This window comes from Aotus nancymaae, unplaced genomic scaffold (assembly GCF_030222135.1).
Source record: "Aotus nancymaae isolate 86718 unplaced genomic scaffold, 86718_ANA_hifiasm-v0.15.2.pri h1tg000108l, whole genome shotgun sequence".
Taxonomy (NCBI): Eukaryota; Metazoa; Chordata; class Mammalia; order Primates; family Aotidae; genus Aotus; species Aotus nancymaae.
Window position 1 is genome coordinate 40,128,699 of NW_026988523.1, and position 563,120 is coordinate 40,691,818.

The following is a 563,120-nucleotide window of genomic DNA, read 5'->3' on the forward strand; positions in this document are numbered from 1 at the left end:
CCCCCCTCCCTCGCTGGGAGCTCAGACACACCCCCCCTTCACTGGGAGCCCGGAAAAAGCCCGACCAGGACCTACCCAATACCATTTTGTCCCATCAGGGCCCCACTCCCTGCCTACCATTTTGTCCCATCTGGGACCCACTCCCCACCATTTTGTACCATCCGGGCCCCACTCCCCACCATTTTGTCCCATCCAGGCCCGCCTCACTCACCTTAAGCACAACCAATCAAATGCCTCCACTCCTTATAAAACCCCACGTCTAAGAGGAGCCTGCGTGACATCTCCGGCCCCTCCTGTCAGACTTCAGAACCTTGCCCGGGAGCCTGAATAAAACCCTTTGCATTGGATCTATTCGTGCTGGCCTCAGTTTCTTCATTTTATCCTCGGTGAGAACAGACCTTACACCACTCAGCATAAATTATTGTTTCCCTTACCTCTCCCTTGAAGTGTCTGCTTCTGGCTTCTGGCTGGAGTCTATGCTTCCCAGCATAGAAGGACTTCCCAGCCTGTTAGAAGGACTACCCTGCAGGCTGAAACCCTTTATAGGAAATAAATCTCTCACTGAGTGCAGTGGCTCATGCCTGTAATCCCAGGAATTTGGGAAGCCAAGGTGGGTGGATCACCTGAGTTCAGGAGTTTGAGACCAGCCTGGCCAAAATGGTGAAACCCTGTCTCTACCAAAAATACAAAAAATTAGCCAGGCATGGTGGTGGACATCTGTAATCCCAGCTAATTGGGAGGCTGAGGCAGGAGAATTGCTTGAACCGAGGAGGTGGAGGTTGCAGTGAGCCAAGATCACACCATTGTACTCCAGCCTGGGCAACAAGAGTGGAACACCTTCTCAAAATAAATAAATAAATAAATAAAAATAAAGAAATATCTCCTTTCCAAAGTTGTGAACCTCGTCATTCTTCAGTTGACAGTGTTACAAAGTTCAAAAGACCTTCCATTCTTTCCCTCTGAAGTTGTAGAAATTGTCATTTTGTTAATTATTTTAGATGCCTGAGAACTTGTAATCAAATGAGTAGATATGTTGAAATTGTGCTTTACCACGTATGTATCTCTTAATCCAATCAAGTAGATCTCTAAAATTAACCATGTAAATATGTATGCCTGATTTATGGCTAAAATTTTAGGATGAAAGCTATAGATCTCTATTTGTGTTTTATGCCTATTAACATATGTTTTATATATATATATATATATATATATATATATATATATATGATATTTTCTTAACTCCAGATAGCAATGCAAAATTCATTGATAAAATCCTCTAAAAGTGCTCTATTCTAACTTAGCTTGGAAAAAATTTAGCATTTCTAAATAAATATTCCCCAAACTCCTAGAAATGTAGGAACTGATACAAATGTTTTTCAAGTTAACACAATTTAAAATACTTAGGAATAAAACTAACAAGGAATGTAAAGGACCTCTTCAAGGAGAACTACAAACCACTGCTCAATGAAATAAGAGAGGACACAAACAGATGGAGAAACATTCCATGTTCATGGTTAGGAAGAATCAATATCATGAAAATGGCCAAACTGCCCAAAGTAATTTACAGATTCAACGCTATCCCCACCAAGCTACCAATGACCTTCTTCACAGAACTGGAAAAAACCACCTTAAACTTCATATGGAATCAAAAGAGAGCCTGCATTGCCAAGTCAATTCTAAGCAAAAAGAACAAAGTGGGCGGTATCACACTACTGGACTTCAAACTATATTACAAGGCTACAGTAATCAAAACAGCATGGTACTGGTACCAAAACAGAGATATAGACCAATGGAACAGAACAGAGGCCTCGGAGGCAACACAACACATCTACAACCATCTGATCTTTGTCAAATCTGACAAAAACAAGCAATGGGGAAAGGATTCCCTGTTTAATAAATGGTGTTGGGAAAACTGGCTAGCCATGTGCAAAAAGCAGAAACTAGACCCCTTCCTGACACCTTACACTAAAATTAACTCCAGATGGCTTAAAGACTTAAACGTAAGACCTAACGCCATAAAAACCCTAGAAGAAAATCTAGTCAAAACCATTCAGGACATAGGCATAGGCAAGGACTTCATGACCCAAACACCAAAAGCATTGGCAACAAAAACCAAAATAGACAAATGGGACCTAATCAAACTCCACAGCTTCTGCACAGCAAAAGAAACAGTCATTAGAGTGAATCAGCAACCAACAGAATGGGAAAAAATTTTTGCAGTCTACCCATCTGACAAAGGGCTGATATCCAGAATCTACCAAGAACTAAAACAGATTTACAAGAAAAAAACAAACAAGCCCATTCAAACGTGGGCAAAGGATATGAACAGAAGATACAAAAGAAGACATACATGAGGCCAACAAACATATGAAAAAATGCTCATCATCACTGGTCATTAGAGAAATGCAAATCAAAACTACATTGAGATACCATCTCATGCCAGTTAGAATGGCGATCATTAAAAAATCTGGAGACAACAGATGCTGGAGAGGATGTGGAGAAATAGGAACACTTTTACACTGTTGGTGGGAGTGTAAATTAGTTCAACCACTGTGGAAGACAGTGTGGTGATTCCTCAAAGACCTAGAAATAGAAATTCCATTTGACCCAGCAATCCCATTACTGGGTATATATCCAAAGAATTATAAATCGTTCTACTATAAGGACACATGCACACGAATGTTCATTGCAGCACTGTTTACAATAGCAAAGACCTGGAACCAACCCAAATGCCCATCGATGACAGACTGGACAGGGAAAATGTGGCATATACAAACCATGGAATATTACACAGCCATCAAAAACGATGAGTTTGTGTCCTTTGTAGGGACATGGATGAACCTGGAAAACATGTTAGACCTTGTGAAAGGAAAATAAATCTTGGGGACCCAAAATCACTAAGCTAAAGGGAAAAGTCAAACTGGGAACTGCTTAGGGCAAATCTGCCTCCCATTCTATCCAAAGTCACCATCTGCTCATTGAGACAAATGCATATCTGATTGCCTCATTTGGAAAGGGTAATCAGCAACTCAAAAGAACGAAACCATTCATCTTTATCCACCTATGATCTGGAGCCCCCTGTCTGGCCTTCTCTTCAAGTTGTCTCACCTTTCAGGACTGAACCAATGTACATCCTATACGTAATGATTGATGTCTCATGTCTCCCTGAAATGCATAAAACCAAGCTGTGCTCCTACCACCTTGGGCACATGTTGTCCAGATCTCATGAGGATGCATCACAGGTGCAGGCATCCTCAAACTTGGCAAAATAAACTCCCTAAATCTGAGACCTGTCTCAGATTTTCAGGGTTCATACATGTAATGTAGGATGTTAATGTTGGTAAAACAGACACTATTCTGTCTACTATTACAACGATACTGCCCATTAGCCTTAGACCTTCTCCACAAAATAAAAAATGTTGATGAGGTACAAATAATATATTTAAACTTAAATAATGTTGCAAGTTTTAATATGCCTACTTTTCATTTTTTAATACATTTTGATACTTTAATGCTGTAAGAAAAATGAGTAATTAAAACATGAATAAAAGTGTTTATGGGGGTGGACATGTTTCCTCCAGCCTCAGGCTTGGGGTGACATGAAAGGCACCTGCCCATCCCCAGCTTTCATCCCAGCTGTCCTGATGGTGGTTCTAAGCATTTCTCCTTTCTCTATACGAAGATCAAACTCTAGAAACAAACCCAAATCTTACAATATGTTGTGACATGCTATGATGATGAGCAGTCAAAGCCTCAAGCAAGGGATGCTTCTGAAAACAAGACTTATAGAATATAATGTGTGAAAGTAAAGACAGTGTCAGAGTTGCTTCCTCTGCACACGGGGAGCAGACAGGAAGCCTTTGCCTCACCTTCCTCACATGGCCTGCAGCCACGTCTCCCCAGGTCAGACTTGAGGAGAATGAAACTTTGGTCTTCACTGTGGACATGCTACCAGGTGCTCCAAAACCATGGCCTCTCCTCGGGTGGGTCCTGAGGAGAACAAAGCTCTGGTTCTAACTCTAACCCTGTCCCTAGACTTTGACTCTGACCCTAAACCCTGACCCATACCCTGGTCCCTAATTCTGACCCTGACTTTGATCTTGACCCTGACCATGACCCCACCTCTAACCATAATTCCAGCCCTGATCCTGACCCAGACCCTAATTCTAACCCTAACCCTGTTCTTATCTTTACAATCTATCTCTGATTTTACTCTCCAGTGCTAAATAGCTTTACCCAAAAGCACTTTTGGATTATTTAACTTCTTTTCCTTGAATTCTCTAAGGACATCCTAAAGGAGATGTCATTATGTATTTTGCAGTCCCTCTGAGTGGTATGGCTTCAGATGAGAAGTTCTAATACATTGCATGACACAGAAGTGTGAAGGGTAACAGCACCGGGTTGTTAGGAATGCTGGAGCACTCACAACAGTCATTGGTGCTGTTCTCTGAATATTTTCAGTTCATTTTTTATGAATGCATTCTGACTGCTCCATCTCACCTACTCAAATTTTTCCATGGCCACATGACTTCTTCTTCTTCTTTTTTTTTTTTTGCCATTGGAGGCGAGAAGAAATAATATGTGACTTTTTCAGGAGAAATCTCCAGGAAACAGAGTTCTATCCAGCATGCTTTTTGTCTTTTCTACAGCAACGGGGATCTTATTGACGGTACCTCCTTCAGCCTGGATTCCTGTGTTAGGATTACACAGCACAGAGTGACCTCTCACCTGACCCACGATGAGATGCAAATAACTGAGGAAGAAGATTTTTGAGCCACTGGAATGTGGAGGTTGTTTGTCACCATGGTTCAACCTAGTCCTCACTGACTGATGCAGGGCTGAAGAATGAGTGAGAACTGGATCTGGACACGTGACGGGCACTCCTCCAGGCTAAGTAAAATTCAAGTCTCGTTGCAAAGACAACAGTGAGCACGATGTGTTATTAGTGTGAGTGTGGGATAAATAAGGTATATCAAGTGAGACTAATGAGAAACTCAACTTTAAAAGACAGTGCTAATTTGGACTGTAGAGAGATTCCAATGTCCTACTTAGCATTTGAGATTGTGATGGCTGAACAAACTCATTAAGAACCCTAAATGAAGGCTTGGGATAAATATCCGAGGGTGTCGAATATCCCAATTTTTTATCCTAGAATGGGCAGAGTCCTTAACCCCATTCTAAGGAGACTTCCAAAAGAAAAAAGACCTGCATTTCTCCAACAACCCACATCGAGAGACTTTCCTGCACTTTTGACCTGTGGCTAACACTCCTCACCTTTCATTCTGTCCTCAGTGTTATGGGGAAACACCTTTAACTCTCTATGACTTACAGGTTATCAAGTGGCCCTTATAATTCCCTCCAGAGATAGAAAAGACTAATGATGTTTGAGCTCACAGCAGCAAGCGGGCATGTGTGCTCAGCAGCCACGTGGCTCATCTGCTAGGAGATTACTACATACGATGTTCTGCAACATTGCTTAACAGAAGGGGACACTCTCCTGACTCAGTGGGTTTAATTGCTCACCTACTTCTTTTTCTGCCCTCTTGGGATCCTAAAGTGAAAAGAACCCTGGGGTGATAAAGTGAGTCAAAGGGGTGCCAACCGTATCACAGCAAAATAAAGATTCCTAAAAAATCCCTGGCCTAAGATGACAGCCTTGGCTGGGTAAGGCTGAATGTGTTGATAGTGGACCTGGGAGATGAAGGTGGTCAAAATGTTCACATTAAAGAACTGCCACACAGACTGCAAGAAAAGAGAGAGGAGTGGAGATGGTAGCCCGAGTCCCTACAATAAAAGCAAATGTTTTGGGATCAGTTGTTTTTATTCTGACAAAAATTAGAGACAGAAACCAAAGTTTAGCCTGAGGCTGCAATTAATTGAGCAATGATCCAGAGGCACACGTGGCCCAGAGAGATTTAAACATTCTCCCTTATATTAATATAAATACTAAAATCATATCATATAAATATAAACACTTGGGTCTACAGTAGTATTTAAAGGAGATCTCACAAAGAGGTTTGGCTTTTGAATGTTAGTACTGATGGTCTAGAGAATCCATTTTGTTCCAGAAAGAGAAAGGGAGGAATTTCTTGGATCACTTCAGGAATTCGTCTGGCTTTGCCTCATCTTGTATATTTGAACTATGCATATGGCAGAAGAAAACATGATGATTTCACAGATTTAAGGTGTGAAAAGTCACTGGGTGCTTTAAGAAGCCTGGGATTCTTCTGCTGGAAAATAAGTTTGTTGAGACAAAATGAGTTGGAGAAGCTTGTTATTGAAGTGAAGCAGAACTGCTTTTACTAATCTGCTTATTACCCTCACCCTCACCCCCACCCCTACCCCCACCTTAACCTCAAACCCTAAACCCTAACCCTATCCCTACCCTAATCCCTAGCCCTACTCTTTATCCCTGACCCTTGACCCTTGACCCCGACCCCCAAACCCTGACACCAACCCTAACCTTAACCCCTAACCCTACCCCTAACCTTAACCCTTTACATCTGCCCAGATTCTCCAGCAGAAGCAGGGACCCTTGGCTCCCAGCTGTGCACCACTGCATCTGTCACAGGACTCCATAGCAGTCCCCAAATAGACACCTGAATGCCCACTGTGCCAGCCATGCAGTGGAAGCCAGGGTGTATTCTCACCTTCAGAACCAGGACCCAGTGCCTGCATCAGGCTGATCAGGGCTGAAGGGAGCTGGGGCACCCAAGGTCTTCATAGGACCAAGGCTCTCTTGTGCCTCCTGTTAGAGAGCGAGATGCGGACCCAGCAGCACCGCACTCCCCCTCCTTCCCTGCGTGGCAGATCAGAACCTTCCAAGTCAGGGGCCTTTCCCTGATGACACTCCAAGCACAAAACACTGGACTTTCACACAGTGAGGCTGCACACATTATTCTGTTTAGATGCCCACCTAGGCCACTGGGAGAAAGGGTGGTAGAGGGGCGCTCATGTTGCCCTGTGGTATACATGGTCTGGTTTATACGACGGCAAGCCATTTACAAGAAACTCAAGTTGAAACACTACTTGTTTTCAACGTTTTGCTGGCAGAGGATTTACAATGTACACTCCCAAACAAGTTAGCCACACAGCACACTGACTACTTCCCCTCTTAAGTCCCTCTGAGGGCCTCCGCATCAGTCCTAGAATTGGAAGATTGGTGGAGAAGAACTGGGGTGTTGATGGGGTACTGGATACTTGCTGGACACCAGCCTCCCCTTACCTGAGCTTACAGATAGCCCAGATGCCACCTGACCAAATCAGACATTTTAACACACACAGCCCTCAATACAGGACTTACAGATGCAAAACTCTAAGGTAAAGGATTGTCACAACTCCTTGGTGTCTCAAGGAACTAAAACACTGCCTAACACAGGTGCACCATCAACCTTATCACTAAATAAACCTCTGTATTTTATTCATCTTTGATTGTGGAAATAATGTGACAAACACATTGGACTAAAGACCTTTGAGGTCTCTTCACAGGATCCTATCTGGTGGACCCGCAGATCTGTCAACACAGAGAAGGCATCTGTAAACAGGTGCAGGACAGAGGCCAGACAAAACCAGTCTTGAACTCCTGACCTCAGGTGATCCACATGCCTCGGCCTCCTAAAGTACTGAGTGTGAGCTACTTTGCCTGGCCGGCTTGTATCTTGGTGATCACCTGGATATGGAGGGTGAAGGAGGAGGGGTGTCAGGCAGATATTGCTCTTGGATTACCACCTGGGATATTAGGTGCAAGGCTCTATTATTGGTTCAAACCCTGAGAGCGCCAGCAAACAACTCAAGGCGGTGTGGAGCAACATGCTGTTTTAATGAGCGCCTGGGTGCAGACGGGCTGAGGCCTAAAATGGCGGCAGCCCCCAGGGAGAGTGAGGCAGGGGTTTTCTAGTCTCCTGTAAATGGGAAGTGTTCCAGTCTGATGTAACTGCTATGTGGTACCTAGACAGCCTCTCTCTTGATCTTCAGGGAGTACTTGTCTTCTGGCCTGCCATCTTCTGGCTTCTGCTCTCTTGCTGACCCACGCTGCTGGTGCAAGTGGTCTTGGACATTGGGACTGGGCCTGAGGAAGGGGGAGTTATCCCCCCCAAGTTCAGGCCCCGGGGAGAATCTTTCCCTAGGGAGAGTAGGCTGGCTGATTTTTCTCTGTTACGCACAACTTGGTTTTCCGGGTGTAGTGGGGTGCCTCAAGCCAAAAGCTTTACTCCTCGTATAGGCCAGACCCCACATGGCCGTTCTTGTGGCTGCCAGGCCACTTTGAGGCTGAGAGAGAAAGTTTTGTATTTCTTTTCCATTTTATTTTTATTTTTTTATTTAATTTTTTTTAATTTAGTACCTATACAGACTGCCAAAAATTGCCAATGCCGACTATATTTCCCGTTGTCATGGCAGAGTATTGGGAAAAGTTTTCAATTAGCAATAATTGCGCCTCAGATAAACCTCATTGGCTACGATACTGCCACTGTGCAAAGCTATTTTTTTGTATTTTCAGTAGAGACTCGGTTTCACCATATTGGCCATGCTGGTGACCAACTCCTGGCCTCAAGTGATCTGCCCTCCTCAGCCTTGCAAAGTGCTGGGATTGCAGGTGTGAGCCACTGCGCCCGGCCTTAATGTTTGTTTATATAGGTTATTAAGAATAGTGTTGTCTCTTATAAAGGCCTGTGATCAGTTTGTGTCAGGCTATTAGTATTGTTACTTTTCTATGTTACTACTGATTTTAACAATAATTTATGAGTGTACCAATATCTTTAAAGCAAAACTTATTTTTAAATTAAGAATGCTTATTGCTTAAAGTACTGGTAAGTAAAGTTTGGGGTCTTTATTTAGTTATTAACGATAGAGGCCTGAGTTTGCAGAAGCCTATTCTTGATCCACTGAGCTAATGGCATGTCTGGGTGAGGCCTGTGTGACTATTTACGAGACTATTGTCTCTTGAAGTTCCCGTTCTGGGCTGGTTTTATGACTCTGTTTACCTGCATTCACTAAATCCCGTGTTCACTCACATGTTACTTAAAAAATGCTACCCCTCAAATTATCACTTGCCTTGATGTTATTTACTGTAACTGTAGTCACTGATAAGAGGATAAGAATCTTAATAGGATTAGAATCTTTTGTTTGTTTTGGGTTCAGTGACCTTTAGATAAACCTGTATGCTACCCCCTCCCCTGCTTACTTTGTAATTTTCTTTTCCCTCCTGATAAACCTTTTGTAATGGGACCTACATCAGTCACTGTATGAAAAAACATATATAAGCTCCTGTGCACAAAGAATAAATCGCTGATCTGAGCACAGCTCATTTCAGACCTCCAGATCCATTTTTCTCTATCTCCCTTTCCTTCCGCGCACTCTCTCTTCCAGGTATTAGGACCCTCTTGCTGGTCAAGAGACCCCTGGCAGACGTGCCGATCTCACGGACCCCAACAATTAACTTGTTCCTGCAACCATAAATATTTTATAACCAAAGGTGCTCAACACTTAAATATATAATCCAACAAATTTAACGTGTGTGTGTGTGTGTGTGTGTGTGTGTGTGTGAGTGAGAGAGAGAGAGAGAGAGAGAGAGAGACAGGGTCTCACTCTGTCTCCCAGGATTGAGTACAGTGGTGCAATGATCGCTGGCTCACTGCAGCCTCAAACTCCTGGGATCAAGCGATCCATCCGCCTCAGCCTCCTGGGTAACTGGGACCACAGGCATGCGCCACCATGCCAGCTAATTTTTATATTTTTTGTAGACATGAGGGTCTCACTATTTTCCCAGGCAGGTCTTGAATTCCTGATCTCAAGTGATCCTCCCACCTTGAGGAGCCAGCCTGTTGGCCAAAAGCGGAGGAGTGAAGGCGCCGGGCAGTTGGCAGGTGGAGCCAAAGAAGAAAGACTTCCCTGACGGGGAATCGAACCTGGGCCAGGCGTGAGAACTCCGAATCCTAACCACTAGACCGCCAAGGAGCGTCGTCCACCAGACCAGCCTTATGTCTCCTGACCCCAGCGCCTGTGGCCCCAGCACTGGGTGCTACCTTGGCCCTGTCCCCTACTTGGGTTTAAAACAAACACCCATCGACCGCCCCCACCGACGCCTACGCCTAGGCTGCGCCGGTGGCAACCAACCTGCCCCAGCAGCTCTGGTCCTGTTCGCAGCCTGCCCTCCAAACACTGCCGTCTCCTTTCCCGGGCGCACACACGTGCAGCCACAGGCCAAGTCCGGACATGACGGGGGCTCCGCGGCCGGGACCTCCGCAAAAGATGGGCCGCTGCGTTGGCCGGGAATCGAACCCGGGTCAACTGCTTGGAAGGCAGCTATGCTCACCACTATACCACCAACGCCACAAGGCACGAGCAGAAATGCCACGCCGGCCCGGGGCTTCCACGAGCGAGCGCGCTGCCTAAGCCCGGCGCATCCCGACTGGCCGCTGGGTCTGTCTGTCCCTGCGTCCGGCCGTCCGACTGCCCGGCGGGCCGCCGCTCCGCTTTTGCCACGGTGTCGCCAAAGGCCGCCCCGCGCCCCACCGGTGCAAGGCGAGCGCGACTTTTCCAGTCGGTCCGCCCACCCGTCTGCCTGCCTCTGGAGGCGTTCTGGCTCCCTCGCCACCCGGGGCCACCAGAAACCTTCTCCACCAGGTGCCTGGCGGGGCCACAGCCGCTGCGTGCCCACAGGGTCCTCACTCCTCCCCCTCCCACCGGGCCCCGGGCTCCGTGCGAGACAGGGAGCCTCCTCCGATAGCCAATTTGGGTCTGCCGCTTGTTGGGCGCCGTGGGAGCGAGAGGAGGCCGCCACGCTGTGGCGACCAAGCAACCGGCAAAAAGAAAAGACAGAAGGCCAAGGGGGCAAATGGGGCCATGGGGACCAAGGGGCCAGGCAGTCCAGGCCCGAGATGGCGCCCTGCGGCTAGCTAGAGGGCGGAGGGAGGATAGGGTGGGCACAAAGGCTGGGTCCGAGACAGCTGGTCCAAAAACAACTTCTGTCTCCCCGTCGGGGAATCGAACCCCGGTCTCCCGCGTGACAGGCGGGGATACTCACCACTATACTAACGAGGACGACGGCCACAGCCGCTGGGATGCCAGACCCCACTCGGACCGCGGACACCGAGCGCTGCCTTGATTCCCCTCTGCCAACCGACCGCAGGGGCTGGCACGTGCCCGCGCGCGACCCGCCACCCGCCACCAGTGGCGCGACCTACCCCGACACCCAACAAAGCACCCTGCGATCACACCCGGATCCCGAGGGACCCCGACAGCTACACGAGTGGTGTGGAACTTACCCATGCGCCCTGTCTGCTGTCTCCAACGCGGGGATCGGTCCGGGAGAAAGAGGCGAGGGCGAAACCGCCAGGACGCTGCCCCTAGGACGTGGTGGGCGCGCGCCCTGCGCGAGTCCCGCCGGCGAAGGCGCAGTGACGGGCGCGTGCAACGACAGCCAGCACCCCTCCGACCTGGGTCCGGGGTAGGGACGCCGGGGTGTCCGCGTCAGAGCCAGCAGGCCGCGTTACGCTCCGCCCGCGCGGTCCGTAGGTTGCGCACCGAAAGCACCGGCCAACGGCGCCGGCTCCCAGGCACGCGAACGGGGACGCGCCACGGCGTGCCGTCAGGATGGCCGAGCGGTCTAAGGCGCTGCGTTCAGGTCGCAGTCTCCCCTGGAGGCGTGGGTTCGAATCCCACTCCTGACAAGCGGACCTTTTGGCCCGCCCACCGCAACCCCGGACCACCTCGCCTCGGCTGCCGCCTTGAGCCCTTGCCCGCGCTCCAAAACTCCAGCCCGCTTCAAGCAAGCCTCCGAAGCGCAGCCGCTTCTCAGGCACGTCCGTTCTTCCTGCCTGCCCACCCACCCATCGGCAGTCACGGAAACAGCCCAGGACTGTGCGCCAGCGCTCCGGACCCTCTACCAATTGCCCTTCCGGCAGACGCGCTCCCCACCCCGTCACGCGCCCTCTTACCAGGTCCAAACACACCGAGCGACCGCGAACGCCCTCCTGGCTCTTCCCTGCAGGTTTCCTCCGTCGGCCTTCTCCTCAATCGCCCTAACAGACACAGGCCTGATTCTCTCGCCTTCCTCCTTTTCCCTCCTTCCTCCCGCCGCCCAGCGCCCACCGCCCAGCGCCCACCGCCCACCGCTCACCGCCCTCGACCCGCCGCCTTGAATCGCCGCTGCGCTGCCCAGAGGCGTCCGGAGTGCACCGCCCGCCCGTTTGCACCCTCCAACTTCTGCCCGCTGAGCAGCAGCGACTCGCTCGTGGAGCCCCGCGCACTTCTGCAACCAGAGGCGCGCCATCCAACATCCTGTCCTCGCCTCCAACCCCTCGGCCCCCGCCTGCCCATTCCATTCTCCTGACACCCTACCCAGGTCGCCGATCCCACCGCGCTAACTGTGCTCCCTTCCCTGTGGGGCCCTAACTGCTAACACCTGCCTGCAGGCGGTCCTCCTGCAGCCCGCACGCCTGCGGGCCAGCGGCGGCGGGATCCCTGCACACTCGCCTGGCAGGCGAGCCCAAACCCGGAAACATAGCCCATGAGGAATCCCGGTGGAAGCTTTAGATCCCGCCCACCGGCCCACAGAGGCCAGGCCCCGCGGGGACCAGCTCTGTGCCACACCGCATTTCCACGTGGGAAACCGCGACCTGGGCCGTCCCAGCCACACCCAGCGCGCCTTCTCCCGGCTCAGCAGCTGCGGCTCTGCCAAAGCGCTCATCTGCTGCTTTGTGGCGCTCAGGCCTCCCTACCGGCCCATCGGGGTCCCGCACCATGTATCAGCCAGTGCGGGGGTGGGGGGCCTGTTCAGAGCGCAGAAGCGAGGCTCTCACGGACTTGGTCGGCGTTTCTGAGCCACACGCAGCGGCTGCGAGACCCGTGACCTTTCAGCGCCCCCTCTCGCTGACACCCCCACCCCCCCACCCCGGCGGAGGGCCAGCCCGGCGGGAAAAGGACTTTGGGTCTGGGCCGGGGATCCGCGCTCAGCAAGGCCCGCCACAGCGCACCTGCCCACCTGAGCCATCGGGCGCGGGCCAGGGCTGGTCTTCTTCCTGGCGACCCTGGCGGCAGGGAAAGTGCAAGATGGGTCGACTTGGCCTCTCTCCTTCCGCCTGTTTCGCCCATGGCCCCTCGACGTGACGTGACGGGAGCCTCCCCTTCTGCTCGCCCCATAGGGCCAGCCTCTCGTGGACGCTACAGCGGGGCACACGCCCGCGGCACGGTGTGACCAGTGAAGGGCGGCTGATGGCGAGCGCCCCTGTGCCAGCTACCGTCGGCGCCTTTCATCGGTGCATGGGTGGTTCAGTGGTAGAATTCTCGCCTGCCACGCGGGAGGCCCGGGTTCGATTCCCGGCCCATGCAGTGCGACGTCCCATTTTGGTGCTGCAGCACCGACGTATAGCTGCGCTCCCCTCTGCCGCCTGCTCACACTCGGGGCGCTAGAGCGTGTCCTGCCCCGGCCCTGCTTCCACGCGGGATCCGCCTCTGCCCACTCCCCGGACCTTCTCTGGACTAATGGATGACGCCACCACGCCCTACACCACCTCCATAACGACACCCCCTCCGAACCCAAGAGTGCGCCAGAAACCAGCCTTTGGCAGCCTCCTGGTCCCGTTTCTCTTCACTGCCCTGCCACCGCCTCTGTCCCACGCACTTCACTTCAAGGAATGCCTCCAGGCAGCATGAGCTTGCGGTCGCTCGCCCCACTTCTCTTCACTTTTCACCACGACTACCCCTCTCTCTCTCTCTCTCTCTCTCTCTCTCTCTCTCTCTCTCTCTCTCTCTCTCTCTCTCTCTCCCCCCCCCCACGCCCCATCTCCTCTGACTCTCTCTCCACCGCTGGCTCCCCACGTCTAGAAAATCATGCCATCGATGCCCTTCTGGTAGCGAGGAAGTCGCGACTTGGAGTAGAGAAACATCACGTTCCCCTGCACGGGGGTGGGGGAGCGGGTCACACGGTCCCAAATGCCACCCCACCACTAAACGCGTGGCACCTGCACAGCCTCCATTCACCGTGTTCCAGACATGGCACACTCTCTGTCCTTATGAGGCTCACGCGGCAACCCCACCGCCATCACGCCTCTCCCAACCTAACCCCCATCCACCACTTGAGTCCAGGATCCTGCCTTGCTGCTGTCGCTAGGACGTCTTTCCATCTTAGCCCCCGACACATACATGCCCGAGACGTGAATGTGCGTCCTGAAGGCGGCTTACTTATGTCTGCGGTCCAGGTGCATTCCCTACTCCTTTGGGACCTGGGACATGGTCCCCAGTCGCTCTGTCATGCTGTCTGTCCCACCCTTGGCTGCTTGCCCCTTCACCCCAGCCCCACTCCATACTCTGACCCCCTGGCCCAACAGCATCCGTCTCCCCCGACGGGGGTCCCCTTGACCACACCGACTTCATTCTTGCCCAGCCCAGAGCCCAGACAGACCAACCCACTGAAAATCTACCGCTCCTTCCAGCCTCCAGGCTCAGCCTTCCCTCCCTCAGCTCTATCTCCCCCCACCCAACATGTTCTTACACACACACACACACACACACACACACACCCCAGCGCAGCCAACTCTCTGGCTGCCAGTGCCTCTCTCTCACACGACTCACATCCCCCAGTCCTGGTTTCCTTCAGGCTCTTCAGACACACGCCGGCTCCGCCACCACCTGGGATCCCTCAGACCGCACACGCCACCTGAGATGTGCCTCAACGCCCCAGGCATCGGCACAACCTCCGTGTGACTGGACCGCCTCGTTCCCAGACCTTGGCAGCCAGCCTGTGCACCACCCAGACACCCTGGACTCCTTCTCCTGCCTCCCAGTCCGCGGTCGGCATGCTTCTGTCCTTGCCTTGGTGTCGGCCCCTAGTCCCGTGCTGGGGTGGTTGCCAGCCACGGGAACGCACACCTTTGTCCGTCACTGTCACGCACTGACACACACCCACATCTCGCTGGGAAGCAAGCTGGCCTCCCGTGGGGATGCCAAGGCTCTCTCTCCCCAACAGGGTCTGGTCTCTGCAGGCGATCCGACTTTGCCAATATCACCTGAATGTCAAGGGACAGGCTTGGGCGGTTGGTGACCTCTACTTTGCCCCCAAGGAAAGTTTTGGCAGGGAGTTGACTGAGCTCTGCCATTGACTTGGGGGATCGGCCAAGCTCCAAGGTCGATACCGCGCTGGACAGAGGCTGGGACAACTGGGCTGATCGGTGTGAAGGAGAGGATGGGAAGACATTCCACAGCAAATCTAGGCGCTGGGGATGTGCGCCATCTCCGTGTTTTCCTTGCCAGCTGGGGAGAAGTTAGAGAGCGTGGGTGAAGAAATGGGAAACCAACGTCCGCTACAAGTCTATCCTGAACCCCAACTTTCCACGTGCGCTTTGGTCAGCTTGGCTGCTGGGTTTTTCCCACCAGCTCCTGCATCTGCATGCTTCAACGCCCGTGGCCAGGTTGGTCTAACTAGTGGGACCTCTCAAGCGTCATCGTCACATCCAGAACAGGCGAGAAACTCAAATACGTCAACAGTGAGGGGGAGCATGTGTACACACACACACACAAAAACCTCCCCCCCAAAACACACACACCAACAGGCACCCGTCGGGCCACGCGCACGCCATCTGATCCCATTGGAACGTGGGCAGAGAACACACAGGAATGGCCCACCAACGGGTGTATGAAGAGAAAATGCTCAGCCTCGGCAATCTTCGGGGAAATGCCAATGGAAACCACGAGGAGCAGTCATCAACCCCGCTTAGGATGGCTGTCGTTAAACCCGCAGGGAAAATAACCCATCCCGACGAGGAGGTGGACAAAAGGGAAGAATCAGGCACCGTCGGTGGAAAGGTAAATAAGGACGGCCACCCTGAAAAGCAGCATGGAGATTTCTCCAAACGAAACACAGCAAACTGACAAACAAAGGAAACCGCACCTCCACCCTAGCCTTCCGTCTCCTCCAGCCCCTCCCACGCACACAACCACAGGTAGAGCTACGGCTGCCTCCGGCAATCCCACGGGTGGGTATTTATCCAAAGCACAAGGAAATCCGAATATCAGAGGGATACCCGCACCCCCATGTGTAATGCAGCGCTGTTCGCAATTGTAGAAACATCGAATCAACCTAAGAGTCCATCAGTTGGGAAATGGATTAAAGAAATGTGGCGGGGGGGGGGTGAGGGCAGCAAATCCTAGTGCCATGTGTGTACCTATGCAACAATCTTGCATGTTCTTCACATGTACCCGAAAACCTAAAATTAAATGTATAATTTAATTTAAATGAATTAAATGAATAAATGAATATATGTAACTAAAAGTATAATTGGATTGTTTGTGACATAAAGAATAAATGTTTGAGGGGATGGATATCCCATTTATTGATACAGGCATGCAATGCATGACAGTAATCATTATCGATGATTGGATAATGATATAAATAATGATTGGATAATCATATGCATGCCTGTATCAAAGTATCTCATGCAACCCATAAATATATATACCTACTACGTATCCACAAAAATTAAAAAAATAAATAAATAATTTTAAAACCTACAAAGAAAAATAAAAGAAAATAAAGAAACGTGGCATCTAAACAGCAGGGAATACTACTTGGCCTTGAAACAGAACGAATCCTCTCCTTTGCAGCAACACAGATGGAGCTGGAGGTCACGATGCAACGTCAAGTGAGCCGGGAAGAGAAAGACAGAGATGGCAGGTCCTTACTCCTACCGTGGGAGCTCAAAAAGTCCACCTCGTGGAGGTAGAGCATAGAACGATAGGAACCAGGGGCCGGAGAGGGCGTGTGGGAGACTGGGGTGAAGAGAGGTTGGAGGAAAGGGGTACGAGCCTGTGGTTCGATGGAAGGAATACGTTCTAATGTTCCATCGCAGCGTAGGGCGACTATAGCTAACGGCGATGTATGAGTGTGTGTTTCCAAAGGGCTGGAAGACAGCGCCTGTGATGTTCCCAACAGGGAGAGCTGATAGATACCGACGGGACGGATGCCCTACATGCCCTCAGTTGATCATCCATCACTCCACAATCTACACGTGTTCCCACATATCACAGGAATCCCAACGATAACCCATCCGCACGAAGAAAATCATAATCGTGCTGAAAGAGGGATTGTCACAGCTCTGCCTCCCCGGCGCCATGGCCCGTGGTCTGAGCTCAAGATTCACTGCCATCCTTATCAAAGCCGCTCATGCGCGTGGAGCCCAATCAGGGACTCCGGCCCGCTCAGGGCCTGGCAGGCCGTGGCAAAGCCAGTGCGCTGGCTGGCATGAGTGGCCGTTGCAGGTGGTCCAACCCTGAGGTGCAGATCCCCTGCGGTTGACAGAGAAGTGGCCCGTCAGCACCCCCCCAATCCCCCCCGGGCTTGGATTGGCAGAAGCCTTGCTGCTAGAGAGTCCTGGCCCATTCCGTGGCAAGATGCCACTGAGAGTGTGTGGTGCCGGTGGTGGTGGCGGCGGCGACGGCGGCGGCGGCGGGTCTCCTGGCGACCACGGGAGGAGAAAGCCTGTCCTGGCCAGTGGGCTTTGCCACCGAGGCAGAATGGGAGCGAGGCCAGCACCCGACAAGGAAGAGCTGTGAAGCTGATGTGGCGCAGGTGGCGTCAGGGAAGCCAAAAGGACAAATGGGTGGAGGCAGGCGGGGAGGCTTCTGGCCTCATTGGAGGCGGCCGGGGTTTGTGGCTGGGGCGAGGGAGAAATGATCCAGGCTGGTGGCCGAAACCGGAGGAGTGAAGGCGCCGGGCAGTTGCCAGGCGGAGCCAAAGAAGGAAGACTTCCCTGACCGGGAATCGAACCCGGGCCGCGGCGGTGAGAGCGCCGAATCCTAACCACTAGACCACCAGGGAGGTTCGGCCGCCTGTCCAGGCTTGCGCCTCCTGGCCCCAGTGCCTATGGCCCCAGCACTGGGCGCTACCTTGGCACCTGTCCCCTGCTTGGGTTTAAAACAAACACCCACCGCCAGCCCCCGCCGACGCCGACGCTGCGCCCGCGGCAACCCGCCTGCCCCAGCAGCTCTGGTCCTGTTCGCAGCCCACCCTCCAAACGCCACCACCTCCTTCCCCGGGCGCACACGCGTGCAGCCAGAGGCTAAGCCTGGACACGACGCGGGCTCCGCGGCGCGATACCCCTGCAAAAGGTGGGCTGCTGCGTTGGCCGGGAATCGAACCCGGGTCAACTGCTTGGAAGGCAGCTATGCTCACCACTATACCACCAACGCCGCACGGCACGGGCAGCCACGCCACGCCGGCCCGGGGCTCCCACGAGCGAGCGCGCCTCATGAGGCCGGCGCAGCCCGGCTGGACGCTGCGTCCCTCTGTCTGTCCGTCCGTCCGTCCGTCCGTCCGTCCGTCCGACCGCCCGGCCGCCGCCCTCCGCGTTGCCACAGCGCCGCCTAAGGCTGCCCCGCGCCCCTCCGGAGCGTGGCTGCTCGGGTCGGACCCCCTGCCTGCCTGCCTGCCACTGGGGGCGCTCTCTCTCCCTCGCCGCCCGGGGCCGCCAGAGTCCTTCTCCACCAGGTGCCCGGCGGGGCCACAGCCGCTGCGCGCCCACAGGGTCCTCACTCCTCCGCCTCCCACCGGGCCGCGGGCCCCGGGCCCCGTGCGAGGCAGGGAGCCTCTTCCGACAGCCACTTTGGGCCGGCCGCTCGTTGGGCGCCGTGGGGGCGAGAGGAGGTCGCCACCGTGTGGCGACTAAGCGGCCGGCGACAAGAAAAGGCAAGAGGTGCGGGGGGCCACGGGGGCTCAGGGGGCAAAGGGGACCACGGGGTGCAAGGGGCCAGGCTGTCCGGGCCCGAGCTGGCGCCCTGCGGCTAGCTGGGGGGCGGAGGGAGGATAGGGTGGGCACAAAGGCTGGGTCCGAGGCGGCGGCCCAAAAAGGACTGCTGCCTCCCCGTCGGGGAATCGAACCCCGGTCTCCCGCGTGACAGGCGGGGATACTCACCACTATACTAACGAGGACGACGGCGACAGCCGCCGGGACGCCACACCCCACTCCGACCGCGGACACCGAGCCCTGCCTTGATCCCCTCCGCCGACCGACCGCAGGGGCCCGCCCGGCACGTGCCCGCCCGCTGTCCGACACCCGACACCCGTCACCGGTGGCGCGACCTAACCCGACACCCAACAAAGCACCCTGCGATCCCACCCGGATCCAGACCGGGACCCCGACAGCTACCCGAGTGGCGTCGAACCTCCCCGCGCGCCCTGTCTGCTGTCTCCAACGCGGGGATCGCGACAGGAGGAAGAGGCGAGGGCGAAACCGCCAGGCCGCTGCTCCCAGAACGTGGTGGGCGCGCGCCCTGCGGGGGTCCCGCCGGCGGAGGCCCGGGGGCGGGGGCGGGGGCGTGCAGGGGCGGCCGGCACCCCGCGGACCGTTTGGGTCCGGGGTAGGGACGCCGGGGCGTCCGCGCCAGAGCCAGCCGGTTGCGTTCACTCGGCGCCCGCTCCGCCCGCGCGGTCCGTCGGTTGCGCACCGAACGCACCGGCCAACGGCGCCGGCTCCCAGGCACGCGAACGGGGACGCGCCACGGCGCGCCGTCAGGATGGCCGAGCGGTCTAAGGCGCTGCGTTCAGGTCGCAGTCTCCCCTGGAGGCGTGGGTTCGAATCCCACTCCTGACAAGCGGACCTTTTGGCCCGCCCACCGCAACCCCGGACCACCTCGCCTCGGCTGCCGCCTTGAGCCCTTGCCCGCGCTCCAAAACTCCAGCCCGCTTCAAGCAAGCCTCCGAAGCGCAGCCGCTTCTCAGGCACGTCCGTTCTTCCTGCCTGCCCACCCACCCATCGGCAGTCACGGAAACAGCCCAGGACTGTGCGCCAGCGCTCCGGACCCTCTACCAATTGCCCTTCCGGCAGACGCGCTCCCCACCCCGTCACGCGCCCTCTTACCAGGTCCAAACACACCGAGCGACCGCGAACGCCCTCCTGGCTCTTCCCTGCAGGTTTCCTCCGTCGGCCTTCTCCTCAATCGCCCTAACAGACACAGGCCTGATTCTCTCGCCTTCCTCCTTTTCCCTCCTTCCTCCCGCCGCCCAGCGCCCACCGCCCAGCGCCCACCGCCCACCGCTCACCGCCCTCGACCCGCCGCCTTGAATCGCCGCTGCGCTGCCCAGAGGCGTCCGGAGTGCACCGCCCGCCCGTTTGCACCCTCCAACTTCTGCCCGCTGAGCAGCAGCGACTCGCTCGTGGAGCCCCGCGCACTTCTGCAACCAGAGGCGCGCCATCCAACATCCTGTCCTCGCCTCCAACCCCTCGGCCCCCGCCTGCCCATTCCATTCTCCTGACACCCTACCCAGGTCGCCGATCCCACCGCGCTAACTGTGCTCCCTTCCCTGTGGGGCCCTAACTGCTAACACCTGCCTGCAGGCGGTCCTCCTGCAGCCCGCACGCCTGCGGGCCAGCGGCGGCGGGATCCCTGCACACTCGCCTGGCAGGCGAGCCCAAACCCGGAAACATAGCCCATGAGGAATCCCGGTGGAAGCTTTAGATCCCGCCCACCGGCCCACAGAGGCCAGGCCCCGCGGGGACCAGCTCTGTGCCACACCGCATTTCCACGTGGGAAACCGCGACCTGGGCCGTCCCAGCCACACCCAGCGCGCCTTCTCCCGGGTCAGCAGCTGCGGCTCTGCCAAAGCGCTCATCTGCTGCTTTGTGGCGCTCAGGCCTCCCTACCGGCCCATCGGGGTCCCGCACCATGTATCAGCCAGTGCGGGGGTGGGGGGCCTGTTCAGAGCGCAGAAGCGAGGCTCTCACGGACTTGGTCGGCGTTTCTGAGCCACACGCAGCGGCTGCGAGACCCGTGACCTTTCAGCGCCCCCTCTCGCTGACACCCCCACCCCCCCACCCCGGCGGAGGGCCAGCCCGGCGGGAAAAGGACTTTGGGTCTGGGCCGGGGATCCGCGCTCAGCAAGGCCCGCCACAGCGCACCTGCCCACCTGAGCCATCGGGCGCGGGCCAGGGCTGGTCTTCTTCCTGGCGACCCTGGCGGCAGGGAAAGTGCAAGATGGGTCGACTTGGCCTCTCTCCTTCCGCCTGTTTCGCCCATGGCCCCTCGACGTGACGTGACGGGAGCCTCCCCTTCTGCTCGCCCCATAGGGCCAGCCTCTCGTGGACGCTACAGCGGGGCACACGCCCGCGGCACGGTGTGACCAGTGAAGGGCGGCTGATGGCGAGCGCCCCTGTGCCAGCTACCGTCGGCGCCTTTCATCGGTGCATGGGTGGTTCAGTGGTAGAATTCTCGCCTGCCACGCGGGAGGCCCGGGTTCGATTCCCGGCCCATGCAGTGCGACGTCCCATTTTGGTGCTGCAGCACCGACGTATAGCTGCGCTCCCCTCTGCCGCCTGCTCACACTCGGGGCGCTAGAGCGTGTCCTGCCCCGGCCCTGCTTCCACGCGGGATCCGCCTCTGCCCACTCCCCGGACCTTCTCTGGACTAATGGATGACGCCACCACGCCCTACACCACCTCCATAACGACACCCCCTCCGAACCCAAGAGTGCGCCAGAAACCAGCCTTTGGCAGCCTCCTGGTCCCGTTTCTCTTCACTGCCCTGCCACCGCCTCTGTCCCACGCACTTCACTTCAAGGAATGCCTCCAGGCAGCATGAGCTTGCGGTCGCTCGCCCCACTTCTCTTCACTTTTCACCACGACTACCCCTCTCTCTCTCTCTCTCTCTCTCTCTCTCTCTCTCTCTCTCTCCCCCCCCCCCACGCCCCATCTCCTCTGACTCTCTCTCCACCGCTGGCTCCCCACGTCTAGAAAATCATGCCATCGATGCCCTTCTGGTAGCGAGGAAGTCGCGACTTGGAGTAGAGAAACATCACGTTCCCCTGCACGGGGGTGGGGGAGCGGGTCACACGGTCCCAAATGCCACCCCACCACTAAACGCGTGGCACCTGCACAGCCTCCATTCACCGTGTTCCAGACATGGCACACTCTCTGTCCTTATGAGGCTCACGCGGCAACCCCACCGCCATCACGCCTCTCCCAACCTAACCCCCATCCACCACTTGAGTCCAGGATCCTGCCTTGCTGCTGTCGCTAGGACGTCTTTCCATCTTAGCCCCCGACACATACATGCCCGAGACGTGAATGTGCGTCCTGAAGGCGGCTTACTTATGTCTGCGGTCCAGGTGCATTCCCTACTCCTTTGGGACCTGGGACATGGTCCCCAGTCGCTCTGTCATGCTGTCTGTCCCACCCTTGGCTGCTTGCCCCTTCACCCCAGCCCCACTCCATACTCTGACCCCCTGGCCCAACAGCATCCGTCTCCCCCGACGGGGGTCCCCTTGACCACACCGACTTCATTCTTGCCCAGCCCAGAGCCCAGACAGACCAACCCACTGAAAATCTACCGCTCCTTCCAGCCTCCAGGCTCAGCCTTCCCTCCCTCAGCTCTATCTCCCCCCACCCAACATGTTCTTACACACACACACACACACACACACACACACCCCAGCGCAGCCAACTCTCTCTCTGGCTGCCAGTGCCTCTCTCTCACACGACTCACATCCCCCAGTCCTGGTTTCCTTCAGGCTCTTCAGACACACGCCGGCTCCGCCACCACCTGGGATCCCTCAGACCGCACACGCCACCTGAGATGTGCCTCAACGCCCCAGGCATCGGCACAACCTCCGTGTGACTGGACCGCCTCGTTCCCAGACCTTGGCAGCCAGCCTGTGCACCACCCAGACACCCTGGACTCCTTCTCCTGCCTCCCAGTCCGCGGTCGGCATGCTTCTGTCCTTGCCTTGGTGTCGGCCCCTAGTCCCATGCTGGGGTGGTTGCCAGCCACGGGAACGCACACCTTTGTCCGTCACTGTCACGCACTGACACACACCCACATCTCGCTGGGAAGCAAGCTGGCCTCCCGTGGGGATGCCAAGGCTCTCTCTCCCCAACAGGGTCTGGTCTCTGCAGGCGATCCGACTTTGCCAATATCACCTGAATGTCAAGGGACAGGCTTGGGCGGTTGGTGACCTCTACTTTGCCCCCAAGGAAAGTTTTGGCAGGGAGTTGACTGAGCTCTGCCATTGACTTGGGGGATCGGCCAAGCTCCAAGGTCGATACCGCGCTGGACAGAGGCTGGGACAACTGGGCTGATCGGTGTGAAGGAGAGGATGGGAAGACATTCCACAGCAAATCTAGGCGCTGGGGATGTGCGCCATCTCCGTGTTTTCCTTGCCAGCTGGGGAGAAGTTAGAGAGCGTGGGTGAAGAAATGGGAAACCAACGTCCGCTACAAGTCTATCCTGAACCCCAACTTTCCACGTGCGCTTTGGTCAGCTTGGCTGCTGGGTTTTTCCCACCAGCTCCTGCATCTGCATGCTTCAACGCCCGTGGCCAGGTTGGTCTAACTAGTGGGACCTCTCAAGCGTCATCGTCACATCCAGAACAGGCGAGAAACTCAAACACGTCAACAGTGAGGGGGAGCATGTGTACACACACACACACAAAAACCTCCCCCCCAAAACACACACACCAACAGGCACCCGTCGGGCCACGCGCACGCCATCTGATCCCATTGGAACGTGGGCAGAGAACACACAGGAATGGCCCACCAACGGGTGTATGAAGAGAAAATGCTCAGCCTCGGCAATCTTCGGGGAAATGCCAATGGAAACCACGAGGAGCAGTCATCAACCCCGCTTAGGATGGCTGTCGTTAAACCCGCAGGGAAAATAACCCATCCCGACGAGGAGGTGGACAAAAGGGAAGAATCAGGCACCGTCGGTGGAAAGGTAAATAAGGACGGCCACCCTGAAAAGCAGCATGGAGATTTCTCCAAACGAAACACAGCAAACTGACAAACAAAGGAAACCGCACCTCCACCCTAGCCTTCCGTCTCCTCCAGCCCCTCCCACGCACACAACCACAGGTAGAGCTACGGCTGCCTCCGGCAATCCCACGGGTGGGTATTTATCCAAAGCACAAGGAAATCCGAATATCAGAGGGATACCCGCACCCCCATGTGTAATGCAGCGCTGTTCGCAATTGTAGAAACATCGAATCAACCTAAGAGTCCATCAGTTGGGAAATGGATTAAAGAAATGTGGCGGGGGGGGGGGGTGAGGGCAGCAAATCCTAGTGCCATGTGTGTACCTATGCAACAATCTTGCATGTTCTTCACATGTACCCGAAAACCTAAAATTAAATGTATAATTTAATTTAAATGAATTAAATGAATAAATGAATATATGTAACTAAAAGTATAATTGGATTGTTTGTGACATAAAGAATAAATGTTTGAGGGGATGGATATCCCATTTATTGATACAGGCATGCAATGCATGACAGTAATCATTATCGATGATTGGATAATGATATAAATAATGATTGGATAATCATATGCATGCCTGTATCAAAATATCTCATGCAACCCATAAATATATATACCTACTACGTATCCACAAAAATTAAAAAAATAAATAAATAATTTAAAAACCTACAAAGAAAAATAAAAGAAAATAAAGAAACGTGGCATCTAAACAGCAGGGAATACTACTTGGCCTTGAAACAGAACGAATCCTCTCCTTTGCAGCAACACAGATGGAGCTGGAGGTCACGATGCAACGTCAAGTGAGCCGGGAAGAGAAAGACAGAGATGGCAGGTCCTTACTCCTACCGTGGGAGCTCAAAAAGTCCACCTCGTGGAGGTAGAGCATAGAACGATAGGAACCAGGGGCCGGAGAGGGCGTGTGGGAGACTGGGGTGAAGAGAGGTTGGAGGAAAGGGGTACGAGCCTGTGGTTCGATGGAAGGAATACGTTCTAATGTTCCATCGCAGCGTAGGGCGACTATAGCTAACGGCGATGTATGAGTGTGTGTTTCCAAAGGGCTGGAAGACAGCGCCTGTGATGTTCCCAACAGGGAGAGCTGATAGATACCGACGGGACGGATGCCCTACATGCCCTCAGTTGATCATCCATCACTCCACAATCTACACGTGTTCCCACATATCACAGGAATCCCAACGATAACCCATCCGCACGAAGAAAATCATAATCGTGCTGAAAGAGGGATTGTCACAGCTCTGCCTCCCCGGCGCCATGGCCCGTGGTCTGAGCTCAAGATTCACTGCCATCCTTATCAAAGCCGCTCATGCGCGTGGAGCCCAATCAGGGACTCCGGCCCGCTCAGGGCCTGGCAGGCCGTGGCAAAGCCAGTGCGCTGGCTGGCATGAGTGGCCGTTGCAGGTGGTCCAACCCTGAGGTGCAGATCCCCTGCGGTTGACAGAGAAGTGGCCCGTCAGCACCCCCCCAATCCCCCCCGGGCTTGGATTGGCAGAAGCCTTGCTGCTAGAGAGTCCTGGCCCATTCCGTGGCAAGATGCCACTGAGAGTGTGTGGTGCCGGTGGTGGTGGCGGCGGCGACGGCGGCGGCGGCGGGTCTCCTGGCGACCACGGGAGGAGAAAGCCTGTCCTGGCCAGTGGGCTTTGCCACTGAGGCAGAATGGGAGCGAGGCCAGCACCCGACAAGGAAGAGCTGTGAAGCTGATGTGGCGCAGGTGGCGTCAGGGAAGCCAAAAGGACAAATGGGTGGAGGCAGGCGGGGAGGCTTCTGGCCTCATTGGAGGCGGCCGGGGTTTGTGGCTGGGGCGAGGGAGAAATGATCCAGGCTGGTGGCCGAAACCGGAGGAGTGAAGGCGCCGGGCAGTTGCCAGGCGGAGCCAAAGAAGGAAGACTTCCCTGACCGGGAATCGAACCCGGGCCGCGGCGGTGAGAGCGCCGAATCCTAACCACTAGACCACCAGGGAGGTTCGGCCGCCTGTCCAGGCTTGCGCCTCCTGGCCCCAGTGCCTATGGCCCCAGCACTGGGCGCTACCTTGGCACCTGTCCCCTGCTTGGGTTTAAAACAAACACCCACCGCCAGCCCCCGCCGACGCCGACGCTGCGCCCGCGGCAACCCGCCTGCCCCAGCAGCTCTGGTCCTGTTCGCAGCCCACCCTCCAAACGCCACCACCTCCTTCCCCGGGCGCACACGCGTGCAGCCAGAGGCTAAGCCTGGACACGACGCGGGCTCCGCGGCGCGATACCCCTGCAAAAGGTGGGCTGCTGCGTTGGCCGGGAATCGAACCCGGGTCAACTGCTTGGAAGGCAGCTATGCTCACCACTATACCACCAACGCCGCACGGCACGGGCAGCCACGCCACGCCGGCCCGGGGCTCCCACGAGCGAGCGCGCCTCATAAGGCCGGCGCAGCCCGGCTGGACGCTGCGTCCCTCTGTCTGTCCGTCCGTCTGTCCGTCCGTCCGTCCGTCCGTCCGTCCGTCCGACCGCCCGGCCGCCGCCCTCCGCGTTGCCGCAGCGCCGCCTAAGGCTGCCCCGCGCCCCTCCGGAGCGTGGCTGCTCGGGTCGGACCCCCTGCCTGCCTGCCTGCCACTGGGGGCGCTCTCTCTCCCTCGCCGCCCGGGGCCGCCAGAGCCCTTCTCCACCAGGTGCCCGGCGGGGCCACAGCCGCTGCGCGCCCACAGGGTCCTCACTCCTCCGCCTCCCACCGGGCCGCGGGCCCCGGGCCCCGTGCGAGGCAGGGAGCCTCTTCCGACAGCCACTTTGGGCCGGCCGCTCGTTGGGCGCCGTGGGGGCGAGAGGAGGTCGCCACCGTGTGGCGACTAAGCGGCCGGCGACAAGAAAAGGCAAGAGGTGCGGGGGGCCACGGGGGCTCAGGGGGCAAAGGGGACCACGGGGTGCAAGGGGCCAGGCTGTCCGGGCCCGAGCTGGCGCCCTGCGGCTAGCTGGGGGGCGGAGGGAGGATAGGGTGGGCACAAAGGCTGGGTCCGAGGCGGCGGCCCAAAAAGGACTGCTGCCTCCCCGTCGGGGAATCGAACCCCGGTCTCCCGCGTGACAGGCGGGGATACTCACCACTATACTAACGAGGACGACGGCGACAGCCGCCGGGACGCCACACCCCACTCCGACCGCGGACACCGAGCCCTGCCTTGATCCCCTCCGCCGACCGACCGCAGGGGCCCGCCCGGCACGTGCCCGCCCGCTGTCCGACACCCGACACCCGTCACCGGTGGCGCGACCTAACCCGACACCCAACAAAGCACCCTGCGATCCCACCCGGATCCAGACCGGGACCCCGACAGCTACCCGAGTGGCGTCGAACCTCCCCGCGCGCCCTGTCTGCTGTCTCCAACGCGGGGATCGCGACAGGAGGAAGAGGCGAGGGCGAAACCGCCAGGCCGCTGCTCCCAGAACGTGGTGGGCGCGCGCCCTGCGGGGGTCCCGCCGGCGGAGGCCCGGGGGCGGGGGCGGGGGCGTGCAGGGGCGGCCGGCACCCCGCGGACCGTTTGGGTCCGGGGTAGGGACGCCGGGGCGTCCGCGCCAGAGCCAGCCGGTTGCGTTCACTCGGCGCCCGCTCCGCCCGCGCGGTCCGTCGGTTGCGCACCGAACGCACCGGCCAACGGCGCCGGCTCCCAGGCACGCGAACGGGGACGCGCCACGGCGCGCCGTCAGGATGGCCGAGCGGTCTAAGGCGCTGCGTTCAGGTCGCAGTCTCCCCTGGAGGCGTGGGTTCGAATCCCACTCCTGACAAGCGGACCTTTTGGCCCGCCCACCGCAACCCCGGACCACCTCGCCTCGGCTGCCGCCTTGAGCCCTTGCCCGCGCTCCAAAACTCCAGCCCGCTTCAAGCAAGCCTCCGAAGCGCAGCCGCTTCTCAGGCACGTCCGTTCTTCCTGCCTGCCCACCCACCCATCGGCAGTCACGGAAACAGCCCAGGACTGTGCGCCAGCGCTCCGGACCCTCTACCAATTGCCCTTCCGGCAGACGCGCTCCCCACCCCGTCACGCGCCCTCTTACCAGGTCCAAACACACCGAGCGACCGCGAACGCCCTCCTGGCTCTTCCCTGCAGGTTTCCTCCGTCGGCCTTCTCCTCAATCGCCCTAACAGACACAGGCCTGATTCTCTCGCCTTCCTCCTTTTCCCTCCTTCCTCCCGCCGCCCAGCGCCCACCGCCCAGCGCCCACCGCCCACCGCTCACCGCCCTCGACCCGCCGCCTTGAATCGCCGCTGCGCTGCCCAGAGGCGTCCGGAGTGCACCGCCCGCCCGTTTGCACCCTCCAACTTCTGCCCGCTGAGCAGCAGCGACTCGCTCGTGGAGCCCCGCGCACTTCTGCAACCAGAGGCGCGCCATCCAACATCCTGTCCTCGCCTCCAACCCCTCGGCCCCCGCCTGCCCATTCCATTCTCCTGACACCCTACCCAGGTCGCCGATCCCACCGCGCTAACTGTGCTCCCTTCCCTGTGGGGCCCTAACTGCTAACACCTGCCTGCAGGCGGTCCTCCTGCAGCCCGCACGCCTGCGGGCCAGCGGCGGCGGGATCCCTGCACACTCGCCTGGCAGGCGAGCCCAAACCCGGAAACATAGCCCATGAGGAATCCCGGTGGAAGCTTTAGATCCCGCCCACCGGCCCACAGAGGCCAGGCCCCGCGGGGACCAGCTCTGTGCCACACCGCATTTCCACGTGGGAAACCGCGACCTGGGCCGTCCCAGCCACACCCAGCGCGCCTTCTCCCGGGTCAGCAGCTGCGGCTCTGCCAAAGCGCTCATCTGCTGCTTTGTGGCGCTCAGGCCTCCCTACCGGCCCATCGGGGTCCCGCACCATGTATCAGCCAGTGCGGGGGTGGGGGGCCTGTTCAGAGCGCAGAAGCGAGGCTCTCACGGACTTGGTCGGCGTTTCTGAGCCACACGCAGCGGCTGCGAGACCCGTGACCTTTCAGCGCCCCCTCTCACTGACACCCCCACCCCCCCACCCCGGCGGAGGGCCAGCCCGGCGGGAAAAGGACTTTGGGTCTGGGCCGGGGATCCGCGCTCAGCAAGGCCCGCCACAGCGCACCTGCCCACCTGAGCCATCGGGCGCGGGCCAGGGCTGGTCTTCTTCCTGGCGACCCTGGCGGCAGGGAAAGTGCAAGATGGGTCGACTTGGCCTCTCTCCTTCCGCCTGTTTCGCCCATGGCCCCTCGACGTGACGTGACGGGAGCCTCCCCTTCTGCTCGCCCCATAGGGCCAGCCTCTCGTGGACGCTACAGCGGGGCACACGCCCGCGGCACGGTGTGACCAGTGAAGGGCGGCTGATGGCGAGCGCCCCTGTGCCAGCTACCGTCGGCGCCTTTCATCGGTGCATGGGTGGTTCAGTGGTAGAATTCTCGCCTGCCACGCGGGAGGCCCGGGTTCGATTCCCGGCCCATGCAGTGCGACGTCCCATTTTGGTGCTGCAGCACCGACGTATAGCTGCGCTCCCCTCTGCCGCCTGCTCACACTCGGGGCGCTAGAGCGTGTCCTGCCCCGGCCCTGCTTCCACGCGGGATCCGCCTCTGCCCACTCCCCGGACCTTCTCTGGACTAATGGATGACGCCACCACGCCCTACACCACCTCCATAACGACACCCCCTCCGAACCCAAGAGTGCGCCAGAAACCAGCCTTTGGCAGCCTCCTGGTCCCGTTTCTCTTCACTGCCCTGCCACCGCCTCTGTCCCACGCACTTCACTTCAAGGAATGCCTCCAGGCAGCATGAGCTTGCGGTCGCTCGCCCCACTTCTCTTCACTTTTCACCACGACTACCCCTCTCTCTCTCTCTCTCTCTCTCTCTCTCTCTCTCTCTCTCTCCCCCCCCCCACGCCCCATCTCCTCTGACTCTCTCTCCACCGCTGGCTCCCCACGTCTAGAAAATCATGCCATCGATGCCCTTCTGGTAGCGAGGAAGTCGCGACTTGGAGTAGAGAAACATCACGTTCCCCTGCACGGGGGTGGGGGAGCGGGTCACACGGTCCCAAATGCCACCCCACCACTAAACGCGTGGCACCTGCACAGCCTCCATTCACCGTGTTCCAGACATGGCACACTCTCTGTCCTTATGAGGCTCACGCGGCAACCCCACCGCCATCACGCCTCTCCCAACCTAACCCCCATCCACCACTTGAGTCCAGGATCCTGCCTTGCTGCTGTCGCTAGGACGTCTTTCCATCTTAGCCCCCGACACATACATGCCCGAGACGTGAATGTGCGTCCTGAAGGCGGCTTACTTATGTCTGCGGTCCAGGTGCATTCCCTACTCCTTTGGGACCTGGGACATGGTCCCCAGTCGCTCTGTCATGCTGTCTGTCCCACCCTTGGCTGCTTGCCCCTTCACCCCAGCCCCACTCCATACTCTGACCCCCTGGCCCAACAGCATCCGTCTCCCCCGACGGGGGTCCCCTTGACCACACCGACTTCATTCTTGCCCAGCCCAGAGCCCAGACAGACCAACCCACTGAAAATCTACCGCTCCTTCCAGCCTCCAGGCTCAGCCTTCCCTCCCTCAGCTCTATCTCCCCCCACCCAACATGTTCTTACACACACACACACACACACACACACACACACACACCCCAGCGCAGCCAACTCTCTCTCTGGCTGCCAGTGCCTCTCTCTCACACGACTCACATCCCCCAGTCCTGGTTTCCTTCAGGCTCTTCAGACACACGCCGGCTCCGCCACCACCTGGGATCCCTCAGACCGCACACGCCACCTGAGATGTGCCTCAACGCCCCAGGCATCGGCACAACCTCCGTGTGACTGGACCGCCTCGTTCCCAGACCTTGGCAGCCAGCCTGTGCACCACCCAGACACCCTGGACTCCTTCTCCTGCCTCCCAGTCCGCGGTCGGCATGCTTCTGTCCTTGCCTTGGTGTCGGCCCCTAGTCCCGTGCTGGGGTGGTTGCCAGCCACGGGAACGCACACCTTTGTCCGTCACTGTCACGCACTGACACACACCCACATCTCGCTGGGAAGCAAGCTGGCCTCCCGTGGGGATGCCAAGGCTCTCTCTCCCCAACAGGGTCTGGTCTCTGCAGGCGATCCGACTTTGCCAATATCACCTGAATGTCAAGGGACAGGCTTGGGCGGTTGGTGACCTCTACTTTGCCCCCAAGGAAAGTTTTGGCAGGGAGTTGACTGAGCTCTGCCATTGACTTGGGGGATCGGCCAAGCTCCAAGGTCGATACCGCGCTGGACAGAGGCTGGGACAACTGGGCTGATCGGTGTGAAGGAGAGGATGGGAAGACATTCCACAGCAAATCTAGGCGCTGGGGATGTGCGCCATCTCCGTGTTTTCCTTGCCAGCTGGGGAGAAGTTAGAGAGCGTGGGTGAAGAAATGGGAAACCAACGTCCGCTACAAGTCTATCCTGAACCCCAACTTTCCACGTGCGCTTTGGTCAGCTTGGCTGCTGGGTTTTTCCCACCAGCTCCTGCATCTGCATGCTTCAACGCCCGTGGCCAGGTTGGTCTAACTAGTGGGACCTCTCAAGCGTCATCGTCACATCCAGAACAGGCGAGAAACTCAAACACGTCAACAGTGAGGGGGAGCATGTGTACACACACACACACAAAAACCTCCCCCCCAAAACACACACACCAACAGGCACCCGTCGGGCCACGCGCACGCCATCTGATCCCATTGGAACGTGGGCAGAGAACACACAGGAATGGCCCACCAACGGGTGTATGAAGAGAAAATGCTCAGCCTCGGCAATCTTCGGGGAAATGCCAATGGAAACCACGAGGAGCAGTCATCAACCCCGCTTAGGATGGCTGTCGTTAAACCCGCAGGGAAAATAACCCATCCCGACGAGGAGGTGGACAAAAGGGAAGAATCAGGCACCGTCGGTGGAAAGGTAAATAAGGACGGCCACCCTGAAAAGCAGCATGGAGATTTCTCCAAACGAAACACAGCAAACTGACAAACAAAGGAAACCGCACCTCCACCCTAGCCTTCCGTCTCCTCCAGCCCCTCCCACGCACACAACCACAGGTAGAGCTACGGCTGCCTCCGGCAATCCCACGGGTGGGTATTTATCCAAAGCACAAGGAAATCCGAATATCAGAGGGATACCCGCACCCCCATGTGTAATGCAGCGCTGTTCGCAATTGTAGAAACATCGAATCAACCTAAGAGTCCATCAGTTGGGAAATGGATTAAAGAAATGTGGCGGGGGGGGGGTGAGGGCAGCAAATCCTAGTGCCATGTGTGTACCTATGCAACAATCTTGCATGTTCTTCACATGTACCCGAAAACCTAAAATTAAATGTATAATTTAATTTAAATGAATTAAATGAAAAAATGAATATATGTAACTAAAAGTATAATTGGATTGTTTGTGACATAAAGAATAAATGTTTGAGGGGATGGATATCCCATTTATTGATACAGGCATGCAATGCATGACAGTAATCATTATCGATGATTGGATAATGATATAAATAATGATTGGATAATCATATGCATGCCTGTATCAAAATATCTCATGCAACCCATAAATATATATACCTACTACGTATCCACAAAAATTAAAAAAATAAATAAATAATTTAAAAACCTACAAAGAAAAATAAAAGAAAATAAAGAAACGTGGCATCTAAACAGCAGGGAATACTACTTGGCCTTGAAACAGAACGAATCCTCTCCTTTGCAGCAACACAGATGGAGCTGGAGGTCACGATGCAACGTCAAGTGAGCCGGGAAGAGAAAGACAGAGATGGCAGGTCCTTACTCCTACCGTGGGAGCTCAAAAAGTCCACCTCGTGGAGGTAGAGCATAGAACGATAGGAACCAGGGGCCGGAGAGGGCGTGTGGGAGACTGGGGTGAAGAGAGGTTGGAGGAAAGGGGTACGAGCCTGTGGTTCGATGGAAGGAATACGTTCTAATGTTCCATCGCAGCGTAGGGCGACTATAGCTAACGGCGATGTATGAGTGTGTGTTTCCAAAGGGCTGGAAGACAGCGCCTGTGATGTTCCCAACAGGGAGAGCTGATAGATACCGACGGGACGGATGCCCTACATGCCCTCAGTTGATCATCCATCACTCCACAATCTACACGTGTTCCCACATATCACAGGAATCCCAACGATAACCCATCCGCACGAAGAAAATCATAATCGTGCTGAAAGAGGGATTGTCACAGCTCTGCCTCCCCGGCGCCATGGCCCGTGGTCTGAGCTCAAGATTCACTGCCATCCTTATCAAAGCCGCTCATGCGCGTGGAGCCCAATCAGGGACTCCGGCCCGCTCAGGGCCTGGCAGGCCGTGGCAAAGCCAGTGCGCTGGCTGGCATGAGTGGCCGTTGCAGGTGGTCCAACCCTGAGGTGCAGATCCCCTGCGGTTGACAGAGAAGTGGCCCGTCAGCACCCCCCCAATCCCCCCCGGGCTTGGATTGGCAGAAGCCTTGCTGCTAGAGAGTCCTGGCCCATTCCGTGGCAAGATGCCACTGAGAGTGTGTGGTGCCGGTGGTGGTGGCGGCGGCGACGGCGGCGGCGGGTCTCCTGGCGACCACGGGAGGAGAAAGCCTGTCCTGGCCAGTGGGCTTTGCCACCGAGGCAGAATGGGAGCGAGGCCAGCACCCGACAAGGAAGAGCTGTGAAGCTGATGTGGCGCAGGTGGCGTCAGGGAAGCCAAAAGGACAAATGGGTGGAGGCAGGCGGGGAGGCTTCTGGCCTCATTGGAGGCGGCCGGGGTTTGTGGCTGGGGCGAGGGAGAAATGATCCAGGCTGGTGGCCGAAACCGGAGGAGTGAAGGCGCCGGGCAGTTGCCAGGCGGAGCCAAAGAAGGAAGACTTCCCTGACCGGGAATCGAACCCGGGCCGCGGCGGTGAGAGCGCCGAATCCTAACCACTAGACCACCAGGGAGGTTCGGCCGCCTGTCCAGGCTTGCGCCTCCTGGCCCCAGTGCCTATGGCCCCAGCACTGGGCGCTACCTTGGCACCTGTCCCCTGCTTGGGTTTAAAACAAACACCCACCGCCAGCCCCCGCCGACGCCGACGCTGCGCCCGCGGCAACCCGCCTGCCCCAGCAGCTCTGGTCCTGTTCGCAGCCCACCCTCCAAACGCCACCACCTCCTTCCCCGGGCGCACACGCGTGCAGCCAGAGGCTAAGCCTGGACACGACGCGGGCTCCGCGGCGCGATACCCCTGCAAAAGGTGGGCTGCTGCGTTGGCCGGGAATCGAACCCGGGTCAACTGCTTGGAAGGCAGCTATGCTCACCACTATACCACCAACGCCGCACGGCACGGGCAGCCACGCCACGCCGGCCCGGGGCTCCCACGAGCGAGCGCGCCTCATAAGGCCGGCGCAGCCCGGCTGGACGCTGCGTCCCTCTGTCTGTCCGTCCGTCTGTCCGTCCGTCCGTCCGTCCGTCCGTCCGTCCGACCACCCGGCCGCCGCCCTCCGCGTTGCCGCAGCGCCGCCTAAGGCTGCCCCGCGCCCCTCCGGAGCGTGGCTGCTCGGGTCGGACCCCCTGCCTGCCTGCCTGCCACTGGGGGCGCTCTCTCTCCCTCGCCGCCCGGGGCCGCCAGAGCCCTTCTCCACCAGGTGCCCGGCGGGGCCACAGCCGCTGCGCGCCCACAGGGTCCTCACTCCTCCGCCTCCCACCGGGCCGCGGGCCCCGGGCCCCGTGCGAGGCAGGGAGCCTCTTCCGACAGCCACTTTGGGCCGGCCGCTCGTTGGGCGCCGTGGGGGCGAGAGGAGGTCGCCACCGTGTGGCGACTAAGCGGCCGGCGACAAGAAAAGGCAAGAGGTGCGGGGGGCCACGGGGGCTCAGGGGGCAAAGGGGACCACGGGGTGCAAGGGGCCAGGCTGTCCGGGCCCGAGCTGGCGCCCTGCGGCTAGCTGGGGGGCGGAGGGAGGATAGGGTGGGCACAAAGGCTGGGTCCGAGGCGGCGGCCCAAAAAGGACTGCTGCCTCCCCGTCGGGGAATCGAACCCCGGTCTCCCGCGTGACAGGCGGGGATACTCACCACTATACTAACGAGGACGACGGCGACAGCCGCCGGGACGCCACACCCCACTCCGACCGCGGACACCGAGCCCTGCCTTGATCCCCTCCGCCGACCGACCGCAGGGGCCCGCCCGGCACGTGCCCGCCCGCTGTCCGACACCCGACACCCGTCACCGGTGGCGCGACCTAACCCGACACCCAACAAAGCACCCTGCGATCCCACCCGGATCCAGACCGGGACCCCGACAGCTACCCGAGTGGCGTCGAACCTCCCCGCGCGCCCTGTCTGCTGTCTCCAACGCGGGGATCGCGACAGGAGGAAGAGGCGAGGGCGAAACCGCCAGGCCGCTGCTCCCAGAACGTGGTGGGCGCGCGCCCTGCGGGGGTCCCGCCGGCGGAGGCCCGGGGGCGGGGGCGGGGGCGTGCAGGGGCGGCCGGCACCCCGCGGACCGTTTGGGTCCGGGGTAGGGACGCCGGGGCGTCCGCGCCAGAGCCAGCCGGTTGCGTTCACTCGGCGCCCGCTCCGCCCGCGCGGTCCGTCGGTTGCGCACCGAACGCACCGGCCAACGGCGCCGGCTCCCAGGCACGCGAACGGGGACGCGCCACGGCGCGCCGTCAGGATGGCCGAGCGGTCTAAGGCGCTGCGTTCAGGTCGCAGTCTCCCCTGGAGGCGTGGGTTCGAATCCCACTCCTGACAAGCGGACCTTTTGGCCCGCCCACCGCAACCCCGGACCACCTCGCCTCGGCTGCCGCCTTGAGCCCTTGCCCGCGCTCCAAAACTCCAGCCCGCTTCAAGCAAGCCTCCGAAGCGCAGCCGCTTCTCAGGCACGTCCGTTCTTCCTGCCTGCCCACCCACCCATCGGCAGTCACGGAAACAGCCCAGGACTGTGCGCCAGCGCTCCGGACCCTCTACCAATTGCCCTTCCGGCAGACGCGCTCCCCACCCCGTCACGCACCCTCTTACCAGGTCCAAACACACCGAGCGACCGCGAACGCCCTCCTGGCTCTTCCCTGCAGGTTTCCTCCGTCGGCCTTCTCCTCAATCGCCCTAACAGACACAGGCCTGATTCTCTCGCCTTCCTCCTTTTCCCTCCTTCCTCCCGCCGCCCAGCGCCCACCGCCCAGCGCCCACCGCCCACCGCTCACCGCCCTCGACCCGCCGCCTTGAATCGCCGCTGCGCTGCCCAGAGGCGTCCGGAGTGCACCGCCCGCCCGTTTGCACCCTCCAACTTCTGCCCGCTGAGCAGCAGCGACTCGCTCGTGGAGCCCCGCGCACTTCTGCAACCAGAGGCGCGCCATCCAACATCCTGTCCTCGCCTCCAACCCCTCGGCCCCCGCCTGCCCATTCCATTCTCCTGACACCCTACCCAGGTCGCCGATCCCACCGCGCTAACTGTGCTCCCTTCCCTGTGGGGCCCTAACTGCTAACACCTGCCTGCAGGCGGTCCTCCTGCAGCCCGCACGCCTGCGGGCCAGCGGCGGCGGGATCCCTGCACACTCGCCTGGCAGGCGAGCCCAAACCCGGAAACATAGCCCATGAGGAATCCCGGTGGAAGCTTTAGATCCCGCCCACCGGCCCACAGAGGCCAGGCCCCGCGGGGACCAGCTCTGTGCCACACCGCATTTCCACGTGGGAAACCGCGACCTGGGCCGTCCCAGCCACACCCAGCGCGCCTTCTCCCGGGTCAGCAGCTGCGGCTCTGCCAAAGCGCTCATCTGCTGCTTTGTGGCGCTCAGGCCTCCCTACCGGCCCATCGGGGTCCCGCACCATGTATCAGCCAGTGCGGGGGTGGGGGGCCTGTTCAGAGCGCAGAAGCGAGGCTCTCACGGACTTGGTCGGCGTTTCTGAGCCACACGCAGCGGCTGCGAGACCCGTGACCTTTCAGCGCCCCCTCTCGCTGACACCCCCACCCCCCCACCCCGGCGGAGGGCCAGCCCGGCGGGAAAAGGACTTTGGGTCTGGGCCGGGGATCCGCGCTCAGCAAGGCCCGCCACAGCGCACCTGCCCACCTGAGCCATCGGGCGCGGGCCAGGGCTGGTCTTCTTCCTGGCGACCCTGGCGGCAGGGAAAGTGCAAGATGGGTCGACTTGGCCTCTCTCCTTCCGCCTGTTTCGCCCATGGCCCCTCGACGTGACGTGACGGGAGCCTCCCCTTCTGCTCGCCCCATAGGGCCAGCCTCTCGTGGACGCTACAGCGGGGCACACGCCCGCGGCACGGTGTGACCAGTGAAGGGCGGCTGATGGCGAGCGCCCCTGTGCCAGCTACCGTCGGCGCCTTTCATCGGTGCATGGGTGGTTCAGTGGTAGAATTCTCGCCTGCCACGCGGGAGGCCCGGGTTCGATTCCTGGCCCATGCAGTGCGACGTCCCATTTTGGTGCTGCAGCACCGACGTATAGCTGCGCTCCCCTCTGCCGCCTGCTCACACTCGGGGCGCTAGAGCGTGTCCTGCCCCGGCCCTGCTTCCACGCGGGATCCGCCTCTGCCCACTCCCCGGACCTTCTCTGGACTAATGGATGACGCCACCACGCCCTACACCACCTCCATAACGACACCCCCTCCGAACCCAAGAGTGCGCCAGAAACCAGCCTTTGGCAGCCTCCTGGTCCCGTTTCTCTTCACTGCCCTGCCACCGCCTCTGTCCCACGCACTTCACTTCAAGGAATGCCTCCAGGCAGCATGAGCTTGCGGTCGCTCGCCCCACTTCTCTTCACTTTTCACCACGACTACCCGTCTCTCTCTCTCTCTCTCTCTCTCTCTCTCTCTCTCTCTCTCTCTCTCCCCCCCCCCCCCACGCCCCATCTCCTCTGACTCTCTCTCCACCGCTGGCTCCCCACGTCTAGAAAATCATGCCATCGATGCCCTTCTGGTAGCGAGGAAGTCGCGACTTGGAGTAGAGAAACATCACGTTCCCCTGCACGGGGGTGGGGGAGCGGGTCACACGGTCCCAAATGCCACCCCACCACTAAACGCGTGGCACCTGCACAGCCTCCATTCACCGTGTTCCAGACATGGCACACTCTCTGTCCTTATGAGGCTCACGCGGCAACCCCACCGCCATCACGCCTCTCCCAACCTAACCCCCATCCACCACTTGAGTCCAGGATCCTGCCTTGCTGCTGTCGCTAGGACGTCTTTCCATCTTAGCCCCCGACACATACATGCCCGAGACGTGAATGTGCGTCCTGAAGGCGGCTTACTTATGTCTGCGGTCCAGGTGCATTCCCTACTCCTTTGGGACCTGGGACATGGTCCCCAGTCGCTCTGTCATGCTGTCTGTCCCACCCTTGGCTGCTTGCCCCTTCACCCCAGCCCCACTCCATACTCTGACCCCCTGGCCCAACAGCATCCGTCTCCCCCGACGGGGGTCCCCTTGACCACACCGACTTCATTCTTGCCCAGCCCAGAGCCCAGACAGACCAACCCACTGAAAATCTACCGCTCCTTCCAGCCTCCAGGCTCAGCCTTCCCTCCCTCAGCTCTATCTCCCCCCACCCAACATGTTCTTACACACACACACACACACACACACACACACACACACACACACACACCCCAGCGCAGCCAACTCTCTCTCTGGCTGCCAGTGCCTCTCTCTCACACGACTCACATCCCCCAGTCCTGGTTTCCTTCAGGCTCTTCAGACACACGCCGGCTCCGCCACCACCTGGGATCCCTCAGACCGCACACGCCACCTGAGATGTGCCTCAACGCCCCAGGCATCGGCACAACCTCCGTGTGACTGGACCGCCTCGTTCCCAGACCTTGGCAGCCAGCCTGTGCACCACCCAGACACCCTGGACTCCTTCTCCTGCCTCCCAGTCCGCGGTCGGCATGCTTCTGTCCTTGCCTTGGTGTCGGCCCCTAGTCCCGTGCTGGGGTGGTTGCCAGCCACGGGAACGCACACCTTTGTCCGTCACTGTCACGCACTGACACACACCCACATCTCGCTGGGAAGCAAGCTGGCCTCCCGTGGGGATGCCAAGGCTCTCTCTCCCCAACAGGGTCTGGTCTCTGCAGGCGATCCGACTTTGCCAATATCACCTGAATGTCAAGGGACAGGCTTGGGCGGTTGGTGACCTCTACTTTGCCCCCAAGGAAAGTTTTGGCAGGGAGTTGACTGAGCTCTGCCATTGACTTGGGGGATCGGCCAAGCTCCAAGGTCGATACCGCGCTGGACAGAGGCTGGGACAACTGGGCTGATCGGTGTGAAGGAGAGGATGGGAAGACATTCCACAGCAAATCTAGGCGCTGGGGATGTGCGCCATCTCCGTGTTTTCCTTGCCAGCTGGGGAGAAGTTAGAGAGCGTGGGTGAAGAAATGGGAAACCAACGTCCGCTACAAGTCTATCCTGAACCCCAACTTTCCACGTGCGCTTTGGTCAGCTTGGCTGCTGGGTTTTTCCCACCAGCTCCTGCATCTGCATGCTTCAACGCCCGTGGCCAGGTTGGTCTAACTAGTGGGACCTCTCAAGCGTCATCGTCACATCCAGAACAGGCGAGAAACTCAAACACGTCAACAGTGAGGGGGAGCATGTGTACACACACACACACAAAAACCTCCCCCCCAAAACACACACACCAACAGGCACCCGTCGGGCCACGCGCACGCCATCTGATCCCATTGGAACGTGGGCAGAGAACACACAGGAATGGCCCACCAACGGGTGTATGAAGAGAAAATGCTCAGCCTCGGCAATCTTCGGGGAAATGCCAATGGAAACCACGAGGAGCAGTCATCAACCCCGCTTAGGATGGCTGTCGTTAAACCCGCAGGGAAAATAACCCATCCCGACGAGGAGGTGGACAAAAGGGAAGAATCAGGCACCGTCGGTGGAAAGGTAAATAAGGACGGCCACCCTGAAAAGCAGCATGGAGATTTCTCCAAAGGAAACACAGCAAACTGACAAACAAAGGAAACCGCACCTCCACCCTAGCCTTCCGTCTCCTCCAGCCCCTCCCACGCACACAACCACAGGTAGAGCTACGGCTGCCTCCGGCAATCCCACGGGTGGGTATTTATCCAAAGCACAAGGAAATCCGAATATCAGAGGGATACCCGCACCCCCATGTGTAATGCAGCGCTGTTCGCAATTGTAGAAACATCGAATCAACCTAAGATTCCATCAGTTGGGAAATGGATTAAAGAAATGTGGCGGGGCGGGGGGGTGAGGGCAGCAAATCCTAGTGCCATGTGTGTACCTATGCAACAATCTTGCATGTTCTTCACATGTACCCGAAAACCTAAAATTAAATGTATAATTTAATTTAAATGAATTAAATGAAAAAATGAATATATGTAACTAAAAGTATAATTGGATTGTTTGTGACATAAAGAATAAATGTTTGAGGGGATGGATATCCCATTTATTGATACAGGCATGCAATGCATGACAGTAATCATTATCGATGATTGGATAATGATATAAATAATGATTGGATAATCATATGCATGCCTGTATCAAAATATCTCATGCAACCCATAAATATATATACCTACTACGTATCCACAAAAATTAAAAAAATAAATAAATAATTTAAAAACCTACAAAGAAAAATAAAAGAAAATAAAGAAACGTGGCATCTAAACAGCAGGGAATACTACTTGGCCTTGAAACAGAACGAATCCTCTCCTTTGCAGCAACACAGATGGAGCTGGAGGTCACGATGCAACGTCAAGTGAGCCGGGAAGAGAAAGACAGAGATGGCAGGTCCTTACTCCTACCGTGGGAGCTCAAAAAGTCCACCTCGTGGAGGTAGAGCATAGAACGATAGGAACCAGGGGCCGGAGAGGGCGTGTGGGAGACTGGGGTGAAGAGAGGTTGGAGGAAAGGGGTACGAGCCTGTGGTTCGATGGAAGGAATACGTTCTAATGTTCCATCGCAGCGTAGGGCGACTATAGCTAACGGCGATGTATGAGTGTGTGTTTCCAAAGGGCTGGAAGACAGCGCCTGTGATGTTCCCAACAGGGAGAGCTGATAGATACCGACGGGACGGATGCCCTACATGCCCTCAGTTGATCATCCATCACTCCACAATCTACACGTGTTCCCACATATCACAGGAATCCCAACGATAACCCATCCGCACGAAGAAAATCATAATCGTGCTGAAAGAGGGATTGTCACAGCTCTGCCTCCCCGGCGCCATGGCCCGTGGTCTGAGCTCAAGATTCACTGCCATCCTTATCAAAGCCGCTCATGCGCGTGGAGCCCAATCAGGGACTCCGGCCCGCTCAGGGCCTGGCAGGCCGTGGCAAAGCCAGTGCGCTGGCTGGCATGAGTGGCCGTTGCAGGTGGTCCAACCCTGAGGTGCAGATCCCCTGCGGTTGACAGAGAAGTGGCCCGTCAGCACCCCCCCAATCCCCCCCGGGCTTGGATTGGCAGAAGCCTTGCTGCTAGAGAGTCCTGGCCCATTCCGTGGCAAGATGCCACTGAGAGTGTGTGGTGCCGGTGGTGGTGGCGGCGGCGGCGGGTCTCCTGGCGACCACGGGAGGAGAAAGCCTGTCCTGGCCAGTGGGCTTTGCCACCGAGGCAGAATGGGAGCGAGGCCAGCACCCGACAAGGAAGAGCTGTGAAGCTGATGTGGCGCAGGTGGCGTCAGGGAAGCCAAAAGGACAAATGGGTGGAGGCAGGCGGGGAGGCTTCTGGCCTCATTGGAGGCGGCCGGGGTTTGTGGCTGGGGCGAGGGAGAAATGATCCAGGCTGGTGGCCGAAACCGGAGGAGTGAAGGCGCCGGGCAGTTGCCAGGCGGAGCCAAAGAAGGAAGACTTCCCTGACCGGGAATCGAACCCGGGCCGCGGCGGTGAGAGCGCCGAATCCTAACCACTAGACCACCAGGGAGGTTCGGCCGCCTGTCCAGGCTTGCGCCTCCTGGCCCCAGTGCCTATGGCCCCAGCACTGGGCGCTACCTTGGCACCTGTCCCCTGCTTGGGTTTAAAACAAACACCCACCGCCAGCCCCCGCCGACGCCGACGCTGCGCCCGCGGCAACCCGCCTGCCCCAGCAGCTCTGGTCCTGTTCGCAGCCCACCCTCCAAACGCCACCACCTCCTTCCCCGGGCGCACACGCGTGCAGCCAGAGGCTAAGCCTGGACACGACGCGGGCTCCGCGGCGCGATACCCCTGCAAAAGGTGGGCTGCTGCGTTGGCCGGGAATCGAACCCGGGTCAACTGCTTGGAAGGCAGCTATGCTCACCACTATACCACCAACGCCGCACGGCACGGGTAGCCACGCCACGCCGGCCCGGGGCTCCCACGAGCGAGCGCGCCTCATAAGGCCGGCGCAGCCCGGCTGGACGCTGCGTCCCTCTGTCTGTCCGTCCGTCTGTCCGTCCGACCGCCCGGCCGCCGCCCTCCGCGTTGCCACAGCGCCGCCTAAGGCTGCCCCGCGCCCCTCCGGAGCGTGGCTGCTCGGGTCGGACCCCCTGCCTGCCTGCCTGCCACTGGGGGCGCTCTCTCTCCCTCGCCGCCCGGGGCCGCCAGAGCCCTTCTCCACCAGGTGCCCGGCGGGGCCACAGCCGCTGCGCACCCACAGGGTCCTCACTCCTCCGCCTCCCACCGGGCCGCGGGCCCCGGGCCCCGTGCGAGGCAGGGAGCCTCTTCCGACAGCCACTTTGGGCCGGCCGCTCGTTGGGCGCCGTGGGGGCGAGAGGAGGTCGCCACCGTGTGGCGACTAAGCGGCCGGTGACAAGAAAAGGCAAGAGGTGCGGGGGGCCACGGGGGCTCAGGGGGCAAAGGGGACCACGGGGTGCAAGGGGCCAGGCTGTCCGGGCCCGAGCTGGCGCCCTGCGGCTAGCTGGGGGGCGGAGGGAGGATAGGGTGGGCACAAAGGCTGGGTCCGAGGCGGCGGCCCAAAAAGGACTGCTGCCTCCCCGTCGGGGAATCGAACCCCGGTCTCCCGCGTGACAGGCGGGGATACTCACCACTATACTAACGAGGACGACGGCGACAGCCGCCGGGACGCCACACCCCACTCCGACCGCGGACACCGAGCCCTGCCTTGATCCCCTCCGCCGACCGACCGCAGGGGCCCGCCCGGCACGTGCCCGCCCGCTGTCCGACACCCGACACCCGTCACCGGTGGCGCGACCTAACCCGACACCCAACAAAGCACCCTGCGATCCCACCCGGATCCAGACCGGGACCCCGACAGCTACCCGAGTGGCGTCGAACCTCCCCGCGCGCCCTGTCTGCTGTCTCCAACGCGGGGATCGCGACAGGAGGAAGAGGCGAGGGCGAAACCGCCAGGCCGCTGCTCCCAGAACGTGGTGGGCGCGCGCCCTGCGGGGGTCCCGCCGGCGGAGGCCCGGGGGCGGGGGCGGGGGCGTGCAGGGGCGGCCGGCACCCCGCGGACCGTTTGGGTCCGGGGTAGGGACGCCGGGGCGTCCGCGCCAGAGCCAGCCGGTTGCGTTCACTCGGCGCCCGCTCCGCCCGCGCGGTCCGTCGGTTGCGCACCGAACGCACCGGCCAACGGCGCCGGCTCCCAGGCACGCGAACGGGGACGCGCCACGGCGCGCCGTCAGGATGGCCGAGCGGTCTAAGGCGCTGCGTTCAGGTCGCAGTCTCCCCTGGAGGCGTGGGTTCGAATCCCACTCCTGACAAGCGGACCTTTTGGCCCGCCCACCGCAACCCCGGACCACCTCGCCTCGGCTGCCGCCTTGAGCCCTTGCCCGCGCTCCAAAACTCCAGCCCGCTTCAAGCAAGCCTCCGAAGCGCAGCCGCTTCTCAGGCACGTCCGTTCTTCCTGCCTGCCCACCCACCCATCGGCAGTCACGGAAACAGCCCAGGACTGTGCGCCAGCGCTCCGGACCCTCTACCAATTGCCCTTCCGGCAGACGCGCTCCCCACCCCGTCACGTGCCCTCTTACCAGGTCCAAACACACCGAGCGACCGCGAACGCCCTCCTGGCTCTTCCCTGCAGGTTTCCTCCGTCGGCCTTCTCCTCAATCGCCCTAACAGACACAGGCCTGATTCTCTCGCCTTCCTCCTTTTCCCTCCTTCCTCCCGCCGCCCAGCGCCCACCGCCCAGCGCCCACCGCCCACCGCTCACCGCCCTCGACCCGCCGCCTTGAATCGCCGCTGCGCTGCCCAGAGGCGTCCGGAGTGCACCGCCCGCCCGTTTGCACCCTCCAACTTCTGCCCGCTGAGCAGCAGCGACTCGCTCGTGGAGCCCCGCGCACTTCTGCAACCAGAGGCGCGCCATCCAACATCCTGTCCTCGCCTCCAACCCCTCGGCCCCCGCCTGCCCATTCCATTCTCCTGACACCCTACCCAGGTCGCCGATCCCACCGCGCTAACTGTGCTCCCTTCCCTGTGGGGCCCTAACTGCTAACACCTGCCTGCAGGCGGTCCTCCTGCAGCCCGCACGCCTGCGGGCCAGCGGCGGCGGGATCCCTGCACACTCGCCTGGCAGGCGAGCCCAAACCCGGAAACATAGCCCATGAGGAATCCCGGTGGAAGCTTTAGATCCCGCCCACCGGCCCACAGAGGCCAGGCCCCGCGGGGACCAGCTCTGTGCCACACCGCATTTCCACGTGGGAAACCGCGACCTGGGCCGTCCCAGCCACACCCAGCGCGCCTTCTCCCGGGTCAGCAGCTGCGGCTCTGCCAAAGCGCTCATCTGCTGCTTTGTGGCGCTCAGGCCTCCCTACCGGCCCATCGGGGTCCCGCACCATGTATCAGCCAGTGCGGGGGTGGGGGGCCTGTTCAGAGCGCAGAAGCGAGGCTCTCACGGACTTGGTCGGCGTTTCTGAGCCACACGCAGCGGCTGCGAGACCCGTGACCTTTCAGCGCCCCCTCTCGCTGACACCCCCACCCCCCCACCCCGGCGGAGGGCCAGCCCGGCGGGAAAAGGACTTTGGGTCTGGGCCGGGGATCCGCGCTCAGCAAGGCCCGCCACAGCGCACCTGCCCACCTGAGCCATCGGGCGCAGGCCAGGGCTGGTCTTCTTCCTGACGACCCTGGCGGCAGGGAAAGTGCAAGATGGGTCGACTTGGCCTCTCTCCTTCCGCCTGTTTCGCCCATGGCCCCTCGAAGTGACGTGACGTGACGGGAGCCTCCCCTTCTGCTCGCCCCATAGGGCCAGCCTCTCGTGGACGCTACAGCGGGGCACACGCCCGCGGCACGGTGTGACCAGTGAAGGGCGGCTGATGGCGAGCGCCCCTGTGCCAGCTACCGTCGGCGCCTTTCATCGGTGCATGGGTGGTTCAGTGGTAGAATTCTCGCCTGCCACGCGGGAGGCCCGGGTTCGATTCCCGGCCCATGCAGCGCGATGTCCCATTTTGGTGCTGCAGCACCGACGTATAGCTGCGCTCCCCTCTGCCGCCTGCTCACACTCGGGGCGCTAGAGCGTGTCCTGCCCCGGCCCTGCTTCCACGCGGGATCCGCCTCTGCCCACTCCCCGGACCTTCTCTGGACTAATGGATGACGCCACCACGCCCTACACCACCTCCATAACGACACCCCCTCCGAACCCAAGAGTGCGCCAGAAACCAGCCTTTGGCAGCCTCCTGGTCCCGTTTCTCTTCACTGCCCTGCCACCGCCTCTGTCCCACGCACTTCACTTCAAGGAATGCCTCCAGGCAGCATGAGCTTGCGGTCGCTCGCCCCACTTCTCTTCACTTTTCACCACGACTACCCCTCTCTCTCTCTCTCTCTCTCTCTCTCTCTCTCTCTCTCCCCCCACCCCCCCACGCCCCATCTCCTCTGACTCTCTCTCCACCGCTGGCTCCCCACGTCTAGAAAATCATGCCATCGATGCCCTTCTGGTAGCGAGGAAGTCGCGACTTGGAGTAGAGAAACATCACGTTCCCCTGCACGGGGGTGGGGGAGCGGGTCACACGGTCCCAAATGCCACCCCACCACTAAACGCGTGGCACCTGCACAGCCTCCATTCACCGTGTTCCAGACATGGCACACTCTCTGTCCTTATGAGGCTCACGCGGCAACCCCACCGCCATCACGCCTCTCCCAACCTAACCCCCATCCACCACTTGAGTCCAGGATCCTGCCTTGCTGCTGTCGCTAGGACGTCTTTCCATCTTAGCCCCCGACACATACATGCCCGAGACGTGAATGTGCGTCCTGAAGGCGGCTTACTTATGTCTGCGGTCCAGGTGCATTCCCTACTCCTTTGGGACCTGGGACATGGTCCCCAGTCGCTCTGTCATGCTGTCTGTCCCACCCTTGGCTGCTTGCCCCTTCACCCCAGCCCCACTCCATACTCTGACCCCCTGGCCCAACAGCATCCGTCTCCCCCGACGGGGGTCCCCTTGACCACACCGACTTCATTCTTGCCCAGCCCAGAGCCCAGACAGACCAACCCACTGAAAATCTACCGCTCCTTCCAGCCTCCAGGCTCAGCCTTCCCTCCCTCAGCTCTATCTCCCCCCACCCAACATGTTCTTACACACACACACACACACACACACACACACACACCCCAGCGCAGCCAACTCTCTCTCTGGCTGCCAGTGCCTCTCTCTCACACGACTCACATCCCCCAGTCCTGGTTTCCTTCAGGCTCTTCAGACACACGCCGGCTCCGCCACCACCTGGGATCCCTCAGACCGCACACGCCACCTGAGATGTGCCTCAACGCCCCAGGCATCGGCACAACCTCCGTGTGACTGGACCGCCTCGTTCCCAGACCTTGGCAGCCAGCCTGTGCACCACCCAGACACCCTGGACTCCTTCTCCTGCCTCCCAGTCCGCGGTCGGCATGCTTCTGTCCTTGCCTTGGTGTCGGCCCCTAGTCCCGTGCTGGGGTGGTTGCCAGCCACGGGAACGCACACCTTTGTCCGTCACTGTCACGCACTGACACACACCCACATCTCGCTGGGAAGCAAGCTGGCCTCCCGTGGGGATGCCAAGGCTCTCTCTCCCCAACAGGGTCTGGTCTCTGCAGGCGATCCGACTTTGCCAATATCACCTGAATGTCAAGGGACAGGCTTGGGCGGTTGGTGACCTCTACTTTGCCCCCAAGGAAAGTTTTGGCAGGGAGTTGACTGAGCTCTGCCATTGACTTGGGGGATCGGCCAAGCTCCAAGGTCGATACCGCGCTGGACAGAGGCTGGGACAACTGGGCTGATCGGTGTGAAGGAGAGGATGGGAAGACATTCCACAGCAAATCTAGGCGCTGGGGATGTGCGCCATCTCCGTGTTTTCCTTGCCAGCTGGGGAGAAGTTAGAGAGCGTGGGTGAAGAAATGGGAAACCAACGTCCGCTACAAGTCTATCCTGAACCCCAACTTTCCACGTGCGCTTTGGTCAGCTTGGCTGCTGGGTTTTTCCCACCAGCTCCTGCATCTGCATGCTTCAACGCCCGTGGCCAGGTTGGTCTAACTAGTGGGACCTCTCAAGCGTCATCGTCACATCCAGAACAGGCGAGAAACTCAAACACGTCAACAGTGAGGGGGAGCATGTGTACACACACACACACAAAAACCTCCCCCCCAAAACACACACACCAACAGGCACCCGTCGGGCCACGCGCACGCCATCTGATCCCATTGGAACGTGGGCAGAGAACACACAGGAATGGCCCACCAACGGGTGTATGAAGAGAAAATGCTCAGCCTCGGCAATCTTCGGGGAAATGCCAATGGAAACCACGAGGAGCAGTCATCAACCCCGCTTAGGATGGCTGTCGTTAAACCCGCAGGGAAAATAACCCATCCCGACGAGGAGGTGGACAAAAGGGAAGAATCAGGCACCGTCGGTGGAAAGGTAAATAAGGACGGCCACCCTGAAAAGCAGCATGGAGATTTCTCCAAACGAAACACAGCAAACTGACAAACAAAGGAAACCGCACCTCCACCCTAGCCTTCCGTCTCCTCCAGCCCCTCCCACGCACACAACCACAGGTAGAGCTACGGCTGCCTCCGGCAATCCCACGGGTGGGTATTTATCCAAAGCACAAGGAAATCCGAATATCAGAGGGATACCCGCACCCCCATGTGTAATGCAGCGCTGTTCGCAATTGTAGAAACATCGAATCAACCTAAGAGTCCATCAGTTGGGAAATGGATTAAAGAAATGTGGCGGGGCGGGGGGGTGAGGGCAGCAAATCCTAGTGCCATGTGTGTACCTATGCAACAATCTTGCATGTTCTTCACATGTACCCGAAAACCTAAAATTAAATGTATAATTTAATTTAAATGAATTAAATGAAAAAATGAATATATGTAACTAAAAGTATAATTGGATTGTTTGTGACATAAAGAATAAATGTTTGAGGGGATGGATATCCCATTTATTGATACAGGCATGCAATGCATGACAGTAATCATTATCGATGATTGGATAATGATATAAATAATGATTGGATAATCATATGCATGCCTGTATCAAAATATCTCATGCAACCCATAAATATATATACCTACTACGTATCCACAAAAATTAAAAAAATAAATAAATAATTTAAAAACCTACAAAGAAAAATAAAAGAAAATAAAGAAACGTGGCATCTAAACAGCAGGGAATACTACTTGGCCTTGAAACAGAACGAATCCTCTCCTTTGCAGCAACACAGATGGAGCTGGAGGTCACGATGCAACGTCAAGTGAGCCGGGAAGAGAAAGACAGAGATGGCAGGTCCTTACTCCTACCGTGGGAGCTCAAAAAGTCCACCTCGTGGAGGTAGAGCATAGAACGATAGGAACCAGGGGCCGGAGAGGGCGTGTGGGAGACTGGGGTGAAGAGAGGTTGGAGGAAAGGGGTACGAGCCTGTGGTTCGATGGAAGGAATACGTTCTAATGTTCCATCGCAGCGTAGGGCGACTATAGCTAACGGCGATGTATGAGTGTGTGTTTCCAAAGGGCTGGAAGACAGCGCCTGTGATGTTCCCAACAGGGAGAGCTGATAGATACCGACGGGACGGATGCCCTACATGCCCTCAGTTGATCATCCATCACTCCACAATCTACACGTGTTCCCACATATCACAGGAATCCCAACGATAACCCATCCGCACGAAGAAAATCATAATCGTGCTGAAAGAGGGATTGTCACAGCTCTGCCTCCCCGGCGCCATGGCCCGTGGTCTGAGCTCAAGATTCACTGCCATCCTTATCAAAGCCGCTCATGCGCGTGGAGCCCAATCAGGGACTCCGGCCCGCTCAGGGCCTGGCAGGCCGTGGCAAAGCCAGTGCGCTGGCTGGCATGAGTGGCCGTTGCAGGTGGTCCAACCCTGAGGTGCAGATCCCCTGCGGTTGACAGAGAAGTGGCCCGTCAGCACCCCCCCAATCCCCCCCGGGCTTGGATTGGCAGAAGCCTTGCTGCTAGAGAGTCCTGGCCCATTCCGTGGCAAGATGCCACTGAGAGTGTGTGGTGCCGGTGGTGGTGGCGGCGGCGACGGCGGCGGCGGCGGGTCTCCTGGCGACCACGGGAGGAGAAAGCCTGTCCTGGCCAGTGGGCTTTGCCACCGAGGCAGAATGGGAGCGAGGCCAGCACCCGACAAGGAAGAGCTGTGAAGCTGATGTGGCGCAGGTGGCGTCAGGGAAGCCAAAAGGACAAATGGGTGGAGGCAGGCGGGGAGGCTTCTGGCCTCATTGGAGGCGGCCGGGGTTTGTGGCTGGGGCGAGGGAGAAATGATCCAGGCTGGTGGCCGAAACCGGAGGAGTGAAGGCGCCGGGCAGTTGCCAGGCGGAGCCAAAGAAGGAAGACTTCCCTGACCGGGAATCGAACCCGGGCCGCGGCGGTGAGAGCGCCGAATCCTAACCACTAGACCACCAGGGAGGTTCGGCCGCCTGTCCAGGCTTGCGCCTCCTGGCCCCAGTGCCTATGGCCCCAGCACTGGGCGCTACCTTGGCACCTGTCCCCTGCTTGGGTTTAAAACAAACACCCACCGCCAGCCCCCGCCGACGCCGACGCTGCGCCCGCGGCAACCCGCCTGCCCCAGCAGCTCTGGTCCTGTTCGCAGCCCACCCTCCAAACGCCACCACCTCCTTCCCCGGGCGCACACGCGTGCAGCCAGAGGCTAAGCCTGGACACGACGCGGGCTCCGCGGCGCGATACCCCTGCAAAAGGTGGGCTGCTGCGTTGGCCGGGAATCGAACCCGGGTCAACTGCTTGGAAGGCAGCTATGCTCACCACTATACCACCAACGCCGCACGGCACGGGCAGCCACGCCACGCCGGCCCGGGGCTCCCACGAGCGAGCGCGCCTCATGAGGCCGGCGCAGCCCGGCTGGACGCTGCGTCCCTCTGTCTGTCCGTCCGTCTGTCCGTCCGTCCGTCCGTCCGTCCGTCCGTCCGACCGCCCGGCCGCCGCCCTCCGCGTTGCCGCAGCGCCGCCTAAGGCTGCCCCGCGCCCCTCCGGAGCGTGGCTGCTCGGGTCGGACCCCCTGCCTGCCTGCCTGCCACTGGGGGCGCTCTCTCTCCCTCGCCGCCCGGGGCCGCCAGAGCCCTTCTCCACCAGGTGCCCGGCGGGGCCACAGCCGCTGCGCGCCCACAGGGTCCTCACTCCTCCGCCTCCCACCGGGCCGCGGGCCCCGGGCCCCGTGCGAGGCAGGGAGCCTCTTCCGACAGCCACTTTGGGCCGGCCGCTCGTTGGGCGCCGTGGGGGCGAGAGGAGGTCGCCACCGTGTGGCGACTAAGCGGCCGGCGACAAGAAAAGGCAAGAGGTGCGGGGGGCCACGGGGGCTCAGGGGGCAAAGGGGACCACGGGGTGCAAGGGGCCAGGCTGTCCGGGCCCGAGCTGGCGCCCTGCGGCTAGCTGGGGGGCGGAGGGAGGATAGGGTGGGCACAAAGGCTGGGTCCGAGGCGGCGGCCCAAAAAGGACTGCTGCCTCCCCGTCGGGGAATCGAACCCCGGTCTCCCGCGTGACAGGCGGGGATACTCACCACTATACTAACGAGGACGACGGCGACAGCCGCCGGGACGCCACACCCCACTCCGACCGCGGACACCGAGCCCTGCCTTGATCCCCTCCGCCGACCGACCGCAGGGGCCCGCCCGGCACGTGCCCGCCCGCTGTCCGACACCCGACACCCGTCACCGGTGGCGCGACCTAACCCGACACCCAACAAAGCACCCTGCGATCCCACCCGGATCCAGACCGGGACCCCGACAGCTACCCGAGTGGCGTCGAACCTCCCCGCGCGCCCTGTCTGCTGTCTCCAACGCGGGGATCGCGACAGGAGGAAGAGGCGAGGGCGAAACCGCCAGGCCGCTGCTCCCAGAACGTGGTGGGCGCGCGCCCTGCGGGGGTCCCGCCGGCGGAGGCCCGGGGGCGGGGGCGGGGGCGTGCAGGGGCGGCCGGCACCCCGCGGACCGTTTGGGTCCGGGGTAGGGACGCCGGGGCGTCCGCGCCAGAGCCAGCCGGTTGCGTTCACTCGGCGCCCGCTCCGCCCGCGCGGTCCGTCGGTTGCGCACCGAACGCACCGGCCAACGGCGCCGGCTCCCAGGCACGCGAACGGGGACGCGCCACGGCGCGCCGTCAGGATGGCCGAGCGGTCTAAGGCGCTGCGTTCAGGTCGCAGTCTCCCCTGGAGGCGTGGGTTCGAATCCCACTCCTGACAAGCGGACCTTTTGGCCCGCCCACCGCAACCCCGGACCACCTCGCCTCGGCTGCCGCCTTGAGCCCTTGCCCGCGCTCCAAAACTCCAGCCCGCTTCAAGCAAGCCTCCGAAGCGCAGCCGCTTCTCAGGCACGTCCGTTCTTCCTGCCTGCCCACCCACCCATCGGCAGTCACGGAAACAGCCCAGGACTGTGCGCCAGCGCTCCGGACCCTCTACCAATTGCCCTTCCGGCAGACGCGCTCCCCACCCCGTCACGCGCCCTCTTACCAGGTCCAAACACACCGAGCGACCGCGAACGCCCTCCTGGCTCTTCCCTGCAGGTTTCCTCCGTCGGCCTTCTCCTCAATCGCCCTAACAGACACAGGCCTGATTCTCTCGCCTTCCTCCTTTTCCCTCCTTCCTCCCGCCGCCCAGCGCCCACCGCCCAGCGCCCACCGCCCACCGCTCACCGCCCTCGACCCGCCGCCTTGAATCGCCGCTGCGCTGCCCAGAGGCGTCCGGAGTGCACCGCCCGCCCATTTGCACCCTCCAACTTCTGCCCGCTGAGCAGCAGCGACTCGCTCGTGGAGCCCCGCGCACTTCTGCAACCAGAGGCGCGCCATCCAACATCCTGTCCTCGCCTCCAACCCCTCGGCCCCCGCCTGCCCATTCCATTCTCCTGACACCCTACCCAGGTCGCCGATCCCACCGCGCTAACTGTGCTCCCTTCCCTGTGGGGCCCTAACTGCTAACACCTGCCTGCAGGCGGTCCTCCTGCAGCCCGCACGCCTGCGGGCCAGCGGCGGCGGGATCCCTGCACACTCGCCTGGCAGGCGAGCCCAAACCCGGAAACATAGCCCATGAGGAATCCCGGTGGAAGCTTTAGATCCCGCCCACCGGCCCACAGAGGCCAGGCCCCGCGGGGACCAGCTCTGTGCCACACCGCATTTCCACGTGGGAAACCGCGACCTGGGCCGTCCCAGCCACACCCAGCGCGCCTTCTCCCGGCTCAGCAGCTGCGGCTCTGCCAAAGCGCTCATCTGCTGCTTTGTGGCGCTCAGGCCTCCCTACCGGCCCATCGGGGTCCCGCACCATGTATCAGCCAGTGCGGGGGTGGGGGGCCTGTTCAGAGCGCAGAAGCGAGGCTCTCACGGACTTGGTCGGCGTTTCTGAGCCACACGCAGCGGCTGTGAGACCCGTGACCTTTCAGCGCCCCCTCTCGCTGACACCCCCACCCCCCCACCCCGGCGGAGGGCCAGCCCGGCGGGAAAAGGACTTTGGGTCTGGGCCGGGGATCCGCGCTCAGCAAGGCCCGCCACAGCGCACCTGCCCACCTGAGCCATCGGGCGCGGGCCAGGGCTGGTCTTCTTCCTGGCGACCCTGGCGGCAGGGAAAGTGCAAGATGGGTCGACTTGGCCTCTCTCCTTCCGCCTGTTTCGCCCATGGCCCCTCGACGTGACGTGACGGGAGCCTCCCCTTCTGCTCGCCCCATAGGGCCAGCCTCTCGTGGACGCTACAGCGGGGCACACGCCCGCGGCACGGTGTGACCAGTGAAGGGCGGCTGATGGCGAGCGCCCCTGTGCCAGCTACCGTCGGCGCCTTTCATCGGTGCATGGGTGGTTCAGTGGTAGAATTCTCGCCTGCCACGCGGGAGGCCCGGGTTCGATTCCCGGCCCATGCAGTGCGACGTCCCATTTTGGTGCTGCAGCACCGACGTATAGCTGCGCTCCCCTCTGCCGCCTGCTCACACTCGGGGCGCTAGAGCGTGTCCTGCCCCGGCCCTGCTTCCACGCGGGATCCGCCTCTGCCCACTCCCCGGACCTTCTCTGGACTAATGGATGACGCCACCACGCCCTACACCACCTCCATAACGACACCCCCTCCGAACCCAAGAGTGCGCCAGAAACCAGCCTTTGGCAGCCTCCTGGTCCCGTTTCTCTTCACTGCCCTGCCACCGCCTCTGTCCCACGCACTTCACTTCAAGGAATGCCTCCAGGCAGCATGAGCTTGCGGTCGCTCGCCCCACTTCTCTTCACTTTTCACCACGACTACCCCTCTCTCTCTCTCTCTCTCTCTCTCTCTCTCTCTCTCCCCCCACCCCCCCACGCCCCATCTCCTCTGACTCTCTCTCCACCGCTGGCTCCCCACGTCTAGAAAATCATGCCATCGATGCCCTTCTGGTAGTGAGGAAGTCGCGACTTGGAGTAGAGAAACATCACGTTCCCCTGCACGGGGGTGGGGGAGCGGGTCACACGGTCCCAAATGCCACCCCACCACAAAACGCGTGGCACCTGCACAGCCTCCATTCACCGTGTTCCAGACATGGCACACTCTCTGTCCTTATGAGGCTCACGCGGCAACCCCACCGCCATCACGCCTCTCCCAACCTAACCCCCATCCACCACTTGAGTCCAGGATCCTGCCTTGCTGCTGTCGCTAGGACGTCTTTCCATCTTAGCCCCCGACACATACATGCCCGAGACGTGAATGTGCGTCCTGAAGGCGGCTTACTTATGTCTGCGGTCCAGGTGCATTCCCTACTCCTTTGGGACCTGGGACATGGTCCCCAGTCGCTCTGTCATGCTGTCTGTCCCACCCTTGGCTGCTTGCCCCTTCACCCCAGCCCCACTCCATACTCTGACCCCCTGGCCCAACAGCATCCGTCTCCCCCGACGGGGGTCCCCTTGACCACACTGACTTCATTCTTGCCCAGCCCAGAGCCCAGACAGACCAACCCACTGAAAATCTACCGCTCCTTCCAGCCTCCAGGCTCAGCCTTCCCTCCCTCAGCTCTATCTCCCCCCACCCAACATGTTCTTACACACACACACACACACACACACACACACACCCCAGCGCAGCCAACTCTCTCTCTGGCTGCCAGTGCCTCTCTCTCACACGACTCACATCCCCCAGTCCTGGTTTCCTTCAGGCTCTTCAGACACACGCCGGCTCCGCCACCACCTGGGATCCCTCAGACCGCACACGCCACCTGAGATGTGCCTCAACGCCCCAGGCATCGGCACAACCTCCGTGTGACTGGACCGCCTCGTTCCCAGACCTTGGCAGCCAGCCTGTGCACCACCCAGACACCCTGGACTCCTTCTCCTGCCTCCCAGTCCGCGGTCGGCATGCTTCTGTCCTTGCCTTGGTGTCGGCCCCTAGTCCCGTGCTGGGGTGGTTGCCAGCCACGGGAACGCACACCTTTGTCCGTCACTGTCACGCACTGACACACACCCACATCTCGCTGGGAAGCAAGCTGGCCTCCCGTGGGGATGCCAAGGCTCTCTCTCCCCAACAGGGTCTGGTCTCTGCAGGCGATCCGACTTTGCCAATATCACCTGAATGTCAAGGGACAGGCTTGGGCGGTTGGTGACCTCTACTTTGCCCCCAAGGAAAGTTTTGGCAGGGAGTTGACTGAGCTCTGCCATTGACTTGGGGGATCGGCCAAGCTCCAAGGTCGATACCGCGCTGGACAGAGGCTGGGACAACTGGGCTGATCGGTGTGAAGGAGAGGATGGGAAGACATTCCACAGCAAATCTAGGCGCTGGGGATGTGCGCCATCTCCGTGTTTTCCTTGCCAGCTGGGGAGAAGTTAGAGAGCGTGGGTGAAGAAATGGGAAACCAACGTCCGCTACAAGTCTATCCTGAACCCCAACTTTCCACGTGCGCTTTGGTCAGCTTGGCTGCTGGGTTTTTCCCACCAGCTCCTGCATCTGCATGCTTCAACGCCCGTGGCCAGGTTGGTCTAACTAGTGGGACCTCTCAAGCGTCATCGTCACATCCAGAACAGGCGAGAAACTCAAACACGTCAACAGTGAGGGGGAGCATGTGTACACACACACACACAAAAACCTCCCCCCCAAAACACACACACCAACAGGCACCCGTCGGGCCACGCGCACGCCATCTGATCCCATTGGAACGTGGGCAGAGAACACACAGGAATGGCCCACCAACGGGTGTATGAAGAGAAAATGCTCAGCCTCGGCAATCTTCGGGGAAATGCCAATGGAAACCACGAGGAGCAGTCATCAACCCCGCTTAGGATGGCTGTCGTTAAACCCGCAGGGAAAATAACCCATCCCGACGAGGAGGTGGACAAAAGGGAAGAATCAGGCACCGTCGGTGGAAAGGTAAATAAGGACGGCCACCCTGAAAAGCAGCATGGAGATTTCTCCAAACGAAACACAGCAAACTGACAAACAAAGGAAACCGCACCTCCACCCTAGCCTTCCGTCTCCTCCAGCCCCTCCCACGCACACAACCACAGGTAGAGCTACGGCTGCCTCCGGCAATCCCACGGGTGGGTATTTATCCAAAGCACAAGGAAATCCGAATATCAGAGGGATACCCGCACCCCCATGTGTAATGCAGCGCTGTTCGCAATTGTAGAAACATCGAATCAACCTAAGAGTCCATCAGTTGGGAAATGGATTAAAGAAATGTGGCGGGGGGGGGGGGTGAGGGCAGCAAATCCTAGTGCCATGTGTGTACCTATGCAACAATCTTGCATGTTCTTCACATGTACCCGAAAACCTAAAATTAAATGTATAATTTAATTTAAATGAATTAAATGAATAAATGAATATATGTAACTAAAAGTATAATTGGATTGTTTGTGACATAAAGAATAAATGTTTGAGGGGATGGATATCCCATTTATTGATACAGGCATGCAATGCATGACAGTAATCATTATCGATGATTGGATAATGATATAAATAATGATTGGATAATCATATGCATGCCTGTATCAAAATATCTCATGCAACCCATAAATATATATACCTACTACGTATCCACAAAAATTAAAAAAATAAATAAATAATTTAAAAACCTACAAAGAAAAATAAAAGAAAATAAAGAAACGTGGCATCTAAACAGCAGGGAATACTACTTGGCCTTGAAACAGAACGAATCCTCTCCTTTGCAGCAACACAGATGGAGCTGGAGGTCACGATGCAACGTCAAGTGAGCCGGGAAGAGAAAGACAGAGATGGCAGGTCCTTACTCCTACCGTGGGAGCTCAAAAAGTCCACCTCGTGGAGGTAGAGCATAGAACGATAGGAACCAGGGGCCGGAGAGGGCGTGTGGGAGACTGGGGTGAAGAGAGGTTGGAGGAAAGGGGTACGAGCCTGTGGTTCGATGGAAGGAATACGTTCTAATGTTCCATCGCAGCGTAGGGCGACTATAGCTAACGGCGATGTATGAGTGTGTGTTTCCAAAGGGCTGGAAGACAGCGCCTGTGATGTTCCCAACAGGGAGAGCTGATAGATACCGACGGGACGGATGCCCTACATGCCCTCAGTTGATCATCCATCACTCCACAATCTACACGTGTTCCCACATATCACAGGAATCCCAACGATAACCCATCCGCACGAAGAAAATCATAATCGTGCTGAAAGAGGGATTGTCACAGCTCTGCCTCCCCGGCGCCATGGCCCGTGGTCTGAGCTCAAGATTCACTGCCATCCTTATCAAAGCCGCTCATGCGCGTGGAGCCCAATCAGGGACTCCGGCCCGCTCAGGGCCTGGCAGGCCGTGGCAAAGCCAGTGCGCTGGCTGGCATGAGTGGCCGTTGCAGGTGGTCCAACCCTGAGGTGCAGATCCCCTGCGGTTGACAGAGAAGTGGCCCGTCAGCACCCCCCCAATCCCCCCCGGGCTTGGATTGGCAGAAGCCTTGCTGCTAGAGAGTCCTGGCCCATTCCGTGGCAAGATGCCACTGAGAGTGTGTGGTGCCGGTGGTGGTGGCGGCGGCGACGGCGGCGGCGGCGGGTCTCCTGGCGACCACGGGAGGAGAAAGCCTGTCCTGGCCAGTGGGCTTTGCCACCGAGGCAGAATGGGAGCGAGGCCAGCACCCGACAAGGAAGAGCTGTGAAGCTGATGTGGCGCAGGTGGCGTCAGGGAAGCCAAAAGGACAAATGGGTGGAGGCAGGCGGGGAGGCTTCTGGCCTCATTGGAGGCGGCCGGGGTTTGTGGCTGGGGCGAGGGAGAAATGATCCAGGCTGGTGGCCGAAACCGGAGGAGTGAAGGCGCCGGGCAGTTGCCAGGCGGAGCCAAAGAAGGAAGACTTCCCTGACCGGGAATCGAACCCGGGCCGCGGCGGTGAGAGCGCCGAATCCTAACCACTAGACCACCAGGGAGGTTCGGCCGCCTGTCCAGGCTTGCGCCTCCTGGCCCCAGTGCCTATGGCCCCAGCACTGGGCGCTACCTTGGCACCTGTCCCCTGCTTGGGTTTAAAACAAACACCCACCGCCAGCCCCCGCCGACGCCGACGCTGCGCCCGCGGCAACCCGCCTGCCCCAGCAGCTCTGGTCCTGTTCGCAGCCCACCCTCCAAACGCCACCACCTCCTTCCCCGGGCGCACACGCGTGCAGCCAGAGGCTAAGCCTGGACACGACGCGGGCTCCGCGGCGCGATACCCCTGCAAAAGGTGGGCTGCTGCGTTGGCCGGGAATCGAACCCGGGTCAACTGCTTGGAAGGCAGCTATGCTCACCACTATACCACCAACGCCGCACGGCACGGGCAGCCACGCCACGCCGGCCCGGGGCTCCCACGAGCGAGCGCGCCTCATGAGGCCGGCGCAGCCCGGCTGGACGCTGCGTCCCTCTGTCTGTCCGTCCGTCTGTCCGTCCGTCCGTCCGTCCGTCCGTCCGTCCGACCGCCCGGCCGCCGCCCTCCGCGTTGCCACAGCGCCGCCTAAGGCTGCCCCGCGCCCCTCCGGAGCGTGGCTGCTCGGGTCGGACCCCCTGCCTGCCTGCCTGCCACTGGGGGCGCTCTCTCTCCCTCGCCGCCCGGGGCCGCCAGAGCCCTTCTCCACCAGGTGCCCGGCGGGGCCACAGCCGCTGCGCGCCCACAGGGTCCTCACTCCTCCGCCTCCCACCGGGCCGCGGGCCCCGGGCCCCGTGCGAGGCAGGGAGCCTCTTCCGACAGCCACTTTGGGCCGGCCGCTCGTTGGGCGCCGTGGGGGCGAGAGGAGGTCGCCACCGTGTGGCGACTAAGCGGCCGGCGACAAGAAAAGGCAAGAGGTGCGGGGGGCCACGGGGGCTCAGGGGGCAAAGGGGACCACGGGGTGCAAGGGGCCAGGCTGTCCGGGCCCGAGCTGGCGCCCTGCGGCTAGCTGGGGGGCGGAGGGAGGATAGGGTGGGCACAAAGGCTGGGTCCGAGGCGGCGGCCCAAAAAGGACTGCTGCCTCCCCGTCGGGGAATCGAACCCCGGTCTCCCGCGTGACAGGCGGGGATACTCACCACTATACTAACGAGGACGACGGCGACAGCCGCCGGGACGCCACACCCCACTCCGACCGCGGACACCGAGCCCTGCCTTGATCCCCTCCGCCGACCGACCGCAGGGGCCCGCCCGGCACGTGCCCGCCCGCTGTCCGACACCCGACACCCGTCACCGGTGGCGCGACCTAACCCGACACCCAACAAAGCACCCTGCGATCCCACCCGGATCCAGACCGGGACCCCGACAGCTACCCGAGTGGCGTCGAACCTCCCCGCGCGCCCTGTCTGCTGTCTCCAACGCGGGGATCGCGACAGGAGGAAGAGGCGAGGGCGAAACCGCCAGGCCGCTGCTCCCAGAACGTGGTGGGCGCGCGCCCTGCGGGGGTCCCGCCGGCGGAGGCCCGGGGGCGGGGGCGGGGGCGTGCAGGGGCGGCCGGCACCCCGCGGACCGTTTGGGTCCGGGGTAGGGACGCCGGGGCGTCCGCGCCAGAGCCAGCCGGTTGCGTTCACTCGGCGCCCGCTCCGCCCGCGCGGTCCGTCGGTTGCGCACCGAACGCACCGGCCAACGGCGCCGGCTCCCAGGCACGCGAACGGGGACGCGCCACGGCGCGCCGTCAGGATGGCCGAGCGGTCTAAGGCGCTGCGTTCAGGTCGCAGTCTCCCCTGGAGGCGTGGGTTCGAATCCCACTCCTGACAAGCGGACCTTTTGGCCCGCCCACCGCAACCCCGGACCACCTCGCCTCGGCTGCTGCCTTGAGCCCTTGCCCGCGCTCCAAAACTCCAGCCCGCTTCAAGCAAGCCTCCGAAGCGCAGCCGCTTCTCAGGCACGTCCGTTCTTCCTGCCTGCCCACCCACCCATCGGCAGTCACGGAAACAGCCCAGGACTGTGCGCCAGCGCTCCGGACCCTCTACCAATTGCCCTTCCGGCAGACGCGCTCCCCACCCCGTCACGCGCCCTCTTACCAGGTCCAAACACACCGAGCGACCGCGAACGCCCTCCTGGCTCTTCCCTGCAGGTTTCCTCTGTCGGCCTTCTCCTCAATCGCCCTAACAGACACAGGCCTGATTCTCTCGCCTTCCTCCTTTTCCCTCCTTCCTCCCGCTGCCCAGCGCCCACCGCCCAGCGCCCACCGCCCACCGCTCACCGCCCTCGACCCGCCGCCTTGAATCGCCGCTGCGCTGCCCAGAGGCGTCCGGAGTGCACCGCCCGCCCGTTTGCACCCTCCAACTTCTGCCCGCTGAGCAGCAGCGACTCGCTCGTGGAGCCCCGCGCACTTCTGCAACCAGAGGCGCGCCATCCAACATCCTGTCCTCGCCTCCAACCCCTCGGCCCCCGCCTGCCCATTCCATTCTCCTGACACCCTACCCAGGTCGCCGATCCCACCGCGCTAACTGTGCTCCCTTCCCTGTGGGGCCCTAACTGCTAACACCTGCCTGCAGGCGGTCCTCCTGCAGCCCGCACGCCTGCGGGCCAGCGGCGGCGGGATCCCTGCACACTCGCCTGGCAGGCGAGCCCAAACCCGGAAACATAGCCCATGAGGAATCCCGGTGGAAGCTTTAGATCCCGCCCACCGGCCCACAGAGGCCAGGCCCCGCGGGGACCAGCTCTGTGCCACACCGCATTTCCACGTGGGAAACCGCGACCTGGGCCGTCCCAGCCACACCCAGCGCGCCTTCTCCCGGCTCAGCAGCTGCGGCTCTGCCAAAGCGCTCATCTGCTGCTTTGTGGCGCTCAGGCCTCCCTACCGGCCCATCGGGGTCCCGCACCATGTATCAGCCAGTGCGGGGGTGGGGGGCCTGTTCAGAGCGCAGAAGCGAGGCTCTCACGGACTTGGTCGGCGTTTCTGAGCCACACGCAGCGGCTGCGAGACCCGTGACCTTTCAGCGCCCCCTCTCGCTGACACCCCCACCCCCCCACCCCGGCGGAGGGCCAGCCCGGCGGGAAAAGGACTTTGGGTCTGGGCCGGGGATCCGCGCTCAGCAAGGCCCGCCACAGCGCACCTGCCCACCTGAGCCATCGGGCGCGGGCCAGGGCTGGTCTTCTTCCTGGCGACCCTGGCGGCAGGGAAAGTGCAAGATGGGTCGACTTGGCCTCTCTCCTTCCGCCTGTTTCGCCCATGGCCCCTCGACGTGACGTGACGGGAGCCTCCCCTTCTGCTCGCCCCATAGGGCCAGCCTCTCGTGGACGCTACAGCGGGGCACACGCCCGCGGCACGGTGTGACCAGTGAAGGGCGGCTGATGGCGAGCGCCCCTGTGCCAGCTACCGTCGGCGCCTTTCATCGGTGCATGGGTGGTTCAGTGGTAGAATTCTCGCCTGCCACGCGGGAGGCCCGGGTTCGATTCCCGGCCCATGCAGTGCGACGTCCCATTTTGGTGCTGCAGCACCGACGTATAGCTGCGCTCCCCTCTGCCGCCTGCTCACACTCGGGGCGCTAGAGCGTGTCCTGCCCCGGCCCTGCTTCCACGCGGGATCCGCCTCTGCCCACTCCCCGGACCTTCTCTGGACTAATGGATGACGCCACCACGCCCTACACCACCTCCATAACGACACCCCCTCCGAACCCAAGAGTGCGCCAGAAACCAGCCTTTGGCAGCCTCCTGGTCCCGTTTCTCTTCACTGCCCTGCCACCGCCTCTGTCCCACGCACTTCACTTCAAGGAATGCCTCCAGGCAGCATGAGCTTGCGGTCGCTCGCCCCACTTCTCTTCACTTTTCACCACGACTACCCCTCTCTCTCTCTCTCTCTCTCTCTCTCTCTCTCTCTCTCTCTCTCTCTCTCTCTCTCTCCCCGCCCCCCCACGCCCCATCTCCTCTGACTCTCTCTCCACCGCTGGCTCCCCACGTCTAGAAAATCATGCCATCGATGCCCTTCTGGTAGCGAGGAAGTCGCGACTTGGAGTAGAGAAACATCACGTTCCCCTGCACGGGGGTGGGGGAGCGGGTCACACGGTCCCAAATGCCACCCCACCACTAAACGCGTGGCACCTGCACAGCCTCCATTCACCGTGTTCCAGACATGGCACACTCTCTGTCCTTATGAGGCTCACGCGGCAACCCCACCGCCATCACGCCTCTCCCAACCTAACCCCCATCCACCACTTGAGTCCAGGATCCTGCCTTGCTGCTGTCGCTAGGACGTCTTTCCATCTTAGCCCCCGACACATACATGCCCGAGACGTGAATGTGCGTCCTGAAGGCGGCTTACTTATGTCTGCGGTCCAGGTGCATTCCCTACTCCTTTGGGACCTGGGACATGGTCCCCAGTCGCTCTGTCATGCTGTCTGTCCCACCCTTGGCTGCTTGCCCCTTCACCCCAGCCCCACTCCATACTCTGACCCCCTGGCCCAACAGCATCCGTCTCCCCCGACGGGGGTCCCCTTGACCACACCGACTTCATTCTTGCCCAGCCCAGAGCCCAGACAGACCAACCCACTGAAAATCTACCGCTCCTTCCAGCCTCCAGGCTCAGCCTTCCCTCCCTCAGCTCTATCTCCCCCCACCCAACATGTTCTTACACACACACACACACACACACACACACACACACACCCCAGCGCAGCCAACTCTCTCTCTGGCTGCCAGTGCCTCTCTCTCACACGACTCACATCCCCCAGTCCTGGTTTCCTTCAGGCTCTTCAGACACACGCCGGCTCCGCCACCACCTGGGATCCCTCAGACCGCACACGCCACCTGAGATGTGCCTCAACGCCCCAGGCATCGGCACAACCTCCGTGTGACTGGACCGCCTCATTCCCAGACCTTGGCAGCCAGCCTGTGCACCACCCAGACACCCTGGACTCCTTCTCCTGCCTCCCAGTCCGCGGTCGGCATGCTTCTGTCCTTGCCTTGGTGTCGGCCCCTAGTCCCGTGCTGGGGTGGTTGCCAGCCACGGGAACGCACACCTTTGTCCGTCACTGTCACGCACTGACACACACCCACATCTCGCTGGGAAGCAAGCTGGCCTCCCGTGGGGATGCCAAGGCTCTCTCTCCCCAACAGGGTCTGGTCTCTGCAGGCGATCCGACTTTGCCAATATCACCTGAATGTCAAGGGACAGGCTTGGGCGGTTGGTGACCTCTACTTTGCCCCCAAGGAAAGTTTTGGCAGGGAGTTGACTGAGCTCTGCCATTGACTTGGGGGATCGGCCAAGCTCCAAGGTCGATACCGCGCTGGACAGAGGCTGGGACAACTGGGCTGATCGGTGTGAAGGAGAGGATGGGAAGACATTCCACAGCAAATCTAGGCGCTGGGGATGTGCGCCATCTCCGTGTTTTCCTTGCCAGCTGGGGAGAAGTTAGAGAGCGTGGGTGAAGAAATGGGAAACCAACGTCCGCTACAAGTCTATCCTGAACCCCAACTTTCCACGTGCGCTTTGGTCAGCTTGGCTGCTGGGTTTTTCCCACCAGCTCCTGCATCTGCATGCTTCAACGCCCGTGGCCAGGTTGGTCTAACTAGTGGGACCTCTCAAGCGTCATCGTCACATCCAGAACAGGCGAGAAACTCAAACACGTCAACAGTGAGGGGGAGCATGTGTACACACACACACACAAAAACCTCCCCCCCAAAACACACACACCAACAGGCACCCGTCGGGCCACGCGCACGCCATCTGATCCCATTGGAACGTGGGCAGAGAACACACAGGAATGGCCCACCAACGGGTGTATGAAGAGAAAATGCTCAGCCTCGGCAATCTTCGGGGAAATGCCAATGGAAACCACGAGGAGCAGTCATCAACCCCGCTTAGGATGGCTGTCGTTAAACCCGCAGGGAAAATAACCCATCCCGACGAGGAGGTGGACAAAAGGGAAGAATCAGGCACCGTCAGTGGAAAGGTAAATAAGGACGGCCACCCTGAAAAGCAGCATGGAGATTTCTCCAAACGAAACACAGCAAACTGACAAACAAAGGAAACCGCACCTCCACCCTAGCCTTCCGTCTCCTCCAGCCCCTCCCACGCACACAACCACAGGTAGAGCTACGGCTGCCTCCGGCAATCCCACGGGTGGGTATTTATCCAAAGCACAAGGAAATCCGAATATCAGAGGGATACCCGCACCCCCATGTGTAATGCAGCGCTGTTCGCAATTGTAGAAACATCGAATCAACCTAAGAGTCCATCAGTTGGGAAATGGATTAAAGAAATGTGGCGGGGGGGGGGTGAGGGCAGCAAATCCTAGTGCCATGTGTGTACCTATGCAACAATCTTGCATGTTCTTCACATGTACCCGAAAACCTAAAATTAAATGTATAATTTAATTTAAATGAATTAAATGAATAAATGAATATATGTAACTAAAAGTATAATTGGATTGTTTGTGACATAAAGAATAAATGTTTGAGGGGATGGATATCCCATTTATTGATACAGGCATGCAATGCATGACAGTAATCATTATCGATGATTGGATAATGATATAAATAATGATTGGATAATCATATGCATGCCTGTATCAAAATATCTCATGCAACCCATAAATATATATACCTACTACGTATCCACAAAAATTAAAAAAATAAATAAATAATTTAAAAACCTACAAAGAAAAATAAAAGAAAATAAAGAAACGTGGCATCTAAACAGCAGGGAATACTACTTGGCCTTGAAACAGAACGAATCCTCTCCTTTGCAGCAACACAGATGGAGCTGGAGGTCACGATGCAACGTCAAGTGAGCCGGGAAGAGAAAGACAGAGATGGCAGGTCCTTACTCCTACCGTGGGAGCTCAAAAAGTCCACCTCGTGGAGGTAGAGCATAGAACGATAGGAACCAGGGGCCGGAGAGGGCGTGTGGGAGACTGGGGTGAAGAGAGGTTGGAGGAAAGGGGTACGAGCCTGTGGTTCGATGGAAGGAATACGTTCTAATGTTCCATCGCAGCGTAGGGCGACTATAGCTAACGGCGATGTATGAGTGTGTGTTTCCAAAGGGCTGGAAGACAGCGCCTGTGATGTTCCCAACAGGGAGAGCTGATAGATACCGACGGGACGGATGCCCTACATGCCCTCAGTTGATCATCCATCACTCCACAATCTACACGTGTTCCCACATATCACAGGAATCCCAACGATAACCCATCCGCACGAAGAAAATCATAATCGTGCTGAAAGAGGGATTGTCACAGCTCTGCCTCCCCGGCGCCATGGCCCGTGGTCTGAGCTCAAGATTCACTGCCATCCTTATCAAAGCCGCTCATGCGCGTGGAGCCCAATCAGGGACTCCGGCCCGCTCAGGGCCTGGCAGGCCGTGGCAAAGCCAGTGCGCTGGCTGGCATGAGTGGCCGTTGCAGGTGGTCCAACCCTGAGGTGCAGATCCCCTGCGGTTGACAGAGAAGTGGCCCGTCAGCACCCCCCCAATCCCCCCCGGGCTTGGATTGGCAGAAGCCTTGCTGCTAGAGAGTCCTGGCCCATTCCGTGGCAAGATGCCACTGAGAGTGTGTGGTGCCGGTGGTGGTGGCGGCGGCGACGGCGGCGGCGGCGGGTCTCCTGGCGACCACGGGAGGAGAAAGCCTGTCCTGGCCAGTGGGCTTTGCCACCGAGGCAGAATGGGAGCGAGGCCAGCACCCGACAAGGAAGAGCTGTGAAGCTGATGTGGCGCAGGTGGCGTCAGGGAAGCCAAAAGGACAAATGGGTGGAGGCAGGCGGGGAGGCTTCTGGCCTCATTGGAGGCGGCCGGGGTTTGTGGCTGGGGCGAGGGAGAAATGATCCAGGCTGGTGGCCGAAACCGGAGGAGTGAAGGCGCCGGGCAGTTGCCAGGCGGAGCCAAAGAAGGAAGACTTCCCTGACCGGGAATCGAACCCGGGCCGCGGCGGTGAGAGCGCCGAATCCTAACCACTAGACCACCAGGGAGGTTCGGCCGCCTGTCCAGGCTTGCGCCTCCTGGCCCCAGTGCCTATGGCCCCAGCACTGGGCGCTACCTTGGCACCTGTCCCCTGCTTGGGTTTAAAACAAACACCCACCGCCAGCCCCCGCCGACGCCGACGCTGCGCCCGCGGCAACCCGCCTGCCCCAGCAGCTCTGGTCCTGTTCGCAGCCCACCCTCCAAACGCCACCACCTCCTTCCCCGGGCGCACACGCGTGCAGCCAGAGGCTAAGCCTGGACACGACGCGGGCTCCGCGGCGCGATACCCCTGCAAAAGGTGGGCTGCTGCGTTGGCCGGGAATCGAACCCGGGTCAACTGCTTGGAAGGCAGCTATGCTCACCACTATACCACCAACGCCGCACGGCACGGGCAGCCACGCCACGCCGGCCCGGGGCTCCCACGAGCGAGCGCGCCTCATGAGGCCGGCGCAGCCCGGCTGGACGCTGCGTCCCTCTGTCTGTCCGTCCGTCTGTCCGTCCGTCCGTCCGTCCGTCCGTCCGTCCGACCGCCCGGCCGCCGCCCTCCGCGTTGCCACAGCGCCGCCTAAGGCTGCCCCGCGCCCCTCCGGAGCGTGGCTGCTCGGGTCGGACCCCCTGCCTGCCTGCCTGCCACTGGGGGCGCTCTCTCTCCCTCGCCGCCCGGGGCCGCCAGAGCCCTTCTCCACCAGGTGCCCGGCGGGGCCACAGCCGCTGCGCGCCCACAGGGTCCTCACTCCTCCGCCTCCCACCGGGCCGCGGGCCCCGGGCCCCGTGCGAGGCAGGGAGCCTCTTCCGACAGCCACTTTGGGCCGGCCGCTCGTTGGGCGCCGTGGGGGCGAGAGGAGGTCGCCACCGTGTGGCGACTAAGCGGCCGGCGACAAGAAAAGGCAAGAGGTGCGGGGGGCCACGGGGGCTCAGGGGGCAAAGGGGACCACGGGGTGCAAGGGGCCAGGCTGTCCGGGCCCGAGCTGGCGCCCTGCGGCTAGCTGGGGGGCGGAGGGAGGATAGGGTGGGCACAAAGGCTGGGTCCGAGGCGGCGGCCCAAAAAGGACTGCTGCCTCCCCGTCGGGGAATCGAACCCCGGTCTCCCGCGTGACAGGCGGGGATACTCACCACTATACTAACGAGGACGACGGCGACAGCCGCCGGGACGCCACACCCCACTCCGACCGCGGACACCGAGCCCTGCCTTGATCCCCTCCGCCGACCGACCGCAGGGGCCCGCCCGGCACGTGCCCGCCCGCTGTCCGACACCCGACACCCGTCACCGGTGGCGCGACCTAACCCGACACCCAACAAAGCACCCTGCGATCCCACCCGGATCCAGACCGGGACCCCGACAGCTACCCGAGTGGCGTCGAACCTCCCCGCGCGCCCTGTCTGCTGTCTCCAACGCGGGGATCGCGACAGGAGGAAGAGGCGAGGGCGAAACCGCCAGGCCGCTGCTCCCAGAACGTGGTGGGCGCGCGCCCTGCGGGGGTCCCGCCGGCGGAGGCCCGGGGGCGGGGGCGGGGGCGTGCAGGGGCGGCCGGCACCCCGCGGACCGTTTGGGTCCGGGGTAGGGACGCCGGGGCGTCCGCGCCAGAGCCAGCCGGTTGCGTTCACTCGGCGCCCGCTCCGCCCGCGCGGTCCGTCGGTTGCGCACCGAACGCACCGGCCAACGGCGCCGGCTCCCAGGCACGCGAACGGGGACGCGCCACGGCGCGCCGTCAGGATGGCCGAGCGGTCTAAGGCGCTGCGTTCAGGTCGCAGTCTCCCCTGGAGGCGTGGGTTCGAATCCCACTCCTGACAAGCGGACCTTTTGGCCCGCCCACCGCAACCCCGGACCACCTCGCCTCGGCTGCCGCCTTGAGCCCTTGCCCGCGCTCCAAAACTCCAGCCCGCTTCAAGCAAGCCTCCGAAGCGCAGCCGCTTCTCAGGCACGTCCGTTCTTCCTGCCTGCCCACCCACCCATCGGCAGTCACGGAAACAGCCCAGGACTGTGCGCCAGCGCTCCGGACCCTCTACCAATTGCCCTTCCGGCAGACGCGCTCCCCACCCCGTCACGCGCCCTCTTACCAGGTCCAAACACACCGAGCGACCGCGAACGCCCTCCTGGCTCTTCCCTGCAGGTTTCCTCTGTCGGCCTTCTCCTCAATCGCCCTAACAGACACAGGCCTGATTCTCTCGCCTTCCTCCTTTTCCCTCCTTCCTCCCGCCGCCCAGCGCCCACCGCCCAGCGCCCACCGCCCACCGCTCACCGCCCTCGACCCGCCGCCTTGAATCGCCGCTGCGCTGCCCAGAGGCGTCCGGAGTGCACCGCCCGCCCGTTTGCACCCTCCAACTTCTGCCCGCTGAGCAGCAGCGACTCGCTCGTGGAGCCCCGCGCACTTCTGCAACCAGAGGCGCGCCATCCAACATCCTGTCCTCGCCTCCAACCCCTCGGCCCCCGCCTGCCCATTCCATTCTCCTGACACCCTACCCAGGTCGCCGATCCCACCGCGCTAACTGTGCTCCCTTCCCTGTGGGGCCCTAACTGCTAACACCTGCCTGCAGGCGGTCCTCCTGCAGCCCGCACGCCTGCGGGCCAGCGGCGGCGGGATCCCTGCACACTCGCCTGGCAGGCGAGCCCAAACCCGGAAACATAGCCCATGAGGAATCCCGGTGGAAGCTTTAGATCCCGCCCACCGGCCCACAGAGGCCAGGCCCCGCGGGGACCAGCTCTGTGCCACACCGCATTTCCACGTGGGAAACCGCGACCTGGGCCGTCCCAGCCACACCCAGCGCGCCTTCTCCCGGCTCAGCAGCTGCGGCTCTGCCAAAGCGCTCATCTGCTGCTTTGTGGCGCTCAGGCCTCCCTACCGGCCCATCGGGGTCCCGCACCATGTATCAGCCAGTGCGGGGGTGGGGGGCCTGTTCAGAGCGCAGAAGCGAGGCTCTCACGGACTTGGTCGGCGTTTCTGAGCCACACGCAGCGGCTGCGAGACCCGTGACCTTTCAGCGCCCCCTCTCGCTGACACCCCCACCCCCCCACCCCGGCGGAGGGCCAGCCCGGCGGGAAAAGGACTTTGGGTCTGGGCCGGGGATCCGCGCTCAGCAAGGCCCGCCACAGCGCACCTGCCCACCTGAGCCATCGGGCGCGGGCCAGGGCTGGTCTTCTTCCTGGCGACCCTGGCGGCAGGGAAAGTGCAAGATGGGTCGACTTGGCCTCTCTCCTTCCGCCTGTTTCGCCCATGGCCCCTCGACGTGACGTGACGGGAGCCTCCCCTTCTGCTCGCCCCATAGGGCCAGCCTCTCGTGGACGCTACAGCGGGGCACACGCCCGCGGCACGGTGTGACCAGTGAAGGGCGGCTGATGGCGAGCGCCCCTGTGCCAGCTACCGTCGGCGCCTTTCATCGGTGCATGGGTGGTTCAGTGGTAGAATTCTCGCCTGCCACGCGGGAGGCCCGGGTTCGATTCCCGGCCCATGCAGTGCGACGTCCCATTTTGGTGCTGCAGCACCGACGTATAGCTGCGCTCCCCTCTGCCGCCTGCTCACACTCGGGGCGCTAGAGCGTGTCCTGCCCCGGCCCTGCTTCCACGCGGGATCCGCCTCTGCCCACTCCCCGGACCTTCTCTGGACTAATGGATGACGCCACCACGCCCTACACCACCTCCATAACGACACCCCCTCCGAACCCAAGAGTGCGCCAGAAACCAGCCTTTGGCAGCCTCCTGGTCCCGTTTCTCTTCACTGCCCTGCCACCGCCTCTGTCCCACGCACTTCACTTCAAGGAATGCCTCCAGGCAGCATGAGCTTGCGGTCGCTCGCCCCACTTCTCTTCACTTTTCACCACGACTACCCCTCTCTCTCTCTCTCTCTCTCTCTCTCTCTCTCTCTCTCTCTCCCCGCCCCCCCACGCCCCATCTCCTCTGACTCTCTCTCCACCGCTGGCTCCCCACGTCTAGAAAATCATGCCATCGATGCCCTTCTGGTAGCGAGGAAGTCGCGACTTGGAGTAGAGAAACATCACGTTCCCCTGCACGGGGGTGGGGGAGCGGGTCACACGGTCCCAAATGCCACCCCACCACTAAACGCGTGGCACCTGCACAGCCTCCATTCACCGTGTTCCAGACATGGCACACTCTCTGTCCTTATGAGGCTCACGCGGCAACCCCACCGCCATCACGCCTCTCCCAACCTAACCCCCATCCACCACTTGAGTCCAGGATCCTGCCTTGCTGCTGTCGCTAGGACGTCTTTCCATCTTAGCCCCCGACACATACATGCCCGAGACGTGAATGTGCGTCCTGAAGGCGGCTTACTTATGTCTGCGGTCCAGGTGCATTCCCTACTCCTTTGGGACCTGGGACATGGTCCCCAGTCGCTCTGTCATGCTGTCTGTCCCACCCTTGGCTGCTTGCCCCTTCACCCCAGCCCCACTCCATACTCTGACCCCCTGGCCCAACAGCATCCGTCTCCCCCGACGGGGGTCCCCTTGACCACACCGACTTCATTCTTGCCCAGCCCAGAGCCCAGACAGACCAACCCACTGAAAATCTACCGCTCCTTCCAGCCTCCAGGCTCAGCCTTCCCTCCCTCAGCTCTATCTCCCCCCACCCAACATGTTCTTACACACACACACACACACACACACACACACACACACACCCCAGCGCAGCCAACTCTCTCTCTGGCTGCCAGTGCCTCTCTCTCACACGACTCACATCCCCCAGTCCTGGTTTCCTTCAGGCTCTTCAGACACACGCCGGCTCCGCCACCACCTGGGATCCCTCAGACCGCACACGCCACCTGAGATGTGCCTCAACGCCCCAGGCATCGGCACAACCTCCGTGTGACTGGACCGCCTCGTTCCCAGACCTTGGCAGCCAGCCTGTGCACCACCCAGACACCCTGGACTCCTTCTCCTGCCTCCCAGTCCGCGGTCGGCATGCTTCTGTCCTTGCCTTGGTGTCGGCCCCTAGTCCCGTGCTGGGGTGGTTGCCAGCCACGGGAACGCACACCTTTGTCCGTCACTGTCACGCACTGACACACACCCACATCTCGCTGGGAAGCAAGCTGGCCTCCCGTGGGGATGCCAAGGCTCTCTCTCCCCAACAGGGTCTGGTCTCTGCAGGCGATCCGACTTTGCCAATATCACCTGAATGTCAAGGGACAGGCTTGGGCGGTTGGTGACCTCTACTTTGCCCCCAAGGAAAGTTTTGGCAGGGAGTTGACTGAGCTCTGCCATTGACTTGGGGGATCGGCCAAGCTCCAAGGTCGATACCGCGCTGGACAGAGGCTGGGACAACTGGGCTGATCGGTGTGAAGGAGAGGATGGGAAGACATTCCACAGCAAATCTAGGCGCTGGGGATGTGCGCCATCTCCGTGTTTTCCTTGCCAGCTGGGGAGAAGTTAGAGAGCGTGGGTGAAGAAATGGGAAACCAACGTCCGCTACAAGTCTATCCTGAACCCCAACTTTCCACGTGCGCTTTGGTCAGCTTGGCTGCTGGGTTTTTCCCACCAGCTCCTGCATCTGCATGCTTCAACGCCCGTGGCCAGGTTGGTCTAACTAGTGGGACCTCTCAAGCGTCATCGTCACATCCAGAACAGGCGAGAAACTCAAACACGTCAACAGTGAGGGGGAGCATGTGTACACACACACACACAAAAACCTCCCCCCCAAAACACACACACCAACAGGCACCCGTCGGGCCACGCGCACGCCATCTGATCCCATTGGAACGTGGGCAGAGAACACACAGGAATGGCCCACCAACGGGTGTATGAAGAGAAAATGCTCAGCCTCGGCAATCTTCGGGGAAATGCCAATGGAAACCACGAGGAGCAGTCATCAACCCCGCTTAGGATGGCTGTCGTTAAACCCGCAGGGAAAATAACCCATCCCGACGAGGAGGTGGACAAAAGGGAAGAATCAGGCACCGTCGGTGGAAAGGTAAATAAGGACGGCCACCCTGAAAAGCAGCATGGAGATTTCTCCAAACGAAACACAGCAAACTGACAAACAAAGGAAACCGCACCTCCACCCTAGCCTTCCGTCTCCTCCAGCCCCTCCCACGCACACAACCACAGGTAGAGCTACGGCTGCCTCCGGCAATCCCACGGGTGGGTATTTATCCAAAGCACAAGGAAATCCGAATATCAGAGGGATACCCGCACCCCCATGTGTAATGCAGCGCTGTTCGCAATTGTAGAAACATCGAATCAACCTAAGAGTCCATCAGTTGGGAAATGGATTAAAGAAATGTGGCGGGGGGGGGGTGAGGGCAGCAAATCCTAGTGCCATGTGTGTACCTATGCAACAATCTTGCATGTTCTTCACATGTACCCGAAAACCTAAAATTAAATGTATAATTTAATTTAAATGAATTAAATGAATAAATGAATATATGTAACTAAAAGTATAATTGGATTGTTTGTGACATAAAGAATAAATGTTTGAGGGGATGGATATCCCATTTATTGATACAGGCATGCAATGCATGACAGTAATCATTATCGATGATTGGATAATGATATAAATAATGATTGGATAATCATATGCATGCCTGTATCAAAATATCTCATGCAACCCATAAATATATATACCTACTACGTATCCACAAAAATTAAAAAAATAAATAAATAATTTAAAAACCTACAAAGAAAAATAAAAGAAAATAAAGAAACGTGGCATCTAAACAGCAGGGAATACTACTTGGCCTTGAAACAGAACGAATCCTCTCCTTTGCAGCAACACAGATGGAGCTGGAGGTCACGATGCAACGTCAAGTGAGCCGGGAAGAGAAAGACAGAGATGGCAGGTCCTTACTCCTACCGTGGGAGCTCAAAAAGTCCACCTCGTGGAGGTAGAGCATAGAACGATAGGAACCAGGGGCCGGAGAGGGCGTGTGGGAGACTGGGGTGAAGAGAGGTTGGAGGAAAGGGGTACGAGCCTGTGGTTCGATGGAAGGAATACGTTCTAATGTTCCATCGCAGCGTAGGGCGACTATAGCTAACGGCGATGTATGAGTGTGTGTTTCCAAAGGGCTGGAAGACAGCGCCTGTGATGTTCCCAACAGGGAGAGCTGATAGATACCGACGGGACGGATGCCCTACATGCCCTCAGTTGATCATCCATCACTCCACAATCTACACGTGTTCCCACATATCACAGGAATCCCAACGATAACCCATCCGCACGAAGAAAATCATAATCGTGCTGAAAGAGGGATTGTCACAGCTCTGCCTCCCCGGCGCCATGGCCCGTGGTCTGAGCTCAAGATTCACTGCCATCCTTATCAAAGCCGCTCATGCGCGTGGAGCCCAATCAGGGACTCCGGCCCGCTCAGGGCCTGGCAGGCCGTGGCAAAGCCAGTGCGCTGGCTGGCATGAGTGGCCGTTGCAGGTGGTCCAACCCTGAGGTGCAGATCCCCTGCGGTTGACAGAGAAGTGGCCCGTCAGCACCCCCCCAATCCCCCCCGGGCTTGGATTGGCAGAAGCCTTGCTGCTAGAGAGTCCTGGCCCATTCCGTGGCAAGATGCCACTGAGAGTGTGTGGTGCCGGTGGTGGTGGCGGCGGCGACGGCGGCGGCGGCGGGTCTCCTGGCGACCACGGGAGGAGAAAGCCTGTCCTGGCCAGTGGGCTTTGCCACCGAGGCAGAATGGGAGCGAGGCCAGCACCCGACAAGGAAGAGCTGTGAAGCTGATGTGGCGCAGGTGGCGTCAGGGAAGCCAAAAGGACAAATGGGTGGAGGCAGGCGGGGAGGCTTCTGGCCTCATTGGAGGCGGCCGGGGTTTGTGGCTGGGGCGAGGGAGAAATGATCCAGGCTGGTGGCCGAAACCGGAGGAGTGAAGGCGCCGGGCAGTTGCCAGGCGGAGCCAAAGAAGGAAGACTTCCCTGACCGGGAATCGAACCCGGGCCGCGGCGGTGAGAGCGCCGAATCCTAACCACTAGACCACCAGGGAGGTTCGGCCGCCTGTCCAGGCTTGCGCCTCCTGGCCCCAGTGCCTATGGCCCCAGCACTGGGCGCTACCTTGGCACCTGTCCCCTGCTTGGGTTTAAAACAAACACCCACCGCCAGCCCCCGCCGACGCCGACGCTGCGCCCGCGGCAACCCGCCTGCCCCAGCAGCTCTGGTCCTGTTCGCAGCCCACCCTCCAAACGCCACCACCTCCTTCCCCGGGCGCACACGCGTGCAGCCAGAGGCTAAGCCTGGACACGACGCGGGCTCCGCGGCGCGATACCCCTGCAAAAGGTGGGCTGCTGCGTTGGCCGGGAATCGAACCCGGGTCAACTGCTTGGAAGGCAGCTATGCTCACCACTATACCACCAACGCCGCACGGCACGGGCAGCCACGCCATGCCGGCCCGGGGCTCCCACGAGCGAGCGCGCCTCATAAGGCCGGCGCAGCCCGGCTGGACGCTGCGTCCCTCTGTCTGTCCGTCCGTCTGTCCGTCCGTCCGTCCGTCCGTCCGTCCGTCCGACCGCCCGGCCGCCGCCCTCCGCGTTGCCGCAGCGCCGCCTAAGGCTGCCCCGCGCCCCTCCGGAGCGTGGCTGCTCGGGTCGGACCCCCTGCCTGCCTGCCTGCCACTGGGGGCGCTCTCTCTCCCTCGCCGCCCGGGGCCGCCAGAGCCCTTCTCCACCAGGTGCCCGGCGGGGCCACAGCCGCTGCACGCCCACAGGGTCCTCACTCCTCCGCCTCCCACCGGGCCGCGGGCCCCGGGCCCCGTGCGAGGCAGGGAGCCTCTTCCGACAGCCACTTTGGGCCGGCCGCTCGTTGGGCGCCGTGGGGGCGAGAGGAGGTCGCCACCGTGTGGCGACTAAGCGGCCGGCGACAAGAAAAGGCAAGAGGTGCGGGGGGCCACGGGGGCTCAGGGGGCAAAGGGGACCACGGGGTGCAAGGGGCCAGGCTGTCCGGGCCCGAGCTGGCGCCCTGCGGCTAGCTGGGGGGCGGAGGGAGGATAGGGTGGGCACAAAGGCTGGGTCCGAGGCGGCGGCCCAAAAAGGACTGCTGCCTCCCCGTCGGGGAATCGAACCCCGGTCTCCCGCGTGACAGGCGGGGATACTCACCACTATACTAACGAGGACGACGGCGACAGCCGCCGGGACGCCACACCCCACTCCGACCGCGGACACCGAGCCCTGCCTTGATCCCCTCCGCCGACCGACCGCAGGGGCCCGCCCGGCACGTGCCCGCCCGCTGTCCGACACCCGACACCCGTCACCGGTGGCGCGACCTAACCCGACACCCAACAAAGCACCCTGCGATCCCACCCGGATCCAGACCGGGACCCCGACAGCTACCCGAGTGGCGTCGAACCTCCCCGCGCGCCCTGTCTGCTGTCTCCAACGCGGGGATCGCGACAGGAGGAAGAGGCAAGGGCGAAACCGCCAGGCCGCTGCTCCCAGAACGTGGTGGGCGCGCGCCCTGCGGGGGTCCCGCCGGCGGAGGCCCGGGGGCGGGGGCGGGGGCGTGCAGGGGCGGCCGGCACCCCGCGGACCGTTTGGGTCCGGGGTAGGGACGCCGGGGCGTCCGCGCCAGAGCCAGCCGGTTGCGTTCACTCGGCGCCCGCTCCGCCCGCGCGGTCCGTCGGTTGCGCACCGAACGCACCGGCCAACGGCGCCGGCTCCCAGGCACGCGAACGGGGACGCGCCACGGCGCGCCGTCAGGATGGCCGAGCGGTCTAAGGCGCTGCGTTCAGGTCGCAGTCTCCCCTGGAGGCGTGGGTTCGAATCCCACTCCTGACAAGCGGACCTTTTGGCCCGCCCACCGCAACCCCGGACCACCTCGCCTCGGCTGCCGCCTTGAGCCCTTGCCCGCGCTCCAAAACTCCAGCCCGCTTCAAGCAAGCCTCCGAAGCGCAGCCGCTTCTCAGGCACGTCCGTTCTTCCTGCCTGCCCACCCACCCATCGGCAGTCACGGAAACAGCCCAGGACTGTGCGCCAGCGCTCCGGACCCTCTACCAATTGCCCTTCCGGCAGACGCGCTCCCCACCCCGTCACGCGCCCTCTTACCAGGTCCAAACACACCGAGCGACCGCGAACGCCCTCCTGGCTCTTCCCTGCAGGTTTCCTCTGTCGGCCTTCTCCTCAATCGCCCTAACAGACACAGGCCTGATTCTCTCGCCTTCCTCCTTTTCCCTCCTTCCTCCCGCCGCCCAGCGCCCACCGCCCAGCGCCCACCGCCCACCGCTCACCGCCCTCGACCCGCCGCCTTGAATCGCCGCTGCGCTGCCCAGAGGCGTCCGGAGTGCACCGCCCGCCCGTTTGCACCCTCCAACTTCTGCCCGCTGAGCAGCAGCGACTCGCTCGTGGAGCCCCGCGCACTTCTGCAACCAGAGGCGCGCCATCCAACATCCTGTCCTCGCCTCCAACCCCTCGGCCCCCGCCTGCCCATTCCATTCTCCTGACACCCTACCCAGGTCGCCGATCCCACCGTGCTAACTGTGCTCCCTTCCCTGTGGGGCCCTAACTGCTAACACCTGCCTGCAGGCGGTCCTCCTGCAGCCCGCACGCCTGCGGGCCAGCGGCGGCGGGATCCCTGCACACTCGCCTGGCAGGCGAGCCCAAACCCGGAAACATAGCCCATGAGGAATCCCGGTGGAAGCTTTAGATCCCGCCCACCGGCCCACAGAGGCCAGGCCCCGCGGGGACCAGCTCTGTGCCACACCGCATTTCCACGTGGGAAACCGCGACCTGGGCCGTCCCAGCCACACCCAGCGCGCCTTCTCCCGGCTCAGCAGCTGCGGCTCTGCCAAAGCGCTCATCTGCTGCTTTGTGGCGCTCAGGCCTCCCTACCGGCCCATCGGGGTCCCGCACCATGTATCAGCCAGTGCGGGGGTGGGGGGCCTGTTCAGAGCGCAGAAGCGAGGCTCTCACGGACTTGGTCGGCGTTTCTGAGCCACACGCAGCGGCTGCGAGACCCGTGACCTTTCAGCGCCCCCTCTCGCTGACACCCCCACCCCCCCACCCCGGCGGAGGGCCAGCCCGGCGGGAAAAGGACTTTGGGTCTGGGCCGGGGATCCGCGCTCAGCAAGGCCCGCCACAGCGCACCTGCCCACCTGAGCCATCGGGCGCGGGCCAGGGCTGGTCTTCTTCCTGGCGACCCTGGCGGCAGGGAAAGTGCAAGATGGGTCGACTTGGCCTCTCTCCTTCCGCCTGTTTCGCCCATGGCCCCTCGACGTGACGTGACGGGAGCCTCCCCTTCTGCTCGCCCCATAGGGCCAGCCTCTCGTGGACGCTACAGCGGGGCACACGCCCGCGGCACGGTGTGACCAGTGAAGGGCGGCTGATGGCGAGCGCCCCTGTGCCAGCTACCGTCGGCGCCTTTCATCGGTGCATGGGTGGTTCAGTGGTAGAATTCTCGCCTGCCACGCGGGAGGCCCGGGTTCGATTCCCGGCCCATGCAGTGCGACGTCCCATTTTGGTGCTGCAGCACCGACGTATAGCTGCGCTCCCCTCTGCCGCCTGCTCACACTCGGGGCGCTAGAGCGTGTCCTGCCCCGGCCCTGCTTCCACGCGGGATCCGCCTCTGCCCACTCCCCGGACCTTCTCTGGACTAATGGATGACGCCACCACGCCCTACACCACCTCCATAACGACACCCCCTCCGAACCCAAGAGTGCGCCAGAAACCAGCCTTTGGCAGCCTCCTGGTCCCGTTTCTCTTCACTGCCCTGCCACCGCCTCTGTCCCACGCACTTCACTTCAAGGAATGCCTCCAGGCAGCATGAGCTTGCGGTCGCTCGCCCCACTTCTCTTCACTTTTCACCACGACTACCCCTCTCTCTCTCTCTCTCTCTCTCTCTCTCTCTCTCTCTCCCCGCCCCCCCACGCCCCATCTCCTCTGACTCTCTCTCCACCGCTGGCTCCCCACATCTAGAAAATCATGCCATCGATGCCCTTCTGGTAGCGAGGAAGTCGCGACTTGGAGTAGAGAAACATCACGTTCCCCTGCACGGGGGTGGGGGAGCGGGTCACACGGTCCCAAATGCCACCCCACCACTAAACGCGTGGCACCTGCACAGCCTCCATTCACCGTGTTCCAGACATGGCACACTCTCTGTCCTTATGAGGCTCACGCGGCAACCCCACCGCCATCACGCCTCTCCCAACCTAACCCCCATCCACCACTTGAGTCCAGGATCCTGCCTTGCTGCTGTCGCTAGGACGTCTTTCCATCTTAGCCCCCAACACATACATGCCCGAGACGTGAATGTGCGTCCTGAAGGCGGCTTACTTATGTCTGCGGTCCAGGTGCATTCCCTACTCCTTTGGGACCTGGGACATGGTCCCCAGTCGCTCTGTCATGCTGTCTGTCCCACCCTTGGCTGCTTGCCCCTTCACCCCAGCCCCACTCCATACTCTGACCCCCTGGCCCAACAGCATCCGTCTCCCCCGACGGGGGTCCCCTTGACCACACCGACTTCATTCTTGCCCAGCCCAGAGCCCAGACAGACCAACCCACTGAAAATCTACCGCTCCTTCCAGCCTCCAGGCTCAGCCTTCCCTCCCTCAGCTCTATCTCCCCCCACCCAACATGTTCTTACACACACACACACACACACACACACACACACACACCCCAGCGCAGCCAACTCTCTCTCTGGCTGCCAGTGCCTCTCTCTCACACGACTCACATCCCCCAGTCCTGGTTTCCTTCAGGCTCTTCAGACACACGCCGGCTCCGCCACCACCTGGGATCCCTCAGACCGCACACGCCACCTGAGATGTGCCTCAACGCCCCAGGCATCGGCACAACCTCCGTGTGACTGGACCGCCTCGTTCCCAGACCTTGGCAGCCAGCCTGTGCACCACCCAGACACCCTGGACTCCTTCTCCTGCCTCCCAGTCCGCGGTCGGCATGCTTCTGTCCTTGCCTTGGTGTCGGCCCCTAGTCCCGTGCTGGGGTGGTTGCCAGCCACGGGAACGCACACCTTTGTCCGTCACTGTCACGCACTGACACACACCCACATCTCGCTGGGAAGCAAACTGGCCTCCCGTGGGGATGCCAAGGCTCTCTCTCCCCAACAGGGTCTGGTCTCTGCAGGCGATCCGACTTTGCCAATATCACCTGAATGTCAAGGGACAGGCTTGGGTGGTTGGTGACCTCTACTTTGCCCCCAAGGAAAGTTTTGGCAGGGAGTTGACTGAGCTCTGCCATTGACTTGGGGGATCGGCCAAGCTCCAAGGTCGATACCGCGCTGGACAGAGGCTGGGACAACTGGGCTGATCGGTGTGAAGGAGAGGATGGGAAGACATTCCACAGCAAATCTAGGCGCTGGGGATGTGCGCCATCTCCGTGTTTTCCTTGCCAGCTGGGGAGAAGTTAGAGAGCGTGGGTGAAGAAATGGGAAACCAACGTCCGCTACAAGTCTATCCTGAACCCCAACTTTCCACGTGCGCTTTGGTCAGCTTGGCTGCTGGGTTTTTCCCACCAGCTCCTGCATCTGCATGCTTCAACGCCCGTGGCCAGGTTGGTCTAACTAGTGGGACCTCTCAAGCGTCATCGTCACATCCAGAACAGGCGAGAAACTCAAACACGTCAACAGTGAGGGGGAGCATGTGTACACACACACACACAAAAACCTCCCCCCCAAAACACACACACCAACAGGCACCCGTCGGGCCACGCGCACGCCATCTGATCCCATTGGAACGTGGGCAGAGAACACACAGGAATGGCCCACCAACGGGTGTATGAAGAGAAAATGCTCAGCCTCGGCAATCTTCGGGGAAATGCCAATGGAAACCACGAGGAGCAGTCATCAACCCCGCTTAGGATGGCTGTCGTTAAACCCGCAGGGAAAATAACCCATCCCGACGAGGAGGTGGACAAAAGGGAAGAATCAGGCACCGTCGGTGGAAAGGTAAATAAGGACGGCCACCCTGAAAAGCAGCATGGAGATTTCTCCAAACGAAACACAGCAAACTGACAAACAAAGGAAACCGCACCTCCACCCTAGCCTTCCGTCTCCTCCAGCCCCTCCCACGCACACAACCACAGGTAGAGCTACGGCTGCCTCCGGCAATCCCACGGGTGGGTATTTATCCAAAGCACAAGGAAATCCGAATATCAGAGGGATACCCGCACCCCCATGTGTAATGCAGCGCTGTTCGCAATTGTAGAAACATCGAATCAACCTAAGAGTCCATCAGTTGGGAAATGGATTAAAGAAATGTGGCGGGGGGGGGTGAGGGCAGCAAATCCTAGTGCCATGTGTGTACCTATGCAACAATCTTGCATGTTCTTCACATGTACCCGAAAACCTAAAATTAAATGTATAATTTAATTTAAATGAATTAAATGAAAAAATGAATATATGTAACTAAAAGTATAATTGGATTGTTTGTGACATAAAGAATAAATGTTTGAGGGGATGGATATCCCATTTATTGATACAGGCATGCAATGCATGACAGTAATCATTATCGATGATTGGATAATGATATAAATAATGATTGGATAATCATATGCATGCCTGTATCAAAATATCTCATGCAACCCATAAATATATATACCTACTACGTATCCACAAAAATTAAAAAAATAAATAAATAATTTAAAAACCTACAAAGAAAAATAAAAGAAAATAAAGAAACGTGGCATCTAAACAGCAGGGAATACTACTTGGCCTTGAAACAGAACGAATCCTCTCCTTTGCAGCAACACAGATGGAGCTGGAGGTCACGATGCAACGTCAAGTGAGCCGGGAAGAGAAAGACAGAGATGGCAGGTCCTTACTCCTACCGTGGGAGCTCAAAAAGTCCACCTCGTGGAGGTAGAGCATAGAACGATAGGAACCAGGGGCCGGAGAGGGCGTGTGGGAGACTGGGGTGAAGAGAGGTTGGAGGAAAGGGGTACGAGCCTGTGGTTCGATGGAAGGAATACGTTCTAATGTTCCATCGCAGCGTAGGGCGACTATAGCTAACGGCGATGTATGAGTGTGTGTTTCCAAAGGGCTGGAAGACAGCGCCTGTGATGTTCCCAACAGGGAGAGCTGATAGATACCGACGGGACGGATGCCCTACATGCCCTCAGTTGATCATCCATCACTCCACAATCTACACGTGTTCCCACATATCACAGGAATCCCAACGATAACCCATCCGCACGAAGAAAATCATAATCGTGCTGAAAGAGGGATTGTCACAGCTCTGCCTCCCCGGCGCCATGGCCCGTGGTCTGAGCTCAAGATTCACTGCCATCCTTATCAAAGCCGCTCATGCGCGTGGAGCCCAATCAGGGACTCCGGCCCGCTCAGGGCCTGGCAGGCCGTGGCAAAGCCAGTGCGCTGGCTGGCATGAGTGGCCGTTGCAGGTGGTCCAACCCTGAGGTGCAGATCCCCTGCGGTTGACAGAGAAGTGGCCCGTCAGCACCCCCGCAATCCCCCCCGGGCTTGGATTGGCAGAAGCCTTGCTGCTAGAGAGTCCTGGCCCATTCCGTGGCAAGATGCCACTGAGAGTGTGTGGTGCCGGTGGTGGTGGCGGCGGCGACGGCGGCGGCGGCGGGTCTCCTGGCGACCACGGGAGGAGAAAGCCTGTCCTGGCCAGTGGGCTTTGCCACCGAGGCAGAATGGGAGCGAGGCCAGCACCCGACAAGGAAGAGCTGTGAAGCTGATGTGGCGCAGGTGGCGTCAGGGAAGCCAAAAGGACAAATGGGTGGAGGCAGGCGGGGAGGCTTCTGGCCTCATTGGAGGCGGCCGGGGTTTGTGGCTGGGGCGAGGGAGAAATGATCCAGGCTGGTGGCCGAAACCGGAGGAGTGAAGGCGCCGGGCAGTTGCCAGGCGGAGCCAAAGAAGGAAGACTTCCCTGACCGGGAATCGAACCCGGGCCGCGGCGGTGAGAGCGCCGAATCCTAACCACTAGACCACCAGGGAGGTTCGGCCGCCTGTCCAGGCTTGCGCCTCCTGGCCCCAGTGCCTATGGCCCCAGCACTGGGCGCTACCTTGGCACCTGTCCCCTGCTTGGGTTTAAAACAAACACCCACCGCCAGCCCCCGCCGACGCCGACGCTGCGCCCGCGGCAACCCGCCTGCCCCAGCAGCTCTGGTCCTGTTCGCAGCCCACCCTCCAAACGCCACCACCTCCTTCCCCGGGCGCACACGCGTGCAGCCAGAGGCTAAGCCTGGACACGACGCGGGCTCCGCGGCGCGATACCCCTGCAAAAGGTGGGCTGCTGCGTTGGCCGGGAATCGAACCCGGGTCAACTGCTTGGAAGGCAGCTATGCTCACCACTATACCACCAACGCCGCACGGCACGGGCAGCCACGCCACGCCGGCCCGGGGCTCCCACGAGCGAGCGCGCCTCATGAGGCCGGCGCAGCCCGGCTGGACGCTGCGTCCCTCTGTCTGTCCGTCCGTCTGTCCGTCCGTCCGTCCGTCCGTCCGTCCGTCCGACCGCCCGGCCGCTGCCCTCCGCGTTGCCACAGCGCCGCCTAAGGCTGCCCCGCGCCCCTCCGGAGCGTGGCTGCTCGGGTCGGACCCCCTGCCTGCCTGCCTGCCACTGGGGGCGCTCTCTCTCCCTCGCCGCCCGGGGCCGCCAGAGCCCTTCTCCACCAGGTGCCCGGCGGGGCCACAGCCGCTGCGCGCCCACAGGGTCCTCACTCCTCCGCCTCCCACCGGGCCGCGGGCCCCGGGCCCCGTGCGAGGCAGGGAGCCTCTTCCGACAGCCACTTTGGGCCGGCCGCTCGTTGGGCGCCGTGGGGGCGAGAGGAGGTCGCCACCGTGTGGCGACTAAGCGGCCGGCGACAAGAAAAGGCAAGAGGTGCGGGGGGCCACGGGGGCTCAGGGGGCAAAGGGGACCACGGGGTGCAAGGGGCCAGGCTGTCCGGGCCCGAGCTGGCGCCCTGCGGCTAGCTGGGGGGCGGAGGGAGGATAGGGTGGGCACAAAGGCTGGGTCCGAGGCGGCGGCCCAAAAAGGACTGCTGCCTCCCCGTCGGGGAATCGAACCCCGGTCTCCCGCGTGACAGGCGGGGATACTCACCACTATACTAACGAGGACGACGGCGACAGCCGCCGGGACGCCACACCCCACTCCGACCGCGGACACCGAGCCCTGCCTTGATCCCCTCCGCCGACCGACCGCAGGGGCCCGCCCGGCACGTGCCCGCCCGCTGTCCGACACCCGACACCCGTCACCGGTGGCGCGACCTAACCCGACACCCAACAAAGCACCCTGCGATCCCACCCGGATCCAGACCGGGACCCCGACAGCTACCCGAGTGGCGTCGAACCTCCCCGCGCGCCCTGTCTGCTGTCTCCAACGCGGGGATCGCGACAGGAGGAAGAGGCGAGGGCGAAACCGCCAGGCCGCTGCTCCCAGAACGTGGTGGGCGCGCGCCCTGCGGGGGTCCCGCCGGCGGAGGCCCGGGGGCGGGGGCGGGGGCGTGCAGGGGCGGCCGGCACCCCGCGGACCGTTTGGGTCCGGGGTAGGGACGCCGGGGCGTCCGCGCCAGAGCCAGCCGGTTGCGTTCACTCGGCGCCCGCTCCGCCCGCGCGGTCCGTCGGTTGCGCACCGAACGCACCGGCCAACGGCGCCGGCTCCCAGGCACGCGAACGGGGACGCGCCACGGCGCGCCGTCAGGATGGCCGAGCGGTCTAAGGCGCTGCGTTCAGGTCGCAGTCTCCCCTGGAGGCGTGGGTTCGAATCCCACTCCTGACAAGCGGACCTTTTGGCCCGCCCACCGCAACCCCGGACCACCTCGCCTCGGCTGCCGCCTTGAGCCCTTGCCCGCGCTCCAAAACTCCAGCCCGCTTCAAGCAAGCCTCCGAAGCGCAGCCGCTTCTCAGGCACGTCCGTTCTTCCTGCCTGCCCACCCACCCATCGGCAGTCACGGAAACAGCCCAGGACTGTGCGCCAGCGCTCCGGACCCTCTACCAATTGCCCTTCCGGCAGACGCGCTCCCCACCCCGTCACGCGCCCTCTTACCAGGTCCAAACACACCGAGCGACCGCGAACGCCCTCCTGGCTCTTCCCTGCAGGTTTCCTCCGTCGGCCTTCTCCTCAATCGCCCTAACAGACACAGGCCTGATTCTCTCGCCTTCCTCCTTTTCCCTCCTTCCTCCCGCCGCCCAGCGCCCACCGCCCAGCGCCCACCGCCCACCGCTCACCGCCCTCGACCCGCCGCCTTGAATCGCCGCTGCGCTGCCCAGAGGCGTCCGGAGTGCACCGCCCGCCCGTTTGCACCCTCCAACTTCTGCCCGCTGAGCAGCAGCGACTCGCTCGTGGAGCCCCGCGCACTTCTGCAACCAGAGGCGCGCCATCCAACATCCTGTCCTCGCCTCCAACCCCTCGGCCCCCGCCTGCCCATTCCATTCTCCTGACACCCTACCCAGGTCGCCGATCCCACCGCGCTAACTGTGCTCCCTTCCCTGTGGGGCCCTAACTGCTAACACCTGCCTGCAGGCGGTCCTCCTGCAGCCCGCACGCCTGCGGGCCAGCGGCGGCGGGATCCCTGCACACTCGCCTGGCAGGCGAGCCCAAACCCGGAAACATAGCCCATGAGGAATCCCGGTGGAAGCTTTAGATCCCGCCCACCGGCCCACAGAGGCCAGGCCCCGCGGGGACCAGCTCTGTGCCACACCGCATTTCCACGTGGGAAACCGCGACCTGGGCCGTCCCAGCCACACCCAGCGCGCCTTCTCCCGGCTCAGCAGCTGCGGCTCTGCCAAAGCGCTCATCTGCTGCTTTGTGGCGCTCAGGCCTCCCTACCGGCCCATCGGGGTCCCGCACCATGTATCAGCCAGTGCGGGGGTGGGGGGCCTGTTCAGAGCGCAGAAGCGAGGCTCTCACGGACTTGGTCGGCGTTTCTGAGCCACACGCAGCGGCTGCGAGACCCGTGACCTTTCAGCGCCCCCTCTCGCTGACACCCCCACCCCCCCACCCCGGCGGAGGGCCAGCCCGGCGGGAAAAGGACTTTGGGTCTGGGCCGGGGATCCGCGCTCAGCAAGGCCCGCCACAGCGCACCTGCCCACCTGAGCCATCGGGCGCGGGCCAGGGCTGGTCTTCTTCCTGGCAACCCTGGCGGCAGGGAAAGTGCAAGATGGGTCGACTTGGCCTCTCTCCTTCCGCCTGTTTCGCCCATGGCCCCTCGACGTGACGTGACGGGAGCCTCCCCTTCTGCTCGCCCCATAGGGCCAGCCTCTCGTGGACGCTACAGCGGGGCACACGCCCGCGGCACGGTGTGACCAGTGAAGGGCGGCTGATGGCGAGCGCCCCTGTGCCAGCTACCGTCGGCGCCTTTCATCGGTGCATGGGTGGTTCAGTGGTAGAATTCTCGCCTGCCACGCGGGAGGCCCGGGTTCGATTCCCGGCCCATGCAGTGCGACGTCCCATTTTGGTGCTGCAGCACCGACGTATAGCTGCGCTCCCCTCTGCCGCCTGCTCACACTCGGGGCGCTAGAGCGTGTCCTGCCCCGGCCCTGCTTCCACGCGGGATCCGCCTCTGCCCACTCCCCGGACCTTCTCTGGACTAATGGATGACGCCACCACGCCCTACACCACCTCCATAACGACACCCCCTCCGAACCCAAGAGTGCGCCAGAAACCAGCCTTTGGCAGCCTCCTGGTCCCGTTTCTCTTCACTGCCCTGCCACCGCCTCTGTCCCACGCACTTCACTTCAAGGAATGCCTCCAGGCAGCATGAGCTTGCGGTCGCTCGCCCCACTTCTCTTCACTTTTCACCACGACTACCCCTCTCTCTCTCTCTCTCTCTCTCTCTCTCTCTCTCTCTCCCCCCCCCCCACGCCCCATCTCCTCTGACTCTCTCTCCACCGCTGGCTCCCCACGTCTAGAAAATCATGCCATCGATGCCCTTCTGGTAGCGAGGAAGTCGCGACTTGGAGTAGAGAAACATCACGTTCCCCTGCACGGGGGTGGGGGAGCGGGTCACACGGTCCCAAATGCCACCCCACCACTAAACGCGTGGCACCTGCACAGCCTCCATTCACCGTGTTCCAGACATGGCACACTCTCTGTCCTTATGAGGCTCACGCGGCAACCCCACCGCCATCACGCCTCTCCCAACCTAACCCCCATCCACCACTTGAGTCCAGGATCCTGCCTTGCTGCTGTCGCTAGGACGTCTTTCCATCTTAGCCCCCGACACATACATGCCCGAGACGTGAATGTGCGTCCTGAAGGCGGCTTACTTATGTCTGCGGTCCAGGTGCATTCCCTACTCCTTTGGGACCTGGGACATGGTCCCCAGTCGCTCTGTCATGCTGTCTGTCCCACCCTTGGCTGCTTGCCCCTTCACCCCAGCCCCACTCCATACTCTGACCCCCTGGCCCAACAGCATCCGTCTCCCCCGACGGGGGTCCCCTTGACCACACCGACTTCATTCTTGCCCAGCCCAGAGCCCAGACAGACCAACCCACTGAAAATCTACCGCTCCTTCCAGCCTCCAGGCTCAGCCTTCCCTCCCTCAGCTCTATCTCCCCCCACCCAACATGTTCTTACACACACACACACACACACACACACACACACACCCCAGCGCAGCCAACTCTCTCTCTGGCTGCCAGTGCCTCTCTCTCACACGACTCACATCCCCCAGTCCTGGTTTCCTTCAGGCTCTTCAGACACACGCCGGCTCCGCCACCACCTGGGATCCCTCAGACCGCACACGCCACCTGAGATGTGCCTCAACGCCCCAGGCATCGGCACAACCTCCGTGTGACTGGACCGCCTCGTTCCCAGACCTTGGCAGCCAGCCTGTGCACCACCCAGACACCCTGGACTCCTTCTCCTGCCTCCCAGTCCGCAGTCGGCATGCTTCTGTCCTTGCCTTGGTGTCGGCCCCTAGTCCCGTGCTGGGGTGGTTGCCAGCCACGGGAACGCACACCTTTGTCCGTCACTGTCACGCACTGACACACACCCACATCTCGCTGGGAAGCAAGCTGGCCTCCCGTGGGGATGCCAAGGCTCTCTCTCCCCAACAGGGTCTGGTCTCTGCAGGCGATCCGACTTTGCCAATATCACCTGAATGTCAAGGGACAGGCTTGGGCGGTTGGTGACCTCTACTTTGCCCCCAAGGAAAGTTTTGGCAGGGAGTTGACTGAGCTCTGCCATTGACTTGGGGGATCGGCCAAGCTCCAAGGTCGATACCGCGCTGGACAGAGGCTGGGACAACTGGGCTGATCGGTGTGAAGGAGAGGATGGGAAGACATTCCACAGCAAATCTAGGCGCTGGGGATGTGCGCCATCTCCGTGTTTTCCTTGCCAGCTGGGGAGAAGTTAGAGAGCGTGGGTGAAGAAATGGGAAACCAACGTCCGCTACAAGTCTATCCTGAACCCCAACTTTCCACGTGCGCTTTGGTCAGCTTGGCTGCTGGGTTTTTCCCACCAGCTCCTGCATCTGCATGCTTCAACGCCCGTGGCCAGGTTGGTCTAACTAGTGGGACCTCTCAAGCGTCATCGTCACATCCAGAACAGGCGAGAAACTCAAACACGTCAACAGTGAGGGGGAGCATGTGTACACACACACACACACAAAAACCTCCCCCCCAAAACACACACACCAACAGGCACCCATCGGGCCACGCGCACGCCATCTGATCCCATTGGAACGTGGGCAGAGAACACACAGGAATGGCCCACCAACGGGTGTATGAAGAGAAAATGCTCAGCCTCGGCAATCTTCGGGGAAATGCCAATGGAAACCACAAGGAGCAGTCATCAACCCCGCTTAGGATGGCTGTCGTTAAACCCGCAGGGAAAATAACCCATCCCGACGAGGAGGTGGACAAAAGGGAAGAATCAGGCACCGTCGGTGGAAAGGTAAATAAGGACGGCCACCCTGAAAAGCAGCATGGAGATTTCTCCAAACGAAACACAGCAAACTGACAAACAAAGGAAACCGCACCTCCACCCTAGCCTTCCGTCTCCTCCAGCCCCTCCCACGCACACAACCACAGGTAGAGCTACGGCTGCCTCCGGCAATCCCACGGGTGGGTATTTATCCAAAGCACAAGGAAATCCGAATATCAGAGGGATACCCGCACCCCCATGTGTAATGCAGCGCTGTTCGCAATTGTAGAAACATCGAATCAACCTAAGAGTCCATCAGTTGGGAAATGGATTAAAGAAATGTGGCGGGGGGGGGTGAGGGCAGCAAATCCTAGTGCCATGTGTGTACCTATGCAACAATCTTGCATGTTCTTCACATGTACCCGAAAACCTAAAATTAAATGTATAATTTAATTTAAATGAATTAAATGAAAAAATGAATATATGTAACTAAAAGTATAATTGGATTGTTTGTGACATAAAGAATAAATGTTTGAGGGGATGGATATCCCATTTATTGATACAGGCATGCAATGCATGACAGTAATCATTATCGATGATTGGATAATGATATAAATAATGATTGGATAATCATATGCATGCCTGTATCAAAATATCTCATGCAACCCATAAATATATATACCTACTACGTATCCACAAAAATTAAAAAAATAAATAAATAATTTAAAAACCTACAAAGAAAAATAAAAGAAAATAAAGAAACGTGGCATCTAAACAGCAGGGAATACTACTTGGCCTTGAAACAGAACGAATCCTCTCCTTTGCAGCAACACAGATGGAGCTGGAGGTCACGATGCAACGTCAAGTGAGCCGGGAAGAGAAAGACAGAGATGGCAGGTCCTTACTCCTACCGTGGGAGCTCAAAAAGTCCACCTCGTGGAGGTAGAGCATAGAACGATAGGAACCAGGGGCCGGAGAGGGCGTGTGGGAGACTGGGGTGAAGAGAGGTTGGAGGAAAGGGGTACGAGCCTGTGGTTCGATGGAAGGAATACGTTCTAATGTTCCATCGCAGCGTAGGGCGACTATAGCTAACGGCGATGTATGAGTGTGTGTTTCCAAAGGGCTGGAAGACAGCGCCTGTGATGTTCCCAACAGGGAGAGCTGATAGATACCGACGGGACGGATGCCCTACATGCCCTCAGTTGATCATCCATCACTCCACAATCTACACGTGTTCCCACATATCACAGGAATCCCAACGATAACCCATCCGCACGAAGAAAATCATAATCGTGCTGAAAGAGGGATTGTCACAGCTCTGCCTCCCCGGCGCCATGGCCCGTGGTCTGAGCTCAAGATTCACTGCCATCCTTATCAAAGCCGCTCATGCGCGTGGAGCCCAATCAGGGACTCCGGCCCGCTCAGGGCCTGGCAGGCCGTGGCAAAGCCAGTGCGCTGGCTGGCATGAGTGGCCGTTGCAGGTGGTCCAACCCTGAGGTGCAGATCCCCTGCGGTTGACAGAGAAGTGGCCCGTCAGCACCCCCGCAATCCCCCCCGGGCTTGGATTGGCAGAAGCCTTGCTGCTAGAGAGTCCTGGCCCATTCCGTGGCAAGATGCCACTGAGAGTGTGTGGTGCCGGTGGTGGTGGCGGCGGCGACGGCGGCGGCGGCGGGTCTCCTGGCGACCACGGGAGGAGAAAGCCTGTCCTGGCCAGTGGGCTTTGCCACCGAGGCAGAATGGGAGCGAGGCCAGCACCCGACAAGGAAGAGCTGTGAAGCTGATGTGGCGCAGGTGGCGTCAGGGAAGCCAAAAGGACAAATGGGTGGAGGCAGGCGGGGAGGCTTCTGGCCTCATTGGAGGCGGCCGGGGTTTGTGGCTGGGGCGAGGGAGAAATGATCCAGGCTGGTGGCCGAAACCGGAGGAGTGAAGGCGCCGGGCAGTTGCCAGGCGGAGCCAAAGAAGGAAGACTTCCCTGACCGGGAATCGAACCCGGGCCGCGGCGGTGAGAGCGCCGAATCCTAACCACTAGACCACCAGGGAGGTTCGGCCGCCTGTCCAGGCTTGCGCCTCCTGGCCCCAGTGCCTATGGCCCCAGCACTGGGCGCTACCTTGGCACCTGTCCCCTGCTTGGGTTTAAAACAAACACCCACCGCCAGCCCCCGCCGACGCCGACGCTGCGCCCGCGGCAACCCGCCTGCCCCAGCAGCTCTGGTCCTGTTCGCAGCCCACCCTCCAAACGCCACCACCTCCTTCCCCGGGCGCACACGCGTGCAGCCAGAGGCTAAGCCTGGACACGACGCGGGCTCCGCGGCGCGATACCCCTGCAAAAGGTGGGCTGCTGCGTTGGCCGGGAATCGAACCCGGGTCAACTGCTTGGAAGGCAGCTATGCTCACCACTATACCACCAACGCCGCACGGCACGGGCAGCCACGCCACGCCGGCCCGGGGCTCCCACGAGCGAGCGCGCCTCATGAGGCCGGCGCAGCCCGGCTGGACGCTGCGTCCCTCTGTCTGTCCGTCCGTCTGTCCGTCCGTCCGTCCGTCCGTCCGTCCGTCCGACCGCCCGGCCGCCGCCCTCCGCGTTGCCGCAGCGCCGCCTAAGGCTGCCCCGCGCCCCTCCGGAGCGTGGCTGCTCGGGTCGGACCCCCTGCCTGCCTGCCTGCCACTGGGGGCGCTCTCTCTCCCTCGCCGCCCGGGGCCGCCAGAGCCCTTCTCCACCAGGTGCCCGGCGGGGCCACAGCCGCTGCGCGCCCACAGGGTCCTCACTCCTCCGCCTCCCACCGGGCCGCGGGCCCCGGGCCCCGTGCGAGGCAGGGAGCCTCTTCCGACAGCCACTTTGGGCCGGCCGCTCGTTGGGCGCCGTGGGGGCGAGAGGAGGTCGCCACCGTGTGGCGACTAAGCGGCCGGCGACAAGAAAAGGCAAGAGGTGCGGGGGGCCACGGGGGCTCAGGGGGCAAAGGGGACCACGGGGTGCAAGGGGCCAGGCTGTCCGGGCCCGAGCTGGCGCCCTGCGGCTAGCTGGGGGGCGGAGGGAGGATAGGGTGGGCACAAAGGCTGGGTCCGAGGCGGCGGCCCAAAAAGGACTGCTGCCTCCCCGTCGGGGAATCGAACCCCGGTCTCCCGCGTGACAGGCGGGGATACTCACCACTATACTAACGAGGACGACGGCGACAGCCGCCGGGACGCCACACCCCACTCCGACCGCGGACACCGAGCCCTGCCTTGATCCCCTCCGCCGACCGACCGCAGGGGCCCGCCCGGCACGTGCCCGCCCGCTGTCCGACACCCGACACCCGTCACCGGTGGCGCGACCTAACCCGACACCCAACAAAGCACCCTGCGATCCCACCCGGATCCAGACCGGGACCCCGACAGCTACCCGAGTGGCGTCGAACCTCCCCGCGCGCCCTGTCTGCTGTCTCCAACGCGGGGATCGCGACAGGAGGAAGAGGCGAGGGCGAAACCGCCAGGCCGCTGCTCCCAGAACGTGGTGGGCGCGCGCCCTGCGGGGGTCCCGCCGGCGGAGGCCCGGGGGCGGGGGCGGGGGCGTGCAGGGGCGGCCGGCACCCCGCGGACCGTTTGGGTCCGGGGTAGGGACGCCGGGGCGTCCGCGCCAGAGCCAGCCGGTTGCGTTCACTCGGCGCCCGCTCCGCCCGCGCGGTCCGTCGGTTGCGCACCGAACGCACCGGCCAACGGCGCCGGCTCCCAGGCACGCGAACGGGGACGCGCCACGGCGCGCCGTCAGGATGGCCGAGCGGTCTAAGGCGCTGCGTTCAGGTCGCAGTCTCCCCTGGAGGCGTGGGTTCGAATCCCACTCCTGACAAGCGGACCTTTTGGCCCGCCCACCGCAACCCCGGACCACCTCGCCTCGGCTGCCGCCTTGAGCCCTTGCCCGCGCTCCAAAACTCCAGCCCGCTTCAAGCAAGCCTCCGAAGCGCAGCCGCTTCTCAGGCACGTCCGTTCTTCCTGCCTGCCCACCCACCCATCGGCAGTCACGGAAACAGCCCAGGACTGTGCGCCAGCGCTCCGGACCCTCTACCAATTGCCCTTCCGGCAGACGCGCTCCCCACCCCGTCACGCGCCCTCTTACCAGGTCCAAACACACCGAGCGACCGCGAACGCCCTCCTGGCTCTTCCCTGCAGGTTTCCTCCGTCGGCCTTCTCCTCAATCGCCCTAACAGACACAGGCCTGATTCTCTCGCCTTCCTCCTTTTCCCTCCTTCCTCCCGCCGCCCAGCGCCCACCGCCCAGCGCCCACCGCCCACCGCTCACCGCCCTCGACCCGCCGCCTTGAATCGCCGCTGCGCTGCCCAGAGGCGTCCGGAGTGCACCGCCCGCCCGTTTGCACCCTCCAACTTCTGCCCGCTGAGCAGCAGCGACTCGCTCGTGGAGCCCCGCGCACTTCTGCAACCAGAGGCGCGCCATCCAACATCCTGTCCTCGCCTCCAACCCCTCGGCCCCCGCCTGCCCATTCCATTCTCCTGACACCCTACCCAGGTCGCCGATCCCACCGCGCTAACTGTGCTCCCTTCCCTGTGGGGCCCTAACTGCTAACACCTGCCTGCAGGCGGTCCTCCTGCAGCCCGCACGCCTGCGGGCCAGCGGCGGCGGGATCCCTGCACACTCGCCTGGCAGGCGAGCCCAAACCCGGAAACATAGCCCATGAGGAATCCCGGTGGAAGCTTTAGATCCCGCCCACCGGCCCACAGAGGCCAGGCCCCGCGGGGACCAGCTCTGTGCCACACCGCATTTCCACGTGGGAAACCGCGACCTGGGCCGTCCCAGCCACACCCAGCGCGCCTTCTCCCGGCTCAGCAGCTGCGGCTCTGCCAAAGCGCTCATCTGCTGCTTTGTGGCGCTCAGGCCTCCCTACCGGCCCATCGGGGTCCCGCACCATGTATCAGCCAGTGCGGGGGTGGGGGGCCTGTTCAGAGCGCAGAAGCGAGGCTCTCACGGACTTGGTCGGCGTTTCTGAGCCACACGCAGCGGCTGCGAGACCCGTGACCTTTCAGCGCCCCCTCTCGCTGACACCCCCACCCCCCCACCCCGGCGGAGGGCCAGCCCGGCGGGAAAAGGACTTTGGGTCTGGGCCGGGGATCCGCGCTCAGCAAGGCCCGCCACAGCGCACCTGCCCACCTGAGCCATCGGGCGCGGGCCAGGGCTGGTCTTCTTCCTGGCAACCCTGGCGGCAGGGAAAGTGCAAGATGGGTCGACTTGGCCTCTCTCCTTCCGCCTGTTTCGCCCATGGCCCCTCGACGTGACGTGACGGGAGCCTCCCCTTCTGCTCGCCCCATAGGGCCAGCCTCTCGTGGACGCTACAGCGGGGCACACGCCCGCGGCACGGTGTGACCAGTGAAGGGCGGCTGATGGCGAGCGCCCCTGTGCCAGCTACCGTCGGCGCCTTTCATCGGTGCATGGGTGGTTCAGTGGTAGAATTCTCGCCTGCCACGCGGGAGGCCCGGGTTCGATTCCCGGCCCATGCAGTGCGACGTCCCATTTTGGTGCTGCAGCACCGACGTATAGCTGCGCTCCCCTCTGCCGCCTGCTCACACTCGGGGCGCTAGAGCGTGTCCTGCCCCGGCCCTGCTTCCACGCGGGATCCGCCTCTGCCCACTCCCCGGACCTTCTCTGGACTAATGGATGACGCCACCACGCCCTACACCACCTCCATAACGACACCCCCTCCGAACCCAAGAGTGCGCCAGAAACCAGCCTTTGGCAGCCTCCTGGTCCCGTTTCTCTTCACTGCCCTGCCACCGCCTCTGTCCCACGCACTTCACTTCAAGGAATGCCTCCAGGCAGCATGAGCTTGCGGTCGCTCGCCCCACTTCTCTTCACTTTTCACCACGACTACCCCTCTCTCTCTCTCTCTCTCTCTCTCTCTCTCTCTCTCTCCCCCCCCCCCACGCCCCATCTCCTCTGACTCTCTCTCCACCGCTGGCTCCCCACGTCTAGAAAATCATGCCATCGATGCCCTTCTGGTAGCGAGGAAGTCGCGACTTGGAGTAGAGAAACATCACGTTCCCCTGCACGGGGGTGGGGGAGCGGGTCACACGGTCCCAAATGCCACCCCACCACTAAACGCGTGGCACCTGCACAGCCTCCATTCACCGTGTTCCAGACATGGCACACTCTCTGTCCTTATGAGGCTCACGCGGCAACCCCACCGCCATCACGCCTCTCCCAACCTAACCCCCATCCACCACTTGAGTCCAGGATCCTGCCTTGCTGCTGTCGCTAGGACGTCTTTCCATCTTAGCCCCCGACACATACATGCCCGAGACGTGAATGTGCGTCCTGAAGGCGGCTTACTTATGTCTGCGGTCCAGGTGCATTCCCTACTCCTTTGGGACCTGGGACATGGTCCCCAGTCGCTCTGTCATGCTGTCTGTCCCACCCTTGGCTGCTTGCCCCTTCACCCCAGCCCCACTCCATACTCTGACCCCCTGGCCCAACAGCATCCGTCTCCCCCGACGGGGGTCCCCTTGACCACACCGACTTCATTCTTGCCCAGCCCAGAGCCCAGACAGACCAACCCACTGAAAATCTACCGCTCCTTCCAGCCTCCAGGCTCAGCCTTCCCTCCCTCAGCTCTATCTCCCCCCACCCAACATGTTCTTACACACACACACACACACACACACACACACACACCCCAGCGCAGCCAACTCTCTCTCTGGCTGCCAGTGCCTCTCTCTCACACGACTCACATCCCCCAGTCCTGGTTTCCTTCAGGCTCTTCAGACACACGCCGGCTCCGCCACCACCTGGGATCCCTCAGACCGCACACGCCACCTGAGATGTGCCTCAACGCCCCAGGCATCGGCACAACCTCCGTGTGACTGGACCGCCTCGTTCCCAGACCTTGGCAGCCAGCCTGTGCACCACCCAGACACCCTGGACTCCTTCTCCTGCCTCCCAGTCCGCAGTCGGCATGCTTCTGTCCTTGCCTTGGTGTCGGCCCCTAGTCCCGTGCTGGGGTGGTTGCCAGCCACGGGAACGCACACCTTTGTCCATCACTGTCACGCACTGACACACACCCACATCTCGCTGGGAAGCAAGCTGGCCTCCCGTGGGGATGCCAAGGCTCTCTCTCCCCAACAGGGTCTGGTCTCTGCAGGCGATCCGACTTTGCCAATATCACCTGAATGTCAAGGGACAGGCTTGGGCGGTTGGTGACCTCTACTTTGCCCCCAAGGAAAGTTTTGGCAGGGAGTTGACTGAGCTCTGCCATTGACTTGGGGGATCGGCCAAGCTCCAAGGTCGATACCGCGCTGGACAGAGGCTGGGACAACTGGGCTGATCGGTGTGAAGGAGAGGATGGGAAGACATTCCACAGCAAATCTAGGCGCTGGGGATGTGCGCCATCTCCGTGTTTTCCTTGCCAGCTGGGGAGAAGTTAGAGAGCGTGGGTGAAGAAATGGGAAACCAACGTCCGCTACAAGTCTATCCTGAACCCCAACTTTCCACGTGCGCTTTGGTCAGCTTGGCTGCTGGGTTTTTCCCACCAGCTCCTGCATCTGCATGCTTCAACGCCCGTGGCCAGGTTGGTCTAACTAGTGGGACCTCTCAAGCGTCATCGTCACATCCAGAACAGGCGAGAAACTCAAACACGTCAACAGTGAGGGGGAGCATGTGTACACACACACACACACAAAAACCTCCCCCCCAAAACACACACACCAACAGGCACCCATCGGGCCACGCGCACGCCATCTGATCCCATTGGAACGTGGGCAGAGAACACACAGGAATGGCCCACCAACGGGTGTATGAAGAGAAAATGCTCAGCCTCGGCAATCTTCGGGGAAATGCCAATGGAAACCACAAGGAGCAGTCATCAACTCCGCTTAGGATGGCTGTCGTTAAACCCGCAGGGAAAATAACCCATCCCGACGAGGAGGTGGACAAAAGGGAAGAATCAGGCACCGTCGGTGGAAAGGTAAATAAGGACGGCCACCCTGAAAAGCAGCATGGAGATTTCTCCAAACGAAACACAGCAAACTGACAAACAAAGGAAACCGCACCTCCACCCTAGCCTTCCGTCTCCTCCAGCCCCTCCCACGCACACAACCACAGGTAGAGCTACGGCTGCCTCCGGCAATCCCACGGGTGGGTATTTATCCAAAGCACAAGGAAATCCGAATATCAGAGGGATACCCGCACCCCCATGTGTAATGCAGCGCTGTTCGCAATTGTAGAAACATCGAATCAACCTAAGAGTCCATCAGTTGGGAAATGGATTAAAGAAATGTGGCGGGGGGGGGGTGAGGGCAGCAAATCCTAGTGCCATGTGTGTACCTATGCAACAATCTTGCATGTTCTTCACATGTACCCGAAAACCTAAAATTAAATGTATAATTTAATTTAAATGAATTAAATGAAAAAATGAATATATGTAACTAAAAGTATAATTGGATTGTTTGTGACATAAAGAATAAATGTTTGAGGGGATGGATATCCCATTTATTGATACAGGCATGCAATGCATGACAGTAATCATTATCGATGATTGGATAATGATATAAATAATGATTGGATAATCATATGCATGCCTGTATCAAAATATCTCATGCAACCCATAAATATATATACCTACTACGTATCCACAAAAATTAAAAAAATAAATAAATAATTTAAAAACCTACAAAGAAAAATAAAAGAAAATAAAGAAACGTGGCATCTAAACAGCAGGGAATACTACTTGGCCTTGAAACAGAACGAATCCTCTCCTTTGCAGCAACACAGATGGAGCTGGAGGTCACGATGCAACGTCAAGTGAGCCGGGAAGAGAAAGACAGAGATGGCAGGTCCTTACTCCTACCGTGGGAGCTCAAAAAGTCCACCTCGTGGAGGTAGAGCATAGAACGATAGGAACCAGGGGCCGGAGAGGGCGTGTGGGAGACTGGGGTGAAGAGAGGTTGGAGGAAAGGGGTACGAGCCTGTGGTTCGATGGAAGGAATACGTTCTAATGTTCCATCGCAGCGTAGGGCGACTATAGCTAACGGCGATGTATGAGTGTGTGTTTCCAAAGGGCTGGAAGACAGCGCCTGTGATGTTCCCAACAGGGAGAGCTGATAGATACCGACGGGACGGATGCCCTACATGCCCTCAGTTGATCATCCATCACTCCACAATCTACACGTGTTCCCACATATCACAGGAATCCCAACGATAACCCATCCGCACGAAGAAAATCATAATCGTGCTGAAAGAGGGATTGTCACAGCTCTGCCTCCCCGGCGCCATGGCCCGTGGTCTGAGCTCAAGATTCACTGCCATCCTTATCAAAGCCGCTCATGCGCGTGGAGCCCAATCAGGGACTCCGGCCCGCTCAGGGCCTGGCAGGCCGTGGCAAAGCCAGTGCGCTGGCTGGCATGAGTGGCCGTTGCAGGTGGTCCAACCCTGAGGTGCAGATCCCCTGCGGTTGACAGAGAAGTGGCCCGTCAGCACCCCCCCAATCCCCCCCGGGCTTGGATTGGCAGAAGCCTTGCTGCTAGAGAGTCCTGGCCCATTCCGTGGCAAGATGCCACTGAGAGTGTGTGGTGCCGGTGGTGGTGGCGGCGGCGACGGCGGCGGCGGCGGGTCTCCTGGCGACCACGGGAGGAGAAAGCCTGTCCTGGCCAGTGGGCTTTGCCACCGAGGCAGAATGGGAGCGAGGCCAGCACCCGACAAGGAAGAGCTGTGAAGCTGATGTGGCGCAGGTGGCGTCAGGGAAGCCAAAAGGACAAATGGGTGGAGGCAGGCGGGGAGGCTTCTGGCCTCATTGGAGGCGGCCGGGGTTTGTGGCTGGGGCGAGGGAGAAATGATCCAGGCTGGTGGCCGAAACCGGAGGAGTGAAGGCGCCGGGCAGTTGCCAGGCGGAGCCAAAGAAGGAAGACTTCCCTGACCGGGAATCGAACCCGGGCCGCGGCGGTGAGAGCGCCGAATCCTAACCACTAGACCACCAGGGAGGTTCGGCCGCCTGTCCAGGCTTGCGCCTCCTGGCCCCAGTGCCTATGGCCCCAGCACTGGGCGCTACCTTGGCACCTGTCCCCTGCTTGGGTTTAAAACAAACACCCACCGCCAGCCCCCGCCGACGCCGACGCTGCGCCCGCGGCAACCCGCCTGCCCCAGCAGCTCTGGTCCTGTTCGCAGCCCACCCTCCAAACGCCACCACCTCCTTCCCCGGGCGCACACGCGTGCAGCCAGAGGCTAAGCCTGGACACGACGCGGGCTCCGCGGCGCGATACCCCTGCAAAAGGTGGGCTGCTGCGTTGGCCGGGAATCGAACCCGGGTCAACTGCTTGGAAGGCAGCTATGCTCACCACTATACCACCAACGCCGCACGGCACGGGCAGCCACGCCACGCCGGCCCGGGGCTCCCACGAGGGAGCGCGCCTCATAAGGCCGGCGCAGCCCGGCTGGACGCTGCGTCCCTCTGTCTGTCCGTCCGTCTGTCCGTCCGTCCGTCCGTCCGTCCGTCCGTCCGACCGCCCGGCCGCCGCCCTCCGCGTTGCCACAGCGCCGCCTAAGGCTGCCCCGCGCCCCTCCGGAGCGTGGCTGCTCGGGTCGGACCCCCTGCCTGCCTGCCTGCCACTGGGGGCGCTCTCTCTCCCTCGCCGCCCGGGGCCGCCAGAGCCCTTCTCCACCAGGTGCCCGGCGGGGCCACAGCCGCTGCGCGCCCACAGGGTCCTCACTCCTCCGCCTCCCACCGGGCCGCGGGCCCCGGGCCCCGTGCGAGGCAGGGAGCCTCTTCCGACAGCCACTTTGGGCCGGCCGCTCGTTGGGCGCCGTGGGGGCGAGAGGAGGTCGCCACCGTGTGGCGACTAAGCGGCCGGCGACAAGAAAAGGCAAGAGGTGCGGGGGGCCACGGGGGCTCAGGGGGCAAAGGGGACCACGGGGTGCAAGGGGCCAGGCTGTCCGGGCCCGAGCTGGCGCCCTGCGGCTAGCTGGGGGGTGGAGGGAGGATAGGGTGGGCACAAAGGCTGGGTCCGAGGCGGCGGCCCAAAAAGGACTGCTGCCTCCCCGTCGGGGAATCGAACCCCGGTCTCCCGCGTGACAGGCGGGGATACTCACCACTATACTAACGAGGACGACGGCGACAGCCGCCGGGACGCCACACCCCACTCCGACCGCGGACACCGAGCCCTGCCTTGATCCCCTCCGCCGACCGACCGCAGGGGCCCGCCCGGCACGTGCCCGCCCGCTGTCCGACACCCGACACCCGTCACCGGTGGCGCGACCTAACCCGACACCCAACAAAGCACCCTGCGATCCCACCCGGATCCAGACCGGGACCCCGACAGCTACCCGAGTGGCGTCGAACCTCCCCGCGCGCCCTGTCTGCTGTCTCCAACGCGGGGATCGCGACAGGAGGAAGAGGCGAGGGCGAAACCGCCAGGCCGCTGCTCCCAGAACGTGGTGGGCGCGCGCCCTGCGGGGGTCCCGCCGGCGGAGGCCCGGGGGCGGGGGCGGGGGCGTGCAGGGGCGGCCGGCACCCCGCGGACCGTTTGGGTCCGGGGTAGGGACGCCGGGGCGTCCGCGCCAGAGCCAGCCGGTTGTGTTCACTCGGCGCCCGCTCCGCCCGCGCGGTCCGTCGGTTGCGCACCGAACGCACCGGCCAACGGCGCCGGCTCCCAGGCACGCGAACGGGGACGCGCCACGGCGCGCCGTCAGGATGGCCGAGCGGTCTAAGGCGCTGCGTTCAGGTCGCAGTCTCCCCTGGAGGCGTGGGTTCGAATCCCACTCCTGACAAGCGGACCTTTTGGCCCGCCCACCGCAACCCCGGACCACCTCGCCTCGGCTGCCGCCTTGAGCCCTTGCCCGCGCTCCAAAACTCCAGCCCGCTTCAAGCAAGCCTCCGAAGCGCAGCCGCTTCTCAGGCACGTCCGTTCTTCCTGCCTGCCCACCCACCCATCGGCAGTCACGGAAACAGCCCAGGACTGTGCGCCAGCGCTCCGGACCCTCTACCAATTGCCCTTCCGGCAGACGCGCTCCCCACCCCGTCACGCGCCCTCTTACCAGGTCCAAACACACCGAGCGACCGCGAACGCCCTCCTGGCTCTTCCCTGCAGGTTTCCTCCGTCGGCCTTCTCCTCAATCGCCCTAACAGACACAGGCCTGATTCTCTCGCCTTCCTCCTTTTCCCTCCTTCCTCCCGCCGCCCAGCGCCCACCGCCCAGCGCCCACCGCCCACCGCTCACCGCCCTCGACCCGCCGCCTTGAATCGCCGCTGCGCTGCCCAGAGGCGTCCGGAGTGCACCGCCCGCCCGTTTGCACCCTCCAACTTCTGCCCGCTGAGCAGCAGCGACTCGCTCGTGGAGCCCCGCGCACTTCTGCAACCAGAGGCGTGCCATCCAACATCCTGTCCTCGCCTCCAACCCCTCGGCCCCCGCCTGCCCATTCCATTCTCCTGACACCCTACCCAGGTCGCCGATCCCACCGCGCTAACTGTGCTCCCTTCCCTGTGGGGCCCTAACTGCTAACACCTGCCTGCAGGCGGTCCTCCTGCAGCCCGCATGCCTGCGGGCCAGCGGCGGCGGGATCCCTGCACACTCGCCTGGCAGGCGAGCCCAAACCCGGAAACATAGCCCATGAGGAATCCCGGTGGAAGCTTTAGATCCCGCCCACCGGCCCACAGAGGCCAGGCCCCGCGGGGACCAGCTCTGTGCCACACCGCATTTCCACGTGGGAAACCGCGACCTGGGCCGTCCCAGCCACACCCAGCGCGCCTTCTCCCGGCTCAGCAGCTGCGGCTCTGCCAAAGCGCTCATCTGCTGCTTTGTGGCGCTCAGGCCTCCCTACCGGCCCATCGGGGTCCCGCACCATGTATCAGCCAGTGCGGGGGTGGGGGGCCTGTTCAGAGCGCAGAAGCGAGGCTCTCACGGACTTGGTCGGCGTTTCTGAGCCACACGCAGCGGCTGCGAGACCCGTGACCTTTCAGCGCCCCCTCTCGCTGACACCCCCACCCCCCCACCCCGGCGGAGGGCCAGCCCGGCGGGAAAAGGACTTTGGGTCTGGGCCGGGGATCCGCGCTCAGCAAGGCCCGCCACAGCGCACCTGCCCACCTGAGCCATCGGGCGCGGGCCAGGGCTGGTCTTCTTCCTGGCGACCCTGGCGGCAGGGAAAGTGCAAGATGGGTCGACTTGGCCTCTCTCCTTCCGCCTGTTTCGCCCATGGCCCCTCGACGTGACGTGACGGGAGCCTCCCCTTCTGCTCGCCCCATAGGGCCAGCCTCTCGTGGACGCTACAGCGGGGCACACGCCCGCGGCACGGTGTGACCAGTGAAGGGCGGCTGATGGCGAGCGCCCCTGTGCCAGCTACCGTCGGCGCCTTTCATCGGTGCATGGGTGGTTCAGTGGTAGAATTCTCGCCTGCCACGCGGGAGGCCCGGGTTCGATTCCCGGCCCATGCAGTGCGACGTCCCATTTTGGTGCTGCAGCACCGACGTATAGCTGCGCTCCCCTCTGCCGCCTGCTCACACTCGGGGCGCTAGAGCGTGTCCTGCCCCGGCCCTGCTTCCACGCGGGATCCGCCTCTGCCCACTCCCCGGACCTTCTCTGGACTAATGGATGACGCCACCACGCCCTACACCACCTCCATAACGACACCCCCTCCGAACCCAAGAGTGCGCCAGAAACCAGCCTTTGGCAGCCTCCTGGTCCCGTTTCTCTTCACTGCCCTGCCACCGCCTCTGTCCCACGCACTTCACTTCAAGGAATGCCTCCAGGCAGCATGAGCTTGCGGTCGCTCGCCCCACTTCTCTTCACTTTTCACCACGACTACCCCTCTCTCTCTCTCTCTCTCTCTCTCTCTCTCTCTCTCTCTCTCTCTCTCTCTCCCCCCCCCCACGCCCCATCTCCTCTGACTCTCTCTCCACCGCTGGCTCCCCACATCTAGAAAATCATGCCATCGATGCCCTTCTGGTAGCGAGGAAGTCGCGACTTGGAGTAGAGAAACATCACGTTCCCCTGCACGGGGGTGGGGGAGCGGGTCACACGGTCCCAAATGCCACCCCACCACTAAACGCGTGGCACCTGCACAGCCTCCATTCACCGTGTTCCAGACATGGCACACTCTCTGTCCTTATGAGGCTCACGCGGCAACCCCACCGCCATCACGCCTCTCCCAACCTAACCCCCATCCACCACTTGAGTCCAGGATCCTGCCTTGCTGCTGTCGCTAGGACGTCTTTCCATCTTAGCCCCCGACACATACATGCCCGAGACGTGAATGTGCGTCCTGAAGGCGGCTTACTTATGTCTGCGGTCCAGGTGCATTCCCTACTCCTTTGGGACCTGGGACATGGTCCCCAGTCGCTCTGTCATGCTGTCTGTCCCACCCTTGGCTGCTTGCCCCTTCACCCCAGCCCCACTCCATACTCTGACCCCCTGGCCCAACAGCATCCGTCTCCCCCGACGGGGGTCCCCTTGACCACACCGACTTCATTCTTGCCCAGCCCAGAGCCCAGACAGACCAACCCACTGAAAATCTACCGCTCCTTCCAGCCTCCAGGCTCAGCCTTCCCTCCCTCAGCTCTATCTCCCCCCACCCAACATGTTCTTACACACACACACACACACACACACACACACACCCCAGCGCAGCCAACTCTCTCTCTGGCTGCCAGTGCCTCTCTCTCACACGACTCACATCCCCCAGTCCTGGTTTCCTTCAGGCTCTTCAGACACACGCCGGCTCCGCCACCACCTGGGATCCCTCAGACCGCACACGCCACCTGAGATGTGCCTCAACGCCCCAGGCATCGGCACAACCTCCGTGTGACTGGACCGCCTCGTTCCCAGACCTTGGCAGCCAGCCTGTGCACCACCCAGACACCCTGGACTCCTTCTCCTGCCTCCCAGTCCGCGGTCGGCATGCTTCTGTCCTTGCCTTGGTGTCGGCCCCTAGTCCCGTGCTGGGGTGGTTGCCAGCCACGGGAACGCACACCTTTGTCCGTCACTGTCACGCACTGACACACACCCACATCTCGCTGGGAAGCAAGCTGGCCTCCCGTGGGGATGCCAAGGCTCTCTCTCCCCAACAGGGTCTGGTCTCTGCAGGCGATCCGACTTTGCCAATATCACCTGAATGTCAAGGGACAGGCTTGGGCGGTTGGTGACCTCTACTTTGCCCCCAAGGAAAGTTTTGGCAGGGAGTTGACTGAGCTCTGCCATTGACTTGGGGGATCGGCCAAGCTCCAAGGTCGATACCGCGCTGGACAGAGGCTGGGACAACTGGGCTGATCGGTGTGAAGGAGAGGATGGGAAGACATTCCACAGCAAATCTAGGCGCTGGGGATGTGCGCCATCTCCGTGTTTTCCTTGCCAGCTGGGGAGAAGTTAGAGAGCGTGGGTGAAGAAATGGGAAACCAACGTCCGCTACAAGTCTATCCTGAACCCCAACTTTCCACGTGCGCTTTGGTCAGCTTGGCTGCTGGGTTTTTCCCACCAGCTCCTGCATCTGCATGCTTCAACGCCCGTGGCCAGGTTGGTCTAACTAGTGGGACCTCTCAAGCGTCATCGTCACATCCAGAACAGGCGAGAAACTCAAACACGTCAACAGTGAGGGGGAGCATGTGTACACACACACACACAAAAACCTCCCCCCCAAAACACACACACCAACAGGCACCCGTCGGGCCACGCGCACGCCATCTGATCCCATTGGAACGTGGGCAGAGAACACACAGGAATGGCCCACCAACGGGTGTATGAAGAGAAAATGCTCAGCCTCGGCAATCTTCGGGGAAATGCCAATGGAAACCACGAGGAGCAGTCATCAACCCCGCTTAGGATGGCTGTCGTTAAACCCGCAGGGAAAATAACCCATCCCGACGAGGAGGTGGACAAAAGGGAAGAATCAGGCACCGTCGGTGGAAAGGTAAATAAGGACGGCCACCCTGAAAAGCAGCATGGAGATTTCTCCAAACGAAACACAGCAAACTGACAAACAAAGGAAACCGCACCTCCACCCTAGCCTTCCGTCTCCTCCAGCCCCTCCCACGCACACAACCACAGGTAGAGCTACGGCTGCCTCCGGCAATCCCACGGGTGGGTATTTATCCAAAGCACAAGGAAATCCGAATATCAGAGGGATACCCGCACCCCCATGTGTAATGCAGCGCTGTTCGCAATTGTAGAAACATCGAATCAACCTAAGAGTCCATCAGTTGGGAAATGGATTAAAGAAATGTGGCGGGGGGGGGGGTGAGGGCAGCAAATCCTAGTGCCATGTGTGTACCTATGCAACAATCTTGCATGTTCTTCACATGTACCCGAAAACCTAAAATTAAATGTATAATTTAATTTAAATGAATTAAATGAATAAATGAATATATGTAACTAAAAGTATAATTGGATTGTTTGTGACATAAAGAATAAATGTTTGAGGGGATGGATATCCCATTTATTGATACAGGCATGCAATGCATGACAGTAATCATTATCGATGATTGGATAATGATATAAATAATGATTGGATAATCATATGCATGCCTGTATCAAAATATCTCATGCAACCCATAAATATATATACCTACTACGTATCCACAAAAATTAAAAAAATAAATAAATAATTTAAAAACCTACAAAGAAAAATAAAAGAAAATAAAGAAACGTGGCATCTAAACAGCAGGGAATACTACTTGGCCTTGAAACAGAACGAATCCTCTCCTTTGCAGCAACACAGATGGAGCTGGAGGTCACGATGCAACGTCAAGTGAGCCGGGAAGAGAAAGACAGAGATGGCAGGTCCTTACTCCTACCGTGGGAGCTCAAAAAGTCCACCTCGTGGAGGTAGAGCATAGAACGATAGGAACCAGGGGCCGGAGAGGGCGTGTGGGAGACTGGGGTGAAGAGAGGTTGGAGGAAAGGGGTACGAGCCTGTGGTTCGATGGAAGGAATACGTTCTAATGTTCCATCGCAGCGTAGGGCGACTATAGCTAACGGCGATGTATGAGTGTGTGTTTCCAAAGGGCTGGAAGACAGCGCCTGTGATGTTCCCAACAGGGAGAGCTGATAGATACCGACGGGACGGATGCCCTACATGCCCTCAGTTGATCATCCATCACTCCACAATCTACACGTGTTCCCACATATCACAGGAATCCCAACGATAACCCATCCGCACGAAGAAAATCATAATCGTGCTGAAAGAGGGATTGTCACAGCTCTGCCTCCCCGGCGCCATGGCCCGTGGTCTGAGCTCAAGATTCACTGCCATCCTTATCAAAGCCGCTCATGCGCGTGGAGCCCAATCAGGGACTCCGGCCCGCTCAGGGCCTGGCAGGCCGTGGCAAAGCCAGTGCGCTGGCTGGCATGAGTGGCCGTTGCAGGTGGTCCAACCCTGAGGTGCAGATCCCCTGCGGTTGACAGAGAAGTGGCCCGTCAGCACCCCCCCAATCCCCCCCGGGCTTGGATTGGCAGAAGCCTTGCTGCTAGAGAGTCCTGGCCCATTCCGTGGCAAGATGCCACTGAGAGTGTGTGGTGCCGGTGGTGGTGGCGGCAGCGACGGCGGCGGCGGCGGGTCTCCTGGCGACCACGGGAGGAGAAAGCCTGTCCTGGCCAGTGGGCTTTGCCACCGAGGCAGAATGGGAGCGAGGCCAGCACCCGACAAGGAAGAGCTGTGAAGCTGATGTGGCGCAGGTGGCGTCAGGGAAGCCAAAAGGACAAATGGGTGGAGGCAGGCGGGGAGGCTTCTGGCCTCATTGGAGGCGGCCGGGGTTTGTGGCTGGGGCGAGGGAGAAATGATCCAGGCTGGTGGCCGAAACCGGAGGAGTGAAGGCGCCGGGCAGTTGCCAGGCGGAGCCAAAGAAGGAAGACTTCCCTGACCGGGAATCGAACCCGGGCCGCGGCGGTGAGAGCGCCGAATCCTAACCACTAGACCACCAGGGAGGTTCGGCCGCCTGTCCAGGCTTGCGCCTCCTGGCCCCAGTGCCTATGGCCCCAGCACTGGGCGCTACCTTGGCACCTGTCCCCTGCTTGGGTTTAAAACAAACACCCACCGCCAGCCCCCGCCGACGCCGACGCTGCGCCCGCGGCAACCCGCCTGCCCCAGCAGCTCTGGTCCTGTTCGCAGCCCACCCTCCAAACGCCACCACCTCCTTCCCCGGGCGCACACGCGTGCAGCCAGAGGCTAAGCCTGGACACGACGCGGGCTCCGCGGCGCGATACCCCTGCAAAAGGTGGGCTGCTGCGTTGGCCGGGAATCGAACCCGGGTCAACTGCTTGGAAGGCAGCTATGCTCACCACTATACCACCAACGCCGCACGGCACGGGCAGCCACGCCACGCCGGCCCGGGGCTCCCACGAGCGAGCGCGCCTCATGAGGCCGGCGCAGCCCGGCTGGACGCTGCGTCCCTCTGTCTGTCCGTCCGTCTGTCCGTCCGTCCGTCCGTCCGTCCGTCCGTCCGACCGCCCGGCCGCCGCCCTCCGCGTTGCCACAGCGCCGCCTAAGGCTGCCCCGCGCCCCTCCGGAGCGTGGCTGCTCGGGTCGGAGCCCCTGCCTGCCTGCCTGCCACTGGGGGCGCTCTCTCTCCCTCGCCGCCCGGGGTCGCCAGAGCCCTTCTCCACCAGGTGCCCGGCGGGGCCACAGCTGCTGCGCGCCCACAGGGTCCTCACTCCTCCGCCTCCCACCGGGCCGCGGGCCCCGGGCCCCGTGCGAGGCAGGGAGCCTCTTCCGACAGCCACTTTGGGCCGGCCGCTCGTTGGGCGCCGTGGGGGCGAGAGGAGGTCGCCACCGTGTGGCGACTAAGCGGCCGGCGACAAGAAAAGGCAAGAGGTGCGGGGGGCCACGGGGGCTCAGGGGGCAAAGGGGACCACGGGGTGCAAGGGGCCAGGCTGTCCGGGCCCGAGCTGGCGCCCTGCGGCTAGCTGGGGGGCGGAGGGAGGATAGGGTGGGCACAAAGGCTGGGTCCGAGGCGGCGGCCCAAAAAGGACTGCTGCCTCCCCGTCGGGGAATCGAACCCCGGTCTCCCGCGTGACAGGCGGGGATACTCACCACTATACTAACGAGGACGACGGCGACAGCCGCCGGGACGCCACACCCCACTCCGACCGCGGACACCGAGCCCTGCCTTGATCCCCTCCGCCGACCGACCGCAGGGGCCCGCCCGGCACGTGCCCGCCCGCTGTCCGACACCCGACACCCGTCACCGGTGGCGCGACCTAACCCGACACCCAACAAAGCACCCTGCGATCCCACCCGGATCCAGACCGGGACCCCGACAGCTACCCGAGTGGCGTCGAACCTCCCCGCGCGCCCTGTCTGCTGTCTCCAACGCGGGGATCGCGACAGGAGGAAGAGGCGAGGGCGAAACCGCCAGGCCGCTGCTCCCAGAACGTGGTGGGCGCGCGCCCTGCGGGGGTCCCGCCGGCGGAGGCCCGGGGGCGGGGGCGGGGGCGTGCAGGGGCGGCCGGCACCCCGCGGACCGTTTGGGTCCGGGGTAGGGACGCCGGGGCGTCCGCGCCAGAGCCAGCCGGTTGCGTTCACTCGGCGCCCGCTCCGCCCGCGCGGTCCGTCGGTTGCGCACCGAACGCACCGGCCAACGGCGCCGGCTCCCAGGCACGCGAACGGGGACGCGCCACGGCGCGCCGTCAGGATGGCCAAGCGGTCTAAGGCGCTGCGTTCAGGTCGCAGTCTCCCCTGGAGGCGTGGGTTCGAATCCCACTCCTGACAAGCGGACCTTTTGGCCCGCCCACCGCAACCCCGGACCACCTCGCCTCGGCTGCCGCCTTGAGCCCTTGCCGGCGCTCCAAAACTCCAGCCCGCTTCAAGCAAGCCTCCGAAGCGCAGCCGCTTCTCAGGCACGTCCGTTCTTCCTGCCTGCCCACCCACCCATCGGCAGTCACGGAAACAGCCCAGGACTGTGCGCCAGCGCTCCGGACCCTCTACCAATTGCCCTTCCGGCAGACGCGCTCCCCACCCCGTCACGCGCCCTCTTACCAGGTCCAAACACACCGAGCGACCGCGAACGCCCTCCTGGCTCTTCCCTGCAGGTTTCCTCCGTCGGCCTTCTCCTCAATCGCCCTAACAGACACAGGCCTGATTCTCTCGCCTTCCTCCTTTTCCCTCCTTCCTCCCGCCGCCCAGCGCCCACCGCCCAGCGCCCACCGCCCACCGCTCACCGCCCTCGACCCGCCGCCTTGAATCGCCGCTGCGCTGCCCAGAGGCGTCCGGAGTGCACCGCCCGCCCGTTTGCACCCTCCAACTTCTGCCCGCTGAGCAGCAGCGACTCGCTCGTGGAGCCCCGCGCACTTCTGCAACCAGAGGCGCACCATCCAACATCCTGTCCTCGCCTCCAACCCCTCGGCCCCCGCCTGCCCATTCCATTCTCCTGACACCCTACCCAGGTCGCCGATCCCACCGCGCTAACTGTGCTCCCTTCCCTGTGGGGCCCTAACTGCTAACACCTGCCTGCAGGCGGTCCTCCTGCAGCCCGCACGCCTGCGGGCCAGCGGCGGCGGGATCCCTGCACACTCGCCTGGCAGGCGAGCCCAAACCCGGAAACATAGCCCATGAGGAATCCCGGTGGAAGCTTTAGATCCCGCCCACCGGCCCACAGAGGCCAGGCCCCGCGGGGACCAGCTCTGTGCCACACCGCATTTCCACGTGGGAAACCGCGACCTGGGCCGTCCCAGCCACACCCAGCGCGCCTTCTCCCGGCTCAGCAGCTGCGGCTCTGCCAAAGCGCTCATCTGCTGCTTTGTGGCGCTCAGGCCTCCCTACCGGCCCATCGGGGTCCCGCACCATGTATCAGCCAGTGCGGGGGTGGGGGGCCTGTTCAGAGCGCAGAAGCGAGGCTCTCACGGACTTGGTCGGCGTTTCTGAGCCACACGCAGCGGCTGCGAGACCCGTGACCTTTCAGCGCCCCCTCTCGCTGACACCCCCACCCCCCCACCCCGGCGGAGGGCCAGCCCGGCGGGAAAAGGACTTTGGGTCTGGGCCGGGGATCCGCGCTCAGCAAGGCCCGCCACAGCGCACCTGCCCACCTGAGCCATCGGGCGCGGGCCAGGGCTGGTCTTCTTCCTGGCGACCCTGGCGGCAGGGAAAGTGCAAGATGGGTCGACTTGGCCTCTCTCCTTCCGCCTGTTTCGCCCATGGCCCCTCGACGTGACGTGACGGGAGCCTCCCCTTCTGCTCGCCCCATAGGGCCAGCCTCTCGTGGACGCTACAGCGGGGCACACGCCCGCGGCACGGTGTGACCAGTGAAGGGCGGCTGATGGCGAGCGCCCCTGTGCCAGCTACCGTCGGCGCCTTTCATCGGTGCATGGGTGGTTCAGTGGTAGAATTCTCGCCTGCCACGCGGGAGGCCCGGGTTCGATTCCCGGCCCATGCAGTGCGACGTCCCATTTTGGTGCTGCAGCACCGACGTATAGCTGCGCTCCCCTCTGCCGCCTGCTCACACTCGGGGCGCTAGAGCGTGTCCTGCCCCGGCCCTGCTTCCACGCGGGATCCGCCTCTGCCCACTCCCCGGACCTTCTCTGGACTAATGGATGACGCCACCACGCCCTACACCACCTCCATAACGACACCCCCTCCGAACCCAAGAGTGCGCCAGAAACCAGCCTTTGGCAGCCTCCTGGTCCCGTTTCTCTTCACTGCCCTGCCACCGCCTCTGTCCCACGCACTTCACTTCAAGGAATGCCTCCAGGCAGCATGAGCTTGCGGTCGCTCGCCCCACTTCTCTTCACTTTTCACCACGACTACCCCTCTCTCTCTCTCTCTCTCTCTCTCTCTCTCTCTCTCCCCCCCCCCCACGCCCCATCTCCTCTGACTCTCTCTCCACCGCTGGCTCCCCACGTCTAGAAAATCATGCCATCGATGCCCTTCTGGTAGCGAGGAAGTCGCGACTTGGAGTAGAGAAACATCACGTTCCCCTGCACGGGGGTGGGGGAGCGGGTCACACGGTCCCAAATGCCACCCCACCACTAAACGCGTGGCACCTGCACAGCCTCCATTCACCGTGTTCCAGACATGGCACACTCTCTGTCCTTATGAGGCTCACGCGGCAACCCCACCGCCATCACGCCTCTCCCAACCTAACCCCCATCCACCACTTGAGTCCAGGATCCTGCCTTGCTGCTGTCGCTAGGACGTCTTTCCATCTTAGCCCCCGACACATACATGCCCGAGACGTGAATGTGCGTCCTGAAGGCGGCTTACTTATGTCTGCGGTCCAGGTGCATTCCCTACTCCTTTGGGACCTGGGACATGGTCCCCAGTCGCTCTGTCATGCTGTCTGTCCCACCCTTGGCTGCTTGCCCCTTCACCCCAGCCCCACTCCATACTCTGACCCCCTGGCCCAACAGCATCCGTCTCCCCCGACGGGGGTCCCCTTGACCACACCGACTTCATTCTTGCCCAGCCCAGAGCCCAGACAGACCAACCCACTGAAAATCTACCGCTCCTTCCAGCCTCCAGGCTCAGCCTTCCCTCCCTCAGCTCTATCTCCCCCCACCCAACATGTTCTTACACACACACACACACACACACACACACACACCCCAGCGCAGCCAACTCTCTCTCTGGCTGCCAGTGCCTCTCTCTCACACGACTCACATCCCCCAGTCCTGGTTTCCTTCAGGCTCTTCAGACACACGCCGGCTCCGCCACCACCTGGGATCCCTCAGACCGCACACGCCACCTGAGATGTGCCTCAACGCCCCAGGCATCGGCACAACCTCCGTGTGACTGGACCGCCTCGTTCCCAGACCTTGGCAGCCAGCCTGTGCACCACCCAGACACCCTGGACTCCTTCTCCTGCCTCCCAGTCCGCGGTCGGCATGCTTCTGTCCTTGCCTTGGTGTCGGCCCCTAGTCCCGTGCTGGGGTGGTTGCCAGCCACGGGAACGCACACCTTTGTCCGTCACTGTCACGCACTGACACACACCCACATCTCGCTGGGAAGCAAGCTGGCCTCCCGTGGGGATGCCAAGGCTCTCTCTCCCCAACAGGGTCTGGTCTCTGCAGGCGATCCGACTTTGCCAATATCACCTGAATGTCAAGGGACAGGCTTGGGCGGTTGGTGACCTCTACTTTGCCCCCAAGGAAAGTTTTGGCAGGGAGTTGACTGAGCTCTGCCATTGACTTGGGGGATCGGCCAAGCTCCAAGGTCGATACCGCGCTGGACAGAGGCTGGGACAACTGGGCTGATCGGTGTGAAGGAGAGGATGGGAAGACATTCCACAGCAAATCTAGGCGCTGGGGATGTGCGCCATCTCCGTGTTTTCCTTGCCAGCTGGGGAGAAGTTAGAGAGCGTGGGTGAAGAAATGGGAAACCAACGTCCGCTACAAGTCTATCCTGAACCCCAACTTTCCACGTGCGCTTTGGTCAGCTTGGCTGCTGGGTTTTTCCCACCAGCTCCTGCATCTGCATGCTTCAACGCCCGTGGCCAGGTTGGTCTAACTAGTGGGACCTCTCAAGCGTCATCGTCACATCCAGAACAGGCGAGAAACTCAAACACGTCAACAGTGAGGGGGAGCATGTGTACACACACACACACAAAAACCTCCCCCCCAAAACACACACACCAACAGGCACCCGTCGGGCCACGCGCACGCCATCTGATCCCATTGGAACGTGGGCAGAGAACACACAGGAATGGCCCACCAACGGGTGTATGAAGAGAAAATGCTCAGCCTCGGCAATCTTCGGGGAAATGCCAATGGAAACCACGAGGAGCAGTCATCAACCCCGCTTAGGATGGCTGTCGTTAAACCCGCAGGGAAAATAACCCATCCCGACGAGGAGGTGGACAAAAGGGAAGAATCAGGCACCGTCGGTGGAAAGGTAAATAAGGACGGCCACCCTGAAAAGCAGCATGGAGATTTCTCCAAACGAAACACAGCAAACTGACAAACAAAGGAAACCGCACCTCCACCCTAGCCTTCCGTCTCCTCCAGCCCCTCCCATGCACACAACCACAGGTAGAGCTACGGCTGCCTCTGGCAATCCCACGGGTGGGTATTTATCCAAAGCACAAGGAAATCCGAATATCAGAGGGATACCCGCACCCCCATGTGTAATGCAGCGCTGTTCGCAATTGTAGAAACATCGAATCAACCTAAGAGTCCATCAGTTGGGAAATGGATTAAAGAAATGTGGCGGGGGGGGGTGAGGGCAGCAAATCCTAGTGCCATGTGTGTACCTATGCAACAATCTTGCATGTTCTTCACATGTACCCGAAAACCTAAAATTAAATGTATAATTTAATTTAAATGAATTAAATGAATAAATGAATATATGTAACTAAAAGTATAATTGGATTGTTTGTGACATAAAGAATAAATGTTTGAGGGGATGGATATCCCATTTATTGATACAGGCATGCAATGCATGACAGTAATCATTATCGATGATTGGATAATGATATAAATAATGATTGGATAATCATATGCATGCCTGTATCAAAATATCTCATGCAACCCATAAATATATATACCTACTACGTATCCACAAAAATTAAAAAAATAAATAAATAATTTAAAAACCTACAAAGAAAAATAAAAGAAAATAAAGAAACGTGGCATCTAAACAGCAGGGAATACTACTTGGCCTTGAAACAGAACGAATCCTCTCCTTTGCAGCAACACAGATGGAGCTGGAGGTCACGATGCAACGTCAAGTGAGCCGGGAAGAGAAAGACAGAGATGGCAGGTCCTTACTCCTACCGTGGGAGCTCAAAAAGTCCACCTCGTGGAGGTAGAGCATAGAGCGATAGGAAGCAGGGGCCGGAGAGGGCATGTGGGAGACTGGGGTGAAGAGAGGTTGGAGGAAAGGGGTACGAGCCTGTGGTTCGATGGAAGGAATACGTTCTAATGTTCCATCGCAGCGTAGGGCGACTATAGCTAACGGCGATGTATGAGTGTGTGTTTCCAAAGGGCTGGAAGACAGCGCCTGTGATGTTCCCAACAGGGAGAGCTGATAGATACCGACGGGACGGATGCCCTACATGCCCTCAGTTGATCATCCATCACTCCACAATCTACACGTGTTCCCACATATCACAGGAATCCCAACGATAACCCATCCGCACGAAGAAAATCATAATCGTGCTGAAAGAGGGATTGTCACAGCTCTGCCTCCCCGGCGCCATGGCCCGTGGTCTGAGCTCAAGATTCACTGCCATCCTTATCAAAGCCGCTCATGCGCGTGGAGCCCAATCAGGGACTCCGGCCCGCTCAGGGCCTGGCAGGCCGTGGCAAAGCCAGTGCGCTGGCTGGCATGAGTGGCCGTTGCAGGTGGTCCAACCCTGAGGTGCAGATCCCCTGCGGTTGACAGAGAAGTGGCCCGTCAGCACCCCCCCAATCCCCCCCGGGCTTGGATTGGCAGAAGCCTTGCTGCTAGAGAGTCCTGGCCCATTCCGTGGCAAGATGCCACTGAGAGTGTGTGGTGCCGGTGGTGGTGGCGGCGGCGACGGCGGCGGCGGCGGGTCTCCTGGCGACCACGGGAGGAGAAAGCCTGTCCTGGCCAGTGGGCTTTGCCACCGAGGCAGAATGGGAGCGAGGCCAGCACCCGACAAGGAAGAGCTGTGAAGCTGATGTGGCGCAGGTGGCGTCAGGGAAGCCAAAAGGACAAATGGGTGGAGGCAGGCGGGGAGGCTTCTGGCCTCATTGGAGGCGGCCGGGGTTTGTGGCTGGGGCGAGGGAGAAATGATCCAGGCTGGTGGCCGAAACCGGAGGAGTGAAGGCGCCGGGCAGTTGCCAGGCGGAGCCAAAGAAGGAAGACTTCCCTGACCGGGAATCGAACCCGGGCCGCGGCGGTGAGAGCGCCGAATCCTAACCACTAGACCACCAGGGAGGTTCGGCCGCCTGTCCAGGCTTGCGCCTCCTGGCCCCAGTGCCTATGGCCCCAGCACTGGGCGCTACCTTGGCACCTGTCCCCTGCTTGGGTTTAAAACAAACACCCACCGCCAGCCCCCGCCGACGCCGACGCTGCGCCCGCGGCAACCCGCCTGCCCCAGCAGCTCTGGTCCTGTTCGCAGCCCACCCTCCAAACGCCACCACCTCCTTCCCCGGGCGCACACGCGTGCAGCCAGAGGCTAAGCCTGGACACGACGCGGGCTCCGCGGCGCGATACCCCTGCAAAAGGTGGGCTGCTGCGTTGGCCGGGAATCGAACCCGGGTCAACTGCTTGGAAGGCAGCTATGCTCACCACTATACCACCAACGCCGCACGGCACGGGCAGCCACGCCACGCCGGCCCGGGGCTCCCACGAGCGAGCGCGCCTCATGAGGCCGGCGCAGCCCGGCTGGACGCTGCGTCCCTCTGTCTGTCCGTCCGTCTGTCCGTCCGTCCGTCCGTCCGTCCGTCCGTCCGACCGCCCGGCCGCCGCCCTCCGCGTTGCCGCAGCGCCGCCTAAGGCTGCCCCGCGCCCCTCCGGAGCGTGGCTGCTCGGGTCGGACCCCCTGCCTGCCTGCCTGCCACTGGGGGCGCTCTCTCTCCCTCGCCGCCCGGGGCCGCCAGAGCCCTTCTCCACCAGGTGCCCGGCGGGGCCACAGCCGCTGCGCGCCCACAGGGTCCTCACTCCTCCGCCTCCCACCGGGCCGCGGGCCCCGGGCCCCGTGCGAGGCAGGGAGCCTCTTCCGACAGCCACTTTGGGCCGGCCGCTCGTTGGGCGCCGTGGGGGCGAGAGGAGGTCGCCACCGTGTGGCGACTAAGCGGCCGGCGACAAGAAAAGGCAAGAGGTGCGGGGGGCCACGGGGGCTCAGGGGGCAAAGGGGACCACGGGGTGCAAGGGGCCAGGCTGTCTGGGCCCGAGCTGGCGCCCTGCGGCTAGCTGGGGGGTGGAGGGAGGATAGGGTGGGCACAAAGGCTGGGTCCGAGGCGGCGGCCCAAAAAGGACTGCTGCCTCCCCGTCGGGGAATCGAACCCCGGTCTCCCGCGTGACAGGCGGGGATACTCACCACTATACTAACGAGGACGACGGCGACAGCCGCCGGGACGCCACACCCCACTCCGACCGCGGACACCGAGCCCTGCCTTGATCCCCTCCGCCGACCGACCGCAGGGGCCCGCCCGGCACGTGCCCGCCCGCTGTCCGACACCCGACACCCGTCACCGGTGGCGCGACCTAACCCGACACCCAACAAAGCACCCTGCGATCCCACCCGGATCCAGACCGGGACCCCGACAGCTACCCGAGTGGCGTCGAACCTCCCCGCGCGCCCTGTCTGCTGTCTCCAACGCGGGGATCGCGACAGGAGGAAGAGGCGAGGGCGAAACCGCCAGGCCGCTGCTCCCAGAACGTGGTGGGCGCGCGCCCTGCGGGGGTCCCGCCGGCGGAGGCCCGGGGGCGGGGGCGGGGGCGTGCAGGGGCGGCCGGCACCCCGCGGACCGTTTGGGTCCGGGGTAGGGACGCCGGGGCGTCCGCGCCAGAGCCAGCCGGTTGCGTTCACTCGGCGCCCGCTCCGCCCGCGCGGTCCGTCGGTTGCGCACCGAACGCACCGGCCAACGGCGCCGGCTCCCAGGCACGTGAACGGGGACGCGCCACGGCGCGCCGTCAGGATGGCCGAGCGGTCTAAGGCGCTGCGTTCAGGTCGCAGTCTCCCCTGGAGGCGTGGGTTCGAATCCCACTCCTGACAAGCGGACCTTTTGGCCCGCCCACCGCAACCCCGGACCACCTCGCCTCGGCAGCCGCCTTGAGCCCTTGCCCGCGCTCCAAAACTCCAGCCCGCTTCAAGCAAGCCTCCGAAGCGCAGCCGCTTCTCAGGCACGTCCGTTCTTCCTGCCTGCCCACCCACCCATCGGCAGTCACGGAAACAGCCCAGGACTGTGCGCCAGCGCTCCGGACCCTCTACCAATTGCCCTTCCGGCAGACGCGCTCCCCACCCCGTCACGCGCCCTCTCACCAGGTCCAAACACACCGAGCGACCGCGAACGCCCTCCTGGCTCTTCCCTGCAGGTTTCCTCCGTCGGCCTTCTCCTCAATCGCCCTAACAGACACAGGCCTGATTCTCTCGCCTTCCTCCTTTTCCCTCCTTCCTCCCGCCGCCCAGCGCCCACCGCCCAGCGCCCACCGCCCACCGCTCACCGCCCTCGACCCGCCGCCTTGAATCGCCGCTGCGCTGCCCAGAGGCGTCCGGAGTGCACCGCCCGCCCGTTTGCACCCTCCAACTTCTGCCCGCTGAGCAGCAACGACTCGCTCGTGGAGCCCCGCGTACTTCTGCAACCAGAGGCGCGCCATCCAACATCCTGTCCTCGCCTCCAACCCCTCGGCCCCCGCCTGCCCATTCCATTCTCCTGACACCCTACCCAGGTCGCCGATCCCACCGCGCTAACTGTGCTCCCTTCCCTGTGGGGCCCTAACTGCTAACACCTGCCTGCAGGCGGTCCTCCTGCAGCCCGCACGCCTGCGGGCCAGCGGCGGCGGGATCCCTGCACACTCGCCTGGCAGGCGAGCCCAAACCCGGAAACATAGCCCATGAGGAATCCCGGTGGAAGCTTTAGATCCCGCCCACCGGCCCACAGAGGCCAGGCCCCGCGGGGACCAGCTCTGTGCCACACCGCATTTCCACGTGGGAAACCGCGACCTGGGCCGTCCCAGCCACACCCAGCGCGCCTTCTCCCGGCTCAGCAGCTGCGGCTCTGCCAAAGCGCTCATCTGCTGCTTTGTGGCGCTCAGGCCTCCCTACCGGCCCATCGGGGTCCCGCACCATGTATCAGCCAGTGCGGGGGTGGGGGGCCTGTTCAGAGCGCAGAAGCGAGGCTCTCACGGACTTGGTCGGCGTTTCTGAGCCACACGCAGCGGCTGCGAGACCCGTGACCTTTCAGCGCCCCCTCTCGCTGACACCCCCACCCCCCCCACCCCGGCGGAGGGCCAGCCCGGCGGGAAAAGGACTTTGGGTCTGGGCCGGGGATCCGCGCTCAGCAAGGCCCGCCACAGCGCACCTGCCCACCTGAGCCATCGGGCGCGGGCCAGGGCTGGTCTTCTTCCTGGCGACCCTGGCGGCAGGGAAAGTGCAAGATGGGTCGACTTGGCCTCTCTCCTTCCGCCTGTTTCGCCCATGGCCCCTCGACGTGACGTGACGGGAGCCTCCCCTTCTGCTCGCCCCATAGGGCCAGCCTCTCGTGGACGCTACAGCGGGGCACACGCCCGCGGCACGGTGTGACCAGTGAAGGGCGGCTGATGGCGAGCGCCCCTGTGCCAGCTACCGTCGGCGCCTTTCATCGGTGCATGGGTGGTTCAGTGGTAGAATTCTCGCCTGCCACGCGGGAGGCCCGGGTTCGATTCCCGGCCCATGCAGTGCGACGTCCCATTTTGGTGCTGCAGCACCGACGTATAGCTGCGCTCCCCTCTGCCGCCTGCTCACACTCGGGGCGCTAGAGCGTGTCCTGCCCCGGCCCTGCTTCCACGCGGGATCCGCCTCTGCCCACTCCCCGGACCTTCTCTGGACTAATGGATGACGCCACCACGCCCTACACCACCTCCATAACGACACCCCCTCCGAACCCAAGAGTGCGCCAGAAACCAGCCTTTGGCAGCCTCCTGGTCCCGTTTCTCTTCACTGCCCTGCCACCGCCTCTGTCCCACGCACTTCACTTCAAGGAATGCCTCCAGGCAGCATGAGCTTGCGGTCGCTCGCCCCACTTCTCTTCACTTTTCACCACGACTACCCCTCTCTCTCTCTCTCTCTCTCTCTCCCCCCCCCCCACGCCCCATCTCCTCTGACTCTCTCTCCACCGCTGGCTCCCCACGTCTAGAAAATCATGCCATCGATGCCCTTCTGGTAGCGAGGAAGTCGCGACTTGGAGTAGAGAAACATCACGTTCCCCTGCACGGGGGTGGGGGAGCGGGTCACACGGTCCCAAATGCCACCCCACCACTAAACGCGTGGCACCTGCACAGCCTCCATTCACCGTGTTCCAGACATGGCACACTCTCTGTCCTTATGAGGCTCACGCGGCAACCCCACCGCCATCACGCCTCTCCCAACCTAACCCCCATCCACCACTTGAGTCCAGGATCCTGCCTTGCTGCTGTCGCTAGGACGTCTTTCCATCTTAGCCCCCGACACATACATGCCCGAGACGTGAATGTGCGTCCTGAAGGCGGCTTACTTATGTCTGCGGTCCAGGTGCATTCCCTACTCCTTTGGGACCTGGGACATGGTCCCCAGTCGCTCTGTCATGCTGTCTGTCCCACCCTTGGCTGCTTGCCCCTTCACCCCAGCCCCACTCCATACTCTGACCCCCTGGCCCAACAGCATCCGTCTCCCCCGACGGGGGTCCCCTTGACCACACCGACTTCATTCTTGCCCAGCCCAGAGCCCAGACAGACCAACCCACTGAAAATCTACCGCTCCTTCCAGCCTCCAGGCTCAGCCTTCCCTCCCTCAGCTCTATCTCCCCCCACCCAACATGTTCTTACACACACACACACACACACACACACACACACCCCAGCGCAGCCAACTCTCTCTCTGGCTGCCAGTGCCTCTCTCTCACACGACTCACATCCCCCAGTCCTGGTTTCCTTCAGGCTCTTCAGACACACGCCGGCTCCGCCACCACCTGGGATCCCTCAGACCGCACACGCCACCTGAGATGTGCCTCAACGCCCCAGGCATCGGCACAACCTCCGTGTGACTGGACCGCCTCGTTCCCAGACCTTGGCAGCCAGCCTGTGCACCACCCAGACACCCTGGACTCCTTCTCCTGCCTCCCAGTCCGCGGTCGGCATGCTTCTGTCCTTGCCTTGGTGTCGGCCCCTAGTCCCGTGCTGGGGTGGTTGCCAGCCACGGGAACGCACACCTTTGTCCGTCACTGTCACGCACTGACACACACCCACATCTCGCTGGGAAGCAAGCTGGCCTCCCGTGGGGATGCCAAGGCTCTCTCTCCCCAACAGGGTCTGGTCTCTGCAGGCGATCCGACTTTGCCAATATCACCTGAATGTCAAGGGACAGGCTTGGGCGGTTGGTGACCTCTACTTTGCCCCCAAGGAAAGTTTTGGCAGGGAGTTGACTGAGCTCTGCCATTGACTTGGGGGATCGGCCAAGCTCCAAGGTCGATACCGCGCTGGACAGAGGCTGGGACAACTGGGCTGATCGGTGTGAAGGAGAGGATGGGAAGACATTCCACAGCAAATCTAGGCGCTGGGGATGTGCGCCATCTCCGTGTTTTCCTTGCCAGCTGGGGAGAAGTTAGAGAGCGTGGGTGAAGAAATGGGAAACCAACGTCCGCTACAAGTCTATCCTGAACCCCAACTTTCCACGTGCGCTTTGGTCAGCTTGGCTGCTGGGTTTTTCCCACCAGCTCCTGCATCTGCATGCTTCAACGCCCGTGGCCAGGTTGGTCTAACTAGTGGGACCTCTCAAGCGTCATCGTCACATCCAGAACAGGCGAGAAACTCAAACACGTCAACAGTGAGGGGGAGCATGTGTACACACACACACACAAAAACCTCCCCCCCAAAACACACACACCAACAGGCACCCGTCGGGCCACGCGCACGCCATCTGATCCCATTGGAACGTGGGCAGAGAACACACAGGAATGGCCCACCAACGGGTGTATGAAGAGAAAATGCTCAGCCTCGGCAATCTTCGGGGAAATGCCAATGGAAACCACGAGGAGCAGTCATCAACCCCGCTTAGGATGGCTGTCGTTAAACCCGCAGGGAAAATAACCCATCCCGACGAGGAGGTGGACAAAAGGGAAGAATCAGGCACCGTCGGTGGAAAGGTAAATAAGGACGGCCACCCTGAAAAGCAGCATGGAGATTTCTCCAAACGAAACACAGCAAACTGACAAACAAAGGAAACCGCACCTCCACCCTAGCCTTCCGTCTCCTCCAGCCCCTCCCACGCACACAACCACAGGTAGAGCTACGGCTGCCTCCGGCAATCCCACGGGTGGGTATTTATCCAAAGCACAAGGAAATCCGAATATCAGAGGGATACCCGCACCCCCATGTGTAATGCAGCGCTGTTCGCAATTGTAGAAACATCGAATCAACCTAAGAGTCCATCAGTTGGGAAATGGATTAAAGAAATGTGGCGGGGGGGGGGGGTGAGGGCAGCAAATCCTAGTGCCATGTGTGTACCTATGCAACAATCTTGCATGTTCTTCACATGTACCCGAAAACCTAAAATTAAATGTATAATTTAATTTAAATGAATTAAATGAATAAATGAATATATGTAACTAAAAGTATAATTGGATTGTTTGTGACATAAAGAATAAATGTTTGAGGGGATGGATATCCCATTTATTGATACAGGCATGCAATGCATGACAGTAATCATTATCGATGATTGGATAATGATATAAATAATGATTGGATAATCATATGCATGCCTGTATCAAAATATCTCATGCAACCCATAAATATATATACCTACTACGTATCCACAAAAATTAAAAAAATAAATAAATAATTTAAAAACCTACAAAGAAAAATAAAAGAAAATAAAGAAACGTGGCATCTAAACAGCAGGGAATACTACTTGGCCTTGAAACAGAACGAATCCTCTCCTTTGCAGCAACACAGATGGAGCTGGAGGTCACGATGCAACGTCAAGTGAGCCGGGAAGAGAAAGACAGAGATGGCAGGTCCTTACTCCTACCGTGGGAGCTCAAAAAGTCCACCTCGTGGAGGTAGAGCATAGAACGATAGGAACCAGGGGCCGGAGAGGGCGTGTGGGAGACTGGGGTGAAGAGAGGTTGGAGGAAAGGGGTACGAGCCTGTGGTTCGATGGAAGGAATACGTTCTAATGTTCCATCGCAGCGTAGGGCGACTATAGCTAACGGCGATGTATGAGTGTGTGTTTCCAAAGGGCTGGAAGACAGCGCCTGTGATGTTCCCAACAGGGAGAGCTGATAGATACCGACGGGACGGATGCCCTACATGCCCTCAGTTGATCATCCATCACTCCACAATCTACACGTGTTCCCACATATCACAGGAATCCCAACGATAACCCATCCGCACGAAGAAAATCATAATCGTGCTGAAAGAGGGATTGTCACAGCTCTGCCTCCCCGGCGCCATGGCCCGTGGTCTGAGCTCAAGATTCACTGCCATCCTTATCAAAGCCGCTCATGCGCGTGGAGCCCAATCAGGGACTCCGGCCCGCTCAGGGCCTGGCAGGCCGTGGCAAAGCCAGTGCGCTGGCTGGCATGAGTGGCCGTTGCAGGTGGTCCAACCCTGAGGTGCAGATCCCCTGCGGTTGACAGAGAAGTGGCCCGTCAGCACCCCCCCAATCCCCCCGGGCTTGGATTGGCAGAAGCCTTGCTGCTAGAGAGTCCTGGCCCATTCCGTGGCAAGATGCCACTGAGAGTGTGTGGTGCCGGTGGTGGTGGCGGCAGCGACGGCGGCGGCGGCGGGTCTCCTGGCGACCACGGGAGGAGAAAGCCTGTCCTGGCCAGTGGGCTTTGCCACCGAGGCAGAATGGGAGCGAGGCCAGCACCCGACAAGGAAGAGCTGTGAAGCTGATGTGGCGCAGGTGGCGTCAGGGAAGCCAAAAGGACAAATGGGTGGAGGCAGGCGGGGAGGCTTCTGGCCTCATTGGAGGCGGCCGGGGTTTGTGGCTGGGGCGAGGGAGAAATGATCCAGGCTGGTGGCCGAAACCGGAGGAGTGAAGGCGCCGGGCAGTTGCCAGGCGGAGCCAAAGAAGGAAGACTTCCCTGACCGGGAATCGAACCCGGGCCGCGGCGGTGAGAGCGCCGAATCCTAACCACTAGACCACCAGGGAGGTTCGGCCGCCTGTCCAGGCTTGCGCCTCCTGGCCCCAGTGCCTATGGCCCCAGCACTGGGCGCTACCTTGGCACCTGTCCCCTGCTTGGGTTTAAAACAAACACCCACCGCCAGCCCCCGCCGACGCCGACGCTGCGCCCGCGGCAACCCGCCTGCCCCAGCAGCTCTGGTCCTGTTCGCAGCCCACCCTCCAAACGCCACCACCTCCTTCCCCGGGCGCACACGCGTGCAGCCAGAGGCTAAGCCTGGACACGACGCGGGCTCCGCGGCGCGATACCCCTGCAAAAGGTGGGCTGCTGCGTTGGCCGGGAATCGAACCCGGGTCAACTGCTTGGAAGGCAGCTATGCTCACCACTATACCACCAACGCCGCACGGCACGGGCAGCCACGCCACGCCGGCCCGGGGCTCCCACGAGCGAGCGCGCCTCATGAGGCCGGCGCAGCCCGGCTGGACGCTGCGTCCCTCTGTCTGTCCGTCCGTCTGTCCGTCCGTCCGTCCGTCCGTCCGTCCGTCCGACCGCCCGGCCGCCGCCCTCCGCGTTGCCACAGCGCCGCCTAAGGCTGCCCCGCGCCCCTCCGGAGCGTGGCTGCTCGGGTCGGAGCCCCTGCCTGCCTGCCTGCCACTGGGGGCGCTCTCTCTCCCTCGCCGCCCGGGGTCGCCAGAGCCCTTCTCCACCAGGTGCCCGGCGGGGCCACAGCTGCTGCGCGCCCACAGGGTCCTCACTCCTCCGCCTCCCACCGGGCCGCGGGCCCCGGGCCCCGTGCGAGGCAGGGAGCCTCTTCCGACAGCCACTTTGGGCCGGCCGCTCGTTGGGCGCCGTGGGGGCGAGAGGAGGTCGCCACCGTGTGGCGACTAAGCGGCCGGCGACAAGAAAAGGCAAGAGGTGCGGGGGGCCACGGGGGCTCAGGGGGCAAAGGGGACCACGGGGTGCAAGGGGCCAGGCTGTCCGGGCCCGAGCTGGCGCCCTGCGGCTAGCTGGGGGGCGGAGGGAGGATAGGGTGGGCACAAAGGCTGGGTCCGAGGCGGCGGCCCAAAAAGGACTGCTGCCTCCCCGTCGGGGAATCGAACCCCGGTCTCCCGCGTGACAGGCGGGGATACTCACCACTATACTAACGAGGACGACGGCGACAGCCGCCGGGACGCCACACCCCACTCCGACCGCGGACACCGAGCCCTGCCTTGATCCCCTCCGCCGACCGACCGCAGGGGCCCGCCCGGCACGTGCCCGCCCGCTGTCCGACACCCGACACCCGTCACCGGTGGCGCGACCTAACCCGACACCCAACAAAGCACCCTGCGATCCCACCCGGATCCAGACCGGGACCCCGACAGCTACCCGAGTGGCGTCGAACCTCCCCGCGCGCCCTGTCTGCTGTCTCCAACGCGGGGATCGCGACAGGAGGAAGAGGCGAGGGCGAAACCGCCAGGCCGCTGCTCCCAGAACGTGGTGGGCGCGCGCCCTGCGGGGGTCCCGCCGGCGGAGGCCCGGGGGCGGGGGCGGGGGCGTGCAGGGGCGGCCGGCACCCCGCGGACCGTTTGGGTCCGGGGTAGGGACGCCGGGGCGTCCGCGCCAGAGCCAGCCGGTTGCGTTCACTCGGCGCCCGCTCCGCCCGCGCGGTCCGTCGGTTGCGCACCGAACGCACCGGCCAACGGCGCCGGCTCCCAGGCACGCGAACGGGGACGCGCCACGGCGCGCCGTCAGGATGGCCAAGCGGTCTAAGGCGCTGCGTTCAGGTCGCAGTCTCCCCTGGAGGCGTGGGTTCGAATCCCACTCCTGACAAGCGGACCTTTTGGCCCGCCCACCGCAACCCCGGACCACCTCGCCTCGGCTGCCGCCTTGAGCCCTTGCCGGCGCTCCAAAACTCCAGCCCGCTTCAAGCAAGCCTCCGAAGCGCAGCCGCTTCTCAGGCACGTCCGTTCTTCCTGCCTGCCCACCCACCCATCGGCAGTCACGGAAACAGCCCAGGACTGTGCGCCAGCGCTCCGGACCCTCTACCAATTGCCCTTCCGGCAGACGCGCTCCCCACCCCGTCACGCGCCCTCTTACCAGGTCCAAACACACCGAGCGACCGCGAACGCCCTCCTGGCTCTTCCCTGCAGGTTTCCTCCGTCGGCCTTCTCCTCAATCGCCCTAACAGACACAGGCCTGATTCTCTCGCCTTCCTCCTTTTCCCTCCTTCCTCCCGCCGCCCAGCGCCCACCGCCCAGCGCCCACCGCCCACCGCTCACCGCCCTCGACCCGCCACCTTGAATCGCCGCTGCGCTGCCCAGAGGCGTCCGGAGTGCACCGCCCGCCCGTTTGCACCCTCCAACTTCTGCCCGCTGAGCAGCAGCGACTCGCTCGTGGAGCCCCGCGCACTTCTGCAACCAGAGGCGCACCATCCAACATCCTGTCCTCGCCTCCAACCCCTCGGCCCCCGCCTGCCCATTCCATTCTCCTGACACCCTACCCAGGTCGCCGATCCCACCGCGCTAACTGTGCTCCCTTCCCTGTGGGGCCCTAACTGCTAACACCTGCCTGCAGGCGGTCCTCCTGCAGCCCGCACGCCTGCGGGCCAGCGGCGGCGGGATCCCTGCACACTCGCCTGGCAGGCGAGCCCAAACCCGGAAACATAGCCCATGAGGAATCCCGGTGGAAGCTTTAGATCCCGCCCACCGGCCCACAGAGGCCAGGCCCCGCGGGGACCAGCTCTGTGCCACACCGCATTTCCACGTGGGAAACCGCGACCTGGGCCGTCCCAGCCACACCCAGCGCGCCTTCTCCCGGCTCAGCAGCTGCGGCTCTGCCAAAGCGCTCATCTGCTGCTTTGTGGCGCTCAGGCCTCCCTACCGGCCCATCGGGGTCCCGCACCATGTATCAGCCAGTGCGGGGGTGGGGGGCCTGTTCAGAGCGCAGAAGCGAGGCTCTCACGGACTTGGTCGGCGTTTCTGAGCCACACGCAGCGGCTGCGAGACCCGTGACCTTTCAGCGCCCCCTCTCGCTGACACCCCCACCCCCCCACCCCGGCGGAGGGCCAGCCCGGCGGGAAAAGGACTTTGGGTCTGGGCCGGGGATCCGCGCTCAGCAAGGCCCGCCACAGCGCACCTGCCCACCTGAGCCATCGGGCGCGGGCCAGGGCTGGTCTTCTTCCTGGCGACCCTGGCGGCAGGGAAAGTGCAAGATGGGTCGACTTGGCCTCTCTCCTTCCGCCTGTTTCGCCCATGGCCCCTCGACGTGACGTGACGGGAGCCTCCCCTTCTGCTCGCCCCATAGGGCCAGCCTCTCGTGGACGCTACAGCGGGGCACACGCCCGCGGCACGGTGTGACCAGTGAAGGGCGGCTGATGGCGAGCGCCCCTGTGCCAGCTACCGTCGGCGCCTTTCATCGGTGCATGGGTGGTTCAGTGGTAGAATTCTCGCCTGCCACGCGGGAGGCCCGGGTTCGATTCCCGGCCCATGCAGTGCGACGTCCCATTTTGGTGCTGCAGCACCGACGTATAGCTGCGCTCCCCTCTGCCGCCTGCTCACACTCGGGGCGCTAGAGCGTGTCCTGCCCCGGCCCTGCTTCCACGCGGGATCCGCCTCTGCCCACTCCCCGGACCTTCTCTGGACTAATGGATGACGCCACCACGCCCTACACCACCTCCATAACGACACCCCCTCCGAACCCAAGAGTGCGCCAGAAACCAGCCTTTGGCAGCCTCCTGGTCCCGTTTCTCTTCACTGCCCTGCCACCGCCTCTGTCCCACGCACTTCACTTCAAGGAATGCCTCCAGGCAGCATGAGCTTGCGGTCGCTCGCCCCACTTCTCTTCACTTTTCACCACGACTACCCCTCTCTCTCTCTCTCTCTCTCTCTCTCTCTCTCTCTCTCTCTCTCTCTCTCCCCCCCCCCACGCCCCATCTCCTCTGACTCTCTCTCCACCGCTGGCTCCCCACGTCTAGAAAATCATGCCATCGATGCCCTTCTGGTAGCGAGGAAGTCGCGACTTGGAGTAGAGAAACATCACGTTCCCCTGCACGGGGGTGGGGGAGCGGGTCACACGGTCCCAAATGCCACCCCACCACTAAACGCGTGGCACCTGCACAGCCTCCATTCACCGTGTTCCAGACATGGCACACTCTCTGTCCTTATGAGGCTCACGCGGCAACCCCACCGCCATCACGCCTCTCCCAACCTAACCCCCATCCACCACTTGAGTCCAGGATCCTGCCTTGCTGCTGTCGCTAGGACGTCTTTCCATCTTAGCCCCCGACACATACATGCCCGAGACGTGAATGTGCGTCCTGAAGGCGGCTTACTTATGTCTGCGGTCCAGGTGCATTCCCTACTCCTTTGGGACCTGGGACATGGTCCCCAGTCGCTCTGTCATGCTGTCTGTCCCACCCTTGGCTGCTTGCCCCTTCACCCCAGCCCCACTCCATACTCTGACCCCCTGGCCCAACAGCATCCGTCTCCCCCGACGGGGGTCCCCTTGACCACACCGACTTCATTCTTGCCCAGCCCAGAGCCCAGACAGACCAACCCACTGAAAATCTACCGCTCCTTCCAGCCTCCAGGCTCAGCCTTCCCTCCCTCAGCTCTATCTCCCCCCACCCAACATGTTCTTACACACACACACACACACACACACACACACACACCCCAGCGCAGCCAACTCTCTCTCTGGCTGCCAGTGCCTCTCTCTCACACGACTCACATCCCCCAGTCCTGGTTTCCTTCAGGCTCTTCAGACACACGCCGGCTCCGCCACCACCTGGGATCCCTCAGACCGCACACGCCACCTGAGATGTGCCTCAACGCCCCAGGCATCGGCACAACCTCCGTGTGACTGGACCGCCTCGTTCCCAGACCTTGGCAGCCAGCCTGTGCACCACCCAGACACCCTGGACTCCTTCTCCTGCCTCCCAGTCCGCGGTCGGCATGCTTCTGTCCTTGCCTTGGTGTCGGCCCCTAGTCCCGTGCTGGGGTGGTTGCCAGCCACGGGAACGCACACCTTTGTCCGTCACTGTCACGCACTGACACACACCCACATCTCGCTGGGAAGCAAGCTGGCCTCCCGTGGGGATGCCAAGGCTCTCTCTCCCCAACAGGGTCTGGTCTCTGCAGGCGATCCGACTTTGCCAATATCACCTGAATGTCAAGGGACAGGCTTGGGCGGTTGGTGACCTCTACTTTGCCCCCAAGGAAAGTTTTGGCAGGGAGTTGACTGAGCTCTGCCATTGACTTGGGGGATCGGCCAAGCTCCAAGGTCGATACCGCGCTGGACAGAGGCTGGGACAACTGGGCTGATCGGTGTGAAGGAGAGGATGGGAAGACATTCCACAGCAAATCTAGGCGCTGGGGATGTGCGCCATCTCCGTGTTTTCCTTGCCAGCTGGGGAGAAGTTAGAGAGCGTGGGTGAAGAAATGGGAAACCAACGTCCGCTACAAGTCTATCCTGAACCCCAACTTTCCACGTGCGCTTTGGTCAGCTTGGCTGCTGGGTTTTTCCCACCAGCTCCTGCATCTGCATGCTTCAACGCCCGTGGCCAGGTTGGTCTAACTAGTGGGACCTCTCAAGCGTCATCGTCACATCCAGAACAGGCGAGAAACTCAAACACGTCAACAGTGAGGGGGAGCATGTGTACACACACACACACAAAAACCTCCCCCCCAAAACACACACACCAACAGGCACCCGTCGGGCCACGCGCACGCCATCTGATCCCATTGGAACGTGGGCAGAGAACACACAGGAATGGCCCACCAACGGGTGTATGAAGAGAAAATGCTCAGCCTCGGCAATCTTCGGGGAAATGCCAATGGAAACCACGAGGAGCAGTCATCAACCCCGCTTAGGATGGCTGTCGTTAAACCCGCAGGGAAAATAACCCATCCCGACGAGGAGGTGGACAAAAGGGAAGAATCAGGCACCGTCGGTGGAAAGGTAAATAAGGATGGCCACCCTGAAAAGCAGCATGGAGATTTCTCCAAACGAAACACAGCAAACTGACAAACAAAGGAAACCGCACCTCCACCCTAGCCTTCCGTCTCCTCCAGCCCCTCCCACGCACACAACCACAGGTAGAGCTACGGCTGCCTCCGGCAATCCCACGGGTGGGTATTTATCCAAAGCACAAGGAAATCCGAATATCAGAGGGATACCCACACCCCCATGTGTAATGCAGCGCTGTTCGCAATTGTAGAAACATCGAATCAACCTAAGAGTCCATCAGTTGGGAAATGGATTAAAGAAATGTGGCGGGGGGGGGTGAGGGCAGCAAATCCTAGTGCCATGTGTGTACCTATGCAACAATCTTGCATGTTCTTCACATGTACCCGAAAACCTAAAATTAAATGTATAATTTAATTTAAATGAATTAAATGAATAAATGAATATATGTAACTAAAAGTATAATTGGATTGTTTGTGACATAAAGAATAAATGTTTGAGGGGATGGATATCCCATTTATTGATACAGGCATGCAATGCATGACAGTAATCATTATCGATGATTGGATAATGATATAAATAATGATTGGATAATCATATGCATGCCTGTATCAAAATATCTCATGCAACCCATAAATATATATACCTACTACGTATCCACAAAAATTAAAAAAATAAATAAATAATTTAAAAACCTACAAAGAAAAATAAAAGAAAATAAAGAAACGTGGCATCTAAACAGCAGGGAATACTACTTGGCCTTGAAACAGAACGAATCCTCTCCTTTGCAGCAACACAGATGGAGCTGGAGGTCACGATGCAACGTCAAGTGAGCCGGGAAGAGAAAGACAGAGATGGCAGGTCCTTACTCCTACCGTGGGAGCTCAAAAAGTCCACCTCGTGGAGGTAGAGCATAGAACGATAGGAAGCAGGGGCCGGAGAGGGCGTGTGGGAGACTGGGGTGAAGAGAGGTTGGAGGAAAGGGGTACGAGCCTGTGGTTCGATGGAAGGAATACGTTCTAATGTTCCATCGCAGCGTAGGGCGACTATAGCTAACGGCGATGTATGAGTGTGTGTTTCCAAAGGGCTGGAAGACAGCGCCTGTGATGTTCCCAACAGGGAGAGCTGATAGATACCGACGGGACGGATGCCCTACATGCCCTCAGTTGATCATCCATCACTCCACAATCTACACGTGTTCCCACATATCACAGGAATCCCAACGATAACCCATCCGCACGAAGAAAATCATAATCGTGCTGAAAGAGGGATTGTCACAGCTCTGCCTCCCCGGCGCCATGGCCCGTGGTCTGAGCTCAAGATTCACTGCCATCCTTATCAAAGCCGCTCATGCGCGTGGAGCCCAATCAGGGACTCCGGCCCGCTCAGGGCCTGGCAGGCCGTGGCAAAGCCAGTGCGCTGGCTGGCATGAGTGGCCGTTGCAGGTGGTCCAACCCTGAGGTGCAGATCCCCTGCGGTTGACAGAGAAGTGGCCCGTCAGCACCCCCCCAATCCCCCCCGGGCTTGGATTGGCAGAAGCCTTGCTGCTAGAGAGTCCTGGCCCATTCCGTGGCAAGATGCCACTGAGAGTGTGTGGTGCCGGTGGTGGTGGCGGCGGCGGCGGGTCTCCTGGCGACCACGGGAGGAGAAAGCCTGTCCTGGCCAGTGGGCTTTGCCACCGAGGCAGAATGGGAGCGAGGCCAGCACCCGACAAGGAAGAGCTGTGAAGCTGATGTGGCGCAGGTGGCGTCAGGGAAGCCAAAAGGACAAATGGGTGGAGGCAGGCGGGGAGGCTTCTGGCCTCATTGGAGGCGGCCGGGGTTTGTGGCTGGGGCGAGGGAGAAATGATCCAGGCTGGTGGCCGAAACCGGAGGAGTGAAGGCGCCGGGCAGTTGCCAGGCGGAGCCAAAGAAGGAAGACTTCCCTGACCGGGAATCGAACCCGGGCCGCGGCGGTGAGAGCGCCGAATCCTAACCACTAGACCACCAGGGAGGTTCGGCCGCCTGTCCAGGCTTGCGCCTCCTGGCCCCAGTGCCTATGGCCCCAGCACTGGGCGCTACCTTGGCACCTGTCCCCTGCTTGGGTTTAAAACAAACACCCACCGCCAGCCCCCGCCGACGCCGACGCTGCGCCCGCGGCAACCCGCCTGCCCCAGCAGCTCTGGTCCTGTTCGCAGCCCACCCTCCAAACGCCACCACCTCCTTCCCCGGGCGCACACGCGTGCAGCCAGAGGCTAAGCCTGGACACGACGCGGGCTCCGCGGCGCGATACCCCTGCAAAAGGTGGGCTGCTGCGTTGGCCGGGAATCGAACCCGGGTCAACTGCTTGGAAGGCAGCTATGCTCACCACTATACCACCAACGCCGCACGGCACGGGCAGCCACGCCACGCCGGCCCGGGGCTCCCACGAGCGAGCGCGCCTCATAAGGCCGGCGCAGCCCGGCTGGACGCTGCGTCCCTCTGTCTGTCCGTCCGTCTGTCCGTCCGTCCGTCCGTCCGTCCGTCCGTCCGACCACCCGGCCGCCGCCCTCCGCGTTGCCGCAGCGCCGCCTAAGGCTGCCCCGCGCCCCTCCGGAGCGTGGCTGCTCGGGTCGGACCCCCTGCCTGCCTGCCTGCCACTGGGGGCGCTCTCTCTCCCTCGCCGCCCGGGGCCGCCAGAGCCCTTCTCCACCAGGTGCCCGGCGGGGCCACAGCCGCTGCGCGCCCACAGGGTCCTCACTCCTCCGCCTCCCACCGGGCCGCGGGCCCCGGGCCCCGTGCGAGGCAGGGAGCCTCTTCCGACAGCCACTTTGGGCCGGCCGCTCGTTGGGCGCCGTGGGGGCGAGAGGAGGTCGCCACCGTGTGGCGACTAAGCGGCCGGCGACAAGAAAAGGCAAGAGGTGCGGGGGGCCACGGGGGCTCAGGGGGCAAAGGGGACCACGGGGTGCAAGGGGCCAGGCTGTCCGGGCCCGAGCTGGCGCCCTGCGGCTAGCTGGGGGGTGGAGGGAGGATAGGGTGGGCACAAAGGCTGGGTCCGAGGCGGCGGCCCAAAAAGGACTGCTGCCTCCCCGTCGGGGAATCGAACCCCGGTCTCCCGCGTGACAGGCGGGGATACTCACCACTATACTAACGAGGACGACGGCGACAGCCGCCGGGACGCCACACCCCACTCCGACCGCGGACACCGAGCCCTGCCTTGATCCCCTCCGCCGACCGACCGCAGGGGCCCGCCCGGCACGTGCCCGCCCGCTGTCCGACACCCGACACCCGTCACCGGTGGCGCGACCTAACCCGACACCCAACAAAGCACCCTGCGATCCCACCCGGATCCAGACCGGGACCCCGACAGCTACCCGAGTGGCGTCGAACCTCCCCGCGCGCCCTGTCTGCTGTCTCCAACGCGGGGATCGCGACAGGAGGAAGAGGCGAGGGCGAAACCGCCAGGCCGCTGCTCCCAGAACGTGGTGGGCGCGCGCCCTGCGGGGGTCCCGCCGGCGGAGGCCCGGGGGCGGGGGCGGGGGCGTGCAGGGGCGGCCGGCACCCCGCGGACCGTTTGGGTCCGGGGTAGGGACGCCGGGGCGTCCGCGCCAGAGCCAGCCGGTTGCGTTCACTCGGCGCCCGCTCCGCCCGCGCGGTCCGTCGGTTGCGCACCGAACGCACCAGCCAACGGCGCCGGCTCCCAGGCACGCGAACGGGGACGCGCCACGGCGCGCCGTCAGGATGGCCGAGCGGTCTAAGGCGCTGCGTTCAGGTCGCAGTCTCCCCTGGAGGCGTGGGTTCGAATCCCACTCCTGACAAGCGGACCTTTTGGCCCGCCCACCGCAACCCCGGACCACCTCGCCTCGGCTGCCGCCTTGAGCCCTTGCCGGCGCTCCAAAACTCCAGCCCGCTTCAAGCAAGCCTCCGAAGCGCAGCCGCTTCTCAGGCACGTCCGTTCTTCCTGCCTGCCCACCCACCCATCGGCAGTCACGGAAACAGCCCAGGACTGTGCGCCAGCGCTCCGGACCCTCTACCAATTGCCCTTCCGGCAGACGCGCTCCCCACCCCGTCACGCGCCCTCTTACCAGGTCCAAACACACCGAGCGACCGCGAACGCCCTCCTGGCTCTTCCCTGCAGGTTTCCTCCGTCGGCCTTCTCCTCAATCGCCCTAACAGACACAGGCCTGATTCTCTCGCCTTCCTCCTTTTCCCTCCTTCCTCCCGCCGCCCAGCGCCCACCGCCCAGCGCCCACCGCCCACCGCTCACCGCCCTCGACCCGCCGCCTTGAATCGCCGCTGCGCTGCCCAGAGGCGTCCGGAGTGCACCACCCGCCCGTTTGCACCCTCCAACTTCTGCCCGCTGAGCAGCAGCGACTCGCTCGTGGAGCCCCGCGCACTTCTGCAACCAGAGGCGCGCCATCCAACATCCTGTCCTCGCCTCCAACCCCTCGGCCCCCGCCTGCCCATTCCATTCTCCTGACACCCTACCCAGGTCGCCGATCCCACCGCGCTAACTGTGCTCCCTTCCCTGTGGGGCCCTAACTGCTAACACCTGCCTGCAGGCGGTCCTCCTGCAGCCCGCACGCCTGCGGGCCAGCGGCGGCGGGATCCCTGCACACTCGCCTGGCAGGCGAGCCCAAACCCGGAAACATAGCCCATGAGGAATCCCGGTGGAAGCTTTAGATCCCGCCCACCGGCCCACAGAGGCCAGGCCCCGCGGGGACCAGCTCTGTGCCACACCGCATTTCCACGTGGGAAACCGCGACCTGGGCCGTCCCAGCCACACCCAGCGCGCCTTCTCCCGGCTCAGCAGCTGCGGCTCTGCCAAAGCGCTCATCTGCTGCTTTGTGGCGCTCAGGCCTCCCTACCGGCCCATCGGGGTCCCGCACCATGTATCAGCCAGTGCGGGGGTGGGGGGCCTGTTCAGAGCGCAGAAGCGAGGCTCTCACGGACTTGGTCGGCGTTTCTGAGCCACACGCAGCGGCTGCGAGACCCGTGACCTTTCAGCGCCCCCTCTCGCTGACACCCCCACCCCCCCACCCCGGCGGAGGGCCAGCCCAGCGGGAAAAGGACTTTGGGTCTGGGCCGGGGATCCGCGCTCAGCAAGGCCCGCCACAGCGCACCTGCCCACCTGAGCCATCGGGCGCGGGCCAGGGCTGGTCTTCTTCCTGGCGACCCTGGCGGCAGGGAAAGTGCAAGATGGGTCGACTTGGCCTCTCTCCTTCCGCCTGTTTCGCCCATGGCCCCTCGACGTGACGTGACGGGAGCCTCCCCTTCTGCTCGCCCCATAGGGCCAGCCTCTCGTGGACGCTACAGCGGGGCACACGCCCGCGGCACGGTGTGACCAGTGAAGGGCGGCTGATGGCGAGCGCCCCTGTGCCAGCTACCGTCGGCGCCTTTCATCGGTGCATGGGTGGTTCAGTGGTAGAATTCTCGCCTGCCACGCGGGAGGCCCGGGTTCGATTCCCGGCCCATGCAGTGCGACGTCCCATTTTGGTGCTGCAGCACCGACGTATAGCTGCGCTCCCCTCTGCCGCCTGCTCACACTCGGGGCGCTAGAGCGTGTCCTGCCCCGGCCCTGCTTCCACGCGGGATCCGCCTCTGCCCACTCCCCGGACCTTCTCTGGACTAATGGATGACGCCACCACGCCCTACACCACCTCCATAACGACACCCCCTCCGAACCCAAGAGTGCGCCAGAAACCAGCCTTTGGCAGCCTCCTGGTCCCGTTTCTCTTCACTGCCCTGCCACCGCCTCTGTCCCACGCACTTCACTTCAAGGAATGCCTCCAGGCAGCATGAGCTTGCGGTCGCTCGCCCCACTTCTCTTCACTTTTCACCACGACTACCCCTCTCTCTCTCTCTCTCTCTCTCTCTCTCTCTCTCTCTCTCTCTCTCTCTCCCCGCCCCCCCACGCCCCATCTCCTCTGACTCTCTCTCCACCGCTGGCTCCCCACGTCTAGAAAATCATGCCATCGATGCCCTTCTGGTAGCGAGGAAGTCGTGACTTGGAGTAGAGAAACATCACGTTCCCCTGCACGGGGGTGGGGGAGCGGGTCACACGGTCCCAAATGCCACCCCACCACTAAACGCGTGGCACCTGCACAGCCTCCATTCACCGTGTTCCAGACATGGCACACTCTCTGTCCTTATGAGGCTCACGCGGCAACCCCACCGCCATCACGCCTCTCCCAACCTAACCCCCATCCACCACTTGAGTCCAGGATCCTGCCTTGCTGCTGTCGCTAGGACGTCTTTCCATCTTAGCCCCCGACACATACATGCCCGAGACGTGAATGTGCGTCCTGAAGGCGGCTTACTTATGTCTGCGGTCCAGGTGCATTCCCTACTCCTTTGGGACCTGGGACATGGTCCCCAGTTGCTCTGTCATGCTGTCTGTCCCACCCTTGGCTGCTTGCCCCTTCACCCCAGCCCCACTCCATACTCTGACCCCCTGGCCCAACAGCATCCGTCTCCCCCGACGGGGGTCCCCTTGACCACACCGACTTCATTCTTGCCCAGCCCAGAGCCCAGACAGACCAACCCACTGAAAATCTACCGCTCCTTCCAGCCTCCAGGCTCAGCCTTCCCTCCCTCAGCTCTATCTCCCCCCACCCAACATGTTCTTACACACACACACACACACACACACACACACCCCAGCGCAGCCAACTCTCTCTCTGGCTGCCAGTGCCTCTCTCTCACACGACTCACATCCCCCAGTCCTGGTTTCCTTCAGGCTCTTCAGACACACGCCGGCTCCGCCACCACCTGGGATCCCTCAGACCGCACACGCCACCTGAGATGTGCCTCAACGCCCCAGGCATCGGCACAACCTCCGTGTGACTGGACCGCCTCGTTCCCAGACCTTGGCAGCCAGCCTGTGCACCACCCAGACACCCTGGACTCCTTCTCCTGCCTCCCAGTCCGCGGTCGGCATGCTTCTGTCCTTGCCTTGGTGTCGGCCCCTAGTCCCGTGCTGGGGTGGTTGCCAGCCACGGGAACGCACACCTTTGTCCGTCACTGTCACGCACTGACACACACCCACATCTCGCTGGGAAGCAAGCTGGCCTCCCGTGGGGATGCCAAGGCTCTCTCTCCCCAACAGGGTCTGGTCTCTGCAGGCGATCCGACTTTGCCAATATCACCTGAATGTCAAGGGACAGGCTTGGGCGGTTGGTGACCTCTACTTTGCCCCCAAGGAAAGTTTTGGCAGGGAGTTGACTGAGCTCTGCCATTGACTTGGGGGATCGGCCAAGCTCCAAGGTTGATACCGCGCTGGACAGAGGCTGGGACAACTGGGCTGATCGGTGTGAAGGAGAGGATGGGAAGACATTCCACAGCAAATCTAGGCGCTGGGGATGTGCGCCATCTCCGTGTTTTCCTTGCCAGCTGGGGAGAAGTTAGAGAGCGTGGGTGAAGAAATGGGAAACCAACGTCCGCTACAAGTCTATCCTGAACCCCAACTTTCCACGTGCGCTTTGGTCAGCTTGGCTGCTGGGTTTTTCCCACCAGCTCCTGCATCTGCATGCTTCAACGCCCGTGGCCAGGTTGGTCTAACTAGTGGGACCTCTCAAGCGTCATCGTCACATCCAGAACAGGCGAGAAACTCAAACACGTCAACAGTGAGGGGGAGCATGTGTACACACACACACACAAAAACCTCCCCCCCAAAACACACACACCAACAGGCACCCGTCGGGCCACGCGCACGCCATCTGATCCCATTGGAACGTGGGCAGAGAACACACAGGAATGGCCCACCAACGGGTGTATGAAGAGAAAATGCTCAGCCTCGGCAATCTTCGGGGAAATGCCAATGGAAACCACGAGGAGCAGTCATCAACCCCGCTTAGGATGGCTGTCGTTAAACCCGCAGGGAAAATAACCCATCCCGACGAGGAGGTGGACAAAAGGGAAGAATCAGGCACCGTCGGTGGAAAGGTAAATAAGGACGGCCACCCTGAAAAGCAGCATGGAGATTTCTCCAAACGAAACACAGCAAACTGACAAACAAAGGAAACCGCACCTCCACCCTAGCCTTCCGTCTCCTCCAGCCCCTCCCACGCACACAACCACAGGTAGAGCTACGGCTGCCTCCGGCAATCCCACGGGTGGGTATTTATCCAAAGCACAAGGAAATCCGAATATCAGAGGGATACCCGCACCCCCATGTGTAATGCAGCGCTGTTCGCAATTGTAGAAACATCGAATCAACCTAAGAGTCCATCAGTTGGGAAATGGATTAAAGAAATGTGGCGGGGGGGGGGTGAGGGCAGCAAATCCTAGTGCCATGTGTGTACCTATGCAACAATCTTGCATGTTCTTCACATGTACCCGAAAACCTAAAATTAAATGTATAATTTAATTTAAATGAATTAAATGAAAAAATGAATATATGTAACTAAAAGTATAATTGGATTGTTTGTGACATAAAGAATAAATGTTTGAGGGGATGGATATCCCATTTATTGATACAGGCATGCAATGCATGACAGTAATCATTATCGATGATTGGATAATGATATAAATAATGATTGGATAATCATATGCATGCCTGTATCAAAATATCTCATGCAACCCATAAATATATATACCTACTACGTATCCACAAAAATTAAAAAAATAAATAAATAATTTAAAAACCTACAAAGAAAAATAAAAGAAAATAAAGAAACGTGGCATCTAAACAGCAGGGAATACTACTTGGCCTTGAAACAGAACGAATCCTCTCCTTTGCAGCAACACAGATGGAGCTGGAGGTCACGATGCAACGTCAAGTGAGCCGGGAAGAGAAAGACAGAGATGGCAGGTCCTTACTCCTACCGTGGGAGCTCAAAAAGTCCACCTCGTGGAGGTAGAGCATAGAACGATAGGAACCAGGGGCCGGAGAGGGCGTGTGGGAGACTGGGGTGAAGAGAGGTTGGAGGAAAGGGGTACGAGCCTGTGGTTCGATGGAAGGAATACGTTCTAATGTTCCATCGCAGCGTAGGGCGACTATAGCTAACGGCGATGTATGAGTGTGTGTTTCCAAAGGGCTGGAAGACAGCGCCTGTGATGTTCCCAACAGGGAGAGCTGATAGATACCGACGGGACGGATGCCCTACATGCCCTCAGTTGATCATCCATCACTCCACAATCTACACGTGTTCCCACATATCACAGGAATCCCAACGATAACCCATCCGCACGAAGAAAATCATAATCGTGCTGAAAGAGGGATTGTCACAGCTCTGCCTCCCCGGCGCCATGGCCCGTGGTCTGAGCTCAAGATTCACTGCCATCCTTATCAAAGCCGCTCATGCGCGTGGAGCCCAATCAGGGACTCCGGCCCGCTCAGGGCCTGGCAGGCCGTGGCAAAGCCAGTGCGCTGGCTGGCATGAGTGGCCGTTGCAGGTGGTCCAACCCTGAGGTGCAGATCCCCTGCGGTTGACAGAGAAGTGGCCCGTCAGCACCCCCCCAATCCCCCCCGGGCTTGGATTGGCAGAAGCCTTGCTGCTAGAGAGTCCTGGCCCATTCCGTGGCAAGATGCCACTGAGAGTGTGTGGTGCCGGTGGTGGTGGCGGCGGCGACGGCGGCGGCGGCGGGTCTCCTGGCGACCACGGGAGGAGAAAGCCTGTCCTGGCCAGTGGGCTTTGCCACCGAGGCAGAATGGGAGCGAGGCCAGCACCCGACAAGGAAGAGCTGTGAAGCTGATGTGGCGCAGGTGGCGTCAGGGAAGCCAAAAGGACAAATGGGTGGAGGCAGGCGGGGAGGCTTCTGGCCTCATTGGAGGCGGCCGGGGTTTGTGGCTGGGGCGAGGGAGAAATGATCCAGGCTGGTGGCCGAAACCGGAGGAGTGAAGGCGCCGGGCAGTTGCCAGGCGGAGCCAAAGAAGGAAGACTTCCCTGACCGGGAATCGAACCCGGGCCGCGGCGGTGAGAGCGCCGAATCCTAACCACTAGACCACCAGGGAGGTTCGGCCGCCTGTCCAGGCTTGCGCCTCCTGGCCCCAGTGCCTATGGCCCCAGCACTGGGCGCTACCTTGGCACCTGTCCCCTGCTTGGGTTTAAAACAAACACCCACCGCCAGCCCCCGCCGACGCCGACGCTGCGCCCGCGGCAACCCGCCTGCCCCAGCAGCTCTGGTCCTGTTCGCAGCCCACCCTCCAAACGCCACCACCTCCTTCCCCGGGCGCACACGCGTGCAGCCAGAGGCTAAGCCTGGACACGACGCGGGCTCCGCGGCGCGATACCCCTGCAAAAGGTGGGCTGCTGCGTTGGCCGGGAATCGAACCCGGGTCAACTGCTTGGAAGGCAGCTATGCTCACCACTATACCACCAACGCCGCACGGCACGGGCAGCCACGCCACGCCGGCCCGGGGCTCCCACGAGCGAGCGCGCCTCATGAGGCCGGCGCAGCCCGGCTGGACGCTGCGTCCCTCTGTCTGTCCGTCCGTCCGTCCGTCCGTCCGTCCGTCCGTCCGTCCGTCCGACCGCCCGGCCGCCGCCCTCCGCGTTGCCACAGCGCCGCCTAAGGCTGCCCCGCGCCCCTCCGGAGCGTGGCTGCTCGGGTCGGACCCCCTGCCTGCCTGCCTGCCACTGGGGGCGCTCTCTCTCCCTCGCCGCCCGGGGCCGCCAGAGCCCTTCTCCACCAGGTGCCCGGCGGGGCCACAGCCGCTGCGCGCCCACAGGGTCCTCACTCCTCCGCCTCCCACCGGGCCGCGGGCCCCGGGCCCCGTGCGAGGCAGGGAGCCTCTTCCGACAGCCACTTTGGGCCGGCCGCTCGTTGGGCGCCGTGGGGGCGAGAGGAGGTCGCCACCGTGTGGCGACTAAGCGGCCGGCGACAAGAAAAGGCAAGAGGTGCGGGGGGCCACGGGGGCTCAGGGGGCAAAGGGGACCACGGGGTGCAAGGGGCCAGGCTGTCCGGGCCCGAGCTGGCGCCCTGCGGCTAGCTGGGGGGCGGAGGGAGGATAGGGTGGGCACAAAGGCTGGGTCCGAGGCGGCGGCCCAAAAAGGACTGCTGCCTCCCCGTCGGGGAATCGAACCCCGGTCTCCCGCGTGACAGGCGGGGATACTCACCACTATACTAACGAGGACGACGGCGACAGCCGCCGGGACGCCACACCCCACTCCGACCGCGGACACCGAGCCCTGCCTTGATCCCCTCCGCCGACCGACCGCAGGGGCCCGCCCGGCACGTGCCCGCCCGCTGTCCGACACCCGACACCCGTCACCGGTGGCGCGACCTAACCCGACACCCAACAAAGCACCCTGCGATCCCACCCGGATCCAGACCGGGACCCCGACAGCTACCCGAGTGGCGTCGAACCTCCCCGCGCGCCCTGTCTGCTGTCTCCAACGCGGGGATCGCGACAGGAGGAAGAGGCGAGGGCGAAACCGCCAGGCCGCTGCTCCCAGAACGTGGTGGGCGCGCGCCCTGCGGGGGTCCCGCCGGCGGAGGCCCGGGGGCGGGGGCGGGGGCGTGCAGGGGCGGCCGGCACCCCGCGGACCGTTTGGGTCCGGGGTAGGGACGCCGGGGCGTCCGCGCCAGAGCCAGCCGGTTGCGTTCACTCGGCGCCCGCTCCGCCCGCGCGGTCCGTCGGTTGCGCACCGAACGCACCGGCCAACGGCGCCGGCTCCCAGGCACGCGAACGGGGACGCGCCACGGCGCGCCGTCAGGATGGCCGAGCGGTCTAAGGCGCTGCGTTCAGGTCGCAGTCTCCCCTGGAGGCGTGGGTTCGAATCCCACTCCTGACAAGCGGACCTTTTGGCCCGCCCACCGCAACCCCGGACCACCTCGCCTCGGCTGCCGCCTTGAGCCCTTGCCCGCGCTCCAAAACTCCAGCCCGCTTCAAGCAAGCCTCCGAAGCGCAGCCGCTTCTCAGGCACGTCCGTTCTTCCTGCCTGCCCACCCACCCATCGGCAGTCACGGAAACAGCCCAGGACTGTGCGCCAGCGCTCCGGACCCTCTACCAATTGCCCTTCCGGCAGACGCGCTCCCCACCCCGTCACGCACCCTCTCACCAGGTCCAAACACACCGAGCGACCACGAACGCCCTCCTGGCTCTTCCCTGCAGGTTTCCTCCGTCGGCCTTCTCCTCAATCGCCCTAACAGACACAGGCCTGATTCTCTCGCCTTCCTCCTTTTCCCTCCTTCCTCCCGCCGCCCAGCGCCCACCGCCCAGCGCCCACCACCCACCGCTCACCGCCCTCGACCCGCCGCCTTGAATCGCCGCTGCGCTGCCCAGAGGCGTCCGGAGTGCACCGCCCGCCCGTTTGCACCCTCCAACTTCTGCCCGCTGAGCAGCAGCGACTCGCTCGTGGAGCCCCGCGCACTTCTGCAACCAGAGGCGCGCCATCCAACATCCTGTCCTCGCCTCCAACCCCTCGGCCCCCGCCTGCCCATTCCATTCTCCTGACACCCTACCCAGGTCGCCGATCCCACCGCGCTAACTGTGCTCCCTTCCCTGTGGGGCCCTAACTGCTAACACCTGCCTGCAGGCGGTCCTCCTGCAGCCCGCACGCCTGCGGGCCAGCGGCGGCGGGATCCCTGCACACTCGCCTGGCAGGCGAGCCCAAACCCGGAAACATAGCCCATGAGGAATCCCGGTGGAAGCTTTAGATCCCGCCCACCGGCCCACAGAGGCCAGGCCCCGCGGGGACCAGCTCTGTGCCACACCGCATTTCCACGTGGGAAACCGCGACCTGGGCCGTCCCAGCCACACCCAGCGCGCCTTCTCCCGGGTCAGCAGCTGCGGCTCTGCCAAAGCGCTCATCTGCTGCTTTGTGGCGCTCAGGCCTCCCTACCGGCCCATCGGGGTCCCGCACCATGTATCAGCCAGTGCGGGGGTGGGGGGCCTGTTCAGAGCGCAGAAGCGAGGCTCTCACGGACTTGGTCGGCGTTTCTGAGCCACACGCAGCGGCTGCGAGACCCGTGACCTTTCAGCGCCCCCTCTCGCTGACACCCCCACCCCCCCACCCCGGCGGAGGGCCAGCCCGGCGGGAAAAGGACTTTGGGTCTGGGCCGGGGATCCGCGCTCAGCAAGGCCCGCCACAGCGCACCTGCCCACCTGAGCCATCGGGCGCGGGCCAGGGCTGGTCTTCTTCCTGGCGACCCTGGCGGCAGGGAAAGTGCAAGATGGGTCGACTTGGCCTCTCTCCTTCCGCCTGTTTCGCCCATGGCCCCTCGACGTGACGTGACGGGAGCCTCCCCTTCTGCTCGCCCCATAGGGCCAGCCTCTCGTGGACGCTACAGCGGGGCACACGCCCGCGGCACGGTGTGACCAGTGAAGGGCGGCTGATGGCGAGCGCCCCTGTGCCAGCTACCGTCGGCGCCTTTCATCGGTGCATGGGTGGTTCAGTGGTAGAATTCTCGCTTGCCATGCGGGAGGCCCGGGTTCGATTCCCGGCCCATGCAGTGCGACGTCCCATTTTGGTGCTGCAGCACCGACGTATAGCTGCGCTCCCCTCTGCCGCCTGCTCACACTCGGGGCGCTAGAGCGTGTCCTGCCCCGGCCCTGCTTCCACGCGGGATCCGCCTCTGCCCACTCCCCGGACCTTCTCTGGACTAATGGATGACGCCACCACGCCCTACACCACCTCCATAACGACACCCCCTCCGAACCCAAGAGTGCGCCAGAAACCAGCCTTTGGCAGCCTCCTGGTCCCGTTTCTCTTCACTGCCCTGCCACCGCCTCTGTCCCACGCACTTCACTTCAAGGAATGCCTCCAGGCAGCATGAGCTTGCGGTCGCTCGCCCCACTTCTCTTCACTTTTCACCACGACTACCCCTCTCTCTCTCTCTCTCTCTCTCTCTCTCCCCGCCCCCCCACGCCCCATCTCCTCTGACTCTCTCTCCACCGCTGGCTCCCCACATCTAGAAAATCATGCCATCGATGCCCTTCTGGTAGCGAGGAAGTCGCGACTTGGAGTAGAGAAACATCACGTTCCCCTGCACGGGGGTGGGGGAGCGGGTCACACGGTCCCAAATGCCACCCCACCACTAAACGCGTGGCACCTGCACAGCCTCCATTCACCGTGTTCCAGACATGGCACACTCTCTGTCCTTATGAGGCTCACGCGGCAACCCCACCGCCATCACGCCTCTCCCAACCTAACCCCCATCCACCACTTGAGTCCAGGATCCTGCCTTGCTGCTGTCGCTAGGACGTCTTTCCATCTTAGCCCCCGACACATACATGCCCGAGACGTGAATGTGCGTCCTGAAGGCGGCTTACTTATGTCTGCGGTCCAGGTGCATTCCCTACTCCTTTGGGACCTGGGACATGGTCCCCAGTCGCTCTGTCATGCTGTCTGTCCCACCCTTGGCTGCTTGCCCCTTCACCCCAGCCCCACTCCATACTCTGACCCCCTGGCCCAACAGCATCCGTCTCCCCCGACGGGGGTCCCCTTGACCACACCGACTTCATTCTTGCCCAGCCCAGAGCCCAGACAGACCAACCCACTGAAAATCTACCTCTCCTTCCAGCCTCCAGGCTCAGCCTTCCCTCCCTCAGCTCTATCTCCCCCCACCCAACATGTTCTTACACACACACACACACACACACACACACACACCCCAGCGCAGCCAACTCTCTCTCTGGCTGCCAGTGCCTCTCTCTCACACGACTCACATCCCCCAGTCCTGGTTTCCTTCAGGCTCTTCAGACACACGCCGGCTCCGCCACCACCTGGGATCCCTCAGACCGCACACGCCACCTGAGATGTGCCTCAACGCCCCAGGCATCGGCACAACCTCCGTGTGACTGGACCGCCTCGTTCCCAGACCTTGGCAGCCAGCCTGTGCACCACCCAGACACCCTGGACTCCTTCTCCTGCCTCCCAGTCCGCGGTCGGCATGCTTCTGTCCTTGCCTTGGTGTCGGCCCCTAGTCCCGTGCTGGGGTGGTTGCCAGCCACGGGAACGCACACCTTTGTCCGTCACTGTCACACACTGACACACACCCACATCTCGCTGGGAAGCAAGCTGGCCTCCCGTGGGGATGCCAAGGCTCTCTCTCCCCAACAGGGTCTGGTCTCTGCAGGCGATCCGACTTTGCCAATATCACCTGAATGTCAAGGGACAGGCTTGGGCGGTTGGTGACCTCTACTTTGCCCCCAAGGAAAGTTTTGGCAGGGAGTTGACTGAGCTCTGCCATTGACTTGGGGGATCGGCCAAGCTCCAAGGTCGATACCGCGCTGGACAGAGGCTGGGACAACTGGGCTGATCGGTGTGAAGGAGAGGATGGGAAGACATTCCACAGCAAATCTAGGCGCTGGGGATGTGCGCCATCTCCGTGTTTTCCTTGCCAGCTGGGGAGAAGTTAGAGAGCGTGGGTGAAGAAATGGGAAACCAACGTCCGCTACAAGTCTATCCTGAACCCCAACTTTCCACGTGCGCTTTGGTCAGCTTGGCTGCTGGGTTTTTCCCACCAGCTCCTGCATCTGCATGCTTCAACGCCCGTGGCCAGGTTGGTCTAACTAGTGGGACCTCTCAAGCGTCATCGTCACATCCAGAACAGGCGAGAAACTCAAACACGTCAACAGTGAGGGGGAGCATGTGTACACACACACACACAAAAACCTCCCCCCCAAAACACACACACCAACAGGCACCCGTCGGGCCACGCGCACGCCATCTGATCCCATTGGAACGTGGGCAGAGAACACACAGGAATGGCCCACCAACGGGTGTATGAAGAGAAAATGCTCAGCCTCGGCAATCTTCAGGGAAATGCCAATGGAAACCACGAGGAGCAGTCATCAACCCCGCTTAGGATGGCTGTCATTAAACCCGCAGGGAAAATAACCCATCCCGACGAGGAGGTGGACAAAAGGGAAGAATCAGGCACCGTCGGTGGAAAGGTAAATAAGGACGGCCACCCTGAAAAGCAGCATGGAGATTTCTCCAAACGAAACACAGCAAACTGACAAACAAAGGAAACCGCACCTCCACCCTAGCCTTCCGTCTCCTCCAGCCCCTCCCACGCACACAACCACAGGTAGAGCTACGGCTGCCTCCGGCAATCCCACGGGTGGGTATTTATCCAAAGCACAAGGAAATCCGAATATCAGAGGGATACCCGCACCCCCATGTGTAATGCAGCGCTGTTCGCAATTGTAGAAACATCGAATCAACCTAAGAGTCCATCAGTTGGGAAATGGATTAAAGAAATGTGGCGGGGCGGGGGGGTGAGGGCAGCAAATCCTAGTGCCATGTGTGTACCTATGCAACAATCTTGCATGTTCTTCACATGTACCCGAAAACCTAAAATTAAATGTATAATTTAATTTAAATGAATTAAATGAATAAATGAATATATGTAACTAAAAGTATAATTGGATTGTTTGTGACATAAAGAATAAATGTTTGAGGGGATGGATATCCCATTTATTGATACAGGCATGCAATGCATGACAGTAATCATTATCGATGATTGGATAATGATATAAATAATGATTGGATAATCATATGCATGCCTGTATCAAAATATCTCATGCAACCCATAAATATATATACCTACTACGTATCCACAAAAATTAAAAAAATAAATAAATAATTTAAAAACCTACAAAGAAAAATAAAAGAAAATAAAGAAACGTGGCATCTAAACAGCAGGGAATACTACTTGGCCTTGAAACAGAACGAATCCTCTCCTTTGCAGCAACACAGATGGAGCTGGAGGTCACGATGCAATGTCAAGTGAGCCGGGAAGAGAAAGACAGAGATGGCAGGTCCTTACTCCTACCGTGGGAGCTCAAAAAGTCCACCTCGTGGAGGTAGAGCATAGAACGATAGGAACCAGGGGCCGGAGAGGGCGTGTGGGAGACTGGGGTGAAGAGAGGTTGGAGGAAAGGGGTACGAGCCTGTGGTTCGATGGAAGGAATACGTTCTAATGTTCCATCGCAGCGTAGGGCGACTATAGCTAACGGCGATGTATGAGTGTGTGTTTCCAAAGGGCTGGAAGACAGCGCCTGTGATGTTCCCAACAGGGAGAGCTGATAGATACCGACGGGACGGATGCCCTACATGCCCTCAGTTGATCATCCATCACTCCACAATCTACACGTGTTCCCACATATCACAGGAATCCCAACGATAACCCATCCGCACGAAGAAAATCATAATCGTGCTGAAAGAGGGATTGTCACAGCTCTGCCTCCCCGGCGCCATGGCCCGTGGTCTGAGCTCAAGATTCACTGCCATCCTTATCAAAGCCGCTCATGCGCGTGGAGCCCAATCAGGGACTCCGGCCCGCTCAGGGCCTGGCAGGCCGTGGCAAAGCCAGTGCGCTGGCTGGCATGAGTGGCCGTTGCAGGTGGTCCAACCCTGAGGTGCAGATCCCCTGCGGTTGACAGAGAAGTGGCCCGTCAGCACCCCCCCAATCCCCCCCGGGCTTGGATTGGCAGAAGCCTTGCTGCTAGAGAGTCCTGGCCCATTCCGTGGCAAGATGCCACTGAGAGTGTGTGGTGCCGGTGGTGGTGGCGGCGGCGACGGCGGCGGCGGCGGGTCTCCTGGCGACCACGGGAGGAGAAAGCCTGTCCTGGCCAGTGGGCTTTGCCACCGAGGCAGAATGGGAGCGAGGCCAGCACCCGACAAGGAAGAGCTGTGAAGCTGATGTGGCGCAGGTGGCGTCAGGGAAGCCAAAAGGACAAATGGGTGGAGGCAGGCGGGGAGGCTTCTGGCCTCATTGGAGGCGGCCGGGGTTTGTGGCTGGGGCGAGGGAGAAATGATCCAGGCTGGTGGCCGAAACCGGAGGAGTGAAGGCGCCGGGCAGTTGCCAGGCGGAGCCAAAGAAGGAAGACTTCCCTGACCGGGAATCGAACCCGGGCCGCGGCGGTGAGAGCGCCGAATCCTAACCACTAGACCACCAGGGAGGTTCGGCCGCCTGTCCAGGCTTGCGCCTCCTGGCCCCAGTGCCTATGGCCCCAGCACTGGGCGCTACCTTGGCACCTGTCCCCTGCTTGGGTTTAAAACAAACACCCACCGCCAGCCCCCGCCGACGCCGACGCTGCGCCCGCGGCAACCCGCCTGCCCCAGCAGCTCTGGTCCTGTTCGCAGCCCACCCTCCAAACGCCACCACCTCCTTCCCCGGGCGCACACGCGTGCAGCCAGAGGCTAAGCCTGGACACGACGCGGGCTCCGCGGCGCGATACCCCTGCAAAAGGTGGGCTGCTGCGTTGGCCGGGAATCGAACCCGGGTCAACTGCTTGGAAGGCAGCTATGCTCACCACTATACCACCAACGCCGCACGGCACGGGCAGCCACGCCACGCCGGCCCGGGGCTCCCACGAGCGAGCGCGCCTCATGAGGCCGGCGCAGCCCGGCTGGACGCTGCGTCCCTCTGTCTGTCCGTCCGTCCGTCCGTCCGTCCGACCGCCCGGCCGCCGCCCTCCGCGTTGCCACAGCGCCGCCTAAGGCTGCCCCGCGCCCCTCCGGAGCGTGGCTGCTCGGGTCGGACCCCCTGCCTGCCTGCCTGCCACTGGGGGCGCTCTCTCTCCCTCGCCGCCCGGGGCCGCCAGAGCCCTTCTCCACCAGGTGCCCGGCGGGGCCACAGCCGCTGCGCGCCCACAGGGTCCTCACTCCTCCGCCTCCCACCGGGCCGCGGGCCCCGGGCCCCGTGCGAGGCAGGGAGCCTCTTCCGACAGCCACTTTGGGCCGGCCGCTCGTTGGGCGCCGTGGGGGCGAGAGGAGGTCGCCACCGTGTGGCGACTAAGCGGCCGGCGACAAGAAAAGGCAAGAGGTGCGGGGGGCCACGGGGGCTCAGGGGGCAAAGGGGACCACGGGGTGCAAGGGGCCAGGCTGTCCGGGCCCGAGCTGGCGCCCTGCGGCTAGCTGGGGGGCGGAGGGAGGATAGGGTGGGCACAAAGGCTGGGTCCGAGGCAGCGGCCCAAAAAGGACTGCTGCCTCCCCGTCGGGGAATCGAACCCCGGTCTCCCGCGTGACAGGCGGGGATACTCACCACTATACTAACGAGGACGACGGCGACAGCCGCCGGGACGCCACACCCCACTCCGACCGCGGACACCGAGCCCTGCCTTGATCCCCTCCGCCGACCGACCGCAGGGGCCCGCCCGGCACGTGCCCGCCCGCTGTCCGACACCCGACACCCGTCACCGGTGGCGCGACCTAACCCGACACCCAACAAAGCACCCTGCGATCCCACCCGGATCCAGACCGGGACCCCGACAGCTACCCGAGTGGCGTCGAACCTCCCCGCGCGCCCTGTCTGCTGTCTCCAACGCGGGGATCGCGACAGGAGGAAGAGGCGAGGGCGAAACCGCCAGGCCGCTGCTCCCAGAACGTGGTGGGCGCGCGCCCTGCGGGGGTCCCGCCGGCGGAGGCCCGGGGGCGGGGGCGGGGGCGTGCAGGGGCGGCCGGCACCCCGCGGACCGTTTGGGTCCGGGGTAGGGACGCCGGGGCGTCCGCGCCAGAGCCAGCCGGTTGCGTTCACTCGGCGCCCGCTCCGCCCGCGCGGTCCGTCGGTTGTGCACCGAACGCACCGGCCAACGGCGCCGGCTCCCAGGCACGCGAACGGGGACGCGCCACGGCGCGCCGTCAGGATGGCCGAGCGGTCTAAGGCGCTGCGTTCAGGTCGCAGTCTCCCCTGGAGGCGTGGGTTCGAATCCCACTCCTGACAAGCGGACCTTTTGGCCCGCCCACCGCAACCCCGGACCACCTCGCCTCGGCTGCCGCCTTGAGCCCTTGCCCGCGCTCCAAAACTCCAGCCCGCTTCAAGCAAGCCTCCGAAGCGCAGCCGCTTCTCAGGCACGTCCGTTCTTCCTGCCTGCCCACCCACCCATCGGCAGTCACGGAAACAGCCCAGGACTGTGCGCCAGCGCTCCGGACCCTCTACCAATTGCCCTTCCGGCAGACGCGCTCCCCACCCCGTCACGCGCCCTCTCACCAGGTCCAAACACACCGAGCGACCGCGAACGCCCTCCTGGCTCTTCCCTGCAGGTTTCCTCCGTCGGCCTTCTCCTCAATCGCCCTAACAGACACAGGCCTGATTCTCTCGCCTTCCTCCTTTTCCCTCCTTCCTCCCGCCGCCCAGCGCCCACCGCCCAGCGCCCACCGCCCACCGCTCACCGCCCTCGACCCGCCGCCTTGAATCGCCGCTGCGCTGCCCAGAGGCGTCCGGAGTGCACCGCCCGCCCGTTTGCACCCTCCAACTTCTGCCCGCTGAGCAGCAGCGACTCGCTCGTGGAGCCCCGCGCACTTCTGCAACCAGAGGCGCGCCATCCAACATCCTGTCCTCGCCTCCAACCCCTCGGCCCCCGCCTGCCCATTCCATTCTCCTGACACCCTACCCAGGTCGCCGATCCCACCGCGCTAACTGTGCTCCCTTCCCTGTGGGGCCCTAACTGCTAACACCTGCCTGCAGGCGGTCCTCCTGCAGCCCGCACGCCTGCGGGCCAGCGGCGGCGGGATCCCTGCACACTCGCCTGGCAGGCGAGCCCAAACCCGGAAACATAGCCCATGAGGAATCCCGGTGGAAGCTTTAGATCCCGCCCACCGGCCCACAGAGGCCAGGCCCCGCGGGGACCAGCTCTGTGCCACACCGCATTTCCACGTGGGAAACCGCGACCTGGGCCGTCCCAGCCACACCCAGCGCGCCTTCTCCCGGGTCAGCAGCTGCGGCTCTGCCAAAGCGCTCATCTGCTGCTTTGTGGCGCTCAGGCCTCCCTACCGGCCCATCGGGGTCCCGCACCATGTATCAGCCAGTGCGGGGGTGGGGGGCCTGTTCAGAGCGCAGAAGCGAGGCTCTCACGGACTTGGTCGGCGTTTCTGAGCCACACGCAGCGGCTGCGAGACCCGTGACCTTTCAGCGCCCCCTCTCGCTGACACCCCCACCCCCCCACCCCGGCGGAGGGCCAGCCCGGCGGGAAAAGGACTTTGGGTCTGGGCCGGGGATCCGCGCTCAGCAAGGCCCGCCACAGCGCACCTGCCCACCTGAGCCATCGGGCGCGGGCCAGGGCTGGTCTTCTTCCTGGCGACCCTGGCGGCAGGGAAAGTGCAAGATGGGTCGACTTGGCCTCTCTCCTTCCGCCTGTTTCGCCCATGGCCCCTCGACGTGACGTGACGGGAGCCTCCCCTTCTGCTCGCCCCATAGGGCCAGCCTCTCGTGGACGCTACAGCGGGGCACACGCCCGCGGCACGGTGTGACCAGTGAAGGGCGGCTGATGGCGAGCGCCCCTGTGCCAGCTACCGTCGGCGCCTTTCATCGGTGCATGGGTGGTTCAGTGGTAGAATTCTCGCTTGCCACGCGGGAGGCCCGGGTTCGATTCCCGGCCCATGCAGTGCGACGTCCCATTTTGGTGCTGCAGCACCGACGTATAGCTGCGCTCCCCTCTGCCGCCTGCTCACACTCGGGGCGCTAGAGCGTGTCCTGCCCCGGCCCTGCTTCCACGCGGGATCCGCCTCTGCCCACTCCCCGGACCTTCTCTGGACTAATGGATGACGCCACCACGCCCTACACCACCTCCATAACGACACCCCCTCCGAACCCAAGAGTGCGCCAGAAACCAGCCTTTGGCAGCCTCCTGGTCCCGTTTCTCTTCACTGCCCTGCCACCGCCTCTGTCCCACGCACTTCACTTCAAGGAATGCCTCCAGGCAGCATGAGCTTGCGGTCGCTCGCCCCACTTCTCTTCACTTTTCACCACGACTACCCCTCTCTCTCTCTCTCTCTCTCTCTCTCTCCCCGCCCCCCCACGCCCCATCTCCTCTGACTCTCTCTCCACCGCTGGCTCCCCACATCTAGAAAATCATGCCATCGATGCCCTTCTGGTAGCGAGGAAGTCGCGACTTGGAGTAGAGAAACATCACGTTCCCCTGCACGGGGGTGGGGGAGCGGGTCACATGGTCCCAAATGCCACCCCACCACTAAACGCGTGGCACCTGCACAGCCTCCATTCACCGTGTTCCAGACATGGCACACTCTCTGTCCTTATGAGGCTCACGCGGCAACCCCACCGCCATCACGCCTCTCCCAACCTAACCCCCATCCACCACTTGAGTCCAGGATCCTGCCTTGCTGCTGTCGCTAGGACGTCTTTCCATCTTAGCCCCCGACACATACATGCCCGAGACGTGAATGTGCGTCCTGAAGGCGGCTTACTTATGTCTGCGGTCCAGGTGCATTCCCTACTCCTTTGGGACCTGGGACATGGTCCCCAGTCGCTCTGTCATGCTGTCTGTCCCACCCTTGGCTGCTTGCCCCTTCACCCCAGCCCCACTCCATACTCTGACCCCCTGGCCCAACAGCATCCGTCTCCCCCGACGGGGGTCCCCTTGACCACACCGACTTCATTCTTGCCCAGCCCAGAGCCCAGACAGACCAACCCACTGAAAATCTACCGCTCCTTCCAGCCTCCAGGCTCAGCCTTCCCTCCCTCAGCTCTATCTCCCCCCACCCAACATGTTCTTACACACACACACACACACACACACACACACACCCCAGCGCAGCCAACTCTCTCTCTGGCTGCCAGTGCCTCTCTCTCACACGACTCACATCCCCCAGTCCTGGTTTCCTTCAGGCTCTTCAGACACACGCCGGCTCCGCCACCACCTGGGATCCCTCAGACCGCACACGCCACCTGAGATGTGCCTCAACGCCCCAGGCATCGGCACAACCTCCGTGTGACTGGACCGCCTCGTTCCCAGACCTTGGCAGCCAGCCTGTGCACCACCCAGACACCCTGGACTCCTTCTCCTGCCTCCCAGTCCGCGGTCGGCATGCTTCTGTCCTTGCCTTGGTGTCGGCCCCTAGTCCCGTGCTGGGGTGGTTGCCAGCCACGGGAACGCACACCTTTGTCCGTCACTGTCACGCACTGACACACACCCACATCTCGCTGGGAAGCAAGCTGGCCTCCCGTGGGGATGCCAAGGCTCTCTCTCCCCAACAGGGTCTGGTCTCTGCAGGCGATCCGACTTTGCCAATATCACCTGAATGTCAAGGGACAGGCTTGGGCGGTTGGTGACCTCTACTTTGCCCCCAAGGAAAGTTTTGGCAGGGAGTTGACTGAGCTCTGCCATTGACTTGGGGGATCGGCCAAGCTCCAAGGTCGATACCGCGCTGGACAGAGGCTGGGACAACTGGGCTGATCGGTGTGAAGGAGAGGATGGGAAGACATTCCACAGCAAATCTAGGCGCTGGGGATGTGCGCCATCTCCGTGTTTTCCTTGCCAGCTGGGGAGAAGTTAGAGAGCGTGGGTGAAGAAATGGGAAACCAACGTCCGCTACAAGTCTATCCTGAACCCCAACTTTCCACGTGCGCTTTGGTCAGCTTGGCTGCTGGGTTTTTCCCACCAGCTCCTGCATCTGCATGCTTCAACGCCCGTGGCCAGGTTGGTCTAACTAGTGGGACCTCTCAAGCGTCATCGTCACATCCAGAACAGGCGAGAAACTCAAACACGTCAACAGTGAGGGGGAGCATGTGTACACACACACACACAAAAACCTCCCCCCCAAAACACACACACCAACAGGCACCCGTCGGGCCACGCGCACGCCATCTGATCCCATTGGAACGTGGGCAGAGAACACACAGGAATGGCCCACCAACGGGTGTATGAAGAGAAAATGCTCAGCCTCGGCAATCTTCAGGGAAATGCCAATGGAAACCACGAGGAGCAGTCATCAACCCCGCTTAGGATGGCTGTCATTAAACCCGCAGGGAAAATAACCCATCCCGACGAGGAGGTGGACAAAAGGGAAGAATCAGGCACCGTCGGTGGAAAGGTAAATAAGGACGGCCACCCTGAAAAGCAGCATGGAGATTTCTCCAAACGAAACACAGCAAACTGACAAACAAAGGAAACCGCACCTCCACCCTAGCCTTCCGTCTCCTCCAGCCCCTCCCACGCACACAACCACAGGTAGAGCTACGGCTGCCTCCGGCAATCCCACGGGTGGGTATTTATCCAAAGCACAAGGAAATCCGAATATCAGAGGGATACCCGCACCCCCATGTGTAATGCAGCGCTGTTCGCAATTGTAGAAACATCGAATCAACCTAAGAGTCCATCAGTTGGGAAATGGATTAAAGAAATGTGGCGGGGCGGGGGGGTGAGGGCAGCAAATCCTAGTGCCATGTGTGTACCTATGCAACAATCTTGCATGTTCTTCACATGTACCCGAAAACCTAAAATTAAATGTATAATTTAATTTAAATGAATTAAATGAAAAAATGAATATATGTAACTAAAAGTATAATTGGATTGTTTGTGACATAAAGAATAAATGTTTGAGGGGATGGATATCCCATTTATTGATACAGGCATGCAATGCATGACAGTAATCATTATCGATGATTGGATAATGATATAAATAATGATTGGATAATCATATGCATGCCTGTATCAAAATATCTCATGCAACCCATAAATATATATACCTACTACGTATCCACAAAAATTAAAAAAATAAATAAATAATTTAAAAACCTACAAAGAAAAATAAAAGAAAATAAAGAAACGTGGCATCTAAACAGCAGGGAATACTACTTGGCCTTGAAACAGAACGAATCCTCTCCTTTGCAGCAACACAGATGGAGCTGGAGGTCACGATGCAACGTCAAGTGAGCCGGGAAGAGAAAGACAGAGATGGCAGGTCCTTACTCCTACCGTGGGAGCTCAAAAAGTCCACCTCGTGGAGGTAGAGCATAGAACGATAGGAACCAGGGGCCGGAGAGGGCGTGTGGGAGACTGGGGTGAAGAGAGGTTGGAGGAAAGGGGTACGAGCCTGTGGTTCGATGGAAGGAATACGTTCTAATGTTCCATCGCAGCGTAGGGCGACTATAGCTAACGGCGATGTATGAGTGTGTGTTTCCAAAGGGCTGGAAGACAGCGCCTGTGATGTTCCCAACAGGGAGAGCTGATAGATACCGACGGGACGGATGCCCTACATGCCCTCAGTTGATCATCCATCACTCCACAATCTACACGTGTTCCCACATATCACAGGAATCCCAACGATAACCCATCCGCACGAAGAAAATCATAATCGTGCTGAAAGAGGGATTGTCACAGCTCTGCCTCCCCGGCGCCATGGCCCGTGGTCTGAGCTCAAGATTCACTGCCATCCTTATCAAAGCCGCTCATGCGCGTGGAGCCCAATCAGGGACTCCGGCCCGCTCAGGGCCTGGCAGGCCGTGGCAAAGCCAGTGCGCTGGCTGGCATGAGTGGCCGTTGCAGGTGGTCCAACCCTGAGGTGCAGATCCCCTGCGGTTGACAGAGAAGTGGCCCGTCAGCACCCCCCCAATCCCCCCCGGGCTTGGATTGGCAGAAGCCTTGCTGCTAGAGAGTCCTGGCCCATTCCGTGGCAAGATGCCACTGAGAGTGTGTGGTGCCGGTGGTGGTGGCGGCGGCGACGGCGGCGGCGGCGGGTCTCCTGGCGACCACGGGAGGAGAAAGCCTGTCCTGGCCAGTGGGCTTTGCCACCGAGGCAGAATGGGAGCGAGGCCAGCACCCGACAAGGAAGAGCTGTGAAGCTGATGTGGCGCAGGTGGCGTCAGGGAAGCCAAAAGGACAAATGGGTGGAGGCAGGCGGGGAGGCTTCTGGCCTCATTGGAGGCGGCCGGGGTTTGTGGCTGGGGCGAGGGAGAAATGATCCAGGCTGGTGGCCGAAACCGGAGGAGTGAAGGCGCCGGGCAGTTGCCAGGCGGAGCCAAAGAAGGAAGACTTCCCTGACCGGGAATCGAACCCGGGCCGCGGCGGTGAGAGCGCCGAATCCTAACCACTAGACCACCAGGGAGGTTCGGCCGCCTGTCCAGGCTTGCGCCTCCTGGCCCCAGTGCCTATGGCCCCAGCACTGGGCGCTACCTTGGCACCTGTCCCCTGCTTGGGTTTAAAACAAACACCCACCGCCAGCCCCCGCCGACGCCGACGCTGCGCCCGCGGCAACCCGCCTGCCCCAGCAGCTCTGGTCCTGTTCGCAGCCCACCCTCCAAACGCCACCACCTCCTTCCCCGGGCGCACACGCGTGCAGCCAGAGGCTAAGCCTGGACACGACGCGGGCTCCGCGGCGCGATACCCCTGCAAAAGGTGGGCTGCTGCGTTGGCCGGGAATCGAACCCGGGTCAACTGCTTGGAAGGCAGCTATGCTCACCACTATACCACCAACGCCGCACGGCACGGGCAGCCACGCCACGCCGGCCCGGGGCTCCCACGAGCGAGCGCGCCTCATAAGGCCGGCGCAGCCCGGCTGGACGCTGCGTCCCTCTGTCTGTCCGTCCGTCTGTCCGTCCGTCCGTCCGTCCGTCCGTCCGTCCGACCGCCCGGCCGCCGCCCTCCGCGTTGCCACAGCGCCGCCTAAGGCTGCCCCGCGCCCCTCCGGAGCGTGGCTGCTCGGGTCGGACCCCCTGCCTGCCTGCCTGCCACTGGGGGCGCTCTCTCTCCCTCGCCGCCCGGGGCCGCCAGAGCCCTTCTCCACCAGGTGCCCGGCGGGGCCACAGCCGCTGCGCGCCCACAGGGTCCTCACTCCTCCGCCTCCCACCGGGCCGCGGGCCCCGGGCCCCGTGCGAGGCAGGGAGCCTCTTCCGACAGCCACTTTGGGCCGGCCGCTCGTTGGGCGCCGTGGGGGCGAGAGGAGGTCGCCACCGTGTGGCGACTAAGCGGCCGGCGACAAGAAAAGGCAAGAGGTGCGGGGGGCCACGGGGGCTCAGGGGGCAAAGGGGACCACGGGGTGCAAGGGGCCAGGCTGTCCGGGCCCGAGCTGGCGCCCTGCGGCTAGCTGGGGGGCGGAGGGAGGATAGGGTGGGCACAAAGGCTGGGTCCGAGGCGGCGGCCCAAAAAGGACTGCTGCCTCCCCGTCGGGGAATCGAACCCCGGTCTCCCGCGTGACAGGCGGGGATACTCACCACTATACTAACGAGGACGACGGCGACAGCCGCCGGGACGCCACACCCCACTCCGACCGCGGACACCGAGCCCTGCCTTGATCCCCTCCGCCGACCGACCGCAGGGGCCCGCCCGGCACGTGCCCGCCCGCTGTCCGACACCCGACACCCGTCACCGGTGGCGCGACCTAACCCGACACCCAACAAAGCACCCTGCGATCCCACCCGGATCCAGACCGGGACCCCGACAGCTACCCGAGTGGCGTCGAACCTCCCCGCGCGCCCTGTCTGCTGTCTCCAACGCGGGGATCGCGACAGGAGGAAGAGGCGAGGGCGAAACCGCCAGGCCGCTGCTCCCAGAACGTGGTGGGCGCGCGCCCTGCGGGGGTCCCGCCGGCGGAGGCCCGGGGGCGGGGGCGGGGGCGTGCAGGGGCGGCCGGCACCCCGCGGACCGTTTGGGTCCGGGGTAGGGACGCCGGGGCGTCCGCGCCAGAGCCAGCCGGTTGCGTTCACTCGGCGCCCGCTCCGCCCGCGCGGTCCGTCGGTTGTGCACCGAACGCACCGGCCAACGGCGCCGGCTCCCAGGCACGCGAACGGGGACGCGCCACGGCGCGCCGTCAGGATGGCCGAGCGGTCTAAGGCGCTGCGTTCAGGTCGCAGTCTCCCCTGGAGGCGTGGGTTCGAATCCCACTCCTGACAAGCGGACCTTTTGGCCCGCCCACCGCAACCCCGGACCACCTCGCCTCGGCTGCCGCCTTGAGCCCTTGCCCGCGCTCCAAAACTCCAGCCCGCTTCAAGCAAGCCTCCGAAGCGCAGCCGCTTCTCAGGCACGTCCGTTCTTCCTGCCTGCCCACCCACCCATCGGCAGTCACGGAAACAGCCCAGGACTGTGCGCCAGCGCTCCGGACCCTCTACCAATTGCCCTTCCGGCAGACGCGCTCCCCACCCCGTCACGCGCCCTCTCACCAGGTCCAAACACACCGAGCGACCGCGAACGCCCTCCTGGCTCTTCCCTGCAGGTTTCCTCCGTCGGCCTTCTCCTCAATCGCCCTAACAGACACAGGCCTGATTCTCTCGCCTTCCTCCTTTTCCCTCCTTCCTCCCGCCGCCCAGCGCCCACCGCCCAGCGCCCACCGCCCACCGCTCACCGCCCTCGACCCGCCGCCTTGAATCGCCGCTGCGCTGCCCAGAGGCGTCCGGAGTGCACCGCCCGCCCGTTTGCACCCTCCAACTTCTGCCCGCTGAGCAGCAGCGACTCGCTCGTGGAGCCCCGCGCACTTCTGCAACCAGAGGCGCGCCATCCAACATCCTGTCCTCGCCTCCAACCCCTCGGCCCCCGCCTGCCCATTCCATTCTCCTGACACCCTACCCAGGTCGCCGATCCCACCGCGCTAACTGTGCTCCCTTCCCTGTGGGGCCCTAACTGCTAACACCTGCCTGCAGGCGGTCCTCCTGCAGCCCGCACGCCTGCGGGCCAGCGGCGGCGGGATCCCTGCACACTCGCCTGGCAGGCGAGCCCAAACCCGGAAACATAGCCCATGAGGAATCCCGGTGGAAGCTTTAGATCCCGCCCACCGGCCCACAGAGGCCAGGCCCCGCGGGGACCAGCTCTGTGCCACACCGCATTTCCACGTGGGAAACCGCGACCTGGGCCGTCCCAGCCACACCCAGCGCGCCTTCTCCCGGGTCAGCAGCTGCGGCTCTGCCAAAGCGCTCATCTGCTGCTTTGTGGCGCTCAGGCCTCCCTACCGGCCCATCGGGGTCCCGCACCATGTATCAGCCAGTGCGGGGGTGGGGGGCCTGTTCAGAGCGCAGAAGCGAGGCTCTCACGGACTTGGTCGGCGTTTCTGAGCCACACGCAGCGGCTGCGAGACCCGTGACCTTTCAGCGCCCCCTCTCGCTGACACCCCCACCCCCCCACCCCGGCGGAGGGCCAGCCCGGCGGGAAAAGGACTTTGGGTCTGGGCCGGGGATCCGCGCTCAGCAAGGCCCGCCACAGCGCACCTGCCCACCTGAGCCATCGGGCGCGGGCCAGGGCTGGTCTTCTTCCTGGCGACCCTGGCGGCAGGGAAAGTGCAAGATGGGTCGACTTGGCCTCTCTCCTTCCGCCTGTTTCGCCCATGGCCCCTCGACGTGACGTGACGGGAGCCTCCCCTTCTGCTCGCCCCATAGGGCCAGCCTCTCGTGGACGCTACAGCGGGGCACACGCCCGCGGCACGGTGTGACCAGTGAAGGGCGGCTGATGGCGAGCGCCCCTGTGCCAGCTACCGTCGGCGCCTTTCATCGGTGCATGGGTGGTTCAGTGGTAGAATTCTCGCTTGCCACGCGGGAGGCCCGGGTTCGATTCCCGGCCCATGCAGTGCGACGTCCCATTTTGGTGCTGCAGCACCGACGTATAGCTGCGCTCCCCTCTGCCGCCTGCTCACACTCGGGGCGCTAGAGCGTGTCCTGCCCCGGCCCTGCTTCCACGCGGGATCCGCCTCTGCCCACTCCCCGGACCTTCTCTGGACTAATGGATGACGCCACCACGCCCTACACCACCTCCATAACGACACCCCCTCCGAACCCAAGAGTGCGCCAGAAACCAGCCTTTGGCAGCCTCCTGGTCCCGTTTCTCTTCACTGCCCTGCCACCGCCTCTGTCCCACGCACTTCACTTCAAGGAATGCCTCCAGGCAGCATGAGCTTGCGGTCGCTCGCCCCACTTCTCTTCACTTTTCACCACGACTACCCCTCTCTCTCTCTCTCTCTCTCTCTCTCTCCCCGCCCCCCCACGCCCCATCTCCTCTGACTCTCTCTCCACCGCTGGCTCCCCACATCTAGAAAATCATGCCATCGATGCCCTTCTGGTAGCGAGGAAGTCGCGACTTGGAGTAGAGAAACATCACGTTCCCCTGCACGGGGGTGGGGGAGCGGGTCACACGGTCCCAAATGCCACCCCACCACTAAACGCGTGGCACCTGCACAGCCTCCATTCACCGTGTTCCAGACATGGCACACTCTCTGTCCTTATGAGGCTCACGCGGCAACCCCACCGCCATCACGCCTCTCCCAACCTAACCCCCATCCACCACTTGAGTCCAGGATCCTGCCTTGCTGCTGTCGCTAGGACGTCTTTCCATCTTAGCCCCCGACACATACATGCCCGAGACGTGAATGTGCGTCCTGAAGGCGGCTTACTTATGTCTGCGGTCCAGGTGCATTCCCTACTCCTTTGGGACCTGGGACATGGTCCCCAGTCGCTCTGTCATGCTGTCTGTCCCACCCTTGGCTGCTTGCCCCTTCACCCCAGCCCCACTCCATACTCTGACCCCCTGGCCCAACAGCATCCGTCTCCCCCGACGGGGGTCCCCTTGACCACACCGACTTCATTCTTGCCCAGCCCAGAGCCCAGACAGACCAACCCACTGAAAATCTACCGCTCCTTCCAGCCTCCAGGCTCAGCCTTCCCTCCCTCAGCTCTATCTCCCCCCACCCAACATGTTCTTACACACACACACACACACACACACACACACACCCCAGCGCAGCCAACTCTCTCTCTGGCTGCCAGTGCCTCTCTCTCACACGACTCACATCCCCCAGTCCTGGTTTCCTTCAGGCTCTTCAGACACACGCCGGCTCCGCCACCACCTGGGATCCCTCAGACCGCACACGCCACCTGAGATGTGCCTCAACGCCCCAGGCATCGGCACAACCTCCGTGTGACTGGACCGCCTCGTTCCCAGACCTTGGCAGCCAGCCTGTGCACCACCCAGACACCCTGGACTCCTTCTCCTGCCTCCCAGTCCGCGGTCGGCATGCTTCTGTCCTTGCCTTGGTGTCGGCCCCTAGTCCCGTGCTGGGGTGGTTGCCAGCCACGGGAACGCACACCTTTGTCCGTCACTGTCACGCACTGACACACACCCACATCTCGCTGGGAAGCAAGCTGGCCTCCCGTGGGGATGCCAAGGCTCTCTCTCCCCAACAGGGTCTGGTCTCTGCAGGCGATCCGACTTTGCCAATATCACCTGAATGTCAAGGGACAGGCTTGGGCGGTTGGTGACCTCTACTTTGCCCCCAAGGAAAGTTTTGGCAGGGAGTTGACTGAGCTCTGCCATTGACTTGGGGGATCGGCCAAGCTCCAAGGTCGATACCGCGCTGGACAGAGGCTGGGACAACTGGGCTGATCGGTGTGAAGGAGAGGATGGGAAGACATTCCACAGCAAATCTAGGCGCTGGGGATGTGCGCCATCTCCGTGTTTTCCTTGCCAGCTGGGGAGAAGTTAGAGAGCGTGGGTGAAGAAATGGGAAACCAACGTCCGCTACAAGTCTATCCTGAACCCCAACTTTCCACGTGCGCTTTGGTCAGCTTGGCTGCTGGGTTTTTCCCACCAGCTCCTGCATCTGCATGCTTCAACGCCCGTGGCCAGGTTGGTCTAACTAGTGGGACCTCTCAAGCGTCATCGTCACATCCAGAACAGGCGAGAAACTCAAACACGTCAACAGTGAGGGGGAGCATGTGTACACACACACACACAAAAACCTCCCCCCCAAAACACACACACCAACAGGCACCCGTCGGGCCACGCGCACGCCATCTGATCCCATTGGAACGTGGGCAGAGAACACACAGGAATGGCCCACCAACGGGTGTATGAAGAGAAAATGCTCAGCCTCGGCAATCTTCAGGGAAATGCCAATGGAAACCACGAGGAGCAGTCATCAACCCCGCTTAGGATGGCTGTCATTAAACCCGCAGGGAAAATAACCCATCCCGACGAGGAGGTGGACAAAAGGGAAGAATCAGGCACCGTCGGTGGAAAGGTAAATAAGGACGGCCACCCTGAAAAGCAGCATGGAGATTTCTCCAAACGAAACACAGCAAACTGACAAACAAAGGAAACCGCACCTCCACCCTAGCCTTCCGTCTCCTCCAGCCCCTCCCACGCACACAACCACAGGTAGAGCTACGGCTGCCTCCGGCAATCCCACGGGTGGGTATTTATCCAAAGCACAAGGAAATCCGAATATCAGAGGGATACCCGCACCCCCATGTGTAATGCAGCGCTGTTCGCAATTGTAGAAACATCGAATCAACCTAAGAGTCCATCAGTTGGGAAATGGATTAAAGAAATGTGGCGGGGCGGGGGGGTGAGGGCAGCAAATCCTAGTGCCATGTGTGTACCTATGCAACAATCTTGCATGTTCTTCACATGTACCCGAAAACCTAAAATTAAATGTATAATTTAATTTAAATGAATTAAATGAAAAAATGAATATATGTAACTAAAAGTATAATTGGATTGTTTGTGACATAAAGAATAAATGTTTGAGGGGATGGATATCCCATTTATTGATACAGGCATGCAATGCATGACAGTAATCATTATCGATGATTGGATAATGATATAAATAATGATTGGATAATCATATGCATGCCTGTATCAAAATATCTCATGCAACCCATAAATATATATACCTACTACGTATCCACAAAAATTAAAAAAATAAATAAATAATTTAAAAACCTACAAAGAAAAATAAAAGAAAATAAAGAAACGTGGCATCTAAACAGCAGGGAATACTACTTGGCCTTGAAACAGAACGAATCCTCTCCTTTGCAGCAACACAGATGGAGCTGGAGGTCACGATGCAACGTCAAGTGAGCCGGGAAGAGAAAGACAGAGATGGCAGGTCCTTACTCCTACCGTGGGAGCTCAAAAAGTCCACCTCGTGGAGGTAGAGCATAGAACGATAGGAACCAGGGGCCGGAGAGGGCGTGTGGGAGACTGGGGTGAAGAGAGGTTGGAGGAAAGGGGTACGAGCCTGTGGTTCGATGGAAGGAATACGTTCTAATGTTCCATCGCAGCGTAGGGCGACTATAGCTAACGGCGATGTATGAGTGTGTGTTTCCAAAGGGCTGGAAGACAGCGCCTGTGATGTTCCCAACAGGGAGAGCTGATAGATACCGACGGGACGGATGCCCTACATGCCCTCAGTTGATCATCCATCACTCCACAATCTACACGTGTTCCCACATATCACAGGAATCCCAACGATAACCCATCCGCACGAAGAAAATCATAATCGTGCTGAAAGAGGGATTGTCACAGCTCTGCCTCCCCGGCGCCATGGCCCGTGGTCTGAGCTCAAGATTCACTGCCATCCTTATCAAAGCCGCTCATGCGCGTGGAGCCCAATCAGGGACTCCGGCCCGCTCAGGGCCTGGCAGGCCGTGGCAAAGCCAGTGCGCTGGCTGGCATGAGTGGCCGTTGCAGGTGGTCCAACCCTGAGGTGCAGATCCCCTGCGGTTGACAGAGAAGTGGCCCGTCAGCACCCCCCCAATCCCCCCCGGGCTTGGATTGGCAGAAGCCTTGCTGCTAGAGAGTCCTGGCCCATTCCGTGGCAAGATGCCACTGAGAGTGTGTGGTGCCGGTGGTGGTGGCGGCGGCGACGGCGGCGGCGGCGGGTCTCCTGGCGACCACGGGAGGAGAAAGCCTGTCCTGGCCAGTGGGCTTTGCCACCGAGGCAGAATGGGAGCGAGGCCAGCACCCGACAAGGAAGAGCTGTGAAGCTGATGTGGCGCAGGTGGCGTCAGGGAAGCCAAAAGGACAAATGGGTGGAGGCAGGCGGGGAGGCTTCTGGCCTCATTGGAGGCGGCCGGGGTTTGTGGCTGGGGCGAGGGAGAAATGATCCAGGCTGGTGGCCGAAACCGGAGGAGTGAAGGCGCCGGGCAGTTGCCAGGCGGAGCCAAAGAAGGAAGACTTCCCTGACCGGGAATCGAACCCGGGCCGCGGCGGTGAGAGCGCCGAATCCTAACCACTAGACCACCAGGGAGGTTCGGCCGCCTGTCCAGGCTTGCGCCTCCTGGCCCCAGTGCCTATGGCCCCAGCACTGGGCGCTACCTTGGCACCTGTCCCCTGCTTGGGTTTAAAACAAACACCCACCGCCAGCCCCCGCCGACGCCGACGCTGCGCCCGCGGCAACCCGCCTGCCCCAGCAGCTCTGGTCCTGTTCGCAGCCCACCCTCCAAACGCCACCACCTCCTTCCCCGGGCGCACACGCGTGCAGCCAGAGGCTAAGCCTGGACACGACGCGGGCTCCGCGGCGCGATACCCCTGCAAAAGGTGGGCTGCTGCGTTGGCCGGGAATCGAACCCGGGTCAACTGCTTGGAAGGCAGCTATGCTCACCACTATACCACCAACGCCGCACGGCACGGGCAGCCACGCCACGCCGGCCCGGGGCTCCCACGAGCGAGCGCGCCTCATAAGGCCGGCGCAGCCCGGCTGGACGCTGCGTCCCTCTGTCTGTCCGTCCGTCCGTCCGTCCGTCCGACCGCCCGGCCGCCGCCCTCCGCGTTGCCACAGCGCCGCCTAAGGCTGCCCCGCGCCCCTCCGGAGCGTGGCTGCTCGGGTCGGACCCCCTGCCTGCCTGCCTGCCACTGGGGGCGCTCTCTCTCCCTCGCCGCCCGGGGCCGCCAGAGCCCTTCTCCACCAGGTGCCCGGCGGGGCCACAGCCGCTGCGCGCCCACAGGGTCCTCACTCCTCCGCCTCCCACCGGGCCGCGGGCCCCGGGCCCCGTGCGAGGCAGGGAGCCTCTTCCGACAGCCACTTTGGGCCGGCCGCTCGTTGGGCGCCGTGGGGGCGAGAGGAGGTCGCCACCGTGTGGCGACTAAGCGGCCGGCGACAAGAAAAGGCAAGAGGTGCGGGGGGCCACGGGGGCTCAGGGGGCAAAGGGGACCACGGGGTGCAAGGGGCCAGGCTGTCCGGGCCCGAGCTGGCGCCCTGCGGCTAGCTGGGGGGCGGAGGGAGGATAGGGTGGGCACAAAGGCTGGGTCCGAGGCGGCGGCCCAAAAAGGACTGCTGCCTCCCCGTCGGGGAATCGAACCCCGGTCTCCCGCGTGACAGGCGGGGATACTCACCACTATACTAACGAGGACGACGGCGACAGCCGCCGGGACGCCACACCCCACTCCGACCGCGGACACCGAGCCCTGCCTTGATCCCCTCCGCCGACCGACCGCAGGGGCCCGCCCGGCACGTGCCCGCCCGCTGTCCGACACCCGACACCCGTCACCGGTGGCGCGACCTAACCCGACACCCAACAAAGCACCCTGCGATCCCACCCGGATCCAGACCGGGACCCCGACAGCTACCCGAGTGGCGTCGAACCTCCCCGCGCGCCCTGTCTGCTGTCTCCAACGCGGGGATCGCGACAGGAGGAAGAGGCGAGGGCGAAACCGCCAGGCCGCTGCTCCCAGAACGTGGTGGGCGCGCGCCCTGCGGGGGTCCCGCCGGCGGAGGCCCGGGGGCGGGGGCGGGGGCGTGCAGGGGCGGCCGGCACCCCGCGGACCGTTTGGGTCCGGGGTAGGGACGCCGGGGCGTCCGCGCCAGAGCCAGCCGGTTGCGTTCACTCGGCGCCCGCTCCGCCCGCGCGGTCCGTCGGTTGCGCACCGAACGCACCGGCCAACGGCGCCGGCTCCCAGGCACGCGAACGGGGACGCGCCACGGCGCGCCGTCAGGATGGCCGAGCGGTCTAAGGCGCTGCGTTCAGGTCGCAGTCTCCCCTGGAGGCGTGGGTTCGAATCCCACTCCTGACAAGCGGACCTTTTGGCCCGCCCACCGCAACCCCGGACCACCTCGCCTCGGCTGCCGCCTTGAGCCCTTGCCCGCGCTCCAAAACTCCAGCCCGCTTCAAGCAAGCCTCCGAAGCGCAGCCGCTTCTCAGGCACGTCCGTTCTTCCTGCCTGCCCACCCACCCATCGGCAGTCACGGAAACAGCCCAGGACTGTGCGCCAGCGCTCCGGACCCTCTACCAATTGCCCTTCCGGCAGACGCGCTCCCCACCCCGTCACGCGCCCTCTTACCAGGTCCAAACACACCGAGCGACCGCGAACGCCCTCCTGGCTCTTCCCTGCAGGTTTCCTCCGTCGGCCTTCTCCTCAATCGCCCTAACAGACACAGGCCTGATTCTCTCGCCTTCCTCCTTTTCCCTCCTTCCTCCCGCCGCCCAGCGCCCACCGCCCAGCGCCCACCGCCCACCGCTCACCGCCCTCGACCCGCCGCCTTGAATCGCCGCTGCGCTGCCCAGAGGCGTCCGGAGTGCACCGCCCGCCCGTTTGCACCCTCCAACTTCTGCCCGCTGAGCAGCAGCGACTCGCTCGTGGAGCCCCGCGCACTTCTGCAACCAGAGGCGCGCCATCCAACATCCTGTCCTCGCCTCCAACCCCTCGGCCCCCGCCTGCCCATTCCATTCTCCTGACACCCTACCCAGGTCGCCGATCCCACCGCGCTAACTGTGCTCCCTTCCCTGTGGGGCCCTAACTGCTAACACCTGCCTGCAGGCGGTCCTCCTGCAGCCCGCACGCCTGCGGGCCAGCGGCGGCGGGATCCCTGCACACTCGCCTGGCAGGCGAGCCCAAACCCGGAAACATAGCCCATGAGGAATCCCGGTGGAAGCTTTAGATCCCGCCCACCGGCCCACAGAGGCCAGGCCCCGCGGGGACCAGCTCTGTGCCACACCGCATTTCCACGTGGGAAACCGCGACCTGGGCCGTCCCAGCCACACCCAGCGCGCCTTCTCCCGGGTCAGCAGCTGCGGCTCTGCCAAAGCGCTCATCTGCTGCTTTGTGGCGCTCAGGCCTCCCTACCGGCCCATCGGGGTCCCGCACCATGTATCAGCCAGTGCGGGGGTGGGGGGCCTGTTCAGAGCGCAGAAGCGAGGCTCTCACGGACTTGGTCGGCGTTTCTGAGCCACACGCAGCGGCTGCGAGACCCGTGACCTTTCAGCGCCCCCTCTCGCTGACACCCCCACCCCCCCACCCCGGCGGAGGGCCAGCCCGGCGGGAAAAGGACTTTGGGTCTGGGCCGGGGATCCGCGCTCAGCAAGGCCCGCCACAGCGCACCTGCCCACCTGAGCCATCGGGCGCGGGCCAGGGCTGGTCTTCTTCCTGGCGACCCTGGCGGCAGGGAAAGTGCAAGATGGGTCGACTTGGCCTCTCTCCTTCCGCCTGTTTCGCCCATGGCCCCTCGACGTGACGTGACGGGAGCCTCCCCTTCTGCTCGCCCCATAGGGCCAGCCTCTCGTGGACGCTACAGCGGGGCACACGCCCGCGGCACGGTGTGACCAGTGAAGGGCGGCTGATGGCGAGCGCCCCTGTGCCAGCTACCGTCGGCGCCTTTCATCGGTGCATGGGTGGTTCAGTGGTAGAATTCTCGCCTGCCACGCGGGAGGCCCGGGTTCGATTCCCGGCCCATGCAGTGCGACGTCCCATTTTGGTGCTGCAGCACCGACGTATAGCTGCGCTCCCCTCTGCCGCCTGCTCACACTCGGGGCGCTAGAGCGTGTCCTGCCCCGGCCCTGCTTCCACGCGGGATCCGCCTCTGCCCACTCCCCGGACCTTCTCTGGACTAATGGATGACGCCACCACGCCCTACACCACCTCCATAACGACACCCCCTCCGAACCCAAGAGTGCGCCAGAAACCAGCCTTTGGCAGCCTCCTGGTCCCGTTTCTCTTCACTGCCCTGCCACCGCCTCTGTCCCACGCACTTCACTTCAAGGAATGCCTCCAGGCAGCATGAGCTTGCGGTCGCTCGCCCCACTTCTCTTCACTTTTCACCACGACTACCCCTCTCTCTCTCTCTCTCTCTCTCTCTCTCCCCGCCCCCCCACGCCCCATCTCCTCTGACTCTCTCTCCACCGCTGGCTCCCCACATCTAGAAAATCATGCCATCGATGCCCTTCTGGTAGCGAGGAAGTCGCGACTTGGAGTAGAGAAACATCACGTTCCCCTGCACGGGGGTGGGGGAGCGGGTCACACGGTCCCAAATGCCACCCCACCACTAAACGCGTGGCACCTGCACAGCCTCCATTCACCGTGTTCCAGACATGGCACACTCTCTGTCCTTATGAGGCTCACGCGGCAACCCCACCGCCATCACGCCTCTCCCAACCTAACCCCCATCCACCACTTGAGTCCAGGATCCTGCCTTGCTGCTGTCGCTAGGACGTCTTTCCATCTTAGCCCCCGACACATACATGCCCGAGACGTGAATGTGCGTCCTGAAGGCGGCTTACTTATGTCTGCGGTCCAGGTGCATTCCCTACTCCTTTGGGACCTGGGACATGGTCCCCAGTCGCTCTGTCATGCTGTCTGTCCCACCCTTGGCTGCTTGCCCCTTCACCCCAGCCCCACTCCATACTCTGACCCCCTGGCCCAACAGCATCCGTCTCCCCCGACGGGGGTCCCCTTGACCACACCGACTTCATTCTTGCCCAGCCCAGAGCCCAGACAGACCAACCCACTGAAAATCTACCGCTCCTTCCAGCCTCCAGGCTCAGCCTTCCCTCCCTCAGCTCTATCTCCCCCCACCCAACATGTTCTTACACACACACACACACACACACACACACACCCCAGCGCAGCCAACTCTCTCTCTGGCTGCCAGTGCCTCTCTCTCACACGACTCACATCCCCCAGTCCTGGTTTCCTTCAGGCTCTTCAGACACACGCCGGCTCCGCCACCACCTGGGATCCCTCAGACCGCACACGCCACCTGAGATGTGCCTCAACGCCCCAGGCATCGGCACAACCTCCGTGTGACTGGACCGCCTCGTTCCCAGACCTTGGCAGCCAGCCTGTGCACCACCCAGACACCCTGGACTCCTTCTCCTGCCTCCCAGTCCGCGGTCGGCATGCTTCTGTCCTTGCCTTGGTGTCGGCCCCTAGTCCCGTGCTGGGGTGGTTGCCAGCCACGGGAACGCACACCTTTGTCCGTCACTGTCACGCACTGACACACACCCACATCTCGCTGGGAAGCAAGCTGGCCTCCCGTGGGGATGCCAAGGCTCTCTCTCCCCAACAGGGTCTGGTCTCTGCAGGCGATCCGACTTTGCCAATATCACCTGAATGTCAAGGGACAGGCTTGGGCGGTTGGTGACCTCTACTTTGCCCCCAAGGAAAGTTTTGGCAGGGAGTTGACTGAGCTCTGCCATTGACTTGGGGGATCGGCCAAGCTCCAAGGTCGATACCGCGCTGGACAGAGGCTGGGACAACTGGGCTGATCGGTGTGAAGGAGAGGATGGGAAGACATTCCACAGCAAATCTAGGCGCTGGGGATGTGCGCCATCTCCGTGTTTTCCTTGCCAGCTGGGGAGAAGTTAGAGAGCGTGGGTGAAGAAATGGGAAACCAACGTCCGCTACAAGTCTATCCTGAACCCCAACTTTCCACGTGCGCTTTGGTCAGCTTGGCTGCTGGGTTTTTCCCACCAGCTCCTGCATCTGCATGCTTCAACGCCCGTGGCCAGGTTGGTCTAACTAGTGGGACCTCTCAAGCGTCATCGTCACATCCAGAACAGGCGAGAAACTCAAACACGTCAACAGTGAGGGGGAGCATGTGTACACACACACACACAAAAACCTCCCCCCCAAAACACACACACCAACAGGCACCCGTCGGGCCACGCGCACGCCATCTGATCCCATTGGAACGTGGGCAGAGAACACACAGGAATGGCCCACCAACGGGTGTATGAAGAGAAAATGCTCAGCCTCGGCAATCTTCAGGGAAATGCCAATGGAAACCACGAGGAGCAGTCATCAACCCCGCTTAGGATGGCTGTCGTTAAACCCGCAGGGAAAATAACCCATCCCGACGAGGAGGTGGACAAAAGGGAAGAATCAGGCACCGTCGGTGGAAAGGTAAATAAGGACGGCCACCCTGAAAAGCAGCATGGAGATTTCTCCAAACGAAACACAGCAAACTGACAAACAAAGGAAACCGCACCTCCACCCTAGCCTTCCGTCTCCTCCAGCCCCTCCCACGCACACAACCACAGGTAGAGCTACGGCTGCCTCCGGCAATCCCACGGGTGGGTATTTATCCAAAGCACAAGGAAATCCGAATATCAGAGGGATACCCGCACCCCCATGTGTAATGCAGCGCTGTTCGCAATTGTAGAAACATCGAATCAACCTAAGAGTCCATCAGTTGGGAAATGGATTAAAGAAATGTGGCGGGGGGGGGTGAGGGCAGCAAATCCTAGTGCCATGTGTGTACCTATGCAACAATCTTGCATGTTCTTCACATGTACCCGAAAACCTAAAATTAAATGTATAATTTAATTTAAATGAATTAAATGAATAAATGAATATATGTAACTAAAAGTATAATTGGATTGTTTGTGACATAAAGAATAAATGTTTGAGGGGATGGATATCCCATTTATTGATACAGGCATGCAATGCATGACAGTAATCATTATCGATGATTGGATAATGATATAAATAATGATTGGATAATCATATGCATGCCTGTATCAAAGTATCTCATGCAACCCATAAATATATATACCTACTACGTATCCACAAAAATTAAAAAAATAAATAATTTAAAAACCTACAAAGAAAAATAAAAGAAAATAAAGAAACGTGGCATCTAAACAGCAGGGAATACTACTTGGCCTTGAAACAGAACGAATCCTCTCCTTTGCAGCAACACAGATGGAGCTGGAGGTCACGATGCAACGTCAAGTGAGCCGGGAAGAGAAAGACAGAGATGGCAGGTCCTTACTCCTACCGTGGGAGCTCAAAAAGTCCACCTCGTGGAGGTAGAGCATAGAACGATAGGAACCAGGGGCCGGAGAGGGCGTGTGGGAGACTGGGGTGAAGAGAGGTTGGAGGAAAGGGGTACGAGCCTGTGGTTCGATGGAAGGAATACGTTCTAATGTTCCATCGCAGCGTAGGGCGACTATAGCTAACGGCGATGTATGAGTGTGTGTTTCCAAAGGGCTGGAAGACAGCGCCTGTGATGTTCCCAACAGGGAGAGCTGATAGATACCGACGGGACGGATGCCCTACATGCCCTCAGTTGATCATCCATCACTCCACAATCTACACGTGTTCCCACATATCACAGGAATCCCAACGATAACCCATCCGCACGAAGAAAATCATAATCGTGCTGAAAGAGGGATTGTCACAGCTCTGCCTCCCCGGCGCCATGGCCCGTGGTCTGAGCTCAAGATTCACTGCCATCCTTATCAAAGCCGCTCATGCGCGTGGAGCCCAATCAGGGACTCCGGCCCGCTCAGGGCCTGGCAGGCCGTGGCAAAGCCAGTGCGCTGGCTGGCATGAGTGGCCGTTGCAGGTGGTCCAACCCTGAGGTGCAGATCCCCTGCGGTTGACAGAGAAGTGGCCCGTCAGCACCCCCCCAATCCCCCCCGGGCTTGGATTGGCAGAAGCCTTGCTGCTAGAGAGTCCTGGCCCATTCCGTGGCAAGATGCCACTGAGAGTGTGTGGTGCCGGTGGTGGTGGCGGCGGCGACGGCGGCGGCGGCGGGTCTCCTGGCGACCACGGGAGGAGAAAGCCTGTCCTGGCCAGTGGGCTTTGCCACCGAGGCAGAATGGGAGCGAGGCCAGCACCCGACAAGGAAGAGCTGTGAAGCTGATGTGGCGCAGGTGGCGTCAGGGAAGCCAAAAGGACAAATGGGTGGAGGCAGGCGGGGAGGCTTCTGGCCTCATTGGAGGCGGCCGGGGTTTGTGGCTGGGGCGAGGGAGAAATGATCCAGGCTGGTGGCCGAAACCGGAGGAGTGAAGGCGCCGGGCAGTTGCCAGGCGGAGCCAAAGAAGGAAGACTTCCCTGACCGGGAATCGAACCCGGGCCGCGGCGGTGAGAGCGCCGAATCCTAACCACTAGACCACCAGGGAGGTTCGGCCGCCTGTCCAGGCTTGCGCCTCCTGGCCCCAGTGCCTATGGCCCCAGCACTGGGCGCTACCTTGGCACCTGTCCCCTGCTTGGGTTTAAAACAAACACCCACCGCCAGCCCCCGCCGACGCCGACGCTGCGCCCGCGGCAACCCGCCTGCCCCAGCAGCTCTGGTCCTGTTCGCAGCCCACCCTCCAAACGCCACCACCTCCTTCCCCGGGCGCACACGCGTGCAGCCAGAGGCTAAGCCTGGACACGACGCGGGCTCCGCGGCGCGATACCCCTGCAAAAGGTGGGCTGCTGCGTTGGCCGGGAATCGAACCCGGGTCAACTGCTTGGAAGGCAGCTATGCTCACCACTATACCACCAACGCCGCACGGCACGGGCAGCCACGCCACGCCGGCCCGGGGCTCCCACGAGCGAGCGCGCCTCATGAGGCCGGCGCAGCCCGGCTGGACGCTGCGTCCCTCTGTCTGTCCGTCCGTCCGTCCGTCCGTCCGTCCGTCCGTCCGTCCGTCCGTCCGACCGCCCGGCCGCCGCCCTCCGCGTTGCCACAGCGCCGCCTAAGGCTGCCCCGCGCCCCTCCGGAGCGTGGCTGCTCGGGTCGGACCCCCTGCCTGCCTGCCTGCCACTGGGGGCGCTCTCTCTCCCTCGCCGCCCGGGGCCGCCAGAGCCCTTCTCCACCAGGTGCCCGGCGGGGCCACAGCCGCTGCGCGCCCACAGGGTCCTCACTCCTCCGCCTCCCACCGGGCCGCGGGCCCCGGGCCCCGTGCGAGGCAGGGAGCCTCTTCCGACAGCCACTTTGGGCCGGCCGCTCGTTGGGCGCCGTGGGGGCGAGAGGAGGTCGCCACCGTGTGGCGACTAAGCGGCCGGCGACAAGAAAAGGCAAGAGGTGCGGGGGGCCACGGGGGCTCAGGGGGCAAAGGGGACCACGGGGTGCAAGGGGCCAGGCTGTCCGGGCCCGAGCTGGCGCCCTGCGGCTAGCTGGGGGGCGGAGGGAGGATAGGGTGGGCACAAAGGCTGGGTCCGAGGCGGCGGCCCAAAAAGGACTGCTGCCTCCCCGTCGGGGAATCGAACCCCGGTCTCCCGCGTGACAGGCGGGGATACTCACCACTATACTAACGAGGACGACGGCGACAGCCGCCGGGACGCCACACCCCACTCCGACCGCGGACACCGAGCCCTGCCTTGATCCCCTCCGCCGACCGACCGCAGGGGCCCGCCCGGCACGTGCCCGCCCGCTGTCCGACACCCGACACCCGTCACCGGTGGCGCGACCTAACCCGACACCCAACAAAGCACCCTGCGATCCCACCCGGATCCAGACCGGGACCCCGACAGCTACCCGAGTGGCGTCGAACCTCCCCGCGCGCCCTGTCTGCTGTCTCCAACGCGGGGATCGCGACAGGAGGAAGAGGCGAGGGCGAAACCGCCAGGCCGCTGCTCCCAGAACGTGGTGGGCGCGCGCCCTGCGGGGGTCCCGCCGGCGGAGGCCCGGGGGCGGGGGCGGGGGCGTGCAGGGGCGGCCGGCACCCCGCGGACCGTTTGGGTCCGGGGTAGGGACGCCGGGGCGTCCGCGCCAGAGCCAGCCGGTTGCGTTCACTCGGCGCCCGCTCCGCCCGCGCGGTCCGTCGGTTGCGCACCGAACGCACCGGCCAACGGCGCCGGCTCCCAGGCACGCGAACGGGGACGCGCCACGGCGCGCCGTCAGGATGGCCGAGCGGTCTAAGGCGCTGCGTTCAGGTCGCAGTCTCCCCTGGAGGCGTGGGTTCGAATCCCACTCCTGACAAGCGGACCTTTTGGCCCGCCCACCGCAACCCCGGACCACCTCGCCTCGGCTGCCGCCTTGAGCCCTTGCCCGCGCTCCAAAACTCCAGCCCGCTTCAAGCAAGCCTCCGAAGCGCAGCCGCTTCTCAGGCACGTCCGTTCTTCCTGCCTGCCCACCCACCCATCGGCAGTCACGGAAACAGCCCAGGACTGTGCGCCAGCGCTCCGGACCCTCTACCAATTGCCCTTCCGGCAGACGCGCTCCCCACCCCGTCACGCGCCCTCTCATCAGGTCCAAACACACCGAGCGACCGCGAACGCCCTCCTGGCTCTTCCCTGCAGGTTTCCTCCGTCGGCCTTCTCCTCAATCGCCCTAACAGACACAGGCCTGATTCTCTCGCCTTCCTCCTTTTCCCTCCTTCCTCCCGCCGCCCAGCGCCCACCGCCCAGCGCCCACCGCCCACCGCTCACCGCCCTCGACCCGCCGCCTTGAATCGCCGCTGCGCTGCCCAGAGGCGTCCGGAGTGCACCGCCCGCCCGTTTGCACCCTCCAACTTCTGCCCGCTGAGCAGCAGCGACTCGCTCGTGGAGCCCCGCGCACTTCTGCAACCAGAGGCGCGCCATCCAACATCCTGTTCTCGCCTCCAACCCCTCGGCCCCCGCCTGCCCATTCCATTCTCCTGACACCCTACCCAGGTCGCCGATCCCACCGCGCTAACTGTGCTCCCTTCCCTGTGGGGCCCTAACTGCTAACACCTGCCTGCAGGCGGTCCTCCTGCAGCCCGCACGCCTGCGGGCCAGCGGCGGCGGGATCCCTGCACACTCGCCTGGCAGGCGAGCCCAAACCCGGAAACATAGCCCATGAGGAATCCCGGTGGAAGCTTTAGATCCCGCCCACCGGCCCACAGAGGCCAGGCCCCGCGGGGACCAGCTCTGTGCCACACCGCATTTCCACGTGGGAAACCGCGACCTGGGCCGTCCCAGCCACACCCAGCGCGCCTTCTCCCGGGTCAGCAGCTGCGGCTCTGCCAAAGCGCTCATCTGCTGCTTTGTGGCGCTCAGGCCTCCCTACCGGCCCATCGGGGTCCCGCACCATGTATCAGCCAGTGCGGGGGTGGGGGGCCTGTTCAGAGCGCAGAAGCGAGGCTCTCACGGACTTGGTCGGCGTTTCTGAGCCACACGCAGCGGCTGCGAGACCCGTGACCTTTCAGCGCCCCCTCTCGCTGACACCCCCACCCCCCCACCCCGGCGGAGGGCCAGCCCGGCGGGAAAAGGACTTTGGGTCTGGGCCGGGGATCCGCGCTCAGCAAGGCCCGCCACAGCGCACCTGCCCACCTGAGCCATCGGGCGCGGGCCAGGGCTGGTCTTCTTCCTGGCGACCCTGGCGGCAGGGAAAGTGCAAGATGGGTCGACTTGGCCTCTCTCCTTCCGCCTGTTTCGCCCATGGCCCCTCGACGTGACGTGACGGGAGCCTCCCCTTCTGCTCGCCCCATAGGGCCAGCCTCTCGTGGACGCTACAGCGGGGCACACGCCCGCGGCACGGTGTGACCAGTGAAGGGCGGCTGATGGCGAGCGCCCCTGTGCCAGCTACCGTCGGCGCCTTTCATCGGTGCATGGGTGGTTCAGTGGTAGAATTCTCGCCTGCCACGCGGGAGGCCCGGGTTCGATTCCCGGCCCATGCAGTGCGACGTCCCATTTTGGTGCTGCAGCACCGACGTATAGCTGCGCTCCCCTCTGCCGCCTGCTCACACTCGGGGCGCTAGAGCGTGTCCTGCCCCGGCCCTGCTTCCACGCGGGATCCGCCTCTGCCCACTCCCCGGACCTTCTCTGGACTAATGGATGACGCCACCACGCCCTACACCACCTCCATAACGACACCCCCTCCGAACCCAAGAGTGCGCCAGAAACCAGCCTTTGGCAGCCTCCTGGTCCCGTTTCTCTTCACTGCCCTGCCACCGCCTCTGTCCCACGCACTTCACTTCAAGGAATGCCTCCAGGCAGCATGAGCTTGCGGTCGCTCGCCCCACTTCTCTTCACTTTTCACCACGACTACCCCTCTCTCTCTCTGTCTCTCTCTCTCTCTCTCTCTCTCTCTCTCTCTCTCTCTCTCCCCGCCCCCCCACGCCCCATCTCCTCTGACTCTCTCTCCACCGCTGGCTCCCCACGTCTAGAAAATCATGCCATCGATGCCCTTCTGGTAGCGAGGAAGTCGCGACTTGGAGTAGAGAAACATCACGTTCCCCTGCACGGGGGTGGGGGAGCGGGTCACACGGTCCCAAATGCCACCCCACCACTAAACGCGTGGCACCTGCACAGCCTCCATTCACCGTGTTCCAGACATGGCACACTCTCTGTCCTTATGAGGCTCACGCGGCAACCCCACCGCCATCACGCCTCTCCCAACCTAACCCCCATCCACCACTTGAGTCCAGGATCCTGCCTTGCTGCTGTCGCTAGGACGTCTTTCCATCTTAGCCCCCGACACATACATGCCCGAGACGTGAATGTGCGTCCTGAAGGCGGCTTACTTATGTCTGCGGTCCAGGTGCATTCCCTACTCCTTTGGGACCTGGGACATGGTCCCCAGTCGCTCTGTCATGCTGTCTGTCCCACCCTTGGCTGCTTGCCCCTTCACCCCAGCCCCACTCCATACTCTGACCCCCTGGCCCAACAGCATCCGTCTCCCCCGACGGGGGTCCCCTTGACCACACCGACTTCATTCTTGCCCAGCCCAGAGCCCAGACAGACCAACCCACTGAAAATCTACCGCTCCTTCCAGCCTCCAGGCTCAGCCTTCCCTCCCTCAGCTCTATCTCCCCCCACCCAACATGTTCTTACACACACACACACACACACACACACACACACACACCCCAGCGCAGCCAACTCTCTCTCTGGCTGCCAGTGCCTCTCTCTCACACGACTCACATCCCCCAGTCCTGGTTTCCTTCAGGCTCTTCAGACACACGCCGGCTCCGCCACCACCTGGGATCCCTCAGACCGCACACGCCACCTGAGATGTGCCTCAACGCCCCAGGCATCGGCACAACCTCCGTGTGACTGGACCGCCTCGTTCCCAGACCTTGGCAGCCAGCCTGTGCACCACCCAGACACCCTGGACTCCTTCTCCTGCCTCCCAGTCCGCGGTCGGCATGCTTCTGTCCTTGCCTTGGTGTCGGCCCCTAGTCCCGTGCTGGGGTGGTTGCCAGCCACGGGAACGCACACCTTTGTCCGTCACTGTCACGCACTGACACACACCCACATCTCGCTGGGAAGCAAGCTGGCCTCCCGTGGGGATGCCAAGGCTCTCTCTCCCCAACAGGGTCTGGTCTCTGCAGGCGATCCGACTTTGCCAATATCACCTGAATGTCAAGGGACAGGCTTGGGCGGTTGGTGACCTCTACTTTGCCCCCAAGGAAAGTTTTGGCAGGGAGTTGACTGAGCTCTGCCATTGACTTGGGGGATCGGCCAAGCTCCAAGGTCGATACCGCGCTGGACAGAGGCTGGGACAACTGGGCTGATCGGTGTGAAGGAGAGGATGGGAAGACATTCCACAGCAAATCTAGGCGCTGGGGATGTGCGCCATCTCCGTGTTTTCCTTGCCAGCTGGGGAGAAGTTAGAGAGCGTGGGTGAAGAAATGGGAAACCAACGTCCGCTACAAGTCTATCCTGAACCCCAACTTTCCACGTGCGCTTTGGTCAGCTTGGCTGCTGGGTTTTTCCCACCAGCTCCTGCATCTGCATGCTTCAACGCCCGTGGCCAGGTTGGTCTAACTAGTGGGACCTCTCAAGCGTCATCGTCACATCCAGAACAGGCGAGAAACTCAAACACGTCAACAGTGAGGGGGAGCATGTGTACACACACACACACAAAAACCTCCCCCCCAAAACACACACACCAACAGGCACCCGTCGGGCCACGCGCACGCCATCTGATCCCATTGGAACGTGGGCAGAGAACACACAGGAATGGCCCACCAACGGGTGTATGAAGAGAAAATGCTCAGCCTCGGCAATCTTCAGGGAAATGCCAATGGAAACCACGAGGAGCAGTCATCAACCCCGCTTAGGATGGCTGTCGTTAAACCCGCAGGGAAAATAACCCATCCCGACGAGGAGGTGGACAAAAGGGAAGAATCAGGCACCGTCGGTGGAAAGGTAAATAAGGACGGCCACCCTGAAAAGCAGCATGGAGATTTCTCCAAACGAAACACAGCAAACTGACAAACAAAGGAAACCGCACCTCCACCCTAGCCTTCCGTCTCCTCCAGCCCCTCCCACGCACACAACCACAGGTAGAGCTACGGCTGCCTCCGGCAATCCCACGGGTGGGTATTTATCCAAAGCACAAGGAAATCCGAATATCAGAGGGATACCCGCACCCCCATGTGTAATGCAGCGCTGTTCGCAATTGTAGAAACATCGAATCAACCTAAGAGTCCATCAGTTGGGAAATGGATTAAAGAAATGTGGCGGGGGGGGGGTGAGGGCAGCAAATCCTAGTGCCATGTGTGTACCTATGCAACAATCTTGCATGTTCTTCACATGTACCCGAAAACCTAAAATTAAATGTATAATTTAATTTAAATGAATTAAATGAAAAAATGAATATATGTAACTAAAAGTATAATTGGATTGTTTGTGACATAAAGAATAAATGTTTGAGGGGATGGATATCCCATTTATTGATACAGGCATGCAATGCATGACAGTAATCATTATCGATGATTGGATAATGATATAAATAATGATTGGATAATCATATGCATGCCTGTATCAAAATATCTCATGCAACCCATAAATATATATACCTACTACGTATCCACAAAAATTAAAAAAATAAATAAATAATTTAAAAACCTACAAAGAAAAATAAAAGAAAATAAAGAAACGTGGCATCTAAACAGCAGGGAATACTACTTGGCCTTGAAACAGAACGAATCCTCTCCTTTGCAGCAACACAGATGGAGCTGGAGGTCACGATGCAACGTCAAGTGAGCCGGGAAGAGAAAGACAGAGATGGCAGGTCCTTACTCCTACCGTGGGAGCTCAAAAAGTCCACCTCGTGGAGGTAGAGCATAGAACGATAGGAACCAGGGGCCGGAGAGGGCGTGTGGGAGACTGGGGTGAAGAGAGGTTGGAGGAAAGGGGTACGAGCCTGTGGTTCGATGGAAGGAATACGTTCTAATGTTCCATCGCAGCGTAGGGCGACTATAGCTAACGGCGATGTATGAGTGTGTGTTTCCAAAGGGCTGGAAGACAGCGCCTGTGATGTTCCCAACAGGGAGAGCTGATAGATACCGACGGGACGGATGCCCTACATGCCCTCAGTTGATCATCCATCACTCCACAATCTACACGTGTTCCCACATATCACAGGAATCCCAACGATAACCCATCCGCACGAAGAAAATCATAATCGTGCTGAAAGAGGGATTGTCACAGCTCTGCCTCCCCGGCGCCATGGCCCGTGGTCTGAGCTCAAGATTCACTGCCATCCTTATCAAAGCCGCTCATGCGCGTGGAGCCCAATCAGGGACTCCGGCCCGCTCAGGGCCTGGCAGGCCGTGGCAAAGCCAGTGCGCTGGCTGGCATGAGTGGCCGTTGCAGGTGGTCCAACCCTGAGGTGCAGATCCCCTGCGGTTGACAGAGAAGTGGCCCGTCAGCACCCCCCCAATCCCCCCCGGGCTTGGATTGGCAGAAGCCTTGCTGCTAGAGAGTCCTGGCCCATTCCGTGGCAAGATGCCACTGAGAGTGTGTGGTGCCGGTGGTGGTGGCGGCGGCGACGGCGGCGGCGGCGGGTCTCCTGGCGACCACGGGAGGAGAAAGCCTGTCCTGGCCAGTGGGCTTTGCCACCGAGGCAGAATGGGAGCGAGGCCAGCACCCGACAAGGAAGAGCTGTGAAGCTGATGTGGCGCAGGTGGCGTCAGGGAAGCCAAAAGGACAAATGGGTGGAGGCAGGCGGGGAGGCTTCTGGCCTCATTGGAGGCGGCCGGGGTTTGTGGCTGGGGCGAGGGAGAAATGATCCAGGCTGGTGGCCGAAACCGGAGGAGTGAAGGCGCCGGGCAGTTGCCAGGCGGAGCCAAAGAAGGAAGACTTCCCTGACCGGGAATCGAACCCGGGCCGCGGCGGTGAGAGCGCCGAATCCTAACCACTAGACCACCAGGGAGGTTCGGCCACCTGTCCAGGCTTGCGCCTCCTGGCCCCAGTGCCTATGGCCCCAGCACTGGGCGCTACCTTGGCACCTGTCCCCTGCTTGGGTTTAAAACAAACACCCACCGCCAGCCCCCGCCGACGCCGACGCTGCGCCCGCGGCAACCCGCCTGCCCCAGCAGCTCTGGTCCTGTTCGCAGCCCACCCTCCAAACGCCACCACCTCCTTCCCCGGGCGCACACGCGTGCAGCCAGAGGCTAAGCCTGGACACGACGCGGGCTCCGCGGCGCGATACCCCTGCAAAAGGTGGGCTGCTGCGTTGGCCGGGAATCGAACCCGGGTCAACTGCTTGGAAGGCAGCTATGCTCACCACTATACCACCAACGCCGCACGGCACGGGCAGCCACGCCACGCCGGCCCGGGGCTCCCACGAGCGAGCGCGCCTCATGAGGCCGGCGCAGCCCGGCTGGACGCTGCGTCCCTCTGTCTGTCCGTCCGTCTGTCCGTCCGTCCGTCCGTCCGTCCGTCCGTCCGACCGCCCGGCCGCCGCCCTCCGCGTTGCCACAGCGCCGCCTAAGGCTGCCCCGCGCCCCTCCGGAGCGTGGCTGCTCGGGTCGGACCCCCTGCCTGCCTGCCTGCCACTGGGGGCGCTCTCTCTCCCTCGCCGCCCGGGGTCGCCAGAGCCCTTCTCCACCAGGTGCCCGGCGGGGCCACAGCCGCTGCGCGCCCACAGGGTCCTCACTCCTCCGCCTCCCACCGGGCCGCGGGCCCCGGGCCCCGTGCGAGGCAGGGAGCCTCTTCCGACAGCCACTTTGGGCCGGCCGCTCGTTGGGCGCCGTGGGGGCGAGAGGAGGTCGCCACCGTGTGGCGACTAAGCGGCCGGCGACAAGAAAAGGCAAGAGGTGCGGGGGGCCACGGGGGCTCAGGGGGCAAAGGGGACCACGGGGTGCAAGGGGCCAGGCTGTCCGGGCCCGAGCTGGCGCCCTGCGGCTAGCTGGGGGGCGGAGGGAGGATAGGGTGGGCACAAAGGCTGGGTCCGAGGCGGCGGCCCAAAAAGGACTGCTGCCTCCCCGTCGGGGAATCGAACCCCGGTCTCCCGCGTGACAGGCGGGGATACTCACCACTATACTAACGAGGACGACGGCGACAGCCGCCGGGACGCCACACCCCACTCCGACCGCGGACACCGAGCCCTGCCTTGATCCCCTCCGCCGACCGACCGCAGGGGCCCGCCCGGCACGTGCCCGCCCGCTGTCCGACACCCGACACCCGTCACCGGTGGCGCGACCTAACCCGACACCCAACAAAGCACCCTGCGATCCCACCCGGATCCAGACCGGGACCCCGACAGCTACCCGAGTGGCGTCGAACCTCCCCGCGCGCCCTGTCTGCTGTCTCCAACGCGGGGATCGCGACAGGAGGAAGAGGCGAGGGCGAAACCGCCAGGCCGCTGCTCCCAGAACGTGGTGGGCGCGCGCCCTGCGGGGGTCCCGCCGGCGGAGGCCCGGGGGCGGGGGCGGGGGCGTGCAGGGGCGGCCGGCACCCCGCGGACCGTTTGGGTCCGGGGTAGGGACGCCGGGGCGTCCGCGCCAGAGCCAGCCGGTTGCGTTCACTCGGCGCCCGCTCCGCCCGCGCGGTCCGTCGGTTGCGCACCGAACGCACCGGCCAACGGCGCCGGCTCCCAGGCACGCGAACGGGGACGCGCCACGGCGCGCCGTCAGGATGGCCGAGCGGTCTAAGGCGCTGCGTTCAGGTCGCAGTCTCCCCTGGAGGCGTGGGTTCGAATCCCACTCCTGACAAGCGGACCTTTTGGCCCGCCCACCGCAACCCCGGACCACCTCGCCTCGGCTGCCGCCTTGAGCCCTTGCCCGCGCTCCAAAACTCCAGCCCGCTTCAAGCAAGCCTCCGAAGCGCAGCCGCTTCTCAGGCACGTCCGTTCTTCCTGCCTGCCCACCCACCCATCGGCAGTCACGGAAACAGCCCAGGACTGTGCGCCAGCGCTCCGGACCCTCTACCAATTGCCCTTCCGGCAGACGCGCTCCCCACCCCGTCACGCGCCCTCTCACCAGGTCCAAACACACCGAGCGACCGCGAACGCCCTCCTGGCTCTTCCCTGCAGGTTTCCTCCGTCGGCCTTCTCCTCAATCGCCCTAACAGACACAGGCCTGATTCTCTCGCCTTCCTCCTTTTCCCTCCTTCCTCCCGCCGCCCAGCGCCCACCGCCCAGCGCCCACCGCCCACCGCTCACCGCCCTCGACCCGCCGCCTTGAATCGCCGCTGCGCTGCCCAGAGGCGTCCGGAGTGCACCGCCCGCCCGTTTGCACCCTCCAACTTCTGCCCGCTGAGCAGCATCGACTCGCTCGTGGAGCCCCGCGCACTTCTGCAACCAGAGGCGCGCCATCCAACATCCTGTCCTCGCCTCCAACCCCTCGGCCCCCGCCTGCCCATTCCATTCTCCTGACACCCTACCCAGGTCGCCGATCCCACCGCGCTAACTGTGCTCCCTTCCCTGTGGGGCCCTAACTGCTAACACCTGCCTGCAGGCTGTCCTCCTGCAGCCCGCACGCCTGCGGGCCAGCGGCGGCGGGATCCCTGCACACTCGCCTGGCAGGCGAGCCCAAACCCGGAAACATAGCCCATGAGGAATCCCGGTGGAAGCTTTAGATCCCGCCCACCGGCCCACAGAGGCCAGGCCCCGCGGGGACCAGCTCTGTGCCACACCGCATTTCCACGTGGGAAACCGCGACCTGGGCCGTCCCAGCCACACCCAGCGCGCCTTCTCCCGGGTCAGCAGCTGCGGCTCTGCCAAAGCGCTCATCTGCTGCTTTGTGGCGCTCAGGCCTCCCTACCGGCCCATCGGGGTCCCGCACCATGTATCAGCCAGTGCGGGGGTGGGGGGCCTGTTCAGAGCGCAGAAGCGAGGCTCTCACGGACTTGGTCGGCGTTTCTGAGCCACACGCAGCGGCTGCGAGACCCGTGACCTTTCAGCGCCCCCTCTCGCTGACACCCCCACCCCCCCACCCCGGCGGAGGGCCAGCCCGGCGGGAAAAGGACTTTGGGTCTGGGCTGGGGATCCGCGCTCAGCAAGGCCCGCCACAGCGCACCTGCCCACCTGAGCCATCGGGCGCGGGCCAGGGCTGGTCTTCTTCCTGGCGACCCTGGCGGCAGGGAAAGTGCAAGATGGGTCGACTTGGCCTCTCTCCTTCCGCCTGTTTCGCCCATGGCCCCTCGACGTGACGTGACGGGAGCCTCCCCTTCTGCTCGCCCCATAGGGCCAGCCTCTCGTGGACGCTACAGCGGGGCACACGCCCGCGGCACGGTGTGACCAGTGAAGGGCGGCTGATGGCGAGCGCCCCTGTGCCAGCTACCGTCGGCGCCTTTCATCGGTGCATGGGTGGTTCAGTGGTAGAATTCTCGCCTGCCACGCGGGAGGCCCGGGTTCGATTCCCGGCCCATGCAGTGCGACGTCCCATTTTGGTGCTGCAGCACCGACGTATAGCTGCGCTCCCCTCTGCCGCCTGCTCACACTCGGGGCGCTAGAGCGTGTCCTGCCCCGGCCCTGCTTCCACGCGGGATCCGCCTCTGCCCACTCCCCGGACCTTCTCTGGACTAATGGATGACGCCACCACGCCCTACACCACCTCCATAACGACACCCCCTCCGAACCCAAGAGTGCGCCAGAAACCAGCCTTTGGCAGCCTCCTGGTCCCGTTTCTCTTCACTGCCCTGCCACCGCCTCTGTCCCACGCACTTCACTTCAAGGAATGCCTCCAGGCAGCATGAGCTTGCGGTCGCTCGCCCCACTTCTCTTCACTTTTCACCACGACTACCCCTCTCTCTCTCTCTCTCTCTCTCTCTCTCCCCGCCCCCCAACGCCCCATCTCCTCTGACTCTCTCTCCACCGCTGGCTCCCCACGTCTAGAAAATCATGCCATCGATGCCCTTCTGGTAGCGAGGAAGTCGCGACTTGGAGTAGAGAAACATCACGTTCCCCTGCACGGGGGTGGGGGAGCGGGTCACACGGTCCCAAATGCCACCCCACCACTAAACGCGTGGCACCTGCACAGCCTCCATTCACCGTGTTCCAGACATGGCACACTCTCTGTCCTTATGAGGCTCACGCGGCAACCCCACCGCCATCACGCCTCTCCCAACCTAACCCCCATCCACCACTTGAGTCCAGGATCCTGCCTTGCTGCTGTCGCTAGGACGTCTTTCCATCTTAGCCCCCGACACATACATGCCCGAGACGTGAATGTGCGTCCTGAAGGCGGCTTACTTATGTCTGCGGTCCAGGTGCATTCCCTACTCCTTTGGGACCTGGGACATGGTCCCCAGTCGCTCTGTCATGCTGTCTGTCCCACCCTTGGCTGCTTGCCCCTTCACCCCAGCCCCACTCCATACTCTGACCCCCTGGCCCAACAGCATCCGTCTCCCCCGACGGGGGTCCCCTTGACCACACCGACTTCATTCTTGCCCAGCCCAGAGCCCAGACAGACCAACCCACTGAAAATCTACCGCTCCTTCCAGCCTCCAGGCTCAGCCTTCCCTCCCTCAGCTCTATCTCCCCCCACCCAACATGTTCTTACACACACACACACACACACACACACACACACACCCCAGCGCAGCCAACTCTCTCTCTGGCTGCCAGTGCCTCTCTCTCACACGACTCACATCCCCCAGTCCTGGTTTCCTTCAGGCTCTTCAGACACACGCCGGCTCCGCCACCACCTGGGATCCCTCAGACCGCACACGCCACCTGAGATGTGCCTCAACGCCCCAGGCATCGGCACAACCTCCGTGTGACTGGACCGCCTCGTTCCCAGACCTTGGCAGCCAGCCTGTGCACCACCCAGACACCCTGGACTCCTTCTCCTGCCTCCCAGTCCGCGGTCGGCATGCTTCTGTCCTTGCCTTGGTGTCGGCCCCTAGTCCCGTGCTGGGGTGGTTGCCAGCCACGGGAACGCACACCTTTGTCCGTCACTGTCACGCACTGACACACACCCACATCTCGCTGGGAAGCAAGCTGGCCTCCCGTGGGGATGCCAAGGCTCTCTCTCCCCAACAGGGTCTGGTCTCTGCAGGCGATCCGACTTTGCCAATATCACCTGAATGTCAAGGGACAGGCTTGGGCGGTTGGTGACCTCTACTTTGCCCCCAAGGAAAGTTTTGGCAGGGAGTTGACTGAGCTCTGCCATTGACTTGGGGGATCGGCCAAGCTCCAAGGTCGATACCGCGCTGGACAGAGGCTGGGACAACTGGGCTGATCGGTGTGAAGGAGAGGATGGGAAGACATTCCACAGCAAATCTAGGCGCTGGGGATGTGCGCCATCTCCGTGTTTTCCTTGCCAGCTGGGGAGAAGTTAGAGAGCGTGGGTGAAGAAATGGGAAACCAACGTCCGCTACAAGTCTATCCTGAACCCCAACTTTCCACGTGCGCTTTGGTCAGCTTGGCTGCTGGGTTTTTCCCACCAGCTCCTGCATCTGCATGCTTCAACGCCCGTGGCCAGGTTGGTCTAACTAGTGGGACCTCTCAAGCGTCATCGTCACATCCAGAACAGGCGAGAAACTCAAACACGTCAACAGTGAGGGGGAGCATGTGTACACACACACACACAAAAACCTCCCCCCCAAAACACACACACCAACAGGCACCCGTCGGGCCACGCGCACGCCATCTGATCCCATTGGAACGTGGGCAGAGAACACACAGGAATGGCCCACCAACGGGTGTATGAAGAGAAAATGCTCAGCCTCGGCAATCTTCGGGGAAATGCCAATGGAAACCACGAGGAGCAGTCATCAACCCCGCTTAGGATGGCTGTCGTTAAACCCGCAGGGAAAATAACCCATCCCGACGAGGAGGTGGACAAAAGGGAAGAATCAGGCACCGTCGGTGGAAAGGTAAATAAGGACGGCCACCCTGAAAAGCAGCATGGAGATTTCTCCAAACGAAACACAGCAAACTGACAAACAAAGGAAACCGCACCTCCACCCTAGCCTTCCGTCTCCTCCAGCCCCTCCCACGCACACAACCACAGGTAGAGCTACGGCTGCCTCCGGCAATCCCACGGGTGGGTATTTATCCAAAGCACAAGGAAATCCGAATATCAGAGGGATACCCGCACCCCCATGTGTAATGCAGCGCTGTTCGCAATTGTAGAAACATCGAATCAACCTAAGAGTCCATCAGTTGGGAAATGGATTAAAGAAATGTGGCGGGGGGGGGGTGAGGGCAGCAAATCCTAGTGCCATGTGTGTACCTATGCAACAATCTTGCATGTTCTTCACATGTACCCGAAAACCTAAAATTAAATGTATAATTTAATTTAAATGAATTAAATGAAAAAATGAATATATGTAACTAAAAGTATAATTGGATTGTTTGTGACATAAAGAATAAATGTTTGAGGGGATGGATATCCCATTTATTGATACAGGCATGCAATGCATGACAGTAATCATTATCGATGATTGGATAATGATATAAATAATGATTGGATAATCATATGCATGCCTGTATCAAAGTATCTCATGCAACCCATAAATATATATACCTACTACGTATCCACAAAAATTAAAAAAATAAATAAATAATTTAAAAACCTACAAAGAAAAATAAAAGAAAATAAAGAAACGTGGCATCTAAACAGCAGGGAATACTACTTGGCCTTGAAACAGAACGAATCCTCTCCTTTGCAGCAACACAGATGGAGCTGGAGGTCACGATGCAACGTCAAGTGAGCCGGGAAGAGAAAGACAGAGATGGCAGGTCCTTACTCCTACCGTGGGAGCTCAAAAAGTCCACCTCGTGGAGGTAGAGCATAGAACGATAGGAACCAGGGGCCGGAGAGGGCGTGTGGGAGACTGGGGTGAAGAGAGGTTGGAGGAAAGGGGTACGAGCCTGTGGTTCGATGGAAGGAATACGTTCTAATGTTCCATCGCAGCGTAGGGCGACTATAGCTAACGGCGATGTATGAGTGTGTGTTTCCAAAGGGCTGGAAGACAGCGCCTGTGATGTTCCCAACAGGGAGAGCTGATAGATACCGACGGGACGGATGCCCTACATGCCCTCAGTTGATCATCCATCACTCCACAATCTACACGTGTTCCCACATATCACAGGAATCCCAACGATAACCCATCCGCACGAAGAAAATCATAATCGTGCTGAAAGAGGGATTGTCACAGCTCTGCCTCCCCGGCGCCATGGCCCGTGGTCTGAGCTCAAGATTCACTGCCATCCTTATCAAAGCCGCTCATGCGCGTGGAGCCCAATCAGGGACTCCGGCCCGCTCAGGGCCTGGCAGGCCGTGGCAAAGCCAGTGCGCTGGCTGGCATGAGTGGCCGTTGCAGGTGGTCCAACCCTGAGGTGCAGATCCCCTGCGGTTGACAGAGAAGTGGCCCGTCAGCACCCCCCCAATCCCCCCCGGGCTTGGATTGGCAGAAGCCTTGCTGCTAGAGAGTCCTGGCCCATTCCGTGGCAAGATGCCACTGAGAGTGTGTGGTGCCGGTGGTGGTGGCGGCGGCGACGGCGGCGGCGGCGGGTCTCCTGGCGACCACGGGAGGAGAAAGCCTGTCCTGGCCAGTGGGCTTTGCCACCGAGGCAGAATGGGAGCGAGGCCAGCACCCGACAAGGAAGAGCTGTGAAGCTGATGTGGCGCAGGTGGCGTCAGGGAAGCCAAAAGGACAAATGGGTGGAGGCAGGCGGGGAGGCTTCTGGCCTCATTGGAGGCGGCCGGGGTTTGTGGCTGGGGCGAGGGAGAAATGATCCAGGCTGGTGGCCGAAACCGGAGGAGTGAAGGCGCCGGGCAGTTGCCAGGCGGAGCCAAAGAAGGAAGACTTCCCTGACCGGGAATCGAACCCGGGCCGCGGCGGTGAGAGCGCCGAATCCTAACCACTAGACCACCAGGGAGGTTCGGCCGCCTGTCCAGGCTTGCGCCTCCTGGCCCCAGTGCCTATGGCCCCAGCACTGGGCGCTACCTTGGCACCTGTCCCCTGCTTGGGTTTAAAACAAACACCCACCGCCAGCCCCCGCCGACGCCGACGCTGCGCCCGCGGCAACCCGCCTGCCCCAGCAGCTCTGGTCCTGTTCGCAGCCCACCCTCCAAACGCCACCACCTCCTTCCCCGGGCGCACACGCGTGCAGCCAGAGGCTAAGCCTGGACACGACGCGGGCTCCGCGGCGCGATACCCCTGCAAAAGGTGGGCTGCTGCGTTGGCCGGGAATCGAACCCGGGTCAACTGCTTGGAAGGCAGCTATGCTCACCACTATACCACCAACGCCACACGGCACGGGCAGCCACGCCACGCCGGCCCGGGGCTCCCACGAGCGAGCGCGCCTCATAAGGCCGGCGCAGCCCGGCTGGACGCTGCGTCCCTCTGTCTGTCCGTCCGTCCGTCCGTCCGTCCGTCCGTCCGTCCGACCGCCCGGCCGCCGCCCTCCGCGTTGCCACAGCGCCGCCTAAGGCTGCCCCGCGCCCCTCCGGAGCGTGGCTGCTCGGGTCGGACCCCCTGCCTGCCTGCCTGCCACTGGGGGCGCTCTCTCTCCCTCGCCGCCCGGGGCCGCCAGAGCCCTTCTCCACCAGGTGCCCGGCGGGGCCACAGCCGCTGCGCGCCCACAGGGTCCTCACTCCTCCGCCTCCCACCGGGCCGCGGGCCCCGGGCCCCGTGCGAGGCAGGGAGCCTCTTCCGACAGCCACTTTGGGCCGGCCGCTCGTTGGGCGCCGTGGGGGCGAGAGGAGGTCGCCACCGTGTGGCGACTAAGCGGCCGGCGACAAGAAAAGGCAAGAGGTGCGGGGGGCCACGGGGGCTCAGGGGGCAAAGGGGACCACGGGGTGCAAGGGGCCAGGCTGTCCGGGCCCGAGCTGGCGCCCTGCGGCTAGCTGGGGGGCGGAGGGAGGATAGGGTGGGCACAAAGGCTGGGTCCGAGGCGGCGGCCCAAAAAGGACTGCTGCCTCCCCGTCGGGGAATCGAACCCCGGTCTCCCGCGTGACAGGCGGGGATACTCACCACTATACTAACGAGGACGACGGCGACAGCCGCCGGGACGCCACACCCCACTCCGACCGCGGACACCGAGCCCTGCCTTGATCCCCTCCGCCGACCGACCGCAGGGGCCCGCCCGGCACGTGCCCGCCCGCTGTCCGACACCCGACACCCGTCACCGGTGGCGCGACCTAACCCGACACCCAACAAAGCACCCTGCGATCCCACCCGGATCCAGACCGGGACCCCGACAGCTACCCGAGTGGCGTCGAACCTCCCCGCGCGCCCTGTCTGCTGTCTCCAACGCGGGGATCGCGACAGGAGGAAGAGGCGAGGGCGAAACCGCCAGGCCGCTGCTCCCAGAACGTGGTGGGCGCGCGCCCTGCGGGGGTCCCGCCGGCGGAGGCCCGGGGGCGGGGGCGGGGGCGTGCAGGGGCGGCCGGCACCCCGCGGACCGTTTGGGTCCGGGGTAGGGACGCCGGGGCGTCCGCGCCAGAGCCAGCCGGTTGCGTTCACTCGGCGCCCGCTCCGCCCGCGCGGTCCGTCGGTTGCGCACCGAACGCACCGGCCAACGGCGCCGGCTCCCAGGCACGCGAACGGGGACGCGCCACGGCGCGCCGTCAGGATGGCCGAGCGGTCTAAGGCGCTGCGTTCAGGTCGCAGTCTCCCCTGGAGGCGTGGGTTCGAATCCCACTCCTGACAAGCGGACCTTTTGGCCCGCCCACCGCAACCCCGGACCACCTCGCCTCGGCTGCCGCCTTGAGCCCTTGCCCGCGCTCCAAAACTCCAGCCCGCTTCAAGCAAGCCTCCGAAGCGCAGCCGCTTCTCAGGCACGTCCGTTCTTCCTGCCTGCCCACCCACCCATCGGCAGTCACGGAAACAGCCCAGGACTGTGCGCCAGCGCTCCGGACCCTCTACCAATTGCCCTTCCGGCAGACGCGCTCCCCACCCCGTCACGCGCCCTCTTACCAGGTCCAAACACACCGAGCGACCGCGAACGCCCTCCTGGCTCTTCCCTGCAGGTTTCCTCCGTCGGCCTTCTCCTCAATCGCCCTAACAGACACAGGCCTGATTCTCTCGCCTTCCTCCTTTTCCCTCCTTCCTCCCGCCGCCCAGCGCCCACCGCCCAGCGCCCACCGCCCACCGCTCACCGCCCTCGACCCGCCGCCTTGAATCGCCGCTGCGCTGCCCAGAGGCGTCCGGAGTGCACCGCCCGCCCGTTTGCACCCTCCAACTTCTGCCCGCTGAGCAGCAGCGACTCGCTCGTGGAGCCCCGCGCACTTCTGCAACCAGAGGCGCGCCATCCAACATCCTGTCCTCGCCTCCAACCCCTCGGCCCCCGCCTGCCCATTCCATTCTCCTGACACCCTACCCAGGTCGCCGATCCCACCGCGCTAACTGTGCTCCCTTCCCTGTGGGGCCCTAACTGCTAACACCTGCCTGCAGGCGGTCCTCCTGCAGCCCGCACGCCTGCGGGCCAGCGGCGGCGGGATCCCTGCACACTCGCCTGGCAGGCGAGCCCAAACCCGGAAACATAGCCCATGAGGAATCCCGGTGGAAGCTTTAGATCCCGCCCACCGGCCCACAGAGGCCAGGCCCCGCGGGGACCAGCTCTGTGCCACACCGCATTTCCACGTGGGAAACCGCGACCTGGGCCGTCCCAGCCACACCCAGCGCGCCTTCTCCCGGGTCAGCAGCTGCGGCTCTGCCAAAGCGCTCATCTGCTGCTTTGTGGCGCTCAGGCCTCCCTACCGGCCCATCGGGGTCCCGCACCATGTATCAGCCAGTGCGGGGGTGGGGGGCCTGTTCAGAGCGCAGAAGCGAGGCTCTCACGGACTTGGTCGGCGTTTCTGAGCCACACGCAGCGGCTGCGAGACCCGTGACCTTTCAGCGCCCCCTCTCGCTGACACCCCCACCCCCCCACCCCGGCGGAGGGCCAGCCCGGCGGGAAAAGGACTTTGGGTCTGGGCCGGGGATCCGCGCTCAGCAAGGCCCGCCACAGCGCACCTGCCCACCTGAGCCATCGGGCGCGGGCCAGGGCTGGTCTTCTTCCTGGCGACCCTGGCGGCAGGGAAAGTGCAAGATGGGTCGACTTGGCCTCTCTCCTTCCGCCTGTTTCGCCCATGGCCCCTCGACGTGACGTGACGGGAGCCTCCCCTTCTGCTCGCCCCATAGGGCCAGCCTCTCGTGGACGCTACAGCGGGGCACACGCCCGCGGCACGGTGTGACCAGTGAAGGGCGGCTGATGGCGAGCGCCCCTGTGCCAGCTACCGTCGGCGCCTTTCATCGGTGCATGGGTGGTTCAGTGGTAGAATTCTCGCCTGCCACGCGGGAGGCCCGGGTTCGATTCCCGGCCCATGCAGTGCGACGTCCCATTTTGGTGCTGCAGCACCGACGTATAGCTGCGCTCCCCTCTGCCGCCTGCTCACACTCGGGGCGCTAGAGCGTGTCCTGCCCCGGCCCTGCTTCCATGCGGGATCCGCCTCTGCCCACTCCCCGGACCTTCTCTGGACTAATGGATGACGCCACCACGCCCTACACCACCTCCATAACGACACCCCCTCCGAACCCAAGAGTGCGCCAGAAACCAGCCTTTGGCAGCCTCCTGGTCCCGTTTCTCTTCACTGCCCTGCCACCGCCTCTGTCCCACGCACTTCACTTCAAGGAATGCCTCCAGGCAGCATGAGCTTGCGGTCGCTCGCCCCACTTCTCTTCACGTTTCACCACGACTACCCCTCTCTCTCTCTCTCTCTCTCTCTCTCTCCCCGCCCCCCAACGCCCCATCTCCTCTGACTCTCTCTCCACCGCTGGCTCCCCACGTCTAGAAAATCATGCCATCGATGCCCTTCTGGTAGCGAGGAAGTCGCGACTTGGAGTAGAGAAACATCACGTTCCCCTGCACGGGGGTGGGGGAGCGGGTCACACGGTCCCAAATGCCACCCCACCACTAAACGCGTGGCACCTGCACAGCCTCCATTCACCGTGTTCCAGACATGGCACACTCTCTGTCCTTATGAGGCTCACGCGGCAACCCCACCGCCATCACGCCTCTCCCAACCTAACCCCCATCCACCACTTGAGTCCAGGATCCTGCCTTGCTGCTGTCGCTAGGACGTCTTTCCATCTTAGCCCCCGACACATACATGCCCGAGACGTGAATGTGCGTCCTGAAGGCGGCTTACTTATGTCTGCGGTCCAGGTGCATTCCCTACTCCTTTGGGACCTGGGACATGGTCCCCAGTCGCTCTGTCATGCTGTCTGTCCCACCCTTGGCTGCTTGCCCCTTCACCCCAGCCCCACTCCATACTCTGACCCCCTGGCCCAACAGCATCCGTCTCCCCCGACGGGGGTCCCCTTGACCACACCGACTTCATTCTTGCCCAGCCCAGAGCCCAGACAGACCAACCCACTGAAAATCTACCGCTCCTTCCAGCCTCCAGGCTCAGCCTTCCCTCCCTCAGCTCTATCTCCCCCCACCCAACATGTTCTTACACACACACACACACACACACACACACACACACCCCAGCGCAGCCAACTCTCTCTCTGGCTGCCAGTGCCTCTCTCTCACACGACTCACATCCCCCAGTCCTGGTTTCCTTCAGGCTCTTCAGACACACGCCGGCTCCGCCACCACCTGGGATCCCTCAGACCGCACACGCCACCTGAGATGTGCCTCAACGCCCCAGGCATCGGCACAACCTCCGTGTGACTGGACCGCCTCGTTCCCAGACCTTGGCAGCCAGCCTGTGCACCACCCAGACACCCTGGACTCCTTCTCCTGCCTCCCAGTCCGCGGTCGGCATGCTTCTGTCCTTGCCTTGGTGTCGGCCCCTAGTCCCGTGCTGGGGTGGTTGCCAGCCACGGGAACGCACACCTTTGTCCGTCACTGTCACGCACTGACACACACCCACATCTCGCTGGGAAGCAAGCTGGCCTCCCGTGGGGATGCCAAGGCTCTCTCTCCCCAACAGGGTCTGGTCTCTGCAGGCGATCCGACTTTGCCAATATCACCTGAATGTCAAGGGACAGGCTTGGGCGGTTGGTGACCTCTACTTTGCCCCCAAGGAAAGTTTTGGCAGGGAGTTGACTGAGCTCTGCCATTGACTTGGGGGATCGGCCAAGCTCCAAGGTCGATACCGCGCTGGACAGAGGCTGGGACAACTGGGCTGATCGGTGTGAAGGAGAGGATGGGAAGACATTCCACAGCAAATCTAGGCGCTGGGGATGTGCGCCATCTCCGTGTTTTCCTTGCCAGCTGGGGAGAAGTTAGAGAGCGTGGGTGAAGAAATGGGAAACCAACGTCCGCTACAAGTCTATCCTGAACCCCAACTTTCCACGTGCGCTTTGGTCAGCTTGGCTGCTGGGTTTTTCCCACCAGCTCCTGCATCTGCATGCTTCAACGCCCGTGGCCAGGTTGGTCTAACTAGTGGGACCTCTCAAGCGTCATCGTCACATCCAGAACAGGCGAGAAACTCAAACACGTCAACAGTGAGGGGGAGCATGTGTACACACACACACACAAAAACCTCCCCCCCAAAACACACACACCAACAGGCACCCGTCGGGCCACGCGCACGCCATCTGATCCCATTGGAACGTGGGCAGAGAACACACAGGAATGGCCCACCAACGGGTGTATGAAGAGAAAATGCTCAGCCTCGGCAATCTTCGGGGAAATGCCAATGGAAACCACGAGGAGCAGTCATCAACCCCGCTTAGGATGGCTGTCGTTAAACCCGCAGGGAAAATAACCCATCCCGACGAGGAGGTGGACAAAAGGGAAGAATCAGGCACCGTCGGTGGAAAGGTAAATAAGGACGGCCACCCTGAAAAGCAGCATGGAGATTTCTCCAAACGAAACACAGCAAACTGACAAACAAAGGAAACCGCACCTCCACCCTAGCCTTCCGTCTCCTCCAGCCCCTCCCACGCACACAACCACAGGTAGAGCTACGGCTGCCTCCGGCAATCCCACGGGTGGGTATTTATCCAAAGCACAAGGAAATCCGAATATCAGAGGGATACCCGCACCCCCATGTGTAATGCAGCGCTGTTCGCAATTGTAGAAACATCGAATCAACCTAAGAGTCCATCAGTTGGGAAATGGATTAAAGAAATGTGGCGGGGGGGGGTGAGGGCAGCAAATCCTAGTGCCATGTGTGTACCTATGCAACAATCTTGCATGTTCTTCACATGTACCCGAAAACCTAAAATTAAATGTATAATTTAATTTAAATGAATTAAATGAAAAAATGAATATATGTAACTAAAAGTATAATTGGATTGTTTGTGACATAAAGAATAAATGTTTGAGGGGATGGATATCCCATTTATTGATACAGGCATGCAATGCATGACAGTAATCATTATCGATGATTGGATAATGATATAAATAATGATTGGATAATCATATGCATGCCTGTATCAAAGTATCTCATGCAACCCATAAATATATATACCTACTACGTATCCACAAAAATTAAAAAAATAAATAAATAATTTAAAAACCTACAAAGAAAAATAAAAGAAAATAAAGAAACGTGGCATCTAAACAGCAGGGAATACTACTTGGCCTTGAAACAGAACGAATCCTCTCCTTTGCAGCAACACAGATGGAGCTGGAGGTCACGATGCAACGTCAAGTGAGCCGGGAAGAGAAAGACAGAGATGGCAGGTCCTTACTCCTACCGTGGGAGCTCAAAAAGTCCACCTCGTGGAGGTAGAGCATAGAACGATAGGAACCAGGGGCCGGAGAGGGCGTGTGGGAGACTGGGGTGAAGAGAGGTTGGAGGAAAGGGGTACGAGCCTGTGGTTCGATGGAAGGAATACGTTCTAATGTTCCATCGCAGCGTAGGGCGACTATAGCTAACGGCGATGTATGAGTGTGTGTTTCCAAAGGGCTGGAAGACAGCGCCTGTGATGTTCCCAACAGGGAGAGCTGATAGATACCGACGGGACGGATGCCCTACATGCCCTCAGTTGATCATCCATCACTCCACAATCTACACGTGTTCCCACATATCACAGGAATCCCAACGATAACCCATCCGCACGAAGAAAATCATAATCGTGCTGAAAGAGGGATTGTCACAGCTCTGCCTCCCCGGCGCCATGGCCCGTGGTCTGAGCTCAAGATTCACTGCCATCCTTATCAAAGCCGCTCATGCGCGTGGAGCCCAATCAGGGACTCCGGCCCGCTCAGGGCCTGGCAGGCCGTGGCAAAGCCAGTGCGCTGGCTGGCATGAGTGGCCGTTGCAGGTGGTCCAACCCTGAGGTGCAGATCCCCTGCGGTTGACAGAGAAGTGGCCCGTCAGCACCCCCCCAATCCCCCCCGGGCTTGGATTGGCAGAAGCCTTGCTGCTAGAGAGTCCTGGCCCATTCCGTGGCAAGATGCCACTGAGAGTGTGTGGTGCCGGTGGTGGTGGCGGCGGCGACGGCGGCGGCGGCGGGTCTCCTGGCGACCACGGGAGGAGAAAGCCTGTCCTGGCCAGTGGGCTTTGCCACCGAGGCAGAATGGGAGCGAGGCCAGCACCCGACAAGGAAGAGCTGTGAAGCTGATGTGGCGCAGGTGGCGTCAGGGAAGCCAAAAGGACAAATGGGTGGAGGCAGGCGGGGAGGCTTCTGGCCTCATTGGAGGCGGCCGGGGTTTGTGGCTGGGGCGAGGGAGAAATGATCCAGGCTGGTGGCCGAAACCGGAGGAGTGAAGGCGCCGGGCAGTTGCCAGGCGGAGCCAAAGAAGGAAGACTTCCCTGACCGGGAATCGAACCCGGGCCGCGGCGGTGAGAGCGCCGAATCCTAACCACTAGACCACCAGGGAGGTTCGGCCGCCTGTCCAGGCTTGCGCCTCCTGGCCCCAGTGCCTATGGCCCCAGCACTGGGCGCTACCTTGGCACCTGTCCCCTGCTTGGGTTTAAAACAAACACCCACCGCCAGCCCCCGCCGACGCCGACGCTGCGCCCGCGGCAACCCGCCTGCCCCAGCAGCTCTGGTCCTGTTCGCAGCCCACCCTCCAAACGCCACCACCTCCTTCCCCGGGCGCACACGCGTGCAGCCAGAGGCTAAGCCTGGACACGACGCGGGCTCCGCGGCGCGATACCCCTGCAAAAGGTGGGCTGCTGCGTTGGCCGGGAATCGAACCCGGGTCAACTGCTTGGAAGGCAGCTATGCTCACCACTATACCACCAACGCCGCACGGCACGGGCAGCCACGCCACGCCGGCCCGGGGCTCCCACGAGCGAGCGCGCCTCATGAGGCCGGCGCAGCCCGGCTGGACGCTGCGTCCCTCTGTCTGTCCGTCCGTCTGTCCGTCCGTCCGTCCGTCCGTCCGACCGCCCGGCCGCCGCCCTCCGCGTTGCCACAGCGCCGCCTAAGGCTGCCCCGCGCCCCTCCGGAGCGTGGCTGCTCGGGTCGGACCCCCTGCCTGCCTGCCTGCCACTGGGGGCGCTCTCTCTCCCTCGCCGCCCGGGGCCGCCAGAGCCCTTCTCCACCAGGTGCCCGGCGGGGCCACAGCCGCTGCGCGCCCACAGGGTCCTCACTCCTCCGCCTCCCACCGGGCCGCGGGCCCCGGGCCCCGTGCGAGGCAGGGAGCCTCTTCCGACAGCCACTTTGGGCCGGCCGCTCGTTGGGCGCCGTGGGGGCGAGAGGAGGTCGCCACCGTGTGGCGACTAAGCGGCCGGCGACAAGAAAAGGCAAGAGGTGCGGGGGGCCACGGGGGCTCAGGGGGCAAAGGGGACCACGGGGTGCAAGGGGCCAGGCTGTCCGGGCCCGAGCTGGCGCCCTGCGGCTAGCTGGGGGGCGGAGGGAGGATAGGGTGGGCACAAAGGCTGGGTCCGAGGCGGCGGCCCAAAAAGGACTGCTGCCTCCCCGTCGGGGAATCGAACCCCGGTCTCCCGCGTGACAGGCGGGGATACTCACCACTATACTAACGAGGACGACGGCGACAGCCGCCGGGACGCCACACCCCACTCCGACCGCGGACACCGAGCCCTGCCTTGATCCCCTCCGCCGACCGACCGCAGGGGCCCGCCCGGCACGTGCCCGCCCGCTGTCCGACACCCGACACCCGTCACCGGTGGCGCGACCTAACCCGACACCCAACAAAGCACCCTGCGATCCCACCCGGATCCAGACCGGGACCCCGACAGCTACCCGAGTGGCGTCGAACCTCCCCGCGCGCCCTGTCTGCTGTCTCCAACGCGGGGATCGCGACAGGAGGAAGAGGCGAGGGCGAAACCGCCAGGCCGCTGCTCCCAGAACGTGGTGGGCGCGCGCCCTGCGGGGGTCCCGCCGGCGGAGGCCCGGGGGCGGGGGCGGGGGCGTGCAGGGGCGGCCGGCACCCCGCGGACCGTTTGGGTCCGGGGTAGGGACGCCGGGGCGTCCGCGCCAGAGCCAGCCGGTTGCGTTCACTCGGCGCCCGCTCCGCCCGCGCGGTCCGTCGGTTGCGCACCGAACGCACCGGCCAACGGCGCCGGCTCCCAGGCACGCGAACGGGGACGCGCCACGGCGCGCCGTCAGGATGGCCGAGCGGTCTAAGGCGCTGCGTTCAGGTCGCAGTCTCCCCTGGAGGCGTGGGTTCGAATCCCACTCCTGACAAGCGGACCTTTTGGCCCGCCCACCGCAACCCCGGACCACCTCGCCTCGGCTGCCGCCTTGAGCCCTTGCCCGCGCTCCAAAACTCCAGCCCGCTTCAAGCAAGCCTCCGAAGCGCAGCCGCTTCTCAGGCACGTCCGTTCTTCCTGCCTGCCCACCCACCCATCGGCAGTCACGGAAACAGCCCAGGACTGTGCGCCAGCGCTCCGGACCCTCTACCAATTGCCCTTCCGGCAGACGCGCTCCCCACCCCGTCACGCGCCCTCTTACCAGGTCCAAACACACCGAGCGACCGCGAACGCCCTCCTGGCTCTTCCCTGCAGGTTTCCTCCGTCGGCCTTCTCCTCAATCGCCCTAACAGACACAGGCCTGATTCTCTCGCCTTCCTCCTTTTCCCTCCTTCCTCCCGCCGCCCAGCGCCCACCGCCCAGCGCCCACCGCCCACCGCTCACCGCCCTCGACCCGCCGCCTTGAATCGCCGCTGCGCTGCCCAGAGGCGTCCGGAGTGCACCGCCCGCCCGTTTGCACCCTCCAACTTCTGCCCGCTGAGCAGCAGCGACTCGCTCGTGGAGCCCCGCGCACTTCTGCAACCAGAGGCGCGCCATCCAACATCCTGTCCTCGCCTCCAACCCCTCGGCCCCCGCCTGCCCATTCCATTCTCCTGACACCCTACCCAGGTCGCCGATCCCACCGCGCTAACTGTGCTCCCTTCCCTGTGGGGCCCTAACTGCTAACACCTGCCTGCAGGCGGTCCTCCTGCAGCCCGCACGCCTGCGGGCCAGCGGCGGCGGGATCCCTGCACACTCGCCTGGCAGGCGAGCCCAAACCCGGAAACATAGCCCATGAGGAATCCCGGTGGAAGCTTTAGATCCCGCCCACCGGCCCACAGAGGCCAGGCCCCGCGGGGACCAGCTCTGTGCCACACCGCATTTCCACGTGGGAAACCGCGACCTGGGCCGTCCCAGCCACACCCAGCGCGCCTTCTCCCGGGTCAGCAGCTGCGGCTCTGCCAAAGCGCTCATCTGCTGCTTTGTGGCGCTCAGGCCTCCCTACCGGCCCATCGGGGTCCCGCACCATGTATCAGCCAGTGCGGGGGTGGGGGGCCTGTTCAGAGCGCAGAAGCGAGGCTCTCACGGACTTGGTCGGCGTTTCTGAGCCACACGCAGCGGCTGCGAGACCCGTGACCTTTCAGCGCCCCCTCTCGCTGACACCCCCACCCCCCCACCCCGGCGGAGGGCCAGCCCGGCGGGAAAAGGACTTTGGGTCTGGGCCGGGGATCCGCGCTCAGCAAGGCCCGCCACAGCGCACCTGCCCACCTGAGCCATCGGGCGCGGGCCAGGGCTGGTCTTCTTCCTGGCGACCCTGGCGGCAGGGAAAGTGCAAGATGGGTCGACTTGGCCTCTCTCCTTCCGCCTGTTTCGCCCATGGCCCCTCGACGTGACGTGACGGGAGCCTCCCCTTCTGCTCGCCCCATAGGGCCAGCCTCTCGTGGACGCTACAGCGGGGCACACGCCCGCGGCACGGTGTGACCAGTGAAGGGCGGCTGATGGCGAGCGCCCCTGTGCCAGCTACCGTCGGCGCCTTTCATCGGTGCATGGGTGGTTCAGTGGTAGAATTCTCGCCTGCCACGCGGGAGGCCCGGGTTCGATTCCCGGCCCATGCAGTGCGACGTCCCATTTTGGTGCTGCAGCACCGACGTATAGCTGCGCTCCCCTCTGCCGCCTGCTCACACTCGGGGCGCTAGAGCGTGTCCTGCCCCGGCCCTGCTTCCACGCGGGATCCGCCTCTGCCCACTCCCCGGACCTTCTCTGGACTAATGGATGACGCCACCACGCCCTACACCACCTCCATAACGACACCCCCTCCGAACCCAAGAGTGCGCCAGAAACCAGCCTTTGGCAGCCTCCTGGTCCCGTTTCTCTTCACTGCCCTGCCACCGCCTCTGTCCCACGCACTTCACTTCAAGGAATGCCTCCAGGCAGCATGAGCTTGCGGTCGCTCGCCCCACTTCTCTTCACTTTTCACCACGACTACCCCTCTCTCTCTCTCTCTCTCTCTCTCTCTCCCCGCCCCCCCACGCCCCATCTCCTCTGACTCTCTCTCCACCGCTGGCTCCCCACATCTAGAAAATCATGCCATCGATGCCCTTCTGGTAGCGAGGAAGTCGCGACTTGGAGTAGAGAAACATCACGTTCCCCTGCACGGGGGTGGGGGAGCGGGTCACACGGTCCCAAATGCCACCCCACCACTAAACGCGTGGCACCTGCACAGCCTCCATTCACCGTGTTCCAGACATGGCACACTCTCTGTCCTTATGAGGCTCACGCGGCAACCCCACCGCCATCACGCCTCTCCCAACCTAACCCCCATCCACCACTTGAGTCCAGGATCCTGCCTTGCTGCTGTCGCTAGGACGTCTTTCCATCTTAGCCCCCGACACATACATGCCCGAGACGTGAATGTGCGTCCTGAAGGCGGCTTACTTATGTCTGCGGTCCAGGTGCATTCCCTACTCCTTTGGGACCTGGGACATGGTCCCCAGTCGCTCTGTCATGCTGTCTGTCCCACCCTTGGCTGCTTGCCCCTTCACCCCAGCCCCACTCCATACTCTGACCCCCTGGCCCAACAGCATCCGTCTCCCCCGACGGGGGTCCCCTTGACCACACCGACTTCATTCTTGCCCAGCCCAGAGCCCAGACAGACCAACCCACTGAAAATCTACCGCTCCTTCCAGCCTCCAGGCTCAGCCTTCCCTCCCTCAGCTCTATCTCCCCCCACCCAACATGTTCTTACACACACACACACACACACACACACACACACACACACACACCCCAGCGCAGCCAACTCTCTCTCTGGCTGCCAGTGCCTCTCTCTCACACGACTCACATCCCCCAGTCCTGGTTTCCTTCAGGCTCTTCAGACACACGCCGGCTCCGCCACCACCTGGGATCCCTCAGACCGCACACGCCACCTGAGATGTGCCTCAACGCCCCAGGCATCGGCACAACCTCCGTGTGACTGGACCGCCTCGTTCCCAGACCTTGGCAGCCAGCCTGTGCACCACCCAGACACCCTGGACTCCTTCTCCTGCCTCCCAGTCCGCGGTCGGCATGCTTCTGTCCTTGCCTTGGTGTCGGCCCCTAGTCCCGTGCTGGGGTGGTTGCCAGCCACGGGAACGCACACCTTTGTCCGTCACTGTCACGCACTGACACACACCCACATCTCGCTGGGAAGCAAGCTGGCCTCCCGTGGGGATGCCAAGGCTCTCTCTCCCCAACAGGGTCTGGTCTCTGCAGGCGATCCGACTTTGCCAATATCACCTGAATGTCAAGGGACAGGCTTGGGCGGTTGGTGACCTCTACTTTGCCCCCAAGGAAAGTTTTGGCAGGGAGTTGACTGAGCTCTGCCATTGACTTGGGGGATCGGCCAAGCTCCAAGGTCGATACCGCGCTGGACAGAGGCTGGGACAACTGGGCTGATCGGTGTGAAGGAGAGGATGGGAAGACATTCCACAGCAAATCTAGGCGCTGGGGATGTGCGCCATCTCCGTGTTTTCCTTGCCAGCTGGGGAGAAGTTAGAGAGCGTGGGTGAAGAAATGGGAAACCAACGTCCGCTACAAGTCTATCCTGAACCCCAACTTTCCACGTGCGCTTTGGTCAGCTTGGCTGCTGGGTTTTTCCCACCAGCTCCTGCATCTGCATGCTTCAACGCCCGTGGCCAGGTTGGTCTAACTAGTGGGACCTCTCAAGCGTCATCGTCACATCCAGAACAGGCGAGAAACTCAAACACGTCAACAGTGAGGGGGAGCATGTGTACACACACACACACAAAAACCTCCCCCCCAAAACACACACACCAACAGGCACCCGTCGGGCCACGCGCACGCCATCTGATCCCATTGGAACGTGGGCAGAGAACACACAGGAATGGCCCACCAACGGGTGTATGAAGAGAAAATGCTCAGCCTCGGCAATCTTCAGGGAAATGCCAATGGAAACCACGAGGAGCAGTCATCAACCCCGCTTAGGATGGCTGTCGTTAAACCCGCAGGGAAAATAACCCATCCCGACGAGGAGGTGGACAAAAGGGAAGAATCAGGCACCGTCGGTGGAAAGGTAAATAAGGACGGCCACCCTGAAAAGCAGCATGGAGATTTCTCCAAACGAAACACAGCAAACTGACAAACAAAGGAAACCGCACCTCCACCCTAGCCTTCCGTCTCCTCCAGCCCCTCCCACGCACACAACCACAGGTAGAGCTACGGCTGCCTCCGGCAATCCCACGGGTGGGTATTTATCCAAAGCACAAGGAAATCCGAATATCAGAGGGATACCCGCACCCCCATGTGTAATGCAGCGCTGTTCGCAATTGTAGAAACATCGAATCAACCTAAGAGTCCATCAGTTGGGAAATGGATTAAAGAAATGTGGCGGGGGGGGGTGAGGGCAGCAAATCCTAGTGCCATGTGTGTACCTATGCAACAATCTTGCATGTTCTTCACATGTACCCGAAAACCTAAAATTAAATGTATAATTTAATTTAAATGAATTAAATGAATAAATGAATATATGTAACTAAAAGTATAATTGGATTGTTTGTGACATAAAGAATAAATGTTTGAGGGGATGGATATCCCATTTATTGATACAGGCATGCAATGCATGACAGTAATCATTATCGATGATTGGATAATGATATAAATAATGATTGGATAATCATATGCATGCCTGTATCAAAGTATCTCATGCAACCCATAAATATATATACCTACTACGTATCCACAAAAATTAAAAAAATAAATAATTTAAAAACCTACAAAGAAAAATAAAAGAAAATAAAGAAACGTGGCATCTAAACAGCAGGGAATACTACTTGGCCTTGAAACAGAACGAATCCTCTCCTTTGCAGCAACACAGATGGAGCTGGAGGTCACGATGCAACGTCAAGTGAGCCGGGAAGAGAAAGACAGAGATGGCAGGTCCTTACTCCTACCGTGGGAGCTCAAAAAGTCCACCTCGTGGAGGTAGAGCATAGAACGATAGGAACCAGGGGCCGGAGAGGGCGTGTGGGAGACTGGGGTGAAGAGAGGTTGGAGGAAAGGGGTACGAGCCTGTGGTTCGATGGAAGGAATACGTTCTAATGTTCCATCGCAGCGTAGGGCGACTATAGCTAACGGCGATGTATGAGTGTGTGTTTCCAAAGGGCTGGAAGACAGCGCCTGTGATGTTCCCAACAGGGAGAGCTGATAGATACCGACGGGACGGATGCCCTACATGCCCTCAGTTGATCATCCATCACTCCACAATCTACACGTGTTCCCACATATCACAGGAATCCCAACGATAACCCATCCGCACGAAGAAAATCATAATCGTGCTGAAAGAGGGATTGTCACAGCTCTGCCTCCCCGGCGCCATGGCCCGTGGTCTGAGCTCAAGATTCACTGCCATCCTTATCAAAGCCGCTCATGCGCGTGGAGCCCAATCAGGGACTCCGGCCCGCTCAGGGCCTGGCAGGCCGTGGCAAAGCCAGTGCGCTGGCTGGCATGAGTGGCCGTTGCAGGTGGTCCAACCCTGAGGTGCAGATCCCCTGCGGTTGACAGAGAAGTGGCCCGTCAGCACCCCCCCAATCCCCCCCGGGCTTGGATTGGCAGAAGCCTTGCTGCTAGAGAGTCCTGGCCCATTCCGTGGCAAGATGCCACTGAGAGTGTGTGGTGCCGGTGGTGGTGGCGGCGGCGACGGCGGCGGCGGCGGGTCTCCTGGCGACCACGGGAGGAGAAAGCCTGTCCTGGCCAGTGGGCTTTGCCACCGAGGCAGAATGGGAGCGAGGCCAGCACCCGACAAGGAAGAGCTGTGAAGCTGATGTGGCGCAGGTGGCGTCAGGGAAGCCAAAAGGACAAATGGGTGGAGGCAGGCGGGGAGGCTTCTGGCCTCATTGGAGGCGGCCGGGGTTTGTGGCTGGGGCGAGGGAGAAATGATCCAGGCTGGTGGCCGAAACCGGAGGAGTGAAGGCGCCGGGCAGTTGCCAGGCGGAGCCAAAGAAGGAAGACTTCCCTGACCGGGAATCGAACCCGGGCCGCGGCGGTGAGAGCGCCGAATCCTAACCACTAGACCACCAGGGAGGTTCGGCCGCCTGTCCAGGCTTGCGCCTCCTGGCCCCAGTGCCTATGGCCCCAGCACTGGGCGCTACCTTGGCACCTGTCCCCTGCTTGGGTTTAAAACAAACACCCACCGCCAGCCCCCGCCGACGCCGACGCTGCGCCCGCGGCAACCCGCCTGCCCCAGCAGCTCTGGTCCTGTTCGCAGCCCACCCTCCAAACGCCACCACCTCCTTCCCCGGGCGCACACGCGTGCAGCCAGAGGCTAAGCCTGGACACGACGCGGGCTCCGCGGCGCGATACCCCTGCAAAAGGTGGGCTGCTGCGTTGGCCGGGAATCGAACCCGGGTCAACTGCTTGGAAGGCAGCTATGCTCACCACTATACCACCAACGCCGCACGGCACGGGCAGCCACGCCACGCCGGCCCGGGGCTCCCACGAGCGAGCGCGCCTCATGAGGCCGGCGCAGCCCGGCTGGACGCTGCGTCCCTCTGTCTGTCCGTCCGTCTGTCCGTCCGTCCGTCCGTCCGTCCGACCGCCCGGCCGCCGCCCTCCGCGTTGCCACAGCGCCGCCTAAGGCTGCCCCGCGCCCCTCCGGAGCGTGGCTGCTCGGGTCGGACCCCCTGCCTGCCTGCCTGCCACTGGGGGCGCTCTCTCTCCCTCGCCGCCCGGGGCCGCCAGAGCCCTTCTCCACCAGGTGCCCGGCGGGGCCACAGCCGCTGCGCGCCCACAGGGTCCTCACTCCTCCGCCTCCCACCGGGCCGCGGGCCCCGGGCCCCGTGCGAGGCAGGGAGCCTCTTCCGACAGCCACTTTGGGCCGGCCGCTCGTTGGGCGCCGTGGGGGCGAGAGGAGGTCGCCACCGTGTGGCGACTAAGCGGCCGGCGACAAGAAAAGGCAAGAGGTGCGGGGGGCCACGGGGGCTCAGGGGGCAAAGGGGACCACGGGGTGCAAGGGGCCAGGCTGTCCGGGCCCGAGCTGGCGCCCTGCGGCTAGCTGGGGGGCGGAGGGAGGATAGGGTGGGCACAAAGGCTGGGTCCGAGGCGGCGGCCCAAAAAGGACTGCTGCCTCCCCGTCGGGGAATCGAACCCCGGTCTCCCGCGTGACAGGCGGGGATACTCACCACTATACTAACGAGGACGACGGCGACAGCCGCCGGGACGCCACACCCCACTCCGACCGCGGACACCGAGCCCTGCCTTGATCCCCTCCGCCGACCGACCGCAGGGGCCCGCCCGGCACGTGCCCGCCCGCTGTCCGACACCCGACACCCGTCACCGGTGGCGCGACCTAACCCGACACCCAACAAAGCACCCTGCGATCCCACCCGGATCCAGACCGGGACCCCGACAGCTACCCGAGTGGCGTCGAACCTCCCCGCGCGCCCTGTCTGCTGTCTCCAACGCGGGGATCGCGACAGGAGGAAGAGGCGAGGGCGAAACCGCCAGGCCGCTGCTCCCAGAACGTGGTGGGCGCGCGCCCTGCGGGGGTCCCGCCGGCGGAGGCCCGGGGGCGGGGGCGGGGGCGTGCAGGGGCGGCCGGCACCCCGCGGACCGTTTGGGTCCGGGGTAGGGACGCCGGGGCGTCCGCGCCAGAGCCAGCCGGTTGCGTTCACTCGGCGCCCGCTCCGCCCGCGCGGTCCGTCGGTTGCGCACCGAACGCACCGGCCAACGGCGCCGGCTCCCAGGCACGCGAACGGGGACGCGCCACGGCGCGCCGTCAGGATGGCCGAGCGGTCTAAGGCGCTGCGTTCAGGTCGCAGTCTCCCCTGGAGGCGTGGGTTCGAATCCCACTCCTGACAAGCGGACCTTTTGGCCCGCCCACCGCAACCCCGGACCACCTCGCCTCGGCTGCCGCCTTGAGCCCTTGCCCGCGCTCCAAAACTCCAGCCCGCTTCAAGCAAGCCTCCGAAGCGCAGCCGCTTCTCAGGCACGTCCGTTCTTCCTGCCTGCCCACCCACCCATCGGCAGTCACGGAAACAGCCCAGGACTGTGCGCCAGCGCTCCGGACCCTCTACCAATTGCCCTTCCGGCAGACGCGCTCCCCACCCCGTCACGCGCCCTCTTATCAGGTCCAAACACACCGAGCGACCGCGAACGCCCTCCTGGCTCTTCCCTGCAGGTTTCCTCCGTCGGCCTTCTCCTCAATCGCCCTAACAGACACAGGCCTGATTCTCTCGCCTTCCTCCTTTTCCCTCCTTCCTCCCGCCGCCCAGCGCCCACCGCCCAGCGCCCACCGCCCACCGCTCACCGCCCTCGACCCGCCGCCTTGAATCGCCGCTGCGCTGCCCAGAGGCGTCCGGAGTGCACCGCCCGCCCGTTTGCACCCTCCAACTTCTGCCCGCTGAGCAGCAGCGACTCGCTCGTGGAGCCCCGCGCACTTCTGCAACCAGAGGCGCGCCATCCAACATCCTGTTCTCGCCTCCAACCCCTCGGCCCCCGCCTGCCCATTCCATTCTCCTGACACCCTACCCAGGTCGCCGATCCCACCGCGCTAACTGTGCTCCCTTCCCTGTGGGGCCCTAACTGCTAACACCTGCCTGCAGGCGGTCCTCCTGCAGCCCGCACGCCTGCGGGCCAGCGGCGGCGGGATCCCTGCACACTCGCCTGGCAGGCGAGCCCAAACCCGGAAACATAGCCCATGAGGAATCCCGGTGGAAGCTTTAGATCCCGCCCACCGGCCCACAGAGGCCAGGCCCCGCGGGGACCAGCTCTGTGCCACACCGCATTTCCACGTGGGAAACCGCGACCTGGGCCGTCCCAGCCACACCCAGCGCGCCTTCTCCCGGGTCAGCAGCTGCGGCTCTGCCAAAGCGCTCATCTGCTGCTTTGTGGCGCTCAGGCCTCCCTACCGGCCCATCGGGGTCCCGCACCATGTATCAGCCAGTGCGGGGGTGGGGGGCCTGTTCAGAGCGCAGAAGCGAGGCTCTCACGGACTTGGTCGGCGTTTCTGAGCCACACGCAGCGGCTGCGAGACCCGTGACCTTTCAGCGCCCCCTCTCGCTGACACCCCCACCCCCCCACCCCGGCGGAGGGCCAGCCCGGCGGGAAAAGGACTTTGGGTCTGGGCCGGGGATCCGCGCTCAGCAAGGCCCGCCACAGCGCACCTGCCCACCTGAGCCATCGGGCGCGGGCCAGGGCTGGTCTTCTTCCTGGCGACCCTGGCGGCAGGGAAAGTGCAAGATGGGTCGACTTGGCCTCTCTCCTTCCGCCTGTTTCGCCCATGGCCCCTCGACGTGACGTGACGGGAGCCTCCCCTTCTGCTCGCCCCATAGGGCCAGCCTCTCGTGGACGCTACAGCGGGGCACACGCCCGCGGCACGGTGTGACCAGTGAAGGGCGGCTGATGGCGAGCGCCCCTGTGCCAGCTACCGTCGGCGCCTTTCATCGGTGCATGGGTGGTTCAGTGGTAGAATTCTCGCCTGCCACGCGGGAGGCCCGGGTTCGATTCCCGGCCCATGCAGTGCGACGTCCCATTTTGGTGCTGCAGCACCGACGTATAGCTGCGCTCCCCTCTGCCGCCTGCTCACACTCGGGGCGCTAGAGCGTGTCCTGCCCCGGCCCTGCTTCCACGCGGGATCCGCCTCTGCCCACTCCCCGGACCTTCTCTGGACTAATGGATGACGCCACCACGCCCTACACCACCTCCATAACGACACCCCCTCCGAACCCAAGAGTGCGCCAGAAACCAGCCTTTGGCAGCCTCCTGGTCCCGTTTCTCTTCACTGCCCTGCCACCGCCTCTGTCCCACGCACTTCACTTCAAGGAATGCCTCCAGGCAGCATGAGCTTGCGGTCGCTCGCCCCACTTCTCTTCACTTTTCACCACGACTACCTCTCTCTCTCTCTGTCTCTCTCTCTCTCTCTCTCTCTCTCTCTCTCTCTCTCTCCCCGCCCCCCCACGCCCCATCTCCTCTGACTCTCTCTCCACCGCTGGCTCCCCACGTCTAGAAAATCATGCCATCGATGCCCTTCTGGTAGCGAGGAAGTCGCGACTTGGAGTAGAGAAACATCACGTTCCCCTGCACGGGGGTGGGGGAGCGGGTCACACGGTCCCAAATGCCACCCCACCACTAAACGCGTGGCACCTGCACAGCCTCCATTCACCGTGTTCCAGACATGGCACACTCTCTGTCCTTATGAGGCTCACGCGGCAACCCCACCGCCATCACGCCTCTCCCAACCTAACCCCCATCCACCACTTGAGTCCAGGATCCTGCCTTGCTGCTGTCGCTAGGACGTCTTTCCATCTTAGCCCCCGACACATACATGCCCGAGACGTGAATGTGCGTCCTGAAGGCGGCTTACTTATGTCTGCGGTCCAGGTGCATTCCCTACTCCTTTGGGACCTGGGACATGGTCCCCAGTCGCTCTGTCATGCTGTCTGTCCCACCCTTGGCTGCTTGCCCCTTCACCCCAGCCCCACTCCATACTCTGACCCCCTGGCCCAACAGCATCCGTCTCCCCCGACGGGGGTCCCCTTGACCACACCGACTTCATTCTTGCCCAGCCCAGAGCCCAGACAGACCAACCCACTGAAAATCTACCGCTCCTTCCAGCCTCCAGGCTCAGCCTTCCCTCCCTCAGCTCTATCTCCCCCCACCCAACATGTTCTTACACACACACACACACACACACACACACACACACACACACACACCCAGCGCAGCCAACTCTCTCTCTGGCTGCCAGTGCCTCTCTCTCACACGACTCACATCCCCCAGTCCTGGTTTCCTTCAGGCTCTTCAGACACACGCCGGCTCCGCCACCACCTGGGATCCCTCAGACCGCACACGCCACCTGAGATGTGCCTCAACGCCCCAGGCATCGGCACAACCTCCGTGTGACTGGACCGCCTCGTTCCCAGACCTTGGCAGCCAGCCTGTGCACCACCCAGACACCCTGGACTCCTTCTCCTGCCTCCCAGTCCGCGGTCGGCATGCTTCTGTCCTTGCCTTGGTGTCGGCCCCTAGTCCCGTGCTGGGGTGGTTGCCAGCCACGGGAACGCACACCTTTGTCCGTCACTGTCACGCACTGACACACACCCACATCTCGCTGGGAAGCAAGCTGGCCTCCCGTGGGGATGCCAAGGCTCTCTCTCCCCAACAGGGTCTGGTCTCTGCAGGCGATCCGACTTTGCCAATATCACCTGAATGTCAAGGGACAGGCTTGGGCGGTTGGTGACCTCTACTTTGCCCCCAAGGAAAGTTTTGGCAGGGAGTTGACTGAGCTCTGCCATTGACTTGGGGGATCGGCCAAGCTCCAAGGTCGATACCGCGCTGGACAGAGGCTGGGACAACTGGGCTGATCGGTGTGAAGGAGAGGATGGGAAGACATTCCACAGCAAATCTAGGCGCTGGGGATGTGCGCCATCTCCGTGTTTTCCTTGCCAGCTGGGGAGAAGTTAGAGAGCGTGGGTGAAGAAATGGGAAACCAACGTCCGCTACAAGTCTATCCTGAACCCCAACTTTCCACGTGCGCTTTGGTCAGCTTGGCTGCTGGGTTTTTCCCACCAGCTCCTGCATCTGCATGCTTCAATGCCCGTGGCCAGGTTGGTCTAACTAGTGGGACCTCTCAAGCGTCATCGTCACATCCAGAACAGGCGAGAAACTCAAACACGTCAACAGTGAGGGGGAGCATGTGTACACACACACACACAAAAACCTCCCCCCCAAAACACACACACCAACAGGCACCCGTCGGGCCACGCGCACGCCATCTGATCCCATTGGAACGTGGGCAGAGAACACACAGGAATGGCCCACCAACGGGTGTATGAAGAGAAAATGCTCAGCCTCGGCAATCTTCGGGGAAATGCCAATGGAAACCACGAGGAGCAGTCATCAACCCCGCTTAGGATGGCTGTCGTTAAACCCGCAGGGAAAATAACCCATCCCGACGAGGAGGTGGACAAAAGGGAAGAATCAGGCACCGTCGGTGGAAAGGTAAATAAGGACGGCCACCCTGAAAAGCAGCATGGAGATTTCTCCAAACGAAACACAGCAAACTGACAAACAAAGGAAACCGCACCTCCACCCTAGCCTTCCGTCTCCTCCAGCCCCTCCCACGCACACAACCACAGGTAGAGCTACGGCTGCCTCCGGCAATCCCACGGGTGGGTATTTATCCAAAGCACAAGGAAATCCGAATATCAGAGGGATACCCGCACCCCCATGTGTAATGCAGCGCTGTTCGCAATTGTAGAAACATCGAATCAACCTAAGAGTCCATCAGTTGGGAAATGGATTAAAGAAATGTGGCGGGGGGGGGTGAGGGCAGCAAATCCTAGTGCCATGTGTGTACCTATGCAACAATCTTGCATGTTCTTCACATGTACCCGAAAACCTAAAATTAAATGTATAATTTAATTTAAATGAATTAAATGAAAAAATGAATATATGTAACTAAAAGTATAATTGGATTGTTTGTGACATAAAGAATAAATGTTTGAGGGGATGGATATCCCATTTATTGATACAGGCATGCAATGCATGACAGTAATCATTATCGATGATTGGATAATGATATAAATAATGATTGGATAATCATATGCATGCCTGTATCAAAATATCTCATGCAACCCATAAATATATATACCTACTACGTATCCACAAAAATTAAAAAAATAAATAAATAATTTAAAAACCTACAAAGAAAAATAAAAGAAAATAAAGAAACGTGGCATCTAAACAGCAGGGAATACTACTTGGCCTTGAAACAGAACGAATCCTCTCCTTTGCAGCAACACAGATGGAGCTGGAGGTCACGATGCAACGTCAAGTGAGCCGGGAAGAGAAAGACAGAGATGGCAGGTCCTTACTCCTACCGTGGGAGCTCAAAAAGTCCACCTCGTGGAGGTAGAGCATAGAACGATAGGAACCAGGGGCCGGAGAGGGCGTGTGGGAGACTGGGGTGAAGAGAGGTTGGAGGAAAGGGGTACGAGCCTGTGGTTCGATGGAAGGAATACGTTCTAATGTTCCATCGCAGCGTAGGGCGACTATAGCTAACGGCGATGTATGAGTGTGTGTTTCCAAAGGGCTGGAAGACAGCGCCTGTGATGTTCCCAACAGGGAGAGCTGATAGATACCGACGGGACGGATGCCCTACATGCCCTCAGTTGATCATCCATCACTCCACAATCTACACGTGTTCCCACATATCACAGGAATCCCAACGATAACCCATCCGCACGAAGAAAATCATAATCGTGCTGAAAGAGGGATTGTCACAGCTCTGCCTCCCCGGCGCCATGGCCCGTGGTCTGAGCTCAAGATTCACTGCCATCCTTATCAAAGCCGCTCATGCGCGTGGAGCCCAATCAGGGACTCCGGCCCGCTCAGGGCCTGGCAGGCCGTGGCAAAGCCAGTGCGCTGGCTGGCATGAGTGGCCGTTGCAGGTGGTCCAACCCTGAGGTGCAGATCCCCTGCGGTTGACAGAGAAGTGGCCCGTCAGCACCCCCCCAATCCCCCCCGGGCTTGGATTGGCAGAAGCCTTGCTGCTAGAGAGTCCTGGCCCATTCCGTGGCAAGATGCCACTGAGAGTGTGTGGTGCCGGTGGTGGTGGCGGCGGCGACGGCGGCGGCGGCGGGTCTCCTGGCGACCACGGGAGGAGAAAGCCTGTCCTGGCCAGTGGGCTTTGCCACCGAGGCAGAATGGGAGCGAGGCCAGCACCCGACAAGGAAGAGCTGTGAAGCTGATGTGGCGCAGGTGGCGTCAGGGAAGCCAAAAGGACAAATGGGTGGAGGCAGGCGGGGAGGCTTCTGGCCTCATTGGAGGCGGCCGGGGTTTGTGGCTGGGGCGAGGGAGAAATGATCCAGGCTGGTGGCCGAAACCGGAGGAGTGAAGGCGCCGGGCAGTTGCCAGGCGGAGCCAAAGAAGGAAGACTTCCCTGACCGGGAATCGAACCCGGGCCGCGGCGGTGAGAGCGCCGAATCCTAACCACTAGACCACCAGGGAGGTTCGGCCGCCTGTCCAGGCTTGCGCCTCCTGGCCCCAGTGCCTATGGCCCCAGCACTGGGCGCTACCTTGGCACCTGTCCCCTGCTTGGGTTTAAAACAAACACCCACCGCCAGCCCCCGCCGACGCCGACGCTGCGCCCGCGGCAACCCGCCTGCCCCAGCAGCTCTGGTCCTGTTCGCAGCCCACCCTCCAAACGCCACCACCTCCTTCCCCGGGCGCACACGCGTGCAGCCAGAGGCTAAGCCTGGACACGACGCGGGCTCCGCGGCGCGATACCCCTGCAAAAGGTGGGCTGCTGCGTTGGCCGGGAATCGAACCCGGGTCAACTGCTTGGAAGGCAGCTATGCTCACCACTATACCACCAACGCCGCACGGCACGGGCAGCCACGCCACGCCGGCCCGGGGCTCCCACGAGCGAGCGCGCCTCATGAGGCCGGCGCAGCCCGGCTGGACGCTGCGTCCCTCTGTCTGTCCGTCCGTCTGTCCGTCCGTCCGTCCGTCCGTCCGTCCGTCCGACCGCCCGGCCGCCGCCCTCCGCGTTGCCACAGCGCCGCCTAAGGCTGCCCCGCGCCCCTCCGGAGCGTGGCTGCTCGGGTCGGACCCCCTGCCTGCCTGCCTGCCACTGGGGGCGCTCTCTCTCCCTCGCCGCCCGGGGCCGCCAGAGCCCTTCTCCACCAGGTGCCCGGCGGGGCCACAGCCGCTGCGCGCCCACAGGGTCCTCACTCCTCCGCCTCCCACCGGGCCGCGGGCCCCGGGCCCCGTGCGAGGCAGGGAGCCTCTTCCGACAGCCACTTTGGGCCGGCCGCTCGTTGGGCGCCGTGGGGGCGAGAGGAGGTCGCCACCGTGTGGCGACTAAGCGGCCGGCGACAAGAAAAGGCAAGAGGTGCGGGGGGCCACGGGGGCTCAGGGGGCAAAGGGGACCACGGGGTGCAAGGGGCCAGGCTGTCCGGGCCCGAGCTGGCGCCCTGCGGCTAGCTGGGGGGCGGAGGGAGGATAGGGTGGGCACAAAGGCTGGGTCCGAGGCGGCGGCCCAAAAAGGACTGCTGCCTCCCCGTCGGGGAATCGAACCCCGGTCTCCCGCGTGACAGGCGGGGATACTCACCACTATACTAACGAGGACGACGGCGACAGCCGCCGGGACGCCACACCCCACTCCGACCGCGGACACCGAGCCCTGCCTTGATCCCCTCCGCCGACCGACCGCAGGGGCCCGCCCGGCACGTGCCCGCCCGCTGTCCGACACCCGACACCCGTCACCGGTGGCGCGACCTAACCCGACACCCAACAAAGCACCCTGCGATCCCACCCGGATCCAGACCGGGACCCCGACAGCTACCCGAGTGGCGTCGAACCTCCCCGCGCGCCTTGTCTGCTGTCTCCAACGCGGGGATCGCGACAGGAGGAAGAGGCGAGGGCGAAACCGCCAGGCCGCTGCTCCCAGAACGTGGTGGGCGCGCGCCCTGCGGGGGTCCCGCCGGCGGAGGCCCGGGGGCGGGGGCGGGGGCGTGCAGGGGCGGCCGGCACCCCGCGGACCGTTTGGGTCCGGGGTAGGGACGCCGGGGCGTCCGCGCCAGAGCCAGCCGGTTGCGTTCACTCGGCGCCCGCTCCGCCCGCGCGGTCCGTCGGTTGCGCACCGAACGCACCGGCCAAGGGCGCCGGCTCCCAGGCACGCGATCGGGACTTGGCTCCCCGATAGATGGATCTCAGGAAAGACTATGCAACAGTTGTATTTGGCAAGGCCCATTAATGGAGGGAATGTACTCGGTTGAATTCTATAATCTGCCACCTAGACGAAAGCATTTATTCTTAGTCAGTGATTGTGGTTAACTTCCAGACATAAAATCTCCTTACTATTTAAGTACCATTTTAATTGGAGGAAAAATGGGTGTCTTAAAAGATCTTAGGGACTGAATGGCAGTTTTCCTGCTGATGGAACAGTATTGGGGCTAAATTTGGTTTCAGAGGACACTTTCCTCCTTGTTGCTGAGTTTTCCTATTCATAAATAGGGCATACAGTCTGGTCTCTAGTAGAGGGGATCAAAAAGGGAGGAGAATTAGAAAACTAGAGTGTTTTGGCAAAGGGCCAACAAGATGCCTCATTGAGAGGATTTCTATGTTTTTCACACAAGGAACAACAAGAACAACATGCTCACTAACAATGGATGCATATACACAAAGCGAGACACTTATTCATATAAAGAATTGGCCAGGACTTTGCCATGGCAATCCTTCTACTAGCAAAATCTTTGTGATTTAAAGGTGACTTTTATTTCTGCTGAGGGCATCTTTTTCTACTGCTTTGGCCACCTGTCAGAATCTTTGATTTCAGAGGTTGACACTTATGCCATCAAGTGCTCTCGCTGTGTCACTGGTTCAAGATCCTGAGCTGTGTGTATAAAAAATTGAGGTTGGCCGGGCACGGTGGCTCATGCCTGTAATCCCAGCACTTTGGGAGGCCGAGGCGGGTGGATCATGAGGTCAGGAATTCGAGACCAGCCTGACCAACATGGTGAAACCTCATCTCTATTTTATTTTTTAAAATTGTAAAAAAATAAAATAATTAAAAAAGGAAAAAATTGAGGTTGTGGCCAGGTGCGGTGGCTCACGCCTATAATCCCAGCACTTTGGGAGGCCAAGGTGGCCATATTAACTGAGGTCAGAAGTTTGAGACCAGCCTGACCAACATGGAGAAACCCAGTCTCTACTAAAAATATGAAAAATTAGCCAGCTGTGATGATGCATGCCTGTAATCCCAGCTACTTGGGAGGCTGAGGCAGGAAAATCACTTGAACCTGGGAGATGGAGGTGGAGGTGAGCCAAGATCATACCATTGCACTCCAGCCTGGGCAACAAGAGTAAAACTCCATCTCAAAAAAAAAAAAAAAAAAAAAAATTGAGGTTGTGTACTCTCATTTATGTTTCTGAAATTTTATTTAATTTACATATATTTATAGTAGAATGAGAAATCTTACATACTCATTTTTGGGATGTTGATGATGTATTAGTCTTTAATCAGATATTTCTGCAAGCACTCTTGCAAAATATTCTCCAAGTGTGTTTTGTCATTTGCAGCTTGGTGGATAGCCTGTGGATAAAGTGAAGGTAAATGTTATCTATGTAAAAACCAGGAGAGGACACACAGAAATACACTGAAAAGGCCATCTGAAGGTGTAGGCAGAGACTCAAGTCATGTTGCCAAAGACCAAGGAATGTCAAGGATATTTGGGAGTCAGCAGAATGCAGGAGGAGGCAAAGAAGGGTTCTTCCCTAGTGGGAAGCATGGGAAGACTTTAGTGGGAGCATGGTCCTGCTGACATCTTGATTTCACACTTTTAACTTGCAGATCTGTGATAGAGTAAATTTCTGTGATTTTATGCCAACCAGTTTGTGATAATTTGTTGTAGCAGTCCTGGGAAACTAATAAAACCTGCAAACTCACCATCTAGATTTTGTCTTTAACATCCTATTATGTATCCTTTATCACATGTCCATCCGTGTATGCAAACTTCCAATTTGTGATATTTTTAGCCTTTGATATATTATTATTTTAAATATTTGGTAGTGCAGTGTTGCTGAAGGTCTGAGAAAATGGTCACTATTATCCTTCTTTTTTGAATGTGAAATTATAGGACTGTTACTGAAAAGTGTGGGAATCCTAAGTTCTTTTTAACTTGGAAGAAGGAATTCAGCCAAGAGACACATAACAAAGGTTAAGTAGTAGAGTTTATTGAAGAAAGACAAAGTACATTCCTAGAGAGGAATAGAAAACATCTCCAACCTGACCCAGCAGAAAAAACTGTAGTAGCAGTGTCTGTTTAATTAGATACTACACTCTGAAAGATGAGCCAGCAGCAAGTAGTGCTGGGTGCCCCTCTCTATGAGAATCTTACGTAATTATTCATGAAAAGGCTTATAAAAAGATATATAAAAATACATATCTTTTATATTTATGAATCTTATATAATTATATGTATATATAATTATATATACATATAATTATATACATATACATATACTACATATATACATACATATAATACATATACATATAATAATTATATAATTATATATATTATGAATCTTATATAATTCATGAAAAGACTTATAAAAAGATATATAAAAATATATATCTTTTATATATCTTACAAAAAGATATATAAAAGTATCTATCTTTTATATATCTTATAAAAAGATATATAAAAGTATATATCTTATATAATTATTCATGAAAAGTGACAAACATGTCACTTGCAAGCATGTTTCAGGAGGTCCCTTTGGGTATGCATGCTCTGTGGTTGTACACACTGGTATACATGGTGCAGGTCTAATTAGCATTTAAAATCTCCACCTAGGGGTGTGTTTTTACTATTAAAACGAGCAAAATACACTCTAGAGCAAGTTTCTGGAGGACTGTCTGTGTTCACCAGTGGGGAAAATTCCTAGCATGATTATCTCCAGCTAGGGCCTGATAAGTCCCCTTCAGAGCTGGTGGAGCCTAACCACAAGGCCAAATGTAGCCAATCTGGCCATTGTCCTTTTGTTGGCTGTCAGTGGGAAGCACTGACTGTAGTGGGCAGCATCTCCAGGACTTCTTTTTCCAGGGGGCTCCCTTGCCTGCTCATTTCTGACTGTCTGCCTACTCTAATACTACAAAGTTTTTAAATAAAAATTTGGAAGAATGTATCTACATTTTAACTGTTTATTCTTAACCCTAACAAATCCAATCTAGATATTTATCTTACTCAAATATTTGCAACCATTGGCAATGTTGTATCTTCATTGCTTCATTGTCTCTATTATAGAAAATTAGGAAATATGCCACATATTTATAGTTAAGAGCCTGTTTATGAGCTACATAACGCTATGCGGCAGTTTAAAAGGATGAGGGAGGAGTAGGTAAGTATATACGCCAGTTATGCTTTTGTGGTAGTCAACCTCTAAAACAGCCTCTGATTATCACACCTTCTTCTGTCTACATTCCCTACAGATCACTCCCACATCATATCATAATTTGTCTGTGTGAAAATAGGATATGGCAAAAATGAAGGTATATCCCGCCCAAGATTAGGTTTTAAAAGCCTATAGCTTTCATCTTAGTCTCCCTGTCCCTCTTTCTCTCTTGTCTCTCTCATGATTTACTTTCCAGGGAAGCCAAGTGTCATTTTGAGAGAACACACAGTTATTTCAAAGAAGCCAGTAGACGTTTTGGAGGACATACAGGCAGCCTATGGAAAGGCCCACATGTGGAGGAGCTAAGGCTACCTAAGTGAGCAACCATCTAAATGAGCTTGGAATGGGGTTCTCCAGCCCCAGTTGAAGCTTCAAATAATGGCAGCCCCAGCCAACAGCTTGACTGTAACCTCATGAGGACCCTGTGCCAGAACCATGAGGCTAGGCTAAGCTGCTCCTGGATTCCTGACCCACAGAAACTGTGACATAATGAGTATTTGTTAGCTTAAATTGGTAAGTTTTGCAGTAATTTATTATGCAGTCATAGATAACTAAGTAGTTCATTAAAAAAGTAAATGGAATCAAAGTATAATCATATAGATGATAATAAATCATGTGTATGTATTTTTCATATAACTCCCTGAAATTCATGATATGATACGATGAGTAGGGATTTCTGTCATTTGTCCTTCTGTAGTATTTAAATATTTTTACAATTAACTTCCTCTTACAGCTTTATTGACTTGTACTTGATGTACAATAAAATGTACATATGTTGATATTCTATCTCCCAGTACCTGCAAGTGTTAGCTTATTTAGAAATGAGATCTCTGCTTTCTACATAGTTGAGATTAGGTCAGACTGGAGTAGAGTGAGCCCCTATCTGATATGACTTGCATCCTAATTTAACAAGGGAAATTTGGATAGAAAGACAGACATATAGACAAAGAGAACACCATGAAAAGTTGGAGCTCTGCTGCTATACACTAAGCAACTACCAGAACCCAGGAAGGTGGCCTGGAACAGACCTTTCCCTAGTGCCTTCACCCTACTGACACCTTGATCTTGGACTTTTGGCCTCCAGAACTGTGAGACAATAAATTTCTGTGGTTTAAGCCACCCAGTTTTTGGTACTTTGTTATGGCAGCTCTAGAACACTAATACATTGGGTTAAATAAAATATATTATTAAAATCAATTTTAAAAAGGCAAAATTGAATTTCTCATATCTCTGTTGGACTGCACTGGTCTAGAGGTATATTTAGCAACAAATTTATCCTGTCAGGTTTAACAGGAAGTGATTTCTTCTTCTCCAAGTCCTTTATGTGGGGATGCCTATCTACTTCACAACTCCAGTTAATATAGAGAGTCAAGCTATAATCAGCAAACAGCAACTGATATTGCCTTTGTTATTTACCTTGATACTCTTCCACTGATCTGTAATCCAACTCTCAAACTCTTAGGGTTTCTTAATAATCAATTTGGAAAAATGATCTGGCTTTGACACCTGATACTCTCTCCTGAACACAATTCTTCATTTGTACTTAAAATTTATGCACCTTCCCATAGAGATTTTAAAAATACTTTCAGAAAGCTATGATTTTTAAAGTTTATTTTTAATTTTTTGCCATAGATAGTTTTGCTATCAATATACCAATAGTCATCCATCCATCCATCCATGACCCCATAGAACCATATCAACTGGGCTGACCTGCCTGATTTTGATACTAGGGGTGGAGAACTAAACGCAATCTGTATTGTTCAAAAATCAGTCAGCAATGGGAATGTAAACATTGTTCTCTGAGCCATGATGAGCATTTTAGTGCCAGTTGCTTTGACAATTTTCTAGGCAAATGTCATCTTGATTGTATGCAATGGTGTTAAACTTTAGGGACTAAATTGTTGATTTATTTAGAAGTTGATGAAGATACTGTGTGCTCTTTTTTTGGGTCGGAGTGGGGATCGAGTCTTGCTCTGTTGTCCAAGGCTGGAGTGCAGTGGTGCGATCTTGGCTCACTGCAACCTCCGCCTCCTAGGTTCAAGCTATTCTCCTTTCTCAGTCTCCCAAGTAGCTGGGACTGTAGGTGCCCGCCACCACACCTGGCTAATTTTTTTCATTTTTAGTAGAGATGGGGTTTCACTGCGTTAGCCAGGATGGTCACAATCTCCTGACCTTGTGATCCCCTTGCCTCGGCTTCCCAAAGTGCTGGGATTACAGGTGTGAGCCACCGCGCCTGACCACTGTGTGCTCTTTAAGTAAAGTTCTGGCCTGCAAGAATTTTCTCCTCCTATCTTCTAATGAAGCAATATAAAAAAACTAATCTTTGGGGGAAATTTACCCCCAAATATCATTTTAGAGAAACTGATATTAGATAGATAGCTGATGTTGCATTAAAAAAAAGTATTTATAATAAAGTCTGATGCTCAACAAATGTGAGTATTCTTGTCTTCTTGTGCCCATTTACCCAATTTAGCAAAAAAGTATTATGAATCTATTAGAATTTCTGCCCTAGAGAAACTTTCATTCTGAAGATCTTACTCTTGATTTATGGAAAAACTAACAACAGAGACAATTAGGTACATGGACATAATAAAATATAAGCCTTGAGTAGCCAGTGCAGATGAGTGAATGGAGACAATGAGGTATAGTAGCATGGGAGAGGTCTGCCTTGGGTCAACTCACAATTTTTGTCTGAGTCATGGTTTCCTTATTGGTAAAATGAAGGAGCTGGATTTCAATGTTGTATTCCTGTGATTTACAAATAACCCTTCTGCCCTTAAATTCTAGTGTTGGCAGCTGCAATTAGCTGTCATCAGATGTCATCCTCCACATTTTTCTCTTTCTTTCCTTGTTTTTGGCAATGCATAAACCTGTTGTAAAATCTATCATAAAATCAAATTTTTGAAACAAGATGCGGCACTTCAGTACTCTTGCATCCAGGGAGATTAGGAATGTTCTGGTGCTTATTTAGGTAATGTCAGTTTGAACCCCTAGGAGCCAAACTGTGGCAGAAACAATTTCATTATGGTAAAGGATAACTGTAGCTGTTAAGACGGATTGTGGTAATACTAAACAAACAATTGAGGTTATACTAATGAAATAATCCAAAAATAGATTACAAAGAGATTTTAATCTTTTGGGATGAAGAGATTTTAAGAGGGTGTTGAGCAACCTGTTATACATGTGAGAGTGACCAGGTTACAACAAAATAAAGAAATTTTGTTTGCAAACCTCTACCTACAAAAAACCTGGGAGCAGGGGCAAAGGCATTCAAGCTTGGAACTCTCAGAAGCCTGAGGGTTCTAGGATTTCTGACTCTAAGAGAGATGAGATCATGAAACTCTGACCATATGGGGAAGGAGTGCAATGCTTCTAAGAAGGGTTTGGAGGGATCTTACACATGAGTTTCCAGATGTCTTGTATCCCATCAAGGGTATAAGAGCAGCTCTGTCCAATACATATATCATATAAATCACATGTATATTTTAAAATTTTCTAGTAGCCACATTAAAAAGAGTAAAAAGAACCGAGAGTAATTTTATTAATATTTTATGTAACCAATATATTCAAAATAATATTTTAACATGTAATTAGTATAAAATATTAATGAGATATTTAGTATTCTTTTTTTAATACTAAGTCTTCAAAAGCCAGTGTATATTTTATGCTTGTAGCACATTTCAGTTTGGACTAACCACAATTCAATAGCCATATGTGGCTGGTGACTCCCATCGTATTGGACAGCAAAGTTCTAGAGGAAGACAATGTACAAGGTTACTTGTTGAGAAAAGCAGCAAAGGAGAAAGGACTTACAGAGTGCCTACATAAATTGGTTATGAGTAACACATAAACCAGGAACAACCAACTGCAGAGGGTCGCAGGAGGCCTTGGAGGAGGAAGGCTTCTCCATGCCTCATGTTCCAGCGCAGGGTGACACAGGCTCTGTTACCATAAACATCGTGCTCAAGGACGTAAAACCCCTTTGTAGCACTATAATGTAGCCAGACTTGTAGGCTCCTTGTAAGGTCTGGGTTCCACCAGCTGTACATAGATAATAAGTTAAAGATAACCACATGTTCTTGTTTTGTGAAACTCCCAAGCCGCCACTGTTATCAATTCTTAGAATGACACATCAGTTCCAGCTCACTGATTCACTCAACCATCACTCCACCCCTACCCTATAATAGATCAAAGTGATTGTAATCAATAAATAGTGTGGATGATCACAGCTCAGGGCCTTCACTGTCTCCTCCAAAGTAATGAGTGATGGCCCCCCGGTCCCACTATCTCTCTTAATCTGTCTTTTTCTCATTCCTTTGTCCCACCGAACTCAGGTACCCACGGGTGATGCAGGGCTGGTTCCCTACATTCTGGTACCCAATGTGTGGGGCTCATGAATCCCTACAATTACTAATTCCCCAGAGAGGCCAAGATTGGTCTTGGCCTCTCTGGGGAATTAGTAATTGTAGGGATCCATGAGCCCTTCTAATTAGTAATTAGATTACCCAGGACTTCTACCCTAACTCACTTAATTAGGGTCAAGAAAGGCCATATATTTGGAGTAATGAATGCTTGGCTTCTCTAGGCAACCTCAACTCCATCTCGGGAATAAACACACAGAATTAACTCAGGACTTACAACCAGCCTTTTGTTAACAGGGATCAAGAGGGAGCCCCAGATTACCACTGTCCTCTACATGCCAACTCTCATAGCTTTGCTGGCATTACTCGTCTTGAATATATCATGATATCCTCTACCCATGTTTATGCCAATCAACACAAGAAGCATTATTCTCCCAGGTCATCTCCCGCATTCAAATCTGCATAAGACTCTGCCACTGTCTGACTGCAGTAGCATAAAAGACCCCAAACAAGAATGCCCAACTGAGCCCAGTCAACCCACAGAAGAAGCATAAGGGATAATAAGAAATTGGTTGTTTTAAGCCATTAAGTTTTGGGGTGGTTTTTTTATGGTGCAATAAACAACTGAGACATTTAGATGAAAGATCTTGGACTCATTCCCTTCCCATATTTAATCTATCAGGAAATTCTGGTGGTTTTATCTTCATTTTATTTTTTATTTTCATTTTCATTTTATTTTTTGAGACAGAGTCTTGCTCTGTCACCCAGGATGGAGTGCAGTGGTATGATCACTGCACTGCACTGCACCGCACTGCACACCCCCCTGAGCTCACTGCAGCCTTGACACCCCAGGCTCAAGCAATCCTCCAGCCTCAGCCTCCTGAGTAGCTGGGACTACAGAAGTAGTCCCACCATTGGTGGCTAATGTTTTTGATTTTTTTGTAGAGACGAGGTATTGCTATGTTGCCCAGGCTGGCCTCAAACTCCTGGGCTCAAGCAATGCTTCCGCCTCGGCTTTCCAAAGTGCTGGGATTACAGGCGTGAGCCACTGTGCCCAGTTGTTCTGTCTTAAAATATGCATAGGATTTAGACTTCCTACCACCTCCGTGCTACTACCCTAGTCCTAGCCTCCATCTTGTCATGCCTGGCTGACTGCAACAGTGACCTGCTTGTCTCACTGCTTCTGCCCTTGCGCTGTTACAATCTTTCCTCAAGACAGCAATCAGAATGGTGCTGCAGAGGGCTTTAAAAACATGTCAGATCATGTCACTCCTATGCTCAAAATCTCCCAAAAGTTCCCCATTTCATTCGTGTCAGTGAACAATCTCATGATGCTTATGAGGTCTTGTGTATTTTTCCTCTCTGACTTCATTTCCTACTGCTCGCTCCCTCCCTCAGTTTCACTCCAAACAACTCCTGGAACATTCCAGGCATAAAGCAGTTTCAGTTCCTTGCCTGATTGTTCCATCTGCTAGAAATGTTCTTGCACTAGATAGCCTCGAGCTTGGTTCCCGTCATCTTTCAAATCTTTGCTCAACTGTTACCCTATTTAAAATTGCAATCCACTTCCACTTCGAATCCCCTTTCCCTGCTTTTTTTTCTCCCATACTTTGTATCATTTCATGTATTATATACTTGCTTATTTAATGTGTTTATTGTTTACTTTATGTCTCTTTCCAATAGAATTGAAGCTCTCTGCATGTAGGGATTTCGTCTGTTTTATTTACAAATGTATCTGAGGCATCTAGAGCAGTCTAGTGCCTGGTAAGCACCCAATAAATACTTGCTGAATGAATGAAAATCTGTCGCCTGGGAGCTCTGAGGCTGTTTCCCAGGCAATTCTCACAGTCGTACCTGAGGACACCCCTCTGAGGCTCTGTTTGCACTTTGTCATTCTAATGGGTCAGAGGCATGTCTAATCACACAAAAAATAACAATGCCCAATATAATAATGGAAGGAGATAGTCTTTTCCACTGGCTGTTGCACTCAGACACATTTCAACTCTCCTGCCTCAGGGAGAGTTTACTATATATGAACTTCTTCCAGAGATGGGGGAAGACTTTATATATTTGCTTTTGTAAGCCATACTGTTTTCATTCCTGACTTTGTTCACAAGTTATCATAAGCCTTAAACTTTTGTAGACCTTTCTCACTAAGCTTGAAACCCTCTTCAACACCACAGGAATGATGCTCCTGAGATCTGGGTGCTGAATAGAATTTCTGTAAGTTCTGGAAAATGTGTTGGGGTAAGTGATTAGGAAATCTTACAGCAGGACTGTTAAAAATCCAAGTCTGGTAGGATTTTCTCCTACAAAGGAATTGCTGCAGTTCTGTCCACTAATCTGAAATAACAGAACAAGTCACCAGGAGATGCGTACACACGAGGGCCCTGAACCTTCCTGGAGTGAACTCCTCTTCTCCTGTCTATCGTATATTTAAATATTAAATTCAAGTACATATTTCTTCTCTCAAGGACTGTTCCTTTACAAAGCCTGTCTATGAAGCCTACAAAAACAACTAATCTTCTTAGGTTCTTTGTAAATTCTATTGCCTTCCTTTCTCAATAGCAAAAACAGACAAAAAAAACCCCAAAAAACAAAAATAAAATCTTGGGCCCTTCTACTAAATGAGAGGAGTCATGGTACTCTGCTAGGTCAAATTTACACACACACACACACACACACACACAGATACATACACATATACACATGCACACATACACACATGCACACATACACACACACACATTTTTCTCTTAGAAAAGTATACCCTTTCCTAATTTTCCCTAGAAGGGGAAAAATGGCTTTTGATATGCCATTTAACTTTTTACTGGGTTCCCTTTTATATTTCTTCCTCAAAAATGCCTTTTTCGTCCATTCTCTAGTCTGAATTCCAATTTCTGTCCTGTCTCTACCTGCAGTGTGGTAAGACTATGATGCACTCACAGCACATTGTGAGCAGTAACAAGCCAAAAACTAGGGGTCATGTCCAGGTTCAGATGCTGATGTGGGAGAGGAAAATATTAATATAGAGGGCAAAAGTAGAGTAAGGGGGACGGCAAAGCTAGAGCTGAAGTTTTGGAAGCAACTACTGACTGCTCAGAAGTCCAAGCAGGTTGAATTTGCCAGAACCTCTTAATATCAAATTTCTCTGTGTCTTAAATCCTGATTCTCCTGAGTTCTTTGTTGTGTAGTACTGAATAGTTTCCTATCTACTTTAGTACTAAAAAAATGGCTTTTCTGATATCCTGGGAAACTGAAACAGTATTATTTCTAATTTTAGATTTCCCCTCAGTTCTCAAGGCCTCAAACACAATATCCTCTAATGACATTGTCTTTGGGGTGACCCCAAATTATCGTTTATTTCTCACTTATGAGCAGAGAGTTTGTAGCTTTTACTTGCCTTGTCTCTTTTAATACCGACAGCCACCGCCTGGGAGCGGAGGAGGGCATGTGCGTAAAGTATCACGTTTCCACAACTTGCATTTATTTCCACTTCAGCTGATTATAGGTCGTGTTTCCTTTTCGTTACTCCACAGCATCTCTTTAGCTCTGCTTCAGTGGTAAATCTCTCTGATGTGCCAGTCTTTCTCCCTCAACTGGATTCAATCTGAAAAGTAACAATAAAATCCTAAATGTAGACTCCCTCCCGCTTGGGGTCAAACTAGAACTCCACTAAGGAAGGAACTCCTACAAACAAAAAAGCAGGAGTAGCCTTTCTTGTGCTGACATTGTTGGTTCTGTGTGGGCGCTGGCATCCCAGTCATCTCAAACAGGAGATTTTGTTAATGAAACAACATGAAGAGGCAACCTGTCTTTTGAGAACATAAGCCAGAGATAGATGCCCTGGGAATGTGAGTGCTACGGCACTATCTAGGTGAAAGGAGACGCCTACTTCAACACTCTAACAGCACAGTGCACCTCATGCTTTGCTGTGCAATGGGAGAGGGTGGTTGACCTAGAGGCTTTGATTCAGTCCCACATCACAATTTCCCTCTAGAATCTTCTTATTTAATAACCACTGACCCTGCCATAATAGGTCTCTGGGGCATATGCCAATTCTCTTTCAACATTTTGGCCAAAGAGTGGACAAAAATCCCTTCTCTTGATTTCCCAAGAACAGGCTGGGACTCTCAAGAGATTTTACTAAATGACAATGAAAAACAAACAAATTAAAGAAATTATAAAAAAATATAAAAATCACAGAGAATACAATAGTTACTTAGGAATGAGGAATACAAAGTATTACGAAAAGTCTGAAGAATCTACAATTATTTGTGGCTGATTTCTAGGAAATTTCTCCTTGCTGAGAATAGCTTTATCTGACTACCAAGAACGTTTAAGTCCCTGCCACAGAGAGTCCTCAGGAGTCACTCAGGATGTGGTCTTGGTGATTGGGCAGGATATACTGCTATAAAGTGCTGAGAAAAGTTCTAGGAAAAGTGCTGGACTCTGTGGCTCATGCCTATAACTCCAGCTCTTAAGGAGGCAGAGGCGGGAGGATAGTTTGAGTCCAGGAGTTCAAGACCAGCCTGGGCAATATAGTGAGACCTCATTCTCAAAACAACAACAACAAAAAAAACAAAACAAAACAAAAAAGTTTTAGGAAAAGTTTAAACATATTTGTGTATTTTAAAGGCTGCCTTAGGTACAAAATCATTGTCCTGAAATTTTACAGTTGGACTGAGGTGGGGTATAGTATATCTCTTGGGTGAGCAGAGTATAGATGACCTGAGAACAATTTTCTGCTTCCATTGCAACTGCATATGTGAGCATAACATTCTTTTGCCAGTGTAGTAATGAAGTGTGTAGTAATTTAATGTTCAGTGTGTGGGTATTCCCCTCGGAATCTCTGCTCTGGGGAACATACTTCCTTAGACACTGGGAATGACCACCCTTTTCAGGTAAAATACACCATCTAAATACAGGGGTATCACTGTCTTCTCGAAGGCCCATCCAAAAAAGAGTAGCATAAAGATAGTATTAAATTATTTAAACTATCAGAAAATATCATGTTTTCTGATATTTTTGTTAGTGTCTATTGTAAGTACTTTATACAATTAATTTACCTGACATTATTTAACCTTCAAAACAACTCCATAAGGCAGTTGCTATTTTATTTTATTAAATTTATAAAAATAATAAATTGTATTTATTTAATAAATAAAATCCCCATTTTACTTTTTATTAATTTTATAGAGATGAGATCTCACTCTGTTACCCAGGAAGGTCTTGAACTGTCTCTATTACCTTCTAATCTTGACATTTCTCCTTATATATTACAATACTGCAATGAATTCTCTTGTTGATAATTTTTTCACATTTAAGTGTTTCTTTTGGACATTTTTTGAAATGGAATTATTAGGTGATAAGACTTACAAATTTCAAATTTTTAATAAATAGTGCCTAAATCCTCTTCAAAAATGTTTGCCAATTTATAACCCCATTATTTGTGTTCCATTTTTGAAATATATAAATGTGTGTGCAAATCAACTGCTCTGCATGGGCAGTTCCTCACAATTTCTGTAATGGAAAACAGAAGGAAAACCACTTACAGTTTCTGGGGGAGAAAAGGTTTCAGCTTCAAGGAAAGAGAATTTCAGTAGGATAAACTATTGTGAAAAACAAGATAATTTTCATTTTCTTTTTTGTTTTGAGATGGGGTCTCACTGTGTTGCCCAGGCTGCAGTGCAATGGCACGATCTTGGCTCACTGCAACCTCTGCCTCCCAGGTTCAGGTGATTCTCCTGCCTCAGTCTCCTGAGTAGTTGGGATTACAGGTGCCCACCACCATGCCCAGCTAATTTTTGTATTTTTAATAGAGATGGGGTTTCGCCACGTTGGTCAGGCTAGCCTCAAACTCCTGATCTCAGGTGATCCTCCCACCTTGGCCCCCCCAAGTGCTGGGATTAGAGTCTGAGCCACTGTGCCTGGCCAAAAAGGTGATTTTCTACTTTGGGTAAAAATAGCTGGACATTATCTTCTTCCCAGGCTCTGGCACTCACTTCTCCAGCAGGTGCATTGCTGGTCATTGTTGGCTCCTGTTGGAAGCAAACTGCTCTAATGCCTTTGGATGAGATTTTGACCAGGAATTACCTTAAACAAAAAAGAATACTCTAACAAGGAGTATACCGACCAGCACAACAGTAACCCCTTCCTGGAGTCTTCACAAGGACACAGAGGGGTACATAATACATTTATCTGTAAAGCCGACTTAACTCCTACCTGGAATTGTTCCTAATTGGTTAACAGAAACAGAATTGAGGACTGATGACAGTTGCACAAGAAGATGAAACCATTTCCTTCCTCTTTTCTAAGCTTGTCTCTTAAACCCCACTAGACTTTGGCAGAGTGTGGAATGACTATGGAGACCCAAATGTCCCAGAATGTATGTCCTGGCAACCTATGGCTGCTTCAGCTACTGACGGTTTTGCTGCTGCTGGGTGAGTGAGGGTCATTCTGAAATAGGGCAATTTCAGCCACTGCTACTGCCGGGACTCCAGGCACCAGTGTGGTACGGAGCAGGACTGAGCCCTGGAAGCAGACAATAGATTGAAAGAGGAGAAAGGACCCTGAATTCTTAAGTGTCCAATGGTTCCTAAGGTCAGAACTCAGAGCTAGTGTCGTAGTACCTGGGAAGTCCATTCTGCACCAAACATTCATGTGTACTGTGTAGCCATGAGGACGGACAGGGAATGAGATAAGGGGGACATGTGAAGTGAATACTCGTATAAGAGAATAACTGGAAACAGGATCTTGAGATGGGTTCTGGAGAAGGAGGAGCCTAAGCTCACCTCCCAGGCCCCATTCACATATGCTGCTAAATTTGCAGCCATCTTCTCCTGCTCAGTGTTGACCCACTGCCTTCTTTTTTACAGCTTCTGCAGACAGTCAAGCTGGTGAGTATGCTCTTTACTTCCTTGTATTGACTGTGTTATTTCCTCATAATATGATGTGTGTTTACTCTGGGGGGATATGCCTGTGCCACTGAGAATCAGGCTTGGGTTCAGCATGGGCAGTTCCCCTATTTTAGTGGGGTCTGGGATTTGCTTCTTAGAGCCACTGAAGACCCAAGGGAATGAGGCTGCTGCAAGTACAGATCTTGAACTGAGTCTACAATAGGAATCTTTGGTGCCTGACCTCCCTTGGGAGTTCCTTTGGCATCCACAGTACCTTCAGGGTTATTTATTCACATCCCTTTCCACTCTCTGCCTCTCAGCAGCTCCCCCGAAGGCTGTGCTGAAGCTCGAGCCCCCCTGGATCAACGTGCTCCAGGAGGACTCTGTGACTCTGACGTGCCAGGGGGCTCACAGTCCTGAGAACGACTCCACTCAGTGGTTCCACAATGGGAATCTCATCCCCACCCAAATGCAGCCCAGCTACAGCTTCCAGGCCAACAACAACCACAGCGGGGAATACAGGTGCCAGACCGGCCGGACCAGCCTCAGCGACCCTGTGCATCTTACTGTGCTTTCCGGTCAGTGGAGGAAGGCCCTGGGGTGGACCTGGGAGGGCCAGGATGGATGAAATCTGTTTACAGGCAGAGGTTTGCAGGAAAGCCGGGTAGCTTGCTTACTGGGAGGGAAGCACTGTTGATCTCATTCATTCCCCATTTCACTCACCCACTTTGCTTAGCATGTGTGTTGGGGGTGGGAGGAATTGCTAGTAATTTCCTCAGTATATGTTAGGTTGTTTTTGCCTCAGACTTGATTGAGCAAGAGGGTTACAAGGCCACAGACAGCTGAGTGTGAGAGAAGCAGAAGGAAATCCCTACTTTAAAAAACTACCTTTCTCCTGAGGCTGTGTGGTAAACCAGAGAGGCTGGAGGGAATAGACCTGTAAAGGCCCTAAGGTGGAAGGCTGCCAGACAGGTGTGAGGAGGTGGGAGTGCAGAATTCAGCCTGGAAGATGAAGTCAGAGGTGAGGGGAGGGTGAGGGGAGGGCAAGCAGAGGCTGGTAGGCTGTTGCAATTATTTTGACTTTTATTCCTAAGTTGAGATGGCTTTAATTAAAGGAGTCACATAATCTGATTTAGGTTTATGCCAATATTTCACAGTGTTCAGTTAAAAAGACTAGAGAAAATGCTCCTAGAAGATAATATTCTTTCTTTCTTTTTCCTCAAGTAGCTGGGACTTTAGGTGCACACCACCAACCATGCCCAGCTAATTATTTTTATTTCTTTTTATAGAGAGAGGGTCTCACTATGTTGCCCAGGCTGGTCTTGAGCTCCTGGCCTCAAGTGATCTTCCCTCCTCAGCCTCTCAAAGTGTTGGGATTATAGGCATGAGCCACCAAGCCTGGCTTAAATACTGTTTCTACCTGCTTCCAATGTCTGAAAATATAAGCACATTTCTATTGTTTTTACCTGAGCTGCACTCTTGGTGCATAAACCCCAGCGATGGTCACAGGTAAACATTCAGTGTTTTAGATTCTCCTGTTCACTGAGAGGGTGATGTTTTTGTGGTCCTTTAAGGCTGCTGCTGTACCAGAGAGATCCTGGCAGTGGATTCATTTTCTGTTGATGAGGGGAATAAACATTGAGTCAGCCTCCAAAGCTGCCCATGACATCATAGTTCCTCTCTGTACTGGCTTCCCAGAAACAGCTGATAGTACTTCTAACCCTTCCTATGAAAATGAAAAAATATACATAATAAAAATTGAGGGCTGGGTGCGGTGGCTCATGCCTGTAATCCCAGCACTTTGGGAGGTCGAGGTGGGCGGATCACCTGAGGTCAGGAGTTCAAGACCAGCCTGACCCCACATGGAGAAATCTTGTTTCTACAAAAATACAAATTATCCTGGTGTGGTGGCACATGCCTCTAATCCCAGCTACCCAGGAGGCTGAGACAGGAGAATCCCTTGAACCTGGGAGGTGGAGGTTGCAGTGAGCCAAAATCGCACCATTGCACTCCAGCCTGGGCAAAAAAGCAAAACTCTGTCTCAAAAAAAAAAAAAAAAAAAAAAAAATTGAGGTCTGAAGGGTTGTTACAGAGAAACTACCTGGTCCCACCCATCCATTGTACAAAGAAATGAAGCTGATTAGACCCAAGAGCACAGCCAAAATCCCAATCCTTACTTTAGTTTCTATTTCATGCCATCTCAATAACGGTACCTGGCCTTTCATATATAAAATACCGTTTTCTTAAATAAATTTTTATTTAAATAAGATAGAATAAATTATATGTATTTCTATGTTAGAGCAATTTGATTTTCTTCTCTATTAAGTTTATTGAAACTTGGTTAATAGATTTGTCTTCTGAGGTAGCTGAATTTTGGAATCTGGTTACTCTGCCATCAATGAAGGGAAGGAATTATTGGGAGTGAGGATGTTTGTAGGCAAAAAAGAAAAAGTTATTTTAAGTTTAAATTTTTTCTTGAATTCCTTTTTTTTCAGAGTCACAACTGAATGTTGAATTCACCTGTGTGAATTCAAAAGTCATACCTTTTCATTTCTTATGTGGATGGAAGATTGAGAGTGTGGTATGGACTGAACATTTCTGTGCCCCCAAAATTCATATGATGTGAATTAATCAAATAGCAACCCCCAGGATGATGGTATTAGGAGGTGAGGTCTTTGGGTAGGTGATTAGGTCATGAGGCAGAGCCCTTGTGAATGGGATTAGTGCCTTTATAAAAGAGGGCCAAGGGAGCTCAAAGTCCTTTTCTACTATGTGAGGACACAGCAAGAAGCCTCAGTTCTGTGAACCAAGAAGTAGGCTCTTACCAGACAAAGAAGCTGCAAGCACCTGATCTTGGACTTAGCCTCCAGAACAGGGTGAAATAAATTTCTGTTGTTTATAAACCACCCAGTATACAGTAGTTCGTTATAGCAGCCTAAGACAGACTAAGACAGGGTGGGTGAGGCATGATTAAGGGTCTATTTTTTTAAAACCAGCAACAACATGTGGAAAAAAGAGGGAAAAAAGGCTCTATTTTATTGCAAATACAGTTGGTGGCTGCTCACCCTCACTTCCCCAAGCTTGTACAAAATTTACCATTAAATTAGTAATCTCCAGACCACAAGAACTGATGGCTTCAGGTCCTGTTGAGTAACCTCTATAGTTACTGAAATGCACTCATTTCTCTGTTCAAACATGGTATTTTAAATTCCTCAGAATTGTTTTAAATATCTGTTCTACATCCTTGAAACTTCTGAAAACTTCTGTTTTTTAGAGGACCTATAGATATAAATACCATATATTGTCTATAAGAGAATGCTCACATCTGTCATGAAGCATCTTCATTTCTCTCTGCCAGACATCATGTCAAGTTCTGTGAGTAATGTACCTCTGAGAATGAGACTGACACACCCTTGGAATCTAGCCTTATAACTTTTTCTTCTCATATTTGTGTCTTTCAGAGTGGTTGGCGATCCAGACCCCTAGGTTGGAGTTCCAAGAGGGAGAAACCATCATGCTGAGGTGCCACAGCTGGAAAGACAAGCCTCTGGTCAAAGTTACATTCTTCCAGAATGGAAAATCCAAGAAATTTTCCCGTTTGGACACAAGCTTCGCCATCCCACAAGCAAACCACAGTCACAGTGGTGATTACTACTGCACCGGAAGCGTAGGCCACACGCTGCGCTCTTCCAAGCCTGTGACCATCACTGTCCAAGGTATGGGGAGTCTGCCAAGATGCAGGGAGAGAGAGGAAGGATGGACAAGGGCCAAGGTCACATGGGCCTACATGGAGATCTGAGAAAGGCCATAGCAGCAAAATTGGGTGCTGGAGCAAAAAGGAGAGCTGTGGAGACCTGGCTAAGTATTGGCCAATGAGCAGGAGTAAGGGCCAGAGCTTGGAGTCCTCAGGTTTCAAGTAATAGGTGGCCAGGCTGTTGTTCCACTTTGAAACGCAGGCCCCAGACTAAAGATGGCAGTGAAGCAGAGTTCCCTCATTGATGTGGAGGTGCCCTAAGCTCCTGGGCATTCTTAGAGCTGAGGTTCCCCTCGTTTCTTCTCATGACTCATGGTATAGCCATTCACTCCAGAAGGCCTGGCATGTCGTGGACTGTTCAAGGCTGTGCTCCATAGAGTAATGATGCCTCCAGCTATGGGAAGCTATGGGGCCACCCTCCCCACTGCCCCTGAGGACTCAGCTCTCCACTGCCCCTGAGGGCTAAGGGGAACTCTTCCCTCTGCTCCTGTATGCTCACCGTGCACTTTTATTAGTTTGGTGGAGAAACCTGGGTAGGGAGGAGGCACAATTCCAGCCACAGAAACCCTGTGCAGATGTGGCTCGGGATGTGGTGAGTCTTGCATCAGTGAGTGACTCAGACACAGAAGAGCTTTGGGTGACAAGCACTGGGACATAGCACTGGAGGAGGGGGGAGATGGGACAAGGAGAGTGCTGCCCATCCTGTCTTCCCTAGTGCCCAGAGTGAGCAGCTCTTCGCGGATGGGGATCACCGTGGCCGTGGTCACTGGGATTGCTGTAGCGGCCATTGTTGCTGCTGTAGTGGCCTTGATCTACTGCAGGAAAAAGCGGATTTCGGGTTAGTAGCTCCTCATGATCCCTTTTGTTATCAGTTTCCACTTGGCCCGGGCCCTAAACCCAGACATTGCCAGAAGATCTGGGAAAAAAAAAAAGTCCAAGCAACTGGATTAGCTGCCTTGCTGTGTGGTTCTGTCTATACTGGCGTAAGCACATTTCACAAGGCATTTATGCAGCTAGGCACTGGGGCTGCACAAATTACTTTTTAAAAATTGTTTCCCAAAAGGCAAGCTGGGTTGCTGGTATTGTTGGGGACTGTATTAGAATGGAAATTCAGAATATGGTTTGCTGTAGAATTTGGAGCATGGCAGTAAAGACTCTCTGTGTTCAGGGGGTGAGAGAAGAGACTAGATGCATTGTCTCAGACACCTCCCAGCTTCTGAGAAATGTGACTTTCAGATACCGAGGCTGCTTTTCACACTGGCTAAGTCAGTTTATGACAAAAACATGAGGCAATTAGCTGTGTTTTGAACACTAACCAGAGAAAGCTCTTCCTTCCTTCCCTCCCTCCCTCCCTCCCTTCCTTCCTTCCTTGAGGCAATTAGGTATGTTTTGAACACTAACCAGAGAAAGTCTTTTCCTTCCCTTTCTTTCCTTCCTTCCTTCCTTCCTTCCTCTGTCCCTCCCTCCCTCCCTCCTGTTTCATTCTCACTCTCACTCTGTCTTCCTTTTTAATGTCATGGAATAGTATATTCTTCAAAGTTCCAACAAAGATGCACTACATTTGAACAATGTGGAAATGGCCCTCAGCCTTCTCTCCCTGATGTGGTCAGCAAAAATCTGGACTTTTCTTCACTCTGATGCTGAACACCCCTCCCCTACCTCTTCCCCAATATCTCAGATCCCCAAGCTGCCTGGTTTGCTTCCAGGAAAACTCAGCAATTCCCTAAAAAGAATGAGGCCCAAGTGACTGCTTCCCTCTGCCAGTGTGGCCCATGGGGAAGGCTGTGGCTGGGTGACCCCAAGGGTGGGTACATGAAGCCATATTTACTTAGCCCTTGACCTTACAGGACTGTGTCAAGGGGTCAGCAGTCCTTGCCTTGAGTCTAGTTATGGTTTTGCAGCCTCAGCATCAGCACGGGCAGGCCCTTTTCTATAGCAGTGCCCTGGATAATCTTTTTCTTTTCCCCCACAGCCAGTTCCACTGATCCTGTGAAGGCTGCCCAATTTGAGGTGAGTAATCCCAGCCACCTCCTTTTCCTCCCTCCTCCTGCCCCCCATCCCTTCTCCCCTGTTTCCTCAGTTTTTGCCTTTGTTAATGCAAAATTAAAATGGAGACTGGGCCTGAAAACTCCTGAGCAAACAAAACCACCCAAGCCTTAGAAATAGACTTATCTTTGCTTAAACTGCAAACACAAGTGAAATTCAAGTTGGATTATAACCAAAAATAGGTAATACTTAGATTTATTTTTGCAAAAAACTTTAATTTTTGGTAAAAATGGAAAATGAAAATATTTTTCACCAGAATAAAAACAATTATATTTTAGTAGAAAACTACTGTGTACCCATTGTTGAATTCTAGGCCTGTTCATTTTCTTTGAGGTTTTATTATCTCCGTATAAACTGGATTGACTCCTGAATTTTTTTTCAACTAAAAACTAAAAGTGCCCTTTTCCAAAGCTCTGCAAACTGAAACTGGTGTCTGTAAGCTTCAGAAAAATCACGACAACAGAGCACGTATGGACAATCTCAATGCCTGCTGCTATATGGGTCACTGAGAAAGTTTACCAGAATATTTAATGATATAACCAGAGACATTCAAATTGCAAACCAGAAAATCACATCACATTGCAACTGCCATCTTCAGTACACCATTTAAACTCGCTTCAAACTCACATCTAGAAATTGTTTCACCTAGCTGCCCTCTAAACTCAAAAACTAAGATCATAATTTGCTCCAAATATTAACTTCGGTTTTTTAATAGACTAATACCCTGAATTGCTCTCAAGCAATACAATAGAAAATGAGCCAAGTTAGCCTCAACAACACCCTAAAATAGAAGTTCTTGATACCTTCGCAGCTTAACAAGGAGGAGCTTGTGTTCCCACTGATGTCAAAAGAAATGCTTAAAAATCTCAGTTGGCTTTATGGTGATTCTAGAACTGGGCAACACTTGCCTCCTTAAATTAGAATAAGGTTTCCAGTGAGTTACAGCAGAGGAGATTGGCTTTAAAGACAGAAAAAGGTCTGAAGAAAGCAGAAACAAAGAATTTAAAGTGGATTGGCTATTTTAAAGTTGGTTAAAGTTGCAAAAGAGAGGAATAGTGAAACAGAATAATAAATAACTGGTTGATTAACATCAGGTTACTTTTTTGTAAGGATTAAAACATGCCAATTGAAACTGGCCTGTTTGGGAAATTAGGTTGTTATCCCTCTCTCCTGATTTTTCTAAAGGCCAGATAACAATGTAGTTTCTGTTTGGTGACTTAAAACTTTAGCATGGGTGATTCCATTTTGATTTTTAATCTGTTCTGTTTGGGGCTAGTGCAGGAGCTTAGTCCAAAACAATAGCCTCCTAAAGTTTAAAAGACTTTAAAGAACAAATATGAGTTTTTCATCACCTGATATTTATTTATATTCATTAATTTATTCAGTTGGTTAAGTCTTGGCTCTCGAGAATCTTTGCTCAGAGGAATTTTTCAATCCTCGGCTATTATTCTCCTTATAGTTATTGTATTTACCTCCCTAGTGCATTGAAGTCCCTTATGAGTTTTAAATGCTTTCTTGCAGTCACTTGGACGTCAAACGATTGCCATCAGAGCGAGACAACATGAAGAAATCAACAATGACTATGAAACGGTTGACGGCGGCTACATGACTCTGAACCCCAGGGCACCTGCTGAGGACGATAAGAACCTCTACCTGACTCTTCCTTCCAACAACTATGCCAACAGTAATAACTGAGAGTAACGTTGTGCCATGTGGTCACACTCTCAGCTTGCTGAGTGGGTAACAAAAAGAGGGGAATTGTTAAAACAAAATTGAAATGGAGACTGGAAAAAATCCTGAGCAAACAAAACCACCTGGGCCTTAGAAATAGCTTTAACTTTGCTTAAACTACAAACATAAGCAAAACTCACTGGGGTCATACTACAAGCATAGTCAAAACTTAACTGTTTATGTTAGAAATGAGACAACCCCAGCCAATTATAAGCAGCCCACTAAGATATAATTATGTGGCTAAGGACTTTCTAACAAGACACCCACCCACCCCCAAAACAATTATGTAATTGAAAATCAATTAAATGTCTTTATTGTGCTTCCACATTTTCCCAATAAATACTTGCCTGTGACATTTTGCCACTGGAACACTAAACTTCTTTTGGTTTGGGGTTGCCCAATTCGTGAATTGCTTCTTACTCAAGTTACTTTTTAAAAGTATACTGTTCCTCAAATTTTTACTTTAACATTTTTTTTTTTTTTTTGAAAGAGAGTCTTAATCTGTCGCCCAGGCTGGAGTGTGGTGGTGCTATCTTGGCTCACTGCAAACCCCACCTCCCAAGTTTAAGTGATTCTTGTGCCTCAGCCTCCCAAGTATCTGGGATTATAGGCGTGTGCCATCATGCCCAGCTAATTTTTGTATTTTTCTATTTTTTTTTTTTTAAGTAGAGGTAGGGTTTCGCCATGTTGGCCAGGACAGTCTCAAACTTCTGGCCTCAAGTGATCTGCCCACCTTGGCTTCCCAAAGTGCTGGGATGACCAGCATCAGCCACCATGCCTGGCCTCTTAAACATCTTCTTTCCTATGCCCTCTCTGTGGATCCCTACAGCTGGTTTCTGCCTTTTCCAAGCTGAGAACAAAATCACCTATTCGTTGTGTATGCAGTCCAAAGCTCCAGAAGAACAAACAGCTCAATTACCAGAACCACATTAAGTCTCCATTGACTTGCCCTGGAATTTGAGAAGAGAATTAGAAGAGAATTAGAGAGGCGAGGATTTGTTATTTCCTGGACTAAGTTCCCCTTAGGGAAGATGAAGGGATGCTGCAGTTCCAAAAGAGAAGAACTCTTTCAGAGTCGTCTGAGTCCCCGAAGCTTCGTGCCCTGAAAGCCACAGGCAATATGGCCCCAGATGACCAACTGCACCTTCTGTGCCTCAGCCCTCTTGATATCAAGAATCTTCTGTTCCACATCCACATAGCCAATACAATTAATCAAACCACTGTTGTTAACAGTGGTTTGTATAGATCGTAGCAACATGAGAAATGCTTATGTTACAGGTTACATGAGAACAATCATGTAAGTCTATACGATTTCAGAAATGTTAAAATAGACTAACCTCTAATAACAAATTGAAAGTGATTGTTTCAAGGTGATGGAATTATTGATGACCTATTTTCTTTCTTTATTTTAAAATAATGATCATATATTATTTTTGTAATAAAACATTATAACCACAACGTTCTGTTTACCTTTTCAGGGCTGTATTGGTTGGGGTGTAGACTGAGCTATCTGGGGTCAGTTTCTTTTCACTGATGAAGATTTTGAGAAGGTAGTAATGGACAGGATGTGGGGGAGAGGAGAGATGGGGATTTGGAGTGTAAGTTGAGTGCCCTCTTCTTGAAACTGAATACTCTTCTTCTAATGAACTTGTATTCTTGTCTCCATGTCTTCTTCCCTTTTCTCCTATGGCAAGTAAAACACTCACTTTGTTTTGCAATACAAGTTCTCAGAAAGGCAAACTTCAGATTAGTGGTCAGTGGAGATAGCTGACATGTCCTGCTCTGCTATTTTCCCAGTGTAGTTACCAGACGGATGTAACCTTCTCAGAGAAGCCATTCCAGGCTGATTAAAAACATGACTGACAGTCTCCTTGACAGTTTGGTGAGTGCCCTTAAAAAGCCTTCCATTTTCCTGGGACACAGCATCATTGTGCAAACTTTTTCTTGCATTTGAAATTTAGCAGCTTCCTCTGTTGGATAATTTACATTGATTTTTAAGGAGGCTATGGAGTTTCCGCCCACCCTTTAGCTTCCAGACCCTATGAATTAGTCCTTTCTCATGCTGCTATGAAGAAATACCTGAGACTGGGTAATTTATAAGGAAAACAGGGTTAATTGACTCACAGTTCCTCATTGCCAGGGAGGCCTCAGGAAACTTACGATCATGGCAGAAGGCAAAGGAGAAGCAGGCACCTTCTTCACATGGTGGTTGGACGGAGTGAGTGCAAGCAGGGAAAGTGCTGGACGCTTATAAAACCAGAAGCTCTTGTGAAACTCACTCACTATTATGAGAACAGCATGGGGAAAATCGCCCACATGATCCAGTTACTTCCACTTGGCCCCACTTTTGACATGTGGGGATTACAATTCAAGATGAGATTTTGGGTGGAGACACAGCCAAACCATATCACCCTAGACAGAGACTCCTCAAATATACCAAACCTTAGTAAATCCTGCTTTTACATTAAAATGCACCCAGCAATCTGACTGCTTCTTGATATTCTACTCCTACCACCCTGGTCCAAGCCACCATTACTTATTTCTCACTTGAATTACTGCAATAACCTCCTGACTGGCCTCCCTGCACTCACCCTTGCCACCCTATAGTCTCTCCTCACCACAACAGCTGTTGGGATCTTTTAAAATTATGTGTCATATTTGTCACTTCTTTTCTCAAAATCAGACATTAATTAGCTTCCCTTTGCAATCAGAGTAAAGGCTAGAGCCTTTGGAATGTTCTACAAGATGCCACAAGACCTTGATGATCTTGCTCTTCACTCTCTCTGACCTCATCTCCTACTGCTTTTCCTTGCTTGCTTTGGGTCACTGTTGCTCTTCCTTGAACATGCCAATTATACTGCCCAGAGCCTATTTCATTTCCTATTTCTGGAATGTTCTTTCTCACAGACCCACATCATGCCTCATTATGTCCTATAGGTCTTTACTCACATGTCACCTTATCAGGGAGGTCTTCTTGATCAATTAGTATAACCCATCACCCCTTCCATACACCTAATGTCCCTTTCCTGCTTTATTTTTCTCCATTGTACTATTAATGTATGTTTACCTGTTTGTTTTATGTCTGACTTCCCCACTCCTCTCATTAGAATGTGAGCTCCAGGAGAAGCCTTTATCTGTTTTGTTCATTACCACACACTCAGAACCCAGGTTAGTGTCTGGTGTGTGATAAAGCACTTAGTAAATATGTGCAGAATGAATAAATACTTCGATGTTTGAAATCAGAGACTTTTAAACTGGGAACTCCTTAGAAACAATATAGTCCAATCTCTTCATTTTAAAATTGAGGAAGCTGTGGCCCAGACAGGTGAAATTACTTGTTCAAGGACATACAGGTAGCGGACGTCACTGACCTTTATAGACATAGAGTTTGTATTATACTATAAATTTAGTTCTACAGTGAAATGGTGTGGCTGTGTTTCCACCCAAATCTCTTCTTGAATTCCTATGTGTTGTGGGAGGGACCCAGTGGAAGGTAACTGAATCATGGGGCAGATGTTTCCCATGCTGTTCTTGTGATAGTGAATAAGTCTGATGAGATCTCATGGTTTTAAAAAGGGGATTTTCCCTGCACAAGCTCTCTCTTCTCGTTTGCCACCATGTGAGACATGACTTTCACTTTCACCATGATTGTGAGGCCTTCCCAGCCACGTGGAACTGTAAGTCCATTAAATCTCTTTCTTTTGTAAATTTCCCAGTCTCAGGTATGTTTTTATTTGCAGTGTGAGAACAGACTAATACATACAGCTTGCTTTTTTTTGTATTCAATGTAAAGCCGGTCGCCTCGCCGGGAGCTTGGCCACGCCCATCCCCACACACACCTAGAAAACACGTCATCATCCTGCGCCCACTAGGCTCTGCACTCAGCACCTAGCTAGCCGTTGAAGAATCCCGCCAAAATTTAAAAGAAGCCCTGCCAAAACCTGCCCAATAGCATTGTACATCCGCTTACCTGCCAATGGCAGCTTGCCTCGCCCACATCCTGCTCTCCCACAGCCAATCGGAACACCTCCACTCCCTATAAAACCCCACATCTGAGAGGAGTCCGTGTGACTTCTCTGGCCCCTCCTGTCGGACCGCAGAACCTCGCCTAGGAGCTGAATAAATTCACATCGGATCTTCTTGTGCTGGTCTTGGTTTCCTCATTTTAAACTCGGCAATAACCCTTACAAGTGGTGCCGAAATGTGGGAGGGGTTGTAAGACCCCTCCTGGGGGAAACTGACTTCTCCACTCAAAGCCGGACCAGGGAGCCGTTCAGCCGTTCCACCACAAGGTAAGACTTCTATTGCCCACAACCCCTCCCGCTGTTTGCCTCGTGGACTCCCTGCTCAAAACCGCTGCAGCATCAAGGACTCCTTCTCATCTGCCGTGAGTCCAGGACTCCGGCTTCTCAAGGACCTGAGTGTAGAGGAGACGTCCCTACACTCTTGTCTTATCCCCATGAGGGGTTTCTCAGGGTCAGGATTTTGAGGAAGACGTCCCCACTTTCCTGAACCTTCTATTCTCTGGTGTTCGGTAGCACAGCCTGGGACGCTGAGCTGCTCTTCCAACCACCTCTGCAGCAGCGACTGAGGTGTGGGTAATCAGAAGCCCCAAGCCCTGCCTCACGGCAGAGCCAAACCCCCCACAGTGCAATGGCGCGATCTCGGCTCACCACAACCTCCGCCTCCTGGGTTCAGGCAATTCTCCTGCCTCAGCCTCCTGAGTAGCTGGGATTACAGGCACGCGCCACCATGCCCAGCTAATTTTTTGTATTTTTAGTAGAGACGGGGTTTCACTATGTTGACCAGGATGGCCTCGATCTCTTGATCTCTTGTCCTCGTGATCCACCCGCCTCGGCCTCCCAAAGTGCTGGGATTACAGGCGTGAGCCACCATGCCTGGCCTCAGTTTCTCTCTTAACTCTCTCTCTCTCTTAAGATGGCGGCCGTTTCTCTCAAGATGGTGGCCATTTCCCACTCTTAACTCTCTCTCTCAAGATGGCAGCCGTTTCCCGCTATTAACTCTCTATCTCACTCTTTCTCTCTCTCTAGATAACGGCCGTTTCCTGCTTTATGGAGTAACTGTACCTTCAGTTTCTCTTCCTAACCCCGATGTGAGTGAGTGAGTTTATGTGTAGTCCTACGGCCTAATGGCTACGGGGCTTGTGTGGGCCTCAACCCATGGTTCCACGGGGATGTCATAAGGCATAACGGTGATTCACCTCTGGACTGAAAGTTCTGAGGTGACCAGGCCCAGGGGTTATACGGGCACACCTTAGCCAAAATGCCCTGAAACATCTCTTTGGGGACGTGGCTGGGAAGGCATCAGACTGGTCTCCCATCTGGGGGGCACCCACCCTTTGTCCGTCAATCTTACATGTGGTTCTGTCTTTGTTGTAGATTTGCCAGTTTTATTAGACTCCTGCTGGCTGATATACAGTGGTTTAGGCCTGCTTCCCCTGAAGTAGAAGATATTCTACAGTGGGTAACAGACCGCTGGTTGCAGGGAACTTTTGCTGAATTCACGCCCCTGGAAATAACTCTGTTCTCCTTTTTCCTCCTATTCCTTTTCTGTCACTGAGTTCTCTCTTCCTCAAATTCTCCCATGTGGCAGATAGCCCCAGTAAATGGACAGAGATCCCCCACGTGCAGGCTTTCTGGTATCTTTGTTCCCGCCCCACCCTCTGCTCCTCTTGCACCACCGCCCAGGTGCTCCCAGCCAAAGAAACCTCCTCTTCGCCCTTAGCCCCTCCACCCTCCTCCTCTTCCTTTTCCAACCCTGATGCACCCGAGGAACTCTCCTTTATGCCTGCCCGACCCAATAATCCTCCACCCTATGACAGACCTCAACCGCCCTCAGCTCCTCCCCCTACTAATCCCAACCTGGCCTCTCCTGTTAGTGCTCACACCTGCTCACACTGTGCTCCCAACAACGAAACCTCCCTCCTTTGCCCCCTCCACGAGGTGGCCGGAGTAGAGGGCATTGTCCAAGTGCACGTTCCCTTCTCCCTCTCCAATCTATCAGATACGTATGTAATCCTTTCCTCCACCCTCACCCCAGATGAATGGGACTGGATCTTTACAGCAGCCCGAGCTCTTGTAGCAGCGCTGAGGCCAGCAGTCCACCGAACATCCAGTGGAGGGGGTCCATTGAAACCCTTCTGAAATGCTTCAGGGGCCCTGCCCGGACCCTGTTTCAAATGTAGTCAAGAGGGACATTGGGCACGGCAGTGCCCCTGTCCTCGTCCACCTCCCAGACCCTGCCCAGGCTGCAAACAGGCAGGACACTGGAAGGTTGACTGTCCGTCCAGGACTACGGGCTCGCCCCCAACACCTCTATGTGAGGGGCAAGCCAGTCCACAGGAAGCAATCCCTTTGCCTGAATTTCCTGGCCTTCTGGATGACCGACACAGCCCGGACTCGAGGACCCCCCATCACCCTTGCCAAGCCCAGGGTAATGCTGCAGGTAGCGGGTAAGTCCATTTCCTTCTTAGTGGATATGGGGGATACCTATTCTGTATTGCCTTCCTACTCAGGGCCTAGCATACCTTCCCAGGTCTCAGTCATGGGAATTGATGGAAAGCCTTCCTGCCCTAATCAAACTCCTGTGTCCTCAAAGGACACCCCTTTTCTCACTCTTTTCTAATCATACCCTCATGCCCAGTTCCCCTGTTAGGACAAGATATTCTCCAGACTGTGGGGGCCACTCTCCAACTTACTGGCCCCTCATACTCAAACCCATCACCCACTCACCTCCTACTGCCCCTCCTAACTGACCCTATGCCTGGTCTTATCTACTCTTTATTGAAAATCCTTCAGTCAGCCTTCATCCCACTTCTCCACTCAACCTGGCTACTTTGTTTCCCCTTCCATCCCATTTCCCCTCCCCAGCCAATTCCTGTCCTAAACTGATAGATACATTTGTTACACCTCGGGAGGGCTTGTCTAACCTTCCTCTCTCTAGCCCATACCTTACCTTTTTTCTTTTTTTTTTTTTTTTTGAGACGGAGTTTCACTCTTGTTACCCAGGCTGGAGTGCAATGGCGCGATCTCGGCTCACCGCAACCTCCACCTCCTGGGTTCAGGCAATTCTCCTGCCTCAGCCTCCTGAGTAGCTGGGATTACAGGCACGCGCCACCGTGCCCAGCTAATTTTTTTGTATTAGTAGAGACGGGGTTTCACCATGTTGACCAGGATGGTCTCGATCTCTTGACCTCGTGATCCACCCGCCTCGGCCTCCCAAAGTGCTGGGATTAGAGGCTTGAGCCACCGTGCCCGGCCCATACCTTACCTTTTATGTAAATGGGAGTTCAATAGTGACAGCCGAGGGGCGACAAAAAGCGGCCTATGCCGTAGTCACAGATTCAGCCACCCTCGAGGCACATCGCCTCCCCGATGGACCTACAGAATAAGGCCACCTTAACTAACCAACTCAGGCCCTTGAGATGAAGGTGACTGTTGATGATGAAGGTAATGATGAAGGTGGTAATAAAACTGATAATGGCGAAAGTGATGGTAATGGTAATGATGGTGAGGGTGATGATGAAGCTGATAATGAAGGTTATGGTAATGGTGATGATGGTAAAAGTGATGATGCTGAAGGTGGTGATGATAAAGGTTGTAGTAATGACAGTGATGATAATAAAGGTGATAATGAAGGTGCAACAACCCTCAACCTTTCTCTTGGTTAACACTAGCTGAAGTCATAAATTTCACCAATTGCTTTTTATGTGCCTCCCTTAACAACCCCCGCTTAGCCACAGTTCCCCTCTGGACCGGGTTCAACCTGTCATGATCATCTACAGGACCTGACACCACCCTAACGGGTATCCCGCTGTTCAAGATGCACTCCCAAAATCTCTTTCTCTGCTACGGAACAGCCAACAGCTCCAGCTGCAACACAACTGTAAAAGTAAAATCTACCCTTTATGCACCTCCAGGAGGATACTTTTAGTGTAATGGGACCCTAACCAAAGTTATAAATGCCTCCCTCCCCTCCCCCTGTGTCCCCTTTATTCTAGTCCCACAGTTAGAGGTATACGGGTAAGCTGAGCTCCTATCTCTCCTTACGCCTTCCTCTGCTCACCGAAACAAACAAGCTGTCTTCCTCCCAATAGTAGTTGGCCTCTCCTTAGCATCCTCTTTAGCAGCTGCTGGAATAGGTTGCGGAGCGATAGGCTACAGTGTCACTTCAGCTGCTCAACTGGAAGACAAGCTCTGTGTGGCCATTGAAGCATCCACCGCCTCCCTGGCCTCCCTCCAGCGACAAATCACGTCATTGGCCCAGGTAACTCTCCAAAACCGACGGGCCCTTGACCTACTAATGGCAGAAAGAGGAGGTACCTGTCTGTTTCTCCAGGAACAGTGCTGCTATTACATCAATGAATCAGGCCTAGTAGAAAGAAAATGTCAACACTCTCCACCGCCTCCGGGAAGACCTCCATAAAAAACAAAATACATCAGTCTCGCCTCTCAGCTGGTGGCAATCTCCCATGTTTGCCTGGTTGACCCCTATCATCACTCCCATCATCATAATCTGCTTACTACTACTAATAGTCCCTTTTCTTCTCAGATTCCTGCAAGCTCGTATGCGAGAAATTGGACAAGTGGCTGTTAACCAGATGCTGCTTTGCCTCTATATCCAACTCCCCACCGAGGCACCAGCCAACTGACCCGTCCCCCTCACTCCGCCCCTATTCAGCAGGAAGTAGCCTGAAAGAGCGGCATCCTATATCATCAAAAAGGTCGGAATGTAAGGCCAGTCGCCTCGCCGGGAGCTCGGACACACCCCCACCTGGAGCTTGGCCACGCCCATCCCCCCCCCCCGCACCTAGAAACCACGTCATCATCCCGCGCCCATTTCTGCACTCGGCACTAGGCTCTGCACTCAGCACCTAGCTAGCCGTTGAAGAATCCTGCCAAAATTTAAAAGAAGCCAAAACCTGCCCAATAGCATTGTGCATCCTGCTTACCTGCCAATGGCAGCTTGCCCCGCCCACGTCCTGCTCTCCCACAGCCAATCGGAACACCTCCACTCCCTATAAAACCCCACGTCTGAGAGGAGTCTGTGCGACTTCTCCGGCCCCTCCTGTCGGACCGCAGAACCTTGCCCAGGAGCTGAATAAATTCGCATTGGCTCTTCTTGTGCTGGTCTCAGTTTCCTCATTTTAAACTCAGCAATAACCCTTACACTTAATATTGAGTTGTGAGCATTGCATCATTTTACAATGTCTATTTAAGTCATTACTTTAAGGTTGATTCTACTTTTAAAACTATTCAAGCTAAGCTACCAAACATAAGTGGATATATTTAAGTGTATGTATAAAACTTTTACCAGGCCAGCTTTGGTGGCTCATGCCTATAATCCCAGAGCTTTGGAGGGTGGAGGTGGGATTGATTGAGGTCAGGAGTTCAAAGCTGCAGTGAACTGTGATTGCACCACTGTACTCCAGACTAGGGGACAAAGCGAACCAGAAAAAATAAAATAAAATAAAATAAAACAAACAAAAAACTCCAACAATCCTGCAGTGGCTCTTCTGTTTTAAGGAAAACAAACAGAACCAAACTGTACTGCATGCATAAGCTCTCCATGCTATGTTTGAACCTCTCTGAAGAGATCAATTAAAAAGAAGTGAATTACATTGGAAGCATGCCTGTATGATGACGTTGTAACATTCATAGGCTGCATTAGGGCTATAACCGTAACTCTTGGAGGTGAGTGGGTAAGTGCGGTTTTGAGGTGGCTGGGGGCTGGAAGAGAAGGTTGGAGGAGCCCACGTTAAGGCAGTTCCTGAACAAGCCAGGGCACAGATCCCCAGGCTGGGCCAACTTTTCCCTGCTGAGGTGAAGACTCGTCTCTTGCAGGCTGTTGGCAAACATCTTGACTCTGGCATCCAAGTGTGGCCAACTTTGACCCTGAGAGTGAGTGAATTTAAATCTGACAGTTTCTTTCCCTCCTGGAGTTATGAAATAGGTTACTCCTTTTCGAGGATGGTTTGATTTTCCACTGTGGAAGTCATCTATTGCACATTTCTTCAAACATTCCTTTTTTTTCCTGGACTGATCACCTTACCAGTACCGCTGATCTCTCAAGCAGCAAACTCTACCAGCTGTCACTGGTGCTCTTGGAGAGAGGACTGACCAAGAAACCCAGCCCAGGAACAGGACTAACCTCTACTTCTGGACTCCTACCTCTAAAAAGGTCCCTGAAATTTCCTAGTGGGTTCTAACCTGTCAAAGGGAAAAACAGCCACCTATGGAGTAAGGGTTTTTAGTTTCTTGTTTTACAAATGGAAGTTTCCCTTGAATCAAGCAAGTAATGTTAAGTAAAAGCCAACTTTTACGTTTCTCTAATACATTCCTAAATTATAACACCAAAATATACCACATACTCTCCAGCTGCCAACCATTACAGTTGCCGTCCTTGCCACTACAGTGGTGAGCATCTCTGCCTGTCATGTGGGAGAGAAGGGTTTGATTCCCCGACGGGGAGGTGATGGAAAATTGTTTGTGTGAGGATTTTTCAGCCTTCAGAAGTCTCAGAAATATCTCCTTGTTTTGGCTTTCAGTAGAAATCCAAACACCAGAAGATCTGAATGAAATGTTCTGGATTAAAGTGAGAAAAAGCCTCAATTCACAAAGTCACAGGCCTGATGGAAAACAGTGTCACTTTACTGCCCAGTGAACCCATGGCGTCCTCCAGCCTTTAGGATGTAGGTTGAACTGGGGCCTGTAGTAGTAGTTTACTCTCCAGCTGAGTCCTGGTCTCCGGCTTGTAACCGACTTAGGCCATAGAGAAAAACGCACACTGTGCCTCTCCACCAGGCCTCTGGGGAGGAGGCTCCTTGGAGACACAACCGTTGGGGAGAACACGAGGGACATCTGTGTCCTCCTTTCCCGGGTGCTGCGTTCTCCCTTGGACTGAGCGGCGAGCTCTCCCGTCCTAGGGCTACGGCGATGTCACGTCTCCTCTGAGGAAAGTGGTAAAAGGAGACAGAACAAAACCGGAAGGACCTAAAATCTTCGGCCACCCGGTTTCATTTACTCAAGAGTCATTAACCCTAGATTAGAGAAAGAACTGAAGTTAATCAGAAAAGTTAAGCAAAAGAATTAAAATTAACCGGAAAAACGGTCAGGCGTGCATTGGCCGGGAATCGAACCCGGGCCTCCCGCGTGGCAGGCGAGAATTCTACCACTGAACCACCAATGCTACCGGCGAAGGTCTGTTTGCAGTATTATCCCCTAAGGCTTATCATCTCTGGCCACTCAATAAACAATCAGACGGCTTAAATGGCGATTTCGAAAACATTTTGTTCACGATAAAACTGTTTTAAGATACATGTGTATATATATCTGCTATACCTGTCTTCGCATGGTAACAGGTTTTCAGCCCTCCTGAGCCTCTGGACTCGCAGCGGCCCCCCAAGGCAGCCCGCGGGCCTGTGAGCCTCAGGGATCCGACGTCCCACAGCCCGGAGACACCGTCCTCTCAAGTTGCTGTCTTTGGGGCCTCTGCCACAGCCGCGCGTCCTCAGAGCCCGCCGGGAGGAGCTGGAATCTTCCCCGCGTTTCTCTCAGCAGCCCTGAGTCAGAGGCGGGCGGGGCCGGCGTAGCAGCTCAGCCCCGGGGCTCACGACCCGATCCGCCCGAACCTTCTCCCGGCGTCAGCGCGGCGCCGTCCCGCTGAGTCAGCCCGGGCGGGCTGGAGGCTCTCGGCCGGCCGGGAAGGTGCGGGAAGGTTCGCGGCGGCGCGGGCGGGAGGAGGCGCAAGCGGATAAAAAGCCCGTGGAAGCGAAGCCGAGCAGATCCGAGCCGGGCTGGCTGGAGAGAAATCGCGGGGGAAAGCCCAGGGCGGAGCGCCCTTCCACTGCTGAGCGGCGGCAGCCTCAACGGCCTCGAGCATCCACGAGAAGCTTCAGCCATGCAGGCCCCACGGGAGTCGGCGGTGGGCATCGACCTGGGCACCACCTACTCGTGCGTGGGCGTGTTCCAGCAGGGCCGCGTGGAGATCCTGGCCAACGACCAGGGCAACCGCACCACGCCCAGCTACGTGGCCTTCACCGACACCGAGCGGCTGGTCGGGGACGCGGCCAAGAGCCAGGCGGCCCTGAACCCGCACAACACGGTGTTCGACGCCAAGCGGCTGATCGGGCGCAAGTTCGCGGACGCCACGGTGCAGGCGGACATGAAGCACTGGCCCTTCCAGGTGGTGAGCGAGGGCGGCAAGCCCAAGGTGCGCGTGTCCTACCGCGGGGAGGACAAGGCGTTCTACCCCGAGGAGATCTCGTCCATGGTGCTGAGCAAGATGAAGGAGACGGCCGAGGCGTACCTGGGCCAGCCCGTGAAGCACGCTGTGATCACTGTGCCCGCCTACTTCAATGACTCGCAGCGCCAGGCCACCAAGGACGCGGGCGCCATCGCGGGGCTCAACGTGCTGCGGATCATCAACGAGCCCACGGCGGCCGCCATCGCCTATGGGCTGGACCGGCGCGGCGCGGGAGAGCGCAACGTGCTCATTTTTGACCTGGGTGGGGGCACCTTCGACGTGTCCGTCCTCTCCATTGACGCCGGTGTCTTTGAGGTGAAAGCCACTGCTGGAGACACCCACCTGGGTGGAGAGGACTTCGACAACCGGCTGGTGAACCACTTCGTGGAAGAATTCCGGCGGAAGCATCGGAAGGACCTGAGCGGGAACAAGCGGGCCCTGCGCAGGCTGCGCACAGCCTGTGAGCGCGCCAAGCGCACCCTGTCCTCCAGCACCCAGGCCACCCTGGAGATTGACTCCCTGTTCGAGGGCGTGGACTTCTACACGTCCATCACTCGTGCCCGCTTTGAGGAACTGTGCTCAGACCTCTTCCGCAGCACTCTGGAGCCAGTGGAGAAGGCCCTGCGGGATGCCAAGCTGGACAAGGCCCAGATCCATGACGTCGTCCTGGTGGGGGGCTCCACTCGCATCCCCAGGGTGCAGAAGTTGCTGCAGGACTTCTTCAACGGCAAGGAGCTGAACAAGAGCATCAACCCTGATGAGGCTGTGGCCTATGGGGCTGCTGTGCAGGCGGCCGTGTTGATGGGGGACAAGTGTGAGAAAGTGCAGGATCTTCTGCTGCTGGATGTGGCTCCCCTGTCTCTAGGGCTGGAGACAGCAGGTGGGGTGATGACTACGCTTATCCAGAGGAATGCCACTATCCCCACCAAGCAGACCCAGACTTTCACCACCTACTCGGACAACCAGCCTGGGGTCTTCATCCAGGTGTATGAGGGTGAGAGGGCCATGACCAAGGACAACAACCCGCTGGGGCGCTTTGAACTCAGTGGCATCCCTCCTGCCCCACGTGGAGTCCCCCAGATAGAGGTGACCTTTGACATTGATGCTAATGGCATCCTGAGCGTGACAGCCACTGACAGGAGCACGGGTAAGGCTAACAAGATCACCATCACCAATGACAAGGGCCGGCTGAGCAAGGAGGAGGTGGAGAGGATGGTTCGTGAGGCCGAGCAATACAAGGCTGAGGATGAGGCCCAGAGGGACAGAGTGGCTGCCAAAAACTCGTTGGAGGCCCATGTCTTCCATGTGAAAGGTTCTTTGCAAGAGGAAAGCCTTAGGGACAAGATTCCCAAAGAGGACAGGCGCAAAGTGCAAGACAAGTGTCAGGAAGTCCTTGCCTGGCTGGAGCACAACCAGCTGGCAGAGAAGGAGGAGTATGAGCATCAGAAGAGGGAGCTGGAGCAAATCTGTCGCCCTGTCTTCTCCAGGCTCTATGGGGGGCCTGGTGGCCCTGGGGGCAGCAGTTGTGGCGCTCAAGCCCGCCAGGGGGACCCCAGCACCGGCCCCATCATTGAGGAGGTTGATTGAATGGCCCTTTGTGATAAGTCAGCTGTGACTGTAAAGGCTATGCTGTGGGCCTTCTAGACTGTTTCTATGATCCTGCCCTTCAGAGATGAAGGGCTGGGGAGTCTTCCCCCTAAAGCTAGAGCTTTCTTCTCAGGATGTTTCATAACTGAAATCTTTTGACTTTTCGGTGAGAGAGGGGTTCATCCTCTTCTGCTTCAAATTAAAAGTCGTTAATTTATTAACATTTGTGTGGCACTTTAACATTGCTTTCGCCTATATTTTGTGTATTTTGTTACTTGCATGTATGGATTTTGTTATGTGAAATATAGTTATAGACCTAAATAAACTTTTAAAACTCCTTCTTGCTTTTGATTCCAACCAATCAAAGTACACAATTACACGACGGGACTAGGCTTTCAGAAGCAGAAAATGTTGGTGTGGGTGCTGAAAGAGGAAAGCGAAGAATATTCCTGAGGCCATGTTCGTGAGTTCTACAGGGGAAAGCAGGATTTGGAGAAGAGTTTGAGGCCAACACATTGGAACAGTACGAAGAGTGACGGCTGATAAAGAGAAGAGGATTGAGACTTACAATGCAGGAAGAGAGAGGGAGAGATGTGGAACTGGAAAAGCAGAGAATGAGGAGAAACTTAAGCACTGGCAAGGTTTCCATGTGTGATCCTATGATACAAATTCTATCTTTTTATCACAGGAGCCTGGTTGGTTTGTCAGTCTAGGTGTTTTAATAAAACTGACAAATAGTTTACATGCTTATTAGCTCTTTCTAATCATGTCACTTTATCCACTGTTCTTTTAGAGAAAAGACCCTGAGTCCTGGACTCTGGAGGATGGTATATGTCAAAGGAAGTAGGTCTGGTGATACGATTAAAGTTACTATTGACTTTATCTATGTCAGAGAAATTGTATGATCCCATCTGCTTTCTGCCTATGGGTCCTAGGATAATAATAACAATAACAGCAACAGTGTAGCATAATGAGGATGTTGGAACAAGACTCCATAGATTTTCAGCCCTGCCACTTTATATACTGTGCAAATGAAACTCTCCAAGCTTCAGTGTCCCCTTCCCTGCAGTGGGGATGATGATGATAACAGTACCAACCTCCAGATTGTTGTGAGGGTTCAATTATTTAATATATGTAAGAGGCAAAGAAGAATGTCAGGCATATAATATACTATCAACAAACATTAGGAATTCCTACTAGCGTTAGTTGAGTATCAACTATGTACCAGGTACTTGATATACACAATGTAACAATCTTCACAGCAGTATCATGGAATACTATCTTCTTTTTTAAGATAAAGATTATGAGGTTCAAAGAGATTAAACAATTTATTCAAGGACACATAGCTATTAAGTGGGGACAGGGACAAGGAGGGCTGGAATGAAGAACCCTGTCCTGCCTGATTCTAGAGCCTGAGCATGCCACCTTATAAATAACTTCACATAACTCCACTTATTACCACCTTACATAACTCCACGTTATATAATTCCACTTATTACCAGACCTTCCCTTAGATATTTTGAAATTGGGCTGGTTGCGATGGCTGAGGCCTGTAATCCCAGCACTTTGGGAGGCCGAGATGGGTGGATCACGAGGTAAGGAGTTCAAGACCAGCCTGGCCAAGATGGTGAAACCCCATCTCTATTAATATATATAAGATATTTTCCTTTGGAATACAGTTGGATGCTGAGCCCCGTGGAAAAAAGTGTGCATTTGATTGCATATCTACGTTATTCATTTAGTGATCAGTTGTGTGTTTTTTATAGCAGTGACTGAACCTGGGAAATATCCTTAGTCACAAGTTTACTGCCAGTTGAGTCAATGACAATATAAAAGCAAGGATATTTGCCTTTGCTTTGTTGGTATAAACAAAATAATCAAAAGGATAAACTTGTGTTAGTTCCCAATCAATCCAGTCCATAGTATATTTGCCCTATGCACAATGGGAAATTTATTTTTATCTCAGAAATTATGGGAGAGCTTGGCTAGAACAATGCTACGTTATACATTATATTTCTTAGGCTGATTTTTTAAAGATGGAGATAAGGTTAGAATAATAACACACTTGTCCTTGGCTGTCATTTCACATTTTTAACTACCCTCTTTTCCTGGCCCTGGCCCAAGTCTTATGCAATCTGGCTTCACATGAAAGAAACCCGCACACACAACACACACACACACATGCACACACACACAGAGAGAGAGAGAGAGAGAGAGATGCATATACCCTACATGACATTCTCCCTTTCCTGAATCTCCTCCCAGCTCCCGACATTGACACCCTCAACCTGTTTGTACTTCTCAAGAGGATTGATGGTACACACTTTTATATAGTTTCTTAGTGTTTTGATAGCATGCCTCTTTCCCCTTTTAAAAAACCCAACACAGAATATAAGAAGAAGATTTTTATCGTATTTAGTTGTGACATCTCAGATCCTCCCACTTGAGTGCAATCTATTTTTCTATAGAGAGATTTAAACAAACTTCACTTACTTTTAAATGGCTGTTGATCATTTTGTTTTAGTTTCTCTAGGGACTGTTTCTTGTATACTAGGCATCTAAAAATCCTTATGTTGTACATAGTCTTAGTTTGATTATTGTAATCACAACGATGTCACCTAGTTCCTAAAAAAAAAAAACAAAAAAAAAACTGGAACAAAGTAAATCAGAACATACGCCCATTATTAATAAATCGATTCTTGGTACAAGCAGTTTGTTGACCCATTCCCAAGTTCTACTCCTCACAGGCAACCACTTTCAAGTTGTTGGTTTTTTTTAAATAATTTTTAATTTTGCAATAATTTTAGATGAAGAGAGGTGTTGCAAAGATACCATATAAAGTTACTCTATATCCTTCCTGCTTCCCCTAATGTTAAAATCTTATGTAACCGTGATATACTAATCAAACCTAAGAAATTGGCATTGGTATAATATTAATAACTAACTGGAAATTTTATTCAGATTTTATTTTATTATTATTATTTTTTGAGACAGGGTCTCATTCTGTACCCCAGGCTGGAGTGCAGTGGCACGATCTCGGCTCACTGCAACGTCTGCCTCCTGGGCTCAAGGGATTCGCCTCAGGCTCCTGAATAGCTGGGACTACGGGCGCGAGCCCCGGGTACTTGGGAGGCTGAGGCACGAGAACCGCGTGACCCGGGAAGACGGAGGCTGCAGTGAGCCGAGATCGCACCACTGCACTCCAGCCTGGAGTACAGAGTGAGACCCTGTTTCAAAAAAAAAGGTGGGGGGCAAGGCGGTGGAGAATCTGATCCTTACCAAAGTTTGACACTATGGCGTTAGCGTTAAAAAACTCAGACTAAGTACTGTACGGCAAATTAAAAGATCCTGAGTTGAGTGATTTCTTTTGTTTAGTCAAAGGAGATGGTATCTGCCTGCCTTAGTGTGCTTGACGCACAGAAAGGGCTCAACACGTTGTTGTCGAATAAAGGAATGAATACCTTGACACTGGGAAGCTGGAGTCCAAAGTTTAACAACAACAAAAAATGCCAGTTAAGGATAAATCTTAGTCTCAAGTGCTCCCTGATTTCATAAACCCAGACTCCAGCCTACAATACAGAAAAAATAGATTTAGTACCAAAAATGCGGAGAAGCACTAATAATTTTCGTAAATTTAGATACGCAGGATAAAACGCAGTGTCGATCGATTGAAAATTCCTTCTCTAAGAATTCAAACATAGTTGCTTTTTGATTCAAATCAGGAAGAAAAATAAGAACACAAAACGTATTTTGTCAGAAGTGGGATTCGAACCCACGCCTCCAGGGGAGACTGCGACCTGAACGCAGCGCCTTAGACCGCTCGGCCATCCTGACATACGCTGAAGTGAGCTTTCTAATTTCCTCTAATTTTATCATATACTGACGGCGCACGATGTCAGGTCATATTAACGTGCCTATTAATTGTTTCAAATAAAACTCTCTCTCTGAACCCTGCCTCAAAGCGGGAAAAATAAAACAGTCCCCGACAACGCTTTCCTCTTTCCTACTTACTTCCTCACTACCCAAACTAAATCTTAAGGCTCCATTTTCCCTGGCAACTCTTCGAGGTTGAGGGGTCAAGCTAAGTCAAGGTAGATCCTCTGTCGTCCCGTCCCCCTCAGATCCTCTGCACCAATCGCCATTGCTGAATCCGACACCGGCGGATCCAGTGTGGGGTCTCGAGGAGCTGCGGACCTGGGAGCGCCGGGACGTGAGGAGAGCGAGTGTGAGAGAAACGGCGGAGGAAAATCCCCCGGTGATGCTTAGCTCCGGCTTTCTCTCTGGGCTGTGAGCCAGCCCCGCCCCCCGGCTCCGGGAGTCAATGGCTTCCGCGTTCACAGTCCCCCGCCGTTTGCAGGCGGGACCGATTCAAAAGAATTGTTCTCATCGAGTGAGGGCTTTGCGTGCTTAACCTCAGTATCATAAACAGAAGACACTACTAAAACTGCCCGGGAAACGCATGCGCTTTGCTTCTCTCATATATAGTTTTTTTTTTTTTTTTTTTTTTTTTTGAGACGGAGTTTCGCTCTTGTTACCCAGGCTGGAGTGCAATGGCGCGATCTCGGCTCACCGCAACCTCCGCCTCCTGGGTTCAGGCAATTCTCCTGCCTCAGCCTCCTGAGTAGCTGGGATTACAGGCACACGCCACCTTGCCCAACTAATTTTTTGTATTTTTAGTAGAGACGGGGTTTCACCGTGTTGACCAGGATGGTTTCGATCTCTTGACCTAGTGATCCACCCGCCTCGGCCTCCCAAAGTGCTGGGAATATACAGATTTTTAAAGTGTACCTCCTGGCTGCGTTGGTGGTATAGTGGTGAGCATAGCTGCCTTCCAAGCAGTTGACCCGGGTTCGATTCCCGGCCAACGCAAATCTCGTTTTTTTCTTTTATGGAAAACTTTTCTGAGCGGGGCTGCAGCGGTGTAGTCGTTTTATGCCTCAACAAAACTGCAGCAATACTTCACTTTCTGTACTCGCTTCCTATCTTTCCCCTGGCTTCTTTGTAAACCTAGGATTTTTTTTTTTTTGACGGGGTTAGATTCTGATGCTTCTTTCCTCCTTTCCTTCCTTTGTAAACTTTCAACTCTTGAGGAATCTTTGGGATCATTTGAATCCTGGGATGAGTCTTAGCCTCCGAAAAGGGCTCTTGAAGTGTCTTTACCCGCGAGGTTCACACGGTAGCCACGAACTACTGAGCGCTTGAACTTGGCTAGTTTCTCTAAGAAACTGCATTTTCAAATTTAGTTTTAATAAATCAATTGAAATAAATAAAATTAATAAATAAGTGGAACATTCTAAATGGATACTTAATAATTCAACCATTGGAGAAGGTTTCAGAGCATTTGGAACAACTTACCCATTGAATCTACTTTTTCAATTGCAAATTTTATGAAATCTAAAAACGGATTTTTTTTCCGATGAGAATTTCCTTTCCTAGTTGAAATGTGCTGTCTTTAAGTGTAAAATAAATACATAGAGATTTTGAAGACTAGGTAAGAAAAAATATATAACCAATCCATATTTTTATACTGATTATATATAATATTTTGCATATATTGGGTTAAAGAAAAAGATTTGTTATTAAAATTATCACCTCTTTCTTTTTACTTTTTAATGTGACTATTAGAAAATTTAAAATTACATGTGGGACTCAAATTTTTATGTTTCTATTGCAGTGTGCGGAGTCTGGAGAATAAAAGCATAACTTTGCTAACAGCCAGCAACTTCTGCTCCAAGTATGCTGATAGTTTAGAAATATCCTTTTCTAAAAGAAAGTGCAGCTCCAGTCGTCCTCGTTAGTATAGTGGTGAGTATCCCCGCCTGTCACGCGGGAGACCGGGGTTCGATTCCCCGACGGGGAGATTGTAAGGTTTTTTTATTTTTCTCTTCTGCTTCTTCCAGTTAAGTAAAAAAAAAAAAAAAAAAAAGAATAGTTACAAGTGCTTAAAAATTCAATTAAAATCATTAACATATTAAAAAGAAACACAAACTCCAGTCCCAGTTAGCTACAATCCCTTTTTAATAAATTCCAGTCTTGATTTTAAACCTAGTTAGCTCCTAAAACTTCTTTTTCTTAGATGGCTTGTGTTAATGTTTAGGCCTTACATACTCAATGCTGTAAGCCAAATTGTTTCCTCTCGCCTAAAGGCTATCAAGCTCCAAATGGTAATGCAATAAAACCACGCATAAATACGCCTTTCTTCCAAAAACCCTTCAACCTGACCCCAAATAAACCTTAGCTGCTGCTCCCCACACGACAAAAAATAGTCAAAAAAATCAACACCCAATCTCCCTAACAGCAGTTAGTGTCTCCACTCCTAAGGGGGACTGAAAGGAGTTAGTTAGCAAGGAGTGGGTCTCTGGAGAGCCTCCAGCCCACGGGTCAGTGCCGCATTCTCACATAACAAAAAGGCAGCCTGGGAAAAAGTCAAGCTTCGGGCACCCATAAGGGAACTAGCACGGGAAGTTGTGCCTGAGAACATGCCGGTGGCTGCACAAATAGGAGAACCTCTGACTTAACGAGATTAAAAACTTGCACAACCCTCCAGCGAACTCAAATAAGGGAACAAAGCCTGGCATAGAAATGCCTTTGTCCTTTGTATAGTCCTCGGGCTCTCGGGAAAAAGTTTCTTCTTTTTCCTAGGCAGAGGCACAGTAAGCTCCAGTGGGTTCCAGTAAGCACTCTCCTTTCCTTTTTTAAAACTGTTAAGTCCAACCTCTATAATAATCATCACTCAGTCCCTAATTGGTCCTGGCCTAAGGTCCAGGCCAAGCTTTCACTTCAGCTCTTAATAGGTCTAGGGCCAAGCTCAGCAGCCTCTATAAATCATCACTTCAGCCCCTAATTAGTTCCCGGCCAAGGTCCTAGGCCAAGTCTGAGAGGCAAGCTTTCTCAGTAGTCCGTGGCCAAGGTCCCAGGCTCAGCTAAATGACACATTCTCCAAAGCAGCCCACAGACTAAGCACATTCTTTCCCCTTTCCAGACAACCTCTAAACTGGCCCATAGTAAGCAACCCATTCGGGCCTCCCTCTCTGCTGGCAAAAAGCTCAGATGTACTAGAGTGAGAGTTTGATTCGCAACTGAGTTACATGGGAGAGGGGCAGGGATTCAATTGTCTGGGAATCAAACTCCTTTGATTATTTCCCAAAAAACTGATCGTCATTAGGTGACTTGTGGTCTCAATAAGTTGAAACTTTTTCCTAACGTGCTGTTTATGATACTGAGTTCTTTGTCATTGGATCAACTAACAGCAATTGTATTCACAAATTTTCTAACCTTTTAATATTGTCTGAAGGTTTCTGTATCTGTTATCTTCTGTTATACAAAAGTCATTTATTGGAATGACATTTATAATTAGATTGATCCTAACCATTCAGGCTGGATGAGGCAACTGTGTGATGATTAAGTCCTTGGGCTCTGCTGTGCTTCCTGTGGTTGAATCTTGGCTCTCTTTGTTTCAATTTCCTCATCGGTAAAAGAGGATAATGATGATAATTATAATTTTCATTTTTTTTTAAGACGGGGTTTCACCATGTTGGTCAGGCTGGTCTTGAACTCCTGACCTCAGGTGATCCACCCGCCTTGGCCTCCAAAGTGCTTGGATTACAGGCGTGAGCCACCACGCCCGGCCGATAATTATAATTTTCAAATGGATTAATATATAAACATATATTACAAACATATAAACATTGCCAGGATGGTCCCTGGCAATGAGCAAGCATTAATTATCCTTTTTATTGCTAAAATGAATGTTAATGCCTATAGTGGGATGATGTTTGAGATTTTAAAAAGTCTTATTCTATCAAATGGAGATGAAATTCAACAGGAATGGGAAGAAGGGACATCTGCACCTCAGCCACCATTTAGCTCCAAACCTCCCTTACGCTCTCATCGGCCCCACAGCCCCCATCCTGTAACAAGAGGATCATCTGTACCAGTGGAGGCCACATCATCTAGCTTATGCCTTCAGTGTAACCTGTTACTGCCTGCCTGCTCTCCCTGATATTCCCTGACTCTTAGTACTAAGGTCTCATGGAGGCTGCAGTCCCACAAGCAAGAAGAACCAAAGGGTAGTACTGACTGGTAGAGGCTAGCCACAGCCGTGTGGGGCCAGATTGACACTGGGCAATCACTAAGTGGATCAGGGCTCAGGCTCTCCTGTTTTGGGAGACATGTAGGGACAGGGACCTATAACCAACACCAGCCATATCTGGATTCAGTTAGCGCTTCAGGTTGGGAGGCACTGAGTGACTTTTCTGGAAGTGGCCACCTACAGTTCCCTGTGGCCAGCCAATGTATGGAGGCTGGATTTTGGGGATGTCTAGGGAAAGCCAAAAGCAAAACCCAGAAGATAATTCTTTTTGTGGAGGAATTAACAGATATAGCACTGACCAATCAGAATAGTCACTGGCTATACATTTCCCCATTATAACCGTATTCACTGCATTCCACAAATTGCTTTTTTTTAAATTTCCAAATATATGAAGTATTTTAAAAGTTATTTTTGTCATTGATTTCTGAGTTAAATTCCTTATGTTCAGAAAATGTGCTTCATGTAGTACTGTTCCGTGATATATGTTGACACTTACTGGCCTTTGCCAGGCACAGTGGCTCAAGCCTATAATCCTAGCACTTTGGGAGGCTGAGATGGGTGGATCTGTACCAAAAATACAAAAATTAGCTGGGTGTGGTGGCACGCACCTGTAGTCCCAGCTACACAGGAGGCTCAGGTGGGAGAATTGCTTGAACCCTGGAGATGGAGGTTGCAGTGAGCCAAGATGGCACCACGCACTCCAGCCTGGGTGACAAAGACTCTGTCCACTCCCACTCCAAAAAAAAGGTCTGATATATTTGAATTAATTTCACCACCCTGTTTTGTACTTTTGACCTCAATTTTTCTATTATTCTTTTAAAATTCTTCTTTTTTTCTTTCCTGCTTTTGGATTGCTGTCACGTACATGTAAAATGAAGCATAGAAAACATACGTGCATTCACAATCAACTGGAAACTAATAACTTTTTATTTCTGCTGTCAGTCCAACAATGGGGATAAAGCACAGAGTGGTGGTTCTAAACTTGAACTTCACAGATGAACAAAATTTCCCTATAATGTTGGTTGCTGACTGGGCAAGGTGGCTCAAGCCTGTAATCTCAGCTACTTGGGAAGCTGAGGCGGGAGGATTGCTTGAGCTCGGGAGTTTCAGGCTGCAGTGAGCTATGATCATGCCACCACACTCCACCCTAGGTAACAGAGAAAGATCCTGTCTCTAATAACATCAAAAAAGTTGGTTACTAGTATAGGGTTGCCAACTTTTCATTTTGCCAAGTTAGGAAATTCATAAAACAAATAGCCGTGAAAACTATCATCTGTCCTTATAATTTTAAAAAAGAAAGGACATTTAAAAACAACTTTTTTTGGCAAATGAAAACTTATTACTATTGGGTTTTCACCATTAAAACTGACATTCTTGGGCTTTCTTCCTTGCTTTTGATAGGGCCAAAAGAGAGACACTGGTTACTTTAACAACTTTAAGGTGGACTCCAGGAATATCACCAACAGCAGGATCTTTTCCACCAAATCCAGCAACCAGAACTTCATAGTTTTTTTCAATAAAGTTCAAGTAACCATCATCAGGTACAAAGGCTGTGATTTTCTTGCTGTTCTTGGTCAGCTGGACGCTGGCACACTTCCCGGTGGCAGAGTTGGGCTATTTGGCTCCAACCTCTACTTTTTCCAGCTCAATTCCCTTTGGATGAGAATCATCTCCAAAAGGGCTGGTCTTCAGGGCTGTGCCCAAATAGGCTTCCTTGTACCTTTTACCATGCCACTTCTGATCCAGTCGGTGACTACGGAGCTTCCAGGTGGTAGACAGTCCACAACACTTGCCTCTATTGCCGACTCCACAGGTCTGAGCAGACGAGCAAAAACAAAAATTTTAACTATAGAAGAAATGACTCTAGGCCTGGCGTGGTGGCTCATGTCTGTAATCCAAGCATTTTGGGAGGCCGAGGTGGGTGGCTCACCTGAGGTCAGGAGTTTTAGACCAGCCCGGCCAACACAGGGAAACCCCGTCTCTACTAAAAATACAAAATTTACCCAGGCGTGATAGCGGGCACCTGTAATCCCAGCTACTTGGGAGGCTGAAGCAGGAGAATCGCTTGAACCCGGGAGGTGGATGTTGCAGTGAGCCAAGATCACACAACTGGACTCCAGCCTGGGCGACAGAGCAAGACTCCATCTCAAAAATAAATACATACATAAATAAAAGACTCTAAAGGTCATTTGGCAAATTTATTTATTTATTTACTTATTATACATACAATACACATATGTGTATTTTACATAATATATAAAAGTGTACACATAAACATATGCACATATAATTTCTGCATATGCATATCTATGTTTGCGTATCATTTCACTGAACATCATTGAAAGCTTCCACCTGCATCTAAACTGGAGTCCACTGATGAGGGAGGATGGCAGTGCAGAAAGAAAAACGCTTCTGTGTGGAGGATACGGAGGGGGCCTGGGTCTTGGGCAATTCAGAAAATGACTTTTTAGACCCAGCCCTGACCAGGTGCCCTAGGTCGATGATGGTGGAATTAGGGGGCTCTGTCCTCAGATATTTGGATCTGGATATGTCGGCATGAAAGTCCTTAAGTTGTAGGCAACTTTTAAAAAATATTTTTTAGTTTTTATTTCCAAGCTGAACACCATTAACTGGAATATTACAGGCTTTTTAAGCTCCGTGTTTTGTCTGCATGTCTAATATGCCGGTAGAAACCTTTCAAAACAGCGAGGATTGAAGAGTAATTTTGTAATACCAAACTCCCTTACTTAGATAACACATTCTGCTGGACGTGATTGGACACATAAAATATTTTTAATGTTCACGATAATAAGCTTATTATGAGTCAGCACTAAACGTGTGCACAGGCATACATAAATTGTCTACAAGGGCAAAAAAAAAAAAAAGCTCAAAGTCGTACTTCTCTGACCAAACCAACTGAACCCCCGAACCCACAGATAGCATCCATTTTTGATTCCCCACAGACCCTTTGTTCCTGCATCCTCTTCTGCTCTCCTTTTCTCAGCCTCTTCTGGTGGAAGCTCCAGATCCACGCAAGTGCTAGCGCGGAAAAAGACCTGCCTAGCTCAGAGCTATGAGCGGCGCCCTGGAACACAGAAAGCTGATTGTCTTACAGATTTCAACATCAGTCTATTTTTTTGAAGACGTAGAACGCTGAGCATTTTCTCTTCAGTGAAGTGACTTGGCAGCGAAGTTTGTTAGTGCCCGTCTCTGTGGCGCAATCGGTTAGCGCGTTCGGCTGTTAACCGAAAGGTTGGTGGTTCGATCCCACCCAGGGACGAAGTGATATTTTTGTGAACCTCGGGCTTTTGAAACCTTGACTGAGAAACCACTTCCGATGTTAAGTGCTAACCGCGGGGAGCTCTGACAGCTGACCCCCGCAATGGGTGGTTCCCAGTGTCCTCTTCCGCCTTAATGCGGTACGGGTAGTTTTGAGGTATTTGGTTTTTCCGATTAGGGTTGCAATTAGAACTTTTAGCTGCTTAGCTGCTGCAATTATGTTTTAAAACTGACAAAATTTACCGACCAAAGGAAGAAAGTACTAAAAATCTCAAAACGAATTGTTTATCTTTCCACCAAACCTGTGCCTGCCTTGCCTTCCTATTTCCTAACTCAGAAAACGGGCACTATGTGTGAAACCTGGTCCTTAGTCATGCGGCGTCCTACTGGCTGACAATTCCTGGAGAGTCAACCTCCTAAATACCTTGTTGATTCGTCACCTTCCTCTCCAGCCTCACCGCGTTACATCCTCATTGCTCCCTTTGGGTTACTGCATCTCACCTTGCCCCTAGATGGCTTCCTGTTTTCAACTCTCCCGACCCGTCCATCCTTCAAGAAGTTGCCAGAGAATCCTTCGAAAATACTGTAACAGTACAAACCTGATCTAGTTAAACTTCAAGGTGTTGCACGGTCTGATACAATCTCCTTAGTTTGGAAGGCAATGCCCTTTATGATCTGGCCCTGAAAACTCTTTCCCCTCCATCACTGATGCTGTAAACAACAGAACCGAACGGCTTTCTTGAACTCACACTCTGGCTTTCGAATCTTTGCCCATGGACCTTGGCCCTTTCTCTTCTTCTTTGCCTGGCAAACTCCTACTCATCCTTCATGACCACAACCCCCAAATCAAGCCTCTTTTCTGCAGCTCTTTCTTCACTCTCATCCTATTTGTTTTTCTCATTAGAAATAAAGCTTCCCCAGGGAATGACCCTGTGTTGTTCATCTGATATCTTCAGCACCTGAACTCAAGCTTGCACGTTGCCGGTAGTAAATAAATGTGAGCTGAATGTCCAAGGTTTCCAAATGCACTTGTCTCATGTCTGAATCTTATCTAATATTTAATTTATGTGTGTACTCTAGCTTGAATCGTCTTGGTATATAGCTCATAATTCATACAATCAGGCTGACCCTTTAGCTCTGCCAAGGCCTCTACCTACTGCGTAGCTGTGCCTTCTCCTATCTGCCCTAATGCTCTAAAACACTCCAATTGCTATTCACCCTCCTATCCCATACTTCCCGTAAGAAGCCCCCTTCACCCAATTGTCTCAGCAAGCTGGCTAATTTTGGAAAGCAAGCTGGCTAATTCATATGAGTTGTGGTGAGATGGTTGCTGGGATGAGGGGATGTTTTTCACCAGTCCAAACCAATCTCTGTTACAGTCTTGGACAAAGGGAAGAAGAAAGGATTTTATCATTTATAGTTTATTACCATGGTTTTCCCGTCTTCTATTTAAGAGTAGCATGCAAGATCTTGTAATATGCTTTATTCTAACAGAGAACTGTTGTGCTTAAAACTTCCAAAACAGGAAGAGACAGCTAAAGCTTTCTTTCATAAGCAACAATTGCCATCTCCATCCCCACCTCATTAGAACTGACATGATGAAGGATTTGAAAGTTTCATAATTTAACTCAGTGAAGCTCAGTAGTACATTTAGTATTGGTTATCCAACATTTGTTTAATAAATGAAATGAACAAAGCTACACCACAATTATGTATTGAAGCAGAAAGGGTGGTTTTACAGTCCCTGCCCTTACCCTCTAATTCTTACTACTCTGGCCAAAAAAAGCATGTTCACCTCCTGCGCTTTCCTTCCTGTGTGCTCGTGGGTGGCTCTTTCTTCTCAGGCTTTCCCACTCTGACGCTGAGATCGTTCTGTTCACTTAGCTTAACGTGGGAAAGTGGAGTACTTTTGTTTCCACCCCACCCCTCTCCAATCCTCAGTCTCCTTCCTAGGACCTTTTCTGCTCCTAGCATTTAGAGGGCTCATCACTATAACTTGCAGATGGTTCAGTTCTGATAGATTCCCCTGGAAGACTCAATTCTACCTCACCCTCATGATTGCCCGTTAATTCCACAACGGCTAATGTTCTAGGAAGACAGCCTTATCTATCTCTGGGTGCATGGGGACACCTCCCTTAGTCTATCCTGCACTACCCTGCTCTTTCTCAGCCATCCTTTCATTGGTCCCACTGAATTCCCTGGATCCCCAGCAGCTCCCACACTCTGTACGGCCCTGCCTCAACCATTAATTCTACCTATTCATTTATTTAGGAATAATTATTTTTCTTTTCGTCCCCCATAAACTGGGTAATTTATAATAGGAACAGTTTTTACATGTTTCAACATTACCGTCCGTAGCCTGTGTCGTTGCTTTGCTGTGAGAGGGAATGGTTGGGACAGAAAAAGTGTGTAGCTCTGAAACTTCAATTCCTAGGGATGCAGCTACTCACTGGGGCTTCCCTGCTGGCACTTGGAGATCATGGGCCTTTCCCTTCCACTGGAGACCAAGGAAGAGTCGAAAGCTGGGTAAGGGACTTGGGCTCTGAGTTCTATGTTTCCTGCTGCTCGTGGAGAGGCCTAATGAGGATGATGGGGTTGCAAATCCAGAGAAAGGTTCAGAGACGCTGCTGCCACTGCTCTTATTACCCCCATGGGATGGGAGTCATTTCTCTTGAGGGTCCTTGCTCCATTTAAATTTATGGTCCTTCCAGTCCCTTGTTGAGCTTCGAATGTTTCTCTTCACAGAGAAATACAGTCCTGTGTCCACTGCAAAAAGGAGTACCATCACCAAGCAGAAAGAGACTTGGTATCCAGGCAGAAAGACTGGTGATGTGGATGACATTGTCAAATCTATTAGGAGAAGTGGAGAGAGGAAAAAAAGACAGTCACTAAGGCAGATATTTGGAACAAACAATGAGGTCACCAGCAGAGAGTCTTTGACAACTGCCAAGAGGCAAGTGGTAGGAATGGCGGGGGAGTCTGGGGGAAAGCCTTGTTCCTCCCGTTAGCTCCTGATCTTAGTGCTATCTGAGCAGAGTACAGCTCACCAAATGCTTAGCAAAGGCTTCCGCTTGTTTGACAGAGATGTGACAGAGCCTTAGCAAGTTAGGTTGTAAGCTGGGTTTTGTGTGACAGTTAAGAAATTGTCAGACAATGCTATTGTCTAGAAACTGGGACAAATTTGTTGATTTTGCATTTCAATTTTTTAAACTCTTGATTTTGATGTATTTTCAAACTTACTATTTTCAAACTTAAAAAAATGACCAGAGGCCGGGCACGGTGGCTCATGCCTGTAATCCCAGCACTTTGGGAGGCTGAGGCGAGCAGATCACAAGGTCAGGAGATCGATACCATCCTGGCCAACATGGTGAAATTCCGTCTCTACTAAAAATGCAAAAATTAGCTGGGTATGGTGGCACGCGCCTTTAGTCCCAGCTACTCAGGAGGCTGAAGCAGGAGATTGCTTGAACCCGGGAGGCAGGAGGTTGCAGTGAGCCGAGATCATGCCACTGCACTCCAGCCTGGTGCCTGGCAACGGAGCTAGACTCTGTGTCAAAAAAAAAAAAAAAAGCCCATCGATGATAGATTGGACAAGGAAAATGTGGCACATATACACCATGGAATACTATGCAGCCATGAAAAACGATGAGTCCGTGTTCTTTGTAGTGACATGGATGAATCTGGAAACCATAATTCTCAGCAAACTGACACAAGAACAGAAAATCAAACACCGTATGTTCTCACTCATAGGTGGGTGTTGAACAATGAGAACACATGGACACAGGGAGGGAAGCATCACACACTGGGGTCTGTTGGGGGGAAATAGGGGAGGGACAGCTGGGGGTGGGGAGTTGGGGAGAGAGAGCATGGGGAGAAATGCCAGATATAGGTGATGGGGAGGAAGGCAACAAATCACACTGCCATGTGTGTACCTATGCAACAATCCTGTATGTTCTTCACATGTACCCCAAAACCTAAAATGCAATTAAAAAAATCACAAGCTTTTAGCTTCTCACAGCTTGTTTTCTTTTAAAGAGATGATGTTCAAGGTTATGCAGTATTCTTTTAAATGTTTATATTTAAAATAAAATCTCTCTTTGTGCTAAAAAAAAAAACAGAATAGTACAAAGAACTCTCATACATCCTCATTTACCCAGATCCACTCATTATTTACAGGTTACCCCATTTGTTTCATTCGCTCTCTCTTTCCCTAACCACTTGGGAGTATTTACTTTCAGTTTCAAGTGTAACGAAATCATTTTTGTACAAATTATGGCATTGTAATGTCAAAATCTCAAAAGATGTTTTGCTGCCTTTCTACATGCAAACTGTTTACAGTGTATGTCTTGGACTAGCTACAGATAGAAGTTGTGTGAAACTGGCAAGTCCAGGCACACCACACCAGAGCTACAGATAGAAGTTGTGTGAAGCTGGCAAGTCCAGGCACACCACACCAGAGCAAACTGTTCACAGTGTATGTCTTGGACTAGCTACAGATAGAAGTTGTGTGAAGCTGGCAAGTCCAGGCACACCACACCAGAGCAAACTGTTCACAGTGTATGTCTTGGACTAGCTACAGATAGAAGTTGTGTGAAGCTGGCAAGTCCAGGCGCACCACACCAGAGCTCTGATTCTGGAGGCTGGGATTGTAGGATACGAGTGCTTGTTCAAATCTTTTGCTTAATGGTTAAATATACAGGCTTTGAAGTGTCTGATGTGACCTTAGGGACAACGTATTTATTTATTTTTGCTCCTCAGTTACTTGATCTGTAAAATGGAATCAATATTACCTATCTCATGTTGTGAAGGTCTTCTATGATAGCCAAACCAGGTGCATGTAAAGAATTGTTTAGCAGCCGGGTGGGTGGCTCACGCCTGTAATCCCAGCAGTTTGGGAGGTCGAGGTGGGCGGATCAAGAGGTCAGGAGTTTGAGACCAGCCTGGCAAACATGGTGAACCCTGTCTCTACTAAAAATACAAAAATTAGCCAGGCGTGGTGGTGGGTGCCTGTAATCTCAGCTGCTTGGGAGGCTGAGGCAGGAGACTCACTTGAACCTGGGAGGTAGAGGTTGCAGTGAGCTGAGACCTTGCCATTGCACTCCAGCCTGGGTGACAGAGTGAGACTCCATCTCAAAAACAAAAACAAACAAACAACAACAAAAAGAATTGTGTAGCACAGAGTCTACCACATTGAAAGATGCCCAATAAATGCCAGCTTATCTTTGTTACAGAAGAAGAAACTGGGGTTTAGAGAGACTAAGTGGCTCACCTCTGGTCAGACGGTTAATTAGCTGCAGAGCCAGACCCCAGGTTCTGGGCTCTTTCTGTGAGGGGCTCCTGCCAGTTTGTATCATGGCTAAAAGGCTTGAATAAGAAAGACGCCAGCATAGGAACCTATGACCTCGCGGGTGTGATTAGGGTAAGGAAAGACAGAGGTATTTATTGGGGAGGAAATGTGACTTCTGCTCCTGCGGTCACACTGCAGAGTGAATGACACCTCTTAGCTATCCCAAAAGAATGGACTGAAACAGAGCTGCAAACCTACCCAGCAATCATGGACTTTCAGGGACCTCCTGCTGATCACCAGGGGGGAACCACATATGAGGAAGTGGGTGTAAGAATCGGGAATCTCCTTCCAACTCATCTTCCCAATGTGAGTGCAGGCTCCACACACAGGCATCCCTGGACATTCCAGGGTGGCACATTTCTTACCTTGAATAACGGTGATGTTCACACTCTCTGAAGACACATTTTTACTCCCAATAAGCCCCCTGCAGAAGTAGGAGCCGCTGTCTTTGGGTGTGGCTTTCGGAATGTAGAAGTCAGAATTCTGATGAAAATACTTCTTCCCTTTGCCATTCTGTAAATATGTGACCTTATGCAGAGGAGTGCTCCTCCAGCTGTGGCATCTCAGGTGAATACGGTCTCCCTCCTTGTACATCCACTGAGAGGCCTGGAGCAACAGCCAGCCTGAAAGACACAGAGACACCCCAGGCCCAGGAGGCCTCAGCTCTTGGTGCAGAGCTTTGTGAAGGGGCCATGTACCACCCAGATCCTGGGACATAAGGGAAAGCCAGATTGGGAGCCAAACCTGCATAGCTCCCTTTGGGGAAGAGCTGATGGGTCCCTGCAAGAGAACTCAAGTCACACCAAGACCTTTGTCTAATGGTGAAGAGGAACACACACACATAAGATCAACACAGAGCAGCGGGAGTAAGTGATGCCGTGAGAACCAGTGCCGGGTATATCTGCAGGATCCTTAAGTGCTAGACTTAGATTTGCTGTGGCAGGTAATAAGGGCTCACAGCAAGTTCTAGATCAGAGTAAAAAGTACATTTGAAAATGATGATTTGCCCTATTAGAGAAAAGGTAGATTTCAGAAGGTATAGACAATTGAAAGACTCTTGCAGCAGTCAGGAATAAGGTGACGATGGCCATGGAGTGGCTGCAGAAATTGTGAAAGAGAATTCAATGTAAACATCAGGGAGGGGAAGGACATGGCAGTGCTCAGTGTGGCAAATTTGTGGTTTCTGAGGTGTCACGGGGCCTCAGTGAGACCATCTTTATTACTGAGCATGGCCTTCAAGAGAGAAAATTTGTATATCATCAGAGCTTTTTCTCACATCATCAGATTTCCCAAAGAGAGGACATGAAGTCGTGGTTGGGAGAGGACCTGAATAATTTTTTAAAAATGATATTGTAGATAAATATTATAATAGCGTAAGAAAATATTCATGAGACAATGTTAAGTTAAAAAAGCATAATACTGAAAACACTTTAAAAAGTACTATGCACAGAATAAAAGAAGGATATGCACTTACATATTAACAGGGGTTTTCTCTGAAGGGGTGGGACTGAAGGACATTTAAAATTTCCCCTGTTCGCTTTTATATATTTTTGAAATCGATCCCAAATGACTTTTGTGATAAGAACAAAATAAAATTTACCGTCATTTTATTTTTTATTTTTTTAAATCCACATTCTCAGGTTGAATTACTATAATTTTAAAAATCTACTACCTGATGCTAAACAAAATTGGTAGGACATGTGTTGGTCATGATTCTCTACCACAAAGATTTGCTAAACAGAAAGTAATTTTTATTACCTATTAAGACATATCATTTATCAAAAGAAGCCATGTGCCTATCGATCCACTTTTTCAGCAGAGAGATGAATCATTATTAGCATAAGGTCATGGTTAGTATATAGTCTGGTGGCCTTCGGAAGAACATTCTTGGTCCAATCTGTCCTGTCATGGACTCAGTGAATGTCCACATATATATTCCTTCCAGTGATATTTCATCAAGCACTCACTATGTATGGCATACTGTGTGGACTGGAGATACCCAGATGACTAGACATATGGTTCTCATCCTTAAATAATCTACAGTCTAGACATAGAAACACAAATATTCAGAAATAATCACAATACAATATGATGAGTGCTACAGCAGGCTAAGAATAAAGGACTGCAGGGACAACTAGAGTGGAATAAAGTCATTCTGCTTGAAAGAAGTAAAAAATGCTTCTCAGAGGCAGACATAAGTGAAACGGGTCCTAAAGAACGCTCGGAAGTTTACCTGGTGAAGCTAATTCTCATGGTCACAGTTTAATATAGCCTTGATTGGCTATACTTCTAAAGCCAATTTCTAGAGCGAAGTTCAAGGCAAACTAATAACTCCTAGAACTGATTTTTCTATTGCTTCCTCTTGGTAATTCCCCATTTTATTTGGTTGTAGGTGGACATCTCTTACCTAGCTAGAAAAGGACATTCCTTCTTGTAATCTGGAGAGTGGAGACCGTGTCAGCTGGGTGGTACAGTCAGAGGCAAAGGGGCCACAAACATTATTGTTTAGTTTCAGAGGCTTAGTTCCGCGAAGCTCTCTTGCAGATCCGCCTCTTTCTGCCCTTCTTCTTCCAAGCCTCGTTGCACCCATAAACATTGTACAAATGGAGCAGTCATGGAAGTAGAGTTAGGTTTGCGGGTGACACTGCAGGGACCAGTCTATGTGGTAAGATTGCAGGGACACCAGGAAAGACTCCTGCCTTCAAAATATTCCTCCTACCTGTGTCTGATGTCTATATTCTTTTAATAGTACACAAAGACTTTCATTGCATGATTAATGTGCAGGCTGAACATGTGCATACCGCCATTGGAAGAGATATCACATTGCCAAATTTATGCTTAAGTATAGGTTTGAGTATGGCATTGATTGGGAAGTCTATGGTATTAAATATTTTTAAATTAAAAATAAAATTAAAAAGTAAAAATTATTTCTTTAAAAAAAATGAGTATGGCATTGATGGGGAGAGAGAGATATGATGCTAGGCCATTAGGATTGTGTTGGGAGGTAGCTTAGGCTATTACATGCCCGAGAGTGAGAAGGAGATTGAGGTCCTAAAACCAAATTCATTAACTTATTCAATAAATATTATTGGCGTGGTGGCTTATGCCTGTAATCCCAGCACTTTGGGAGGCTGAGGCAGGTGAATCACCTGAGGTCAGGCGTTTGAGACCAGCCTGACCAACATGGTGAAACCCTGTGTCTCCTAAAAATACAAAAATCACCTGGGTGTGGTGGTGGGTGCCTGTAATCCGAGCTACTTGGGAGGCTGAGGCAGGAGAATTGTTAGAACCCAGGAGGCAGAGGTTGCAGTGAGCCAAGATTGTGTCACTGAACGCCAGCCTGAGTGACAGAGCGAGACTCCATCTCAAAATATAAAGTAAATTAAAACAAACAAATAAATAAATATTATTGAGCATCTATGCCATGGCCTACCTTTCAGATGGCACATTCATATTGTATGCATTTCATATGATTCCTGGAATACGGCAATGCAGCAGTCCTGTATCCACTGTCTGACAGGCTTTGACATTTTGCTTGCTTAGAGGACTACAACTCTGACACCACTCAGTGGGACCACAGATCATCTTATCTTAGCTTTTATCTCTAAGAATATCACCTCTGGCTCTTCCCAAGTATTTCAGGGCCCTTTATTTCACCTTTTATTGGTGATTTTCCTCTTCCCCTTCACCAACTCACCAGTGTGGACTTCTAGCTGCACTGGGTCACTGCGTATGGAGAGGTGTGTCTGACACCTGTACTCTCCACTGTCGTTGACTCTGACAGAGGCAATGAAATAACTTGAGTCCTGGCTTGAGATGAGCTTCCCATTGTGAAACCACTGTGTGGAATTTTCCTCAGGAAGAGAGGCCCCCCGGCACTTCAGAGTCACACAGTCCTTCTCTAGCACCCTGTTCCATTGGGGCTCCAGGGACACCACAGCCTTTGGGAGATCTTCTGAGGAGCCAAGAAAATGTGGGGTGAGGACAGGGAGAGGAGCAGGCTCTACACTGGCATTCCCAGGGAGCCTCAAAGCCAAAATGAGCCCATTGTAAACCCATGCTTGGTGACTCAGTCTTAGAGCATCGTGGTCCCATTTTTGGCCTGTTCAGTATCTTGAGGAAAACTGGCCAGAGAAGCATAGGGCCAAGCCCTGCTGTGTTGGAGGAACTATCCCTGCGAACCCCACATCAGCATTTTCCCATGCAGCAAGCATTTCCCAATATCTTACGGCCATCACCCCCATATGTGCCTCACTGAGTCAATCTGAGACCATGAAGCTGACTCACCAGCTCGCATGCCAGCTGAAACTGCAAGAAAAAAGAGTGAATCAAATATTAAGTAGGAGCAGAGATCAGAGTGATTTTAAAACTCCCCTGCCCTCCCCTGCCCCAGGAATCAGAATATTTCTGGTGGAAACCTCTTGTTATTTGCTCTCTGGTTTGCAGCATCCATGGCTCCTGCCCCACTGTCAACCCAAATCCCTATTTCAACACTGTTCCCTTTCTCCTTGCTCCCTGTGCAGACTCACAAATTAAGAGTATAGGTTGAATTTCCCTGAACCAAGCCACAGAAACAGCCTCAACCCACATCCCCACAAGAAAGGGAAGAAATTAACAATCATAGAGGAAAACCCTGAAATGTCAAATTGAAAGAGACAGACCCTAGGGACCATCTAGTCTAAGCTCTTCAATTCCACATAGAGATTCTGAGACCGAGAGGGATCAAGTGGCCCACTCCTGAGCATGCCCCAATCGGAACCAGCATTCTCCTCATTTCTAGCCTCATCTTGGCTTGTCCTAGGAGCTCAATCCAGGGCTATAGATGTGGTGAGGGGTCCCAGGTCCCTTGGTGGGAGTCCCATCCCTTGCTTGAAAAGAGGTCTGTGCTGAACCCAGGGCATTTAGAACTTCTCCCTCAACCAGGGAGACCCTTGACTTACCTAGAAGTAGCAGAGCGGTTGGGAGGAGCAGCTGCCACATGATGCCACACTGGAGTGAACAAGTCACCACAGTTATCTGGAGCCCTAAAGGGACCGAGCTGACTGGACAGGAGGAAGTAAACAGGCTTTCTCCTAACCCCTCCACCCGTCACCCACCAGGTTCCTTTTCTTAAAACGTCATCTGACTTGTGAATCTGGTCTGTCAAGTGAGCCCCACCATAGGGCAGAAACAGGAAGGAAAGAGCCTGGAGGCGAGATGGGTGGGTCTGCCCCCTTTGCTCCCCAGAGGTCTGCGGCTGAGCATCTGGGGGCACATGCACAATCTGCCAGAGTACCCTCAGCCATCCCAGGATGATTGCTCCCATCTCCTGGGTTTGGATCCACTCAGCACCAACAATGGGACAGCATGACCCTGGGGATGAGATTCAAGGCGAGAGGAGCATTCCCTGAGGGCTCTCTTCATTCCACCTCAGAACTTTTCACTCTCCTGCCTGGCCCAGACCCATCTCTCTCCAGCTGAGGGCCTGCCTGCAGAAAGTGGTCCTTTCGAATCTTCAGACCATTAGCCGTGTCTCTTCCTCAGTATTATTTCTACCCATAGTTTCTTTCAAAATTCAAAATGCATATGCTCCGGGATATGTAATCCACAGGTGCCACTGACTTTTTAGGGTGATTTGATCATTAGATTCCCAGGCTAGAAGAAATCCAGGTAGAGGAAGAGAAATGGGTCCTGGGAGAACGAGTCACCAGTGAAAGGCTGAAAGGGGCCGGGCGCAGTGGCTCACGCCTGTAATCCCAGCACTTTGGGAGGCCGAGGCGGGTGGATCACTAGGTCAAGAGATTGAGACTATCCTGGCCAACATGGTGAAATCCCATCTCTACTAAAAATACAAAAAAAAATTAGCTGGACATGGTGGCGCGCGCCTGTAGTCCCAGCTACTCGGGAGGCTGAGGCAGGAGAATTGCTTGAACCTGGGAGGCAGAGGTTGCAGTGAGCTGGGATCAAGCCACTGCACTCCAGTCTGGCGCCTAAAGACCGAGCGAGACTCTTGTCTCAAAAAAAAAAAAAAGAAGAAGAAAAAGAGGAAAAAAAGAAAGGCCTAAAGGATCGCAGAAAAGGTGGGGGTGGGGGGCGAGGACAGCAACTCTTTACCTTCGCTGTTCCCCTGGTCCTGGGGAGCAACGCTAGTGCAGTTTACCTCAGGTCCCTCGGGGCCACTGGATCTGGGCTGGTCTGCCAGGCTGGTAGCCAGGGCTCCAGGGCTCCTTATCATAAAAGATGGAGTGGGGTGGCCAGGAAGCGGGAGGGGTGTTAACCTCTTCTCTTCCCTCCAAATGCTCCCCCATACCCACGCATTGTTTACTCTTACAATGGTACGGGTCCCAGACAGAAAATCAGATGGCTCCGCTTGATAGTGCCACTCCCCCGGGGGGTTCCTGGACATCTAGGACAGGTCTCATCTGGCTTAGAAAAGCACAAGAGGTGAGCAGCAGGCAGGTGTGGGTACCTGATGCTTGTCAGGGGTGGAATGGAGGCAGGGGCTGGCACAGGTGCCCGCTGACCTTTGCTTTGGACGAATGCTCTTTCTACACCAGAATCACATAAAAACCACTCCCCAGGTTTTGTTTTTTGCTTGTATGTTTCATTTGGCTCCTGGGTGGAGTTAATTGATCCTCCCATTGCCATCCACGCACCCACTCCTCTCCTCCGACAGTCTTGCAGCAGCCCCTCCTCCACAGGCCCTTGGATTAGACGCCGGGATGGACAAGGGTAATGAACCAGCAGCCGTTCTAGTGCTCCTTCTCAAGTGATTCATTTACATTTTGCAAAATCCAGACAAGTATTTGGAAACTGAAAGTTCCTCGCTGAAACACTTCAGATGCTTATCTGGGAAACCTAAAGCAGAAACAACGCCTTCAGGGCTAAGGATGATCTCTGAGGCGAAAGGTGGGTATCTCTCAATTCGCTCCGCTTTGCAGATATCCAAGCGGCTTTCTGCCATGTGACCTCTGATGCAAGGCCTTCACTTTGCTTTCCTTCTTTGAGGTCTTGTTTGCTTATCTGACTCCCTTTTGTCTGTGGCTCTCCATGGAGGGAGGAATTCTTAGCTGCCAAACGAGTGGGCTAGATAGGAAGAAGAGGAGAGAGCGCGCAGGAGGAGAGAAAGGGACCGCGACAGATTGCGAAGCTTTCAGGGGGTTTTCATCAAGTCGTTGTTGAACAATTCTCAGAGTGCTGTTGGAGTTGTAAGGTTTAATTTTACAGTGATGGATAAAATGCAAAATTTTGGCTTACTGTAATCCCAGCTCTTTGGAAGGCCAAGGTGAGGTGGAAGGGTTGCCTGAGGCCAGGAATTTGAGACCAGCCTAGGCAACATAGCAAGACCCTGTCTCTACCAAAATAGTAATAATAATAATAGCCAGATGGGGTGGTGCATGCCTGTAGTCCCCACTACGCAGGAGGCTGAGGCAGGAGGATCACTTGAGCCTGGGAGTTAGAGGCTACAGTGAGTTATGTTCATGCCACTGCACTCCAGCCTGGGCAACAGAGTGAGACCCTGACTCTTGGGGAAAAAAATAAAAAAGCGAAATTTTTACAAAAGAGCAGATGGTCTTAAGATATCTTATACTGAAGTGTTTGTCTTGTCTTCGTGTTTGCTTTTATTCTCTTTCCCTTTTTCTTCCCTCCCCTCCTCTTCTCTCTTTTTCTCATTGGAAGGCCAGGCACAGCAGAAGTTTCTGACTATGGAGGTCAGTTGATTGTCGTCCCCTAGGACTTATAATTTCTTAAGGGGAGAACATCAGATAAGTATCTGAAGTGCTAGAGGGACTGTGAGAGTATTTGTGAAACGCTGTGCATGCACAAGAAGACAGTGGCTAATTCCATCTGGGGGAGGAGTGTGCATGGAAGAGAGAACACTTCAGTTAGGTCACAGAAGATTCGGCAGGAAGATTTGTGAGGGAAATAGGCATTCCAGGCCAGAGGAGCAGCATGAGCAAAGACTTGGAGTGAAACAGGCTGCTGTGTTTGCAGAGCTGGGTGCAGTTCCACAAGTATAGTGAGGACTACAGAGGGGGAGCACAGGCTCCAAAAGGCTTCAGATGTCTGGGTCTCACGTGAGTCTGGGTGAAATCCCAACTCCATCACTTATTTAACCTTCTAGGCCTCAGTTTCCTTATCTGTAAAGTGAGGCTAACAGTAACGGCACTCATGGCTTAATGAGATAATGCAGATAAAACTGTTGGTTCCATATTTGGTACCACACCTGCTGATTCCTGCCGATTGTAAATGCAAGATGGGAGGTTGAGACCTTCCTCAGCTTTCTAAATTAGGTTGTGACCCCCACCCTCATCCCAACTCCTTTAGGAGCTCCTGCTGCTTCTTTGTAAACTCATCGCATTTGTGGACTGAAAGGTCTTGGAGGGCAGGGAATCTATTCACCTGTTTACCACTGTACCCTCAACATTTAGCACAGGGCAGACACATATCAGGAACTCAATTAATATTTATCATGAAGAGTTTTGTATATTAGGATAAACAGTACATATTTTATTCTAAAAGCTAATGGGAACTAATAAAAAGGCTTTAGGCTGGAGAATCACAAGATCTGTTTTACATTTTATTTTATTTATTTATTTTTTAAAAGACAGGGTTTCACCATGTTGGTCAGGCTGGTCTTGAACTCCCAACCTCAGATGATCTGCCCGCTTTGGCCTCCAAAGTGCTTGGATTACAGGCGTGAGCCACCACGCCCAGCCAGTCATTTTATAAAAACGACTCTGATAGCAGTCCAAGGAATGAATTAGAGGGGAGAGAGATAGAAGGCAGACGGAAAAGTTGGAAGATTATTTCAGCATTCTAGTTAAGAGACAAGAGCTACTCTGTTTAACAAGTGGATATGCAATGAAAGTGTCTAGGGGAGAAGTTAGGAAGGAAGAGTGGACAAGACTTGGTGAATGATTGGCTATGGGGGTAACTAGGAGGGAGAGGTCTGGGTGATGCTCAGATTTCTAATTTGAGTGATGATAAGGAGGATGGCAGTACCTTTCATGGACAAAAGAAAAATGGGAAGATGAGCAGGCGTTGGGAGGGAGAAAGTGATCTCAGCTTTTGATGTTATTGAGTTTGAGGTGGCTGTGAAGATTTCATGTGAAGATGGCAGTGAGACACATAGCCCTGGAACTCAGAAGACAGGTCTTGACAAAAGACACAATTTAGGAGACACCAACACGGCTGAGGTTTCAAACTTCTGACAAAAGCTTTGGGTCCTCTCCCAAGAAAAGATGCAAATATACAAATTATGTTTCCTATAATTTAAGAAGCTCTATCTGAAGCCATCCAGAGATCCCAGGTTAAGATAAAGTATGGATAAGCTCTCTCCAACTGTAAGAGTGTTAAGTGAGAAATAAAGGGGGATAGTGAGGGAAAGGAAGGAGGGATTGAGAGGAAGAGAAGAGGAGAGAGTCAGTGACAGAAACTTGGTATGCAAAAATTTTTGAAATATGCCCAAGAAAAATAGCTGACAAAGGATTTTGGGTAGGCGAGGCTGAAGAAGAGAGAACAAGGAAGTTTCGTGGGAATAGATCTTCAAGAAGGGCATAGTCAACAGTAACAGTATTAATGTTGCAGAAAATTCAAACGAGTTTGATTGAAATATGGCAATTGCCACATTGAAACGTGCCAATGAAGGAACTATTAATTACCTTTGCCTCAGCAATTTCAGGGGTTGGGGCTGAGAAACAGGAGTTTAACAGCTTTTCATGGAAGACGGAGCAGGAATGAAAAAGTGTTTAACGAAGTACTTCTCCTGTTCAGAATCTCCATTATGAAGGAATGGTGCACATGTCCTTGCTGTCCAGGGTCTCCTCCTCCTCCCCGTCTTATTAGCATCTCATTCTCCCCTGGAGAAGCCTCACTGTGAGCACTTAATAGAAAGCAGTGATCGCTTTCTACTACGGAACCCCAAGGGTCCAGATCTTGTTTTTCCCCACCTTGGGGCACTATTATGGACTAAACTGTGTCTCTCTCCCAGTTCATATGTTGAAGTCCACATGTGGAACCCCCGTACCTCAGGATGTGACTATATATGGAGACAGAGCCTTTAAAGAGGTAATTAAGTTAAAATAAAATCATTAGGTGGACTCTAATCCAATATGAGTAATGTCCTTACAAATTGGGACACAGACACATACAGGGACAAGACGGACACCTACAAGCCAAGGAGAGAGGCCTCCGAAGAAACTAACCCTATGGACTCAAAGGGTAACAACAGACACACTGGGGCCTACTTGAGGGTGGAGGGTAGGAACAGGGAGAGGATCAGAAAAAGTAAGTATTGAGTATTAGGCTTAGTACCTGGGTGATGAAATAATGTGTACAGCGAATCCCCATGATAGGAGTTTGCCTATAGAGCAAACCTGCACGTGTACCCCTACATCTAAAATAAAAGTTTTTTTTTTTTTTTAAGATAAGAAGAAACCGGCCGGGCGCGGTGGCTCACGCCTGTAATCCCAGCACTTTGGGAGGCCGAGGCGGGTGGATCACGAGGTCAAGAGATCGAGACCATCCTGGTCAACATGGTGAAACCTCGTCTCTACTAAAAATACAAAAAATTAGCTGGGCATGGTGGTGCGTGCCTGTAATCCCAGCTACTCAGGAGGCTGAGGAAGGAGAATTGCCTGAACCCAGGAGGCGGAGGTTGTGGTGAGCCGAGATCGCGCCATTGCACTCCAGCCTGGGTAACAAGAGCGAAACTCTGACGATCAAAAAAAAAAAAAAAAAAAAAGATAAGAAGAAACCAACCCTGTCAGCACCTTGATCTTGGACTTTCCAGCCTCAAGAACTGTAAGAAAATAAATTTTTGTTGTTTAAGCCACACAGTCTGAGGTACTTTGTTATACAAGTGCTAGCAAACTGATACAGGCAGATAGAGGATAGGCATATGACCTAGGTTTGGCCATTAGAGTCTCTTCTGAGCTGAATCCTGAATAAGTGACACCTGTTTACTCAAAAGGCAGATTCACTTCTAAGAGTGGGAGATGGTTGGGTCCCAGTCATCACAGCAGTGGGATGGGCTGACCTCCTCCAGTTTCCATCTAATAAATTTCTTTCTTTTACTTAATAGATCTAGATTCTGATAAAGTTGCTTGTAACCCAGAGCCCTAAGTGACACAATAAGAAAGGAGAAGTGGAAGATGGTAACTAGACAGAGCCAATTCATCAGGTCAGGGGAACTGCAATAGAGGATGAGTAATTCACACAGAGTCGGCCATGCCGGAGACTGGAGCTTCATTATTACTCCTATCAGTCTCTCAGAGCATTCAGGTAGCAGAGTTTTTAAAGACAACTTGGTGGGTGGAAGGGGAAGCCAGTGAGCCAGGAGCGTTGATTGGTCAGGGATGAAATCACAGGGAGTTGAAGCTGTCTTCTTGCACTGAGTCAGTTGCTGGGTGGGGGCTGCAAGATCAGATGAGCCAGTTTATTGATCTGGGTGGTGCCAGCTGATCCATCAAGTACAGGGTCTGCAGAATATCTCAAGCACGGATCTTGGGGTTCAGGGAGGGTCAGAATCTTGTAGCCTCCAGCTGCATGACTTCTAAGCCATAATTTCCAATTTTGTGGCTAACGTTAGTCCTACGAAGGCAATCTGGTCTTCAGGAAAGAAAGAGATCTGCCCTGGAGAAGTGCGTTATTGTCTTTGCTTTAAACCACAAACTATAAACTAAGTTTCTCCCAAAGTTCGTTCAGCCTATGCCCAAGAATGAACAAGGACAGCTTGGAGTTTAGAAGCAAGATGGAGTCAATTAAGTTAGATCTCTCTCCCTGTCTCAGACACAATCCTGCAAAGGCAGTTTCAAAAGAATGGGAGTTTTTGTTTTCTTTTAAGTGAAATATTTGAGCTTGGTTATAGGTCTTTGGGAAGAAGCCAGCAGGGTGGGAGAAGTTGGATGCCTAACAGGGATGGAATACCTAGTGAAGCAAGTGTGGGTCCTGAGGAGATGGAAATGGGATATGAACAGGGAGCTGGCTGTGAACTGGATATGGATTCCCTCTCTCTCTCTGACCTGAAGGCAGGAGCTGTGGGGGTACATATGCAAATCCATTTTCAGATGTTGAGTGACATCCACATCTGGTGGTCCTGATTTTCTTGGTTAAGTAAGAGTCAAAGACACCTGTCGAGAAACAGTGGGTAACAGTTGTGGTCGGGGGTTTGAGAACACCAGAGTTGAGAATGACCATTGTGGTGCACGGGAGAAGGAGCCGACTGTTTGTATGTACAAGAATTACCAAGAATTCCAAACAATTGTAAAAGGATTGCCAAGCAATGCCAAGGGCCCAGCTAAGGTGGGTGGCTATGGATTTGTAGCTGGAGCAGTCCTCAGTGCCGGTAACATTTCCCCAATTGTACTCAGTGCCAACTGCTGTCTGACTAGCCTGCTGCAAGCAGTCCTGAGCAGGAGTGGAGAGAGGTCCTACAGCCTGCAGCACCTCCAAAGCAGCTCGACCGGATTGAGGAAATGCTAGAATGAAGGTATGTGGGCCTTCAGCGAGCTCATCCAAGACAGGGAGTCAGGAGGACTGTGAGAAAGGTAGGCTGGCCCGGCAGTCTTTGGTATAGTCCAGCAGGAGAATTCCAGTTACTATTGCTGTAACTGTAGAACGAACAAACTCCGTTCCTCCCACTCCGCTCTCACAACACGCTTCTGACAACAGATATGTGGGGATTTCTCTCCACCGGCAAGCAAGCAATTCAGCGGCGGGTACTAACTGGGTGTCTTCTAATCCAGTGGTCCCCAACCTTTTTGGCACCAGGGATTGGCTTCATGGAAGACAGTTTTCCCACAGACAACGGTAGCGGGGTGGGGGATGATTTCAGGATGATCCGAGTGCGTTACATTTATTGTGCACTCCATTTCTATTATTAATATTTAATGAGGCAATTCTACAACTCACCATAATGTAGAAAGAATCAGGGCGAGCCCTGAGCTTGTTTTCTTGCAACTCGACAGTCCCATCTGGGGGTGATGGGAGACAGTGCCAGATCATCAGGCATCAGATTCTTATACGGAGCATGCAACCTAGATCGCTTGCACACGAAGTTCACAATAGGGTTCGTGCTCCTATGATAATCTAATGCCGCTGCTGGTCTGACAGGAGGAGGCGCTCTGGCGGTGATGTGAGCTATGGGGAATGGCTGTAAATATAGATGAAGCTTTGCTCCTCACCCGCCACTCTTTCGTGCTGTGCAGCCCAGTTCCTAAGAGGTCACTGACCACTTCAGGTCTGGGGATTGGGGACCTCTGCTCGAATTCAATTGAATTCCAACGCTATCTAACTGGAAATAGCATCAGGTCACACAAGTGAAGGACTCAGTCTCACAAGACACTTCTGATACTCTAGGATGAAGCCCCAGATTGTTTTACTTGTGCTTTTGACTGACCAGGTATAAATGGGGGTTCCCACAACCCCCATCTTGGGTTCAATTAATTTGCTAGAGTGGCTCTCAGTACTCAGGGAAACATTTACATCTATCAGTTTGTAATAAAGAAGATTACAAAGGATACAGATAAAGAGTACACAGGGCAAGGCATGTGGGAAGGTGCTCGGAGCTTCCATGCCCGCTGGTGCACCACCCTCTAAGAACCTCCATGTGTTCAGCTATCTGGAAGATCTCCAACCTCTGTCCTTTTGGGTTTTTATGGGAGCTTTATTACTTAGGAATAACTGATTAACTCATTAGCCATAGGCAATCAATTCAACCTTCAGCCCCTCTCCACTTAGCAGATGGAGTTTGGAGGGTGGGGCTGAAAGCCCCAACCCTCTGACCTTGCCGTGGTCTTTCTTGTGACCAGTCCCTATTATGAAGCTGCCTAAGAGCTGCTAGCCGTAAGTCACTTCATTAGCACACCAAAAGACATCACTTTGGAGATTCTAAGGATTTTAGGAGTTGTATGCCAGGAAAAAGGATGAAGACTGTATACAGCACCTTTGACATAACTAACTCCATCTTAGAAAAAGACTCCATTTTATATTTCATAGGGCACTTGCCAATAAGAATGTTTTAAGAAACAAATTATAAAAGATAAAGGCTGAATCCAACCAAATAAGGCCACAAACAAGCACACTCTTCCAACTTTCAATTCTTACCAGAGGACTCTGTGACTAAAAGATTAGGCCTTCAGCAGCTTGAAATGGTTGTCTTAGCTGACACTGTCTTGCAGTCACTCATGGTAATAATTTGCATCTGCCAGTGAAGGCTCCGCCACCTCAGAGTCTTCCTTGCAAGACCAACGGACAGCCAGAGCCAGACCAGGACTCCTTTGGTCTTCTTAGACCCTCGTGGACTGTCTCTGTTCCTCTTGATGTTAAACAGTACTTTCTTTGTTGTGGAATGTTTAAGCTATAACATTTACATAAATATTATAGGTAGAGGGGCATGCCATATTTGGAAGAGAGGGTCTCTCTCTTTTTCTCTCTCTCTCTCTCACTGGACGTGAATGAGGGCTCATTTTGTCCTACGGCCTGCCAGAAGCTATTTTTAAGACTTTATAACATTTAGGAAGCTACACAGCTTCACATTCTGCTGTACTCTAGTCATCAGAAATTATAAGCCTACCCAGATTCAAGGGTAAAGGATGGGGATGTAGGCCTCATAGCTTGATGGAGAGAGTGTCAAAGAATTTGCAGCTACATTTTAATGCTGCCACAACTAGCTACTCTAATACATTTTTTTTTTTTTTTTTTTTGAGACGGAGTTTCGCTCTTGTTACCCAGGCTGGAGTGCAATGGCGCGATCTCGGCTCACCGCAACCTCCGCCTCCTGGGTTCAGGCAATTCTCCTGCCTCAGCCTCCTGAGTAGCTGGGATTACAGGCACGTGCCACCGTGCCCAGCTAATTTTTTTGTATTAATAGAGATGGGGTTTCACAATGTTGACCGGGATGGTCTCGATCTCTCGACCTCGTGATCCACCCGCCTCGGCCTCCCAAAGTGCTGGGATTACAGGCTTGAGCCACCGCGCCCGGCCTACTCTAATACTTTTAAAGATTTCTTGATTCTTTGGGGTTGTGGTGATTAGAGTAAAATCCTTAAAAATAGAAAAGGCCTGGGGGAAGGGGAGACTGTAAAATACAGGGAAGGAAAGAATTTCTATCCTATTCCAAGAGCAATCACAGAAAGAAGGGAGGTAGTTGGTACTAACTAGAAAGAAGTCAGTCAGGCAGACATTACCCATCTATCCCCACAGGTCCAAGACTTTGCTTACGATTATAAACAGCAAGAAGACTGTATTTCATGACACCATCTTAGCTCAGGGCTACAGAGCAATGCTGTTGCATGTAGGAAACAAGGATTTCTTGAACTTGAATTCATAGGAGATTCTGAGTTTTTTTCCAACTTGACCATTGCTATGACTCAGTTAACTCAACAAATAGAATATGGTGTACTAACCTGATACCCATCCCTCTCCCTCCCTTCTAATATAACCTTGATTCTATTCAGGAATCATCCTCATATGCAGAGATGGATCTTGACTGAGCTAAGCTGCTGGGGCAAGGGGTAGCATTCTTCTGGCTTTTATTGGTTAAGTTGGAGAAGAGGGAACTTTGTCCTAAATGGGCCAATCTGGTAGAGGGGAGTGCCATGTTTGGGAGAGAGGATCTCTCTCTCCCATTGGATGTGAACAAGAGCTCATTTTGTCCTACGTTCTGCTGGTAGCTATTATTAAGATTTTGAAGGCAGTCAGTCCGAGGTCAATGCCAAAAAACCAAGGAAGGAAGAGTGGAGGGATAAAACACGGTCTTGGTGACATCACTGAGCTTCTAATTCTTAAAATTTCAAGAAAATTTCCTTGCTGTTTAAGCCAATATAAGTCAGGGCTTGTTACCTTCATCCAAAGGCATCCTAATGAATACCTAGCTATTTACTGAGTACCTACTAAAAGGCTGAGGCGGGAGGATCACTTGAGTCTGGGAGGATCACTTGAGCCTGGGAGGTGGAGGTTGCAGTGAGCTGTGATCGTGCTACTTGGCAACAGAATGAGACCCTGTCTCAAAACAAAACAAAGCAAAATATTCACCATTATGTGTCTAGTAAAAGTGAAGAGGGCCGGGCACGGTGGCTCACGCCTGTAATCCCAGCACTTTGGGAGGCCGAGGCGGGTGGATCACGAGGTCAAGAGATCGAGACCATCCTGGTCAACAAGGTGAAACCCCGTCTCTACTAAAAAATACAAAAATTAGCTGGGCATGGTGGTGCGTGCCTGTAATCCCAGCTACTTGGGAGGCTGAGGCAGAATTGCTTGAACCTGGGAGGATGAGATTGCGGTAAGCCGAGATCGCACCATTGCACTCCAGCCTGGGTAACAAGAGCGAAACTCCGTCTCAAAAAAAAAAAAAAAAAAAAGTGGAGAAAAGAAATAGGAAAGGAAACTGGCAATATAAAAGAAAAGGGAGGAGAACAGGCAGAGTTAGAGAGACGTAAAGACACAAAATGGCGTGGAGGGTAGAGGAAACCAGTGAGGGAAAACTCAGAAAGACACAGTTACTGGGACAGGAAAACAAACAAACAAAAAGACACACACACACACACACACACAACTGAGAGGGACACCCAGGTTTGCAAACACAGTCTTAAAAACAGATGGAAAATGCATGAAGAGCAAGGCCTATGCAGAGAGGCCTGGAAACAGACACTCCTCACAGTACGTCATACAAAGGCAGTCATGGGACAAGGAGAGAACACTTTCAAAAAAAAAACAGGAAGAGACAGATAGACAGCAAGGGAAAAATTACAAGGGACTGAAATAGATTTTGTGGGATGACCTTAAGCCGCACCTGTTTACTTTGACAGTGGTTATTAAAATACTATGACCTGTTGACATAGAAGAACTTTCCAAAATGTTATGCTATAGCGAAGAGTGAGTTTCAAATGCCCTGCCTTATGTTATCTCACATCAGGACGTGCTTACACATGTCCCTCGAACTTGCAAATTTTTAAAGTTTCAAAAAGAGAGTGATGAAGGATACTAGTCAAGGAGGAAGGAAATCTCAGTTTTGGTTTCAGTCTGAGAGGGGTCAGTTGTCAAGCCACTTCTCTAAACTTGTTTCCTCGTCGCAAAGTGAGGTCATTGGGCTAGATTATATCCAGCTCGTTCCATCTTAAATATTCTCTAATTCTGAATGTCGGCTTCCAGTGGTAATTTCTATATATTGCAGAATGTAGTAGGCTTTGTCTTCTAAAAATCCTAATGAAGCCGGGCGCGGTGGCTCACGCCTATAATCCCGGCACTTTGGGAGGCCAAGGCGGGTGGATCACGAGGTCAAGAGATCGAGACCATCCTGGTCAACATGGTGAAACCCCGTCTCTACTAAACATACAAAAAATTAGCTGGGCATGGTAGCGCGTGCCTGTAATCCCAGCTACTCAGGAGGCTGAGGCAGGAGAATTGCCTGAACCCAGGAGGCAGAGGTTGCGGTGAGCCGAGATCGCGCCATTGCACTCCGGCCTGGGTAACAAGAGTGAAACTCCGTCTCCAAAAAAAAAAATCCTAATGAAGGCAGCTTTGGGGAGCCGAAAGGATTTTCTAGCAGAACTCGGAAATTATACTTCTAAGAGTTAAAAGTTATAAAAACTAAACTCATGCTTTTGCTCGTGTGCCAAATCTTCAGAATCTTCTAGAACAATAAAAGGTAACACCAAAAGGAAAACTTAGTTTGTATTTTTAGTACAGACAGGCGTTTCACCATGCTGGCCAGCTGGTCTCGAACTTCCGACCTCCAGTGGTCCACCTGCCTCTGCCTCCCAAAGTGCTAGGATTACAGGCATGAGCCACCACACCTGGTCTCTTTTCTTTCCTTCTTTTTTGTTTATTCTAAACTTAGAAACCCTTTTTCCTTTAGAGAATTTACTCAAGATTCAATTCTGTTATCCTCTGGTGTGTTGACAGCATGATTCTTGTGGTTCACTCTATGATTCTTGTGAAACAGATTTGCTTCTATTCTGAGAGGAGTTGTCTGCTTAACAACTTGCCTGGCTCGAGGGGGCTTACTAATGCCTTTTAGCTCCCTGCTTTTTGACTCGCCTTACAACTCTCCTTAGAATCCAACAAAAAGAGATACAAAAGACGTGACATAAAAATGTGAAGGGCTTAAACCATTTATTTTAATATTGCTGACTTTTTCCCATGTATCTTTCCTTTCTGATTACTACTTAAAATCAAGACAGAAGCACATTAAAGATGGAAATAGCTAAACATTCTTGAACCTTTCAATCTTAGGAAGCCAGAACAGGCCTCTAAAGTAGATAATGTCTACTGAGATCAAAGAGTCTCCCCTAGAGCAGAGTTTATTGTATTCTGAGTATGACGAGACTGTGGCACGGGGAGATGAAGCTGCAATGGAGTAAATGGGTCTTGTTACCACAGTGCTTTACAGAACACATTAAGGAGTTTGGGCTTTGTCCTGAGGGTGTAGGGAGCCATCAAATTATTTGAAGAAGGAAAGTAACATAATTTGTACTTTAATAATATGGCTCTGGTTGCTGCTTGTAAATAAGTTGGAGGAGTAAGACTGGGAGCAAAAAGATGAGTTGGTCTCTTGCAGTAGTCACGGCGGTAGATGAAGATGGCCTCAGACTAAGGTAACGGTGGTAGGGGTTGAGATATTTAGCAAGGAGAACCAGCATAATTGGATGTGGGTTATGAAAGAGAAGGTGGGAATCACAATGGCATCCAGATTCCTGGCTTAGGAGATGCCATTCCCTGAGGTGGGGAATACGTTGGAAAGAGGCTTAGCTGGGGGTGTTGGGGAAAGATGGTAAGTTCAGGTTTGGATATTCTAAGTTTGAGGTACCTGTGGACATAGCAGGTGAGTGGTCGATATCAGCTGGATAACTGGAAGGAGAAATCTGGCCTAGAACTAGAGCAACTAGACTTGAGCAAACCGTACTCTTAGGAAATTAACTGGAAGCCAAAGAAATGATTCCTTATTTGCTGATACCTTGCAGCAGGTCTACGTCCAGTGACAAGGAGGCAAGTTTGAATCGGTTAGAGCCTCATTCACATTTCTTCAAATGTTCTTGTCAGGCATTTATTTGCTACTAAGCAGGACAGCCTCAACCTTCCCCAGGACCATTTTGCAGCATCCTTTAGCATCCTTGGCTTAGGACCAAGTTCCCACCCTCCTGCATCTTTACCCTTGCTGGAGATACACACACGTGATAGAGTTAAAGGACAAAACAGGTGTGACTGGGAGGTTCCAAGCCACTTGAGTTGCAGACCCTAGGTGTTGGGATCTAACTCCTAGTTTTCTGCTACAACTTCAAATGCCACCCTCCTCACTAAGGGTCTAAAAGCCAAAATGTGGATGAAGGAAAGCAAGCCTTTCTTTCTGAATACCACTGCGTGAAGCCATGCTGAGGTCAAGAGACATTCAATCAGAAGAGCAGACCAAGCGGCTTAAGGTAAGGGCAGCCCCAGGTTCTCCTTGCTCTGGACTCTGAATCTTGCTCCCTTAGATCGTTAGCTGGCTGTTTCTTGCGTTAAACCACTCAGATCTTTCTTCAGTTTCCTTGAAAACTGGGTTCCTTTGTCCTGCAGAAGAGATGTACACTGCCCACTTTCGTTTCAACAGAGGGCAGTAGAGAACAGCAAACAGCTTACATTTCTAAGACCAGAAGAAACAAACTCATTTCCAACATTCTCCCCAGGTCAAGGTACCCAAAATATGGCACACTGTGCTTCATGTGTTCATAGATGGGACATGTCTTTGTGAAGGTAGGGCAGACCCCAGAGAGTCAGCGACTTGTAGACCACCCTTCCTCCTGCGAACAACAGTTTAGCTATGTGTAACTTATGGAAGGCTTTATGGAGAAGGAGTTCGATCTTGAAGGGTAAGTATGAGTTGGCAAGATAGCTTTGTTCACAGAAAGCAGCATGGGCTCAAACATGGAAACAGCATGGCAAGTTTGGGGAAGTTCGGAATAGGATTGGGGTGGGGGCAGCCGTGATATTTACATACACTCTCAGATGCTATGTGCCATCCTGAAGTATTTGTATGTCACTTTGAAAGATTTAACATCATCCCAAAAGCAATGGAAAGTCACTAAAGAATTTTGAGCAGGGTGGTGATCTGACCTGTTAGGCAATTTGAGATTTTTTTTTTTTTTTTTTTTTTGAGACTGTGTTTCGCTCTTGTTACCCAGGCTGGAGTGCAATGGCGCGATCTTGGCTCACCGCAACCTCCGCCTCCTGGGTTCAGGCAATTCTCCTGCCTCAGCCTCCTGAGTAGCTGGGATTACAGGCACGCGCCACTATGCCTAGCTAATTTTTTGTATTTTTAGTAGAGACGGGGTTTCACCATGTTGACCAGGATGGTCTCGATCTCTTGACCTCGTGATCCACCCGCCTTGGCCTCCCAAAGTGCTGGGATTACAGGCGTGAGCCACCGCACCTGGCTGTTTTGTTTTTAATTGAGGTATCTTATGGTCTTGTCAATCTTTTAAACTTTAGCCAACCAGGTGGGTATGTGGTGATATTGTGTTTTTAATGTGCATGTCCCTGATAAGTAATGACTTATTGAGTATGTTTTCACGTGCGTATTTGGCCATTTGGATAGCCTCTTTTGTGATGATTCTGTTTAAGTCTTTCGCACACTCATGAATTAGCTTATCTTCCTCTCACTGATTTTTAGTAGTACTTTATGTATTTTAGATATGTTTTTTGTCAAATACACCTATTACAAATATGTTCTCCTACTCTGTGGCTTGCCTACTCACTTTTTAAATGATGTCTTACTTTTTTTTTTTTTTTTGAGGCAGAGTCTTGCTCTGTCACCCAGGCTAGAGTGCAGTGGCACAAGTTTGGCTCGCTGTAACCTCCACCTCCCAGGTTCAAGCGATTCTCATGCCTCAGCCTCCAGAATAGCTGGGACTACAGGCACATACCAGCACACCTGACTAATTTTTAAATTTTTATTTAGTAGAGATGGAATTTCACCATGTTGGTCAGGCTGGAAAAAAATATTTTAAGCATTATATTTCGATAATGATTATACCAAGAATATATTTTATATTATTTGACAAAATCTGTAATGTATATTTAGGAGATTAATGAATACAATTATGAAGGTCACTGAAGCACGACTGTCCTAAAACAAGTTAATAATACAACCTACAGAAGACCATTTAGACATTACAATTTCTAACCTATAAAATGGAACTCTAAATACCTTTTCACCATCTCAGTAGTAATTTCTGCCACAACGCTTTCAGAAGGCTCACAAGCCAACTCACATACAATCGTAGTATTAACGAGGAAAGCAGGTAGTGTCAAAGGAAGAGGATTGAAAGGAGAAGTGTTATGAAACTCCTAAAATCACTGCCAATAATATGAATGTCAGGTCAATTTCCATAGGAAAATCGTTATCTTTTACCTCTTTAAAATATAATTTTTGCAGAAGAGGGCTGAAACTTTCTTGAGCCATTTTAGCACAAAGAATGGAAGTCAGTTCTCACCATGGTACAGCTCTACCCTGTCATCTTCATTGTGATGGTGGCATAAGTTTAGCAGGGTGCAAGCGACCACTAAATGACATCTTTCAATGAACAAACAATTGAAAAATCTTTTTGAAAACCGTATGAAAGATGAATTGGAATGGAGCAAGACTGAGGCAGGAAGACTAGTTAAGAGCTTGTTTCAGCCCTTCTGCCATTTGACAACACACAGAAGCCACAAACTAAGAAGCAGAGAGCAAGCCCTCACCAGACACAGAGTCTGCCGGCACCTTGATCTTGCAATGCCCAGCTTCTAGAGCTATAAGAAATAAATTTCTGTTGTTTATAACTAGGAGGAAGATGTACTATTATTATTACTATTTTACAGTCGAGAAAACCAAGGCATGGGGAAATTAAATGACTTGCTTAAAGGTTTTCTAGTGCTAATAGTTGGCAAGGGGAAAAGAAATGTGCAAGAACTTAATTACTGATTGAATGGGAATGGTAAGGGACGTACACTAACTAGAAGGATATTGTCGTAGATCCTTCTAAGTAGATCATAGAGAAAAAAGACCAAACTTGGGAAAAATAAGCGAATTTCATTTTAGAAAAAAGGTGTGAGTGTGTGTGTGAGTGTATGTGTGTGTGAGTGTGAGTGTGTGTGTGTGTGTGTGTTTTAGACAGAGTCTCTCTTTGTTGCCCAGACTGGAGTGCAGTGGCATGATCTCAGTTCCCTGCACCCTCCATCTCCCGGGTTCAAGGGAATTCTCCTACCTCAGCCTCCTGAGTTGCTGGGACTACACACCACCATGCCTGGCTAATTTTTGTATTTTTAGTAGAAACAAGGTTTTGCCATGTTGGTCAGGCTGGTCTCAAACTCCTGACATCCTTGACCTCCCAAAGTTCTGTGATTACGGGCATGAGCCACTGTGCCTGGCCAAAAAAAAAAAAAAAAAAAAGTGATTTGAAGTGGAAATGCCTAATAGGTAGCTATCATTATATTATATATATGATAAATATATTAATAAATATATTTTTCTAGAGTTAAGTGGAAAAGTGTTGGCCAGAGATAAGACTGAGGAGTCATCAGCATATAGGAAGTGAAGCAAGGCTCTCATTCTCAGCACTATTGATACTTGGGGCCAGATAATTCTTTGTTATGAGGGGTTATGCTCTCCACGGGAGACATTTAGCAGCGTTCTTGGCCTCCACTCAGTAGATGCCAGGGGCAACCCCCTCTAGCTGTAATAGCCAAAAGTGTCTCCAAACATTGGCAAATGTCCCCTGGGAGCGGGGAGCATAATCAACTCTGTTGGGAGCCACTGGTGTAGAGGAAGTCATGAATGTAGCTAAAATCATTTAGAAGTAGTGAGACATGCACAGATCATGCTTCTTAGCCTTTTCAAGTTCATTTTCAACCTTTTTGAACATAAACATACTTTCTTTAATTTTATCTTAATTTTCATATCTAGTTTGTCAAATTTACAAGTATTAAGTTGTATCGCAATGCTGAGTAAACTTTTCAAATTATACTTTTACCTCTCCTTCTCCCTCCAATTTTGATACACCCCTTGAGGGAGTCTCTTCTCACTTAGAAAATTATTGACCGAGAATTACATAGAGGACAGAAAGCTGAACAAACACAATATTCAATGGGCAGGTGAAATACAGGAGTGTACAGGGAGCGTAACAAGCTTAACCCTGGTAAGTCATGATGAAACAGACAGTGAATGACTTCAGAGTATTTTGGCCCTGCAAACTGCAAAGGTACAACCTGAAAGACTGCATACTGCCCCTGTGGTACATAAATCTCTTCTTAGAGAAGGGAGAGAATTCTGAGTTCTCTCTGGGCTTAAAGTCAAAAAGGCATTTCCAGCGATAGGGCCCAATGCAACATTTAGGACAACTCAGGGGAGAAAACTGAGATTCAGAAAGAAAAATGACTTCTCACGTCAAGGAAGAGATAAGGAACACTGCAGATGAGGAGATGGCCAGAAGTGTGGTCCTGAAGGAAAGACCAGAAAACAAGGTCTAGGTTCCCGTTTATTTTGGAGGCAGAGTATTATTGTGCATTAGAAACTAGGCTCGGCTGCTGTTCTTTTGCTCATCTTTGTATCTTATAAAAACTTTCTTTTAAAATCCTCCAGCCAATTGAGTTGGCTAACACAAAGATTTAGATATTTCTGACATTTCTGCCAGTATAACGTCTGATTATCTCCTTTGTGGCTGGTTAGAGTGGGGGCACCGGCATGTTAGCTCTCCAATTCAAACTTTTAAAATAAAGACCCATGAGTATTTTAATAATTTTCTCTTTACTGTTGATTTTCAGCAGTTTAAATATGATATATTTAGGGGTGTGTGTGTGTGTGTGCGTTTGTGTGTGTGCGTGTTTGTGCGTTTGTGTGTGTGCGTTTGTGTGTGTGCGTGTTTGTGCATGTGTGTGGTGTGTGTGCGTGTTTGTGCGTGTGTGTGGTGTGTGTGCGTGTTTCTGTGTGTGTGTGCGTTTGTGTGTGTGTGGTGTGTGTGCGTGTTTGTGTGTGTGTGGTGTGCGTGTTTGTGTGTGTGGTGTGTGGTGTGTATGTGTGTGCATGTGTGTGTGTGCGTGTGCGCATGTGTGTGTGTGTTAGTCTGCCTGTGGTTCTCTGACCTTCTTGGATCTGTGGTTTGATAACTCTTCCATTATTTTTGAAAAAATTGTTGGCCATTTTCTCTTTAAATGTTTTTTCTCTCCCATTCTTTCTGCTTTGGGATTTCAATTACCTATGTTAGGTCAGTTTGTATTGTCCCATAGTTCTTGTTTTATTTTCTTTCTTTTTTTTACTCTTTGAATTTCAGTTTGGGTAATTTCTATGAACCCATTTTCAAAGTACTGATTTTCTTTTTTCTCAGCTGTATGGAATCTACTAATGACCCTGTTGAATACATTCTTCTTCTCTTTTACTCTGTTTTAAAATTTTCTAACCTTTCCATTAGACTCTTCCTACAGTTTCTATCTTTCTGCTGAAATTCACATCTGTTTATGTGAGCTGTCTACCTTTTCCACTAGAGCCTTTAACATGTTAAATGTGGTTATAATTAACGGTTTGATTCTTAAATTCCCTGTTCGATAGTACCAACCTCTGAATCGTCTTCGAGACAGTTTCTATTGCTTGCATTGTCTCTTGACTGGATTTTTAAACCTTGCTTTTCTGTGCAGTCTCGTTGTTTTCATCGAATTCTGGACATTATGTGTAGGACAGGAGGAACTGGGGTAAATTGTATTTATGGTTGGAAACAAGCCTGCCTCTTTTTCTGGTAAGCTCTTAGTGAGGGCCAATCAAGTCAAGAGTCGAGCTGGGTTGGGGTTTTGTTGTTGCCATAGTTACCTTCAAATTCTTCTAGTGTTATCTTGTGCTTGGGTGCGGGCTGGTATTCCTGGAGGGTATTTTCTCAATTTTCCTGCACTACCCCAACTTTAGGCCTTCCTAAAGTTATGTGCCTACACCTCAGAGTCTTTCTTCAGTGATAGAGTACTTTTGCTTCTTACTCAGTATTTGCTAGACTGGGAGGTAAGGGGGAGATGTCTCCATTGTGAAACTTCCTCTGCAGAATATATATATATATATACACACACACACACACAGAGAGAGAGAGAGAGAGAGAGAGAGAGAGAGAGAGATCTAACCAGGGCAGTGGCTCATGCTTGTAATCCCAGCACTTTGGGAGGCTAAGGCAGGTGGATCACTTGAGGTCAGGAGTTTGAGACCAGCCTGGCCAAGATGGTGAAGCCCTGTCTCTACTAAAAATACAAAATTAGCCAGGCATAGTGGCAGGCACCTCTAATCCCAGTTACTTGGGAGGCTGAGGCAGCCAGAGAATCCCTGCAGCCAGAGAATCCCTGGAACCCAGGAGGTGGAGGTTGCAGTGAGCCAAGATCCCACCACTGCACTCCAGCCTGGGAGACAGAGCAAGACTCCGTCTCAAATAAATAAATAAATAAATAAAATTAAAAACGAATAAATTAATAATGAGATAAACCTAACATGACTGACTCCATCTGGCTTCTAGGCCCACAGGCTAATTTTTTTTTTCTTTTGCTTATTCTAGTGTGACATGGTAAAAGCCCCATAAAACTGCACACCTCAACCATACCTCGGCTTTCTGTTGAAACTGCTCTCTGTAACCCTGATGTGACAGGCAAACAGTCCAAACCCACGCCATCGTGGCCCCTGAGACTTGTAATAAGTAACTAAGGTCTGTAATTTCCACCCTACCCAGGCAATGTGTAAACTAATGCTTATCTTGACTTCTGTTAGCCACTTAAGTAACAATCAGAATATCCAAAGTCCCTTGGCCCTCGGAATGTCCGGAGCCCCTCACCCTCATCTCCGCCCAGGAGGTGATTTACAGAATCCACTGGCCCTCGGAATGTCTGAAGCCCCTCACCCCCGCCCCCAAGGTGGTTTACAGGCATAAAAGTTCTTGACACCCTCCTTTCAGGGCCACGGGTTGGAGAGACGCGAGTCCTCCGTGGCCGCCGGCAATAAAGACCCTGCAATTTGGCATACTTTTGTCTTGGTGTTGACTTTCTATGCTCGGGCCAGTATAACACTAGCATGGAGGTCAAAATAGCTATGAGAGGAATTTATAGTTAAAATTTGAGGTAGGGGAAATTGAACTCTCTCCTTGTTCAAGATTGAAGCTACATTCATAAGGCAAGGTTAAAATACGGTAGAGACTTGAACTTTGCTGAAGAATAGACCCAGCGGAACAATGACCTGCCACTGCTTAGTGTGTCTTCCTCACTTCCCTGCTTTCCGTGTTGCTCATTGCTCCAGAGTCACGTAACCGGGGGTCGCAAAATTTATAACTTCCCCAGCTACTCCTGTAGATAACATTACTATTGTGAAAGCTGAAGAAGAGTCTTCGAGATACTTTTCAGATTCAGCATTTAAGTAGACAAAGAGACGCCACTAGGTCCTCAGATCCACCCCCTCCTGGGAACTCACTTGGCTGTGCGAAGACGGTTTTAGATGCCCCTGTGATTTCATCCCCAGCCAATTAATTGTTCCAGTTTCCAAGCCTCCTGCCCACCAAAGTACCCTTGAAAAATCCCAGTCTCTGAATTCTCAGTGAGACTGGTTTGAGAAATTGCTCCCTGCTCTCTTCACTTGTCTGGCCCTGCAATGATTAAACTCTTTCTTTGCTACAATACCTGCTGTTCTCATTGAGTTTTTCTGGGCAGTGACTAAGAAGAACGTGGGGGCTGTGGCAGCTGTTCTGGTCCTACCTCAGTTTTAGTCGGGCCTTCTGTCCCTGGATCTTGAGGATACGGCTTTTTCAGTGATCCTGGACTTCACTCAATAGTAGAAAACCTCTAATCATCTAGGCTTGGGAGGGTTTCCTGCCCCTTCCCCAAGGGTAGAGAGTTTTTTTTTTTCTTTTCCTTTCCTCCAGGTGTAATGGGCTCTTTTCCTGTGCCCTGGGGCCTTCATCAGTGATTTAAGCTATTTGTTCCTTAGAAAAAAGGATTCAGGTGGGCTTCATGCTTTTTCTAGAATTTTAGCTGCTCCATTACCTAGGTGCATGTTCCCTGCCCACAAGCTTTTCATGAGCTCTGGTAGAGGTCCATGAAGACACTTCAAATGGGTGGGAATGAATGCCCCTTGTATCATCAGTTCCCAGTTCTTGGTCACATCTAGCTTTCAGCGGTTTATTAAAAAATTTAGCTGAATTCTTCTAACCCATTTGAATGGTAGCCTTGTCTTCCTTCCGCGCTGCCTCACAGGTGAACCTGTGCTCATGTCCTAGCCCTCCTTAGAAACACCTGTCTTTTCTTAGATTTCAGGGTACTTGGTTGCCTTGCTACCTCAGCACTCTGATGGGTTCAAGAAAAGTGATCACTTTGTGTAGTAGCTGTTTTCTTCAGGTGTTTCTAATTAATACAGGTGTTTCTTTTTCTGGGTGTTTCTAATTAATACATTTTAGGGAAGCTGGTTTTCACAGCTGTTTTTAATACCACAAATCAAAACATCCACGTCCAAAATGAAAAATCACGAGAATGGCAGGGCGTAATGAGTTTAGGCACATCTGTTTCTCACATGACTTGATCATCTAAAAAGCAGAAAGTAAAATGGTGTGTTTTTAAAGTTCTCATCAAAAGTGTGCTGGAGGCAGGCCCCGAGTGTGTCCTGATGGCCACACAGGCAGAAGTTGTGCTATGTAGGCAGGCTCTGCAATTTGCTCTTCTCACCTCTGGGTAGTTTGCAATCTCCCCTTGTGCTAAGCTTCCACCAAAGCCTGATATTGGTGTTTGTTTTCCTTGAAGCTGTGTTGTTTCTCACATAAACATGATGTCCATTTTATGACTGTCCTAACCTTTCATGGTGCAAGCCTGTTTCTCTGAGCTACTAAATTCTTCATACATTTATGTTATTACTGCTTCATACTCAGAATTGCCTTGCAAGTGACATGCAGATATGTTTGAAATCAGAATCCTTCTGATTAGATATTTTGGCTCTATAACCAGTTATTTCTTCTAACACTCACATTTTTCCTCATTTTCTTTTTTTTTTTTTTGTTTGAGGCAGAGTCTGACTTTGTCACCCAGGCTGCAGTGCAGTGGCATGATCTCAGCTCACAGTAACCTCCACCTCTCAAGTTCAAGCAATTCTCCTGTCTCAGCCCTCTAAGTAGCTGGGATTACAGGCATGCGGCACCACGCCTAGCTAATTTTTTGTATTTTTAGTAGAGATGGGATTTCACCATGTTGACCAGGCTGGTTTTGAACTCCTGAGCTGAAGTAATCCACCCGCCTTGGCCTCCCAAAGTGCTGGGATTACAGGCATGAGCCACTGTGCCCAGTCTCAATTTTTAATTCTAATCCTTTCTGCTCTAATTCAGGTGAAGCACAGGATATGTTTGTATTGTTTTTATATCTGTCTTCTGCATGTATCCCGTCTTTCCCATTATAATGAGAGTTCCTTAGGACAGAGACCACTGTCTCTTCTCGTGTCCATCTTTGCCTCTCATCCCCACCCCGTCTTTCTTACCTAGCAGAGTCAACACTGGATTAGAGCACTGGGTATGGATTGAGTAAATCAGTCACTAGTTGATTCCCATGAGTTATTGCTTTCCTGCTCAGAATTTGTTGCTATTGCCACTTTCAGTATCATTTCCCTCTAGTGATTCCTGAAGACCTCGTTTTACTTCTGCGATTCTGCCAGGGCCCAAGTTCACTGCAGCCTGCCCTCCTGCTCTGGGCAGAGTAAACTCTTCTCCTAGGGCCTCTACTGAGGCTGAAGGCCACAGGAAAGAACAGGTGCTAAGCAGGGGCTTCCACTGTCCTCTGTACAAAATACTTTTCTCAGTTTCTAGATCGATAAACTGAGACCCGATTGAAGGGCTTTTCTGTAAGGCTACTCAACCAGCAGCCACACTTACCTTCGTATCTGCAGCTTTACTTAAATATCATGGTCAGAGAAGATCTCATTTTAATTTTTGCTGTTTATTTACTTTGTAGAGACAGAGATCTCCTTTATTTCCATTCCAATCACTTTTAGGATCAATCTGCCAGTAAATGCACAAGAAGAAATGGATGGTGGGAACTTGATGTTAACAAGATTTGTTTCTTTCTTCCTTTTTTAAAGATGGAGTCTCACTCTATTTTTAAGACCGCCTCCCTCTGCTGCCCAGGCTGGAGTGCAGTGGCGTGGTCTTAACTCACTACAACCTCCTCCTCCTGGGTTCAAGTGATTCTCCTGCCTCAGCCTCTGAAGTAGCTGGGATTACAGCCATGTGACACCATGTCTGGCTAATTTTTGTATTTTTAGTAAAGATGGGGTTTTACCATACTGGTCAGGCTGATCTTGAACTTCTGACTTCAAGTGATCTGCCTGCCTTGGCCTCCCAAAGTGCTGGGATTACAGGTGTGAGCCACTGCGCCTGACTGACAAGATTTATTTCAAACTGGCCCTGGACCAGTGCTCTCCCATCTGTTCTGACTCCTTACACACCAGTCCTTCTGCTTTGGATACCTGATTAATGGGCATTTCTGGTTCTTGACCCTCCTGCTTTCTCTTCAGGGCATGGCACACCTCTTTCTTCTTGGCTCAGCACCTATTTAGGGTGGCACTCACAATTAGCTGCCTCTTTGTCCTCACCCTTCTGTGCGTTGCCTCAAGGAGCCTGCCCAAGGATGACTTAAGATCTCAACTCTCTTCTGTCCCTGACAAGTCGTGTCAGATTGGGCACTCCCATACTGAAAATCATCATTGAAGAGAGAGTAGAATCCGGAGCTTCATGGAGGTGGAAAGTTGTGATAACTTGCCTCGCCCATCATAAGTTTCCACTCTTATAACCAAAGATGGGTTAGCAAGAGAAAAGCATAACAAATTTATTTCATCAAAATTTTACGTGACACAAAAGCCTTCTGAAATGAAGACCCAAAGACTCAGGGAAGACTCTGTTGTTATGCTTAGGTTCGATGAAGAATGCCTAGCCCTGTAGAAATGTGATTGGACAAAGGCTATGGTCTGATGGGGAAAACTTAGCAGGGCCTGCGTGTTGAGATTCTTCTTGGCCTCTCTGTGTACTGCTCCTTCCTCCTGGGTGTGGGGCACGACCCTTCTGAAACGAGGATCTTTAAGGGAGGAGAGAGAGGGTAATCTTTCTAAGTTTTATGGTTTGCTTTGGGGAAGAGGGATTTTGGTTTCTATGACTTGCTTCAGGGGAGGAGGAAGGGTAAAAGACAGGAGGGCCGGTTGCTTCTGGGGCCTTCCAGCCTCCTTTAGTTCAAAGTACTCAGCAGGCCAAAGTGCCACTTCGGGTACTGTTTCTGTGCCACAACCGGCAACGCTGGGTAAACTGGAAATGAGTCAATGCTTATCATCATTAGGAACACGGTGGTCAGAACCAGGAAGAACTCGTAAAGAGCATCCAATTATTGGTGAAAGAATAGACTAATAGATTAATGGAACAGAATAGCGAGCCCCCAGAAGGCTCATATGAATATAGTCAACTGATCTTTGACAAAGAAGCAAGTGCAAAGCAACAGAGAAGAGTCATCGCCTTTTAAAGAGACACTACCAGAGATATGGTCTAGAAGAGAAATCATTGACAAGCTGGACTTCATTACAATTTAAAACTCTGCCCTAAAAAGGACAACATGAAGAGAACAAGACGACAAGCTACAGACTGGGAGAAAGTATTTCCAAAGACGCAGCTGATGAAGAGCATCTAGTCCCTCCCCCTCACTTTATGGAGGTCCGGAGAAGCAGCGCCTTGCTCAAGATCACACGGTGGCATAGCCGGGTCTAAAACAAGGTCTCCTCTGTCCCCTCCTAACTTAGGTTTTCAGTGATAACTAGCCCTTTATTGTCTAAAACACTGATTTTGTCAAGAGTCTTGGTAGTCTCACAAAGAGCTCTGTTCCCACGTTGTTCCTTTTATCAAAACTCTTCAGCGCACTGCTGCTCTAAAGAAAAGTGACCAGTGAACAAACTCACACTCTGAAGTTAAAGATCCACATAGCTTTACCACAGGCAGGGTATTTGCCTGCCTTCCTTCCTCCTTCCTTCCTTCCTTCCTAGACAAAGTCTCACTCTGTCACCCAGGCTGGAGTGCAGTGACATGATCTTGGCTCACTGCAATCTCCACATCCTGGGTCCAAAGAATTCTTGTGCCTTGGCCTCTCGAGTAGCTGGGACTACAGGTGTGCACCACCACACTCAGCTAATTTTTGTATTTTTAGTAGAGATGGAGTTTCATCATGTTGTCCAGGCTGATCTCGAACTCCTGACCTCAGGTGATCCACCCACCTCGGCTTCCCAAAGTGCTGGGATTACAGGCATGAGCCACCACCCTTGGCCAGGTATTTGCATTTCTAAAAGGTTGTTAGAGATGATGATGCTTTAACACAAAGACCTGAATCTCCTGAGGATATAACGCTGATGCTTAGTCCTGGCTGAGACCTCTCCAACCAGAACCTCCATCAGTCAATCATTCTTTCTGTTTGTTTTTCTGGTGGTTGCCTTCCCTGCCAGGCTTTCTTCTCCTTTGGAATTGGCAGCTGATTGTAGTGCCTGGCTGTCTCAGCTTAGGGGGAAGTGGCCCTAAGGAGGAAACCGTAGAGAGGATTGATAAAAACAACCACAGGGATTTACTGAGCCTGTGGTCAGAATATTAAGAGGAAGAGAAACAAAGTTCAACCAAACAGAACAAAAAGAAAAGAGGGCACTTAATGAATCAAGTGGCTGAAATCTGAGAGCATGTAAAATGGAACCATTTGAGTTTATAGCACTTATCTGCCTTCCCAAAGTGGGTCTATAAACACTAGTTCCAACTGGAAGCAGAGACTAGACTCTTCTAGACTTTTAATGATAATAATGATAAACACTAAATTTATATGACAGGTTCTGTGTTTAGCATTATTTATGGATTTTCTCATTTAATCTTCACAACAACATTATAAAGTGAGTACTAATGTAATCTCCGTTTCACAGATGAGACAACAGAACTTAAAAAGGATGAATAGGCGGGGCGCGGTGGCTCACACCTGTAATCCCGGCAATTTGGGAGGCTGAGGCGGGCAGATCACTTGTGGTCAGGAGTTCAAGACCAGCCTGGCCAACAGGGTGAAACCCCGTCTCTACTAAAAATACAAAAAAATTAGCTGGGCGTGGTGGCGGGTGCCTGTAATCCCAGTTACTCGGGAGGCAGAGGGTGGAGAATCACTTGAATCCAGGAGGCGGAGGTTGCAGTGAGCTGAGATCATGACACTGCACTCCATCTGTCAAAAAAAAAAAAAAAGAAAAGAAAAAGATGAATAACATATCCAAGATTGCACAGCTGGTAAGAATTGAGGTGAGGCTTTTGATCTCGGTCTATCTCCAAGCGTCTTCATCATGGGTTCTCATGACTTTTGATTTATTCATACATTTCCTATTTCCAGAATACACATTTTATATCAAATCATCCCTTTCAAAGAATTGAATTCCCCTTCCTTTTTTTCCTTAGAGACAAATCTTGCTCTGTTGCCCAGGCTAGAGTGCAGTGGCATGATCTCAGCTCACTGTAACTTCTGCCTCCCAGGTTCAAGCAATTCTTGTGCCTCAGCCTCTTGATTAGCTGGTACTAAAGGCTTGTGCTACCACACCTGGCTAATTTTTATTTTTTATAGAGACAGGATTTCACCATGTTGGCCAGGCTGGTCTTGAACTCTTGACTTCAAGTGATTTGCCCACTTTGGCCTCCCAAAGTGCTGGGATTACAGGCATGAGGCACCACGCCCCGCCCAAGAATTTTCCTTTCTGACTGGCACAATTTCAGTTTTTATAAATAGTGTGCCCCTCTATTTGTAACCATTTTGTTTTAGAAATATCTCCTTGTATTTTGTGCTTTCCCTTCCCCAGTTATGATGTGAAAAAGACACTCATTTCTGTTTTGATTTAATGTCCCTGGAAATGCCCTACCTGACTCTGTGACTATCTCCTTTAATAAGTCATCTAAAAGATATTGTCTGGTTCTTTTATCTCAGTAAAATGGCCAGTAGTGGTATTTGGATCCTGAGACAATTCAGGGAAGTAGCGTGTGCACTGTGCAGGACTTCCTGACCATTTTTATGTCGTGGCACAGAGAAAACCATACAAGTAAAGTTGTAAACAAATGAGGCTGCTCACAGCCAGGGGTGACTGAGAACCCTAGGCCTGAGAGCCACTCATTAGTTCTGTGTGCTGGTAACTCATACAAGGCATGCAGGTGGTCCCTGCACACTGTTTGTGAAGCTCCTTCAGTGTTGTAGAAAACCTAAGTCTTCAGCATCAGGCAGACTTGGTTTTGTATTCTGACTCCACCACTTACTAAGCATGTAGCTTTGGACAAATCGTTTTAACTTCTCTGAAAGCTAAGTTCTTCATGTGCAAATGAGGATGATAATACTTATCTTCTGGGGTTTTAGAAATTAGAAATAATGGGAGTCTAGTGCCTCCTCCATAGTAATGTGAAAGGAAATAAAAACTCGGGACTCTAATTCACTATGCCGAAAGAAAAAAAAATTAAACTGAAAGCTGAGTAATGCAAGAAACTGACTTTCCTTTCACTCCTAAGCCGATAACTGCAGATGAAAGGTTAAACATCGCCACAGGTGGCCAGGTGCAGTGGCTCACATCTGTAATCCCAGGCCTTCTTTGGGAGGCCAAGGCAGGTGGAAAACTTGAGGTCAGGAGTTCAAGACCAGACTAGGCAACATGGCGAAACCTTGGCTCTACTAAAAATACAAAAAATAAAAATAAAAATTAGCTGGGTGTGGTGGCACACACTTGTAATTCCAGCTACTTGGGAGGAGGAGGCAGGAGAATCACTTGAACCCAGGAGGTGGAGGTTGCAGTGAATCAAAGTCACACCACTGCATTCCAGCCTGGGCCACAGAGTGAGACTCTGGCTATAAAAACAAAAAAAAAACCTCCACAGGTCACTCTTATTTTCACTTTATCTTACATAAAGTGCCGATTGACTGAGAGCAAGGCAATGCATAATTGACTATCCCCACCTGCTCCTTTTCCCTTACAACATGTGGATCACCATACTTTCTCTTTCTCCTCCAGCCTGCTTTTTCTCTAAATATTGAAGCCCTCAAATTTATCTTTGGAAAAAGGCACAGACAGACCACCTACTGTTTTTGTGATTCTGTGTTTTCTCCTTCCGGGCATGTCCTTAACCTTGGCAGAATAAACTTCTAAATTAACTGAGACCTATCTCAGATACCCTTTGTTTTACAGAAAGAATTCATATGCTAACACAGTAACTATTAATTTTGGTTTCTTCATGTGTTACCCGTGTATTGTTGTACGCCTTTGTTTCTAATGATACTTATAAAGTATTGATGCCAGCTCCTTGGTATCTCATTTTGAGTTAGAAAAAATAAAATTTTAGCCTAAAAATTAGATAAAAGCTGGAGATAGATTTGGGGGAAGGATGGGGCCAGTAGTAAAAGCATGAGTCAGAGTGGGTGGGGCCGTTGAAGGTTTCTGTGGACCGCAGAGTGTAAGAACAAGGTTTTATGGTGTCATTTCCTTAAGTTTTACGGTTTGCTTCCTGAGAGGGCATTTGGGAAAGAGTCCCAAGGAAGGGGCCCCAAGAGAGATTCCAGGGAAACTTGTGCTCTGGAGATGTTGAGGGTAAACAAATGGTGATGAGGATGATGACAGAATGCAAGAAAAGGAAACTAGCATTCACCCAACACCCACGATGTACCGATCATTTGCTAACCCTCATATTCGATTTTACTTTCCAAAAACCTGTAGTACTGTGTCTCTCAGCCAGGGGCAATTCGTCCCCTGGGGAACGCTTGCCAGTATCTAGAGACATTTTGTTTTTCACAGCTGGGCTGTAACGGGTAGAACCCAGGGAAGCTGCGGAACATCCTACGATGCTCAGGGAAGGTCCTCACAGTAAGAATAATTCGGCCCAAAATGTCAGTAGTGCTGAAGCTGAAAAACTGCTTAAATGGTAGGAACAATAATATTCATTTTTAGAGATTTGGAACCTGAAACTCTGAGAAGCCACCTGGCATTCAAACCTAAGCTTAACACAGCTCCAAAGCCCATGATCTTTCACCATGCCATTCCAGTGAGAACGGGGATAGAAATGAGGATGGCAAAAATGACCAAGATAAAAAACCAGGGCACAGATTGGTGCTCAATAGATATTTATTGGGATATGCACTGAATGGAAGAATGAAAAAGTAAAAGAATGAATGACAGCAGGGGAATAGTGAGGATGAGTGTGGTCATTCTATCGCCATCCTGACACACCTCCCTGTCCTCGTTCCACAACCCAAAAGCGAGTCCAAGATTGTGATAATAGAGCAAATTAAATAATGGTAGGTGGCCTGGAGCCCCCATGCTCAATTTCAGGAGGAGTCCGGATTCTAGTGCCTGGGTCTCCAAAGGAAGGTAGAAATACTAGAAGATTGCTGGTGCATGCTGTCTTCCATCACCCTTTTTCAGGAGGATAGGGACTGAGACGGGAGGTTCCGAGCTGAGTTTTGGTGACCATTTCCCTCTTTCTCCCAGAGACCCAGGCCAGCTGTGGCCTCAGAGGAAGAAGAAAGGAGTTGCTTCCCCAGTTTCTAAAATTTCTGTGACTTTGAACACGGGCTAAGCCAGATTTATTCTGGGAAGCTCTGAATCTTCTAGGAGGGAACGATTGAGAGGAAAGAGGGTGGAAAGGGAGGAGCCTATGATAAAACAGAACATTTCTTTTCACTTCCTCTTTCAGACTCCAGAATTTGTTTGCCCTCTGGGGTAGAATCTGCCAAGCTTGGAGAGAAGGCTGTGACTGCTGTGCTGTGGGCGCCAGCTCGCTCCGGGGGGTGATGGAAATCCTGTCATTCTTACCTGTCCTTGCCAGTGAGAGTGACTGGGCTGACTACAAGTGCCCCCAGACTTGGGGCCACATGCTTCTCTGGACAGCTGTGCTATTCCTAGGTGAGTCAGGGCCCCCAGGAGGGAGAGAGGAGCAGGAACCTCAGTTGGGGCTGAGCCTGGGCCAGGATGAGGGGTGGCATGGGAAGCCTGTCAGCACACCCAGGGGAGGGAAGGCAGGCTGGTGAAGATGAATCCCTGAGAATCCTGCTGGCTTTGGAAAGGCATCCAATGTGGCAGAGTTCGGGTTTTTTCAGCATCTTTTACCCAATCTCAGTGAGCACCAAGCCTTTTGACGTTCTGTTACTTCCCACATCAGAACCCACTCTGAGGAAAGTCTAGTAACCTACATTTGAATGACAAATGAATGGCCAGAGTGTTTGCCTTCTTTGAAATTTGTGTTTCATAAGAGACCAAATCTTAGGCAATAGGGCCAGTGCTCCCTTAGATAAAGGGTAGGGAGGAAGTCATAAGATGAATTTTTTGGAAGGAGATGACAGTAGCCATTCTCTGTGCCCCTGAAACCACTTCATGCAGCAGAAGCCCATTGTGTTCATGTGTAAGGATATTCCCCTGGGCAGAAGCACAGGGAGCTCTGGGTTATCCGGGGAACAGGGGCTCTCAGAATACACAAACATGGGTAAGTCCGGAGTCATCCGCTGTGGGACCAGAGAAATCAGGCATGCTTCTTTTTACTACACAGACCATGAAGGGGAGATCCTGAATCTGATCAGCAAGAAAGCCAGGGTCTTAGACCAACATGGAGGGTGTTTTTCTGACCATGTTCTCAGCTGCTGGGCAGGGGACAGGGACTGATCATGCTGGATGGTTGGAAAAGCCTAGGGGAGGCCAGGTAGGGAGACCTACTGCCAGGACTATCTCTTCAGGTTCAATTCCTGGGGCTTCCACCCTCACATCCCAGAGGACAGCATACTGCCACTTATCCAAGTCGTGTGCTATGATTGCTAGTGAAATCTGATCAGCTCTGGGGCCCTCGGCTCTTGGCTATCAATGCGGGTTGATACTGTGCTACAGGAGGCAGAGGTCAGGAAGAGAGAGTATTCCGCTGTGAATGGATGGAATGGATTAAAGTAGAGGAGAAGGTAGAGTGAACTACCTCATTTTTCACGTGGAGACACCCAGGCATAGAGAAGTGATGCACTTCTCTATCTCTGCTACTAGTGCCACCGATGTGCCGGTCGCCTGGGCAAGACTCCTGGGAAAGATCTTTGGTATTTTCTTCCATTTCCCTTTTGCTAAGTCATCAAAGATTTACCCCATTTTTCTCCATTCTTATGGGGGCTTCCACATTTAGGTCTTCATCACTTGATAACTCAATTTTTGTAGCACCCTCTGATGGAGTCTCGGTTGCTCCCTTCTCCCCTCCCCTGCATCCATGCTGCACACGAGGACCATGGCATCTTCAGGGCCAGCTATGGCTGTGGCGGTGCACTTCATACATGCCTTCCGTGCTGCTCAGTTGCCTACTGCAAAAACTCTAATTCTCCCCTGCTAACGGTGTTCCCCACTGCACTGCAAATGGATCTTCTACAGCCAGGCAGTATGTGCACTGCACTTTCTGTTTCTACCACTTTTGCTCCTGCTGATTCTCCAAATTCTATGTGTAGGCACCGTTCTAGGACTTAGAGGCTTATCAGTGAACATGACCGACAGCTTTCCTGACTGGAAGTACAGGTCAATGTACTTACTGTGAAGCGGTCGTACGTCGGGTAGGAACATATTTGGTATTTATTAATATGGAATAAATGTGGAATGGATAGTGACTTCTCCTTTCCTCATCGCTTTCTTTTTCTCTCTCTCTCTTCCTCTTCTCCTCTTCTTTTTGACCCTCTCTCCACTACGCCGCCCCTCTTGCCAATCCTACGTTCTCAGGTTTTTAGCTACCGCTTCTATGTCAATAACTCCTAAACCTATTTCTTTTGCTTGCTTCTGTCAAGTATAATTTTACATTTCCACTGATGACTGGGCACCTCTAAAATGATTCACCAGCCCCAAAACAAAACATATTCAAAATCCAACTTATCACGTCCTCCTTACAAATGTTTTTCTTCTCCTAGCGTTTGTATTTGCATAAGCGCAGCCACCCTTTTCCTAGTTATCCAACTTAAATCACCCAAGATGCCAACTTCTCTCTGCCACTTAAACTTCTTTTGCATCTGTTTCCTCTTCTTCACTTCCTATTGTCAATACAACTCTGGGCTCTCTTATCTCCCACCAGTGAATGCTTTCCAGAGCAACGACACAGAAAATTAAATGGCTACTGCTCTCTTTGAATTTATATTCTACTGAGGGATATAGACACTAAGTAAACAAACGAAAAGGCGTAAGTACAAATTGAAAAGGGCTATGAAGATGTAAACGCTGTATTGTGATAAGATTAGTTGTGGGGAGACCAGAGAGCAGCCTACTTTAAACAGAATGTTATGCAGAGTTTTCCGAGGCGGTATCATTGAAGCTGACGCTTTCAGCGTGGTAAGGATTTAGCCATTTGATGATCAGGGACACATTAGGGTAGAGGAATTGGCATACAGAAAAGACCCGAATTTGAACAATGTCAGGAGGGCCAGCGATCATGGAGCTCAATGAGTAGCGGAAGAGGGATCTGAGGTGAGGCTGGAGAGGTGAGCACGGACCCCATCGGGTAGGGCTTGTAGGCCATTTCCATTTTATTTTAAGAGCAAAGAAAGGCAACTAGAGGCTTGTAAGCCGGGGAGTGACATCATCTGTTCCATTTTTTTTTTTTTTAATAACTAACTTCTTTGTGGAAAAGGGGTTGTAGGGGGAACATAAGAAGCGAGGGGACAAATTGAGATATAGGAAAAAGCTAATGGTGACCTAAACTGAGTCATCATGGCTATAATGGGGGTGAAGAGAAGTTAGTGGGTTCAAGGTCTAAGTTGGAAGGAGAATCAACAAGAATTCCTGGTGTGGAGGGGGCTGGTTTTGGGGAGACACGTTAAAAGATGATTTGCAGGTTTCTGGCCTGTGTAGCTGGGTGGATAATGAAGATAGACATTGACATGCGGAAGACTGGGAGAGAAACAGAATGTGACCAGTTGATATGACAACACACAGCCATTGGTGATTTTGACAAGAAAAGTTCTAGTGGACTGCTGAGGGCTGAGTCCATATTGTAGAGAATTAGACAGTGAACAGGAAGAGTAGAAATGAGGACAGCCTATGTAAGAAAAACAATGGAGAAGTTTAGTTGTGAAAGAGACGAGAGAGGTCGGGCACGATGGCTCAAGCCTGTAATCCCAGCACTTTGGGAGGCCAAGGTGGGTGGATCACTTGAGGTCAGGAGTTCAAGACCAGCTTGGCCAACATGGTGAAACACCATCTCTACTAAAAATACAAAAATTAGCTGGTCATGGTGGTGCAAGCCTGTAATCCCAGCTGCTCGAGAGGCTGAGGCAGGAGAGTCACTTGAACCTAGGAGGTGGAGGTTGCAGTCAGTTGAGATCATTTCACTGCACTCCAGCCTGGGTGACAGAGTGAGACTTCATCTTAAAAAAAAAAAAAAAGGACAAGAGAAATGGGGCAGTAGCTGGAATTGTCAAGGAATAGTTTTTTTGTTTTTAATGGAAGATACTGAAATAAATTTACCATTGATGGGAAGATCCGGCTAACAGGAAGTAACTGGTGATGCAGAAGAGAAAGTAAATAACAGGGAAATCCTTGAGAGGATTAAAGGGAACGGGATCAGAGTACTTGCGCTGAGACTGACCATAGACAGGAGGAGGGATACTTTCTCCAATGAAATGCAAGGAAGGAGAAGACAGGAAGAGATGCAAATAGACTGGTAGATTTAGTCAGGGGATGACATGAGATCTTCTGTGTAACCTCTTTTGTTTTCTCTGTGAAATATGAGGAAAGGCAAAAAGCTAAAAATGAGAGGGGACTGGAGACAGAGGGTGGGACGGGAAAGTTTGGGGAATGAGGAAAAGATGAATGTCACTACTCAGAGTAGCGGAGCAAATTTCTTGGAGGAAAGTGCCACAATGGCAGCTCTGTGTCCTTTCGAATGCCGTGATCGTAAATTTACTGCGTCAACAATTTGCCTTCTTGTATGGTAATCTCGGTAACACGCAGCTGAGCAAGTCAAGGCATGGAGAGTACAGGTGCATTCGGTGGAGATAGAAAGGCAAGGAGGTTAAGGGGATTAGCAAAGAGGTAATTATAATGACGCCTCATTGAACTCAAGCTGGATAGGGGTGGGTGGGAAGCGCAGGCAAACATGGGCTCGAGGACAGACAGTGGTAAGACGGATGCTTTGGGGTTCTTGATAAGGTCAAAGATTATTCGGGCAGCTGTACTTGAGAAGAGAACGTTCATCTCCAAAGAAAGTAAATTTACTAATTATGAGTAGTTTAAGTTATGAAGAGGCCAGATGCTTGATAGGTTATCCACATATTCTGGATCACTGCAGTCATCTCTCTCTCTGTTTTTTTTTTTTCTTTTTCTCTGACTTCATTCTTCCATCACAATTAGTTTCTTTCTTAATTAATCTCTTTGGCATTTACCCTGTTCCAATCTATTTGGCACTGCACTTTCAGCTCCAATTTGAAAATTCTAAGTGACTTGCCAATGTATACTGAATCAAGGAGCGAACTTATATAAAATTAACTTAAATTTATTTGGAATTCACCATATGCCATTTGGCTCACTAAATGCCTTATCTGTATTATCTCATTTAATCTTACAACAAGCATATGAAATAGATACTGCTGTGATTATTTTCATTTACAAGCAAGAAAACTGAAGCAGAGAAAAAGTTAAGTAATTTGTGGAAGGTCACTTAGCAGTAATGGAGTCAGCATTTAAACTCAGTATGTGCTTTTTCCCCACTGTCACACCACCTGGCACTACGAGCCCTCCCGAGTATGACTTCTACCTTCCTTTCCTGCTTTGTCCCTTATTATTGGAAATGCTTGAGGAGAGACCAGAAATCAAGTAGAAGCTGGGCTGCAGCTTGCTGGGAATGTTGCCAAGTACCTGCTGCTCCTTCCCATTGAATACCTCTTCCCTCTCTGCTGAAATCCTATCAGTCCTGGAAGGTCCCATCTTCTCCGTGGGATTTCCTTCCTTACGAACCCCAAACCCTCCCAAACACAGAGCTCTGGGCTCTTTTCTTTCTCTAAACTTCCATAGCATTTTATCCATATTCCTCTAACGGCAATAAGTGCATCTCTTTGACATCAGATTACACGTGTGCTTATCTCCACCGTTAGAGTCTTGTCCTCAGTGGGGGTAGGGACTTAATTTATTTTCCCTTAGGTGGACTCAGCGTGCATTGCAGGACAGTAGGAAGCCAGTTCAGGTTTGTTGATTCATGTTGCGTTGCAAAGGAAGGAAGTGATTGGTCAAAGTGTATATAGCGTATATATCGAGACATGGGAGCATCAGGACCAGAATCCAGTTCTCTCTATACTTTGAAGTCAACACTCTCTCCGCATTGCCCCCTTCTCGCCCCTCGGTCTGCTTCCATTTCCTTCCATGCTTTTGTCCCTGAAAACATACTTGCACCTAGAAGCTTCTCGACTTTCTCTTAGCCCAGATGCAAGAGAAAACCCTCACCAATGGACAAACGGACACACACACACACACACACACACACACACACACAGGGCTCTGATTCACGTAAGAACCCAGCTTTGCTTCTTTACCCAATAATGGCACCTACAAATCTTTACCCACCTAGGCCCACACTTTGCCTCCACTAGGGAAGCTCTCTTCTTCACCCAGTGGCATCCCCCTACCCCTACATGAAGTCACAGATCTCGTGTCCTTCTGCAGTCTCTTTTAAAAATCTCCTTGTATTAGATATTTCAACAGCAAAAAGCTGGAAGACCTAAATGCCAAGCAATAGGGTTGTTAAATAGATCACAGGAGAGCCAAATAGTAGGATATAGTGCAGCCATTTAAAATGACAACATGGGCGGGGCGCAGTGGCTCATGCCTATAATCCCAGAACTTTGGGAGGCCGAGGTGGGCAGATCACTTGAGGTCAGGAGTTCGACACCAGCCTGGCCAACATGGTGAAACCCGTCTCTATATGTAAAAATACAAAACTTAGCTGGGTGTGGTAGCGCAGGCTGCTAATCCCAGTTCTTGGAAGGCTGAGGCAGGTGAATTGCTTGAACCTGGGAGGCGGAGGTTGCAGTGAGCTGAGATTGCACCACTGCACTCCAGCCTGGGCAACAGAGTGAGACCCTGTTCCTCCAGTCCCTCCCACACAAAAATTAATAAAATAAAACAAAATGACAACATAGAAACAGATTCATCTACTAGAACTTGCATTGCTCAGTGAAAAATCAGGTTAGAGAACAGTTTTTAGAATATGTCTTCATTTACTACTCATGTATGTCTGTATGTGGACAGCGTGTGTGTGTGTGTGTGTGTGATCACAGAAAAAAATCCAACAGGATGTACGCCAAGGTGATAATATTTTGCTCCTGTGTATTTTCTATTTTTCTGCAGTGATTATGGATTATCTGTGCAATCTCTACCCCCTCCCAACAAAATAACAAATCTTGCTCTCAGGATAAACTCTAGGAAAATTATTTACGCTGATGCATAAATCATATGTAAAGCCCAACAGAGACCTCTTTCCAGAGGTATTTTTTATTTTAATCAGTCAAGAGGGGTAAGCCAAAGGAAAATGTCACAAAACAGGTGGACGGGGGTGTTATATAATTTTATTTCATTTTCGTATGCTACTGGGAAGGAGTTCTCGGTTCTTCTGAAAGTGCAGCTCACCCAGGCAGTCCCAGGGGATATGGAGTGAGGGCTGTGCTGTAGATGAAGGGTGTGCTGGGCCTGGGCAGTCTCTGGGCCACTGCGGGCAGGTGTCAGTGCAGATGCTCCACTGCGGGCTGATCTTTGCTTTCTGTCTTACAGCTCCTGTTGCTGGGACTCCACCCACAGCCTCTCCTTCCTCCAGCCCCCCTTTTCCTCTCCTCCCAGTGCCCTGTCTGGAGGTGCTCTAAATGCACCAGCAACTGAGCCCAGTACGAAGTCAGGGCCAGGAAAGGGCAATCGCTCCTGAAGGATCTCCTGCTCCCTCTTCTGCTTTCCTCCTTCCTTTCCCTCCTTCCATGGGGGAGTTGTTGCAGAAAATGAGAACTCTGACCTCTCTCTCAGCTGCTTTCCTCTGTCCAAATAAAACCAAGAGCTTCCTCTCCCCAAACAAAATTCAGGCACATGCAAAGTCACATGGCCTTCGTATGTTGTCCCCCTGTGTTGCTAAATCCTCGACTGTACATGTCTCTGAGAGCTTCAAGACCTGTTCCCTGGCAGAGAGCGGTCTCTGCATACCTCTGGCTACACTTTGCTGGACACTTCTGTGTTTGTGCCATCAGCCTCCACCACCCCAGGACTGGCCCTCTGGCTTTTCTCCCTCTCTCTTTATCCTTCTGAGGCCAGAGAGGCTCGACTATGCTTGGGTGCGAGCATAGACCATCTTGACCTCTTTTTAAAAGGATACAGAAGACGTTAGGTCAGAACAGAAACCTAATATCTGACTCCCACGCCTGTTATCTCCACCAGACCCCCCACTTATCTTGAGCCAGCCCGGGAGAAAACTTACCCACTAGTATCCAAATGCCTCTGCTTATCAGGGAGAAAAGTTAGTCTCAAAAGAGTATGTATGCATGGAGTGTCTGTGTGTGGTGGTGGGGGGAGGCTGGTTGGGGGAGAGCAGGAACTGGTGAGGATATCTCTTGGCGAAGTATGTGTGTTTCTGGGGTGTTTCTCTTGCCCGCTCCCTCCCTCATCCCTGTTGCCCAGTCTGAGTCCCTGGGTTCCTTGGGGCCCTGTGGTAGGATGTATGAGCAAAAGCCACTGCCTTCAGTTGCAGAACCGTTCTGGACCTGACAGGTTTTGGTGTCCCCAGTAGGACCACAGGTGCTTCTTTGAGATTCAGGGCCTGCTCAGGCTCTTGGGCTCCCTGTTCCTCACGCTACCCGCCACTCTCTGCCTCTCAGCAGCTCCCCCGAAGGCTGTGCTGAAGCTCGAGCCCCCCTGGATCAACGTGCTCCAGGAGGACTCTGTGACTCTGACGTGCCAGGGGGCTCACAGCCCTGAGAGCGACTCCACTCAGTGGTTCCACAATGGGACTCTCATCCCCACCCAAATGCAGCCCAGCTACAGCTTCCAGGCCAACAACAACCACAGCGGGGAATACAGGTGCCAGACCGGCCGGACCAGCCTCAGCGACCCTGTGCATCTGACTGTGCTTTCCGGTCAGTGGAGGAAGGCCCTGGGGTGGACCTGGGAGGGCCAGGACGGATGAAATCTGTTTACAGGCAGAGGTTTGCAGGAAGGAGGGGTGGCGTGCTTCGTGGGAAGCATTGCTGTGAGTTGCTCACTTTTTTCCCATTTCTCCCACCCCTTTGCTTAGCATGCATGCTGGGGGTGCATATTCCTCAAAATTTCCTCAGCAAATATCAGTGGTCGTTTTTGCCTCAGTTGTGATTGAACAGAAGATGGTTACAAGGCCACAAACAAGCAGCCAAGTGTGAGCGAAGCAGAAGGAAATCCCTACTGCATAAAACCCATTTCCATTTTAATGGCAGAATTGAAAAGCACAAACAGACCACCATGAATCCTAGCCCTGGAAATGACTCACTACACACACTTGATGAATTCAGTTAACGCTTGAGTTTCTGTTTCCTCACCTGCTCCTTGGGGCACAAACGCCTCGTGTTTCCCTGCCCGCAGGGACCTCCCCACCCTCCATGCCCCTTCTCTACTTCCTCACGGTGCTGAGTGCTCTTCTCTTTCTCTTCCACCAGCCTGTGGACAACCTGAGGTGAAAGTTCTGTCTTATCTGTCTTTGTATCTCCAGCACCCGAAACTGGGCAGGGCTTAATAAATATTTTGCTGGAGAGGCTGATGATCTGACAAAGCTCCCAGTGAAAAGTGGCTCTCTGTAAAGCAAAGTTACAATGAGATGATGATGAACATTTTCCTTGTTACTTTTCACTTAGTCCTCTCCCTTCACCTGAACAGCAAATTTTCTTCAAAAGTACACAGCAAACGAATGACCCACTGGTGACACTGCTGCCTTTAGACAAAGACCCCGCTGGAGAGAAGCTCCACGTTTATGAATATTCCCCAAGTAAATTTATCAAATAGCATTCATCAGGTAATATTTGTTGCAGGTTCATGACTCTACTGCCCACAAAGGCATATGTCATCCTGATATGCAGTCTCCTGGGTCAGGTGGGATTTCTCCTTCCCTCCCTGACATGGAAGAGACGGCACCTTCGGGTCTCTTACGTTCTTCCTGCAGAGCCTGCTGGGCAGGACAGGCCTGCAGCTGCCTTGCTGGGAGAAGGAGGAAATGAGTGTGTCCTGAACACCTATTATGTGCTAGGGGCTATTGTAGATATATGACATTATTGTGCCGTTTTCACAAATGAGGAAACTGAGGCTCAGAAGACTTAAATTATTTGCCCAAGATTACAGAGTTCATAAATGACAGAGCCAGCATTAGAGTCCAGGACTGTCTGATTTCAAACCCAAGCTGTTCCCTCTGCCTATCATGTCCCACCAGTGAGGAAGGTCTCAGTCTCAGAGCTAAGAGAAGACCTCCTGGGTCCTCTAGGTTTTTTTCCATCTTTCAGAGTGGTTGGCGATCCAGACCCCTAGGTTGGAGTTCCAAGAGGGAGAAACCATCATGCTGAGGTGCCACAGCTGGAAAGACAAGCCTCTGGTCAAAGTTACATTCTTCCAGAATGGAAAATCCAAGAAATTTTCCCGTTTGGACACAAGCTTCGCCATCCCACAAGCAAACCACAGTCACAGTGGTGATTACTACTGCACCGGAAGCGTAGGCCACACGCTGCGCTCTTCCAAGCCTGTGACCATCACTGTCCAAGGTATGGGGAGTCTGCCAAGATGCAGGGAGAGAGAGGAAGGATGGACAAGGGCCAAGGTCACATGGGCCTACGTGGAGATCTGAGAAAGGCCACAGCAGCAAAATTGGGTGCTGGAGCAAAAAGGAGAGCTGTGGAGACCTGGCTAAGTATTGGCCAATGAGCAGGAGTAAGGGCCAGAGCTTGGAGTCCTCAGGTTTCAAGTAATAGGTGGCCAGGCTGTTGTTCCACTTTGAAACGCAGGCCCCAGACTAAAGATGGCAGTGAAGCAGAGTTCCCTCATTGATGCGGAGGTGCCCTAAGCTCCTGGGCATTCTTAAGAGCTGAGGTTCCCCTCGTTTCTTCTCATGACTCATGGTATAGCCATTCACTCCAGAAGGCCTGGCATGTCGTGGACTGTTCAAGGCTGTGCTCCATAGAGTAATGATGCCTCCAGCTATGGGAAGCTATGGGGCCACCCTCCCCACTGCCCCTGAGGACTCAGCTCCCCACTGCCCCAGAGGGCTAAGGGGAGCCCTTCCCTCTGCTCCTGCCCACTCGCTAATGTGCCTTTATTAGTTTGGTGGAGAAACCTGGGTAGGCAGGAGGCGCAAGTCCAGCCACGGAAACCCCGTGCGGATGAGGCTGGGGATGTCGTGAGTGCTGCATGGGTGAGTGACTCAGACACAGAAGAGCTTTGGGTGACAAGCACTGGAGGAGGAGGAAGGTGGCACAAGGAGAGTGCTGCCTGTCCTAAGTACTCTCTGCCCGTCCTGTCTTCCCTAGTGCCCAGCATGAGCTCTTCGCAGATGGGGATCATTGCTGCCGTGGTCGCTGGGATTGCCGTAGCGGCCATTGTTGCTGCTGTAGTGGCCTTGATCTACTGCAGGAAAAAGCGGATTTCGGGTTAGTAGCTCCTCCTGGTCCCTTTTGTTATCAGTTTCCACTTGGCCCAGGCCTTAAACCCAGACGTTGCCAGAATCCCTCTTTTGGGGCTAGATATGCATTCAGATCTAGGCCCATATTATATTATAGTCATTCATGCATTTATCAGATCATTCATTTGACAAGACTTGAACAAACTGGCTTATGTGTCGGCAAATGTGTGAGACATGGTGGGTGATGCCAAGATGAAGTCCAGTCCCTGCTCTCGGGGGGTTCTCAGCATTGTGAGGAAGACAGAAGTACAACTAGGTCGTTGTAATAAGATGGGATAAGAGCAATGGTAGGGACGTGAGAAGCCCAGGATAGGAGTACAGAAGAGGCTTCATAGCCCAGCAAGGGCTGAGGCAGTTGAAGAAGGTCTCGGGCGGAGCAGCGTGGTGTGGTGATGGAGTGTGCGCGTAGTGTCGCGGACTGCCTGGTTCAGATCTGGATCCACGGTGTACCAGCTATTTGACCCAAGTGAGCCTCTCCACCTCTCTGTGCCTCAGTTGTCTCATGTGGAAACTGGGGACATTAACAGGACTCACCTCACAGGATTGCCATGGGGCTGAATGAGGCTGACACTGTCACACCAGCGCCTGGCAGGCACTAACAGCACACAGACAGGAGCTGTGGCCGTCACGGAGGAGGTGGTGCGAGAGGGCAGCGCTCAGCTAGGAAGGAGGACTCTCTAGGCACGGGGTCAAGGCAGGGACTCAGGCTGGGTGGGGCTCCTATGGGGGTCGAGGGAGGAGTAGAGAGGGTGCTGCAAGCTGCTGAGAAAGAGAAATAATCCCACTAACACCTCACAAAGCACTTTGCAATTGGTTCATAGCCAGGACCTCAGTTACCGATGATAAGTAAATACAGAGAAATAGAGAGACTGAGACACAGGGGTGTTTTTAAAAGGCAGAGCAAGCCTCAGACAGATGCCATGGAGTGGCCTTTCTCACACTCCTGGGTGTCCCCATGGATGAGCTGAAATCTGTCTCCGGACCAGCCGTTTTCCAGGTGGGAGCAGTCCCTGAGCAGGGGAGCTGGGGGTGGGAGGACAGGAGTCGTCTGCCAGAGGGAAGGCCTGAGCTGGTCCCATCTAATCCTGGCCTGGGTCATTGGTCCTGAGGACTCCACCCCATAACCTTACTAACCTCCTATGTGCCCCTCCCAGCTCTCCCAGGAAACCCTGAGCGCAGGGAAATGGGAGAGACCCTCCCTGAGAAACCAGGTGAGTACAGCGTTGTCTCAGGGATTTGGTGATGCCTCACCAGGGCTGCTGGCTGGACTGGAGCCGGCAAGAAAGCGCTTGTGTGAGTTCAGCTGGGAGCCGGGGAGGGAGCAGCGCTGTGGGCATGGCCGGGGCTCAAATCGCTTGGTCAGCTCTGAGTCTAACTCCCCCCTGAGGAGGACCTCAGTGGAGATGAGAAGAGAAACACCAGTCCTAGATACAGAGGAGAGGGCTATGTCCAAATTTCTGGGGATATTCCAGAGCAGGAAATCAGAGATACTTTGGTCTTTCTGTGGAGCTTTGGCAGAGCTGGGGAGAGGGCTAGGTGCTAAAAAGCTGAGACCAATCGGATGTGGGAGGCAGGAGTCTAAGGGGGAAAAGGATGAGGCCGGGAAACCCTTGCATTTGCTGAGGAATCTGTCTCTGTGGAGGGATGGGGCGGAGTGGCCAGGCTCAGCTCTCTGTGGAACACTAAGAGGAGATTTGGGCTTGAGAAAATTCTGGGGGACTAGGAGCACTAGTGGGCTCTATCCTGCAGGCAAAGCTCGGTTCCGATGCCCACGCGCTCAAGGTTGATTGAATTTTGGCAGCCTGGTTCTGCCCCCCTCACACAATGGAGCCTTGAGCAAGATAGTCTCCCTGATGGGGTTCAGTCTCCTCACTGGGGAAATGAGTGGGTGGCCGGGGTGACCTCTCAGCCCTTCTAGGTCTGACATTCTGAGAGCCAGGGGCCATCGAAGCCCTGGCCCAGGTGTGAGCGTGTAAGGGAACAGGAGGATGCCAGGCAACTTCCAGACTGTGGTTAAAGCCAGAGCACAAAGGACACTGGGGCTTTCTCTGGGAGCCTCCAAGACAGTAGGAACAGGCAGAAAAAAGAGGCCCTGAAAGACCCCAACTCAGATGGCTGGAGTACGACTCAGAGCAGAGCCAACAGATTTGAGAGCTTGAGCAAAACAGCACTCTTCCAGCTGTGCTTTCAGCAAGGTCACATGTCCGCTGGCCCGGCCCAGAGGGGATACCAGCCTGCGTTCACACCAGGGCCAAAGCAGATCTGGAAAAAAAAAGAAGTCCAAGCAACTGGATTAGCCACCTTGATGTGCAGTTCTGTCTATACTGACAGAAGCACGTTTCACAAGGCATTTATGCAGCCAGGCACTGGGGCTGATGATTTCCCAAAAGGCAGAGCTGGGTTGCTGGGATTTGGGGGGAATGTATTAGAATGGGAATTCAGAATGTGGTTTGCTGCAGAATTTAAAGCATGGCAATAAATGTTCTCTGTGTTCAGGGCTTGAGAGAAGAGACTAGATGCATTGTCTCAGACTCCTCCCAACTTCTGAGAAATGTGGCTTTCAGATACCGAGGCTGCTTTTCACACTGGCTAAGTCAGTTCATGACAAAATATGGGGGAATTCTGTGTTTCAGACACTAACCAGAGAAAGTCCGTCCTTCCTCCCCCCCTCCCTTTCTCCCTTTATCACTCACTCTCTCTTCCTTTTTAATGCCCCAGAGTACCAAATTTTTCAAGTTCCAACAAAGATGCACTACATTTAGTGGAAATGACCCTCAGCCTTCTCTCCCTGATGTGGTCAGCAAAAATCTGGACTTTACTTCACTCAGATACTGAACACCAGGCACCCCCCTCCCCACCGCCACCCCCAACCTCTTCCCCAATATCTCAGATCCCAAAGCTGCCTAGTTTGCTTCTAGGAAGGCTCAGCAATTCCATGAAAAGGATGTGGCCCAAGTCATGGCTTCACTTTTTCAGCGTGGCCTGTGGGGAAGTCTGTGGCTGGGCTACCCCAGGTGTGGATCATTGAGGCCGTATTTACCCAGTGCTTGTCCTTGAGGCCTGAGACAGGGCGTAATGCTTGCTGTGGCTCTAGTTTGGGTGTTGGTTTTGCAGCCTCGGCATCAGCACAGGTGGGTCCTCTTCTCCAGTAGTGCTCTGGCTGATATTTCTTCTTTTTGCCCACAGCCCATCCCACTAATCCTGACGAGGCTGACAAAGTTGGGGTAAGGAATCCCAGCCATCTCCCCCTCTTATCTCCCTTGAAGCCTTTTCTATTGCCTTCTTTCCTAGGCCCTCTTTGTGGATCCTCACTGCTGGTTTCTTCCTTCTCTAGGCTGAGAACACAATCACCTATTCACTTCTCATGCACCCAGATGCTCCGGAAGAATTAATAGAGCCCGATGACCAGAACCGTATTTAGTCTCCATTGTCTTGCCCTGGGATTTGAGAAGAAAATCAGAGAGGGAAAGATCTGGTATTTCCTGGCCTAAATTCCCCTTGGGGAGGACAAAGAGATGCTGCCATTCCAAAAAAGAAGGACTCTTCCAGAGTCGTCTACCTGAGTCCCGAAGCTCCCGGTCCTGAAAGTCACAGACAGTATGGTCCCAGATGACTGACTGCACCTTCTGTGCCTCAGCCCTTCTTGACATCAAGACTCTTCTGTTCCACATCCACATAGCCAATACAATTAATCAATCCACTGCTATTAACAGATTGTAGCAACATGGGAAATGCTTATGTTACAGGTTACATGAGAACAATCATGTAAATCTATATGATTTCAGAAATGTTAAAACAGACTAACCTCTACCAACAGATTAAAAGTGATTGTTTCTGGGTGATAAAATTAATGATGATTTTTATTTTCTTTATTTTTCTATAAAGATTGTGTATTACTTTTATAATAAAACATTATAAAAACAACATTCTGCTTACTTCTCAAGACTATTGGTTGGAGTGTAGACTGAACTGCCCGGGGTCTGTTTCTCTTCAGTGATGAGACTCTTAGGAAGGCAGGAATGGATAAGATGTGGGGGAGAGGAGAGATGGGGATTTGGAGTGTAGGGGGCCCCTCTTCTTAAAACTGAATACAGTCATGCACTGCATAATGAAGTCGAGTTCAACAACAGACTGCATATATGATGGTGGTCCCATAAGATTATAATATCATATTTCTACTGTACCTTTTCTATTCATATGTTTAGATATATGAGTACTTACCATTGTGTTACATTACCTAAGGTATTCAGTACAGTAGCATGCTGTATAGGTTTGTAGCCCAGGAGCAACAGGCTAACCATATAGCCTAGGTGTGTAGTAGGCTACACCATTTAGGTTTGTATAAGTACATGCTATGATGTTCACACAACAAAATTGCCTGCATTTCTCAAAATGTATCCCCATATTTCAACAAGGCATGTTTATACCCTTCTGCCAATGACCTTGTAATCTTGTTTCCATGTCTTCTTCTCTTTCCTCCTATGGCAAATAAAAGTGTTTTGCAACACAAGTTCACAGGAAGGCAAACTTCAGAAGAGCCCTAAGTGGAGATTGCTGACATGTCCTGCTCTGCTATTCTCCCAATATAGTTACCAGAAGGATGTGACCTTCTCAGAGAGGTCATCTCAGGCAGATTAGAAACATGACTGGCCGTCTCCTTGAGGGTTTGGTGAGTGCCCTTGAAGAGGCTTCATTTTCCTGGGACTCTAACACAGCATCATTGTGCAACATTTGTCTTGCATTCAGGACTCAGCCACTTTCTTTGCTGGGTAGTTTCCATGGATTTCTATGATACTCACTTTTTCTGGTCCCACAGTCAGATTTCATATGTACACATTGTTATGTAGTAAGGGATAGTAATTAAAATTACTGAGTTATTAAGGGCTTACTTTGTGCCAAACTATGTGCTTTGGAATTTAGAGAATTTAAGATGATTAGACTTTTATATTTCCTCTTTAGTGAGTTTCTTGTGTATTTATTCTTTACCCATTTTCATAGATACAATGTACGTCCCTTTATTTATGAATTACATAGTAGTAACTTATTTCTTTTTATTTATATGTAAATTATTCACTACACTAATAATATATTCTTTTTATAAAATTAAGATACAGATAGGCAAAATGAAACAATTAGATCACCCATAAATCCACAAATGCTAATAATTAATGCTAATATTTAAGGATATCAATCCACATTCCTGTCTGGTGGCAGGTGTGTATTTGTGTTTTAAAAACTGGATCATGTCATATATTTTTACGTGTTCATAAATACACTCAGGCAATAATGTATGCTCATTGTAAGCAAGTAAGCCCAAATAATACAGAAAGATAAGGAGTAAAAAGTAGAAGTTCCATTTTGTCATCAGTCCCTTCTATCCTATTCCCTTTTCTTTCTTTCTTTCTTTCTTTTTTTTTAAGAGATAGGGTTATAGCCCAGGCTGGAGAGCAGTGGCAGGGTCATGGCTCACTGCAGCCTCAAACTCCTGGGCTCAGGTGATTTTCCCCCAATACCTGGCTAATTTTTAAACATTTTTTGGCTTGGCGCAGTGGCTCACGCCTGTAATCTCAGCACTTTGGGAAGCCAAGGTGGGTGGATCACCTAAGGAGTTCGAGATCAGCCTGGCCAACATGGTAAAACCCCATCTCTACTAAAAATACAAAAATTAGCCAGGCATGGTGGCTCACAACTGTAGTCCCAGCTACTTGGGAGGCTGAGGCATGAGAATCACTTGAACCTGGGAGGCAAAGGTTGCAGGGAGCCGAGATCATGCCACTGCACTCCAGCCTGGGCAACAGAGAGACTCGGTCTCAAAAAAAAAAATTTTTTTTTTTGCAGAGACAGGATTTTGCTGTGTTGCCTAGGCTGATCTCAAACTCTGAGCCTCAAGTGATCCTCCCCACTTAGCCTCCCAAGGTGTTGGGATTACAGGTGTGAGCCACTGTGCCTGGCCTTGACATGCTATTGAAAGTCTGAAACTTGACTCCTGATCCCCAGGGTCAGTTTCTTTACCAATAGTTTTTCAATAAGCCTAGCCACTTAGATAGTTGGCTTGATTATGTAGCCAGAGGGGGCATAAAAATCCCTCTGTGAACCTCTGCTTTGAGCTTTCCCATACCAAAGATTCCTTGCATGGATCTTGGTGATTCAATCCAGACAAAAAGTGCAGATAAGGTACAGTGACCATAAGGATGCTGGGGAGCTTGCACGTGGAATCTCTTGGACTCCCAATAATTGCCTAGACTCTCTTTCTCTTGCTATACTCTTAAATAAGCACTTTGTGTGAGCAAGCTCTGCAGAGTTTGATGAGTTCTTTCAAATATCCTCTTCAGTAAGGACATCCCTGACTACCCTTCCCACAGTTATTACTCTTATTTCCTTCATGGCATCTATCACTATATGTAATTATCTTATGCATTTTTTTTTGCTTAAATATTTACTTACATGTTCTAAAATGTAATCTCACTGTGGGCAGGGTGTTTGTATTATTCACTGGTGTATTCCAGAGACTAGAACATGCAATCACTATTACTGAATGAGTTAATGAATGACACTTTTACTGTTTCTGGGTTATGTGACGTGCTTAGGAAGGTCTTCATCGTAAGAGTTCAAAAAGATAATCCTCTATTTATTAATTTCCCTTGAAATCTTATTATATTTATCTAAAACTCTTAAGTGCTTTAAAAATATTAGATCTTTACTGTATCTGGAACTTATTTTTGGATTTGTTGCAAGGTGAGAACCTAACATATTTTTTTCCACATGAAAGTCAGTTGTCCCAATACCCTTTGTTGAATAGTTTAATGATTTGAAATCCTAAGTTTTCACCTAAATTCCCACTTACAGGTCTATTTTTGGCCTCTCTTCTGTTATACTGTTCTGTTTGTCTGTTTCCACATCAATACCACATTTTTAGTTGTTGCAACTTTACAGTGTACTTTGATATACAGAAGGCCAAGTTTTCTCTTACTCTTTTGTTTCAAGGTTTTCTTGGCTGTTACTGTGCTGCTTCCCTTCCAGATGTACCTAAGAATTCCATAACACCATTAAGATATTGGTAGAATTGCATGGCATTTATAGATTATTTGGGTAAGGTTTGACATCTGTGTCATTTTGAGGCTTCCCAAGTTACAATTCTTCGTTCATTTAGGACTTTTAGAATTCCTCTATAATATCATATGAGCTTGGTACCTTTTTTGTGATAGATATTTAACTTTTTTTTCTGTCATTTTTGGTCTGGTTAGGATTTTCTCTCTCTCTTGGGAGACAATTTTGAAAACTTTTGCTTTCCTAGGAATCATCCATTTTATTGGTATGCAGAGGTACATTGTAGTTTTCCCCTATTTTTTGATAATGAGTTGTGTGTTTGTATTTACGTCCCACCTCTCATCCCTAGGTTTTGGGTTTTCTTTCTTTTATCAGTTAGGATGACTTCAGTTGGAAATAACAGGAAATCGTGATTCAAATTGGCTTAAACATTAAGGAAATGTATTATCTCACATAACAAAAAGTTCAGAGACAGTCTCTAGCAAATTCAAACTCTCGGTCCATTCTTCTACAATTCTGTGAGCACTGCCTTTGAGCTAGGAGCAAGATGATTATAGTGATTCTAAGCAACATCATACCCAGACCTCTGTAGAAAGAAAGGGACTAACCATCTCTTTTATGTGTCTTTTTTTTTTTTTTTTTGAGACAGAGTCAAGCTCTGTCGCCCAGGCTGGAGTGCAGTGGTGCAATCTTAGTTCGCTGCAACCTCTGCCTTCTGGGTTCAAGCAATTCTCCTGCCTCAACCTCCTGAGTAGCTGGGTTTACAGGCATGCACCACAAAGCCCAGATACTTTTTCTATTTTTTAGTAGAGACAGGATTTCACCATGTTGGCCAGGTTGGTCTCAAACTCCTGACCTTAGGTGATCCACCCATCTCAGCCTCCCAAAGTGCTGGAATTACAGGCATGAGCCACTGTGCCTGGCCTGTGTCTCTTTGACAATGAGGAAAGTTTTCTCAGAAGTTCTGCAATCATGTTCCCATCATATCGTATTGGTCAGGACTGGGTCACGTGCTCATTCTTAAATTCATCACCAGAAAGAGGACTGAGATGACCATAATTCACTTAGCTTAATCATTTGGAGAGTCAACCATCTCAACACCGCATCTCTGTTCATCCTAATCAGACTTACCAAAGGTTTGCTTTATTAGTCTTGTCATAGCTTTTGACTTCTGGATCAAGTACTTTGCCTTTTGCTTTTTTTCTAATATATTATTTATTTCTTAGATTTCATTTATATTTACTGTATTATTCATTAATTTCTAAACTTCAGCTTTTCCTATTCTGCCATTTTGGCCACACCCATGAGATTTTGAGATGTATGTAACTCTGTCGTTGTTTCTAAACAATCTATAACTTTAGCTTTATTTTCTTCTTAACCCAAAGTTTATTTGGAAGGGTATGTTGTTGTGTTCATTTTGTTCAAGAGAAATGAGCACTATCTTTTTTGTTTTCTACTTTGATTGCAGAACGGTCATGTGGTCTGTATGATTTTTCTGTATGTGAATATCTTTAAGTATATGTAGGAAGACAATGTTTTCCTTCATTTTAAAATAAATTTTTGTTTTTTGTTATAGCAACACACACACTTAGTTTACATTGTATAACAGAACAGAAGGCATAAAACAAGAAATAGCTGTTTCTTGCCCCTTCCCTCACATCTCAGCTCTACTTCCCGGAGGCAACCATGTTCAATTCTTTCAACTATGTCTTCTGCTAATTTACCTCCATATTTCCAAATAATACAATATGCTTCTATTTCTCAATTTTTCAATATTAGACATTATCTATTTGATTTCTTACTGTAGAATATGAGGACTATTCTTTTTATACGGTGCTTACTCATTCCCACTTTCCCTACCATGTGCTCCAACACAGCTGTATCACAATTTATGATTACTGTTTGTTCCTGAGACTAATAGTGCTGTCTGATTATGTTTCCCTTCTTAAACAATCTTTTTTTCCTCTAGAGATAAGAAATGCCTCATTTTTTTTGGATTTCTATGTGTTTATTAGCTTTTCCAAATATGTAGCTTTTTAGTTTCTCTTTCATTCTTCCTTTTTTTTAAATTTATTATCAAGATGTCCTTCCTTTTTTGACACTATTTTTGGTCGTTTGATCTTTAGACCTCTTGCACAGCTGCCGTCCTGGGACTTCTCTATCTGTCTTTTACATGAAATCCTGTTTCATGAATCTTATGCCTTCCTATTTCTTGGTTTCTTCCTTCTGCGGCTGCAGCGTGTCTGCCAGGGACATGCTGAGAAAGGATTTGCAGGTGATATAATGCAGGCAATAATGCCCCATCTCATACTCACTCAACTTACCTGAATTCACCTGCAGCTGCTGGCTGGTTTAGTTTACCCTCAGAATTAAACCATGACAGGGAAAATAGTCACCTGCAAATAGTCATCCTGGGTAGGAGAGAGGCCCTAAGAGTCTAACTTCCCCAACCTAGCAAGACAGGCCAAGATTCAAATTCAGGACATACAGAGAACACCATTAAGATACTCTTTAAGAAGTGCAACCCCAAGACACATACTTGTCAGATTCTCCAAGGTTGAAATGAAGGAAAAAATGTTAAGTGCAGCCAGAAAGAAAGGTCAGGTTACCTACAAAGGGAAGCCCACCAGACTAACAGCAGATCTCTCTTCAGAAACCCTACAAGCCAGAAGAAAGTGGGGGCCAATATTCAACATTCTTAAAGAAAAGAATTTTCAACCCAGAATTTCATAAGCAAAGGAGAAATAAAATCCTTTCCAGGCAAGCAAATGCTGAGGCATTTTGTCACCACCAGGCTTGCCTTACAAGAGCTCCTGAAGGAAGCACTAAATACGGAAAGAAAAAACTAGTACCAACCACTGTAAAAACACAGCAAAATAGAAAGACCAATGATACTATGAAGAAACTGCATCAACTAATGTGCAAAATAACCAGCTAGCAGCATGATGACAGGATCAAATTCACACATAACAATATTAACCTTAAATGTAAATGGGCTAAATGCCCCAATTAAAAGACACAGAATGGCAAATTGGATAAAGAGTCAAGACCCATCGGTGTGCTGTATTCAGAAGACCCATCTCATGTGCAAAGACACATGGGCTCAAAATAAAGGGATGGAGGAATATTTACGAAGCAAACAGAAAACAAAAAAACAAAACAAATGAACAAAGAAACCCACAGGGATTGCAATCCTAGCCTCTGATAAAACAGTCTTTAAACCAGCAATGATTAAAAAACAAAAAAGACAAAGAAGGGCATTACATAATGGTAAAGGGATCAGTGCAACAAGAAGAGCTAACTATCCTAAATATATATGCACCCAATACAGGAGCACCCAGATTTATAAAGCAAGTTCTTAGAGACCTACAAAGAGACTTAGACTCCCACACAATAATCGTGGGAGATTTTAACACCTCACTGTCAATATTAGACAGATCAATGAGATAGAAAATTAACAAGGATATTGAGGACTCAAACTCTACTCTAGACCAAGTGGACCTAATAGACATCTATAGAACGCTCCACCCCAAATCAACAGACTATACATGCTTCTCAGCACCACACAGGACATATTCTAAAACTGACCACGTAATTGGAAGTAAAACACTCCTCAGCAAATGCAAAAGAATGGAAATCATAACAAACAGTCTCTCAAACCACAGTGCAATCAAATTAGAACCAAAGATTAAGAAACTCAAATCCACACAACTACATGGAAATTGAACAACCTGCTCTTGAATGACTACTGAGTAAATAACGAAATTAAGGCAGAAATAAAGAAGGTATTTGAAATCAATGAGAACAAAGAGACAACATACCAGAATCTGTGGGACACAGCTAAAGCAGGGTTTAGAGGGAAATTTATAGCAGTAAATGCCCACAACAGAAAGCTGAAAAGATCTAAAAACACCACCATCCTAACATTAAAAGAACTAGAGAAGAAAGAGCAAACAAATTCAAAAACTGGCAGAAGACAAGAAATAACTAAGATTAAAGCAGAGCTGAAGGAGATTGAGACATGAAAAACCCTTCAAAAAAATCAATGAATCCAGGAGCTGGTTTTTGAAAAGATTAACAAAATAGATGGACCACTAGCTAGACTAATGAAGGAGAAAAGAGAGAAGAATCAAATCAAAACAATAAAGAATAATAAAGGGGATATCGCCACTGATACCACAGAAATACAGACTACCATCAGAGAATACTACAAACACCTCTACACAAATATACTAGAAAATCTAGAAGAAATAAATATTCCTGGACACATACACCCTCCCAAGACTAAACCAGGAAGAAGTCGAATCCCTGAATAGACCAATAACAAGTTCTGAAATTGAGGCAGTAATAGCTTACCAACCAAAAAAAAAAAGCCCAGGACCAGAAAGATTCACGGTTGAATTCTACCAGAGGTATAAAGAGGAGCTGGTACCATTCTTTCTAAAACTATCCCGAACAATAGAAAAAGAGGGACTCCTCCCTAACTCATTTTTATGAGGCCAGCATCATCCTAATACCAAAACCTGGCAGAGACACAACTAAATAAGAAAATTTCAGGCCAATATCCCTGATGCACATTGATGCAAAAATCCTCAATAAATTACCGGCAAACCAAATCCAGCAGCACATCAGAAAGCTTATCTACCATGATCAAGACAGCTTCATCCCTGGGACGGAAGGCTGGTTCAACATATGCAAATCCATAAATGTAATCCATTGCATAAACAGAACCAATGACAAAAACCACGATTATCTCAATAGATGGAGAGAATGCCTTCAACAAAATTCAACATCCCTTCATGCTAAAAACTCTCAATAAACTAGGTATTCATGGAACATATCTCAAAATAATAAGAGTTATTTATGACAAACCCACAGCCAATATCATACTGAATGGGCAAAAACTGGAAGCATTCCCTTTGAAAACTGGCACAAAACAAGGATGCCCTCTCTCACCACTCTTATTCAACATAGTACTGGATGTCCTGGCCTGGGCAATCAGGCAAGAGAAAGAAATAAAGGGTATTCACATAGGAAGAGAGGAAGTCAAATTGTCTCTGTTTGCAGGTGACATGATTGTATATTTAGAAAACCCCATCATCTTAGCTCCAAAACTCCTTAAGCAGATAAGCAACTTCAGCAAAGTCTCAGGATGCAAAATCAATGTACAAAAATCACAAGCATTCCTATACACCAACAATAGAAGGAGAGTAAATCATGAGTGAACTCCCATTCACAACTACTACAAAGAGAATAAAATACCTAGGAATACAACTTACAAGGGACATGAAGGACCTCTTCAAGGAGAACTACAAACCACTGCTTAAGGAAATAAGAGAGGACACAAACAAATGGAAAAACATTCCATGCTCATGGATAGAAAGAATCAATATCATGAAAATGGCCATAGTGCCCAAAGTGATTTATAGATTCAATGCTATCCCCACCAAGCTACCATTGACTTTCTTTGCAGAATTGGAAAAAACTACTTTAAATTTCATATGGAACCAAAAAAGAGCCCACAGAGCCAACACAATACTAAGCAAAAAGAACAAAACTGGAGGCATCATGCTACCTGACTTCAAATTATACTACAAGGTTACCGTAACCAAAACAGCATGGTACTTGTACCAAAACAGGTGTATAGAACAATGGAACAGAACAGAGGCCTCAGAAATAATGCTACACATCTACCACCATCTAATCTGAAAAACCTGACAAAAACAAGCAATGGGCAAAGGATTCCCTATTTAATAAATGGTGCTGGGAAAACTGGCGAGCCACATGCAGAAAACAGAAACTGGACCCCTTCCTTATACCTTATACAAAAATTAACTCCAGATGGATTAAAGACTGAAATGTAAAACTCCAAATCATAAAATCCCTAGAAGAAAACCTGGGCAATACCATTCAGAATGTAGGCTGGGCAAAGACTTCATGACTAAAACATCAAATGTAATAGCAACAAAAGCCAAAATTGACAAATGGGCTATAATCAAACTAAAGAGCTTATGCACAGCAAAATAAACTATCATCAGAGTGAACAGGCAACTTACAGAATGGGAGAAAAGTTTTGCAAGCTACCCGTCTGACAAAGGTCTAATATCTAGAATCTACAAGGAACTTAAACAAATCTGCAAGAAAAAAACAAACAACTCCATCAAAAAGTGGGCAAAGTATGAACAGACACTTCTCAAAAGAAGTGGCCAATAAATATATTTTAAAAAGCTCATCATCACTGGTCATTAGAGAAATGCAAATCAAAACCACAATGATATACCATCTCACACCAGTTAGAATGGCAATCATTAAAAAGTCAGGAAACAATGGATGCTGGCAAGGCTGTGGAGAAATAGGATTGCTTTTACACCATTGGTGGGGGTGTAAATTAGTTCAACCATTGTGGAAGACAGTGTGGCGATTCCTCAAGGATCTAGAACCAGAAATACCATTTGACCCAGCAATCTCATTACTGGGTATATGCCCAAAGGACTATAAATAATTCTACTATAAAGACACATGCACATATATGTTTATTGCAGCACTATCTACAATAGCAAAGATTTGGAGCCAACCCAAATGCCCATCCATGATAGATTGCATAAAGAAAATGTGACATATATACACCATGGAATACTATGTAGCCATAAAAAAGAATGAGTTCATGTCCTTTGCAGGGACATGGATGACGCTGGTAACCATCATTCTCAGCAAACTAACACAGGAACAGAAAACCAAACACCGCACGTTCTCATTCATAAGTGGGAGTTGAACAATGAGAACACATGGACACAGGGAGGGGAACATCACACAACTGGGCCTGTCAGGAGGTGGGGGGCATGGGGAGGAAGAACATTAGAACAAATACCTAATGCATGCAGGGCTTAAAACCTAGATGACGGGTTGATAGGTGCAGCAAAGCACCATGGCACATATATACCTATGTAACAAACCTGCACATTCTGCACATGTATCCAGAACAATAAAAGTTTAGAAAAAAGAAATTAAATTTATTATCAAAACTTTCCTGCAAAGAAAACTTAAAGGTCTGGGTGGTTTTACTGCCAAATTCTAACAAACATGTAAGGAATAAATAATACCAATTCTATACCAAGTCTTCCAGAAAATTAGAGAGAAAAGAACACTTTGCAACTCAGACATCCAGGCAAGGGCATGACAAGAACCCAAACCTAGGCTATGTTTCCTTGTATGCATATATTAATTCTGTTTCTCTGAAGAACCCTGGCTAATGCAACCAATTTGGAAAACAGTTTGACATTTTCTCTAAAAAATTAAATATGTACCTACCTAGGCATACACCTACACCTATATGATCCAGCCAGTCTACTGGTAGGTACCCAAGATAAATGAAAGCCTGTGTCCATACAACTTGTACATGAAAGTTTATGTTCCTTTATTTGTAGTAGCCATGACTGGAAGCATTCCAAATGTCAATCAACAGGTGAATGGACAAAGTGTGGTATAGTCATGTAGTGGAATATTACTCTGCAATAAAATGGAAAGAAATATTAATAAACACAACATGGACGAATCTGAAAATAATTATACTAAAGGAAAGAAGGCAGACAAAAAGAGCACATGCTGTATGATTTCATCTATATAAAATCTCAGCAAACTATAGAAAAATTATCATGACATAAAACAGATTAGTGGTTGCCTGGAGAAGGTGGATAGGGAGGAAGGGATTTAAAAAGTGCACAAGTAAATTTGCAGGAGTCATTCATGTGTTTAGTATCTTGATTATGGTCATGTTTTCACAGATGCACACTTTGGTTAAAATTCATCAAATTGTATAACTTAAAGATGTGCATTTAGTGTGTGTCATTATTTCTCAATAAAGTGATTTTACAAACACATAAAATGAAAAGACAAGCCATAAATTGAAAAATATTTGTAACACATATGATTGAAAAAAAATTTATGTTTAGAACATATAAAAACTCTTAAAAGTCAATAAGAAAATTCCATTTATACATGTACCTTAGAGAAACTTCTTATAATAACAAATTATGGACATGAATAGATGCATGGTTTTTGACAGCAAAAACCTGAAAATAACTCACATGTCCATTGTCAATAGAATAATTTGTGACATGATCACATGATGGAATACATTTTCTCACAGCAATACAATTAGTGAACTATGGTTACAGAGAGCATCTGGTTGAATTTCAGGAACATATAGTTGAGTTAAAAGAAAGCAAGTTGGCTGCGTGCAGTGTCTCATGCCTGTTATCCCAGCACTTTGGGAGGCCTAGGCAGACGATCACAAGGTCTGGAGTTCAAGACCATCCTGGCCAACATGGTGAAACCCCACCTCTACTAAAAATACAAAAGTTAGCCCGGCATGGTAGCATGAGCCTATAGTCCCAGCTACTCAGCTATTCAGGAGGCTGAAGCAAAAGAAACACTTGAACCCAGGAAGTAGAGGTTTCAGTGAGCAGAGATTGCTTCACTGCACTCCAGCCTGGGAGATAGAGCAAGACTCCATCTCAAAATAAATAAAAAAATAAAAATAAAAGAAAGAAACTCTTGAAATGATAAATACAGTATGATTCCACTTACAAAAAGTTAAAAAATACAAAATGTTTACTACTATGAAATAAAGACAGTGATAAATACAAGGTAAGGATTGTGGTTGAAGATGGTGGGGAGGGAAGGTTGTAATCAGACAGGGATCCATGCAGTACTTCAAGGATAAGAGTACTATTCTGTCCCTTCAACCATATAAGGGTTCAAAAGTATACATTGCATTATTAGTTTTTACATCTTCACACTTTGTGTTTTTTTTTTTTTTTTGAGATGGAGTCTTGCTCTGTCACCCAGGCTGGATTGCAGTGGTGGGATCTCAGCTCACTGCAACCTCCGCCTCCTGGGTTCAAGTGATTCTCCTTCCTCAGCCTCCTGAGCAGCTGAGACTACAGGCACACACCACCACGCCTGGCTAACTTTTTGTATTTTTAGTAGAGATAGGGTTTTACTGTGTTAGCCAGGATTGTCTTGATCTCCTGACCTCGTGATCTGCCCACCTTGGCCTCCCAAAGTGCTGGGATTACACACGTGAGCCACGGCGCTTGGCACACCTTCACATTTTTAGTAAATATTTTTATCTACTCAGTTACAAATAAAGAAAAGATAAGCATTAGCCCATTAGTGACAAGCCAGGAATAGCAAAGGAGGGCATCCAGCACTTAATTTGTCTGGGATGGGATGAGAGCTGGGATTCGTCCCATCTCTGAGTGTTCTGAGGTGATCCTGATGAGGGGACTTACTCAATAAACTGAATCTCAGTCTCCATGAACACACAGCAGACCTAATGTTGTTTTTTTCCCCTAGTGAATCACATCTATTCTAAACAGTTCATCAATCAAACTTCAAGTGAGTAAATTTTCCCAGCAGCTTAATGGAGATTTAAGTGTAAAGAACTTTATAGCTTCACCCCAAATCTTCAGTGGGCTCCTTACTTTCCATATTGACAGGTGGATCCTGGAAGAATTGCTGCAGATGGTATAGGGGAGGGTCTCTATTCAGGTAAGATGCTATGGTAAGAGCAGTTAAGGAGGAAGGGTGACATTAGAAGAGAATGATAGGCTGAGCATAGTGGCTCACGCCTGTAATCCCAGCACTTTGGGAGACCGAGGTGGGTGAATCACCTGAGGTCAGGAGTTCAAGACCAGCTTGACCAACATGGAGAAACTCGGTCTCTACTAAAAATACAAAATTAGCTAGGCATGGTGGCACATGCCTGTAATCCCAGCTACTCAGGAGGCTGAGGCAGGAGAATCACTTGAAACAGGGAGATCGAAGTTGTGGGGAGCTAAGATTGCACCATTGCACTCCAGCCTGGGCCACAAGAGCAGAACACCAACAAGAAAAAAAGAAGAAGAAGAAGAGGAGAAAGATGTTGTGATTTGTTTAGAAGCCCCTTAGCCTCTGCCTAAACCTGAGGGTCTATGTTTTATGTAGTTTTAGAAGTGGAGATGCATCTAAACACATTTTATTTATTTAATTTTTATTAGGGCTAGTTAGACTTTTCTTCCTCTTCTGAGGCTTCATATCACATCAGCTGCAAGGCTTACTGCCTCACTGCTTCCCCCAACACCCATATTCAACCACCCCTGGACTCCCTGGGGCCACCTGCACAAAAGCATATGCCTCTCAGATGATGGAAATTTTGTTCTAAATGTTTATTTTAGTCTCAGAAAGATCCACTCTTTTATGCCCGTGTGGTTGATGTGTCTGCTCTGATCTGTGGTTTTTGCACAGCTGAAGTGTCATACTGTCCCTCTCTCTGCCTTCAAGCAGGACTAAATTATCTTCCCCCGTTTCTCTCTCTCTTTTTTTTGAGATGGAGTCTCGCTCTGTCACCCATGCTAGAGTACAGTGGTGCAATTTCAGCTCACTGCAATCTCCGCCTCTTGGGTTCACACAATTTTCATGCCTCAGCCTCCGAAGTAGCTGGGACTAGAGCTGTGCACCACACTGCCTGGCTAACTTCTTTTTTTTTCTTCTTTCCTTTTTTTTTTAAGTAGAGACATGATTTCACTATGCTGATGAGGCTAGTCTTGAACTCCTGACCTCCACTGATGAGCGCCCCCTGGCCTCCCAAAGTGCTGGGATTACAGAGGCATGAGCCACAGTGCCTGGCCTACCTTACCCCATTTCTGATGGTTTGTTTCATCTCCAGATAACCTATCGGAGACCTGGTGGGTGTTATGATGAAAGAAAGGGGAGGAATGTGAAAACACATGGGCCCTGCCATAGAGAAGGCCTCAAACAAATAGCAAGCATTCCAAGGCAGGGACAATGGTTCCCAGAAGGCCACCTGGAGCCGAAGGGAGAGGCTGTAGCCTCTACATTGCTCCTACTCCCAAGTCTCCTCGGGTTTCTAAAGATATCAGATGCCTCTGTCTCTAATTTCCTCAGGATCAGTGGCTTGAGCTTTGGCTATGAGCCTAAGCCCTGGGCTGACTGCTGGATCCTCTGGGAATAGATTTTCTTTTTCCTCTACTCTTTCCCAGTGGACTATCCCTGACTTGTACTCATATTTCCACTGAGACTGAGCAGCCTTAGTCATGCTGCAGAAACAAAGAACTGACACGAGTCTAGAGAAATTTGTGTGCAAATTTGTGTGGGCTTTGGATAGCCAGAGCCTACTAGAGACTAATCTGATATCTGACTTGGTGCCGTGACTAATCTTCCTTCTCTGTCTCCCTATCTTCTAGTCACTAGAACACATACGTGTCGGAATGAGCAGGACATTTGAATTCTCATCGATTTCCCAGTGATTTTCTAACCATGTGCCACCTTCTGTCCCCAGTTGCATCATTAGTGAAAAGAGTGGTGGTTGTACTGACCTTTCCCAGAGTGTACATGAAGGCCAGCTGGCTATCAGACAATGATATGCTTTGAAAGGCCCCTGAGCTCTGTGGGGAAATTCTTGAACAGTTGAGAGTGCTACCATTTTGTCACAGCCCTAAGGATGCAGATGATGCTGGAGGCACATTGGCCAAATCTGATGAAAGCCAATTACAAACTTGAAAATGAAAACAGACCCCAGATGCAAGGAGATGAGACAGTTAGATTTACTTCCTCTTTTCTAATTTGAGAGGTTTCACGTTTAAGAAAATCAGTGTTAGGGTTGCAGGAGACCTAAACACAGTCACCATGAAGCTGGGCTGTGTCCTCATGGCTGGGGCCCTCCACCTTTCCCTTGTTGCGTTCTGGGCAGCCCAGACGCTACTGGGTAAGTACAATACTTGAATATTGGTGTGGGAATGGAGCTATGCTTAACTTTGGGGAAAGGATCTGAAGGAAAGAAACATGGACTAATTCTGGCCCTCCGTAGAAGCAGGTAGAATAATAAGGGTAGGTGTAAGAAAGTTTGGTGTGCAGGATTGAATGACTTTCTGAATATAAAAATCTTCAAGCCTTTTCCATCCTGAAAGTCCCCTCTGACCATGATGTCCTCTCTAGCTTTAATCTCAACTCTTTCATTTCATGTATAAGACAAGTTTTCTTGAAAGAATAGTCTGCACTTGCCATCTTCACTTCCCCACTTCTCATTCACTCCTCAATGCTTGCGGCCTGACTTCCACTGGAATTGGTTTCGTCTAGGGCACAATGACCTCTGCATTGACTGGGTTTTTGCATACTTTTCAGTTCATATACTGCTGGACTTGTCTGCTGCCTGGGGCTCTGTTGATCACTTTTCCTTCTTACATTCTCCATCACCCTGGCTTCCATGACACCCTTTTCTCCTCTTACTACATGGACTTCTCTTGATCCCTTAATAGCTTCTCTTCTCTTCCGCTTAAACACCAGTGTTCTCTACAGTTACAGTGTTGCCTCTGTACCCCTCTTTCTTTACACAATCTCCTTCATGAGCTTATTTGTCTATACAACTTTTGCCACTATAACTAATTCTGCATTTAAGAGTCCCAAATCATATCCTCAACCCTAGCCATGCTTTTGAGCTTCACATTCAAACATCAAGCTTCATACCAGACATATCTACCTGCATATCTCACAGGTGTCCCTGCACCACGTGACCACAGCTCAACTTATCTGTCCTTTTGGCCTCAGCCTCTTCAAATTCATTTTCCACAATTTCTGATCTCAGCTAATGACACCAGCACCTACCCTTACAATGCCAGTAACCTGAGAAACACCCCAGACTCCTCCTTCTTCTTCATTCTCTAAATCTGGTCAACCATTAAGTTTGGTAAGTTTTATCTCCTAAATTGTTTGAAGTGTGTGTAGAAGCAGTCCCTTCCCTGGAACATCACTAATGTCTTAGGACAAGCCCTCATCCTCTACAACTTGGGCTAGTCCAGTATTTTCCTAACTAATCTCCTTGTTCTAACCTTGTGTTCCTGAAATGAATTCTGTACTATGCAGACAGAGTAATTTCTAAAATTCATGTTAACCAGCCCAAATTCCTTATCGTGGTACAAAAAGCCAAGCAGAACCTGACATTGGTTGAACTTTTCCTACCCTCTGAGTCTTGTAATTTATGCTCTAATAAATCCCAATCCGTTCATATTTACATATTCACACACCAGATTCTTGCCTGTCTTCAAGACTTTGCTTATGCCACCATCTCACCTAAAATCAGCTCTTTCCATGACCCTCTATTCCCCTCCTCCTTGCAAATGTATAGGTTTCCCTAAAGACTCAGCTTAAGTGGTATCTTCTCCAGGAAGCTTTTCTTGAACGCCCCTTTCTGCACCAATGGCTGCTTGTGATACACTTTTCTTATTATAATATTTTCCTACTTACGCTGATATTTTCATCTACCTGTGTCTTCTACTAAATTGAGAACTATTTGTGGGTAGGGGCAATGTTTCCTTGTTTTTGTCTTGTGACAAGAACTGCAGACTTGAAATCAGATACTCCGGTTTCAAGCCCCTCTTCTGTTTACCAGCTGTATGTCACCTTAGGAAATCACTTTTTATATCTCTGGTTCAGTTTTCTCACTTGTAGAATGAAAATAATAATATCTACCACCTAAGGTTTGTTGAGTGAGCTCCTGGTAACCCAACAAGATTTTATTTTGTTTTTTGAGGCAGGGTCTCACTCTGCCACCCAGCCTGGAGTGCAGTGGTGCAATCACTGCTCACTGCAACCTTGACCTCTTGGGCTCAAGCAGTTGTCCTATCTCAGCCTCCCAAGTAGCTGGGGCCACAGGCAAGTGCCACTATGTCTGGCCAATTTTTAAAAAATTATTTGTTGAGACGGGGTCTCTCTATGTTCCCCAGGCTGGTCTTGAACTCCTGGGCTCAAGGGATCCTCCCACCTCAGCCTTCCAAAGTGCTGTGATTATAAGGTCGAGCCACTGTGCCTGGACAAGATTTTATTTTTAAAAAGAAAAAATGGCGAGGAGGTAGAGTACAGTTGAGTGACAGTGGGGGAACTGAAAAGAGGTAGCATTACAGTGAAGGGAGCTGACAGAGGATGGAAAGAAAACACCTGGTACTGATGTGATGAGAATTAGGAAGTAGGGAGGGGCCTTGGTAAGGGACATTACAAAATCAAAGAACACTGGGCTATTGGGAGTGGAAGAGAATACAGGCAAGTGGGGCACAAAATGACAGTCGGATGGAGTGAAGAAGTGTGCACATGTGAATGGTCATGAGGCTGGGGGAGGGGAGAATAGCTAGGGAGATAAGGAGCAGTCACAGAGATGGGAGAAATGCCACTTCCCTTGCCTGGGTCTACCACGAAGGGAAGAGATAGGTTGAGGAGACGTGGCGAGAAATGGATAACTCTAAATTTCAATCGGGAGCAAAGAATTGCTCCATAGTTACCAGTATGGACTGGGAGGAGTGGGGTAGGGTAGAAGGAAAAGACAGAGAAAGCGCTGTGCCACTGCTAGGGAAAATTCAAAGTGGCAGAGGACACTGAAGTGGAGATGGCTGAAAAATGAAGACCCACATGAGGGAGGAAGACAGGAGAGACACCGCTGGGTACTGGAAGCTCTTTGATGGTTAACATATTCAAGGAGCCAAGTGAAGTTTGGGAAAATCGGAACATGAAAGGAAGTCCCTGAGGAAGGTCTGAGGACTGAAGCAGAACATATCTGCACAGTGAAGTAAAAAGAACACTGATTTTGGACTCAGGTGTACCTGCCTTTCCTGCTCCATTGCTTAGTCTCTTTTTAAGCATTGAGTATGTTACTTTGGTATTCTAAGCATGTTTCTTTAAGATTATAAAATGAGGATAAAGTCACATACCTGGAAAAGTTCGTGAAGATGAAATAAGATGCTGCACACAAGTGCTAGCAGGGTCTGGTACCCACTGAACATTAGAATCCGATGTCTCCCTTTCCTTTCCTATCCCTCCCTCCTTCGGGTTACCATTGTCTTTGCTCCTGGTTTCCAGTACCGGCAGCTGGATGTCATGCCAGTGAGTTCACCGTTCTTTCATTCTCTCTCCTTCCTCTTCTCCAAATCACAGTGCATTTGCTGAGAGCACCTGGATGCCCGTGAATCAAGGTCAAAGCTATCCCCCTGAGACACTCACAGGGGTCTTTCCGAAAAAAAAAAAAAAAAGCTTTTGGTGTCTTACTAGTCTCATTCTAAAAAGGATGATTCTCCTGGGAGACGGAGGAACCTGTCCTCCTTCTCCAAGTTGCGGCATCATGTTCTGGTTCTCCCTGGGCCATGCCCTGTTCAGCTGCCAGTTTCAAGACGCTGCAGTGTGAGGGGCCTGTCCACACCAAGGAGAGCAGCTGCTACACGGAGGATGACTTGACCGACCCAAGGGAAACTGGCTTCCAGATCGAGGGCTACACTTTCAGTGAACCCTTCCACCTGATTGTGTCCTACGGTGAGGTCCTGGGAAGGCCTGAGCAGTGCCCCAAACCCCTTCTTTCAGCCGCAGAGCCCACCCAGGAAGGTGTCCCCCAGGAAACTGGCCACAGAATGACGTACTTTTTCCCCAGTCTTCCACCCACAGCAACCAGGGCACTCTCAGTCCTAGGCCCTAGGGAAGTTGTCCCATACTCCCAACTAGGGGTGAGAGTTTACCTGGACCCTCAGAGAAAGCTTAGGGGAATCTGTTGTGGGCACCCCGGGGGTAGCTCCCAAGGAGGCCCTGGGTGACACGCAGCTCTTTCTCTGAACCATAGACTGGCTGATCCTCCAAGGTCCAGCCAAGCCAGTATTTGAAGGGGACCCGCTAGTTCTGCGCTGCCAGGCGTGGCAAGACTGGCCACTGACTCAGGTGACCTTCTACCGAGATGGCTCAGCTCTGGGTCCTCCCGGGCCTAACAGGGAATTCTCCATCGCCGTGGTACAAGAGGCAGACAGCGGGCACTACCACTGCAGTGGCATCTTCCAGAGCCCTGGTCCTGGGAGCCCAGAAACAGCATCTGCTGTGGCCATCACAGTCCAAGGTAAGAGCTAGAAGCAGCATCTTCATGGCGGGGGAGGGTAAGGAGAAACAGGGAGCCCAAATTGTCTTCCTTTAGCTGGGAAGTGACAAGATCATCAAAAGTTTATGGAGCAGGTTGCTGGCAAATGCCCAAGTTGGGCTTCAAAAGGGATGAGACCTCAACATTGCCTTTTCAAGTCGTCCAGCCCCACTCAGAGTCCAGCGTGGTTCCTACCACCCACATCTATGCTTCCCAGCGTTCACTGATTGGGTGTCTGTCTACTATCAGATTTGCCCATCTCTGGATATTTCCTAGTCCTATCTACTTGCAGAAAGAACTTGAAAGATTCAAATGGAATCTAAGAGAGCCCATTCCTGCTGGAAATGGGAAAGGAAGTATGACTCCCCGAGGCTCCTCGCTTGCACTTGTCTACCTGTATGCAGGATGGCTGAGCTCTTCTTTCTTGCCTATCTTTTCCCCAGAACTGTTTCCAGCCCCAATTCTCAGAGCTGCACCCTCAGCTGAACCTCAAGCAGGAGGCCCAGTGACCCTGAGCTGCCAGACAGAGTTGCCCCTGCAGAGGTCATCTGCCCGCCTCCTGTTCTCCTTCTACAAGGACGGGAGGACAGTGCGAAGCAGGGGACTGTCCTCGGACTTCCAGATCCCCACAGCTTCGGAAGGTCACTCTGGGTCATACTGGTGTGAGGCAACCACTGAGGACAACCACATTTGGAAACAGAGCCCCCAGCTAGAGCTCAGAGTGCAGGGTGAGTTCTCATGAGTACAGGTGTCTGTTTGGTGTGAGTGAAAAGGGCAGATAGGACGAATGGGCCCGTAAGCTGGGGTTCAGTGTGAACAGGTTAAGGAGGGACACAGAGGAGGCAGGAACAATGAGCCAGAATCCCTGATGATGAGAGACAGCACAAATAGAGAACTTCTGCCTCAGACTGTGGTGCATACCTCGCCAGACCAAGAGCTGAGGCAGCTCCATATCCGCTACCCCACAAGTGTTAGGATCCCCCCATGCTCTCTGGGCATTTACAGGAATTTAATATCTAGAATGAAGATGGACTAGTCTGAAGTCTATGTTCAATTCTGGGAGCCACTGTTAAGAAGGCTGCCCTGGACCTGAAATACTCCCAGAGGAGGTGGCCAGGGTGATAAGGGGGCTTGAAGCCATGTCATATGAAAAATAGTGGAAGAGGCTGGAGATGCTATCCTGAAGAGGAGGTGACTCAAAGGCCAGCAGAGGTGTCCTCAAAAAATTGAAGGCTGGCCTAAGCACAAGGAATTAGACTAATGTCATATATAATAAAGAGGCTGACCTAGAACCAGTTACCACATTCATGCTTCAGGGAATTAGATTCAGCCTTGATAGAGAAAGACCTGGCTAATAGTTCTAGCTGTTCAATGATGAGGCTTCACTGCTGAAGAATTTCAAACAGAGATGGCTAAGCTTGAGATTAAAATTTGGACCAGAAGGGACACTAGCGTCCTCAAGTCCCTACTGTCATTGGGCTCCACAGCCACTTTCAGAGAACAAGAAAGATTGCCAGGGATAGGCGGGAAGGGCCAGAGTCAGACTTCACTCTTATATGTGCCTCCTGCCCGGTAATCCAGGTCCCCTTACCTCTGCTGCACCTCCCACCTCGAATCCAGCTCCTCAGAGATCAGCTGCTCCGGGAGCTGCTCCTGTGGAGCCCCCTGGGCCTCTGCCTCCGCCACCAACTCCATCTTCTGAGGATCCAGGCTTCTCTTCTCCTCCGGGGATGCCAGATCCCCATCTGTATCACCAAATTGGCCTTCTTCTCAAACACATGCAGGATGTGAGAGTTCTCCTCGGTCACCTGGTCATGGAGTTGAGGGAATTATCTGGCCACCAAAAGCCTGGGACCACAAAGGCTGCTGCTGAATAGAAGTAAACTATTCACCCACGATCCTGCTTAACCACCCCAATAAATCCAACTCTTTCTATTTTTTCTCTTCCTGTCCTGCACATATGCGTACGTGCTTTTACAAGTTGTCCCAGTGTCTCGTTAGAATAATGTAGATAGGTGAGTGTAAAGAAATTTGTACAAAGTAAGAATTGGAGTTTAGCTATAATTGTGTATTCCCTCTTAACATAACAGAATTCTGCTCTCTACATCAGGAATTTCTGTTATGCAGACCAGAGTTTTGTGATTTAAAGAGAACTAATGGAGGTGGATTTAATGCGGCAGTCTCAACTGGGGGCAATTTTGCCCCCCAGAGGACATTGGGCAATGTTTGGAGACATTTTGGTCATCATAGTTGGGGGTTTGTAGGGTGGTGGGATGTGTGTGCTACTGGCATCTAGTAAGCAGAAGCCAGGGATGCTGCTAAACTCCTGTAATGCATAGGGCAGCACCCCACAACAAAAGCTAATCTGTCCCAAAATGTCAGTTGTACTGAGTTTGAGAAACCCCAGCCTAATGAAACCCTAAATGCTGGACTCTGGCATGAGACTTTGCCCGTTGTGATTATTATGTCCTTCAGCCTCGTTCAGCTAGTCTCACTGACATACTAGTCTTTGCTGGGCACTATGGGCTGTGCTTTAGTTTCAGTTTGTGCATGTTGAAATCCTAATCCCCGAGGTGATGGCATTAAGAAGTGGCCCTTTGGGAAGTAATTAGAGCAGGAGGGCAGAGGCCTCATGATTAGGATTAGTGCCCTTATTTAAAAAACGCCCCAGAGAGTTAACACACACTTCCACCCTATGAGGACGTGGCAAAAAGGTGACGCATACAAGGACCAAAAAACAGCTCTCACCAAACATGGAATCTGTTGTCATCTTGATCTTGAACTTCCAGCCTCCAGAACTATGAAAAATACATTTTTGTTGTTTATAAGCTATGCAGTTTATGGTATTTTGTTATAGCAGCCCAAATGGACTAAGGCAGTTGGCCTCTGCTACATGGTTGAGTTTATGAGATGTTAAAAATACTCATAAGACAGTGTCTCTGTCTACAGAGCGTTTTCACTGTGGGTTAGAAGGGAGTAGCAGCCCTTCCTATAACAAGGGTATATAAAAATTTCCTACAGAATCCTACTGTGCTCAGAAATAAGTGACTGAGTATAACGTCGCCAGAGTTGCAGATATTTGTTTTTAATTCATTTGTCTCTGAAATATTTTTCTTGAATAACATATAATAACTCTATTTTAGTCTCTTATTAATATTTTTTTCTATGCTTGGACTTCTATTGTACATTCTCAGCCAATGAGAGCTGGCCTGGCAGACTCTATAGTAACCTTAATGAGTTAGCACATCATTTTATAATAACCTCAGCTGACGCCTGTTCTACTATGTTATTCTGAATTACATGGTGTGATTTTCTCCAACGTGGATTTTCTTTGTGCCATTTATTCTGTGCGGTTTTGACCCAAAGTCATTTACAAAAGACATGCACATGATCGTTCTAGACATACTACAAATAAACAAAGACATAGAATCATGCTGATAGCAAAATGAGAGTTTTATGATAGTTGTTCTTAGTAACTTCGAGGGAAAAAAAAAAGATCAGGAAGCATCTGAGAATTGGTAGAAATCTGTAAACATCACTACAGCCTGAGAGGACTAATTTACAATTGTGTGAATGGAAGTTGCAAGAGTGACCAGAACTATGTCATGACTGTGGTGGACTTGAAAAAATGGAAGCTCAGTTGCCAATGTACCATGCTGCATGTGACTCCAAAGATACTGTCATAACCACTCTACTTGGAGTTGATTTCAGCTAATGCTCCTATTTGCATGAATGCATCCTTCAAACTCCTGCTGAACAGGGAATTCATTTATAGATAGTGGAAGCTATCAGAGATCTGGGAAGGAAAAGATGGAAGCAGCTGGCTGAGATAGACGTCATCTCTGTGTATGTGCTCCCCCTATCATCACGCTGCATGTTAATTTTTTATTACTTATTTTTCTTCACCAGAGGGTGGGCTCTTTGAGAATACTCCTGAGCTCTTTGTTCCAGGTTGTGTCATTGACATCTAGTTTACTGAGGCATATGTAAGTTCTCAGTAAATTTTGTTTAGTTGAATCAAGTTGGGCCAGCAAAATAAGGGAAGGCATCTTGAAGAGGATGGGAATGAAGCTGGACTTTAAAGGATGAGTGTTGTATCTGGCATCAGCAAAATCCCCAGACTTTATACAGGGGACCCAGCCTCAGTCAAGGACTTAGTAACTTCAGAGGCCGGGCGTGGTGGCTCACACCTGTAATCCCAGCACTTTGGGAGGCCAAAGCAGGCGGATCACTAGGTCAAGAGATCGAGACCAACCTGGCCAAGATGGTGAAACCTGTCTCTACTAAAAAGATATAAAAATTAGCTAGATGTGGTGGTGTGCACCTGTAATCCCAGCTACTCGGGAGGCTGAGGCAGAATTGCTTGAACTTGGGTGGCGGAGGTTGCAGTGAGCCGAGATCACGCCACTGTACTCCAGCCTGGCTCCTGGTGACAGAGAAAGACTCTGTTTCAAAAAGAAAAAGAAAAAGAAACTTCAGAGAGAGGATCTTCTATCAAAAGGAATGAGGAAGGCAAGAACAAAGCTGAACGGATGAGAGAGACAGAGGGAGAGCAAGCATTTACCTGTCTCTTTCTGTCTAGCCTGGAGAGGTTGGAGAGAGAGTAGGGAAGAGGAATTGTTAAAATGGATCTGGTTTATGGCTTGTGCCATTTAGGATTCTGTAATTGGCAGAAGTCCCAATGCAGCTATGCTCAACACGGTGTCTGAAATAAACGTTAGATAGCAAGCACGTGAAAGGAAAACTGTTCTCCATTCACAATACCTCTGACGTCAAATATGTGGGTTTTCTATACCAAGCTTTTCTCTGCTTCTCAACGGAAACCAAGTAGATGTTCTACAGTTTATCAATTCTGGTTCTAACTAACCAGAGTTAGCACAGACCCTATAGGTTAAGGGGTCAGTCCCATAAGACTGTTCTCACTTCAAAAGCCAGTTGCAAGTCCCAGGCCTTTGGTACTTGAGACCAATCAGCTATAAGTCAGAAATTCTCAGAGCTCCTTGGGTTCAATAATTTGCTAGAATGGCTCACAAAACTTAGGAAAAGAGTTTTCTTAACAGCAAATGGCAATATGCATAAGGCAAGATATGTGGGAAGAGGTGCAGAGCTTGCATGCTCTCTGGGTGTGCCGCCCTCCAGCTTCTCCACGTGTTCACTGACCTGGAAGCTCTTAGAACGCCACCATTTAGGATTTTTAATGAAGGCTTCATTACGCAGATATAATTGATTAAATCACTGGCAATTGGTGATTAACTCAAACTCCAGCCTCTCTCTCCTCTAGGAAGTCAAGGTAGGTTTCCCACACCAGGCAAATCTCTAATTCTCAGCAGAAACCTATTAGATATTCTGTAATTTACCAGTTCTTACTCTAACTACCCAGAGTTAGCACAGACCCCTGAAAGTTCCAACTCTCTATTTGCAGAGTTGAGTCACCTTATTAGCATAAACTCAGGTATGATGGAAGGGGCTAACTATACATAACAAGAGATAATCCTCTCATCCCTATCACTCAGGAAATCCTCTGTGCCAAAGAGCAACCCAAAGGGGCAGAGAAAAAGTATTCATTTCTTATTATGTGATACACATCCATTATCTTGTAAGTTGAATAGTGCATTTGCATACCCAATAGCCCAGAATTCCATGCCTAGGTGGGTGTGTCCAAGAGAAAATTTAGCATATGCACACCAGAAGACAGGTATGATATTTATAGTAACAAAGCTTGTAAAAGCAAAATTTGGTATTGAAATGCCTTTCTTTGTTGAAAAGAAGTCAGTGCAGATGTCCACCAACAGGAAAATGGGTAAATTACCATGTTAATTTGTTTCAAAGCATATTAAACACCAAACTCTATAAATAGGATGTTGTACTACCAGCTATGCATTTGGAAGTGGGGATGATGATGAACAAGACAGGAACTCAGGAAGTAGATCACTCACTGGGGACTGGAGTGTTTGGGTACATTTCATGAAGAAGATAATACCTGGGTGGGGCCTTGAGAAACATGACAGACCTAGAGAACAAGAGAAGAGAGGGAAGCACATTCCAGAGGGGGATGCTGCAAGCAAGGGCATGAAAGGGAAAATCAGCATGGAGATGTCAGGAAATAAGAAGGCGAATCCTTTGACTGAAACAGAGTTCAGTGGAAGGAAATAATAATGGAGAAGTAAATAGACTGCTACAGAGGCACTTTAAATGTCCATAAGAAAATAGATCAAATTCTGTAGGTGAATTTCAATTAGGGGAGGAGCTTGTGAAAAGCGAAGTTTAGGATAAATATTCTGGTACTCTGGTATGAGGTGACTGGGATGACTAGAAGAGGGGTTGAGGGAGGTGGATTCTCGGTATGGGACCCAGTTTGAAGCCTGTTGTTCTCATCCAGCCTTCGGAGACAAGGGCCTTGGCTAGGGATAGAAGGAATAGAGAGTAATGATCTGAGCAGCGTTAACAGGTCTGGGTGATCAGATATAGAGTAGCATTGACTCCTCCCAAACACAAAGGTCTCTTTGCCCAGTCTAGCAGCCTAACCTAGAAAAACCTGGTTCAGTTACAACTTAGAAGAGACTAGGGAAGGGATAAAATGACCTGCTTAGAATCACAGGAGGAAGTTTAAAGAGGGTGTGTTGAGACAGGCCTCATTGTCATCCAGCAACTCCACAATATTACCCTTTCCCCAAAGTCTTCCAGCAGTCTAAATTCTTTCCCATTTTTAGGTTCCAATCCCGCTCTAAGAAGCCTGAAGAAACTTCGCCCCCACCCCCATAAAACCTGTTACCACCCTTTTTTAACGCTTTCTCTCTATATAAAGGACAGGTATGTCAGGTCTCCATATGCAAGCCTGGACCTGGAAGTCTGAAGTCCTGCTTCTTCAGCTAATTGTTTCACACTCCCCCGATCCCTGACCCCCCTACCCTCCACCCGCTCCCCCCCACCGCCCCCGTGTTCGCCATTGTTCCTAATGGCCCATAGGAGCTTCCTTGACAAGCCCCTCACCCCTTACCCCACCCACCATTGTAACTAACTTATGGTAATGTACACTCCCTACCCCCACCACTGTAACTGATCTTACTCGAACTTTCCACTGCCCACCCCAAACCTATAAAACCAACTCCTATCCCACTGCCCTTTGCCAGCGCCCTTTTCGGCCTTAGCCCACCTGCACTCAGGTGAATAAACAGCCATGTTGCTCACACACACACACACATACACACACACACAAAAGAAAAGTTTACATTAAAGAAGAGTAATTAAAAAATATATTATTATCAGCCCGGTCCTGAGTTACAGAAAACAAGTAAAATAAAAAAGATTTTAAAAAATATTCTTATTAAGGAAAAGAAAAATTTGTTTGGAAAAATTACAAAATAAAAAAATACTGAATATTGATGACAAGAGGGAACAGGAGCCCTGTGAATTGCTGGTGGATATATTAACTCTTGCAGCCACTTTTGAGAGTAATCCACTGGATTCAATCTCTTCCTTTGTTTATGCCACAAATACTTACACAGCACGTGCTATGTGCTGTCACTGTTGTAGGCGATACATCAGCGAATAAGAAAAAATTCCTGTCTCAATGGAGCTTACATTCTAAAGGGGAAACCCTACCATGAACAAATAAATACAATGCCAGGTAGTGACAAGTGCAATGAAGAGAAAGAAAGCAAAATATGGAGCCGGCGATTGACAGTGAAGAGGTACTATTTTAGCCACTGTCTCTCTGAGGAGGTAATATTTGAGTGGAGTGAGGAAGTGAAACTTACAAAGATCTGGGAGGAGAGTAAGAATCCTTCAGGCAGAAAGAACAGTAAGTGAGGCCCTGAAGCAAGACTAAGCATGGAATGTTCCAGCAACTGTTCTAAACACAATGTGGCTAGATGAGAGTGAGTGAGGGGGAGAGTCATAGGAAATGAGGCCAAGGGTCAGAGAAAGGCCTGATTGTAGAGCCCTGCAGACCACGGGAGGGTGTTTGAAACTTATTCTGAGGGCACCTTTGGGGAATTTTGAAGGAAAGTAACACAATATGGTTAACATTTGAAAAGTATCTCTCTAGCGACTAGGTGAATAAATAACTGTATGAAAAGATCAGTGTAGCAGGTAGAGTCATCAGGACTTGCCAGTGAATTAGATTTGGGTTTTGGAGTGAGCTTGCATGTAACTCATGAACATAACTCTGCAGTCTCGCTCTCAGGGTGCATCCCATGAGGCGCTTCAGAGCTCTGTAGGGAAGCATGTGTCCTCACCAGCACTAATTTACATGAAACCTCCTATGTGCCAAGTCCTGTTCTAAGCCCTTTACATATGTTAATTCATCGAGCCCTCACAATATGTACCAACAAGTCCATTGTGGAATTGTCTGTGGTAGCTGAGGGTGGGCAGCAACTAGGATGTTAAAGGAATGGACAAGTGCAGTGTAGCAGAAGCAGAGAATATTAGGGCTGTCATGGCCAGGTGTGGTGGCTTGGGAGGCTGAGGCGAGTGTATCACCTGAGGTCAGGAGTTCGAGACCAGCCTGGCCAACCTGGTGAAACCCCATCTCTACTAAAAATACAAAATTAGCCAGGCATGGTGATGCATGCCTGTAATCCCAGCTGCTCAGGAGGCTGAGGCAGAAGAATCACTTGAAACCAGGAGGTGGAGGTTGCAGTGAGCTGAGATCACGCCATTGCGCACCAGACTGGGTGACAAGAGCGAAACTCCATCTCAAAAAAAAAAAAAAAAAAAAATAGGGCAGTCAAAAGCAATAAACAAGATTCGAGTAGAGCAATCTGAACAAATTTTAAACATCTGGGATTAATTTTTCAAAGTGAATAATATCTAGAACACAATGCCACTTATGTAAATTAGCAATACTAAATATTTCTCAAAGATAAAAATTGCGTATATATGGGAACATACAGTAAACATTGTACGGCGGGTGCTTATGTGGAGGGTAGGAGAACAGAAGTGTGGATGAAGGTCCACAGAGTAAGACAGCAAGAGGGAGAACTTGCAAAGACCAGTAAGAACAGCAGCCATGAGCAGCATCTTGAATCCCAGACAATCAGAGAGAGATGAGAGAACAGATTTTGGAGACAGACTTCTATTCAAATCCCAGTTTCATCAGCTCGGTTTCCTCTTATGCAAAACGGGGATATTAATAGTTCTTCTTCAAAGGGCCTTACAAGAATTAAGTAATATCTATGAAGCACTTGGCTGGTGACTGCTGCACCCCGAGGCACTAAGGTGAGCTGTCATCAGGAACAGCAGCATTAGCTCATGACCATCATTAGCACTGAGAACATTTTATCACCAGCACGTTATCAAATGGTAACATGAATTGTCCAGATGTTACCTTGTGATAGGCCTCAAAGAATTCCTCAAGTTACATATGATAATTTTGAAATTTTTCTGCATTGTAAAGGAGTGAAGAATTGGAAATTCTGGGGAAAAGACCTAGTTAGAGTAAAAAGACTGACTTTGAGAAAAACTCAGAAGAGAGCCTAGAATAAAGAAATGTTTGGTGGGAAATTTTTCAAGTCAAATTCTGAGCACAGTATAATATGAACACGACAGACAGTTCCAGAGATTTCTAGGGAAGACTATACGGCTCACAAATTTTTGGTGTACTAAGGTTTCTTCTGAATCCAGTGAAGGGTCTGAGATCTGTGCTCTAGAGGATGAGAAGCCAAAATAGAGCTAGCTTGTGTTGCCTAAGAAGACAGCTGACAGCTGCATATTGCATTCTTACTGTAGAGGTGGTGGCTTGGGGCAGAAGTCAGACCTCTGTGGCAGGCTATGGATCATGTGGGAAGCCACACTCTGGTCCCCAAGCTGAGGCATTAGCAGGGTGGAGGGGAAGCACAGGAGCACTGGCCAGCCCAGGCACTCCTGAAGCAGGCAGGTGATCATCCCCATTCCCAGTAACTGGTTCTTCTCTGCCTCCCCTACCCTAGGACATGTTATCAAATATGTCCCTGCTTTGTTTGAGATCTACATGACTCTGTCTCTCTTTTATCAAAACCTGCACTCAAAACAGTATCTGAAGTGACCAGCATAATTTAAATAACCAGTCACATTTTTCTAAGAGGCATTTGCACTCTTAAAAGGGGCTAGTCCATTAAGCAAAATATGAGGAGATTCTCGGAGTGGAACTTCAGGCATCAGCCAGAGGGGAAGATACTATCTTACTGGGAGTTGACAGTGTCTGATAATCAATCTCCTTCCCTCAGATTTCCAAGGGATCAAGGTACCCCAGTTCTAAACAACCACAGGCAAGGACAGGTTAGAGTCCAGGGAGACATACTATCAGGTTGGAAAATTCATTAAGTATTTACATGAAAATTCAGGTTCGTCATTGCTCAGGTATGGTCACATGGTTCAGAAAGCACAAGAAGAAGAGGTCAGATCTGAGAGGCTTCTGAGGAGCTGATACAGTGACTTCTCTGCCGCAGGTCAGGAGCCCTGGAACTGGGGCATGGTTGGGGCGGGGTTGCAGGGAAGGGTGGGAGGAGGGAAGAAAGAACAAGTGAGGGAAAGTGCCCAGGATGAGATCATGGGGTGGGTAGGAAAGAAGAGGTTTTTTTAACTTCTTAAGAACTTAAGAATTTATGAGAACTTAAGATTTCAGGAAGGGAGGAAGAAGACACACATTGCATTTCTATCCTTGACTGGGGAACTAGATGACAGGGACATGAAGGGTGGTTGGTGAGTCATGCCTTTCGGTCTACTCATTGTGGGAGGATGTGAGCTCCAGGGGCGAGCAACCCAACATTGACCTCTCTAGGTCTCACGCCAATATCTGTCACCAGGAGTGAGCAGGAAAAGGACCTTAAGGACATGAGGCTGTGTCTTCCTCAGCTGAGCCTTGCAGGGCTGGCTGGAAGGTGGAGAAGGGGTGCGATGGGAGTGGGATGTCAATGGAAGCCTGAAGATGGCAGGGTCATCTGCTGGAGCCTGGGGTTCTAGGGAACCCTCTTGTGCTATGGAGGGCACAAGTTCTGCGGGCCTTCCTTACAGTAGTCAGGGCTGGTCTGAACTGTGAGGTGGCTGTAGAGGCGGTAGATGAGACATTTGGGATACCTGATATTCAGCCTGTTTCCCATTCATTCCAATCTGCCATCTTCAGGAACTAGGAGTGGGTGGGAGAAGCAGCAGTGTCTCCTGGTACTCAGTGGCATCCTCTGGCCACCTTGTTTCTCTCTGTCCCCCATCCCCTGCCAGTGCATCTTCATCCTTCTGCCACTGCTGCAGTCAGATCCGTCATGTGGGCACTGACAGCTTTTCTGCTCCTGGGTGAGTCTGCAGTGAGGCAGCAGAACAACTCTGGGTGGTGGAGGAAAGGGTGGAACAAGCTATGGGGAGAGGAGGGTGGGTATCCAATCCTCAGTTTCCAAGGGGCTCATTATCTATTTTTGGAGGGGTGAAGAAGAAGGGGCTTTCTCAGAGCTTGGGAAACCAGGGTCAGGAGAAGAAAAATAGGTTTTGGGACCATTCAGCCTTTCTTGTTGTCAAGAGTCTCTCATCACCAGCATTCTCCTTCTCCTTCCTCTTCCCTCGTTCTTATTTTGCAGTTCCAAGCAGTGGGCAAGCTGGTGAGTCTTACACATTCCTCATCCCAACTTTCTACAAATTCCACTCCAACCCCCTAGGTGACCTGCTCAGGTAGACTCCTCACTCCCTGCTGCTCTGGGATAGTGTCTCTTCCCACTTTCCTCAACTCCTGGGACTAAATTTGCTTGAAGGTATTTAGAAATGGGTGCTGACTGGTGAACTGGTAGTCTGTAACCCAATGAAAGTGATCTCCTCTCCTGCAGGGATGGGTTAGCACACGGGCTGGGGCCTCCTAAGATTTCCCAAACTCAAGACTGTTTCTTTGGGCACCTCACCTTGATTCTCTGCATGCTGCCTCCTCTCACCCCACCTCCCACCCCAGCTACTCTGGAGAAGCCCATATTGTCTCTACACCCACCTTGGACCACGATCTTCAAGGGCGAGCGGGTAACTTTGAAGTGTGATGGATACCACCCACTGCTCCTGGAACTCCGGCCCATCAGCACTCTCTGGTACTTGGGCCACCTACTTCTGCCCTCTCACAAGAAGAGTATTGAGGTGCAGACACCAGGGGTGTATCGATGCCAGACACGGGGAGCACCAGTCAGTGATCCCATCCACCTCTCTGTATCCAATGGTGAGTGGTCTGAGCATGAGGGGATGGGGAGCATGTGTCTCCTCTGGCAGTACTGGGCCAATCCCAAGGTCCAGGAAACAAGGGCCACGCTGGGGCCAATCTTAAGTCTCTGGAGCAGGTAGGGACCTGCATCACACTCTGCAAGAGAGGCAGCAAGCACACCTGGCCCCAAAGGTCCCTTTACCCTCCTGCCATAGTGTGAGGCATGGTGTGAACATTTCTGTTTGTTTCTGAGACTGGCTCAGAAGAGCAAAGGCTCTGAGGACCTGGAGTGCTGGACAGAGAACTTTAGGGGTAGGGGAGTGGGCAGGAAAGGAAACTCACCAAGCAGGACAGGTGAGTCTCCTTGGCAGAGCACGGATGGAGGATCTACTCTCAATTGAACAGTGTGATGCTTCTCTGTGCCTCAGTGTCCATCTGTAAAAAAGGGACAATAATGGTATGTCCCTTATTTAGCTGCTCTGAGGATTAAAAGTGAATTATGTTTTGTTAAAGAAAAAAAGCAGCAATTGAACTGAGCACTTACTCAAAATTTGATTACAGACATGTATATATGCGTACACAGCAGTCAACTGAGAAACTGATTCTCGAGGTGCTTGAAGGGTTTTAAAACAGGATAAGAAAAATAACAATAATTTGCTCATTAAGGTACAGGATTGCCAGGCACAGTGGCTCACACTTGTAATCCCAGCACTTTGGGAGGCCAAGGCAGGCAGATCACCTGAGGTCAGGAGTTTGAGACCAGCCTGGCCAACATGGTGAAACTCCATCCATCTCTACAGAGATACGAAAAAAAAATTAGCTGGGCATGATGGTGGGTGTCTACTCGGGAGGCTGAGGAATGAGAATCGCTTGAACCCAGGAGGTGGAGGTTGCAGTGAGCCAAGATCATGCCATTGCACTCCAGCCCGGGTGACGGTGCAAAACTCCATCTAAAAAAAAAGGAAAAAGAAAAAAGGTACAGGATTGGCTACTTCATAGGGAATATTACATCATCTTATCTCAGCCTGCTGGGCCACAGTTGTATTCAGAATTTAAAGGACATCACTCAGTGTTCAGATTAGCACTTACACACACTGCATATTGATACTCTGTGGTTTCTTGTTTGGAACTGTTAGTGATAGTAATAATTATACTGAGTGCAACAGGAGTAATTACTGCTTACAGATTGAGAGTGTATGTGGACTGGGGCTATTACTTGCAGGACCCTTTCTCAATGTACAACACCCAAAACGGCCTCTGCTCTGTGCTAGGGCTATGTAAGTGTGCTTTGATGATCACCGGGTAATTGTGGGGTGCTGTGGGAGACACCTTAGGCTGTCCTGGGGTGTCAGGGAGGTTTTCTGGGGGAGATAAGGTCTAAGCCTAGACATGCAGGACAAGCAGGCCTCAACTTACACAGGTGGAAGAGGGTCTTCCTGGCTGAGGAAATCGCAGGTACGCAGGCCTTGCCCTTGGAGCAGGGCCAGTTCTCTCAACAGTTCAGTATGGCTGGAACTTAGCCTCTGAGGAGTGGGAGGTGGAGAGAGGAAATGGGGTAGGGGGGAATATCGCCATCGTGCTAGAGAGGTAAGCAGGACCCGGTCAGGAAGACCCTGATACCATCCTAAGGGAGTTATAGTTGATTCTCGTGGTCAAAACTCTGAGGCTGGAGCCAAGTCTCTGGCATCTTTGCCTCCCTGGCTAAATGAAAGACCAGCCATCCCCCTTCCTCCCCACTCACCTAGGAATATATCTTGCACTATGAGGCTCCTGCGTGCCAACCACCAGGGAAGGCCTGTCTGCTCAGGAAAGCAGTGGGAGATGGCGAGGAGGGAAAGGAGAGGAGCTATGGGGAGAAAGCAGGAAGGCTGTGAGAGTGGGAGATCTCCAGGGCTGGACTTTCTGTGGACTCAAGCGTGTCTGTGGTGTCTGTCGCAGACTGGCTGATCCTGCAAGTGCCCTATGCTCCAGTGTTCGAGGGCGAGCCGCTGGTCCTGCGCTGCCGCGGCTGGTACGACAAGGTGGTCTACAAGCTACACTACTACCACGACGGCCAGGCCGTGCGCTACTTCCACTCCAGCGCCAACTACACGGTGTTGCAGGCGCGAGCCAGCGACAGCGGGCGCTACCAGTGCTCGGGCACCATGCGCATCCCGGTAGAGAGCGCGCCCATGTTCTCCGCTAAGGTGGCTGTGACCGTGCAAGGTGGGAGAGACCAGGGGCCCCGCGAGGGAGGCAAACGAGCACTGGGAAATTTGGGGACAGGAGCCCGGCGGGAAAAGAAGGGGCGGAAGTTCAAATAGCTGCCACTTGGCGGGTTTCTCTTAGACCACGGACGCTGCCTCCTCTCCTCGGCGGTGAAGGAGCTCTTGATTCGCAGCCTGCCTGGAGGCTGGTCCCTTTCCCCGACGCACACCCTGGCTTCTCACTCTGGCTGCGGACTCCCATACAGAGGGCAGCTTTGGCCACAGCCACAGCCAGGACAGGGGCAAACAGGGGCAGGGGCACTGTGGGGCTGGGACCAAAGAGCGGCTCCCTAGCGTCCTGCAAGGCAGCGTCTCCTCTTCCAGGCTGCAGAACCCAAGCTGAGTGTCAGTGGGATGTGACAAGAAGCGTCTGGCCCTGTTCCTCCTCCTGTCAAGCTCTCCCCGTCCCTCGTGGACCTTGTGCCCCTACCCCATATTTCAGAAGGCTCTCCTTCCCCTCCACGTGGACGCACGGCCTCCTCCCCTTTCGTCTGGGTCTGCGCGTCCGCCCTGGCGGGAAGCAGGCAGGAGCGGGGTCGCGGAGCCGTGGACTAGCAGGCGCCTTTGCTCCCCGCTCTCTCCGCAGAGCTGTTCCGGGCGCCGGTGCTGAGGGTGACGGGTCCGCGGGAGGCCCGCGGCGCGGCGCTGGGCGGGGTGGTGCTGCGCTGCGACACGCGCCTGCACCCGCAGAAGCGCGACACGCCGCTGCAGTTCGCGTTCTATAAGTACAGTCGCGCCGTGCGCCGCTTCGACTGGGGCGCCGAGTACACTGTCCCGGAGCCCGAGGTCGACGAGCTCGAATCTTACTGGTGCGAGGTGGCTACGGCCACGCGCAGTGTCCGGAAACGCAGTCCGTGGCTGCAGCTCCCGGGGCCGGGTGAGGGCCTGCATCCACGAATCTCGCCCGCGCCCCCGTCCCCGTCCCCGTCCCGCTCCGCGTCCCCGTCCCGCCCCCGCCTTTCCCATCTCTCCCTCGCCTCGTTCCTCCTCAACCCTCTTCTGGCCTTCCCCATGCCCCGCACCGCTCCACCCCTCGGCCCCAGCTCAGCGCTGAGAAGAACCGTGCCGGCGGCGCGTGACTGGGCGTGATGCATTCACAGGTTCTCCCCCGGACCCGGCCTCCACCACAGCCCCAGCTCCACGGGCCGCAGCCTTGGCTCCTGGTAACAAGCCGCTTTCCTTCAGAAAGCCCCCTGTGTCCAGATCGGTCCCGACCGTCACCTCCGTCCCGAACACCACCTCCACCGGGCTGCAGTTCCCCGCGGGCGGCGCCCCGACTGCGGGGCCACCCGCCTGCGCTCCGCCGACGCCCTTGGAACAGTCGGCTGGAGCCCCGAAACCCGACGTGGACCTTCTGCTCCGAGAAATGCAGCTGCTCAAAGGCCTTCTGAGCCGGGTGGTCCTGGAATTAAAGGAGCCACAGGCCCTCCCGGAGCTCGGGGGAACGCCCGAGACCCCCACCTCCCACTTTGCCGTGAGCCCGGGAACCCCAGAGACCACTTTTGTAGAGAGTTGAGGGGGCGGCTACCGTCCCGTCTGCAGGCGCATTCCTCCCTGGTCTCTCCTGCTTCCCCCCACGCGGAGTCCTTTGAAAGACATCTGTTTGCATCCTTGCGTTTTGCTGTGGTTTTTAAAGGAGCGCCCACGAAGTGTGTGTGTGTGTGTGTGGTGGTCGACGATTTCAACCTCACACAGCAGTTTGTAACCACAAGCATTCTCTTTGAATTCTCATAGAATTCAGCAAGGAAGTAGAAACCTGTTATTTACTACATTGTGGTTTGCCTCTGGAAGTGAGTTTAGTCGTCCATAGCCCTTCAGATAAGCCTATCCAGTACATATTTCGGCACAGGCAGTTTTTTGGTACTTAAGTACATTGAGGTAACTGAGAACTTGAGAATATTTTAGGGTCAAAGTGTAATTATTCGTGATGAATTTACTCTCTGGTAATATTAAAAAGACGTCCAGTCCTATTACTGATGAGTTCACATCTTCAAATAAATCCTGGGTTCTATTTAGTTTTAGAGAGGGAAAGGTGTTTGTGTGGGTCTCCCATTCCCTGGTTAAAGGGGTCAGAGTTCTGTTTGACTCACCCCGGTGCACCTCCTGCCCCAGGGTAGCTAGACAGACGGATGGGCTGCGGTAGCAGCAGCCAGACTAGGCTAACCTTAGCCATATTAAACAAATGTACCATTTGATTGAGAACTCTTTTTGAGGAAACTTTAAGACAAATCCTCAAAATTGAATTCTAATTCTTAGCAAAATTTTTTTCTTTTTCTTTTTTTTTTTTTTGAGATGGAGTCTCACTCTGTCACCCAGACTGGAGTGGAGCGCAGTGGTGATCTCGGCTCACTTCAACCTCTGCCTCTCAGGTTCAAGCAATTCTCCTGCCTCAGCCTCCCAAGTAGCTGGGACTACAGGTGCTTGCCACCACGCCTGGCTAATTTTTTGTATTTTTAGTAGAAACAGCTTTCACCGTTTTAGCCAGGATGTTCTCAATCTCCAGACTTCGTGATCTGCTCTCCTTGGCCTCCCAAAGTGCTGGGATTAAAGGCATAAGCCACTGTGTCAGGCCCCTGTTAGCAGCTTTTTTCCTAAGAAACACATGAACACACCAAGATACACACATGAACACACCAAGATGATACACACATGAACACACCAAGATACATGCACAGCTCAGTATCCATTCCTGCATGGTGACTTTATTGTCACTTAGTTAAAAGAAGAAAAGCGAGAAGCCATTTCCATTGCAATTTCAGGGTTATGTTCCTGGAAAGTCCCATTTTGATGGTTTTCTCCACTGGAGCCATCAATCCCCTGCAGGGCTAGTGTGACTTGTCCTCAGGAGGTCTCATTCTCATCAGGTCCATACCCTTCTTCAGTTAAGTTTCACTATTAAGGCTTAGAGCTGTAACAGCTGTACCCTCTCATCCTTTACTTCTACTTGATAGAAGTAAACAACCCTATTTATTTCTTAGTTATTAACCAGAATAACATCAACAGCCTTCATCCTATTCTTCCTAATATTATTCTTCACCATAATATTACTACAAAGTCACTGAAATTATACAGAGAGGCAAGTAGGCAGGCAGGTGCACACATAAATTACAGTGCAATGTGATAGGTGCTCTACGAAACATTTTAGGAATTTGGAGAAGAAAGTTGAATCTTTAAGGAAGAGCAAGAATTACCACATGGAGAAGTGGGAAAGATTGAGAGGTATGGCAAGTAGGCTGAGGATGCAAAGACACAGAGAAGTGAAAGACTGTAGTATGTTTATGAAGCGACAAATAATTGGAAATGGTTGGAGGATTACGTATATTTATGTATATGTGTGTAGGTATATTTTAGGGAGGAGGTGGCAGAAATGAATATGGGGATGTAGGAAGGAATCAGAACATGAAAGTCTTGTTAAGAAGTGCTTTATTAAATGAAAGTTGCTAGGAAAATTAAAAAAAAAAAAAAAAAAAAGAAATGCTTTAACCTGTTGGATACTTGGGATGGATATTTGAAAGCATTCCTGACATAAAGACATCAATGTGTCTAATTGGAGGAAATGCTAGCTTAAAATTAGACAAAAAGAATCAAATAAGCATATCTCAGTGAATCTTTGCTTAACTCTGAGAAGGTATGTCCAGGTCCCTATAATTCATTAATGTTGTCCTAGTCTACAATAGCCTTTGTGGCTCTGATTTCCAGCTTTCTGATGCAGGCTCATCTCACTTCATAGAACTCTCCTCCAAGGCCACCAGCTAACTGCCCTCTATTTCAGGGCCCAGGCTCTTTGCCTCTTCCGATTTTGTTCCCCTGAGGTTTCTGCCATCTTGATCTAGACAGGAAGTGACTAACAGTAGTGGCAAGAGGCTTAATAATCAAAGAATCTCAGGTCATTTAAAAAAATCGGTTGATCATTTGGAAGAGTACAAAAAAGAGAAATAGTTACTCAAAGGCGAGCTAGGGTGGCAATATCTCTTTCATTCATACCTTTTTGGCAACATCAACATCCTTGTTCTTGTTTTGTCATCTACTTCCATTTAGAACTGGGATGTCGGGGAATGGGGAAGAACAAGAACTTTTTGGTGAGAATGAAAGTCATTCATGACTCAACTTTCCTGTGTGGGGGAGAGGAATTGACTTTTATGCCTGTAGACTCCATTGTCTCCTTCGTGCACCCCAGCTCTTAAAGAGGAGAGCAGGATCAAGATGATCTTCTAAGATATCTGTTATTGATCTCCCAGGAAGACCTACAGAAAAAATCTGGTCACATTCCCTTTGGATTACAGTCTTTCAATCTGTCCTCCTGGAGTCTTGGTCTTTTAACTTGACCTTACTCTATGGAAGGGGGATCTCTTTGGGTTTGTGAACCAAAATTAAAATTCTAAGCCCCTCAACAGACTGAATGGACCCCCTTCACAGCCAAGGGAATTTCAAAGAAACCTGAAAAACTAGTTTAGGCCATGAAGGAAAGTGGGGGATTGGACATCCCTAATTATACCCTCTCTCTTTTGGAGTATAGGCACAACTGACCAGCATAACATTCAAACAGAGATCCTAAGACTGACAGAACTGACTCTGTAGCAATAAGATATCAGCTCCAACCTGACTCTGAAATCAAAGTATTTTACCCCAAACTATATTTATTTGACATATTTTGAAATGATCCCACAACGTTGTCTCTTGTAGGGGAAATTTACATTCTGTAGAGAATCCTCTTCCCTCTCCAGGTCTTTTCCTGATCCAGAAGAGATGTAACTAGAGTCTGACATCTTTTAAGGTCAGATAAGAGACATTCACCATCTATTCTCTCTGAAGCCTGGCGGTTTCACCTACATGAGAACAACTTTGGCTTCCACAACCCCTCCCTTCCCTTAACTCAAGCTGACTTCAATTCTTCAGCCATAGCTTAACTCTTTCAACCAATTGCCAGTCAGGGAATCTTTGAATCCACCTATTATCTAGAAGCCGCCCCTTCAACCTGATTTCGAGATGTCCTGCCTTTCCAGGCCAAACCAATATATACCTTACATGTATTGATTTATGTTTTTGTTTATAACTTTTGTTTTCCTAAAATGCATAACATCAAGCTGTAGCACAACCACATTGGGCACATGTTCTGAGGAACCCTGAGGCTGTATCATGGGTTATGGTACTTAACTTTGGCAAAAGAAACCTATGAATTGAGTGAGACCTGTCTCAGATGCTTTTTGGTTTATAGGTTTCACACACATGGCTTTTTTCCTAAGAGATTGAATTAAATCCTCTAGGTTAAAGTCCAAACTTCCTATCACAGCATATTGAGCCCATGCATTCCATATGGCCACGCGGACCACCCGTTCTTTCCCCAGCACACCACCACCTTTCATGACTTTATTTTTCATATACTTTTCTTCAATCTGTATAGGACAGCTGTACAGGCCTTCTGAGCCCAAGATTCCTCATTTGCAAAGTGAGGGAAATAACAGTAACCTCATAGGGAGAGACAAACAAATAAACGGATCCTTTCATCATTAGCGGTTTTAAAAACAGTTGGTGATGAGAATCACAGAGGAGGGGTATTAAGCCCAATGTGGGAGTCCAGGAATCAACTTCCTGCCAGTCCCCACTGATGGACTATTTGTTTCTAAACCTGTAATGTTTTAAATTATGTTGCAATGAATATCATTATGCACATATCTGAATATGTCTGTAGGATAAACTCCTAGAAGTAGAATTGCTAGATCAAAGGATATGTGTCTTTTTAGAATTTTGATAGATAGTTGCAAATTATCCCTCAAAGAGAATGTATCAATTGATGCTTCTACTAATTGTGAAGGTGGAAGCTTGTTTCTCCTACCTTGATCAAGAGAGCACATCATTGTACTTTTATTATTTATTTATTTATTTATTTAGAGACGGAGTTTCACTCTTGTTACCCAGGCTGGAGTGCAATGGCGCGATCTCGGCTCACTGCAGCCTCCACCTCCTGGGTTCAGGCAATTCTCCTGCCTCAGCCTCCTGAGTAGCTGAGATTACAGGCACGTGCCACCATGCCCAGCTAATTTTTGTATTTTTAGTAGAGACGGGGTTTCACCATGTTGATCAGGATCGTCTCGATCTCTTGACCTCGTGATCCACCCGCCTTGGCCTCCCAAAGTGCTGGGATTACAGGCGTGAGCCACCGCGCCCGGCCTGTACTTTTATTTTTTAATTAAACCCACAAAAACTTTTTGCCTCTTTATCCACTGTTGAGTGCCCCTAGTTGGACCCTGATAGATTTACTATCCTGTGCCATACAGCAGTCCAGTGGTACAGCCCCCCAAGGGTCAGTGCACTTATTTGTAATGCTAACCCATCCAACTTCTGAATTCCTTGCTAGCTGCTCTGTAGTTAAATAACTGTACTTCTGACTGTACTTCCTGATTAAATAGCCATTTTCTGTCCATTAGAGCTCTCATTCCAAGCTAGATCGTTCTAGTTCTTTGCGAGATTTTCAACATGTGCTATTTTTAGCCCATATTGGCTTAGTCTGTTCCCAGTCACTACACCTGCAAAGATAATTGGTTTCAATGCTTGATATTCTACTTATAATAAGAAGCCTCATATAAATGTACGTGCCTGATAGAGCCGAGACTAAATAATTGGTACAACACGCTGCTGTCTTTTTCAGTTCAAAGGAGCCAGTCTCATTGCAGTGTGGGAGATGACCATTCTCTCATCTCTTAACAGTAAATACACCCCAGTGTATCATGTTAAGGTGTAATAGTGAAGCTAATTAGCTTTGTACCTAGAGGTGGCAGATTTGTATAAAATTAAGAATCTTGGCTCAGGAGTCAATAGACTTGGGTTCAAATGTTGCTTTTACTACTTAACAGCTGGGTAGATTTGGGCAAGATACATTGTCTCTGAAATTCTGTCTCCTCTTTTGTAAAACAGCATGATAATTGTATAAGCCTATAGAATTGCTAGAAGGATTAAATGAGATTATGTAAGTAGCGCATCTAATACATAAGAAGCAGTAAATTGTTATTACGACTATAATTCACTGAATCTGAAATGATATTAGTTATAGGATGCACCATTAAAGAAAGCACTACGAGGCCAGGCGCGGTGGCTCAGGCCTATAATCCCAGCACTTTGGGAGGCCGAGGCGGGTGGATCACGAGGTCAAGAGATCGAGACCATCCTGGTCAACATGGTGAAACTCCGTCTCTACTAAAAATACAAAAAATTAGCTGGGCATGGTGGCACGTGTCTGTAATCCCAGCTACTCGGGAGGCTGAGGCAGGAGAATTGCCTGAACCCAGGAGGAGGTTGCGGTGAGCCGAGATCGCGCCATTGCACTCCAGCCTGGGTATCAAGAGCGAAACTCCGTCCCCAAAAAAAGAAAAGCACTACGAAAAGGGAAAACATGGCTGAATACCTACACAATGTCCTTTAGACTTAATTAAAATAGACTTACAAAATCATAGATAATGAATAAACAGGGAAACATACATGAAATAAACTGGGTAAGATACTTCTAAAATGTTTTTACATTCAGAATCGGACTTCTCTAAATCACTTCCCAATTTAGATTTATCATTGTCCATGTTTCCTCACTCCTGTGACATCTTCTTTCCTATGAAAAGCACGGGAAGTGCAGCATTTCTTAAAATAACTCATAAAAAAATAACAGTCATTGTTGCCAGACTTTTAAGCTGGTTTTACAATTATCTGGAGCTAACTTGTTTTTGACTTCTGCTTCAGGAATGTTGCTACACAAGTCTGATTCACCACCCACCCCATTTTCCCTACAACTATCAGTTACTTCACTGTTGTCTCTAGAAACTTCCTCCAAACTGCTTATACCATTTTGTACATTTTGATGCTGGCACTTTAATGTTCATATTTATGTAAGTCATAAAAACTATAACAAGACAGCAATTATTAGATACATCATGATTTCAGAGATGTTAAAACTTTGTTTAAAAAATGTCTTAGAATTAATAAAATGAAAAAAAAAAAAAAACCCATCCTGAGTTCTAGGCAAACAAACTTCAAAATGTCTAGGAAAAAAAAGTCATATATAGTCCTATATGTGGCCAGAGACTAATGGTGGACATATTTCAGGATGAATTGGAGTTCCTTAAAAATCTGAAGGGAAAAGCAAAGGCTGCTTAGTTCAACCAAGAAACCATTTATTGAGATGCTTCAGGCAGGGCATGGTGGTTCATGCCTGTAAACCTAACACTTTGGGAGGCCGAGGTGGGCAGATCACCTAAGGTCAGGAGTTGAAGACCAGCCTGACCAACATGCTGAAACCCTGTCTCTACCAAAAATACAAAATTAGTGGGGCGTGGTTTCGCGTGCCTGTGATCCCAGCTATTAGGGAGGTTGAGACAGGAGAATCACTTGAACTCGAGAGGCAGAGGTTGCAGTAAGCCGAGATCCCCGACATTGCACTCCAGCCTGGGCAACAAGAATTAAACTCTGTCTCAAAAAAAATAAATAAATAAAAGAGAGAGCGAGAGATGCTTCTAAACTTTTCCTGCCATGTGGCCACACAGCTGTGCTTGACTTTTTGTGAGAACGTGACTTCATTACTTCCCAAGGACAGCCCACTCTATCTTTGGACAGCTCTAGAAAGTTCTTCCTTACAATAATGAGCAAAATGATTTTGTTGTAACTTCTACTCACTGTACCTTCTTGCGTTACACAGAACAAATCTAATTCCTTGTCCTCTTGACAGGCCTTCAGATAGCTAAAGACACTGCTTAGCTCATGCCTATGTTTTCTTAAAAATTCCCAGAAATAAACATCCAAAAAGTCTACAAAAATAGTGAGATACTCTTTCATCTAAATTTTTTTTTCCCTCAGGGATTTTTTTGTTTTGTTTTGAGACGGAGTTTCGCTCTTGTTACCCAGGCTGGAGTGCAATGGCGCGATCTCGGCTCACCGCAACCTCCGCCTCCTGGGTTCAGGCAATTCTCCTGCCTCAGCCTCCTGAGTAGCTGGGGTTACAGGCACGCACCACCATGCCCAGCTAATTTTGTATTTTTAGTAGAGACGGGGTTTCACCATGTTGACCAGGATGGTCTCGATCTCTTGACCTCGTGATCCACCCGCCTCGGCCTCCCAAAGTGCTGGGATTACAGGCATGAGCCATCTCGCCCGGCCTCCCTCAGGGTTTTAACTCTTCCAAATTTGGAATTCCTTCTCCATCCTGGCCTTTTTTTTTTTTTTTTTTTAAATAGCCTATCTCCAGTTTTAAAATGTGGGACCCATGACTGACTTACCATGTTCCCCAGATGGATGTGTCCAGGGAGAATAAGGCAGGAAGGCAGGGTTTTATTTTTATTTTTTACAATTAAGCAATTGCACTTGTGACAGGATGTTAAACACAATATTTCAAGATACAGTGGATGTGAAATTCTGAAGTTAGATCATCATATGCAGAATTTTCAAAGGAAATGGTTTGAGGATCTGTTCCTTGACTTTTGGACTCTGAAATCATATCAAGGGATAAAAAGGGGCCAAGATATGGAGAGGAGAGAGGATTTGTGAGACAATTTCTTTGCCATATTTCTCCTTCATAGTGGGGAGGTATGGAGAGCTTACCTCCTCCTTCTCAAGCCTAATGAGAGAGATACCCATGGATTCACCCAGGTAGGTCTAAAACATGTTCTCTGCAGTTGGGAGATGCAGGGAACTGGGCCTGACTTAGGCTTGAGAAAGCTAAAGTGAGCTATGGCTGTAGGATAGGATAGAAGAGCCTGTTTTAAGATTAATCAGCCCTACAAAAGATCCTGAAGCCTCATCTATATGTATTTCTGTGGCCTTTGAAAAATAGAGTGCTTGCTGGGCACAGTGGTGCATGCCTGTAGTCCCAGCTACTCAGGGGGCTGCAGCAGGAGGATCGCCTGAGCCCAGGAGTCCTGGGCTGTAGTGCAGTATGCCTATGGGATATTCACACTAAATTCAGCATCAATATGATGACTTTCTGGGAGCAGGGGATGACCATATTGCCTAAGGAGAGGTGAATGACCCAGATGAGAAATGGAGCAGGTCAAAACTCTCATGCTGATTAATAGTGTGATAGCACCTGAGAATACCCACTGCATCCCAACCTGGGCAACACAGAAAGACACTGTGTCTTTATAAAAAGAAACAATAACAATAAAATCAAAGAGAAAGAGACCTGGTATGGGTTTGCCTTGGTTCCTGTATTATAAGGTCACCAGGAGGGGGAGACAAAGGCACCAGAAAGCTGGAGTTGCATCTATGTTCCTAGAGGCAGAGGAAAGAGGTGCAACTGAGCACCTAAAGGAGAGCTGCTCTGCCTTGAGCACAATACCACAAGAAAGCAGCTCCCAGAAAGAAACATCCAGAAAGTCTACAAAAATGCTCAGAGGAGAACAAGGTAGCTTTAGCCACCTGCCAAGTTCAGAGAGTAGAAAGCAGCTCAGCCAAGTAACTTTCTGTTCCCTTACCTCTACTTTGGTTTAAGTGAGTAACTTAACCAAAGGAAACATATGCTAATGAGGAGGAGGAGATGTGGGGAGAGAGAGAGAGAGAGAGAGAGAGAGAGAGAGAGAGAGAGAGAGAGAATCTTTAGAACTGGCATTCTGATTTAGAAGCTGAAACTATACTTGTAGCCTAAAGTCATTATAGGACTCTCCATTACCTAAAGAAGCAGAAAAATCATGGATATTTGCAAACTTTACCATACACATGAGTCACCCAGGGAGATCTTCTGGGTGATTCGTGTGTACAGAAAAGTTTGCAAATATCCAGGGCAAATGCAGACTGTGGTTCAGTGGTCTGGGGTGGGGCCTGAGAGTCTGCATTTCTGAGAAGCTTCTAACTGTTGATGATGTTGAAGGTTCTTGGGCCACACTTTGAGTAGCAGGGTGCTGTGAGCCAGGGAAGATTACCCGCACTGAACAAATTTTAAATGAATTTTGAAAGATAAAAGAGCTACATTTTGGTCATGTAATGAATTGTGCTTTCAACATGCGGGTCCCCAACTTTATTTAATTTTTCAAACGTAGCATTATTATGGAAATAGTCTATGTGAAAAATTCACACTGTATTAAAAACACGTTAAGCCTATTTTCCTTGCCGCCCTCCCACCTGCTCCCTCGGTGGGTTATAGACGTAACCACTGTTTAACAATTTGATGTGCACTCTTCCAGGCCTTATATTTTTAAAAACAGCTTTTTAAGTATATTATTATATTGATCAGAATTCAATTTCAGAGAACAGAATTAATTCTAGCTGGGTTAAGTAGGAAGGAATTATTGCACAGTATTTAATAGCTTACAGAATGTTTGGGAGAGATGAAGAAACAGACTCTCGTTTGTGTTTTCAGCAAAGTTTCCCAATATCAGTTCACCAAGGGAGTTGCTGCTGCTTCCAAGATCAGAAATTCACTAGCCTCAGGTCACACAGCCATCGCCGGGATTGAGGAACAGCCACGATAGAAAAGATGCTGCTATGTGTGTGGGGGGTGGGGGCGGGCAGGACCATACCTGTCTTCTATGATCCAAGGAATGGATGCTCAGGGCTCTGCCCCTAGCACCATAAAGCTAGAGCCTGGACACTAGGTGGGTACTATTGCTTCTACAGAAAAACCAAAATCTTCAACCAGGTTTCCAGAAGCAACATCAGCTGCAGAAGTACAGCCTCCGCTTCACTTTTACCTTCCTCGCGTTGTACAAGGACTTCTGGGCGGCCAGACTGAAATTACACCCAGCACCTCACTGCAAGGGAGTCAAGTCCCTTTTGCTTTTCCAGGCTCTGTGGTTCAGAAAGCCACTGGAGATGGTAATGAGTGCATGCTGATACCACTTCTACAGACAATAAAGGGGTTAGTCCTAGAATTTTACTGCTGGAAAGGACTTAGGGATTTAGTCTAACTTGCTAATTTAAGAGAAAGGAAATTGAGACCCAGAGAGCTGAAACGACTTGGTAGTGATGGAACAGAAATAGAACTCTGGTCATTTACATGGAGTTCATGTAACCTAAGGAGATAGCTTCCTGTCCAAGAGTCAGGTGATATTCTCCAGCCTCATTGGGGTTATTGCCTATAGACTCACCAGAGAGATTGTTTTTATCTAAAGCACACCTCTTTTCTCCTCAACTTATATTTATGCAGTTCATTGTGGGGACCAAAATGCAGAACCTTATATTTATCTCTTAGAAATGATGTCTTTGTTAATGTAATAAGATAATTTTTGAACCAGTACAGTCCCTCCCAGCTTGTAACACATGCACATTAGGTAAGGATATTTTTGTGCCCTAATCAAAATTACTTTTTAAAAAAGTTGAATAAAGCAGATAAAAGAAATTTGGGTGGAGCTCTATCTCAATAGAAATCTGTTTCTTGATTGCTATTTATCCGAGTCATACTCTTTTGATAAAATTGCTTAACCAATTACCAGCCTAGTTGACTGTTCTCTCTTGCTCTCTTTTTTTCTTTTTTTGAGACAAAGTCTTGCTGTGTCACTCAGGCTGCAGTGCAATGGCACAATCTTGGCTCACTGCAACTTCCACCTCCTGGATTCAATCAATCCTCCTGCCTTATCCTCCCAGGTAGCTGAGATTACATGTGCTTGCCACCACGCCCGACTAATTTTTGTAATTTTAGTAGAGATGGGATTTCACCATGTTGGCCAGACTGGGTAGTTGACTGTTCTCATGTCGAGCTTATAATTGTCTCCCTTGTCCACAAGGAGCTCTGTCCAGAAACCTAGGGAAGTGCCAGTGTATGAACATTTCCCCAAGCTTCCTATCTATTCACCCTGTCAAAAAACAAACGAAAAAAACCCCACCACCAAACAAACAAAAAAAACCAGACTATCAGGGCAGGACCATTCTTAGTAAGCTCATGCTGGCGCCTAGTGGACACTGCTTTTTTTAGGAGCATTTATAAGCCCTTCCTGCAGTCATCTGCTCTGAGAATATCATTTTGGATTGGAGGCAGTCTTAATGTTTGATAGCCTGAAGGTATAGAAGCAGGTGGGATTTGTCCATGGAGTACCCCTGTCGTCCCAGTAAGGGAATTTGAGATCGTCTGTGAGAAGGCTGTGAACATGAAGCCTGTGAGGGACAAGGACAGAGACTGCAGGAGCCCTGGCCATGACAGCGCTGTGACTCTGTGGCCACCATAATGGCAGATGTGGCCAGGGTGTCTGAACACATGTTTCAGGACAGCTTGCAAAGTCTCAAAACAAATTCTCCTTTTTGCCTAGACGTGCCAGGCACATTGAATAAAACAAATTCGAGTGTCTTAGCCTTCGTGTCTCTGCCACCTTTGCCTCATCGCTCTTTCTACCACCCTTTCCAGGCCCTTACCCCTCATTTCTTTCACCTGTGAAAAAGACCCAGTTTAAAGCCACCTATTCTGAAAATTTTTCTCAGCTTCCTCCAGCTGAAATGAATTATTTCTTTGTTTCAGCCTCCGAAGTATTTTGTCTGTGCTGTCAATTTAACATGTGGTTTGAGACATCCGAGAGAAAGAAGGGGATATATTTGCTGGTAAGGAGATATGTTTGTTGGCATGACATTTTAAAGGATTTGGAAATAATCTGTGGACTGACCAAAAGTTGATAGGATTTCTGATTTTTCTAGTTCAAAAATCCTTTAGGGAATGTTAGAGCAGGCATGATTGGCCTTGACTATTTTGGATAGGGGCACAGAAGTTCAGAGAGCTTAACTGGCTGGGCCAAAGTTATTCAACTACTACATGACAGAACCAAAACTTAAATCTGGGGCTTGCACATGCAAGTCCAGAGCTCTTTCCGCTATAACACGCTGGCCTACGTGCAGGCAGCAAAAGCTCTCCAAGGTTGTGATACTGGGTGAGCGGACCCATGGCCATTCCCCGCATTTTGTCTGTCTGGGGAAGAATGGAGGGAGAGGGTTTGTGCAAAGCATCACTCGGCAAACCTTGATGTGGAATGGGGAACATCTGTGGTCTCCCTCGCCCCACTCATCTGATTCTGTTTACCAGTTTCTCCTTGAGTCAAAAAAAGAACTGAAAGCATGGTCCAAATATCATGAACTGGCTCCTGCCCCAGCATTTCTTAGAAGGAGAGGCTGGGATTACAGGTGCCTGCTACCAGCCCGGCTAATTTTTGTATTTTGGTAGAGACAGGGTTTTACCATGTTGGCCAGGCTGGTCTCGAACTCCTGACCTCAGGTGATCCACCCACCTCATCCTCCCAAAGTGTTGGGATTACAGGCGTGAGCCTCTGCTCCCGGTCAATGCTGGAAATATTAATAGAAAGAGGAATTTGTCTTTGGACCATGATGAGGAGGTGATGGGACAAAAGAGGGCAAATCTCTCTGTGATTGCTCAGCAGAGATCTGTACTTACAGTAAATGTTCTACAGATGATAATTATAAATCATATCTATGACTATGCTCTAGAAGGCCACAAGTTTTGGGAAGCAACCGGAGTGAGAAGACTGGGTCGTGTGTATCCTCACGCGATCAGTCAAGTTACATAAAATTAGTACCTTCCCAAAAAAGTGAGCCATCACATACTTGACGATCTCTTAGCAATTATAAGAAAATTTTACTTGCTCAATATTCATCAAGATTGCAGTTTCAATACTCAATATTCATCAAGATGGCAGTTTCAATGGTGATAAAAAATTGTGGCCGTGTGTGTGTGTGTGTGTGTGTGTGTGTGTGTGTAGCTACTAATCCTAAGACAGAGAGCCTCTTCTTTCCTTGACAGGAAAGCAACCAGCTCTCTCTCTAAATCCTTACTTGGGCCTAACATCCTGATTGTTCTCTTGCAGGGCTTCTATAATCACTTTTCCTTTTTTCAAGACAAGTGCAGAGAAAACAGATCTTACAAAAAGGCAAATAATGCCACCTAGTGGCTAAAATCCTAAATACAGAAGCTGTTAAATTCACTTCAGAGGATACAAATTGAGACTTTTTTTTTTTTTTTTTTTTTGAGACGGAGTCTCGTTCTGTCGCCAGTTAGATACCTACTCAGCCAGCCTCTGTGGGCATTCAATGACAATTGAGATGTGTCTCCTACTCGTATCCTTGAAGGAACTCATGCGGTAATTTTAGGGAATTGAGAAGGGAAATCTCACTTCTAAGGATACCATAAAATGTCAGTAAATAAACCCTTACATTTCCCCTCTTTCCCCGAATACAAGCATCTATTACTGTTAATGGTGAAGAATTTTAATAATACTAGTTGAAACAGATAAGTAAAAACTATATAAGAAGAAGTGCATAATGCATTTCATGTAAGTCTCTCTCCTAATGCCGGCTCCCAGAAGTAACCAGTCAATGGTTTGATGTATTACATATGTTTCAACATTTTTCATATATATCCATACAAACATGTATTTTTAAAGTAAATGTGCTCATACATTTCTACTTGTAAACCAGCTTTTTAAAACTGTATGATATAACCATACGATCCAGCAATCCCACAGCTAGGTATATATCCCAAAAAAAGGAAATCAGTGTACTGAAGAGATATCTGCACACCCATGTTTGCTGCAGCACTGTTCACAGTAGCCAAGATAAGGAAGCAACCTATGTGTCCATTGACAGATGAGTGGATACACTAAATGTGGCACATATATGTGATAGAGCACTATTCAGCCATAGAAACAATTAGATTCAGTCACTAGAAACAACATGGGTGGAACTGTAGATCGTTATGTGAGTGAAATAAGCCAGGTACAGAAAGACAAACATCACATGTTCTCACTTATTTATGGGATCTAAAAATCAAAAGCATTGAACTCATGGAGATAGAGGGGATGGTTACAAGAGGCTGGGAAGGGTAGTTGGTGGTTAAGGAGGAGGTGAGGATGATAATTGTTACCAAAAATAAATAGAATAAGGCCTAGTATTTGATAGCCCAACAGGGTGTCTATAGTCAATAATAATATAATTGTACATTTAAAAATAACTAAAAGAGTGTAATTGGATTGTATGTAGCCCAAAAGATAAATGCTTGAGGGGAAGGATACCCTGTTTTCCGTAATGTGATTATTACACATTGCATGCCTGTATCAAAACATCTCGTGTACCCCATAAATATATACACCTACTATGTACCCACGAAAATAAAAAATAAAACATTATTTTAAAAAACCTTCTGATATAGCTAGCATAGACGGCTTTGTTATATTTCTTAGTAGTTGCCTAGTATTTCAGTGAATTGATAAAACAACCCATTTAACCAATCTATTCCTTGTCTCCAGTTATTCAATATTATAGCTGTATTGGCAGTCACCAAGATCATCCTCAGGCTCACTTATTTAGTAGGAGGATTCACAGAACTCAGAAGAGCTGATATAAAAAGTTATGGTTTATTAGAGAGAAAGGATACAGATTAAAATTCAGCAAAGGGAAAAGGCCCAGGGGTGAAGTTCAAGAGAAACCATGTGCAAACTTCCAGTTATGGCCTACCTGAAGAATTTGTACAGAGGTGTGCTTAATTTTCCCAGCAATGATGTATGACAACATGTGTGAAGTATTGCTGAGAAGGAAGCTCACTTAAGCCTTGGGTTTTTATTGGGGGACAGTTACATGGGCATGCATTATCTGCATGGCTGACCTTACCTACTCAATTTCCAGGCTCCCAGAGGTGAAACTGCTGCAGCATGGCCCTGGGCCTCAGGCGTACAGAAACAGGCTTTACCATAGTCACCCTGTTAGCACATCTAGTCAAACTGATATCATGTGGCAGAAGGAGCTGGTCAAGGGTTAGTCCTCCCAAAGACAGGCCCTTCTTTGCAGGGCTTGAGCAAACACAGCCTGCACAGTTAACTCCACACATGTCTTTTATATTTATGATCTGAACACTGACTAGGCCTTCGGCAGCCTGTTCCTACAGGTCAGCTTCCATATACATGCTCCACAGAGAATACTCACATATTTGCCACTCTCTTCAGGCAATTTGTCCTCCAAACTGGCTGTTCTTCTCACAGCTCTATCCTCACAGCATAAAAACTAGATTTTTCTTTCACCCAGAAAATAGAAACCATCAGAAGAGAATGCCTTTAACTTCTTGCCACCAAACTCCTGAGCCTCCCTCCATCCCTGCCCGTTATTTTCTTTTTTTCTTTTTTCTTTTCTTTTTTCTTATTTTCTTTTTTCCTCTGGTTAGCAGTGAGCTAACTTCCATTTTTCTGTCAGCTGAGGGTCTGGTGATAGCTAGGCACAGGAAGATTGTGAGTTATTTGCACAGGAGTGCTATGTGTCCTGGACCACGAAGAAAGGCAGACTTATGGCTTATCTGCTTTCTCCTTTTGCTTCCCTACGTCCAGCCAGCCTGACTCCTTTTCCCTAATTAGGACCCCACATGCAAGGGTTTGTTCTGTTCCAGGATAGAGACAAGTCAATGTATCTATCTTTATACCAGTACTATAGCTGCTACTTCTTGATCAATTACAGTTTTAGTACCTCTCTCGCCTGTCGTTCCTATACAAGAGATATATAAAAGATACCCAATCATAGTAGTACCCCCACTTCCTGGCAGCATTCAATTTGGAGCAAAGCCTGCTTCCTTAAACCCTTGCCAAAATCACCAAATAAAAGCCCCAAATCTGTATAGGATGTTCCTAACATCCTTGTTCTGAGATGCCCTGAAATTCTCCATTGCTCATGACTGAGTAATAAAACCAACTTGTTTAACTAAAGGCGGGTTTCTGGTAGTCCTGGCTGGAGAGCTTTAACTTACAAAAATATAAGATTAATATCTTCAAAATAAATAGAACAGTAAACATCAACAAGGATTCACACCCCGATAATGAAATTGGGCAGAAAAAGGAAAAATAATCGTAAGATGCAAAGTACAAATGGTTTTATAATATTGAAAAAAATTTTACTTCAAATGCTTAACATGATGCTTCTGATTCAGTTGGTGGGACCTTTATTTCACATTTGAGTTCAGCTGCTCCTGATGTCCCTTTCCTAAAAATCTCAATGCTAAAAGCTCGAGAAATCCTGTAGTTGGTGAAGTTTGTCCTTTACCATCAGCTTTGGGGGTGGGGGTCGGGCGAAACACGGGTGAAAAGGCAGCGCAGAACAAGGCTGAAGCTCCCCCCTCAACAATAAGTTCGTATTCCCGCGGCCGACATGGTCCTCCGAGGGAGCCGCTGAGCGGCTGAGGCTGGCGGGTCCCGGGGAAGGACGTTCTAGCAGGAGCCTACTCGATGGTAGGGAATGGAGCGGCCTGGTCTTCGGGCGCGGCCATGTTGGAGGCTCCGGGTCCGAGTCATGGCTGCGAGCTCCGCAACCCCAGCAGCGCCGTTAGAGCAAACTGCGTCGGAAAGATGCTGGAAGTGCAGCCAGGACTCTATCTGGGTGGGGCCGCGGCCGTCGCGGAGCCAAACCACTTGAGGGAAGCGGGCATCACGGCCGTGCTAACGGTGGACTCGGAGGAGCCCAGCTTCAAGGCGGGGCCTGGGGCCGAGGGTCTATGGCGCCTCTTCGTGCCAGCTCTGGACAAACCCGAGACTGACCTGCTCAGCCATCTGGACCGGTGCGTGGCCTTCATCGGCCAGGCTCGCGCCGAGGGCCGTGGGGTGTTGGTGCACTGGTGAGTGGCCGGGTCAGTGGGCGACGTGCCCCGCCAGGCTTCCAGCCGGCCCCCGTCGCCCCTTTCCTTCCGAGGCCCTTAGGGGAGTACTAGGGCGTTGTCATGCCGCGTGAACCTCCTCCCGGTGCCTCCCGTAGGAGGCGGGTATTTAAGAGAGGTGGACGCTGGAGTCTGGCGCCTGGTGTGTGTGCAGGCTTTCATTCAATTCATGGTTTAGTTGGTTCTTCCTGCAGCAACAAAGGACGGGGTAGGTGTCATCTGGTAAATGACAAAGTCCCTACACCCCAAGGATTTTACAGCTCTGTAAGAGAAGCTAGACACCCACCCCAATGATTGTAATGCAAATTAGGTTGCTTCCTGTCTGGTAAACGGGATTAACAAAGATTTAGGGTTAATGTTTTGGGATGGGTGGAGGGTGGTTGATGAAGAGGTGAATTGGTTTGGATCTAAAGGATCCCTGGGCCTTGCCTAGGAAGGAGATGATTGCTGCAAAGACAAAAAAAAAAGAAAAAAGAAAAAAAGGGAATCCCTGCTGGGCGCGGGTGGCTCATGCCTGTAACCCCAGCACTCTGGGGAAGGCTGAGGCGGGCGGATCACGAGGTCAGGAGTTCGAGACCAGCCTGGCCAATATGGTGAAATCCCGTCTCTACTAAAAATACAAAAATTAGCTGGGCGTCGTGGTGCTCGCCTGTAGTCCCAGCTACTGAGGCAGGAGAATCACTTGAACCCGGGAGGCGGAGGTTGCAGTGAGCTGAGATCGTGCCACTGCACTCCAGCCTGGGTGACAGAGCCAGACTCCTTTTCAAAAAAAAGAAAAGAGAAAAAATGGGAATCCCTAAGCAGTTCTTGGTTGGATTGGAGTGTAATAACAATAGTTTACATTTATTGCGCTCATAAAGGACAGAAGACACTGATAGACTCGAAAGAAGTCAGACCAGATCTCGAGGTCCCCGAACGCTAAGATGAAAGGAGATTGGATTTGTTTTTTTGTTTTGTTTCATTTAATTTTGAGACATGGTCTTGCTCTCTTGCCCAGGCTGCAGTGTAGTAGCGTAATTACGGCTCACTGCAGTCTCAACCTCCCAGGCTCGAGTGATCCCCCCGCCTCTGCCTCCAGAGTAGTTGGGACTAGGACTACAGGCGCATGCCACCACATCTGGCTAATTTTTTATTTTTTTTTGTAGAGGCGGGGGTCTCACTTTGTTCCCCAGGCCCGTGGTCTCCAATTCTTGGGCTCAAGCGGTCCTCTCTCTTCAGCCTCCTAAAGTGCTGGGATTTCAGGCATAAGCCACTGCACCTAGCCAAAAGTTTAGATTTGTTCTGAGCCTTTATAAAATTTTTTTAAATTACTGGTACTATTTTTGAATAGGTAATACATTCACATGGTTCAGAATTCAAAAGGAAAAAGGAATAATTCTTTTGTACATTGATGATATTTGAGAGGCAATGTGTTTATTTAAGAAGTAGAGATGAAATGGGCCTAAACTTTACTGTTAATAGGGGACTAGGTTTTTTGTGTTTTTTTTTTAATTGTTGCTATTTGCTGTTTTATTTTAAAGGTCTCTTTTTCAGTCATGCAGGAGTCAGTCGAAGTGTGGCCATAATAACTGCTTTTCTCATGAAGACTGACCAACTTCCCTTTGAAAAAGCCTATGAAAAGCTCCAGATTCTCAAACCAGAGGCTAAGTGGGTTCTTTTTTATAGTGATAATTCTGCTTTTGTGATGTGATTTTTAAAAAATGAAACTATGTATTTCTTTGTCATTACAGGATGAATGAGGGGTTCCAATGGCAACTGAAATTATACCAGGCAATGGGATATGAAGTGGATACCTCTAGTGCAATTTATAAGCAATATCGTTTGCAAAAGGTTACAGAGAAATATCCAGGTAAGTAATAATTGCTAGTGTGTAATAGACTTTTTAGATGTCATTTACTTTGGCATTGCATGCATTACCTCACTTCCAGCAATCCCTGAGAAACTGTGATTTAGCCAGAAATAACCTGTTCAAAATCACATGGTTTATAAATGGCAGGTTCAGGATTTGAACTCAGGCAGTCTCTGCCCAGAACCTAAGCACTTAAATCACTGTCCTCTCCTATTTTAGCCTGATTTGTCAACACTGGAATTTAATTTAATTTAATTTTTTAAATTTCTGAGGTTATCACTTGTTGCCTCAATTTGATATTAACTGAATTTATCTGAAAATGCAGAGCTGACTTTGACAAATAAATATATTTTAATTATGTCATATAGAATTGCAGAATTTACCTCAAGAACTCTTTGCTGTTGACCCAACCACTGTTTTACAAGGATTGAAAGATGAGGTTCTCTACAAGTGTAGAAAGTGCAGGTAAAATATTTTGTATCCTTTGGAGATTTTATCTTGTCTCAGTAGCTGAAAAGTACTTAGCGTTTTATTTTCTTAAATGACTATAGGAGGATTTTGTTTAATTGAATAATACAGAAAGTTTCAGTTTAGATATGCTTTCAGGAAGAATATAAATTCTTAAAAAGAGAAATAATCAGATTGTAGGGGTTACTGAAAATTTGAGTAGCATAATCAGTGTTACATTATTTTGTCCTTTAAGAAATATTGCACACTTCGCCAGGCACGGTGCCTCATGCCTGTAATCCCAGCACTTTGGGAGGCCAAGGCGGGCAGATCACATGAGGTCAGGAGTTTGAGACCAGTCTGGCCAACATGGTAAAACCCCATCTCTACTAAAAATACAAAAACTAGTTGGGCGTGGTGGCAGGTGCCTGTAATCCCAGCTACTCAGGAGGCTGAGGTAGGAGAATTACTTGAACCCAGGAGGCAGAGGTTGCAGTAAGCCAAGATTTTGCCGTTGCACTCCAGCCTGGTCAACAGAGTGTGAGACTCTGTCGCAAAAAAAAATTTAAGGAAAAAAAAAGAAATTGCACATTTCATCCATGTTTTCATCCTTTTGGAAGTCATTAATATTTGTGTTTGTTTGGGGGTTGCAGGCGATCATTATTTCGAAGTTCTAGTATTCTGGATCACCATGAAGGAAGTGGACCTATAGCCTTTGCCCACAAGAGAATGACACCATCTTTCAAGCTTACTGCAGGGAGGCAAGCTCAATGTACATCTTATTTCATTGAACCTGTACAGTGGATGGAATCTGCTTTGTTGGGAGTGATGGATGGACAGGTGAAAACACATTTTATTTTCTACAATTTTAATGAATCATCTATATTTTATTCCTTCTTGCATTTTAAACTCTATTTTAACTAGTGTTTTACTCCATTTCTTAACTCCTTTATTTCTGAAGATAATATCTTTCTATTGTAGATAAGACTCTAAAAATAAAATATTTTTCAAAAGCCAGCTGATCCAAAATAGTGAATCACTTCTGATTGAGAGCCCTGGTCTAAGTTAATAAATTTCCTTTAAGGCTATTTATATTTTCTCAAATATAAGACTAACATTTATTTTTAAACTAATTAGAATATATTGGCTGGGCCCGGTGGCTCATGCCTGTAAATCAGAGAACTTTGGGAGGCCAAGGTGAAGGATTGCTTAAGCCCAGGAGTTCAAGACCAGCCTGGGTAACGTAGTGAGACCCCATCCCTATAAAAGAAAGTAAAAAAATTTTAATTAAAAAAAATATATATGTATGTATATAAAATAAAAAATATATTTAACAAAATTTGAACTTTGTAACAACAGTAGGGTAAGTCAGGGATTTTTAAAGGTTAAAAGTTCTTTCTTTTTCTCTGTTGGCTTCCTGTATGTGTCTCTCTTTTTTCTCTGATCTTTCAGGAAAGTGAAATTTAGTATGTTTTGCTATGAGATTCTTTTTCATTTCCAGTTAAAGAATGCAGCTCATCCTATTGCTCCTATAACCAGTGGGTGGGGGAAAAAAAAGAAAGAATGCAGTTCATGTGACATCTTACATAAAAATGTGTTTAACTTGGTTTGAGTGTGCCATGACAGCCACATTTCTCCTTTAGGTTTACTTGATATTCATGTGAAGGTATTCTATAATAATAATCTTAATGATTTTGAATGTTTGTATGATTTGTATAAAAGTTTGTATAGTGGCGATTTTATGAAACCCGTTAACTCTATTATATAATTTGAAGAATGCCATAGCTTTATAAAATTGGTAGAGCAGTTATATTTACATTTTATGCATGAGGAAACTGTTTATCGGTTAGTGTCTTGCGTAGAAGGTGGTACCCTATGATCAAACTCACATTTTCGAATGATGCTGGTTTTTAAAAAAACAACCTTATTATAGTATAAGTCACAGGACATATAATTTACCTATTTAAGGTGTCCAATTCAGTGGTTTTTTAAAAGTGTATTCACAGTGTTTTTTGCAACCATCATCATGTATTAGTCCATTTTCACACTGCTATTAAGATAGTACGTGAGACTGGGTAATTTATAAAGGAAAGGTTTAATTGACTCATGATTCTGCATGGCTGGGGAGGCCTCAGGAAACTTATAATCATGTTGGAAGGGAAAGCAGGCTTCCTCTTCACAAGGCGGCAGGAGAGAGAAGCATGTGTGAAGGAGAAGCTGTCACTTATAAAACCATCAGATCTTATAAGAACTAACTCACTATCACAAGAACAGCATGGGGGAATCCGCCTCTATGATCCAGTCACCTCCCTTCCTCCACATGTGGGAATTACAATTTGAGATGAGATTTGGATGAGGACACAGAGCCAGACCTTATCACATTACCATTCACATCACCCTAAAAATAATGTACACATTGTCAGTCACTTCCCTTTCTTGATGGCATCATTTGTAGCAGTTAGAGTTTTTAATTTCGGTTATATCTAATTCATCGGTTTTTCTTTTTTGTGGCTTGTGATTTTGACTTTCTGATTTTATTTAACCTGGGAAGCAAACACACACCCTCCAACCAAGTTAAATACAGTTTTATGTAAGATTCTGAATCCTGTGCATACTTCTTTGTATACATATTTGAATTTTTTTCTATAGAATATGTACCTAGAAGTGGAATTCCTGGTTCAAAGAATGTGTGTTTTAAATATTAGTGATATTCTAGGACGATATTCAAAATGCCCATACAGATTTGGGTTTCAGTAACTGAATGCATGTACCCATTACCCCATATCCTTGACATGATAGATACTATACAACTGGTAATGTTTTGTCAACCTGTGGGGTAAAAAATGTTAATCCTAAAATGTTTAATTGGAATTTTATGAAAATAGTCATCGACCACCATCTTTATATATTTACCAGCCATTTATAGTTTACTTTTCTATAAATTGCTTTCATATTCCTGGGCCCATTTGTCTATGGGTTTTATAAACTCTTTCTTACTGATTTTTTTTTTTTTTTTTGAGACAGAGTCTCACTCTGTCTCCAGGCTGGAGTGCAGTGGCACAATCTCGGAATCTCCGCTCACTGCAACCTCCGCCTCCTGGCTTCAAGTGATTTTCCTGCCTCACCCTCTCAAGTAGCTGGGACTACAGGTGCGCACCACCACACCCAGCTAATTTTTGTATTTTTAGTAGAGATGAGGTTGCACCATGTTTGGCAGGCTGGTCTCAGTCTCTTGACCATGTGATCTGCCCACCTCAGCCTACCAAAGTGCTGGGATTACAAGTGTGAGCCACTGTGCCCTGCCTTCTTATTGATTTGTTGGAACTTTATATATTCTAGATGTTAATAGTTTATCTAATATATTGTAACTATTTTCTTCAGTCTATTGCTTTTCTCACATTTTTTGTATGTTTTGTCATTAAAAAATGAAAGATATTTACATAATCAAATTTGTTAGTTTTTTTATTTGTGGCTTCTGAATTTTTTTTTTTTTTTGAGATGGAACCTGTCACTTAGGCTAGAGTGCAGTGGCACGATCTCAGCTCACTGCAACCTCTGCCTCCCGAGTTCAAGTGGTTCTCCTGCCTCAGCCTCCCAAGGATTACAGGTGCCTGTCACCATGCCTGGCTAATTTTTGTATTTTTAGTAGAGACAGGGTTTTACCATGTTGGCCAGGCTGGTCTCAAATTCTTGACATCAGGTGATCTGCCCACCTCAGCCTCGCAAAGTGCTGGGATTACAGGTGTGAGCCAGCGCATCTAACCCGCTTCTGAGTTTTATGTCTAGATTTTGTATAGCTCAAGATTAAAAATAAAAACCCCTACCTTATATCATGCACAAATCAAAGAGCTAAATGTAAAAAATAATGCTTAAGTACATTAGAGGAAAATGAAATTGACTTACTAGGGTTTTTTTTGATTTAGCTATTTTCCTGGAATATCAATTTGTCTTTAAGTAGCCAAGAATCTGACTTATATGCTGTCAATACATACAATTAGTAATATAGCGTGAAAATCCTAACACACTTTTCTGTACTTTAGCCGTGATTTTCATTTGAAATCCTAAATTATAAACTAATTTAAAAGCTATATATGTATGCCACATCCATGAAACCTTCCTTAAATCACAAGCTTCACTTTTCTCCCTTCGAGCTACATCTGTTCCTCCTCTAAACTTCCTGAATACAACATTCTTCCTATGCAGTAACTGTAGTCTAGTATCTATTACAGTAAGTTTCCAATGCATTTTATCTTCGTGATTAGATTATAAACTCAAGGCGGGGACTGTGCCTTACTTGTTTTAATAGCCTGTATTGAATACCAGAGGTAATGACTTGTTTTATATAAAGTGAATGAATAAAGTAACACATTTGCTTTATTTCAGCTTCTTTGTCCAAAATGCAGTGCCAAGTTGGGTTCCTTCAACTGGTATGGTGAACAGTGCTCGTGTGGTAGGTGGATAACACCTGCTTTTCAAATACATAAGAATAGAGTGGATGAAATGAAAATATTGCCTGTTTTGGGATCACAAACAAGAAAAATATGAACATAATATTTTACAGCTTGGGAAGAAACCTGCAGATGATACGTGCTGCCCTTCTTACCATCCATGGCAGATTGTTTAGGCTATCAACATTTCATTTGAAATGTGAGAAGATAAAATCACTTGATGTAACCTGGAAACTATGCTTTGTTAGCTTATTGCATGATATAAGTAGAATACTTTACATGGCAATCAAAATCTTTTAGTCATATACATTTTATTTGATATTAAAATCTTTTATAACCAGATACTGTCTGCGTTTCATGTATTTTTTTAAGTTCTGATTTTTGGAATGTTATGTGATCTTAAGGTCTGTATAGACAAAATTATTTACAAAAAAATTTGAAACTATTAAATTTAAATGGATATTCTTTTATTTTCAGAAATGTAAAGCAGATTCGTTGAGACATATTTTGGAATTATTTCTCTTTCTTCCTTTCCTTTCCCTTCCCTTCCCCTTCCCCTCCCCTTCCCTTCCCCTTCCCTTCCCCTCCCCTTTCCCCTCCCCTTCCCCTCCCCTTCCCCTTCCCTTCCCCTCCCCTCCTCTTCCTTTCCCATCCCCTCCCCTCCCCTTCCCCTTTCCTTCCCCTTTCCTTCCCCTTTCCTTCCCCTTCCTTTCCTTTCTTTCTTTTCTTTCCTTTTTTTTTTTTTTTGAGACAGACTCTCACTCTGTTACCCAGGCTAGAGTACAGTGGCAGGATCTCAGCTCACTGCAACCTTCACCTCCCAGGTTCAGGTAAATCTCCTGCCTCAGCCTCCCAAGTAGCTGGGATTATAGGCGCCTGCTACCATGCCCAGCTAATTTTTTAATATTTTTAGTAGAGGCAGGGTTTTGTCATGTTACCCAGACTGGTTTTGAACTCCTGAGCTCAGGCAATCTGCCCATCTTGGTTTCCCAAAGTGCTGGGATTACAGATGTGAGAGCCACTGCACCTGGCCTCTTTGTTTTAAGGGATGTTAGTAAACCCATACATGTCTGGATTTTTTTTCTTGGAAATATAAAGGAAAGGCCATTAGTAAAACGCTGATTAAAATGCAATTTTCATATTACTGTTCAGTAATCCCAGTTATCTATATTTTTAGAAAAGTGTTTGAGATCTCTTTTGAAGTAATCTATATAAAGAAATGTGTTAATGTTAGATGTGTTTCTAATGATAAAACAAATGTAGAGTTACTATATATTGTCATTTTTTTAGCCCAATATGTGAATACTGGAAAAGGTAATATGTTCAGATTAGACCTGATTTATAGAAACTAGAATTATTTTACTCAATAATTATAATTGGACCTAATGAGATATTTGAACATTTACAAGAATCAGAATTAACTAATAAAGGCCAGGTGCAGTGGCTCACACCTGTAATCCCAGCACTTTGGGAGGCCAAGGCAGGCAGGTCAATTAAAGTCAGGAGTTTGAGATCAGCCTGGCCAACATGGTGAAACTCCATCTCTACTAAAAATAAAAAATTAGCCAGGCATGGTGGCACACACCTGTAGTCCCAGCTGCTCAGGAGGCTACTCCAAAAAAACTAATAAAGAAAAATATTGTCCGTGTCCTTAAGACATTTTGCATATTTACACATATGTATGTGTCTATGTATGTAATAAACACCATAGTGGGAGTAATTTTTTTTTTTTTTTTTTAAAGACAGGGTTTCACCATGTTGGTCAGGCTGGTCTTGAACTCCCGACCTCAGGTGATCGCCCGCCTTGGCCTCCAAAGTGCTTGGATTACAGGAGTGAGCCACTACGCCCGGCAGTGGGAGTAATTTTAAAATACAAAAATATGTTGTGAATAATGATCCTCTTAATAAATGCCTAGCTCAATTTTTTAAATGTATGAGAATATTATGGAAAATTCTTGAGAAAAATCTTAACATTGGACCTGAAGCCTTTGGCAATCGCCATGTAATAATTTTTCTTTCTTTTTTTTTTTTTTATTTTTTGAGATGGAGTTTCACTATTGTTTCCCAGGCTGGAGTGCAATGGTGCAATCTCAGCTTACTTCAACCATTGCTGCCTGGGTTCAAGCAATTTGCCTGCCTCAGCCTCCCAAGTAGCTGGGATTATGGTGTGCGTCACTACGCCCGGCTAATTTTTGTATATTTAGTAGAGACAGGGTTTCAACATGTTGGTCAGGCTGGTCTCGAACTCCTGACCTCAAATAATCCACCCACCTTGGCCTCCCAAAGTGCTAGGATTATAGGCATGAGCCACTGCTCCCTGACATAAGTTTTCTTTTGAGAAAAAATTACTTCATTGATTCTAGCTTTCATAAAATCATATTTTTTAGCTTCACACTATTATTCTCTAGAAAGCTTTTTAAAAATAGGTTGAGGAGATTGGGCGTGGTGGTTTATGCCTGTCCCAGGACTTTGGGAGACAAAGGCAGGTGGATCACTTGAGGCCAGGAGTTCAAGACCAGCCTGGCCAACATGTGAAACCCTGTCTCTATTTTAAAAAATGATAACAACAGGTTGCAGCATATGAAATTACCCCTTTTGTAGGTAAAAAGTAGTTACATAGCTGCAGTTTAATATGATTCAAATTAATGCCTATCCATCATACATTGTTGATCAGATTATAAAATCAAATAGTATGGATCAAATGCAATTTTAATTGAGTTGTAAATTCACTAGTCATACTCCCCACGATTTGCAGGGTTCCAACAATAGTATACATTGAGGCCCATATACTATTTGTCTTAACTTTTAAAAGTTATAAATTGGCCAGTGCAGTGGTTCACGCCTGTAATCCCAGTACTTTGGGAGGATGGTGGATCACTTGAGGTCAGGAGTGGATCACTTGAGGTCAGGAGTTTGAGACCAGCCTGGCCAAGGTGGGGAAATCCTGTCTCTACTGAAAATATAAAATTAGCCAGGTGTGGTGGTAGGCGCCTATAATCCTAGGTACTCAGGAGGCGGGGAGTCAGGAGGATTGCTTGAACCCAGGAGGCAGAGGTTGCAGTGAGCCAGGATTGCACCATTGCACTCCAGCCTGGGTAACAGAGCAAGACTCTGTCTTAAAAAAATAAAATTATAAATCAAGCTACCTATTTAATAAAATGTTTTGTTCTATTATCTTGACAAATATACCTTCCTAATGACCTGTCAGACCAGGTTTGAATTTAGAATTCTCTGATTTTATAAGATTCCATGACAAAACATGGCAATGCAGGGAGAGGTGGCCCCCACTCACAGGCTGCTTCCTTTATTTCCCCACCCCTTGATTTGTTCTGTGTCATGAAGAGCCTGGTGCATATATATATATGTGGATCCCCCACCTATATGTATAGGTCTGGCTACAGCCCTGGTGTAGACCATTGGCTCATTTCACCCTTAAGAGGTAAGAGGCATGAGCAAGCCCTAGAAGCAGGCTTGAAGCTATTTGGGTTCTTTGGGTGTTAGCTGCACATCTAGAAGGGGGCATGTGTTCTAGCTGAGCACATCACATTGGCAGTATGGATTCTTACCCTGTGGGGACAGAGCCGGAGGTCAGAGTAAAATCTAAAGTGTGGGTCCAGGGTAGGAGCTCCTCTTACTTAGACCAAAGGGTGGTATTGTCTCTAGACATAAAGTTCTCTTTCAAATTTTATTTCTATTCCAAGGGTTTAAGTTGAAAACAAATGAGGAGTAGATTCAAAAGAAAGGATTCAGTAACATCCAACGCTTAATGATTTAAAAAGAAAAGCCTGGCAACTAGAGTGGAAGGAAGCTTCCTTAATCACAGTGTATATAAAAAATCTATGGGAAAAAATCTTTTTTGGTGGTAAAACTTTTCAAACATTCATATTAAAATTGAAAAACAAGTTAAAAGATGCCTACTCTAGCCCCTACCTTTGGTATCATATTTAGAGGTCCTAACCATTGCAGTAAAACAAGGGGCAAAACAGTTTAAGACTTAGGAAAAAAATCTGAACTCACTAATAAATCTCGACATCTCTAAAAGTGGGACAGTGTGTGTATGCCGCCTGCTGTGATGCAGGGAGCACCTATGCAGTGTTCCTGCAAAAACAAAAACAAAAGCAAAAGCTAGCCATTCAAGCCTTTAGATGTCACTGGCAGTTTCTGGAACAAATTAAGCATCACCATGAAGACATAATCAGCAGAATCACGATGTAGGAAGTTCTATAGGACCAATGACTTAGATTTTTCAATAAATGGCATGGGGGGAAGAAACGGAGAGGGAATTTTCATATGAACTAAATACAATGACAAGTGTCAGATGATATTAAAGAATTACTAATTTTGTTGGGTATGATAATGGTATTATCATTATGTTTTTTAAAAATAAGAAAAGGCCTTGTCTCTCAGAGATATAGGTTGAAGTATTTATGGGTGAAATAATATGATATCTGGGATTTGCTTTAAAATATTCCAGGAAGGCCAAACGTTGTTTGGATCCTGATTTTAACTAACTGTGGTTGGAAGGTCATTTTTAAGACAGAAAACTCATCAATGCTAGTGAGGGTGTAAACTGGTCAAATAGTACATACATTATTAAAGACATTCTTGAGGCTGGGTGAGGTGGTTCACGCCTGTAATCTCAACACTTTGGGAGGCAGAGGCAGGCGGATTGCTTGAACTCAGAAATTTTGAGACCAGTCTGGGCAACATGGCAAAATCCTGTCTCTACAAAAAATACAAAAATTAGCTGGGTGTGGTGGCGGGTGCCTGTAGTTTCAGCTACTGTGGGCAGAGGCAGGAGGATTGCTTAAACCTGGGAGATCAAGCTGCAGTAAGCTGAGATGGTGACATTGCAAACTAGCCTAGAGGACAAAGTGAGCCTCTGTCTGAAAAAAAAAAAAAAAAAAAAAAGAGAGACTGAGATTTTTGCATATATGCACAAGGAGACACCATACAAGGATATATTTTATGTAAACAATTGAAACAACCCAAATTTTGTTCATCCTTAGGGAAATGGAAAAATAAATTGTGATATATGTATATATTCAAGGAAATACCATGGATACATCCTCAAATAGTAATGTCCAATAAGAAAAGTGATTTGCAGAACATTAGAGTACAGCAAGTTTACATACATTTTTAAAAAAGCAACAAAATTACACTAAATGCATGTATCTATAAACATGTTTAAGCATCATAAAAGTAAAAATAAAAGTGGACTAGAATTCCACTTTTATTTTATAAAAATAAAGTAAAATTTTTTACCTATAAAATTCATGGTAGAAGTGGCCTATGCTGAGGGAGGAAAATGAAGCAGGGAAGAAAGAGGAATTTAATTCTATAATATTTAATTTCTTATAAAAAATCTGGGACAAAAATAAAAAATGTTAAATTTTTAAATTCTTGGTGACAGTTCTCAAATGTTTGTTTCATAGTTTCATAATTACTTGCACTTTTTGAATAAAAAATAAAATCTTTAGGAAATTAAAAAAAATTGGCGATTTGTCAAGGTGATTTTCTTAAAAGTCTAGTGGGATACAGAAGACTCGCTTTTCATTTTAGTTATTTTTGTTTGTTTGAGACGGAGTCTCGCACTGTCGCCCCGGCTGGTGTGCGCGATCTCGGCTCTCTGCAACCTCCGCCTCCCGGTGTCAGGCGATTCTCCCGCCTCAGCCTCCGGAGTAGCTAGGATTACAGGCGCTGGTCTCGAACTCCTGACCTCGTTATCCCCCCACCTCTGCCTCCCAAAGCTGGGATTACAGGCTTGAGCCCCCACGCCCGGCCTTATTTTAGTTTTTATGTCAATTTTTGAATTGGTAATTGGATGAGAATAAAAGTGTTATAAAAAATAACATTCACCTTAAATGAAAATTTATTAGTTTTCTGGTGACAAAAGTAGTCACATATGACGTCAGGGGATTTCATAGTCTTTTTCTGGGCTTGTGTCCGGGGAGGGATCCTGTATTATGCAATCTGTGGTAATATCCAGCCACGAGCAGTTTGGAGGATTCTGGGAAGCACATTTGTTTTGCTTACCTACCATGGGAAAGATTCCACGTGGTCCTAGAGGCATACGTGTTCTTAAGTTACAGTATCTTAAATATTCACTGGCCGCTGAAATTTAAAATAGAGATGAAAAAGAAATTCTCTTAAGTAGCTTTCTTGAAACTGCTTTATCAAACTCAGTTCATAGTTTCAGTTGGAGTTGGTGATGTGTGTGAATTTCTTTTAAATAAAATCCAAATCTTTCATAATATAAAGATTGGGAACTTCGATTACTGTAGGTCGCTTGGACTTTGACTAAATACTATGTTTTAGAAATTTATCTTTAGGAGATAAATTTTGGGGGTTTATCTTTTACATTTGCTTCATTTAAATAAAAGTAGGCTTTCTAGAAGTTATGTTTTACAGTACCATTTACCTCTGATACTGGGCCAGTTAAAGTTTTAACGAATGTGGAAAAATAGTAGGGTTTTTCTGTCATACACGCGTATATGAAGAATTTTTACACTGATAGAGAATTATTCATAAAAATTAAACTAAATTTACTGTTAGCCTCTAATTTTGTTCTGAGGTATCTACGCTGTGGTATTAAGAAAGATAAGGAATAAGCCGGAATGTTCAGAAAGGGGCTTTACTTTTTATTTTTAATATTATTGATAAATTTCGTTTAGTCGAAGCGATGTCTGCATGTCTCCCCCCGCCTCCCTCATAAAACAGCGGGACAGAAAGTCCTGGAAACTCCAAAAGGTAAATATTTACTCAGAGGTCTATTTAAATTGCTTAGTCTCTGATGTTCTCCTGTCTCGTACAAAGCCCTCGTGCGGCAGAAGCAGTTTGTCTTTAATCGGCCACCGTCTCATCAGCGTTACAGAGTATTTTGTCCGCCAGCCGCCGCCGTCCCAGATATTAGTCACCGAGTTCCAGGGCAGAGGAACTTGTGATATGGGGGAGCCGGTTGGTGTTGCCGGCACCATGGAGTCACTCTTTAGTCCGGGACTCTCTCACCGGCTGGATGAAGATTGGGGTGAGTGGGATCTGAGAATGTACCGCGGTGGCTCGCGTTCGCGTCTACGGGTTTCTTCCTCCCTACTTCCGCTACTCGTGGTGACAGGTGTGGACCATCCCTGCCTGGGGAAGTGAGGCCACTCGTCACTCCCGTCCGTGCTCCTCACAGAGTCTGCGAGGATCGTTCGGCTTCTGTCCTGGCCACAGGGCGAGTAGAATATTGTCAACTGGAGTTAGTATCGTTTTTCACTGTTTCCGCTGGGGAAGGACCAGGTGATCTTTTTGTGAGGCTAACATTGGAGGTTATTAGGAGGTTTAGAGCAAGATGGCTGGGACCGCCAAAAAGGCTACAGGCTATTTCCTGAGTGTGAAATGTGGGCGGTGAGCACAGTGGAGTGGGTGTATATGAGAGAACGTGGTTATATACAAGAAAGCCTAATCTTACAGCTTTTACTATTGGTTTAAGCCTCATGTCCATCTTGGGAGAAGAGAAAACACCGAAGCACCTGACCTCGGGTCCCTGCTTTGCTAGACCTAATACTTATGATGCAATCCCGACTGCTCTGCAGATACAGCTCTTAATTTTCTTGTTAATGGATATTTTGTTTCGTTTTGGTGCTCAGGAAGGGTGGAATGGAATGAAGTGGAAATGAGAGTGGAGAAGCTTTGTTATCTAAGTATTTAGAGGAAACTTTCATTCTCCTCTTGATTGCAAGATGTAAAAGTAATATTGTTCTTAGGTTCCAATATGAATTTGGGATTGTGTAGGTTCCTAAATGGGCCCCCAGTGAGCCTACACCACTCATCAGCCTCGGAACTGGGGGGAACCTCATTTATCTTTTTCCTTTGGACCAGCATTCTCAATAGCATGAGTGGAAGGAATCTCAACTTTTTATTGAACAAAGTCATCATTTACTTTTTTTCAAGGGCAGATGTTCTCTAAAACTACATTCTGTTGGAGATTTATTTCAATCCTTGGGTAGATTTTCTAAGAGTTGCTGGAAAACTGTAGACTTTTTATTCCCATTTTCCCAAGCCAAATGAATTAGGAACAGTGTGTTAGCTACCATTTATTTAGCACTTTATTTGTGTCAGGCACCCTGCTAAACTCTTTACATGCAGTATTTTGTTTAATCCTCCCAACAGTCCAATGAGGTACTGTTATTTTAGAGAGGAGGAAACTGAGGCTAACAGAATTTGTGCTCAGATTCTTAAGAGCTAGTTAGTGGCAGAAGAAGGTTCAGACCAGGTTTTTCTACCTCCAAAGCCTGTACCCCTAGTATCTATTCTATAATGCTTTCCTAACTCGTTTCTACAGATTTTATTCTTCATAAGATCCCTGGTTATTGATAACACTACTTGAATATATTGGGTAGTTATGATTTGTTTTGTCAGCTAGTCAGTTATTATATTTTCATGACATTGCTTAAATTATAACTGTGGGACACTTCCTGGTAGCATTATTTTGTGTTGTCTTCTGATACCCAGGCTGCATTTTCCTGTCTGAGCTGATCACTTGATTTAATGTTCTCTAACAGAGCATTCAGTTTTTTATAGTCAGTTCACTGACTCACTTCTGTCAGGTACCTGGCCCTGCCATTCCCTGAATGTGCGCATTTCCATTGTTTTCCAGTTTTCCCTTTTCAAACTGTTCAGTCTTCTCTTCTTTGAACAGTTTAATTTAAATTCCTTAGGTGTTCAGTCAGTAGGATAGAGTTTGTTGGCAGTAGACTGAAATACTAATGTCTGTTAGTGTTTCATTCTGTGAGAGTTGCTTTGGGTGTTCAAGTACTTCACTGATTTACTTGATTTTTTTTTTTTTTCTTTTAGAGACAGGGTCTCACTCTGTCGCCCAGGCTGGAGTGCAGTGGTGCAATCATAGTTTACTGTGACCTGGTACTCCTGGGCTCAAGTGATCCTTCCACCTCAGCCTCCTCAGTCGCTAGGACTGCAGGTGCATGCCACCACCAGGCCTGGTTAATTGTTAATTTTTAGATATTTTGGAGAGACAAAGGTCTTGGTGTGTTGCCCAGGCTGGTCTCCAACTGGCCTCAAGCAGTCATCCTGCCTTAACCTCCCAAGGTGCTAGGATTACAGGCTCAAATCACTGTGCCTAGCTTTGATTTTTTTTTTTTTTTTTTTTTTTTTTTTGAGACGGAGTCTCAGTCTGTTGCCAGGCTGGAGCGTAGTGGCAGAATCTCAGCTTACTGCAACCTCTGCCTCCTGGATTCAAACAACTCTCCTATCTCAGCCTCCCAGGCAGCTGGGACTGACTACAGGCACATGCTACCATGCCCATCTAATTTTTTGTATTTTTAGTAGAGATGGGGTTTCACCACGTTGGCCAGGATGGTCTTGATCTCTTGACCTCGTCTTCCCCCGCCTCAGCCTCCCAAAATGTTGGGATTACAGGCGTGAGCCACTGTGCCTGGCTGATTTTTTTTTTTCAATATTAGAAACTATCTAGTTATAATTTAAAAATAAGATTATGTAATTAGTATGTCTTGTGATTTTAACAACTCTAAATAATTTAAATAAGTGATTAACTCAACAACCTGTGAGGGATGTGCTTTCCTTTTTTTTTTTTTTTAACTTAGTTAATGAAATTTAGAGCAAGGGTCTTCAGACATTTTCTGTAAAGTTCCAGATGGTAAATATTTTAGATTTTGTTACTACATGGTCACTGTTGCAACTACTTAAGTCTGCTGTTACAGTGTAGAAGCAGCCAGACACAATATAGCCAAATGAGCGTGGCTGTATTCCTATAAAGCTTTATGGACATGGAAATGGAATTTCACATAATTATTTTAAATAATAGGCTTACTTTTTTAGTATAATTATAGATTTACACAATAATTGAGCAGACAGTACAAAGAGTTCCATGTACTTCCCTCCATCCCCAGTTTCTCCCACTGGTAGCATCTTGAATTAGTGTGGTACCTTGGTTACAACTGATGAGCCAGTATTGATATATTATTATTAACTAAGGCCATAGTTTAAAGTTCATTGTGTTATACATTCTATGGCAGGGGTCCCCAGCCTTTTGGCACCAGGGACTGGTTTCATGAAAGACAATTTTCCCATGGGGGCTGAGGGCAGGGAGGCATGAGAGATGTTTTTGGGGTGAGTCAAGTGCATTACATTTTTTGTGCACTTTATTTCTATTATTATTACACTGTAATATATAATGAAATAATTATACAACTCACCATAATATAGAATTAGTAGGAGCCCTGAGCTTGTTTTCCTGCAACTAGACCATCTCACCTGGGGGTGATGGGAGGCAGTGATTAGATCATCAGGCATTAGATTCTCATAAGGAGCATGCAACCTAGATCCCTTGCATGTGCAGTTCACAATAGGGTTCGCACTCCATGAGAATCTAATGCTGCTGCTGATCTGACAGGAGGTGAAGCTCAGGTGGTAATGCAAGCGATGGGGAAGGCCATAAATACAGATGAAGCTTCACTGACTCACCCACCTGCTGCTCACCTCCTTAACAGGCCACGGACCAGTACCCCTGAGAACAGGGGTTGGGAACCCCTGTTCTGAGGGTTTTGACAAATGTATAATGACATGTATTCATAATTACAGTATCATACAGAATAGTTTCACCGCCCTGAAAAAGTCCTACGCTCTACCTGTTTTTTCCTTCCTCCTTTTCCCTACCTCTGGGATCTTTTTCCCTACCTGCCTCCTTTTCCCTACCTCCGGGATCTTTTCACTGTCTCCATAGTTTTGCCCTTTGCAGAATGTCATATAGTTGGAATCATACCATAGGCAGTATTTTTGAATTGGCTTCTTTCACTTAGCAATATGCACTTAAGTTCCCTCCATGTTTTTTCATGGTTTGATAGCTGGTTTCTTTTTAGCACTAAATAGTATTACATTGTATGGATGTTCCACAGCCTATTAGTCTGCCTAGGCTGATGTAAGAAAACACCACAGACTGAGTGGTCTAAACAACAGAAATTTATTTTCTCACAGTTCTGGAGGTTAGAGTTCAAGATCAGGATGGCAGCATGCTCAGGTTCTGCTTAGGGCCCTCTTCCTGTCTTGCACATGACATGGCTGCCTTCTTGTGTACTCACATGGCATTGAGAGAGAGAATTTTCTTCTTATAAAGCCACAGTCGTATCAGATTAGGGCCCCACTTTTATGACATCATTTAACCTTAATTATCTCCTAAAGACTGTATCTCTTGATGTAGTCATATTTGGGGTTAGGGCTCCAACATGTGAATTTTGGGGGACACAGTTTAGTCCATAAACTCACAGTTTGCTGATCTGTTTACCTATTGATGCACATCTTGGTTGCTTCCAACTTTTGGCAATTATATATAAAGCTGCTGAAAACATTTGTGTGCGGGTTTTTGTATGGACATAAATTTTCAAATTGTTTGGCTAAATATCAAAGAGCACAATTGCTAGATTGTGTGGTAAGAACACGTTTTTTGTTTGTTTTGTAAGAAACTGCCAAACTGTCTTCCAAAGTGGCTATACCAGTTAGCATTCCCACTAGCAGTGAGTGAGCGTTTTTGATGCTCCACATCCTTGCTAGCATTTGGTGTTGCCAGTACTTTGGATTTTAGCCATTCTAATAGGTGTATAGTGGTATCTGGTTTTAATTTGCAGTCTCCTGATGACACGATGTTGAGCATCTTTTCATATGCTTATTTGTTATCTGTATCCCTTCCTCTCTCCTTCTCTCTTCTCCTTTTTTCTTATTTGGATTTGTGCAAAAGCTACTTTCTTCTTCTTTTTTGGCTGCACTGTATGTATCAAGATCAGAAGCTTCCATCTGTCCCTGTGGTTTCTTTTGTGTCTGCAGTCTCTTCTGGGAAGGTTCTCTTGGCCTTCTGACATTAAACCAAAATCTAGTGCTCCAGATGACACAACTTCCCTTAATGCCCCGGTAAGTGGTGGCCAATTTTATTATCAAGACCTTTTCACCACAGGGCCTCTGATGGTGGGATAGGTGTCTTCATTGTCCGTCACCATTATTCTCCTTTCCTCCTCCCTAAAAATATCTAAATTTAAATCTCGTTTTGTCACAATATCCCGTCCTCTACCTCTCTTGATTCCTGGATCACTCTCTTTCACTTTTTTTTTTTCTTTTAGAGATGAGGTCTTGTTCTCTTGCCCAGGGTAGAGCTGGAGTGTGCAGTGGAGCAATGACAGCTCACTGCATCCTCAAACTCCTGAGCTCAAGGGATCCTCCTGCCTTAGCCTCCTGAGTAGCTGGGACTACAGGCACATGCCACTTATGCCTGGCTTCTTTTTGACTTTTTGAAAAATTTTAGCCGCTAGCTTCCTGTTACTTTCTTCACCATTACTTCCATCATGATTCTTGGATGACTTCAGAATCCTCAGAGAAGATCCTCCAGATGCAGTGACCTCTCGTTTTCTGGACCTCCTCTTTATCACAGATCTTGCCTTTCTCCGAGTCTCAGCCATTTGCTTTCCTGATCGTAAGCTTAAGTCTTGTCACTACCAATAACTGAAATCTTACTTTCAAACATCCTGCTCTGACTACCTTTTCCTGTTTTACCAGCTTACTCCCTTTCATATTCCAGTTTCAATAATCATTCAGTCCTTCCGAGATTTTGCCATGTTTCCAGTGTCTCTCATTCCTTCAGTTCATCACTTCCCCCTTTCCCAGTTTGAGTACCATGGACAATCATTGTTACCATTTCTTTGCTTTCACCTTGCATATCCTTGTCTGTCTCTTGTCTTGTAGGTTTCTCTTGGATAAACCTATTAGTTATATTCAGTTTTGCCTACTTCATGCTTGCCTCAGTATAGTTGAATGTGGCTGAAAATCACTTCAACTATCCTGACTGGTCTCACTTTAAGTGTTGCCAGACCAGTCATATTTCCCTGGTCCTCTCACAGTCCCATTCTGATAATTGCTTTTAGAGTTTCTTCTGTCTTCAAACCTCCAACATTTCTCTCATCCTTCCAATCAGAAGAGAGCCGCTCCAGTCTCCTACTACCGCATTTACCCACCTACCAGCGTGTTTGCTTTCTCTTTTGTTACTGAGATGGAGCGGCTTCTTGCTCCTAGCTAGAGCCAATCCTTCCATATGTGCTTTAGCTTCTTCCTCTTTTGTTCAAGAATATTGCTCAAGCGATTCTTCCTCCTGTTTTCCTGCATCAGCATTTTCCCCTCTCTATAGTTCATCTCTGTCAGTAAATGAACATGTTGTTATTTCTCCTAGAAGTACTGTTTCTATATCTGGATAGTACTCTATCTAGAGTAAAAAAACAAAACCAGCAAACCCAAAACTCTCTTCACATGTTACTTCCCCTCTTGCTGTTACTGCATTTCTCTATTTACAGCAGAATTCCTTTTAGAAAATGCCCTTGTTCACTGACTCTAGTTTCTTATTTGTTATGGTCTCTTGAACCCAGGCTAGTCAGGTGCCACCCCTCCGCCAAAACTTTTGTTTCACTGCAGATTGCCACGTTGCTAAACCCAGTGGCTGTTTCTCATCTTACTAAACTTATAAGGAGTAAATGAATAAATAAATGGGCAAGGTGGAGGTGGAGTGGGAAAGCTTGCTGAAAAATTACCATCGTTTACTACTGTTGAGGGAAATCTAATAGTGTGGGACTAGTGCAGAGGATATAGAAATAGGCAATAGGTTTTAGAGATACTTTAGGTGTAACTAATGCCAACAGTTTCTTTGGATTCTTTTGGGATGTTCTATAAATATACAAGTATATTTATCAACCCACCTTCAGTTATTTTTTTAACCACAGAAAAGTTGAAAGATCAGTATACTGATAAACCTGCGGTTTCCTTATCTAGATTTACCAACTGTTAACATCCTGACACATTCACTTTATCTCTTAATATTACCCACACTTTTCTCCTCTTTCACATCTGAAAGTGGGCTGCAAATAATATGAAACTCCTAAACATTTCACGATGTATTTTCTAAGAATGAGGAAATATTTATATTTATTTAATTAATTAATGTAATTTTTTGAGATGGAGTCTTGCACTGTTACCTAGGCTGGAGTGCAATGGCACGATCTTGGCTCACTGCAACCTCTGCCTCCTGGGTTCAAGCGATTTTCTTGCCTCAGCCTCCTGAGTACCTGGGATTACAGCCACCCACCACCACACCTGGCTAATGTTTTGTATTTTTAGTAGATACAGGGTTTCACTATGTTGGCCAGGCTGGTCTCGAACTCCTGACCTTATGATCCACCCGCCTCAGCCTCCCAAAGTGCTGGGATTACAGGTGTGAGCCACCATGCCTGGCCCAAAATACTTATTTTTAAAAAGCATGAATTTATTTTAGTATGCTTTATACTTCAAAGCTAACATAACAGGGTTCTTTTTCACCTTCTTGCATTATATGCTCATATTTCTTTTCTGCCATTATGAGAATCGTGATTCCAAATAACGTCTTTTGTTTTTATAGGCTCACTTCAGTGGCTCTGTTGGAAATAGACTGAAAGAGGGCAAGGGCAGAAGCATGGAGACATTGTGGAAGCCACTAAAGCAGTCCCCATGAGTTACAGTAGTAACAGTGGAGTAATGAGAAGTAGTTGGATTATGGATATGTACACACATGCATGCATATACACGTGTTATATACATACATTTTAAAATTTTGAAGTAGTTTGAAATCTATAGAAAAGTTGTAAGGACAGTGCAAAGAACTCTTGCACGCCCTTTACACAGACTCCTCAGTTGTTAAATTTTACTGCATTTACTCCATTTCTCTCTCCCTTGAGAGAGAGAGAGAGAGAGAGAGAGAGAGGGAGAGAGAGAGAAAGGGAAAGATGTGTTGACCTATCACCTTTAAATACTGTATTGTATACTCTCTACCCTTCTACCTCCCAAAACAAAGCCACTTTCCTATATTACTGCCCTATATTTCTTCCAGTCAGGAGATAAACATTGATACAAGACTGTCATCCAATTCAAAGACACCATTCAAAATTTGCCGTCTGTTTCAATAATCATTTGTTTTTCTAGTCTAGGATTACCTTGTCATGTCTCATCAGTGTCCTTTAGTCTGGAACAGTTCTTTGGTCTTTTCCTGTGTCTAATGTCCTTGACAGTCTTAAAGAGCACAAGTCTTTTATTCTACAAGATGATCCTAAACCATTAAAAGGTTCCTGGGAGAAATGACCAATTCATGGCTGGAGAAGTGCAGGGAAAGTGCAAAATAAGCCTGGAAAATCTTGTGCCAGAAATTCTCAGCAAATGAACATGTCAAAAAGAACAAAGGCACCAATATGAATGAACTCCCAGTGGTCAAATCTGGAAAGTTTGAGCATCAGAATAAAATGAGAGCATACATTATAGTATAAATATGATGTTCCTGTGCTGTCATATCATCCTGTGATATATTCACATGATCACTTGGTCAAGTTGATATCTTCCAGGTTTCACCACTGTAAAGCCACTGCTTCCCCTTTTGTATTTTATTACTATTTTGGGGGGAGATAATCTGGCATGACACCAATATCCTTTTCTTATTAAACCTCTAACCAGGAGCCCTAGACTCACTGATAACCCCAGTCTATATCAGTTACCACTCTAATGGTTGCCAAATGGTAACTATCTGACTCTTCTTATCATTCTGTCTATATTTGTTAATTGACATTGCACTATAAGAAGCTAGCTAGCTTGCTTGTTTCCTTCCTTCCTTCTTTCCTTCCTTCTTTTCCTTCCTTTCGCGATGAACTAATTGACTCCTTTTTTATTTGGTGGTTGGTTAACTGCTGCTCTCATTTTATTCTGATGCTCAGATTCTCCCAGATTTGACTGCTGGGAGTTCATTCATATTGGGGCCTTTGTTCTTTTTGATGAGTTCCTATCATTTGCTGAGAATTTCTGGCACAACAAGATTTTCCAGGCTTATTTTGCACTTTCCCTGCTGCAGCCCTGGAATTGGTCATTTCTCCAAGGAACCCCTTAGTGAACTTCCATTTGGTGGAAGATTGTATTTAGTATCCAAGATCTGGGCACCCAGTATTTTCATTGCTACTGGGATATCATTGCTTCTAGGACCTCTTAGCAGACATAACTAGGAAATATATATACATGTATATGTGTGTGTGTATGTGTGTGTGTATACAAACATCTGTATATGTGTGTACATATATATGTATTTCTATAGCTATCTGTATGTATATATAGTTTAAATGAGTTTATTTACTAATTCCTTCAGTTCCAATCTAACATCTTAGGATTCTTTTAGTCTCCTGACTCTTCCCATGTTCTTAAATTCTTTCTCAGACTGTGAGAAATCTGACTCCATTTATTTTAGTAAAAGGCAAAAGATTTATTTGTTCTGAAGAGAAACCAGAACAGTCTAATTATTTTAGATATATTCAACCATTTGCTTAATCAACTAACATATTTGTTCAGTATGACCAGTCTTCCATCCTCTCAGGCTGCCTTTTCCATTTGCCACTCCGTTCCCCCTCCCACTGGGCCAGGGCATGCTGCCACCTTTGCTGGGCAATAGCCTCTCCTACACCGTCTTATTTCCTTGGATATCAGGCACATTGCTGGAGATGACTGTGCACAAAACCCCATCACCCTTGTTGCCCTGCTTCCTCAGAAGCTGACATCTCTGTGATGGGACTGGTAGGGAAGAAAGGGAAGGTTGGGAAGGGAAGGAAGAATGGGAGGAAAGGTGGGAAGCCATATTACAGATGTATATTTTAAGGACAGAGCTGACAGGATTTGTTGGTAGATTGAATATGGAGAGTGAAGAAGAGAAGTAAAGAATGAAGTAATAATGATCCCAAGGTTTTTGGCCTGAGCAACTGGGAAAATTCATTTGTCATTAACTGGGTTGAGGACAAAGCAGTGGGAAGTTTGGTGGGGTTGATGAGTAACTCATTTTGGATATGTTAGGTTTGAGGTACCTTTTAACATCTAAGAGGAGATGTCAGTTCTCAGTGTACGTGCATCTTGAAGTGTGGGTTAGAGATGTATATTTAGAAATCCTTGACACATAGATTTTATTTAAAGCCATGAGCTCAGCTGAGATTACAAAGGGAGTAAGATAGATAGAAACGTTTATGCCGAGCCCAGGGACAATTTCATGTTAGGGAGATGAGGAAGAACCAGCAAGGTTGGGTCAACCAGTGAGGTGAGAGGAAAACCAAGTAAGTGTGGTATTCTGAAACTCAAGTGAATAAAATGCTCCAGTTAAAATGAAAAGATCAACTATGTTAATGCTGTTGACAGGTCAAGTAAGATGAGGAATGTGAATTTACCACTGAATTTAGCAATATGGAAGTCACTGGAGACATTAATAATTGTGTGTATGTGGAGGGGGGAGCTTGACTGGAGCAGGTTCAAGAACGAATGAGAGGAAAGAAATGAGAAAGCCCAAATAGAGAACTTTTTAAAGCAGTTTCAGCTTATATATAAGCCACAGTCCTCTGCTTACCTGTTTGTTGGCTGTGCAGCTGAGTAGTCTTTTCTGAGAGTCATGTGAGTAACCTTTGGTTATTACTACGTATACAATTTTTGCTAAATACTATTTTGTTTTAGGGTGGTGAAATGTTACTGTAATTGGTCAAGTTAATAATAGACTGGCAGTGTACTTCCTGAACTTGTGCAATGAGGAAATCATCAGAGCAGTTTCAGTGGAGTATAATAGATAAGGAGTACAAAGGAAGACCTAGTTTTGAAAAACTCTTCAAAGTGCCTGAAGTTTTGAAAGTGTCACAGAAAATAGGAACTTCATAGATTCTATGGTAAGCAGTCTTCTTGGGCCTTGGTCAACACCTTGACCTTTCTCTACAGAAAGTTTTCAGTATAGTGTATTGAAGAATGTTTTCTGTATCCACATATTTCTTGGTTTATAATGAAACCTCATTAGGAAATTGGAATATAGTTAGATTTGCTGAAATGAATTTGTTGGTTTAGATGAGTAAATCCTTTATTGTCTGGATAGAAAATTGGTTATACCCTTAACTTAAGGCATGGATGACAAATATGCAGTGCGTGTATACTTTCCTTAGTCCTCTCTATTATTATTACTTATGAACCACATTAACTTTTCATGCTGAACCCAAATATAGCATCAGAATTCTTGTTAGTAATGTTCCATAAAGCCATTACCAATTAGTCTTACATGACATATGACACAAAATCTTTTTTGATCCCTGGTGTAAGAATTCAGCTCACAAGATAAAAATTATGCAGAAAACAACACATAAATTGGAAATGAGCTTTGAATTGCTTGTCATTTACATTTCTGGGATTTATTAATAATAATAATGGCTAATAAGAAACCTTAATAGAGGTGACATAGGGGTACAGTGCTTGTTTCTTGGTCAAATAATTGAATTGACAGTTAATCTCTGTTCTTTTGTCCAAAGATTCTGCCCTATTTGCTGAACTCGGTTATTTCACAGACACTGATGAGCTGCAATTGGACGCAGCAAATGAGACTTATGTAAGTATTTACTAAGGTTGAATAATGTGATATTTAGTCTTTAACCCTAATTATTGCAAGAGAGTTTCAGGACAACAGGTTTAGGCTAGTAATTTAAGTTACATACTTCATGGTAAATAGCTTCTACCATTAAGTATGAAAGTTAGTAGCCATTTTGTAGTCAGCAAATGTAGGACAGTACAAATTGCATTGGTCTTGATATGAGACTTGTATTCTAGGCCCACCTTTGGCCCTAGGTAAAAACCTGCCTACTTGGTTTTTACAGGTACTTTGCTACATAAGGGAATTGGTGGGTGACTCTGGAAAAGTCACTGATCTACTGTTTTTTTACAGATAATTTGGTACATAAGGGAATTGGTGGGTGACTCTGGAAAAGTCACTAACCTACTGTTTTTTTACAGATACTTTGGTACATAAGGGAATTGGTGGGTGACTTTGGAAAAGTTGCTAATCTACCTACTTCTTTTTTACAGATAATTTGCTACATAAGGGAATTGGTGGGTGACTTTAGAAAAGTCACTAACCTGCCTACTTCTTGGTTTTTACAGATTATTTGCTTTTAAAAAGGAAGTTGGTAAGTTCTGCTTGACTAAGTTGGTATGTCAAGCAGAGCTTACCAACTTCCTTTTTAAAAGTTGTATATTTATGTAGAAAGCTCTGAAGAGTAGGTATATCCTTGCCTTTGGTTAGAGGTCTGTGTGAAAACTATTTTAACACTCTGAGTCCTCAAAAATATCTTAGATTTTCTTTTGTTGATTAGTACATATTAAGCTGTTTGGCCTATAGAACTTTGATTTTGTCTTATTCTTTAATGGATGAGGTGCTATTTCATTGAAGAAGTAATTCAAGTGAGCAGAATAATTAGTCACTCAGGTTGACTATCACATCATTTTAAGCTCTTATTAACTAGAGTACAAAATGTGTGCAGATTGCTTAGTGAATTTCAGATATTTCTTAAATAATGATTTAGCAGTTGTTTTACCATGAATCAACAGAAGAGGATGAAGCACATGATGTATTTTAGAAAATCAGTACATGGGATTTTAATGGTTTCATTTACTCCATGAGATACTTTAGAATGTGGCCTGTTGATTAAATTGCCTTTTAATATTGGCTATTTAAATAAGCAATTGATATTTGTATTTCATAACATCTAGAATCCTAAAGGAAAGTGTTTCTTTTAAACTATGTGAAGAAACTGTGTGCGCAATTGGAAAGATTAAGAGAAATATATTCCTGATTTTATGACTTAACATTCCATTATTTTATGCAAAGCACTCAATCTTTCACTTCCTTATTTTTTCTAGTATAACATGAAGGGACTGAATCTCTGAGAGCCCTCATGCCATCCTTCTTCCAAATGGTAGTAGAATTTCCCATGCTAAGTCATTGAAGAGCTAGCGTATATAAGTATGTTTCATTTTGCATAAATTGGGCCCATTAAATTTCTGATGAGATAAAATCTTTATGCTCTAGAAGGTATTTGACTTGGCTGAAGATTGAGTCAAAAGTTTCTTGAAGTAGATCATGCCCTTATTTAAAAGTATTGCTGGCACTCAGGCATGTAGCATTGGTAACTTTACATAGATTAAGAAAGCTTACAGATTTTTTGGTTGCTAAAAGTACAAGGCAGCTTAATTTTTTTTTTTTTAAAGACAGAGTCTCATTCTGTTGCCCAGGCTGGAGTGCAGTGGTGGGATCTTGTCTCACTGCAACCTCCCGCCTCCTGGGTTCAAGGGATTCTCATGTCTCACCCTCCTGAGTAGCTGGGACTACAGGTGTGTGCTACCACACCTGGCTAATTTTTGTATTTTTAGTAGAGATGGGGTTTCACTACATTGGCCAGGCTGGTCTCGAACTCCTGAGCTCAAGTGATCCACCCACTTTAGCCTCCCAAAGGGCTGAGATTACAGGCATGAGCCAGCACGCCTGGCCAAGGCTGCTTAATTTTTTAATGTGTAGATCCAAATAAGAAAAAAAAAGTGAAGGAGATTGATTTTTTCCTTTTTATTTATTTATTTTTTAAATTCATTTTTTCTTTTTCGCCAGTGTGAGGTACACAGCTACTTTTTCTTCTTTTTTCTTTTTTTGTTTTGATTTTTTTAAAAAAATGATTCTTTTATGATTTAAATAGTTTTTTTTTCATGTACACTTCCACATATTCTCTTTATTTACCCTGTACTAATATTTACTCAGTTACGGGCCCTATGATAAGAAAACAGTTTCCCTTCTGTGTTTCTGTTACAGTCTCAATAAAAATGAACCATATAATAGTCATTTTGGAACGATAACACTCTTCTAGAAATTATTAACAAATGGTCGTTACCAGTTATTAGATACATTTTTACTTTTTTTTTTTTGCCTGAGGCATATTTTCTTTATTGTTGCTTTTTTTTTTGAGACAGGGTCTGGCTCTGTCTCCCAGGCTGGAGTGCAGTGGCATGATCTTGGCTCACTGCAGCCTCCATCTTTGGGACTGAAGCAATCCTCCTACTCCAGTCTCCAGAGTAGCTGAGACCACAGGTGTGCACCACTATGCCCAGCTAGTGTTTGTATTTTTTTTTTTTTTTTTTGGTAGAGATGGATTTTGCCATGTTTCTCAGGCTGATCTTGAACTGCTGGGCTCAAGCAACCCTGTTGTTGCTATTTTATCATCTGTGACATTAAGTTAATATTTATTGCCTTTATTGCATTATTTATATATTAAATTTACTTCTCTTTTTGTCTCTGTGACTCCAGACACTTAATTTAAAATAGTACTGTTTGGTACTAACTTGTTATCAGATTTACATGAGGGCTCTGAAATTATGCGACACTTCTTTATTTTTGTATATGGTATAAGGTGGTCATCTGGATGACCCAGAATATGCTTATATTTTAGTTAGAAAAACCATCTAAATGAAAAGCACTTAATAGAGCCTTTAAGAAGTTTGCTGACCCCTGTTTGAAAAACTTAGTTTTATTTTATAGGATTAAAAAGTGTATTATAGGATTAATAAGTGTTTTTTTTAAATTCATAAAAGTTTTAGAAATTTAGGATGTATAGAACAGTAGAAAAAAAGGAGAATTACTCAGTGGTAACTACCCTCTTTATGATTCTTGCCTGTCTTTTGGATATGTCTGTATTCTTTCTATTTTATATAGAGATTATATTGTGAATAGAGTTTGCGTTGTCTTGTTTTTCTTAATGGGAAAATGTATTTTGCTGGACTTCTCTTATGATAAAAGACACATTTTTGACTCTTGTAAAGGTCTGTTCTCATAGAAAAGAGTGAAGCCGACTGAATCTTTTAAATACTGAATCCCTTACCTCTTTCCTAGTTGTTACTGCTGTGCTTCCGGTAACTGAATCTCTAGGCTCTCCAAGATGTATTCTCATACAAGACTGACTTCGAATATCATTTTACTGGGTTGGCTAATAGCAGTTATGTTATTTGTGCCAAATTGTGTCTCATAGCTTGATTTTAAGATGTATATGTTTTATTCTTTTAATATTCTTTTGGTGATTTGAAACCTACAGGAAAACAGTTTTGATCATCTTGATTTTGATTTGGATTTGATGCCTTGGGAGTCAGACATCTGGGACATTCACAACCAAATCTGTACAGGTAATTATGTGTTTCATTAGTAAAAGCTTTAAACAGATCAATTTTATTTTGCAGTTTGGTCCTACTCAAAATTAGGCGGGGTTATTTGGCTATATTGATAGGTTAAAAGATTCCTCGTGTTGTGCATTCTACTTCTGGTATGGCAATTGTATAAACGAATTTCTTGTCAAAAATGGATAAGAGGAATTTCATAGTTATGTTTCAGTAGTGTAATGAATGAATAAATAGTTCATATCAGAAATGGAAATGTTGATTTTGAATCTTGAATAATGTCTCTATATAAGATTAACCTGAGAACCAGACAGGGCTCAGGGAATCCAAGGGAAGAGGCTGGGTTACCAGAACCTAGGAACTTGGTAGAGGAGTTCCCATGCATTTAATACATGTACTTCTGAGAAGGGGCAGCACCTGGCTGATACTATCTTTAAGGGGGCGTGACGAAGTCAGGGTTGAGTATACTGAAAGAAGCTGAAACCTGGAGCAAATTGCCAATGTTGGGGTACAGCTGATGGTAGAATGAAGACTATCCCTTCTCCTTGCTTCTAGCATCTTTCTAGTATCTCCTATTGACAGGACTTAAAAGGGTGCCAGCTGGGAATAATTTGTATCACAGATTATAGAAAGTGGACTTGGTGCTGAGAGACAGTGAATAAATAAGCAGCACATTATCCTATCTGAATTCCTCCCTACCCCTGCACTACCTATTCCTCTTTATTTTATGTATTATAGTCCTTCATGCCTGTCTGCCTTCATAGAATGTGGGATACACAAGGGCAGTGTTCTGGTTTTATTATTTGACAAACTACTCTAAATCTTAGTTGCTTAAAACAACCACCATTTTATTAAATTGCTAGAATCTATGGGTCACAGATTTTGACTGGGTGCTCCAAAGATGGCTTGTCTCTGCTCCGTGATGTCCAGACCACAACTGGGGAGATTTGAAGACTGTAGTAGCTTGACATTTGGGGGCCAGAATCATCTTGAGGTTTCTTCACTCATATGTGCAGCATCTGGGGTGGAATGACTTGAAGACTAGGACTGTGAACTGGAGTGCCTGCATAGAGCCTCTCTATGTGGCGTGGTGTTCACAACTCATGGTGGTCTCAGGGTAGTCAGACTCAAAGGCTCCAAGTGTGAGTGTTCCAGCACACAAAGCAGAGGCTGCATTTCCAGCCTCAGAATCTATCCTCTCTTGATTGATGGAGTCAAGCCCACCTAAATTCATGGGGTGGGGAAGTTGCAAGATCACATTATAGAAGATCATGAGGGAAGGTCATGACGGATGGTAGATATTGTATGGCTAATTCTGGAAAACACAGTCTGCCATCCCTACCTTGTTCTATCTTTGACACCAAGGGACCCTGCCTGGGTCATAGTTGCTCAGTACATTTTTATAGGATAAATTAATAGTTTAAAAGATACGAACATTTTTTATGAGTTTTAATTGTATTGTCAAAAATGCTTTCCAGAATAATTATTTCCTGTTTCTTACTTTTTTAAAATTAAATTTTTGGGAATCTATAATATTTTGCATGTGGTATAATATTCAAAAGGTACAAAAATCTGTATAGTAGAAAAATGTCTCCTGCTTTTATTCCTCAGCCAACAAGTTCTGTTTTCCAAAGACAACTGCTGTTACCAGTTTCTTCTGTTTACCCTTCCAGAGAATTAGTGCAGATGCAAGTGTAGACACACACAGCCTCCCCGCACATATATAATTTGTTACACAAGTGGAAGCATACTAGATACTGCATCTTGCATTTTCACTTGTTATATTTCGGTGACCTTAGCTTCCACATCTGATTGAATTTTAAAAGATTTTACCTTCTTTCTTGTTCATTTTATTCTAAGTTTTTGTTGTCCAGTGGGTAAAACCTTTCCTCCGTGTTTTCCAGTTAAAGACATTAAGGCAGAACCTCAGCCACTTTCTCCAGCCTCCTCAAGTTACTCAGTCTCGTCTCCTCAGTCAGTGGACTCTTATTCTTCAACTCAGCATGTTCCTGTGAGTAGCCAGTCTTCTACAATGATTTTGGTTATAATATTACCTGGAAAATATATATATGGGGGAGGCAGTTAACATTTGTTGAATACTACCATGAGTTTTATTCTCTCATTAATGAGGGAACTGAGACTCAAGAAAGAGCCTGTGGGAGCTAGACAGTTGTTAGTGCCTTTGGTTTTGCCCTCTTTCCCTTCTGTTCATGCCTCCATAATTTCATTGTTTCATCGCATTTTTATTTATTTTTATTTTTTATTTATTTATTTTATTTTTTTTTTATTGCATTTTAGGTTTTGGGGTACATGTGAAAAACATGCAAGGTTGTTGCATAGGTGCATACGTGGCAGTATGATTTGCTGCCTCCCTCCCCTTCACCTATATCTGGCATTTCTCCCCATGCTATCCCTCCCCAACTCCCCACCCCCCTGTTATCCCCCCTCCCCCCCAACAGACCCCCGTGTATAGTGCTCCCCTCCCTGTGTCCATGTGTTCTCCTTGTTCAACACCCGCCTATGAGTGAGAACATGTGGTGTTTGGTTTTGTGTTCTTGTGTCAGTTTGCTGAGAATGATGTTTTCCAGGTTCATCCATGTCCCTACGAAGGATGTGAACTCCTCGTTTTTAATGGCTGCATAATATTCCATGGTGTATATGTGCCACATTTTTCCTGTCCAGTCTATCATCGATGGGCATTTGGGCTGGTTCCAGGTCTTTGCTATTGTAAACTGTGCTGCAATGAACATTCGTGTGCATGTGTCCTTATAGTAGAACGATTTATAATCCTTGGATATATGCCCAGTAATGGGATTGCTGGGTCAAATGGAATTTCTATTTCTAGGTCCTTGAGGAATCGCCACACTGTTTTCCACAGTGGTTGAACTAATTTACACTCCCACCAACAGTGTAAAAGTGTTCCTATTTCTCCACATCCTCTCCAGCATCTGTTTTCTCCAGATTTTTTAATGATCGCCATTCTAACTGGCGTGAGATGGTATCTCAATGTAGTTTTGATTTGCATTTCTCTAATGACCAGTGATGATGAGCATTTTTTCATATGTTTGTTGGCCTCATGTATGTCTTCTTTTGTAAAGTATCTGTTCATATCCTTCGCCCATTTTTGAATGGGCTTGTTTTTTTCTTGTAAATCTTTTTTAGTTCATTGTAAATTCTGGATATCAGCCCTTTGTCAGACGGGTAGGCTGCAAAAATTTTTTCCCATTCTGTTGGTTGCCGATTCACTCTAATGACTGTTTCTTTTGCCGTGCAAAAGCTGTGGAGTTTGATTAGGTCCCATTTGTCTATTTTGGCTTTTGTTGCCAATGCTTTTGGTGTTTTGGTCATAAAGTCCTTGCCTATGCCTATGTCCTGAATGGTTTTGCCTAGGTTTCCTTCTAGTGATTTTATGGTGTTACGTCTTATGTTTAAGTCTTTAATCCATCTGGAGTCAATTTTAGTGTAAGGTGTCAGGAAGGGGTCGAGTTTCTGCTTTCTGCATATGGCTAGCCAGTTTTCCCAATACCACTTATTGAACAGGGAATCCTTTCCCCATTGCTTGTTTTTTTCAGGTTTGTCAAAGATCGGGTGGTTGTAGATATGTTGTGTCGCCTCCGATGCCTCTGTTCTGTTCCATTGGTCTATATCTCTGTTTTGGTACCAGTACCATGCTGTTTTGATTACTGTAGCCTTGTAGTAGAGTTTGATGTCCGGTAGTGTGATGCCTCCCACTTTGTTCTTTTTGCTTAGAATTGACTTGGCTATGCGAGCTCTCTTTTGGTTCCATATGAAGTTTAAGGTGGTTTTTTCCAGTTCTGTGAGGAAGGTCATTGGTAGCTTGATGGGGATAGCATTGAATCTGTAAATTACTTTGGGCAGTATGGCCATTTTCACGATATTAATTCTTCATAACCATGAACATGGAATGTTTCTCCATCTGTTTGTATCCTCTCTTATTTCGTTGAGCAGTGATTTGTAGTTCTCCTTGAAGAGGTCCTTTACGTTCCTTGTTAGTTGTATTCCTAGGTATTTTATTCTCTTTGTAGCAATTGTGAATGGCAGTTTGTTCTTGATTTGGCTCTCTTTAAGTCTGTTATTGGTGTATAGGAATGCTTGTGATTTTTGCACATTGATTTTGTATCCTGAGACTTTGCTGAAGTTGCTTATCAGTTTCAGGAGATTTTGGGCTGATGTGATAGGGTCTTCTAGATATACAATCATGTCGTCTGCAAATAGAGACAATTTGACTTCCTCCTTTTCTAATCGAATACCCTTTATTTCTTTTTCTTGCCTGATTGCTCTGGCTAGAACTTCCAGTACTATATTGAATAGGAGTGGTGAGGGAGGGCATCCTTGTCTAGTGCCAGATTTCAAAGGGAATGCTTCCAGTTTTTGCCCATTCAGTATGATATTGGCTGTCGGTTTGTCATAAATAGCTTTTATTATTTTGAGATACGTTCCGTCGATACCTAGTTTATTGAGAGTTTTTAGCATAAAGGGCTGTTGAATTTTGTCGAAGGCCTTCTCTGCATCGATTGAGATAATCATGTGGTTTTTGTTTTTGGTTCTGTTTATGTGGTGAATTACATTTATAGACTTGCGTATATTGAACCAACCTTGCATCCCCGGGATGGATCCTACTTGATCATGGTGGATAAGCTTTTTGATGTATTGTTGTAATTGGCTTGCCAGTATTTTATTGAAGATTTTTGCATCTATGTTCATCATGGATATTGGCCTGTAGTTTTCTTTTCTTGTTGAGTCTCTGCCGGGTTTTGGTATTAGGATGATGTTGGTCTCATAAAATGATTTGGGAAGGATTCCCTCTTTTTGGATTATTTGGAATAGTTTCAGTAGGAATGGTACCAGTTCCTCTTTGTATGTCTGGTAGAATTCGGCTGTGAAACCATCTGGGCCTGGGCTTTTTTTGGGTGGTAGGCTCTTAATTGCTGCCTCGACTTCAGACCTTGTTATTGGTCTATTCAGGGTTTCGACTTCTTCCTGGTTTAGGCATGGGAGGAGGCTACTGTCCAGGAATTTATCCATTTCTTCCAGGTTTTCTAATTTATGTGCATAGAGTTGTTTGTAATAATCTCTGATGATGGTTTGAATTTCTGTGGCATCTGTGGTGATATCCCCTTTATCATTTTTTATTGCATCTATTTGGTTATTCTCTCTTTTCTTTTTTATTAGTTTGGCTAGTGGTCTGTCTATTTTGTTGATCTTTTCAAAAAACCAGCTCCTGGATTTATTGATTTTTTTGTAGGGTTTTTCGTGTCTCTATCTCCTTCAATTCTGCTTTGATCTTAGTTATTTCTTGTCTTCTGCTAGGTTTTGAGTGTTTTTGATCTTGCTCCTCTAGCTCTTTTAATTTTGATGATAGGGTGTCAATTTTAGTTCTCTCCTTTCTTCTCATGTGGGCACTTATTGCTATATATTTTCCTCTAGAGACTGCTTTAAATGTGTCCCAGAGATTCTGGTATGTGGTGTCTTCGTTCTCGTTGGTTTCGAAGAACATCTTTATTTCTGCCCTCATTTCAGTGTTTATCCAGTCAACATTCAGGAGAAAGTTGTTCAATTTCCATGAGGCTGTGCGGTTCTGGGTTGGCTTCTGAATTCTGAGTTCTAACTTGATTGCACTGTGGTCTGAGAGACTGTTTGTTATGGTTTCCGTTCTTTTGCATTTGCTGAGGAGTGATTTACTTCCAATTATGTGGTCAATTTTAGAGTAGGTGTGATGTGGTGCTGAGAAGAATGTATATTCTGTGGATTTGGGCTGGAGAGTTCTGTAAATGTCTATTAGGTTTGCTTGTTCCAGGTCTGAGTTCAAGTCCTGGATATCCTTATTAATTTTCTGTCTCGTTGATCTGTCTAATATTGACAATGGTGTGTTGAAGTCTCCCACTATTAATGTGTGGGAGTCTAAGTCTCTTTGCAAGTCTTTAAGAACTTGCCTTATGTATCTGGGTGCTCCTGTATTAGGTGCATATATATTTAGGATCGTTAGCTCTTCTTGTTGCATTGATCCTTTTACCATTATGTAATGGCCTTCTTTGTCTCTTTTGATCTTTGTTGCTTTAAAGTCTATTTTATCAGAGATGAGAATTGCAACTCCTGCTTTTTTTTGCTCTCCATTTGCTTGGTAAATCTTCCTCCATCCCTTTATTTTGAGCCTTTGTGTATCCTTGCATGTGAGGTGGGTTTCCTGGATACAGCACACTGATGGGTTTTGGCTTTTTATCCAATTTGCCAGTCTGTGTCTTTTGATTGGGGCATTTAGTCCATTTACATTTAGGGTTAATATTGTTATGTGTGAGTTTGCTCCTGTCATTTTGATGCTAGCTGGTTGTTTTGCCCATTGGTTGATGCAGATTCTTCATTGTGTTGCTGCTCTTTACCATTTCGTGTGTTTTTGGAGTGGCTGGTGCTGGTTGTTTTTTTCTATGTGTAGTGTCTCCTTCAGGAGCTCTTGTAAAGCTGGTCTGGTGGTGATGAAATCTGTGAGTACTTGCTTGTTCACAAAGGATTTTATTTTTCCTTCACTTATGAAGCTTAGTTTGGCTGGATATGAAATTCTGGGTTGAAAGTTCTTTTTTTTAAGGATGTTGAATATCGGCCCTCACTCTCTTCTGGCCTGTAGGGTTTCTGCTGAGAGATCTGCTGTGAGTCTGATGGGTTTCCCTTTGTGGGTAACCCGACCTTTCTCTCTGGCTGCCCTTAGTATTTTCTCCTTCATTTCAACCCTGGTGAATCTGATGATTATGTGCCTTGGGGTTGCTCTTCTAGAAGAATATCTTTGTGGTGTTCTCTGTATTTCCTGGACTTGAATATTGGCCTGCCTTGCTAGGTTGGGGAAGTTTTCCTGGATAATATCCTGAAGAGTATTTTCCAGCTTGGATGCATTCTCTTCGTCACATTCAGGTACACCTATCAAACGTAGATTAGGTCTTTTCACGTAGTCCCATATTTCTTGTTGACTCTGTTCATTCCTTTTTACCTTGTTTTCTCTAATCTTCCCTTCTCGTTTTATTTCATTGAGTTGATCTTCGACTTCTGATATCCTTTCTTCTGCTTGGTCAATTCTGCTGTTGAAACTTGTGCATGCTTCACGAAGTTCTCGTGTTGTGTTTTTCAGCTCCATCAATTCACTCATATTCCTCTCTAAGTTGTCCATTCTCGTTAGCATTTCATCAAGTCTTTTTTCAAGGTTCTTAGTTTCTTTGCATTGGGTTAGAACATGTTCTTTTAGCTCGCAGAAGTTTCTTATTATCCATTTTCTGAAAGCTGATTCTGTCATTTCATCACACTCATTCTCCGTCCAGTCTTGTTCCTGTGCTGGTGAGGAGTTATGCTGCCTTGTAGGGGGAGAGGTGTTCTGGTTTTGGGTGTTTTCATCCTTTTTGCGCTGGTTTCTTCCCATCTTTGTGGATTTATCCGCCTATTGACTTTGTAGTTGCTGTCTTTCTGATTTTGGTAATTTTAAGTCTGCAGCAGCTGAACTCATAAACCCCCTTTTCTTCTCCCCAGGTGTTCTGGCCCAGGGGGTTAGTGCTTTATGCTTTTCAGCTGTGTTGCTGCCGTTTTCCCTGCCCACAAGGTGGCAGTCTAGTCACACTCAGCCTGCAGAGGCTTCGCTGAGCTGTTTTGGGCTCCGCCCAGCTTCCGTGTGAGCTTCCCTGCAGTCCTGTGGGTGTAGTTAGAACTGCTTCCGCTATGCTGGCCCGCCCCTGTAGTGACGGAGTCTCTGTAGTGGTGGGTTGTCTTGGTTACGGAAAATTGCCCCGGGAACTGCAGGGTGTTTCCCGATGGAGGACGCCCCTCCCCCACAGAGCTGGACCGTCCCGGGTTCAGCCGTGTTTCCAGAGGGGCCCTCTTTGCCCGGTAATCTCTTGGCTTGCCTCCTTGCCACAGCTCCCCTTGCTGGCCCAGAGGGGACACAGTCTCGTTCACTTTGCTCAAGGAGCCGCTGCTCCGCCCCCGGTGCAGGCCGAGCGGCTGCTCTGGTCCAACCAGCGGTGCTGGGAACCCGTGGAGCTTCTCCGCCTGTGAATCTCCTGGTCTGTGGGCAGTTAAAATCCGCTGCCCTGTGTGCCGCTGCCTCAGCCGAAGCAGCGGCTCTGAGATTCATGGCGCTCCCTTGCCCGGGGTCTCCTGGCTTGGCTCCCTGCTTCAGCTCCCCTTGCTGGCTCAGAGGGAACTCTGTCTCTCTCGCTCTGCATAAGAAGCCACTGCCCCCCGCCCCAGGGCGTAGGCTGAGCGGCCATGCCACTCAAACCAGCGGTGCTGGCGACCCGTGGGGCTTCTCCTCCTGTGAATCTCCTGGTCTGTGGGCAGTAAAAATCCGTCTGGAAATGCGGCGTCCACTCCTCTGTGCCTTCTCTTGGAGCTGCAATCCCGACTTCCTCCTAAGCGGCCATCTTTGTTTCATCGCATTTTAACAGTATCCAGTATTGTTTTGTTTATTGGCTTACTGTCTTCTCCCTGCCCTTCTTTCTCCTTCCTGTTAGAATATCCATTCTTTACATATGGACATAGAAGAATGTAATATGGTCAGTCTTTATATCTCTTTAGCCACAGAATCTAGAATGATTGCTTTAGTTTGGGAATGCCTAGTGCTACCTTTAGAAGGGGCTTTTTTTTTTTTTTTTTTTACGTTGGGCTCTGGGGTACATGTGCACATCCTGCATCCTGCAGGATTGTTGCATAGGTACATACATGCCATGGTGGTTTGCTGTCTCCATCCCCCCCACCCCCTCCCCACCTACATCAGGCATTTCTCCTGGTGTTATCCCTTCCCATCCTCCCCGGCCCCCCACTGTCCCTCCCCTCCCCGAAATAAGAGAGGACACAAACAGATTGAAAAACAGTCTATGCTCCTGGTTAGGAAGAATCAATACTGTGAAAACGGCCATACTGCCCAAAATAATTTATAGATTCAATGCTGTCCCCATCAAGCTACCATTGACCTTCTTCACAGAACTGGAAAAAACCACTTTAAATTTCATATGGAACCAAAAGAGAGCCGGCATAACAAGACAATCCTAAGCAAAAAGAACAAAGCTAGAGGCATCACACTACCTGACTTCAAACTATACTACAAGGCTACAGTAATCAAAACAGCATGGTATTGGTACCAAAACAGAGATATAGACCAATGGAACAGAACAGAGACCTCGGAAGTAATGTCACACATCTACAACTATCTGATTTTTGACAAACCTGACAAAAACAAGCAATGGCGAAAGGATCCCCTGTTTAATAAATGGTGTTGGGAAAACTGGTTAGCCATATGCAGGAAACTGAAACTGGACCCCTTCCTTACACCTTATACAAAAATTAACTACAGATGGACTAAAAATTTAAACATACGAACTGACACCATAAAAACCCTAGAAGAAAACCTAGGCAACACCATTCAGGACATAGGCATAGGCAAGGACTTCATGACTAAAACACCAAAAGCATTGGCAACAAAAGCCAAAATAGACAAATGGGATCTAATTAAACTTAAGAGTTTCTGCACAGCAAAAATCATTAGAGTGAACCAGCAACTAATAGAATGGGAAAAAATTTTTGCACTCTACCCGTCTGACAAAGGGCTAATATCCAGAATCTACAAAGAACTAAAGCAGATTTACAAGAAAAAAACAACCCCATTCAAAAGTAGGCAAAGGATATGAACGGACACTTTTCAAAAGAAGACATACATGAGGCCAACAAACATATGAAAAAATGCTATCCTTTGTCATTAGAGAAATGCAAATCAAAACCACACTGAGATACCATCTCACGCCAGTTAGAATGATGATTGTTAGAAAATCTGGAGACAACAGATGCTGGAGAGGATGTGGAGAAATAGGAACACTTTTACACTGTTGGTGGGAGTGTAAATTAGTTCAGCCATTATGGAAGACAGTGTGGCGATTCCTCAAGGACTGATGTTTTTATAGAAGTGCGGTAGCTCTTTAAGAATGCTTCTGCTCTGCGTCCAGACAAAAGCCCTCAGGCCAGGAAAAGGAAGTACCTGATTTAGGTACTTTTTAGAATGGGGAAAGGGAAAGTATAAAAATAAAAAATTCGAATAATATTTTAGTGTATTATATGTGCTACAAGTTGTGATATCTTTGTTCCTGCAGGCTCTACATTTAGTTACTAAATCCTGGTGGTTTTATGCACATAATTAATTCAAGGATTCATCTTTTCTGCCCCTGCCAGGCCATCACCATCTCACCTGGATGAAGTCAATAGGATTTTAACTGGTCTGTTAGCCTGCCAACTACTCAAACCTTTCTTAGCAGAATCTTCAAAGAGAAATATTTCAGTATCACAAGCTTGACTGTGTCAGTCATTTTCTTAAAACCTTTTAATAACTTTCCAGCCCTTACAAGGATGAAATTTAAATTCTCAAGAGTACTAGGCCCTCCATGATCTGTCCCCCGTTTACCTTTCCAGTCTCCTTTCTTGCTATCCCCACCTACTTCCACATTCCCCTTAGCTTGAGCCCTGTGAGAGTTCCTGCCTGAGAGCTCCTATGCACTCCACTCATTCAGCCACTGTGCCAGGCACTGTTCCAGATGCTGGCAGTGAACATCAGCAGTGAGATCGCTGCTCTTATGGTTCTAGGTTTTTGCACATCGTCTTTCTTCTGCCTAGAATAGCCCCATTTTTTTCTTATCTTGGAAAACTCATCTTTCAAGTCCCAGTTCAAAAATTACTTCCTTTACGAAGTTTTTCTCTGATTGCTACTATTTGTAGCTCTCTGAGGTCCCACAATTTCACCAATGATTTAATTTTTTTAAAATTAATAATTTATTTTTGAAGTCAAAATTATATAAGATGTATTCAGAAAAACCTGGTTTCTATCCTTGTCATTTCCATCCTTTTTTACACAAAAGGCAGCATAGTATATACCCTGTTCTGTACCTTGCTTTTTTAGCTTAGCAGGATAACTCTAATTTCAGAGTATATAATTTTCCCATGATGCTACATAATATTTCATTGTATGGCCACATCATGCTTAATTCAGTGATTTCCTTATTGATGAGTATTTGTGTTGTTTTTAGTCTTTTCTAGACTGAGATAACTGGTGCATAAGTCTTTTCCAGACTCGAATAAGCTGTAGTAAATAACCTAGTACATAAGTCACTTCGTATTTTTGCCAGGATATTTTTGGGATATATTCCAAGAGGTGGGACCGACACCAGGGTAAATACACTTGAATTTTGCTAGATATTGCCAAATTTCTCTCTATAGGGGTTGTAAAATTTTACATTCTCAGCAGCAGTATGTTAGAGCGCCTGTTTTCCCATCATCACTCCACAATAGGTTTTATTTTATATTTCTTTTATTATAAGTATGGTTAAATATTTGTTCATATATTTTATATGTTTAAGGCCTATTTGCATTTCTTTTTCTCTTTTTTTTTTTTTGAGATGGAGTTTCGCTCTTGTTATCCAGGCTGGAGTGCAATGGCACGATCTCGGCTCACTGCAACCTCCGCCTCCTGGGTTCAAGCAATTCTCCTGCCTCAGCCTCCCAAGTAGCTGGGACTACGGGCGTGCACCACCATGCCCAGCTAATTTTTTGCATTTCTTTTTTTTTTAAATGAACTGTCAGTTCAAATTTTTGTTCATTTTTTAATTGAATTATATTGGTCTTCTCTTTACTATTTTAGGCGCTTTATTATATATTGGGGTTATTAGTCCTTAGTTTGTGGAATAAGCTGGAAATATTTTTTCCCCAATTTTTCTTTTGTCTCTTTATTTTTGGTGTTTATTTTCCCCAGGTATACTGTTTTCTATAGCCAAATTATTGATCTTTTCTTCACTGCCTCTTTTTTTGTCATTCAAAGGAAGGTTTTTACCACTCAGAGGTTATAATTCATTCATATTTTTATTCTTATTTTTTGTTTATGCTAATTTTTTTGTTTGGAACAATCTCAAATTCACAAAAGTGTTGTGAGTACATTCCAAATAACTTGTTTTTCCCTTATGCACTTGAGAGTAAGTTGCCAGTCCAATGCCCTATCACTCCAATACTTTAGGGTCTACTTCCTACAAGTACAGATTTTTTTTAGATAGCCATAATACAAGCACAAAATCAGAAAATAATTGATATGTTACTATAATCTAACCTTCAGCTCTCATTTAAATTGTGCCAGATATCCCAGAGGTGTCCTGTAGACTATCAAAAGGATCCAGTTCAGAATCAAGCATTGCATATAGTTGTCTTGTCTTTTTAATCTTGTTCAGTGTGAAACAGTTCTTTATTAATCCTTGACTTTCTTCACCTTGTCACTTTTGGGGATTAGGGGCTGGTTGAAGAATATTTCTCAGTTGGGTTTGTCTGATGTTTCCTTAGGATCAGATTCAGGTTTTGTATCTGTGGCAGGAATGTCACAGAAGTGCTGTGTCCCTCTCACTTACTTTTGATGATCCAATTTTGATTTTTTCTAATACTGATGATGTTCACTTTGATCACTTCATAGATGGTGTCTGCCAACTATTCCATTGCGAAGTTGCTTTTTCTGTCTTTGCCTTAAATATTTTGTGCAGAAGATACTTTAAGACTATGTAAAAACATCCTGTTCCTTATAGAACTTTTTATTTGTTCACTTATTTGTTAATATCAGTATGGACTCATCGTTTCTTATTTTATCCAACAGATTTATAATCCATTACTATAATTATTTATTCTGATCTTACATTGTCCTGGATTTGCCAGTGAGGATCCCTTCAAACCAGTTCTTATGTTCTTTTAACATGTCTCCTTTGGTCTCTGACATCTTACACCAGGCTGTCTCCCATGTGGATGCCATCTTCACTCTGCTCTGACTCCTCCTGCCAGGCTGCCTGCCATATCAGTGCCCCCTCTACCCTTCTTGGACCCTGACATTCCACCAGGCTGCTTCTCTGCATGGGTGATGGTCTTGCTTTGCCTCAACTAGTGGTATAGGATAAAATTATTCAGGAAAGAATATTTTTTTTCTAAGTGACTATGAATATGTATTTATCATAAGATATTGTTTTTAGTATTTAGATCTCTGATCTATTTGAAATTACTCTTGTGTATGATAGGAGATACAAATCCAATTTTATGTTTTCTAAATGAATATCAAAAGGATTATTCTAGTGCAATTTTATTAAAAAGTTCATCTGATTTCAATTATATGCATGTATTTAAATTTATGTAAATGTATTATAGTAGATATCTTTGTATTATTTACTTTTAAAAATCAGCACAGTGTTTTTAGGATCAATTCCTATTGCTCTGTGTACATCAAATCTGTTGCATCTAACTCTGAACAACATTCAAGTATGCATTCACTACATTTTACTTACACCATAATGAATATTTAAAAAAATGTTTCCTTGTGGACTCGTGTGAGAAATCCAATTTATGCCTAGAATTGCTGGGTGGTAGAATGTGTAGGTATGTAATTTGACAGGTGCTTCCATATTGCTCTCAAGGATCATCATGGTACTCTGTAGGCTGGAAGCAGTGCCTGAGGATCCCTGTGACTTCTCTTCTGATGCTTGGCATTGTCTGGCTTTAATTTTTGCCCCGTGGCACAATATGTTTTGTTGTTGTTTGCTTTTACTTTGTTTTATTTTGTATTTCTTTGGTTATTGTGTTCAACATTTCTTTAGATTCTTAGGAGATTTTTGCACTCTATTTCATTTATACATTGTTTCTTCCTGTCCTTTGCTCTGTGTACATCAAATCTGTTTTATCTAACTCTGTACAACATTTAAGTATGCATTCACTACATTTTACCTACACCACAATGAATATTTTAAAAAATGTTCCCTTGCAGACCCATGTGAGAAGTCCTTTAGGATATATGCCTAGAATTTCTATTCAGTTGTTGTCCTCTTGTTTATTTGTAGGAATTCCTCGTATATTTGAAATAGTAAACTCTTGTTGGATTTAGACATTGCCTACATCTTTTCCCTTTCTGTTACCTATTAACTTTGTAGTCTTTATTAAGTATAAATAGTTAATTTTGAATTACTTAGGCTTATCTTTTTTTAATTTTCCTTTATGGTTTATTTTTGAAGTTGTTAAGAAGTCCTTCTATGTTTTTAGGTCACTAAGATATTCTCCTTCATTTTCTTCTGTTAACTATATGGTTTACCTTTCACATTTAGGTTTCTTAATACTCTTAGAGTTCATTTTAATATGTGGTGTTAGGTTGGGATCTATCATTAGGTAGGGATCTAGTTTTAATTTTCTCTATAGAAGTGAACCAGTTTTCCTAACTGTATTATCTTTATAATCATTTGTAATCATTCTGTTCAACAATATTTGTGTACCTCTCTGTTTACTCAAATCTTCTTTTATGCCTCTTAGTTCAGGTGTGTAGTTTTCTTCATATAGATCCTGCACATTCTTTAGAAAATTTCTAGGTATTTTGTAATTGTTATTACCATTGTGAATGAAATACTTATTTATTTGTTTCATTTAAAAATCTTTTTTATTTGTAATTTTTCTGGGTACATAGTAGGCATATATATTTGTGGGGTGCATGAGATATTTTGACACGGCATGCAATGTGAAATAATTAGATCATGGAAAATGGGGTATCCATCCCCTGAAGAATTTATCCTTGGTGTTATCAACAATCCATCCAGTTACACTCTTTTAGTTATTTTAAAATGTACAGTTAAGCTCTTATTGAGTATAGTCACCCTGCTGTGCTATTAAAGAGTATGTCTTATTCTTTCTCCTTTTTTTTGGAGACAGAGTCTTGCTTTGTCACCCGGGGTGGAGTGCAGTGGCACGATCTCAGCTCACTGCAACCTCCACCTTCCAGGTTCAAGCAATTCTCTGCCTCAGCCTCCCGAGTAGCTGGGATTACAGGTGCCTGCTACTACGCTTGGCTAATTTTTGTGTTTTTAGTAGAGACAGGGTTTCACCATCCTGGCCAGGCTGGTCTTGAACTCTTGACCTTGTGATCTACCCGCCTTGGGCTCCCAAAGTGCTGGGATTGCAGGCATGAGCTACCGTGCCCAGCTCCTTTTTTTTTAACCCATTAACCATCCTCATCTCACTACCAACTTCTCACTACCCTTCTCAGCCTCTGGTAACCATCCTTCTACTCTGTGTTCATGATTTCAGTTGTTTTGGGTTTTAGGTCCCACAAATAAGTGAGAACATGTGATGTTTGTCTTTCTGTGCCTGGCTTGAAATACTTATTTTTTGTTATGTTTTCTAAGTGAGTGTTAATACAGTATTTTCAAGGTCAAATTTTTTTTCCAGTGGATTGTTACAAGTGCTTCTAGTACATAGCATATTACCTTGCTAAAAGGCACTCTGTCTTTTTTGTTTTAATGTTTTTTAAAATTTCCTTTTTTTAGTGTAATTATACTAGAATTACAGAAAAAGCAGGTATCTTTTTTTATCTTGACTTTAATAGTAATGCATTCAGCATTGGCATTGGCTGTATAATTACGCATAGCTTTTTAATATTAAGAAAATATTTCTCTAATCCTTGTTTTCTAGGATTTTGTTGAGAAATACTTGTTGAGTTTTATCGAATATCTTTTAAGCATCAGTCAAAGGCCATGAAGAGAATAGTCTCCTCCCATGTTCTCTTGTACTCTTTGGTTTCTTGGAAATATATTTTAATACACTCTATATATTGCTCAGCATACGTGCTGAGTAGGTGTTAAGGATGAATGAAGATGCAGTTCTCACTCTCACCAGTGAGACTGAGCGTGTCTCTTTCTCTCATATCCTCTCCAGGTTGTTTTAATTTTTCTTGTGATTAAAAAAAAAGTTTAAATTTGCCTTTGGCTACCATTTGCATTTCCTTTTCAGTGAAATGGCTGTTCCTGCCCTTTGCTTGTTTTTCACAAACATTTTCTCCCATTGTGTATCTTTTAACTTTGTTTAGAGTCTAGTTTTTATTGTTAAATGTTTTAATTATTATTTGTTCAAATCTATTTTTTCTTCCTTTATGGCTTCTGGGTATTTTGATATAAGAGGGTCTGCAACATCCTGAGAGTAAACAAGTATTCTCTTAAATTTTCTTTTTATATTAGAATCTTATAGATTATTTGGAAGATGGTATAAAGCAGAGATTACATCTGTTGCCTGATCATACATGCCATCTTTTCTGTCTGAATTGAATTGCTACTTTTATCCTATTTTTTTTTATTCTAACAAAATAAGACAGATTCACTGAATATTAAAAGACTTCGGGAAAATTTAAATGTTACATTTATGTATCTCAATCACTATGAATTCACTCACTAAATTAAAGAAAATAGCACTGCTGGCTGGGCAGGGTGGCTAATATCTGTAATCCTAGCACTTTGGAAGGCCAACGTGGGCAGATCACATGAGGTCAGGAGTTGGAGAGCAGCCCGGCCAACATGGTGAAAGCTGAGTGTGGTGGCACACACCTATAGTCCTAGTTACTCGGGAGGCTGAGGCAGGAGAATCGCTTGAACCCGGGAGGCAGAGGTTGCAGTGAGCTCAGATTGCGTCACTGCACTCCAGCTTGGGCAACAGAGTGAGACTCTGTTTCAAAAAAAAAAAAGAGCACTGCTCCATTCATGCATCTTTCTTTTACAACATTTAGAACAAAGGCAGTATTGCAAAATAGAAAAGGATGCAAATAGAATTATTTTGGTTTTGAAATTCTTTTAAGACTAAAAGAGATTATGGGAAAAGGATATTGGCATTTTAACTGCAACCTTATAGTGATACTGAATGTGTGACTGGGAACCAAGTGTGTGTGTGTGTGTGTGTGTGTGTGTGTGTGTGTGTGTAGTTTGTGCAAAGAAATGTAGAAACAAATCGACGAGAAACGAAGTTTGTGTGTGTGTGTAGTTTGTGCAAAGAAATGTAGAAACAATTGTATCTTTAACATAACAGGATAGCATAGACTTACTCTGCATTTTGAGTTATTTTTCCTTTGGTATTGATGGCTCATGCTGATAGTCACTTGGTACTTAACATATAGATACAGTTTCTAGTATACCTTTCTCATGAAGTTACCTTGAAGTGTTTTTCTGTTTATATATGGGTCTCCTCTCTTCCTGTGCAATTTGCTGCTTAAGGATTGTACTCATCAATTTTTGTTTTTATTTTGACGCAGGAGGAGTTGGATTTGTCTTCTGCTTCCCAGATGTCTCCCCTTTCATTGTATGGTGAAAGCTCTAATAGTCCCTCTTCAGCAGAGCCACTGAAGGAAGACAAGCCTGTCACTAGTCCTAGGAACAAGACTGGTATTACTCTGTCTCCTAACTTCTGTTATTTCTATTTCAGATTGAGGTTAGGTTCCATTTCTTTAAAAGAAAATGCTGGATTAAGTATACGTTTATTAAGCTGGCTATTTTGTTGTGAGTGATTACTGTGGAGAGGAAAGGGGAGAATCATCTTTGGTTGTCTCTGTCTTTTTAGGTGAAAGATACTTTAAAATAGACTCAGACCCCATCATTTTAAGGAGAGATTTCAAAGTTTCAGTTAAAGATAACTGAATGGAGGGCCATTCAACTATGATGTTTGTTACCTCATTAATCTCTGGGCTTTATTCCATGATTTTAGCTGTTCTCCTTTACCAGTTAGTGTGTCCCATTCCCTAAACTGCAGCTTGGTTATAAAAGAAGGTAACAGTTTAAGTACTTTTCTTCAGTTCATTCAGGTATATGTATCGTAGCTATGCTTAAACTCCAGTTAAAGATTGTTACTCAGAAGTTAAGATAATGTGTAGAGAAAGGTGTGTGATAGAATCTGTTTTTTAGGGCTTGCGTAATTGCCTTCAAGTTGACTTTTGGTTTGTCTGGTTTTTCTCCAGAAAATGGACTGACTCCAAAGAAAAAAATTCAGGTGAATTCAAAACCTTTGATTCAGCCCAAGCCTTTATTGCTTCCAGCAGCACCCAAGACTCAAACAAACTCCAGTGTTCCAGCAAAAACCATCATTATTCAGACAGTACCAACACTCATGCCGTTGGCAAAGCAGCAGCCAATTATCAGTCTACAGCCTGCACCCACTAAAGGTACCTGAGCAGAATTTAAGGCCGTATATGTTTATTTGGAGGGCAGTAAGGGTTGTGTCACATGATTTGTTTTAATTCGGGTTATAACTTCTGAGCACATGCTGTATGTCAGGAATGTCTTTAGTTCTGAGAAAGTTGCAGAGATGACTAATGTGTGGTTCCTGTCATAACAAGGGAGATAGCTCTCCAGACCAGTTACATCTGATGGTTATTTTGAAAATTGGGACACTTTCTTGGTGCTAGTTTATTCTGGTGGATAAATACAGAAACACAAATTTTTAGCTAGTTGAAGGCAGAGTTCAGGTCAGCTGGATTTTTGTGGCTGTGAACTTCTTTTGTTTTTAAGGAGTGTTTAAAATAATAGGGTCCATTTCAGGTGTGTTATAGCAATAGAATCAAGCCCTTAACTGAGGAGGCTGCATGGTTTAGTAAATAGGATATTGAGTTGGTCATTACCAGGAGACCTGAGCTCTGCTTTCATTTAGCTAAGAATTTGTGCATTTCTGTATTTTATCCACCAGATGGCATCATATACTTGTGATTCTGCAAGAGGTTTAGGTCATTCATTTTTTGAAGACTATACTTATTTTTTTGTTCCCATGTGCTAATATGAGGAATAGCACCTTGTCTTTTGTTTTTTTTGGAGGGGGAGAGATGGAATCTCTCTCTATCACCAGGCTGGAGTGCAGTGGCCTGATCTTAGCCCACTTGAATCTCTGCCTCCTGGGTTCAAGAGATTCTTCTACCTCAGCCTCCCAAGTAGCTGGGACGACAGGCATGTACCACCACGCCCAGCTGATTTTTATATTTTTAGTAGAGACGGGGTTTCACCATGTTGGTCATGATGGTCTCCATCTCTTGACCTCGTGATCCACCCACTTTGGCCTCCCAAAGTGCTAGGATTACAGGTGTGAACCATCGCGCCTGGCACCTTGTCAGTTTTTATAGTACAATCTGAAGAGGTGGTATTATTATAATAACATATAGATCTAAGGTATATTTGAGAATGAGGAAGGAGGAGGAAGGGAAGTATAGGCAAGGCATTATATAGTTAATCATGTTAATACTGTAGTAAATATTTTACCATTGAAAAAGAAGAGGTAATTGCCACAGGATTAAGACTGAGATTCTCTAGCTTGGAGTGTAAAACTCATCACGATTTGGCTCTAGTTTAGTTTTTTATTTATTTATTTTTATTTTTATTTTTTAATAGAGACACCGTTTCACTATATTGCTCACTCTGATCTGGAACTTCTGGGCTCAAGGGATCTACCCACCTCGATCTCCCAAAGCTCTGGGATTAAGGCATGAGCCACCATGCCTGGCCTTCTGTTTTAGTTTTTTAACTTTATAATATTACTCTTTTCTATAAATCCCTTCTTCTAGCTCAACTAATCTGGCATTGCCCTTTGAATTCTCTTGTTTTTCCTAGTTTTTTTTGGTCAGCATTTTCTACCAACCAGCAACAACTTATGCCTGATTCTACTTCTCAGTTCTCCATGTCTTAAGACTGTTTTGAGTAGTGTAGCCCAAAGGTAATGAAAGCCTGAAATATCAATGCAAGTTGAGAACCAGGATGTAGAATAGAGATATTAGAAGTATAGAATTATAGAGATTGGTAATTGGATTGGATCCAATCTCCATAGAGATTGGATCATGTGGAAGGATAGAGAGTAAGGTATCTAGGATGACTTCCATTTTTCTATCTTGGGGCTTTTTGGGTAGATGATGGTGAAAATTTTTGAAATGGGAGATGGAGGTAAAATACATGGCCCCGATCTCTCTGTTGATAAGAAATGAAGCCAGAACTTGAGCCCAGGTGGTCTGGCTCAAAGTCTATGTAAATAACCACTATACTGTTTTGCCTTAAAAAAAAAAATGACAAGATATAGTCCTGGCTCTCAAGAATTCTACACTTTAATTGGGGAACTAAATTTACATAAACAGTTAAGTAACAGTCACTGTGATAACTAGTAAATTAATAACTCATGCAGTGTCCTTATGGAAGCCATTATACAGAAAAGGAGATTAATAACAATAATAATTGCATGTAAGTTCTTACTATGTGCCAGAAACTCTTCTAAGTGCTTAAACTCATTATCTTATTTAATCCTTATGTCAACTCTGTGATGATAGATTCTAATATCTCCATTTTACAGATGAGAAAACTAAGCACAGATTATGTGCCCAAAGTCACACAGCTATGCTATTTCAGACAAAGTAGGCATTCAATAAATGTTTGATACATGGTTTGAAATCTTTGAAGAAAGTTGAAAAGAAAGAACTATCAAAATCAGTGAGTCACACACACATAGTCAAAAAATATATGGCATTGAATGCAGCCGTGTTTCATTAAGGGGGATTTGCATGTAATGCCAGATTTTGAGTATGCTGAAATGGATAAACAGCCTTTGGAATGTCCTTTTTAACTGTTTCCACACTAGGAACAGTGGTAACTATGTTCAGCTGCTATTTAAGGCCCCAGACAATTCTTTGCATTGTAGTTCATGGTCTGGTCAGCATTTAGCACGTCACCATGAGAGTTTTTTGTTCTTTCACTTGAACATATTGTAATAGAAATTTAGTTGTTTCCCCTCATTCTGTCTTGAACCCAAACATGCCTAGCACATTTAGGGGATCCCGGATTTAGATGCTGGGTAATTTGAGGATAGTTGGCTAGTCTGGGATGAAAAGGCTTGATGTACAATAGTGGAAAAAAAAGGAAGCAGCAGTGGCTTGGTAGTAGGACTCCAGCCACATTTGGTACACAGGCTTTGCCTTGGTGTTCTTCCATCTCCTTCTTTCTGTGATGCAGTCCTCTCAGCAAGGAGACAGTGATAATTACACAATTGGCAGTACAAATTTGGATTCTTTTTCTTAATTAGTTTAAGAAATATTACAAAGCCCTCTGTACATGTTATCTGCCAGGGATTTAAATCTGTAACTGTAGTTAGAAATAGGATTCTTTCTTATAAGTTACTTAATTCTTTATGTTTACACCTCCTCTGTCTTCTTTTTTTAAAATTATTATACTTTAAGTTCTGGGTTACACGTGCAGAATGTATAGGTTTGTTACAAAGGTATACATGTACCATGGTGGTTTGTTGCACCCATCTACCTGTCATCTGTATTCGGTATTTCTCCTAATGCTCTCCCTCCCCTAGCTCTGCACCCCTTGACAGGCCCCAGTGTGTGATGTTGCCCTCCCTGTGTCCATGTGTTCTCATTGTTCAGCTGCCACTTATGAGTGAGAACATGTGGTGTTTGATTTTCTCTTCCTGTGTTAGTTTGCTGAGAATTATGGTTTCTAGCTTCATCCATATGCCTGCAAAGGACATGAAATCATACTTTTTTATGGCTGCATAGTATTCAATGGTGTATATGTGCCACATTTTCTTTATCTAGTCTATCATTGATGGGCATTTGGGTTGGTTCCAAGTCTTTGCTATTGTGAATAGTGCTGCAATAAACACGTGTGTATGTGTCTTTATAGTAGAATGATTTATAATCCTTTGGATATATACCCAGTAATGGGATTGCTGAGTCAAATAGTATTTCTGGTTATAGATCCTTGAGGAATTGCTACACTGTCTTCTACAATGCTTGAACTAATTTACACTCCCACCAACAGTGTAAAAGTGTTCCTGTTTCTCCACATTCTCTTCAGCATCTGTTGTTTCCTGACTTTTTAATGTTTGCCATTCTAACTAGTGTGAGATGGTATCTCATTGTGGTTTTCATTTGTATTTCTCTAATGACCAGTGATGATGAGGTTTTTTTCAGATGTTTGTTTGCTGCATAAATGTCTTCTTTTGAGAAGTGTCTGTTTATATCCTTTGCCCACTTTTTAATTTCATATCTAGCCAAACTAAGCTTCATAAGTGAAGGAGAAATAAAATCCTTTACAGACAAGGAAATGCTGAGAGATTTTGTCACCACCAGGCCTGTCTTACGAGAGCTCCTGAAGGAAGCACCAAATATAGAAAGGAAAAACTAGTACCAGCTACTGCAAAAACATACTAAATTGTAAAGACCATTGGCACTATGAAGAAACTGTATCAACTAATGAGCAAAATGGCCAGCTAGCATCATAATGACAGAATCAAATTAACACATAACAATATTAACCTTAAATATAAATGTGCTAGGCCAGGTGCGGTGGCTCACACCTGTAATCCCAGCACTTTGGGAGGCTGAGGCGGGCAGATCACGAGGTCAAGAGATCGAGACCATCCTGGCCAACATGGTGAAACCCTGTCTCTACTAAAAATACAAAAATTAGGTGGGTGTGGTGTTACGCGCCTGTAGTCTCAGCTACTCAGGAGTCTGAGGCAGGAGAATTACTTGAACCCAGGAAATGGAGGTTGCAGTGAGCTGTGATGGTACCACTGCACTCTAGCCTGGCAACAGAGTGAGACTCCATCTCACAAAAAAAATATATATATATATATTGTGTGTGTGTGTGTGTGTGTGTATGTGTGTATGTGGGCTTAAATGCCCCAATTAAAAGACACAGGCTGGGAAATTGGATAGTCAAGACCCAACTGTGTGCTGTGTTCAGGAGACCCATCTCATGTGCAGAGACACACATGGGATCAGGGAATATTTACCAAGCAAATGAAAAGCAAAAGAAAGCAAGGGTTGCAATCCTAGTCTCTGATTAAACACACTTTAAACCAACAAAGATCAAAAAAGACAAAGGCATTATGAAATGGTAAAGGGATCAATGCAACAAGAAGAGCTGACTATCCTAAATATATATGCATCCAATACAGGAGCATCCAGATTCGTAAAGCAAGTTTTTAGAGACCTACAAAGAGACTTAGACTCCCAAACAATAATAGTGGGAGACTTTAACACCTCACTGTCAGTATTAGATCAACGAGACAGAAAATTAACAAGGATATCCAGGACTTGAACTCAGCTCTGGACCAAGCGGACCTAATAGACATCTACAGAACTCTCCACTCCAAATCAACAGAATATACATTCTTCTTAGCACTACATCACATTATTATAAAATTGACCACATAATTGGAAGTAAAACACTCTTCAGCAAATGCAAAAGAATGGAAATCATAACAAATAGTCTCTCAGACCACAGTGTAATTAAGAAACTCACTTAAAACTGCACAACTACGTGGAAACTGAACAACCTGCTCCTGAATGACTACTGGATAAATAACAGAATTAAGGCAGAAATAAATAAGTTCTTTGAAACCGATGAGAACAAAGAGACAATGTACCAGAATCTCTGGGATACAGCTAAAGCAGGGTTTAGAGGGAAATTTATAGCACTAAATGCCCACAGGAGAAAGCAGGAAAGATCTACTGTTGACACCTTAACATCACAATTAAAAGAACTAGAAAAGCAAGAGCAAACAAATAAGGTAGCAGAAGACAAGAAATATCTTCTGTCTTTAAAATAGTCCCAAAGTTCCCTGAACAGTGTTTAATTTTTGGGGAGGGGGTCTTTTAATCATAATTTTTAAACTTAGAGGATATAGAACATTGCTTCCTGTAATACGCTTCTCAAAGTATTGGTTTAAGTCAGTGGTTCTCTATTTGTAGACTGTGGACCCTGGGGCATGGATGATGGGGGTGGCAGCCTTACGGCATTCTGCAGAGCATCTGTAAATCCATACTTGAAGCAAGCATTTTCTGTAGACCAAATAAATAATTTGTTTCATATATCTTTGTACAGCTCTTCAAATTTTTGTAGCTATACTTCTGATTAATAAATAAACTCCAAGTTTATTTTAAATCTTCACTAAATTCTTAGCAGCCTTTTTTCATCATATATTTTCTCAGTCCACAGAAACTGAAAGGACAACCTTGATGATTTTGGGTGACCATGATATAAGTTTATATTAAAAGAGAGCTCTTATATTCAGGAACCTTTGGGCAGAGACTATGGGTTTTCTAGGTGTAGAATTATCATCTGTGAAGATAGATACTGTGACTTCCTCTCTTCCTATTTGGTTGCCTTTTTATTTCTTTCTCTTGCCTGATTGCTCTGGCTATGACTTGGGCACTTGGGAACCCTTGGTTTTTTACATTATCATGAATATATATTTTCCTAGTGCCAGATTGACTGTAATTTCTTATTGTTATTAAAACTCAACACTTGGTCATATGCTATGTAGTTTATGTGTTACTTATTTTTATTTACATGTTTGGCCTAAGCATATTTATATCTGCTAATGAGTGATTTCTCCATTTTGTAAGTTTTTACTTCATAAAAGAATCAAGTCCACCTCAACAAATTAGGCATCAAAGGAGCATACCTCAAAATAAGAACCATCTATGACAAGTCTACAGCCAACATCATAGTGAATGGACAAGAGCTGGAAGCATTCCCTTTGAGAACCAGAATAAGACAAAGATGCCACTCTCTCCACTCATACTCAACATGGTGCTGGAATTTGTAGCCAGAGCACTCAGACAAGAGAAAGAAATAAAAGGCATCCAAGTAGGAAGAGAGGAAGTCAAACTCTCTCTCTTTACAGATGATATGATTCTATACCTAGAAAACCCATAGTCTCTGGCCAAGGCTCCTAGATCTGATAAGCAACTTCAGCAAAGTTTTAGGATTCAAAATCAATGTAAAAAATTAGCAATGTTTCTATACCCCAGTAATGTCCAAGCTGAGAGCCAAATCAAGAATGCAATCTTATTCACAATACCCAGAAAAGGAATAATGAACCTAGGAATACAGCAGACTGGGAAGGTGAAAGATCTCTTCAGAGAGAATTACAAAACACTGCTGAAAGAAATCAGAGATGACACAAACAAATGGAAAAACATTCCATGCTCATGGATAGGAAAATCAATATTGTTAAAATGGCCATACTGCTCAAAGCGATTTACAGATTTAATGGTATTCCTATCAAACTATGAATGACATTTTTTCACACAATTAGAAAAAACTATTCTAAAGTTCACACAAAACCGAAAAAGAGCCTGAATAGCCAAAGCAGTCCTAAGCAAAAAGAACATCAGGCTACCTGATTTCAGACTGTACCACAAGGCTATAGTAACCAAAACAACATGATACTGGTACAAAAGCAGACACATAGAGCAATGGATTACGTTGGAGAACCAAGAAATAAAGCTTTATGCCTACAACCATCTGGTCTTCAACAAAAACAAGCAATGAGGAAAGGACTCCCTATTCAATAAATGGTGGTGGGATAACTGGCTGGCCATATGCAGAAGATTGAAACTGGACCCCTTCCTTTCACTGTATACAAAAATCAACTCAAGATGGATTAAAGACTTAAATGTACACCCCCAAATTATAAAAACCCTACAAGAAAATCTAGGAAATACCGTTCTGGACATAGGCCCTGTAAAAGATTTTGTGATGAAGACTTCAAAAGCAATTGCAAAAAAACAAAAATTGACAAATGGGATCTAATTACAGAGGCCGGGCGTGGTGGCTCATACCTGTAATCCCAACACTTTGAGAGGCCAAGGGGTGAATCACTTGAGGTCAGGAGTTCAAGACCAGCCTGGCCAATATGGTGAAACTTCGTCTCTACTATAAGTACAAAAATTAGCCAGGTGTGATGGCGCATGCTTGTCATTCCAGTTAAGAGGTTGAGGCAGGAGAATTGCTTGAACCCAGGAGGCAGAGGGTGCAGTGAGCTGAGACTGTGCCACTGCACTGTAGCCTGGGTGGCAGAGCGAGACTTTGTCTAAAAATAAATAAATAAATGAATAAATAAAAATCAACTAAAGAGCTTCTGCACAGCTAAAGAAACTATCAACACAGTAAAAGGACAACCTATAGAATGGAAGACAATATTTGCAAACCGTGTATCTGACAAAGGTCTAATCTCCAGAATCGACAGGAACTTAAACAAATTAACAAGCAAAAAACAAACAGCCCCATTAAAAAATGGGCAAAGGACATGAAGAGACACTTCAAAAGAAGACATAGATATGGCCAACAAGCATATGAAAAAATGCTCAACATCACTAATCATTCGAGAAATAAAATCAAAACCACAGTGAGATACTATCTCACATCAGTCAGAATGGCTACTATCAAAACGTCAAAAAATATCAGATGCTGGCGAGGTTGCAGAGAAAAGGCAATGCTTTTCTCTTTTATACATTGCTGGTGGGAATGTAAATTGGTTCAGCCACTGAATGCAGTTTGGCGATTTCTCAAAGAACTTAAAGCAGAACTACCATTTGACCCAGCAGTCCCATTACTGGTTCTATACTCAAGGGAAATATAAAGACACACACACACACACACACACACATATGTTCATCACAGACGTATTTACAATAGCAACTTGGATGCCTATCAGTGGTGAACTGGATACAGAAAATGTACATAGGCACCATTCAATACTACACACCCATAAAAAAGAAGGAAATCATGTTCTTTGCAGCAACATGGATGGAGCTGGAGGCCATTATCCTAAGAAAATTAATGTGGGATAATTAATGTGGGAACAGAAAACCAAGTACAGCGTGTTCTCTCTTATAAGGGGGAGCTATACATTGAGTACACATAGACACAAAAAGGGAACAATAGATAATGGGCTACTTGAGGGTGCGGATCGAAAAATTACTTGTTGGGTCCTGTGCTCATTACCTAAGTGATGAAATAATCTGTACACCAAACACCTGTGACATGCGGTTTACCCATATAACAAACCTGCATGTGTACCCCCTGAACCTAAAATAAAAGTTGGGGGGAAAACTAAGTCCAAGGGGAAATGAGAAGGTAAAAATGTGTAATCATTTATGCCCAAGTGTTAATGCATTGTATCTACTCCAAATCTATGAAGTTATTTTTAGATCTTCTTACTTATCTGGGGTACTTTCAGTGTGTTTTTGAGGTCATCTGAAACAAAGACTTTGCTTTTGTAAGTGATTTATTTAGCCAAGACAGATGTTCTTGACAAACAGGTGTTCTGAAGCATTATTTTGGTTTTTAGTTTTCCCCGATCCTTTGAAATACTGAGCTGAGTTTTACGTGGGTCAACCTGTCTGCAAGTATAATGCTTTTTTTTCTTAAACAAATTACAAATTTATATGGGGTTTTAGTTGCTAGTTATTTTAGTACCTTCATTTTGTTAGATAGGCTCAAGCAGCTGTGGATGTTAGGCAAGGTTTTCAACACCTTATAAAAATCTGGCCAGATCTGAAAGGAAACACTTAGCAGGCAAGTAAACTTTTTAATAGATTAGTGTTATGAGTTGTATAAGTCTTTAGGTTAATGGTACAGATTGAGTATCCCTTAAATGAAATGCTCGGAACCAGAAGTGTTTCGGATTTTGGGTACTTTTGGATTTTAGAATATTTGCATATATATAATGAGATACCTTGGGGACAGAACCCAGGTCTAACATGGTATTTATTTATGTTTCATGTATATCTTATATACATAGCCTGAAGGTAATTTTATATGATATTTTCAATAAGTTTGTGCATGAAACAAAGTTTACATACATTGAACCATCAGAAAGCACAGGTGTCACTATTTCATGTGGACAATCTGTAGTTGTTTGGCAACACCATCATTCTTGGCTCTGAATTCATATGCTACTGACAAGCAATCATTTTCTTACTCTTATTCACAAATTCATGCCTAAGAACTTAACAAAAATTATGACATACCATTAATACAGTGGAAAAATAATATGTACAGAGTAACTAGGCAGGACAGTAGAATCACCAGAATAGTAGTGTCAGCTACTACACAACAGCAACAACAAAAAATGGCAGCTTTCGGGCTCTGCCTTTGATGGTATGTTTTCATTCAAAGCTTACCATGCACTGTATTTTATGTCTTCAAGTGAGAAGAAACATCAGAAGCAGTTGAGGGATTGGAATTGGGTCCTCTAGGGATGAGGACTATTCTGCTGGATGACTTTTTAAAATGTTTTTTATGGAGTCATCTGCCTCATTAACAGTAGTTTTTGTCTTAGAAATCTCTTTTTGATTTTATAAACTGACACGATTTCTTTTTCTGTTATGAATGCATGCTGCTTTAGTCCTTCACGAAGCCCATCACACATTTTTACCATGTCATCTATAGGCACTTTTTCTGCCGAGTTAGCAACATTATCTTCATTGTCATTATTACAGATTGAGTATCCCTTATCCAAAATACTTGGGACCAGAAGTGTGGAATTTTCCACTTGTGGAGTCGTAAGGGCACTCCAAAAATTTTGGATTTTGGGTTTTTCGATTAAGGATGTTCAAACTCTACTAATTCTCCTCAGATTAGCATAAATTTAAAATAATGATACATGTGAAGACTCAGAAGAATTGAAGGCCGTTTTTGTGGGGAAGAGGGAAAGGGCTGGTATCATCTACAGACTATTTTAAATCACAGCTTTATGTTTACCGTGATTGTTAGCTAAGATTTAATCTCAAATGGTTTTAAGTTTTTGGTATTTGTAGTCCTTTCTCTTTTTTTTTTCCTTTTTAGGGATCTGCCTGCCTCAGCCTCCTGAGTAGCTAGGACTTGAAGCACATGCCACCACACCTGGCTAATTAAAAATTTTTTTTTGTAAAGACAGGATATCACTATGTTGCCTAGGCTGATCGCAAACTCCTGGCCTCCCAAAGCACTGGGATTACAGGTGTGAGCCACAGTGCCTGGCCTTTAGCTCCTTCTAGTATTGAGTTACTAAGTTTATGTTCACATATTTTTGGTATTGTATGCATTTGCAAATCCTATTAATTTAGAATACGTGGTTCTCCATGTTCAGTGTAAAAGATTTAATATTTATAAGTCAAATCCTTTTAGCACTAATAAGTTTCAGAGGTTAATTCTTAGAAATCTAGGGATTACAGCAAATTTGATAGTTGTTTAGTTGACAAAGATAAATAAGAAAGTATGTTAAAGTATATTGTTAATGATAACTCAAAGAGATGAATTTAGTTGGTCCTATTAAAAACATAATAAAGTTACCATAAGCTTGTGCTGCTATTGATCCAGTGTTTACCTTGATGGTAAATCCCTTGGTGTTGATCTTACCCATTACATCTGCAGAAGAGACCTAAATATAAGCTACTTCCCCTCCCACAACAGTTGTGCACCCTCTGATTGTTTTTTATTCTAATGCAGGTCAGACTGTTTTGCTCTCTCAGCCTACTGTGGTACAACTTCAAGCACCTGGAGTTCTGCCCTCTGCTCAGCCAGTCCTTGCTGTTGCTGGGGGAGTCACACAGCTACCTAATCACATGGTGAATGTGGTACCAGCCCCTTCAGCGAATAGCCCAGTGAATGGGAAACTTTCCGTGACTAAACCTGTCCTACAAAGTACCATGAGAAATGTGGGTTCAGATGTAAGTTTTGAAACTTAGTCCATCTCTTAATGCCTGATGTAAAAACCAACAAAAAACACCTTTTGTTTTTGTTGCCTTGCTTTTGTTTTTTTAGAGCTTCTTATATCGTATCAAATAAAAGAGAGTGCTGAATTACACTTCTAGTCTTCGGAGGAAAATTAGGGTAAGACTTACTATGTTAGAATCTAAGTGAAAAGGTTTTTGAAAGTCTGAAGTGGTTTGATGAAAAGCAAAGAATGCATACCTCCCTCTTCTTTACTACTTCTTTAGAACCAACCCTCTTATTACATTCCTCAAGCCCCTACACTGTCAACCCAGTCATCCACTAGAATTTTACAGATTCTTTCATGTTTCCTTATTGAAATGTTTTAGCAACTCTTCAGATAAGAGTCTATAGACTACTTTTTAGGAAGGTTTTATATTTAGCTTTCTTTCTTGCCCTTTTGAAGGGTTTTCACTACTTCATAATGATGACTTATTTGGTACTTTCCCATTTTTGCAAACCTTTAAATTTTCTAGCATGTTGTAGGGATTTCTTATAATTTATAAATCACAGTTTCCTAAGATCTGTCACTTGCTAAAGCCGGCTACTGCACTTGCCAACTAACTCTTGCTTTCTTTCAAAATGATTGGAAATAGCTCATGTTATGTGTTAAACAGTAATTGAACATATTGATCCTAAAATTTAATGAATTTTTTTTTTGAGACAAGTTCTCACCCTGTTACCCAGGCTGGAGTACAGTGGCACGATCTGGGCTCACTGCAACCTGCTTCTCCTGTGTTCAAGCAATTCTCCTGCCTCAGCCTCCTGAGTAGCTGGGACTATAGGCATGCGCCACCATGCCTGGCTAATTTTTGTATTTTTTAGTAGAAATGGGGTTTCACCATATTGGACAGGCTGGTCTCAAACTCCTGACCTTGTGATCCGCCCACCTCGGCCTCCCAAAGTGCTGGAAATAGAAGCGTGAGCCACCGGCACCCAGCCATGAATGTTAAAGTTGAATAGTCAAACAGTGGATTCTCTAAAATTATGCCTGGGAAAGCAAAGTCTGTATGTTTTCTTTAAAATAAAAATGGATATTACTAGTTGTTAATATTGTTATGTTATCCTTTCTTTAGGTAGAATGCTTTTGCAAAGTAATTTTAAAACCCTGTGGGTCATGTAAGGTTATTTATCAGACTACTGTCTGATCTGTCTACCAGAATTTATTAACCAGAATGTCAGTGACCCATTTAATTATAAAATTGCTCCACAGTTGCATAAACAGTAATCTCAGCCAGCAATATTATAAAAATTCATAACAGGAATATTGTCTAGTGAAAGTAGAACATCCAATTTCTAGAATAAGAGTCCCATCGTTTGTATAGGTATTGAAAACAATACATATCAAGACATGGAATAGGAAAATTAGTGTTGCTATGAGACTAGAGACCATGGATAATACAGGATTAGGCTTGACTGTTATGTTGGTTTGTTTTGAGGACTAGAAAAGGTAAGCAAAATGCTTATGGCATTTTGTATTATAGGCTCTAACACATAGTGTGTGTTTCAGTTGAAGATGAAACAATGTGTTGCTGGCTAATAGAAAGGTGGTGAGCACAGGATAGAGGGGACAACTCGATTGGCAAAATGTTGATAATCATGGAATCTGGGTGTTTGTTTTTCTCTCCTTGTGGTGCATGGAAAAATTTCTATAATGTGTAAAAAAAATGACAATAACAAAAATCCAAAAATTATCTGTGATATTTTCAATTAAAAAGTTGTGTGGCCAATAAGAAAAGAGTATGGTTTTCATAGAAGACCAACCAGGTTAAGAATGATGAAAATGATTTTTAAAAAATAATCCCTTGAAATTTCCTTTTAATACTCTTTAAATTATGAACTTGAATGTTTCTTATATAATACCTCCAAATGAAAGATACAACAGAAAATATCCAAAGTTGCCTTTATGTAATATGTTAGGAGATTTAAAATATTTTTATAAAATATTTTAGATATGAAAAAAGATAAAGACTAGTTAGAAGTTTAAAAATGCATAGGTCAAAAGTATATCACTGTTGTTAAAAAATATTAACATAATCTAAGTCATCCCAATCATGGAAAAGTCCAGAAAAGCATAGCTAGGATGGGGAGAGTATCTAGAAACTATGTACATAGGTAGAGGAGTGGCTTACGGGTTGCAATGATTCAGTAGACTGAAGAAGAGAGGATGAAAAGTAGACCTGGGGAACAATCTTCCAGGAAAGGAAGGTGGTTATGTGGAAAATAGAATTGTTCTGCTTATTCCAGAAGAGTTATCTGGAACAGGTGCAGGAAAAATGTAGAAAGGTTTCTTCTAAACATAAGGTCTTTCGGTACAGTCATTGTGTTTAAAAACCAGAAGAGCACCCCTCTGCCTTTTTTTTTTTCCCTACTTTTAGGCTTACCATCTGAATAATAAGCATTTTAATGTTGGCAATCATCACTGTATGCCACTGACCCATTTTAGAATCTCTAAACATATTCCAATTAATTATATGTTGGTCTGTTAGCCAGACATCCTTTATTAGTTCTTTGATGTGAAAGACCGTGTCTGTTTGGCTTTTGTACTCTTAAGGGGGCTCTGTAAATTTAAAGCATTTTTAATGAAATATTTTAGATGTGAAAAAAGATCAAGACTAATTAGAACTTTAAAAATACATAGGTCAACAGTATATCATTGTTAAAAATATGAGAAAATATAGAACAGTAAATACTGCTAGAAACAAAAGCTAATGCTTATTGGTTCTGTATTTTCTCATCTCCCACATCCCCCAGTTCTTCAGTGTTAATGGAGACTTTGTCAGCAAAGTCTCAATGTATGAATGTAAAATGTATGAATGTCTACATTTTTTATATGAATATACACTTAGACAATGTTAATATTTTTTAATAGTGATATACTATTGACCTATGCATTTTTAGAGTTCTAATTAGTCTTTATCTTTTTTTATGTCTAAAATATTTTATTTAAAATACTTTAAATTTACAGAGCCCCCTTAAGAGTACAAAAGCTGAACAGACACAGTCTTTTCAAAGTTTAGAATTGACAGGATTACAAAAGAAAGATTCAATTACTGTGTGTTTAATGCAAAGAGACCTAAGGACAATTAGAATAATTTTCTAGTCAACCTGCATTGAGGTTTTTATGCTTATTTTTACTTGGCCAGCACATTGAGATGTGAGCCAAGCCTTTTCAATATGAGTTTTTTGGTAGAAATTTTGACTAAATGTTTATTTCAAGTAAAGAAGCATTAGTCTGTCCTAGTAGCAGACCAACTCACTCAGGAACTCAAAGTAAATCTGTTCCAGAAGGAGTTGCAGAGAAGAACTTTGATCAGCTTGTATAGTCTTCTACGTTAGTAACTTGGTTGACCTCAATATTACATGTGTTTTTTTAAAACACAAGTCCCTTTAAATTAGGATAAATTTGAATTAATATAAATTCCTAATTTAAAATGGCCAAAAAGAAAATGTTTTTATCATACACTTTTTGTGCTTTTAAATCAAAAGTATGGTGAAAAAGTTGTAATTCAGCCCCCCCAAAAAAAAATTATATCAGTCTCTTGTGGCTTTGTAATGCTGACATGGCTTCTTTTTCTACCTTTTTTAGTTCTTTTGTTTGGCTGGTTTGACTCTCTAGAGGCCATAAGTAGCGTTTTTAGAATACCGTATTCTGCAGACTGCATTAAATGCCACATTTTCTGTTATGAAACAGTTTGCCTGGTTCAAATTATAATCTTACTCTTCCAGCCTTTTGCTGATAAATCTGTTTTGTTTAACTCTTGGAGACCTCACCTAAGTTTTCAAGAAATAATGGTTTGTTTTTGGCTCTGACCCTGATGGAAAAAATGAACATAATCTCTCATTTCACTGTAGAAGTTCTCTGCAGTTTCTTAATAACTGGCAATCTTGGAACTACAAAATCTGCCTCCATGATCTAATTCCCTTATCTTTCACCATGCTCCTCCTCCAACGTTGGGGATTACAGTTCGACACGAGATTTGGTTAGAGACACAAATCCAGATCATATCACACCCCTTTACCCCACCTCACCCCATCCCTCATATAGTTGTTAGTGGTGTGCATGTGCATTTGTCTGGGGAGTCCATAACCACTTTTGTTGTTGGGTTTTTTTTTACAGCTTCATTGAGATAAAATGCACATTCCATAAGGGTCACCCTTTTGAGCTGTACAATTTAATGATACCATCACTTCACCCTTTTGAAGTGTACAATTTAGTGGTACCATGACTGCTGTCTAATTCCAGAATATTTTTATCACCCTAAAAAGAAAACCCCATAGTCGTTAGCCATAGTCATTCCTCATTCGGCCCTCCCTGCATCCCCTGGTAGCCATTTAATCTGTTTTCTGTCTGTGTGGAGTTGTCTGTCCCAGACATTTCATATGAGTGGAATCATATACTACATTTTTGTGTATGGCTTCTTTCACTTAGCATGTTTTTCAAGCTTCAGCCATGTTGAAGCATGTATCGGTGTTTATTCCTTTTTATGACTGAATAATATTCTGTTGTATGGGTATAACACATTTTTGATAGTCCATTCATAAGTTGATAGACAGTTGTTTCCATTTTTTGTCTATTATGAGTACTGCCACTTTGAACACTCACGTTCATTTTCACAGTTTTTTAAGAACCATTTTTAATATATAAAGAGTATAAATCAGTGAGAAAAATACAAATTAATCTAACAATGGACAATATATGTGAAGAGATAATTCATAAAGAAGAATGGTAAATTTTAAAAGTGAAAGTATCAATGACTGTGTATTCTTGAAGGGGTATCCCCTCTGAAAGATTACTGTTTTAGAACTATGTGAAAGAATATTAACTGTTAGCAGGAGAGATCTTGTGGCTGGTTACAGGTAGTTAGAGAATGATATTAAATAATTTAAAGTGTTATGGTTAGACTTTTCTTAGACTCCCTTGAGTATGAGTTCTAAAGGAAAGTATCTTAGAGCTTCTTATAACTTCCCGGTGTGTGTACACTGCAGCTGTGTGTGTCTGCTCACACATGTTAAACTTTGTATTTGGTTACTATGTGGGTGCACATGTTAAACTTTGTATTTGATTATAATTTTAAATTTCAAAAAGTACAAAAACAAAAATAGTACAGAGGATACCCAGGTATTCTTCAGGCAGATTGACCTGTTGTTAACATTTTGCCCAATTTGCTTGTTTATTCTTTATCTACCTACCTATCCGACTGGCTGGCCATCCATCCATCCATCCATCCATCCATCCATCCATATACACACACAATTTTTTCCTGAACTATTTGAGGGTAAGGTTACATACCTCACAGTATTTTACCCCCAAATTTTTCAGTGTGTATTTCCCAAGAATAGGGACATTCTCTTATCAACTTCAATAATTTACATTAATAAAATAGTTCAGTTGCCTGTCAATATTACAGTTCTGTCAGTCGACCAAGTATTTACTGGATTTTCACAAAGTCCTTGTGAAGGGGACATTATTTATTCTCATCAGTTAGTTAAGTGATTCAACAAATGTCATATTGCTAAGATGGCTAATAATAATCAAGTACTATGTGCCAAGCACTTTTCTTAAGTGCATAAATTATAAATACTCTCCTAAATCTTATAACAGCTCTTTGAAATGAATCAGGGCTCTGAGGAATACAGAGTAAGAAAGATACTGAGAGTGCTGAGAGGAATGTTAATTTTTAGGCTCTTTTTCTGCTTCTGTAGTGACTAAATAAGATTTCATGCTTTGTGTGTGTGCATGTTTTAATTTTAAAACTTAAAATCTGAAAATGGGAGCTGGAATAGGGACAGGTATGTTCAATATTGCTTTACTTGCATGGTTTATTAGAGCAGCTGTGAGATGCATTCTCATGGAAGTAATAATTTTGCCTCTTCTGTGTGTGTGTGTGTGTGTGTGTATGTGTATTATATATAATTTTCCTGAAACCCATATTTGTATGGTACATTGTAGCTTACAGAGAACTTTCATGTCTGTTACCCATTTGATTCTCACCCCAATCATTTGACCACTTGTAATTGACTTAGGATTCAAGCCTAGCTCAATTGTAACTGGTTTTCTTCTAGTCCAGTGCTGTCATCATTACTCTGGGCTCAATTAATGAGGAGGCTTTACTTTCATGGTAGTCCTGATGCAGTTCAAAGTTCATATTACCCAAGTTCTTTCCTTACAACTTTATGGAGGAGGGGAACAAAAGAAAAAAAAAAAGAACAAATTACCCAAGTCTCGAACTTGTTGCTACCTTTTTTTTCCTTTATAAATGTTTTCTCTTAATTTATAAAAATTAAGTAGTTTTAAGATTTGAATTTTAAAAATTAAGGCAGCAGATAGTTTTAAGTCATGAGGGACAAAGTTTTAGAAAGATGGACCTTATTTGAATAATTGGTGATATCAAATGTAACCTATTACAAAATTAATCAGATCCATTTTTATTATATAGTAGTCATTATTGTGCTACGTTGTTGTGCCAATAAAATTCATTGTATCTATTTAGCATCAGCCCTAGAACTATTTTGTTTTTGGATTGGATGAGGCCTTTAGAGGACTAACAGAGTGGCTTTAAATTTTCTTGTCCACAATCCACAGTAAGAAATGTATTTAGCCTCTCTCGGTCTCTTATACACAATCTCATGAAACAACTCTCACTACATATAAAGCATCGTTTCTTTTATTCTCTCCTGCGCTTTTCTGTCAGATTGTTTTTAAAGGCCATAGTGATTCACTAAATTGATAAACCTGATTGTGTTATAATAATGTCAAAAACACTATTGTAGTCCAACTCCCTCTTTTTACTAATATATAAATAGACCCTAGAAGGAGATATGAATTTTTTTTTTGAAGATCTTCCAATTAACTCTGTGATGCTGGGCCAGGAATTAAGGACACCTAACTTCCAATTTTGTGTTTTCATTTAATGACTTAAATTACTATTATTTAGTTATATCAAGTATTTCTAAAGACACTTGAAGCAATGGAGTCATTAACTGAAAAAGACAGGAAACCATTTTGAGGCTCCTTTGAAGATCCCTGTGTAGAGCACTTGGGTCCCTCCATTCTTCAAGAGGCCGTGCCCACGGTGTGGTTTCCCAAAGAGTATCTGGTGCATACTCCTGCTTTTACCTCTCTTTTGGTTGTTCGTTACCTTCATTCAGAAAATGAGATTGGATGGGGCAGCTTGGTCCTGCAGTCTCTAGCAGGGACTTTGTCTATTATCTGTTTTCATTCTGGAAATTATACTGCATATCAGAAGGCATTCTTCATTAAAAATAAAAAAAAGAAAGCAATAGTTTGCAGGATGAAGATTATCTCCTTGACCCTGCCAAATAAATGGTTCAGGTTGCCAGTATAAAGCTTCTTTAATTTTTGGCAAATGGGAACTGGCTATATGCATACATACACACAAAACTTAATAGAAAAAGTAAAATAAAATTTTGACTGTCATGAGATTGAGAAGAGTAGAAATAGTGTAAGTCTAAATTTCCTTTTTTTCTGCTTTAAACAATGAAGTGTACGTAAGATTCTTAACATAAATCAAATTAAGTTTTTTAATTTATTTGAATATTTGAAGTAGGATTGCCACAAATTAAATTTGCCAATGATTTTAGCTATATGTGTTTTTTTAGGATGTATCTATAAATGTGTTTACTGACATGCAATAATGTATGTTATATAATTTTTATTTAATTGAAATATTGTATTTTTATCTTTGGTCAGATACAGTGAAGAGGTTAATCAGTAATAGTTTCCACTTTATCAGTTTAGAAGGCAAGATTCAGCCAAATGAGAATTAGAACTCTTAGAAAGATGTACAGCAAGTCAGTGATTACTGTGTGATTCACCCATAGGTTATCAATACTTGATCTGACTTGAGTTTACATGAGATATTCGAATGTATTTCTTAGCATAAAAATCCCATTAAAATTTTTTTTAAGTGACAGGCTCTTACTCTGTCACCCAGGCTGGAGGATGGTGGTGTGATCATGGCTTACTGCAGCCTCAACCTCCTGGGCTCAAGTGATCCTCCTGCCTCTGCCTCTAGGGTAGCTAGGACTACAAGTGTGTACCAACATGCCCAGCTAATTTTTTATTTTTAGTAGAGACGAGGTCTTCCTATGTTTCCCAGGCTGGTCTCAAACTCCTGACCTCAAGCGATCCTTCTGCCTCAGCCTACCAACCAAAGTGTTGGGATTATCACCACTCCTTGCTCCTATCTTAATATTATATTTAATTTAATTTATAGTCATTGAGCTCATCTCTTAGCGACATCACAGAAACAAGGGTTTAGTTTTGTTAATAAAAAGGAGACTATAATAACTTACAGTATTTATCAGTCAATATGGTTTTAAAAATTATGAACAGGCTGAGCATGGTGGCACACACCTGTAAAGCCAGCACTTTGAAAAGCTGAAGCAGGAGGATTGCTTGAACCTAGGAGTTTGAGACCAGCCTGGGCAACATAGAGAGATCCTGTCTCTACAAAAAAAATTTTAAAAACTAGCCAGGCGTGGTAGCATGCACCTGTAGTCCCAGCTACTGGGGGAGGCTGAGGCTGGAGGATCTATTGAACCTGTGAGGTTGAGACTGCAGTAAGCCATAACTGTGCCACTGACTGCACTCCAGCCTGGGTGACAGAGTGAGATTCTGTCTCAAAAAACTAAATTAAATCGAACTAAAAATTTGAATGTACTTGAAACTTTGACTCTTAAATTGATTCAACCTTCAAAAGGAACTTGTCCATTTGTGGAAGTTTTCCTTTTACATAAGTCTTTCTTACAATCAGGTAAGTGTTTACTAAATGAAACACTACAGTTTATAGCAGTGGCACTAAAGGGAAACTACTTTGCAGCTGTAGAGTTGTTTCTTTTGTTCTTTCTACTTTTTCCAAGGCAAGATGCCTGGTGGGAGAGTTGTCTGGAGGCAGGATGATCAGAAGTGAACTGGCCAGCTGTTCACTTATTTCAGTCTGTGTTAAAATCATCTGATATGCCCATAAGGGAGATGTGTCAATTGGGTAATGGGCCAGAGTATTGATTTTATATTTTCAGATTGCTAACAGAGGAGATTAGGCCTCCAGATACAGGCAGTTCCACAAGTCTCTGTTTTCAGACAGGCACATAATTAAAGTAACCACATAGTTCTCTGAGGTTAGAGTTCCATGCTGTGATGCAAGCCTCTCTGTTATTTAAAAGCAGTTTGAAGCTGCTGTTTAAGTACCACTGGGCTTGGAGTCAACTGACCTAGTTCTAGCCTTGGCCCTTCTACTCTCCTAACAGTGGATTAAATGATGAGGCTTATTTTAAAGCCTTGAAAACGACAGTAATTTCAACAAGAGGAGATTATTGAATATATTATGAAACATCAAGATAATTGAAAAACTGTACTGCCATTATTGCATGTCAGAGGTCATTATGATACATTGTATGTGCAAAAAGTTTACCAAAGAATTACATACAGTGTAATCATTTTTTTCTTTTTTTTAATTTTAATTTTAATTTTTTAGTCATGCATGAACAACCTTTTTTTCTTATATAGGAAAATACCCGCCTCCCCCTCAATACCAAACACCACAATGTGTGTATGTATTTATTCTAAAAATCACATATATATTTTTTGCCGAGGAAGTATAGAATAATTTAAATATTTTCTATTCAGATAGCTGAAGATGGCTTGCTGAGATATAACATTGGAACCCTGTGTTTGGTGATTGCTGTGGGTTTCATTTATTTTTACTGTCTTTACCCTGTGTATTTATTGGTAGTATTGAATATTTATTTTCAGAACTATGATAATGTATCTTTGTCTATGGGAAGAAATGAATATTTGGCCACAGATGGTTTTCATTATTTTAGTATGGGGCACATGAATTGACAGTCTTTGAAACTTTAATGCTGTGTAATATGCAGGTGCTTTTATTGTTTATAGAAATGCCTAATCCTTGTTTGAAATTTATTAAATGGTATGCCATCTGTAACCCCCTCTAAATTCCACACATTAATTAGCCTTTAAAGTAAGGTTGCCTTTTGTCTAACTTTTAGTATAAACTCTTCCACCTGGGAACTTTCACTTTTAAGTCCCTGTTCAGTGTTCTGTGTGCTTCAGCACTCTAGTATTAATTATGGACACTGGCATTCTAAGTAACAATGAAGATCACTAAAAATAAAAATAGACTGAACAAACTGGCATTGTCCAGAGAATAGTTTGCATTTGGTGAATAATCAGTCCATCATGGTTTTGCCATTGCTCTCTGTGTGTGCATGTGTGTGTTTAGCGTTACTTAAGAGGGAGATAGTTATGCTGCAGGGAAATTTTTACAGATGATGGTTTCATGAAAATCAGCATTTTTGTAGTTTAAAGAAAAAAAAACCCTTTTGACATTTCATGTAACATTTCTTTTCCTTGTGGGTTCTGATTTAAAGGTTGTTGAAAGTATTTGGTGTTGGGAGATTACTTGGTTGGCTTTGGCATACTTCTTTCTAAGAAATGTAGTATCATGGTAGGAATTGTGTTGTCATTTTAAAAGAAATCAATTACATTCTTTAACTGTATTTACTGGTCTCAGTAAGTTATTGAACACTCTAGAGTAGAGTGTTTATTTTTTAAAGTCTATTGCAAAATATATAGAAATTAGTAATTCAGCCATCTGTGTGCCCATACTAATCAATTTAATATAAGTTGGTGCTTTTTATAATTTTGCCCCTCTCTCACTTCCCCAAATAAATTAGACTAATCTATAACAATAGGCTTCATAACTTAATTTAGAAGACGTAACAAAAATAATTTCACTCAGTAAGTTTTTATTGTAGCTGATATTGTTGGTATTAAACAAAAAAGTAGGATCAGATGTGGTTTGGCTTTCAAGGTATAAAATCTAGGTGGGGAAAGAGAGAGTTAACATTCTTGAAACAATTGAGACATTAGAGTGTTCCAGTCTATCCTCCAAATTTTAAAGGTATGTAAGATGTTCAGAGAAAATAAAAAAAATCAGGGTGGGTTGGAATAATTGGAGTTTGAATGGGCCTTGGAATTAGGTTAGTGGAGGAGATAGCATTCCAAATGGGAATAAACAATATGAATAAAGAAACAGGTTGGACATGTATGGAGATTATGGAGTGGCCTTAAGTGATAAGATTGGAGGAGTGTGGCTTGAATAGCTGTGGATAAAGGGCAAAGGTCTGGTTAGGCAGTGGGAAGTCACAATATGGAAGACCTTAAAAGAAAATATGGGTAGCAAGGACACATGACTAGCTTGTTTTGCAATCGAGTACTAAGATAAAAATATTTTCTTCGGAGAAGTTATCTCAGAAATGGTAGACAGGATGAGATGGAAAACAATTGAAATGAGTCTATTGCAGTAGTATAGGTGAGGAAGGAGACCCAGGCATCTTCCATATGTAATATCTAAAGTATGAGCCTATATAATGGCAGAACCTTCCTTTGTTAGATGAGCTGAGCTTTGGACAAATTATCGCTCAGGCTCCCAGGCCTAATAAAATTCCTTCTTCATTCAGTGTTCGAGAGATCCATTTCTCGAGGCTGCTCCTTCTACATAGGGATGAGTTAATGAGTGCCTGTGTTAGGAGAGTGGAAGAGGGAATAGAGAGAAAGGAATAACTGAGACACATTTTCACTGGAAGAAACTTGGTCATTAGTATATACTTTTAACATATTCAATGAGTGAATGAGAGATTGAGAAGGACTGAATATAGTGAATAAAGAAAAATAATAGTTACTATTGATAGAAGATAGGTAGATTTTTTTTAAAATCTAGTTAGAGGGAGATAGTGAGTTCAGTTTGCACATAATGAATTTGAAGTGGTAATGACTCTGTAAGTAGAAGTGACCTTAGAATTAATTGAATATATGGTTCTGGGGCATAGCCATTTCAGGGCCAGAGATGTAGATTTAAGTTGTATGTATATATACATATATACTTAAAGATACTGTTTGAGGGATTTTCTGAGGGGAAAATTAGAAGATTAATAAATGAGCCTTAGAAAATGTCAGAAGAAATTATTTAACATTTGGGTTTTAGAAAGTCTTATTTAATCATTTGATTTTAACTTGTTTAGTTTGAGCAGTGTTTTTTCAAACGTGTTTTGAAACAACTAGTAACCTATGCTTTGAAAAATAATTGGTTAACAATAATTGGAAAAATTAGTATATTCTGATCTATTTTGATCTGATTCTAAAACCAGGATATTCTGATTCATTGTAACTTTTTCTAGATTGCTGTGCTAAGGAGACAGCAACGTATGATAAAAAATCGAGAATCTGCTTGTCAGTCCCGCAAGAAGAAGAAAGAATATATGCTAGGGTTAGAGGCGAGATTAAAGGCTGCCCTTTCAGAAAACGAGCAACTGAAGAAAGAAAATGGAACACTGAAGCGACAGCTGGATGAAGTTGTGCTAGAGGTAAGTGCTAGTAATAGGGCTGGGTTGAGATGGGCTAAAGTATCCCCTGGATAAGTAAATAGAGAAACATTTACATTTTAAATTAAATTGTGTAAAACAATAGTGCTAGGAAAAGGAGGGTACAGTAAGTCCTAAAACATTTGCAGTAAGGATAAAGCCTTTGAAGAAGACCCTTTGAATTGTATCCCCCAATCTACATAGAAAAGTTGTCTTCTTTTCCTGGGTTTCTTCTCATTCATTGCCTTAGCACCCTCTTTTCTGACTAAATGAATCACACTGAGGCTTAATAGCCCTGCTATATTTTCCCTTTTAAAAAACAATATAAAATAAAAGTATGTTTTTATTTTTTCTCAGTCCACCTGACTACTAATGTGATTTTTGCATTCTGTTACTATGCTGGCTCCAAGAGGGTTAATCTGCTTAGTTCTATTTGGGAAATTTGCTGCTTTAAGAATTTCTCACTGCAGTGCTGAACCATATACCTATCTACGGAGTGGGGCTTCTTACACCATTCTTTTTATCTTGCCTCTGAGTACATAGGAATACTCCTATATGTTACTGAAAACAATGATTTAAAACTTAGGGAGGCAAACTGTAGAAATGTCTCAAAAGTCTTTGGGGATCCATAAAAATATAAAAATATTGAATTTTTTCCTCTTGGGTGAAGAGGAAACTGCAATGGAGCGGCTGCTCTGTTTTTTCTCTGCTGGTTCTCTCCTTTTCTCTCTCTGCTAGAAAAGGGAACTTGGAAGTCTCTGCTCTAGTCTTTTGAAAAGTATTATTTCCTCACCTTTGATTTTTTTTTTTTTAATAAGACAAGGTATTTACGTAACTGGTAAGTAGGAATATTCTAATCTTAGGCGTTGTTTTTTCTGAAATTGCTGTGTAGTTTAATTGTATTTAATGTGGTCATTTCCTTTAGAACCAGAGGCTTAAAGTCCCTAGTCCAAAGCGAAGAGCTGTCTGTGTGATGATAGTATTGGCATTTATAATACTGAACTATGGACCTATGAGGTAAGTGAATACATATTTGTTTTGGATACTAATGCTAAACATTTAAATTCTCATTGTTCTTCAGCTCTCGTCATAAGCTAGAAAAAAATGGTTTGTTTTTCAAGATGTGTAAAGAGTAATAAGATAGAAGCCATGCCTTCAAAGATCTCATGATCCAGCTGGGAGGAGAGATAAGTCGAAGGATGACTATGATATAATATGAACGTGATAATAATAGTGTGAATGAGTCCTAACATAATATAAGTTAGAGTACAAGTTCCTTGAGGTGAAGGTTCACGTCTTATTGATAGATACTCAGCACATTTTTTGTTGAGTGACTGAGTTATAAGGGAAATACCTACCAAAGAAGCTGAACGTTGAACTTTGATATCAGTTTGCCATGTGGAAAATATGAGAAAGCATGTTCCCTGCAAGGCAAAGGGAACAGCATGTTTAAAGGCACAGTTATGAAATGGCATGACATGTTCATTAAAAAGTGAAAAGTTCAGTATATCTTGTATATGTGGGGAGTGTGCATGAGGCTAAATATGCAGCTAGAGGTATAGGTGCTGCTGGTACAATGAGGCAGCCCTAGATTTTAGGTGGAGGGTAATAGAATCAGCTTTGCATATTAGGAAGAGGACTTTGAGGGTTGTATTGTGTATAGACCCTTGAAGGGAGCGAGGATAAACTATTGGCAGAGAAAGCATTAGAAGACTATTGAGGTATTTCAGGTGATAAATGAGAGTCTGAACTTACACATGGTTATAGAAAGGATGGGCAATCTTAGGGTGTCTCTGATACAGATTTTGCGGGATTTGATAACTAGCACAATGTGGGACATGAGGAAGGAAAGAGGGAAGTTAAGGGTAATTCCAAAATTTCTATTCTGAGGGACTGAATGGTGGTGCTGTCATCTAAGGAAGCAAACAGACAGATATTGAGAATTAACATTATAGGTAGATGGATAGTCTGACAGACAGATAATGTTAGTGGAGGAGATGAGATTATCCAAGGAGGACAAGTAGAGGAGGGATACCAATATGAGCAGGAGATAACCTCGGGAAAAGAAATTTATAGCAAACAGGGTTGGGGCAGAACTGAAAGAAAGTAGCTTTTTGAAGCGAAGTTAAAAGGAGTTTCAAGTGGGTCTTGGGCAGTGGTATCACATGCTGCTGAGAGCTTGGGAGATGCAGAAAGCTGAATTTGGCAGTTGTCAGTCAGTTGTGATCTTGGAAAGCAGATTTAGTAGGGGTAGGGGTGAAGTCTAAAAGTTGGTTGAGAATCGAAAGGAGTTATAAGTTGAATAGTCACTTTTTTTTTTTTTTAACAAAATGATTTGTTATGAAGATTTTCAAACATACAGGAAATTTGATAGAATAATATAATGAACCCTCTGCTGTCATGAAATTTATAAGCTAATATAGGCGACATATACTAATCAAAATGATTATACAAATAAATGCAAAATTGTAATAACGTTAGCTGCCATGAAAGAAAGGTATATAATATCACGAAGCCATAAAATAGTTTCACTTGACCTAGTTAGGGAAGTAAGGCAAGGTTTCTCTGAGAAAGAGGTGATTGTGGTAAGATCTGAAAGAAGATTAGAAATTATTTAGGTAAGATACAGGAAGAACATTTCATATGGAATATAAACGTCTATACCAACATTTGTGTTGTGTCTTTGTGTTTATATGTATTTAGTTTAAAAATTTTAGCTTTACATGAAAGAATTATATACAAATTGGGCTTTCTTTAAAATATATGAATACATTATTCTCTTTTAATACTACGTAGTTTTTTTGTAGTAGAAATGTACCATAATTTAGCAGTTCTCAAACTTTAGGTCTTGGGAATTCATTTGTACTCTTAGAAGTTACCAAGGATCCCAAATAACTTTTGATTTTTGTAGTTTATATATCCTGATATTTATTATGTGAGAAATTAAAAATTTAAAGGTAAAATAAAAAATTTTTAAATTAATTTATTTAAAAATAATAAACCATTACTTTACATGTTAATGAAGAATAATAATATCTCCCAAACCTCCAAAAATTTAGTGAGATAGAGAAGAGTGGTACTACTTTATAGTTTTGTAAAAATCTTTTATTTTGGGGGAGGGGAACTCCGTTTTAGTGTTTCTCTATATACACATTTATTTGTGACTAAAAATTGAAATAGCACATTGAAATTTCCTTTTATTGCAATACAAATTTTCGAAAACCAGAAAACCAAATTAAGTATTACTGTGCTCTAGCCAAACTACCCAGTGTTTTCTTTACATTCCTTCCTCACAAGTTACTTTCCTTCAAATTCTCGATGTTGGGTTTTATCTCACTGACTTCAGGCTTCTAAAACACATGGGGATACTTGAGACCTGTTGCTTCTTTGGGTCAAATCAATAGTTTTGTAAAAATCTTTGATGTCTGACTTAATAGAATCTGGCAGGATTTTCAGATCTGTTTCTTCATGTAATCTGTTGTGATATATTTGGGTTGAAATAAATGAAGAAAATTTAGACTCATGTAGGTATGTAGTTGGAAAAGGGAGGACTTTGCTGACCCTTTGAAAGACTTTTAGGATCCCGAGAGTTTCTTCGACTGCTTAAAACCTCAGCGCACACTTACATAACTGCTGCCATAATTTATTTAACCATCTGTTGATAGGGTATTTCCAGTTACTTATTGATAATGTGTGCATTAAATGTATTTTCGTATATCTGTGTGCCTGTATGTGTATGGTAGAATCTAGACTAGAACTAGAGGTTGAGTGTCTGAAATTGTGATAGATTTTGCCAAATTGCCTTCCGAAAAGACTGTATCAGTTTACATTCCCACCAGCAGTAGAGAGGAGTATCCATTTTCTCAGGTTTCCTAACACTGGATATTGTGTTTTTTAAATATTAGGCTGTCTCTTGGGTCAAAAATGTTATTGTTAGCCTGTCACACTGGCCTGTGTGGTGTGCTCTTCCTCGAATACACTAAGCCTGCTATTACTTCATGGTCTTTACATTTATTCCCACTGCCGGCAATGCCCTTCCCTCAGAGACTCTTTCTGTCAGGTCTTAAGCTCAAATGCCATGTACCCCTGAACTTAAAAGTTTAAAAAACATTAATTTTTTTAGGTCAAAATTTCAAAAAAAAAAAGCTCAAATGCTACCCCATTGAGGCTTTCCTGGACCACCTTTTCTAAATGTCCATCCCAGCTCCTGCCATTGCATTCGCTATCCTCTTTCTTTCTTCACTTTTCTACGTAGCACCTCTCACTTTCAAGTATGCTATGTAACTTATTTATTTTATTTTCTTTCTTTCCCTGCAGGGATTTTTCTCTCTTTTGTTTTCTAGTGCTTAGAACAATGTCTGGCACATAGTAGTTACTCAATACATATTTGTAGTATGAATGAATGTATGTCTCCCCCTGACATTAATAGGAAATGTTTTTTATGTCTTTAGCTAGTTGTATTTCCCTTTAAAAAAAATTACTTGCCACTTTGGGAGGCCAAGGCGGGCGGATCATGAGGTCAAGAGATCGAGACCATCCTGGCCAACATGGTGAAACCCCGTCTCTACTAAAAAATACAAAAATTAGCTGGGTGTGGTGGTGTGCGCCTGTAGTCCCAGCTACTCGGGAGGCTGAGGCAGGAGCATTGCTTGAACCCAGGAGGCGCAGATTGCAGTGAGCCGAGATTGCGCCATTGCACTCCAGCCTGGTCCCTGGCGACAAAACAAAACTCTGTCTCAAAACAAAAAAAAAAAAAAAAAAAAAAATTACTTGCAGGCTTGACCAAAACAAATCCTTCCTTTTTGTATGAGTTGCTATAAATTCACTTGTGTGTATTAAATGTATATCTAGTATTTATTGACAACTAACTTACTTGCCATAATCCTTCCCTCCTTCAACTTATTTTTCAAATTCTATGTATGGTTTCAAGAAGCTCTCTGTCCTGACATCTTTGGTTTTGCTTTATTCAGCCTCTTTTCATCGGTTATGCAGTTTGTCGCAGACATTTCTTCCAGTTGTTAAAGTTTTGCTTTGTGTTACTATTAAGTTTGTGTTATGTATATTTTATCTCAGCGATAAGGTCACAGATCATCTTGTCTAATTCTTGAATTTTTCTCCTGTAGAGATAATACAGTGTTCATTCCAGAGCAGGTATACATTTATATATGTTCATGAACTATTTCTTAAAAAACTGTGTGTTCTTTTAGTTCCTCATTTCTTATCTGAGGCTACATGAGGTACTTATTTATTTAGTCAGACATATAGCAAATATTTATAGAGCACTTAATGTTTGCCAGGTACTGAGCAAGGAATCAAGTAGGCAAATATGAATAAAAAGTACAGTCTAGTAAGAGAATCAGATATGTAAACAATTGTGTGAGAAAGAATTATATGGATGTCATATAAACATGGGTATTAAAAATAGGAAAAACTGTTTTCTGTACACACTTCTGATACCAAATAGGTTAATTTTCTACACTGAGCAATTCTCCAATTCTCTGGACACCAACTGGATGTCCTACAATTTAACTCAATTCTTTTTAAAATTTTAAAATATTTTTTATTGAGACAGTGTCTTGCTCTGTTGCCCAGGCTGGAGTGCAGTGGCACAATCATAGCTCTCTACAGCCTCCATCTCTGAGACTCAAGCAATCCCCCCAGCCTCAGCCTCCTAAGTAGTTGGGACTTGCTGGTCTTGAACTCCTAAACTGAAATGATTCTCCTTCCTTGGCCTTCCGAAGTGGTGGGATTACAGGTTGAGCCACTATGTCTGGCCAGTTGAACACAATCGTGACGCTAACTACCTGGAGTTAGCACAGGTTGCCACAAGTTAAGGGCTCAGTTCCCAAAGACTGCCTGCCTCCCACTTCAGTTGCCAGTTGCAAGTCCCAGGTTGTGACCTATAACTCCTAAGTGGCTATAAGTTGAGAGTTCTTAAGATCCCCTCTTGAGGTTTGATAATTTTCTAGAATGGCTCACAGAAGTCAGAAAAACACTCTTTACTAACACTTCATTAACTTTACATCCTTTATTGTAAAGGATATGTGGGGCAAGCCAAACGGGAGAGACTCATTGGGTACGGTATGGGGAGGAGTGTGGAGCTTTCATGCCCTCTCCAGTTGTACTAGTACCTCCTTGTGTTTGCTAACCTGGAAGCTCTCCAAATCCCATTGTTTATGGGTTTTTATGGAGCTTCACTATTGTAGGCATGATTGATTAAACCATTAGCCGTTGGTGATTGCGTTCCATCTCCAGCTCCCTCTCTCCTACCTGGAGGTTGAGGGATGCGGCTGAAAATCCCAACCCACAAATTATGTGGTTGGTTTCTCTGGCAGTCAGCCTCCATCATCCAAGAGTCACATCATTAGCATAAACTCAGCTCCAGGTGGAAGGGGCTAATTATGGATAACAAAAGATGCTTTTCTTACCCCTCATCACTCAGGAAATTCGAAGGGTTTTAGGAGCCCTGTGCCAGGAAGCAGAATAAAAACCAAATATATTATTACTTATTATATCACAAATTCACAGGCATATTCTTGAGGGAACATAGAAGTAACCAGCAGTGCTGCTAGTGGCAATCATGGGAGGCTTTATGCAGTAATACTTGATTAAGGAATAAAGGGTATTAGACTATGTTGCAGGAAGTGACGGTAGGGTTGCAGGGGACATCTCATTGTAGAAGCCGTCATGAATCAGTAAAATATTAGGAAAGAAAAGACTGGAAAAACAACAACAAAAATGTAGTGCCCCCGCCAACCAGGCAAAAAAAATTTTAAGTGAATTAATGATCTTCACAGCTGCTGAAGTAAAGGGGGAAGGTGGGGATGGATCTCATTTCCATGGTAGGTTGATTATGAAAGGAAGAGATGATGGTCCCTTTTTTATCAAGAAGTGGTTTGTGTTCAAAAAGGTAGACAGTAGTAAAAGGTGAATAAAAATCAGAAAAAGTTTAAATATTTGAAAATCTTGAGGATCTACTGGTTAAGATCTGTTATCTTTCTCTGTGTGAGGCTTTAGGAACAGAAAGCGAAGAAGTAGTGGGAATCTTAGGAACTATTCAAGTTAAACGTGTTAAAAGACTTAAATTGACGAAAAGCAACAAGGAGAGCTGGAAGGAATGAGGAAGTATAGAAGTGCCTTAGCAAGTCAGAATATCTCCAGACACCAGCAAGGAAATAGGGAAGAAACTGGCTGTGAAATTCGTAAAAACCAAAAACTATTTCTTGTAGACAAAATTTGGCATGAACAGTGAAATAGTAAAGCCCAGAGAACCACAATGATTTGAAAGACTGAAACTTGTCCCTGAACCAAATGTTGGGAATTGAGATGTTTCAGTATTTGTGTTGTTCAGAACCATTTCTTGATTGGCCTCATTGTTTTTAGTCTTTTTACTGCAAGACTGCGATTTTCTCCAGTCTGGGAATCTGCCAGAGGAGCGGGAACTTCCCAGTTGAATCTTATTAGTAACCACCTGGAAGATGTTTATTGAACAAGTGTCATATCTATAATCTTGTATATTTAGAAACCTTAAGCATGCATTATTATGTTTTAATTGGAAACAATATAGGCTTAAAAAAAAAGATTGTGAGCTCTATCTGAACTTTTCTTAAGTACCACAAAATTAAATTTGTCAGACAAATAGACATTTGAATCAGAGATTCCGAAAGCATTTTAAATTTAGAAACCTAAACTCTTTTAGAACAGATCACATTACCAAATAAAGTGATTAATGTGGTTTCAGATGTATAATTGAATTTTTGTGCCTTGTTGGTATGGGCCCAAATGAAAAAAATATAAAACACACAAGTTTGCCAAATACTGGTATGCCTTAAACATTTCCTGAAGGCATTTGGTGATGAAGTGTAAATATATCTAAAGAAAGAGAGTTTCGTCAAAGGTAATGTGCAGCCAATCTGACTAGTTTGAAGAGGTTTGGGTTACTGAATAATCATCACACAGAAAAAGAAAATAAACTAAATGGACTTAGGAGGGTTAATTTTTCTTACCTTATTGATGTTTTGTGGATGGTAAAGAAGGCATCTAGTTATTTTTGGCATAGTATTCAAGGAGCTGTCCCACTTTGGGTGGTCTATAAAAATAATAACTCTAGGCAGCAGGGAATGGCTAAACAGGACAAATGTGAAGTGGTTAAAAAAAGAAAACCTCTTCTTATTACTCATTGGGGTTAATTCTATAATTATTAGTCATATTTTATTGTTGAAGAACCTGAAATTTAACCCAGGTTTAAAAAAATTATCCCTACAAACTCCACCTTTTCTACTATAGTATAAAGTGTTATTATTTTTCCTACCTTAAGGTTAAGAAACCTTAACCTTTTGTTTTTGGCAATATGGTGGGCTAAAGGTACAGAGAAACTCATTGCAGTTTAACACACTAGAAAATGATGGATTAAAAAATAAATCAAAACTATTTCCTGGCACAACTGGAGACAAAGTAAGGACTTGTTGGAGGCCAGAAATAATAAAAGATAACATGAATCTATAATAGTAAGCTAGCATTGAAAGTGGTGCTTGTTCTGGATTTTGTTCCTGATCCTTGTGGCCTAGTGTCTGGGGATGGGAAAGAAAGTTCTGGACCCAAATAAGATGGGAAGTCACAACTGAGGGCCCCTTTTCCTCTACCCAAATAAAGCCAGAACTTATAAAGAATGACATTCTTCATTGCCAAAAGAAGGGAACAAAAGTCATACCACACAGGGAGACTGTTATTAAGTACCAGTCTTGGTTTTGGCTTTTTTTTTTTTTTTTTTTTTTTGAGACGGAGTTTCGCTCTTGTTACCCAGGCTGGAGTGCAGTGGCACGATCTCGGCTCACCGCAATCTCCGCCTCCTGGGTTCAGGCAATTCTCCTGCCTCAGCCTCCTGAGTAGCTGGGATTACAGGCACGCGCCACCATGCCCAGCTAATTTTTTGTATTAGTAGAGACGGAGTTTCACCATGTTGACCAGGATGGTCTCGATCTCTTGACCTCGTGATCCACCCGCCTCGGCCTCCCAAAGTGCTGGGATTACAGGCTTGAGCCACCGCGCCCGGCCGGTTTTGGCTTTAATTAGAGTGGAAACAAATAAAAATTCTTTCCTGATAATCTTTAAGCCCCTGACTCATGCAGGTTTGAGCCTAAATTTATACTACTAGTGTGATTCCCCTCAAAATCAAGCCAAAAATATATTTTAGGTGGGCTTAGGTGGTACCTGTAGGCACCTGAAGGAATCATATGCAAATTCTTCTCAGAAGAGACACCTTAAAAAAGAAAGCGTCCATCCTAGAAAAATTCCCACAGATAGAGAGCCATTTAAACATGAGCACATGTCTGCTTCTTCCCCTCAGAAGTCATTAAACATACCAGGAAACCATGCCACCATGAATAAGAGTTAGAAAATATACACTACAGAATCATGCTCTGAAAGACTATAGATACTTCACTTGTCAGAGAATATAAAATATATTAAAAGAGGGAATTAAAGTCTGGCAAAGGAACAAAAGACTACCAGAATTGACCAGAACATCTTGGAAAAAATTCTGGAAATAATTTAAGTTAAAATTACAAAAACAATGACCAGGTTAAGACCACAAAATAGGTATACTTGAAGAAAGAAATAGTGAATGGAAAGATGGATTTGAAGAAATTATATAGAACATAACACAGGGAGACAAAGAGGTAGAAAATATGGACAAGAGGTTATGCCACTATATCTAAGTAATAAAGTAACATTCCCAGTCGTGAGACATGATGGCATCTGCAGCTCATGATGGGATGCACTGAGAAGGGCACACTCTCACTTCTATGATATTCTTATCCCCAAAAATGCATAACCTCAATTGTCTTTAATTTTATTGTTTATTTTTTATTTTTAGAGACAGAATCTTGCTCTTTTTCCCAAGCTGGAGTGCAGCAGCATGATCACAGCTCACTGCAGTCTTGAACTCCTAGGCTCAAGCCTCCTGAGTAGCTGGTACTCTAGGTACACGCCACCACCCCTGGGTCATTTAAAAACATTTTTTTGTAGAGATAGTGTCTTGCTATGTTGCCCAGGCTGGTCTCGAGTTCCTGGGCTCAAGTGATCCTCCTGCTTTGGCCTCCCTAAGTGTTGGGATTACAGATGTGAGCCAGCATGCCCAGCCTCACTCTGGAATCTTAAAAATATTGCTAACTGAGTCCTACCCAGGACTTAGGGAGTCTGATAGGATAGGTTGAAGGCATTTGTTTATAAACAAAATATTTTTCCCAGGTGATTCTGAAGTATGTCTAGGGTTGAAAACTGTTGTGTATGGTTTTGTATTTTTTTCTTCCTTTACATTAGCCACTGTGGAAGTTGTAAAAGCATTTATTCATTAGATTATATGATAATGTACATAAGGGAAGTTTTTATTAAAATATCTGTAGACAGATACCTCGGTATAGATAGGTTTGTCTTATAGACTTGAGGAAATTTGTGGACCTCTGTTTTGGACAGAGTAGGGGCCACAGCATAATCCTGTGAGGGGAACTTTCTGGCACATAGGATTGCAGATGATAAATTCCTTTGTTATGTTTTCCCAATTCTATTTTAAAGGTCACTATAGGCATCCTCCTTTGCTGCAGTACATAAATGAACATCCTTAGGTTTTACATATGTTTTAGTTAGGTCTTAAAAAATTAACAAGTGTTTGGAATTGACAGGGCTTTTACCTGTTTTTATTCCAGTTTAGTGCCCTCACTAGGTCTGGAATCTTTATGGTTTGAGACATCAGACTTGGATGAGGAAGGGTAAATCATGCTACTAGTGGGCCAGCTATTCTGTGGTTTTCTTATGAGACTGTGCTTTAAGGAAAAGGTAACCACAGAGCATATGGCATTGAGTTTGAGTCATCTGGAACTGGTTAGAAGTAAAATGCTTCTATTCTAGCATTCTCTAAGTTTGTCAGCTTTTCATTATTTTATAGGAAGAATTCTAGCTTCTTATCCTGAGATGAGCTTGTTCCCAAATCTGGTTTCAATTTTTTTGTTGTTGTTCAATTGTTGAGCACATTTCGCCATATGATATCACTATTGGCTGTAGGTTAAAAGTTACTGTGTAACTTAAATGTCAGACTTCAAACCACCAAGTATATATGGTTTTGTTCAGCCAGAGTTTTAAATGAAATCTAATTTGAGTTTTTGGCTAAAAATACTTTCTACATTTATCAAAGTGACACATGAACTGAAGAAATACAATGTATGTAAGTACCAGGTGTTATTGAATCTGAAATTGCAGGAGGGTAACAGAGCCAAAGGCAGTCCTTTCCCCAAATAGTCTAATTTATTCATGTTTGTCAAAAATGTGTCTGCACAAAGTAATTGGTTCTCTTTTTTCTGTAGATTTCATCCTTTGTTGAAAAAGATGTCTTAGAGCCTATCAAGTGCAGAGCTGGGTTTTGAGAGCCTGGAAAATTCTGTTGATGCATTTCACTAGTTTTGGCTTTCATGTGAGTTGTATATAGGGAAACTTATAAGGAGCATCCCAGGGGCTTTATCATGTACCACTTGGCTACTTTCCCCCCACACTTCATTGTTGTAGTGAAGGGAAAGGCAATTGAAACCAGAAACCTACATCTCTTGCTAACTTCAGAGATAAAAGGAGATAAAGTGGTAACTTCTGCTTTCTACGGAGAAGGGGTCAGTGAGAAACTAGGCCAGATGAGAAAACTACTTTCAGAGTTTGAATTGAATATTTTGATATGTTCTTCAGACCATACATCTTAGTTAACATAAAACAAGGACTAGAGGGTGGTTTGTGTGAAGTAGCCTTCTCAACCACCATTTTCAGTACTTAATATAGTCAGGTGGAATCATGCTGTGTAAGCTCTGCAGAATATAAATAGAAGATATAAACACCTTAATTTTGTAAAGTGAAGGTCTAGCCTAATATTAAGGTAGTATAGATACCTTAGAAACTTTTGAATACATGGAAGTACATGTGTAATTATTATGTATTGCTTAGGCTTCTAGGCAGTTTGCCACTCATGTCTTTTTTGTCTCCAGATTGAGCTGTTTTGTCACTTCAGGAAGCATCTGAAACATACGTTTTAAGTGTCATTCTACAAATTATTCTTAATTGATTTATGACTAATGTCAGTATGAACTGTGGGTATGTGCCATGCCATGCCTTTGAACTTTATGGTGTCTGTGTGTTCTGAACATAAATTGGCATCAGTATGTTATGCTCATGGTCAATTTATCACAATTCATGGCCTCTGAGGAACTAGAATTAGGGGATGTACAGATCTATATATCTTCTTTTACTTTCTGTCTCAGCCCTTTTCCGTAATTCTCAATAAAGCATTTCTCAATTACTTTTATTTTTCTTTCTTCCCCCTCCCCCCCTTTTTTTTTGGTAAATTAGAGAGTGAGAGCTAAATGGAAATAAGGCAGTTGGAAGAAAAGAGGATGAAAAAAGGTGAAGATTCTTAATTCTTGAATAAGCTAGGTTGACTGTTGATAACCATGTGTGCTTGGATAGTAAAGGTAGCTGGTATTCTCTGCTTCTTGCATTAGGCCATTATTTATCAAACACTAATTACTTTTTATGCACCAAATACTAGTCCAAGTATTCTATTTAATATATGGGTTAATTCATTTGTTCCTCCTGGTACTATGAGGTAGGTATTATTATCCCCACTTTACAGATGAGGAAACTGAAAGCACAGCTGATATGTGGTAGAGATCAGATTCACAGTCTGCTTGAGGAGCCTTGGCTTGGCACTGACAGTGCCGCAGCCACTCAGGCAGAGGAAGGCAGCTGGAGGAGTTAGGACTCTATCTAGTAACTCTGCCCATTCCGCTAAAGCTTAGGATTGGCTGTGATAAGGGAAAGTATCTTATGAATTGACTGAATTGATGTAAGTATAACAGAAAAGAGAGATTGTATTCAAATTTACAGCCATGCTTTTTGACATTTAAAATAATCAGAGGTTACCATTCTGTAGTGAGAAATATGCAAAAAGTTGTTCACACACACTTTTTATATTAAACATAGACTCAGTGATGTCAGCAATCTAATAGCTATAATGTATCTGTTATCTAATACTGTGGAACAAACCTCCCCAAAACCTAAAGGCTTAAGACAACAGCAGTTATTTTGGTAAAAAATCTGTAAATTGGGCAGGATTCAGGAGAGACAGTTCTTCTTTGCCTCCATGGATGTTAACTGGGGTGGCTTAGGTTGGAGGACCCACTTTCAAATTGGCTCATTCACATGGCCAGCAAGTTGGTGATGGCTTTCAGCTGGGACCTGAGCCTGGGATGTGGGCCAGGGTTCTTGGTTTTTCTTCATTTGGACCTCTCCACAGCTGCTTGGATTTCCTGACTGTTTAGTGGCTGGGTTCCAAGAATGAGCATCATCTATTAGAATAGTGCTTGCTTTATAATTGCTTATTGAATGAATGAAAGAATCTCAGGTTGTTTTCTTGCTCATGTTGGCGCATTTGACAGATAGCCACTGTAAAGTGCAGGTTTCTTCCCGGAGCACGGTAATCCCTGGCTCTGAGAACTGCTATTTAAAGGGTTCTTTTATCTTGACTTAAAGGTCTATGTCTTCATTTAACCACATTTATGTTTCTAATAAATACTCCCAGTTACTACCAGGCTGCAAAAATAATCTGTGAGCCATTCAGTAAACAGAGAAAAGAAAACCTTTTTAAAATTTGGAAACTACCTTGAAAACTCCCATTATTTCTACTTTTAGCCTCAGTTGCATTAAAAATTAGCATAATATTCTGTTCCTGGATCTGGAAATTGTGTAATAGTAAGTTCACCACCTGCCATTCTTGAGTTGTGGGTTAGTTTCCCTAAAATGTAGATCTTGACACGAGGGAGATTGGTGCATAAAGTTTATTTGTTTATTTTTTGAAAAAGGAATACCTCCTATGAACCAGGAACTCGGAACACCCCTTAGCTTATGTTCTAGCAAGAAGAGCGACAATAAACATAAGTAAAATGAAAAAGTTGTAAATTCTTTGAACAAAGGGATAAAGCACAGTAGGGTAAATGGTTTTACATGTGGAAGGGTAGTTGTTGGGACTATAGTTTTATTTACTTACTTTTAATTTTAAATTTTTTGAGACAGGGTCTTGCTCTGTTCCCCAGGCTAAAGTGCAGCAGTGCAATCACAGCTCGCTGCAGCCTTGACCTGAGCACAAGTGATTGTCCCACCTCAGTCTCCCAAGGAGCTGGGACCACAGGCACACCCCATCACACCCAGCTAATTATTATATTATTATTATTATTTTTGTAGAGGTGAGGTTTCACTGTGTTGCCCAGGCGGATCTCAAACCCCTGGGCCGAAGCAGTCTGCCCACCTTGGCTTCTCAAAGTGCTGTGTCCCCTGCTGGGACTGTAGTTTTAAATGGTGATCAGTGTAAGGCAGATGTTTGTGCCAAGGTTTAAAGGAGAGGAGTGGGTTAGCCATATGGATATCTGGGAAAGAAGAGCATTCCTGGCAGGGGAACAGCCATTGCAGGGATCCTGGCGTGGAAGCGTGTTTTGCATGTTCAAGGAAAAGCAAGGTGCTCTGTGTGGCTTGCCTAAAGTGAGAGTAGTAGGAGATGATGTCAGAGCCGTAAGTAAGATACAGGGAGGGGTCAATTGAAGTAAGACTTTGGTCATTTTAAAGGTTTGGGCTTTTACCATGATAGAAATGGGAAGCCATCAGAAGGTTTTGAGCAGAGGTGACATAATAAATAATCTGATCCAGATTTTAAAAGGATCACTTTAGTTACTCTGTTGCCACTAGCCTGAACCTGGTAGGCAGGAAGACAAGCGTCTTGCTCTGTGTCATCTCTGGACTTTCTAAACCATGTTCCCATCTGTTGTCTCATTCGAATTGCAGGAAAACCTTGTGAATTATTTGTTATTTTTCATGTTTTACATGTGAGGAATTGGAGGCTTAGAGAAGTTGACCAAGTTTCCCAGGCATACTCAAGCGAGGAGTCTCAGAGCAGCATCTTGAACCCAGATCTCCTGTCTTTAAATTTTGTGCTCATTCTACTGTTTGATATTAAAACCTGAAGATCTCTATGCTCTTTTCATCTTAAAGTAATTTCAGCTTTTTGTGTGTGGTTCTTGGAGCCACAGAGCAGCAGCAGCATGCAATTTCTTTTGAGAATAAGAAACAGTTTGATTCTTACCTGCTGAGATGGCTTAAATTTGAAATTGACCTACTTGTACCATAAGAAAGCAGGTTTGCAAGGAGTAGAATAGACTTGGAGATGTGCCATTTTTTATTCAGCTACTTGGTATGAAGACTGAGTATCTGAAATCACATTGTAAGGATTAAGTGGCTTCATAAATAATGTAAAACAGTTGTTGTCTTCGAATTTAATAAATGAAAAAGTAAGGTAACAATTCCTATAATACTTTTTCCAGACTTTCGGGGAAATTGAAATCATCTGTGTTTTATTAATCCATGCTTTTCAGGACCAGTGGCCCATAATATGAGCAGGTTTACTGGTGTAATGATTATTTTGTGGCATAAAACCATTGTGACTCTTGTGGACTAGCATGTTTCTGATCATAGAGACATAGAGACTTCTGTTTTTTAAATATTTATAGCTTGTTTTAAACATATTGAATAGAGCCTGATTTAAGCTAATTATAAAAAGTTTGGTTAGATTGGTTTATTAATATTATGAACTAGAAACAGTCACCAAATGCACAAACATTATACTAATCCTTGCTATGACTGAGTCATTTCTTTGAGATCTTGGAAATTTAGTTTTTCTAAAATTAACAAAAGGGGACATTTGAATGGTGCAAAAACATTCATGTCAAGAATCTAAAAGTTCATATAAACAATAATTTTCTCATACTCTTTTGTACATTTGACCATTACAAGAACTGTCAAATTCCTCTCTTAATATTTGTGGTGTCACAGTCATACTAAAACAATCTTGAATTCTGGCAGTGAAATGAAGTTCTTACCTGTCTTTCAAATATTAATAAAAATAAGGGAAATACAAATTTGTAGTTATTCAGATGGTTAAAATCAGTTTCTGTGGGTCATTTCATAGAGTTCAAGCATTTAACTTTTTTTTTTTAGGTGAATTGGATAGTCAACTTGTCTGTAATTTAGCTTAAGAGAAATTCCATTTTAAGATAAAAAAAGAAACTACAGGGAATGGAGGCCAAAAAATAGTAACAACCAAAAACAAACAAGTGAAAAACTTTAAAAGATTCTTAGCATAATTTATTGATATATTACCTCTTCAAAATATATTCTAGCCAATGGATAGATAATAAAATTGAGACTCAGACTATTTGGATCCTAAATTTTGCTTCATCATGACTACCTTGTTGAAAACACTTTATTGATTCTGTGTAACGTAAGTAAGATAAATTTTGTGAAGCTCATTGAATGAGTCTGAGCTCCTTGACTCAAAAAAGGTTAAAAGTACTGAAGTAGCTATGGTTAAGGGTATATTGTCATTACAATGTGATGATCATTAGCGAAGTGGGCAGTGGGAAAAGTAGTGACCACTTATGAGCCAAACCAATCAACATTAAAACTTGATTTCCAGCAAATAGAGCTGCTAAGTGATTACAGAGCAGTCTGGGTACAGATGGGATAGACTTAACTGATAGTTAAGCTCAAAGCATTTGCCTGTTAACAGGCATGAATTGTGAGTTGAAATGCTAGTTTTCTTAGTGTTAGTAAAAACATTAAAAGAACAATGATTAGTAGAAGGGTTCTTTACAAACTTTAAAGTATTGATAGTTCTGAATTAATTCAATAAGTCATACGAATAGCCACTTTTGTTTGTACCCTTTCATGTCCCTCCTAACTCCCCGAGTCCCTCTTTCCAAACTATCCACTTCTGTTGAATCCATTGTAAAAAACATATACCTTTTTGGGAATTGAGATAGGAAAGATGTTATGAAAAACAGGGTTAGTTTAGAATAGTGGTTCTCAAACATTGGTAAAGTCACCTAGACTAGTAAAACCACTGTGGAAACCAGTGTGGAGACTCCTTAAAGAACTAAAAGTAGAACTACTATTTGATCCAGCAGTTTCACTATTGGGTGTCTACCCAGAGGAAGTCATTATACAAAAAAGATATTTGCTCACACATGTTTATGGCAGCAGAATTTGCAATTGCAAAAATGTGGAACCAACCCAAATGCCCATCACTCAACAAGTGGATAAAGAAACTGATACGCGCATGCACACACACACACACACACACACACACACACACACACAATGGAATACTACTCAGCCATAAAAAGGAATGAATTAATAGCATTCACAGCAACCTGGATGGGATTGGAGACTATTATTTTAAGTGAAGTAACTCAGGAATGGAAAACCAAATATAGTATGTTCTCACTCATAAGTGGGAGCTAAGCTATAAAGAGGCAAAGGCATAAGAATGACACAGTGGACTTTAGGGATTCATGGGGGAAGGGTGTGAAAGATAACAGTTTACAAATTGGGTCCAGTGTATAGGGAGATGGGTGCACCAAAATCTCACAAATCATCACTAAACAACTTGTTCATGTAATCAAATACCACCTGTTCCCCAAAAAACCTATGGAAATAAGAAATTTAAAAAACCAAGATAATTATTAATACAGTTTTTGGTGAATCACTGAGTGACAGTGGTTATAGTGGTGGTGGTTTAAATCAAGGAATAAATGTTTGCAAAGTGAAGAGAGCACCTCCTACCACACAGTTCAAAAACAATCACAAATACGGCAGGCTTGCTGAGAGCTTTCATACATTGTTTATTGTTATGCACTTGTATACTGTATACATTTTTATATTACAGTGACTTGTATTCATTTTCCAATGCATTTATTTCAGTTCAGGGTGGTAGATGACTGGAGCCTATCCTGGCAGCTCAGCACACAAGTAAAGAATTAACCCTGGACAGGGTGCCATCCCTTTGAAGGGTGCACTCACACACATTCCCCACACTCATTCAGACTGGGGTAATTTAGATATGCTAGTTAACTTAACATGCACATCTTTGAGATGTGGGAGGAAATTGGAGTGCCTGCAGGAAACCCATGCAGACTTGGGGACGGTATGCAAATACCACACAGACAGTGACCTTGGCTGGGAATTGATTTTTTTTATCATCAGTGTTATCACAAAATGACATTGCATGAACCAGTATTATTTGAAGATCTGTAATCTGATCTTTTTATCTTTCATCTTTGAGTCATTAGCACCAAATATAGTTCTTGGAACATGATAGGTATCTACTACATGAATAAATGAATAGATGAATCATTCATTCTGGGAAATGTGGTCAACATAGTGCAGTGATGGAATTCCAATCCTGAATCCAAATCCTGACTTTATTAGTTATTTAGAGCATAACTTTGGGCAGATTGTTTAAACTCTTTGAGCCTTCATAGTACGTAGTTGGCACTCAAAAGTAGTAGCTACTGTTAAAATATACTGTATTTGCATCTGAGAAGAGCATTTAACATTCTTGTTGATATCTTAGTGATCAAGATGGGAAATTTTGGGCTGGGTGATATTTCAGTTAATTCATAAGTAGATAAACCTACATTTTTACAGATTTAAAAAGAGCTTCTTATTTTAATAACAACTCAGTAGAGGATATTGATGGCATGCTGATACTTTCTTGGAAGAATTTCTTTTGCTAATGAGGAACCTGAAAGTTCTCGATTGATTAGTAGGCAAATGTTTTAAAAATAATTGATATAAATTATTCAGCTGGATCCTGAAACTCAGTTACATAAATTCAGAGTTGGAGGTGGGATAGGAAGAGAAGTAAATAATAGTTCAAAATCTGTTTGTGAGAAAGGACTTGGGGTTTTAATTAAACTGGGCTCAATGTGAATAGAGTGTAATATAACTGCCAGAAAAGCCTATGTGATAATTGACTGCATCAGTAGAACAACAGTATCTAGAACAAGTGAAGGAATTATCCTTTTCCATTCTGTAGTGGTCATACTACCTAAGAAGTACTGTGGCCAATTCTGAACATCACCTCTGAGGAGCATATTGATAGGAGAGTGACCAAATATACTAAAGGAATCTTGGACTGTGCTGTAAAGAGGAGCATGTGAAAGAATCAAGAAACTATAATCTTGAAAAAGAAAGCCTGGGGTAAAGTGGGTGTTAGATGTCTTTGGACTTTAGAAGAAGTCTTGCTTAGACTTGTTCTGGATAGCCACAGAATCCATGACTAGTATCAAAAGGTGGAAGGTTTTTTTGTTTTTTAAAAAGGAAGCACATTTCTAGTTAAAACAGGGAAAACTCTTAATATTAGTGTGATGTGATAGAGTTCCTCCAAGTTATTGGCTGGATCAGGGAGTAAGTACTTCCACCAAACAGGAACATTAGTATATGGAGATTTCACTAATATGATGGAGGGGTCAGTAGGGGTTGAATTAATTGAGATTCTGTAAACTTAGGGGCAAGTTCTTAACTTTGATTTTATTCATAGCTTAGTTTCATAAGTCTAATTTTTGCTCAGTAATTGCTGTAAAGGATTTTATTTCTCCTTCACTTATGAAGCTTAGTTTGGCTGGATATGAGATTCAGTGTTGAAAGTTCTTTTCTTTAAGGATGTTGAATATTGGCCCCTACTCTCTTCTGGCTTGTAGGGTTTCGGCTGAGGGATCCGCTGTGAGTCTGATGGGCTTTCCTTTATAGGTGACCTGACCTTTCTCAGTAATTGTTTGAGGACTTAAACATAAGACCTAACACCATAAAAACCCTAGAAGAAAACCTAGGCACAACTATCCAGGACATAGGCATAGGCAAGGACTTCATGACTAAAACACCAAAAGCAATGGCAATAAAAACCAAATAGACAAATGGGATCTGATTAAACTTTAGAGCTTCTGCACAGCAAAACAAAGAATCATTAGAGCGAACTGGCAACCAACAGAATGGGAAAAAATTTTTTGCGATCTACCCATCTGACAAAGGGCTAATATCCAGAATCTACAAAAACTAAAACAGATTTACAGGAAAAAAACAAACAAACCCATCCAAAAGTGGGCAAAGGATATGAACAGGCACTTTTCAAAAGAAGACATATATGCAGCCAACCAACATATGAAAAAATGCTCATCATCACTGGTCATTAGAGAAATGCAAATCAAAACCACATTGAGATACCATCTCACGCCAGTTAGAATGGCGATCATTAAAAAATCTAGAGACAACAGATGCTGGAGAGGATGTGGAGAAATAGGAACACTTTTACATTGTTGGTGGGAGTGTAAATTAGTTCAACCATTGTGGAAGACAGTGTGGCAATTCTTCAAGGATCTAGAAATAGAAATTCCATTTGACCCAGCAATCCCATTACTGGGTATATACATAAAGGACCATAAATCATTCTATTATAAGGACACATGCACATGCATGTTCATCGTGGCACTGTTTACAATAGCAAAGACCTGGAACCCACCCAAATGCCCATCAATGATAGACTGGACAAGGAAAATGGGGCACATATACACCGTGGAATACTATGCAACCATAAAAAACGATGAGTTTGTGGCCTTTGTAGGGACATGGATGAACCTGGAAACCATCATTATGCAAACTGACACAAGAGCAGTAAATCAAACACCACATGTTCTCACTCATAGGCGGGTGTTGAACATTGAGAACACGTGGACACAGAGAGGGGAGCATCACACACTGGGATCTGTTGTGGGGGACTAGAGGAGGGATAGTGGGAGGGAGGGTGGGGAGAGATAACGTGGGGAGAAATGTTAGGTATAGGTGATGGGGGGATGGTGGCAGCAAACCACCTTGCCATGAATGTACCTATGCAACAATCTTGCATCACCTGCACATGTACCCCAAAATCTAAAGTACAATTCAAAAAAAGGTGTTAAGGCTGGGTGCTGTGGCTTACATCTGTAATCCTAGCACTTTGGGAGGCCAAGGCACGAGGATTGCATGAGCTCAGGAGTTTGAGACCAGCGTGGGCAACATACTGAGACATTGTTTCTACTAGAATTTAAAAAAAAAAAAAAAAAAAAGAATTAGGGGGGCGTGGTGTTACATGCTTGTAGTCCCAGCTACTCAGAGGGGCTGAGGTGGGAGGATCACTGGAGTCTGGGAGGTCAAGGCTTCAGTGAGGTGTGATTGCACCATTGCAGTCCAGCCTGGTGACAGAGCGTGACCCTGTCTCAAAAAAAAAAAAAAGTGTTAAGTAACTATGCAGTATTAGCTTATATGTATATATTTTATTGTTTTCCTCAAATGCTTATGCCTCTGAATAGGATATACATTGATGAATGAAGATACTAGGGAGGGTAGGAAGAAAGAATAGAAGTTTTTACATATAAATACAAATAGAAGTTTTTAAAAACAATATTTTGTTAGCTTTATCCAATAGCCTACCTTCTGGAACTGTGAAAGGCTAATAACGAATTTGACTAATGAGAAAGAGAATAATTCCTACTTCATTTAAAGTATTCCCTCATTGAAAATATCAGTTTGCACCATCCAGGAGGCCTTCTTAATTCAGTTATTATCTGAGTTTAAAATTTGTTTTTAGCTGTGTTGTATTTATTTCTACTTCATATACACATGTAATTACAGGGTTTTTAAAGCATATAGAACTCTGCTAGTGTTTAAACAGTTTATAAATAAGGTGCTTTTTTTTTTTTGAGATGGAGTTTTGCTCTTGTTGCCCAGGCTGGAGTGCAATGGCAGGATCTCGGTTCACTACAACCTCCGCCTCCTGGGTTCAAGCAGTTCTGCCTCAGCCTCCCTATCTGGGATTACAGGCATGTGCCACAACGCCTGGCTAATTTTGTATTTTTAGTAGAGATGGAGTTCCTCCATATTGGCCAGGCTGGTCTCAAAGTCCCAACCTCAGGTGATCTGCCCACCTTGGCCTCCCAAAGTGCTGGGATTACAGGTGTGAGCCACTGCACCTGGCCAATAAGTTACTTTTATACTTATAAAAATTGTTTTTGATATGTGCAGGTTACCAAGCTAGGGATTTGAACACATCAGTACAGTATTTGAATTTCTGTGCCTAGCATTTTTGTTATATGCATGGATCTACAAAAGAATTGTGGTTTGTTTCAGAGCTGCATGTAGCAGGCATATGTGTGACTTATTTTTATTTTTATTTCAGCTGTTATTTCCTGTTTTTTATTTTCAGCATGCTGGAACAGGATTCCAGGAGAATGAACCCTAGTGTGAGCCTGGCAAATCAAAGGAGGCACCTTCTAGGATTTTCTGCTCAAGAAGAGCAGGACACATCAGAGGGTATCATCCAGAAAAACAGCTACAGGTTAGATGTCATGCATCTGTCTTCTGGTCTAAGTGATTTAATGAAGTTGAAACAGAGAATTATTCTTAGTATAACATTGCATCTAAATTGTTCATGTATTATTTTGACTAGTAGAACACATAAATTACTGAAGCTATTAATAAATTTTACTTTTAATGTTCTAAAAATAAATTTACTTTGAAAACTTTTGTAGTTTTAATCTTAAAATCTCAGTTTGTGTGCTTTAATATACATATTGAAATACCTACAGTGTAAACATGTTATATGTAGTGTCTTCAGTAGTTATTTTATCTATCGTATCTATTATGTGCTTATACATGTAATGCATCTAATATTTGTTACTGTCTCACCTGTGGATGGATATGGTATGGTGGAATAATATTATTGAACCTATTTGCAGTCATTAGGTAAACTCGTTTATACTCATTTATTGTGATCTTTAATGATTCATCCATTGTTGCAATTTAATAATGACTTGATAAATTTCCATGTTGCTTGTCAATAGCAAAAGGCTTTAATTGTATAAAATGCAATTTCCGTATTATGTTAACTAGAAGAAGGTATAGTGGACATTTTTATAGTTGTGTACTTTTGATTAACATTTCCCTGTGTTATGTAGAATTTCTATTAGAGCCAAGTGGAGCCAGGTCCTTGACTAACAAGGCAAAGGGAGATCACAGCATGGTAACCATTGCAGAGTATAATACTTGAAAATGATTACAGAATTGTTTACTCTTTCTAAGGATTTACAGGCTGAGGGCAATCATTCTTCCTGATTTTTACTGTGTTACATCCAGACTATTAAAAGGTGATTACCACAATCCTGCAGGCTTGTCTCCACTTAGCCTTCCTGAAGAAACTGTAATTTTTGTGGAATGCACTATGCTAAGTCAATGGAGGACCAAAGGATTTTATGGTAGTAGCTGCAATGCAACGTAGCAGTGATAGTTGGAAAACATATAACATTTCCCGCTTTTTTTACATGCCAGAATTTATCGTACTTCTTAAATATTGATCTTGATGATCTCTTAACAATGTCCTTGAATATTGGTAGAGTTTAATAGTGACTAATCTAGGTTACTGGTCTTGGGAAAAAAAAAAAAAACAGGAAAGTTTATGGATTCTTGATTATATGCAAGTCTCTTGAAATATTGTTCAGCAACTTGAGGGATTTAAATATAGTCCATTAATTTGATGTTCTTGCTTTTATCAGTATAAATACTAAATAAAAGATACCAAAAAATGTTTGTGAAAGATTTGAAAGCACCTTATATTACTTTGTTCTGAACTGAATTTTAGACGTTTTATCTATTTTCAGCCATGATACCTATACTTATTTTTAAATGCAGCTTACTTTATGTTTTCTTTTTCTAAGGAGAGTTAGGAGACCTTGCTCAAATGAAAAAGGAGTAGATTCTGATCCCATGGTTTATAATATTGTATTTGCCTGTCATTTAGTAATTAACTACATATATTTTTTCAGTCATTGAAATGTGTGGCATATAAATAATATGACCATATAATTTTCAATCAAACGGGGACACTTTTAAGAAGCAAAGGTAGTGCTAGTAATAATTATATCAGAACATCAGTACGGCTGTCCTGGATCAATGGGAAAGGATGGTCATCTTATCTTACAAGGCCAGAACTGGTCTTTACTCCAAGAATTCTCATTTACTCTAGCTCCCTAGCACTGTCCTTTGGTGATTTATTTGCTGATTTTTTTTTTTCTCTTGGCATAAAATGTTTGCAAGCAGACTAGAACTCTGACTGTTTCTGGGTTAATGTTGATCTAATTGTCTCCAGATTGCATGTTGGCTGATTTTCTCTCTCCTTTAACTCCACCCAGTCCTTGTCCTGGTATTTCTCCTATCAGACTTTTTTTTTTTTCTTTTCCAAAGAATATTTTTGGCTGATAAAACAAAGCCAGATGGCACAGATGTGCAGAAATCATTACTAGAGTTCAAATCAGAAATATATTTTTAAAAGCAGTTTTAGACTTTTCTCATGGACTACAGTGTTTGTATTTTTCTAAGTATGCAGGCATGGTTTTTAAAATAATGTGTATGTCGTAGATTTATAAGAGGCAGTGTTAAGCAACCTCCTCTTACAGGCATTCAGATTTATCAAACACCAGACAGATATTTTTTTCTTCTCACTCAGTGCTTCATTTTAGGCTGATCCTTTTGTGTATGCGGTCATTACCTGTGCACCAACGTGTCTGTTTTATTCCAAACAACTTAAACCTACTTAACTCTTAACAGCTGCAAGAGAGGACACTGAGAATATTCCTGGTGTAAGTTGCAGGGAAGAGTGCTCTATGTATCCTCTGCTATTGTTTCTTTTCTCTCTTGTGTGGCATAAATAGGTATCTCTAACTTTTAACTTGAAGTTAGCCTTTCACTCTACCAAAATTATTTTTGTTAAGGGGCCAGCGCTTTCTGTTATTTTACTTGCCCTTTCCTGAGCATTTGGCTGTGTGGGTCATTTGTTCCTTGAAAGACTTTCCTTTTGTGTTGCTACTTTTTTTAGTTTCCTTTTTTTTTATTGGCTGCTGCTTCACAGTAATCTTTGTGGCCTCCGCCTTTACCCAAATCTCCAGGTTTGGAACTGTAAACTTTAAAAAATTTTTGTGTGTGTAGGTGATTCATCCATAATTTCGTGCACAACCCATATCTGTATTTCCTAATGACTCTCAAATTTATGTTTTCAGTCCAGACTTCTGTTCTGAGTCTCCAGACTCACATATTAAGAGTCTCTTTGGCATCTCTGTTTTAACATTTCAAACTTAACATGTGCACTGAGGAACTCAGTTCCTCTCCCTATTTTACTTCCAACCAATTTTCTACAACTGTGTTTTTTCCTTTCCATTGCTTAAGCCAGAAATCCTGATTCCTCTCTTTCAACAAGTATTGTTGATATTCTTTACAAAAAGTTGTCTTGAATTGATCCACTTCTCTGTCTCTGCTGCCATAAACCCAGTCCATGCCCTCATCAGTTCTTGCCAGGGTTGCCATAGCTCTTTCCTAATTGGTCTCTTAGCTTCCCTTCTTGCCTCCATTGAGTCCATTTTTGGTACCGTGGCAAGGTATAAATATAAATTGAGATGTATCACTTCTCTATTTGAAACATTTTTGTGACTTATTACATTTAGTAATTCCTTATTATGATCTGATTTCTTTCTTTCCAGCCTCTTCCTGTTCCCCACTACCTCCCCACTCTTCAGCTAGTGGTCTTTTTAAAGTTCTTTGAGCCCACCTTTCCCCCACCTGCCTCTCTCTGCCTGGAACACTCTTACCCCAGTTTCTTTAGAGTTGGCTTCTCATCATTTAGGCCTTGATGTAACTACCATCTCCTTCTCAAACCATTTTATCTAAAGTATATACTACCATTGTTTTTCCATTCCAACCATTTGTTTGTTTCTTTCATAGCACGTACTAGTGTTTGGATTTATTTTATGCATTTATTTTCTTCTGTTTGGTCCATCTTCCCCATCAGGATCTTTGGGAACAGAATCATTGATTCTCTCATTCCCTACTGGATTCTCAGCACTGAGTACAATACCTGGCCACACAGTTGGTATTCAGCAAGTATTTGTTGAATGAATAAATGCAAAGTGTGAATCTCACTATGTTCAGTTTTATGTGTTTACATGTTTTCTTTTGGGATATTAGCATATCTAGTTTTCTAAATCTGGATCATCCTATATAAAGAAATTTGGGAGAGATGCAAGTTTTGTTAGTGAGAGAGATTAAGATTGCCGACTGAAGAGCATAAATAACCGTAATGTCCACAACTCAGATTCTAACTTTCAAGTCTGGTTTTGCTTCCTCCGTCACACCTTGGATATGAATTCACAGCGTGATGGCTAGGAAAGTATATATTTTCGAAGCAAATGGAGTAATTAGTTAACATTAGTCACCCTGGTGTTTTATTAGTGATTCAAATTCTTCTGTGATTCCATAGTTTATATTCAGCTTTTCAACTCTTTCACTTTTCTCCTGCCAAGTATTTTATGTCTCACCCTATCCCTAACATAAACACATACACACACACACCCCTACCTGTTTTAGGGATACTATTTAGTTTTATTATCCTAGAATTGTGAATGACTCCAAAACTTTAGTCTGGTCAGATAATACCAGTTGATTTTCCCCTCAATTACCCCGTTACTGTATTACCACCTCTGTACCAGCAGTATTGTGTATGTCTTAAGCTCATTGAAGACATAATGAACCATGTGTTATTGTATCTCTTATTGCAAATTAATTGCTCAATAAATGGTGACTGGACAAATGTGAATTACCATGCTGTCTCTGTAGAAAATCAGAAAATGACATTTCTTGTAAAATAAGTTTCCATATTTTATACTTTATCTTGCAGTATGTTCTATTTACTTTTTAAAATTTTCATGAAAAGTGAACGCTAATGATGCTTTTCTTATAACAGATTTCTTAGGAAATTAAGATATAAGGAAACAAATTTTGTGCATCCATGTTTCAGATATGATCATTCTGTTTCAAATGACAAAGCCCTGATGGTGCTAACTGAAGAACCATTGCTATATATTCCTCCACCTCCTTGTCAGCCCCTCATTAACACAACAGAATCTCTCAGGTGAGTGTTGGAGATTATTGCAGAAACATCTGAATTAGTTCCCATGTTTGGCTTTGAAACCTAGACAAGTAATTGGTCAGGTTAATTAAGTGACTGAGAGAATCTCTGAATTATTTGTTGGATAACTGTAGGCATATTAGTTGTCCAATTTCTCCACCAACCTGATAGGGATGGTGATGGGTCTGTTTTATGTGATGGTTGCTTACTTAAATCTGTCTTCTTTGAAAACTACAGAAGGAAATTAATACTAAAATTTCAGTGTAAGTGTTAGGCTTAACAGTTGCTAACATTTATAGCAGAAAGTACCTTTTCCTTCAAATTAGGAAGATAATAATTTGTGTATATGTGATTCTGGAGATACCTTACCATTAGTACACACTTCTTTATCAACTTTTCTCTTGAATTTTTTTCCTGTGATTTTGGACCTTATCCTTAAACCTCAAAAACTACCTCAGGTTTTTTTGTGATAGGTAGTAATCAACTACAGTTAAACAGTTTAACATCTTTACAGCTGCTGTAAAAAGTAAGCAAAGTAAAAGAAGTTATATTTGAGCTAGGCTTTTATTTCCTGTGTTGAAAAATTTGAATATTTTTTTACCCCAGGCAATTGAGTTCATTCTTTTTCCTCTCCCAAAAGAGCGTGATTTTCAAAAGGCTTTAGTGCAATCCATTTGTTGTTAGGGATCCTATGTCTCGTTAAGTTCTCTACAGTGTCTCAAATGTTTGTGTTTACATAGCCCAAGAACAGAAACAGGAAATACTTTTTATTTTGTTTTGTTTTATTTTTATACAGAGTCTCACTGTTGCCCAGGCTGGAGTGCAGTGGCTCGATCATACCTCAGCTGCCCCAAACTCCCAGGCTTGAGCGATCCTCCTGCCTCTGCCTCTTGAGTAGCTAGGACTACAGGCACATGCCATCATGCCCAGCTAATTTTTATTGTTTTTTATTTTCTGTAGAGACAGGGTCTCACTGTGTTGTGCAGGCTGATCTCAAACTCCCGGGCTCAAGCAGTCTTCCCACCCAGCCTCCCAAAGTGCTAGGATTACAGGTGTTAGCCACTGCGCTGGCAAGGAAATACTTTTTTTTGGTGGAAAAACCTTAGCATCCAGTGTTTGTATTTGGCAGGTATTTAGCTGTAGTTTTCATTGAATTTTGAATGCATAGTTGATGAGTTTACCATATAAAAATGCATATCTTATTAAAAACAACATTATCAGTTTTTTCAGATCAAAAATATTGAGTCATCAGGCACTCAGAATGCTCTTTGGATTCTACAAATGATTAGATTCATTTCCACCCACAGGGTGAAACATTGATTTGTATGTTTAATTAATTAAACTATATTTTATAGGTTAAATCATGAACTTCGAGGATGGGTTCATAGACATGAAGTAGAAAGGACCAAGTCAAGAAGAATGACAAATAATCAACAGAAAACCCGCATTCTTCAGGTTTGTTTCTGCTTGTCTTTGAACAATAGTTGGCATATTTGTTGGAAGGCTTCTCCCAGCTGGGTTGCTGTCTTCCTTAGAAGACTTGGTAAGCTTGAGCTTTAGCCACTTCCCACTGTCTCCTGCTGCTTCTGATGCAGTTGTCATTGCCACTGAAGTCTTCCTCCCAGATTTTATAGCACTAGTTTAGGGTTTATAGTATTAGTAGTTCCCTGATCAGGCATTGTATGATTTCTTGCTCTCACCTTCAAATTTGCTTTCAAGCCAGGAGTTCCTGTGCATGGATATCTACATCAAATATCTTTGGCACAATGGTATAATAAATAATACTGTTTATCTCCTCTCTTCTTAGAGCTTTTCAAAAAGAGAATGTTGAGACATGGGACAGTTTGGAAATGAAGACACATCCATGGAGGGCATTTCTGAACTTAGATATTTACCACTCTGGCTTAATGACAGGTCTTACTTAGAATCTGTTAAGTGGGGCTTCCATCTCAATGTTGTTTGCCACAAAACATCATTAAGTCATTCCATCATTCATCAAGTATTTGTTGTTAGCACTTAGACTAGCACTTGGCATATGCAAGTTCCCAATAATGAGCCAAGGACTATTCTTGATCCTGAAATAAAGGAGTGAGTATGATAAAGTCCCTACCTTAATGGAGCTTACTCTCTAGTGGGAGAGCTAAACAATAAGCAAGTAAATAAATAGACAGACACACTCAAAATTAGAGATAAGTTCTCTAAAGAAACACAGAGCAACATAGGAGGTTAGAATCTGAATTGAGAAATGAGTGACTAGACTGAGTGGTCAGGGAAGGCTTCTCTGAAGAAGTCCCACCTTAAGATGGCATTGTCAAGGTCATTAATGCTAGCTGTTATAACAGCCTCCAAAATCTTAGTAGCTTAATGGAAAAAAAATTTTTCACTTGCACAAAATTTGACATCACTTTCTAGGATTGCTTTTCTCCAAGCAGTGAGTAAGGGATCTCGGTTCCTTCTACTGTGTAGCCCCAACAAGTTAAAATTCTTTGCTTATAGCTTGGGATGCTGGGGAAGAAAGAGTCTGGTGGATTATGCAGAATGTTTTAGGGATCAGGTCTGGATTTTAGACAGTGTTTAGTTGGCTAAAACTCTTGTCACTTTGCCTAACCTACTGCAAGAGAGACTGGGATCTGTGTCTTTCTGTGTGCTCAAGAAGAAGAAAAGGGTTTGGTGAGAACATTGCTTTTGCCATAGACAGAAAAGTGACTGAAATAACAATGTAAACTTTTAGGGGAAAATCTGGAGCAAGAGCTTCTAGACAGAAGGAGCAGCAAATGTAAAGACCCTCAGGAGGGAACAGTTTGTATATTTGCGGAACATGAAGAAGCTGAGTACGACTGGAATGCAGGGGCTGAGGGGAGAGTGGTAGCTGAGATTAGAGAGGCAGCAGACGGAAGCACATAGCAAACTTCATAGGCTTTCGTGGGAACTTTGGATTTCATCCTAGGTTTGAGGGGATACCATTGAAAGGTTTGAGTAAGGGAGTGACTTGATCTGATTTACATTTTGAAAAATTAGTTGTTGCTACATAAAGTGGACCGTGATGGGGAGCATGACTGGAAGTAGGGAGGCAAGTTAAGAAGGCATTTTAGTGAGCTAGGTGAGAGATTGTTGTGGTCCATACTAGTGTGGTAGTCATGAAGGTGGCAGAAAGTACTTGGATGCCAAATAGAGTTTGAAGTAAAGCTTATATAAATTCTTGATGTAATGATAAATCCTATGCTTAGGTAATAGATGATTGGTGATACCATTTACTGAGACCAGTACTGGAGAAGGAGAAGTTAGAGGCAGGAGTCAATACTTTTAAATATGTTAAGTTTGATATGGCTATTAGGCACTCAAGTGGAGAAGTCAAGTGGACAATCAGGTATCTGGGTCTGGAGTTTAGGACAGAGGTTGAAACTAGAAGTTTAATTTGCGGTGTTACTACCTAGAGAGAAATAAGGTGGAAAGAAAAGAGAGTGAGGTACCAAGCTCTGGGCCAGCTCCAACATTACAGGCTGAAAGAGAAAGAGGAACCAGTATTTGAAAAAGAAGAAGGGCAGCTGGCCAGTAAAATAGGAGAAAACGTAGGATAGTGGTGTCCCAAAACTCAAGCAAAGAAAGTTTTTAAAGAAGGGGATGTAGCAGTTAGTTATAGGGGCTAAGAGAGCTAAGAGACGCTGATTAAGATAAAGAGTGAGGAATTACTTTTGGAATTGACCATTAGAACTTGTGAGTGACCTTGGTGAAAGTTCTTTCATTGGCATGGTGATAGCAAAAGCCAACTGAAGTGGATTCAGGGAGGTAATAACAGAGGAGGAAGTGGAGAACATTATTTCAGGGTGATCCCTATACATGAGAATAGAGAAATGGGGTAGCTATAGGAATCAAGGAAGAGTTTTATTTTTGGATGGGAAATATTTCACCAGGTTTACATGTTTACATGCTAATGGAAACATCTTAAACTGTTTAATTATTTCATGATTAATTGGAAGCAGTATATGTTATGTTCCAAAGTATATTAAAAGGATAATAAGAAACTTGGGTTTTTAACCATTATGAGATTGTTTTCCTACATAAAATGAGGGTTAGTGTTGGTGAGCTCAAACCGAAATTCTGAAATTTTGTAATTACCTACTGTGTGCTTCTCTTGGCCTCTCCAACAACTTTTTTCACCTACTATAGTAGGTAATTTTATTGGTTGTTAGTACTTCTAGAGGCTGCAGGCAATCATTAACAATGTCACAATCACCCCAAAGTCCCAAAGCTGCTTATTGGCGTTGGAATGTGGAGTCTGGTACTTCAAAAATTCATGTCTGCCAAAGCCTACACATCAGCTGCCACCATGGTCAAAGGAAAAATTGACTCTGTCCCCCTTCTGCTTTCCAAGTGTGAAGCAAGTGCATCTTATTGGCAGAATCTAAATTATATCCAGAACCCTGGTGGCAAAATGTTTGAGTGATACAGGTTTCAGGCTTCCATCTTTTGCTATACAGAGGAAGAACACAGGAGTCAGGAATAGATGATTGCCAGTAGGTATCTCACACAGCTAGTATAATGGACTTAATGAAAAATTAGATTAAAATTCTTGCCCTAAATGCTTTTTTTTTTGGCCTTATCATTAGATATAATTTGTCATGTTTTTCTTTACTGTTCATTAGATAAATGAATCGAGCATTTACTGTGGATTGGGTGCTTGGTATTCTTTAATCTTAAAGGAATTTCAATGCAAGAAGAAGAATTTTTTAATTTTACTCTCTTTGTTCATTTGGAGAAGATTTGTAGTTTAAAGTCTTATTTCTTTCTATGCTATTTTGGGTACATATGTTTCTGTAGGGAACTTAGATATGCTCAGAATTGTGGGAATCTTAGCTACTATAGAAGGGAATGATGGGGAAGAATCTATATTTGTCAATATAAGGAAGTTCCTGGTTAGAGGAGGGAGAAGAATTTTTCATGCTGTTGTCAATGGCAAAGAATATTAAGATTTTAAACAATTCTCTTTCTTAATGTAAAGAGCCTATAACAGCTCTCCTTTTTCTTATTTCATTTCAACCTTTTTTTCTTCCAGATACCACTTTCAGTTGCTACGAGTATCCCAAAGTCTTATAAAATATTCTGTAATTTTAATGAACTGACATTTCTTTGAAATATCTGCTGTATCTAAGCATTATGTCTTTGACTTGACTTGTCCTGTTTCATAGTTCTACCCTCTTCCTAGACAGTTTACCTTTTAGAAAAGGTAAAGAGGAAAATTAATGAAATATCTTTCAAAATGAAGGCAAAATAAGGACATTTTCACATAGAGAAAACCAAGGGAATTCATCTCCAGAAGACCTGCAGTGTAAGAAATGCTAAAGATGGTTTTTAAAGGAGTTGGGTAAATGATACTAGAGAGAACCCCAGATTAGCAGGAAGTAGGAACATCAAAATGGGCAAATATTTGGGTAAAAAGTACAGGCCTTTAAAGAAAAAAAAAAAAGACAACTATCTTGTGTGTGTGTATTTAAATGTGTTTAAAAGACTTGTCTTTTTTAAAGCAATAATAATAGCAATTTGTTGTGGGATTTATAGCTTATATAGAAATGAAATATAAGACAATATGAACACAAAGGGAGGGAGGGATGAATAGATTTATACTCTTAATAAAGTTTTTATGTTGTTCAAATAATATTTCAAGATCTACTGCAGTAACTTAGATCAAAGTATAAGCTCTAGAGCAACTACTAAAAGCCAACATAAAGACATACAGCTAGAGCCAGGCATGGTGGCTCGTGCCTATAATCTCAGCTACTAGGGAGGCTGTGGCAGGAAGATTGATTGAGCCCAGCAGTTAAAGAAGCTGTGGTGAGCTATGATCATGTCATTGCTCTCCTGCCTTGGGAACAGAACAAGACCCTGTTTCTTAAAAAGAAAAGAAGTATAGCTAAAAAGGCAATGTCAGAAATAAAAATGGAACGCTAAAAAAAATGCAGTTCGATGAAAAGACAGAAAAAGAGAAACACATAAAGAATAAATAGAATAAATTAAAAATGCATACCAAGATGGTAGACTTAAATCTAACTCTATTAGTAATTAAATTCAGAGGGCTAAACACATCAATTAAAAGGAAGAAATTTTCAAACTAGATTTTTTTAAAAAAGGAAAGATCCAACTATATGTTGTTTATAAGAAATAACATTTTAAATATGAAGATACCGACAGATGGAAAATGAAAGTGAAAAAGTGTTCATGTCCTGCAAACATGAAGGATTAAAAAGCTGGCATGGCTATATTAATCAGAAAAAGTAGACTTCCTAACAAAGGTTATTCTAAGAGACAACAAAATAAATTTTTTATTGATAAAAAGAGCATACAAAGAAGATATAACAATTCTAAACATATAGGCCCCCAATAACAAAGCTTCAACATACACAAAGCAAAAAGTGACAGAACTAGAGAAAAAGATCTACAACATAATTGGAAATTTTAACATCCTCTCATTTCTGTGTAAATGCCTCTCACATTTTTGCCAATTATGATCTTTTGCTAAACCCACACAGCTAAAAATGCAAAAGCTCATGAACAGTTTTTTAGAGCTTCCTTAGTTAATTGTTAAAATTCTTGGATAGGTAAATGGAATATCTATTTTCTGTTTGCCTGATATCTCTGTAACTTGGCTTTCCCTAAGGCCTACCCATTCCTTTCTGAGACTAGGGAAAGAAGTCTGGCTTCTTTCAGACTTCTTTGCTTATTTCATATGGGCCAAAGTAGTAAAAATCATTTCAAATTCACCAGCTGTTTAATTCTGTTCATTTGAAACCTTATATTTATCAACTAGCTATAATTTAGTTTTTGCTTTATTTACTACTTACTTGATAACTATGCCAGTAAGTATAGTATAGTATTTCATTATTTAAGTGTGTGTTTCTTTTCATTTTATTGGTGATTTTTTATAATTTGTTGTTAAAACATTAACTGAGCACCTACAATATACAAGACCCACATTAGATTTTTATAAAATAAGATCTTTGACTTGTTACAGAGCCAGAAGTTGGAAGCCCCATATTCAACCCTGCATATTGGTTCCATCCACTAAACAAAATTGTTTCCTCTTCTTTTCTCTCTTAAACTTTTGTACATGCTCTGTTTTAGCACTTACCACATTGTATCGGTTTCCTATATCTGTCTTCCCAGTTAAACTGCGAGCTTCATAACGGCAGAAGTCAAATACTTAATTTTGTAGCTTGGGCGCATGTAGGTGCTTTGATTATTAAAAGACGGATATATGGTCACAGTAATGAAGACATGATTAAAAAACTATTTAAATCATTGTTTGACAGGGTAAGATTACTTTCTAATGTAACAGAAGTTGGTAATACGCTCTTGAACTCTGATACTCTGACAAATCTCTTCTGAAAATCAGCTTACAAAACTACCAGGGAGAATAAAAAGGCATGATGCAAAGCAAATGCTATGTGAAAGACAGGATTCCAGTGTAGCATATGTGGGCCACTAATGGGTCTAGATTGAACTGTTCTCTTGCCAAGAGTCATCAGTGAGAACTCTTTAATGATGGCTTAGTTCATCGATGTATTTTGGCATGAAGATCTCTGTGTTTAACTCAGTAAACAATAGGATCTAGTTTCATTATGGACCTTTCCTACTTCTTAGGAACTTGTCATTGGTAAGAGAATTATTTTAGACAAGCATACATTGTTATATGTCCAGTAAAACTTAGATGGCTTGGTCATAAAATTTGTGGTGCTTGGACTAAGCTTTTGGGCTCTTTCTTTAAACTTAATGGAAAGTGCCTTAAATGCCTTAATCTCCATAAGACTTCTCCCAGACCAGAATGGACCTAAATAGTTCTAATATTTGTTAGTGTTTAATTATTTGAACTGAATACGTCAGAAATCTTAGCAATGCAAGTTTAACTAATGTAAGTATAGAATGAGCCAGTATACGAGGATTTCATATAATTTCATGATACAATATTAAACTTTTTTTTTTTTTTAATATTCCAGGGTGCTCTGGAACAGGGCTCAAATTCTCAGCTGATGGCTGTTCAATACACAGAAACCACTAGTATCAGGTAAAACAGTGCGGAAGCTCTTGGCAGAGGAATTTAAAATAGGTGATAGTTTAATAAAGTTGAAACTCACACTTCCCTTTCACCTTAAATTAATTTGTTCTCATATATGATTTTATATTAATTATATACTGAGATTATATATATATATATATATATACATACACATATATATATAACATATACTACTGAGCAGTTGGAATAAAGCCAGATAATTTCAAAAGTTCAACTCTTCCAAATCCCTTAAATACAGATTTAGTCAGAATGCTGTTCTATCATAATTTGGATGAAAGTCTTGAATACCCATAGCTCTCTTGCCCTTGATTTGCATCTGTTTCATGAGCCTAGGAGAAGGGAATGTTATTTTTTTAATGCTCTGTGCCAGGTGACCTGCTAAGTGCTTTACAGCATTTATCTTTAAATCCATATAATAACTAAAAGTATATTTTATGTACAGAAAAACTGGCCAAGTCATTTATTTACTTTTTGTAATTTTCAAAGTCATAAGACCTAGTGGCAGACTCAGAATTCAGATCCTAGCTGTATTACTTACAGTGCATTTTTCACTACACAATACTACTTAAGATTTTGAAAGATTTCAAAGAGAATGCTGTATCTAGAGGTTTAAATATCTTCAAAGGGAAATATAATATGGAAGCAATATGGTGTCATGGTTAAGATGCTAGCTTTTATTTGGTCTATTGGGCAGAGTTCAAATTATAACTCTGCCTCAAGCAGGTTACATGCAAATGAAGTTTCCTCATTTACAAAATGCTGGCTGCACAGAGTTGATATAACGGTTAAATTAGATAATATATTTAGAGCACTTAGCATGGTATTTGGTACATATTAAGTGCTGCCCCAAAATGGTAAATGACAATGATGTGATGTTATTGACAACAGTATCACTGAAGTGAAAGTTGAGAGTCTCAGCTTCTGTCTGTAGCTCTACCACACATTTGTAGTTCACTATTTATTAATATTAATTTAATATTTACTTAGAATATACTGTGTGCCAGTGTTCTAGGCACTGAGAAAAAAACATATAGATAGTAAAAATGTAAGTCAAAAGCCATTTTATTCATTATACTAATAACTGTGAGAATTCCTATTAAATGGCAATACACAGCATATCAGCAATCATGAATGTTTAAAATCCTGAGATTGTATTATCCTGTTGAAATTGATAATTAAAATATATTTAAATAGTAAGTAATAATTCTCTCCTAACCAGAGTATACCATTCAATTATAATACATTTATTTTAAAAAAATATCAATTTTTGGATACATGGTTATGATGGCATGGTATTTCTTCATTAGTTAAAATGTTTTAGTGAATTACAGTTAATATTTATTAATTGTGGATTCCATATTTGCTAATTCACCTACTAAAATCTGCTAAAACATATTTGTAATCCCTAAATCAATATTAGCAGTGCTTTTGTCATCATTCGCAGACATGCATAGATGCTCCCTGGTGAGGTTGAACAAGGCAACAATTTGCCTTCTAGTTTCAGCTGTATAAATAAGGTCCTTTTCACAGTCCACGTTTTTCATATTTTTGTGCTTTTTGTTGATAATTTTGCTGTTTGAAATGGCCCCCAGGCATATTGCTGAATTGCTATCTAGTGTTCCTAAGCCCAAGCGGGCTGTGATGTATTGTGTGGAGAAACTACGTGTGTTAGAGAAGTTTCCTTCAGGCATGATTTATAGTGCTGTTGGCTGTGAGTTCAAGTTAGTGAATGAATAATGTATGTCAAAGAAGGTGTCTTTAAACAGAAACACATAAGTAAGGCTATATGTTGATCACTTGACCAAAATATTGTAACCAGCGGCTCGCAGGAAGAACTCTGTATTTCCCCAGGAGAATGGTTTAGGATTCACTAATTCATTGTTGTCAGTAACTTTTTAGAACATAACCATCACAAAATAGCAAGAAGTGACTATATATTCGAAATATTATAATCAGAAATGGCCTAGTGAACAAACGGAATTATTTCAAAGGAAGTTCTTATGACTCATTTATTATTTCCATTTAGGTCAGTCTTTTTCTTCTCTTAATAAATAATGTTTGATTGATACATACAAATTTTCTCTTTGAAGAAAAACGAAACATTGCGGGATCTCTTTAACTCTTCTGGATATTGGTCCTAAACACTAGAAGATCCAGAACATATTAAGAACTCTGTTAGAATCATTTGACTGTATCTTTTGGGGTATAATGTCATTTGAGGTATTATCATTTTAGTTTTTAATTTTAGTAAGGCACGTACATGGTACTTTTAATATCAATGACTAGCAATTGTTTAGTGACTCCTATGGAACAGGATCCAGTGCTTGGCACTTCACATATATAACCTCTCCAATAACAATCCTGCAAGGTTTGTGTGGTTATCCCCTTTTTATTGATGAGGAAATAAGTTGCTCATAGAGGGCAATTTACCCAAGAATGCCCGCTTGAGAAGTGAAGCAGGAATTCCAAACCAGGTCTGTTTGTTTTCAAATCTGAAGCTTTTTCCACCTTTCACACAGCCTCATAGGCAAGCACACCTTCATATATTTGACCGAGTGGTGAGAAATAACTTTTCCTCAGATTTAATTTGTGTTACTAAAAATTTCAAAATAATTTGAACCTATGCAGAATCTATTTTCTGATGCTTTTATTATTTTTACATGCTTTGCAATGTACTTGACCATCTAGTACATTTTAGAATCTTGATTCAGAAATCAGAATGTTAGCATTAGTGAATGAGATCTTATAAAATACCCTGATCTTGGGCTTTACAAAATGTTGTTATAAAAATTACTGCCAAAGTGCAGCTAATATTTTGGTTGAGAGAGACTCTTAGAATTCAGACATAGCCTTAGAATTGGAAGTATTTTGGGGAAACATGAAACATTTTATTTTAGTAAAACCTTATTTTTTTTACTTTAGCAGGAACTCAGGGAGTGAGCTACAAGTATATTATGCTTCACCTAGAAGTTATCAAGACTTTTTTGAAGCCATCCGCAGAAGGGGAGACACATTTTATGTTGTGTCATTTCGAAGGGTAAGTTCATCTTGAAAGAACAAAGCAAATATTTTTGAGTACTTGCGGTACTCAAGACATTGGGCTGAATATTGTGGAAAATACAAAGATGTGAGAAACAGGAAGCAATATAAAATAAATTATGTGAATGGAACAGTCTAAGTACTGTAATACATGCTTTACTTGAGCTGCTGAGTATTATAAATATGAACATGGAATTGGTGTCACACTATGAATTTATGTTTAGGAAATATAAATTACTCGTTGATTTTTATTCTTTGTAATCCTGATAGCCATACTGTTTATAACAAAAGGAAAGTTTAAAAAGATAAAAATATTCTATTTAGGCTTTTCCTTTTTAGGCTTTTAAACCAATTCCCATTTGGTTATTGAGAAATAGACTTCTGGAATGTAGGTTTGAGATGGATTGTGGGCTGATTATTATATTAATTGTGGAATGTTTGGATCTATGTTCCTAAGACTCTCTGTTCCTCTTATATATCTTCTTAATCAAACACGTGGTTGGTGAAGAATGTGTTAATCAGTTAGCTCTGACTCTCTATACTTTTTTTACGTCTTCTTAATCAAACATTTGGTTGGTGAAGAATGTGTTAGATAATCAGTTAGCTTTGACTCTCTATTCCTCTTTTATGTCTTCTTAATCATACATTAGGTTGGTGGAGAATGTGTTAGATAATCAGTTAGCTTATGTAAAAGTAAATGTTTATACTAGCACTTTTGAATGTTATGAATCTTAGACTAAATGGAAAAAATGCATAGCTATTTATATTTCACCTACTTTTGCCATAAAATGAAAATATTTTCTTCATAGAGTTGCCATGTGAATATCTCTGTTAGAGTGCTGTATGTTAAACCAGGAGCACGTGAATGAGTTGGAATTCCTCAGTGGTGGTTTCCATCTTAAGCCATTTTTTCTTTCTCTCTCTCCCTTTTTTTTTTTTTTTTTTTTGTACTTTGGGCTCTGGGGTACACGTGCACATCCTGCATCCTACAGGATTGTTGCATAGGTACATACATGCCATGATGGTTTGCTGTCTCCACCATCCCCGTCACCTGCATCAGGCATTTCTCCTGGTATTATCCCTCCCCAGCCTCCCCACCCCTGGCTGTCCTTCCCCTCCTCTCCCCTCCACCCCCCACCTTCCCTGTGCCCAAATGTTCTCATTGTTTGTCACCTGCCTGTGAGTAAAAACATGCGGTGTTTGGTTTTCTGTTCTTGTGTCAGTTTGCTGAGAATGATGGTTTCTAGATTCATCCATGTCTCTACAAAGGACATGAACTCGTCATTTTTCATGGCTGCATAGTATTCCATGGTGTATATGTGCCACATTTTCTTTGTCCAGTCTATCATTGATGGATTTGGGTTGGTTCTGGGTCTTTGCTATTGTAAACAGCACTGCATACTGAACAGGCAAAAACTAGAAGCATTCCTTTTAAAAACTGGCACTAGACAAGGATGCCCTCTCTCACCACTCCCATTCAATATAGTATTGGAAGTCCTAGCCAGAGCAATTAGACAAGAAAAAGAAATAAAGGGCATTTAATTAGGAAAAGAAGTCAAATTGTCCCTATTTGCAGATGACATGATTGTATATTTAGAAGACCCCATAGTCTCAGCCCAAAACCTCCTTAAGCTGATAAGCAACTTCAGCATAGTCTCAGCATACAAAATCAATCTGTAGAAATCACAAGCATTCCTATATACCAACAACAGACAGACAGAGAGCCAAATCATGAGTGAACTCCCATTTTACATTGCTATCAAGAGAATGAAATACCTGGGAATACAACTAACAAAGGATGTAAAAGACCTCTTCAAGGAGAACTACAAACCACTGCTCAAGGAAATAAGAGAGGACACAAACAGATGGAAAAACATTCCATGCTCATGGTTAGGAAGAATCAATATTGTGAAAATGGCCATTCTGCCTAAACTAATTTATAGATTCAACTCTGTCTCCATCAAGCTACCAATGACCTTCATCACAGAACTGGAAAAATCCTCTTTCTCTCCTTTTTTAAACAAGAGAGGGGGTCTCATTATGTTGCCCAGGCTGAACTCAAACTCCTGGGCTCAAGTGATACTGAGTAGCTGGCTTTCTTTTCTTTTCTTTTCTTTTCTTTTTTTTTTAAAGAATGTACCGGGTGTGGTTAGAAGCAAATACAGTTGACCCTTGAACAAAAGTTTGAATGAAGCGGGTCCATTTCTGTGTGGATTTTTCTTAAGCTTAGCAGAATGCCAAACCCACTTATATGCATGGCCAACTTTCACACATGTAAATTCTGCAGGGCTAACTGTGGGACTTAAGTGTGTGCGGATTTGGATATATGCAGGCGGCTCTGTAACCAATTCTCCACATATACAGAGGGAGTAACTGCCTATACTACCAATAGAATGAGCAATTCATTCTCTGATTGTTGTTACCACTCACTATCACTGAAATTCTCAGTAAACTAGCTAATTCTTTTCCGAAGGTATAAATATCTAACAGCTCAGGTTTTTAGGGCCAGAGAACTTTGACACTTGAAAACTAGGGAGATCAAGCATTTTATATATTTTCAGTTATGAATTAAAAATGCTAAGAGATTTGGAACACTCTAGCTATAGCGTCTCATGATCACTGACTTTCACAAAATTCCCTGTGCTCACCTTACTCTCTCGGACATAATTGGTGTATTTCTATACAGCACCAGCCTCAAAGTTTCTTTTCAGCAGCAAGGGGGCAGCTGAGAACAGTGTTTCCCACGAGGCTACAACTGTACTGGCCTATGAAAACAAAGTATTTCCTTTACCATTGACACAATTATGTTCAAGTAGGAGAAAAAAAGTAAACTTTTAAGAATAGGATTCAGCACTATGAAGAAAAAACCTGCTGGGTGTTACAATGATTGTGTTGAAGTATATTCTATGGAAGTTATTGTAGAAGAATGCTTTTAACACTCAAATAGACAGTTTTTCTGAGGTTCTGGATAATTACTGTGTTATTTGATCAAAACAGTGTAACAGATATTCGAAGTAACACTTGTCAAGCCATGGATTGAAGTCATGGTTAGTAATTTCTTTCTAAGGGAAGAGAACAAGTATTTTTTTATAGAGAAAATAATCCTAGCTTTAAAGGGACTGTATTTTTATAAAAGACAATGAATGGTGGTTTAAAAATATATATATATTGCATTTTTTTTTCGCATTTGTAAAAAGTGATTTCTCATTAGTTTACTGTAAAGTTCTGTTGGAAAATTACTGATTTCCACCCCACCAACCCTTTGATATTCAGGAAGACTGTTAGGACCGTCTCTCACATAAATACTATTAGGACTATGTCTCACATTATGGTATGATCTTTCATTTCCCAATTACTGATTTATCACATTTTGGTGTTTTATATCAAGGAATAGTAAGGATAAACCTGAACTGAATTAGATAATAGTTGGACAACATTTATTTTTTCTTGTTTTGTTTTGTTTCAATAGTAGGGAATAGGGGAAAGAAAGTTAATTTTATCTTAATGACTGTAAACTATGTTATGGGACAGGAATTTAGTTCTTAAATACCTGGATTGTTCATTTTGCTCTTCCTAAAATGCAAAAGAATAAATTACCTCATACTTGGTCTTCTCTTTCATCTTTCAATATAAAATATTCTAGCAGTTTCATCAAAAAGGTGAGTGACATCATTTCTTACACAGAAGGATGTAGACTTTTCTCCCACTTAGGTTCTTAATTTTATTGGCAGAAATTATTGTAATTGATACTATATGAGAAATTCAGAAATAGATTCCAGAGCCCCAGGTTTTGGCTTAGCATGAACCAGACATTTATAATGAAGCCAATAAGCAAGCCATATTATTTTATGTTATGAATGGACATGTATTTGACAAAATATTTTAATGTCTAAAAATGTAGAAGTAGCCATTGACTGTTTAGTACTGTTATTTAAGCCACTCTCTCCCAAACTTACAGTCCCTCACACCCTGCATTCCTGTACCCTTTAATCTCCTTGCAGTTGAGCTGTTGAAATTATTTTCTCTAAAGCAGACATACTCTTGGAATTGAGTTCCTGTTATAGCTCAGCAAGAAAAAATGCTTATGATCCCAGTAGTCCTGACAAAGATTCAAACTGCTTCTGTTCTTTTGGCTTTCCTTGAAGAGTTTTTACCTCCAACATAGTGACCTATTCCACTTTTTTTGCTTAGTTCCAGTTATTTATAGCTTATTTTCCTGTAAATACTTTATCTTTTTCTCCTCTCTGACTTTAGTATGATTTGGAGAGGGAGTTTGGGGAAAACTTTTCTCAAACTTCCAAGTCACTGAGTGTAGTATAACTGATACATTAATAAGAAAAAAATCCAATTAAGGTTAATGCTTTTTTTGTTTGTTTTAAGAGACAAGGTCTCTATTGCCCAGGATGGAGTAGTGGTACAGTCATAGCTCACTTCAGCCTCCAGCTCCTGAGCTCAAGCAGTCCTCCTGTGTCAACCTCCAGAGTGGCTGGGACTACAGGAGAGTGCCATCACACCCAGCTAATTTTTATTTATTTATTTTTTATAGAGATGGGGTCTCACTTTGTTGCCCAGGCTAGTCTTGAACTCCTGGGCTTAATAATGCTTATTTTAAAAATGCTTTTGTATGATAGTCTATTTAGGGAGGGAGGGAGGAGGTCGATTAAATAACATAACAAAATGAATTCAAGAGCTAAGATAGAAACAAATACTCAGGAAAGCTCAAATAAAGTTAAGAAGATGATGTTAAAAGGGCGGAAAGGAAACATTGAGAAGAAAGGTGGGGAAATGATATTAATTTATCTATTATTTCAATACACATTTTAAATACCATCCTTACATATTGCTGTCTCATGCACTAATATATAGGGGAAGAATTTCTTCCTGGGGCAGTTTTTCATTAAAAACAGGTTCTCTTTGATTCAGATGGCTATGAATGTCAATTTGCCATATTATCTCTAACTGTTTAGTATTTTTTCTTTTGCAAATGAGATGGATGCCTACTTTGGGAACTTTTTTATATCTTTTACATTTTCTGTTTTCAGTACCTGTCTCAAAACATAAGTAAACACATGAAGTGTCTTTTCATCAGTTTCAGACACATACATAATATTACAGAAGAACCTGAGCTATAGCCATATAACTGCCTGAGAGATGTCTCTCTCTCCTCTCTTTCCAAGTATTTTACATATTCTAGCAATAGTACCATATTTGAGTATTCACCCCTTATGAGTCCCTTATAAAAATCATTAACACTATCATATATATGGCATGGATTATAAGGGTAACCTTAAGTAATAGGGACTTATTGTAAAATATATGAGATTAAAGAAGCACAGGAAACTGGCTCAGAATCCAAATAATTCCTCTGTGCTTGTGCTTCGTAGAGTAGAATGTATACTATTCTTCATGGAGAATTAGAATAGTGGTTTATTGTCATTTCTGATTTGACAGCAGCTCCAGTGATTCCACTTTAGTCTTTTTTTTTTTTTTTTTTTTTTTTACACATTACTGATTCATACTCCTCAAACACAAAGATTTGATTGGGTGGTTCTGGTCACCATCTCGTATGCAGAGAATTACTATGGCAGCTTTGGCTTATGATCCATAGTTCATTCATTTGTGATGAAGGAAATAGGGTTGGCTTCATTAAGTGTATTCTTTTGCTTTGTAAGCCAGCAACTTTATGCAGAAGGAAAAACCTGGGGCCACTCTTCTAAGAAAATGATTGTGGCAGGCGCTGGGAACTTCATAAACTGTTTATTATACCAGGCAACCTGTTTTTCATTCTATTATTCCCTGTTCTTAGTAAGTGTGCATTAAATTCTTTCTTGTATTGGTTCCTAATTGTTTGATTTAAAAGGCCCATCTTCTCGTCTATATGATAAGCCTTTTAAAGGCAGGAAATATCATATGCTTTTGTGATCACCCCTAATACTCAGCAATGCCTACCACTCAGTGCTTATTGAACAGCATAGTTTTAGTCGTGATCCACTGAGAGAATTCACAGTGATGGAAATTTGTTGTTTCTCATAATCATTTAAACAGTATTTTTTTTACATTGGTTTGCTTAAAGAAATTGGAATCTATTTTACTGATCTAAGAACTCATATAAGCTATGCTAAATTCCAGTAGAAAGTTAAGTTACTCTGTTTTTTCTATTTATGGTTTGCACTAGCCAGATATCATCAGCTTATTCTTGTCTCTGAATCTAAGCTGTAGGGCTAAATAACTCACCTGGGTGCAGTGTTTAACAGCTTTCTGTGTCAGAAAGTAGAACTTTGCATTTAAAATTATTTGTTGGCAGCATTTTTGGAGTAGATTGTTGTTAGACCTCAGTGCTTTCTTTTTTGGAGAAGGGATGGGTTCTGCTGTTTGTACAGATTCAAGCAGTAGGAGCCAGAAACTTGAAACTTTGGAAACGCTGTAGGAAATGCTGTGATTATTGCAAAAAAAAAGTTGACTGATGATGTTATTTGTTCAAAATGATTGCCAGAGGTTTAGTCTCATGGATGGGCATAAAAATGAATTTCAAAAATAGCAGTGATATTTTCTAAATTAATACCTAGATTGATATCTAACACATGAGGAATGGCGTATTCTCTTAATGCCAGTTATTTATTTCTTAGAAATTCGTGTTTAGTTTATATGCACATATAAAAATTCTATATACAATGATATATGTATAAAATCTTCAGAGGCAGGAGGAATTTCTTTAGTAATCAAAGGAAATTAGTTTATAAAGTCTATTTCAAAAGGATACAGCTCCTTCTTTTGTTTTTGAGACCTCAAAACTTGAGCGTACAAATGGATCTTGGAGTTTGACCATTTTCTTATCTCCACTTTCATGGCCTCTCAGCCAAATTCTAGCTGGAAAAAAATGTGAATAGATGAGTTTGGAAAGATATTTGCATTTTAGAAAAGGGTCTTATTTCAGAAGAGAGATGTTTTAAAACAACTTCTTTTAAAAGGCTTTTTTAAATTAATTTTTCACTTTAAAATACATTCTCATTCAGGTCTAAAGCACGTGTAAAAAAATAGAGCAGAGTTGACTGAGTACCCTAGGTTAATAAACTTAACCTAGATTTATTTAATCACTATACCAATAATGTTCTTTTTATATGTCCATTTTCTATTTCACTTTATTATATACAAATATTAACACTTTAACGTATACTACCTTTGTAGTTTACAAACCTCTTTCATACACGTAATCTCAGCTTCTCCTTATGTATAATCACATAAGTATTCTTAGTTCTGTTTTATGGCGGAAAGAATGAAGCTCTTAGATAAGTAGCTTATCTAAGGACACAAAAATGGTCAGCATTAGAACTAAGGCAATAACTGATGTATTCTAATTTAATACAGCGATTTTTTTTCTTTACATTGTGGTGCTTTTTTCTCTATATCTGGTATTTTAGATATATTACAGCAGATGTAAATAACAAATTACTCTAACCCTCCAAAACCAAGATGTTTCATTGCCGAATCTGCCAGACAGTTTTGGCAGATTCGTTACACACCTTCAAAAATTTTTTGTTTGTTAATTACCTGATTATAGATTAAGTACTTTATTAGATTATGCTTTCATAATACTGGAGAATAACTTAATGGTTTGAAATATTTTAATATAGCTTCAGATTTCAAGTTAGGGAATAGAATAAATAGGCCTTGAAAGTTTCTGATTTCTTTTTAAAACAGTATCTGAAATTTCCAACGTAGAGGGAAAGAAGTGTCTTCGCTTTGTCTTAAAAAGGAAGTAATTTATTGAAAATATAGCTGTTTTAATTATTGGAATTCTAGAGCTTCTCATTGAGAAGAGTGGGATTTTTGTGTGTGTAAATACATTTTATTTGGATTCTGTATATGGCATGCTAGATCTTTGAGATCAGTAGCATTTGATCTCAAACGCCTTCTTAAATGTGAGTTACTGTTGTGTAGTTTTAGAGGATTTAACTATTTGTTCTTTGTCTCTAAAACATTGCTAGCTAACATAACTTTTTTTAATTTACACTTTTCAATCACAAAGTCTAAAATAAATTGCTTTATATTTGAGAAATGATTGTACAGCGGTCTATAACTAGACTTGTATGGACCACAGAGAACTTATAACTCAAGAATAATATGAGGTCTTCTAAATTCTCAGAATGGTGGGCAGATCCATCTGAGTCATGATAATTTTTCAACTGTTCATTATTTGTTTGCTCTATTTGGTAGTCTTATTATTGTAAAATGTGTTTTTCATATGCATTTGTTTAATCTCCCCTTTTTAGGTTATATGCTTTCTCTGGGCAGGGATAAAATCTATTCATTTTGTTTTGTCTTTTACAAGATCTTTTGCAATGCGTTGCAGGCTATGCCGAGTAAGTCCTAAATAAATGTTGACTACTCAGACCACTAACTGTTTATTTGTGCCCTTTACCATTATTTTTTATGTCCTACTCTTCAAAAGATTACTAGAGGTGGGGTTTGCAGAAACAACGGAGGACGTTTTCTCAGTGAATGTTTAGAATTACTTCTGTAACTTGGATAGCAATGAAAAATTTAAGAATATATAGTCTGCTTTGATGTGGGTGGACTTTCAGCTGTGGAATGGAATAATTCCTGAAAGACTTCTAAAGTTACATTGAAAAAAGGCAGGCTTTAGGGTGGAAAGAGGGAGAGGAGCAGAAAAAATAACTGTTGAGTAACTAAGCTTGCTATCTGGGTAATGAAATAATCTATACGACAAACCCCTGTGAGACGAGTTTACTTACAAAACAAATCTGTGCATGTAACCCTGAACTTAAAATAAAAGTTAAAAAAAGAAAAAAGCTAGGATTTAATGATTGATAACTTAAAGTTCTCAATTTTTTTGTAGTGAGGGAAGAAAATATTTACCCAAAGCAGAACTGCATTCCCAGAAAGATCATTTCTTCACATCATGAATATGTGAGGAAAAAAATGTATGTTAAACAACTCATAGGTGCAGATCCTAGGGACCTGAGTTCTAGCCCCGGTGTTGCCACTCAGTAACATTTACTGTGTGACTTTAGACAAATCATTTAGTCCCTCTTATCTTCAGTTTCCTTATCTGTAAAGTGATAAAGTTAGTGTAGATTTGCTTTTTTCTTTCTGGCTCCAGAAATCTATAGTTTTCTTTTGTGTGTTTGCGTATGTCTGTGCTTTCCTCTTAGAAAGCTGCAGTATTGCTTTAAACTCTTTGAAGTTGCAATAGTGATTCAATCTAGTGGAGTCAGTATATTTTAAGAGTTTTGAAAAAAAAAAAACCATAACAAGAACAACAAAATGTGAAGTTACAAGGTGGGTGGGACTATAAATTAATGAGTTTATTTTTTGAAAAGCTGGCAGTTTTGTAATTTATTTAGTAACATTTATACAGTACACAACACAATAATCTTTAATTTTCATAATATTCCTATGAGATAGGTACAGTTAATTTTCATCATTTTACAGATGGAGAACCTGAGGCAGAGAGGTTAATTAATTTGTCCATTGTGAACTCCAATAAGAAAGATGAAAAAGAAGGAAGAAAAAGTGGGCTTTAGAAATGAAAAAACAAATTTGTTCATTGTGACATAGTTTAGAAATGGCAGAGTCAGAATTTAACTAAGAAAGTCTAGGTCCAGAGTCTGTGTTCCTCATCATTTCCCTCTATTGCCTATTTAAAACTTTTATAACCAAATATCATATCTTTCAAGGTAGTCAACTTGGAGTTTAATTTCATTGATCTCTCTTTTCAAACCATATTTTGAGTTGTTTCAGGATCATTTTCCAGAGACCAAGACAAAGCCCTGTGGAAAACCAAGCCACATTTTACTCAAAGTAATAGTGTGGGAGGAATAAGAGCCAGCAGGGAAGCACAGAGGAAATTATTAGGACTATAGGAGAATTGGAAGAGTACAGATGAAGGAAAATAAATCAACTTGTTTATGTTATTTTAAAACATAGAGGTCAAGGAAGAAGAGTTCAGAAAAGGAGGTTGTCAGTGGTATCAGCTGTTACAGAGCTCCCTGAGAATGAGAAAGAAACTCATTTTTCTTGGGTAAACATCAAAATCATTGGTGACTTGAGATTATATTTATTGTAGAGTAATCAGAACAGAATCCAGAGAAGAGACAGAAGAGAATGGGAGAGAAAAACAATGGTTTGGTAAATTTGACACTGAAAGGAAGTAGCAGTAACCTGCATATAGAGAAGGAGAAGAGAACTAAGAGTGTGTGTGTATGTGTTTGTGTTAAGGACAGGAGAGACATAAAGATAGGGTATAAGGTAAATAGGGACTACTGGAGTTAGTTTATATACATGTAAATATAAGAATAGAGTATGTTTTATGCTTGACAGATGTTCTAAAGGAAAATAAAAGTCATTGTTCCTCATCTGTACTGTTTTCTGTTTAAAGTAAAAGCATGGAGAAAGTTGAACAGTTTTTGTTTATTTGCAGTAGGACTACAGAAAAGAAAAATAAAAGAGTGTATGGAATTAAAACCAGATTTAAAAAAAATAAAATCATATTTAAAGTACTCCTTGACATATCAAAAGTCTTTTAAATCTTAAATAAGGAGCTGGTTTTTAATAACAGTAAAGAGTTTTCAAAATGTTAAAGTTGACAGAACTATTTATCATTTAACTTATATATAAATGGTTTTATAATTTTTTCTTATATTAAGTTAGAAAACTGGCAAAGTAACCTACATAAAATTTGTATAACCTTTTTGATGATGTCATAAAACTTAATTATGGAGGAAGCAATTATCATAATTAGGAAAAGTTGATGACTTATGATCTGACTCAGGATCAAGGTCTGAAACACTCATGTCATTTCCTTCCCTCCTCTGTATACTGTGATTTGTTCATTTTGGACTCTTAATATTTTAACTTTTGACTCTATCAGCAAATCTAAACACTGACACTTAGTTGCTGTTTTCCTGTAAAGTCTTAAGGCTAATAATTATGTGATATTTGTTTCAACACATTGCTGCTAATCTTCTATCAAGATCTCATTATGGGTAGGCTGTGAGGAGTTATCCAGTTCATAATATGGGCATCACACTGAAAGCCTGCAAGATGGATGATTGGCTGAGAGTAGGAGTATAGTATCTAACTAAATAAGAATTATGTGGTTGTTTAATGTCTGTTTCCCCTGCCAGGCTATAAGCACTCTGAGGGCAAGAACCCCTCTCTGTGTTAGTCATGACTGTTACCAATACATGGCCTATCAGGTATGTAGCAGATATTCAATAAACACTGAATGAATAAATGAACTAATGAACTAGATACCAAATCCATCAGTTTGTCACTGTATTCTAAATTAGTTTATATAGTCACCGTAATGTGATAAAGAATTTGTGATAGGCCAGTTAAGAGTATTGTTACAGGGCCATCTATGTCTCATGTTAAGTCTAGAAATCAGTCTTTGAAAATGAGTGAATTCAAATGCATTTTTAAAAGGGTAAGTGCCATTTTGCATGAGGGAAACTATATACCCAGTAAGAATTTCTCTGTGTTTCAAAGTTGAAGCACTGATCTTGGTAATATGTGGACAGAAAAGATTATTTTCAGTAAGGGTGCTAAACAGATTGTGCTATCATTTTAACCTCTGGAGTGAATAAGCCCCGGACTGAATAAGCTCTTTATCTATAAGATGCCTGTCTGTAATGTGTCTGTGATGTCCTTGAAGGATGATAATCCCCTGCATAGTGCTTATTTCATGTATGGAATGAATTTAAGATAAGCTTGTCAACATAGACTATCTTTTAAATGATTTATTTGGAGTCATCTCTGTTTAATTATAATATGCCTTAAAATCTTGAAAAATTAACGTAAAATATACGGAATAGACAATTTACATGTAACAGTTAATAGTTACATGTAAACTGTTACTCAGTTTACATTTTACAGCTATTTCTTTTCTAATTCCATAACTTTTATTACTGAGGGTCAATGTCACATACTTACTTTGAAGTTTCTTGAAAAGGTTAGTTGAATTCTTCCCCCCCAAAATGTGCTTTTGAATTAGCAGCTTTTGAATATTCTAGTGGAGGTACGAGCAATGTGAACTAGAGGGAATGATAGATAGTAAAAATAATAATTTTTCTTTGACTTTGGAATGAGGATAATCCGAGTAACAGCCATGTAGGCAGATGTTTTCTGATGTATGTAGGTATGTGTGCATGTCCGTCTATGTATCCATCCTCTTGTTTTCTGTATATTTGACCCTAACCTTTCAGGCTCCTATTTTGCCATCAGGTCCAAAACCAAACTGAGTAATAAGAAAGTGGAGATCCTTAAATCAGTGGGTCTCAAACTTTTTGGTTTTCAAATCAAAGAAACAATGAGAAGAGTAGCAGTTTTTTTTTAACATTAAGAAAAACCTTTTTAATAACTGGCTTAATAGAAGCCAGCTAGATTCTAATGTCTGTTCTTTTTGGTCAGAATATATGAAGAAAATCCAGCCTCACACAGAGATGTAGTTGGAAAGGAAGGAATATTTTAAAACCCTTTCAGATAATTGTGGGTATTCTTTGATGCTACCCCAAAATGCAACAAGAGGTAGTTTCTTAAAGGTTAGTTGCAACAATGGAAACCAAATCTATGAAATTTTAGTACTCTGAAATTAAAGTCCATTGGTTTATCTTGCACTTTGAATGGATCTTTTACCTATGCAAGGTTTTGTAACATCATACATTGGTCATTTGAAAATACTGGTTCACTGAGTTATACAGATCTTCCAAATGTTGACACATTTTATTATATATTAAAACATCACATTCTTTAATATTAACACAAATCTTATCAGAAAGGTCTTTAAGTATTGTGAGGAGTTCATGGTAGCAGATTCAGGTTTTCCAAAATTCTAGTTTTCATTTGAAGATTCAAATTTTATCATTGTCATAAATATGTCACTGTTCTTTGAAGTGGTAGATTCACTTAATTCATTATCAAGAACATAACTATCAGATACCCAAGGCTAAACAACTATAGTTTATCAGTCAGTCAGTCTTTCAAGTAAAAATGGTGTTACATGAAGAAAGTAGCTAGGATAGCTCACAGCTCAATTACACAAGTGATTTTCCTCTAAAGACAACAGTTGTACTTTGATATATGGCAGAAATGCTTTATGTGTATTTCCCATTTTGTCATGCAGAATATTAAAAAGACATCTATTCAAGGGTCAAGATTTCATATAATTAATAACTTTTATTGCTTTGTCAAAGACTTCCCTCAGTTAAGTTGACTGTGGATGGTACGTGCATGTATACGAATGTGGGGCAGTAATATGATGAACTATATAGTACAGTTTGGTGTTGCTGTCTTAATTCATGCTAAGGCGCCATCATTGCTTTTGCATCATCAGTGTAAATATCAACACAGTTATTCAAGATAAATGATGAGATTTAAGAAAGTTATTCAACACTGACTATTTCAATACTGTTAGTGTTTGTTGCCAAGCTTTCCTATAAAAGGTCTTTGTTGGCCCGGCACGGTGGCTCACACCTATAATCTCAGCACTTTGGGAGGTTGAGGCAGGTGGATCATCTGAGGTTAGGAGTTCAAGACCAGCCTGGCCAACATGGCGAAACCCCATCTCTACTAAAAAATACAAAAATTAGACGGATGTGGTGGCGGGCGCCTGTAATCCCAGCTACTTGGGAGGCTAAGGCAGGGAAAATTGCTTCAACCTGGGAGGAGGAAGTTGCATTAACTTCACGCCACAGCACTCTAGCTTAGGTGAGATCATGCCACAGCACTCTAGCCTAGGCGACACAACGATACTCCATCTCAGGGAAAAAGAGAAAATAAAGGGTCTTTGTTGTTGATTGCTTGGGGCTCATACTGAATGAATATAAGCAAAACATAAAATCTATAGATTCTTCTACTTGTGAAACAAAAGCACAATTCTGTAATCAAGATATTAACTCAGCCTTCATATTTGCAGCTAAGTCTAATTTGATGAGTTACCACATGGCTGGAAAGTGCCATGATTTCTTATACTGACTTTTCATCAGGCATTGAGCCAGGTTGATTATCCACAATTTTATTAGTCGCTCAGCTATTATATGCACTTTTTCAGTCAATGTGTCATATTAATAACTTACAATGTAGAATACTTCTGTGGTCTTTTCATTTCCAGTATAAAAAACTGTAATGGAATTTTTCTTTTAGAGGATTCATCATATCTATGTTTAAAATATCCAGTTCCTTTTTCTTTAAACTCTACATGATTGTTCACAGAATGACATCACAACTTAATTGGCACCATTATAGTATTTGAAAGATACGTTTGTTGCAAAAGAGACAAGAAGATAGATTATTAATACCTCTGAAACAAGAGAAAGATGGCTTTCAACATATGGTCATTTTTTATTAACAATTTCGACTAGTTTCTTTGCTGGATTCCACCTTTCCATGAGTCATAAAATTCTCAAATATATCAGATTTATCTTTTTCTGTATCTTATATGTAGACAATATAGTTATGGGTTAAGGAGGCAAGTTTTCTAATCTCCCATCTTTTAAGCCAACAATTCATTCTTAAATATAAGAAAAAAATATGTAATAGATTTTCATATGAAATATTAAAATATAAGAAGTTTTAGATAAAATAAAAAATTTAGAAACTTTTCCAAAAAAATTTAATAATATGATTATAAAACAAAACAAAGTGTACATTCTTCTTTGTTGTATTTAGATAGAAGTTTTAGTAGTCAAGTCCATATAACTAAACCTCATAATAATGTGTTTTCATAATTTTCCTCATTATTCTACTACAGATCATAGGAGGCTTGTTTCTCTTAAGGTTTAGTTTTTCATGAACTCAGAAAATAGTTTTACAGGAAGTACCTACTGAGTATTCTGAGGATATGCAAGGAGGATGGGTTCCAATGATAAATAATACACAGCCTCTATGCTCAGGGAGCTGGTGCTAAACAGATAAATTAGCAAAGCAGTTGACAGATATAATAAGTATTATGATGAAAACACATCATAATACTTATTATATGTATTATACTTATAGAGAATAACAAGGATGCTCTCCTCAGACAGCGACATCTAGCTGATATCTCAAACATGGGGTGAATTCAAGGATTCCAGGCAGAGGAAAGAGCATATAAAGGCAGTTAAGTAAGGCAGGAAAGAGCTTTATTTGAGGCACTGAAAGAAAACCAACGTGACAGGAGTAGTGAATGGGATGGGAGGTGAGTAATGAAAATGAGGTTTGGGAGATTGGAAGGGGCTAGATCCACAAGGCCTCAGCAGCTATAGGAAATAGTTTGGGTTTTATTCTGAGGGCCAGTGAAGGGATTTAAGCAGCAGAATAACATGAATGATTTAGTTCGTAGAAGGATGTTCAGTGCTACGTGGACAAGGCATTAGAGAGAGAGCTATTAACAGTAGAAGCAGAGAGAGCAGAGATACCAATTAGAAGTCTTTTTCAGTAGCTCTGGCAAAATGATGATGGTAGCAAAGTGATCAATGGATTCCAAATACATTTTGTAGCTAGATTTGGTGGGAATATATTAGATGTGTTCAGATTTCTGTCTTGGATTACTAGGTAGAAAGGACTTAGTAATTTACTAAAATAAAAATATTTGGGGGGGCAAGGTAATATGTTTGGTATGAAGGTGGAGAGTTATTTTTGGACACATTTAAATTTGAAATGTCTGTGGGACATTCAAGGGAATGTTTGCAATTGGCTCTGAATCTGGGACTCAGGAGAGGATAGATCAGAGCTAAGAAGAGGAATTAAGAATTGTTAGCTTATACACATTTATTTATTTATTTATTTATAGACAGAGTTTCACTCCATCTCCCAGGCTGGAGTACAGTGGTGTGATCTCAGCTAACTGCAACCTCTGTCTCCTGGGTTCAAATGATCCTCCCACCTTAGCCTCCTTAGAAGCTGGGATTACAAGCATGCGCCACCACACCTGGCTAATTTTTGTATTTTTTAGTAGAGATGGGGTTTCACCATGTTGGCTAGGCTGGTCTTGAACTCCCGACCTCAAGTGATCCACCTGCCTGAGCCTCCCAAAGTGGTGTGATTACAGGCATAAGCCATTGCGCCTGGCCAGCTTGTACACATTATCCCATGGATTTACATGGGAATAATGGAATCATCAAGGAAGAGAGCATATAGGGAGAGGAGGGTTCAGGACCAAATTAAATTTTGAATTGGAGAAGGATGAGAGCAGCAAAGGAGACTAAATAGGAGCAGTTAGCAGATAGGGAGAAGACTAAGAGAAGAGACTTTTGAAGAGGGAAGAAGTGGTTTATTCTTGAATACTGCTGAGACATTAGATAAGATGAAGGATTAGCTTTCACTGCATATGTCAACATGAAAGTCACTGATATACTTGACAAAAGCCCTTTAGTGATGACATGAAAGTAAAAGTTAAAGATAGATTAAGTAGTAAGAAAGTGAGAACAGCATAACTATTTTAAAATTTTTACCTATAAAAGAAAATAGAGAAAAGGTAAGGTTTTGTCTTGTTTTTTAAACTCTAGATATCAATGTATATTTTAAAGGAATGAACCCATAGATAGGAAGAAAGCAATGTTGAAAGAGAAGTGAAGTCCTTGAGAAGGGGCAAAAGGGTGGAATTCAGATAGCACGTGGAAGGATGGCCCTTTGCTAATAAGGCAGGACATTATGATAGAGGCAAGATGAGTTCATAGATAGGACCTTAGGTTCCAGGAAGATAAAGAGAAGACATTTCTAGCAGTTTCTGTTTTCCCAGTGAAGGACATCTCAACTGATGTCATGAGCTGAAAGTGAGGATACTGGAGGAGGTATAGGAGATGTAAGCAGAGAGGCACAAGTAGGAAGTAGTTGTCTTGGCCAGTGGGATAGTCAGAGACATTTGGATTGTGAGGCCTTGGTGGAGTGCCAATATGCAGTATGCTTTAAAGTCAAATCTCTGCAATAAAGTGCCAGGTGTAGAGTTAAAGTTGATTAATACGACACAGCCTCTCAGGCAGTTTATAGTTTAGAGAATGAAAGACATATAGTTAATTACAATATGGTACGATGGTTGTGATGAACAATGTAAATGTAGGGTGTCGTAAGAGCACACGTTAACCAAGCTCGGAGGGGCTGACCTGTGCAGGGAGGTCTTCATGGAGACTAATCAGCTAAGCCAAGACCTGCCTGCTCTGCAGGCACCTTACTTAAAGCTATTACATCTTAGCGCCTGGGGATAAAAATATTCTAGAATGTATGATAGTCACACTGTATTATTACATCTTTACGCAGCACCTTTTATTTCTGCTCACATCATCCACCATCTTTGAAATTTTTTTTAACACTCTGAAATGCTGTGAGGAAAAGTATCATCCTTCTCTTTCCTCACCTTCTTCTCTTCCCTAACACCTTTCTTCAGTTCTAGCTGTTGGTAGCTAGAAATTTTACAATAATTTGTAGATATAATTTAATAATACCATTTTGTTTTCATTTGGCATGTCATTTGTCATTTCCCAAATATAGAAACTTCAATTTTGTGCTGCTACAATCAGGAATATTTGAACATTTAGTGCTTATGTTGAATATCTGTCCTTACTGCTTTCTGAGGAGCTATGCTTTATAGCAATCAGGGAACTATACCACTTGGAAGACTGTCTTTATACAACAATAAAATCCTTGTGTTTAGATTTCTTTCTTGAGTGGCTAGTTTGAATCTAATTCTCTGGTATATGAAGCAAAGATTTATTATTTAACATAGTTTCAAAATTAAAATTGATAATGAAATTTTATGTGCCATGCAATGCCATGTGTGTTCTTTTAAGGTGAAGATTCAATTTTTAGCAGCTTTATTGAGGTATAATTGACATATAATAAACTGTACATATTTAACTCCACATTTTGATATGCGTGTGTATATATATATGTATATACTTATATATGTGAAATTGTCACCATAGTCAAAATAATTAGCATGCCCATCAGTCTCAAAAGTTTTGTTTCTCACAAACCTTTGTAATTTTTCCCTGCTCTCTCTTTGTTCTGTCACCAGGCAACTGATCTTTCTTCTGTTACTACAAAGTAGTTTATAGTTTTAAAAATTATATATAAAAGGATCATAATTATATATATTTCCTTCCAGCAGAATTATTTTGAGATTAATCCATGCTGTTGCTTGTATCAGTAGTTCATTTCTTTACTAATATTCTGGTGTAGGGATAAAGCACAATTTACTTATATATTCACCCTCTACTGTTAGCTACTACAAACAAAGCGACTGTGAATATTTGTGTAGAAGTTTCTGTAGGAACATATGCACTCACTTCTCTTGCGTAAATACCTAGGAGTGGAATGGCTGGGTTATATAGCAGGCATATGTTTAGCTTTTTTTGAGAAACTACTAAACTACTTTCCAAAGTGGTTGTACCATTTTATATTCCCACCAGTGGGAATAAGAGTTCCAGTGCTTCCACATCCTTGGCAACACTTGATACAACCTTTTTAATTTTAGCTATTCTAATAGAGGTGTGTAGTGGTATCTCACTGTGGTTTTAATTTGCATTTCCCTAATGACTATTAATTTTGACCATCTTTTTATGTGCTTATTTGCCATACATAAATCTTTGGTGAAAGGTCTGTTCAAATCTTTCCCCATTTTTTATTAGGTTATTTTCTAATGATTAAGATTTCATTTTGAGGATTTTGTGTGTATGTGTGTGTGTTGTTTTGTTTAGCAGCTTAGAACTACACACATTTATTATCTCACAGTTTCTGTGGGTCAGAAGTCCAGGCATAGATTTGCTGGGTCTTCTACTCCAGGGTTTCATCTTAATCACAGTCTTGGCCAGGGCTGCAGTCACATCTCAAGGTTTTACTGGGGAAGGTTCCACTCATAAGTTCACATGATTGTTGGTAGAATTCAGCTTCTTGTGGGATGCCATACTGAGGGTCTCAGTTATTTGCTTAGTTGGAGATTACCCTCATTTCCTGCCACATGGGCCTCTTGATATGGCAGCTCATAACATGGCAACTTGCTTCATGCAAACCAGCAAGTTTTTATGTTTACTGGTTTATTATGATTAACAAAGGATACATATGAATATTCTGATGGAAGAGATACATAGTGCAAGCTATGTGGAAGGAGTATGGAGCTTCCATACCCCCTCCAAGTAGGCTACCTTCTAGGCACCTCCTCATGTTCAGCAATCGGGAAGCTTTGTGAGTTCTTTATATATTCTATGTACAAGTCCTTTATCAAATACATGACTTGTAAATATTTTTTCCCAATTTGTTGCTTGTATTTAAATCTCCTTATTAGTGTTTTTCAAAGGGCAGAAATTCTTAATTTTGATGAAGTCCAATATGTCAGCTTTTTATTTTATGGACTGTGCTTCTGTGGTTTTAAGAAATATTTGCCTAACTAAAAGTCACAAATATTTTCTCATATTTTTTTTTCTAAAAGTCTTACAATTTTAGGTTTTACATTTAGGCATATGATCCATTTTGAATTAATTTTTGTATGTGTACAAGGTGTATATAAAGTTAATTCTGTGTTGTGAATATCCAGTATTGTATGATCTTCAGTGCTGTGTTTTCATCTAATAGCTTTTAAAGGAAGAATTAAAGCAAAGCCAAGTTAAATAGGTTCTACCACACTGTCAGTTTTCTTTGTGTTATCCTTGACGTTGTTAGGTTGCACATTTTGCTGGAACTTCTTAAAACAGTATCCTATGATTGAACTTCTTCAACCTCAAATTTCCAGTCTTTATACTTAACCAATGAAATGTTATTTATATATTCTTTGGAAACGTAATATATACTGTAGATAATTATAGCAAAAGTGTAATGGGTAGCAGAAGATATTGCCAAACCAAAATTCTGGAGACCAGATGAGACAAACACATAATATGTGCCTGAATAGAACACAGTGCTAGGAAATACACTGAAGAGTGAAAGAGGAGCTGAAAATAAGCCTCTTGTAAGAAGAACTGATACTTCTGGGCTAATCTATTGGTAGTTTGTTTTCCTTAATTTGGTAAAGAAGAGCTTCAGAGTCAGACTCTAGAATGAATCTTTTAAAACTATGTATATATTATATATTATGCATGTATACACATATACATATTCTGTACACTGGCTTAAAGAATATAGAAACAGCACATGAATAGTTTATGCTGCAGTATTGTGCAGGCTTATTCAGAAATAAGAAAAAAAGTTTTTCCACTCAGCTGTGAGTCATTACTTTTTAGTTTAGTGGAGAAAATAACTTTTAGGGTGGTCAATACTGCATTTTTTTTGTTTTTGTTTTTGTTTTAGTAGAAAATCAGGTAGCATGGGCTTTGGAGTCAGACAAATCTCAGTTTTAATTTTCAATTTCCTTAACTCTAATATAGTAATATTAATAACTCTTCCTGGGTTGTTGAGAGGTTTAAATGAAATAATAAATACTGGCACAGTACTTAACACATAGTAGTTATTCAAGATATGTATATTTCTTTATCATCAGGGAGTTGACCTCGGAAGCATATGGCTACATTGAAAGAACCCATAAATGGATACGACAAGGGGAGAGGAGTTTTCATTAGATTTAGCAAAATCATTCTTTCCCCCGACACCCCAGAAAGATTCATTTTAATGCTATTATTTTCCTTATCACCCATAAACAGACAGAAAATTAGCATGTTTTGAAAGAGTGTTAAAACTGCAAGAGTGTTGCATTACATTGCCACCCATTATCTAACTGGGTTTATTTATGAAGGTTAGATTTAAATAATTTAGACTTACCCTTTTTCCATTTTGTGAGGAAAGAGAATCAAATTTGAAAGGAAGAGCTCTTCCAAACAGAAAGATAGCTAGAATCTCCCTCCATAGTCTATATAATCTCTTCTAATAATATTTAGCAAAAGTGACTTTTGAGTTCTTTTAAATATTTCCTGTATTGATTCTAATTCAGTGTTCATTTCATGTGATGTCTATAGAACTAGAGACTTAGATTACAGTCAGAAAACTGAGCAACAGCAGACACCAGATTTTCAGCTGTTTTTAGGGTTTACTCAAATTGACTGCATCACATTCATTTGGATGGATTTAGTGACATGAGCTGATAATTGTAAAGAAACTAGCCTTTAGTCTGACAGTTTCATATTGATATTAGATAGGAGCCACATGACTATTTCGTGGGTTCATTCATAAGATATAATAAGCATTATTTTCACTTTAGCATAAAAGCAGTCTATTATTTTCTTAGAAGCATAAATACACACACACACACACAGTCATATAGATTTTTAAAATTCTATCAGCATAGGTTCTGTAATTGTTAATAAATGTAATTGTATAAAGTCGCTATTCATTGTTCCTCATTTCCAGATGAAGCCTGTTACATTTTTAATATATAATAGGAATTTTTATATATAATAGGGATCCACAGGTTGTTAAAAACAAAGAAATTAAGATAATTTGAATTCAGATTATAAAACAGTTCAAGTCTATTCTGATGAAGCAACTTAGGTCTGAGGCTTTTAGGTCAGCTTTTAAAAGTTTATCTTATTTTTCATTAAAATATGTATGTATAATATTCTATCATGCAAAGAGAAATGGTCAACAGAATTTCTGTGCATATATGGTTGCTGATTATTTGAAAGCCATTCTTCTCCTAGGATTATTTGGCCAATTTTGTATTCAGCCTAGATTAGGGAGAATATACTGTCTCCTTACGTAAAATATTTACTAGAACCAAAAAGTCCAGCTTAAATTGTTTTTATTTTTATTTTACTGCAGTTTTGTGCAGTTGACCTGATTTTAAAATATAAAACTAGAAAGGCATATTTCCCATCCACCAAAATGTGAATCTTACTTTCATTTTGAAACAACTCCTCTGCTTTAAGAAGATGAACAGTGGTGATAAATACAAAAACATTAAAAATTTTTAAATGAATAGTGTTTTGTTGCTCTTTAAGAGAAAATTTAAATGTGAAATATCTTTAGAGCTTAAAAGGTTTCTTCCTCAAACTTTTTAGGAATTGATTTTACTATTCAAAACAACTTTATTCATACTAAGTGTGAGTATCTGAATAATTGCCTTACTTTTATAAGTTTTTTTTTAAAAAAAAAAAAAAAAAGGCTTTTCCAAATGCAATTATCCTCAAAGAATTAAGAAAATTAATCAATTTTCTGTCGTTAGTCCCACAAGATATTTACTGAATAGCCATTATGTTCCTGGCTGTTATCACTACAAGGAATCCAGCAATGAGCAAAACAATCTCTTTTCCAGAGCCCACATTCTAGAGACAGATGCTAAACAAATACACAGATAAATATGTAGTAAAATATTGGTTTAAGTGTTGAGAAGCAAAATCAGAGTAAGAGGGCAGAGTCATTTTAAATCTAACTTCAACTAGTGAATTTAGCATTTATAAATGGAGGTGTCTATAGAGGAATAAAATCTTTGGTTAGCCAGTACTTTACGTTTAGCAGTAAAGTCTGCAGCTCATGAAATTTGTAATTCTGGAGTGGTTTCAGTTTGCACCATCCCCTGGGGAGCCTGTTGATACAGCACTGAGCTACAGATTATTATTCAGCTGTAGAAGTTTTATGCTTAGGCATTTTCTTACATCTTCCTCTCTCAGTCAGTTGAAATCTTGTATTTTTGCCAAATTAAACAAATCCCATATTAATAAGAAGCTATAAATAAACAGTAGGAGCATGAGTCAGAGCCAGCATCACCCTTATTCCTTGTGTACCTCTCTAGTACCCCCCAGTACGTTCCTTTTGCACAAACATGTAGTGCTGCATAACTACTGTTCTACAGATGAACTCCAGTTATTTAAGTGAGTCCTATTTTTTAGAACTAAGTAATACTGTAACTAGTAGAATTCTGGAATGTTACCAGAGTCAAAAGCAGAATGTGAAACTGTATGCTATTGATGGCAGGAAAAAAGAAATATATGTCCTACCTTTCCTGTATAAAGCCCTAAAGAGTTCAACCCAGAAGACTGCTGTTAGATTTCCAAAATGGGTTTTTATATGATGTAATATAATTCAATGTTTTTTTTCCAGAGGAAAAAAAGAAACAGATAAGTTGCTTCAAAGTCCCATCTCTTGCTAGTCAGCTTCTGATAAAATTTTATTCTGTTTTGCTTCATTGTTTATTCATTCAGTAAATGTTCACTGAACACTTAACTGTTGCCAGGCACTGTGCTACCCATAGGCTATATAAAGACAAATAAGCTAAAATCCTTGTTCTCAAGGAATTTATTATTGTGGAGAAAAGTGACTTGTAAGTCCAAAATTTCATATTGGTATAGGAACTATAAAAGAGACATCCTGCAGAATACTAAGATTACAAATAAAACTACTATGTTTGAAGCATTTACTGTCCTAGCTGTTTTACAGAAGTTATTTCATTTAATTCTTTCAACAGCTTCATGAGGTAGATATTATTACACTGTTTTACTTGTGCCAAGAGCACTACATTCATCAAGAAAGGAGGAGGTAGTATCAAATTTTTTAGAAAACAATTGAGTTGATTATAGAAGGATGAGTAGGGTAGTGAATATGTAAGCACATAGGGTGAGTGAGAGAATTGTTGGAATGTAGTCAGTTCTGGGAAATAAAAGATGGCAGGATCCAGATCATGAAGGAATTTGTGTGCCATGCTTAAGCAGTTTGGTTCTTAACCTGTAGAAGACAGAAGTATGATTAGACTTTCATTTCAGGAAGATAACTCTGTAGTTTTTTGCACAAGGCATTTAGAGGTATGTTTTTCCTTTTAAAGGAAGATATTTTCTCCAGCATTGACTAATGTTTATTAAATAGATCTAAAAACTAAATTTTAGAAATATCTTATATAGTTATGTGTCACTTAACAATGGGGATACACTCTAGGAAATGCATTGTTAGGCAATTTCTTCATTGTTGTTAGTGTATACTTACACAAATCTGGATGTATATCTTTATTTATGTTTATTTTTCATATGGAAAAACACATTTCTTAGCCACATTACTGAATATCAGTCATTTCCCCTGCTTGATCTGCAATACCAACGTTAAGTGCCATGTATCAGATTTCTATGTATGTTCCATTATAATCTTTTGGGGCCACTGTAGTACATGTGGTCCATTGTTGACAGACACATCATTATGTGGCGCATAAGTGTGCATACAGCTTTACAACTACAAAATGAAGCACAGAGAGGTTACATAACTTAGCTAGTGTCACACAGCTAATAAGTAGCAAAGTCAGGATTCGACATGTTAGGCTAACTTCATAGACTTAACCACAGTCCTGTATTGCCACTCCTCTTCATTTATTTATTTATTTATATATATATATTATATATATATATATATATATTTTACTGCATTTTAGGTTTGGGGGTACATGTGAAGAACACACAGGATTGTTGCATAGGTACATACATGGCAATGTGGTTTGCTGCCTTCCTCCCCATCACCTATATCTGGCATTTCTCCCCATGTTATCCCTCCCCAACTCCCCACCCCCTGCTGTCCCTCCCCTAGTTCCCCCCCACAGACCTCAGTGTGTGATGTTCCCCTTCCTGTGTCCATGTGTTCTCATTGTTCAACACCCGCCTATGAGTGAGAACATGCGGTGTTTGATTTTCTGTTCTTGTGTCAGTTTGCTGAGAATGATGGTTTCCAGGTTCATCCATGTCCCTACAAAGGACACGAACTCATCGTTTTTTATGGCTGCATAGTATTCCATGGTGTATATGTGCCACATTTTCCTCTTCATTTAAAGGCCTGCATGCACAAATTAGATTTGGAGACAGTTCTGGAGACACTGAATTGGCAACTACAGTCGACAGACATTGCTGCACAGCAAGTACCTCTACATTGTTTCTGTACCCTTAATTTGCAGCAGTCTAGGAGAAAGAATGAAGGAAGGGGAGTAATATTTGTCAGCCCTAACTACATTGTAAAATGAAGCTTTTTTTTTTTTTTTTTGAGAGAGAGTCTCGCTCTGTCACCCATGCAGGAGTGCAGTGGTACAGTATCAGCTCACTACAACCTCCACCTCCTGGGTTCAAGTGATTATCCTGTCTCAGCCTCCCCAGTGGCTGGAATTATAGGCAAGCGCCATCACGCCCACCTAATTTTTGTGTTTTTCTTAGTAGAGATGGGGTTTTGCCCTGTCAGCCAGGCTGGTCTTAAAACTCCTGACCTCAACTGATCCACCTGCCTCGGCCTCCCAAAGTGCTGGGATTATAGGCTTGAGCCACCGTGCTCAACCTGAAGCATTTTATGATGCTCACTACAGGGTGTTCATAAGTGGTAAATAAGGTCATTGGTCTAGATAACTTAAGATCCACTGCAACCTGGAGATGAAGAACTTTATAAAGAACTTTATAAAGGGGATAATTATTACTACCCATCAGAGTTTAGATTTAGTCCCACTGATTATATTTTTCCTTTTATAGACAGAGAAATCAGCGAAAAATAAATATATATTTGGAGGATTAAATCCCAATCTATATCTCGAGGTTACTTTTATGTCCAATAGTTGTGATATAACATGTTGCTTAGAATAGTTCTATAAATGGAATTCATACATAGGACCACAGAATCGCTTCTTCACAGGGTTTCAGAGTTGGAGGACATATAAAAGGACAAATCAATCCATAAATCTGTAAGTAATCCTAAAAGAAGAGTGGTGTGTCAGTTATTGGCACCAGTACATGATGAATCCTGCTGGGTTGTGGAAAAAGGAGAAACTGACCTGAACAAAACCACACTCTACACAGCTGTCCCCGGCATTCCACCACCTGTTAGCATTCAGTATTAATTTCATGGATCAAATCAAGGCATGCAAGTGCATTAAATAATTTTTTAAAAAACAACTGCTGATTGCTGAGGGTCTATGAGGGAAGAAAAATTAGGAGCTGTTATTTTCCTATCAACCATTACCCGCATTAACAAGAACAGGAAATGTGAATAAATAAAACTGTTACATCATACCAGAAATAAGAACAGCTGAATCCCCTAAAGGATTTTATATTCTATCATCAGACAACTAAAGAAAATAATTCCATATAAATGGCTGCATTAATCATTGAAAGAAACCTTCCTGCTTTTTTAAAAGAGCAACTAGAAATACTTACCTTTTGAAAATAGAGTAACCATTTATTAAACCATATATACCATTGAGGATATTTTGGGCGTAAAAGGGAATTTCCACAATAATTCTATAGTAATCTTTTATAGCCAAAGTTATGAAGAAGATCAGGATTTGGGAAAATTGTGGTCAAGATTTGATTTTCCTTTTCTGTTTGATAGCCTTATCTAAATTCTCCTAGCTTGAATGTAGTAAATATGAGTGTGTAAAAACGTATGTATATCTAATTCATCTCTTGGGGGAGGTTTAATGTAACTATAAATAAAAATTCTTTCCCCAAGTGAAAAAAAATTACATAGTGGTGAAGTCTACCTTTTCTCATTTCTCTACATCCAAAACTATCACCAAGTACTGTTAATTTTACTTTATAAAGCTGTCTTGATAAGTCTCTTCAACTTCATCACCACTGCTTTAAATGAGGCATACTTTCTCATTTGGATTATGGCAGCAGTCTCTCTTCCTTTAGTCTCTTCTGCAGATCCACCTCTGCCACCTCCACCCTTCATATCATCCATCGTGTATTTTTCCCTGCCTAAATTCCTTGGTTGGCGTCTGTTAAATCCAAGTTCCTTAAGCATGGCATACAGGGGCCAGCTTCTATGAGCTGTTCCTTACTTCTCCTGTCTCATTTCCTGACGCTTTCCCTTATACCTTGAGATGCAGCTTACCAGTACCTCTACCACATATACAACCACATACATATACACCCTGATCCCCTCCCTCATGTACAGCCATATATATTTCTCTCCACCACATCCTTTATCACACTCCTACAAGCCTTGAAGCAATCTGAACACAGAAACCATCTTTGATTTTCAACTCTTAATTGGGGCTGAACATACTTGTCTTGAACACAAATTGCTGCTTTGTTAGTATAGGTATCCTAATATGGCACATGTATATAGTTAAAGCTATAATGCATTCCCCAAGTTCCCTTTCAGGACTAAAGGGTTATTTCCCAATAGCTGGAAGTCTTGCTGCCAGAAAGCCTTCTTCAGGAATTGCCTTGTCTCAACTCAAGACAACCCTGAAGGACTTTCCCAGTTTCCTGTGGGGTCTACTGAGACCTTGAGATTGTACTGAAGTCAACTTCTCCCTCTGCTGTTGCTTCCCTTCCACAGGTGTTTATCACAAGAACAATCTCTGATAAACTTCCTGTAAGCACACTCTCAGAGTCAGCTTGCTGGGGAACCCAAGCCATAATATGTTTGTCTTGTTGACACTTTCTTCTGAGTTCTAAATCATGCGAAGTTATGGTTACCTAAAATCTTACTAATTGAAGATCATTTAATCAGACTTGTATTCAGCACCTGCTCCATGCCAGGCATTGTGCCAGATACAAGGGAAACAAATCAAGACTTGGCCTCTGCCCTGGAGTTTACAGTTTGAGGTGACAGTTACACATGAAACTAACTGTACTAGAGCGTCTTGAGAATCTTTCTGACTTAAACATCAATAATTTTAGTATAAAAGTCAAAAGAAGGGACTTTGTGGTGTTAAAAAAACAAAAGGAAAATATTTCAGGGGAAGGAAAATGAATATAAATAAGTAGAATGAAATTTTAGAAGAGCACAGAATTTGTCTTTGTAATTCTGGAAGCCTTTGGGGAAGAGATAATTTTTTCACTTTTCATTTTGAAATAATTTCAAACTTACAGAAAAGTCACAAGAATACTGAACTTGCATATACCTTTTATTGCAAATTCATCAGCTTTTAACATTTTCCCTCATTCTTTTTCTTTACACACATACAATTTGTTTTTGTGAACCATCTGAAAATAGGTTAAATACTACATTATATCACTTTATTCCTTAATAATGTACTTCCTAAAAACAAGGGTATTCACCTCTGTAACCACAATATAGTTATCAAAGTCAGGAAATTTGACTTTGATCTTTAATCTAGAGTCCAGATTCAGATTCTGTTAATCGTCCCCAAAAAGATGAGTTTAGGAAGAGTCATATAACTTAACATTTGTAATGTAAACTAAAAATCGTATGAAGTAAGCCATAGAAGATCTCGGAAGTTTGCTAACATTATTTAAATACCACAGTGAAATGCACCACTTCTGATTTTCTATGGAGAAAGCAAGGATTAGGCTCATGTTACCTGTAAAGGTGTGACTTATGGCTCCCCAGAAGTGAACCTTACTCTGGAGAGCCCATTTGGTGAGGTTCTTTTCACAAGAGATTGTCTATTTTTGACCCAGGGATTGTCGATTTGTTGAGCTCCCATGTAAGTATGCCGCCTTGTCATTAACACGTCTTCACAATACTTATCTTAAACGACATTCTTTGGAACTGTCTTTCATAGTGGGGCACCCCGCCAGCCAGGCCGGCAGGTAGGTAGAAGGGCGGCTTCGGGAACTAGATCCTGCTGCTCTCCCCTAACACGTGGTCCTTGATGTTCGAGCGGACTGGGCCGCGAACCTCAGCACACAGCGCTTTGCCAGGGCCCAGGGACACCCGTCAGCCTGTCGAAGGTGTCTGGAGGACTTGGGCGGGGGCGCGACTTCTGCTGCACGACTTCCTCTCCAGCCTCGCGGGCTTCTAGGACCCTATGATGTAATTTCCGGAGTGGTCTGTTGGGAGTTGTGGCAGCGGCGAGGCCCAAGCACGGCCGGCCAAGTGGGGGGCAAAACCCATGTCGTGTCCACCCCAAAGGTCGGCGCCTCTAGAAGCCATGGCTTTTCCGCTGAAGCTAGAGCCGGACATGCAGGGAAAAGTAGATTTGTTTCGGGCCCGTATCGCCCAGGAAGCCGAGGATCTCGTGTCCACCTTCTTTCCTCAGAAGCTCTCAGAGTTGGATAGCCGAGTTCAGGAGCTCCGGCTGCAAGACCTGCCCAGAATCCATTCAGTGCCAACCCCGGAGCCCCTGGACACCCTGGTCACCGTGGGGGATGGGCCCAACCGGGATCTGCCGCCTCTGCAGACCCAGTTCTCCATCAAGGTCCCAGCACTGCCTGGCAGCGAGGGACAGCTTCTGCGGAGCAACCAGCATCTGGTGGAGCTGATTGAGCGGGTAAAACCTGAGATCGAGCTGTTGAGAGAGAAATGCAACACAGTGCGGATGTGGGTGCAGCTGCTCATCCCGAAGGTGGAGGACGGCAACAACTTCGGGGTGTCTATCCAGGAAGACACTGTGGACCAGCTGTGGACCGTGGAGAGCACAGCGACCTCCTATCTACGAGGCTTCTCCACCTACTACAACACCCGGGCCAAGTTGGTATCCAAGATAGTGAAGTACCCGCAAGTGGAAGATTATCGCCGCACTGTAGCAGAGGTGGATGAAAACGAGTATCTGAGTGTGCGCCGGATCCTGCTGCACCTACGGAACGAGTATGCCACCTTGCATGATGTAATCCTTAAAAACTTCGAGAAGATCAAGACCCCTCGGAGCACCAACACTGATAACCTATACTGATAGCCTTTCTTCACCCCACTTGCCTTCAGGAGTTGGCTGAGCTGTTTAGGCAGCTAGAAAGCTGGTTATTAATGACTCTACAGGTGGTGAAATGACTGGAAATGTGCGTTATTACTTAGTTAGAATTTCATACAGCTTACTCTCATATTGAATGATCTTTTGGTGTAATTTTCATTTGATTTTCCATTTGTGGGGAGAATGGGGACAAACCATCAAGGAGAAAGGACTGCCATTTTTAAAAGCAGCTTTGTAGATGAATGTTGGCCAAGGTTTATTATGGCGTTGGTGACATTGAATGGTTTCAGGGGTTAGTTAAAAACTAAAGCTTAAAAGAAATTTAAATGAAGCTTTTCCTAAAGTTCTGCTGTCTGTTAAACTTTGTTCAAACTTCAGAATGCTCCTTTTACACCATCATTTTTCTTTTTTGCAAGGAGGGGAGTTTAAAGGGATATGTTTAGGTCATTGTATGCCTCTAGTTTAGCAGATTGAAATAAAACTGGTTATAAAATTTTATGATGGCCTAAGTGTGCTTATCTGAACTTTAATTTGCAGCTGTGGACAATTCAGATGATAATTTCCTACCTCAGATGGACTGATACACTTGATACTTTTCAATTCTGATATGTAAGAAAAATGAGCAAAGAGTAATAGATTTTAATTCTTCTAAACAAATGCATACCCACTTCCCTTAGAATGAAAAGGAATCGATGGAAAATTACTTCCTTCTGTAACTTTCTACCATCTCAGCATCTTCATTTCCTTTTACACAATTTAGAATTTCTTCTGTGTATCCATCTGTCTCTTTAAGTCTCTGCTAAATCCATCAAGCTTTGAATCCCGTAATACTTTTCCCCCAGTTGATTTTCATTTTCGTTTCTTTTTGTCTCTTAAGATATTTGTTATAGTCCCTCATTAGCATTTATCTCTCACATTATATAGGTTATTCTTTAAAGGCTCTAAAATGTGGCTTTGCATTTTCCTACCTCGTTGAGGGGAAGCCGTTGTCTTCTCAACAGTGAACTATATGGTTGGTATTTTTAAAGTTCAGCATTTCCAGATTTCATTTTCAGGTAAGGTAAATTACTGTACTATGAGTCTATTCTAGCCTATGTAGATTAGAAAAATCATGCACTGGATTAGCAGAAACTTTATTTTCAAAGTAAACCCTGAAAAATGATAACAAGTGAAATTATTCTTTTGTTGAACTTCTGAAAAGCCCAAGTCTTTCAAATCTGTGCTTAAAAAACAACAACAGCAAAAGGTATTGCCTAACAGATGTCTTACATCCTCCTCCTTCAAGTAAAAAGTTCTTTTTATTTTCCCTTTAAGATATTCTATCTGATTCAGAAAAGTGCCAGGAACCCTAAATCAGTTCATACCATTTGACAGGCTTTAATTGCACACAAATAATGTAATGGACAATGTAAGGAAAGAACAAATGTTGCTTAATTTTTCAACCAACGTTAATCATCTAACATTTAACGTATCTGTTCCATACGTTATATAATCATCTTTTGCTTGTTTCTTTTACTCAAACTGTCAAGCCTTATGCCAGGTTGAAATAAATTTTATCCAATCCAGGCATTCCTTTTACTAAGAAAATACTCATGTCCTTTGTAGTTAAAGATTTCTGGTATATGCATTTTTTACCTTTTTCCATCTCTATATCGAATTAAGTTGGCTCTGGAATACTTTATAAAGTCCCTACTCTGCAAAAATTAATCCCTTTGTGATTTTCCCTTTCTTGCAAATGGTTAGAAAAACTTTTATAATAATAGACTTAGGAACTGGTGTTAAAATATGGTATCCAATATGAATCATTTGCCTATTATTAGTACTAGATACTTAAAGCCACCCTTTTGTTCCTTTTAAGATGACAGCTGAACTGCGTGGGTGTGTTTTGAAGAAATGGTTTTAAAAACGTATTTTGGAATTAAGTAATTTTAGTTTTAAATTCTAAAACTAAAACATGAAAGCCACTAACTGAAATTTGATTGGAAATTGAAATTTGTAGATCTAGTTTTTAAAACCGAGTGAAAAATGTCTTTCTTAAACCACATTAATGAGGGAGACAAGTCTTAATTTTAAAGTTCTTAAACTTCAGACTTCTTAAACATTTGGGCTTACAGTTTTTTTTGTTTTGTTTTGTTTTGTTTTGTTTAATGTTGAGAAGGAGTCTCATTCTGTCACCCAGGCTGGAGTGCAGTGGCGCCATCTTGGCTCACTGCAACGTCTGCATCGCGGCTTCAGTGATTCTCCTGCCTCAGCCTTCCAAGCAGCTGGGACTACAGGCGTGTGCCACCACGGCTGGCTAATTTTTTGTATTTTTAGTAGAGATGGGGTTTCACTGTGTTAGGTTGGTCTCAATCTCCTGACCTCGTGATCCATCTGCCTCGGCCTCCCAAAGTGCTGGGATTACAGGCATGAGCTATGGTTTGGAGTTCCTAAATATTACTGAATTATTTAAAAATTCTTCTCTGGTTATTAGAGGCAACATTTATTTTATAGTTTTTATATAGAATTCTTACCAAATGGTCTCAACCATTAATAGATAACCATGTGATCAATTTAAGTGCTTTTTAATTTCAGGCCAAGGGGGCCAGATCTCTTGAGGTCAGGAGTTCAAGACCAGCCTGGCCAGTGTGGTGAAACCCTGTCTCTACCAAAAATTACAAAAGTTAGCTGGGCATGGTGATGTGTGCCTGTAGTCCCAGCTACTCGGGAGGCTGAGGTGGGAGAATTGCTTGAATCTGGGAGGTGGAACTAAGATTTCTAAGGTAACTAAGATAATCCTTGGAGTTGAGCCAAAACCTGCTACTGTGGTATATTTTGGAGATGTGGGTTTCCATTAGGTATAGATTTTTTTGACTCCTAGTAAATTTTTTATTGATTTATCATATGGTTCATAATGTATAATTCAGTAAAAGCCATTCAGAGAGAGGCTAAACATTGCAAGCCAAACCTTCTCACAGTGCAACTTGGTCTTGGAACTTAGAATGCTTACAGGAATGGATGGCTAGCATACTCCTTACACATGCCTTCTAAATATCATATCCAGGCTTTTGATGAGAGACTAATACTAATATTCTGTATTGCTAAGTCGGGGTACTCCATATGCTTTATAAACCAAATAGAGGGTAGATTTGACATCTTATGAATACTGAGACATTTACTCAGTGTCTTTATCTGGATGAAAGCATAGCGTATCTCTTGTGCCTTGAGAGAATCTATAGGCAGTTAGGTTTTTCCTCAAGGAGCAACATTTGAACACTCAATTAAATCCCCATGATTTCATTGAATTCCCATAATATGGTTTTATAGTACTCATTGTGTTCTGTTTTTTGTGTTTTTTTTATTTTTATTTTTTGAGATGGAGTCTCACTCTGTCACCCAGGCTGGAGTGTAGTGGTGCAGTCTTGGCTCACTGCAGCCTTCACCTTCCAGTTTCAAGAGATTCTCCTGCCTCAGCCTCCTGAGTAGCTGGGATTACAAGCTTGTACCATCATGCCCGGCTGATTTTTGTATTTTCAGTAGAGATGGGGATTTCACCACATTGGCCAGGCTGGTCTTGACATCTTGACCTCAGGCGATCATCCCACCTTGGCCTCCCAAAGTGTTGGTATTACAGGCGTGAGCCACCATGCCTGGCCTGTATTCTGTATTTTTATGTATATCCTCACTAAATACGTTTCTTGAGAATAATGAAGGTTTTTTTATTCACCCTTTTATCCATTATGGCGTTTTGCATATGGTAAAATTCTAAAGTATAGCCAAACCAAACCTGGATCAAACTAAAGAAAATTGTTTCTCCCCTTTCTTGTTAGAGGAGGCACTTTGTTACAACAGAGGATATATGTAGGTAAGTGTACCCAGGAATATGTAAGAATGTTGAGACATCTGAAAATCTGATTCAGAATTAAAGGCAAATAAAGTTTCTACACTGTTTTCTGGCTTCTAATTAAACTATTTTTTTTTCATATCACAATAATATAAATATTTTAAAGTACTCCAGGCAGTTCTCCTTCAGTATTCCCAGTGATGTCATTAAGCCTATTCACCCTGCAACAGCTGCAAGTTATTCCAAACATCTGTACTGAATCCTTACACTATACAAGACCATTTGAAATCAACTTTCTCACCCCATTAACAGCTTCAGTAATTCTCTATTACTTTTCTAACCAAGGGTTAGGGAGAAATAAATCTAGTGTATCAGAATGAAAAATCCTGAAAATCGCTTTTCAAAACTAATTCTCTGTGGTCACAAACATAATGTTTAATTTACTCTTCCAGATTTCTGTACTTAAAAAGTTAGTTTCTTAAATACGTAAAAGTTAGATCATTTGATAAATGCTTAAAAATAATTTCCCTTAAGTTTATTAAGTCTTATTTGGTAGTAAATATAAAAGACAAACATTCCAGGTAAAAATTATTTCATACATTTTAAACAGTTTATTTAGAGTGAGTGTAGTCAACTCAAAACTCCCCTGCCTTATTCCTCTGGGTCTTGCATATTGGTGGAAATTTTTCTCTGCTCTTTTTTTTTACATTTTATGTTGTGGGATAAGCATGGAATTATTGAACCTATGACCTATATATTCCACAACTTACTTCAATCCTTCTATTAGGCACCCATCCAGAGTAGAAGAAACTTCTCAGATCACAGAAGATCCTCAAAAAATGTCATTTTGTTTAGTTTCATTTCAGTATTACATTGATGAGAAAAAAATGAGTTCCCAGCTGGGGCCACTGTCTCTGTGGAGTTTTAATGTGCTCCCCATGTGTCTGCATGGGTTTTCTCCAGTTTCCTCCCACATCCTTATAACCTTTGCTTCACAAACATTTATTTACTTAGCCCACCATCACTATGACTGGCATCACTTACTGATTCACCAAAAATTACATAAATTATCTTACTTGTTTTTATTAGTCTTTATTAAATGCATGTATAGTTCACATTTATTTCAATATTTAATATTAGAAGTGCTTGGGGTCTTTATTTAGAAGTTTGGTGATGTTTTTGTAGCCAGAAATATGCTGTAGGAACATAACTCTTGTTTATATCAATTAGGCTATGGTAAAACTGGTTTCCTTTATGTCATTTCACTTAAAGAATTTATGGACAACATGAGGAATAGTATTTAACTTTTGCTTATAAATAATTAACAGATGACATGAAAAGAGACCTCTTAGGAAGCCATTTTTACGAGCCTGTTGAGCCGGGGATTAACATTTTCAATAAGAAGCCAGTAAGTCAAATATAATCTTTTGCATTTAAATGCCATATCATTATGTTATATTACTAGAAGTCTAAAGACCAAACAGTGTGGTAGGAAGAATAAAATGTTACTTATGAATATAATTTCTGCTTATACTTTTAGAAAGAAGATTAAAAGTATTGACAACAAATGAAGTCAGAATACCTTGATTAAAGTAGTTTATTAAAAGTATCTCCTTAATGTGCTAATTATTTGCTTTGCATATGTACGCATAGTGACATACATTTATGCATTAGCTGAGACATGTTCATTCTTTGAGTTTTGTGCAAAACTAATCTTCAGTTACACAAAAGCATTTAAAAATTTTACGTTTGAAAGAAAATTAAGCAATGCTGTGTGAAACTGAAAAATGAAAACTTGGATTAAAAAGTATTTTCAAATATAGGATAGTACATATATATGAGAATATATATATGTTTGAGAATTTTTTTGTGTATAATCTTAGTAACATCTTTATGTTTGATACACAGTTATAGTAGATAGACCACTATGTTACCCACTTACACATTCTTTTGTCCTATTAAGTAACAAACATCGTTCTTACTGTAATAAAACAGGTATTTCTGTCTGTCATACATATGAAATATTTGTATGTATTTATGGGAAGTAATTTTTAAAGCTGGTTAGTCCTTTTTTCATCATTTCAACTTTTATTTTAGATTCAGGGGTCCATGTGCAGCAGGTTTGTTACATTTGGCATATTGTGTGATGCTGAGATTTGGGGTAAAAATGCTCCTATCATTCAGTAATGATCATAGTACCCAACCAGTTAGTTTTTTAACCCTAGAGTAGATATTGCCCCAAAGGAAGATATACAAATGGCCAATAGCACATAAAAATGAGCTCAATATTATTAGCCATTAGTAGAAATTAAAATTAAGAAATGTTTAAATATTTAATGTTTTATTTGAAAATAATAAACCATTAAAATTTTAAATAACATTTTTAATGGAAAATAATTATATCCTCCAAAGCAGAAAAACAAAAATTAGTGAGACGAGTAGCATTGTTTTACAGTTTTGCAGGTTTTTAATATGTGATTTAATGGAAGATAATGGGATTCTTATATATGTTTCTGTATTCAGTCTGTTGCAATATATTGTTTTAGTTGACATATTTGAAGAAAATCTACCCTCATTCAGATAAGTAGTTGTAAAAGGAAGGAGTATTTTAACAGCCTTTTCAAATACTTGTGAATTATTATCTTTTGATGCTACATAAAAATTCAGCAAGTGATAATTTCTTAAAAGATTAGTTGCACTATAGAATCTAAAGCCATATCAATGACACTTTTATCCTCTATAACATTAAAAAATCCATTGATCTGTCTTGCAGTTTGAATGGAACCTTGTACTCATGCATGATTTTGAAATATCATTCACTGCTCATTTGGAAGATATTTGCTCACTAAGAGTTAGGCAGATCTTCCAAATATGAACCTATTTCATTATACAATGTCAAAAAATCACATTCATTAATATCACCACTAATCACATCAAGAAAGATCATACTCACGGTGGTAGATACATAGTTTCCAAAATTCTGATTTTTACTCGAAATCCCAAATTTTATCATTTGCAAATACTGTAAAGTTTTTTCTTTGAAATATCAGGCTTAACTCATTTTTAAAAAGTGCTTGATGGGTTACCGATGCCTGAATAACAATAATTTGACATTATTTCAAGTAAAAGTGGTATTGAAAAAAAGTGGGTTGTTCAGCTTGCAAATCATTCACCCAAGTGCTTTTTCTTGAGATAGCCATTATTTCAGTAGGCAGCAGAACAGTTTTCTGTGTCCTTGCCATTTCATCACAGAGAATGTTAATAATTTTTACTGCTTCAACAAGGATATTCTAAATTGCAATTGGCTTTAAAATATTTTATTCATTTATTTGTTTGTTGGTTGATTCATTTCTGTATGTGGCAGTGAAAAATACAGTGACTACTAGTCCAGTTTGGTGCCACTACATAGATCTATGCTAAGGCCTAGCAGTTTTGCCTTACTTTTTCACCAACAGAGTAAATTTCAACTGAGTGCAAAAAGGCAAATAATGTCCTAGTACTAACTTGAAAATAACTTGACCTTAGTATTATTGTGAAAATAGTTTGACCTGAAAGGGTCCTTGCCTCCTTAGGGAAAAAAACTAGTCAAAAAGCTATTGTAATAGTCCTCCTATAGCTAATTTACATTATAAATTATTTGTGGATACCTACTATATGAAAGGTTGTAGTAGATTCTGGGGATTCAGCAATGGATAAAACAGATGAAATGTCTGCTGTTATGGAGCTCATTTGTAAAGGGTGAAGAGATATATTAGGGGTTAGAGAGAAAAGTAAAGCAGAGAAAGGAAAGGAGGTGAGTGTGTTTGGTGGGGATGTGTGTGTACAGTTTAACTAAGGTGGCCAGGAAAGACCTCACTGAGAAGCTGACATTCGAATGAAGATCTGAAGTGGGGGCAGGTAAAGGTGTATGCCTATACAAAGGTCACAGCTGAGGCTGCCCCTCTTTATCCATCTCTTTTCATCCAACTTCCAGACCTTTTTTTTTTTTTTCTGCTGGTAACTCATACCTTTTAAAGTTTAAACCAATTTACTTTCTTCCAACTCTGCTCTCCACCACTTCTTTGCCCCTAGCACACACACAATTAATCAGCACTTAAAAACAAAAACAAAAACCTAGCTCTTTACAAAAGGTACAGGGATAGAGTGGAGGCTTTGAATACTTGTGCTTCAATTATTTTTCCCCTGTCATCTTTTATATTAAAGGAAATAAAATATAGGGGTGTCTTCTTTTCCTGGTTGAATTGGTAGAGAATATCTGTGGCAGTTAGTGCTAGTGTTTATAAAAAGAATAAACACTAGTGAGATCATGATGGAGAGAGACCAAATCAGTAGGGACTGAATTATAAAGAGATTTCATTTCTAGGCGAAAGAGTTTGGATTGGTCATGAGTGCATGTCATCCTTTATTTTACTCAGTAGTGGAACAATGGCTCTCAACTATGTGGTTGAAGAAATAAACTTAGACAACAAATCTAAATTTCCTGTATCCGTTGCATTTACCTGTTGCATTTCCTTAAGGACTTTGCTCTCCTCAAACTTTTTGGTCCTTTTTTTTTTTTTTTTCAATCAAACACTTGTAAGTGTTGGAATACTAACTTGTCTAATCTTTATAAACAGTTGGTGCAATAGGTATTGTTATCCCTGTTTTACTAATGAGAAGACAAGGACACAGAGAGATTAAGGAACTTGCTCTAGATTCTACAGCTAGAAATTAGGTGGTGGAAGCAGAATTCGAACCCAGGCAGTCTAGCTCCAGAGTCCCTCCTCTTAATCTCTGTCTGTGCCACTCTGAGAGTGCTTGTGAGTCCTGGAACTATCTGCGTCAGAATCACCATGGATACTTGGTAAAAGTGAAAAATTCCGGCCCACCTCAGACTTATCATGTAAGAAATTGTTTTTCTTTTCTTTTCTTTTTTTTTGAGAGGGAGTCTTGCTCTGTCGCCAGGCTGGAGTGCAGTGGCGCAATCTCGGCTCACTGCAACCTACGCCTCCCGGGTTCAAGCGATTCTTCCGCCTCAGCCTCCTGAGTAGCTGGGACTACAGGTGTGTGCCAAACGCCCGGCTAATTTTTGTATTTTTAGTAGAGACGGGGTTTCACCATGTTGGACAGGATGGTCTCGATTTCTTGACCTCGTGATCCACCCGCTTCGGCTAAGAAATTGTTTTTCAAGAGTTGAGGAATGTGGGTAAATTATAAAAACCTGCAGGTGATTCTGATATGTTATATAATAAAATCCTGCAGGTGATTCTGATATGTGTCCTTTGTTAGGAACTTCTGTTTTAGAAGGACCTACTACTGGCACTGTATTTGCTTCTGATCCCAGCTTCCTTTGATTAAATGCTTTCTGAAAGATACACAGTTAGTACAGAACTTAATACTATTATATACTCTTATACCCCAGTTTGACTTTTAAGTCATTACCACCTGAAATTTAAATGAACTCCTTTTTAGAACAATACTTAACCAAACAATTAAAAATTTCATTTTTTACAAATGCATCATATTTTAAAAATGCACTTTAAAACTGAATGAAGGCCAGGCGTGGTGGTTGATGCTTGTAATCTCATCATTTTGGGAGGCTGAGGCAGGTGGATCACTTGAGGTCAGGAGTTCAAGACTAGCCTGGCCAACATGGTGAAACCCTGTCTCTACTAAAAATACAAAAATTAGCTGGGCATGGTGGTGGGTTCCTGTAATCCCAGCTCCTCAGGAGGCTGAGGAAGGAGAATCACTTGAACCCAGGAGGCAGAGGTTGCAGTGAACCGAGATTGTGCCACTGCACTGCAGCCTGAGTGACAGAGTGAGACTGTCTCAAAAAACAAACAAAAAGCAACCGGAATGGAAACTGAGAACTTACTGTTCTATTTATGATGAAAGAAAACTGCTAGACTTTAGAAAGTACACCGTATGTGATATGAAAAGTGAACTCTTCTGGATTGTGGAACAGCCCTATATAGTATCATACCTCCATCTTTAACTAGGATTGCAACTGGCAATAAAGCTCAGCTTCCAAGGCGAGCAAGTGTTGAGTTTGGCTATTTTGTTAACCCAGTATCCTGAGAGAAAATTTGTTCACTCAAGAACATAAAGCATATTATGGTTAAAATTTTTTTATTTCACTTTGTAGTTTGCCTTGTCAAGACTAGTCTTTCCTAAAATGTGCTTTAGGGGCATTTTATAGTCCTCCCTATTTCTTTATGTGAAGCCAAGATCAAAATTGCTTTGAAAAGGATTAAGATCTGGAGTGAAGGCTGGAGGAATAGCTAGACACTGAGGCTCATGCAAGCAGAGATAATTTTAGAAATATAAATTACATGGAACCCCTTTTTTTCTGTCTTTCCAGAAAGTTGTAGAATAATTGATGTGAAAGAGTTGGCTAGTTTATCTCCCTGTGTTCCCTTCCTACGCTGCTGGGCTATCTACACAAGATACAGAACTATCTACTTTGAGATTCTTCCCGGAACGTACAAAATTATTTTTTGTCTCAACCCAACATTTCCCCTCTTTTTTTCCAACAAAAAGTAAAACGATTCTCTTAGGTATCTATGTTTAACTTTTTCCTTGAAGTATTTCCAAATAACTTTTCTCAGGAAACTTGACTCAATTTGCTGTAGCCATAGACCCTCCTCCCTGCCCCCCTGTGGTTTGCTTTGGTAGCACACCTGTAGGACGCAATATAATCCAGGAAATTCACTTCCTACCTACGGTAGTCTTGAGTAAAGGGAATTTTCTAAAATGAAGCATCTTGTAAACATTATATATGACAAATTCCCAAATGGTTAAACTCTTTATGAGTTTAGTGTTTGATCTTTTTCCTTAAGAAGACTTTTTTTTGGATTGCTGCTCTGCTGGCACTCAACAAATTACAATTGCTAACAAGTTTCAGGGGCCCTAACTTACTTTAGTAAATCATATACTTACCAGTTTTTGAAAAGACTCTCTATTATAGCTAACAAAGTTTTGAACTTTGAATGAAGTAATATGAAGCACATGGTCAAAGATTTCCTGCTCCTATACCTGTCCAAAGCCTGTAACCAACATTTTGTCTAAGAGCTTTCCCTAGGGAAATCAATACTGACCTGGTTTAGAAACATTTTTCCTGAAACTCTCACCAAAAGAGAGGAATGATTTTGGATGCTACTATCTTATCCTTAGGAAAGTATTTACAAGAAACCATTTTGACCAAGAAACTCAAAATTAATTCTGGTTTTTAAAAAGAGAAGCGTATATAACTCCTAGATTGAACCTTATGAAATTACTGATATTGGACTCACAAAAATGACATGTTTTTTGTGGTACAGCCTAATACTTTTTGGTGTGAATAAAAGGGGAGGCAGTGTTAGTTAGGCAGTTTTGGGGGGCATCCTATAGACTTGGACATGAAAAGCATATCTTAAATCAAAATCTGAATTTGTACTTACTAGGATTTCAAGCTCATTTTTTCTCTCATGACCTTGCCAGCATTATCAGATTTGTATTAAGTGTCAAAAGTTTCCTCTTGTCAAAGAGTAAACCTTGGCTCATTTTTGGGCCATCTGTTGTACACTAATAGTTTTGATTTATTCTTCTGACTGACATGCATACTAATGGTGCAGATGCAAGCTTTACATTTCCTTCTATTGGTCTGTAGTTTCATTGCGTACATTAGTGGCACAAATACTGCATTCATATTCGCTATTTATATTAACTATTTCTAGTTTTGGGGTGAGTAATATACTTTGCTTGTGTTTTTACTGTGCTGAGAAGCCCTGTATCATGGACATTTTAATAGACTTTAAATGATTAGAATACATTCTACTTAATTTTACCACCCCTAATTTTGTTTTCTTTTTGCGATTTTTATTTTCAGGATATGTCACGACGTGTGTCTGTGTATTTTCAAGATTTCAAATTTTCTAATTGCCATTGCTTTAATGAATGAACACATTTGATTTTTGATCAGCAATTACTATAACTACCAGAAAACAACAAACACTGGTGCCAAATGTAAATTTAGAGAGATAAGTCTGGAAGGCCTACTTCTAGCTGATGCGTTGGCTCTGATTTTTGAGGGTTAACATGCTCTTCAACTTCTTTGACAGCTTGAGAGATGTAAAGTAGAGTGATAGAAGAAAACAAAAGCTCTCTAGGACAGGGACAGGGACGTAGGTTAGAGAAAATTTAATACAAAGCTATTTGTGAAATAAGGCTAGGTGCTATTTTTATTTTTGATCTGTTTTTATCAGTTTTCTATTTGGAAAACCAACCCCTCTCTGGCATCCAGTGGATATGGGCCAAATATAAAATGTTAAGAGGCCGTTGTTACTGTTGGTCTGCTCTGCAAAACTTTTTGCCTAATAGAGGTCTGTGTTGATTGTGTGAAAGCTGCTTGCAGCCTATTGCAGCCTGAGTTTCCTTCATTGTAGGGGAAATTATGATAGAAATACATTCCTTTCTATTAAAGATAAAGGGCTCCAACCTTGAGCCAGAGTTTTCTAATACAGTAGAAGCCATCTTATCTAGTATAATAGGGACTAGTAGATGGTCTGTTAATAAACAATACTGGTTAAAATTATTTTTTAAAAAGATACATATCTTTATTTTATTTGATGATGTTAATGTGCACTCATTGGCTAGTTTTGTGTGTAGAGCCAATGTCTTTCTTTGAGTCCAAATCCACTCTTCAGAGTTCCATGTTGCCTTTATTGCATTAACCACACTCACAATTCGGCAACCATAATTTCCAGTATTGGTTACAGTTACTTTAAATTGGAAGAACTTAGAGGTACTTGTTAAGCAATCTGAGGGCAGACTATTAAGATTTTTATGGTTGTTTTGCAAGAGAACATTTAGAACTTATTTTTATCTTTTTGCTCTCTTTTCACACTATTAGTTTATGTAATATTTTATTAAATTACACAATAATACTAACTAATACAATTAGTGATTAGTCTTGAAAAAAGACACAGCTCAACTAGTCGTGAATGTTCCCTGTGCTATAGGCACCAGTCAGTGAGTTTTACAGGGGAAATGGGAAGGGTCATTTAATCAGTTTCTACTCTACATGGATATGTAAACATTTGATAACTCTCAGTAGGGCCTGAATTTTATTGTGAGTTACCATCATAAACTTCAGCTGAGCAAAATATGGGCCTTTTCTTTTGATAAGCTAGTCTCCAATGCCTTTGTTTTCTTAAAAAGAGAAGAAACATAACTTTGAATGCTGTGTTATGCACTAATATTTTGTTGGTTTCTGTCAAAGTGCTTGGAAGAGGGAGTTGGGAGAACGGTGTGAAAGTAGCGCATTTTCTTGTGTACAACATTGCATAACATTAGAAAACGGATGTTTTATTTTCACAGTGAAACGTTTTGGTGTTTTTCCCCACTCCCCACCCCCATGTTTCTCTAACTTCTTCTGGGAATAAGAGTAACAACACATTGATTATAATATTTGTCCACATGAGTTCATTCCAGAGAAAATCCTATGGTATCTAAGCTCTACAGAAAGCCTGATAAAGACATTTCAGGAGTCCATTTGAAGATGTCTTAAAATTAGTGACAGTTTTGAATGACAGTGCCAAAGTATATTTCTCTCTATGGTAACATTCTTTTTCTACTATCCTTTTTATTTTTAAGTAGTTTCATTTTTCTTGCAGTTGGGTTATTTTTAAACGATTTAATTGTAGGGAAAGAAGTACGAATTCATCAAATTGTACCTCCAGGATTGAATTTCCTTCACTAGTTCCTTAATAGTATTTAAGTAAGAGGAGGTGCGATATCAAGAAGACTAAATTATAAATATGATTTTTCTATGCTGTTAAAAAACAACGATGCTGTCCTTGATTAACCATTATGGAATTCCTCTTGACCAAATACCTTTAAAACTGTTTCACAAATTTATAATTTAACTAGTAATTTGGTTTAGGGTTAGGCTTTAAGTGACAGAAAATCCAAAATATAGTGACTTAGATAAATTAGAAGTTTATTCCTCTTTCATGTGTAAGTTTCAGAGATCTTATGGTAGCTCCTTAATCATCAGGATCCCTGTCTCCTTCTGTCTTCTTGCTCCATAATCCTCACCTTGCAGCTTCCCTCTCATGGTCCAAAAGATGGCTACTCCAGCTCTAGCGGTCATGTCTGCCTTCTAGCTAGCAAGAAGGAGAAAAGGGAAGGAGGGAAGCCTTCCACCATCGCCATCTTGAAGAAGTTGCCATTTCTCCTTACAATCTGTTGACCAGACTGTGTAGCCTTACTTGGTCGCAAAGGAAGCTAGGAAAGAAATACAGTCTTTATTCTGGGTGGCCTTGTGCCCCACCGATTATCACAAGTCCTGTTGCTATTTTAATATTATAGAAGAAGGAGAGCATATATTGGGTAAAAAAAAAAAAAATGGCTGTTTCTACCACAAGTTAGTTTCCCTAACAAAATAAAAACTTGGATTTATATTCTTTAAAAGAAAATATCGTCTGTAGCACGGTGCTGACTACATGACAGGGCACTGTGCTCAGTAAATGTTTTTTAAATGAACAGTAAGAAACCAGTAAATATTTGTTGAGTGATTACAGCTCCTTTGTTTCTGAAAACGTGACTCACAGGATTAATGATCTAAAAAAGAGTAAGATGAACACAGAAAAAATGATTCGAGATTCATTGTTGTGAGGTTCAAGAAGCATTTATTTTGAGGAAGTATTGAGGAAGTGAAGGTAAATGTTCAATGAAGTAACTACACTCCCAGATATATAGATAAGCTAGGTAGATAGATAAAATACATATGGTATATTAAATATATATACACTTATTTTTATTATAAGATAAGTACTGTTAGAGTTGGTAGTATACCAGCTTTGATTCCCTACAGTCTGATTTTTGGGCCTCTTGGTAAACAAGTACTTTAAACTGTTCCCCCAGTTTGCAAACCTTTAATAATTAGAGACAAGGCAGGTTAACTGTAATAATTTGTATGCATACAAGATGTGATTCTTCTTTTTTCATAAATCATAATGTAGTTTTTAGCTTTCTGCTGCAAAAGTAACTAGTTTAGTTACTAGTTACTACTAAAAGTAACTACTTTGTTAGAAATTTAAAAAGAGAAAGTAGGAGACATTGTGTTCAGAAAATCGTGTTTAAAAACAACAATTAGTATGGCATTTGTATCTTAGCAGGAAACTCAGAATTAAGTCTGAGCCTAACCTTAACCCATGACCAGTGGAATCTAAGTGTGTTTATTTTTACAATACCCTTAATTTGGGGCTTGCAAGTTTTTTGGTTTGTTTTCACATTCAATTTAGAGACCCTGAAGCAGTATTTTAATGATAGGAATTAAGCTATGTATAACTTTCATGGCTTGAAGATCAGCAAATTCTGTTTTTCCTTGGTTATAATGTTATCTTTCTCAGAAATGTGTGATCTTTGTGTCTAACAATGCACTTAAAAAAAACAAAACAAAAAATTCCCTTGCTGCAGTGCTGGAATTCTAACAGAACTTTACTCATCTTCCCTCCCCTCCCCGATTTTTAAAAACATGTTCTCATGGAAATGTTGCCTTGAATTACACAAAATAGAAGCAGTTACTGGAAATGTTTTCTACGCAATTCTGTTCATGTATATCAATTTCCATTTGTTTTTCACTTTTTAGATTTTTTTCCTAGTTTCGCTGATAATTGCACTTCATATCAACTTTGAACTTTGAAGTTGTGTTGAATTTTTATTGCTCTCAGCTGTATCAGATCCTACTTTTTGATGAGTTATTTTATATAATAAATTTGTTGGATGAATGGTGAAACAATGAACATAGGAACAAGAAAAGAAAGCAAAATGGGTCTAACTTAGGTTTTGATTTATCTCCAGTTTAACCATGCTCCCTTAAATGGAAATGCTAATATACATTTTTTTCTTTTTTCTCTGACAGTGCTTATGTTTTTGCTAGAAAGAAAAGGAGTTATTGAAAACAGTAGTTAATATCAAAGTTATAAGTCATTTATAATCAGGCTTAGAATGCCTACAGATGTACATACATTTTTCAGAACACTTACATTCTGCCTTTTCTGAAGCCAGACTCTTGGCTCAGTCTTGCTTTCAGTGCTTGTGTGCTGGAAATTAGAAACTTCAGATGCCCTGTAAAATTTAGGACTGACTATACAGTTGTGGTAGGCCTATATTTATAATTTTTTTAACTCTTCTACCAAACTGTATGCTTTTTTAGAGCAAAAACTGTACATCCGCTTTACTATACACCTGTCACTTGCAAATAAATGTCTAATGCTGTGGTCACTTCAAAGGGAGAAGAGGAGGCTAAGCAGGTAAGGCTCTAGGCCTTGGCCCTGCTTCAGTCAAAATCTTTCTTCTACATATTAACAGTTTCTTTATTCTACATGTAGAAAATTCTTGGGATAAGAATTTTGATGGGAAAAAAAGTTTCTCTTCTTTTGAAAAAAGTTTGAAAATGACTGTTTAGTAGATAGATACTTTCAGTATCTTGTGACATTTTCTGGTCTAGTCCCCATGATTTTACAGGACTGAAAATGGAAACACAGAAAGGATATGTAGTCTTGTCCAGATTATACAGGTATTTAGTGGCAGCATTAGAATTAAAATCCCTTGTCTTGACTGCTTGACCAATATTCTTTATAGTGTGCTACAGCATACGTGTTGTAAGAACCTAAGAGTTTTCCAAGATCACTGCACAGTGCCTGATAATGGTAGACACTCCGTAAATGTGTATTACATTAATGAATGAATGATTCTAAGACAGTTTGTAGTTAATTACCTCTAAGCCAACTTCAAATAAAAACTGTCATTTTTCATGACCCCAATGAAATATTGGCCTCTTAGAAACTCTGAATTTGGCCTGTTGTAGGACTAAGCCAATTGTTATATATAACAGATTGTTCTTTGTTAATTTTAGGATCACCTGCTGTTACCAGCTACCACCCATAACAAGACCACAAGACCAAAAATGTCAATTGTGTTACCAGCAATAAACATAAATGGTAAGTTGAAATTTTGGTTTATGAATAACACAAGATTTCTTTGTTTAACCAAGATTCTCTGCATTAGTTCAAAGATATTTAAAATGTTCAGTTAAACGAGTATATATCCATGCATTATTTCTGAAACATTTTACCACTGTTTTCCCAAAAATATTATTTTTAAAATCCATTATTCTTTTTTTAAAAAATTACTATATCATTAGAAAAAGTAGCTCTCTTTTACTTATAAAATTGGAAAAGCTAGCATCTTGACTGCTCTACAGGCTTGCTATCTGGGACCTTTCTTGTCATAAATGTAGTGTAAGAAGCTTCTGCTGTGTTCTGACAGTGAATTTGTAGATTAGATTTTTGGAACTCAGTTTCCTGTGTTACCTAAATATTGATATGATCCTAGACCATGCCACAGGAGCTTATTTATGTTTAATTGATAATACTGACGAGTTTGGTCTTGATAGTATTACTATTGCCTTTTTTTCTATTAGTAGCACTGGACATTAAGCAAAATACAAATAATAATATAAGACACAGATGTTAAGGCATAGTATACCTGCTTATAGTTTAGAAGGAAGAAAAGACAAGCACACAAATCACTGTGCTCCAAAGAGAAAGTCACATAACTAACATGTAAGGAACTGAGAAATCTAGTGAAGGAGAGATTACTTCCAGCTGCGTTCTTCGTGGAGAAGAGAAATAACTCCCATTACCAGCTGTGGATTATAAGTGAGCACAGTCTATATTATTGACTAATCGCTTTCTCTGACACATCATATTGAAAATCGGAGAGTTGGCCGTCTTTTTCAAGTTTGTGTATCTGAAAAAATGGAGGTACTAGTAAATTTTCTGTCTGGTAGTAAAAACCTCATAGTATATGAAGAAGATGAAAATGAAAAGCCCTTTGGACTAACCTGCAGTTGGACCAGTTCACATTCTGATTGATGAATATAATTAAATCATCAAATACAATTATAAAACAAAACACTAGGACTTTGGGGAAATTCTAGATAAGTTTCAATAAAATTTAGTCTTTGGGGAAAAAGTAGTATTCATTGTACATTTTAAGACCGTAGAGGACTATAGAATTTCCCAAGCTGTATATAGACAGCTTGTTAAAAATGCTTAGGAAGTAACTCTATAGACATAAACATAAATGGTTTTTTTGTTAAAGCATAAAAAATTACAGTATTTACTTAGCCTTACAAAGACATTCAGAAGAAGTTTAAGAAAAATGATAACATTGAGAAGAATGTATCTTTCTTCAGTAAAGACATACCTCTGAAATTCATGGAATAATCATATTGCTACCTGAAGAAGAAGAAGAAATTCCAAAGTGCATTTTATTACATTCCAAAGAATGTATTTAGGAAGTCTCATTTATTCTCAATCTACAGGTACCTAAGTTTCTCCGCCTGAACTATAATAGGCCAAAGGGTCCGCTTATGCTCAGAAAGGCTGCTTTCTAAGCTTTATCAAGGCAGAATTCACTTAATTTTGTTATTCTGATATTGGGTTCTTATGCAAGAGAATGCCTGGTCTTATTTTATAACAGTGAGCTATCTATTTATATTAAGCCAAACCCAACAAGATGATGTTTGACTATGTTTATCTTGGCCAGGTGACTGTTTTTAAAGAGGAGCCTTTCATGATTTGGAAAATCTAGTCATTAGAGGATCCTTGTCTTTTTAATCTGTTTCAGACTCTTTGTAAATAGTCTTCTAAAAAACTTCCCTTTTTAGGATAAGTCCTATTAAAAAATTAAGATTCAAATTCAAGAAATTCAAGAAATAGTGATTGAATATATACCATGTTTCAAGTACCATGCTACATCCTCAGCTTTTCTCTGAACAGTCTCTTTATTTTTTGCTCTGAAGATGCTTCTTAAATTGGAGCCTGATTTTTTTTTCCCCCACCTCATGTACCTCAAAGTCTGCAGCAGGGTAGGTGATATCTTTGCTTCCCACTACAGCTTTCACGTTATTTCTCCTTCTTTCTCCTTCAGTCCCCCTAACATCTTGCGAATCTTTCGCATCACAGTTTACTCCTCCTACCCTTCTTTGTTGCTGTCATCTGCTCCACCTTCACTGTGACTCCTCCGCTGCCTCTGTCATCCTGCTGTCTAACTTCAGCATCCACATCAAGGTGTCATTTAGTACTTTAGCCTTTTTTGATCCAGTCATCTTTTATTCCACGCCACCTCAGCCTCCCATCCACCTGGTCATAATCTAGACCTTACTGTCATCAATAGTAGTACTCTCTTTGAAATCTCCTTTTCAGGTATCCCAGTCTCTGTTACGTACTCTCTTACTTCAAAATTCACACTCCAACTACTCTCTTACCTCACAAGTCTACAGTCCTTTGACCTATCACTTATTTTCTGTATCCAGCACATCCTTAATGGCTATACATTCCTCCTTACCCAGCCTAAATTTCATGGTCCCGTACTGTCACCACTCTCTTGGGAACACCCCTTACTTCCTGGCTCCTTTCTTCTTAGGTGCCACTCTCTTGGCAAAACTGCTCTCTAGGTAAACCCAATTCTCCTCTCTATGCCTGCTCTCAAACAGCTGAAAATTGCTAGAAAGTATCGTCCAGTGAGAACAAGTAGATTCACTTCAAATTTATGACCATTGATTTCAAAGGGGTATTTAATATTGCCAGTCATTGCTAGTAAATTCACTTTCCCTCTCTCTGAAAAAAGAATTTCTCACCTTCTCTTGTCAAAACTCCAACATCCTCTCTCCCACCCCTTCAGCTGATGAACTCACCAAATACTACACTGAAAAAATAGATGTCATCATGCGAGAATGACGTCATGTTTCCACTACCACTGGCCCAGCTGCATCTGCACCCACAGACTCTGCCTTCCCTCTTGTTGCACTGAAAGAAAAGTCTCTTCCATTGGGTTCTAAATCCCAGCTTTGTTACTTACTAGATATGTGTCATTGGGCAAGTTAATTAACTTCTGTACCTCAGCTTCCTCATCTGTAAAAGAAGATATTAGTAATACCTTCCTCTAAGAGTTGATGTGAGAATGAAATTGAGTAAAAAGCTTTAAATAGTGCCTATTTTGGGGTTAGCTTCTGTGTTACTGCAATAATCATCATTGCCATTGTCCTTAAGTCATCATCGCCAGCTTCAAAGGTGATTTCTTCCTTTTGGACCCTGACTCCTAGCACCTCTCACAGCGCTCAAAGACTTTACTCCTGCATTTATATCATTCCTCTTTTAAACAGTTTCTTCTTTTCTACTGGATCATTCCCATCAGCATACAAATGTCTTTTTTTTTTTTTTTCCAAGGCAGAGACTCACTCTGTTGCTCAGGTTGGAGTACAGTGGCATGACCCATGGCTCACTCCAGTGTCCCTCTCCTGGGCTCAAGCAATCCTCCCACCTCAGCCTCCCAAGTAGCTCCCAAACACAGGTGCATTCCACTCCCAGCTAATTTTTAAATTATTTGTAGAGACAGGGTCTCCCTGTGTTGCCCAGGCTAGTCTTGAAACAAAGGCTCAAGTGAAACCAAAACCAAGGCTCAAGTGATCCTCCTGCCTCGGTCTCCCAAAGTGCTATGATTACAGGCATGAGCCACTGCAGCCAGCCCAAAATATCTTACTATCACTGTTATGTCTGGTGTAGGAAGACTTCTGTGACTTCACATCCTATTTCTCTGTTACCCTTTAGAGCAAAACACTCAAAAGAGTTACACTCACTGCTTTTATTTCCTTACCTCTGATTCTGTTTTCTTTTCATTCTTACCAAGCTTTTGCCCTTCTACTCCACTGAATGCTCTTGCAAAAGGAAGAGAATGACAAATATCTCGCCAAAGTCAAAGGTCATGTTTCATTGTCATCTTACTTGACCTCTCAGCAGTATTTGACACAGCTATTTCCTCTTTTTTTTTTAGTCCACCCAATTCTTATTTTAAAAATTCAGATCTGTAGAAAAATTGAAAGATGAGTACAGTAAATATCTAGAGATCCTTACCTAGATATCAGCAATTGTTAACATTTTACCTGTATTTGTTTTTTATCTCTCTGTGTACACTCACCAGATTTTTAAAACCTATTTGAGAGTGAATTGCAGACATCATGATACTTTACCCCTAAATATTTGAAAATACATCTGCTATGAAAACGACTTTATGTTATATAACCATAATAAAATGATCATACCAAAAAAAGTTTAACATTGATACAGTAAAGTTCAATATGTAGCCTGTATTCAAATCTCTCCATTTTCCCCAAAAATATTCTTTATAACTTTTTAAGTTTATGTTCCTAAGATTATACATGACACTCACTCATTATACCTTTTAGTTTCCTTTAATCTTGAAAAGCTCCTAGCCTTTTTACTGCCTTTCATGACATTTACATTTTAAAAATTAGACTTATTTAGGTGTAATGTACATACAATAAAATTCACCAATTTTTTATGTACAATTTAATGAATTTTGACAAATGTAAACCATTATGAATCCACCATTTCAACCATGATACAAATGTTTTCAGTACTTCAAAAAAATTTCCTCATGCCCTTTTCCAGTCAGTCCCCTTCTGTACATTTTGACATCTCTTCTTTCTTGAAATATGCTATTTTCTAGGCTTTCATGAAACCATGACTTGTCTAGGTTTCCTCCTGTATCTCCTCAGTCAGCTCATCCAGCATCTCCTCTTCTGTGGACGGAATTTTGTCTGTTATGTTCGCCACTTCCCACCATTTCATCCCAGCACCTGGAACAGTACCTGGTGTAGGAAACTTTGAAAGATGAGGCACTTCCATTTACATTAACTCATGTAACGCTGAGCTGCCAGCTAAGTGTAGGTTGACTGTTCTTTTTTCAAAATGTTTGGGATCATGTGGTATGAATCCACTGGTCAAAAAGGAAAGATACAAAGGACAAAATGCATGGGACCAGAATTACGATTTTGGAATATTTGCATATGCATAAGGAGATATCCTGGGGATGGGACCCAAGTCTAAACATGAAATATATCATTTATGTTTCAGATACACCTTATATATACACAGTCTGAAGGTAATTTTATACACAAATTTTAACAATTTTAATCAAGGAACAAAGTTAATATACATTGAACCCTCAGAAAGTAAAGGTGTCAGGTGTGGATTTTCCACTTGTGGTATCATGTCAACACTCAACACGTTTTAGATTTTGGAGCAATTTGGATTTCAGATTTTTGGATTAGGGATACTCAACTTTTATTCTCTTTAATTTTTTGTAGATAAAGACATGCCTCAAGAAAGCAATTCGTGCCATTTACACAATTACTATATAGCAGAGCCAAGATTTAAATAGATTGTACAAAATATCTTCCAATTAATTATATTGTTAATTCAGTATTAAAGACAGATGTGCAAGGATTGAAAATAATTGGGACTCCAAAATTTAAGATAGATTTTATACCACTTTATTTCTACACTATAAGGTTGTACAGATTCATTGGGAGCAGTATAACATAATACAGTTGTTTGAATTTGATAGGTATATGTTAGTTGAATGAAAGACTATGTAAGGTAAATGTTATTTGGTGATTTTGTGGCCACTTGAATATATTTTACTAGTTTAATTCTTTATATGATTAATAATAGTTGGCAACGACACATTAGTCTCATTTTTTCAAGTGTAACATAATTAAAACATATACTAAGCCACCTTTCTACCACATTGAGATTTGGAGTTCAGAGTGAATTGAAATTATTAGCCTCCTTTTCAGCAATCGTTCTACAAATAAAACTGTACAAAAAGTTGTCCTATAGGAAACTGTAATTCCATAGAATTCTTCAAGACCCAGAGATAAATTTCTTAGGCTTATTAGACATATATATTTGACAAATTATATTATAATTATATAATGTATAATCTGAAGAGTTTAAGTTGTATAGGCACAAAAAGTTTGAGTACCTATTTATTGAAAGAACAGAGACATTGTAAGAATATGTCTAACATCAGAGTTTTTCATTCTGAGCATATAAGCATTTGAGAAAGTTGAATAAAATATACTTTCTGTCATTTCTGAGTTTAAAAGTTACATATAACTTGGAAACAAAAATGAATTGTGGATGATCCCTCTCTCAGACTCAAGTGGAGCTTGTAAAATTTTGGAGAGGGTGGCAAAGGACCGAAAGTGAAGACAGAAATTCAGATTTTATTGAGCAACTGGTTTATGTAATACATTGGATGAGGATGTTTAGAAGATGAATTTGATTTTCCAATTTGAGCACAGTAAATTACATTTCCAGGTCAATGTTTGGTCTTAAACTGTAATGTATTATGATTATACTTTGTGGTTTTGAGTCGTGGAAAAAAGTTTCAGAAATCGCTAAAGAGAGTTGGATATGGGTGTGAAATTAATGCCATTAGACATTATCAGTCACATCATTTGTGTTCTCCATGCCAGTTTTATTTTTGTAATTTATTGTTTTTAACTTTGCATTCTGTTTATTATTTAAATTCCTTTGTTTCATAAGAGAGTTGAAAACATGTTAGAGAAGCTGCAAGAAAGAAAGTCTTTCTTTGTCTGAGGAAGTTGTCACACAAAAGATTATTGAAATAAAAATAGAATGCTAGGTATGCTTTGAAAAGGATAAAAAAAGTGATTGCATGGTTGGTGGAACAGTAGATGATGGATTAAAACCTACTGCTATTTTTTTTTTAAAGGATTTTGGAAGTTCTACTAGTAGTTACTGTTAGCTAACACTTCATGCTTTAAAATTATTTCTACTTATGTTGAGGTAAAACTGCCCATTGCCTTTCTTTCATTTTTGATAAATAATTGAACAAGATAGAACATAGAAGAGGAGTTTTTTGGTTTGATTTTTTAGTGATAGATGCGTTTGGTTTTTTAAATGGTAGACAGTTACTTTGTAGATATCTTTCATAAGGGAATGAATCCTGTGAACAAGTCATCGGCAGGTATGTTTCACACTTTGACCGACACGTTCATTGATTTGTTCTTACTGTTCCCTTCCCTTCTGTATGCCATGGACCTGTTTGTGTGGTACATGTGTAATAAACAATACTCTTACTTGAATTAAGGGCCCACATAGATGAACAAATGACTATCAGGCTAAACTGTAATTATATTTGATCTCAAAGTAATTTCCGTATAAAGAAAATCTAGAAGAACTTAATGACAATGGTTGCAAATGCTAGTGCCAGCACATGAAACACATTTTTAGTTGGAGAGGTCGAACAGAAGGGCAGGAAGCAAACCAACCAAATAAATGTGTTGGTTTTAAAAATAAAAGAAAACGTGTCACATATGCACCATGGAATACTATGCAGCCATAAAAAAGGATGAGTTAATATCCTTTGCAGGGACATGGAAACCATCATTCTCAGCAAACTGACGCAAGAACAGAAAACCAAACACCACATGTTCTCACTCATAAGTGGGTGTTGAGCAATGAGAACACATGGACACAGGGAGGGAACATCACATACCGGGGCCTGTTGGGAGGTGGGAGGCTAGGAGAGGGATGGAAGGGGTGGGGAGACAGGGGAGGGATAGCATTAGGAGAAATACCTAATGTAGATGACGGGGTGATGGGTGCAGCAAACCATCATGGCATGTGTATACCTATGTAACAAACCTGCATGTTTTGCACACGTACCCCCGAACTTAAAGTATAATAATAATAAAAAAAAGAATGTTGATGTAACTGCTTTTGATGATCACAGTTTTTTGGTTATGTCTAACTGAACACAAACTGTGTCAACTATTTAGGCCTAGCTTCAGAGAAAGCTCAGAAATACAATATTTTAACTCGGCACAGTATGATTTGAAAAAAAAATTTGGAGTTCTTTTAAGTAAATAATGCATATTGGGTAGACAAATTAGCAGCAGCTGCTTGCTGCAGCACTCCATCATGTGCTAAATTGGAATTGAGCAGTGTCTGGGAAGAGACAGTAAAGAGAGGATTCATGTTGAAAAGAGAAGTAAGTATTTATTGCATGGATGCAGCCAGATGATTTAGGTTATTAATGAGTTAAGGATGTAACTTTAAAGTATCAAACATAAGAATAACACAATGAGGACTCTATTAAGAGATTATTAGTGTGGCTGAGAATTGTATACAGAAAAAAATGAAGGAGAAGATGCGCTAGGATACTTTGCCACAGTCTCGGGATGAGGTGATTCAAAGCTTGGAATGAGAAGAAAGGAAAAATTTCCAGAGAAATCCAAAGGAAAAATTTATAACATTTGGCAGCTGATGATTTACAAAGGAGAGAGAAGGAAAAGCTGAGTCCATGATTTTGAGGCATAACACTGAGCGACTAGTACTACCATTCAAAGAAATTGGTAGAATGGGAGGGACAGTGTGAGATTTATGCATCTTGAATTAGAGATGGCATTGGTGGGTATTTTTGTGTATCTCTTGTAACAGAATACCACCAAGTAATTGTTGACTGATGAATTTCGTTTTCTCTTTCCTTTTCGTTAGCTAATACCAGCCCCCTCACAAGTTAGCGTCCCTTTCCATCACTTGTATTGTCGTAGACTTTTCCTCATTCACCACCTCGATGCTTTTACAAGATACAAAGCTTCTGGAGATAGGCATGGGGCAGCAAGAAATATAGAGTGGGGCTCTGCAGAGAGAAGGAAGAAAGATGAGCTCTCTCTTTGCTTGTTTTCCCTTTTTTTTTCTTTGCTTTGCCTTGGACATGATTGGGATTACTGAGATTATTCCTCTTGTTTATAGTTGCAGTAGTATTTTAACTGGTCTCCCTAATTTATTGTTTTTCCATCTTACTTCCTACAATTCACCCTGCACACTGCTGCCAAGATGAGTCATCCTTATATACTGCTTTTGTTATATCATTATCCTTCTTGAGAACCAGCGGTAGATTTTCAGTGTCTATCAGATGAAATCCAAGTGCTATAGCTTGGCATCAAAAGCCCAGGACAGTCTGTCCCCACATTACCTTCTCAACTCAGTTCTAACCAAACTGTTCTACTGACAGTTCCTTGAATCTCTATTCATTAGTTCATTTAAAAATACTCATTCGCTGAGAACCTTCTTTATGCCAAATGCTGGAGATACCAACATTGAATTGGTATCTCCAAATGCTGGAGATACCAACATTGAAAGTACACGTGATTTGTACTTTACTGTAGCCTCTAAGTAGAAGACACAAAAGAAAACTAATAATTAGCAATCCAAACAAAACAATTGCAGCTTATCATAATTTGGGAGAAAGAAAGAAATACGGTCCCTTGATGAAATATGATGGTGGGAGTCAGGGGTAGAGAAGGCCTTTTTGATTGGATAGTGAGAGGATAACAGTTAAACCAAGATCTGAAGGATGAGAAGAATCCACTGTGAAGAGCCCAGGGTCAGAAGATTCCAAGCAGAGGGAGCAAAAGGAGAGCAGAGGCCCTGAGGCTGGAGAGAATGTCAGTTTTAGAAATTGTCAGAAGACCAGTGAGGCTAGAGTAGGAGCCAGTAGGGAGAGGTAGGAATGATAGGAGATCAGATCAGGAAGGTAAACAGGAGCCAGATCAGACAGGGAATTATAGGCCGTAGTGAAGAGTTGTGATTTATCAATATAGTGGGAAGGTGCTGAGGAGTTTGAGGTGGGAGGTGACTTGATCTGATACACATGTAAACAGACCACTCTGGCTATTTTTGTACGTGTAGCATTTACGTCTTGGATCGCCTGCCCTCTTCCCTCCAGCCTGTCTCCTACCCATCCTTCAAGATCCAGCCGAAATCCTACCACCTCTGCAAAACTTTTTGCTTTACTTCTGTGGACCACTAGAATACTTCTGTAGGTCCTAGAATAAATAGTCTTTCCTTCACTAAACATCCCTAATGTAACCACCTCTCATTTATGGCTTTGTCTCACACTACTCAAAGAGAATTACCTTGAAGATGTTGTATTTTTTTAACTTATCTGGGTCTCTTCCTTCTCTTCATCCCATGCCCAAAGAAATGCTATGATACTTAATTTTCAATATGTACTTGGTGTTGGGAATTTTTTGCCTTTTTATGATTCACATAAAATGGCCGTTCTATAGTTGTATCTTGCCTCCCTCATTTCTTTGGGTTGGCTTTACTTCCCTCTTATTTCTTGATGTCATTAGTGTATTCATTTTTAACTCTTTCCAAACCATTAGATTTTCTCCCGCTTAGCAGAGCCTCTTCTGAACTCTGTACTGTAAAGCAGACCCGGAAATAAATAGATTTCTTAAATGGAAGAAATAGGGTTAATAATAGAGCGGCCTTTATGTACTTGGAATGTTATTACTTTGCCAAGAATAATTATTGTGTTGATGATTTATTGGCAGTTGCGTGGGTAATTTTTCCGTGAATAGTTTGTCTTTATTGTATTTTATTTACTAATTATTTAGTTTATAGGAAGCTTCACAAGACCCCAGAGGTTTAGATTGAATCAGCTTGCATTGCACCTTCTAGGATGTTAGCTACTTCCTTACCCAAAGGAGCCAGTTGCTGAGCCCACTGTACGTAAGTGAGCTTCAGAGTCCTGTTAGCTTTCAGTGAGATCACATTCACTCCTTTTCCCCTGTGGCAAAAATCTGTTTCTACTCAGATGGTTTAGCTTTCAACAAATAAAAGCTAGAGATCAGCATCTATTTAAGCCAACAAAGTTGCTTTGAGCCTCCCACTAACTCTCCAAAGTCTGTGTTATTTCTTTATTTTTTAATATTAAGCTCCTCAGAATGGATTTATCTTTGTACGGGAAAATCAAGAACCTTGCACTTTGTCAGAAGATGAACCACTTCACATAATCTCAAGTTTCCGTTTTTCAGGAGAATAGCTTAGTAAGCACAGGTTCAACTCCTCTATGTATTCTCTTTTGCGGCTACACCAACTGGAAACACTGGAGATCATAACTTTCTGTAGGGTGTTACATAGGTCTGTCAACACTTACATGATACTTTCTTTGTTATTGAAGACATCTGTAAGCTGAGGATGGCCAGTGTGATTTCACAGATGTACATGTCAAAGACATGGTGGTTTTCATTCACATTGGGAAATACTCCTTCTCTTGAGCTGTTACGAATAGAGAGTTCTAAGAAATCCATATTTTAAAAAAAATCTAGAATTTTGACATTGAACATATAAATGCAGATTGTTAAGTACATGTTCCTGTGTTGAGAGAGCATTCTTACTTTGGGGATCTTGAGTATGTCAGGCAAGAGTTGCCTTTGAACTCAACCAAGTATCCATAGAGATATTTGCCTCCATATGTATTATAAATTTTACAGAAACAAATGCCTGGCTTAAATATAAGATTTAGATTAAATAATGAGGCAATTGTAAACTGTACAATAGTTTGTTGCAAGAAAGGAATTGTTAGGAAGGCCATATAAGCAGTTTCTTTGAAAATACCAAGGACCTATCTCTTTGTTTTCACTGTAACTATTATATAGGACAGAACCTTGTGGGAAATGTGATCTACTTGGCATGATTATGGTGTAGATTAGGACAAAAAAGATGCATTAATATTTGTGTATTCATGCCATAAAATATCAGGGTTAAGGCTTTAGTACAAAGTTATCCATGGTAACTCCCTTACAGGGATTGGATTCCTTTCTGTAACATGTTGCTCAGTGAACAAACAGTTTAGATATCATCACCTTTATGTATTGTGACTGCCTGCTTTCAATAGCTGTGGCAATTTGTAAATTGTTCCTTTTCTGTCTCTTCCTTACTTTAAATCAACAGGATTATATATAAATATAATCTTTCTTCCTCATGACAAACCTTCAGCTGTGTGTACACTGTATACCTTCTGAGTCTTCACATACCAAGACCTTCCAGTTTTTGGAAGCTATTCTTGTGACGTGGGTTCATGGTGCCTTGATTCTGGTCATTCTCTTCTTAATGGGCTCTGGTTTTTCCACATCTCTTAAAGAGGGCTGATGAATGCTAAGCATAATGGAGTATCTCCTAATTCTATATAGTATATTTCTATTGGTGAAACCAAAGTGTTTTTTTTTTCTGGTTACATCATACGTTGTACTTTCTGTCAAATATAGTCTTTGACTTTTTCATATGTGTTATTGCCAAGCTTTTTTGTTTTATTTGCTGATTTGGATTTTTGGGCTGAAGCTTAGGACTGTGTTTTTATCCTGATTAGATACAGTTTTTCATTAAGTCCCTTACTCAATAAACAGTCAGGGAAGGCTTCCCTAAGTCCATGGAATAGATTAGGATCCCTTCTCCACTTTATATATTCAGAGTACTCTGAACTCTCTTATTTTTGTAACATTCATCTCATTTATAATCAGTAGTTGTCATCTAACTTGCTAAATTGGAGGCTCCTTAAGGTTAGGGACCTTGTTTATTCAATATTCTTTGTTATTCCTACTGCCTGACAAAAATAAATGCTTAATACATAGTAGCTGCTCAAAAATGTTTGTTGAATTGAATTAAATATATGAAGTATCTATATAAGCCAGGCACTGTCCATTGTATCCAAGAAACAGTGTAATTAATTAAATGAACACACAGTGAAATTTGTACTGAATCTTCAATACTGGCCAAGTGAATGAGGCATTCTGAGCATAGGGAACAGTATAAGTAGGGATATCAGAGAAAGAAAAGTACTTAGTCCATTTGGAGAATTAAAGTTAGACTAAAGTGCACATGGGTCAAGGTACAGATGAAGCTGTAAACTCAAGCAGAAGCCAGTTCATGATGGCCTTGTAGGACATGATACAGAGTTTGACTTAAGCCTCTGAGTAAGGGGGAACTATTAAAATATTTTGAGCAGGGAAGAGGCACAAACAGAATTGTATTTCAAAAGATTCCCCTAGCAGCAACGTAAAAGATAGATTAGAGGGGATGATGCTTTCGTAGGGTCAATAATTAGAAAGTTATCATCTAGGCAATAGATGATGGGCACTTCATATTTTAAAAAGGATTCTTTATGTATATTATCTATTGTGTATAACAAGTTACCCCAAAGCCTAGCAGCTGAAGGAAAACAAACATTATCTCAGACAGTTTCTGAGGGTCAGGAATCTAGGGACAGCTTAGCAGGGTGATTCTGCTTCCAGGTCTCGCTTGAGGTTGCAGTCAAGCTCTTGACTGGGGCTGAAGACTTAACCTGGTCTCAGGAATGTGCCTCCATATTCACTCACGCAGTGGATGGCCTCTCCCTGGGGCTGCTCACAACATGGCTTCCCCAAAGCAACTGCTCCATAAGAGTGAGAAAGCAAGTGAGTAAGAGCACTCTCAAGATGGAAGCCATTGTCTTTTAAACTTAATCCTGGAAGTCTTATACCATCACTTCTGCTACTGTTAGTTACATAGACCAACCCTGGTACACTGTAGGAGGGGACTGTACGGGGGTATGAATACCAGGAAGTGGGGATCATTTGGGGGCATCCTAGAGACTGCCTTCCATGCTGCTTGTCACAGAATGTAAAGAGTAAGTCTACAAGTCCATAATATTTTGATGGCTTATGGAGATAAGAGGACAGAACACTCCGCATAGAAACTGTCCTATTACCTAGAGAAGGTAAATAAAGTCATTTGCTTGACGGAAAGGTAAGAGAGTTAAGACCACCATTATAAATGTCAAATGATAGTTACTTTGCAGTCGTTGCTTAGTTTTATACTATAAATTATGATAACTTAATTGCTGTTCATCTTTATATTCAGCATATAGCACTATGCTAAGTAATATACAGCTTTCAAAAGAAGAATAAAATGTGATTCATGCCTTCAGAGAGTTAATAATCTAATTGGAAAGCAGGGTATACATAGATCACAGAGAATCTTAGACCCAGGAGAAAATTTAGGGGCAGTTTAACACAATAGCTTCATGAAACAGCTAAGAAAATAGGTCTAGGGAGGTGAATGGCTGATCCAACCCAGCCACTAACGGAGCTGAGACCAGATCTCAGACCTTTAGGTCTGTAGGCGAACATTTTATTTAAATGTAAAATGAAATTTGTTTATAACACCAAGAACATTCTTTTTTTAAACATAATTTTAAAAACTTTATGAATTTTTAGAGATATGTTAAATCTGTGTTTCCCAGGCTGGTCTCAAACTCCTGGGCTTGAGCAATCCTCCTGCCTCAGCCTCTTAAAGTGCTGGTATTAGAAGCGTGAGCCACCGTACCAGGCCAAGAACATTCTTTGTTGACTTAAATCATTTTTATATTTGAAAGTAGAATGACTTAGTATTTGATGTGGGGAAAGGCAAGCCATAAATGTGTTAGAAGACATCTCTGTCTTCTCTTGGAAGACCAATTCATCCTGTCACTGATTACTGTGTGACTCTGAGCTAAACATATTCATAAATACAGAAGAAAATAATGAGCAATGCCACATCCCTTGCATTTTTTAAAAGCAAGGACCACCCTAATTGACAGTGAGATCTTTACGTCAATTTCCCCATTTAAAATAGATAATATTTAGGGTTCAATGAAGAAAGAATTATGGAATAAGTTATAAAATAGTGATATGAATACTATTACTGTTAATAGTAAAAAAATGTCTGAACTATACTGTTGGAATAATAAGAGTAGAAATAAGTAAAATTAAGTATTTACAAAGTTTATTCAGTGCGTGTCACAGTTCAAAGTATTTTGAAGTTTTGTTTCCTTTTTTAAAAACAAAATGCTTTTTAACTGTTCATTGCCTATATTGCTAAATAGTTATAAGTTGCACATTCAGGTTCAGCTCCCCTTTTTGAGTACCCACCGTGTGTGTTAAGTATATTGCTGGTTCTTTAACATATGCAATTGCATTTGGTCCTCACAAAAGCTCTGTGATATAAACATTTTCCTTATTTTACAGCTGAAATGGCTGAGAAATTAGGAGAAACACAACTAAACTTTCTGCATGGTCCTTTGCAGTCATTTTTCTGAAAAGCAAGTGCTAACTTTTAATAGTGTCTTTAGCTTTTCCCTCAAGTAACACCGTATGACTAAGTCAAGACAGTAGAACTAAATACCAGTTTATATTACCATAATTTCACAGTAACAGCTACTGTTTTATGTTCTGGTCATCTATTACATAAATATTTAATATTGAGCACAAAATTTGGCATGATGGCAGCAAAAAGATGTATTTATCCTAGAGTTTTAATGATAAACCAGAAAGGCTTTTTTTTCCCCCACCAGTTTATTAAAATATGGAGAAATAAATTAGGAGATGGTAAGCTACAGCTTTCTTGGCATCCTAAGTTTACTCAATTAAAGCACTTTAAAATAAATTCATTCCATCCAAATTTAGCAGCCATCTCTTGCAAAGTTTGCTTACTTTTTCCATGGCATTTTAAATATACAAAAGTCTTAAAAAAGAGCATTTTCTAGTAGGTAAATGTCAGTCACTTTCTTAAACTAGCCTGTCCTAGACCAACAGACCAATTCTACTTTGAAAACAAAACATACCATTTAATAGTAAAAATAAATAGTCAGTCTTCTCACTAATGAATTCACTGTCTACATTTCTATAGATGTGGCCATGTGTTTTCCCAGGAAAACTGGCTTGCACTCAGACTAAGACAGCTAGTAAGATCCATTAGACAAAGTGGGCTATAAACATGAAAAATCTCCCACCTCCTATTCTGTATTTGGTTAATTTTGCCACTGTCACACATTCTGGTGATGTACCATCCTGTTCTCCCTTTTGCTACAGGGAACCTCATTTGGCGTATAGTTAGTCATACAGTTATGCCATATAGTTTGGCATACACCTTTGAAAATCGTCAGTGCAGTTCCACATTTATTAAGACCCTACTAGGTACTAGGCATTCCTTATGAGCTGAGAGGTACAAATATGAAAACTATATGAAGTCCCTGCCCCAGATAAACTCACAGTATAGAAGAACATTTGTTAGCTACTTTTTAGGTGCCGTATATCGTCAATCAGCTTTCTTAGTTTCAGGTGACAGAAACTAACTCTGGGTAACTTAAGTAGAATTTCTAGGAGGGCCAAAGAATCTGACTTGGATAGAGGTACAGTAAACAAAAACAAAGTCCCAAATTACAGCACAGAGCTGGACATAGACCACAGCTTACATCAGTGATATCCCTGACCCTGAACTGTACTTCCAGGACCAAAGCCGTGGCTGGCCGCTGCAACTAGATACCACTCCTTCCAGGCCACGCTTCTTTCCAGAAGAGTCTTCTTTGCAGTCTGGAGCTGGTGCGTCTGTGTGGCAGAGCCTAGGCCATATGCCTGTACCCTTGTTACAAGGAATCCTGGGAAATAAATTATCTGGTACTTTATACACTTCACTAGTGGGAGGTCAGCTCTATCTCACAAGATAGGAGGTTCTGTAAACCTAGGTATGCAGTCAGGCACTAAGTGGCCAAAAACTTCTATCAGCAGCATTTTGAATAATCAAGAGAAGATTCAACAGGAGATGAGAACAAGGAAACAACAACCAAAAAAGAAATACGGTGAGTTTGGCCTTAATATCACAAAAAGAAGAAAAAGCATTTAGTGAAAGGCTAGGTGATAGCTTATATTCTCAGAAGTTCTAAAGTCCTAAAGAATGTAGCCTCTACTGGAGACCCATTTGGTCTGTGCAGGTACAGGCACTATCATCTCTCTCTCTAAAGGGTCAGTATGATGTCTAGGAAAGCAGCCCACATTTGCAGTCAAAGCCTTTTGTTCTCACCCTGCCCAGTCTTAACCAGATGTGTGATGTGTAAGCAAGTAGTTCTGTTAGTATCCTCCTCTATAAAATGAGAAAGTTGAGGTAGGTGATCTTTCAAGTTCCCTCTTGGCTCTAAAATTGTATACTTTGTGCATGATAGGCCAGTGACAACTAATGTTTTTCCTCAAGTCCATTGTATGTTTTGGAAGGCAAATAAATCATAAGCTTATTTTTTTTTGATGACAGTACATTTTCAGGAACCCAAAAAAATTAAATCTCCACCTCCCACTTTGTTTAGATTGTTTTGGTTTTTTAAAACAATTTTATTTTCCCACATGATACAGTTTAGGCATTCAAGTTGCAGCAGGGGAAATACTCATTGAATTTGTCATCATTGTTTTTGGCTTCTATTTTTATGTGAGCTGTTTTAGTTTTCTAGTTTCAATGATCTATTTTTTAGATTATAAGCTGCAGCATACTTTATTTAACATTTGAGGATTAAATTGCATTTGTCATAATCAGTTAGAATCTTATGTTTCTTTCAAAAATAGTTTTATCTCAATATGAAATGCAAGATTCTTCCCATTTATTATAAGATGGAGAATTTTTGAGACATTCTGTATCCACTGGTCAGTTATTTTCCTGTTTTGATTCAGTGATGGAAAATGGTAGCAAATTGTACATTTAAAGTAAACTGAAGAAATAACTTTATGCAGAGATAAAGATTGAAGTAGCCATTTGGAGAAAGAATTTTATCTCCATACCTTCAAGTGACTATATATGTAAACCAGGTCAGAAAAATAAAAATTACACCATATTTATTTTAATAAAACCATCTTTAAGGCAGACTATAAGACCTAACACAAGAGAATTTATTTCTGGAATTACTTGAAGGAATTTATTTAAAAAAAAGTGTTCCATCTAAAACATGATCCTGTAATGTAGGCTCCAATAATAGGTTCCTAGAAACTCTGTTTTTTTTTTTTTTTTTTTTTTTTGACACAGTTTCACTCTGTCACCCAGGCTAGAGTGCAGTGGTGCGGTCTTGGCTCACTGCAACCTCCGCCTCCCAGGTTCAGTACCTCCTGAGTAGCTGGGATTATAGGTGCATACCACCATGCCTGGCTGATTTTTGTATTAGTAGAGACGGGAATTTTACCATGTTAGCCAGGCTGGTCTCAAACTCCTGACCTCAAGTGATCATCCACCTGCCTCAGCCTCCCAAAGTGTTGGGATTACAGGCATAAGCCACTGTGCCTGGCTGGTTCCAAGAAATTCTAATGTTCGTTCCGTTTTTAAGGAGAAAACTTACTGAACAACCTATGTCTAAACTGTAGTCCTTTACTGATAAACACTACTGTTAACAAATTCTTATAGTTAACATAATCTGATATTGTGACTTAAGTCTTTGAGGAAATAGAGAAAAACTAGCTAACATCCCTTATGACTGCATGTTTTTATATATTAAATACCAGTACCAAATTGCCTTCCACTGCCTTTTTCACACTAAATAATATATATTTAAACCTTGCAAGTCTTACACTTTTTTATACTTCTTTTTTTTTTAATATATATTTTATTGCGTTTTAGATTTTGGGGTACTATACATCTTTCTTCTAGAACAACTTTACTGAGTTATAATTCACATACCATACATTTCACCCATTTAAAATCTATAACTCAGTGGTTTTTAGTACAATTTTAGAATATATCACCTCAAAAGAAACCCATCCCCATTAGCAGTCACTCCTCACTTACCCCTTTCCCCCTCCAATAATGCCGAGCACCTTTTCATGTGTTGCTGGCCGTTTGTATATCTTCTTTGGAGAACTGCCTGTTCAGAACATTTGCCCATTTTTTATTGGATAATTAATCTTTTTATTGAGTTATAAAAATTATGTCTTCTAGGTACAAGTCACTTATGAAATATATGACTTGCAAATATTTTTACTCATTCTGTGGGTTTATCTTTTCACTTTCTTGAGCAAGTCTTATTCTTAACTCTGGTTAAATTTTGGTTTTCTGAACATTCTGCTAAATTTTGTAAATGTCTCCAGTTGTGGAGTAACCTGAAATGAATACTTTATTTTTTGAAAGTGGAACTAAACTCTAATTTAAGACTATAATAGAAAATAATAATTGCTATAAGAACCAACTTTTTTTTGGTTGTTTACCCTGTGCCAAGCATTGTGGTGAGTGCTTTGCAACCCTAAAATATAAGATTGTTATTCCTGTTATATAGATGGAGAAACAGAGGCTTGAAGAAGTTAAGTAAGTTGCACAAAATCAAAAAGTGCTAGTAAGTGGTTAATTGGAATGACAATGCAGGGGTTTCTTTGACCAGCTTTCACATTTTATTGGGGGTGTTTGTATTCCACTATTGTACCTTTTAAAACAACATTATTTTACAGCCTCATTGTCCATCCACTACAATCCCTAGATTTTTTCAGGCATATTGGAACCTAATCATTCACTTCTGTCTCTTTAAAACTGGAATTTCTTGGTTTCTGACCAAATCTTTTGATTTCTGTAAGCTTTTGATTTTTTGACTGTCCCTTCCAAATTGGCCCTTTTAAACGAATTCTAATATTAGTCAAAGCTAAAAAAATATATAAAGGTAAATATGCTATTAAGATGATAAAATGTATATTGCAGACCATTTTAAATGTCTTTTTGATTAGCCACTGATAAGAATTTAACTGATTTACTTCATTAAAATGTTTTAGTAGCTCAATGAATAATTATATATTGCCGTGTAACAAGTTACCTCAAAACTTAATGGCTTAAAGCAGCATTTTTTATTCCACAGTTTCTTTGGTTTAGGAATCCAAGTATAGTTTAGTAAGGTGGTTCTGCTCTGGGTCTCTCATGAGGTTGCAGTCAGGCTGTCAGCTGGTGCTGCAGTCTCATTTTTGGGGAGGATCTATGTGCAAGCTCACTCATGTGGTTGTTGGAGGATTTAGTTTCTTATGAGCTTTTGGACTGAGACTTGCAGTTCCTCACTGGCTGTTGGCCAGAGTTCTCCCTCAGTTCCTTGCCACATGTGTCTCTCTGTGAGATAGCATATGACATAGCCTCTGGCTTCTGTCACAGTAGCAAACAAGAGAGTGTCCAAGATGGAAACTCTATCTTTGTAACCTAATCTCAGAGTTGATATATCATCACTTTTTACCATATTCTACTAATTAGAAGCAAACTATTACATTCAGCTCACTCTCTATAGAAGGGAAATACCAAGGTAATGAACACCAGGATGTGGGGCTTACTGAGGGTCATCCTAGAGGCTGCCTGTCACACTCAGTGAATCTATTGTTCAATCATGGAGAATCCAGAGTCATGGTGTTTTTACACAGAACACTGATATACACAATTCCATTTTGTAAACAAGTGATAATTTTATCATCTGAAAATATATAAGAGAGTCTCTCTATCCTAAAATATGTGTATGTGTATATATATTATTTTTAAAGCATCTCTATTCTGCATATTCATTTGCTACTTGATCCATTTTATCAAGAGGCAGCATTAAAGTTGTAAGACACAACTAGAATAGAAAATTTTATGTATAACTTTACGTTTTCCTCTTGACTTAGAAAGATAGCTATTGAATTTTAGTATTGGAAAACTTTGGCCAATGTATAAGCTGATTTTAACTTAAACATGTACAATATGCAAAAGAATATTTTTTCTTCTTAAACCATGCTTTAGACTTCAACCCTAATTTAACAAAGTAAGTGATCCTCAATGGACTTTAATTCATTTGTTCAGCAAGGCTTATTGAATTACTCTTTAACTCATCATGAGTTACACTCATGATAAAAGTCCACATTCCTAATTTTGGCCTCCCATAGCTCACTTGATCTCTGTCTTTCCCATTTCATTTCCTATTGCCATCTCCCTTAACCTTCACTCCAGCACAGTTTTAGTTTTTCTCGTTCTTCCCCATGTTGACTGCTGTGCATGCCTCAGGGCTTTTCCATCTTCCTGAAAACCTTTTACCCAGATCATTACATGGCTCACTTCACTTCATTTATTTCTCTGCTCCAGCATCACTATCATAAAGAAGCATATCACCACCACTCTTCACAATACAGCAGGGACCAAAAGCAAGAGACACAATAAAAATGATAGTTGAAAAGATTAATCTCATGACAATGTACAAGATAACTTGTATGTAGACAGAGGCTGGATTAGACACGGATGAGCAGGGGCCACAGTTAGGAACTTTCACATTCATTCAGGTGTGAATTGATGATGATCTGGTTATAACCACCTTGGGCATGAGCAAAGCTACGCAAACATTCCCCCGACGCCAAATCTTCCCTCAGATTTGTAATGCCAGTAAATTGTTTCCACCTTCCTCTGTCTTTTTCTAACAGAGCCATTTCAGAACCCAAAACTTTTTAAAGAAAAGTTTGAAAACTATAGGAAGCACCAAAGAAGTAGCAGGAATTGCTTAGGTTTTAGGACTAGAAACCACGATGCAGTGGGGGCTCTGCTAGAGGAAGGAATGAGTATGCTTCAAATTGACATAGCAGCTGTGTGCTGTTGTGCCTGAGATTCCTTCCAATCCTAGATGTTTCCTAGTGGTGTTGGCAGAGCTTCTGTTGGCTGTACCATGCTCTTTCCCAATGCCCTTTTAAAGAAAGTGTGTGGCCAACTCCCTCTATGTAAAGTCCCATAACTCTCAGGAGTGCGGGTTCAGCTGTAAGTTTCTTCTATAGTAGTTACCATTTGGGTGTTTCTGCTTCTTCTAAACTCCTTCTAATTGTTTTTCCTCTTGTTTTTAAGCCCAGTGATTTTTTTCCCTGTATTTTACACATGATTATGGAAAGAACAGATATGTTTTCATGGCACTTAGCATGTTATAAATGCCTTGATTTCCATGGAGTAAGATCATTCTACCACTGAGAGCATTAAATCCATGTTCCTAAGGTAACCCATGTTTTCCTAGAGATAGGGAAGAGTCATGAACAACTTTCACATTCTCTGCTTTGTTTTTGGGGCATCACCCATTGTGGTAATCATTCCCAAGAAGTTTGCTCCCCAAAACAAAATTACTTCTCTCCCTACCCTTGATTCAAGTGACCTTTCATTACAGATAGAGATAATCTCGTTTTATAGAGAAATCTAGTAGGTACCGCACTCAGTTGTAAAGACAGACAGATGCAAATGTGTTTCAGTAATTGGTACAAAATTATCACAAAGCTCTTTAGATTAGCAAGTACTTACAGACTAGGTGCAAAATGTTTATTCTATGTTGTTAGTAAGAATGCCCTAATCCTCTGTACACATTTGAAAATATCCAGGGAGCAGGGAGAAAGAGAGACAGACAGAGATATACTTGTATATAATCATGGACTTTTGAGATAGGCAAATATAGATGTTGCTATAAACTAAATGTTTGTGGCCCCCTCAAAATTTATATATTGAAATCCCTACCCTATCGTGATAGTATTAGGACATGGAGCCTTTTGTAAGTGAATAGGTCATGAGGACAGAGCCCTCATGCATGGGATTAGTGCTCTTATGAAATAAGCCCTGGAGAGCTTCTCCACCCTTTCTGCCACAGTGAGAAGATGAATATCTGGGAACAAGGAAGCAGATCCTCACCAGATACTAAATCTGTCAGTGCACCAGACATACAAAGAGGAGCTGGTACCACTCTTTCTGAAACTATTCCAAACAATCCAAAAAGAGGGAATCCTTCCCAAATCATTTTATGAGACCAACATCATCCTGATACCAAAACCCGGCAGAGACTCAACAAAAAAAGAAAACTTCAGGCCAATATCCATGATGAACATAGATGCAAAAATCTTCAATAAAATACTGGCAAGCCGATTGCAACAGCACATCAAAAAGCTTATCCATCATGATCAAGTAGGCTTCGTCCCGGGGATGCAAGGCTGGTTCAACATATGCAAGTCTGTAAACGTAATCCACCACATAAACAGAACCAAAGACAAAAAACACATGATCATCTCAATAGATGCAGAGAAGGCCTTCGACAAAATTCAACAGCCCTTTATGCTGAAAACTCTCAATAAATTAGGTCTAATGGAACGTATCTCAAAATAATGAAAGCTATTTACAACAAACCCACAGCCAATATCACACTGAATAGGCAAAATCTGGAAGCATTCCCTTTGAAATCTGGCACTAGACAAGGATGCCCTCTCTCACCACTCCTATTCAATATAGTATTGGAAGTTCTAGCCAGAACAATCAGACAAGAAAAAGAAATCAAGGGTATTCAGTTAGGAAAGGAAGAAGTCAAATTGTCTCTATTTGCAGATGACATGATTGTATATTTAGAAGACCCTATCATCTCAGCCCAAAATCTCCTGAAACTGATAAGCAAATTCAGCAAAGTCTCAGGATACAAAATCAATGTGCAAAAATCACAAGCATTCCTATACACCAATAACAGACTTAAAGAGAGCCAAATCAAGAACGAACTGCCATTCACAATTGCTACAAAGAGAATAAAATACCTAGGAATACAACTAACAAAGGATTTAAAGGACCTCTTCAAGGAGAACTATAAACTGCTGCTCAAAGAAATAAGAGAGGACACAAACAGATGGAAAAGCCTTTCATTCTCATGGTTAGGAAGAATCAATATTGTGAAAATGGCCATACTTCCCAAAGTAATTTATAGATTCAATGCTATCCCCATCAAGCTACCTATGACCCTTTTCACAGAACTGGAAGAAACCAGCTTAAACTTCGTATGGAACAAAGAGAGAGCCCACATAGCCAAGACAATCCTAAGCAAAAAGAACAAAGCTGCAGGCATCACACTACCTGACTTCAAACTATACTACAAGGCTACAGTAATCAAAACAGCATGGTACTGGTACCAAAACAGAGATATAGACCAATGGAACAGAACAGAGGCCTTGGAGGCAGTGCCACACATCTACAACCATCTGATCTTTGACAAACCTGACAAAAACAAGCAATGGGGAAAGGATTCCCTGTTTAATAAATGGTGTTGGGAAAACTGGCTAGCCATATGCAGAAGGCAGAAACTGGACCCCTTTCTGACACCTTACACTAAAAACTCCAGATGGATTAAAGACTTAAACATAAGACCTAACACCATAAAAACCCTAGAAGAAAACCTAGGCAAAACCATTCAGGACATAGGCATAGGCAAGGACTTCATGACCAAAACACCAAAAGCATTGGCAACAAAAGCCAAATAGACAAATGGGATCTAATTAAACTCCACAGCTTCTATACAGCAAAAGAAACAATCATTAGAGTGACCCCGCAACCAACAGAATGGGAAAAAATTTTTGCAATCTACCCATCTGACAAAGGGCTAATATCCAGAATCTACAAAGAACTAAAACAGATTTACAAGAAGAAAAAAAAAACATTCAAAAGTGGGCAAAAGATATGAACAGACACTTTTCAAAAGAAGACATATATGGGGCCAACAAACATATGAAAAAATGCTCATCATCACTGGTCATTAGAGAAATGCAAATCAAAACCACATTGAGATACCATCTCATGCCAGTTAGAATGGTGATCATTAAAAAATCTGGAGAGAACAGATGCTGGAGAGGATGTGGAGAAATAGGAACACTTTTACAGTGTTGGTGGGAGTGTAAATTAGTTCGACCATTGTGGAAGACAGTGTGGCGATTCCTCAAGGACCTAGAAATAGAAATTCCATTTGACCCAGCAATCCCATTACTGGGTGTATATCCAAAGGATTACAAATCTCTGTATTGTAAAGACACATGCACATGTATGTTCATTGCAGCCCTGTTTACAATAGCAAAGACCTGGAACCAACCCAAATGCCCATCAATGATAGACTGGACAAGGAAAATGTGGCACATATACACTATGGAATACTATGCAGCCATAAAAAACGATGACTTTGTGTCCTTTGTAGGGACATGGATGAATCTGGAAACCATCATTCTCAGCAAACTGGCACAAGAACAGAAAATCAAACACTGCATGTTCTCACTCATAGGTGGTGTTGAATGATGAGAACACATGGACACAGGGAGGGGAGCATCACACACTGGGGTCTGTTGAGGGGGAATAGGGGAGGGACAGTGGTGGGTAGAGAGGTTGGGGAGGGATAACATGGGGAGAAATGCTAGATGTAGGTGATAGGGAGATGGAGGCAGCAAAACACATTGCCATGTATATACCTATGCAACAATCCTTCATGTTCTGCACATGTACCCCAGAAGCTAAAGTGCAATAAAAAATATATATATTTTAATATATATATATATATATATATAAATCTGCCAGTGCTCTGATCTGGTTCTTCTCAGCCTCCAGACTGTGAGGAATAAATTTCTGGTTTTTATAAGCCATCCTGTCTATACAGTTTGTTACAGGAGGCTGAACAGACAGAGACAAGTATAATCCCGTCTTTTCCTTAGCTGTATTATTAGGTTAGTGCAAAAGTAGTTGCTGTTTTTGCCATTTTATATGTAGCACAGTCCATTCCTTTTTCAGACAGTTATAAATGTTAGAAATTTCCCCACATGGTAGGCTATCAGGTCTCTGAAGATAGCCATTTTGTATCCCACATCTTCCCTACATCTGCTCATAGAAATACAGTTTCTTCATCTGCTCCCTTATGGCCCAGGTTCGAACCAACCCAGAATGGAACACAACACTCCTGGTATGTTAATTAGCGGGTAGAGAATGGAGCTGTCACCTTTTTTGTTGTGTTCTTAACCCAACTTTTGTTGACATGAATTTGGGGAACAGTTATATTTCACCTTTGACTTGTCAAACTTACACTTGACTAAAACCGACAGATAATTTTCTTTTTAAGTTTTTTAAAACTTTTGTTTTTTGTGAGTACATAGTAGGTCTCTATATTTATAGGGTACGTGGCATGTTTTGATACAGGTGTGCAAAATGAAATAAGCATGTTATAGAGAATGGGGTATCCATCCCCTCAAGGATTTATCCATTGAGTTGCAAACATCCAATTATTACACTCTTTAAGTTATTTTAAAATGTTACAGATGTTTTTCAAATATGTCTCTGTTCTGCCCTCTCTCCCTCCTCATATGTTTGTATGGGGTTTTACATTTTGACATGTTAAATTTCATCTTGTTGGAGTTGACTCACTTTTTTCTTACTTATCAAGCTGTTTGGGGATCCTGATTATGACAGTAAGTGACTTGGCTGTGCACTTAATCATTGTTTAACATCCACACTCAAATTTTTATAAATATTTAACAGGAAGGGAAATTTATACCTCCAAACCCACTCTAATCCCTGAACTCCAAACGCTTATAACCAACTGCCTGTTAAATACCTTCACTTAGATGATTCCTGTCAGTTCACACTTAACCGAACTGATTTCCACCTTCAACATTCTCCTGTAGTCTTCTCATACTAGTTAGAGTGAAGCGTATCCATCCTTCACTTTGCACAGCCAGAAACCTTCTTTGCAGTCATCCTTGACCCCTTTTGTTTCCTCTCACATCCCATATCTAATCCCTCAGCAGACTCTACTGGGTGTACTTCAGAAGGCATCCTGAGTCACACCTCTCTTACCTCTTACCTTCTTGCGCTACCACTTTGGACCAAACCATTTGAAATAGATTCCTAATATTTTCTACGTTTACCCTTGCATTCTTTGGTCTTTTTAAAACATTGCAACTAGAGTGATCCTGTGAAGGCTTAACTTAAATCATGTCACTCTTCACAAGGAGGGAAACATCACACACCAGGGACTGTCGGGGAGTGGGGGGAAAGGGGAGGGATAGCATTAGAAGAAATACCTAATGTAGTTGACAGGTTGATGGGTGCAGCAAACCACCATGTCATGTGTATACCTATGTAACAAACCTGCACATTCTGCACATGTATCCCAGAACTTAAAGTATAATAATAAAAAAAAATCATATCATTCCTCTGTTCACAACTTACCAGTAGCCTCCCATCTCACTCAGAGCCAAAGCTGAAGTCCTGCCAGCTGCCTGCACAGTTCTACGTGATTCTGCCTCCCCTTCCCACACATGCACACAAACACACTTGCAAAAGACCCCATTTTCTGGTCTTCTATTCTTGCTTCTTCCTCTGCATGCAGAGTCCTCTTTGCTGTTCCCTGAACATGCCAGGCATACGCCCACCTCAGGGCCTTTGTATCTACTATTCACCTGCCTGGAGTGCAGTCTCTTCATCCCATCCACTTGTCTGTGAAACTTTCACATGAAACCTGTTCTCATTTTTGTTTAATGTATTATATGAGACTCTGTGGTACTAATAGAAATTACAGGGCTCTTTTTGGCTAATGTCAAGTACAGATTTGCCCTCTGGGCTCACATAACTGAATGTTAGAATTACATCTAAAGAAATAATTGCCTCTATACGGAGTATTGTGTGTGAAGAGTTAGATTCCTCTTCTGTCTCCTTTCTTACTAAATTATAGTGATTTTCATAGTATCTGAGCTATCCCTTTGAATTTCAGAGAAACATAAGAATGTAAAGATTTTCAAGGAAATTGTTATATTTTTCACATGAGAAAAGTTCACCAAAACTTTTACCCGTTGGTGCCAAAAATATAAGGCAGGCAAGAAGTTAGTAGAAGAAAGTTGTCACACCGAAAACAATGTACATTCTTGGGGCGGGGGGTGGGGAGGTGGGGAGAGATAGCATGGGGAGAAATGTCACACCGAAAACAAACAATGTATATTCTTGAGGGGGTGAGGAGGTGGGGAGGGAGAGCATGGGGAGAAATGTCACACCAAAAACAATGTATATTCTTGGGGGTGGGGGAGGTGGGGAGGGAGAGCATGGGGAGAAATGTCACACCGAAAACAATGTATATTCTTCGGGGGGTGGGGGTGGGGAGGGAGAGCATGGGGAGAAATGCCACATATAGGTGAAGGGGAGGAAAGCAGCAAATCATACTGCCACATATGCACCTATGCAACAGTCTTGCATGTTTTTCACATGTACCCCAAAACCTAAAATGCAATAAAAAAATGTACATTCTTTAAGTTGCAGGCACTGATTTCCAAATGAGTTCTGTAAACTACCACTATTTCCATTTGTAGTGTAGCAATAGCATTTGTGATATTAACCTTAAAGCTCTCAAGTTTAACAGCTTATTATGGGGTAAGCTGCCATTTCTTTAAGAAGATGAGTTTTGATTATCTTTTTAAAGAGAGAATTACTCCTTTATAAAAATGTAACTACTTCATACTGTATTTGAGAACTCTTGCTTTTTAGCAAAACTTTTCATTGCAGTGAGTTTGATTATAATAGTACTCACTTTAAAAATTCCCTACATTTTTAGTTCCCCCTCCAGTCACCAGCTCACTTTTCTGTGAAAGACTCATCTATACTTGCTGTTTCCTCCTTCTCTCCTGCTGTTCTCTTTAACCCACTCCAGCTAGGCTTTCATCTCGTCACTCCACTGAAACTACTTGTCAAAGTTGCCATCACCGTCATGCTACCATATTCTCTTCTCCATCTTTGTCTTATTCCCAGTGACATTTGGCACCATCTTGGAACACTTTATTTACTTGATTTCTACGGAGACCTCCTGTTTGATTTTTTTTCATCTTATTTCATTAGCTGCTACTTCTCAGTCTCATTTGACTCTTTTTCTTCTCCCAAGCCCTATACATTGAAATATCCCAAGGCCTAGACCAGTCTTTTGCCTAGATGATCTTATTCAATTACATGGCATATAAATTACAATATAGTTTAGGCTGCTATGACAGAGGCCCCATAATGCAGGTGCTTAAACAAGATGAAAGTTGATTTCTTTTTCCTGTAAAAGCGTGGGAAGCAGTCCAAGACTTATAGGATAGCTTGTTAGTACTGGAGACCCAGGCTCTTTCTTTCCTGTGCTCTGCTATTCTCAATAGGCTGCCTCCATTTCCTGGTCCCAGACGGCTGCTCCAGCTCCTCCATCCTGTCAGTATTCTAACCATCAGGAAGAAGAAAATAGGAAGTGAACAACATATATCCCTTCTCTTTAGGACTCAGAAGTTAAACATGTTTCATCTGCTCTCATTTCGTTAGCCAGAACTGAGTCACATTATGATAACTTGTTGAAGAGAATTTAGGAAATGTAGTCTTTAAGTAGGTAGCTATGACTTCCAGCTAAAATGGAGCAGTTCTTTTACTAGAGGAAAAAGAGAGTGATAGATTTTGGAGGATAGGGAGCAGTTTCTGCCACACATGGCTTTAAATATTATCTATGTGCTAATGTCTCCCAGATTTGTATCTATTTCCTGAGTTCAGGACTTTTTACTCAGCTGCGTCTGTAACATTCTCAAACACCTGCATGTTCAAAATTGAACTCTTCACTTTTCTCACCAAATTCATACCCATCTTAGGTCTCCCAGCTGCTCATACCAGAAACTTAGAATAATCTTGATTCCTCTTTCTCTGTCATCTACCTCTGATCTATCTGCCAATCCTATTAACTTTACCTTAAAAATGGACTCCCAAGTCCAACCACTTCTCATCAGATCTGTCTTCCACATTACCACCAATGACTTATTTTAATGAAATACATATCCCATCCTGTTTCTCACTTCCTTAATCCCTTCGTCTGTCTCCTCATTGCCTTTGGGATAAATTCTAAACTCTATGCAAACCACCTCTTTTCATCTCTCCAGTCTCACTTTCCACTCATGTTTTGTATTTTGGTACGACCTGGCACAACACACCTCATGACTTGATGTATTTACTAATGTTTATCCCTCTCTAGAATTTCCCCCACCTCAGACCTGGCTGAAGAATCCTTTAGTCTCAAGTGTCACCTCCTTCAGAAGGTCTTCTTTGTCATCTCTCCACCTCCCCAGGCTAGGTAGGCACCCCCCTCTTTATTCTCGCTGTACCATATGCATACCTGTATCACACCTATCCTGGATGATAACAGTTTATGTCGCTACCTCTTTTCCTAAATGGCAAGCACCTTGGCCAGGGGCAAGGTCTTACTCATCTCTCAGTGCCCAACACATAACAGCTGCTAAGTATTTATGTAATTGAATCATATTGAGCATAGGAACAAACTCCCATTGGAAGAGCATCACATCTGGCTTACATGTCTGAGAAAAGGCCTTCTTTATTGTACCCTATCAACTGAATCTGCTGTGCTATATATTAAATTGTGTACTTTGTCCCTGCTTAAAAAATAAAAGTTGAATTGAGTGTATTTATTACTCTGTTAGGATTATATAATGCCCAATAGTGCAAAAATCTGGGTATTGACTGAACTTTACAGTTGTCTGGGGTTTGTGAGGCCCAGCTGCAGTCTAGGGTAGCTTTGTGTATTTGGAGGTATTCTGACTAGATGAGCCAGTAGTGTAAAAGTAAGAAGTCACTGTTGGTCTACAGAAGTTGTGTGGACTTCGACTTGCCTTCTCTGCTTTAAAATCTTGCTTTTTAAAATATCCCAAGAAAGGTAGGTTCTTCTAAGAAAGTTTATGGCCTGCATTTCCTGTCATAAACCAACCCAGTTTTCATCCTTTAGCCTGGCTCCCTTAGAGATGAATGGTGACCCATATATACTACATGGCGGTTCTAGTTGTTTCTAGGCAGGAAGAGCCCCAAGGTTTTTATTAAGAAGCCCAGAAAGAAGCGATGTCAAGGATTGTGCTGAGAAGTACTAAGTTATAAAAAGCAGATTAAGATAACTTGTCTTAAAAATGAAAAAGAGATGAGAAACTTGCCAAATTTTTAGTGCTTTCTTAGCACTAAACGACGTAAAGAAAGTCTAGTCCTTGCCAAATTTTCCTCTCTGGAACCGTGAGCTTGCCATCATCCTCACCCATTGTTTTCTTTGTCTTCTTCAAAGTCATGTCCTCTGCCTCCTCTTCTTTTCCTTCTTCTTCTTTTTTTTGTGCACTTAGTCATAGAACTGAAAAGACTCTGGGTAATGTTTTCAAGATAAAGCCACACTGTTTCCAGTACAACAGCTTTCTCTGGATTCTTTCACTGTCTCCTTAATGTAAGTCTTAGTCACACTTGTATTAACAGTCGAAACACTCTGTAGTATCTCATTTCGTACAGTGGGGTTACAAGCATTAACTCCTTAGCCCTCACACCACCACAGGAAAACAGCAGTCATTGTAACCCCCATCCATTGGGGAGATGAAGAAAATGAACAAACTATGAAGAATGCAGTTTATTTCCTCTCCATAAGACTGAGAGGCAGTGGAAGATAAGGGCTAGACCCCAGGATTGCGGATTCCCAGGGCTCTTTCTTGTGCTCCAGAATGCAGTGACACCTTTCAGTTCTTGCTGTATTCAGAGGTGTGTGTTACATGTGATAGGTACAGTACTTGACATTATTATGTTTAACTCTCGCAACTACCCTATGGGTTAGGTGTTAATATCCCCATGTTATAGATGAAGCCTGTGATTCCAAAGCCTGATGTCTCTCCACAACACACTGACTCCACACAATAACAATTACTCCCGTATTATATCACTTGACATCCTGAAAGCCCTCCACAAACATCATCATTTTTAATCCTTAAGAACTTTGGAAATATGAGTCATTATCATACACTTTGAAATAAGCAAGTCACTAATCATAGTGATCTTATTAAAATATGAGTCAGTTCATGATGGTATTGCTCAAACCTTCTAATTGTGTCACATCTAACTAGAGTAAAGGCGCAAATATGTGTGACCTGTGATATGGTTTGGCTTTGTCCCTACTCAAAAACCTCATTTTTTTTTTTTTGGAGACAGAGTCTCTCTCTGTTGCCCAAGATGGAGTGCAATGGCGCAATCTCAGCTCACTGCAACTTCTGCCTCCAGGGTTCAAGCGATTCTCCTGCCTCAGCCTCCTGAGTAGCTGGGATTACAGGCGCTCGCCACCACGTCCGGCTAATTTTTGTATTTTTAGTAGAAACAGGGTTTCACCATATTGCCCAGGCTGGTCATGAACTCCTGACCTCAAGTGATCCACCCACCTCCACCTCTGCCTCCCAAAGTGCTAGAATTACAGGCATGAGCCACCGTGCCTGGCCCCAATACCTCATCTTGAATTATAATTCCCACATGTCGAGGTTGGGACCATGTGGAGTAACTGGATCATGGGGGCCGTTTCCCCTGTGCAGTTCTCATGATCGTGAGTCTCACAAGATCTGATGGTTTTAAAAGTGTCTGGCGTTTCCTCTGCTGGTACTCACTTGGTCCTGCCCCCTTGTGAGGAGGGTGCCTGCTTTCCCTTTGCCTTCTGCCATGATTATAAGTTTCCTGAGGCCTCCCCAGCAGTCTGGAACTGTGAGTCAATTAAATCTCTTTACTTTGTAAATTACCGAGTCTCAGGTATTTCTTCACAGTGGACTAATACAACCTGTAAGGAGACTGGTCTGCTGGTTTCCTTTCCAGCCTCATCACCTCCTACTCTTCCCTTGATTCTCTCTGCCCCAGTCACACTTGTCCCCTTACTATTCCTCAGATACTTAGGGCATGCTCCTTCCTCAGGGCCTCTGTACCTGCTGTTCCCTTTATCTGTAATGCCCTCTCCCCAGACACCTGCATGACTAGCTCCCTTAAAAAGTCACCTTTACACACACACACACGAACACACACACACACACACACACACACACACACACACACGCCATTTTGCTGGTCAGGCCTTCCCAGACTGCTCTTTCCAAAATTCTAGTCTAGTGCTTAACATTTCGTATCCACCTTCCAGGCTTTAGTTTTATCCTTAGTTTTTATCAATTTAAAACATACTGCGTATTTACTTACTTCTCTTGCTTACTGTCTGCTCACTAGAGTGTGAACGCTGTGAGGGTAGGGGTTTCATCTGTTTTGTTGTTCACCTTCCACTCCAGCATTTATAACATGTGAGGCACATAGCAGGCACTCGGTAAATATTTGATGAATGAAAACAGAAAATAGAAAGTCAAAGAAGCTAAGTGAGTTTCCCCAAAATGATATGGTGTAGCAATATCAGAGCTAAAACAGAGTGATCTTCTGATCCACATGCAGTTTGGAGCCAGCTAGGCCAGAATCAGAAAACGTTGTAAGTAATATTCTGAAATAAAACTCAGCTAAATATGGTACTTTTATGTAGTTTGCACTTTTACATAATTGATAATTGTTTCATCGGTTACTATATCATAGAGGATGAGGAGCAGTCCTTCCTTTGGACTGTCTCTAAGCAGCAGGAATAATGAGAATAAGTTACAGAACTTAAAATAAACCCAGGTGTTTCTGGGCCTCAGATTCCTAATGTCCACAATGAAGAGACTGTGTCATTTCAAAGCTCGTCACAGCTCTAACTAATCTTGATTCCATCTCATGGATGAATGAAATGCCTGGTTTTCCTTTTAATTTGTTCAGTTCCATGCATACAAGGTATGCAGTTTGTTCTGAGATGATCTACACATGGGTATTTCTATAATTCCCCTTTTATCATCAGTACCATCTGTTTGATTCTTTCCCCTACATTTGTACAAAATGTAGGCTTGCCATCTCACTGTGTTACGTTGCAGGATCAGCAAGCATGTCAAGGATCTCATGTGTCCTCTGATCTCATGCAGCCTCTGCTGCAAGGAAGCTCTCACCACTGCCTCCTCGAGTTATCCAATGGCTAAAGAAACCAGAAGGCAAGACCACTTAAGGCCAGATAATTAAATCAGCAATAATGGTGTCTGGGTCAGGAAAGGAAATATTTGTACAACGTGGCCTAGCACTATTTGCCACCCTGAATTAAATCTGCACGTGGTAATCAGACCTAAAGGAAGTGCGCCAATAAGTCAGGCCATTGGTTATTCAGCTCTGGACAAGTTTTGGCCAAGAAGGTTAAATGCAGTGTTTGGCATTGTATCTCAGCCTGGTTCATTTCTTCATTAGAAATTCCCTCTGTAGAGAGTAAAGTACAGTTATTTTGAGGGGGTGTCCATATCCTTAAGAACAGGAGGTACCATTCCAAGTTCCTTTACACATACTAGCTCTTAAATGCACAACTTTTTTTTTTTTTTAGAGACGGGATTTCACCAGGTTGGTCAGGCTGGTCTCAAACTCCCGACCTCAGGTGATCCGCCCGTCTCAGCCTGCCAAAATGCTGGGATTACAAGCATGAGCCACCATGCCTGGCCTAAATGCACAACTTGCGTAAGGTTTATAATTCTCATTTCTATTATATGCTGCACATGGCTTATGACAAAGTGAACCTGCAAATGATGGCAAGATAGAACAAGTCTGCGAAAGTAAGAATGGCAAGTTAATTACAGACGTTGAGATCCTATCAATAATTTTAACCAAAACTTCTGTTTGAAAACAAAACAAAACACCAGTGCCCTCCAGTCACCTTCTTATTCCACTCCCATTTGCTCCAGAAGGAATTAATCTCTTCTTTCTCCTTATCCTTGAACACTTTTATATATCTGCACTTGGGTTAAAGCCAGTTCTATTAATTTCTTTGTTTGGATAGAAGTTTCCTTAATTTACTATAACCATTACTGCTGTCACTGTGCCAGTCCAGTATGTTTGGACTTCACAGATAAGTCTTGCAGTTTCCACATCATCCCATCCTTACTGTGTTTATTCTTGAATGACTTTTCACTGGGAGATAGTATAGTTATCTTTTACAACATAACTGTAAATAGGATCCTAATAACAAGTTTACTGTTTGTTAATTTGTGTTAGATATAGGCATACTGTTAAATTTTTCTATAATTTTTCATGCCTGGTCTTGTGAACTCTTACTAGTGTTTTTCTTCCATATGTATTTTACATACCAACTTGATTGTAAACTGCTTAAAGATAGAAACTGTGTTATATAAGCGTTTTACGCATGCTGGCTCTATGAATGATCACAAATAATTGGGAATTTGGTTGGACATCTCATCTGAAACAGTCCGTGCCCTGATACCACCCTGGAACATTCAGCTCTTGGCCACCTGCTTTTATGAGTGCATTTCTGTGTCGCCAGCTTAAGTACTTACATAAGATGCTACTGAGTACCTGACTTCAGACCTACAGAGTCTCTTTATTTATTTATTTATTTTAAAGACAGGGTCTTAGTCTGTCACCCAGGCTGGAGGGCAGTGGTGAGATCTCAGCTCTCTGCAGCCTGAACCTCCCAGGTTCAGGTGATCCTTCCACCTTAGCCTCCTGAGTAGCTGGGACTACAGACATGTACCATCATGCCCAGCTAATTTTGTATTTTTCATAGAGACAGGATTTCTCCATGTTACCCAGGCTAGTCTTGAACTCCTGAGCTCAAGCAATCTACCTACTTTGGCTTCCCAAAGTGCTGGGATTACAGGTGTGAGCTACCACACCTGGTCCCTGCGGAGTCCTTAACAAACAGGAGTGAATATAAGGAGGAGCCTGGGGAAGAATCCTCATTGATTTTAACCTGGTGTTAACACTCCTGCGATACAACTGTGGATCCTCCAGAAAGACTGTTTTTGCTGTATCAGTGCCACCTATTAGGAATTGTTCCATAAGAGAGCATGAGAAACTCTCTGGAGTTCAAAAAGTCAAAATGACATCCTTGCTAAAAAATCTCTTTATGGTTTAAGTTCCATAGTTACAACGAGGAGTCTCTGGGAATTTGGTCTCGAAGCTATTCTCAGAGCCTGTGTTGCATACATTCCGCAAGGGCCTTGGGGGATGGAGCAGGCCTAGTTTTCGGTTTTCAGCAGTGTTTGTTATCTTCACAGCTAAATGGAACACTGGAATGTGATATTTACTCAATTTTGTCCATTTTTCATTCAGTATTTATAATTTTTATAAATGGCAGTTCTTCTAAAAAACCAACAAGAAGTCTCTGATTTTGTGAATTTAGTTTCTAAAACAAATGAGAACAAGAAACTTCTTGCCCCTGAACTCCATCCCTGGCTGTTGTCCTTTGCTTTCTGTTCTTACTCTTTCCTAAGCAAGTAAGATATGACATTTATTGATCAGAGCATCTTATGGTTAATTCACTTTCCAATTTTCTAAAATACCATTTGGCTTCTTACCTACAGAGCTATAGTACCAGAATTCAGTCAGTATATTTGTAAGAGCGACTGCTTCCATTTTCTGAAAGAAATAGAAAGGACTAAGAGCAATGACTTCCTGTGTTAAAAAATTTTCATGACATTTGTTGAAGACAATAAAGAAGTCTTTATTCAAGGAAGGCTGTGGGAACAAGTACAAGGATCACTGCAGTGGAGTCTTGCACTGTGAGAGAGAGATGAGGCTGGAGCCCGACTCCAACAAGGACAGTGGGGATATATAGCCAAGGAGCAATTGGGAGTCATTAAGTGGAAAATTACTAAGTGGAAATATCGGAGGTAAGGGAGATTCTTGCTAGACCAACCCAACAGAATTCTTGCTGAAGGTAGGCCAGGGTGATTAGATACCAAGGATCATCAGATACCAAGGGTAGAGGATTTTTGATAAACTTTACCTGGATTCTTGCTCACGCTGGATTCTATAAGGACAGAGAGGGAAACCCAAGGTCAAGCCCATTTGAGCAGGGGCTCAGGGAAGTCTGATTAGAGTTAGTTTAAGGAGAATCTTTGTCACCTGCTAAAAAGAATTCTTTTTATGGCTCTGAATAATCATAGCAAGAGATGTCTATATCCCATTTTATAATAATTCAAAAATCTTGATAATTTCTAAAAAAAGAAGCATTCATTATCAGAGTCATAAATGTTGCTGTTTATATGCTAAAGTAGTATATTGGAATTCACAGAATGGGACCGTTATTTAATGTGCAGGATAGTATATTCCAAATTAGTTCATATTTTGGAAATCAAAAATACTCCATAGTTGTTAAGCCATTTCTTTTCTTCTATTTTTTTCTTTTTTTTGAGACAGAGTTTCACACTTCTTAGGCTGGAGTGCAATGGTGTGATCTCGGCTCACTGCAACGTCTGCCTCCTGGGTTCAAGCAATTTTCCTGCCTCAGCCTCCCAACCAGCTGAGATTATAGGCATGTGCCTCCACGTACGGCTAATTTTGTATTTTTAGTAGAGATGGGGTTTCACCATGTTGATCAGGCTGGTCTCAAACACCTAACCCCAAGTGATCCACCAACCTCGGCCTCCCACCGTGCCTTAAGCCATTTCTTTTGAGACTCTGAGGAAAGGGTACATTCCTGATGTTTTTGGTTTGGATTATCAGTTCACGGTAGAGCAGTGCCTTAATTGTACTTGGTAGTGACCCCCTACTAGCTGTTCAATCATGAATCCTCCAGTACTTCTTACTTGAATAATATGGAGATCCCTTTCGTAGTACTTTGTTAGAAAACTTTTTAAAATTGGTTTCTAATAGAAGCAAAAGAGAACATCCTTTCTCCCATCTTTTCCAGAATTAATGTTTTCTGATCACTTTATTTATAAGAGTAGAGTGAATATTGAAAATACCAAAGTGAGCTTTAGTCATTTATAGGAATTGCCTAAAGAAGGCAGTCATCAGTTACTTTTCTTCCCATGATTGTATTGCTGAGAGTAGTATCTTCATTAGTCTCTTAGGCAAGATTTCAAAGAATCCTATTGTTGTCCCAACCTTTATTTTCAAAAGATAAACTTAAAAATTATGTTTGTAAAATTTTAAATGACTCAACACTTGATTGAATTATATGTAAGGATGAGATTGAATTCGAAATCTCAGATTCTCTGCATTTATTTGGCCTTACCTATTGTTTTTGTTGTGTTTTGTTTTGTTTGTACCAGGCAAAGAACTTTATTAACCTTGGTTTCAAACTTGATTCCCAGGCTTCTTCAGCTTAATTAGCTGCAAAGAATGAATTGTGTATAGGCAAAAACTGAAAAGAGCTGTAGTGTCTGATGGGCTTGGGCTTAAAATTATTAGAGATCTAGATTTTATTAGATCCATAAACAAAAATTTCTTAAAAAGCAGTCATAATATAAAATAGCAGCCCCAGTAACTTCTTCAAGTTTTATCTTCAGAAGATGACTCAATTCAGTTTGCCTCAATCTTGGAAGCCTCATCAAAATTCTCTACAAGATCTGGAACTTCATCATCATCCTCCTCCTCTCCAGTAGCAAGTGCTGCTTTTCCATCCACAGATTGTTTGGGCAGAGCCTCAGTTAGTCTCCTGAAACTAGTCAGACTGTCTACCCCGAGCTGGTTGAAGATGCTGGTAGCACTTCTGTCAGCTGCTTTGTCTCAGCATGGCCTGTAATGGTGGAAGTGTTCACTGCCAGAGATGTCTGCACTTTAGGGTTGTTAAAGTGGATCACTGTTCCTTGGTTTGTAAACATATTCACCTCTTCAATACCAGAGATATTGCTTACCCCAACCTCCTTAAGGAGAACTGAGGTATTTTATCATCTGCCCTGGCTGTTCTATGAACCATCTTCTTTCTGCGAGCAGTTCCTTTCCCACCAATGTGCCCTTGTGCCTCCAGTTTGGCGAGTTTTTCCTGATTCATGATTGTTTCTTTCTTCTTGTCGGAGTGGATAAGGGGCTGCCCAGGGGTCTAGGGTTGATGCTCAGGGGGTCATGGTGGACCAGTTGAGAGTAGGCGCACACACTCAGGGAAGCAAGATGGCAGCTAAAGGGGGCCTTACCTATTGTTAATGAAACTTGCCTGCAAGTAGGGCTGCATGTTGCAGAACTTCAACGGGGCAATAAAATTGTTTATAAATCCAGACACCTTTATGAAGATGTTTCCTTGGTTTCACTTATATACGCCTACAAAATGATCAGTTTTAAGGAACTGAGGGAATTAAACACTTGAATATACCCAAACGTCTAGGCTTTGCTGAACATGATATGATGAAAAAGCAGCCAAGCTCAATGCGGACTGAGAACTGCTGACCGTGGAGAAAATGAGACTCAGAATGGCAAATAATGTTTCAGACATTGACTTGTGAGCCTTGTCTCCACCCTGTACTTAACCCCACTCTCGCCCTTTTTTGGAGGGGAAAGGAATTAACTAGTTAAAAACTGAATCTATAGGACAACCCGTCTCTCCCGAGGCAGCTGACTTATGCTAATTCTTTTTTAGCTTAGTTTCTTGAGTTTAGCAGAGGAGAACACTTCTACTCACACAGTCTTTAAGTCAGCCTCCTGTGGGGCCATTTCTACACAACCAAGGCCTCATTTATTCAGTTATTCCAAAACATATTTATTGAGTGCTTTCTGTGTGCCAAGGACTGGAGATTTAGCAGTGAATAAACAGATAAAAATGCCTGCCCCTAGGGAACTGATATTCTAGTGTGATTACTGCTAGGAGTGTGTCTGAGTTGAATTGAGGCTCAGAAGTGGATGTGTCTGAGAGGCCTCAGGAGTTTGGGAGTGGGGGTGCCCATCTCTTTCTATGTCTTCCAACAGGCTTTGTTACCTGTACAGGTATGGTTGGGGAGTGTTGTAATCTGTTTTGTGTTGCTTTAAAGGAATACCTGAGGCTGGGTTTTATATAAAGAAAAGAGGTTTACCTAGCTCACGGTTCTGCAGGCTGTACAAGAAGCATCGTGCCAGCATCTGCTTCTGGTGAGGGCCTCAGGCTGCCTCTACTCATGGCAGAAGGTGAGCCTGTGTGTGCAGAAATCACATGATAAGAGAAGCAACAAGAGAAAGAGGGAAGATGCCAGACTCTTTTTAACAACCAGCCCCATGAGAACTAATAAATCAAGAACTCACTCACCCCTGAGGGAGGGCATTAATCTCTTCATGAGAGATCTGCCCCATGACCCAGATACCTCCCATTAAGCCCCACCTCCAACATTAGAGACCAAATTCCAACATGAGATTCAGAGGGGGACAAATATCCAAATCATAGCAGGGAGAGACATTCGCTCCTGTGAAAACACAAATTGAAGAACAGTTGCCTTCAGTGTTACACAAACTGCTTTCTGACTGCATATAAGAAAATTCAGTTTACTGGGTTTTGGTCCAAAATTATAATGCCATGCCAGATCTCAATCATTTTAACTTAGGGCAGTTATTCTAGCCTTTGAATACATTTTTTACTTGAATATCCATAGTATTGTGTGACAACCATCCAAATATTTTAAGATTCCATTTTGTCAGTAAAACTTATGCTTGGCTTTTTAGGAGGCAGAGAATAATTTGGTAGTATCAGTCCTTTTATTCTTTAAAGTTCCTTCATGCTCTAGAATTCTAATTCAGTGATTCCTTGTAGAAGCTGAGCCTGCCCAACACAATGGGCAGAGATATTACAGAGAATGCCATTTTCATGCTCTGAGGAGAACATGTAATTCCCATGCCTTGATTTTAAATGCAGTTAAAGAGCCGTAGTTTTTCAGAAGAAAGAGTACTCTCTGGTCCAACAGTAGTAATTGCAGAGGTTTGGTCCTTCATCTGTCTTCAGGGTAGTTATTTCATGGTTACTAGATGTTATAGGGACGTGCTTCTGAACATTGGTTTGGTTTTTATGGGTCTTGAATTTCAGATTGTGACATAAAACTGTTTTCTAGTATGTGGTGCCAGTGATTTAATTATTAGAAGCCAGAAAGTAATTGGTCTTTCCTCATGTTGGCTCACAACCCCAGGCTAAACCTCCAAGCTGTGTTTAGGACAGTGAATCAGGTGCCAGGGCTAGTTCATTCAGCCTTCAGAATGACTTTTTACACCAACCCAGTCTTCTCATGGGCCCCTGTGTACACCAACCTGAAGTTCACTTGTTTTCTGTTTTTGAGGCACTAATTGTAACTACATAATCGGCTGTCAGTTTGGTAGTCTAGAAAGTCAGTTTGAAGAAAACGAGTAATTTTGTTAGTCGTATTCTTTTTAATGCTGCTTCAGGAAGTGTTTGAGATCAAGGAAATGGTACTCTCTTCTACGATCTAATGAAGAAACCTTCCTCAGTTGTGGGCAGCATTTTTGGAAAACAGTAGCCGGTCCAGTGAAAAGCAAATGTAATACCATTAGTCTTTGAACTTCAGTGGAATTAGCCAGATTTCCTGAAATAGTCTAGAAGACTACCAAAAGCCCTAGGGGAGCTAAACTTGATTGAAAATATTGTAGGAACTTGACCATATATAGCTTAGATCTCTGTTGCATAGGCTGCTAAATTTCCCAGGGGAGAAATGTCATCGGGTCACCTTTCAAAGAGTCATTGTTGATGGTTATAAATTCAAATGATAAGCTTGAAGTTGAAGATAAGTGACTTTGACTGTGTTTTAGGGACAAGGTCTTAACAAAGTGTAGGCTAAATTTGTATTTGAGGATATTAGAAATCCAGAAAAGTGCCTGTCATGTGGCAGGAATTCACTAAATATTTGTTGAATTGATGATAATGTTCAGACATTATTAACACATATATATATATAACATATCATAATGCTTCTGTTGCATTAGGAGACAGTGAACAAGTCAGATGCTTGCACTGATCTGCACTGTCACTGTGAATGTAACAAATATGGACTGATCCAAGTGTGTCCTGATGGTGATTGAGATATCAGGACCATCTTTGGCCACAGGTGATGTGATTTTCTGAAATGATGGACAATTATTGATTGAGTGAGTTCAGATAACAGCAATACTCCCAGCAAGGTGGAATGGTGGTGAGAATGGATTCTGAAGCCATACTGCTTAGGTTTGAATCTCTCCTGCCATTTGCCAGCTGGTGGCTTGTCACATGATGTCTCCATGTTTCATTTCCTCATCTACAAAATACGAATAATAATAATTCTTCCTGATTTAGGAGCTTGTTACAAGAATTAGATGAGCAGTGTTTAGCACACAGAAACACTAAGTGTTTCTTCAGTAAATTTTTATTTAGTAGTTTGGTTCTTATTTAGGATATATTAAACCCATGTAAAAGTACTTTATATTTAAATATAAAACAATGAACTTCTAGACTAGTAATAATCAAGTTTCTTTTTAACGTATATGAATTATATGAGATACAAGGCAGTTGTCATATGGGACTGTCCCTGTGTGTCACAGAATGGCCGGCAGCCTTGGCCCCTGCTCACTAAATTCTTGTAATACCCTTCAATCATCATGACCACTTAGAGCGCCCTGGAAGTTTGGTAGTTTTTACATACACTGTTCTAGCCAGGCCCATACATTTGTGTCATCATTATAGATCATCTCACTAGACAAGCTCTCCTTCTCATCTGAATCTTCATTGCCCAGTGTCCACAATGCCCTTATCACAGTGAGCAAATTCCGTTCTGTCACAGCCGAACGTGTGCTATCTCTTTTTTTTCCCTCCCTGCCTTTGGACACTTCCCATCCTAAATCTCTCCTGTCAGAGGATCTGTTTTTAATTTATTTCAGCAAAGGGCGTATGTGGTGGTGGCTAGGAGCTCTTTGCCCCATGCATGTGTTCTACCTTAAGCCTCCAGAAAGATTCTTCAGTTTGGAAGCACTTGCCCTATCAGAGTTTGACTGCTTGCCAGTCCTTTCCACTAAAATGTCCTCCTGGAAACTCAGACGTGCAGCTCTTCCCCCTTTGCCTCCTTGGGTCTTTAGAGGTCACCTTCTCAGATAGGCGTTCTTCCCGCTTATGAATGAGGGGCTCTAGTTTTAGCACCTTCGCCGACCCGCTTCAATTTTACCCCACCTCAATTTTTACCAGGCACTTCTTAAGGGAGCCAAACTTCATTTCTAAAAGTATCTTAACATTAATTCAATTAAATGGAACATTTATAAATGTTATCAGGGAAAAGATCAATATTGGAGTTCCCATGGAAGGTTTCTAAGAAGAAGTGGGTCTCAAAGAATTAATAGAATCGGACTAAGTAGAGAATCAGACTGGGCAGAAAAGAGCAGGAAAGGAGGGGGTTTGTCTGTTTGCCAAACAGAGGAAACAAATGCTAGCAGAGGTGCAATGCGTGGTGTGTGGGATGACCAAACCAGGACTCGGATTGAATATTAGGTAAGAATGGCATATAGAGTTAACTTAGGGAAGTTCCTGGAAACCTCGGTAGAAACATGACACTCTGCCACTTCCTTGCTCGTTGTATTCCTACCTCCCTTGTTTTCCTGTTTGTTTTGCTTGAAGGTATCTCTCGTGGTCCATGCATGAGCGGATATTTATTTACCTCCATGCCCCCATACATGCGTACCCCGCACACCAGGGGATTCAGGCACAGATACAGCAAGCAGCACTACCTGTAACCAGCATAGTTTACAGAGAAAGCTGCCTCTTTTTAGGATTAGTGTTTGATTCTGAATAGAAGTCTCATTATATAGGCTTCTTTGCAAAGCACTGGTGAAGTCTTATCACTTTTTAATATTAAATTTCATGTAAAATTTTTGGATATTTAATTGTTTATGGTCAAGGTTCTTTCTGGCTTGTGTGTTAGTCATCTCCCAGCTAACAGTCTCTTGGCGGGCCATGCTTAATTCAGTCACTTCATGCTAACAGGCTGTTCAAAATTCCACATTGCCTGGAGTTTTTCCACCTTCAGTGTCCAGACACTTTTTCTGACTTCTCCAACCCTTCCGAGCATTCAGAATCATATTTTAGTGCTCATGTTGGAAGCCATTTAGCTCTTTCATTTTTATTTGCCTGATTAATTTTGAATTTGAAGTAATTGTATTTTATACCCTTTTCCTGACTCAGTTCAGTGTTCATCTCATTCTGTTTACTCAGAAAGCCCAGAACATGAGATTTGTACCGTTTGTGCGGTGCTCAAATGTGTGCTGAGGGAAGAATGAGCCTTTGACGTTTTTACTCCAGTACTATTCTCTTTAGTTCTATTTTTCCTAAATAAGTCATGGTCTTTTTTCATTAAGTATACATTCGCACAAACGGTTCATCAGCCTTTGCACATAACTCAGCTCTCACAATTCCCTAATCTAATGTTGACCATGTTCTATTTTGTCATAAAACTCGTGATTTTACAGCTTTCTCTTTACTAGAGCCCTGCATATTAGCAGTGAAGACCTGGTCCTTAATGAAAGTGTGTGGTCCATCCTCAGCGTCTCACATCTCTGCCTGTGTTTTCCTTCACGAGACCTTCCTTTCCTTCCCATCTAAGCCAGAGTCTTCTCTGTTCCCCCAGTTAAAACTTGCTCTGATATTTTTTGTTCACACTGACAGGCAAGTTGTAGGCACCATTCTTCCCAGGGTTGGTCACTTACTAACAGAACTCAAGCCTTAAATTAAAGGGTAGCA

The 563,120-nt window shown here is 48.3% G+C and overlaps 9 protein-coding genes, 2 long non-coding RNA genes, 111 other non-coding genes and 2 pseudogenes across 127 annotated transcripts in view; 50 read left to right on the forward strand and 74 right to left on the reverse strand.

Moving 5' to 3' along the window:
• Window positions 1-8,340: 8,340 nt before the first annotated feature.
• On the reverse strand, window positions 8,341-8,479 carry LOC135272423 (U4 spliceosomal RNA). The gene has a single exon (XR_010340568.1). It is a non-coding gene; the product is annotated as a U4 spliceosomal RNA (small nuclear RNA).
• Window positions 8,480-10,257: 1,778 nt separating this feature from the next.
• On the reverse strand, window positions 10,258-10,329 carry TRNAG-UCC (transfer RNA glycine (anticodon UCC)). Its single transcript has one exon. It is a non-coding gene; the product is annotated as a tRNA-Gly (tRNA).
• Window positions 10,330-10,968: 639 nt separating this feature from the next.
• On the reverse strand, window positions 10,969-11,040 carry TRNAD-GUC (transfer RNA aspartic acid (anticodon GUC)). The gene has a single exon. It is a non-coding gene; the product is annotated as a tRNA-Asp (tRNA).
• A 546-nt stretch (window positions 11,041-11,586) lies between these two features.
• On the forward strand, window positions 11,587-11,669 carry TRNAL-CAG (transfer RNA leucine (anticodon CAG)). Its single transcript has one exon. It is a non-coding gene; the product is annotated as a tRNA-Leu (tRNA).
• Window positions 11,670-17,740: 6,071 nt separating this feature from the next.
• On the reverse strand, window positions 17,741-17,812 carry TRNAE-CUC (transfer RNA glutamic acid (anticodon CUC)). The gene has a single exon. It is a non-coding gene; the product is annotated as a tRNA-Glu (tRNA).
• Window positions 17,813-18,111: 299 nt separating this feature from the next.
• TRNAG-UCC (transfer RNA glycine (anticodon UCC)) lies at window positions 18,112-18,183 on the reverse strand. The gene has a single exon. It is a non-coding gene; the product is annotated as a tRNA-Gly (tRNA).
• Window positions 18,184-18,850: 667 nt separating this feature from the next.
• TRNAD-GUC (transfer RNA aspartic acid (anticodon GUC)) lies at window positions 18,851-18,922 on the reverse strand. The gene has a single exon. It is a non-coding gene; the product is annotated as a tRNA-Asp (tRNA).
• Window positions 18,923-19,500: 578 nt separating this feature from the next.
• TRNAL-CAG (transfer RNA leucine (anticodon CAG)) lies at window positions 19,501-19,583 on the forward strand. The gene has a single exon. It is a non-coding gene; the product is annotated as a tRNA-Leu (tRNA).
• A 6,058-nt stretch (window positions 19,584-25,641) lies between these two features.
• TRNAE-CUC (transfer RNA glutamic acid (anticodon CUC)) lies at window positions 25,642-25,713 on the reverse strand. Its single transcript has one exon. It is a non-coding gene; the product is annotated as a tRNA-Glu (tRNA).
• A 299-nt stretch (window positions 25,714-26,012) lies between these two features.
• TRNAG-UCC (transfer RNA glycine (anticodon UCC)) lies at window positions 26,013-26,084 on the reverse strand. The gene has a single exon. It is a non-coding gene; the product is annotated as a tRNA-Gly (tRNA).
• Window positions 26,085-26,763: 679 nt separating this feature from the next.
• On the reverse strand, window positions 26,764-26,835 carry TRNAD-GUC (transfer RNA aspartic acid (anticodon GUC)). The gene has a single exon. It is a non-coding gene; the product is annotated as a tRNA-Asp (tRNA).
• A 578-nt stretch (window positions 26,836-27,413) lies between these two features.
• Window positions 27,414-27,496, forward strand: TRNAL-CAG (transfer RNA leucine (anticodon CAG)). Its single transcript has one exon. It is a non-coding gene; the product is annotated as a tRNA-Leu (tRNA).
• A 6,058-nt stretch (window positions 27,497-33,554) lies between these two features.
• On the reverse strand, window positions 33,555-33,626 carry TRNAE-CUC (transfer RNA glutamic acid (anticodon CUC)). Its single transcript has one exon. It is a non-coding gene; the product is annotated as a tRNA-Glu (tRNA).
• Window positions 33,627-33,925: 299 nt separating this feature from the next.
• TRNAG-UCC (transfer RNA glycine (anticodon UCC)) lies at window positions 33,926-33,997 on the reverse strand. The gene has a single exon. It is a non-coding gene; the product is annotated as a tRNA-Gly (tRNA).
• Window positions 33,998-34,676: 679 nt separating this feature from the next.
• TRNAD-GUC (transfer RNA aspartic acid (anticodon GUC)) lies at window positions 34,677-34,748 on the reverse strand. The gene has a single exon. It is a non-coding gene; the product is annotated as a tRNA-Asp (tRNA).
• Window positions 34,749-35,326: 578 nt separating this feature from the next.
• Window positions 35,327-35,409, forward strand: TRNAL-CAG (transfer RNA leucine (anticodon CAG)). The gene has a single exon. It is a non-coding gene; the product is annotated as a tRNA-Leu (tRNA).
• Window positions 35,410-41,479: 6,070 nt separating this feature from the next.
• TRNAE-CUC (transfer RNA glutamic acid (anticodon CUC)) lies at window positions 41,480-41,551 on the reverse strand. Its single transcript has one exon. It is a non-coding gene; the product is annotated as a tRNA-Glu (tRNA).
• A 299-nt stretch (window positions 41,552-41,850) lies between these two features.
• Window positions 41,851-41,922, reverse strand: TRNAG-UCC (transfer RNA glycine (anticodon UCC)). Its single transcript has one exon. It is a non-coding gene; the product is annotated as a tRNA-Gly (tRNA).
• A 655-nt stretch (window positions 41,923-42,577) lies between these two features.
• On the reverse strand, window positions 42,578-42,649 carry TRNAD-GUC (transfer RNA aspartic acid (anticodon GUC)). The gene has a single exon. It is a non-coding gene; the product is annotated as a tRNA-Asp (tRNA).
• A 578-nt stretch (window positions 42,650-43,227) lies between these two features.
• Window positions 43,228-43,310, forward strand: TRNAL-CAG (transfer RNA leucine (anticodon CAG)). Its single transcript has one exon. It is a non-coding gene; the product is annotated as a tRNA-Leu (tRNA).
• Window positions 43,311-49,376: 6,066 nt separating this feature from the next.
• Window positions 49,377-49,448, reverse strand: TRNAE-CUC (transfer RNA glutamic acid (anticodon CUC)). Its single transcript has one exon. It is a non-coding gene; the product is annotated as a tRNA-Glu (tRNA).
• A 299-nt stretch (window positions 49,449-49,747) lies between these two features.
• TRNAG-UCC (transfer RNA glycine (anticodon UCC)) lies at window positions 49,748-49,819 on the reverse strand. The gene has a single exon. It is a non-coding gene; the product is annotated as a tRNA-Gly (tRNA).
• Window positions 49,820-50,498: 679 nt separating this feature from the next.
• Window positions 50,499-50,570, reverse strand: TRNAD-GUC (transfer RNA aspartic acid (anticodon GUC)). The gene has a single exon. It is a non-coding gene; the product is annotated as a tRNA-Asp (tRNA).
• Window positions 50,571-51,148: 578 nt separating this feature from the next.
• TRNAL-CAG (transfer RNA leucine (anticodon CAG)) lies at window positions 51,149-51,231 on the forward strand. Its single transcript has one exon. It is a non-coding gene; the product is annotated as a tRNA-Leu (tRNA).
• Window positions 51,232-52,820: 1,589 nt separating this feature from the next.
• TRNAG-GCC (transfer RNA glycine (anticodon GCC)) lies at window positions 52,821-52,891 on the forward strand. The gene has a single exon. It is a non-coding gene; the product is annotated as a tRNA-Gly (tRNA).
• Window positions 52,892-57,288: 4,397 nt separating this feature from the next.
• Window positions 57,289-57,360, reverse strand: TRNAE-CUC (transfer RNA glutamic acid (anticodon CUC)). The gene has a single exon. It is a non-coding gene; the product is annotated as a tRNA-Glu (tRNA).
• A 299-nt stretch (window positions 57,361-57,659) lies between these two features.
• On the reverse strand, window positions 57,660-57,731 carry TRNAG-UCC (transfer RNA glycine (anticodon UCC)). The gene has a single exon. It is a non-coding gene; the product is annotated as a tRNA-Gly (tRNA).
• Window positions 57,732-58,410: 679 nt separating this feature from the next.
• On the reverse strand, window positions 58,411-58,482 carry TRNAD-GUC (transfer RNA aspartic acid (anticodon GUC)). The gene has a single exon. It is a non-coding gene; the product is annotated as a tRNA-Asp (tRNA).
• Window positions 58,483-59,060: 578 nt separating this feature from the next.
• TRNAL-CAG (transfer RNA leucine (anticodon CAG)) lies at window positions 59,061-59,143 on the forward strand. Its single transcript has one exon. It is a non-coding gene; the product is annotated as a tRNA-Leu (tRNA).
• A 1,589-nt stretch (window positions 59,144-60,732) lies between these two features.
• Window positions 60,733-60,803, forward strand: TRNAG-GCC (transfer RNA glycine (anticodon GCC)). The gene has a single exon. It is a non-coding gene; the product is annotated as a tRNA-Gly (tRNA).
• Window positions 60,804-65,222: 4,419 nt separating this feature from the next.
• Window positions 65,223-65,294, reverse strand: TRNAE-CUC (transfer RNA glutamic acid (anticodon CUC)). Its single transcript has one exon. It is a non-coding gene; the product is annotated as a tRNA-Glu (tRNA).
• Window positions 65,295-65,593: 299 nt separating this feature from the next.
• TRNAG-UCC (transfer RNA glycine (anticodon UCC)) lies at window positions 65,594-65,665 on the reverse strand. Its single transcript has one exon. It is a non-coding gene; the product is annotated as a tRNA-Gly (tRNA).
• A 679-nt stretch (window positions 65,666-66,344) lies between these two features.
• TRNAD-GUC (transfer RNA aspartic acid (anticodon GUC)) lies at window positions 66,345-66,416 on the reverse strand. The gene has a single exon. It is a non-coding gene; the product is annotated as a tRNA-Asp (tRNA).
• Window positions 66,417-66,994: 578 nt separating this feature from the next.
• TRNAL-CAG (transfer RNA leucine (anticodon CAG)) lies at window positions 66,995-67,077 on the forward strand. The gene has a single exon. It is a non-coding gene; the product is annotated as a tRNA-Leu (tRNA).
• A 1,589-nt stretch (window positions 67,078-68,666) lies between these two features.
• TRNAG-GCC (transfer RNA glycine (anticodon GCC)) lies at window positions 68,667-68,737 on the forward strand. Its single transcript has one exon. It is a non-coding gene; the product is annotated as a tRNA-Gly (tRNA).
• Window positions 68,738-73,142: 4,405 nt separating this feature from the next.
• Window positions 73,143-73,214, reverse strand: TRNAE-CUC (transfer RNA glutamic acid (anticodon CUC)). Its single transcript has one exon. It is a non-coding gene; the product is annotated as a tRNA-Glu (tRNA).
• Window positions 73,215-73,513: 299 nt separating this feature from the next.
• On the reverse strand, window positions 73,514-73,585 carry TRNAG-UCC (transfer RNA glycine (anticodon UCC)). Its single transcript has one exon. It is a non-coding gene; the product is annotated as a tRNA-Gly (tRNA).
• Window positions 73,586-74,264: 679 nt separating this feature from the next.
• Window positions 74,265-74,336, reverse strand: TRNAD-GUC (transfer RNA aspartic acid (anticodon GUC)). The gene has a single exon. It is a non-coding gene; the product is annotated as a tRNA-Asp (tRNA).
• Window positions 74,337-74,914: 578 nt separating this feature from the next.
• Window positions 74,915-74,997, forward strand: TRNAL-CAG (transfer RNA leucine (anticodon CAG)). The gene has a single exon. It is a non-coding gene; the product is annotated as a tRNA-Leu (tRNA).
• A 1,589-nt stretch (window positions 74,998-76,586) lies between these two features.
• Window positions 76,587-76,657, forward strand: TRNAG-GCC (transfer RNA glycine (anticodon GCC)). Its single transcript has one exon. It is a non-coding gene; the product is annotated as a tRNA-Gly (tRNA).
• A 4,398-nt stretch (window positions 76,658-81,055) lies between these two features.
• TRNAE-CUC (transfer RNA glutamic acid (anticodon CUC)) lies at window positions 81,056-81,127 on the reverse strand. Its single transcript has one exon. It is a non-coding gene; the product is annotated as a tRNA-Glu (tRNA).
• Window positions 81,128-81,426: 299 nt separating this feature from the next.
• TRNAG-UCC (transfer RNA glycine (anticodon UCC)) lies at window positions 81,427-81,498 on the reverse strand. The gene has a single exon. It is a non-coding gene; the product is annotated as a tRNA-Gly (tRNA).
• Window positions 81,499-82,177: 679 nt separating this feature from the next.
• TRNAD-GUC (transfer RNA aspartic acid (anticodon GUC)) lies at window positions 82,178-82,249 on the reverse strand. The gene has a single exon. It is a non-coding gene; the product is annotated as a tRNA-Asp (tRNA).
• A 578-nt stretch (window positions 82,250-82,827) lies between these two features.
• On the forward strand, window positions 82,828-82,910 carry TRNAL-CAG (transfer RNA leucine (anticodon CAG)). Its single transcript has one exon. It is a non-coding gene; the product is annotated as a tRNA-Leu (tRNA).
• A 1,589-nt stretch (window positions 82,911-84,499) lies between these two features.
• TRNAG-GCC (transfer RNA glycine (anticodon GCC)) lies at window positions 84,500-84,570 on the forward strand. Its single transcript has one exon. It is a non-coding gene; the product is annotated as a tRNA-Gly (tRNA).
• Window positions 84,571-88,967: 4,397 nt separating this feature from the next.
• TRNAE-CUC (transfer RNA glutamic acid (anticodon CUC)) lies at window positions 88,968-89,039 on the reverse strand. Its single transcript has one exon. It is a non-coding gene; the product is annotated as a tRNA-Glu (tRNA).
• A 299-nt stretch (window positions 89,040-89,338) lies between these two features.
• On the reverse strand, window positions 89,339-89,410 carry TRNAG-UCC (transfer RNA glycine (anticodon UCC)). The gene has a single exon. It is a non-coding gene; the product is annotated as a tRNA-Gly (tRNA).
• A 679-nt stretch (window positions 89,411-90,089) lies between these two features.
• On the reverse strand, window positions 90,090-90,161 carry TRNAD-GUC (transfer RNA aspartic acid (anticodon GUC)). Its single transcript has one exon. It is a non-coding gene; the product is annotated as a tRNA-Asp (tRNA).
• A 578-nt stretch (window positions 90,162-90,739) lies between these two features.
• On the forward strand, window positions 90,740-90,822 carry TRNAL-CAG (transfer RNA leucine (anticodon CAG)). The gene has a single exon. It is a non-coding gene; the product is annotated as a tRNA-Leu (tRNA).
• Window positions 90,823-92,411: 1,589 nt separating this feature from the next.
• Window positions 92,412-92,482, forward strand: TRNAG-GCC (transfer RNA glycine (anticodon GCC)). Its single transcript has one exon. It is a non-coding gene; the product is annotated as a tRNA-Gly (tRNA).
• Window positions 92,483-96,880: 4,398 nt separating this feature from the next.
• Window positions 96,881-96,952, reverse strand: TRNAE-CUC (transfer RNA glutamic acid (anticodon CUC)). The gene has a single exon. It is a non-coding gene; the product is annotated as a tRNA-Glu (tRNA).
• A 299-nt stretch (window positions 96,953-97,251) lies between these two features.
• On the reverse strand, window positions 97,252-97,323 carry TRNAG-UCC (transfer RNA glycine (anticodon UCC)). The gene has a single exon. It is a non-coding gene; the product is annotated as a tRNA-Gly (tRNA).
• Window positions 97,324-98,002: 679 nt separating this feature from the next.
• On the reverse strand, window positions 98,003-98,074 carry TRNAD-GUC (transfer RNA aspartic acid (anticodon GUC)). The gene has a single exon. It is a non-coding gene; the product is annotated as a tRNA-Asp (tRNA).
• A 578-nt stretch (window positions 98,075-98,652) lies between these two features.
• TRNAL-CAG (transfer RNA leucine (anticodon CAG)) lies at window positions 98,653-98,735 on the forward strand. The gene has a single exon. It is a non-coding gene; the product is annotated as a tRNA-Leu (tRNA).
• Window positions 98,736-100,324: 1,589 nt separating this feature from the next.
• TRNAG-GCC (transfer RNA glycine (anticodon GCC)) lies at window positions 100,325-100,395 on the forward strand. Its single transcript has one exon. It is a non-coding gene; the product is annotated as a tRNA-Gly (tRNA).
• Window positions 100,396-104,803: 4,408 nt separating this feature from the next.
• TRNAE-CUC (transfer RNA glutamic acid (anticodon CUC)) lies at window positions 104,804-104,875 on the reverse strand. The gene has a single exon. It is a non-coding gene; the product is annotated as a tRNA-Glu (tRNA).
• A 299-nt stretch (window positions 104,876-105,174) lies between these two features.
• On the reverse strand, window positions 105,175-105,246 carry TRNAG-UCC (transfer RNA glycine (anticodon UCC)). The gene has a single exon. It is a non-coding gene; the product is annotated as a tRNA-Gly (tRNA).
• A 679-nt stretch (window positions 105,247-105,925) lies between these two features.
• On the reverse strand, window positions 105,926-105,997 carry TRNAD-GUC (transfer RNA aspartic acid (anticodon GUC)). The gene has a single exon. It is a non-coding gene; the product is annotated as a tRNA-Asp (tRNA).
• Window positions 105,998-108,247: 2,250 nt separating this feature from the next.
• Window positions 108,248-108,318, forward strand: TRNAG-GCC (transfer RNA glycine (anticodon GCC)). The gene has a single exon. It is a non-coding gene; the product is annotated as a tRNA-Gly (tRNA).
• A 4,391-nt stretch (window positions 108,319-112,709) lies between these two features.
• On the reverse strand, window positions 112,710-112,781 carry TRNAE-CUC (transfer RNA glutamic acid (anticodon CUC)). Its single transcript has one exon. It is a non-coding gene; the product is annotated as a tRNA-Glu (tRNA).
• A 299-nt stretch (window positions 112,782-113,080) lies between these two features.
• On the reverse strand, window positions 113,081-113,152 carry TRNAG-UCC (transfer RNA glycine (anticodon UCC)). Its single transcript has one exon. It is a non-coding gene; the product is annotated as a tRNA-Gly (tRNA).
• Window positions 113,153-113,831: 679 nt separating this feature from the next.
• Window positions 113,832-113,903, reverse strand: TRNAD-GUC (transfer RNA aspartic acid (anticodon GUC)). Its single transcript has one exon. It is a non-coding gene; the product is annotated as a tRNA-Asp (tRNA).
• Window positions 113,904-114,481: 578 nt separating this feature from the next.
• On the forward strand, window positions 114,482-114,564 carry TRNAL-CAG (transfer RNA leucine (anticodon CAG)). The gene has a single exon. It is a non-coding gene; the product is annotated as a tRNA-Leu (tRNA).
• Window positions 114,565-116,154: 1,590 nt separating this feature from the next.
• On the forward strand, window positions 116,155-116,225 carry TRNAG-GCC (transfer RNA glycine (anticodon GCC)). Its single transcript has one exon. It is a non-coding gene; the product is annotated as a tRNA-Gly (tRNA).
• Window positions 116,226-120,606: 4,381 nt separating this feature from the next.
• Window positions 120,607-120,678, reverse strand: TRNAE-CUC (transfer RNA glutamic acid (anticodon CUC)). Its single transcript has one exon. It is a non-coding gene; the product is annotated as a tRNA-Glu (tRNA).
• Window positions 120,679-120,977: 299 nt separating this feature from the next.
• On the reverse strand, window positions 120,978-121,049 carry TRNAG-UCC (transfer RNA glycine (anticodon UCC)). Its single transcript has one exon. It is a non-coding gene; the product is annotated as a tRNA-Gly (tRNA).
• A 679-nt stretch (window positions 121,050-121,728) lies between these two features.
• On the reverse strand, window positions 121,729-121,800 carry TRNAD-GUC (transfer RNA aspartic acid (anticodon GUC)). The gene has a single exon. It is a non-coding gene; the product is annotated as a tRNA-Asp (tRNA).
• A 2,250-nt stretch (window positions 121,801-124,050) lies between these two features.
• TRNAG-GCC (transfer RNA glycine (anticodon GCC)) lies at window positions 124,051-124,121 on the forward strand. The gene has a single exon. It is a non-coding gene; the product is annotated as a tRNA-Gly (tRNA).
• Window positions 124,122-128,515: 4,394 nt separating this feature from the next.
• On the reverse strand, window positions 128,516-128,587 carry TRNAE-CUC (transfer RNA glutamic acid (anticodon CUC)). The gene has a single exon. It is a non-coding gene; the product is annotated as a tRNA-Glu (tRNA).
• Window positions 128,588-128,886: 299 nt separating this feature from the next.
• On the reverse strand, window positions 128,887-128,958 carry TRNAG-UCC (transfer RNA glycine (anticodon UCC)). The gene has a single exon. It is a non-coding gene; the product is annotated as a tRNA-Gly (tRNA).
• Window positions 128,959-129,637: 679 nt separating this feature from the next.
• TRNAD-GUC (transfer RNA aspartic acid (anticodon GUC)) lies at window positions 129,638-129,709 on the reverse strand. Its single transcript has one exon. It is a non-coding gene; the product is annotated as a tRNA-Asp (tRNA).
• A 578-nt stretch (window positions 129,710-130,287) lies between these two features.
• On the forward strand, window positions 130,288-130,370 carry TRNAL-CAG (transfer RNA leucine (anticodon CAG)). Its single transcript has one exon. It is a non-coding gene; the product is annotated as a tRNA-Leu (tRNA).
• Window positions 130,371-131,959: 1,589 nt separating this feature from the next.
• TRNAG-GCC (transfer RNA glycine (anticodon GCC)) lies at window positions 131,960-132,030 on the forward strand. Its single transcript has one exon. It is a non-coding gene; the product is annotated as a tRNA-Gly (tRNA).
• A 4,405-nt stretch (window positions 132,031-136,435) lies between these two features.
• On the reverse strand, window positions 136,436-136,507 carry TRNAE-CUC (transfer RNA glutamic acid (anticodon CUC)). The gene has a single exon. It is a non-coding gene; the product is annotated as a tRNA-Glu (tRNA).
• A 299-nt stretch (window positions 136,508-136,806) lies between these two features.
• On the reverse strand, window positions 136,807-136,878 carry TRNAG-UCC (transfer RNA glycine (anticodon UCC)). Its single transcript has one exon. It is a non-coding gene; the product is annotated as a tRNA-Gly (tRNA).
• A 679-nt stretch (window positions 136,879-137,557) lies between these two features.
• On the reverse strand, window positions 137,558-137,629 carry TRNAD-GUC (transfer RNA aspartic acid (anticodon GUC)). Its single transcript has one exon. It is a non-coding gene; the product is annotated as a tRNA-Asp (tRNA).
• A 578-nt stretch (window positions 137,630-138,207) lies between these two features.
• TRNAL-CAG (transfer RNA leucine (anticodon CAG)) lies at window positions 138,208-138,290 on the forward strand. The gene has a single exon. It is a non-coding gene; the product is annotated as a tRNA-Leu (tRNA).
• Window positions 138,291-144,337: 6,047 nt separating this feature from the next.
• On the reverse strand, window positions 144,338-144,409 carry TRNAE-CUC (transfer RNA glutamic acid (anticodon CUC)). Its single transcript has one exon. It is a non-coding gene; the product is annotated as a tRNA-Glu (tRNA).
• Window positions 144,410-144,708: 299 nt separating this feature from the next.
• Window positions 144,709-144,780, reverse strand: TRNAG-UCC (transfer RNA glycine (anticodon UCC)). The gene has a single exon. It is a non-coding gene; the product is annotated as a tRNA-Gly (tRNA).
• Window positions 144,781-145,439: 659 nt separating this feature from the next.
• On the reverse strand, window positions 145,440-145,511 carry TRNAD-GUC (transfer RNA aspartic acid (anticodon GUC)). Its single transcript has one exon. It is a non-coding gene; the product is annotated as a tRNA-Asp (tRNA).
• A 578-nt stretch (window positions 145,512-146,089) lies between these two features.
• On the forward strand, window positions 146,090-146,172 carry TRNAL-CAG (transfer RNA leucine (anticodon CAG)). The gene has a single exon. It is a non-coding gene; the product is annotated as a tRNA-Leu (tRNA).
• Window positions 146,173-152,219: 6,047 nt separating this feature from the next.
• On the reverse strand, window positions 152,220-152,291 carry TRNAE-CUC (transfer RNA glutamic acid (anticodon CUC)). Its single transcript has one exon. It is a non-coding gene; the product is annotated as a tRNA-Glu (tRNA).
• A 299-nt stretch (window positions 152,292-152,590) lies between these two features.
• TRNAG-UCC (transfer RNA glycine (anticodon UCC)) lies at window positions 152,591-152,662 on the reverse strand. The gene has a single exon. It is a non-coding gene; the product is annotated as a tRNA-Gly (tRNA).
• A 679-nt stretch (window positions 152,663-153,341) lies between these two features.
• On the reverse strand, window positions 153,342-153,413 carry TRNAD-GUC (transfer RNA aspartic acid (anticodon GUC)). The gene has a single exon. It is a non-coding gene; the product is annotated as a tRNA-Asp (tRNA).
• Window positions 153,414-153,991: 578 nt separating this feature from the next.
• On the forward strand, window positions 153,992-154,074 carry TRNAL-CAG (transfer RNA leucine (anticodon CAG)). Its single transcript has one exon. It is a non-coding gene; the product is annotated as a tRNA-Leu (tRNA).
• A 6,047-nt stretch (window positions 154,075-160,121) lies between these two features.
• On the reverse strand, window positions 160,122-160,193 carry TRNAE-CUC (transfer RNA glutamic acid (anticodon CUC)). Its single transcript has one exon. It is a non-coding gene; the product is annotated as a tRNA-Glu (tRNA).
• A 299-nt stretch (window positions 160,194-160,492) lies between these two features.
• TRNAG-UCC (transfer RNA glycine (anticodon UCC)) lies at window positions 160,493-160,564 on the reverse strand. The gene has a single exon. It is a non-coding gene; the product is annotated as a tRNA-Gly (tRNA).
• A 659-nt stretch (window positions 160,565-161,223) lies between these two features.
• TRNAD-GUC (transfer RNA aspartic acid (anticodon GUC)) lies at window positions 161,224-161,295 on the reverse strand. Its single transcript has one exon. It is a non-coding gene; the product is annotated as a tRNA-Asp (tRNA).
• A 578-nt stretch (window positions 161,296-161,873) lies between these two features.
• Window positions 161,874-161,956, forward strand: TRNAL-CAG (transfer RNA leucine (anticodon CAG)). Its single transcript has one exon. It is a non-coding gene; the product is annotated as a tRNA-Leu (tRNA).
• A 1,589-nt stretch (window positions 161,957-163,545) lies between these two features.
• Window positions 163,546-163,616, forward strand: TRNAG-GCC (transfer RNA glycine (anticodon GCC)). Its single transcript has one exon. It is a non-coding gene; the product is annotated as a tRNA-Gly (tRNA).
• A 4,378-nt stretch (window positions 163,617-167,994) lies between these two features.
• TRNAE-CUC (transfer RNA glutamic acid (anticodon CUC)) lies at window positions 167,995-168,066 on the reverse strand. The gene has a single exon. It is a non-coding gene; the product is annotated as a tRNA-Glu (tRNA).
• Window positions 168,067-168,365: 299 nt separating this feature from the next.
• On the reverse strand, window positions 168,366-168,437 carry TRNAG-UCC (transfer RNA glycine (anticodon UCC)). Its single transcript has one exon. It is a non-coding gene; the product is annotated as a tRNA-Gly (tRNA).
• Window positions 168,438-169,120: 683 nt separating this feature from the next.
• On the reverse strand, window positions 169,121-169,192 carry TRNAD-GUC (transfer RNA aspartic acid (anticodon GUC)). Its single transcript has one exon. It is a non-coding gene; the product is annotated as a tRNA-Asp (tRNA).
• A 578-nt stretch (window positions 169,193-169,770) lies between these two features.
• On the forward strand, window positions 169,771-169,853 carry TRNAL-CAG (transfer RNA leucine (anticodon CAG)). The gene has a single exon. It is a non-coding gene; the product is annotated as a tRNA-Leu (tRNA).
• A 1,589-nt stretch (window positions 169,854-171,442) lies between these two features.
• On the forward strand, window positions 171,443-171,513 carry TRNAG-GCC (transfer RNA glycine (anticodon GCC)). Its single transcript has one exon. It is a non-coding gene; the product is annotated as a tRNA-Gly (tRNA).
• Window positions 171,514-175,928: 4,415 nt separating this feature from the next.
• On the reverse strand, window positions 175,929-176,000 carry TRNAE-CUC (transfer RNA glutamic acid (anticodon CUC)). Its single transcript has one exon. It is a non-coding gene; the product is annotated as a tRNA-Glu (tRNA).
• Window positions 176,001-176,299: 299 nt separating this feature from the next.
• Window positions 176,300-176,371, reverse strand: TRNAG-UCC (transfer RNA glycine (anticodon UCC)). The gene has a single exon. It is a non-coding gene; the product is annotated as a tRNA-Gly (tRNA).
• A 679-nt stretch (window positions 176,372-177,050) lies between these two features.
• On the reverse strand, window positions 177,051-177,122 carry TRNAD-GUC (transfer RNA aspartic acid (anticodon GUC)). The gene has a single exon. It is a non-coding gene; the product is annotated as a tRNA-Asp (tRNA).
• Window positions 177,123-177,700: 578 nt separating this feature from the next.
• TRNAL-CAG (transfer RNA leucine (anticodon CAG)) lies at window positions 177,701-177,783 on the forward strand. The gene has a single exon. It is a non-coding gene; the product is annotated as a tRNA-Leu (tRNA).
• A 1,589-nt stretch (window positions 177,784-179,372) lies between these two features.
• On the forward strand, window positions 179,373-179,443 carry TRNAG-GCC (transfer RNA glycine (anticodon GCC)). The gene has a single exon. It is a non-coding gene; the product is annotated as a tRNA-Gly (tRNA).
• A 4,387-nt stretch (window positions 179,444-183,830) lies between these two features.
• Window positions 183,831-183,902, reverse strand: TRNAE-CUC (transfer RNA glutamic acid (anticodon CUC)). The gene has a single exon. It is a non-coding gene; the product is annotated as a tRNA-Glu (tRNA).
• Window positions 183,903-184,201: 299 nt separating this feature from the next.
• On the reverse strand, window positions 184,202-184,273 carry TRNAG-UCC (transfer RNA glycine (anticodon UCC)). Its single transcript has one exon. It is a non-coding gene; the product is annotated as a tRNA-Gly (tRNA).
• Window positions 184,274-184,944: 671 nt separating this feature from the next.
• TRNAD-GUC (transfer RNA aspartic acid (anticodon GUC)) lies at window positions 184,945-185,016 on the reverse strand. Its single transcript has one exon. It is a non-coding gene; the product is annotated as a tRNA-Asp (tRNA).
• A 578-nt stretch (window positions 185,017-185,594) lies between these two features.
• On the forward strand, window positions 185,595-185,677 carry TRNAL-CAG (transfer RNA leucine (anticodon CAG)). The gene has a single exon. It is a non-coding gene; the product is annotated as a tRNA-Leu (tRNA).
• Window positions 185,678-187,266: 1,589 nt separating this feature from the next.
• TRNAG-GCC (transfer RNA glycine (anticodon GCC)) lies at window positions 187,267-187,337 on the forward strand. The gene has a single exon. It is a non-coding gene; the product is annotated as a tRNA-Gly (tRNA).
• A 6,150-nt stretch (window positions 187,338-193,487) lies between these two features.
• On the forward strand, window positions 193,488-193,570 carry TRNAL-CAG (transfer RNA leucine (anticodon CAG)). Its single transcript has one exon. It is a non-coding gene; the product is annotated as a tRNA-Leu (tRNA).
• A 1,589-nt stretch (window positions 193,571-195,159) lies between these two features.
• Window positions 195,160-195,230, forward strand: TRNAG-GCC (transfer RNA glycine (anticodon GCC)). The gene has a single exon. It is a non-coding gene; the product is annotated as a tRNA-Gly (tRNA).
• Window positions 195,231-201,384: 6,154 nt separating this feature from the next.
• On the forward strand, window positions 201,385-201,467 carry TRNAL-CAG (transfer RNA leucine (anticodon CAG)). The gene has a single exon. It is a non-coding gene; the product is annotated as a tRNA-Leu (tRNA).
• Window positions 201,468-203,056: 1,589 nt separating this feature from the next.
• On the forward strand, window positions 203,057-203,127 carry TRNAG-GCC (transfer RNA glycine (anticodon GCC)). The gene has a single exon. It is a non-coding gene; the product is annotated as a tRNA-Gly (tRNA).
• A 20,134-nt stretch (window positions 203,128-223,261) lies between these two features.
• Window positions 223,262-232,820, forward strand: FCGR2A (Fc gamma receptor IIa). Of its 2 annotated transcripts, none has more exons than XM_012449595.2 (7): window positions 223,262-223,375; window positions 223,811-223,831; window positions 224,152-224,409; window positions 227,293-227,547; window positions 228,301-228,423; window positions 229,558-229,595; window positions 231,153-232,820. In XM_012449595.2, the coding sequence occupies exons 1-7, from the start codon at window positions 223,291-223,293 to the stop codon at window positions 231,324-231,326; spliced, it is 954 nt and encodes a 317-aa protein (XP_012305018.1). In that variant the 5' UTR covers window positions 223,262-223,290; the 3' UTR covers window positions 231,327-232,820. The 2 variants fall into 2 exon arrangements, with proteins under 2 accessions (XP_012305018.1, XP_012305019.1); XM_012449596.2 differs by having other exon boundaries at window positions 224,155-224,409.
• A 9,679-nt stretch (window positions 232,821-242,499) lies between these two features.
• TRNAG-GCC (transfer RNA glycine (anticodon GCC)) lies at window positions 242,500-242,570 on the reverse strand. Its single transcript has one exon. It is a non-coding gene; the product is annotated as a tRNA-Gly (tRNA).
• A 593-nt stretch (window positions 242,571-243,163) lies between these two features.
• On the forward strand, window positions 243,164-245,782 carry HSPA6 (heat shock protein family A (Hsp70) member 6). Its single transcript, XM_012449593.2, has one exon. The coding sequence runs from the start codon at window positions 243,282-243,284 to the stop codon at window positions 245,211-245,213; it is 1,932 nt and encodes a 643-aa protein (XP_012305016.2). The 5' UTR covers window positions 243,164-243,281; the 3' UTR covers window positions 245,214-245,782.
• An 8,555-nt stretch (window positions 245,783-254,337) lies between these two features.
• On the reverse strand, window positions 254,338-257,359 carry LOC105715491 (small ribosomal subunit protein uS12-like; annotated as a pseudogene).
• Window positions 256,512-256,585, forward strand: TRNAN-GUU (transfer RNA asparagine (anticodon GUU)). Its single transcript has one exon. It is a non-coding gene; the product is annotated as a tRNA-Asn (tRNA).
• Window positions 257,360-257,987: 628 nt separating the features above from the next.
• On the reverse strand, window positions 257,988-267,269 carry LOC105715307 (low affinity immunoglobulin gamma Fc region receptor III-A-like). Of its 2 annotated transcripts, none has more exons than XM_021667377.2 (5): window positions 266,872-267,269; window positions 266,219-266,239; window positions 265,629-265,883; window positions 262,297-262,554; window positions 257,988-259,434 (listed from the first exon to the last, which is right to left on the reverse strand). In XM_021667377.2, the coding sequence occupies exons 1-5, from the start codon at window positions 266,909-266,911 to the stop codon at window positions 259,247-259,249; spliced, it is 762 nt and encodes a 253-aa protein (XP_021523052.1). In that variant the 5' UTR covers window positions 266,912-267,269; the 3' UTR covers window positions 257,988-259,246. The 2 variants fall into 2 exon arrangements, with proteins under 2 accessions (XP_021523052.1, XP_012305015.2); XM_012449592.3 differs by having other exon boundaries at window positions 265,629-265,886; window positions 266,872-267,053.
• Window positions 267,270-272,424: 5,155 nt separating this feature from the next.
• LOC135272187 (uncharacterized) lies at window positions 272,425-287,535 on the forward strand. Its single transcript, XR_010340277.1, has 3 exons — window positions 272,425-272,716; window positions 274,285-274,403; window positions 287,449-287,535. It is a non-coding gene; the product is annotated as an uncharacterized LOC135272187 (long non-coding RNA).
• A 10,083-nt stretch (window positions 287,536-297,618) lies between these two features.
• On the forward strand, window positions 297,619-312,501 carry FCGR2B (Fc gamma receptor IIb). Of its 2 annotated transcripts, XM_064370858.1 has the most exons (8): window positions 297,619-297,827; window positions 304,686-304,703; window positions 305,768-306,028; window positions 307,415-307,669; window positions 308,432-308,551; window positions 309,738-309,794; window positions 311,770-311,807; window positions 311,918-312,501. In XM_064370858.1, the coding sequence occupies exons 1-8, from the start codon at window positions 297,716-297,718 to the stop codon at window positions 312,002-312,004; spliced, it is 948 nt and encodes a 315-aa protein (XP_064226928.1). In that variant the 5' UTR covers window positions 297,619-297,715; the 3' UTR covers window positions 312,005-312,501. The 2 variants fall into 2 exon arrangements, with proteins under 2 accessions (XP_064226928.1, XP_064226929.1); XM_064370859.1 differs by lacking the exon at window positions 309,738-309,794.
• Window positions 312,502-327,253: 14,752 nt separating this feature from the next.
• On the forward strand, window positions 327,254-334,892 carry FCRLA (Fc receptor like A). Its single transcript, XM_012449587.3, has 5 exons — window positions 327,254-327,397; window positions 330,829-330,981; window positions 331,283-331,549; window positions 332,011-332,295; window positions 333,149-334,892. The coding sequence occupies exons 1-5, from the start codon at window positions 327,319-327,321 to the stop codon at window positions 333,442-333,444; spliced, it is 1,080 nt and encodes a 359-aa protein (XP_012305010.2). The 5' UTR covers window positions 327,254-327,318; the 3' UTR covers window positions 333,445-334,892.
• Window positions 334,893-342,081: 7,189 nt separating this feature from the next.
• On the forward strand, window positions 342,082-347,474 carry FCRLB (Fc receptor like B). Its single transcript, XM_012449585.2, has 7 exons — window positions 342,082-342,437; window positions 342,764-342,835; window positions 343,114-343,134; window positions 343,476-343,730; window positions 345,651-345,917; window positions 346,545-346,835; window positions 347,059-347,474. The coding sequence occupies exons 1-7, from the start codon at window positions 342,380-342,382 to the stop codon at window positions 347,472-347,474; spliced, it is 1,380 nt and encodes a 459-aa protein (XP_012305008.2). The 5' UTR covers window positions 342,082-342,379.
• Window positions 347,475-364,130: 16,656 nt separating this feature from the next.
• DUSP12 (dual specificity phosphatase 12) lies at window positions 364,131-371,630 on the forward strand. 3 transcript variants are annotated; one of them, XM_012449583.3, is made up of 6 exons: window positions 364,131-364,505; window positions 366,078-366,191; window positions 366,275-366,393; window positions 366,762-366,858; window positions 367,494-367,680; window positions 371,224-371,630. In XM_012449583.3, exons 1-6 carry the CDS (start codon window positions 364,159-364,161, stop codon window positions 371,383-371,385), a joined length of 1,026 nt encoding a protein of 341 aa, XP_012305006.1. In that variant the 5' UTR covers window positions 364,131-364,158; the 3' UTR covers window positions 371,386-371,630. The 3 variants fall into 3 exon arrangements, with proteins under 3 accessions (XP_012305006.1, XP_012305007.1, XP_064226427.1); XM_012449584.2 differs by having other exon boundaries at window positions 364,131-364,448; XM_064370357.1 differs by lacking the exon at window positions 364,131-364,505 and adding an exon at window positions 364,593-364,752 and having other exon boundaries at window positions 366,065-366,191.
• Window positions 371,631-375,826: 4,196 nt separating this feature from the next.
• On the reverse strand, window positions 375,827-378,021 carry LOC135272292 (uncharacterized). The gene is made up of 3 exons (XR_010340405.1): window positions 377,710-378,021; window positions 377,325-377,402; window positions 375,827-376,013 (listed from the first exon to the last, which is right to left on the reverse strand). It is a non-coding gene; the product is annotated as an uncharacterized LOC135272292 (long non-coding RNA).
• A 174-nt stretch (window positions 378,022-378,195) lies between these two features.
• The window catches only part of ATF6 (activating transcription factor 6), a 192,561-nt gene continuing 7,636 nt past the window's right edge, over window positions 378,196-563,120 (forward strand). The window contains exons 1-15 of the mRNA XM_064370667.1: window positions 378,196-378,315; window positions 389,666-389,742; window positions 393,263-393,350; window positions 395,246-395,352; window positions 410,449-410,578; window positions 411,148-411,351; window positions 422,453-422,673; window positions 434,942-435,127; window positions 436,050-436,141; window positions 457,278-457,409; window positions 461,913-462,026; window positions 463,379-463,478; window positions 470,012-470,079; window positions 473,014-473,128; window positions 519,370-519,454. Coding sequence (XP_064226737.1) covers window positions 378,234-378,315; window positions 389,666-389,742; window positions 393,263-393,350; window positions 395,246-395,352; window positions 410,449-410,578; window positions 411,148-411,351; window positions 422,453-422,673; window positions 434,942-435,127; window positions 436,050-436,141; window positions 457,278-457,409; window positions 461,913-462,026; window positions 463,379-463,478; window positions 470,012-470,079; window positions 473,014-473,128; window positions 519,370-519,454 — 1,801 coding nt within the window. The 5' untranslated portion in view covers window positions 378,196-378,233. The remainder of the gene's footprint in view (window positions 378,316-389,665; window positions 389,743-393,262; window positions 393,351-395,245; window positions 395,353-410,448; window positions 410,579-411,147; window positions 411,352-422,452; window positions 422,674-434,941; window positions 435,128-436,049; window positions 436,142-457,277; window positions 457,410-461,912; window positions 462,027-463,378; window positions 463,479-470,011; window positions 470,080-473,013; window positions 473,129-519,369; window positions 519,455-563,120) is intronic.
• Window positions 501,869-502,653, forward strand: LOC110569369 (proteasome activator complex subunit 3-like). The gene has a single exon (XM_064370795.1). The coding sequence runs from the start codon at window positions 501,869-501,871 to the stop codon at window positions 502,646-502,648; it is 780 nt and encodes a 259-aa protein (XP_064226865.1). The 3' UTR covers window positions 502,649-502,653.
• On the reverse strand, window positions 556,901-557,453 carry LOC105728479 (transcription factor BTF3-like; annotated as a pseudogene).

Bases quoted from the DNA above. Each gene is read 5' to 3' on its own strand.
- FCGR2A (XM_012449595.2), top strand. From the start codon at position 223,291: ATGACTATGGAGACCCAAATGTCCCAGAATGTATGTCCTGGCAACCTA. The intron at 224,410-227,292 runs GTCAGTGGAGGA...TGTGTCTTTCAG, and splicing joins GCATCTTACTGTGCTTTCCG to AGTGGTTGGCGATCCAGACC. The intron at 229,596-231,152 runs GTGAGTAATCCC...GCTTTCTTGCAG, and splicing joins TGAAGGCTGCCCAATTTGAG to TCACTTGGACGTCAAACGAT.
- HSPA6 (XM_012449593.2), top strand. From the start codon at position 243,282: ATGCAGGCCCCACGGGAGTCGGCGGTGGGCATCGACCTGGGCACCACC.
- LOC105715307 (XM_012449592.3), bottom strand. From the start codon at position 266,911: ATGTGGCAGCTGCTCCTCCCAACCGCTCTGCTACTTCTAG. The intron at 262,555-265,628 runs GTGAGTTGGTGA...TGTGTCTTTCAG, and splicing joins GCAGCTAGAAGTCCACACTG to GCTGGCTGTTGCTCCAGGCC. The intron at 259,435-262,296 runs GTAAGAAATGTG...TTCTCCTAATAG, and splicing joins GAACATCACCGTTATTCAAG to ATTTGACAATGTCATCCACA.
- FCGR2B (XM_064370858.1), top strand. From the start codon at position 297,716: ATGGAAATCCTGTCATTCTTACCTGTCCTTGCCAGTGAGAGTGACTGG. The intron at 309,795-311,769 runs GTGAGTACAGCG...TTTTGCCCACAG, and splicing joins GACCCTCCCTGAGAAACCAG to CCCATCCCACTAATCCTGAC. The intron at 311,808-311,917 runs GTAAGGAATCCC...TTCCTTCTCTAG, and splicing joins ACGAGGCTGACAAAGTTGGG to GCTGAGAACACAATCACCTA.
- FCRLA (XM_012449587.3), top strand. From the start codon at position 327,319: ATGAAGCTGGGCTGTGTCCTCATGGCTGGGGCCCTCCACCTTTCCCTT. The intron at 331,550-332,010 runs GTAAGAGCTAGA...TCTTTTCCCCAG, and splicing joins TGTGGCCATCACAGTCCAAG to AACTGTTTCCAGCCCCAATT. The intron at 332,296-333,148 runs GTGAGTTCTCAT...CCGGTAATCCAG, and splicing joins GCTAGAGCTCAGAGTGCAGG to GTCCCCTTACCTCTGCTGCA.
- FCRLB (XM_012449585.2), top strand. From the start codon at position 342,380: ATGAGGCTGTGTCTTCCTCAGCTGAGCCTTGCAGGGCTGGCTGGAAGG. The intron at 342,438-342,763 runs GTGCGATGGGAG...ATCCCCTGCCAG, and splicing joins GGCTGGAAGGTGGAGAAGGG to TGCATCTTCATCCTTCTGCC. The intron at 342,836-343,113 runs GTGAGTCTGCAG...CTTATTTTGCAG, and splicing joins GACAGCTTTTCTGCTCCTGG to TTCCAAGCAGTGGGCAAGCT.
- DUSP12 (XM_012449583.3), top strand. From the start codon at position 364,159: ATGTTGGAGGCTCCGGGTCCGAGTCATGGCTGCGAGCTCCGCAACCCC. The intron at 364,506-366,077 runs GTGAGTGGCCGG...TCTCTTTTTCAG, and splicing joins CGTGGGGTGTTGGTGCACTG to TCATGCAGGAGTCAGTCGAA. The intron at 366,859-367,493 runs GTAAAATATTTT...TGGGGGTTGCAG, and splicing joins TACAAGTGTAGAAAGTGCAG to GCGATCATTATTTCGAAGTT.
- LOC110569369 (XM_064370795.1), top strand. From the start codon at position 501,869: ATGTCGTGTCCACCCCAAAGGTCGGCGCCTCTAGAAGCCATGGCTTTT.